General features: G+C 38.4%; 4 protein-coding genes and 3 long non-coding RNA genes across 7 annotated transcripts; 1 reads left to right on the forward strand and 6 right to left on the reverse strand.

The window, feature by feature from the left end:
• Positions 1–137,887: 137,887 nt before the first annotated feature.
• Positions 137,888–450,861, reverse strand: Plcl1 (phospholipase C like 1 (inactive)). The gene is made up of 6 exons (XM_048345027.1): positions 450,134–450,861; positions 196,833–199,307; positions 194,134–194,337; positions 178,192–178,267; positions 175,490–175,599; positions 137,888–139,570 (listed from the first exon to the last, which is right to left on the reverse strand). The coding sequence occupies exons 1-6, from the start codon at positions 450,368–450,370 to the stop codon at positions 139,388–139,390; spliced, it is 3,285 nt and encodes a 1,094-aa protein (XP_048200984.1). The 5' UTR covers positions 450,371–450,861; the 3' UTR covers positions 137,888–139,387.
• LOC125350432 lies at positions 329,468–352,155 on the reverse strand. Its single transcript, XR_007210745.1, has 3 exons — positions 352,031–352,155; positions 349,601–349,604; positions 329,468–329,481 (listed from the first exon to the last, which is right to left on the reverse strand). It is a non-coding gene; the product is annotated as an uncharacterized LOC125350432 (long non-coding RNA).
• On the reverse strand, positions 393,967–396,184 carry LOC125350431. The gene is made up of 2 exons (XR_007210744.1): positions 394,937–396,184; positions 393,967–394,816 (listed from the first exon to the last, which is right to left on the reverse strand). It is a non-coding gene; the product is annotated as an uncharacterized LOC125350431 (long non-coding RNA).
• LOC125350430 lies at positions 446,942–447,894 on the reverse strand. Its single transcript, XR_007210743.1, has 2 exons — positions 447,762–447,894; positions 446,942–447,543 (listed from the first exon to the last, which is right to left on the reverse strand). It is a non-coding gene; the product is annotated as an uncharacterized LOC125350430 (long non-coding RNA).
• Positions 450,862–467,731: 16,870 nt separating the features above from the next.
• Positions 467,732–469,198, reverse strand: LOC125349938 (E3 ubiquitin-protein ligase TRIM13-like). Its single transcript, XM_048344203.1, has one exon. It carries the CDS (start codon positions 469,103–469,105, stop codon positions 467,759–467,761), a length of 1,347 nt encoding a protein of 448 aa, XP_048200160.1. The 5' UTR covers positions 469,106–469,198; the 3' UTR covers positions 467,732–467,758.
• Positions 469,199–472,022: 2,824 nt separating this feature from the next.
• On the forward strand, positions 472,023–525,718 carry Boll (boule homolog, RNA binding protein). The gene is made up of 11 exons (XM_048344204.1): positions 472,023–472,043; positions 476,204–476,347; positions 477,731–477,822; positions 481,327–481,381; positions 483,619–483,694; positions 488,619–488,746; positions 494,026–494,097; positions 495,733–495,780; positions 496,658–496,786; positions 501,931–502,029; positions 525,462–525,718. The coding sequence occupies exons 1-11, from the start codon at positions 472,023–472,025 to the stop codon at positions 525,654–525,656; spliced, it is 1,059 nt and encodes a 352-aa protein (XP_048200161.1). The 3' UTR covers positions 525,657–525,718.
• A 12,626-nt stretch (positions 525,719–538,344) lies between these two features.
• Positions 538,345–540,496, reverse strand: Mars2 (methionyl-tRNA synthetase 2, mitochondrial). Its single transcript, XM_048345028.1, has one exon. It carries the CDS (start codon positions 540,180–540,182, stop codon positions 538,416–538,418), a length of 1,767 nt encoding a protein of 588 aa, XP_048200985.1. The 5' UTR covers positions 540,183–540,496; the 3' UTR covers positions 538,345–538,415.
• Positions 540,497–547,588: the final 7,092 nt, after the last annotated feature.

The raw sequence follows: 547,588 nt of genomic DNA on the forward strand, positions 1-547,588 counted from the left end.
TACCTACCTATCTCTCACACACCAGCTAGCTCAGATTCAATCTAAAAACAATTGTAAAAGATGAGACTTGTTCATAAATTTGTTTCATATCAGGGTCCAAATGAATTCATAAGTCCCATACAGAGCGCAGAAACTGTAAAGGCAGGTTAGGGTCATTTTTTTCCTTTAGGTTAGGGTTATTTTTAAATGGGGTATTCTGCTTTCTGTTGTCTTGTCTTCTCTCATATTGAATTAAAAGACCTGTCAGCTTAGCTATCTTTGTGCCCATTTCTCTTTGTGCCTCCCCCCTCTCTCTCTCTTTCACTCATACATACACACACAGACACACACACACACACACACACACACACACACACACGAGAAAATTGCTTCTATTGCTAAAGGAAATTGAGAAATCAGGATGGAACAAATAAACTTTCCGGGGGTACATGTCAGTGTCGCTCTCTTTCTGCATTTATTCCTGCATGACAGTCAAACCAGCTATTGTAAATGTCATGACCAGTGACCAAAAATGTTTAGAAAGGTTTACAAGCTTGTTGTGGTTAGGTAGATATGGTTTTACACCGAAATGAAAAAAAAAAAAGAAGATAAGCCGGTTTGAGACTGAAATTACCTGCAGTGTTTTCTGTAACACATTGTAAATACATCTCCAAGTATCTGATATAACAATATTATTTCTAAAACTTTTTATTATTAGCCTGTCTTAATTTTTCAGTACTATCAATGCACTACATACTGTTTCCAGAGGCTCTACAGTACTCTATGTAACAAGGTCTTTGGGAGAAAAGGACACAGTCAGAAGAACCAGTTAACAAATTCAGACTTTGAAATCATAACTGATCTTCATCACAAACTGGTCTAATCACACTAGAAGTTTCTCTGATGGGGGCTCATCAGTAAGCAGTAATCAGATAGGAGGCTTCTTTGAAACTTTTCTGATTCATAAATAATACAGTAGTTTACAAAGAGGAAGTTGTGGGAGGCAGGAGTAAACAGTCTCGCGATCCATCTGTTATTATAGAATCCAGAAGAGCTGAATCAGGAGCCACGTTGTTTATGATAGAAAAGATGCTTGCTGAAATAATTATTAACCAAAAATGTCATGTTTTTACTTTTGTAAAGGTCTGAGTCATATGTGGTTGTGATGAAAGCTACCCACCTGTGCGGATACACGGGAAGTTTATTTGAATTAATAATTTAACAGAGTCCCAAATGTAATTTTTAAGTTGTTTTAAGGCCTGGTAGAATACATCCTTATTCTTTGATTATTTAGTTAAACTTTTAAGTTATACCCAAATGTGTGCTTTCTAAGTATTTTGTGATTGTATAAGGACATAACTTTAGAATCATATTTAACCAAAGTATGTGACTAAATTTAGGTTTTAGTATAAAATTAAAATAACCAAAGTTAAAATGTCTTTTCACTTCTGATCTTAACCCCAACTCTCCCTCCCTTTCCTTCTCACCAACATAACATACATACACACACACACACACACACATACACACACAGGAATAATTTAGTGTGAGAGTTTCTCTGGTGTATTGCTTTTAGGTCCAGAAATTATTTCTCAAGTTTAACTTACTTGACACTTTAATTGTGTTTTTTTTTAATTGGAAAGAACAAACCAAAAAATGTGTTACTCTAAAGAAATTTCAACAGAGAGATATGCTTTGTTTCACATTCACTCTGAATGAGATAAAAATGCTTTTTTCTGTCATCCAGATTTTCTTTCTGAGACTTAGTAATAAGAATAAATACATCTACCACAGCTGAGGAACATGGTGATTTCTGACAAAGGTTTCTAACATCTGGAAACAAGACCGACACAATCCTCTCGATAGATTCCCACTAATACAAAGTTAGAAATTCAGACAATGACTCTATCATGTCCTCCACACCAGCTAGAGGTAGATTGTGTCCAAAGGAAAATCAACTTAAAATCTAGCCAAAGTAGAATGGCAATGTAAAGACATAACTATGCTGGCCACAAGGTAAGCAGCAGGTACATGGGTGGGAAATATCTGCCATGTATCATCTTTATTGAGTTTCGCTTTGCTTTGGGATATGTTGCTGTATTTTACAGAAAACCCATGACATAAAAATTCACACATAATGGTCCTTTAAGTACATTCAGCTAAGCTGAGCCAGGCAGAGTATCTTGGCAAACAAGATTTTGAGCTCATTTTCCCTGCAAACACTGACAACACTGCCACCTTCTGGCCCTGTGGATATTGCAAGTTTGTGTTTTATTTTGTCCCACTGCTGAAAGTTCATTATTTGGAGACCCAATCCTCTCCAGCCAGGTTTTCAAATACCATCGCCCTTTTTATTCCCAAGTGTGATGTTGTGCCTTGTTAGCTAGCATGAAAACAACATAATTCCTGTGTGTCTTTTCTTTTGTGACTACAAAATTCTCTGCTGCTGCTAAATTACTTCCCTCTCCCACTGTTTCATTATTATCTTTCATCCCCCAGTATTTTATCTTAATCTTAGCCTGTCTTTCTTCTCATTGTACCCTACAAGCTTTACCATCCATGAAGGTCTATGGACATGTATCTGTTCTTTTTTGCTCTATTTTCCAGTTCTATTGGTGGTGTTTATTTGGAATTCATTTCATACTCTAACCCTTTTCTCTATCTCCACCATTTTTCTTACATTGTCCAAGTAAATAAAAGTTTTTAAAAGATGTAAGTGAATAGCAATAATTGCTTTGGGGGGTATAAAATAAGAGCTCTTTATCCTATCTGCTGTTGATGAATGTTGGAAGAAAAGCTCCATCTTTCCATGTACATTTGACAACGGATAAATAACCAAAATAGTAATGTTTCTTTCAACCTTTCAATATGTTCAGTACAGTTAAACACCAAATGGAGTAATGGTAACACATAGAGGAATTTGCCATTTGTGATGATTTAAAAATTACCTTAAAGACAGGACAGATAGTGCTATATGTGTGGTGGGTGAGATAGAAATATAATTAGGTGACCAGTCCTGCCAAGGACACAAGAGAATAAAATCAGATTTTGTAGCAAGGAGGGAAGGACCTAAGTAAATTTTCTTAATCAAATGAGTGCACAAAGAAATGATTATTTGAGCTTTTATATTTTAAAAAAAAGATTTTTTTTTGGTGTTGTTGTGTTCTTAACCGAGCTTGTCACATTTTAATCAGGGAGATGGATGAGTGACAGATGAAAAGTTGTAAATTAGAAAATGTAAGTGAGCACAAAAAAGAAACAACTGAAGAAAGAGGCACCAAAGCCTAGCCCGGGCTTCTGGGGAGATCGAGGGGAAGCAGGGGTGAAGGAACCCCTAGCAAGCTGGAATCTAAACCAGGTGAACTAAACTTCCCTAAGTCTCTAAGTGGGGGTGGGGGGTTGTGAAATGCCAATTGGTCCTTGAAGTATTGTATTCTTCCGACCAATACAAGAGGGAAGAGGACATTTGAAAAGTCTGCTGACCAGATTGCAATGACAAAAGACCTGAAGCCAATTTTGACTAGAGTTATCACTATTTTTTTTTGCAAGAGAACTCTTTTTTTTTTTAAATGATTTCTAACTAGTTGTACAAAGAGATTTTATTTCAACGTGTCAGTTGAGTGTATCATGAGTTCTGACTGGGAATATAATGAGGCATGAGTTCCGAGTATAAGCTGAGCTCTGAAGAAGTTACACCTCAGCCACACAGAGCTCCCTGCAGCTATCCGGGTCTTCTTTCCTCATCAAGATGCCATAGTTTTCCTGGGAAGTTAGACTGGCACTTCCCAAAATTTGCCCCCCACCCCTGACAACTGCCTGCTGAGCTTTAAAACTGGCAGTGTTGGAATCTCTCTCTCTCTCTCTCTCTCTCTCTCTCTCTCTCTCTCTCTCACACACACACACACACACACACACACACACACACACACACATGGGCTATTGAACTACTGCATATAACTATGCATCTTTGGAAATGCAGCAGGCTTTCCTACTTACATTTACCTACTCATGGCTCCTTCACTCAATGTGCTGACAGCTACTGAACTAGACCAAAGCTCTCTGCAAGGCAGAGCGTGAGGCTTTGGTGCCCACATTGGCTCCTATGGGGGCAGGAGGATAGGGAGGGAATGGACCATGGGAGGCCCCTTGACATCCCCTGAAAGTGACACTGACAAACATCAGCTTTCTGACCTTCCACCTTTGTGTGTGTGTGCAAGTCCTGGACTTTCATTGCAACCCCATTTCCTGTACTCAAGAGTGAAACATTTGTGTTTCCTAATCCTTGAGCCTAAAGACCAGCTCCTTACTCTCCCTGCTTCCTTTGTGAAGTGGGCTTTATCACAAAGCTGTTGAGAGGATCAGGGGAGATAATGCGAGCAAATCCCTCCGCTTACTGCCTGCCAAATAGTCAGCACTCCAAAAATGTCAGCCGTTATTATTATCCATTTATTCATGAGTTAATTCCCTGCCAACATAAAGGATTTAGAAAGAAGGGGGGAACAATCTTGTAAGAAAGTATCAAGAACTTTATCACAGTAGCCCACAAAAGGGACATTGGAGAGACAAGAGGAAAAAATATTTTTGTGGAAGGTTGGGAGAAAGTTGCAGGTAAGTAATAAAAGATGAAGCATCTGTTTAAATCCAAAAAATAAAAGGAAACCCTTTATCTTTTAGCCAATGCCCCCAATTTTAAAAATTGAGATTAAAAAAAAAAACAGCTGGAGACATACACAGGAAATGGGAGTAAGCAACCCCCAAGCTGAGACTCCCTCTCTCCTTCCCACCAAACCCTTTCTATGCACAGGCTGCCTCTCAGTCCTGGGCTCCTACAGGTGATAAGGCCAGAGCTGCCTGTGAGTTCTGGATCCTGGGGGACCCTTGTTCTGTCTTTAAATGTACAGAAACCCTTCCTGAAGTAGTGAAACCAGTTCTGGAGACAGGGGTCCTTGTTTTTTAAATGATCCCACTGGCCTCTCAGCTCCAGCTTTGCAGATTCTATGTAAGTTACCTAATGATAAAGAACTCAGTCATACTCCAAATGAGGGGTGGGCTCCCTAGAAATAATGTAGGGGGGGGCAAAAGAAACTGCACTGTGAACAAGACGAATGCTTATAATTGAGTTAAATGTATTATCTTTAAGCAGTTGAAGTCTGAAAGGCAAATTAACCTAGGACACCCTCAGTAACCATTATGGCGGCATACAAAAAGCAGATCGCTCTGGGTAGGAAGGGTTTCATCTGAGGCCAGGAAAGCTAGATGATTGGCCATTATGTGTAAATTGGAATCTGTTTTCACAATAATCAACTTGTTAATTTTCAATGAAATTATTTCAAAGAAGTTTTTAGCATTTCCTGAACTCTCTTTATTTGCCTCTATCCCTTTCTTTCAGCAGATGGACATAATGTCAATGTTTAAAAGGAAGTATTTATGCCTTTCATTCAGCAGTTAATTACTACCTGTCACGCACTGGAAGATTTCAGGCAAGCCTAGGCAGAGTTAAATGTGTAGCCTTTCGTAGCAGCAGAAATTCACTCATTCAACAACTGCATATGGAGAGTGATGTGCACGGGGGTAGAATGGTTGTTTCACTGGATGCTGGTCAATAAACACCACCTAGATAGATGATCACAGCTCTCCACCACATCACATTGACACAAACAAGGAACCTTATAAGGTGTTACAGGCTGAACTACAACTCTGACTATATTTAAAGACAGGACCTTAGAGGAGGTGATTAACAAGTAAGGCCTTTAGAGTGGATGGTAATGCAATCTGCGAGTGTCCTAGTAAAAGGAGGCCATTTGGACCCCTAGGAGGCCTCCGGGACAGGGATGTTTGCTTGCTCACAGAAGAAGAGCACTGGCGATCTGGAGATCCCAGCAAAGGAGCAGATCATCTCTAAGCCAAGGAGAATGGCCTCAGGGAAAAGCAATCCAGTGGCTACCTCAATGGTGGACTCCTAACCTCCAGAGCTGTAAGAAAATAAATTCTTTTCTTTATGCCACCTGGTCTCTCATATTTTGTTATGGCAACCCAAACAAACTAATATGCAGGTCAAATATTTACAGAGGAAAAAAAGTGATTGTTCTTCCTCTTCTACAGCCAACTCTAAGTTCCTTGAGCCCTGTGGACAAAGATTCATTAGTCTGCCTTTAACAAGGGAAATGTGTGTGTGTGTGTGTGTGTGTGTGTGTGTGTGTGTGTGTGTGTTTCCTATTTCACGACCCAAACCTTCAGAGACAAAACTACTTTATGAATTATGTGCCAGTTTGTTACATGCTCTTAATTCCCTTTAGAGTAAACACAATAAAGTAAAACTTGGTGATTTCAGAGAATATACTTTGCACAAAATAGTACAACTTCTACACTGAAAGATTAGTGCTGCCTGGATCCAGTACACATGTCATCTTTCTGGAAAGCCATTTGACACAAATCAGTCTAAAAAATAAAACAAGCAGGTGCGTAATATATTACTCAGAATAAAATAAACATGGCTTCATTTTTAAGTGCCAGAGTTTATTGCGTCCATTAAATCTCCATCAGCTACTGCATGCTTGGCGCCCTCTTGTGTCCACTCTGGGATAGCTTCATGAAATTGTGAGCAATTCTTTCCAAGTCTTCTCATATTTAAACACTGAAATAGCAAGAACATGTGCAATAGAGAGCAAATTCCTATTTTCTACATAAGTTATACCAGTTATAAAAAATACTTTGTTAAGATATATATTGGATAGCCGCATTTCAAATAAGCATTTCTAGATCCTTTGGCTTCCTGAATATTTGTAATATTTTTTGTAGATTATAATAGGCCGAAAGCTTTTTCTTCCTGGTCTTAGACTTCATTGCCATTCCCTTTTGTTTAGTACTCTCTCAAAATTTAGTTCTAAAATGTATTTATTTAGAAGTTATTGATTTTATCCCGATTTCTATTAAAATGTTATATTAAAAATATTACGTAAATGTTATGTGTGATGACTATATTTGTACAATATTTTTGAGATGTCCATTGTTAACATGACCATTGCTATTCCCATCAAAAGATGAATAAATATAAGCAAATTTCCCAAACATAACCTCACACAGATTAGTTTAGTATGTTGGCAATTATAGTACAAAAGGTCACATTGTACATTAAAGTTAATTTCCCCAATTCAGATCTAATAGGGCATTCAACTTGGTTATTTCCTTGTTTGGTGTAGATACCATAAAATGTGAATTGGCATCTATATTACAACCCATCTGAGCCCATCCCTATTTCTCATTACTAAAATTTGGTTCAAATAGCATACATCAAACTCTAACCACGCAATTTATATTTACACTGTACTCAGATATACAACCAATGTTCATCTGGTGCCTGAACCTTATTTCTTCTAAAGCCATCATTAAACTTCTCCTATGAATTCACTAAACTTCACTCCAAAGACAGGAGGACTGGCAGTCTGACAAATAAGGGGCTATTTCAGAAACTCCCCAAAGACACAAAGACAGAATAAATATCACGTAAGGCACCAGTTAGATTGACAACTGTGGAGAACAAAGAAATACAAGTGGATGCTAGAATCCACAGAAGCAGTTTGGAGGCAGAATAAGAACACATGACAGCAAAGCCTGGGCCTTGGGTCCCCATTCCCTGCACTACACCAGCCAGGAACATTCATCCTACCTTCACCAGGATCATGAGGTTAATCCTTATTTTCTCAATGAGTGATGGGATCGCACATAATCAATAATTAAGAAAAGAGAATATGACTTCAAAATTGCTGTGGATAAATGAGTGCAGGATAATATTAAATATAGAGCTAGAGGCAAATACACAAATACATCCCTCATTCTTGGGAAAGTACCTTTGTTCTTTTAGATTCTAAGAGTTAAGCTTGAGATCAGAACTATGTATAAAATTATTTAATCTAAATTTTAGAGGACAATTCACCAAGACAATCATAAGTGCTGTCTTTATGCCTGTGACACAAACACAAATGTGCGTGTCCATGTGTACATGTGCACACACACCCACAGACTTCACAGACTTCCTAGTTTTTATGAAATTACCTCTGTAATGCAGATATTACCATCAAAGGATATCTTCCTCGTTGTTTTAAATTGTCTTTAGCAGTTAAAGCAAAAGTTCGGAAATGTTAAAGCACTTTATGAAATGAAAGCAAGTTAAGATTTTATTTTAAAATGAATCCCTTTAATCTATCTTCCTTTCCCTCTCCACCCCCTCCCCAACTTCCTTCTTCCTAAATAAGGAGGTTTGGCCAAGTGTTTTAATCATTAGATTTTTTTCACCACCCAAATAAACAAATAAGGCAAATAAATGACTCGAACATTAGAAGTCATCATGTGAGCCTGAAAATAAAGAGCTCAGCTGAATCCCCCAGCTCTGGGTTGCTTTCTGATACTCTTCTTCATTTGTAGCTTGAACGGAGGCTTCCATCCTCAGATTTTCAGATGACTCTGTGCTTGTGTTTATCAAAGACAGCTCCTGTATAGCTATAAGTGTTCATCACAGTGGGCACTGTCTTCATCAGACTTCCTTAGAAGAGGCTGGATCAAGCAAGACCTTGGAAAGACTGGGACCATTATGGGAACCCACACCTGGACAGAGGACCCCAAGTCTTAGCTAAAGGTCCTGAATCATCTTCTCCTTCCTAGGACAAGTCAAAACACTTTTCTGAGCTTTCACACCTCACAGCACTTTAAAAAAGTGACTCAGAAAATTACACAAAAGGAACTAGAAAGAGAGAGAGAAATATATGTGATCATCATATGGCTAGAGTCCACTTTTTTGTGGAGCATAAGAGGAAAAGAAAAGAAAATGTCCATGATAATTAATTTCACATGTCAACTGTGTTGACAAAGTGCCCCTTTTTTTGGTAATACCAGTCTAGATGGAGCTGTGAAGCTGTTTTTAGGTGTGATTTATATTAAAGCCAGACAACATTGAAAAAAGCCAATTACCTTCCATAATGAGGGTGGGCCTCCTCTTAACCGGTTGAAACCTGAATAGAATAGTGTAAACCCTACAGCCATTACCCATAAAGGCATGAGTCAATATCTTAGAATAAATCTTACAGAATGGTAGTACAGACCTTGGAATATCACGGTTTAGGCAAGAGGATCCTGAATTCAAGGCCAGTTTGGGCTACATAATGAGATTCTGTCTCAAAAAAAAATGAAGGTTTGCTGTGTAGCTTTGCGGTAGTATTATGGAGTATTATGGTAGCTAGAATCAGCAAAGAACAAGACCACATCTCACAGAGAATAAATGAGTTTATTGCTGGCAACCCAAACCAGACTAGTGCCAGAAAGGGTTTGGATGGCAACAAAGGGGAGACTCTGAATTTTGTACAAGCTGATTACAAACACACACACACACACACACACACACACACACACACACACACGTCATTAATCAGAAAGGCAAAAGTCGGGGCAATAATATCAACTCCAGGCCACTGTGCAATTTGGAAAATCACCTGTGGGTTTTCTATTATCAATCCAGATAGCTCTACCTGGTGTACCCCAAACCCATATTCTGGACAGTCTTACCTAGCCATATTCCAGCAACATGGCTGCTGGAAAGGCCTTTGCCAGGAACATGGTTACTAGGGAGGGGTAACTATGTCTCTGCAAGTAGCCTACTTACCTAGAATGTACAAGGCGTGGACAAGGCCCTGGCTTCTGCCTCAAGTGCTACAAAAACACAAAACAACAAGGAAAAAAAATGTTCTCTTCCTCTCTCTGTCTCTGACTCTGTCTCTGTCTCTATTTCTCTGTCTCTCTGTGTGTCTCTCTCTAAATTGTGTGTGTGTGTGTGTGTGTGTGTGTGTGTGTGTGTGTGTGTGTTTCATCTGGAGAACCCAGAAAGATGTGTTTGCATAGTTTCACGTTTTACCATAGGCGTGCATATGTGCATATTTCACACAGAGCAAGGCTATAAGTTCTCTTGACAAGGACTCACCATGTAGTGTTGTACGAGGCAGGAGTTGGCCGATCACATCCACCTCCACAAACACTTGCAAGGGCTCTCTTCTCATGACAGGTATGGAGGTGAGGGGATTCAGTCACCACTCCCCAAGTACTGACCATGCCTTTTCCATTCCTTGCGCTTTCTCTTAAGCTTGCTCATGGACGACTCCCCGCCAATGTAATTGCAGGCCTTTTCCTTCATCTTTCTCACCAGTCCACCCACCCCTCTCTAGCCAAGCGTAATCAGTCACCTTTCTCCCTATTTTTAAGCCCTTGGGTCGCCATCACTGTGCCTCCCCATTACCCCTGTATTCTTTCAAAATGGAAATACAGTCATTCCTTGGAGTGCTTACATTCCTTGGAGTGCTGGTTCCAGGACTCCTTTTGGGTTCCAAAATCTGTAGCTGCTCCAGTCCTTTTGACAAAATAGTGGAGTCCTCGTTGGAACTACTCATGTCATCCTATGAGCTTGCAGTCCTCCCTAGATCACTGATAGACCTCATATAATGTAAATTCTATGGAAAGAGCATTTTCCCTGTGTATCTAGTTGTTACGTTTGTATTGTCATATCATTTGATTGTATCATTGTTTTGTTGGCTTTTTTACAGTTTGGATTGAGATGAAATGATTATCTATGTGTATGCAGTGCTATTTCAGTACACGTAGACCTCATGTACTGAGTCAGTAAGATGAGCATTCCAGTCTCTTATTATTTTTTTTTCATGCTTTGGACCTTAACTATCCTCTCTCTCCTCTAGGTTTTCACAAAATGTGCAGTAGGTTATTATGGGCTGTAGTTACCCTAGTGTAATGTGGGACATTGGAATTTATTTCTTCGTGTCTGTGTTTTAGTAGCTATGATCAACCTCCCCCTTCTCCCCCTCCACTCAATCTATCCATCCTCTGAAAGTCACTGTTCGACATTCAGAGAGAATTATTTTAGCCTCTACATATGATGGAGAACGTGTGTTATTTGTCTTTTTGTGTCTGGCTTATATCATTTAACATAATGTCTTCCACTTCCATCTGTTTTACTGCAAATGCAAGAATTCCATGCTTTTATAGTTAAATAATATTCCAATGTGTGTGTGTATATATATATCATATTTCTTTATCCATTCATCCATCCATGGACATCTATGTTACCATATCTTGTCTACTATGAATTATGCTGCAATAAATCTGGTTGTGCAGGTGTCTCTCTGATATGCTGATTTCATTTCCTTGGATAGATACTCAGAAAGGAGATAGCTGAATCACAACTTAACTCTATTTTCAGTTTTATAAGGACTCTCCACACTTGTCCACAATGGCTGTCTTAATGTACATTTTCTGTAACTGTATGTAAGGATTCCCTTTACATTACCACCAGCATTTGTTATTTTTTGTCTTTTTGATAATAGATGTGCTAACTGGGTCAAGCTGATATCTCATTTGGCCATTTGTATTTCTTCTTTGAGAAATATATGCAGCTCACTTGCTCATTTTTTTTATTACTGATTTACTATGTTTGCTATTGTTGGGTTTTATTTTCAGTTCCTTACATCTGCTGGATCTCAATCCTTTGTTGGTTGAATAGTTGAGAAACATTATCTCTCCTCTGTACATTGTTCCTTCTACTCTATTGATTCTTTCCTATGTAGAAATTTCTTAGCTCGATATACTTCATTTTATCAACTTTTGCTTTTATTGCTTGTGTTTTCAGAGATCATCTAAGAAACCCATTGCTTATAATTATGGGCAAAACATTGAAATGTTTCACCCATGTTCGCTTCTAGCATCTTCATAATTCAACTTCTTTATTTTATTTCATTTTAAGTTTTCTTTTTAATACCAGAGTCAACAAGCAAAAAGGGCCAAAATTTAAAGTAGAAATAGCCCAATAAAACCTCATAAAAAGGAAGCTAATGCCATAGTATTAAATATTGTCAGCATGTATAATTCAACTTCTTTAATTTAGGTCTTTGATACATTTCAATTTTTGAACAAATTAAGAGATAGGAGCCTAGTTTCATTTTTTCCATACGGACATCCAATTTCCCCACCATTATTAATTAACAAGATTTTCCCTTTTCCAATGTGTGTTTTTGTCATAAATATGTTGACTAGAGGATATGTGTGTTTATTCTGGTATTTCTATTCAGTCCCACTGTTCTATGAGTCCATTATGTCAGCACTATGCTGTTTTAGTTGTTCTAGCTCCGTAGTGTGTCTCAATCTCTCTCTATTTGTTGTGTTTGGTTATTGTTTCTTCACTATCATTTTGGTCATTTTGCATCTTTGATGCCTCAAGATAAATTTTCCCATTACTTTTTCTAGTTCTATGATGAATGCCATCAGTGTTTGGATGGGAAGTGTATGTCATTTCATTTTTATTTTTTATCTTGGAATCACTAGTAGCAGTAGTAGTAGTTGGAACCAAAGTAATAATACTATTGCTATTATAGTTTCAGTAAAACTGCCAGCATTAGTCCTACAACTACAGCAGAACCTAGGGCCTTGTGCTTGCTAGGCAGCCATTCTTTCATTGGAGCCATATCTCCAGTCCTTTGGGATTTTTTTTTCATTTGTTTGTTTTTTTTGTTTGTTTTGGGTTTGTTTTACAGATCAGGTCTCACTCGTACTTATGTCCAGACTGGCTTTTGGCTATAATAATCTTTACTCTGTCTCTGCAGATGCTGCCTCCTACCTCTCAGAAGGTACTTCCTGGGTTTTACAAGCATGTCTTATCATACAGAACCAAAATCTGTGACCTTGACCTTTGTCCACCCTCACATGTTTGAATGCACAGAGACAGTTGTGGCTGGGAGGGAAGCCAACCACACTTCTATTTCTGCAGCCACATCCAGGTGTTTCCCACCGGACACCCCTGTGTCAGGAGTTACCTTCTCTCCAGAACCGTCTGCTCCTCTTGTCTTTTCTTGACAGTCTCACTCAACCCCAGTACAAGTACCACTTCTTCTGGAAGCCTCTCCTGCCAACCCTTTGCAGCAGCATTCACGCTTGCCTCCTCTGAGAAGATTCTTTGCATTGCATTTTATCATACTAACTACAGGCTGTCCTACTCATCTTTTCCTACAAAGCTCTAATGTCTGGCACACAGTGGCTCCTGGCCAAATGACTGACAGGAGCAGATTGAATGGATCAGAAGCTCAGATGCAAGCTACTTTCCTGCCTACTGAATGGAGGGGATTTGTGGAAGCAAGACAATGTGTCTGAGAACACCCCTAGCTGGAAAGGAAAAATCTATCTCACCTTGAGGAGTAGTGGTCAGGAAATCTGAGGCCAGTGATGTGTGAGTGGCTGGCAGAGCCCAGGCCATAAGAAGGCAGTGACACAGCAGCACACGGCACCAGAAAGATCTGAGTGTGAAGGATGGCAGGGAATCCGGGACTGAAGGGGGCAGGGGGTAAGGCTTAGGGGTCCAGGAAGACAGAGGCCTTGAGGCCTGAGCCTTGAGAGAAAGAGGCAAAGGTGAGACGAGCCAGAGTAGAGCCTGAGTAGTGGCAAAATAATGATAGCCATGTGAATGATGGCAAAAAAGACTGAAGTAGAATGGGAATTGACCACTGAGAAAGGACAAGATGGTATAGAGAGAGAGCAAGTAATCAAAATGGAGGATCTTTTATGAAAGGAAAACAATTTACCAGCCAGTTCAGAAAGGGTGACAGGTGAAACGTTTTTTGTTTATAAATCAGGACTGTATCTTAAAGCAGCAACAGAATGTTCTAATCTTTTTATCTACAAAATATTCTTGGGGAATGAGGAGCTCTCCTATGACATAACATGATGCATTCTTTGAAGTTTCTAGGAATTTTTCATGGCCACCAACATTAATTATATTGTTTATCATAACTTTGCTTTGAGAAAGTACTCCTAAATGTGGCCAGGGAATTCAAAACATTACATTACTTTAAATTAATACTAAGGGAGAAAGTAAAGACATTAAAGAAATGCTGAAGAGGAAATTGGATCCAAATTTTTCCAGGAAATTTTAACGAATCCTAATAAAAGAATGATTTATAAAATCAGTAATCTCTTACTTTGTTGCCTAGAGAATAGAAGTGGTTTAAAAGAGAAGTAAACAAACTTTTTTTTACATTAAGTACAACTGGCATACTAAAATAATTACTTATAAGTAATAACACGTTAGTCTGAAATTTTAGATACCAGGCCTGACTCTCAGGGCTGGGAAAATGCATTTGGCCCCTTTATGAAGCCACTGAAATACTGTGGGTTTGGCACATCAAGTCAAGCACAATCCCTTTGCTATTTGAATTCATTTATTCTTGGCAGAAATAATAAAATAACTTCCTGCCCCTAAGAAGAAAAGATTTTTAGAGTCTCATAAAAATGAGTCCAACATTTTCTTGGACTTCAAAAGGCTCTTACCAAACAACATTTTTGGTGAGTTAAATTTACGGAATAGGTTGCAAACAGATTCCATTTTCTCATATCTTAAATAAGTAACAATTAGAGCAAAACCAATGGGATGTAGAGTTTGGAGATGATTGACAAAAGAGAAGTCTACAAGGGACCTCTCTATTTACCAGGAGTTACAGGAAAGGACATAATCTCCACATGGGGCGTGGGGGAGAGAAGCTGTCTTCTGTCTAGGAATCCAGGAATGGGATATAGTCATGTTTCTCTGCAGATTAGCCAAGCCCAATCACTATCAAGGGAAGTAGCCTCACAGCAGGTCTCCAACAGAATTTTCAAAGTGGGAAGAAAAACTGTATACCATTGGCCTTTTTGTTATGAATGCAGCCTGTTGGTACTACTTCCTACAGAACCTTTCTCCCAATCCCCCTTTTATGAAGCAAATAAATCAGCTACTTTTGTCATGATTCTCCTCAAGTTGGTTCCAGCAGGAGAGAGCAAAATTATTCGGCTAAGGTGAACATCTTACTTGTTGGGTCATGTTTTTCAAGAGATGGAGAAGTTGAGAATTTCTTTCTCCAGTTAAAGTGAGCTCCAGCAGAAAGAACCAACATGGCGACTGGGTGTCTAGGATGGTTGTGAGCTTTTCCTAAGCTCAATACTTGGGATGCAGCCAGTTTCAGAGAGGTGATCCAAAGGGTATACTTCCCAACCCTGCAAGATCACCAGCCAAGTTATTATTTAGCATCATGAGATAGGTTGAATGTCTTGGAATCCAGTCCACCAGATTTCTTTTATAGATCCTATTGTTAGCCAAGCATTAATAGTGTGATTTCTTGAGAACACTAGATTGCTTCAGAAAGCAGAAGTCATTGTGGCCATTAAACATTAACTAGTAACCTGACAATTTAGAAAAATATTTCTCTGGTTCCAGCAATCCTCCTAGCTGTGCTTACCCCGCACATATAAAGTGAAGTCAGTCATTGTTCAGCATTTTTCTCCCGGATGGTCTGTGGTTGTAAATGTTGAACAACATAGTATTAAAATCCTGCAGATTAATGACACAGGGAAATAGGAGTCTTGCAAAATGATGCAGGCTTTCAGAAAGCCAGAAAATGTAACATTAGCAATCTGCTCCAGCCTTTTCTATACCCTGTTCTGAAAGGTGACTAAACAGAGAACTAGAGTAGAATGCCTTCACCACAGTGTAAAGGAGAGAAAGAGGCCAGAGCTGACCTGCAAGGGGAAAACATCTCACATGGGAGAGAAGCACCCTGTGAGCTCCAGAAAACAAGGAAAATGTGGTGAATAATAGGAAAGTGCTAGAAGATCAAAGATCCCAGCTTCAAGTTTTTCTGTGTGAAGTTGTAACCATTCAAACAGTAAATAAGAATTAAATAGGGCTGGGGATATAGCCTAGTGGCAAGAGTGTCTGCCTCGGATACACGAGGCCCTAGGTTCGATTCCCCAGCACCACATATACAGAAAACGGCCAGAAGCAGCGCTGTGGCTCAAGTGGCAGAGTGCTAGCCTTGAGCAAAAAGAAGCCAGGAACAGTGCTCAGGCCCTGAGTCTAAGGCCCAGGACTGGCCGAAAAAAAAAATTAAATAAGAAAAAGACATCGGAGGAGCAGCAGAGTCCTAGCTGAGCTCCCTCCGACATCGCAGTTTTCTCTCCCCATAGAAACTTTTACTCCTAGAAAGATAGCCAGAGTAAGTTCTAACAGTACAGGGATTCTGGCCAGGAAGGAAAAATCGACTTTGCTCGTCTGAAAACACAGATTTGAGCTCCAGGCGGCATTCCGCCGCCGCACTCCACGCAGCTAAAGCACACAGCGCAGACCAGGGAGAAATCCTCCAGACAGCAGCTGAGCACAGACGGGCTGAAATCGCAGAGAAAGCGTGAGTACCCCACGAAAGATATTCGCGCCCACAGAGCAGCTTCTGGAAGGTAGCCCTTCCCCCACCGCCAGAGCAAAGCGCCATCTTTGACACTGGCATAGGGTCAGACCAGTCTGGAACTAAAGCAGGCCTGGGGAAAGCGAGGACAAAGGAGCCATCTTTGAAAAGGGCAAGAGGGACTGACCAGTGAGAGCCAGCTCCGCCCAGGAGAACGCCCCCTGCCCAGGCGGGAGACTCATCCTGGGCCAAGGCTTAGCCAGAGGTGCCCCGCCCTGCCCGCCAGAATTTCTAAATTTAAAGTGAAAGCAGCGAGCAGCTACCGGCAGCACAGAAACACCAGACAGGGCAACAAGCAGTTCCTGAGACAGATAAACAGTCCCGTCACAGAGGAAGCCCAATTCCCAGCCCGAAACGGAGTTGAATTCCATAGCCAGCTCCCCCAGGCGGCCGCCCCGCCCAAGAGGGAGGAACCTCTCCCAGGCAAGCAACTCTCACCAGGGTAAACCAGGCCAGAGGCGCCCCGCACTGCTGAGTACACAGCCTATTCAAAGCCAGGCGTTAAAAGCCACAGCCCCACAGCAGACAAAGGAGCCACGGTTCCCGAGACTGCTCACGTCCCCATCTATAGAGGATGCCCAAGGCCTACCTGCAAGCTGTGCGAACCACAGAGATGCAGGATTGCACCAACAGGGAAGAAGGGTCAGAACAGATCCACCCCCTGCAAACTGAAAGCAAGTCAAACCAGCCAATCAGCATTTTTTTTCTTTTCAAACATTTTTTAAACTTTTTTTTTAATTATTTTTAAATTTTTTTACTTCTTAAACATCATTGGTTTTTTTGTTTTCCATTTTTACCTGTTTATTTTATCAAGTTTTTTTGGGGTTATTTTGGTTGTTCATTTTTCTGGGCTTTATTCTTTTTATTTTATCTTTATTTTAAAATAATTTTTCTCTGTTTATTTATTTATTTATTTTTTCCAGAGCTGAGGAACAAACTCGTGGCTTTGCGCTCACCAAGCAGGCGCTCTTCTGCTGAGCTAAATCCCCAGCCCCAATTTTTCTCTGTTTTGTGCATCTGTCTTCCAGTATTTTTTATTTTTCTCTTTGCATTCTCTTTCTTTAAAAATTACTTTCCTATGAATAACACCTCCACCATTTTCTGCTAACTCTCCATTGTCTATCATTTTAACCTTGTTCTTTCTATTGATTCTACTCTTCTCCACATTTCCAAATCACTGAAACTAAACCAAAATCATCACCCCCCAATACATTTTACTCTATTCTCTTTACTACCTCCAACTTATCCTCCTGACTTACTGCCAGGACCTCCAGGTTCCATTGAGTCCTGGTTATTGGATAGAGGGTATCACTGCTTAATCTGAGTGAATCAAAGGAGTTCATAGAGAAAGCCAGTCCTAAAAGAATTTAATATAAGAACAAAAATTGCTCACAGGGTTGTATCAGTAAATAAGTAACTACTGAATACAGGGCCCAGGATCGGTTGTTGTATTGAAATTGTATTCTTTAGGAACACCAAATCTAATTTTATAGACAGGTATACAAGGTATCTGTATATAATTGTGAACATATAAGATTTACACAACAGTACTTGGTAAGGGCTGCTTTGGGTCTTAAACGGTGCTCACAGGTGCTTGTAGATTGGCATTCCCAATCCAAATGGGCAGAAGAAACACAAGAAAGATGGCAAACAATGTAGTCTTTTCTCCCACTCAAAACAAGCAGGAAACAGAGCAGTCAATCAAAGACATAGAAGAGAACCCTCAAAATGCTCTACAAAGTCTACTGATAAACATGTTAAATGAAAAGTTTGAATCAATACAGCAATCCTTCCATAAAGTAATAGATGATTTCATGGCCTCAACAAATAGAAAGATGAATGAAATTCAAGAGTCAAATGAAAAGATAGCTACCCAGGTAAAAGACTTGAGAGACAGCACTCCAAACCAAATTAATGAAGTAAAGAAGTCCATGCAAGACCTAAAAAAAGACATGGAAATCATCGGGAAAGACCAGTCAGAAGGAAAAGAGCTTCAAAATCAAGCAGCTAGCCTACAGTCGCGACTAACTGAAGCAGAGGATCGAATTTCAGGAGCTGAAGATTCCCTAGAATCTATGGAGAAAGATAAAAAAATCAATACAAATCCAGTCCAATCAACAAAACAGATCCCTACAGGAGATTCCAGACACGATCAGGAAGCCCAATTTAAGGATAAGGTATTGACGAAAACTTGGAGAAAGAAGTTAATGGGGTAGGCAACCTATTTAACAGAATATTAGCTGAGAACTTCCCAAATATCCAGAAGGATAGGCCTATACAGATACAAGAAGCATTTAGAACCCCACACTGACCAGACCAGAATAGGACATCCCACCGACACATTGTGATCAAAACAGGATCAGTAGAGTACAAGGAAAGAATCCTTAAAGCTGTTAGGGAGAAGAAAATAATCACATATAAAGGAAAAGCAATCAGAATTACCCCAGACTTCTCAGCAGAGACCATGAAAGCAAGGACAGCCTGGAATTAGGTATACCAAACATTAAATAAAAATGACTACCAACCGAGAATACTGTACCCAGCCAAACTCTCATTCATAGCCGAGGTCAAATAAAAGTCTTCCACAGTAAGGAAAAACTGAAACAATATATCTCCACCAAACCAGCTTTAAAGAAAATCCTCAAAGATGTACTATACAGGGAAAATAATCAAGATCCCAATACAGACAGAGAAACGAACCGTAAATAGTAAACATCAGATCAAGAAATGGGAAGACACAGCTTTTAACAAGATAGTGATAATGAAAGGAACAAACGATCATCTCTCAATCCTAACTCTCAACATTAATGGACTTAATTCTCCAATCAAATGACATAGGCTCATAAGTTGGATCAAAAATCAAGATCCATCTTTCTGTTGCCTCCAAGAGACACATCTATCCAGCAAAAGTAAACATCTTCTAAAAGTGAAAGGCTGGAATCAAATGTATCAAGCAAATGGCCCCCATGAGCAGGCTGGAGTTGCAATCCTAGTATCAGACAAAATTGACTTCAAATTAAAAAAGGTGAGAAGAGACAAAGAAGGTTACTACATACTAGTAAAGGGATCTCTCCTACAGGAAGATATAACCATTCTAAATATCTACACACCAAATGCAGGAGAAACCAACTTCATCAAACAAACACTACTGACTCTAAAAACACTCATACACCCAAACACATTGATAGTTGGGGATCTTAACACTCCACTATCACCTCTGGACAGATCAACATGCCAAAAACTGAATGAAAAAAACACAGAATTAAACAATTGCATAGACCAACTAGACTTAACCGATATCTACAGAATATTCCACCCAGCAACAACAGAATACACATTCTTTTCGGCAGCACATGGAAAATTCTCCAAAATAGATCACATCTTAGGGCACAAAGAAAATCTGTACAAATTCAGAAGTATCAAAACCATTCCCTGCATTCTCTCAGACCACAATGGAATAAAATTAGAGCTCAACTCAAACAGACACCACAGAAAATCCTACAATTCATGGAGACTAAACTGCTGAACCATCAGTGGGTCATTGAAGAAATTAAAACAGAAATTCAAATGTTTATGGAATTCAATCAAGATGAGGACACAAAGTACCAGCTCCTTTGGGACACAGCAAAGGCAGTACTCAGAGGAAAATTTATATCTCTGAGTGAATACAACAACAAACAGGAGAAACAGCAACTCAATAATTTAAGGAAGCACCTTAATTTCCTTGAAAGAGAACAACAAGCCAAACCCCAAGTCAATAGACGAAAGCAAATAATTAAAATCAAATCAGAATTAAATCAATTAGAGACGAAAGAAAAACCATCGAAAGAATCAACAAAACAAAGAGTTGGTTCTTTGAAAAAATCAACAAGATAGACAGGCCCCTTGCAAACCTGACCAAAAAACGAAGGCAGCACACTCAAATAAGCAAGATAAGAGATGAAACAGGTAACATCACCACAGAAATAACTGAAATTCAGAAAATAATAAAGAACTATTTTGCAAACCGTTATGCCAACAAATTTGAGAACTTGGAAGAAATGGATGATTTCCTAGAAAAAGTTCATATCCCCAAACTCAACCATGAAGATTTAAACCTTCTAAACAGACCCATATCCAGTATTGAAATAGAAACGTCAATAAATGATCTCCCATCCAAGAAAAGCCCAGGTCCAGACAGATTCACTGCAGAATTCTACAAGGCCTTCAAAACAGAACTCACACCAATATTTCTCAAACTCTTCAATGAAATTGAAAGAGAACGTTCACTACCAGACACATTCTATGTAGCCAGTATAACCCTCATCCCAAAACCAGGCAGGCACTCATCACTGAAAGAGGACTATAGACCGATATCCCTGATGAACATAAGCGCAAAAATTCTCAACAAAATTCTGGCCAATCGACTTCAACAGATCATCAAAAAAATCATACACCATGATCAAACTGGATTCATCCCAGGGATGCAAAGTTGGTTTAATATACGCAAGTCAATTAATGTAATCCACCACATCACCTGGAGCAAGGTAAAGAACCACATGGTTTTATCTCTGGATGCGGAAAAAGCATTTGATAAAATCCAGCACCCATTTATGCTAAAAGCCCTGGAAAAACTGGGATTCCAGGGAACATTCCTGAATATAATCAAGGCAGTCTATGACAAACCAACAGCAAGCATAACTCTAAATGGTGAAAAACTAAAGCCATTCCCTTTAAAATCAGGAACAAGGCAAGGATGTCCACTCGCTCCCCTGCTCTTCAACGTAGTACTAGAATTCCTGGCCAGAGCAATTAGGCAAGAAGAAAATATCAAGGGGATCCAAATAGGAAAAAATGAAGTTAAACTTTCTCTCTTCGCAAATGACATGATCCTATACCTAAAGAACCCCATAGACTCTACCCCCAAGCTACTAGAGCTGATCCAAAACTTTGGCAAAGTTGCAGGATATAAAATAAACCCTCAAAAAATCAACAGCCTTTCTCTATGCTAATGACCCGCAAACCGAGGCTGAAATCAGGAAAGCAATTCCTTTTGCAATAGCCCCCCAAAACATAAAATACCTAGGAATAACCTTAACCAAAGAAGTGAAAGACCTCTTTGAGGAGAACTTTAAAACCTTGAAAAACGAAATTAAGTCAGAACTAAGGAAATGGAAAAACCTCCCATGCTCCTGGATTGGGAGGATTAATATAATCAAAATGGCAATATTGCCAAAGGCTATCTACAAATTCAATGCAATACCCATTAATATCCCAACACCATTTTTTAATGAAATAGAGGAAGCAATCCAGAAATTCATATGGAACAATAAAAGACCTAGAATAGCAAAAACAATCCTAAGCAGAAAGAACAGTGCTGGAGGAATTACAATACCCAACTTCAAGCTGTATTATAAAGCTATAGTAATAAAAACAGCTTGGCATTGGCACCAGAACAGGCCTGAAGACCAATGGAACAGAATTGAAGACCCAGAAATGAGCCCACAGAACTATGCCTACATAATCTTTGATAAAGGAGCTAAAAAAAATAGGATGGAAGAAAGATAGCCTCTTTAACAAATGGTGCTGGCAAAACTGGTTCAACACATGCAACAAACTAAAACTAGATCCTTATATATCACCCTGCATCAAAATCAATGTCAAATGGATTAAAGACCTCAAAATCAAAACAGATACCCTGAAAACACTAAAGGAAGGAGTAGGAAAAACACTTGGGCTCCTTGTCGCAAGACGGAACTTCCTGAACAAAGACCCAGAAAGGCTACAAATCAAAGAAAGGTTGGACAAATGGCACTGCATCAAACTGCAGAGCTTCTTCAAGGCAAATGACATAGCTTGCAAGATAAACAGAAAGCCCACAGACTGGGAGAAGATCTTTACCGGCCATTCAACAGACAAAGGCCTCATATCTAAAATAAATGCAGAACTAAAAAAATTACCTTGCTCCAAAACAAAACTGCAAAGAACCAATAGCCCCCTCATCAAGTGGGCTAAAGATTTAAAAAGAGACTTCTCTGATGAGGAAATGAGAATGGCCAAGAGACATATGAAAAAGTGCTCTACATCACTGGCCATAAAAGAAATGCAAATCAAAACAACATTGAGATTCCATCTCACCCCAGTAAGAATGTCATATATCAAGAAAACTAACAATAACAATTGTTGGAGGGGATGTGGCCAAAAGGGAACCCTACTTCATTGGTGGGAATGTAAACTGGTTCAGCCACTCTGGCAAGCAGTATGGAGATTCCTCAGAAGGCTAACTATAGAACTCCCCTATGACCCAGCAGCCCCACTTTTGGGTATCTATCCAAAAAACCACAAACAAAATCACAGTAAAGCCACCAGCACAACAATGTTCATCGCAGCGCAATTTGTCATAGCTAGAATCTGAAACAAACCCAGATGCCCCTCAGTAGACAAATGGATCAGGAAAATGTGGTGCATATACACAATGGAATTTTATGCCTCTATCAGAAAGAATGTCATTTCCCTATTTGTAAGGAAATGGTAAGACTTGGAATAAATTATACTAAGTGAAGTGAGCCAGACCCAAAGAAACATGGACTCTATGGTCTCCCTTATTGGGAATCATTATACAGGTTTAGGCAAGTCACAGCAGAGGATCACAAGAGCCCAATAGCTATACCCTTATGATCACATAAGATGATGCTAAGTGAAATGAACTCCATGTTATATCACAGTTGTAACTACCTACAACGTCCCATGTGTATCTGTAACTTCTACTATTGATGATGTTCTTGTATCACCTTCCTGTGGTTGTATCTACACTATCTCTGTAATCCTGAGTATATTGGAAACCATCTATACTGGTATTAGAACTAGGAAATTGAAAGGGAATACCAAAATCGAGAGACACAGGGTTAAAAAAAAGACAAACAACTACAAAAGCAATACTTGCAAAACTGTTAGGTGTAAGTGAACTGAACACCTCATGGGGAGAAAGGGAAAGGGGGAGGGGGGAGGGAGGAATGAGGGACGAGGTAACAAACAGTAAATGTATCCAATGCCTTATGTATGAAACTGTAACCTCTCTGTACATCAGTTTGAGAATAAAAATTTGAAAAAAAAAAAAGAAACAAACTAAAAAAAAAGAATTAAATAAGAAAATAACATTTCATATTTTGATTACCTGGAATGATTTATTATAAAAGACCACGAGTCTGAATATCAGTGCCAAATGAGAAAACATAAAATAAATATTTATAAAATGGAGCTGGTATTACAAAAAAAGGATGAAAACAGGATATATGCTTATATCACTAATTATTTCATTAATTTACGTATATACATATAAATGCTTACATCTACCAGTGTACATATATACATACATAAATATATATTCACACATACATTGTATTGCTACATTCTTTCATAAATGTGTACTTTACATATAATATATGTTCTGGGAAAATAGGAAAGAAGGGTGGGCACACAATTAGGAATGAATGAGCTGTGCTAACACATAAGTTGAAAGACCTCTACCCAGGAGGGTGCTGGTCAGGATCTGAGACTTAAAGTATACTCAAGGGGACCTGCACTGAGCCACTGTGACAATCACCAAGAAAAAACGATTCAACACTGCATTGCACAATGGCTGAACAGAACAAGGTCCAAATAAAGGAGAAATGGTTGAACAGACTGACTTACTCGTCTTCTAGAGGCTAAGATCTTTGCTCCAATTATTATAAAACACTGATATTGAACAAGCATACAATAATGTTAGAAAACTAAGTCAATAAACACCATGGTAAGAAAATGGAAATGGACTGAACCACATGATGCTGAAAGATCTTGTTGATGGGGAAGACCTTACGTCTCAAAAATTTGAAACCAACATGTGCTACTAGGACTGGAAATGTTGCATAGTTGCTCTAATGAGTACAAGGAGTTGGTTAGAAGTGTGGAGCTTCTGGCCTAAGCAGGTATCTCCCACTCTACGCAAAAATTCTAAGTCTGGACAAGGCCAGTTCTCATCGTCTGGTCTGAAGCCATGTCACTTGTCATGTTGGATCTAGAAAATTTATGGAGACCAATCCTAAGTAGGCAGCTTCAGGAATAAATAAGAGTTAAATGTGGCTGTAAAAAGCAAAGGTAAAGACAGAGCCCTCACATTGTCTTGATAATGGGAATGTAGAGTACTTCTATAACACTGATAAGGTTATATTTGGTCTGTTTTTTGTTTTTTGTTTTTTCATCTTTTTTTTCTTTTTGAGACACAGTCTCATTACACAGGCCAAATTGGCCCGAAAGTTGTGATCTTCCTTTCTAGCCTCCTGATTGCAACAATCATAGGCAAGCACTGGCTAAAGTTTTCAATCTTTAAAAAATCATTTCATCTTTAAGTTAGAATTTGTTGTTTTTGTTGGTCTTGGGGCTTGAATTCAGGGCCAGGGAGCTATCCCTGAGCTCTTACTTTTGCTCAAGGCTAGAATTCTATCACTTTGAGCCACAGCACCACTTCCAATTTTCTTCTGGTTAATTGGCGATAAGAGTCTCAAGGATTTTCCTGCCCAGTCTGGCTTTGAACTGTGATCCTCAGATCTCAGCCTCCTGAGTAGCAAGTTGTGATTCCAATCACTACAAAATGTTTGGCTCAATGTACAAGTATTATTCAAATGATGAAGTAAGTTTATTATTTAGATAAATTGTATGATAAACTATGTGGTACTTCCTACAATTGCTTTTTAAATTTAATTTTATTGTAATGGTGATGTACAGAGGGGCTACAATTAAATTAGTAAGGTAAAGAGTACATTTCTTGCAGAACATTGTTACCCCTCTCTTGTTTTCTCCCACTTTCCCTCCCCCCACTCTCCATTCTCGAGTTGTAAAGTTTATTTCCAACATTTTGTCTTGTGAGTATCACTGTTGCATTGATTCACTCTTTGTCCTTTGTCTTACCATTTCTGATTCTCCTTCTCTTCCTCAAATCACATAAACCTATATTCAAGACATATTCAAGATCTGGGGTACCAAAGTCAAAAACAGTGACAACAAGGGATACACCATAGGGGAAATGTACACTTAAAAAAACTCACCTCTTGTTTCCATATCTTGGAGTTCATTTCGATTAGCATCATTTTGTATGGTCATATGCACATAGCTATTGAGCTATTGGGGTCCTCTGATGATTTTTTTTTGATGCTAAAAGTTTTGCAACTAGTTAAGCAAATAAAGTACTACACAAAGTTACCTTGTATGCCTTTGCACATGCAAAGGCATTTGGTGGAAAACATTCTATTGCTTTTGTGTTCACTCTAAAACAAAGAGTTGTAAACACCACTTGCATTATAGTAAATCAATCTTATTTTGAGAAATACACCAACAGAGCTTCTGTTCAAGTTAACCTTTGGTAACCTTCCCACTGATTCTATTTCCAGTTCTTTCCAAATCAGTCTTTTAGAGCAATAAATGCAGGAAGGCACGGCAACAGCTTTGGGGGAAATTTAGGAGATAGAGAGGAAAGCAAAGGTATCAAAGTACCTACGTGAAATAGGTCCTGCTTGGGAAAGGAACTGAATCTTCCCCAGCCTAACAAGGGGAATACTGATCACTGCAACCCGTGGAACACACACAGTAATGCAAGGGGTTACTCCACAGAAACACAGCCAGGCTCAGTCCTCCATTCAAGAGTCCTCAGTGGACCAATATTCTGCAACTTGAGCTGTTGCTGTGGAATTTTCAGGGAGTTATTCTTCTTGGCTTTGTCTCTTTTTAAAAAAAAGTAACCTGGCAGCAATAACCTTTTGTTATTGTGAGCATAAAATTTAAAAGGGCAGGGTTTATCCTTTAAAAGTATAAGATGCTATAAAATATAAGGCAGTTAGGAATTACCATGAAGGAGATGAGGTCATAAAAGGGAAAAAAAGGGACTTAGAAGACTCCAAAGATGAAGTAGCATTTGGAAGACCATAAAATAATGGGTGAGTAACATTGATTGATTAGAAATCTTTTATGGTGTCTTAAAACAGTAACAGCAACAACTGGGCATGGTGGCACACACCTAAAATCCCGGATACTTGGCAGGCAAAGACAGAAGGATGACTGTCTGAGATCAGTCTGGGAAAAGTTAATGAGATCCTAATTAAACTAAAAACTGAAGAACTGGGGGCTGGGAATATGGCTTAGCAGTAGAGTGCTCACCTTGCATGCATGAAGCCCTGGGTTCGATTCCTCAGCACCACATAAACAGAAAAGACCAGAAGTGGAGCTGTGGCTCAAGTGGTAGAGTGCTAGTGCTAGCCTTGAGCAAGCCCTGCCCCAGAACTGGCCAAAACAAAAAAAAAAATCTGAAGGACTGGGAGAAGAGTGCTTGTTTCAGACTCCAGGCCTACTCCAGGCCTGTAATCACATTCTAGTAACAAAAGCAACAATAAAAATAAATGATTGTTTGAAGTGAGGAATATTACAGACAGGGCTCTAGCTACTTGGATCACATCACTGATGAGCAATTAGGTAAAAAGGAGAGATGACTCCTTTCAGATCTGTCTTCAAGTCACAAGGTTTACCTCCACCCACCAGGCACCATGCATAAAATGACAGAGAAGAGAATTCCAGAACCAGGTCCCATTAATTCACTCATTTGCAGAAATGTCCCCCCACTATAGGGCACCATGACTAAGCCAAGATTCCCCAAGCTCAAATGAGAGCTTATCCATCATCTAAACTCCTATGAAGCTACTCAAACACCCTACCATCTTTCTCTCCAAGAATCTCTAGCTGCCTTGCTTTGAGGGTGAGTCAGATGAGCAGCTACAGTTCCCCCTAGTTTTTCTTGGCTCTCAATTTATACAACACACTCTACCAATCAAGAGAACCCTTCACCTGCCCATACCTGTCCCTAGGCTGTCACTCTTTGTCCCATCCATAAAGATCTCCAATGCTTAGCTTTTTTATCTAGACCTTGTGCCCAGCTTTGTAGGAAATGCTGGCATCAAATGAAATGACCTCCATCTCTTCAATTATCCCCTCCCCATGCCCACTACCTTAGTTCCACTTGGGAGACAAGGTATTCAAAGGATCGCAGAGACTCACCACACAGTGCTCACTCATTCCACAGGGGAAATAACTGTATAAGGACAACAGGTGGCACCACTACTATATAACTTCACTAGGCCACAGGGTACCAGACATTATGAAACATTAAACCAGTGAGTCAATGAGGATATTTTGATGAACACACCACAGAATGAGCAAAGTTGGTTGTCCTACCTAATGTGGGTGGGGACTCCTCTCTCTATCCCTACTGAGCCACTTGAAGACCTGAGTAGAACATTCAGGCTCACCTTCTTGCCAGTGAGTAGCAGGGTCTCCACTTGCCGGCTTGCTTGAGCTGAGCACTGACTCCACCTAAAGCGTCACCTCATCTTGGGTCCTCAACCTGCTTGCTTTCAGACTAGAACTACACATCAGCTCTCCTCAGGCTCCAGCTTGCCAACTGCAGACCTTAGAATTGTCAACATCTATACTCATGCATGAACCAACCACATATTTATTCAAAGAATTCCTAAGAATGTTCCTGGGAATGAAATGCCATGGCTTTAAGTGCTTCAGAACAAAAGGGAAGAAACGCATACTATATGACTTAACTATGCTAGCATTTTGCTAACTGATGATGCTAATGTTGGTTAATGGAGTAATAGGCATATGGAGTTCACTGCAAACTCTATAGTTGTATATCTCTACTTTCTTAATAAAAATCGAATGTAATATACATCATATATGTATGCTACATAACCCTTTAGGAATTCTGTTTTTTTTAACCTTACCAGTCTTACTGGTGAGCATTTAGCACCCTGTTACTAGACAAACAAGGCCATTTTCAAGACATTAACAGGAAGAATAACAGGGGGTTGACTCCCTGAAGTCATAGTTTTTCTGAGATTTCCAGTGATTTGAAAACAAAAGAGGAAATGAGACATTACAAGTACAAATGGAGGGCTAAGTTATCATTCTTCTTTTTCTAGTGTTAGGTCAATAAAGAGACTTCAATAAAAATGCCTCATAAATTCTGCAACATCATACCCTTGACTATTCATGGAGCAAGTTCAGCAGAACTGAGTGAAGTCAGACAAAGGTTTCTACTCACAGGAGGCTGCTGACTTCCTTCCCTGATCCATATCTGAAATACACTGCCACCACAAACTTCAGGTCAAACCTAAAGGATCAACTCTAGGACAAGTGTGTTCTCAAGTGGGAAAGGCAACCATATCCGCAGAAAGGACTCACAACTGTATCTCTAGTCTGACTCTTCCTAACCAAGGATGACAAGTTAAACAAATCAACTCTCTCCAACACTCTCCAGGACTTCTGTTTTTTTGGGGGAAAAAAATGCCCGGATAGCTAAACTGCACAATCCTGTGTTCCCAGGTCATCTATAAGGATTCTTCTGCCACAGAGATCTTGTCATGCTTCTTTGCCAATCCCTGCACCACACCCAGCACCGTTCCTTGAGCCCAGGAGTCTAATTTGTATATAATGAAGGAACAAATCGAATGCCAAGCCATTGGTTGAACCTGGCGATAGAGAGTTTCTGGTATCTGTCTCTTTGGCCTGGATCATATCTGACATTTCCCTCAAAAGACATCTAGCAATGAGGAGGGCTTGTATTGCAATATGACCACTAGATGGAAGCACAAGCCCATCACAGAATATTCTCAGAGAAACAGGCGCCCTCAGATGAGCTGTTCTCACCAAACCTGCTGTTGTGTATATTACACATACTTATGGCTTTGTCTCAACATTTTGTGATTCCCTTTCCCTTCCCCAAATCAGATAAACATATATACAAGACAGAGGGCACCAAAATAAAAAACAGTGACCACAGGGGATAAGCCAAAGTGGGAAAAAAGTAGAAAAAACAGTAAACAACAACAACAAAAAAAAACCCTCCTGTTTCCATATCTTGGAGTTCATCGTTTTATATGGTCATATGTACATAGTTATTGAGCTACTGTAATCCTCTATGAGGACTATCCTAGACACACACTATTACAAATGAGGGAAACCATGGAGCCTCTGTTTCTTTGGGTCTGGCTCACTTCACTGAATCTCATTTTTTCCAAGTCTTTCCATTTCCTTTTGAATGGGCGATATCATTCTTTCTGATGGAAGCATAGAATTCCATTGTGCATATACACACCACATAAGCCAATGCAACAGCAATATTCATAAGACACTATGTTGGAAATGCACTTTCCCACTTGCGGGGAGGAGAATCAAAGGGAAGGGAAAATGGAAAAAAACAGGGAGGGGGTAAGGTAACAATGTTTGACAAGAAATATACTCATTACCTTACTTATATAGTTGTAACCCCTCTGCTATCACCCTTACAATAAAATAAAATTAAATTAAAAAATAATAATTATGGCTGCCTCTCCTTTTGTCTTTGATTGTAAGGCATGCATATGACGTTCACATAAATGTTCTATTTTAATATCAGCACACTCATGTGCCCTTACTTAAATTTTTAATACATTAATCACAGAGATTTTTTTACTTACTTAGAGTTTTGTTTTGTTTTGTTTTAAATCAAGGACTGGGGCATTTCTCAGTAGTAGAGCACTTGCTTAGCATGCATGAAGACCTGGGCTCAATCCCTATCATCACCAAACAAAATAGTACATTAAAATTGTAGTCTTAGTTATTGAGTATTTTGGCACCCAAGACAAGTTTCTCTCTTTCCTTATGTTAATATTGAAAAAACAAGATAGAGCCCAATGGCCAAGAAAGAGAAGTCTTGTGAGCCAGACGCTCATGACTCCCACCTGTAATTCTAGCTCCTCGGGAGGCTGAGATCTGAGGATCAAAGTCTGAAGCCATCTTGGGCAGGAAAAATCCATAAGACTCTTATCTCCAGTTAGATGGAGCTGGTTTGCAATTCCTCAGCAACATGTTTGTTTTGCTTTCTCCTTGCTTTGCTTATCGATTCATTTAAAAATTATTTATTGAGACCTAACATGCCCCACAACTATTGTAGTAGCTGTGGAAACAAAGTTGGAAAAAAGCTGGTCAGGTCCCCCTGCCATGGAAACTAAATTCCAGTGGGTGAGATAGATAATATTCAGATACACGCCCATGTATTCCACAGCACACACTGAGCATCTTCTGTGTACCAGACACTGTTTTAGGCTCTGAGGAGACATGACAGTGCACACACAGAGACTCTGACCTGAGGAAAGAGATAAGAAAGAAGACCAAGAAATATTTTTTTAAAGTAATATAAATATGGGATTTTCATAGGGTCCCCTAAAGCCAAAATCTGAGGAAATCCTAAGACTAATGCTATCTTTTGAGAGTGAAAACTCAGATAAGCAGGAAGGAGAGGAAAGAAGATGAGACAGGAGGAGGAGACTACATACAAGGAATGAAGGAGACCCAATTGTCTTCACTAAAGAAGACGTCTGTGTCCATCTGTGCCTGAGCCTCAGGGGGCCTGGCTTCCCAAGGCATTGGCCATCTTACAGCTTTCCAAGATGGCAACAGACTTCCATGTTTCTGTTCTCTCTCCTTCCCTCTGAGGCTTACCAAAATGTGGTAGCTGCCAGGGATCTGGCTGGAGGGCCCAGTGGCTACAATAGCCCAGACTGGCAAGTCCAGTAATATGCATAAACTGGGCCAGTGAGTAACTAGAAAGCATCGCCATGTATCACGACTACACTAAGCCATAAGAGATCCTGGGAATAGAAGGGCATTAGAGATTTGCAACTTTGCTAGAGGAGCTAAGCAAGATCTTCTGAGTAGAGCCTCAGCATCTGGTTATTTGAATAGCACGCTGAAGTGTGAAGAAGAGTAACATTCACAATCCCCTACACAAAACCCTTGGAGGAAGACAAGTCCCAGCGCTTAAATGCTTACTTCCCAGAAAGCAATGTCTGCACACCCCACACTTCCCATCCAGGCAGTACCTTTCCATCAGTCAACATAACATGGTTGCAACCAACTTTTGTCCCACCAAGTAACAGAAATAAACAACAGCCGCGGGTCTGTTCAGAGCACATTTTGTTGCTGCATGAGTTTGTGACAAGCCTACTTTTTGATGCTCCTAATCAGGTTACTGTCTTTAGCAATCACACACGGTAATTCATTTGACCTTCCTTCTACTTTAGCAGGAAGTTCTGCTGTTCATATCGTCGGGTGATAGACAGGAGATACAGAGGCTTTGCCTACGTTCCTACAGCCATAAGGTCCAGCTCCCCATGCCTGAGTCAAATGCAAAGGCAGAAACATACACCGGTGTCTGAGGATACAGCAAGCAGGAGGCAATGAGAGGGGACCCTGGCAAGCCCAGCCTCAGAATCCTCTGTAATGCTGAAAATCCTGAGTGCAGTATCCATTTCTTTGGCTTACTTCAGAATAAGTTTCTCAGTTCTCTACTTTTACAGATTCATGCTGGCTGCTCTACAGGGAGAAGAAGCAGGAGAACATTTCAGAAGCAAGAGGCCTGACAAACTTTCTACCACATCCCCTCAAGTGTCATGTCCTCATCCCAGTGACCTCAGAAAATGCTAATCAGCTACTGAGGACAGCAAATGGAGGGGACTCTTAAATTAGGAAGCCAGATGTCTTTTGGGCTCAACATTGACCACATTTAATGAAAAAGAAAAATTAATGCCCTGAATTAATTTAGCATCTATAATTTTGTCCTATGTAAATCTTCTTCTTGAACTCAGGGCCTGGGTGCTGTCCCTCCCTGAGACATTTTGCTCAATAGCCCCTTGAGCCACAGCTCCACTTCTGGCTTTTTGTGGTTTAGAGGAGAAAAGAGTCTCACAGAATTCCTGTCTGTTCTGGCTTTGAACTACAATCCTCAGATGTCAGCCTAGTGAGTAACAAGGATTGCAAGTATGAAAAACTGGCACCCAGAAGTAAATTGTCTCTTAGATTTATTAAATTTTATTAATACCACTCCTGCCCTTACATTCTTCGATGAGTTTTAGGAGCCTTTAATCCAATTATTCCTACAAAGCTGCAGGATGGTCTCAGAGCCTTCTGAGAGTTTGTCTCACTTCATCGTGATAACCAGACTGGACACCATATGTAAGCTCTACTGACAATCCTCTTTTCCTTTATCTTTCCCCAGACTTCAACAGACTCTGGGGATGTTCTGTCTGGTAATCTCATCTGTGAGCTCCTGGCAGGGAATTCAGCTTGCTTCGTAAATGATGGCTGTGTATGGTTGATAAATCACAAACTATGGAAACATACAACACAAATCAAGACTCTACAAACTGGCCCTTTATGACATTTCTGACTACAGCCACATAACTATTTGTCCTCAAACTGCCATTAATCACATCACTGCCGTTACAATTCTCTCTCTTTTCTTCCTGAGACCCATACTATACAATACAACAGCCTTGAGCCATGTGTATCTACAGAGCTTCTCCAGGTGGAGATATGAAAAATGCACATCACTTTCAAAAGCCTAACACCCCACCCCTTCCTCAAAACTGAAATATAGCTCAATAATTTTTATATTGATGATATATTCACATGATAAAATTTGAGGTATATTGGGTGATACACATTTTTATTAAAATTAATATGCTTCACTTTACTCTCTAGATGTAGCTACAAAAGAGGAGGGAGGGAGAGAAAGAAAAGGGAAGAAAGGAAGCAAAAGAGAGAGGGAAGAGAAGGAAAGGAAGAGAAGGGAAGAGAAGGAAAAACACAGAAGGAAAGAAAACCTCCCCACTAGAGTTAAAACAATTAACTCAAGATATATCAGACAGATCACAAAAAAAGTCAGAACTATGAAATTTGTAGAACCCAATATGTAGACGATACTTTTCTTAATAGTTAAAGACCACCAGATATCACTGGCTCACATCTGTAATCCTAGCTACTCAGAAGGCTGATATCTGAGGATTGCAGTTCAAAGCCAGCCAGGGCAGAAAAGTCCCCATGAGACTCTTTTCTCCAATTAGCCACTCAAAAATCAGAAATGGTGCTGTGGCTCCAAGTTGGTAGAGTACTCGCCTTGAGCAAAAGGGCTCAGGGATAGAGCCTAGGCCCTGAGATCAAGCCCCACAACTGGCAAAAATAATTAAAGACATAGTAGTCAAGATAAGGTTGGAGTCAGCTATATATGTGGTAAAAGAATACCATGTAATAAACTCAGGACAGTGGTTCACCCTGAGTTAGTGTGGTGGGAATGTACCAGGCAGAGGCTCCCAGGAAACTTAAAACCCTCCTGACTTCACTGTCCAATCAGGGCCTCCTCCCCAGAGCTCTGGGTCTCTGATCTATGGGTCCTTCCTTCCTGCTTCTAAGATCAACATCCCCAGGGCTTCTCTGACCTCCAGCTTCAGGGCATCACCTGCTCTTGGCATTTGCTTGTCACTGTAACTACTCAGAGCTCTCTCTTGTGCCTTCAGTTGCTGAGTGATAAGCATCACCTCATGATTCTTGATATTAAGTTCCTTTTGTTCAAATAACTAGTACAGTATTGCTCACTCATTGGATCCTGGATGATAAAAGATTACTTAGATTGGGTTGTAATAGTCTGGGAGCATTCATTTTATTAATATTCCTCAGAATAAGCAGTCCGTATAACAGAGTCTTTTCTATTAATATTGCATTGTGTCCAGCATGAGCCATTTCTACAGCAAGGCACATGATTATGCTGCTTAGAAGTCTCCAGTGGCCTCCTACTGTGCTGAGGGGAGTCACCAGCCTCAAGCCTGAGCAAAAGGCTCTCTGCCTTTTGATGTAACACTAACCACTACTGCCAGAATAAAGTCTGACCACATTTTACAAGCCTTTAGACTTGTGTGTTTGTTTGTTTTTTTAATCTGAAGAGACTCCATTCTCTTTCCAGTCTACTTCCCATGTATTTCACACTAATTCAGTGAGAAATGTCTGCTGTACAGATAAGCATTAATCTCTCTAGGACTGGTTAACAAGTGGTTAACACTGGCCTGCTTCATATACACAGTGTAAGGAAAGGTCTATTGGTCAAAATATACCACTCATTGTCACAGCAATAAACAATAAGCCTCCTATTTCTTCACGGAGCAGATTACACAATTTCACAGTAAACCTTTTCTATAAAGGAAATGTGTGAATTTTCACATGTATATTTATAACACATACTGCATGATACATTGTATATTTATATACAAGTATATGTGTGTATACCCAAGGATATGTATATATACATATATCCTACATGGATATACACATATATCAGGTTTTTAAAGAAAGCCATTATCATGCGAGAGGTAAGCATTTACTCCTCTGTGCTGGACCAGAACTCTACAGCTCTAGCCACTGACATGTGACTTGTACCACTTCCTGTGGAGAAGTGTACTTCCCATCCTGACATTGATCTCAACCTTGTGACTTGCTTTGGTAACACCATGTGGGCCCATGCACTGGACCACAAAAACAAACAGGACTTTTGTTTTGTTTTGTATTGGTTTTTTGTTGTTGTTGTTTATACTTAGTAGTTTCATTTTTTATTATTAATTAAATTTTATTGACACGGTGTTGTGCAAAGAGGGTACAGTTACATAATAAGGTAGTGAGTACATTTCTTGTGATATCTGTTACACCCTCATTTTTCTTTCCCTCCCCTAGTTCAGGTAGGCATATATACAATATCCAGTGTACCAAAATCATATACAGTAACCATGTAGGGTATGCCAAAGGAAATTCACCTAGAACATTAAACATAACAACAACAATAGAATCTTCCTGTGTCCTTCTCTTGGAGTTCTTTTTGCTTATCCTCATATAATCATGTGTACATAGCTGTTAAGCTATTGTGATCCACTGATAGGTCTATACTAGACCTTTTTATGTTTGTTTAGTAGTTGTTTGGTTTTAGATACATAATACAAACAGGACTTTGAAGAACACCATGTGCTCCCATGAACCCACCCTTCCTGCCCTACTCCATCTGCCCGGAGAAAGGCCTGGTCCATATTAAGATCCTTACTCTAGCATCCTGGGATAAATATGCACATGGAAGAACTGAACAGCCATGACATTTAGTCAAGCTAAAAGCAAAGCAAATACACACCTTAGTTCTTATGAATCATGGTGCTTTCTGAATCACTTGTCACCCCAGCTGACAAATACAAGGAATAAAATTATCAAACTAAATAAGGAAACCTGGAAAGGCAGAAATCATCCAAGAAATAGATTTTTTTACATCCAAATTTATAAGTAGCCACAAATATTTTAAGATGATATTATGTTCATACTCAAGTTTAGACTATGATTAAAAAAATGAATCATTGAAGCTTTTAAAGGAAGCCCAGAATTTTCAAATCTGACACCAAAAAAAAAATGTAATGGCTGAGCTATACGATGAAGCTGACATTAGGAAGACTAGGAGAGCTATAAAAGAATTCTTAAGTTGACGTTTCTTACTGGTTACCTAGGAATTTTGTTAAAGGGCAGATTCTAGTTTTGTACATCTCAGATGTCACCTGAGGAATAGAATTTGCAAGAAACATTTTCATGTGATTCTAATGTTACAGGTCCAAGATTCAGAACTTGAGAATCACTGTCTGAGATTCTTGCTGTTCAGCATATGGCCTAAAGATCAGTACCTCCATTGTCTCCTGGGAGCTCGCTGACCCTATGCTATTGATCCTCAGATATCGTTTGTTGTTCCACCTCCTTGATGAATATCAATTAATTCATTTCTCCTTTTAATTATTAAGTCTATAAGTGAAACATGTGAGAATTTGTTAGAAATGCTAGCTGTTGAACCATACTCCCCAAACTACTGGATTAGAATTGGAAATTCTATACAGGTTTCCTTTTTCTCTTTTTTAGCAAGACCCTAGTGCCAAAATTTGAAAACCAATCACTGATTTAGAAGTAGCAAGAGATGACTAGGCTCAGTGGCTTAGGTTTGTAACCTCATCAACTCAGGAGGCCAAGATCAGGAGGATTACATTGTGAGGCCAGATCACGCTAAAAGTTTACATTACTACGTCACAATCAATAAGCTGGGTGTGCTGGCATGCACCTGTCATCCCAGCTGCACAAGATGCCACTGGTTAGAGGATCATAAAGTCTGAGGCTGGGCCTGGGCAAAAGCACAAGATCCTACCTGAAAAATAAATTACGCAAAAGAGGGTAGGGGTGAGGCTAGAGTGATAGAGCAGCAGCCTAGCAAGCATGAGGTCCTAAATTCAATCCCACTACTGAAGAGACATCTTTTTCAAGAGATGTATAACAACAACAAAAACACCCAGAAAGAAATAAAAGAGAAAAGAAAGTACGAGAAACAAAGTAAAATAATAGACGGATGAAAGAAGGCATAGAAGAGAATATCTATAATCAAAGGACAATTAATCACTGAGCAAGATGAATAAGGGTGAAGCCACATAGATATTGGCATGTAAATGTGAGAAAAGAGATCTAAAATTGTCCACTTGGGAAATATTTTTTGCTCAGTGAATGTCAGCCAATCCACTTATTCTTTCAGTGTATGAAGTCTATAACTGAGGCCGTTATTTCTAACTTCCCACCCAAGATGAGTATATGGAATCAATATGGGCAAAGAGTAAAACAATTCCTTCAGTTCTTTCCCACCTACTCCTCCAGTTGCTTTTAAAATCTACTTTGGTGCATTACCCGGTGTTCTTATATTTATTAGAGAGCACTAAAGTGGAGCAGAAATGTTTTCAGGGACAAGTGGTGCTGAGGTTGCTGGGATTTAGCACAGTGGTAGAGGCCTTTCATGCTGTGTAAGGCCTGGGGATCCATCCTCAGCACCACATAAAAACTTTAAATGGGGGCTGGGGATATGGCCTAGTGGCAAGAGTGCCTGCCTCATATACATGAGGCCCTGGGTTCGATTCCCCAGCACCACATATACAGAAAATGGCCAGAAGTGGCGCTGTGGCTCAAGTGGCAGAGTGCTAGCCTTGAGCAAAAGGAAGCCAGGGACAGTGCTCAGGCCCTGAGTCCAAGGCCCAGGACTGGCCAAAAAAAAAAAAAAAAACTTTGGGCTGGGGATATGGCCTAGTGGCAAGAGTGCCTGCCTCGGATACACGAGGCCCTAGGTTCGATTCCCCAGCACCACATATACAGAAAATGGCCAGAAGCGGCGCTGTGGCTCAAGTGGCAGAGTGCTAGCCTTGAGCGGGAAGAAGCCAGGGACAGTGCTCAGGCCCTGAGTCCAAGGCCCAGGACTGGCAAAAAAAAAAAAAAAAAAAAAAACTTTAAATGACCAATTTGTTCTCTTGATGAAGCAATAGTGCTAACATTAAGTGGTATTTGAGATAGATAGATAGATAGATAGATAAATAGATAGATAGATATAGGTTAAAAAGTCATTCTGATTGCCAGTTACTAAGAAGCTAATCTTGCTATACCTTGGAGATTGTTTGTTGTTTGTCTGGAAGCTTAAACTCAGGACCTAAGTGCTTGTCCCTGAGCTTTTGTGCTAAAAGGCAAGCACTCTACCATTTGAGCCACAGCTTCACTTGTAGTCTAGCTATACCTTGTTTAGTAGTTTTGAGTCTAGCACTATGAATATAAACTATAGAGTTGAGTTAATATTAAACATATACATAATTAGTTATATGAGGCACATAACTAATGAATTTAGATATGTAATATTGCAGTTTGGGAAAATGTCATTTCCTCTTGCTGGATGCATGCATTGATTCATTCATTATGAGCATCAGCATTATATCATGTACACACACACACACACACACATACACACACTACATTTATGGGTATACAGCGGAGGAGATAAATTTGTTCAATGTACATTGTGTATACACACCATGGGAATTCCAAAAATGAAACCTCTTCACATTACAAATGTATTTTAACATATATAAATATATACACATATGGTGCATATAATGTATATATGCATATATGCATATATGTATGCATATTATATATGTGTGTATATTATTATCAATGCTAGCAAGTTAATAGCAATTGCAGTACCAGCAGATTGATTTCAGAGGAAGATATGTGTACTAGCTGCATTTTAGAGGGTCAAATATTTACATATTTCCTTGCCCTACCTCACTTCATTTTTATGTTGAAGCCTTAAACCCTTAATGTAGCTGAATTTGGAAGTAGGAACTCTAAAACAGTAAACTTAGATTTATAAGGCCAAATAAAATCACCAGGGTGGGGTCCTGGTCCAACAGCATTAGTGACTTTCCATGAAGCGATACCAGAGTGTTTCCTTTCTCCCTCTCTGCACAAATGGAAGGTAGAGTAAGAAGACAGCTCACCTGAAACCTAATTTGCTTGTGAAAAGATAAGTTTTTGTTAAGTCACCAGCCTGTGGTATTCCATTAAGTCAGCAGTGAAACTTATGAGGAAGTTGGGGGAGAGGAGGAGATGGCCTTTGGGGCAGAAGGAGAATTACACGTAACATGTCAGAGACAAATGCAGATGTTCTTTCACTGTTTCACTAAGTCAGAACTCATCAGGGAATGGGCCTTCCCTAAGGATTTTAGTGTAGAGAACTGTCTTTCCAGGGGTTTAGAGGGCAAATGGACAGAAAGGAGACAACTAGATAGGCTGGAATTAGAGACTGCAGATGGAAGGGTGGTATAAAGAACAATGTGAGCGACAGTCCAGATGAAGATCAGACAAGGGTGCAGTTGAAGAGGGGCCTATTGCGTCTTTTTCATTTTTTCTGAATTCTATACTAATAGTTTAGCTATGATTCCTCATTGATATTCATGAGGGATGTAGTTTGTCATTTCACTTCTTGTCAGATTTTTGTCTCAGATTCATACTAATTTTATAAAATTATAAAGTGAGAGTTTTCTGTTGAAAGGCATTATTAGTATTAGTATTAGTATTTTATTTTGCTGGTGCTGGGGCTTGAACTCCAGACCTGGGCACTGTTCCTGAGCTTTTGTGCTGAAAGTTAGTGCTTTACCACTTGAGACACAGTTCTACATCCTGCCTTTTGTGGCTAATTGGAGATAAGAAGAGTTTCTTGGCCTTTCCTGCCCAGGCTGGCTTCGAACTGTGGTCCTCAGATTTCAGCCTCTTGGGAACAAGTTGTGAGCCACCAGCACCTGGTCATTGTTTTTTTCTTTAAACGTATAACAGAGTTGAGTGGTCTAAGTGTGAATGTCTTTATGGAAAAGTTTCTGATTGTTATCTCAAGTTTTTTTAAATAGATCTAGATCTAATAGCTTGTTTTTCTATCTTCTTGAATAAAATTTGATAAATATTTATTTCAAAAAAATAAAATAAACATATACAAAAACATTATAAGATTTTAGTCAATCGATGTAGTCTCTGATTTAATTTTGACCAAGCAAAGAAACAATATGTTTCATTTGTACAAGAAGAATTTCACACATGAGGATTTTCTGTGACTTTGTTTTTGCAATTTGTGACTTAGGTTCAAAGCTGATAAGCATTTATTATGCACCTACCAGATATGAGGAGAGTAGGATAAAAGGAGCCATTGTTGTCACTTTCTTGAAGCTAATACAATATTGAAAGCAAACAAGATAAAAGCAAAGACATGAACTAATTACAGATGATTATTGTGCTGCAAAGATGAACTGTATCCTTGGAGAAGAATGCGAAGGGTAGGGAGACAACCTTACAGTGATTAGCGACCCTGTGCTAGTCACCCAAACAATACTCAGGGACCCAAACAATGACACCATCCCTGCAAAGGGAAAGAAATGAACAGGCCTCACACAGGAGAGAACAAATATAAATTTCCTGCTAGAAGAAAGCATATTGGGCATCATAGAAGTCCAAACACAACATTGTGGCTGGAGCCTACATTGACTATACAGAGGGAGAAACTAGAAAATACAAGTAGAGTTGGGAATGTACAGTGTACAGGTTTTGTGACTCTTGGAGAAGATAATAAAAAGCCAGAGGAAGTTCTAAGTGAAAGGACACATTATTTAATGTATTTTAAAAATATGACTCTGCTCACCCATCTTTGAAATAACTATTAATAAAAAAGTAACTCATGCTAACAAGAATGTGGAGAATCTGAAATTCATGTGTGCTGCTGGAAGGAACATAATATGGTACAGCTGCTGTGGAAAATGAACAATTCCTCAAAATATTAAGAATAAAAGACTCACATGATCTAGCAATTCCACTTCTAAGTATAGAAGCAAAAGTATTGACAGCAGAGCCCCAAACTGTTATTTGAACAGTAAAGTACATTGGCAGCATTACTGACAATAGCCATTGGTGAAACAACAAATGTCTATTTCTGGCTGAATGGATTTTAAAAATAGGGTATACACACACTTGATATCACTTACATAGAAGGACATTCTAACACAGCAAGATGTGAATGAGCATTGAAGATTCCATGCTAAGTGAAATAAACCAGGCAGAAAAGGACAGTTACAGCATAATTCCACTTACAAGAGAGATCTCGAAGAGTGGCATTCCAAGGTAAAAAGCAGAAATAGCAACTAAAGAATCTTCATGGAAAGAAAGGACTGAAGAGTTATTATTTAATGGTATAGAATTTTAGGCACAGAATAAAGTTCTTGGGTAACAGTGGCACACATCTGTAATCCTAGCTACTCAGGAGGCTGGGATTAGAGGCTTCCAATTCAAAGACTGCCTCATCAGATAAATCCAAGAGATGCTTAATTCCAATTAATCAGCAAACCCCCAGAAGTGGCAGTGTGACTCAAATACTAGCGCATCGATCACCCTGTGGTAAAAAAGCTAAGCTAGAGTGCACAGTCCTAAATCCCCATTACCAGCACAAAAGAAAAAACAAAATGTTCTGAAGATGGATAGCGGTGAGAGTAACCGCACATTAGAAATATGGCCCCTACCACTGAAGTCTATGCTTCCGATGGTTAGAATGGTAAATTTCATGGTGAGTGTATTTTACTACAACAAAAATGCTAGCAACCTTCAAAACCATGCACATTTCAAATCTAGGCATCGTCCTAGCCATTTTAGGATGAATACATTGAAAGGGACAACAAAGAACGTGGAAAGGCAATTGGAAGATCAAGTGCAAGGGACATAGAGGCTGAGACTCCAGAGGCCAGCACCTCCCCCTTGGTGATGCCATTTTAGTAACTGTATCTCTAGACAACATGAGCAGAACAAGGATATTTACATTCCCATTTGACCAGTTCCACTTTGAGCCAATTTAATTAACAAACAAGCAAACATGTTTACTGGTGTTCTCTAGTGGGTACATGTGGGGTCATGCATGAGAGTAGTATGCAGGGGAGGGGCCAGCCTCTCTCACTAAACCATGGAAACATCCTCCTGTAAGTTCACATACAACAGGTCAACTCAAGCTTCAGCTACTTCTTGATGTAAATGATGCTTTAAATCACCAACAAATCTCACAGAATATGGGTCTCGCTTACTCTAAACTTGTGATCAACATGAAAATCTTCCTAAGAACTAGGTTGCTTTTATTTGAAATAACACTAGTATTGATTCATGCAAACTTTGCCTGATATAAGCTTTCCAGTTTAAATGGGTAGATTTATTTGACATATATGACATATATGTATAGAAAAAGACATTTTAAATTATTATTTGTAGGCAGTAGTGCTGGTACACACCTGAAATCCTAGCATTCAGATAGCTAAGGTAGGGAAATTGAGAGTTAAAGAGCAGCCAGGATAACATGGGAAGACCCTGCTTCATTCTGACATCACAAATCTATCATCTATATATACAGTGAATATATATCCTTTTAGGTACCTATTTTAAAAAGTTCTTCTTTCTTCCTAGATACTTAAAAATAATTTAAGGCTAAATTCTTTCCATTTTTTTCAGTACAGAAATTGAACAGTATTTACCTGAAAATCAGAAACACTTCAGGTTTTGTAATTTCTCAGCTATTGGAATATTTGCTTGTATATGTCATGGGGACAGGACCTAAATCTGAAGATAAAATTCATTTATATTTCAACTACATTACAAATATACATACATATGTACATATACACACGCATGACTGTCACTTCATAGAGTATTTTCAGTACATCTGTAGTGTCAAATGTGGAATTGTACACTTGGTGTCATGTCAGCACTCGATCCAGTTCAGATTTGGGAGTTTTGGAGTAGGACATTTCTACCTATACAAGAAACTACAGTCCCATGTTCCCTGTGAGGAGATAAAATTGGCTTCCGCCCAGGCATCAGGTGTATTTCACAATTATAGCCAATACAGCATTAGGTAAAAACATAGGAAGAAGGACTTTGTCTCAAAGTGTGTCTGACTGACAGATGAGTAGCCACGTTGAAATGATGCCATGTGTGATACTAAAACATCCTTCTTTATCCCACCCACCTGTTCCAAAAAGTGGTTTTCTTTTATGTTGTAACTGAAGATGAAAAGGGGGATCCTTTTCCTCTTTGACTTTTCATTCAGTCCTTTAGAACTTATGAACACGTACAAGTACATTACTTGGTGAAATATTTCAGAATATATTATTTTAGGGGCTAGGGATATGGCCTAGTGGCAAGAATATATTATTTTACTGTTTGTTCTTTCTGTCCTGTAAGGAGGGAGTATTATAAAACAATTCTTCTTGACACATGAACAGATTGCTTCCATTTGCGAAACAATGCCTCGCTGATTTTTTTTTTTTTAGCGCTCTTGAAAGTTATTTCCAAGGAAACAAATCTAAAAGGCCGCCTTCTTGTTCAGATGGAATTGCTACTTCCTAATGAATTAACTAATGTTCACAAAGCTTTGCATCTTGTTGAGCAGCCAAAGTTCTGCAAACTGTTTGGATAAGAGAAGCAGCAAAGGAGAAGACAGAGAGGAAGATCTCACAAATCCTCTGCGGACCACTGAGGAACCTTGGCCTGTGCATGGGGAAAAATCTACCTTCTAATTGAAAGCACAACACACACTCTGCGCTCTTGCCAGTTGAGATCCTGAAACTCTGCACACGTGACAGAAAGGAAACACGTGCTAAGGGGCTTTCCAGTGGAGGATTTAAAACATTGGCATTTTCACACAGTTGTAACTGCATACATCTGAAGATGTGACCAGAACTACTTCCTCACCCTTCAGAAGTCCTAGGAATACTGCCAGAGAAAACGTTTTCCAGTGTATAATAGTTATCCTAATATGAGTCGTGTGCAAAATTCACTGTATAGAATGACTCTACCAATTATAGGACTTAGGATCACAGATTATCTAAATGATTGATATTAACTATGTACAAAGAGCAAAGTAGGGAAAATATAGATCAACATGTTCACTATATGTATTTTGGGATAATGGAATTATGGCTAGTTACTTATATTTTCTAATAAGACAAAATGTGTTGCTTTGAAATTGAAAATAAATATATGTTTAACCCCGTTATCACCACCAAATGCCACATTCCAGTAGAGTAATCTTCAAGCCCAAACCTGAAGAATGATTACGCATGTCCCCAAGTTAAGAGTGGGACAGTGATCTTAATATAGTCAAACAAATTTATATTGATTCCACACCTATATCCAACATAGCAGTTGAGTCAAAGGAAAGGAAACTGTTGCAAAGACAGAACCAGCCAGACATCAGTAACTCTAGTTACTCAAGAGGCTGAGATCTGAAGATCCTAGCTTGAAGTCAACCTGGGGAAATAAATCCATCTCCAACTAATCAGCAAATGGCTGGAATAGAATTGTCTCAAGTGGTAGAGCACCAATTGTGCAAGCACCTGAGTTCAAGCTTTAGTGTGTGAGAAGAAGGAGGAGGAGGAGGAGGAAGAGAAGGAGGAGGAAAAGGAGGAGGAAGAAGAAAAAAAGCAAAAGAGAATTAAAAGCCAAAGACAGAAGTCCACTCCTGACATCCTTAATTTTAACATTTCCTCTTGCCTCTTTTTCTGGGCATCAGAAAATATTCAGTCCACCAGTGTGAGTTGCTTGGGGCAATTTCATTTACCAAATCTGCTCTTCTTGTTGTAGCTAGAGCAGCCACTTAATTGTCTCATGGGAAAATGATGAAATTATCTCTTTAAAGTAATTTTATTTGTGACATTTCAACTGACATAAAACTAAGGGGCTACTGTTAACACATTTGTGTGATTCACAGTCATTAAGTTAATAGCTTAACCAGAGAAAAACAAAAACAAATAACCATGCTCAATGGTCTTAATGATGTTAAGTATTAAATACTAGGCTTTCATCTTTGCCTATGTGAGCTACTTTATTAAACTTCCTTTCATGGATTTCAGGCTGTATCTCTCAAGATCAAATTGCATTTTAAGAACCAGCTCTTCAGCTACTTGAAATTCCGCCCCAGGTTTTATCATTTGCAGACTCATGCCACTAAAGCACTTTCCACTTCTGCTCCCAAATGCCTTAGAAACATACAGGGGAAAACTGAACTGATGGCCAATGGTAAGCAAGTCAAAACTTTGCTCCAGAGGAAAGAAAAGGCCACAGAAGAGTTCTCACACACTAATTTGTCACTGCTTGCCTAGCATTTGTTTACCAGTAGCTTTTGCTGTCTTCCTAGCAGTCCAAAAACTCTCTGCAGATCTAGGAGGGTGGGGAGAGATCCTGATTTCCTAGGAATTCTATTAACCAGATGTTTTCTCTAGAAACAGATTCATCCTATTCTCTCCCCTAGAGATTTTCCTTCTGAAAAAAACTTGCAGGCTGTGTAATGTAAGGCCTCAGTCACCATTGCAGCCCTGAGACTATTCACTCTTTGGCAGACATAAGAATACTCACAGAGTGAGACAGGCAACTGGTACCCAGATTTTCAATCCTTCTACTGTGTTTTGATTAATTCCTTGACTTATTTGTTTATTTGTTGATAGCTGGGCTTGAACTCTGCTTCATTCTCTCACTCACCTTACTTTCTCATGGCTAACACTCTAAGGCTTTGCCTTCAGTCCAGCATCTTGCTGGCTAATTGGATATGATGTCTTCCAGATTTTTCTACCCAGGCTGGCTTATTTACCTTGTCCTCCGGGTCTCAGTCACCTGAGTAGCCAATCAGTGAGCCATCAGTATTTGGCTGATTGGCTGACATATTAATGTTTCTTGCAGTGAACAGAGAGAGTGTAATATGATTTAAGTATATTATGAGTTCATGCTAGCAGATCTTATTTGGCTTAGTTACAACACGAAGAGCTCTTGTGGCTCCTGACTCCCAGATCCCCAGTATGGATTTCTCCTCTTGGACAGAGAGGCAATGATCATGCAAACCAAGCCTTGCAACCTGCAAGGTCCTGTATGCGGGAACTTAAAAGCCAGGCAGTAAAGGAAGTCAGGCCTAGAGCTCCTGCCATAACAAAAGATTGGAAGGAGACTAGAGAAAAGCCAGATGATTCTGCCGTCACAGATACAGTCTGCTTCTGCTCCATCTAAACTCCGTGTTTTGCTTTTTTGGGTAAAATCCTGAGAATGGCACCCTACACAAACAGCAATCCTAGAAGAATTCTCCACATGTCCTGTGTGGAAAAGATGGTGTATGGAGGGCACTTGCAAGGTTCTAATACAACAGATAAGGACAACCTTCAACTCTCTCCTAGAAACAACATAATAATCATGCAAACAATATCCATGAGGCAGCTAAAGCTACCATATGTGCCACATACTGTGCTAGGTGCTGGGAGGAGAAAAAGAAAAGCAGTGAACAAAACTATTATAATCCTGCCTTGAAGGAACAAATAGACTTCCCTAGTTAGAGCAAAGGTTAAAAGAAGTTCACAATCCTGCTAGTACCAACTGCCTTCCTCCACACATGAAATAACCTTTTACAGATCTACACATGCAATAGTGAATTATACCCAATGACCATTTTTCCCTCCTCCTTCTCCTCTTCCTCTTTCCCCTGCAGTTCTGATGACTATGAAGCTTTCTCTGACCAGTAATGAGGTGCCGAGCTTCCAGAAATAAATCACAATCAGATTTAGCCACTCAGGAATATGCAGTCATGTCTTCCCTAATACTAGATTTCCAAGCCAGACATGACTCGATCCAAAATTGGCCAATTGTATGTAGTACAAGTTACTGGAAACGTTTTTTGTCTTCCTGATCAAAGGAAAACATTCATAACTTCCTTCCTCTCCTGCTGGAGACTCTGGTATAGATATCTAATGCCTGAGACCACCTCACAAACCAGGGCAACAAGCCTAGAGATGGAATTCTCCATCCCTGGCCCTGGGAAGGCAAGGCCAGGACAGGTTGAAACTACTGAAAAGATGGATGGGTCCTCTGAGCCCTCTGCCTCCATGCTTTTGGTTAGGTAAGATGACCCACAAGTTTTATCCGAAATATCTCCGGGTGAAATTTCTGGTGTTTTGTTTTGTTTTTTGTAGTGGAAAGTATTTTAAGTAGTCCATCTCCTCTACTGTCAGCGATCTCAGGATCTCTTTTCATTCTTGTTTCTGTCTATAATACTTATGATACCAGTAGCACAACTCTTTCCAGTTCTCTCTCTCTGCATCTTTCTTCAGTGGGCACCGGCCATCAGCTAGCCTAGAACCTGAAGTATGATGAAGCAGGTCTTGTCTCCAGGCTTGCTTGTCTGGTGAGTGTTTTTCATACTAGCTTTTTATCTAAGTTCCTTAATAGATCAGAATTATGTTCCTCATACTATTTTAACTGCCAAATAAGGGATGACAAATTCACTATTAAAAGATCCACTGTATACCAATTATTATACATTTACCTGCCTATAAACCCATTGCCTAGGTGGACTCCAAAACTAACATTATCCATGCGGACTGAGCAATAGTAATCATTTGAAAAGATAAAACACGGGGTTGAAAATGTCGTTTAACAAATGCCAATGGACTTGAACCAGGGTGGGATTATCGCTCAGGATTCTCTGTCTTTCATCTTACTGCTCTGCAATCCACACTGTTGCTGCAACTGTCTTTCTAATATGCTTAATTGAGTACTTTAGTCCATTATTTATTTCAATAACAGAATACCATAGGAGTAAAATACAAATAATAGAATTATAGTTGGCTCACCATCTGAAGGCTGAGAAGTCCAGTAGGGAGGGGCTATGTGCAATGAGGGCCTTCCTGCTGCATCCTAACATGCTGGAAGAGCTGAGAGACAAGGGGGAAGAGAGGGAGGGGTGGAGACAGAGACAGACAGACAGAGAGAGAGAGAGAGAGAGATCTATTGAGCTCATCTCACCATTACAGCATGAATCCACTCACAAGGGCAGAGCCCTCAGGTCTTTGTCACCTCTTAATACACTCACAGTAGGGATAAAAATTTCAATGTACATTTGGGAGAAACACACATCATAGCATTGACCTCCATGCATGTGAATTTATAGCCACAAACTCAGGTGGACAGGAAATATTATGTTGTTAAATAAGCTTAAATTTTTATCTTGATTCCCCAATGAAATGTACCATGAGAAGTTCCATCTCAGTCATCCTTGTGGCTACCTCTTCCCTTTCTTTGGGTCAAGCAAAGGAACTTCTACTTTTGAGCCTTATGGTCCTTCATTGATGGGAGTCCTGAAGGCCACACTGTGTTCCCCATCTTCTCCAGGAGGTCCTCCCTCCCTCTCGTTCTCTAACTAGCCAGAGGGTCCTGTATCTGCTCCCAGCAGTGGCAGCAACACAGGCATGAATCTGCCACTCCTTGAGCCCTCTCACCACAGGTCCTTCCCACACTTGGAAAAGACTCTTCTCCTCTTTCCACAAAACCTGCAGATGTCTGTGGCTATCACACTAGAATTCCTGAGACAGCAAGGGATCAAGAGACCCTTGCCAGAAAGTGGAGAAAATAAAGGAAGGCTTTTTTTTTTTCAATGTTATCCTAACATTTGACTATATTCCTCCCTTCTCCCTCCCAGCTGATTGGATATCTAAGAGAATGGAGACAGATGCATCTAGAATGACAGGGCACTGAGGACAGAGACCCAGACACTGATGAACAGGGAGCTCCTAAACAATACCAGAGGGGAGGGGAGAAAGAGAGAGAGATCTTTATTTTGCTTAAGGTACTGTTGTTTCTCCAAGGCTAGAGTGGAACCATATCTGATGGGTATTGTTTCAGAGGGGATGCTCATATCAGAGCACAGATCACTGTCCACATGAACTTATGGTCAGGAAATAGCATGCTTCATTGAATAAGCTTACGAGGCATTCAGAGTTCACAGAAGGCCCATAATCTCCAGAATCAAAGTCGAGTACACATCTGAACACTTGTTTTTACTTTTGATTTGACATTCATCTCAAATTCTCTTCATTTTACTCAGTAAAATCTCACAACATATTAGTTTTCAAAAATTGACAGGAGCCTAATTTGGCAGACTGGGAAGAATAAACAACTCATTCTTCATGTCAGACAACCAGTTTCTTCATTGTCCCTTCACTGATTTCCAGAAGGAAAAAAACATAGAAACTCAAAAGGCTATGAGCAGGATCTATCTGCTCCTCTGTCAGCAGATGAAGCTGCCTACAAACCTTTCAAGTCCAAACTTGAGTTGTGTCAAATCACAGCCTTGCAAAAAATTTGGGATTTACTTCAAGTGCGCCATCAACAACATTTTAAAAAAATGTTGAGGAGCATGTCAGTTTTTCTAAAATAGATGTATTCCAAATGTCACATTCTTTGGGTAAAGTGACTTGAAATTAGGTCAGTTAACATGGGAAACATCCCCAAACTGGTTTGGGCTGATGACCCATAACAGGTGATGAGCTAGGTTGAAACATCTATCCTCAGTGATTCCATATGATTTTCAAGTTAGATTTCTATTCGATGCCCTAGTTAATGTTAGGCATAATTTTTGGGTTTTTTTTTTGTAAGTGTACTGTATAAAGTACTGGCTACCTCCCCCTGCAAGAGGAGGCCGCTCGTCTAGTTTTCTATCGTTGGCAATGCTAAATTGATACTTGAGTTCAGTTCCCAGTGAGCACTTCACCTAATCGTTTTATCATCTGCTGGGATCATTTCCTGCATTAGATATTTCACTACAACCTGCACAAAGGCATTTGATTTTTCAAGTCCATTATTTCTTCTGGCATTATAAAATGAAATTTTTCTATACAGAAAAATGCTTTCCCTCTACCCAGCAGGGCCATTTGATTACCCTGGGCAGGGGGACAGAAAACAGTTTACACCAAGAAAGCCAAGACGAATGCTTAATTCTTTTTCCGTTAATTATCAGTCTGCAGAGTAATGAACTGTGCCTGTGCCTGGCTCTTGTTCTCAGCCAGCCCGAGAGACCCAGAGAACAGTCCATTCATCATGGCGCTGGTTGCACATACTGATGAGCCCTCAGCCACAGCTCTGGCTCCATTAAGCTTTTCTTTATGCTCCAGGAGAACGAGAACGTGGGAGGAAAACAAAGCTAACAGGCTGAGCCAGGGGATCTTAGCTATGATTGCATGGCAGGTACTTCCTAGCTCTCCCTGCTTATTTTTCTTCCTGCTCATCGCTCCTAAACTCAGCCATCCTATACTGCCTCCGGGCTGCCCAGCTCTGCTTAAAGATTGCTACACCTTATACATTAGTCATCTCTCTGTCTGGTTGGAAACTCTTGCCATCCCATATCTTCTTCCCCATCAATCCTAACCATTAGTAAGCAAGAGAGTTGCAGAATGGAATATTAGAGAAAGATCACCTTAGACTCTATCAGGAAGAACAAAGAGTGTGGGGACTACTAGCCTTTCCATAGTGCTTTGAATTTATGACTTGTCAATTTTATATACAACCAGACTCTGAGCTTCTCCACTTTAGGACTTTATCAGATTCATCTTTGCATCCTTCAACAACTAGCGTGTTCCTGAAACAATGCGGATGCTTGTTCACTACTATGAAGAATAGGAATAGGTTAAATATTCCATTGATGAAAGCTCATGCCATTCATTGCATATACACCAACCTACCAGATCCTGGGAGGAGAAATCAGGAAAGTGGTATCTGCCTTGGGATCCTTAATCCCTTAAGCTGGAGCAAATCTAGGCCTGGAAAGTAGGAAGGAGAAAAGCACAATGCTACCTCCATGTCTGCAACTCTCACAGACCCTGCAACTAAGGCCTGGCTGTTGAAGAACAATGCTGTTTAGTACCATATGAGCACTTCTGCAAAGAAAACTGCTCTACACATCAGCTAACCAACAGTTTAAACATGAGACTCTGAGAAAATTCAAACCATTATGTATTATTTCTTTATCTTTGGTATTATTTGTCATCAGCCTCCGTAATTCTATAGGACACCCAACTAAAACAAGAGCAAGGAAATGAATCATGTCAAGGCTCAGCTTTCCATTTCCTTCCATTAACAATTACTCTTCAACCTAACTCATTTGCATATTCTCCTCAGGCAGGCAGATAGTTCAGGAAATTATTGTGAGACTTAGGAGAAGAAAACCTATTCCATTTTTTTGACTAATACTGATTTCATAAAAGTTCCATGCTCCTGTTCATGCTCAATGACTTTTAAAAACACAGGCCACATTGCAAAAACTAAGCTTGTTTGATTTTCTAGATGTTTGAATTGGCTTCAAGGTCAATATTTCAATTTAATTAAGATTTGCTATTCAATTGTTCACATTTTTTTCCTGCCACTTTCCCATTTAGGCCACAGCTCTACTTCTGGAATTGGGGTGGATAACTGGAAATAAGAATCTGGCAGACTTTCCTTTTCTGCCTGAGCTAGGTTTGAACCATATGCTTCAAACATCAGTCTTCAGATTAGCAAGTATTACAGGAATGAGCCACTGATGTCCAACTTAATTTGTTCTTGAGTATACAATTATATACCAACCTAGGCATTCAGCTTACCACCCCAAGATGGCACAAGTCTGTTATAATCCAGCCACTTGGGAGTCAGAGGCTCATCAAGGCCACACAAAACAAAATGCTAGAGAAAGAAGCACATCTCAATATATATGCCAGGAAAAGTGGTAGGTATCTATAATCCCAGCTAATTGGGAGGAATTGTTAGAGGATTACCATCCAAGGCTAACCCCCATCAAAAAGGCAAGACTCTATCTAAAAAATAGCTAAAGGGTGTGGCTCATGTGCCTAACAAATGTGAGGATACATGTTCAAATCCCAGTACCACCAAGATAAGTTACCACCTAAGCAAGCATGATATTATTACATACAGAAATTGTTATTTTTCTTGGCTCTTAACTGTGTAGGTACACTGGGTCTCCTTACGGGTGTAGATTTAAATCTTTCACCTACACCAGTTGAGTTGAAAGCAATTATTTTCAGGGAGTATTTCAATTATTATTTAGATCTCTTACAATTCATGTGTATTTGCCAGATGAACTGTCACAGATCTGGACATGTCTCATTTTCCCCCTGGTACTTGCAATTCATTAGTGACTTGCCAGTCAGTGCTCTTGATAGAACTTCAGGAATATTGTCCAGCCCAGTCCCCTCCTGCAGGCTCCCCACACGTCCATACAGTGGTATGAAGCTCTTCCCCAGCCTTTAGCAGAGATTCAACTCATTTTTCCAGACCAGAATTTCCTTAAACAATGTGAAACAAAAAAATCAGTTATCCAAAACGACATGAGGTCAGAAGACCGCATTTCCTCTTTAACCCATGCCCAGTAGTTTGCTTGATTTATTAATGTTTTCCTAGCACATTATTTTAATGAATTATTTTTCTAACAGGTACAAGAAATGTGAAGTGTAACATTTGGTCACCTGTGTGGCTTGCTGTGTTCCCACAGGGGAGGGCCAGTGCTAGTCCCAGTGCCGCCCATCTGGCCAAGCGCTGCTGCTGCTTTTTCTCTCCCTGCAGGTAGAATTTGCTCAGCCACCAAGGAACCTGGAGCCAGAGCATCAGTCTTGTGGCTTGTTATATGGGGCAGAGGAGTCGGCCATGACTGTCTGTTTGAACTCAGACCCACCTCGAAGATGTTCCAGGCATCAAGGTATGACCCCTTGAATTCTTCCCATGAAACAGAAACGATGCCCCCTCATGACTTCCCTTTAGTCCACTATATCAGTTCGGACTTGCAGAAGAGGGACAGGAATTGTTTGTATATATTTTTTAAAATACACATAAAAGAGCAAATGAGCATGACTCTTTAACAAAGGAAGACACTTGGAAAAGGACTTTGCTAATATTTTCTTTTCTTTCAGACAACAATTTGGGAAGGGGACATTGGCATGGAGAAAGCTGGTTAGGAAAGAAGGGCCTGTCCCAGGGTCAGCTAGCTCCATTTCCCATTGGATTCTAAAGTGGTTATAGGGCAATACCAGGAAACACAGGCACCTTCAAGCAACATCTATCTGTCTTCTAGTTTTAAAAAAATCTAAATGTTCATAATGTGATATCTGTGTGTTTTTATAATACTGTGTGAACTCATGGAAGAAATCTGTCTAAATGTATTGAACAATCATTACTGTTTATGTTTACTTGGTAAACATACATACTGTTTACCAAGTATGTACTATGAATCATTTCTTATCTTATAGATATTTCTTAACCTGTTTACACATTTTGCTTCTGAGCACAAAGTTCTGCCCTAGCCCTTTTCTTCCAGAGCATATAAACAAAGAAATACTAAGGCTCACTTACTTCCCTGCTTGAAGAAGCTGGCACTATATCTATCACCTGTTGGCTGGGCTTGAAATATGTTGGCTAGGGAATACCAAGATTTGGGATGCTGGACTTCTAGCCTGGCACACTGTTACAAAATCAATTTGAATTGTGTAAGTCATTTAATCCATGATGTTTTGTTTTGGAAGTTCTGGCAAACAAACACAACAGACACAATCATAACAGAGTGGAGATGGTGGGCCAAGAAGCTTTGCAAAGCAGAAAAATCCATAGCCCCCCCCCAAAGGGAGGCAAGGATCCGTTATCTCTTTACAATAGCAGAAATAAAAAGAAACTGAGCAAAAATGGAGAAAAAAAATCCTAATGAGGAAGTTTAAAAATAAAACCAATGTGTCCTCTTTTTTCAAAAGTTTCTCCAAATAATTCATTATAAAACGTGCCTTCATAATGAGTTTTTCAAAAATTTCAAAATTAGCTTTTCAAAAACTATAAATTCCCAGGCTTTCTCAGCTGTCACCCTGCAAGCATGCCCAGGGTCTGACTAATGTCACACAATTCTCAGACCTTTCTTCCAAACGACAACAACAAAAAAATCATTAAAGGAATGAAATAAATGGCTAGCTGCTCTTGATTCTCTGATGAATTCTTTGTTTATATATTCTGGAAGAGAAGGGCTGGGGTAGACACTGTGCTAAGAATAAAAATGTGCACACAGGTTTAGAAATATGTACAGGATAAAATGATTCATAGAGTGTACTTGCTAAGCTTGTTCTATAGCCAAACACTGCTGATTGTTCAATACATAGACATCAATTGCATGTGTTCACACCGTATTCTAAAAACACACTGATATCACATTATGAAACCATCCCTAAAACTAAGTGCCTGGTTGAGAGGGGTCAATATTTTCTCAAAAGGTAGAAAAACATGTTTTCATCCAAAAGTCTCTGACTACCATGGGGAAAATATTCTTTCCCATTCATGTGCTATAGAAATGCCCATTACAAAGTGTTTCCTGACATCTGGCCACAAGAGGGAACGAGTGTCCAGACCTTTGCAATCATGATAGTCCACACTGTGATTGGCTCAAGGGTCAAACGGGGTCACACAAGACCAAATCCCCAAGGAGGGTCAAAGCCATGCTGAAATAGTGTATGGATCTGGAGTGGCCTTATTTTGTTGTTGTTCTGTATTATCAGGGAAAATCTGGAATCCTGGAGCTTTTCAACATCCTTTCCCCTGGTTTCTCATTAAATAGCAGACAGAATAAAGGACAGTGGCCTAAGATCCTGTGTCAGGAGCGGGCTCCAAGCTTCCTAAGTATAAGCTTGCCCTCATTATCCCAGTGGCCTTTGTTACCCTGTGTCACCTGGTAAACTTAGGTGACCTCATAAGCTGCCTTGGCCATTTGACTGCCTCCGCCAGCACAAGAATGAGGTCAGCTTAAGAAGAGCAGGGGCAAAAGGGGACAGACACAGACCCCTGAGAAATCCTCAAGAGTGAAACCTCTAGTTTTGTAGGCCATATAACATTTTGTAACTGAAGCCCATTGAATGATACATCCTACTACTTGTAAACTGCAAGAATTCAAAGGGATAAGGAATTAGAATTAAGGAGGTACACAACAGCGAGGAGTCTAGCCAGCAGAGGGCCGCGTGGAGCCCAATGTTCCCGCTGAGTCTTTCCCAAAGGTGAGAGCATCAACTGCTAGTTATCACCTTCAATTGCACCATGGTGATTTTTCTTCACTGTAGAGAAAACTTGCTTCCTGTACCCATCTTGTACCATCATGTCTCTAGTAAAATACAAACAACAAAAGATAGAGTGTACTCCTGGTCTTAGGAAAGAGGATTGAAGGATCTTTGGGGATGCTTTACATCCTAGTTGGATTCTGGGAGTTTGAGCTCACAAACGTCAGCCTGGCCTGGAGTAGTCATATGAAAATGAAGAGGAGAATTAGGGTCATGTTATCTCTGAGACCCTAGACTTCTTTAACTAGAAAATACAAGGTATTCTAGTAACTTCTGTTGATTTCTTCAGACTACATGTAGTCATTTTAGTCAGACAGGCTGTCATGCTCAAGAGAGTATTACCATGTGACAAAAGGTTTAAAATGACTATTATTAAGATGTAGCTTTCAAATCTCATTCTTGAACTTTTCCAGGGGCTCTATCAAAATAGCTCTTGCCATTTAGTATTCACATTTTTAACTTTATCACAAGAACTGCATATTACTGTGTCAGACACACCAAGTGTTGGCAGAGTCTTTGTGAGAATAGTATTTTCAAATACAGCACCAAGAAAGAATACTGTATAAAACCCAGTTTGGACACATGTAGATTTATAGAGGGTACTCAAGAAAAGTAGCACGGACATACTTGTGTTTTTATTTAATAGCAAAGTCCTAGGAAACTAAAACTGTGTACATCACCAAAGAAAGTCAATTAGAATGACTGCTCTAATCAAATCTAACACCACACATAAGAGATAGAACAAGTAGAGTTCTGTCGAAGAGTCGTAACCCCTTCAGACATGCGGTGAGATGGGATTTCTTAAGAGCCTGTGTTTCTAGGACTTTTCACTTCCTGTAGCAGACCAGCCTGAACCAATTTCTAAACTTATCATCATCAAAATCAGGTGTTTAAGAAAAATTACAGGCTGGGGGTATGGCCTAGTGGCAAGAGTGCCTGCCTCATATACATGAGGCCCTGGGTTCTATTCCCCAGCACCACATATACAGAAAATGGCCAGAAGGGGCGCTGTGGCTCAAGTGGCAGAGTGCTAGCCTTGAGCAAAAAGAAGCCAGGGACAGCGCTCAGACCCTGAGTCCAAGCCCCAGGACTGGCCAAAAAAAAAAAAAGAAAAATTACATGTGATCTTACACGACAGTGAAAGACAAATAGAAGCTTGCTCCATTGATATTTTCTCATTAGATGAAAAGCATAAAGGACAGAACAAGGTATGAAAGGAAAGACAATTTTTCAAGCCAAGGATAACTCTGCATGAGGAGGAAGAGCAATAATTAAGAGTATGATTGGGGGTAGACTGCCTGGTAGACTCTATCTTGGGCTCTGATCATCTATGAAACTCTAGACAAGTTATTCTTCTGTTACCTCCATTTTTTCCATAGGTAAAGGAGAGCTGATAACAGTACTCCATGCAGTGGTACATATTGCATGGGCAGGTCATATTAAAACAGAACAGTACCTCGTTTCTAGTACAATCTTAATACATACTACCATGTCCCTAGCACCTAAACCCTGTCATTTTGCAAGATATCTCATAATCTCAAGTTCCATTATAGGTTTCCACAGCTGCTGTTTCTAAGGGACTTCTGATTGCTTTCTCAGAATAAGTTGACTTCTGCTAACCCAGACTTCCAACAGGAGTGTGAGAACATCGATTCCTGATGCTATTTAGCTACAATATTCCTAAAGCTCCACGTCTGAGAATGCTTAAACAAATGTGCAATTTTATAGTACAAAGTAAGGCACTTTTGCTAAATAGTCACATAAAAATGCATGTGACACTTACTAGCACATGAACATGATACAATGGCTTATGGCCATTTTGCATTATAGTTAGCAAAACTCTGAGAGACAAAGTATCAGAAGTCACTTCTGTTGGATTGCAAAATGCATGGCCAGAGGAAAAATTGGGTTACTATTGAAATAGAGGAAAAGTCATGAGCACATTTACTTCTACATCTTATTTTTAGGTCCATGCTTTTTACCAAAGACAAAGTTAAATCTGAAACACAGACGAGATTGTGGTACTCTACAGCCTAATAGTCTTCAAATGGTACCTCACTGATTAGAAAACACCTAATTCCTTCACAATCTGGCTCCACTCTCCTGGTGTAAGCCCATGTCCACTCATTCCCTCGTCTGCACCCATGCTCTGGTGTCCAAAAAATCTTGGACATGCTTGCTCCTACTTTTCACACATGGGGTTCCCACATATTGGAATCCTCTCTTTCTGCCATGTTACTTTCCTCAGGCTCCACTGTGCTGCCTGGGCTCTAGGTTCCATGGGCTTTGTGGTTATTTCATCTCTCACTGGCTTCTGGGAAGAATTAGCCATGTTCTCCTCTGCTTGTGCAGAGGCCTGACTTTGAATACCATATTGGGCAAGCAGTAAGTAGTCAAAATCGACATCATTCCTGCTGCTGTGGAACATATAGTCTAGTGAGTCAGATAACTATCCAATTATGAAACAACAAATATGAGAAGAACATGGTGATATGAGATCATTTCGAAGTTTTGTTTTGTTTTTTGCCAGTCCGGCGGCTTGAACTCAGGGCCTGGGCACTGTCCCTGAGCTTCTTTTTGCCCAAGGCACTCTAACACTTGAGCCACAGTACCACTTCCAGATTTTTCTGTTTATGTGGTATTGAGGAATTGAACCCAGGGCTTCATACATGCAAGGCAAGCACTCTACCACTAAGCCACATTCCCAGCCCCATTTTGAAGTTTTTTGAAGGCTTTTTAAAGAGACCCAAAGAATCTCTTTATTTTGCAGTAAACTAAATGAAGACTAAAGGAAACTAAAAGAAGATAATTCTAATGAATGAGAATATCATGTGCAAAGGACCCGTGACAGGAACGACTACTAGTGGGCAAGGGCTGTAGGACAAAAGTGGCTGGGATAGAAAGATGATGGAGGAATTTGTAATTGGCTGACTCACCAAAGGCTTTCTTCTTGAACCTTAATCTCCCATAGCAAATTATGAAATTTATTCTTTCTGGTTTGGGGGTTGTTTGGTTTTTTGGTTTTTTTGGTTTTGGGGATTTTTGGGTTGTTGTTTTTTTTTTTTTGTTTTTTTTTTTTTGCTCTCAGTCACAGGGCTTGAACTCTGGGCCTGGGTACTGTCCCTGAGCTCTTCAGCTCAAGGCTAACACTCTACTAATTGAGCCACAGCACCACTTCCAGTTTCCTGGTGGTTAATTGGAGATAAGAGTCTCATGGACTTTCCTGCCTGGGCTGGCTTTGAACTGCGATCCTCAGATCTCAGCCTCCTTAGTAGCTAGGATGACAGATGTGAGCCCTCAGCGCCCAGTTCTTTCCATTTTTGAAATGTAGTTTCTGATATGAAGTGAAGTTCATGAGTTATAAAAACTGTGCCCAGCCCAGCTTGCCTTTTCCCTCACTGGCAAGAGGAAATCACCCTTCCTCTGTTGATTTCCCCAAATAGTCCACAGTGGTCATGTAAATTAATTGCTGGAGAAAATCAACAGCCCAACTTTATTCTAGATGACATTCTTCACAAGATTTCTAGTGCCACTGGATCTGACACTATTTTTAAAGTAAATTATTTTCCCAAATTCAAGAGTTTCATTTGTGAGACTTGTTTTATATGAAAAAGGAGGGACATGTTGGATCAGTCAAGACTCATTAGAAAAACAAGACTTTTTCTTAGGTGGTAGATTCTTTTTAGGTTCTTCGTGTGTGTATGTTATGTTAAAAAGACTGTCTTGTATTTGAATTGCATATGCATGCCAGCTGGAATATGCAATAATTTGATACATATGACACTTATTCATGCAACAGGTACTTATTAAGCACTTACCAGTTACTATGGCAACAGTGGTCGCAAATATTTATAATCTGAATATTTTAGTTCTGTAGCTCAGAAAAGCTAAAAGGTGTTGTGAAAAACACCTATAAAACTTTCATTTGTGTTTCATTCACTTGATTTTCATATGCATAAAGATCAGATACTAATTTCCACTTGATGGCTGAGGAGTTCGGCAAGCCATAACTAATTACTGTGCCAGTCACAGAAATGAGAGATGGGACAGGGAGAATTGTAAAGAAGAGTTCAGGATCACAGCATTCCATCACTTTTGATAGAATCAGAACAAAACTTTCCATTCCTTTTGTGTGGAATAGGTTACTGACTAAAGCAAAATATGCAACCAGTCTCTTTGAATTTTAAAATTAGGGTTTTTGTTGTTTTTACTAGTGCCTTTGTGGCAGCTTCTGTTTCACCATTCAAGACAATGAGTCCCACAGTTAGAGCCACAGAAGGTAGAGCTGTGCCCAATTTGCACCAGTAACCCTGCTTGATTGCTATAAAAGGAGCCAACACCTGCTTATCCACAGGTCAGCTGTCTTTGGTCAGATCTTCATGCTTGTTGTTACAGTTCCCTACCAAGTTCAGCCTCAGGATCTTTCTGTTTTTCTATGACCATTGCTTGAATACCAGACCTCTAAGTTGCCTTGCAGTATTTCATATTTCTGTCAGGTCTCTGTGTTCTCATAATATCAAACACTCAACCTGAAATTTATGATTAGGGGAGAAACTGAATTCCTTCCAAGCAGAAAGAGGAGAGACAGCATCATCTCTTTAGCTCATTAAATAACTGCTCCACAAATAGTTGTCTTTGTGAGCCTGGAGAACATAAACTGGGTATTTTTTTTCCAACCAAGAGTCAGTCTGCTTCTTATGTCTCTGTGTGTTTAGATTAACTTCTTGAAAATGGTACATTGGCAACAAGATGACCTCTTCTAAACCACATCCTTAAGAAGTTTGAAAAGAGAAGCTGTAAAGAAACTGAAAACTGAAGTTTGAAACCTACAAGAGCCAGACCCTGGTGGTTGGTGCCTATAATACTAGCTACTCATGAGGCTGAGATCTCAGGATCACAGTTCAAACTCATTCTAGGCAAGAAAGTCTCTGAGACTTATCTCCAAATACTACCAAAAAGTCAAAAGTGGAACTATGGCTTCAATGGCAGAACATCAGACTTGAGGGGAAAAAATGAAACAAAATTTGGGGACAGGGCCTGAGTTTGAGCCCCAGGAACAGCATATAAATACATACATACATACATATGTACAAACATATACATATACATACATACAAGAATATTTCATCTTGCAAGATAAAGTAACTTTAGTTCCTTTCTGCATTTTGTTACTTCTCTGCTCTTGATTACAAGTGAATGGTCACCCTTAGCTACAAATGTTAATATTAATCCATGGCCTTTATGTATACCTAGGAAACCCATAAACTCTTGTGAATGGGGAACTATCCATTCAGTATGCAAAGTAAACTGAATGAATTCTCTATACACACTGCCCTCCCCATCTCTGCCTCCTCCCCTTCCTGCTTCCCTCTCCCCTCTCCATCTTTTTCCCTCCCCCTCCTTCTTTTCCCCCTCTCTTTCCTCTTCTTCCTTCTCCTTCTTCTCCTCATCTTCAATCTTTCTTAGGCAATGAGGTTAAAATGTTACCTTTTCAGAGAGGTTACAGTTTCATACATTAGGCATTGGATACATTTCCTGTACTGTTTATTACCTCATCGCTCATTCCCTCCTCCCCATCCCCCTTTCCCTTCCCCCCATGAGTTGTTCAGTTCATTTACACCAAACAGTTTTGCAAGTATTGCTTTTGTAGTTGTTTGTCTTTTACTGTAACCTCTCTGTATTTCAGTTTGATTATATATACACTTTGAGATCAGCTTAATAGCCCAGGAGCTATTTCAAGAGGGAACGGGGAGGGAGGGAATGAGGGAGGAAGTAACAAATTGTACAAGAAATGTACCCACTGCCTTATGTATGAAACTGTAACCCCTCTGTACATCACTTTAACAATAATAAGTAATTATTGAAAATAAAAAAATGTTACCTTTTCCTTTGGAACTTAGTCTGTACTCTACTCTTGTTCAACTAGAAACTTTGAGACAAGAAGCTACCATGCTCACTACTTTATACATGTAACTTTAACCCCTCTGTACTCACCTTGATAATAATATTAAATTTTACAAAAAGAATCTGAAAAACCAGAAGCTAATAGCTAGGAAAAGGATGCATATAAATAGCAGTTTGAACTCAAAACAACAATCATTAAACTTTAAAATTATCTAGTCTGAAGAGCAATAGTAAAGAAAATATATATTTCTTATGCAATAAAATAAACCAGAGGAGAAAGATGGCGCCGAGACAATAGGGAGGCACCCCGACTCGCACCAACTGAATAGCGAGCTGGGAACTCCAACACCCAACACTCCACCAAGAACCCAGCAAAACCAGCATCCAGAAGCAGTGGAGAAACGCAGGAAAACAAAAAGGAGCAAAAAAGAAGAACCGAAAACCTACACGGAGCCGGAGATTAATCGGGGCACCCTCCCCCCACCAGCCGGCCCTGGCCCAAACAGGGTCAGGCTGGGAAAGGGAAACCCGGCGATCGGCAGACAGGTTGCCAGGAGCGCAGAATCCATATAGCGGGAGACCCCACGGACACAAAGCAGGGTGCGGACCAAGACACACCCAGCAGCGACGAGAAGTTCGGGTCCACACCGGATTCGGACAAGGGAACCCAGCGCGGCAGAAAGAGGGAACGGGGGAGCCACCACGACACTTCGCCAACCCCTGAAGGGCCAACGGCGGTGCGGGACACGCACACAAAGCAGCAAAAGTGAGTCCCCCATAATCCCTTCCCCCAACGGGAGACCCAAGCCCGACAAAGACGATATATCTCCCTCCCTCCCCCTCCCCACTCCCGTGGGAACAAAGATTCCCCAAATCAGGCGGGAAGCTCCCAGCAGGCACTGGGAAGCCAGTCTAGCAGGGGAAGGGCGGAACAGCCCCAAGCCCCCAAAGGTTCCTGAACTGGCAGAACCGGCCCCGTCCCCTTCCCAACAGGGGCCAGGGACGGCCGGCAGGGCAAGCCCCACCCGAGGCGCCTAGACCTTGCGGACTCTTACAACTAAAATCACAGGCGCTGGTGGGCAATACCAGCCCAGCAGGGTCACCTGAGCCTGATCTCGTTCCCCCTCCTCGAAGCGGAGGCGAGGTCTGAGGGTGCCAAGCCACACCCGGACAGTCGATCCCACTGGGCCCCACACATACTGCTTCCCCCCCCCCAACGGACTCGCGGGAGGGCGCAAGCACAACCCAACAACCCAGGGCTCGCTCTGGGAGGCAGACCCCACTTAAGTGCCTGTTGTAGGGGACTCACAGTGCACAGGAGGGCGGGGCCCCGGCGAAAGCGCCCGCTCTAATAGGCGTGCCCTGCACTGGTGGGCAGGGCCACAGCGACAGCACCTGCTGACGCAGACACGCCTACACAGAAGGGAGGGAAGAACTACACAGACTTCCAGATGCGCAAATCACAAAGAAACATAACTCAGTTCATCAAAGGACAAGCCAACTCGCCAGCTCCAAAAAGCAGCACGACTGGAGAGGAGATGGAGAATAAAAAAGCAAATGAGGACATGTTAACAGGAATGATCGAAACCGTCAGAAATGAAATCAGAAAACAATTCCAGGAGTTTAGAGCGGAAATCTGGAAGGACACCCAGGAAGCCAAGAAAGAAATGGAAGCAAAACTGGATACAATGCAAGCCTCGTTTAAAGAAATGGAAGCAAAAATGGATATAATGCAAGCCGCCTTTAAAGAAAATCTCCACACCCTGAGAATTGAAATGCATGAAAAAATAGATTTAAAATACAACTCTTTAAAGGAAGAAATTTCCACGATCAGAGCTGATATGACAACCATGAATAGCTCTCTGACATCCATAAACTCCGCAATTGAAACCATAACACAAAGAGTGGACCATATGGAATCCAGAATCTCTCGCCTGGACGATGAAGCAGCTGACAACAACCAGAAAATGACCACACTCCAAGAAAAGGTGAAGCTTCAGGGAAGATTACTCCAGGAACTAATGGACAAAGACAAGAGATATAATCTGCGTATAATTGGAATAGAAGAAGGAGCCGAATATCAGAGCAGAGGGCTTAATCATGTTCTCAATAAAGTTATTGCAGAAAACTTCCCCAATCTCACAGGGGACCCCATCCAGGTAACCGAAGCCTATAGGACACCTGGCAGGCCAGACCCCAGGAAAACCACCCCAAGGCACATAATATTCAAGACTACAGACCTCAAGATTAAAGAGCAAATTCTGAATTCAGCCAAAGCGAAGAAGGAAACTTTTTTCAATGGGAAGAGGATTCGAATAACATCCGACTTATCCACACAAACTTACCAAGCTCGAAGTGAGTGGAAGAACACCATCCAAGTACTTCAGAATAACAATTTACAACCTCGGATCAAATATCCAGCGAAACTGGAGTTCACATTCGAAGGGAGAACCAGATCTTTCCACACCAAAGAGGAGCTAAAGGAGTATGTGAATAAAAAACCAGCCCTACAGCGAATATTAAGAGGGGAAGCCCACCCAACAGAGATCGTAAAAGACACACAGACAGATTCAGAAAGAAACTTCAATAGCCAAAGTCCAGCAGAAACACAAGCTCACTAAAGACAAGAAGAAAAAAAAAAAAACAACAGGAAAAAACAGCCCAACAAGAAAATGGAAGGAGAAAAAACACCCTTATCCTTGATCTCTTTAAATATAAATGGCTTAAACTCCCCGATCAAGAGGAGCAGACTGGCAGAATGGATCCGCAAGCAAAAAGTTGACATCTGTTGTCTACAAGAGACCCACCTTACAGCAAGGGACAAAAACAGGCTTCGAATGAAAGGATGGAGCAAGATCTACCAAGCAAATGCACCCACCAAAACGGCAGGTGTAGCCATCCTGATCTCAGACAAGCTGGATTTCTCTTTAAAGTCCACTCAAAAAGACAAAGAAGGACACTACATATTGATACAAGGAAAAATCCAGAATCAAGACATCACGGTGATAAATGTATACTCACCGAACAAAAGAGGCCCGACATATGTCAAGCAAATTCTCACAGAATTACAGAGCAAGATAGATGCAAACACAATCATAGTGGGTGACTTTAATACTCCTCTCTCTCCAAGAGACAGATCCAACACCCAGAGGATTAGTAAGGGAGCTGAGGACCTAAATAACACCATTGCCCAAATGGATCTAACAGACCTATATAGAACCTTCCACCCTACAGAGACCCAATACACCTTCTTTTCAGCAGCCCATGGATCATATTCCAAAATAGACCACGTCATAGCCCACACAAAGAACCTCAGCAAATACAAAAGAATTGACATCATCCCATGTATTATATCTGATCACAGTGGATTAAAGGTAACCCTCAACAACAAAGGATACCACAGAGCCTATACACACTCTTGGAGGCTAAACCCCACGCTGCTATCCAACACTTGGGCCACAGATCAAATTAAAGATGAAATCAACGAATTCATAAGCCACAATGACAAAGAAAACACATCACAAAGAAACCTATGGGACACAGCTAAGGCAGTACTGAGGGGCAAGATCATTGCACTCAGTACCCACATTAAAAGAATGGAAGCAGAGCAGGTGAATACCCTCACGATGAAACTAAAACAACTGGAGAAACAAGAAATGACAGAATCTAAAACGACTAGGAGGGGAGAGATTACAAAGATTAAAGAAGAGATAAATCTGATTGAAAATAGAAAGACCATTCAACAAATAAATAAGACTAAAAGCTGGTTCTTTGAGAAAATAAACAAAATTGACAGACCCCTTGCAAGACTCACAAAAAAAAGAAGAGAAGAGACTCATATACGTAAAATCAGGGACTCCACAGGAAAAATTACAACAAATACACACGATATTCAAACAATCATAAGGAGCTATTTCCAAAACCTCTACTCAACAAAAAACAATAATTTTACAGAAATGGATCAATTCTTAGAGAAGTACAAACTGCCCAAACTGAACCAAGAAGAAATAAATCAACTAAATAAACCAATAACTTACGGTGAGATACAGGAGGTAATCAAGAACCTCCCTACTAAGAAAAGCCCAGGCCCAGATGGATTCACCAATGAATTCTACAAAACCTTTAGTGAGGAGCTAATTCCAATACTCCTCAAACTCTTCCGCGAAATAGAAACGGAGGGAAAAATCCCGAACTCATTCTACGAAGCTAATATCATACTCATCCCCAAACCAGGCAAAGATCCAACAAAAAAAGAGAACTACAGACCAATATCACTAATGAACACAGATGCAAAGCTCCTCAATAAAATATTAGCTAACAGGATCCAGAAAGTGATCAAGAATATCATACATCATGACCAAGTAGGCTTCATCCCTCAGTCACAAGGATGGTTCAACATCCGTAAATCAATCAATGTAATTCACCACATAAACAGAACTAAAATCAAGAATCACATTGTTATCTCAGTCGATGCCCAAAAAGCCTTTGACAAAATACAACATCCATACCTATTAAAAGCTTTGGAGAGAACAGGAATAGATGGAACATTCCTCAAAACAATAAAAGCCATATACAACAGACCAACTGCTAATATCATATTAAATGGAGAGAAACTTAAATCATTCCCCCTAAACACAGGAACAAGACAAGGATGCCCACTCTCCCCACTTCTGTTCAACATAGTACTGGAATCCCTAGCCATAGCAATAAGGCAAGAGGAGGACATCAAAGGGATCCACATCGGCAAGGAAGAAATCAAGTTATCCCTATTCGCAGACGACATGATCTTATATCTCAAGGACCCAAAAAACTCAGTACCCAAACTCCTACATCTAATAAACCAATTTGGCAAAGTAGCAGGATACAAAATCAATCCACAAAAGTCAGCAGCTTTTCTGTACACCAGCAATAGACAAACAGAAAAGGAAATTATGGAAACGATTCCATTTACAGTAGCCAAAAAAAGAATAAAGTACCTAGGGATCAACTTAACCAAGGACGTGACGGACCTATTCAATGAAAACTACAAAAATCTAATAAGGGAAATCAAAGAAGACACAAGGAGATGGAAAGACCTCCCATGCTCATGGGTAGGCAGAATCAATATAGTGAAAATGGCCATACTGCCCAAATTGTTATACAAATTCAATGCAATACCTATCAAAATCCCAGCCACATTCTTCACTGAAATAGAGAAACCAATCCATAAGTTCATATGGAACAGCAAAAAACCTAGAATAGCCAAAGCAATTCTAGGCAAAAAACATAGTGCAGGAGGTATCACCATACCAGACTTCAAGCTCTACTACAAGGCCATCATAACAAAAACAGCATGGTATTGGTATAAAAACAGATCGGAAGACCAGTGGATTAGAATTGAAGACCCAGAAATAAAACCGCACTCTTACAGCCAACTGATATTCGACAAAGGAGCTAAAGACATACAATGGAATAAACATAGCCTCTTCAACTACTGGTGCTGGGAGAACTGGGCAGCCATATGCAGAAAACTCAAAGTAGACCCAAGCCTATCACCATGCACCAAGATCAACTCAAAATGGATCAAGGACCTCAACATCAGACCTGAATCCTTGAAACTACTGAAGGACAGAGTAGGAAAGACACTAGAACTTATAGGCACAGGAAGGAACTTCCTGAATAGAGTCCCAGGCGCACAACAAATAGGGGAAAGACTCAACAAATGGGACTACTACAAATTAAAAAGTTTCTGCACAGCTAAGGTCATAGCCACCAAAATAGAAAGACAGCCAACGATATGGGAAAGGATATTTACCAGCACAACAACAGACAAAGGCCTGATATCTGTCATCTACAGAGAACTCAAAAAACTAAGCCCCTCCAAGCCCAATAAACCTATTAGGAAATGGGCAAAAGAGCTAAAGAGAGACTTCACAAGAGAAGATATAAAAATGGCAAAGAAACACATGAGGAAATGCTCAACATCCCTGCTAGTAAAGGAAATGCAAATAAAAACAACCCTGAGATACCACCTCACCCCAGTTAGAATGGCCTATACTCTGAACTCAGGAAACAACAAATGCTGGAGGGGCTGTGGGGAAAGAGGAACCCTTCTCCATTGTTGGTGGGAGTGCAAATTAGTACAGCCACTTTGGAGAACAGTATGGAGGTTTCTCAAAAAGCTCAATATAGACCTACCCTATGACCCAGCCATACCACTCCTAGGCATCTATCCTAAACAGCAAAACCCAAGATATCAAAAGGACATTTGTACTTCCATGTTTATCGCAGCACAATTCACAATAGCCAAAATTTGGAAACAACCCAGATGCCCCTCCACAGATGAATGGATCCAAAAAATATGGTACTTATACACAATGGAATACTACATAGCGATTAGGAATGGTGAAATATTGTTATTTGCAGGGAAATGGTCAGAACTCGAACAAATAATGTTGAGTGAGACAAGCCTAGAACACAGAAAACAAAGGGGCATGATCTCCCTGATATATGACTGTTAACAAAGGGAGATGGAGAGACAGTAGAGACCAAGTCTGTGAACACTGTATATGTGCTTGATACATTGTATACTGCATATGGGTCTACCTGACCTAGACAAGGGATGGGAAAACAGGTTGTAAGATATCACAAGAAATGTACACAATGCCCTACTATGTAACTGCACCCTCTTTGCACAGCACCTTGTAAAAAAAAAAAAAATTTATGTTCAATTGATAATAAAAAAAAAAAAAAATAAATAAACCAGGGGCTGGGGATATGGCCTAGTGGCAAGAGTGCCTGCCTCATATACATGATGCCCTGGGTTTGATTCCCCAGCACCACATATACAGAAAATGGCCAGAAGTGGCTCTGTGGCTCAAGTGGCAGGGTGCTAGCCTTGAGCAAAAAGAAGCCAGGGACAGTGGCTCAGGCCCTGAGTCTAAGCCCCAGGACTGGCCAAAAATAAATAAATAAATAAAAATAAAATAAAATAAACCAATGGATGGATATTGGGAGATTCAAAAGAAAGAAAATAGAAAGGACTTAAATAATATTTAAATGAAATAATAGACAAAACTTCTCAAATTAGGTGAAAATTTCAAACTACACATCAAGTAGGCTTAATAGATACCAAGTAGAATATAGTCAGGGATCTAACCTAGAAATATCATGCTGTTAAAATAAAACAAAATTAACCTGAGATTGTTCTATACCGTAAAGCCATAGGATACTGCCTCAGTTAGCACATAAACAAAGTGAACAGCTATAAACAGTCCATCAAAAACATCTGAGTTCAATCAATCACAGGATAGCATCCAATCAGACCATGCACGACTATGTCAAACTCCCAAGCTGCAATCATCAATCTTTCTCTTTCCTTCCTTCCTTCCCTTTTTTTCCTTCCTTCCTTCCTTCCTTCCTACCTTCCTTTTTCTTTCTTTCTTTCTTTCTTTCTTTCTTTCTTTCTTTCTTTCTTTCTTTCTCTTTCTTGCTTGCTTGCCTTCCTTCCTTCCTTTCCTCTTCCCCTCTCTCTCCCTCCTTCTTCCCCTCACCCTCACCTTCTTCTTCTCTCTGTTTTCTCTATCTTTCTTCTTTTCTTACAATACTGAGCTTAGAATTCAAGGCCTGACTTTTTCTAGACAGGTCCTCTACCACTTGAGCCATATTCCCAGCCCCAATCAAGCTATTTCTGCACCTCACTTCTATCCTGTTTATAAATACTCACTGTCTACATTGCAGAGCAGATTTCTCTGCTAAAGGAGATTCATCTCCTTTAGGTTAGACCAACTGCTGCTCAATTGAAAACAATTGTTTGCTCAATTAAACTCTTAAAGCAAATTTGTCTAAAATTTTCTTTTAATAATAGAACAAAGACACACTAAAGCTACCAGAACAACTATGTTCATTGAAGCATTATTTGCCATGGCTAAGATATGGAACCAACCCAGATGCCCCTCAATAGATTAATGGGTCAAGAAAATATGATATATGTACACAATGGAATTCTATGCTTCCATCAGAAAGAATTACATCTCCTCATTCATGAGGAAATGGAAAGACTTAGAAAAAATCATATTAAGTGAAGTGAGCCAGACCCAAAGAAACATATACCCCATGGTTTCCCTCATTGGTAATAATTAGTATCTGTCTAGGATAGTCCTAGAAGAAGATCACAATAACTCAATAGCTATGTACATATGACCATACAAAATGATGCTAATCAAAATGAACTCCAAGATATAGAAAATAGAGGTTTTTGCTTCTTTGTTTTTGTTTTTTTAATGTACTGTGTGACAAGAAATGTACTCATCACCTTACATATGTAACTGTAATCCCTCTGACATCACCCTTACAATAAAATAACATAAATTTGTTAAAAATAGTCCAACTATGGCGACAAAAGAAAAGTGGCTCATATTTAAGAGACTCAATACGATGAACAGCTGATTTCTGATTTTAAAACATCATTGAAGTCAGAATTCAGTGGAGCAATACATCTAAAGTGCTAAAAAGATTATCAGTCAACCAAGAGTTTATATCCAGCAGAACTCTTTTTCAAAAATGAAGGAGAAGGGCTGGGAATATGGCCTAGTGGCAAGAGTGCTTGCCTCCTACACATGAAGCTCTCCGTTCGATTCCCCAGCACCACATATATGGAAAACGGCCAGAAGGGGCGCTGTGGCTCAGGTGGCAGAATGCTAGCCTTAAGCGGGAAGAAGCCAGGGATGGTGCTCAGGCCCTGAGTCCAAGGCCCAGGACTGGCCAAAAAAAAAAAAAAAAAAAAGAAGAAAAAGGAGAAATCAAGACATTTACAGACTAAGAAAAATAATAATAAGTTAACTCATAGCCAGAAACAATTCATCTTGCTTATATTATGACCTCATGGTTGATTTATTTTGTTTCTATGGTTGCTCTTTTTAGACTTGAAGCATTTTGGTCCTGGTTTTTATTCTAAACTAAAAAATCAAATTGTACCTCTGCATTTCCTTAGAATTGTATTTTATACATCAACAGAAGCGTTTATTAAGTTTGAATGTAACTATTTAAAAGTATACCTTCAGCATTGGTTGACACAATTTTATTTAGTTTTGTGTCTCACAGGTAAAAATTAATAGAATTCACCAGAAAGCTAGGTAGAAGTGGGTAAATTTAACCATCTTCCACAATTTACTTTAACCCTTTGGAAACTGCTGATAATTCGACAGGTGAAGGTACCTTGTAGTATAGTGTTTAGTATTTGAGAACTCTAAGTCTGGCCTTTGCTAATGTTTAGCAAAGATGCTTTAGCAAATATATCCTATCTCTCCACTGACTGTGAGTATTGTCTGCTTATCTTTGACTGGGTGGGGATGATTGACAACAGACAGTAGTAAGGCAAATTGAACTAAAGGCCTCATTTGGGTCAAAGGATTACTCAATAGAATGCCTGAAGTAAATGGGTAGACGTCAGGAGACTAGTTTTTAGAAGTTGATGCAATGATGATACATTTATGGAAGAAAGGTAATCCAGCAAGGTGAAGAACACTTGCCAGATGCAAGAGGAACTCACCTAACAATCGTTTTGTTTAAGAAAACTGGAGCCTGGTGCTACACACCAGTAATCCCTTAGGAGCTTGAGGCAAGAAGATCTTGAGTTCAAGACCATCCTAGGCTATAAAGTGAGATCCTAATTCAAAAACCAAACAACAACAACAAAAGAAACTGGAAAAGTGAAATTCATTGACCAAAGCTGCTTAGGTTGGGCTACAAGTGCGTAGCCCAAGAATATAACATTTAACAGAATATAACATTTATTTTCAGTAATCTTAGTTCCCTGCAGTGTTGACTTCTTAGGGGGAAAAACTAACCACTAACAATGATGCTATTAGATAGAAAATTAAAATTATTCCTGTAATAGGTCTCTTTCATAGACTGCTAGCAATCTGTGTCACTTAATTCTAGGTGCTTATTTTGTACCCATAATTCATATATTGAAGCTTGAATTCTCAGTCTTCCAGGCTATGGTTGTATTTACACATAAAGGCTTTAAAAATAGATGATTTGGTATACAACTGCTGAAGAAATTGAGAGAGATACCATTTGAAAGAAAGAGAGAGACCATTTATGTACATGCAGGGATGAAAGACCATATATTATTACAGCAAGAAGATGGCCAAGATCTGCAAGCCAGAGAGAGAGAGGCCACAGGAAAAATTAGATGTGACACCTTAATCTTTGCTTGCTAGGCTGAAGAACTATGAGAAAAGTTCGTTTCGGTTGCTTAAGCCACCAGCTCTTGTCATTTTCATCATGGCAGCCAGAGCAAACTAAAGCCCTTGCTTTGTTTTTAGAGATTTTTCTTTTCAAAAGCATTGCTACTAGCAAGCTTTCTTTATAAGCTTGGTTCTAGCTGACACTATTTGTTTTTGTTGTTGTTGTTGTTGTTGCTTTTGTGGGAGGAATCTGGGAATGTACTTCATTTTACTTAATCTGGAGATCAGAATTTTAGCAAAGAGGGGCAAGAGTGGCAAATGAGAGAAACTGGCCTACTTACTACTTACCACCTGGACTTGACTTTGATCTGATGGAGGCAGCCTTAGAATATGGGATTATGTTGTGCAAAGCTCATCAGTAAGACATACAACCGAGCCTTTTCCACAGACTGTGCCTGGAATAGTTGGAGTGCAAGCTGGCAGTAATTTAAGAGCAACCTACAAGTCCAAGTTCTTCTCTGCCTGTCTCCACCACATATTTTTCCTTGAAGCAACTGATTTTCCATTGGCAGGCAGGCAAAGGGATTTTGTCATTTTCTGGATTGAGGTGTTTCGGCTAAAACATCCAGAAAATCAGCAGGCATAGATAGAGGGGTCATATATCCTAAGATATCTGGAAGGGAAACACAGAAATTAAGGAGCTTTATGAAAGACAATTTGGTGAGACAACACAGATGCTACTATAAAAGATACTGAAGAGGCAATTTTATCTACTTGGAAAAGTTGCAATACCAAAAAGAATGTTGTATATTTGTATAGTCCAAATGTTTCCCCCTGAGCTACCACAACAGTAATTTGTGCATAGCTTTCTACTCTTCATTAAAGTATTCATAGAAACCACTAAACTTTTGGCCACCAAGCAACTTGTAGAGTTCCTCTAGGGAGGGAAAGTAGAAATGGGTCTGTAAATACAAGCTTGGTGAGAGTCTCAGTGTTGTTTATTTCCCATGTCACCAATATGACTCATCTTTGGCAGCAGAAGCTTAAAAAAAAAAAACCCTACACCTGGTGTAGTGAATTGAAGCACACTACCTGCTCAGAGAGGAACTGAGCCACTGAGACTGTGTTGAGAGCAACGTCCACTGCACCCATCAGTAGCATCCTCTGTCTTCAACCTGTCCTCTGAAGCCTCCTTACTGTTCCAACAACTAATGCAGCAGGTGCACGTGGATCCTCTCATTGAGAATATGCCTGCATTCAGTATTGCTCCACACAATGCCCAAGAGGCTGTGTACATAAAAAGTCGTCCTGCTGTGCATGATTGCCAAAAACACATGGCAAGAGAAGGGCATGTGTTGGAATGCTTACAGTGCCAGTGCAATGGAGATTTTTAAATAACAGCATTAAAGGTAAAATGATTGCCCATATCTCATTCACATTAGAGTTCCCTACACTGTGAAGAAAACCAGTCTTAATGTGTTTCCTGAAATCAGAGGATGTGAAGTTATGATTATACAAATGAACTCAAGGAAAACTTTGCTCAAAGGTCTCACAGAAGATCAGCACTTTTTCCCCCTTACTATTTGATCAAAAATCCTTGGGGAAAATTCACAGATTCCTTGTCCCCCAGTTTCTGATTCAATGAGCCTGGGCCACAGCCCAGGAACTGTATTTTATGATGCCTCCTATCCCTAAGTCTAATGCAGGTGTGACATACTGGGATAATGAACAGCAGGTCCTAATCATTATTCTCTCCAGTGCTCGCAAGCTACCACTTGTCTTAAATCATAAACAAATCTTTGAAACCCTATCGAGTCACATATGCCACAACCCAGCTCACAAGCAGCTGAAGAGTTTGGAATTACGTATTCAGATAGTAGTGATGGAGTGTTTATAATCAACTATTTTATTTAGAAAATTATTAAATTGGGGGCTGGGAGTGTGGCTTAGTGGTAGAGAGCCGGCCTAGCATGCATGAAGCCCTGGGTTCAATTCCTCAGCACCACATAAACATAAAAAGCCAGAAGTTGTGCTGTGGCTCAAGTGGTAGAGTGCTAGCCTTGAGCAAAAAGAAGCCAGGGACAGTGTTCAAGTCCTGAGTCCAGGCCCCAGGACTGGCAAAAAAAAATATTAAATCGTACAGAGGAAAGAGCAAAATATGTAACACTTAGAAAATTGAAAAGCTCATAGTAAAGTGACTGCTTTTAAACAGACAGAGCTAGAGTTGGAGTGTTTCCCTGACTTTCTCTAAAGCCCTAGATTTCCACATAGGATAAGACAACATGGAAGGAAAGGGTTTCTGGCCTATCCCAGTAGGACATTAACCTGAGAGTTATCAATGTGGTCACTAGCTCCAGCTTTGCCACTAACAAAGCTATAATCTTAATTAATTTGCAAATATAGCTAAATCATAGCTTTACCTTGGTAAAAACCAAGCGTTCATTGCCTTCCAATGGACAGCCCCTGAGACTTGCTTGGGGTTATAGATGTTGGCTATATTCTCAAAGATTTTGATCTTACAGACAAAACTATTGTGTCATAAATAGATATTTGGCTGGGGGTGGGGGTCATTCCATGGCAACTCAGTTCCACTTCAGCATTCAGATATTCTCTCCCTCCAGCCCCAACTTAAAGATGGAGTAGGGGGAAGATACTGGGAGAGACACAGAAACCTACACCCTAGACAGGGTGGAAGCTCTGGTTCAGAAAGTGATTTCTGTCTTAGGAATTTGATTTCTTTTTTTTTTTTTTTTTTTTTTTTTTTTTTGGCCAGTCCTTGGACTCAGGGCCTGAGCACTGTCCCTGGCTTCTTTTTGCTCAAGGCTAGCACTCTGCCACTTGAGCCACAGCGCCCCTTCTGGCCGTTTTCTATATATGTGGTGCTGGGGAATTAAACCCAGGGCTTTATGTATAGGAGGCAAGCACTCTTGCCACTAGGCCATATCCCCAGCCCCGTCTTAGGAATTTGAAACTCAGTGTGCTAACTAGGATAAATGACCTATATGCTTACATATATTTAATTTACTCTAAAAATCATTTACCCATTTGCTTTCAGACATGTTTCTTTTTGTTATTATAAAGGTGAGATACAGAGGGGTTAGACTTACATAGGTCAGATAGACAGCATATTTCTTTTTTAACAATATCACCCATTCCCTCCCTTGCTCTCTCCCAATTTTTCCCTCTCCTCCCTGCCCACAGTTGTAGAGTTCATTTTCAACAGTGTCTAGTGAGTATCAATGCTGCATTTGTTCAAACTTTTTGCCACCTTTTCCTTACATTTATCCCCCTTTGCCCTCCCAAAGACAGATAAATGAACAAATAAGACAAAAGGAAAAGAAAATAAAGAAGCAGATAGATCAATTCTTAATGCATCCCACTGAATATCTCATGGAAAGGCTCTTTTGAACACAATTCTACTGTGAAAAATCAAGGTTTGGGATCATTTGAACCCCAATATATTTTCCAAACTCACTTGTAATTATAATTGGATCCCAAATAAATTCAACCACTTTGCTTCACTTTTCTGATAAAAATTGTTATTATAATTTCTATTAATAAGAGAACAGCTGATGTTTAGACATACATAATAATATAAGGGCCAAAATAATATGCACAAAAGCATAAGAACATCAGGATTTACCTCAAACATACAGGCAAATATTCTATGTGCCAGAATATCTAAAAATGGTTTACAAAAGTTACACATTGTTTTTAAGAGATGTTATTTAGTAAGGAGTTAATATTGCAAACATCTGATTAATGAGTCTAGACCCTTTTATAAAACCTCCTGAATTGTTACTGGGGTTGATGTTGCCTAGGACGGCATGTGGGTATGATCTAGCATGGAAAGAAAAGTCAGCTTCAAAGTGTAGGATCTACAGGCACAAACAAGTCATTCTTCAGTTACTACTAGCTACTAGCTACCTGAAAGAACATCAGTCCATTTTTGTGTTAACAAAAGATCTTCCAGCACTTTGGGGATGAACAGTAGAGATAAAAAATGGTCAATGGGAAGAAAATACCATTCTGTCACAGTTCTACTAGTTCAAATAGTCATTTGCTCTCTAAGAGCAAATTATAACTACAGGCCAAAAGCAACCGACAGAAAGATGCTGATGGAGAAAGATTCCCTCATTGTAAGCATTGACAGCCTCCTGCATGTGATGACACAGAAAGGGAGGGTTATAGAGAACCATGTCCACACTTCCAAAGCCCATGGATGTGCTGTGATACTAGGGAAAGGAGCGGAGATAGGGAGACTGGAAGAACTTTCCTTTGCTGTCCTTACAGAGATCTTATTATCACCCAGTGACCCTTCCTATTGTCTGCAGACACTTGTCAACTGCTTAACTGTCCATTGGATACAAGTAACAATGTCATTATGTTCCTAGATACCACACAAGAGGTTGGGAAAATGGGTGGGCTGAAAATTAATGTCATAGGCATACTAACTACACCTTAGTATATTGTTTGTCACTGTGAACTCCCATTAAAATAAGCTTTTTACCTCCTCCCTCACAAACAGTACAAGAAATGTACCCAAGGCCTAACATATGAAACTGTAACCTCTCTGTACATCACTTTGACAATAAAGAAGAAAAAATAAATAAAATAAGTAAGCTTTTTGTAATACCAATACAAGAAACTCACTGTGGTGTGGGTAATTCTGAGTGGACCTGGATGGTTCTAAATACTTCTTACATGCAGCCAGTGTTGAGGGTGTGACCCTACCAAAGACAATATGAAAGTTCTTGCTATGTAAGCATAGGCCTCCCATTAGAGATAGTATCATAGGTACTCAACTTCTTACCTAGAGCAAAGTTTACAATGTTAGACACTTAGTGGGGATTTTGTTTTTTTTGTTTTGTTTTGTTTTGCTGTTCCTGGGGCTCAAACTCTGGGCCTCAGTGCTGTCCAAGAGTTTCTTTTCCTCAAGGTGAGTGCTCAATCACTTGAAACACAGCACCACTTCTGGCTTTTCCTGAGTAGTTTATTGGAGATAAGAGTCGCTTGGAGTTTTTTGTCCCAGCTAGCTCCAACGCCTCCTAGCTAGGTTTACAGGAATGAGTCACTAGCACCCTGCTCCCTTTAGACACTGTGGAAAAGGCCTTGACCATATTTCTTCCCTCATTTCACTGAAATGAAACCATCTCTACACACCTCAAACCATCTCTACACACCTATCACATGTCATTTCACACCAAACACACTTCAATTTCCAGGTATTTCCCCACCAGACTCTAAACTCCAGGAAGCAATCATTCTACTTTCTTCCACATCTTTGTACACCTTGTACCAGACCCTCTACCACAACCAGAGCAGTAGATAAAGAGCTAGTCCTTGATTTTCATCTTGACTATTATTCTTTTGCATACATAGAGTCAAATATCTCTTATGCAATACCACCCTCCACTTCAAGGAACATGATAGGATCATGAACTCCTGTGATTCCAAGTTGCTGTCATATATAATAATACTTCCAAAATTGACTTTGAATTTGGGCCAAATTGGGTCTAATGGTTAAATACAATCCCTAGTGGAAAACTGAGTAAGACTAAGATTGTAGCCCAAAATTTGTGTTAGAAATAGTCCAAGTTTCTTAATTCTAGGGGAAAATGAAACATGAGGGCAGTAAGTTGAAAAGTGAGCACAAGCATTGGAGGTAAAGGAAAGGAGTCACTGGACCTGAATATGGGGAAATTTCAGATTCCTATATGCCATATTGGCTGGGATTTGCACTCTTACTGGATTAGAGATGCTCAGAAATAGTCAGTAGTATGTAATTGCTTAAAGCAAAAGTTACTATTAGTGATCCAGGATGCTTACATATCTAGAAATCTATCTAAGGCTAATTTAGGCACAAGGTAACATATTGAAATGTCATAACAGAAAACTCCTTATAAAACTAATATATGCAAAAATATATTTGAAAAGAGTATTGAAGAAACTAGTGCCTAATAGAATGTTTATCCTTAGAATTTCATATTTTACCCTATGCTCTTACTTTTCCTTAAGCCATAATTTTAAAGAAAAATATCTTCTTGTTAAGTACATTCTTTCATGTCTTTCATATCAGTTTTCTGTAACCTTGAATGTATTAAAACTCTTTTCTCTTTCTCTCTCTTCTTCATGCTTGTAGGAGCCAAGAATTTTGACTAAGTGAATTATACCCTTAATTTTCTGGTTTTATATACAATCAGGGAGGAAAAAGCCTACCAAATGTTTTTCAAAAAATTCTGTTGAATTTTCATCTTGCCTTCTTAACTTTCCAAATGCATCAATCATTACAACCAAGACCTCCATCTATACTACAAAAATGAAGATGGATATATTACTCTTCTCCTAGGTATTTGGCAAAGCTCAGAAAGAAGGTTGTGGTATGTTTTTCATAAGTTAGCTTTCATTTCCTCCTCATTCACTGACCTACTTATCCACCTCTCCTGGTTCAGAAAAGGGAAAGAAGGCACATTATTCACAGGTATAGTACAATGTTTGGTCCAAAAGAAAAGCAGTGCTTCCCCTTGGTGATGGTGAAGGAAATACTATTAGAAGCAGTTGCTTAAGAACAAAAACAATAGAAGAAACTCAAGCACTTGGACACCCTTGAAATACACTGATGTATTCGTGGCCAAGCTTAAGTAGGAAGTAAAGAACTAGGAGTCTACACTAAACAACATATTGTTCATCTTAACCCTGACAGACAACATTGGCCTGGGGCAATCAGGTGAGTAGCAATTTATTGCCCTCTTGAACACTAGAAATGCTTGTTTCAAGCCAGACTTGAGGTATACGACCTTACTTCGAGAGTATATGTGCAAGAATAGCGGGGTCAGGTGCCATGTGCCTGACAGGTAAGTACAGTATGATAGTGGGTTTAGAAACTGGCTGAAGTCTATACTCTAATTCCCTATTCATGAAACAAATATTTTTTTAAGGAAATTAGCTATGGGAATCCATTAAACTTTTACTAGGTATTGCTCCAAGGGAAAATTTCTCTAAAAAGATACAAAGAAAAGTCCTTTAGCAAAACTAGGCAAAAATTGAGTAAGATGTTTTATAAGAAAACACCTGACCATGATGGAGAAGCTAATAAAAAAAATGGTGCCAGGTACCACAACAGTAACAGAAATTTGCATTTTTCTGGGGTTTTGTTTTTTTATCTTTTTTTTCTTTTTATTAATGGAGTGTGCTGGATGTCTAATTTTGTTCAGATGACTGCAGAACCTGGAAAAGCTGTTGCTGCTCTTGATGCATAACATACTGCTATTATTGGTCTTTTTATATAAATATAAATATATATACACATATATAATTTGAATTTTTGGAAACTTTAGCTGTGCTGTCAACTTTGGAAAAAGTATCCCAGTTTACCGTGTTGAGTTGGCATTTTACAGAAATTAATAGCCATATTGGTCTAGAAACATTAAACTTAATTTTTTTTCCATTTGTACAGGGGTAAATGCACTGTATTAAATATGTAAGGTCTTATCTACGTGGGTTTGATTACAAAAACTAATAAAGTAGTCTCTAGATAGTGAAAAAAAAAAAAAGAAAACACCTGACCAAAATAAAATACCTAGGAATACCCTTAACCAAAGAAATGGAAGGCCTCTAAGATGAAAACTTTAAAAAGCTTGAAAAAGGAAATTAAAGCAGAACCAAGGATGTGGAAACCTCTTTCATGCTCCTGGATTGGGAGGATTAACATCGTGAAAATGCCAATACCACCAAAGGCTATCAACAAATTCAATGCAATACCCATCAATAACCCAACACCATTCTTTAGTGAAATAGAGGCAGCAATCCAAAAATTCATATGGAACAATAAAAGATCCCAAATATCAATAGCAAAAACAATCCTTAGCAAGAAGAACAGTGCTGGAGAAATATTAATACCAAACTTCAAACTGTATTACAAACCAATAGTAATCAAAACAGCTTGGTATTGGCACAAGAAAAGACCTGAGGACCAATGGAACAGAACTGAAGATGCAGAAATGAGCCTGCAGACCCATGGCCACTTAATCTTTATAAAGGAGCTAAAAAAAATAGGATGGAAGAAAGACAGCATCTTCAACAAATGGTGCTGGGAAAATTGGTTAAACACCTGGAAAACTAAAACTAGATCTGTATATATCACCCTGCACCAAAATCATTTTGAAATGGATCAAAGACCTCGAGGTAAAACCAAATACCCTGACAACATTTCAAGAAGGAATAGGAGGAACACTTGCACTCCTTGGCACAGGTAGAAACTTTCTACTTTCTTAATCAAGGCCCAGAAACACAACAAATCAAAGAAAGGTTGGACAAATGGGATAACATCAAACTGCAGAGCTTCTGCATGGCAAAGGAGATACCTTGCAAGATAAACAGAAAGCCCACAGACTGGGAGAAGATCTTCACTGGCCATACAACAGACAAGGGCCTCATACATAAAATATACTTAGAACTCAAACAATTAGGTTCCTCCAAAACAAATCCTCAAAGAAACAACTGCCCCATTAATAAGTGGGCTAAAGACATACAGAGAGACTTCTCTGATGAGAAAAGGAGAATGGCCAAGAGATACATGAAAAAGATCTCAATGTCCCTAGCTATAAAAGAAATGAAAATCAAAACAACATTGAGATTCCACCTCACCCAGTAAGAATGGCCATCATCAAGAAAACTAACAGTTGCTGGCAGAGATGTGGCCAAAAGGAAACACAACTACACTGTTGGTGGGAATGTAAACTTGTTCAACCACTCTGGAAAGCAGTGTGGAGGTTCCTCAAAGGGCTAAATATAGAGCTCCCCTATGACCCAGCAATCCTACTTCTGGGCATTTACCAAAAAGATCACAAAAAAGGCCATACTAAAGCTACCAGCAAAACCATGTCTACAGCAGCATTATTTACCATACTAAAATAGGCAACCAACTCAGATGCCCTTCAGTAGATGAATGGATCAAGAAATTATGGTACATATATACATAATGGAATTCTATGCTTTGATAAGAAAGAATGACATTGTTCCATTCATAAGGAAATGGAAGACTTAGAAAAAAAATCATACAAAGTAAAGTGAGCCAGACCCAATGAAACATAAACTCTATGGTCTCCCTTATTGGCAAAAATTAGTACATATCTAGGATAGTCCTAATCACAATAGCTGAATAGCTATGTACATATGAACACATAAGCTGGCACTAAGTGAAATGATCTCCAAAATATGGAAACAGGTGGTTTATTGGTGTTATTTTCAATGTATTATGTGAACTTTTTCTTCTGTCTATCCTCCCCATGATTTAGCCCATCTTGCCAGTGTTTATTATTCTGCTACCCTGGGTATTTTATATATGCCTGTCTGAATTAGGGAAGGTAAGGGAAACATTAAAATGGTGAGACAATGGGTAAAAGTCAAACCATTGCAACAGCAATATTTACAAGACAATATGTTGTAAACTAACTGTACAACTCAGAGTGTGGGAATTTGGCAAGAGGAAAGGTAGGAGGAAAATGAGGAATGAGATAAAAATTTGGACAAGAAATGTACTCACTACCTAACATATGTAACTGTAACCACTCTGTACTTTACCTTGACAATAAAAAAGAAAGAAAAAAGGGGCTGGGAATATGGCCTAGTGGTAATGTGCTTGCCTCCTATACATGAAGCCCTGGGTTCTATTCCTCAGCACCACATATATAGAAAAATCCAGAGGTGGCACTGTGGCTCAAGTGGTAGAATGCTAGCCTTGAGCAAGAAGAAGCCAGAGACAGTGCTCAGGCCCTGAGTTCAAGCCCTAGGACTGGCAAAAAAAGAAAGAAAGAAAGAAAAGAAAACACTTTATTGGTGCTTCTTATCACTACTGATATTCTGGATCTGATAATTCTTTATTGTTTTCCCACAATGGTATTATTACAGAGTGCTTCACTGAAGAAATGGAGGAAATCAAAACTTGGTTACAATTCGATGAAAATGAAAATACATCACATCTGAAACTCTGGGATACTGCAAAAGTAGTGTTGAGATGACAGTTCATAGCTCTAACTATATAAATAAAACCAAAACAGTGCAAGTGAACAACCGCATGCTGCAACTAAAACTGCTAGAGAAACAGGAACATACCAAACCCCAAACTACCAGACAGAGAAAGATAGTAAAGATTAGGGCAGTAATCAATGGAATAGGGACTAAAAACCTGTACATAAAATCAACAACACCAGATGCCCCTCAGTAGATGAATGGATCAGGAAAATGTGGTACATATACACAATGGAATTTTATGCCTCTATCTGAAAGAATGACATTGGCCCATTTGTAAGGAAATGGAAGGACTTGGAAAACAATATGCTAAGTGAAGTGAGCCAGACCCAAAGAAGCATGGACTCTGTGGTCTCCCTCATAGGGAATAATTAGCACAGGTTTAGGCTAGTCACAGCAGAGGATCACGAGAGCCTAATAGCTATGCCCTTATGAATGCATAAGATGATGCTAAGTGAAATGAACTCCATGTTATGGAAACGACTGTTATATCACTGTTGTAATTACTTTCAACATGCGATGTGAAACCATAGCTTCTATTGTTGATGATCCTCTTGTATCCCCTTCCTGTGGTTGTACCCGCATTATCACTGTATCTTATCTGAGTACATTGGAAACTGTGTATACTGGTATTAGAACTAGGAAAGTAAAAGGGAATATCAAAACCGAGAGACAAATGATTAAAAAAAAAATGACTACAACGGCAATACTTGCAAAACTGTTTGGTGTAAACCAACTGAACAACTCATGGGGGGAGAGGGAAAAGGGGAGGAGGAAGGGGGGAATGAGGGAGGAGGTAACAAACAGTACAAGAAATGTACCCAAGGCCTAACGTATGAAACTGTAACCTCTCTGTACATCACTTTGACAATAAATAAGAAAAAAATCAACAACAAAAAAGGTAATTCTTTGGAAAAATCAGTAAATCTGACAGACCACTGGTTGACTTGACAAAGAAGAGACTCAAATCAACAAAATCAGAGATGCCAAAGAAAGCACAACAATATCCAAGAAATCCAAATGATTATGAAGGACTACTTTAAAGATCTATACTTAAACAAGATGGACAAGTTAGTAGAAATGAATGAATTCCTTGAGACATATAAACAGCCTAAGGTGAACCAAGAAGAAATAAAACACATAAACAGGCCAATAACACACAATGAACTGAGGAAGTAATCAGCAAGCTTCCAACAAGGAATATCCCAGGGGCCGAAGGAGTCAAAGTTGAACTAACAACATTACCCTTCAAACTTCTCCATGAAATAGAAAAGGAAGGATCAATTTTAGACTCATTTTATGAAGCCAGCATCACACTCCCAAAACTAGGTAGGGATCCAACATCAACAACAAAAAAGAGCTACACACCGATCTCTCTCTGATGAACACAGATGCGAAGCTCTTCAATAAAACACTAGCCAACAGAATTCAGCAACTAATCAAAAAAAAAATCTTTATCAAGTGGGTTTTATCCCACAGATGCAAAGCTGGTTTAATATATGTAAATCAAGACATGTCCATGGATACTGCCAAAAATGATTTAGAAATTTAATGTAATTCCCATCAAAATCCCAATGAAGTTCTTTATTGAAATAGAGAAAACAATCTAAAAATTCTTGTGGAACAACAGACCTTGAATACTCAAAGTAATTCCAGGCCAAAAAAAAAAAACCCATAATGTTGAATTCTAGACCTCTAGCTCTTCTCTAGCTATAACAACAACAACAACAACAACAAAAAACCAGTTTGGTATTGGCATAAAAATAGGCCCAAAGATAAATAGAACTAGAAGCCCCAGAAATAAAACCATATACTTACAGTTATCTTATATTTGATAAGGGAGTCAAACATATACAGTGGGAAAAAGATAGACACTTCAATAATTGATGTTGGAAAAACTGGGCATCCCTATGCAGAAAACTAAAAAGGATCCTTGTTTGCCACCATGCACTAATATCAACTCAAAGTGGATCAAAGACCTCAGTGTTGGACCTGAAACTGAAATTAATGCAAAGAGTAGGAGAAACACTAGAACTCATAAGCAAAGGCCAAGAAACTTTTTGAGAAGAGTCCCAGGGGTACAGTAGACAAGAGAGAGACTTAACAAAAAGTTTCTGAACAGCAAAGGACGTAGTTACTGAACTAGAAATATATCCAGCAGAAGATCATTATCAGCAAAACATCTGACAAAAACCTAATATCCAAAATATACAAGGATCTCGAGGTCAACCCCACACAAAGCTAACAGACTAATCACTAAATGGGCAAAGGTGATAAGGAAAGACTTCTCAAAGGGGGAGGTAAGAATGGAAAAGAGACAGATGAGTAAATGCTCATCATATCTGGCCATACATAAAGGAAATGAAAACCAAAACAAATCTGAGACCCTATCTCACCCCAGTTGGATTAGCCAAATTCAGGAATTCAAACAACAACAAATATTGACAGGGAGATAGGAAAAAGGAACCCTACTGCACTGTTGATGGGAATGTAAGCCACTCCGGACGGAAGTCTGGAGGTTCCTCATAAAACTAAATGAAGATCTTCTCTACGACCCAGCTGTATCACTCCTGGGCATCTACCCAGAATATCACTAGCCAGGATACCTTAAAGACTCCCATGTTCATTGCTGCACTACTCACAATATGCAAGTTATAGAAACATTCCAGATGCCCTACAATAAATGAGTGGATCCAAAAAATGTGGTACCTATACACAGCCATCAGAAAGAATAATATGTTATTGTCAGGGAAATGGATGGACCTAGAACAAATCATGTTAAATGAGGAAAGCCAAGCTCAGAGACACAAAGAGTGCATATGTAGAAGCTAGATCTAAAATACACTGGGACATGATAAATTATACAGGACTCTAGGCGTTCACATATAGTGAATCCAAAGGAAGATATTCTTAGGAGAGGAACATAAAGGCACACTATCTATGTGCATATGATCATATAAAATAGTATTTATCAAAAGGAACTCCAGGAAATGGAAATAAAAAACATTATTGTCAAATATATTGTAGATTGTTTAGCACCTTCCTTGCCCTCTATACCCTAGATGCCAGTGCCTTTATCACTTTCCAGCTGAGACAATCAACAAATACTCCAGACGCACTGCCAAATATTTCCCATTCTTGGTTGGAAAGCCCAGGGTTAGATTATCATTGTTACACTTGAAAGGAGTGCAAGGGCTTGTTAAGGGTTATTAAATTCTCAACAGAATTTATTGGGTAGATGGATGACTGTGTTCCTTGAATATGTTTTAATCTCATTGAACTTCCTCAAGAAATTGCCCAGATATTTGATCCACAATGTTTTTTTCCTATGAATTACTTCACATAAAAATTCTGTTCCACATCATGTTTGGGGTAATATTCTTTTATGACATCTGTAGAAACACTTTCTTATATTCATTGCCATCTCCTCAAGCACATGGGCAACACTGATGATAGCTTTCACCTATGCTATTGAGGGAAGAGGTATAGCATGCAAAAAAATACAATATGGGAAAATTTCTTAAAATTATTAAATGCCTAACTTAGGAAAATCAAAGTAGAAATGCCAGGCTTTCTATTGCAAGAATGAGGTTTTTTGAAACACTATACATATCTTGAATAAAAGGTTGGGAACATTAGAGTAGAAAAAGATACAAGAACATAGTACCATCAAATATATCAAAACTGATCAGACCACAGAGTTAGACATAAGGAGCTGTTTCTGAAAGGGTCTAACTCTGACCCCAATCAAAGTTAAAACACAGATATGCAGAAATGTGTGTGTGTGTGTGTGTGTGTGTGTGTGTGTGTCAAAAGAAACACCTATGATCCTCATTAGGACAGGTTGAAGCAGATACAGACTATAAAATAACTCCCTGTGAGAATGTGGGACAAGTGCCCACTCCACTCACACCTCACATGAAAAACAAGCTGCAGCTCCACCAAGACCTGGAGTAGTAAGCCAGATGAGGTCTTGATCCACAGGCCATACTGGAAAAGAAATTTGGGAGCCACATTAGAGAGACAGATAAAGTAGGACAATGTATAAAGTCCTCATTGGAGAGGATGGCATTGGTACAGGGGTTTGGACACAGTACTTCATGCTTGCCAACAGACACTCTACCACTTGATCCATGCCTCTACCCCTTCCTGCTTTCGTTATTTTTCAGATAAAGGCTCATACTATTTTTTTCATGAGCTGACCTTGCACAAAGCTGGAATCGCAGATATGATTCATCATACCTTGCCTAAAAATAAGAAATGCCAGGTATTATGATAAACGATAAGGAACATAGAAGAAATAATTCTGTACAAAAATAGATGAGCCAGGCTCTGGTGGCTCACACTTAAAACCATCACTCCTCAGGAGGTTGAGATCTAAGGATCACAGTTCAAAGGAAAGTTCAAAGGCAGGAAAGTGCATGAGACTCCTGACTCCAATTAAGCACAAACACACACAAAAAAGAGCCAGAAATGGAGCTGTGCCTCAAGTGGTAGAGCACTGCCTTGAGCAAAGACGGTCAGGGAGAGCACCCAAGCCCAGAGTTCAAGCTCTTAGGACCAGCACACACATCCAGAAAAACAAAAAGAAAACAACTTAGAGATCTCAGGGAAAGTGACAGGTTTAGAAGATAAGCAAAGAATCTATATATACATATATACATATATATTTCAATAAAATTTATCAAAGTAAGTGAAAACTTGAGGCTCCATATTTAAAGGGTATTTTTGTCTATATGGAAAGAATATCAAACCATCAAACAACAGGACATTTTCTAGTAAAATTATCAAGTATGAAAAAAAAGAAAAGGGACCCAGACCAAACAGACAAAATCATTTATTTGCAGGGGAAATAGCAAGATATATTTTTATTTTATGAAAATGATGCTTTATGTCAGAAGGCAATTGAGTTACATATGTAAGTAGAGAAGGAAAAGAAAATGTGAGCTTAATATTTTATATCCAGTCAAATTGAGTTTTAATATTAAGGCCACAGAAAATACTGTTCTGAGCATGTGAAACCTGAATGAATATGGCTCCTGTCAGCTCTTCCTGATAATTCTTCTATAAAATACGCTCTTCTAGAATCTTGAGAGACACAAGCAAAATGAATGCTGTCAAGCATCAAATATATATATATATATATATATATATTTGTTTAGGGAACTGATTTTTGGTTTTGTTAAAATAGTTTTCTGCCGATTATTTTATATTGTCTAGATATATAGCCATATCACCTGCAAATACACCAAGTTGTTTCTTCATTCCAATTATTGTTTTAAGTTCTAAATTCATTATTTTTTTAGTTTTGCTTTATTTATTTGTTATAAAGGTGATATTTTTTATATCTTTACTTTGTCTTATCTAAATTCATTTCCTGGTGCTTCCACCATAGTGTGATGTACAACATTTCTTTGCTCCTTATTTAGCAAGAAAATTTCTAATACTTGACCAATAAGTAAAGTTGATACTAGGCTAATACACATTCATATATATATATATGTATATATATGTATGTGTGTATATAGTAATCTAATACCAGCTTTACTTACTAAGCAAGGATGTGTATGCATATATATGTGCATATGTATTTGTATATTGTATGGCTTATATGTATATGAGTGGGTAAGTAGATAATATATCTATAAATATAGTTATTACTATAGCTATAGAAACTACAGATATAGATTAATATTGAAAACAATGATGGCATATTTAGACTATATAGACATATAGATGATGTAGACAGACATATCTACCATATTCTATTTTAAGGAAATACCCTTGAATTTTTTTTTTATGAAAATGCTTGGCCACTTACTAAGAATTGTTAATGATGACTGATTATTAAGAATTTTAGGACAACAACAATAACTACATTCAAGACCTTCCTAGGTACGGAGCCCCACACAAATGGTTGGGTTGCATTCTTATGACTCCTGCCCCAGAAACCATGTTGGGGTACCTCCGGGCAAGCCCAACTCCAAGTGGGTAGGAGAAGCTGCACAACTCTGGGAAAGCCAAAGGTGGAAAGGGAAACTGAGTCACGTCTTCCAAGCTTAGGGAGTATTTAGTGGAATGTAGTGAGATTTGTTGATCTGGGTTGTTCATGTTGGAATTTTTATAGAAAATCATACTCCTAGGGAAGAAAAAAATGCCAGATTCAGATAATTGGTCACCTCACTGAGATATTCTGACAATATTCCAATGTCTTGCTTTAAAGTTCTCTTTCACATGGGACCTTTAAAGAGTACATTTGGTGTTGATAGTTTCATTGTCACCATGGGAAGGCTAGATAAACTAGAAGAACCCTGCCCATCCTGGATTGGACAATGCAAATTGAGGCCAGCATGGACCCTGCTCCCTTTATGGAAGAGAACAAGGCATAGGTTTTGTTTTTTTGTTGTTGTTTTTTTCTTTTCAAATTTTTATTATCAAACTGATGTACAGAAAGGTTACAGTTTCATACGTTAGGCACTGGATACATTCCTTGTACAGATTGTTACCTTGTCCCTCATACCCCCCTCCCTCCTCCCCTTTCCCTCCCCCCGCCCCCCACGGAGGTGTTCAGTTCACTTACACCAAACAGTTTTGCAAGTATTGCTTTTGTAGTTGTTTGTCTTTTTTTACCCTGTGTTTCTCAAATTTGGTATTCCCTTTCAATTTCCTACTTCCAATACCAGTATACACGGTTTCCAATATACTCAGATAAGATTACAGAGATAGTGTAGGTACAAGCACAGGAAGGTGATACAAGAACATCATCAATAATAGAAGCTACAGATACACATAGGACGTTGAAAGTAGTAATACCCTTGAAATTACTTTTCTTTATATATTGAGATGATCTTAGGGTATTTTTTTTCTCCTGAGTTTTATTTAAATGATCTGTTAGTTCATGTTCTAATGTTGAGTCTTTCTCTGATAGGAAAACAATCCATTTGGGTATTAGGTACCACTTCTTAGTGGAATATCACTCACTTTTGCTAATATTTGATGTACAATATTTCAGGCAATGGAATGGTTTGAATTTAGACAGACCTGTACAGTTCACGTATTGAAACCCAGGAGGATGGCACTGAGAGATTTGTTGTATTTATAACTGCATTGTTGAATAGCAACACCTTTGTTCAACTACTTAAACATAATTTTACAAAATAAGAAAGAAGAGGTGGGCCTTTGAGAGATAATTAGGTCATGAAGGTGAAGCCTTCATGACTGACTAGAGCCTTCATAAAAGAAGCTCGAGGCTGCCTGCTTGCCACTCCAGTGAGCTGGGACACAGCAGAAGGTACCAACTATGCCAAACCTTCAGTGCTTTGATCTTGGGTTTCTCCATTTCCAGAAGTGTGAGCAATAAATTGTGTCATTTATAAACTAACTAGTTGAAGGTATTTTGGTACAGTAGCTCAAATGGGCTAAGACAGAGTGAATGACATAACTTTATAGTCTGGAGCAAATTTTGCCAGGTTTGCGGATCAATTTACTTCACAAAACTTGGAAGATTTTTTTAAACCAAGCTTTGAGAATCATTTAAATACTACTAGAATTAACTGAGTACTTAGTTAACTGCCGTGTGAAACCTCCTGAGCTCTAGAATACAGTACTCATTCCTTCTCTATTTCTTTTCTCTTAATCCGTTTAGTCATCCATCTCTAAGGTAGCTTTGTATTAGGCAAAAAATTACCCATTTTCAAGGGCATATCAAAATTGAGAGACAAATGACAAAAAGACGAACCATTCCAAAAGCAACACCTACAAAACCATTTGGTATAAATCAACTTCCCAAGGGGCGGGGGGAGAAGGGACGGAGAGGGGGGGAATAAGGGAGGAGGTAACAAATTGAACAAGAAATGTACTCACTGCCTTACATATGAATCTGTAACCCCTCTGTACCACACTTTGACAATAAAGAAAAAGGTTTAATTTTAAAAAAGAAAGTTATACAAAGTAATCTTACAATTTTAAAAGATTTCACTCTTTTAAAACTCTTTATGTCTACATTGTGTATTTGAGCTCCACTTTTAAGTATTTATTTGCCTATTGATTTGTCTGTTTTGTTCATTTCTTCCTTCATAGAACGAAATTTTGGACATACTAGTACTCCTATTTTATTATTTCCTGTTTTTACCTTTATTAATTCCTGCTTTATTTTGCCTCTTTTCTTTCTAGATATTTGATTAAGGAGCAAAATCATTGGCTTGCATTTTATTAGTACATACTCTCAATACCTTCTGCACTCCTAGTTCACATAGCAATGGCATTAAGATGTATTAAAATACTGCAATTTTTTCCAAAGCTTTAGAAACATTATCAACTATGTTGAGAAGAGTACATGAAGATAAAAACATATATAAAATATGTACTTAAACTATGAATAAAAATTTTGATGACATTTAAATTATAAATGTGTGAAAGTAAATATAAAGACAGGCACAAAAAGATGGTCACTAAAATGTTAAATCTTAATACTTTACTTGTAGCTTCTCTATTTTAAAAGAAACAGGAGACTGATTAAAAAGCACTCTGTGGGAGAAATCCTCATATTTGAATTTACCCTGAGTGATGCTAATTTTCCCTCAATATATTTATGTTTCTATTATTACAATGTTATTTTTTCATTCAGATTAAAAATCTCTCAAAGAGAATCTGGTTCTCTAAACTAGGAACTTCATAACTTTGCAAAAGAGGGTGAAAGAGATAAACTTTGCTTTCTCAGAGCAAAACCACAGGGACTTGGGAGGTGATTTAATGGCACTGCAAAATAAAGATTGTGAAGGAATGCGTAAGTCTTGTATTAATCTAAAATGTTTAGAAATGCATTAGAGTTCTCTAAAACCTGCAGTCCCTCCACCGTTTGGGTTTTTTGTTGTTGTTGTTGTTGTTTTGTTGTGTCAATTCAGAGAAGCATCAAAAAGATAATTAAGGGACCTGAAAAATAAAATTTACGGAGCCAAGTTAGAGAAAAGTCCTGTTCTGCAAAGTATTTGAGAAACGGAGCAATCATTTCCACATCTATAAAAGCCTCTGACAGAGGAAGGCAGCCAGCTGGTCCCAATCTCCATTAATGATGTAACCAGGACAGGAGTTGGGGGAGGGAGGAAGCTCAGCAGCTGAGACATGGACTGACTACAAAGACCCTGGTGGCAAGATTTGTCAAACACAAGATGAATTACTAAGAGAGATTGCAGGATTACCTCTTCCTCTCCTGAGAGACACTTCCCTCATCTGTCTGGAATGGTTTAAATGCAATCCAGCCTTCAGAGGCATGAATGACTTCCAGGCTCTTCCAGGACTTCCAGGCTCTCCTCTGTGGTATATGTCTCAGACAAATTTGGAGAAGGGGACATTGGAAGTGAAAACAATTACATTTCCTTGCATCACTCTCCACCCTACCGTCCAATAATGGGACATTTTCTGTAAAAAAAAAAAAAAAATTATGAGGCAGTATGGCAAGGATTGGCTCCAGCAGACAATTTAACAAAGAGCGTGAACCACGGAAAAGCACAAACCTGGCTTCACTACACACAGATTTCAACAAAGCCATTTTATTGTGTCCTGTAAACCTAATTAAAATGTTTTTGCTGGTTTCCTAAATAATTTGTATTACTTGGGACCATTCTGTTAACTTAGAATCATAAAAGCGGCCAATGAGCAGAGCCTTTGGCAAGATGATCACATCTTATTCTATAATCGTAGTTCATAAATTTTTACTTCTTTTGTCATTCGGACACTGAAGAATAAACCTTAAATTAATGCTTGTCATAAAATAGCAATGAGAAAGAGATCTAGAATTTTCCCATAACAAAATGAGAAACAAAGCAACCACTAGAATTCAGGCTAAATTCATCAACGGACCTAAAATGTCATAAAAATATCTGTGAGACCTACTTTTAAAAAATTTTTATTTGTGATTTTAAAAATACGTAAAACTACCATACCATCTTAACCATTTTTAAGTATACAGTTTAGAAGTGTTGAGTACCTTCCTGCCATTGTGCAGCAAATCTCCAAAATTTTTTTCCCATCTTATAGAATTGAAAGTCTGTGCCCATTAGACAATTTTTTATTACCCCACTCCTGGCCCCAGGAAACTAGGTCTCTCTCTGCTACACCCTCTATAACCTCTTTATTAAAGAAAACAATATGAAAATTGATCTGTTAGTTTACCAATGAACATTCTGTTTGGTTATACCATTTTTTATACCAAATTTTAGAAGTAAAAATATACTGTTGACTATTTAAAATAAATAGGTTCTCCCTTGAGAGTGGAGGGAATTGATTCATATTTTATGATAATACTATGTACAAAACATAAACATCTTACATCAGACTTTGAAGAGTTAGACTGAAGAGGTTATTGTAGAGAGTAACATTCTGATGGTACTTTTTTTTTTAACAGTGTGCATATGCCCTATGATTGTATAGTCTCCCCTCTTATACTACAGAAAAACACACAGTCTAGAAGAATCTTCATTGTGCCCTATGGTGGCAAAGGGGAAAAAAAAGAACAATCTGAGTAATCACCCTAGGGAAGTAGATTGAGTAAAATGTGATGGACATCTATTACCCAGTTCTATCTAGAAAGCTAAACAATCATATTTATTAGTCTCATTTCCAGCTAGGACTCTGAATGTCCCAAACTATTGCATGTATTTGCACTGTTGCAGGGGATTTCTAATCACACTGGCCTCCTGTTTGTAGCAGGACAGCTTGATCCTGGTACTAGAAACTCTTCCAGTCAGTACTTAGTAGCATCCCTTCGACTCTCAACACAATTCCTAAAACTTCCATCTTTAACCTTCCAATGATTTGGGGATACTAATTACCCTGTAAGGAAACCATTTCTGCTCAAGTGAAACAGAATTTCTCTTCCTTGTTTTGATGGAAAATACTGCAGTGGATTCCATCTTTAAAGCATGCCTTGGGAGGGGCTGGGAATGTGGCTTAGTGGTAGAATGCTTGCCTAGCATGCATGAAGCCCTGGGTTCAATTACTCAGCTCCACATAAACAGAAAAGATGGAAGTGGTACTGTGGCTCAAGCAGCTAGCCTTGAGCAAAATACGCTCAGGGACAGTGCCCAGGGCCTGAGTTCAAGCCCCAGGATCAGCAAAAATTAAAAAAAGAATATGCTTTGGGAACAACCTGTCAGAGCCATAGAAAGAGAAATTGGCATCTCTGCAGTACTGGAATCTGTTTTTGTCCCTTTTGCTAAAAATAACACTTTATAGTCTAGTATGTTTCATTGTCAGTAAATTTGGTGTAAATAATAAAGCTGCTTAAAAATAAACATGCAATGATATCTTCCAGCAGCTATATATACAAAATTTTAGAAATATAATCTATCCACATCATCAGGCACAAATACAACTTTATTTATACCAATCTGCTTGGTGCAAGACTTGCAGGCACCTCAAGGGAAACCTGGAATCATGTTCTGTTTATTTTTGCTTCACTTTATAGTCTCAGCTAAAACAAAATCCTTTCTTCATTTGTCTAGTCTTACTTTACCTTATGTGGAACTAACTGTGGAATCTGAAGGATGTTAAAGAAAGTTCTCTGTTGCCACTGTAGCAAAAATGTTAGCCCTACCACAATGGAGGAAATGTGGTTGGCCCCTGTTCTTACCACAATTTTCTGCAGTCCCTTCCCAGCCAAACCCAGTCATTTTCAACCTCTGAGGAAAAAAGGGGGTAGACATTAAGGCTAGTGTTACAAAAAGGCACATCCTTTCATAGGAACAGCACATTCTTGGTAGATGGTCTGGGCAAGAATTGACCACCGGGATACCTAGAAAGTGTGAGAAAAAAGGGCTGTGCTGGATGGCTACAGGTCTCCATCCAACTTTAGCCATAGCCCCAGGAACTGCAGTGTCCTTGGACTGGCACCAGCACTAGGTTCTTCTCCTTTCCATATTCATTACTTCAGCCTGCTGAAACTTGGGAAAGAAATGGGGGGGGGGGGGGCAGGGAGCTCAAATTGTGCTCATTTGCCCAGATAACATGAGGGAAAATGGAAAATTGTTAACTGTGGATATCTTAGAAATAGAAAGTGAGTTCTGATAACAGTGCTTTTATTATTTATTTTCATTATTAGTGCTTTTATGGAGTAATCAATTCAATATTCAGCTAAAAGTTTGGGGCTAGTCATTCAAAATAGATGTCTGTTGCTTCACTAGAAACCACTTCTTTCTGTGTCTAGTCCAAGAACTAGAGCTAGAAACATGAACTACTGCACACAAAACTTTTTTTTTAAGAATTTGAAGAAAATCATACAATAGTCAGGTGTTAGTTTAAAAATGTTATATTCTTGTTATCTATGTAATGATCAAGTTCCAAAACCAATATCTGCTCCAAAACTGTTGCTACTAGACATTGACTATACTTCTTTAATAAATATTTATCAGGGTTAAGTGTTGGTTGAAAGAATACATGTAGGAATGACTACAGTGTGATTGATTGCAGGCAATGCAGTTAAGGCAGAACAAATGACACATGGAGCCAGAAGAAAGGGAGACAGATGTTGCTTTGCTTCATTATCCATTACTCTCACTGAAGATGCAACATCTAAACTGTAATCACTTCTTAAATCCCTTGCAGGTGTTCTACTTGGCTCCTTTTCTCTAGTTCTAAGGACTTTCTACATTCTGAGATCTGTAGTAATGACAGATAATATTATGTGATGACAGTAATTAAATTAGGAGAGGAATGAAAATGTGTTTCATAGCTACTGTCAATGACTACAAGATATAAATCTTGCTTGTGTTGTGATATTATATCAGTTCAGTAGTGGATGCCATCCTATGCCTAAGCACACAAACAGATGCGCTGATGTGTTTTTGAGAATCATTTCACAGGCTGGGTATATCCGTGTTAATAACTGTTCATACTCTAATGGGTACAGATATTAATCCTAAGGCTTATCAGCAGCATAGAAACATGAAAGAAATGCACATATTCTTAAAGATGTATATCAAGAAAATCTCGACTTCTTTTCTAGCTATACTAGTATGTTAACTTTTAACCAAGAAGATTCTCAAAAACAACTACTAGAGATAAGACTTCAAAATATGGTGATGACTTTCTGAACAGGACTCTAGTTATACAAGAAATAATAACAAAGATTGACAAATAGGAGTACATTCAATTTTAAAAGACCTACACATTGAAAGCAGCAACCAACAGAATGAAGAGAGCAACAGAATGGGATTCAATCTTTTCCAGCTATTCATCTGACAGTGGATTCATACCCAGAAAATGTAAAGAACTCAAAAAATAAACACCAAAAGAATAGGTATAGCCAAGGCATGGAATCAGTGCAGATGTCCCTCAATGGACAAATGAATCCAGAAAACATGATTATATATACATATATATACATATATTTACATATATAAATATATACATGCATGTATATGTGTGTGACACACGTACACACAATGGACCTTTATTTATTCATCAGAATAGTGTTATTGCACCATTTGCAAGAGATGGAAGGACCTGGGACAAAAGTCATATTAAATGAAGTAAGTCAGGCCCAGAAAGACAAAGGATGCATATTTTCTCTTACAGCTAGAATTAGTTCATGAATATATAAACAAATACTTTGGTGTGGTACACAAATGGATTAACAAAAATATGGTAAACTCAGAAAAGAACTCAAATGACATAATTCTTTAGAAAGGCTAACAATCCAACAAAATAAACACCAGGAAATAGGTACTCAAAAGGGGAGAGTGGTACCAAGGGGAGGAAGGTAGATGAATGAAGAGAGGAAGGGAATGCAGTCACAGTTTCAATGCATATCCTACAAAATTAAGAATAATTAAGAGAAGGGGACAGGATGGGAGGGAAGAGGCAGAATGATGAAAGAGATGACACTGATCAAGATGCCTTGTATTATAAACTACTTTGTGGAATGACAACTCATTTGTATGGCTACTTAAAGATAATAAAATATGTTTTAAAAAGAACAAGTAATCCAATCAATGAAAGAACAATGCAACTCACTTTTCACATGAAGAAATACTAATGGTTCAATAACTACATGAAAGGGCTGGGGATATGGCCTAGTGGCAAGAGTACTTGCCTCGTATACATGAGGCCCTGGATTCGATTCCCCAGCACCACATACACAGAAAATGGCCAGAAGTGGCGCTGTGGCTCAAGTGGCAGAGTGCTAGCCTTGAGCAAGAAGAAGCCAGGGTCAGTGCTCAGGCCCTGAGTCCAAGGCCCAGGACTGGCCAAAAAAAAAATAATAAAAAATAAAATAAAATAAAATAACTACATGAAAAATAATTCAACATCCTTAGTAATGAAGGAAACTCAAATTAAGACTATAATGAGATTCAAATTTGCCCCCAGTAAATTCAGAATGGATTGATTTCAGGATGGAAATCACCAAGAAAACAAATAACAAATGCTAGTGAAAATATACACAAAAGAAGCCCTTTTTTCTGTTGGTGGGAATATATATTAGTGTAGCCACTAAGGAAATTCATTTGGAGGATCCCAATAATTAAATTAAAACATCCATATGATTCAACCATATCACCCCTGAAGAGAATCAAATTCAGCATAATGTAGAGATAACTATATGTCTGTGTTTGTCATGCATACTAGTTGATGGTCATTTTCCATGGATGATGTTTAGAGATTGTTTCTAAAATCATGGGGTGGGAATATGGCCTAGTGGCAAGAGTGCTTGCCCCGTATACATGAAGCCCTGGGTTCGATTCCTCAGCACCGCATATATAGAAAAGGCAAGAAGTGTGCTGTGGCTCAAGTGGTAGACTGCTAGCCTTGGGCAAAAAGAAGCCAGGGACAGTGCTGATTTCAAGCCCCAGGACTGGCAAAAAAAAATCTGTATGTGTTTGAAGTTATTTTATGACTTACTGGATTGATATTTTGGCTAGATATTAACTTTAGGTTTAAAATAAATTCCCTTACACTTGTGGCATTGTTCCACTGCCCTTCAGTTTCTAGAATGGGCAATTAATAGTCTGAACAGACCTGCTTCTTCCTGGGAAAACACTTTGAGTCATCATCGTACTTCAGCAATTTTTCACGGGTCTCTAGTGTATCTACAGGTTTATGAACTGAGTAACTGATAGCCTTTTATTCTGAGCTATCTTTACAAAGATATTTGTATGGAAAAAAGGTCTTGAAAGACAGAGACTTTCGTTTTTAAAGAACAGTTATAGTTGTTGTCCAAATTAATAAGGAAAATGTCTCCCTGTGGTGCAAAATTTGGGCAGTATATTTTAATTTAATTTATTTATTTATTGTCAAAGTGATGTGAAGAGGGGTTATAGTTTCATAAGGCAGTGAGTACATTTCTTATCAAACTTGTTATCGCCTCCCTCATTTTCCTCCCATCTTCCCCCCTCTCCAATTAGAAGTCCACCATTAAAGATTTGTGTCTCTTAAGCTCAAGACTTTACAGCATTTTAATTACATCCATGTATATAATGAAGTGCAATCATATTCATGCCCTTTATTATGCTATCCTCTCCCCTACTTTCTCCTCTACATACTTGTAGATTCATTTTTACCTTCATATTCTTTTCTTTCCCAGGTTCCATATGTGAAACAAAATATTTGTTAGTCATCCTTGTGGCACTGGTTTATTTTATTTAGTATGGTGATCTATGTTCCATAATGTTTATTTTCCACAAATTAAAAAAATATAATTTCATTATTTTTAGTGGCTAAATAAACTTTGTTATATATTATATATCACATTTTCATCATCAATGGTTGGTAGGCACTTAAGGATAGAATGAGTCATGTTAATAGTGCCATGGAGATGGATATATAGGTATATCTATAGTACTCTGACCTAACATTTCTGCTGAGATGGGATCTACAAGAATAGACTGTTTGGCTGGATGGAACCACAAGCTCAAAGATTGGGTCTTAACCAGATCATCTTAACCTCATATTCCTCAGCCCTGCTTCCTTGATATTGGCTTTACTCAGAAACAAGCCCTCTACCAGGGCCTGCCTGGGGCTGTAGACTACATGCACGTACCCAGTAATCCTAGTTATTCTAGAGGAAAGAGACAGACTTGCCCAAAAAATCCACAACATTTCCAGATTGGTTCGTATTGAATCAAGTCATGTGCTCCTCCATAAATCAAAGCCCTCAGGATACATATAGGTCATTGTAAATAGGAAATGATAGAGGAAGTAAGGCAAATTTTGATGGCACAATTCCCACTGTATAGGTATCAATTTTTTAGGGACTAGATGCTAGAGAAAACTACAATTCACTTTGCCACAAATGACTGGCTTCCAGTTCTTTCACTTAACCTGGATAGAAATCATGGACAGGGGTCCATGGAGACAGGGGACAGGGGTCACTCAGTGTTGTCAGCCCTGAGTTCTATAAGCTCACAAGCTGGGCTTCCAATTGAGAGGCTTTCTGTCTCTAAAACTAAAGGTTTGTGATTTCAAGCTTAGCGTTGTAATGCAAAATGGTGGTTATAGCTCTTGACCTTGGCTGTCTAAACATTGAGTTCTTGCAAAGTTCCAGTGACTGAGGCTTGTAGTCTTTCCAGTCCTGGCTCTTACCATTGGCTCATCACAGTCTCTCACATTCCTCAGCCTCTGTGTCTCCAACCGACTCTTGACTTCTCCATACTTCTGCCACTCTTCTTACAGATGCTACTCTTGATCACTCTACAACTCTTTAGCCATTTCCTTGATGCCATGGCTAAGGTTTTGTCCCTTGTTTGTGCAGACAACTCAGCCAGCTCCACCCATGGTAAATATCACAACTAGGAAAAGACCATTTAAGAGAAGCCTTTCTTCTAATGTTGCGATGGAGAGGTTGGCACGGAGGAGAGAAGCCCTCCAAACTAACTTGTAAAGAATGGCAGTTTGCTTATACAGCCAGAAGAGAGACATAGCACACTTGTGCTCAGATTTTAACTTCATCTGCCACTGCCCTGCACTCACAATTCTACCCCTTACAAGCCTTACATAATGACCAATGACAAGGCTCTCCATGTAGCAATCCTAGGCTTTTTTCTGAGTCATTGGGAAGGTATTCCTCTCCCATCCTAAATAGGAATGACTGCAAAGTGAGTATAGAGGTCACCAAGGCTTATCTTGTCAAGTTGTCTGAAGAAGTAATGACTGGAACAAGTCCTTCTGAAGCAATGGTATCAGTGATCTTTTTAGATGGAGTGAAATTTTCATGAGGTATCTGGGAAGTGTTCAAAGCAGTTGAGATGTCATGATGACAGTCCTGCATGCAGACCTCAAAATAAGAGACTGCTGGGTTGACAGCTCTCTATGCAAAGAACCCAGGTGCAAGGAGAGGTCCTGAAGGCCATGAATCGAAAGTTTAATCCATGAAGCTTGTAACCACTCAGCTCATTTGAAGGAAGGATGAAAAGATAAGGTCCTGTCTCAATTCTAAGAAGATTCAAGCCTCTAGAAATGAGATACACTCCATGGACGTGAATGTTTCCTGGCTGTTAAAAATGAATTAGTCCCTGTTGACCCTGTACTCTCAAGCAGAGCCTCAGTAGTGCAGCTTAATTATTACCTCTTGGAAAATTGCTTTAGCTAATACTTTGGAGAATAACTTTCAAAAGAAAGCAGTGACCTCTCAGGGAGGGGTTCTTACTGAAAGTATTAATTTGAAAGCTTTTTAAATGCTTGAGTGAGCAGTGTTATTAGCCTATGCTATTAAGTTCAATTTATAATTCCTTTAATATTTTTAGCAATTTTTATATAGTTAGGTTAATAAGAAGGAGTCCATTGGCATTGGGCTATCTCACTGCTTTGAGATCTTCAAAATAAGCAATAATTTAACAATGTGTTTGGGGAAGAGAAAAGAGGGAACCTACAATGTCTCAGGCCAGCCCACCATCCTTTAGGTAGTGTCCAGGGGAAGGTCTTGCCTGTTTGAGACAAGCCAATCACAGTCTGACAATTGCCTAGAGAAAGGAGATAATAAAGGTGTGAGGGTAGGGGTAACATAAAACAACAGCCCAGAGACTCCCAGACAATCTGTTTCCAGGCCCCGCTGCTCACTCTCCTTTACTTTCTCCTTGTTAAATACACTCTTCATTAGCTTACTCTGACTGTGCCCATCATTCCTGGTTTAATATATATACTGCCAGAGAACAAGAACTCACTATACCCATGCATCATTCTAAACAGAAAACCTTTCCCACCAACAATGAAGTAGGGTTCCCTTTTGGCCACGTCCCCTCCAACATTTGTTATTGTTAGTTTTCTTGATATAGGACATTCTTACTGGGGTGAGATGGAATCTCAATATTGCTTTGATTTGCATTTCTTTTATGGCCTGTGATGTAGAGCACTTTTTCATATGTCTCTTGGCCATTCTCATTTCCTCATCAGAGAAGTCTCTTTTTAATTCTTTAGCCCACTTGTTGAGGGGGCTATTGGTTCTCTGCGGTTTTGTTTTGGAGGAATGTAATTTTTTTAGTTCTGCATATATTTTAGATATGAGGCCTTTGTCCATTGTATGGCCGGTAAAGATCATTGTTGGTGGGAATGTAAACTGGTTCAGCCACTCTGGAAAGTGGTATGGAGAGTCCTCAGAAGGCTAAACATAGAGCTACCATATGACCCAGCAGCCCCACTTTTGGGCATCTACCCATAAAACCACAAACAAGAACATACTAAAGCCACCAGCACAACAATGTTCATTGCAGCACAATAGCTAAAATATGGAACCAACCCAGATGCCCCTCAGTTGACGAATGGATCAGGAAAATGTGGTACATATACACAATGGAATTTTATGCCTCTATCTGAAAGAATGACATTGCCCCATTCGTAAGGAAATGGAAGGACTTGGAAAAAATTATACTAAGTGAAGTAAGCCAGAACCAAAGAAATATGGACTCTATGGTCTCCCTCATAGGGAATAATTAGCATAGGTTTAGGCTAGTCAAAGCAGAGGATCACAAGAGCCCAATAGCTATACCTTATGAACACATAAGATAATGCTAAGTGAAATGAACTCCATGTTATGGAAATGACTGTTATACCACTGTTGTAATTACTTTCAACATGCCGTGTGAAACCGTAGCTTCTATTGTTGACAATCCTCTTGTATCCCCTTCCTGTGGTTGTACCTGCACTATCACTGTATCTTATCTGAGTACATTGGAAACCATGTATACTGGTATTAGAACTAGGAAAGTGAAAGGGAATACCAAAATCGAGAGACACAGGATAAAAAGACAAACGACTACAAAAGCAATGCTTGCAAAAACTGTTTGGTGTAAACCAACTGAACAACTCATGGAGAGAGAGGGAAAGAGGGAGGGGGAACAGGGAATGAGGGAGGAGGTAACAAACAGTACAAGAAATGTATCCAATGCCTAATGTATGAAACTGTAACCTCTCTGCACATCAGTTTGACAATAAAAATTTAAATAAAAAAAAAAAACAGAAAACCTGACTGGGAGTACAAGCAGTCTTGTCGTGGACAGACAAGTCATTCAAGCCATTTCTGTCCTCTCTTTCCCTGCTCTGTTTCTCCCCACCTAACCTGTAGAAGAGTTCTTAGATGTTGTCCTATGTCTGAATACCGCTCAGTTCATAAAATTTAATTTGTCATAATGTTACATTTAATTTGTTAATTTTTCTCCTTTAACAATACTACAGTTTCACATTTGATCAGTGATAAATTAACTTATAAAAATCAATTCAATATACTTTAATTTGCTTTTACACATTGAGCATTTTCTCAAGTATAGCAAATTAAACACTGTTTAGGAAAATAAGTGTAGTATACAATGCCCAGCTAGCTTATGAAAATTTGGCAAATTACCTAATGAATGAATACATCTGACTTACATTTTTAAATTGTTTAAGAATTATATGAAAATCCTCTGTTTCAAATTGTAAAATAGTGACTTTAATACTATTTATATGTTTCAACTGAAATCAAAGGCTAACTCAGATTCTAACATAGGCTGACCATCTCTAATCTGAAAAATCTGAATTTAATGAAAAATCTAATTGCTTGTGACATGTTCAAAATAGATGAGGGCATTTCTGATTTGTACTTTTTCATTCTTCTTAAAAATATTACTGTTATCGACTTCAAGTAGCTATAGAAAGGAGTTGAAATTTAACAAATCAGTCTATGAATACAATGCATCTTGATCAATGTTGCCCCTTTCAGCATTCTCACCTACCCCTCCCAACTCTTCCCTTGCTTTTAATTAATTGTGTAGGATATACATTGAATTCTCAACTGCATTCCCCATTCTCTTCATTGAGCTTCTTTACACTCTAACTTCTCAACCTATAAAATCTTCACAAGTATTCCAAAGCTTGAAAAATAAAATTTGAAAGACTGGTGCCAAGCATTTCATGTAAGTGATGTTAGATTTCCTCAAATATTAGCATCAGTTTAAACACACACATGCCTGTACAATATACACACACAATCTGATGAGTGTAAAACTTATTTCTAAGCCTAATGAAAATGTATTAAAATATAAGACTCAGTTCATTTCTATGAACATTTACCAGCATTGTGTTTATCTATGAAAAGTATTTACCATCACATCAAAACTAAGGACATTAAGAGGAATGCCTGGAATGTGTAGTACAGTACCTTATCTGTCAGAGGTTATAAACCCACCAAATACTTTTTAGCCAAAAATTTATTTTGCCCCACAATTCACTGTGCATAATGTCTAATGTTTTCTCCTTACCTATGTTTGCTATTCTGTTTGCATAGATCTGGATTCTTTTCTTTACTGAAAAACAAAGCTATTAAGTATTCTAATGAAACTTGCTGACTGCAGGATGTTTTCTAAAGGGTAAAAGCATCTCCTTGGATAAGTAAGTTTAGTTCCAATTGCATTTTTCTTTTTAAAATGTATCTCTTATTATCTATACATAGTTTAACAAAGGGTTTCAATTCAGCATGTCAGCTTATGAGTATCATGCATTAGTGATCAGTGTCATTCCTTCTATGTGAAGGCCTTTAAAAAATATTTTTTTTTACCTTGAAGCCTGGTGCCAGTGGCTCACAGCTGTAATCCTAGCTACTCAGGTGGCTGAGATCTGAAGATCACAATTTGAAGCCAACCCAAGCAGGAGAGTCCATGAGACTCTTATCTCCGATTAACCACCACAAAACCAGAAGTGGAGCTGTGGTTCAAGTGATAGAGAGCTAGCATCAAGCAAAAATGTTCAGAACAGCACCCAGGCCCTTAGTTCCCAAGACCAGCACAAAACCAAAACCAAAAAATGTCTTGGATTACTAAGATCCTACATGGTATTTTCCATGTGCAAAGAAGGTAGTGGGGGCGGGGCAGCAGGACTGGAGGCTCTCATTATAGTCAACACAGAGGCTGAGGATGGCACGAATCCTCTCCCTTCCCAATCTATTTTTTCATCTCATCTTCACTCAGCATTGAACCATGAACAACTATTTATTTAACACCTATTCTATTCTAGCACACAGCATGAATAAAACAGAATTCCTTAATGAAATCGACATCCTAGTGGTGAGCCACAGACAATAAACAGATATCCAACGTGGCACAGAAATAAAGGCTAAGGAGACAGAGAGCAACAGGGGAGGGTTTCATGTGAGACTGAGTCATAAGAAATACCCTTCTGAGAAGGGCTTTGAACGGAGACCAGAGTGGAAGAGGACTTTCTCCTACAAACAGAGAATGTCATGAAGGATTTAGGAAGGGATATGGTATGATAAGATTTCCTTTTCTGAAAGCCAGCTCTGGATATGGGCTTGGTATGCTGAGAGACTTGAGACTGGAGTTAGGTAAGGAATCAGACAGATTACTATAAGAATCCAGATACATAGTATGATAGCACAGCAGCAGGTGTGTAACTTAAAAGTAAGAATAAGCTCCAAGTAGGACCTAAAATCGGGGAGGAAGTCTCTTTCCAGTATCTTAGACCAGAGGCAACTATAAACAAGGTCCAAGGATGAAAGTGAAGCAGGAGAAGAGAAAAACCAGGAGTTACTACTCAGCCCATAGCAGCCACAGAAACCCATGCAGAAAAGCTCAAGAATCTGGACTTCTTTCTTGCTTGCAAAAGCAATTACTTCCAAAAAGTGCCCAGAAGAAAAAAAGAAATCCTGAGAATCACATCTTAGCTTGCAATCGTGTTATCATCCTGTGTCTTCAGGACCAAGATGCAGTCATAGACAAGGATGATGCTGGCTGATAATTCTTCCCCTCCTCAGGCTCAGTTCCGCCAACAGCTTGTGAGTGCCCCCCACAAAGGTCACGGGCACTCTCTGTAGATATAGTGAAGCCAGCTTATAGCAGGCAGCAGAGACAAGTGAGAGCTAACACCCTGAACATGAGGAGGGGGCACAGAGATAGACACAGACAGGAAGGAGTAAGGGACAAGGAGCCGGGATGTGCCTGAACTGGCTCCACTGGCCCTACCCTTAGAGAATTAAAAGAATTCAAGCAAGCCATGATGAAAATAAACACCAAAGAGATGGTAGAGAAGAGAAATAGGGAGACTTCAGAGCAGTGCTCAACCTGAAGGATGAGGATGACTTGAATCCTTGTTTTTCCCTTTCCAGCATTCACAAGGTGGTGGGTAGGATTTCAGGGAAACATAAGAGGAATCATGAAAACAGAGTTCTTACAAAATAACCGGCTTCCCACAAGATAGTGATGGTTATACATTTTTCAGAGTGATGAAAAAATTAATTCTTAGAGTGATGATTAACATTGATTCTACAACTCTGATTTCCAAATGTGCAGACATTGAAATCATGCTTGACAAGTTGATCATTTTTGTATTGGTCCCTCTGCGTATTTCCTGAGCCCAAGAATCCTTGTTTAGATTGTATGATTGTATGAGTAGCATTCTGTAGAAAGTCCATTAAAGAGTGCAACACATCTCTAGGTGTGGAATAAAAATGTGATTTTTCTACATATGTCATAATGTATAAATATTTGTAATGGTAAGTTAGACTTTTGTTTGATAAACATGATATTGTATATGATTAAAGTTTGCTGACCATAGTGTCCTTGTCACCTATCATAGATTCTGGCAGCAGTTTCTTCCTTTTTAAAAAATTTAATTTAATTGTCAAGGTGACATACAGAGGGATTACAGTTACATACATAAGGTAGTGAGTACATTTCTTGTCAAACTTGTTACCTCCTCCCTCATTTTTCTCCCACCTTCCCTCCTTTCCACGACCCCCCTGTACAGTTAATTTCCAACATATTGTCTTGTAAGAATCGCTGTTGTGTTGGTTCACCTTTTATCCTTTGTCTCACCATTTTGATGTTTCCCTTCCCTTCCCTAATTCAGATAAACATATATGTAATGCCCAGGGTACCAAAATCAAATTCAGTGACAACAGGGGCTAAAAGAAAAATGCAAGAAAAAAGAAATAATTTTACCTAGTGCATTAAAAAATACCAACAATGAAAAAACACTTGTTTCCATATCTTGGAGTTCATTTCACTTAGCATCATCTTATATAATCATATGTACATAGGTATTGAGCTGTGCGATCCCCTGCTAGGACTATCCTAAGCTAATTATTACCAATAACGGAAAACATGGAGTCTATGTTTCTTTGGGCCTGACTCACTTAATTTAGTACGATTTTTTTTCCAAGTCTTAAACTGTGTTCTGTATCAGACAGTCTCATAAATGAGTGTGAAAGATGAAATGGAGCCCTGAGTGGCTATTTTAGGGCTTCCGGTAGCTATTTCAGCAGCTGAAGGCCCACTAGATGCTGAAGATATTTTCAATAAGCAAGTCAGTTTTAGTTCTGGAGAACTAAGAGGAACCAGAGTACAGCAAAGAGGGGAGAAAAATGTTGGCTACTAACCAGACTCAAGAGGCAGAGAGATAAGAAGATTCCAAAATGTTCTTCAAGCATATTTAGCCCATGCTGTCCAGGGAGGGTAGACAGACAGCAACAGCCTGGCAGGGCCTGCAGTCATGTAGGTAGAATGGCATGGTGTTCACAGTGAACTCCCACACAGTCACCTACTTCTACTCAATGACAGAGAAGAGAGAGAGAGAGAGAGAGAGAGAGAGAGAGAGAGAGAGAGAGAGAGAGAGAATCAGAGGGGGGAGCCAAGCACAAGAGGAAAGGAATCTGGGGAAATGTGGAGTGAAAAGGCAGGGACAAGAGAGAAGGAGAGAGGACAAATGAGAAAGAGCCATATAGCTTCCACACCCCAAGCTCGTTCAGGTGGGAGATGGAGACCCATTGTTCCCTTCCCACCTGTGCCTTCATGCTTCTGCCCATGTGGATGGACATCTTAGGCGCTGCGCTGCAAGTATTTGTAGAATGAGGCATCTAAACATTCATATTACATCTTGTTCTCAAGTACAGGAGAAGAAATCTCTAATATCTTGTTGGAATTAACAAGAGATGGTATGCTAATTCATGACATCTCCCTAAGTAATTTTCAAAGATTATTTGGCACTTTGTGATTTTACCACAAGCCCTGGGCTTAATAATCATCCCAGAAGGACCAGGTACAACTGATAAAAAGCAAGTTTTTCTAGCCAGCAAGTAGGTGCCACTATTTTCAGCACAAAGTTGCTGACTTAGTGTATATATGTGTATATACATGGTGTATATATGATGTATATATGTGTATATATAATGAAGACATGGTTTATGCTTGAGACTGTTACTTGGAACAGGACAAATTTAGCTAAGACTTCCCAAGGTGCAGAAATGAATGCTATTTAGTTGATCTAAAAAATATTCATTTCTTCATAAGTTTTCTTCATCATGTAGTCCTCTGGACATCCTTGCTCCAACTCCAACACAATTTTCTCTTTTATAGAAGTCTTCTTCCTTTTAGAATTAGTTTACAGTGCTACTATAACAAGTGATCATAAGCTTGATGACTTCAAATACCACTCTACAGGTTAGGTGGTCAGCTGCTGAAAATCTTCTCATATACATATATCCTTGGGAAAAATTCAGATCCTTTGCCCATTTTTAAATTCCTTTATTTGACTCTTACTATTAAGTTGTATGAGTTCCTTACACATTGAATAGTATCCCCTTAGCAGATAAGTTAGTGGTTAATCTTGATTGGATTTAGAGCTGAGGGGGCTAGTAAGGCTCATTCCTGAATGTGTCTATGAGGAGGTTTCTAGAGACAATAAGATTGTGAGAGTTCTGACTAAGTCAATGTTTTAACCTATTGATGAATTCAACTTTTGAATACGTGGTGAAACTGTAGAAAGCTACCTCTAGGTATTCTGGACTTCCTAAAACTACCTGAACCTATAGCACAGACTGGATAAATTAACAGAAGAGGATGGCAGGTAGAAAAGATAGCGGGATCTCTGTTAACATTTGGGGAATGCTTTGCATTGCCCTTCCTCTACACTCTTAGGATATAGTATCACAAATATGTCTCCCATTCTCCAATAGTGACCTCATCTCTAGGGTCCTCCCATTTCTTTCTTGTAGAAGCCCCAAGCCCATCTATTTCTAGAATATTCCACCTAGCCCATCTGTGTGCTCTAGAACCTCTTAAACTGTTTACCAATAGGCTGCAGATGAGGACAGGAGGCAGGAAGAAAGAGAGCTCAGCCTCCAGGAAGTAAAGCTGGTCTCTTCTTCCTGAGGTGTGGGTGGCATGCCAAAGGAAGCTGTAAGTGCACAGGAAAAAGCCAGTTTTCATTTTCCTTCTTCCAATCACTGGTCACATACAGGATTTGAAAAAGCAGACATTAGTATTCTAATCAAGGAAAAAAATCATTCTGAACTGCTGTAGAATAGTTAAAATGTACCTAAAACTAAACTGATTAAAGGGTATTTTAAAGGAAAGATTTGAAGGTAAAAAGTTCACAGGCCAGCATCACCTTATTTACAGCACAGCCTCCCTTCAAAAATGAAGGATCTTTCAATTCTTATCAGAGTAATTAATAGACATAAGAAGGCATTACTCCCAACAAAGGTGATACCTAAAAGTGCTTATTGCATTAAAAAGCAAAATACACTATGCAGCAAAAAATTGTCCTGTGTGTCCATTTTAGAAACTCGATTCCTCTAAAAAGACAAAAACATCTGAAGACTCAGCATCTTAGAAATTAAACACAATCAGACAAACATGAAAAGAGAAAGTGCCAGTTTGAAGCAGTTACATGAAGCAAAATCTGGCAGCAATTTAGCAGTGGCTATCTCCAGCAGGATCATCATTCACTGGGACTCACAACATAGAAAGAGCAAAAGCAGGTGGGAGCTACAGGCCCCATCACGGAATTTTTGCACAGGGCCATCAGATACTCTGGTACTGGGTATTCCAGCTGCCTGCCACCCGCAGTGGTCACTTCCTATGGTGGCTACTGTGGGGTCAGATGGTCTGATGAAGACCACACAATCTAGAGATAGAGAAGGGGAAGTGTTCCTTGGTACCTATGAGAGTCAGGCCAAGTTGATGCCTCAGAAGCTTCCTTTCTCATCCTGCCTTGGGGACATCACCTACTCTGCCTGTCTCACCTACACACATGGAATTTCCTCTGCAAGAATTAGCCATCATTATTGTTATTGTCAAGGTCAGTCTTGCAGTAATTGACATGTGGCTTTAGAGAAAATAGAGAAGACTGTATCCTAAGAACCTAGTGGTGTGTGTGTGTGTGTGTGTGTGTGTGTGTGTGTGTGTGTGTACATGCCCTCCAAAGACAACTCTTATTTATTTATTTATTTTTTATTTATTTATTTATTTATTTTTTTTTGGCCAGTCCTGGGCCTTGGACTCAGGGCCTGAGCACTGTCCCTGGCTTCTTCCCACTCAAGGCTAGCACTCTGCCACTTGAGCCACAGCGCCGCTTCTGGCCGTTTTCTGTATATGTGGTGCTGGGGAATCGAACCTAGGGCCTCGTGTATCCGAGGCAGGCACTCTTGCCACTAGGCTATATCCCCAGCCCCAAAGACAACTCTTAAAATGCAACACTGTCATAGAGAATTATATAAAGATATAATTGGTTCAGAAGAACTACTGTCTAAGTTAGCTTTAGTCCATCCATTTGTTTTCTTGAGTGGTTAATTGGAGGTAAGAGTCTCTTGGACTTTCCACGATGGGCTGGCTTCAAACCATGATCCTCAGGTTTCAGCCTCCTGAGTAGTTAGAATGACAGGTGTGAGCCATTGGGGCTCAGCTCAGTATGTACTTTTTAAAGACATACACAACAGTAACATATTGGTGAAAACAAAGAAATATTAATTCACTGAACAAAATACAAAATTCAGCAATGAGCTTGTACAAATATGATAAATAGATTTTTGGAAATATGCAAAAACAACTCAATGAAGATAGAATAGTCTCTTCAATCTGTAAATAGAAATTAACTCAAAAATTGCCTAAAAAAATCCAAGTGTGTACTCTAAATATATTTTTGGAAGAATATGTCAGGAAAAAATCTTTGTGGCTTCTAGCTAAACAGAGGTTTTAGACAGGTTTTAAACAGAAGTTAACAGCAAATTTACTGTTATAATAATAATTATTATTATTAACTTACTTCATTGTTATTATAAAGGTGATATGCAGAGGGATAACAATTACATGAGGCAGGTAATGAGTACATTTCCTTTGTACAGTGTCTGTAATAATTTTAAAGATAATGTATTAAACTTCAGGGAAACCTACAACTTTTGCTTTGCAGAACATCATAATTAAAAGACAACTACAGGAAGATATTTTCAAATCATATATTTGGCAGAAGACTTGTATCCAGGATAAAGTACACTCAAAACTCCACAAATAAAACATCCACAGTCCATGTTGTTGAGTGTACCAAAACTCTTTAGCAAAGGTGATATGCTATTATACAATAAAGGTATGAAACATTTAACATCAGAAAAGAGTAAAAATTAAAGCCACACTGGAAGATTGCTATGTATCTAATTACAACAGCTAATTAAAACATAACAGCAATTACAAAAGCTGCCCACAAGCTGGGCATCGGAGACTCATACCTATAATCCTATCTATTCAAAACTTACAGCCAGCCAAGACAATCCTCTTATCTTCAAATAACCAATAAAAAGTCAGAACTACAAGTGTGGCCCAAATAAATGAAAAATCAATCAAAGAGCACAATGCCCTAAGTCCAAGCCCTAGTACTGGAAAAAAACAAAAACAAAACAAAAAACCACAAAAGGCAAGAAACAAAAACCAAAAATACATGCCTATGCATGTTTCTGATGAGGATAGGATAAGGAGCAACCAGAACTCACACATTTTTTGAATTATGTTTAAATAGTTGTACAATGGGTTTTGAACTCAATGTAAGTACAATGCACCCCTTCCTTCATTCTCCCTGTCTTTCCATCTATCACAGTCCCACCTGTCTCAAGTTTCCTGATTCCATTTTCACATATGTAACATAGGTTGCCCATCGTTCATCCACCCATCTTCCCTGTTTCTTATTAAGGCAAGCACACACTTTCCATCTGACCCACTTTTAAGTATTTACCCAGGAGCAAAACTCACATGTATTTGTAACTGAAAAGACTATAATGTAGCTATGTCTGGTCATTTACATCATGACCATAGTTTTCTAATATTTTATTATAAAAATTAAAGAATTGCAACAGATAAGACAGGCTCAATAAAAATGAAAGTGTATATTGTCTGTTAATTTACCAAAAAAAATCGCCAAATCTGTCTTTAAAGAAATGAACATAGGGGCTCACACAACAGCTTTACTCATGACAGCAAAAAAACGCCAGAAACTCTGATGTCCTTCAGTGAGTGAATGGATGAGCAAATTGTGGTCTACTCGATGGAACTGTGTACAGTGGTAAAAATGAATGAATAATTGATACACACGGCATAAGTGAACCTAAAAATAATTATACTGAGTAAAAAAGGCAAATTTTAAAAGTACAGATTGAAAATTTCCAACTACATAAAGCTCTAGAAAATGGCAACTACTCTATGAACAAAGTACAAATCCATTGTTGCCTTGACCTGGGTGATAGAGCAGGGAACAAGAGAAAGGAAAAGGCAAAAGGAAATTTTAAAGATGCTGGGCATAGTCATTATCTTAATGGTGATAATGGCTTTCTCCAACTCTTTATATGTGTAGGTTATTATATGTCAATCACCGCTCAATGAAACTATTAAAACACAGGCATTCCTGAATTCAACACCAATATCCCATAATGCTCTACTGTCACTTGCGTGACAGGAAAAAGCTAAATGCCGAAGAGTCTACCTGTTAACCCATGCTGTTGTGAATAAGCTGCAGTGTTGAATCCTGGCTCTGGCATTGGGGTAGAGCTAGTTAGGCAGTCACAGGCCCACTCTTCACAAGACTCCTCTGCAGGCCACAGAGCCACAGGCCACAGAGAAATGGGTCTGTTTAGAAATGGGCCTACAGTGAGTGGTTTACTTGCCTCTCACTGGCCCAGATGCAGCTTGTTAGAAGTCCTGATAGAAGCCTGGATTTCTGGGTTATTTTTTCTATTTCTCACCCTAAGAAACCAGAGCATAGACTTTTCAAATAAAGAATGTTTTTCACAGTCACAGATTGGGTTCTCAACAGACAAATACTGAGACCAAGTCAAATACAAGTTTATTAGAAATCTACCTATGAAAGAAAAGGGGCAGAAGCAGGATTGGGCAGTGGAATAAACTGTGCCCAAAGCTATGGCTTTCTTTCAGGGAGACCTAGGGTATCCCCATCAGAGCCCTGTGGTTGGTGCTTTGTGTCTCTGCTAATTCTATTTCCAAGTATTTCCCCTATAGCAAGAGACCCATGCATTTGTAAGTTACATCCAGCTCCCATCAGATACAGTGCCACTAGAAAGGCTGTGGTTTTGGTTGAAAATGACCCAGCAGGTACTAATGGCTGCATGCTGGCCTGACCACCACCTGACCCTCAATCAGTGACTTAAAATAGTTATACTCATTTGTCATTTAAAAACACAGACAAGCCACCAACAGTGGCATACACTATAATCCAACATTTAAGAGAACATGCCAGGCCAGCCTGAGCCACATAGTGAGAACTTACCTATTAAAAAATAAGAAAAACAAAGACATGCCAAAAATAAATGTGGTCTCTTGACTGTTTCACCAAGCAAGAGACACAGGGAATAGGGAAATTGGATCCTTTGATTTTAAACCAACCAATATATCTAATTTTTTGGTAACTTTCATGTATTATTGTGAAAGGTAACACCGAGTGTTAGATATCAGAGCTAGCTCAAAATGAAAAATTATAAAGTAGAACCACATGCTCTACCTACTAGGGAAAAAGTGCATATTGCATTGAGAAAGAGGAGGCAGAGCACTCTACATTAACGGTGGGTATTCCTGCCTGATAGAAATCCGGATAGGTATAATGCAGGAAGGAAATGGCTGCAGACAATGACTCAGCTGGCAGGTCTGAGGATCCTATTTATGATGCACAGAGCTTAAAATGGTTTTTGGCTGAAGCAGCAGGAGGAGTGTGGGCCAACAGATCTGTGATTAACAGAAATTCAGGGGACCAAGTGCAGTAGTAAAATTTCTGCTAACCATCAAGAGTAAAAAAAGTTGGCCTTGTAACATGGTCTCATTCCTATAATCTTAGCTACCCAGGAGGCTGAGACCCGGAGGATTACAATTCAAGGCTAGTCCAGGAAGAAAAGGCCTCTAAACTCCACCTCCAAAGTAACTATCCAAAAACAAGGCTAGAGGCATGGCTCAAGTGGTATTGTGCCATCCTGCCAAGGATGAGTCAGAGTGAATTCAAACTCTAGTCCCCTCGCCTCAAAAAAAAAAAAAAAAAGTGAAAACAGTATTCTAGGGCTGGGAATGTGGCCTAGTGGCAAGAGTGCTTGCCTCCTATACATGATGCCCTGGGTTCGATTCTCCAGCACCACATATATAGAAAATGGCCAGAAGTGGCGCTGTAGCTCAAGTGGCAGAGTGCTAGCTTTGAGCAAAAAGAAGCCAGGGACGGTGCTCAGGCCCTGAGTCCAAGGCCCAGGACTGGCAAAAATAAAAATAAAAAATAAAATAAATAAAAACAGTATTCTATAGGATCCAGACTGGAAACAAGTGACTGGAGTTGGTACTTCTCAAAAATGAACTGTGAGAAGGCTTTTATTAATCAAATGATGCTTGACTATGGAGTGTGTTCAGAGTGCAGAAAAACAATGAGAATTCATGGAATGTTCAAAATGATGCTCAATAAGAATAAAAAGCCTTGCTTTTAACGATAAAGGACCATTTCTAGAATTTTTATAGCTATAAAGTTAGGGGACAAGTGTAGGTAATACTGATGTGGAATGGGTGGGAAGAATAGGAACTGCTGGGCCTCTGGTATCTCCCCTCTACTTTTCTCTTCCACAGTCTTACAGGGGTCTTGGTGCAGAACAGTAAAGGTCACTCTTCCTCTTTGCTAGCCCCTCTGCAGCTTACCCACCAGCCCCCTCATCAACCCCTATTCTACACCTCTTTTATCCTTAGGCACCTTAATAACATTGCACAGCAGATAGAGCCATTGAACCTTTTGATTAATCTCTAGTGAACAAATTACCACCAAGGCTGACAATCATTCTAAAGTATTTGAATTTTACAGAAAGGAGCAAGACAGGTGCTTGCACATCGAAGGTAAAACACTACTAGATTATTTCAGAATCTTCCAAGGATTACCCAGTCATGCAATGGAAGCAGTGACCACAGGCTAGCCCAGAGACTAACCTTGGCTAAATTCAAGTGCATCTAAATGAAGACAGGTCCAGATCCTCCTCTCGTCTTGAGGATGAGATTTTCTTTCTACAACTCTTTTCCTTTGCAAGTTCAATTCCCTCATTGAGGGAGCAATGGATGCAGTAGAAAGAATAAAACCTGGAAACTAAATCCTGACTTTCTCACTCTTCTGGATGAGACTTTGGACAAGTTAAATCTCTTTGCATCTAAAATTCATCTATGAAAACTGATAAAATATACTTTGTATGACATCTATGAGAGTCCTTTGATGCTTGGAATGTTCAGATTCTTAGAACTTAGTCTTTTTGTTTTTCCTTTCCAGGCCATGAACAAAGACTGCATACCAGCCTAGGTAGCCTTCTAGAAAGAATTTCCAGATAGTACACATAGGAGAGGGAGCCCTCAAGGACACATAATGGAAGTTACCAAACCTGACTTCAAAGCCCTTCTGCCACGTGGGAACTAGTGATCATCACATGTTTTCCTGAGCCTCTGTGCCTTCAAATGTAAAAGGAAGGTGATCCACAGTAGCTGTCCTATCCTAGAGGAGTGTCCATGCTTAAGATCAAGTAGAAAAACAATAAGTTGGGCTGAGGATATTGCTCAGTGCAGAATCCTTGCCTAATCCACAAGTCTAGACTTTCATTCTCAGCACATAGCAAGGAAGATTTTTTTAAACAATAAATTATGCAGTGGAACATCACAGTTTTAGAAATGTTTTGAGTAGTGTCAGGCAAACAAATGTGAATTGGCCTTTAAAAGGCTGACAGGTGTAAGAATCAATGGCCTGACGTTGAGCTGTCCTAGTTTGGCCTGATACAGAATTTAATGTGGCTTTAAATACTACTACATCGACAAGGTTCAACTTACGCTTTTTATTTTAAAGCAGGCAAAAGTAATTTTGTTTTAATAATGTTTTGGGTGTAGAAATATCAAATGTTCAGTGAAATACTGTGGTTAGGCAATCCTTAGATCTCAGCCTCCTGAGTAGTGAGGACTATAAACATGAGCTACTGCCACCTGGCTCATGATGCATTTCTTCAGAAACTAAAATACTTTTAGATGAAGAAATCGGTGCTTATACCATAGTCTATACAATTCAAATTAAAATCTGACTTCAGAAGGAAATCTGCGCACAATTGATGTGACCACTGCCGCACAGTCTACCATGAGAGGGCTGTGCTCAGGTGCTGTGCTCAGTTTCAGTAGCCATGTCACCTGATGCTTCAAACAACACATTCTTGGAGAAGGGGAGGCATTGAGGAGCGTATCTATTTGTGAGCCCAAAAGAAGTTCCATGAGGTCTCCCAGAGTAACTAAAGAGTTCCCATCAGGTGACTTTAGAGAGTCAGCGGTGAGCCACAGTGGCAAAACAGTAGACACTGTTCTTTAATGGTGCCCCATTTGTATTCACAAACTGTGGAGCTGGAGAAACAAGCTGACCTCTCAAACACTTCCTGATGCCCGTAGATATTACAACTGACTACATTGCAAAGAAGCTAAGTACAGATGAAGCCCTCCCCAACCCCCGCCTCACGTATTCCACATTCAGGATGCCTCCTGGGGGCAGCAGAGAGAAGACTTCCCAAGTGAATTGGGTCAAAACCTTCCAATGTCACCTTTCCTGAGTGCATTTAATTAAGAAGAAAACTTATTCACCATTAGCTCTGAATCTTGATGTGGTAATTAAATGTGACAGTGGGAAACTGTGTACTACTTGGACTGACATCTTAAGTGGCTGAATTTGGTTTAGGTCATTATCTACAAAGATCTTAAAAAAGGGAAACCCGTCTAGACAAATGTGCCAGTAACTAGGCATAGGGCAACTTCACAGAGCACTGCAATCAGAGCAAAGAGAAATACCAAGGTCATCATGGTAGACAAGGCCAGATTAAACTATTTCCTTAATTTCCTTAAATTACTGGGAAACTGACAGAGAAACATCATATTTTCTTGACTTGTACATAAACAAAGAATAAGATTTTTTTCTAAAAGAAATGGTTCTCTCTCTTTCCCCCTTTCCCTCTGTCTCAAACTCTTTCCTTTTCCAAAAACATTATTCTCCCTGTGTCTTCTGTCTCTGCACGGGCTTCCCTCTGGTCTAATCTTTGCAGATGGCTACATTCTCAATGGAGTGGCACAAGTCAGCACCAGACCCAGAGCCAAGGATATGACAGAGAAACAACAGATACAGCATAGCCCTCAGGAGAACATGTGGGCAGAATTGTCCAGGTAATTCCCTCCAATTGCACTTCACCTCCAGGCCTGAGGTCTCTCCTCTCCCCAGCCCCCTGCTCATCTGCCCACAGGAACACCCCCAGCCCTGACCCTGCTTCCTTTTCCTTTCCAATTTGCCTTCTGTGAAACTCAGATCTAAATCTTTCTTAAAAACAGCACTAAAATTAACACCCTATATAATTCACCCTACTGATATTTTAAATTTAGTAGCACATAAGTGTTTCACCCTGAATGGCTCTTGTTAACTTCAAAATAACAAACTTGTTATGCTCCACTCATCCTCTGTTCTGAGACACAAGGGCCCATGTGACTCTGCACATCATTCACATGTAATCACAGTGTCCTGGCCTATGATAAACAGTTCAAGAGGCTGAGAGAGAAGCAAGCTGACATCCTGAAATGGGCCACCCCACACACCTCCAACATCAGAGACACAGAGAAGACCATAAGCACCTTCATAAAGTGGACAGTTTTCTTCAAGCCCCGTGACCGACAAAAGAAAAAGAAAAAAAAAGAAAGTGGATGGATTCCAAATACAGTAAGAATCAAAATGTCTCAGATCTCTCAACATCAAAACAACATGACAAGCAATGGAGCCTTCACACTCTGATCTAAGAACATGGCTTAATCAACCTGGGATTCAAAATACAGCCAAATGGCAAGCCAAGGGCAGAGCACGTGGCCTTTTCTGCATGCCTCAGGGCCTTGTTTTACACCTAGAAAGCCAAATAGACATTACTTCCCATTGAGTCAGAAAATTCAAAGGCAAGCCTTGCTGTGTACTAAGCATGAGTGACAAACTGCCTGGAGGTCAAAGGTCTCGTGGCTTCTGTTTCTCCTCTGAAGTCCTTCTTCAGAAATTCTAGAAATGTTTCCCAACTTTCCAGTATCCTCCAAGGCTCTTGAAAAGTGGCTCCTCAGCCTCCTGCTTTCACAGCTCCTTCCAAATCTCACAGGACATAGAAACACTAGTTTTCACTAAGGAGTGACTAGTATTTCCATGTCAGTCACAGACCATAGTGAGTTATATCCCATAATACATGAATTGTGACCCCCAAACTGTATGTGTATGTGGAAACTCAGAATGTGACTTTGTTTGGAAACAGGGTCTTTGAAGGTATAATTGGTGAAGAATCATGAGATAAGGCCATCTGCAGTCTATGGTGGTTTTAAATCCAAGAAAGACTAAGATAAGAATGTGTGGAACAACAATGTTCATCACAGCACAATTTGTCATAGTGAGAAGCTGGAACCAACCCAGATTCCCCTCAGTAGACGAATGGATCAGGAAAATGTGGTACATATACACAATGGAATTTTATGCCTCTATCAGAAAGAATGACATTGTCCCATTTGTAAGGAAATGGAAGGACTTGGAAAAAATTATACTAAGTGAAGTGAGCCAGACCCAAAGAAACGTGGACTCTATGGTCTCCCTTATTGGGAATAATTAGTACAGGTTTAGGCAAGTCATAGCAGAGCATCACAAGGCCCAATAGCTATACCCTTATGAACACATAAGATGATGCTAAGTGAAATGAACTCCATGTTATGGAAACAATTGTTATATCAGAGTTGTAACAACTTTCAACATCCCATGTGTATCTGTAGCTTCTATTATTGATGATGTTCTTGTATCACCTTCCTGTGGTTGTACCTACACTATCTCTGTAATCTTATCTGAGTATATTGGAAACCGTGTATACTGGTATTGGAACTAGGAAATTGAAAGGGAATACCAAAATTGAGAGACACAGGGTAAAAAAAGACAAACAACTACAAAAGCAATACTTGCAAAACTGTTTGGTGTAAGTGAACTGAACACCTCAGGGGGGGAAAGGGAAAGGGGGAGGAGGGAGGGGGTATGAGGGACAAAGTAACAAACAGTACAAGAAATGTATCCAATGCCTAACGTATGAAACTGTAACCTCTCTGTACATCAGTTTGATAATAAAAATTTGAAAAAAAAAAAAGAATGTGTGGAACAGGCTGGGATGTAGCTCAGTGGCAAAGCGCTTGCCTAGTAAGTGCAACTTCCTGAGTTCAATCCCAAGTACCAAAAAAGAAAAGAGAAAAAAAAAAAAGAATGTGGAACAGAGTCACAGAGGAAAATAAGGAAGCTAGGAGGACAGAGGCAGAAATTAGCATGGAAGATTCCATTTCAAGCTTCTGGACTCTAGAACCAGGAAAAAATAAAAATTTCCATCATGTAAGCCCCTAAGGTTTCAGTATATTCCTATGATGGTCTAGGAAATGAAAGCACAGAGCTACAGTAAACCTTAGTACACCCAAAACTTACCTGTTTTTACATACCCGGTTTGTCACCAAATCCTGGGATAGACTCTGCTTGACAGATGGAAGAAAGGTGATGTGGAATATTAGAAAAGAGCATCATATATATACCTAGATATATAAAAGGGTATATAATTTATGTATTATACAATATGTTATGTTGTACATAATTTATGGATTATGTATATAATATATAGTAAATATATGCTCATGGCCTTTTTAATGCATATATATTCTCTATATAGTATGTTTTAATTGTGCTTTTTTATAGGCACCAACTTCTCAATTACATTCATAGCATGAATTTACTGACATTGTTATAATTTGCTTTACACCACTCTTATTCTCATCAGTTCCTTTAATATGTAGAACCTCTCTGTGGTGGAGAGGCTGTAAAATTTTGTTGATAAGGAACTAAGATCACATGGCTCATATGAAAAGGAACTAGGACTTTCTCTAAAACAATGTGACCCCAGAGCCCAAGGGTAGAATTCTGCTCAAGGGGTGATCACTCCCAATACCAGCATCAGCCTTAAGATCCAGTTGTGTGCCACAAATGTGACAAAGTCACTGTGTTGCACAATGCCTCACTTCCCTTTCCTATCAAGGGGAAGTACTATGTCCCTACGAATGAGCTGACTGAGAATTCAGTGAGTTTACATGCCATACCTTGAAACATTTTTTAAACCACCAAATGCATCTTGACTAAAGCTAAAATGGAAGCATCTGCGTCAGAGTGATTGTGTGCATAAAGAAACATCTATCCAATTTAAAGCTAATGATCTCTAGGGTGAGTAAGCTAATCAGTCTTGAGCCATCTGTGGATCTTTCAAATGTATAAGTTCAATCTGAGACTAGCTTCTGGAGGTGGGGGTGGCATGGGTAATTTAAAAAATTCTGTTTTGTACAGCCTTTCATATTTGTTTCCATGCGCCTTTTAATTAATTCTGTCTAGTGTTGTCTTCAATTATTTGTTCCCCATGTGTCACAGAAAATGTGACAAAAGAATGCGAGTTCAAACACAGAAACATAGCTGTGCCCCAAATAGTGACCTCTGCTAATGTCCCTAATAGCACAGACACTTGGTGGAAAAGACAGCACTGATTACAGCCCTTCATCTCCATGGCAAATTTCACAGTCAAGATGCCCAAAAATAAACCCGTGCCCTTCCGTGCTAGTTATGCAGAATGGCTGTTTATTATACCATGGTATCTGCTTTGCTTTATTGTTGATGCTGTGTGTGTGTGTGTGTGTGTGTGTGTGTGTGTGTGTGTGTGTGAGAGAGAGAGAGAGAGAGAAAGAGAGAGAGAGAGAGAGAGAGAGAGAGAGAGAGTTGGTTTGTCTATTTCCAAATAGCACTACCTAAATTGTTATTTCTGTCTTTTCGATCACCATCCCTTTAACTGAGTCCGTGCCTACTCTGTATGGTAGCACTGGGTTGCCCTGTTAGCACAATCCACAGTTTGCTTCCTCTGTGGGGGCATTGATTGTTTTCTCATCTCAAGTGTATGGAGCAAATGTCATTTCTATAGTCACAATGCATCACAGTATATCTAAAAATAAATATTAGTGTAGAAAATAGCTCTCAAATATAATGCAGACCTTCCTAGAGCTTGCAGTCCTTGAGGATAGAGTTGTCTGTTGCCGTGGGAATGAATGCAAAGGTTCTACGCCACTCTGTAGGGCCACAGGAACGAAGGGCATGGATGGTCCATGTGCATGTATATACCTGGTCAAGTCCAGGGCCAAGGAAAAGTCCAATGGGAAGGAATAAATAAGTAGTAAGTAATATGACTCAAGCATTATGAGATTTCTATCTGAAAAAAATGCTATTTTTTAAGCCAGTACACAAACAGCAAAAGAGTGGAATGAGAAATGTTACAGTAGATTGCTTGATTTTTTGGTACAATTCCTCAGGTTTGAACTCGGTGTGGCCACTACTTCCGATCTTTTTTGCTCAAGGTTTGTGGCCTACCACTTCAGCTGCAGCTCCACTCTGGCTTTTTTGATGGTTAGTTTGAGATAAGGGTCCCACAGATTTTCCTGCCCAGGATGGCTTCAAACTGTGATCCTCAGATCTCATCCTCCTGAATAGCTAGAATTACAAGTTTGAGCCACTGGTGCCCAGCTTTGATTGCTTGAATTTTAATCCCATTAAATCCTGAAAAATAATAATATATGGAACAAAGTTCTCACTTAAGACACCAGTAGAGTTCTTGGGTTCTGCAGCTTCCAGTGCAGTGACTTGTCTACTTTCAGACATGTTTGCTCATCGTCTGGATTTGAAATAAGCTAATCACTACCACCACAGCAAATCTGAATGAAGAAGCCATTCAGACTAGCTGTGTCTCCTCATCACAGATGAAAAGCAGGATCAAAGCTGGCCTGGGCAACAATGTGTGGAGACTGTGACAGGTCCTCACCAAGGTCCTTAGTTGATAGGGTCAAGGGTGGAGGTGAAGAGGTGGAGGTGAGATGAATTATAAAAGATGAACCAATGCAACAGTGATACTTACAAGATCAAATATGTTGTAAACTAACTGTACAACTAACTGTAAACAACTGTACAACTCAGGGGGGGCGTATTGGGGAGGAGGGAAGGTGGGAGAAAAATGAGGGAGGAGGCAACAAATTGGACAAGAAATGAACCCATGCCCTTACATATGTTAACTGTAACCCCTCGGTTTATCACCTTGACAATAAAATTAAATTTAAAAAAATTTAAAAAGCTAATGAAATTTTGTAAAGCTGCTGATTTCTGGATACTAGGTTTAAGAAGATGAAACTGCCAGTCTTCAACCATTTGGAGCCTAGAAAAATGGTAAGTTTTTAGAGTTGTGTTGCTAGGTTATACATAAAAAGATGTCAGCTAGTTACATCTCATGTTCAGAATCCTATATGATTGAAAATCTATTGAGAAAGAGAGAGAGAGAGAGAGAGAGAGAGAGTCCTCCATCACCTATCACCAATTCTAACCTAGCTAGAAGAATTTACTTCTTTTTTTTTCCCAATGGCAGTGGCATCTGAACTCAGGGGCCCATGCTTGCTAAGCAGGCATGATATCACCAGACCATACCTCACACCCCATTTTTCACTGGTTATTTTTAGGATGACATCTCAATTCCTGCCCAGATTTGCACCTGAGCCACAATATGAACATTTTATGTTTTTCATCATAGCTGTCAACACAAGGATGTGCCACCATCCACATCTTTTCTCTGTAGAGACAGTCTTGCTGACTTTCCTGCCAGGGCTGGTGGGGTACCACAGTCCTTATGACTTCAGACTCCCAAGTAAATTAGGGTAACAGACTCATGCCATTGTGTCCAGGTATGGGTTAAAAAGTGGTCTTCCAAATTATTTTTGCCCCAGCTGCCCTCCATCCACCATCCTCCCATTCTCAGAGTCTCTGGTAGCTAGAATTAGAGGTATGAGCCACTAGTGCCCAGCTTTGAAATTTACTTCTATATATACTAAGTAGTGAGCACTTACTATGTACAAGGCACTGCATGAATATTCTAGATATTATAGCCCAGAGGAGGTAAGATTAAGTTGACCTTGCTAGACTTTATCCAATCAGCAGTGTCTGGTGTACTACAGGTGCTACGGGCCTTGTAGGCATCCAGTCTAAAACCACAGTTCATGGAAGTCATACATCAAGTGAAATGTTATGTAAAAATACCAATGATAAAAGAGTTGGAACAGAGATCTTTGGTCTAATTTGAGGAAGCAGAGGACTCCTTGAGACTTACAGTGCAACCAGGCCTTTTGGCCATGGTAGGTATTGTGTGTCTATGCATCAAGGAGCCAGTCCATAGGATATGTGACAGGGCTTTTCCTGTTCCAGGAAAACTACATTATGAGAAAATCCCCAGTCCAGTTCTGTTCTGCTTCCCATGCACCAGTACCTTCAGTCTCTTAATAGTTCCTTGATTTCAATGGTCATGAGCTAAGTGTTGAGTGAGCCATGGTCTCCTGGGGCAGTGGCTCATTCCCCCATCCCAGCCCCCCTACTGACTCCTTACCTTGGTCCTGGTCTGAGGGAATGAGGAGAGGAGACGATGAATAGTGAGAACATGCACCATTTTTTCATCTCAGTTCAGGTCTTTGGTCTCTGTCAATACCACCTGTGGTTACCCACATCATTCAGAACCTCTCCCATACTCATCACTGGGTTTTCTAAGATTCCCATCTTGAACTCTTCTTGGATTCTTTGTTTTTCCTGTGTGACCTGTTCCCCAAATTCAACCCCATTATAAATGCAGGAAACTACCTGGTCATCATCACAGGGTATGTCACCTCTCCCAAGCTCCAAACATATCTAACTTCCTCCTAGATCTCTCCACTTAAAACGGAACTTCCTCATATCTGAGCAAAATTTACCTCTCCCCAAAATATGGTCCTTGTCCAACATCCTTAGATAAATTGATGATATCATTATCCATGTAACTTCTCTAGCTGAAAAGATGGGGGCCATTCCATCTCTTCCCTCCCACCCCCCCCATCTTCCATTGGAGATAATTGCCTTTCTCAAGGCAATTTACCTCAAAATCCCCAGTGCACCACCCCTGCCACACATAAGATTATAGTCTGTTATTCCTTCCTCTTGATTTAACATGGTACTTTGCATATATTTTATTCTTGTATTACCAAACTGCATTGTAATCTTATTAATATATCTGCTTCTTGTACTTAATTTTCAGGATACTTGTTTACCCATAAATTTGGTTTTGTATTTTTATTGTTTTTTGGTTTAACAATTTTATTTCAACTATTGTTGGCTCTTTTTCCTCTGGAGAAGTTTGTCAAATCTGGAGATGGAACCTGAGGAATTATGAAAAACATTTGAGACATCAGATACACAGTTTATAAATATTGATATCCAGGATGCTGTCAAATGGTATAAATTTGTTTTGTTTTGTTTTGTTTTGTTTTGCCAGTCCTGGGCCTTGGACTCAGGGCCTGAGCACTGTCCCTGGCTTCTTCCCGCTCAAGGCTAGCACTCTGCCACTTGAGCCACAGCGCCGCTTCTGGCCGTTTTCTGTATATGTGGTGCTGGGGAATCGAACCTAGGGCCTCGTGTATCTGAGGCAGGCACTCTTGCCACTAGGCCATATCCCCAGCCCCTGTTTTTTTAAATGCTATATTGTTGTTGAGTGGCAACACTTTACTTTTGAAGTGGTATGAAATATCAGTGAACTTTATAGTCTAGGATGCCTTAGATCCATGAAGTATAATATAGCTATCATAGTATAAGCTCTCAATGAACACAATGAAGAACCAGGCACTCCCTATTCTTCCCCACCCCACCCCCCTGCTCTCACACTCTCTCTTTCTCTCTGACTTTCTCTCTCTCTCCCAACCCCCCCCTTTGTGTGTGTGTGTGTGTGTGTGTGTGTGTGTGTGTGTGTGAAGTTCCATTTAGCACCATCTTCCTGTAGCTCTTGTTTACTAGCCATATTCCCTTTCCTTTAGATTATAAATTACTTCAGGGCAGGGAACAGTTTACTCACCTTTGTCTGGTCTAAGATGGCAAACACACACAGTAGGTAAAATACTTACTCTAGGCATGAGCAAATATTTTCCCAAAGGACCAGTTGATAAATGTTTTAGTCTTCACTGGCCAGGAAGAGAGATCTCTGATTATTCTTCCTCCTTTCCATTGCTTTTCTTTTTAATAATCTTCTTTTGTCTATGTATGTACCTGTACTGGAGCTTGAACTCAGGATCTTGTACTTTGCTTGTCTTTTTCACTCAAGACTGTCATTGGAACCACAGTTCCGCTTTTGTTTTTTTGCTTGTTAATTGATGCTAGGAGTTTCACAGACTTTCCTGGCTACCTTCAAACTGTGATCCTCAGATCTCAGCCTCCTGAGAAACTAAGATTACAGACATTAGCCACCAGCATCAAGTTTATATAATCTTTTAAAAATATAAAAGCCATTTTTACCTTCCATATCATCAGGGGGCTAGATTTCTAATACTTTGGAGGAAAAAATAGTTGCAATATGTTAAGCCTACATACATTTTATACTCAATGTTTGTCTGAAAGCATCTTCTCCTGATATTATATACAGTGAGTACATTATATATTTTTTATTTAAAAAATAATACCGATGTTAGAAGTACGAATGGACTGCAGCATTTATGTCTATGGAATTAAGAGCTAGCAAATCCATGCAGATATCCTTTTGCTTCATCCAAGGGCCAAATTCCATCGGTTTCACAAAGATTCTTTGAGGCTAATGAGGTCTCCTGGCCATTTTAGGAAATGGAACCATGAAACTATTTCTACAGGCTTGGTAGGATTGTTTTTCTAAGGTGTTGCAAAATGCTTCGTGGGTCCTGTGTCAATGATTGCTCTCAAGCAGGAACTTGGTCAGGCTGATAATTGTTCACCACTGGAACTTGAGACAGGCAAAGAAATGGCCCCTTCAAAGTCATCCTAACCTGACTTATGTCCATGTCCACACAATGCCATCCCCACCCCCATCCTGACTGCAAAGTATTGAGCATTAAATGTTCAGTCATTTTCTGTATCACGAGATCCAAACTCTCCCCTAATAACAAACCTGACTGAGCTACAGTTCAAACAGCCCTGTTTCCATATTAGCAGCGGCTTGGCTGGGTGCTGTGGGGGCGTCTTTCAGAAAACCTGATGCTGGTACTCCAGTCCAGTTTTTGCAGAAGACTCGGCTGAGAAGACAGATGCCTTGGCGCTGCTGATCACTTCCAGGAGTAGATGATTTGTGAAACTTTTGCAACTAAAATGACCAGGAAGGTGTCACATTTGCAAAGCCTCAGAGTTAGGGTGACACTTATCTGTGTGTTGGAGAGCATGTCAGGACTTTGTTAACGTCTTGAAGTTCGTCTGTCTCGGTGGTAAACTACACTTATATCATGGATGGTGGCTCTGCACTCTTCAAAGTCACATAGCCAGGTACATAATAATCCAAGCCCCAAGACAGCAACAGACACAACATATTGACTCTTCCTCCTGTCAAGGAAACCCTGGTGTTTCAAACAAAAATTTCCATAAATTAAGTAACAAACCACAAAAGCAGAAAATGGTAAGGAGGTTGTAAAATTATCTTTCTTAAATACTCTTCATAATTAGTCAATTCACACATAATAAAAATATATGATCTAGCTGGGTGTTGGTGGCTCACACCTGTAATCCTCACTACTCAGGAGGCTGAAATCTGAGAATCACAGTTTAAAGCCAGCCTGGGCAGGAAAGCCGGGGCATGAGACACTCATCTCCAGTTAACAACCAAAAAGCCAGAAACAGAACTGTGGTGAGCAAAAAAACTAAGAAACAGTGCCTAGGCCGAATTCAAGCCCCAGGACTGGCACAAGTGAAATAAAATAACCCAGTTCTATGAAAGGAAAAAAAAAAATACAATGAATATACCCCATATGTAACATACATATGTAATATTTAGGGAATAATATGGAATAATAATAATAAGATTTTTAGTTGGCTCTTATCTGTGAATGTTTTCTCTACTTATAAACCATTATGTTTCTGCATTTTCCAGGCTGTTTTTTTTTTCCTAGCCCTGGGGCTTGAACTCAGGGCCTCAGCACTGTCCCTGGTCCCTGGCTTCCTTTTGTGCTCAAGGCTAGTACCACTTGAACCACAGAGCCACTTGTGGCTTTTTCTGTTTATGTGGTGCTGAGGAATCAAACCCAGGGCTGCATGCATGCTAGGAAGGCACTGTACCACTAAGCCACATTCCCAGCCCCCTGTTTCTGTGTTTTCATGTAACAACTTTATCACTCACTAAGTCACAATTTCTGCTGTCTCGAAGCCAACTGTCAGCCAATTAATGTAAATTCACTCACTAACATTAGCCATTACTCTGAAAAAAAAAAAAACAGGTCTGGAAACAAGAGAAAAAGAGATAACATTATTTTGATTACATAAGCATGAAAAATTAATCAGCTACCATTGCAAAAACAAGAGGACATAGTAGTAGATATCTTTGGGAAGAAGTTCAACTTTAAATTGTAAAATTTGACCTGTTTCAGTGGAAATAAAATAATTCCAGTATGAATCCTTTAGTGACAAAGATTTTTTTCTGAATCAAGAACCTATGAATCTTCCCAGTGCACTTTCCATTAGCTAATTCATTATGTTTCATAATGATTTTATAATGTTCATAAAATATATACTTTCAGGACATTTCCTAGGTGCAGACATTTCAGAAACTGGTAGGGGGTGGTGAATGAGGACCTGAGGTCTCTGCTCTTGTAATGTTTATGTTTTACCGGACAGGCTGACAATAAACAAGTAAATGAATACACAATGCTCCAAAGAAACTGAATAGGAAGCTGGGCACTGGTGACTCATTTCTGTAATCTCAGCTACTCAGGAGGCTGAGACCTAAGGATTATGGTTCAAAGCCAGTCTGAGCAAGAAAGTCCAAGAGACTCTGATCTCCAATAAGCTACTTAGAAAAAGCCAGAAGTGGTGTTGTGGTTCAAATGGTAGAGCGCTAGCCTTGAGTACAAAGAGGCTCAAGGACAGTGCCCAGACCCTGAGCTCAAGACTCAGGACAGGGAAAAAAAAAGGAATGGCCTGGAGAGTGTTTGATACTACTTGAGATTGTATGATCAGGGAAACGATTTTTGAAAAAAATAACAGCTGCCGCCAGACTGGCAAAAGGAAACAAGTCACAGGCAAGGCAAGGGAACAGACCCAGTGCAAAGGCAGGAATGACCTTGTGGGGTTGAAGTCAGACTGTAGTAGCAGAAGGACCAGGGATAGATCAGGGTCACATGTCAGCTGGCTGTAGAGCATGTGATCTTAATCATCATGCCTGAGACTTGGGTTTTAAGCATAACCTAAGTCTGTCTGAAAAGAAGCAGAATCCAACTACATGCACACACATAGAAACAGATCTAGTCATGCATACAAATATATGTACAAATATTATTTATGTTTTTGACTACTGTGCAAAAAATAAGCTAAAATATATTTTAGCTAGATGCTATTTCAGTATTACTGGCGAGATAGTGGGATGTGTGCAGTGGAACAGGGATGGAAAGCAGGAAGATGCTGATGTATCTAAGAGATGGTATCAGGAGTTGATTCTAGAAGGTAATGAGAGTTCAAGGGGCGCGGGATGGAGATGTGTAGTGAGTAGTGGAGGATCAGGGGAAGAGCAGACAGTAGGGGAGATACAAGATCAACTGTGGAAATATTTTTCTGCAGAATAGTTTGGCTTTAAGCCCATTCAAATGGCAAGAATAGTGCAGACATGTTTATGACTTAAGAAATATTACATTATTTGTAAATTGTTTCAAAGAGGTACTGCCCTATTATGATTCCTTGCACACGCCTAGCGGAGAAAACATAGTATATTCATCACTGAATGAAAAATGAGCTCATGACCTGCAAAGCTGAATTCTATCTGTGGAGCGTATTTGTCATAATTATTTAGGAGCTATTCAAGAAGGTGACAATTAATGAACGAATATTTTCTTACTCGGAAATTTATTTTAAACCACACAGGTGTCAAAATGTTTTTCTACCAAAAAGAAAAGGTGGTATAAAATCTGACACAATTAACAAGGGAGCATGAAACCAATTTTAATGGCACTGCCTCTGATGATTTGCTTTGTAAAATAGCAGATGTGAAGTTCCTCAATATATCATGTTGAATTCCCCCTCACAACTAAATTGAAATGGTAACACAGAGAAACCAGTTAATAGTAAATATACATCCATGGTGTTATTTCAACTAAAAATTGAAATAAAGGAAACTCCTGCCACACAGCTTCTGTGTGAAATTACGTGTCTGCCCTGGGGAGTGGGGGAAGGGGAAGGTCTAACCTGGCCATATAACAGAAAATAGAAGAATCAACCAGTTCAAAACTAGAGAAGAGGCCATTACTGAAGATGGTTTAAGAACAGGGGTGGGCTTGGGTTGACAGGTGGGCCAACTCAGAATATTTCCAACTTATCTTTGTATGGAGACCTAGGAATATGAAAGTACAGGATTTGCCTTGCTTGAAATGCTAGTTGAAAATTTGATAGCCGGAAGGAATCACAAAACAGGTCATGAAAACAAAAAGGCAGCCAGTGTGGTAGGGTAGTGGTGGGAAGGTTGCTAGAGAGGAAAACATTGGAAGATGTGACTGTCACTATAAGGCTGCATCTTAGCCACGTGTCTCCATTACTGCTCTGCCAAAAGCAAACTGCCCTTAATAGATAGTCCATAAAACTTGGCCCAATTATCATGACAGGGAATTGAAGACTGAAAATCCAGCGTGTTTCATTGGCTTTTTTTTTTTACCTCATTTGCTATGATTGATGCCCTTTCCTGCCCATATCTGGAAAACTGAATTTTAGGAAGAAAATACCACAAGCGCAATATCTCAAATATAGCACTATGCAGAAAAGCTGAAATCCAGACTCTTCAGTTTGCAAGGTCAAACTACTCATGCTATATATGTGCTGACTGCTGCATCTTTATCTTCTAAGTAAAACAGATAACAAGAAATGCAAGAATTAGGACATTAATATTAGCGACTGAGAAAAATGTCTCATCATTGAACAGTTACAATGCCCTTGCGATTGTATTTGAATAACAGCCTTTCCCATTCAATTGTGTCTAATTATTTTCTTTAGAGATAAGAAATGCTGAACAGTATTCTTGTGATAGCTATTGTTACCCTTTCCTTTGTCAGTGGTTTGTTTTACCCATCAAGTTATTGTGAATTTTTTATTGAGAATGCTGTGGTTCCATAATAAAAGACATATCAAAGGACTTTTTTGGCCGTAGGCCAGGAGCTGTATATTTGTTTGTTAAAGCAAGATTAAAATCTAAACCTTTAGAATGCTGTGCTTTATGAAGAGATTATGCAGAAAAATGGCAGTGTTTATATGGCAAATTTCTAAGTAGAATAAATACAGACACACAAAGTACAACAGCCTGAAATACCAAATAGCAGACAAAAATATAGCTTTCTTTCACTCTCTCTGTATATTCATATACATATGAATATATGTATACATATACATATCTTACATAATATATACATATATTCATATATGTGTATATGAATATATTCAAAATTCTATATGTCTAACAGATATAGTATTCATAGATTCTTCATAATATAACAAGTATATACTTTTTCCAATCAAGGTCCAGGGAAATTTAAGGAATATAGAAAGAATTTTGAGTTTAGAGTCCATAAAATGCCAGCAAGATACCAGGAACATGTTTGTTATGATAAAAATAAATTAAGAATGTGGTCACAATGCAGTCATGGACCTTCCTTCAATTTAAGCTTAAATTTACTGTTAAATTTTGGACAACTTACTATTCTGGTTTCCTTTATTTTCTTGACAAAATACCGCTAAAAATCTGTGTAAGGATGAAAGATCGCTAAACTCAGAACCTGTGATTATAACTGCTAGGCAAAGAAAACTGCCTTGGTTTCCCCAGCAGCCAAATGAGGATCATGAGGCCTCTTATACACACAGTAGTGTGTATAACACACAGATAGTGTCTTGCAAAACAAGACACTATCCCACTCACTGAGGAACAAAATTAATAAAAACATGTAAAATTAACCCCTTTTGTTGGCACAAAATTGCATTTTTATTAGGAACTGGACAATGAGGCTTTTTACCCCTATAATAATAAAATCCCCAACTATATGATTTCATATATTGCATCTTGAGGCTGTAGGACTTACTTCTTCACCTAATTTTTAAATCGGAGATTTAACAGCATCCAGGATGGAAGTAAAGGAATATAAAGGAATTAAGTTTCCATTACTTTTAAATTTAAAAAATCAGATTTGGATAAACATCACAAAATAACCTGAGAAAAAAATCATAATGGACCCATGAAACTATTGTGTAATACAAAGGAACAGACAACAGTCAGAGACTTTATAATATGAAAGAACTCAGGAGTAATGGAAAGTCACGCTGGTAAACTGTAAAGGAAAAGTTAGCATCTCATTTGTATTTAGTAAAAGGGACAAGCTGATTTCTACCCATCAAATGACCTTAGGAGAATTGCTTAATTTACCAGGATAAGATAATAATTTTGTAGTGACAGCAGCCCTGCTGATTTGCTCCTCCATAGCCTCACTGCACCTTCTCAGAGGTGAGGTCTATTCAAGACTTCCTGACTTACACTTTATTGTTTATTTACTTATTTTTTATGCTGGTCATGGAGCTTGAACTCAGGGACTGAACGCTGTCTCTGTGCTTATTTTGCTCAAGGCTAGTGTTCTATCATTTGAGCCATAACATCTCTTACAGTTTTTTGGTAGTTTATTAGAGAGAAGAGTCTCACAGAGTTTACTTCCTGGGCTAGCTTTGAACTATTATCCTCAGATATCAGCCTCCTAAATAGCTAGGCTTACAGGCACAAGCCATTGGCATCTAGGTATTTATCTATGTATTTGGGCACTTCTGGTGTTTGGACACAGAACTTGACCTTGATTGGGAGGTACTCCAACAATTGAGCCATACCTCCATCCTTTATTTTCCCCAGTTATTTCCAATAGAACCTTGAATTTTGCCTAGGTCAGCCTAGACCATGATCCTTCTCTTTATACTGCCTGCCATAGCTGGGATAACTTATGTGCATCATGATGCCTAGCTGTCTCTGTTGAGATAGTCTTAAAATGTTTTCCCCCAGGCTTGCCTGGAACCACAGTCCTCCCAATCTCATCCTCCCACATAGTAGAGATGACAAATGTGAATCACTGTACCCCCAGCTATTGACTAAGATAGAGTCTCTCAAACTGTTTGTCTAGACTAACTCCAAACCAGCATCCTCTTGATTTCTACCTCCAATGTAGTTAGAATTACGGGTATGAGCCACTAGCACCCAGCCACTTTAATTTTTTGGTGGGGAGACTCACACTTGCATGTCGTAATCCCAGGTTACATACACATATTTCTTGTAGGTCTCCAAGAGACAGGTTCAGATTGCATCCATCACCAGGCCTGGGGTTGAACAAGTATTGATTTCTGTCCCTAGTATTCAAATCTTCCCATTATGGCAAGTAGAGAGGTAGAACCATGTTGAGTCTTAAATAAACTGTAGGTTTGGGCTTGAGATTTGTGATGTTCAGTGTTATTACAATGGGTTGCTAGAACACTCCTTAATAAACCCTCTTCTTCTGAAATAGTGACAATAATAGGAACCTCTAAGGTTGTTTGGAGAACTGAGATTATACATTGTTTTCACATTGGGAACCTAGAAGACAAAACAAATGTCAACTGCTAACAATGTGATCAGAAAATAAATCTTAAGGAAAAATAGAGAATTGAGATGAAAAACTACTTTGGAATGAAAAAGCGATCACATATTAGAAAGCAAAATTAGACCAGCCATGGTCACTTCTTCCTATAATCCCAGCTACTCAAGAGGCAGATTGGCAGGATCAAAGTTCAAACAAATCCCAGGCAAAAAGCCAAGCATGATTGGTCATGCCTGTCAGACAACTTCAAGTTGTTACCTGTCAAACAAAAGAAGAAAGATTGTGGCCCAGACAAGCCCAAGCAAATAAACACAAGATCTTACTTGAAAAATAATTAAAACAAAAAACAGGCTATAGCTGAAGTACTAGTGTGCCTTCATGGCAAGCATGAGGTCCTGAGCTCAAATGTCAGCACCAACAAATAAAAAAGAAAACTAAATTAATGATACATAAAATTGCATTTTTATTCCAAAAGAGAGATACAAGAAAATCTCTTAGAATACAGAGGAAAGTGAAAAAATAGCATAGTTATTGAAAAAAATGAGGAAAGGGGGATGATGATGATGATTTTCCCAAATGCTATCTCTGAAGAGCCCAGGCTTGCTCCAACAAAAGCAAGTGCAACTTTACACACTCCCACAACAAATACAAAAATACAAAGAACAAAGCTTCCATAAACTTAAAAAGAACTCTCTACAACCATTTTCCACATAGAAGTAAAACTGAATTATCCAAAGACATACAAAGTCTGAAATATTAAAAAGGAAACTGCACGAGAGACATTTCACAATGGCAAATTAGAAGCAAGCAGCATTTTCCAGTTTTTCCCAGACCAAGAAGGAAAACAGAACACAGCTTTTCAACAAGGCCTTCACACCTCAAACACTAGACCTCAGTGCATGGTACCATGAGTTCAATGAAAACCTAATCGGCTATCTGGGTATAAACCAAACTGATGTGAGAATCTCACAAGTCAAAAGCAAGACCCATGGGCAGGGAGTGAAACCAAGTGCATTCCAGAGAACAAGTGGTATGGTGGACAAGTCAAGGTAATATCCGCAATATGAAAAGCATGTGGGTTGAGTGAGGAACAATCTATAAATCGAGCCTTCCAATCTGTGGGGCCTAGGAGCCATGGAAGTGAAGTCGCCAGTGGTCAAGTAGGAGGCAGGACTAGGGTAGACAGTGCAGAACCAGCCTGCAGTAAACTGGGAAATTAAGATTCACCTGCCCTAAGGTACATCAGGAAAAATTGAAAATAGCATTGTCTATCTGCGAATCCTCATATGAAACAACTCTGCACGAAGCATGTATGCATACATACATCCATAGATACATACATCCATAGATATATACATCCATAGATACATACAAACTGCTTTAGTGGGGAGAGGAAGCCACTTTCTTTCTCAAGGAGAAATATTGACTTTGGTTTTCTGGTCTTGGATTTTTTTTGAGGTTTGGCACAGTTATTTTTATTTGTCTCTCTCACTTGTTTCCCTTTACCATTGATATTGCCATGCGCCTATCTTTTCTCCATTTTATCTTTCTGTTCATATTCAACTGTTTTCTCTCACAATCTTTTCTAATACATTCACAATGTATGTTCACCCTAAGCCATATCTTGCCTCTTGGTTTTCCTGTTCCTTCTTTGTACTTATTAATAACTATATCAACATTTAGTTCCTAGATAATCCTATAAATAATCCATTTAGGTTCCTTTGTAATCTTATTGGGGGAGCAGTAGATATTTACTATTGTTTTTAACTACATCTATATATCTCTTGTGTTTTGATTTATTGATTTTGTTACTGCAGTCAGCTTCAGCTCCTTGTTTGAAGAGAAATCTAACTTAACAGAGGTAGAGATGTACAAGCAATATGAAAACGCAAGGCACCTACCTACAAAATCAACAAATCCAAAAGAACAGATTCTAATGGTAGTGAAGTAGATGACATTCCAGATGAAAATTCAAATAAGTGATAGTAACAAACAAAAATAAATGACATAAATATATGCTGGAATAAGTTCTAAGGTAATACACATAGTTGAATGAAATAAGGAAGACAATACAGAATTTAAAAGAAAACTGAAAATAAGTAACTGGAAATACTGAAAACCCCCAATCCGGGGTACTAAGATCAGTTACAGTAATAGCAAGAGTAAAACCACAGGAAGGGAATACGAGAGAACAAAAGGTATGGTTTCACATGGTATGGTGAAATCACCTACAGCAATGATATACCTTATTTACATAACTTGGAGTTCATTTCACTTATCATTATCTTATGTGTTCATACATGCATAGCTATTGAGCTGTTGTGCTCTTCTGCTATGTCTATCCTAGAGATGTATTAATTCCCTATGAGGGAAACCATAGTCTATGTTTCTTTGAGTCTGGCTTACTTCACAGTATGATTTTTTCCACCTTCCATTTCCTTATGAATCATGCAGTATCATTCTTTCTGATAGAGGCATAGAATTCCATTTTGTATACCACATTTTCTTGATCCACTCATTGACTGAGGGGCATCTGGGTTGGTTCCATATTTTAGCAATGACAGATTGTACTGCGATAAACATAGTTGTGTTAGTGGCTTTTGTGTGGTTTTGCTTGTAATCTTTTGGGTAGATGCCCAAAAATGGGACTGCTAGGGTGTAGGGGAGCTCCATGTTTAGCCTTCTGAGGAAACTCCACACTGCTTTCCAGAGTGGTTGAACAAGTTTGCATTCCCACCAACAATGTAGTAGGGTTCCCTTTGGGCTCCATCCCCTCCAGCATTTGTTATTACTAGTTTTCTTGATAATGGCCATTCTTACTGGGGTGAGGTGTAATCTCAGTGTAGTTTTGATTTGCATTTCTTTTATGGCCAGTTATGTAGAGCACTTCTTCATGTGTCTCTTGACTATTCTCATTTCCTCTTCAGAGAAGTCTCTTTTTCGGTCTTTAGCCCATTTGTTGAGGGGGCTGTTGGTTCTTGGAGGGTTTGGGGGAAATTTAATTTTTTGGGTTCTGCATATATTTTAGATGTATGGTCAGTCTGTGGGCTTTCTGTTTATCTTGCAAACTATGTCCTTTGCCATGCAGAAGCTCCGCAGTTTGATGCAGTCCCATTTGTCCAACCTTTCTTTGATTTGTAGCATTTCTGGGCCTTTGTTAAGGAAGTTTCATCCTGTTCCAAGGAGCCCAAGCGTTTCTCCTATTCGTTCCTGTAGTGTTTTCAGGGTATCTGATTTTACTTCCAGGTCTTTGATCCATTTGGAATTGTTTTTTGTGCAGGGTGATACATAGGGATCTAGCTTTAGTTAGTTACAGGTGTTGAACCAATTTTCCTAGCAGCATTTGTTGAAGAGGCTGTCTTTCTTCCATCCTTTTTAGTTCCTTTGTCAAAGATTAGGTAGCCGTAAGTCTGCAAGTTCATTTCTGGGTCTTCAGTTCATTGGTCCTCAGGTCTGTTCTTGTGCCAACACCCAGCTGTTTTTATTACCATAGCTCTGTAGTACAGCTTGAAGTTTGGTATTGAAATTCCTCCTCTCCAAAGCATATTATCCAAGTATAGAGAACAAGGAAAGACTATTTCTTGAAAACTAAGAGAGAACACACACATTATGTATAACAGCAAACTTGTGAGACTAACACAGATTTTAAACAGAAATTGTAAAAGCAAGGAGGACATGAAATTATATTATTCCAAGCCTTCAAGGAAAATAACTGCCAACCTAGATTCCTGCATCTGGAAAAACTATCCTTTAGAGTTGAAGAAGAAATAAAAACTTTCCAATGCAAACAAAAAAACAAAGGAATTAATGAGCACAAAGCCAGTACTGCAGAAGACACTTAAGTGAACCCTACACACAGAATAGGCAGATAAGCACAACAATGAAAATATAATAATAAATCGCATTAAATGAGTGACTAGATAAGCAAACGAGGGTTAGAGAAGAATCAAACACTATATAAACAATGATAAAAATTACAATATACCTATCAATAATAAGTCTGAATGTCCATTGCCTTGATTTCCCAATCAAAAGACATAGATTGACAGTTAGATTAAAAAATGAGACCCAACAGTCAGTTTCCCATACTGCACAAAGTTCACTTTGGCCTAAAGCCAAAGATAGGCATAGGCTTAATGTGAAATGATGGAAAAGGAGTTTCCAAGGAAACAGAGTTCAAAAGCAAGAAAGGCTAACTACATTCATATCTAACAAAGCCAACTTCAAACCAAGATTAGTCAGAAGAGACAAAAATCACTTCATATGGATCAAGGGAACAATCCACTAACAGCAGGTGACAGGGCTAGGAGCATGGCTTAAGTGGTACAGCATCTGCTTAGTAAGTGCAAGGCCCTGAGATCAAACTCCAGTACTACCAAAGAAAAAACTTTAAAGCAAATAGAAATTGTAAACAAATATACACCTAATATCAATGCATCTTATTTCATAAAACAAGTAGTACGTGACACCATTTCCAACACAACAACAGGTGTCTATAACATTCCATTCTCACCAATATAGGTCAAACAGGAAACTTCACTTCAATGACCCAATAGAGTGAGTGCACTTAACAGGTGTCTATATATTCTTCCACTAACAGCCATAAAATACACAGCCCATGAGACTTTCTCCAAAAGAAATCATAAAATATAACTGGGAAACAAAGCAAGCAAGTATTAAAAAACACAAATTTAACTCCCTGTATTTTATCAGATCACAGTGAAATAAAGCTTGAAATTGACAGGAAGAGGAACTATGGGAAATACCATGGCCCGTTTTTGCTTCATATCATAGGATAGCTCTTCCCACCTTTTAGCTACTGTGTCCTTATATTTAAAGTATATTTCTTGAAATACAAATATACACTGCTTGCTCTCTTTATTGATCCAATCTCACAACTTATACTGTTCAACTGCTATGTTTGTAAAATATAGTGTGATTTGATTACAGTTTTAAAACAAATACCTCATTTATGTTTTATTTTCCCATCTGCTTCCCCAATTTTTTCTATCTGCCTTCTTTTGGATGAATTGAATATCTCGTGTCTTTTCAGTTTTGTTGTTGTTGTTGTTTCAGTAGCTTACAGAAATTTAATTATAATATACCTTTAAATAATATTATATTAACTTGCACGTGACATTGGTACCTTTCCCTCTTACTAAATTCATGCTATTCTTATAGTATATTTTCTTTTCACGCATCATACAAATTCCATATTACCTTATTATATATATTTGTTTCAGTAATTGCCCTTTTAAGAGATTTTTACATTATTTCCACATAGTAACTACTAGTACTCTTCATCTCTTTGTGTAGATCCAGATTTGTATATGGCCTCATGTGCCTTCAATCTGGAAGATTTCCTTTAACATTTTTTATATGCAGGTCTACTAGTGATTAATTCAGATTTTGAGTAGTGCCCATTTTAAAATCCTAATATAGAATTCTGGGATTAAAATATTTACTTTCAGTTCTTTAAAGAATTTGTTCCACTGTCATCTCACTTGTATGCTTTATAATAAGTAATCTACTGTCTTTCTTATTTTCTGTATTCATAAATTTTGATTATCACTGCTTTAGGAGAATCTATGAGATGCCTCATGTGGTTTCCCCATGTTTCTTGTCCTTGGAGACTTTTAAGTGTATGTTATATTTTAGAGATTCTCATATCTAAGAATATCATTAAAAATAAGACTCATTTGACAAAATATTTAGCCATTATATATTCTAATATTTCTCTTACCCACCTCTTCCCACTTTCATAAATATTAGAAATTGCTTCACTGTTCAGATTCTGTTTATCCTGTAAATTCTTTTCTGCTTCCTTCTTTTTGACATGATATACATACCATAAAATTTCATCTTACAAAAGAGTGCAGTTCAACAAACCAGAACATTCACAAAATTGAGAAACAATTTCAGTTATCTAATTCCAGAGTATTTTTATCACCCCAAAAGAAAACTTACACCTATGTCCAATCACTCTTTATAACCACCCCTCCCAGCTTTACAAATATTAGCCTTTCTTTTTCTATGGATTTAGCTATACAGGAAATTTCATGATAATTAAATCATACAATATATAGCATGTTTTCAAACTTCACCCATTAGCTATTGTGTATTATTATCAATGACTTGAACAATGTCACAAACTCATTTTTAAGTTAGACATGTTTTTTCAGAGACTATTTAAAAATGTATCTCAAGAGGTCTAAAATCATCAATAGAGTCTCAAAGAATATAAATTAAAATTTTAATTCTTGATGATTTTTATTCTCATTTTTGTACATTGCTCTATTTTTTTGTCTTTTCTTTTTTGGTACTGGGGATTGAACCCAGGATGTTGCACTTGCTAGGCAAGCGCTTTGCCACTGAGCTACATCCCAGCCCTAACATTGCTCTATTTTTAAATTTTATATTGTTTAACATTTTTTCAGAGTAGCGACTACAGATCTTTATATTTATAGTTCTAAACAAAGAGCTATCTAATAGTCTATCTTAGGTTTGAGGAAGAATTCTGAAACTGGAATAGTCAAATAAATACTCTCATGCTTAGTAGGACTTGAGTTCAAAATTAGTTGTTCCATTTACTACCTCAGTGGCCTTGTGCCCACTCACTTGTAACACGACAGCAATAATACTTGCCATTTCTGCCTCCTAACCCCTTTGTAATAAAACAATGGATATATATGAAGCAGAATATGTAAACCAATACTGTTCCAGTATCACACAAACAGAAGTAGACAGAGAAGTTTTATCTCTATAACAGTTCAACTGCAGAAGGGAGATAAACAGCTGTAGAATGTCACAATCTGTCAAAAGAACTATAAATGAAAGGCTGTGTGTATGTATTTTTGCTATTTATCCATATGTAGTATCATCATAGAAGATTTTTTTTTCTCTTGAAACTTGTTTATTCTCAAACTCTAAAGCTTCTTGTTGCTCCACATCTCACTATCTAGAACTGCGTACAATAGGATGAAGCAGAGGATGTTGACAACCCACTGTCAAGAGAGCATGAGATGATGCAGATGATGTTCCCAAGAATATTATTTATGTAGACATGAAATGTGAATGGAGCTTTAGGATTAATGGAATAAACTAAGGAAGCAACTTCCAGAGACTGAATTTGACCGCAAAATACAGAAACATGTACATATTCTTTGACAGTCTGTTTTTAACCCATATACCACCAGTAAGTCATGAGTTGATCCAAGTAGAATTCAAGGAGGTAAAATCCCTATGCAAAATCAGTTAGATGTCATGTGGGTTTGGCAATTCTTTTTCATTATAAAGAAAGTAGCTGGGCTGGGGATATGGCCTAGTGGCAAGAGTGCCTGCCTCATATACATGAGGCCCTGGGTTCGATTCCCCAGCACCACATATACAGAAAATGGCCAGAAGTGGCGCTGTGGCTCAAGTGGCAGAGTGCTAGCCTTGAGCAAAAAAGAAGCCAGGGACAGTGCTCAGACCCTGAGTCCAAGCCCCAGGACTGGCAAAAAAAAAAAAAAAAAAAAAAAAAAAAAAAAAAAAAAGAAAGTAGCTAGCTGCACTTTATTATTCCTTCTCTCAGTAGTAGGCATCAGAGAGGGTCAAGAAAAATTTTCAGGTCATTATAGCACCATTAGGAATTTGAGTTCCGGTACCTCCTACCCAAATGCCCAGTTTAAAACTCAAAAAATAACTTTATCATATCAGGTCCCTGGAAGTAGCAAACCTTTTAAGATGTTTTTTAATGTAGCAGAAGCCCATTTTCATTATCTTTCCCCTTTTCCAATTAATTCACAGTGAGATAGAACAAGTGTTTTCCATATCTTTACTCTCAGTAATGTGCAACATGAACATAATAGTATTAAGTAGTAAGAAATAACACAGTGGCCATAGAAGATGTTTATATTTGCAAAATTACAACAATTATCTTCTCGAATTCCCCCAGATTAGCATATTTGTTAATCAAATTAATTAAGAAGCTTTTCAAAATAAAAGCAATGTTTTAAATAAATATATTCTTTCATACAATAGAACATTTAGTTCTGTTGGAGGTAATGAATCAGCATTGCACTCACATACTTTATGAAGACATTAGGGTTAAAATGATCTAAATGTGTTTATAAATGTACTCTGATTAGTCATTTGCTTTTTCTGTTAAAATTATAGATGTTTTATAATCAGTATTTGTTTGGCAGTATTGCAGTTTACCTCCGAGCTTTGTGCTTGCTATGCAGGTGCTACAACATGTGAACCATGCCTCCCAATCAGCTACTTTTTAAATCATCATAAAGATGTTATCTGACTCGCAGAAGTTATATAAGCTCAACATGGTGATACAATACTTCTTGAATAAGCTTTAAATTTAAGTGCAGTACCCAATATTAAATCCAGTTAAAGCAAAAGTCTTTTAGCTTTCCACATCTGTTATAGCAAACAAATGTTAGACTCCCAGTTCAAAAGAATGAGACCTTTCTACGAATTCTAAAAGTTCCATGACCGAATGTCATTGCCACATTGATATCTTAATTACAGAGCTTTGGGTGTTTTTCAGAGACCACATGGGTAGGTATACATACATTTCTCATCAGTTTTTCCATTGAAATCACATTTCATAAATGATGCGAGAAAACTTCCTAAAATTTCATTTTATTTAATAAATATTTTAGAGAGCTTGCTGACTGAAGAATGACTTTGCTGACATTTCTATAAATTCTGACTGCTTAATCTTTCGATCACTTTTACTTCTATTGTGGTTCTTAGAATTTTTAAATCTATAGTGAGTCTAATGACACATCTATGCTTTGACAAATGTGGTTTACTTCAACAGTATGCTATGCTAAGATCTCTAAATTAAAGGACAAAGGCAGAGAAGTAAAATTAAACACATTAACAGTTATAATAGTAAGTGCTCATTACAATTTGATTAAGAAACCTGTCCTAAAATGATGACAAAGATACAGAAATAACTTAATGAATGAATAATGCAAAACAGATTTTGAACATTGTCTCTCTGTCTTTTGCTCTCTCTCTCTCTTTCACACACACACACACACTTATAGGCATCCACATATGGGTATATATATATATACACATCTCAGAATTAAAATACTGCAACTCCAAGTTTTAACTTAGATAAATTAACTACATTAAAATACTGACAATGTGAAAAAAAATGTTTATGTCAACACACTAGAGAGGGAATCACTTTTATGAACATCCAAAACCATTCAAAGAAGAAAACAAGAATGTGAAAGCAAAGTCCCTGATGAAAAGGACAGGTGAACAGGTGAATGGGTCAATACTGTCTGGGGCTACAGCTTCCCATTCTCCTCGCTGCTTTCCTTCTCCTCTATTGCTTCCAGGCTTCTCTTGCCCTTGGCCTCGGCACTGCTGCTGGGGGTTTTACTCAGTCCACAAGACAAGCATGCCAGCTGGATCTGCTTCATGTTTTCAAGAGCTTCATTCTTGGCATTCTTCAGCAGGTCTCCTTGTCCCTACAAATAGGTAGAAACAGACACCAAAGATAGTTATGGGTTAAGTTTCCTAAGTAACATTGTTCTCTATCCTTCTGCTGTAACTCAATGAGAAAACAGACCCAGATCCACAATTCACTTTTCCAGGGTTAAATCCAAGATTCTTCTTCTTTTTTTTCTTTCAAATTACCAATATTCTTCTTTTTAGCATCAGTGAGTGCCTGTTCTCTGTAAGCTTAGGACTCCCAACTTGAGCCTTCCCAACTGCATTTCTGTCTTGGGCAGCCTTCTCACTATGACTAAATGACAGCTGACTCTTTTATCCATGTGGTCTCAGACTTTTACACATGATCGTAGTTCTCTCCACCTACGCTCAGCCTTCCTAGTCTTGTGAGAAAAGAAAAGATGTCTTTCCTTAAAGAACTAAAACTGAGGTCATCCTTCAGTGTACAAGAGCTCAGAAAGCTGAGCATCTCCTGAAACATATAAATCATCTACCTCACGCTTGCTGAGTGGTTTCTAATATATTGAGTTAACCTCACAGTTTTCCTGTCCATAAGCTATTACTTACCCATATTCTTGCTGATGTTCCATCATCCTCAAGACAAAGTTCCCATCTGGCTAATGAAGTTTCTAGAGATTCTAAAGGCTCAGCATGTCCATCCGAGCAAGAGCAAAGGAGGATGGCAGGAGCACATTAGCTGTCATTTATCCCAGTGCCTGGGAAAAACGTTTTTCACTGCTATTTTTAAATTGTTAATCTATTATTTCAATGATAAAGTATGCACATTAGTACTGGCCCAGGGGCAGAAGGAGTAAAGTGTAGAGAAGTGGGGATGTGGCTCAACAGCTTAAAGACAAAGAGGAAGTAGCTCCTCTTCTTCTCTCCTCTTATTCTTCTCACTGCAGTGCCTAAGACTGTGACCCTGAAACTGTGAGATAATGAAGTTAAGCCATTTGTCTGAGTGGCCATCTATAAAGGAGAGGCTTGCTCAGAGAAAGAATAATTCACCTAATTTATGCAAACTACTCCATGATGAACTGCTACATCCCTTTGGGATGCTACATCTCTTAAGGTCTATGTAGAAGTAAGTAATTTTTAAATGCCTTGGATCTGGATGCTGGTGGTTCACACCTATGTTCCAAACTTCTTAGAAAGCTGAGGTCTAAGGACTGTGGTTTGAAGCCAGCCTGAAGAGAAAAGTCCATGAGATTCTTATCTCTAATAAACTACTCAGAAAAAAGCCAGAAGTGGTACTGTGGCTCAAGTGGTAGAGGGCTAACCTTGAGCAAAAGAAGCTCAGGGACAGTGCCTAAGCCCTGAGTTCAAGAACCTGGACAGACACACACAAACACAAAAAATACCTTGGACTATCTAACTCCTCAAAATCTGTGGAGGCACTTGACAATTCTATCCTGTGTAATGACAATATGGGTGAAGTGCTGAGCTTTGCCTAATGTTTGTATTAAAATAAGCTTTCCTTTAATTACTGAACCCATGATATAAGATTTTAAAGTAGACTTGGAGGTTGTAAGAAGCTGAACCTAATGAAGATCAATTGCTGGCACAAGGTAACAGCTGAACAAGGCCTGAACTGGACTTAGGCTGAGTCTTTCCTTCCTGGCTTAGTGTCCTTCCATACACCACATGGGTAATATAGGCAGAGACTGAAACTACAGCAGACTGGGGCCTGCCAATGAAAAGGTGTATTTTCTAAGGGGAAAAATACATATATTCACAGCTCCAGCAGAATTGGAGGAGAATGTTCTTAACAGTACAGACAGTGAATGAGCTCCCCTGGACATTAAAAAGTGATTTCACCTTGTTTGGGAAAAGCAATTTTTAAGTAATAACAGTAGTAACACACAAGGTACTTAGTGCAAGCACTCTGCCTTGTGTATGGTCACTCCTTCAATCAACACAACTTCCCTATGAGGTACTATTATTAATCTCTATTTACCAATGGAAAATTCTGAAGCAGAGTGAGCCTCACCCCCACCCCAGTCCTGTAAAGTGACCTGGGTGCTCATTGGTGGAGCTGCAGCTAGGTCAAGGGGCAGGTGACTTCACCCTTTCATGATATGTAAATCATGTGCTCTCTTCCAAGTACAGTGAAGCTACCTATTCATTGTTACCCATGGCAACAACAGAGACAGGGGAAAAAAAATCATTCCTCATGTGATATAGACAACAGAACTTAAGAGATGGGATCCAGAGGCAGGAGGAAGACAGGGCATAGCAAGACCACACTGCTAGGGACAAAAATCAGTGTATTTCCCATTAATGTAACCCAAGCCTTTTCCTCTTCCATGAAAATAATGAAAGTAATTTTTCCACCTTTCTTCACAGTTCTGGGGCTTATAAATAAGACATGTTGAAAAGTTGTTTATGATTTAAATGATTATAGGTAAACAGCTATAAAATTATTTGGGAAGGAGTTAACATTTTCTGTTACTATGTTCATTATCTGTGTACTTTAATATGGATTTGAATCACTTGCTTAAAATCCATAACCCCTTTGTATAACCAAAGATAATTCTTTAAAAAAAACAAGCATCTAGTTTGTTTTTATAATTAGAAGAATTCCTTTAAAAATAATCTGTATCAAGGTGATTATATCTACAATCATTGTCCGAGTATTACTAATAAGTGAGCTCTTGTCACTTAGTTTTGAAATGATCACTGAGCATTTGAAAGCAAATTGCTATTTGGAAATATCATAATAAAAACCCCTTTGTATAATCAATATACACTAATTTTAAAAACAAGTTGGCACTCCCTAACTGAAAGAGAACAATGACATACACAAAAATAACGACTTGGTGCTATTAATGCATGATGCTCTCACAGAGCTTTTCCTACAGCAGGTTATGAAATGGATTTTAATCATCCCAAATGTCATCTCATCGGTACTGAGAGGTGGCATCCACGCCTAAATACCAGACTGTGCCAGTTCTGGTGAAGTCAGTTTCAGAAAACAATGGCCAATTGGAGAAGACAATTTGTCCTAATACACAAACACACAACTACATCATCTCCTGATAACCCAGGAGACAACCCGTGCTGGCTACAGAAAACAGGCAGAAAAAAAAAAAAAACCTCAGCGAGTCCAGAAGTAAAGCTCCTAACTAATAAAAGTTGCTATGAATGAAAGGCTTTGAAAAGCTCACACTGAATTGTCTGTGTAAAATTTCATTTTCTAGTTTTAAGGAAGGAGGAATCAGGGTTATCCTTCTACTCTGTGGTTTCAGGAACCAAGTACAAACTCTCTCCCATGGGTCCTCCCAACGAAGCCATCAGAACCAGAAAAAAAAATCATTCTAGGCAACTTGTAGAAAGAGTTATGTTGGTTGGTAGCCAAACCCATCCTGGCATTCCTTTCTGGTGCTGACTTTCCCATTTTATGTGTAACCATTTACCTTCAGCATCTAGCCAGCCCAAACCAGCTCATCTCCCACCAACATCTCTGCCCTACATAGCATTTCTGCTAAGACATATCAGATACTGGTGTGCAATACTTATTGAAGGTATATTCTAACAGGGCATTCCTACACATGTTGTAATTCCATTCTCTTTGAAAAACAGTGTATATAGGAAGAGAGGAGCCAGGAGAATTTATTGCACTTGCTATATAAATTGAATTCCTTCTTATATATGCAAACCAACCTGGAATTACTAGAGCATAACCTGAAAAATGAATGCATAATTTGGCCACAGACCATTCAACTTGAAGGAGATGTCAAGGTGTCACTGGCTTTTCTATCCTTAGAATCTCATGGGCACTCACAGTACTCCTAATCTGGTACTGGGGATGATTTGGGAACAAAGGAGGAGCACTTTTCACTCACCAGGAGAGTAGATAGACCAATACTGCTAGGACAAAGGCACTAACAGTATTAAGAGCAGTGGTTGCCATTTATTCTCCGCCATAATAAGACTTCCAAACATAAGATACCAGGGCAATTCAACCCATATTTAGAAAGTAAATGTGGGAACCATGGAAAACCACAGAGACTATTATAAAAATGTGAGTCTAAACATTAATAATTAATGAACATTTTTTGAAAACACATTACACATTCCATGCCAACTCCTTCCAATTGCACTACATGCAGTTAAAATATAAATATCTAAAGATCAGGAACTTAGACTGTAAAACAAGCTGCTGTATCACATCACGACAATGTCAGGTTCTTCTAATAAGGGGATTGTTAACTATAACATAGGATTACAACACTAAATGTATTGAAAATTAGTAATATAAGCATGGATCAATAATTGCGTATTATCTCCTTATATCATGATCATAAAAGAAACTGGAATTCTAAACATAAATTATCCATTTGGCATATATCTTATTATCTATCTTAAGATATTTAAGAGTTTTGGGTTTTCTGCTCATATCAGAAAATGTAAAAGACCTCCACTGCTTAGAAAGAGTTCTGACTACATTCTGGCAGAGTAAGTCACAAAAGACATTGGTGACTCTACACCCATTTTTCCCCATGAGCTACACTATCCCTTGTGATATTAGTGTATGAGAAAGCATAACCAGTATCTTTATCACATTTAAAGAAAATGCATGAACTGACTCAGAGCATACACAAATATTTAAAACAGCTAATTTGGACTCTGAGAACAGAACAACCCTTTTATGTACACAATGATACACATAAACAACTGAATCTCATCTCCAGGCTACCCACATGGGTATCTCTGAGGACACAATCAGTGGCAGACTGATTTCCCAGGCAGTCTTTCCAAAAATGTCTACAACCACAGTCAGGAGTCACTCACAGATAACACTGCCATAAACGTCAGCCACAGAGACAGAGGGGCAATGAACAACTCTGGTGTTCTAGTGCCTATGGTGGGCTGTGCACAATCAAAACCCATGGTTGTTATGGGATTTCTGTGTCATTTCGTTTAAGGAGGTTAAATGCTTTGCTCCAAAGCAAACAAAACAACTGTTATAATTTCTTCTGTTTGATAAACAGCAAATCAAAAAAAGTTTTTATATCATGACAACTATTTTTCTCTTGACATTATACTTCAGATAAATTAGTATGTTTGGAATGTTGGATGAACAAACAAAGATGGATGGCCTGAGAGTCTTGCTCACTAGAAAGCTGTGTAGAGAATGTATAAGACATTAATATTGGTTATAAGTCATAAAGTTGTGCTTACTAGGACATTAGGCATAAAATATCTTAATTGAACAAAACAGAAGATTCTATTGCACTGAATGATCAATTCCTGGATTTACTATTTTTCAGTACCTTGAAAACAGAATGTTTTAAGTACATTTGACTTTCCATTAAAATGGTTGAATTTTCCTCAATGAACCCTAAAAATATATGAGTAAGGCAGATAAAATGGATCTAGCCCAGAAATCTTGGCTTGTTGGAGCTTTGTGTGTTGTTCTTCTGAAACTTTGAGCTCCAAACTAATAAAACACCGCTTCTGAAATCATTATTATATAATGCAATTGTTACATAATTCTTAGAAAAACAGAAGGATAATTATAGTAGACATATTAACTTAAACTTTATATAAATTTCATTAAAATAGGTTTGGTGATTGATATATATTAGATTTGATCACTAACTACAGTTAATAGAATATTTTTGAGTCCTATGAAAGCAGAAGAGGGCCATTTTGACACTCAAAAATCTAGTCCTCAAGGAAATGTAGTTTACAGAAGATATTTTATTTTGTTTTTTGTTTTTGTTTTTGGCCAATCCTGGGCCTTGGACTCAGGGCCTGAGCACCTTCCCTGGCTTCTTCCCGCTCAAGGCTAGCACTCTGCCATCTGAGCCACAGCGCCCCTTCTGGCCGTTTTCCATATATGTGGTGCTGGGGAATCAAACCAAGAGCTTCATGTGTAGGAGGCAAGCGCTCTTGCCACTAGGCCATATTCCCAGCCCCTACAGAAGATATTTTAAAAGAAATTTTAAGAATAATTAAATATCTAAGTCTTCATACAAAGTTACAAAAAGTAACAGGGAACATGTTTAGTTAGCAAACAAACTATACAAAAGGCCTTAGGATATTCAAAGTCATATTGTTAAAACTCAACATAATGGGGCTGGGGATATAGCCTAGTGGCAAGAGTGCCTGCCTTGGATACATGAGGCCCTAGGTTCGGTTCCCCAGCACCACATATACAGAAAACGGCCAGAAGCGGCGCTGTAGCTCAAGTGGCAGAGTGCTAGCCTTGAGCGGGAAGAAGCCAGGGACAGTGCTCAGGCCCTGAGTCCAAGGCCCAGGACTGGCCAAAAAAAAAAAAATTAAAAAAAAAAAACTCAACATAATGAAAAAACTAAATTGGAATGATCACTTGACAAATTTCTTTCTCAAACAACATCGTGGATTGTTACAATAGCTTTCTCACTAGAAAATCTTTTCTAACTTGAAGGTTGAAGAAAGGGAAGGAATTATTAGGAACTTCACAATGTTAACTAAATGCATTGTAAATGGAAAGCCTGTATACTAGTCATGTTTTGCAAAATTAATTTTTAATTTATGGGAGCCCATGTTTATGTCTGTGTACTTCAGAGTACTATATACATAAATGAACTGCTCAGTGTTACACTGTTACTCATTAGTTTATTGATAATAAAATCGACATATCTAGTAGCAACCATGCTAACAGGTAGTTAGTAATGAGTGCTATTTATGCCACTCAGTAAAACCTACTTTACTTACATCTCTCAGTGACCAAAGCTTTAGAGAGAAGTATGAAACTTAGTGTTTCAAATTCTCATTTGTAGTCCCTGTAATTTATGCTGAGACATCTACTTCTTTCCTTTGCAAGAAGAACAATGTGGTCTCTTTTAGCTGTGAAGACTTAGACTTGAAATGTTGCTTTCTTCATCTAGCCATTGAACAAGTATTTATTACATATTGATTATAAATGAGACTTTGCCTTTGACCTGCAGTTCTCAACCGTACTGAAATCCAGGCCCTTTAACTATTTTAAGGTTCCCTTTATTAATCTAAAATAAAATTGACAGACAATATAATCTTCATATGCATTACTAAAATGAAGACAATACAGCTGGATATATGGCCTAGTGGCAAGAGTGCTTGCCTCGTATACATGAAGTCCTGGGTTCGAATCCCAAGCACCACATATATAGAGAATGGCCAGAAGTTGAGCTGTGGCTCAAGTGGCAGAGTGCTCGCCTTGAGCAAAAAGAAGCCAGGGACAGTGCTCAGGCCCTGAGTCCAAGGCCCAGGACTGGCAAAAAAAAAAAATGAAGACAATACAGTGTCATAGTCATAAAGGGAAATAAGTGAATGGTCACATAAAATAATATGTATTACAAAATGTAAATGTGCAGCAGTTACATATGGAACCATAATGAAGTAGGCAGATGCTTGTACTCAAAGCAGTGCCATTACACACACATACACACACAAAAACACACTCAGAGAAATGCATATATATCATTAAATACAGATATATAATAATAATGATTATACTACCTTGTAGACTTATTATGAGAGTAAGAAAGACAACAACATGGAAATCATTTGGAACAATGCTGATGTAGCTAATAAACCCTTGCCTGTGAGCTGTTATTATTCTATAAACAGAAAATTAAAGAACTTCAGTAAATATAACACTTTCAGTCAATAATGAGAATGTTATACATAAGACTAGTGTATTTTTACCTTATAAAAATGCAAGCAAATAAAGCACACACTGGTGAAGACACACTGACCCCCCCCCCCCCGAATAAAAGCCAACATGGCATCTCCACTTCCCCCAGAAGATCTCACAATCGCTCATTTGTTCTAAAGAAGGAACAATTGCACTGATGTGAATGAAGCTATCCTTGGGGAACCCCAGCAAGTGTCACCAGCTCCCTGAACAAAAGCTTGTTTTTTTTAGTTATATTTTAAAGGCTACAACAATTGTTCAGTATAAGACAGCTGTTTCATTTAAGCCCGATGAGAAAGTAAAAATAAACTTGAAACACCTATCACTAAAAGAAATGAACAACAAACATTGTTTTTGTGTGACAGACCTGCTCTATTTCTGAAGATATTGTCAATTTCTGGGAGGTTCTCTGAGAAGCCATCTGTCTGCTTTGGGCAAATGATTCTGAGCATAATCCATTTAGAGAAAATGTCAACAACACTGTTTCAACACCACTGAGCTGAATAATAGAAAACCCCGAGCTAAACTTGACAAATATCATTCAGCCACAGAGAGCTGCATGAATTTAAGTTTGTATGATGATACCAGCACCCAGAGAATTCTTTTGTAGTCATTTTGACAAAAGAATCATTTAGTTAGAAAGACAGCATAAGTCCCTGCTTGCGGTGCCTGCCCTCTGGTCTTTCTGTCCAATTCTGCAATCCTCTGCCTCTGTCAATAAAGCTAATAAGAAAAGACAGAAGAGTAATATCCACCTTTAGCAAGCTGACAAATGTAATGAATTGTCTTCCAAGTGAAATTTTAGGAACGGATGGGTATTCACACAACAAATAAGCATTGTTTGCAAGTTCCAATGTCTGGAATTAACTCTTCCCGGACAATAAATGATTCAGATATCAGAATCCATATATCCACTATGACTGTCCCCAAGGCAAACACTTTGTTCTTTGTTTTCTTGCATTTGGTAAGGTAAAAACTCACTAGATTTAGGTGTCGTTCTTATTATTGACAGAGAAAGAGCCTCAATGAAAGCCACACACCTCAGCCAATTCATCCTATTTCCATTTCAAAAACATTACTTACAACTGCTTGAAAGATGTAGGTTGCAAACCCCAGAAAAGACAAGAGCTCTCAATAGTGCTAATATTTGGAGACTATTTTCAAGTGCGTTTTGCATTTGCTGGGTAATCCTTCCTGTTTATAAATCTCTGATTTTGTGTCTCAAATTATTAGTTACTTGATTCCTTCAAAGGTAATTTCTGCAAAAAGACCAGATCATGAATGTAAATGGAAGATCCATTGACAGTCCGCACTAGGGGTAAACTGAGACTCAACAAGCTCCTCTCCTGGTGAGGTTCCTGGAGATGCCAGGGCCCACCCCACATCTCCAGGGTACCTTCAGCACTGTCTTCCATGCACATGGCATTCCCTGCAGCCCAATGAACACATCCTTTCCTCTTTTTTAACCAAGGACACTCATTTCTTGTTACGATTTTTAAAAATAATAATGGTTTTAAATAAATTGAACTTGGCCACTTTGTGAGTGCAGAGCTGCCCATCTCCTGGCCTTGCAGGCACCCAGTGAATCTGCTGTGAACTTCACTTCACGGTTTGGAAAACACTGTCAGAGGGGCGAATGTCTCATCCCACTACCCATTCATTTTTTTTAAAAAAAGTAAATGATGCTAAGGAAACTATTATATGAAATGTGCCATTTCTTTCTTTATTTTTTTCATTTTGCCAGTCCTGGAGCTTGAACTCAGGCCCTGATCTGGGCTTGAACTGGGTGCTGTCCCTGAGCTTCCTTTGCTCAAGCCTAGCACTCTACCACTTAAGCCACAGCACCACTTCCAGCTTTTTCTGTTTATGTGGTGCTGAGGAATCGAACCCAGGCCTTCCTGCATGCTAGGCAAGCACTCTACCACTAAGCCACATTCCTAGCCCCAACTTCTTTTCTTTTCTTTTCTTTTTTTTGGTAGTAGTAATTGTATGATTTTTTTGGTAGTATTTGCACTCTGGACTTTGCACTTGCTAGGCAGACTCATTGCCATTTAAGCCATACTTCCAGCCCATTTTGCTACAGTTATCTTTGAGATAGAGCTTCCCTGTTTGCCAGGTCAGAAGGACTGTGATCCTCCAATTTATATTTGTCACTGTAGCTAAGATGACTGAGATCCACCACCACTCCTGGCTTTTTCAGATGGGGTGGGGTTCTCGCAAAGTTGTTGTGGTGGTGGTGATTGTTGTTATTTTCTCAGACAGGCCTGGTACTGTGATCCTCCCAATCTCTGCCTCCTGAGTAGTTGAGATCACAGGTTTGTGCTACCACCTCCAGGTCCACTTCTATTTCTTTGCTTGTTTACTTATTGATTGTTCCAGTACTGTGGCTTGAACTCAGGATCTGGGCATTGTTAGAGATAAGAATCTCATGATCTTTCCTGCCTAAACTGGCTTTGAGCACCACTCCTCAGATCTCAGCCTCCTGAGTAGCTAGGATTACACTGGTGAGCTACCAGCACTTAACTACTTATTCTTTATATCTAAATTAAGGATATGGCCATCAGCTCTCTCTATCACAGCTGGCTGGAGATAGGTCATCAGTTAGTATTTACTCTTGCTTCCTCAAATCCTTCAGACCATGTGGTCTGAAGTTCCAGGCACGCCATTTGACTGGTTCATCTCAACAGTACAACATGGATCATGCTAAGCCTTGTCCCAGTCAAGGATTTCTAAGCTTTTTATAGAGAAAAATAGTAGGGATGGCACAGAAAGAGCAGGGTTGTGGCTGACGTGGGAAGGAAAGGATTATTTAATGTCTTCATTGTCTGTGTGACTTTGGGAACATCCCTCACTCCTATAAACTGAAGTTTCCTTTTCTATTGAACATCAAGATTCACCAAGACCTTTTTCAAGTTCATTTCCACTGCCTTATGTAGGAAACTGTAACCCCTCTGTACATCACTTTGACAACAAATGAATAAATAGTTTTAAACTGCTGTGTTAAGATGAGTGACTGAACTGTGTTAAGTAAGAGAGGCTGTCTAGCAGGAAGAAGACAAGGAAGCAATGGAGTTTCTAGGGTCCAGAAGAACAGGGTCCTGCAGAACAAACAGTACACCTGACCCTGTGCCTGAGCAAACACCTGCAGTGCAGGGCACAGTGCCCCATTGCAGGCTGGAGAGAATGCAGGTACCCCTGAATCACTAGAGGGAGTTCCATGAGGCTGGGGCAGGGCATGAAGAAGGTGTGAGATGGATCTGGACAGGAGGAGGGGGTGGGAGACAGATCCCCAGGAACACCCAGCCTCTTTTGACAAGTAGCCATGGATAACCTTAGTGAGGATTTCTGGAAGGCTGAGGAAAGGGCCCTGACCAGTCTTGCATTCAGAAAGGTCACTCAGCTGCTACGCTGCAGAAGAGGGCGGGAGTAGGGGAGACAGGAAGGACTTTTTTCAAGCTTGAGTGATACAGCAAGGCTCTGAAGATCGAAGCTGTGCAGATGGAGGTCTCTTAGGGAGATGTTGACCCAACAGTACCTGGGACCTGACTGAGAAAGAGGTGAAGGAAGAAAAACAAATTTGCTCTCCAGATTCTGGATAACTCTGGGTTATCATTCATTTTCAAGAAGATTTACAGGAGGTGTCACTGGGACAAGCAGGATATATTGAAACAAGTGAGGACAGTTTAAGACGTGATGACCTTGGAAAGACACTAGGGCCAAAGCTAACAGTACAGAGAGGGCAATCAAACTATGTGTCCAGACAATTATCATCCAGAGAGAAAGAGAGAGAGAGTCTCAGAAAAGAAGGGGCTTAGGCTAGAATCCTGAGGATTGCCAAATTTAATTCACATTAAAGGACAAAGGAAAGAGAATCTGCAAAGGATTCTGGGAAGAAAGACTAGAAAAGGAAGAAGAAAACAAGTGAGCACCCTGTCCCAGGAGTGGGGGGAGGGAACCCCATTGCTGGAAGGAGGCAGTGCTTAGCATGCTTAGGCCTGCGGTAAGATAAAAGCTGTAAAGTGCTTATGACATTTCAGACAAGGAGTGCTGGTGACCTTGGTGAGAGTGATTTAACGGTGTGTCAGGGGAAGAAAACAGATTAAAGCTGGCTAAGGAGTGAGTGGGCGGTAAGGAAGTGGATTCACCAAGTATAAACAGCCTTGTTAAAAAGTTTGGCAATAGGCAAGGATAGAGAAGGAGAAGAGAGCTGAATGGGGATTGAAGTCTTTCCTAAGAGCCTTTTAATATAAGTATTACACACATACATTCAGTTAGGCTGAACAATGAGTTGTAGAAGAAGAAGCCACAAAATATGAAATGAAATAACCAAAAGCTTCTACTTGTGGGATGGATTGTCCTTCAAACTACCCCAGGAGTTATTTTTCTCCTTACCTCAGAACTCCTTTATTCGTGTCAAGTGTAAAATTTAGTTAAAAAATGAAAGTATAAAACGCATCAATTGAATATATGTAGATCTACCAAAACTTAATTGAAAGCATGTTCTATGTTCTATGCAAAATTACCTTCAGACAATGGAGATTTACACATTGTCCAGCAGGTGGCGTCTCTGTGTTGGGCAAAGGAAAGGGGTGCTTATCTACCAACAAGCGTGTGTTCCAATGGTTAAAAACGGCCTAGTACCATCATTTGGCTCAAAATTCTTGGGATACTGATTTGTATCTCAATAAATCTAAATTTTTCAAAGTGATCACAAGTAAATTCCAAGAATTTACACAATTATATACAAACTTTCAGTTGGAAAATCTAATTTTTTTAATTTTTTTTTTTAGCAAAAACTGAAATTGTCATGCTCCTTCAAAGATAGAATACTTCTCTAGCTACTTGCTTTCCCACTTTAGCGCATGGAGGAAAACAATGGTTAAAAAATTGTCCAGTAAAGTATCATTATACTTGTTATTTGGAGAATACACAACTTAATCTAGTATAATGTAAAGTACACAGATGTTATGAATAGGTTCCCATTAGCCATATGTATTCACAGTAAGGGAAATCCAGCAGCTGGGGAGGTCTACCTGTAAATTCTTCCCTTTGTTCCTTGCCAACCATGGTACCTCAAATGCCAACTAACAGCAGAGGGGATAGAGGAGAGACAAGAGGAAAGACCAAGCAGACAGCTGTCAACAGATACACAGGCAGTCAATACACACACACACACACACACACACACACACACACACACACACACACACACTCCACTAGTTAGTCCTGTTTTCCCACCTGCCAATCTCCTCAGGAAAAGGTTCTATCATTCTTAACTTAAATCCAAATGGGAACCTGATCCGTACTAACGTAGGGGTGGGCCCTCCTACACAGGAGGGGACAAGAACCTATAGCTCAGCTCAGGGAGGCTTATTTGATCTCTATGTCTTTCCTCACATTCTGAAAAATTGGAGAGAAACAATTTCTCAAAATTGACTACTTCAGATGGATAAAATGTCTCTCTCTTCTTTCCTCTCTGTCTCTCTCTCTTTCCCTCCCTCCCTCCCTCCCGCCCTTCCTGTCTCCCTCTCCCCAGCTCTATCCTGTATGCCAGTACTGGACTTTGAGCTCAGGGCCTTCTGCTCTCACTTGGTTGATTTGCTCAAGACCAGGATTCTACCACTTGAGCCACACTTCCACTCTGAGTTTTTTGATAGTTAACTGAAGACAAGAGTCTCTTCAATTTGTCTGGCCCAGCTGGCTTCAAATCTCCCTCCTCAGATATCAGCCTCCTGAATGGCTAGGATTCCAGGCGTAAGTCACCAGTGCTTGGCAAGGAAGATCTCTCAATGTGCAGCATAGATCTATAATCACAGTTATGGTCCTTGTTCAGGGGCATATCTGGGTGAGTCCTATAGACTGTGGAGGAGGTGGGGTGAGGGGCAGGGCATTAGTGTGCAGAGGCTCAGAGATGGGAGTAAATTTGTGGTATCTGAAGAATCACAGAGGGATGCCCAAGGAAATAGAAGAAGGGAAGGTATAGGGAAAAGACCTTTTACACATGATGGAGAAAACACACTAGAAATAAAGTCAGTGAATTTTATACACATACATGGAATTTTGAAAACTGTTACCCTAGAGCTTAAAGAGGCTATATTCATCCCATTCCTCGGAGGACAACACATTGGTTCACTGATCTATAGATACTGTATATGGTCAAGTCTGCTATCAAGCTTAAGTTAAAACTCATACCCATCGGGCTGGGAATGTAGCTTAGCAGTAGAATGCTTGCCTAGTACTCACAAAGCCCTGGGTTCAATTCCTCATCACCACATAAAAAAAAGGCCAGAAATGGCATGTGGCTCAAGTTGTAGAGTGCTTGCCTTGAACAAAAAAAGCCAGGGACATTGCTCAAGCCCTTAGTTCAAGGTCCAGGACTGGCAAAAACAAACAAACAAAAAAACCCTCACACTCAACTATTTAAACACTAAAGCATTCTGTACAGTGTACAGGCAGGATCCCTGAGGCCACTCTACTTGCTAACTTTCCATATTTATTTATTCAAGTACTCAAGTAGCCTTGGTGACACCTGCTAGAGGATGTTTTAGTACTAGCGAGAAATGGAGGGGCTGTAATGGCTGTCACAGCCACCTTCCCCAGCCGACCTTTAGGTGTGGCAGCCAAAACAAATCTCCTGCCATGACAGATTATTTTTTTTAATAACCCTCAGCTTCAGGTTGCATATTTTAATGAAGTCTTCCACTAAGGTCAACTTCAAGGGTATTCAACCAGCACAGCACATGTCCTTATTCTCTACCCACAGATCATTTCCTTTGTTCTCTTGGACTTGGAAATCTGGAGATAAGCTACACCGAAGTCAAGCTTCATTTACTTGGCTGGAGACGGTTTATAGAGTTTCACGTAAAAGGCCTCAAGACTCCTCCTATCTCTATACCACATGATGTTTATTTTATGTAGTGGGGTGTTAAAATAAAAAGCATTAAAAAGTAATAAAACAAAAATATATAACAGTCCTCTGGTTGCTGTGCAGGACTTGCTCAAACACACAAAAATGATCACACACAGAAGGGAAGATTCAATATTCAGAACATTACAAGAACAAGTCACCTGTGTCTAGGTTAAACTAAAGCCCCATTCACCACTTTTAAGGCCAAAGATGACATGAGATTTGCTGGTCTGCTACCTAAGCTTAGATACTTTCAGAGGTATGTGGATCTCTGCTGTCTGGAGAATGAATGGTTGAGGACTCTCCCATGTGCTTTATAGCTCTGGTGTGAATTTACACAAGTTTTTTCAAACCACTGTGCAATGATGGATTCCATTGGCCACTATGAGAATCGTGAGCCAAGTGTGGGTACTGAGCCCCTGAAATATTCCTGATGCCACTGAAAAACTGAATATGTAAGTTAAAAATGTTTTGGGTAGTACTGGGGTTTGAACTCTGCTCATTCATTTTGCTTGTTGAGCTCTTACCACTTGAGCCACGCCTCCAGCCTGGATTTTTGCTAGTTGTTTTGAAGACAGAGTCTTGCAGATTGGTGTGCCCAGGCTGGCTCTGAACCACCAAGATCCTCTAGAGCTCAGCCTCCTTAAAAGACAGCTGTAATTTAGTTTTCATAGAGTACTTTGTATTAAAACAGTCACCTGCAGTTAGTGATTTTTCACCGAAAACTATGGGAAAAGATGACCTAACCTTTAGCATTTGCACTCACCCCAGCCCCTTTCCTGCTGACATGTGCCACAGCTATAATGAACAAACTAATCATGTTTTAGCATCTGCCTCTCTGGCAGGAACATGAGCAACTTCTGTCCCATCCATGTTTGTGTACCACAATTAGCACAGAGCCTTGCCCAAAGCAAGACTGCAATGGGTTTGTTGAGTGAAAAAATAAATCAGGTACCATGAAATACACCTTCTCCTCAGGCAAGGATTTTCCATAATTATTTACCCCCTAACAGAATCTCATTCTCCAGACAGCTGATGTAGGATAGGCATCAGTTTATATATACAATTCATTGTCTTCCATCTTTCCTTTGTAATGAGTCTCCCAGAGAGAACTATCAAGGGTCTCAAAATCTCAAGGCCAGGTGAGGTAGTAACAGGGATACCTGGGGTGGGAGGACAGGAGCCAGTGACGTCATGATGGGAATATTCAGTGGAAGACAAGTGAATGAGAGTCTTCTAGTCACACCATTAAGGAGGCTGCCCTACCTGCTGCACGGAGAACAAGTCATGTGACCAAAGCAGGTCATAAGTGTAGTCTAGCTGAATCATATCTCTCAGTCCATGATCACAAGGAAAGTAAAAGATTTTCATTTTTTTCCTAAGGGTTTTATACTAGGAAATGAGCTTTATCCTTCAGCCTTTATTCTTCTTTGTATGCAAGGGTCACCATAATCGATTACTGCTAAAGGAGAGACATCGGCAATAGAAATTCACATTCTCAAAATTTTCTTTAATTCATTCATTCATTCACTTGTCCATTTGGCAATACTGGGATATGAACTCAAGGCCCTATACTTGCTTGGCAAGATGTTCTGCTGCTTGAGCTACATCTTTCTCCCCATCCCTTTTTGCTTTATGTTTTTCAGGTATAATCATGGATTGTTTTTAGATACCAGGATAGCCTGGATTGTGGGTTGCCTATTTATGCTTCCAATATTACTGGGATGACAAGCTTGTACCAACGTGCCCAGCTTCATTTCTTGAGATGAAATCTTGCTAACATTTTCCCAGGAGCTTATCTTGAATTGTGATCTTCCCAGTATCTATCTACTGAATAGCTGGGATTACATGCATTTACCACCATGCCTAGTCTCCTTTTCTCACAACCTGAAAGGCTGGCCAGTCCCCAAAACAGATAGCATGCAGTTGTTTTCTCCCACGGCTTCTCGGCTTCGCTGACAGGTGGTCGCCATCTTTGTCATGTCCTCACGTGGTCTTTTCCCTGGGGACATGTACTAGAATTGTAAAATATAGAGTGAGACCACCAAAAACTGAATATAATATATATCCAAAACTGAGTATATAATATGTATTCAGCATATCTGGGAGGCACCCATTCCTGTATGCTGAAATTGAAGAAAATTGAAGAAAAATTGAAGAAAAAATTGAAGAAAATGGCTGAAAGGAGCTCGAACACTGCTCTATAAACTTGGGTGGCTCTATAAAATAATCCTAACAACACTCCCCAACTGCCTGACAGTTAAAAGATGGCAACCAAGAGAAAGAAAAAAAATGGAGGTGGGATTTGGACCTACTGTTAGGAACAGTGGAAAGCAATCATTGTTCCAGTGCTGGGTGAAGCTTGCCTGTGTTCTCCAAAGACAGAACAGCTGAGAGGAAAAGATGAGACCGAGTACAAGGAGCTGCCAGGGGAAATGACATTCCTCTAAAGTGGAAGAGGAAAAGATTCGAAGAACTAAATGTCATCCCTGCGAGTCAATGGAGCCAACAAGAAAATCAGATATACCGTGTTCCCAAGTGGCACACAGGCCACAAATCCACTCATGGCAAGAACAGGTGTGGCACATGAGCATCATATGGTGACAAAACGCCATGGCCATAGGTGTTAAAGAACAAGCTTTTACACAAAGTGTTGCCTCCTCCCCCAGTGCTAAGTAGTTAGTCACATTATCTAGAATATCATATAAAGCTTCTGTGGGCCGCTGTTTGTTCATCTAAAGACAGTTCTGTGCTTAGGCACCATCCTTCCCTGAAGGAACTGGGCTTAGTCTAAGAAAAAGACATGGGGACAAATTATCACAGTTGAGTCATTTGGAGGTGGTGAACATGGGAAGAAAACTGTTTAAATGACAGATACCACATTGAAGGTACATTATTTGGTGTTAAGGAGAATGGTAGAGGTGGAATGGTGGGTGGGGAGCACAGAAAGTTTCCCTGGAAAGCTAAGAGAGAGGAGTGTGCTGGATTTGAGTGACTCAGGAGGGAAAGAAAACCACAATGGTCCAGTGGCACATGTGAATGCAGACAATCCTGAAAGAGACTGAATACAGGGGGTGTGAAACATGAAATAGGAAGGTTCAGAGCAAAGCAAAAGCCTGTTGTAGAGCTGTTTCTATCCAGACCAAGAACCAGACTTTTTTTTTCTTACAGCTGAAGCCAAACACGTCATTTTTCTCACTGAAGTCTATTTAGGCTATCAAAGAAGGGAACGTGTTAAAATTTTTAGAGCTTTTATTCACAAGATTAAATATGTTTACTTTTTCCTCTCACATGGAAGTTGCATTAGAGTAGAAAAGAGGGTGGTATATTATCTCCTTGTTTCTGATACACCGTTACAAGTGGAATCAACTATATTTAGTTGTCAAATCCAATCAAAGTCACAATCTAGGATGAGCACCATCTGACATTTTCCTCATTTGACCTACTCTGGGTTTTGAGTTTCTCCAGTGTGCTTCAACACACAAATAAATGGCAGGTTCCTCACAAGACACATCCATGCCTATGAATGCTTTTGAATTATGAAGGATTTCTTCTAAATGAGAACTTTAATAGGAAAAGGCACTGTGTTACACAATAATTATAATTAATATTAGCAATAAAGACATTTGTACCTTCATGTGAAACAGGCTAGAAACAGAAAAATGCCTCGACTGACAGCTCTAGGCCTGCTATGTGAGGAATCTGAAAGCAGCCTTCATGGGATTGGATGTGAACGGTGGCCCTACCCTCAATGAACGTTCAGTGCACAATCCACGCTGTAGTATAAACACCCTGTATAGGACAGGGAAATACCTAATTAAGAGCTCCAAGAAGATCATTTTGGTATTTTGGTTCTACTGATGTAATGAAATTTATAGTTTCATGTAATTAGTTGTTAAAACCAGCATAGTTCAAGAACTCTGACAACTGCTCCTGAGTATCGTCAACAAATGAGCCAAAGGAAATGACCTTCTCTTTAAAGAGTAAGGCTGTTGCCTGGCTCTGGTGGCTCATGCCCATGATTGTAGCTCCACTGAAGGCTGAAATCAAAGAATTGCAGTTTGAAGCCAATTGGGCAGGAAAGTCTGTGAAATTCTTGTATTCAATTAACCAGCAAAAAGCTGGAAATGGAGCTGTGGTTCAAGTGGTAGAGCACTAGCTTTGAGCCCAAAAACTCAAGACCACCACCCAGGCCCTGAGTTTAAGCCCCAGGACCAACACACACACACACACACACACACACACACACACACACACACAGAGTAAAGCAATAGTCATCATTTCATTGTCTGCTCTCTTCCTACGGCCAGAGAATTTCTAGAACATAATCATACTTCTGGGATAAACCTGATACTTTTTAATGTGGTGGCTGTTAAGCAAAGGAGGACAGAAACAATTCTATTTGATGTAACATAGAAGCAACAAATGTGTTCTCCAGAATTTGCATTGTGGATGCTTAAATAATTGCATTTCTTATGTACTTTTATTTTTTTCCTGAGGATAGCTTTAGACTAACACGACTCAGAGGAAAATGTCATTCTTCTAGTTCCTGTTATTTAATATAAGAAACAGGGGACTATGTTATAATACACACACACACACACACACTATATATATATATATATATAGTATAACACACACACACACACACACGATTGTTCTTTTCAATGGAATTCTTCCTCTCCCAGGCTACAGTGGATTATAGATAAAGAAACAGGAAGGGAATAGCTGGTGTTTTCTCCCTGTGGTTTTAGATTACATGGAGAATCTATAGGCTAACTAAGGATACATGATAAACATTATGTATCTCTAGTTCTACTCATCCAGATTTAATACCAGGATGTAGTTTATGTTAATACACATTCATTTGTAAAAATTCATACCCTAACTTCATTTTTACCAGTCTTAATATCAGTTTCTTGATTGATATCAAGCCCACAATAAGCAAGAACCAGTTTCCTGCAACATCTGTAATAAGAATAGAGGACCATCTGGGAAGTAACAGAATAAGGAGGTGGTGTGCAACCAGACACATTCCCACCAGCAAATAAACAGTATATAACTCTCAAGTGTCTACATGATTGCTCCAGCATATGTTCAAGTTGTGCCCCTCTCTGAAATTTGGAGGATTATTCAATTATTGATTGAATAACGTATTACAAGAAGACATGAGTAAGTTTAAAACATCTAAGTTTCCCTCTCTGTATCTGTGACTTCAAAAAAAAGTGAACCATAATTAAATCTAGAAAAACAGAAAATTACAGTGAAACATACCCATATATCTTACTTAAAGCAATTAGAATTTTTGCTGAAATCCATACTTTTAGGACTCGTAAGTCACCTTTCAGTCTCTGTTGAGTTTGGTTCATAATTTCACTGTCCTTAGACTCTTGGCCCCGTGGCTCTCAGGCCTGAAGCAATGAAGTACATCATGGTGAGAGCACAAGGAGGGCAAGATGCTCACTTGTGGAGGCCAAGAAGCAAAGCAAGAGGAAGGAAGGAGCCATAATCCCACCACCCCTTCTCCCAATGACCCAACTTCCTTCTCCTAGGTCTTCCTCCTAAATGTTCCACCACCACCCATAGCATCAACATGGCTGACAACTAAGCCATTAGTTCTTGGGTTCCGTGAGAGATATTTAAGAATCAAATCACACAGTAATAGATTTTTAAATGCACATGAGAAATGCACCCTTTAATACAGGTATAGGGAAAGAAATTTAATTTTCTGAGACTAGATTTGTTTTTAGTTGATAAGGAACTTTTTTACACACACACACACACAAATTGATCTGCTCCAGACATAAGAAGCCACAAATCTAGTTTATTCTATGTGGTTCATAATGCTAGCTGCTGAGTGGCACAAAACTGAGAAATCCAGTTCATTAGGAACTCTGCATGGCAATCATTTTATCTTGGAATACAGTGTAAAGCAATTTAAGAACTTGACATATCCAAGAACAGTTAACTCAAAAGTCCATTGAGAATACTATCTCTTAAATAACCACTCAAAGATATCTGGGGGGGGGGGGGTTGTTTGATGTTTTATTTTTATTTTTTTATTTTTTGGCCAGTCCTGGGGCTTGGACTCAGGGCCTGAGCACTGTCCCTGGCTTCTTTTTGCTCAAGGCTAGCACTCTGCCACTTGAGCCACAGCGCCACTTCTGGCCGTTTTCTGTATATGTGGTGCTGGGAAATTGAACCCAGGGCCTCATTGTTTGATGTTTTAGAAAGCATAACTTTGTCCTAGCAGAAACCATGAAGGTTTCATTTAGTGTGCTTTACTTCAAGGATTCTGTCCAGGCTTTGAAAGGCTGCAATCTAGTGATTTCCCACAGTATCCATCACAATGCAAAAGTCAGAGCTAAGTCATGGCTCTGTGATTAGCCATCTTTTCCTTCAAGAGGTTACTGTCCTCCTAAACATTAATATGATTATAATGCTGGTAAGAAGATGCATATTTTTTTCCTTCTTCAAATAGCTTTGAATAGTTATGTACAAATGTTCTCTTAATCTAAACCTACTTTTAACATTCTGAGGAGATTTCCTTTTGATAAAGTATATAATTCTCATAAAGTCATAGGCTTTTCATTAAAGGAAAAATTATTTGATCATTTAGTTCTTAATTATTTGCTTTGGTAAGCAGGCTTAGAATATCAATATGTTGAGAGTGATTAATACAGATTGTATTCTAAGAAATGAGAAACAGGGGAGAAAGAAATGGGTTTATTCCTTAGCCATTCCGATGAATATGTAATATCATATTTGACATATTATTTGAGCACACTGGATCTTTATAAAATAAAAGAACTCTAAATAAGCTTTTGTGTTCAGGAAACTGAGCCCTTTCTCACAGGGCCTATGACAGGGCCAGAGAGAGACCTGCCTAATTCCCTTTTTATCCTATTTATCTGGCTATTTATCTTGCCAACCTGATAAAATACCTGCAACCAACTTCAGTTAAGCTTCTCTTCTCCCCTAAGCTTCTTGAACTTGTACTATGTCTGGGCCACACACAGCACAGCCACCCTCTTCAAACACACTCCCTGCAAGGCCACTCCCAAGTCAAGATTGACCTAGCAGTAAGATCCTCTGTGGAATCTCCTCTCGCCCATGCAAGTGTCTAAGTCACCTGTTTGCCCTTCCCTATAAAGAAAAAGCCTTTCTTCCTAGCCTTTGGCATGCTTGTACAGCTCATGGTAGGAGCATTCTATTACAATAGTCCCTTTCTCCTTGTTCTGAAAATCCTTCAAAGTCTCTTTTTGTCTAAATCTTGATTTTGTGTGTGTGCACATGTGCATGTATGGACACATGTATCTATGTGTGCATACTACACATACACATGTATTTAGAGGCAAGAGTTCATTGTGATGGAGGTATAACAATGCTCAACTTCAAACCCTATGGATCTATTGTAATAAAACAGCTACTGGTACTGGCACAAAAACAGGCCTGAGAGCCAATGGAACAGAATAGAAGACCCAGAAATAAACCTAAGGACATGTATCCCTTTAATATTCAATAAGGAAGCCCCAAACAACGGCTGGAAGAAAGACAGCCTCTTTGACAAATGATGCTGAGAAAGCTAGATATCCACATGCAGAAAATGTAGCCTGGACCTTTATCTACTACCTTGCACCAGCATCAATTCAAAATGGATCAACGACCTCAATGTAAGACCTGAAAACATGCAACTATTTTAGGAAGGAGTGGGTGAAACATTAGGACTCCTTGAAACAGGAAAGAACCTTCTGAATAAAGATTCATAAGCACAGTAAATTAAAGAAAGACTTGGAAAGTTTTTGCATGGCAAAGGACATAGACAACAAGCTAAAAAACCTATAGAATGGAAGAAGATTTTTGCCAGCTCCACATCAGACAATGGCCTAATATCCAGAATATACAGAAAACTGAAGAGATTTAGGTATTTTCTAACAAGTAAATTAGACATACGTATCACATTTTTTCTTGTCATTGAACAATAAGGTGAGAAGAGCAGCTTGTATTTATAAAATCTAAAAGAGTGACAACAAACTAGAATGAACAATTTTGTTAACAAAGAATTACATCCAAATCACCTTAAGTGAAGCTTACCTCAGCCGAAGAATCTGTGTGTAAAAAAAAAAAAAACGGGTTTTCCCTGAAGAAAGTTTTCCCATGAGAGAAAGGAGACAGACCTTCAATAACTTCACAAGCTGTAGCCAACTCCTCTAGTCTATGATAAATCAATTCATTAGGATCCTGCCACTTTTGAATTATTCAGAATCATTATAAAATGCTACTTTCATCTGGAAAAAAAAAGTACACCTCCAAGAGACTAAATTTAGTCCTGCTGGAGATAAAGTAAAGTGGCGTGTGCTCCCATAATCGTGTCAACAGCCTGGCTTTTATCTTTACTAAACTCCAGGGCAGTACACAGCTGGGCTGCAGCCACCTACGGCAGAAATCTGGGGACTATGAAGCCAGCCTGCTTTATTGCTAAGAAGTATTAACGTTCTGTCTGGATTGTTCTATGTTGCTGAATAACAGATGTTGAAAATAATATATCTTTCAAACGTGTAACTTTTTACCGTTATAAATATATTGTGTTTATTTACTTTTGAAGTCTCAGGGATTTGAACTCAAGGATTAGCTGCAAACACTACAGACACACTCTCAACCCTCTTTACTCTATAGTTTGTGTCTCAAATAGGGTTTTTCCCATGCCAATCTCAGACCACAATCCTCCTTGGGGAGCCAAGATTATGGATATGTACTACTATACTTAGCCTTTTTGGTTTTGGCTTTTGAGAAAAGGTGTAATAGCTCCAAGCTAGCCATGAACTGACTCTCCTCCTGTCTCAGCTTTCTGAAAGTTGGGATTACTGTTGGGCACTACCATGCTTGGCCTGTTAGTCCTTTTAAAAAATGAATGTGTCCATTTTAATAACAAATATTCTGTATTATACAACTCTTTCATCTCTCTCCTCTTATTCTCTCTGCATCTTTTCAGCTTCATTTAATTAAATAGTAGCAATTAGCTATGGGACTAATAAGTGATAATTAAATGATCAAGGCAGAACTTTTAGAACATCTTAGACCATGCTGAGAGTACACTATATACTTACTTTGATTTGTTTTCTTTCCATCATCATATGCAGATTGTTTTGGCAACCATACTCTAGTATCAAGAGATAAGGCAGGGCTCTGTGAATCCACAAAGAGCTAAAGATATTTATTCGCTCAACTGGAACTTTCTCCAACAAGGGCAGGTCCCATGGCACTTTCTCTCAGTGCCATGAGTTCTCCAGTAAGGCCTCACTACAACAACAATGTTAACACTCAACTTGTGAGTAATAAACAAATGTCACTAGGCTGCCAGCTCTAGAAGATGTACTTCATTAACCAATACAGGTGCAAAGCCTAGCACAAGTAGGGACTTAGACATATTTATTGAATTGATAGATTTGGATTCACTAAAAAGAACACAATAAAATATTAAATTATTGTTGGCTAATTGGGACTGGTAGTACTTGCTTATAATCTCAGCACTCAGGAGGTTGAAGTAGAAGGAGATCAAGTTTAAGGCTAATCTGGGATACATGGAAGGACTCTCAAATAATAAAATAAAATAACTATTTGTAATACGGCTTAGATGAACCTTGTTATGCATTGTAATGCCTCATTTATAACTACAGGCATGGAAATAAATTAAAGTTCTTGAGGTAGGAGAGAAGGATTTCAATTTTTGTCAATAAGCCAAACAATGAGAAGAGTTTAACATGTATTTACAAGTACCTTATCAAACACCTAGCCCCAGGATAAACATAGCAGTAGTTCACAGTGTCTCCAGAACAGATGCTCTGCCTTGTAAATGCATACTCTCCACTTCATTATTACACAAATAATCATAATTTAGGCACTGATATGTGAGATTTGAGTTGCTTTTCTAGATATGCTCAACCTACTCTCCTGACACCTGTCTTCTTCCTAGTAAGCAAGGACAGGCACAGAAAAGTTCAGGTCACAGGCAAATCAAGGTGAGACTGAAAGTCAGGTGAGACTGAAAAAGCTACTATTAGAGTCAGGCTTTCAGTTTTGGCCTCTGTGTTATAGTTCCCTTTCAGTTACAATCACTAAACATTCCAAACATGAAAGGCAATGGTGTAAAAAAATCTAACATAGTTTTTTTTTTAAAAAAAGCATTTGAAGGTCAAAAAATTTAATTAATTTTCTTTTAAAATGAACACTTTTTACAATGAATATGTAGTCTAGAGAATATACAAACTAAATAAACACCCAACATGTCTTTCATTGGACATTTGACACATTTAGCCAAACAATTCTAGAAGTTCTTCAGCTGGCTACACAGGTGAACAAACAGCAGGCCTGGAGAAGTAACTATTCATTCAATCTGTTCTGTACAATTTTCTGTTTGCTATAGGATTCTTCACCAGTGGAGGGTAACAGTTTATTCCCAGGACAGAACTTCTAGGAAATGCAAACTAAATTCTATTATCAGAGCCTCTGCACCGTGTTTAAGCAGTCTCAATGCAAGACAGCTTTGCAGAATGAAAACGTAAAAGATCATTCTGTTTGCAAAATTTCCCAACAGGATGGCAAGTGTAGACCATCCCATTTGGAAACCATGGTCTGGAAATGCGAAGACAGCAATGGGAGGAATCACTGAAAAGTGAAAGTGGGAAAAGTGAAATAAGAATCATCTAAGCCGAGTACTGGTAGCTCACGCATGTAATCCTAGCTACTTAGAAGGCTGAGGATTGCAGTTCAAAGCCAGGTTGGGCGGGAAAGTCTGTGAGACTCTTACCTCAAATTAACTATCAAAATGCTGGAGCAGAAGCATGGCTCAAGTGGCAGAGTACCAATAAAACTGCTGAGCAAGAGTGCAAGGTACATGTGGAATGCTTTGAAGACATTAGTAATCATATAGCCTAACCACATTTTAGTTTAAAAACTTAGCTATAAGGAAGATGAAAATTTTTAAAATTATATGGCCTATAGTTAATTGTAGATTTCTAGACTCATGGCCTAGTGTAATATATTATTCAAGTTAGATAATCCTAAAATAGGAAGCAATAAAGCTCAGAAGCATTCTATGATAACTGAGCTAAGGAAAGAAATAACATAGCAAAACCCATCATTACCATTAAGGGTCATCATCAACCAATTCTTAGTATTTGATGATTCATCTTATTTAGAATTAGATGACAGTGCTAATTATGCTACCCTTATTATTTAAGGATTCATCTGATTCACAAGAACATAAGCTTTGATTGTTTGGGGGGTATCGTCTTTGGCTCAGTACCCACTGAGAATAGTAGCAAATATTTGGAAGATGGCTTACTGTAACTGGGAATACATGCTCAATTTGAGAACGCAGGTTCTGAGCAACCCACATGGGGTTCACACCTGTAACCTTGGCCTCATCCTTGTTTTCACTGAGGTGATTAGGCACTTAGTAGGTATCTGTAGAAATAGACTGGAACGATGGAATCATCCTTCTGTAATGTTGCAATCTTCTAGGAATAAAAGTCTTCTTCAGAATAAGTCTTTGTTGTGCTTTTGATGTAAGTATATGTATGCACTATAATAAAATGTTTGACTAATTAAAAAAAGATAATCCTAACATAGAAGAGAAGGCAATTTATAGCCCCCAATTTTGCTTTATGTATATTGTTAGAAAGTGTTTCCTTTAGATGTACCCACATTGAAAGTTTAGTTTAAACCCCTTGAATGATCACCTGTCAAAGTCAGTGACTAAAAGGCTCATCAACCTTAATCCTGAGGAGGCTCCTTTCTCCTCAGGAGCCCACGCAGGGAAGCCAAAGGAATAGATGCATCTTTCATTTCTAAGTCAACTCAGGCTTTCCATTCAGAGAAAAAAGGTTACAGGACTCTGCTCCAAGAGCTCAGGCGATCAAGGACAGATTAGGGGTCTGAATGGCAGAACCAACCATAACTGTGCAGGAATGCAAAGCTTTCCTGGAGACATAGCTTTGAAACTTTCTCTATCTCATCAAGATGTGAGTGGCCTGGTTGGTAAATGCTTGTAATCCCGGTTGAAAGGACTGTTTTATACCTAGAAGTTCAAGACCAAGTTGGGCAACATTTTGAGATTCTGTCTCAAAATAAAATTTTAAAAGGGATAGGGGTGTAGTTCAGTGGTACAGTACTTACCTAGTACTTAAACACACGTACATATGTATGTATGTATACACACATGCATGTGTGTGTATCTGTTTATTTCTCACTGGTTTGTTTTTTTTTTGGGGGGGGGGGGGTTGCCAGTCCTGGGACTTGAGCTCAGGTCCTGGGCTCTGTCCTTGAGCATTTTTTGCTCCAGGCTACTGATCTACCACTTGAGCCACAGCATCACTTATGGCTTTTTCTGTTTATGTGGTACTGAGGGATCGAACCCAGGGCTTCAAGCATTCTAGGCAAAAACTCTACCACTGGGCCAAACTCGCACCCATATGTTTATTTATTTATCCCTGGGTTCCATTCCTAGTTCTGAAATAACTAGGTAGGAAGAGAGGAAGGGAGGGAGGGCCGCAGTAATCTGTGGACTAAAACTCAATGAGCAGTACCCTGTCCAAAATATACAGTAAGAGACTGGCTGGGTTCTCAGAGGCTCAGGGTGCAGTCCTCTGCTTTGGTATTTTTGCTGTTCTCTTTACCTTGATGATTTCAATGTCATTTTTTTTTCAGGAGCTTCACTATATCTACTCAGTGTCAATGAGGCCCAAGGGAGCAGATTCATGCTAGCCAACCTCCCAGGAGACAGACCAGTTAAACAGGAAGTTAACCACTTCATTTGCAAAGTGTAAAGTGTCTGATATGCCAGGCAGATAGGACATGCCACTCTTTAGAATCAATCCATTTCCACTAGCAAAGCATCCTCAGGTTGCCAGGCTGAGAACAGAGATCCTTGGTGAACATGGAGAGTTACTGGTCTAATGTTACACTTGGTTTAGCATTCGGCACTGTCATACATACTGCCATCATGACTGGAATACTCTCAGAAAGCCCTCAACACATACCATCTATTATTATGTTTATCTCTGAATATTCTCACAGGATAGCAAAGTGTGCTGACAGCATGGGCTTTGGAGCTCAATCTTTGCTTCATCACTTACCACCTACATGCCATTGGGAGGAGTATTTGACTTCAGTTCTCCCAACTGTAAAATGGGGATAACAAGTAACTTTACAAGATTATCCTTACAGTTAACCAAGATTATCCTTACAGTTAACTAAGTCACTGAGTGAGAATCACTTAAATGATTCTTATAAGCACTAAATGTGCATTTTTACTAATTTAAATAATGAATATTCACATAGCATTTTTATAGGTCAGGCTTTGTTATATGAAGAATGGACAAAGGGTAGGGTATTTTTACCAAAACCTGCTTTCCAAATCAGACTTGACCATTTGCCTTGCTTAGGCCAATCAAATATGAGTGAAAAGGACACATGACACCATTCAGGAGAAGTTATTGTTTTGGGCTGTTTGCATGTTTTATTTTATTTACTTATTTACTTTTTGAGACAGAGTCCTGCTATGTAGCCCAAATTAGCCCCTTGAGTGGCAAGATCACAGGTATGTACCATTACTCCTGGCTCTGGGCAGAAACTTTTAAAGTCAATTTGTGCTTTAGAAGCATTTTTAGAGATGGAATTCCCAGTAGCCTGTGTTCCTGAGTGGCTCTTACTGACCTGGGAGGGACATGCAATATAAGCAAGACGTACAGCACCATTTGAATACATTGATGTTTTTCAGACTTGATAGTACAGTGTCATCTCAGCTGTCTACATTATCCAAGGAAACAAAGGGGAATTTCCAAGACCACACAGAAATTGTCTGGATCTAACCTGACACAGCTTTATGTTCCCCAGTAGCTGACAGTAACGACAATATTAACAGCTGTTTATTATTTATGAATTTTCTATTGTATCCTTCAAAAAGAGTTATATTTTTCCTGGCTAAACTGGGTCAGGAAGAAACTTAAGAGTTTCTCCTACTTCCACTGCAACAACAGGGAGAGCTGCCAGAGGCACAAGGGAAAACTCTCAGTGAATAGCAGGATGACAATGGACATGTTCCTTCTTCCTGCACCTTCAGAGTAGCTCCAGTGGTACATTCACCATTCATGACTGTAGGGAACGCCTGGCTTGATCCTCCCCTATTTGCCCCTCCACACACACAGGCATTTCAAGGGATGATTTTTTAAAATGTATGACCATTCAGTTGAGGGCAGTCCCATTCCCGTTTTGTCTTTCAGAACAATGAATGTCTGTTTCAAAATTTTCCATTAACCTGCAGTCTTGTGTCCTTTATTTTCGTCACTCTCGTCAATGAGCAGAAATGTCAAAAGTGTCTTCTGGCTCTGTTAACAAGCATTTGACTACACTGACATCCATGTAATTTCAGAATTGTGCGAGCCTGATAGCTGAGGCCCCAATGAGAGAAGCTGTGTGGGTTAGAGACCAAAGAAGCCAAGGAGAAGTGAGAAATGTCAGCTCCTGATCTTCCCAAGGAAAATAAAATGCTGCTGGGGTCAATGCAAAGGGAGTACAAGCTTTAGCAGTGACAAAGGCCAGAGTCAGATGGAAAATATTCACCATGACTATTATACTAAAATATATGGAAGACATTAAAGTATATGATAGAAATCCATTCAGGGATAAGTATAAATACATATTTAATAGAAGCAATCATTGGCCAAGTTATACTTTCATTCATTTTTTATTTACTACATGCCATTCAACTAGTAATCAATGGAATTCATGAATAAAAAGACAGCCACTTCTTTGCCCTTTTATGTCTCCCTTCATCTCTAGCAAGCTAGCTCCTGCAACATAGCATTTCCACTTTTAGAAAATGTTTACTAACTAAATTTCTTCATTATTTTTCAGATATATCTACTTCATACTTGCCCAGCCTGCTAAAATTGATTTTTCATAAATATTTTTAAAATGCAAAAGTAACAGAACTTAGTTCCTTAAAACAGCCATAACAAGCCAAGGTAGAAAAATGTGTGTATATATACATTTATTTATATATACATTTCCATATGTGTATGTGTGTCATGTATTGTATGCACATGTTATATGTATATTATATATGGAAAACTCTCAGATTCTAAATTTAGTTTTATAGATGTGAACCATGAAGTTATTTTTGTACTTAAAGAGCCAAATCACTCGGGATGGAGTTCAAAATCATAAACCAATTTTAATTTATAGCACTTAATATTTTTGTTAGTGTTATAGTTTAAATTCATATTGTTTCAAGAGAGAACTCTCATGAGTGAGAGTTAAAAACAATATGTTGGCTGTATAAGTAAGGTTGTAGCATCTTTTTGGAAGCCTTAAAGAATGGAAAAAGCTCCCATTTTGACATTTTAATATTATGTGAGAAACCAAACTGCTGAAGTTGGAATGCTAAGCTCTCCTCCCAGTTCCACAGCTACAATATTAAGAGGTGGCTTTTTTGGAAATCAGGCCATGAGGATTTTACCCACATGGAATGTATTAGTGCATATAAAATGATTAGAGGGAACTAGCTAAGATCTTTGTCCTTCTCTGACCTTCCTCCCCTTCTTCTAGTTGATATAGTATTTATTTCTTCAGATGGCAAAGTAACATGGCATTGTCTTGGAAACAGATAAAAGGCTCTTTTTAGAAAAATTACATTAAGTAGTTGTAACAAGGAGTTTCCACTTAACAAAGAAATTTATGAATATAATATATCTTGATCAATGTTACCTCTTTCAATATTTTCACTCATCTCTCCTCTACTCACCCCTTCCCTCATTCTTTTTAATTTTGCAGGATATACACTAGATTCTTGCCTGCATTTTCCCACCTCTTCTCCTCCTCATTCATCTACCTCTCTCCCTTTGATTTCACCCCACTCCTTTTGAGTACCTGCTTCCTGGTGTTTTATTTTATTTCACTGAACTCTGATTTGGGCTTTCTAAGGAAACTCACTATTTGAGATCTCCTTTGAATCTATTATATTTTCACCAGCACATCTGTATTCATTTGCATACCACCCAACATCTTTTTTTTTTTTTTTGGCCAGTCCTGGGCCTTGAACTCAGGGCCTGAGCACTGTCCCTGGCTTCTTTTTGCTCAAGGCTAGCACTCTGCCACTTGAGCCACAGCGCCACTTCTGGCTGTTTTCTGTATATATGGTGCTGGGGAATCAAACCCAGGGCCTCATGTATACAAGGCAAGCTCTCTTGCCACTAGGCCATATCCCCAGCCCCCACCCAACATCTTTATTTGTGAGTTTGTAAGCTAAATCTTGCTTCTACATTTAAGGGAAAACCTGGATCTTTTATCTTTCTGAGCCTAACTTACTTCACTTAACCTATTTTTTCAAATATTTCCATTTCTTTACAAATTGTACAACATCATTCTTTCTAATGGATAAGTAAAATTCCATTGTGGACAGATACAACATTTTCTTGATCCATTTATCTACTGAGGGGAACCTGGCTATAGTGAATAGTGCTGCAATAAACATGTCTGTGCTGGTGTTTTTAATGTATCCTGGTTTGTAATCTTTTGGGGAAAATATCCAGAAATGAACTCCTAGATCAATAGCCTACAGAATGGGAGATTTTATTTCTAGCTATATATCAGACAATGGAGATGGGTGCCAGTGGCTCATGCCTACCATCGTAGCTATTCATGAGGCTGAGATCTGAGGATCCCAGTTCAAAGCTAGTCCATGCAGGAAAGTCTGTGAGACTCTTATCTCCAATAAACTCCTCAGAAAAAGCCAGAAGTGGCACTGTGGCTAAAGTGGTAGAGTGTTAGCCTTGAGCACAAAGAAGCTCAGGGAATGCCCCCAGGCCCTGAGTTCAAAAACTATGACTGGCATAAAAAGAAGAGAAAAGAAAAGAAAAGGCATTAGACAATAGCCTGATATCCAGAACATATTGAGAATTTAAAACCTTAAACCTTAAACCCTTATAAAATCAACAACCCAATTAACACATGAGCTAATGAGCTAAAGAGAATCTTCTCAGAAGAATGGCCAAAAGACACATGAAGAAATGCTCAACATTTCTGGCTGTAAAAGAAATGCAACCCCATACTGTAACCTCTCTGTACGTCAGTTTGATAATAAAAATTTGAGAAAAAAAAAAAAAAAGAATGCAACCCCAAACAACACTGAGATTCCACCTCCTCCAGTTAGAATGGCCATTATCAAGAAAACAAACAGTAACAGATGCTAGAGAGGATGCATCCAAAAGGGAACCCTAATACACTGCTGGTGGGAATGTAAACTTGCTCAACCACTCTGGAAAAGAGTGTGGAGGTTCCGTCAAAAATCAAACTTAGAGACAAGGTTCTCATCACACACCAACACATCAGAGCCTTGATCTTACATTTACAACCTCCAGAACTGTGAGAAAGTAATTTCTATCAGTAAATCACCTCGTCTCAGGTATTTTGTGATAGCAGCACAGACTAAGACACAAACCATTTCTGAAAGACATTCTGAAGAAATGTTAGATGAAAGTTATTGTTAATGTGTGAGGGTAGGATGGGATGGAGTTATCTCAGTTCAGTGATTATGTTGTAAAGGTATTGGATATTGAGAATGCAGAAGCATATCCTCCCACATGAACACATTAGCTATGAAAGGAATTCAATTTTGTGTAAAACAGTGAAAAAGAAAGTCAAGGGAGAAGAAAACCACTAGTACATTTGGATATAGACATATGGCACAAGAATAAGGCAATGCAAAACATCAGCTAGTGAATTCCTACCAGGGCCCATGTGTGATACTAGAATATGATTATATGATTTAAAGGAAAGCACATGTACATGGGCTGTATGATGTCAGCCTCATGCCAGAGTCTACAAGTAAGATCTCTGGGTGAAGTGCCAGACACGTGAACCCCATTTTAGAATTAAACCCTGAGCCAATCAGATTTGTACCTGTGTCCTAATCTTGCTTGCACACCTGATTGTTGTAACCTTGTTCTTTGCCTTTATAAGCCCTGTGTAATCACAGCTCGGGGCTGCCTCCTAACCTCCGCTGTGTTGGTGGGTAGGACGAGGCCCGAGTTGCAGCTCGCTTAAATAAAGCCTTGCCTTGCTTTTGCATTTCGGAAATGTCTGAGTCTCGGTGGTCTTTTTGGTGGTGGTCTTGCAACTTGGCACAACATGGGAAAATTTGGACATTGTGATGATATTGTAAAAATTATTCATCTTTCTCTGAAATTTGTTCTCCAGCTTAATCATTTACTAATATTAGGTGATAATAATACAGAGCTACAAAGAAACACAAACTAAGGAAATTACTATTTAGGCTCAGCTCAGTTCCCTCAAAAGCCAGTGGCCCCTTCTACCATGCCAGGAGATATTTCTTAGTTTTTACCACATCTTCCCTTATTTATGCTATGGAAAAATGAACTACTATTATTTTTAGAAACATAAACTCACTATTAAACTAGTATTAGCAAACTCACACTACACTCCTGCATAAAATATCTGTCCTAATCATGTATTAAGAAAATTTGGGAAGTAGGCAAAGGAAAGTTTTTTAGCTGAGCCCTGTCATGTCCTATTAATTAAATGAGGATGTCTTACCAAGGTGGCTATTCCTACCTTACATATTTTTTAAGATTCTATTTATTGAAAGACTTTGAGGAGCTCTGAAAAAATCAATAGCAAGATTGGAGAAGCCATTAGGAAGTGAGCACTCTGGCTAAGACACAAGAACTAAAGCCAAAGTCTTAGAAGAAGCTCTTCTCAGAGGAGCCCCTGGGATGCAAGTCTCTCACTGAGCTCACACTCCTTCCTCTTGCCTAACAATTCAGACCCAAGAAGGTCATCAATCAGTACCTGGGGAAAAAAGATACCCGAAGAAAAGACCCACCAAACCAAATGCCAAGGTATTAAAAGGTTTTCAATGAAATATTTGAAACTGGAAAAGTCCACTATTATTCTATACAAGCTGACATCACCGTCGCTGCCCCTAGTATATGAGCTAGAGTAACAGAAGATTCAGAAGATTAATTCTGTTGACAGAGCTTTTGCTCTGTCCTGAGATGATATGCTTGCTCAGTCCCATCCTGAAATCAGCTTCTGTCACTAAAGCACACAGACCACAGAAAATTGAGAAAGCTCAAGTCAAAAGGTAACAAAGAAGCAAACACCTGGGAGAAGTATCAGTAGATATAAACACTGTCTTGTTGTATGCCTCATGACTTATATCCTTGTCGGCATTATCTTGCTTGTTTCTCATAAAATCCAGGTTCAGGAATTACCACCATCTCAGGGATACTGAACAGACTTACAGATCACCACTCTCCAGCTATCAACACACAGATCCACTCTCATCCCCCACCCCATAGGCTGTCTCCTTACGAGGATGGAACCTTAGAGGAGGCAGACCAGGCTAGTGGTTAGAACCACAGGTATGCATCTAAAACCTCAGCTCTGCCATCTACTAACTGCACAACTTTTCATAAGGGAGAAGCAGGAAATGTAATAAAGTGCCTAGCCTTCTGATAGCCATTACTAGCTATATTAGTTATATATCTGCCTTCCCTTCCAGGCTGGCCTTGGAAGCTTAGGAAATATCTCTCTCTCTCTCTCTCTCTCTCTCTCTCTCTCTCTCTCTCTCTCTCTCTTTGTCTGTCTCTCTCTCCCTCTTGCTCGCTCTCTCTCTCTCTACCTGTCTGTCTGTCTGTCTGTCCACCCACCTACCTACCTACCTACCTACCTACCAACCAATATTATTTTCTTGCTTGTTTCACTTATTTTTGTGTTTGGGGGATTTGAACTCAAGGCAATGCACTAGATAGGCAAGTGCTGTACTACTTGAACCATGCCCCTGGCCTTTTATTTTATTTTTCAAATAGGTTTCATATTCTTTCCCAGGCTGGTCTCAGATCCAAATCCTCTTGCCTATACCTCCCTCATAGCTGAGATTACAGATTAAACCACCACACCTGGTTATCTATTGAGATGCAGGGTCTCACTTTTTGCCCAGGCTGGCCTTCACCTGCTGTCCTCCAGATTTCTACCTCCTAAGTAGCTAGAATTCTAGAGATGGGCCTTTATGCCCAGCCTCCAAGCAATATTCTGGTAATATTTTAGAATACTCATATCCCTAACACCTTTCCTGCTAATTGGTACAAGCCGATATCTGCTGAACAGAAAGTTTGTATCAGATTCAGTCTGCTGTGTTAGACTCTGGGATTATAACAGGCTCTTTTTCCAGTACTATAGGCATAGCTTAACTTTGCCTTTTAAACACAGTGCCAGGGTGCTTGAGGCCAAGGCCATGTCTGCCTGTATGTTCCATTTATCTCCAATGCCAACCAAGAGCCCAGTATACAATAGGAGCTTAAGAAATATCTATGCTGAATTTCAACTGACATGTGTAACATGTCTTACATGTCAACTGGCACTTCCACACAGACATGTGTAACCAGTCTGAACATTAAAGACATGGGTTCTGGGGCCCAACTGCCTTGGTTCAAACCCCAGCTCTAATCACATCACCTTGAGAGAATGTTCAGTGCCTCGGTTTTATCATTTGTGAAAATGAGAATAACAGCAGTATCGGGTATGCTACTAAAATGTTAATTCATATAATTCTCCTAGCTATCACCTGAACATGTAATGGGTAGTCTCTAATTATCAGAATTATTAATTTTGTTTGTGGTTTTTCTCCCATCACATAGTCAATAATAAATTATTTCAACTCCCAAAGTATTTCCCCTTTTGTATGAAAACCACAAAAATGCTATCTTTATTTTGAAATTCCAAAATTAATTTGAAACAGAGAGTAAGTCATAATCTCAAGAACTGATTTCCAGAGCTAGTTGGGAAAATAAGTTTATTTTTAGAGATTCTTCTTAAAGACCCTAAATATCCCCCCGATATTCTGCAGTATAAAGTTCCTCCAAATTGTTCATACTAGAAACTTCACAGGAGCATTTGGTGTTATTCTTTCCATAAGAAAAACCATATTGATTTAGCAGAAGTATTTGAGGGAAAGAACACACACACCACACACCACACACCACACACACACACACACATACACACACGCACACACACACACACACACACACACACACGCACACACGTCCACAGCAATGGAATTAGGTCTCACACATACTGTCCTCTGTCTCCACCACAGACCTTACTGCCCCATTAGGATAAAAAGTGGTCCTGTGCCAGCTGTATCTCCTCAACTCTTGGAACATAAAAAGGGTTGATCAGGCTGGTATTACTCAAAAACCCAGTGGCCATGTCACTCCACTGTGTTTTTCTTCAAGTAGGAGAGAACTAGAGAGCTATAAAGGCAAAGGGGGCATCTACCTTCAATACTGTGATGTTCCAAGCAAAGCTCTCTGATGCCTTGTTGAGCTTCCTTCCTTTCAAGCCTTCCTTTGCCCCCAGGTTATGAAGTTCTTCATGGAATTCCATCCCTTTGATAAGAGAGCACATAAGAAATCTTAGTATACATTTCAGGAAATAATGGATATTATGAAAATATTATTAGCTGGGTGTCAGTGGTTCATGCCTGTAATTCTAGTTGCTCATAAGGCTGAGATCTGAGGATTCTGGTTCAAAGCCAGCTCAGGCAGACAAGTCCATGAGACTCTTATCTCCAATAAACTACTCAGAAAACTGGAAGTGACACTGTGGTTCAAGTTGTAGAGTGCTAGCCTTGAGCTGAAGAGCTCAGGGACAGCGCCTAGGCCCAGAGTTCAAGCCCCAGGACTGATCCAATATATTTTCAGTAAAATGTAATTTCACATTCTTGTTCCCTTGTCATTTCTAAATCATCAAACTGAACTCTCAATTTGCATTTTAGTCATCCCAACAAAAAGTTGTCCACAGATAGGAAACCAATGGTAATCAGCACAGGCTAATTACCTTTTAAACAGCCAGGATAGGCACAAAACATGAGAAACCAAGAAGCAAAGCCTTCCAATAGATGTTATTCTCCTTGTGTATCCTCTGTCTGGACTGTGTATGAAGGGATGTGGTGTTCAAAGACAACTGTAAATGAGGGGTACCCTCACATACATATGAAAACAGGTCCCAGGACAGAGAGATGATTAGCAGTCATTAGTAAATGCTGACTACAAGTGAAAATACCTTTTAAGAAATATCATTCCAGGAGACCCTCAAGTGTTTTAGAACTGGGAATGGCCTTGAAGTAGTCTTACCTCTATCTCCACTGGAGCCTGAATACCACAAAAAGAAACACAATCACCTATGTCTTTAGCCTCTACCTCAACACTGCTGGGCTATGAACATTTTCTTCCAGAAAGTTTGTTCTATCATTGGGGAGGAGCTATGACTGATACCAAGCCAAGTCCCGTGGAACTTCTATTCCTCAGTGCTAACTGGACTCAGACCAACGAAGTCCAATTGCTTATAGTCCAGCTCTCTAGGTATTTGAAAGAAGAGATGGGATGGAATCCTCCTGTGCCCTGTCTTCTCTGGATTAAGCACTCTAAGGTATTTTATTAATGATTCTCCATTCAGGATGGCAGCCAAGCAGGGCCACTGCACTGCCAGCTTTCTAGAATTGAGTGGTGTCAGGTGCTAGACTCACAGCAGGCTGAGTGGTGTGGGTGCTAGCCTCACAGCAGGCTAAGCGGGGTGGATTCCAGACTCATGGCAGCCTTGAGGCAGCCAAGTGGGACAGGGGTTTACCATCATTCTCCTTGTCCTCGTGAATTTATTTTAACAAGTGCTGCTGACAACCACATTAACTTCTTCTGTTTCTAACATCGCAAGTGCAGAACAAGGCAAATAGAATGTGTATAGGGTCAGGCCTATACTAGGTTCTACTTATTAGCTGCATGACTCTCAGTGACATGGAACTCACTGGGCTTCAAGTTCCTCACTGCTGGAAAGGTGGGGACTGTGGTAAATAAGGTGGGAATTGTGGTAAATAAGCCCACACCCACAAAGCTCTCAGAGCAGCACCTGGAATCATTTGAGCATTGGATACTTTTATTTTTGTGTTTCTAAAACATCTAAGCCTACCAGCTGATCAATGGGAAGCACTAGTTTTAAATGTGGTCTGAGTTCAAAGTTAGCTCCATTGGGTGTTTATCTGGAACCCTCGATCATTCAACCAGGCTCAGAATCTCAGATGCCTCACTGATGAATTGGACATAATATGGACTACCTTGCAGAACTGTTATGAGGGCTAAGTTACATAGTATGTGTACTTCATATACCATATATATGTTTATATAGCAACTGTTCTGGTTACCTTCATTGTTTATGTAGACAAAAGAACACATGAAAGTTCTCTTTGTAAAGAAATAAAAGCCCAGGGGTATAGATGAAGGTGAACTCAAATAAACAGAGGACAGGGGCTGGGAATATGGCCTAGTGGCAAGAGTGCTTGCCTTGCATACATGAAGACCCGGGTTCGATTCCCCAGCACCACATATATAGAAAACAGCCAGAAGTGGCGCTGTGGCTCAAGTGGCAGAGTGCTAGCCTTGAGTAAAACGAAGCCAGGGACAGTGCTCAGGCCCTGAGCCAAGCTCCAGGTATGGCAAAAAAAAAAATAAATAAATAAATAAATAAATAAATAAAAATAAATAAACAGAGGACTGTGCTCATCAATATATGATCCCTTACTTTCCTTACAGAAAGGAAACCTAAAAAGAGGACTAGTAAATAGGATGAAACTCCAAATGATAAATATGATAAATAGGCTGAGATTGCAAATATGGAGAGTTTTAAAGAGTTATGTGGACTTTCCATACCAGTAAGATTTGGCTGTCAAACCACAAAAAATAGATTCAGAATCCCTTATACATGCTCTAGACATCTTCAGATGCCACTACCTTTACACACAAATACAACCTACCTATTATCACCTAGATTTCTCCTGTACTAAACAAAGACTTAAGCGTTAATTTAAAATATAAATGCCATGAAATTAATGTCATGAAACACTCAAATTTTAAGAGGGAGAAGAGAAACATTTTTTAATGTCCCAGGATCATCATTGTGGTTTCTAAACAAAATAGAAAAAGAATTACCTGCTTTCTGACACTGTACAATCTTTTCGTGGACTGAGTCTGCCATTTCTATGAGAAACCGGCTCTCTTGAATCATCTGTTAGAGAAACAAATATCAAAAATGTGTTAGAAATCCTCAGACTAGCCCATTGGCTAGATGGGCCAGAGAGACCCAGGAGATTCATCCAGTCATAGGGAGCACAGCCTCAAGCATGAAAAAGGAGATACTCTGATGTAGCCCCCGTCAATTCTAACACTAGGACTACAGTCACCATTCTTAGGATTGTTCCAGCTGTATAACATGCCAAGCATGCAATGGGTACCAAATAGTAACCATTGCAAAATGCACATATATTGTCTAAGTCCCATGTTACAGTCATGAACAACTCTGATTCAATTACTTTATCCCAAAAGTTCCTAACAACATCAAAGCAAATGAGACTGAGACAACATCAGTGAGAACCAGTACAGAGAATTTCCTAGTGATGAGGTGCAGGTTTTTGAATGAATCAGTGAAGCTGGTAGCTCAGAGACTAGGAGTTCTCGTTCATTCCCAGCAGAGCCCAGAGTAAGGAGTGGGTCAGATTTCCGAGTGAAGAACTCAACAGAGCTTGTAGAAAACCACACAGAAATGGCTGTCTCTGCCCTCTACATTTGAGTGGATAGTGAAATGTCCAAGAGTGAATTAGTATATCAAATGAGGTGGTGTAAGACAACTGTCATGTAAATGAAGAAAAGAGCAATCTGTGTGGGTGAAGACAATGGGCTGGAGACAAAGGTGGTAACAGGTAATGAAGTTGTGATCATAATGATCTTGGAAAATGCAAGTGACTATAGAAAGACAACCACTTGGTAAATTAACAGTTCCTGAAATTCCAGTTCTTCTTATAAAGTGACCTGCTTCAGCTTTCCTTTCTATGTTTATCTGTCTCAAAAACAGAATCCAAGACATATAGGGGGTTGGTTGAGTGAACAATTTTCCTGCTTTCACAATGAATTGATGCTGATCAACATAGTGTAGTCTTATATAATCACTTCCTGATAGAAAGAGATTGGTGTCTGCAAACACTTAATAGAAAAAGACATTGAGTCACAAATGTTTAATGTCTTAACAGATACACAGGAGTAAAAGCCCACTATTCATTCATTTAACAAATATGTACTGAGTAGCCATTGTGGGTTGAAGGGTAAAATGCATTGAAGAGCTAACACAGACATAGCATGGTTAAATGGGGAAAATCTACTCGAATTGAATGAAAAAATATTATGATAAATCAACCAAACAAAATTCAATCAATCATATTCTCTGCCAAAGCCACAACTTCATTGGAGGAATAAAGAGACTAGAAACACATACGCATGCACACGCGCGCACACACACACACACACCACTTGTAGAAATCTATACTTTTGAATTTGTACTCTTTCAACTCCCAAGAGGAACAGAAGTACTCATGAACAAAAATGTATCAAATGGTCAGTGATACGCTGCGCTATTGCAGTTATTAAGGGAAAGAAACAGAAGACGTTTAATTATGAGGGCAATATGATTTAGTTTTTTGTTCAACAACTATGTATGCAATATCAATTGAATTTTTTATTTTTATCTTTTTTTTTTGCTGCTGAGGCTTGAACTCTAGGCATGGGTGCTGGCCCTGAACTTCTCTTGCTTGTGGCTAGCCCTCTATCATTTGAGCCACAGTACCATTTCTGACTTTTTCTAAATAGTTTATTGGAGATAAGAGCCTGCTGGGGCTGCCTTCAAACTGCGATTCTTAAATCTCAGCCTCCTGAGTATAGCTAGGGTTACAGGGGTGAGCCACTGGTACTTGGCTTTCATTTGAAATGTTATTTTAGAAAGGTATCTGATATTCCATTCAGCCAATTAGCAGGCAACATAAGTTCATGAAATTCAGACTAGAGAAAAGTTCACAAAAGATAGATAAGCTGTGAGTTTACTATAAACAAAATATAATCCTGCTATAGTCTGCAAGTGATGGCAAGCTGAGTAACATAATTACATATTTTAAAAATCTGTATTTCTAAGGTGAAAGGAATCTTAGATCTCATGATCATCTCTTTCTTTTTGCAGACAAAGAAACTATGACAGAAAGATGAAAAGGCCTGTCCAAAGAAACAGAACTAATTAGTTATCAAGCTGGCAAGCTGAATGTTCAATCTCAGTTTCCTGGCATCAAATCTATTCCCATTTTAAAGTATCACCTCTCTGATTCTGCCTTATGTGCCCCATGAGAGAATCCAGGCTTGCACACACAAATAACCTTTGATGTGTGATAAATACAGAGGTGATGTGTGATAAATACAGAGGTCACCTGGCCAAGCCTACTGGAACAAATATGAGACTATACACACAACACAATCAGATCTGTCCTATGGAAGGGTTGTTTTTAAAAGGACTGTTGATAATTTCCTTTGACAATGTCTTAACTGATATTCATTTTTCTTAGTTTTGCCCTCACAAGAGAAAATACGACATCATAACCTAGTAAAATGCCTTAGCTATTGATTCATGGCCAGTTTTCCTGAGCACTTCCTCCATATTGATAGAGAAAGTGGACACTTTCTGAATCCCATCAGGTCACAGCCTCTTTAGAACAACCTGAAAGGAAGCATTTCCTTCATCACAGCGAATTCTTTTTTTTTTTTTTCAAATTTTTATTATCAAACTGATGTACAGAGAGGTTACAGTTTCATACGTTAGGCATTGGATACATTTCTTGTACTGTTTGTTACCTTGTCCCTCATGCCCCCCTCCCCCCCTTTCCCTCCCCCCCCCCAGGTGTTCAGTTCACTTACACCAAACAGTTTTGCAAGTATTGCTTTTGTAGTTATTTCTCTTTTTTTTACCCTGTGTCTCTCAAATTTGGTATTCCCTTTGAATTTCCTACTTCCAATACCAGTAAATACGGTTTCCAATATACTCAGATAAGATTACAGAGATAGTGTAGGTACAACCATAGGAAGGTGATACAAGAACATCCTCAATAATAGAAACTACACATACACATAGGACGTTGAAAGTAGTTACAACTGCATCACAGCGAATTCTTCTATTGAGAATTTCGACCTCACCTCTCTTGGCCAGTCTCGACAACTCACTCCTAATAATTCCTTTTCTCTTTCAGCTCTGATTTCCTCTCCTATGGCTTCTTCTCTTCTGCATACATGATCTCTTAAACTTAACTAACAAAAGCACTGAAACTCACAGCTTTGACCCTATGTAGGACTCCACTGACCTCAGAATTTAACATGTGTTTCATCACCAGTAGTTACTCACTGACAAATCCTCAGATCTCATTCTCTCCAGCTCAGCAATTTTACATGATCATTACTCTTTCTAAAGCTCGGTGACCCTAGTTCTTTATCTAATTCACTTTCTCTGACTACTGTACTATATCACCTTTCCATTTCCATATCCCCACTTGTGGGGATATGGAAAGCCACATGGGCTCAGAACTCCAGCTCCTCTTCTCTATTGTCTCTCCTCTTGGTAATTTTATCCATTCTCAGAGCTATCAAATACTCTGCCCTTCATCCCTTTGATCTTTCTTCATTGCAACTCTCCTGCCTTATTCCCACTCCTTGGGCCATCTCTATCTTGTAAACTCTAGCAGCCCTTCCCTAGATAGCCAAATATCACCTCTAAGAATATTTTCTGCTCAATTTCATCCTGTGTTTCAGCCCTCAAGTTACTCCCCTCATCTTCAAGTTCCTAGAAAATTCCCTTCACAGAACTCAGAGGAAGGTCCAAGTCCCTGCTCAGCTACTGGCAGATTCCTACCCACCTCACTCCTTACTAAAATATCATCTTCCAAACTCACATTGCCTATTAGTTTCTAGCTTTGTCATTTTCTTCTGTGCTTGTTAAATGTTTCCATCTTAGAGCTTAAGTCTCCCATGCTCGAGGCCCAATGGCCTCACAGCCTTTCTCTCTATGGTTTCCCAGCTTTCCTAGGTACTGTTTACCTGGATGGGCCCATGCTTTCCTAAATCTCCTATTTACTCCTCCTTCTACACACTTTTTTTTTATGTGGTAAGCCTTCTTATGCCATGGCCCCTGGCCAAAAGCATACACCAGGCTCAAAGACACTTCGGTGCCCCTGTGGCTTTCTTACACTTTCCTCTACTGATCTCCTGACTTCCCTTCTCACCTCCAAGTTCATAGAACATTCTACTCTTCAGTCTGTTCACAGAATTTCTTTGCTATCTTAAGTGATAACTTATTTTCTCCCTGTATTATCTTCTACTTTTTGCTTTGCTCCTTCAATAAGGTGGAACAAAGGATGAACGAATACAAGAGGGGTACTCACCAGACACAATATGGTAACATCTTGTGGGGATGGGAGGGAAAAACTGAGAGAAAGTGAGGGAAAGGGAGACATGGTTCAAAAAGAATTACCCGGTGGTTCATATAACTATAACCCCTCTGTGTATCACCTTCTACAATAACAGTAAAAACAAAATGATTTTTTAAAAACCAAAAAAGTTCAGTGTTCAGGCCCCAAGTTCAAGTTCTACAAACGGTACAGATGCATGCACGCATGTGCGCACACGCACACACACACACACACAGAATGATAATCACTGTAGAGTAATTTATAATAGTGAAAAAACTGAAGGCAATTTCAATTCAATAGAAGAATAAACTGATGATACATATCTACCTATTGCAGGAAACATTATTTAGCCATTCGCAAGAATGTCACACTGATATAGAGCAGCTTCATACTATACTATTGTATTAAAATAAACACAATTTGTGACAACAAAAACAAAAATACTGTTTTTATCTTTAAGTAGTTGTACAATGGAGTTTCAATGTAATTTCAATTTGTGAGTATAATGCATCTTGACCAATGTTACCCCTTTCATCTTCTCCCCCATCTCTCCCAACCCCACCCATCCCCTCAATTTTTACATATATACATTTAATAAGATGTTTACATTCTCCTTTCAATCTTCCTGATATTGATGGAAATGAAATGCCAAGTACAAAAGCCAGGAAGAGAAGGAGGGTGGATGTCCTCAGATAATCTCAATCTGGGCAGTGTAGACTCACAGGCATGGATAGACTCAACCAATGGAATCTGGCAATGACCTGCTTTTCATGTCTAATGGCTCAGCTTGAGCTTCCAGTTGCTTTTGCCTGTTGTTGCAACACAGAAGTTTTTCTTTGGTCCTGTCACCTGGGTATCTCCTCAGGGATTTTGTTCCCTTGCCTGGTTTTTGTATTTAAAAGAACAGAGGACTTGCCAGATAAACAGTGGAATTATTTTGCCCCATAGATTTGTCTTAAGGAGAGATGTATAAAGTTACCAGTTAAAAGAAAAACTATTTGAAAAGAAATGTTTATTGAAGGTGTCAGTAACATTATTAGTCAAAGATGGATTCAGTTGCTTAAGCAGTTCAAGTTCTCTCAGCTTTTCTCAATGAGCACATCAACTAAGTGCTTGGGATCCTGAATCAATGCAACTAATGGTACTGAAAAATCATAAATTTCAATCCTATCAGGACTCAGAAACCTTCCATAGATTATAATTTTCTCCTGAATTTATGTCAAAATGCCTAGGTTCACAGAACTGTTCAAAGTCATCTTCCAGACAGCCTATCATTGGCAATACCATTTTATAAATAAAAAACAAAGCTGAAGATGACTTAATCTAAAGCCCAAGACAAGAGGTGAATTTAGAACAGGACTCAGGCTTTCTTGAAGATAAGATCTAAGTTTAGAAGCTGTTCTGTGACAAGTGTTAAAGGGCAGCCTTTCTACTACAAGTAGAAAGTACAAGTACTACAAGTTGTGATAAACACTTAATAACCATCAAGCATGGAGAAAATAAATTTTTGCCATTAGTGCCTCTCCCTACATCGCTAATTCATAACACATGTTAGCCATTAGTAATAATATTCCTATGAAATCCACAAAGAATGTTTTTAACTCCCATCCTCTGCATTTTCAGGAAGAAGTAAGAAACTTTGGAAAGGCTATTTGTTGCTTGAAAAAAGCAAATCTATAAAGCCTATCTATCCCAAACCTAATTCTGTTCTTTCCCCATTAATACTGAAAAGGTCAATCTGCTACCTTCCTTCTACTCAAACACTGGGTTTGGGGTCTTTGGTTCTACAATGGCTCATCTGCCCAAATGTTTAAAGATGTGAATCAAATTTTATTAAATACAGTACATTTGTAAATCAGATCATTGCTTCACACACACACACACACACACACACACACACACACACACATTTGCTAACTTAAATGAAGATAATTTCCTTTCATTCTTGAGCCCCTTAATCTCTTGACTATGTTAAATGAAACAAATAAAAGTATCCTTAGCAGATCGGCATCTTCTGCTTTCAAGCAGTCAACCATACCAAGGTGGTTAGTTCTCCATGAAACAAAAGCGACTATCAAAGTCAGACATCTGTAAGCTGCCTGGAAGTCCATGCTACACTTGGCGTTTGTACTGACATGTTCTCTGAACTGGGACTGTCCCTGCATCCCACTTCAAAGACTGACCGTAGTGATATAAGCGAAGAGAACACAGAGCAAAGGACATTTGTCTCTATGATCATGGTAGAGATAGATTTTTCTGCTATGAGCTGGTTTCTGTATAAAGAAATCATTTTACCTTTTTCTTTTCTCTAGTTATTCTGTTTCCCAAAGAGTCATCAGCCATATTTTGATAAGAAATTTTAAAAAGTATTTATTTAGCTCAAGTTATTATTACAATTTTAGCTCATTTATAAAAAACTGCCGGGTAACTAAGCTTCATGACCCTCCCCCAGAATTTTCAGGCCATTTTGACTGCATAACTGCCTTTATGACAAAGAAAACGACCTGAAATACTTGCTTATGAATGTTTCTCTGATATCCAATGTGCTTGAGACCTTAGTAGCAAGTGACAATTTCATCATAGCTAAGATGCTGACAGTTTTCCCTTCACCCAGACAATGCTGTTAGAACAAGCTGTTACATGTACAAGGGAAGGAAGTTTCCATGCACTAAGTTTATATCTTGTTTTTAAATAACCAACTCCCTCTGAGTTGGGGATATGTCTGTGAGTTTTTCTTTTTCTGAGTTCTAGTAGGATATAAGCCAACCCACCTTTGAAATTACAAACTAATATAAAGTTGCACACAAACTTCATGATGGGTGATAGAAAGAGACTAACCTTTGGCTTGTTCTTACTTCAACTCAAGTTGATTTCAATAAGCAAAATTACCTTAGGGGACTATAGACATTTCTACAACTCCTCCCCACCCTGAGGCTGACTACATATTAGTAATGACACTGATTCAGGAGAATGTGTTTAATCCAACACATTTTGCTTGGAATTGAAGTTTCATTGCAAATATTATTCCAGAACAATTAACTCTCTCTTTGCTACATTCCTTCTTTTACCACTATACTCTGCTGCTTTCAAAAATCCACCCCAGCTGAGTTAGTTAAAAATAAACCCTTGATTCATGTTGTCTCAATTGTTTTGGCTTCTTTTTATCTTCAGAAAATATACAGCTCTAACCATATTAAAATTTTAACTTTGTTGTTAATTTTAAGCAGTGCAAAAAACAAGTTAACTTTGGAGAAAGCTTTGTGGTTTGGGTTTTTCTTTTAAACAGCTATAGTCCCTTGTCACAGGTCCACTCTGAATGATGTAGTCTGAACACCAACTACCCTAAAGCTTTCACTTTAATTGAGAACACATAAAAGGGTTGAAGATGTTAGGCAAATACTTTTTCACTATTCATGAAAAAGTAGGCAGATGAGAATATTAGAAAAGCAAACAAAAAATAACACAGGTATTCAAAGAAAAATATATTGAGGTTTGAGTGTTAATATTATGGTTTTCTTTCACAAATATTTGCAGATAAGTTCAGCTGAGTAGCAGCAAGCGTGGCAGTGCAGGAAGTAAGTGTGTTACAAATCATGAGGAAGTGTAGCACAGGCCTCAAAGTCCTGGACTTTGTCCTAGCCTCTGGACATCGGTTGTGAGTCCTGCCTTCCCATCAGGATTGCCAGTTCCTCAAGGACAGAAATTTTACTTATCTTTTCCCCAGCACTTTGCACTGTGTTATGCACATAACAAGTATCTAAAACATGCTCATTTAGTTGACCAAGGAAAAAATCCAAAGACAAAAATAAAGTGAGGTCAAAAAGGAAGTGTTGTTTCCTAAGTGGCAACATATGCTCCCACCAGTTAATTGTTCTCTACATCCACAGAGCTGTCCCACTTTACATCAGGGAGGCACATCTCTGCATTGAACAAATATGCAAAAATTCGGTATGTGGTATGTATTGGAAATACATTGCATAAAGTCAATTAAGGAATGCTGTCATAATAAAGTCAGTTTTGTGGAAGTTTAGAACAAAAGATTGGACTTTAATAGACAAGTGATCAAGTCCAGGAAAGTGGACTAGATACTGTGGAAGAGACACACAAAGAGTAGAGAATACAAAGAATGTGGAAGAGACATCAACTAGACTGCAGGGGAGGGTTCAAGCAAAAGGAAACCGAATAAAGACAGGATAATTGACACCACTGGCAGGTAAAGGCTATAGTAATCAGTCCACAGTGTATTTATAGGTCAAAACATGTTGTATACTTTAAGTGTAAATGTTTTGTTTATCAATTATACAGTAAACCTGGAGGGAAAATAAAAGTTATTCTAATTACTGAATTAGACAGAGGTTGAGACTAAATGAAATAGTAACTAGATGGGAGGATGGAGAGCTAAGAACCTGGGCCATGCCAATGTGGAAAAATAGAATACTTTTGTAAGAACGTACCCTGGTAAAAGAAGTAATAACTAATATCACATAGTAAATCTAAAAAAATCATTTGAATAGATAAAGAGCAATTGAAAATGATTTAGAGGACTATGAGATCATTTGCACAGACAGAAAAAAATAATTAGCACCTAGACGAATGGATCAGGAAAATGTGGTACTTATACACAATGGAATTTTATGCCTCTATCAGAAAGAATGACATTGTTCCATTTGTAAGGAAATGGAAGGACTTGGAAAAAGTTATACTAAGTGAAGTGAGCCAGACCCAAAGAAACATGGACTCTATGGTCTCCCTTATTGGGAATAATTAGTACAGGTTTAGGCAAGTCATAGCAGAGCATCATAAGGCCCAATAGCTATACCCTTATGAACACATAAGATGATGCTAAGTGAAATGAACTCCATGTTATGGAAACAATTGTTATATCACAGTTGTAACTACTTTCAACGTCCTATGTGTATCTGTAGCTTCTATTATTGATGATGTTCTTGTATCACATTCCTGTGGTTGTACCTACACTATCTTTGTAATCTTATCTGAGTATATTGGAAACCGTGTTTACTGGTATTGGAAGTAGCAAATTCAAAGGGAATACCAAATTTGAGAGACACAGGGTAAAAAAAGAGAAACAACTACAAAAGCAATACTTGCAAAACTGTTTGGTGTAAGTGAACTGAACACCTGGGGGGGGGGAGGGAAAAGGGGGGAGGGAGGGGGGTATGAAGGACAAGGTAACAAACAGTACAAGAAATGTATCCAATGCCTAACGTATGAAACTGTAACCTCTCTGTACATCAGTTTGATAATAAAAATTTGGAAAAAAATTAACTCAGTTTTAACATATTACATTTGTCTTTGAGATACACAAAGTGATTTATTTCTTATAATCAAATGTAGCAATGTGGTTAGAGTAAAAGGTTAGGACTATAACTAAGGATGGTTTTGAAGCTGGGAGCATGCCTTTAATCCTAGTTACTCAGATGAAAAGTATCACAATTTAGGGCCAGGAAGGCAAAATGTCTGTGAGATCCCATTTCAGTTAAGAAAAGCTGGACATGGAAGTGTGTGTCTGTCATTCAGCTATGTGAGAAGCAATACAGGACAATCATTGTCTATTCCAGGCTAGCCAAAAAGCATGGAACTATTTGAAATATAAAATGTTTCTGGTTAAAAAAAAAAAAAGACTGGATGTGTGGCTCAAATGATAGAGTGCCTGCCTAGCAAACACAAAGCTCTAATTAGGTTCAAACCTAAGTACTGAAAAAAAAAAAAAAGTTAAGCTGGGCACAGGATTACAGGCATGAGCCTGTACTCAGGAGGCTGAAATCTGACTATCGCTGTTCAAAGCCAGCCCAAGCACCAAAGTCCCTGAGACTCTTATCTCCAATAACCACTAGAAAACTGGAAGTGGTGCTGTGGCTCAAGTGGTAGAGTGCCAGCCTTGAGTTGAAGAGCTCAGGAACAGCGCCCAGGCCCAGAGTTCAAGCCCCACAACCAGAAAAAAAAAAAATTGACAAAAGGAAGTACATTTTAGAAAAATAATCTCCATATATTAAGTAATGAATATAGAACAAGGAAAAAAGCCAAGCCTATTCAAACAAGGTAATTTTGGTAGTGTTCTACCAAAGTGACAGTGTTTGTTAAAGTCACCACCTACAGTTACAACTTTGTGTGAAATGAGGAGGGATCTGTGCACAGTGCCAGGTGCAAGCTCATGAGGCTGACTCTCCTGACTGCAAGCTCAGCACAGGCCTGCCTGTGCGCTTCCCGCAACTGCTAGCACAGTAGCTGGCATGGCGGAGGAGTCCTGTCAATTTGTATCAGATTGAACAGTTGTTCTGTTTCTAGCATGGTAACTCTCACTGTCCAATTTCCATACCTTCCAAATTAACTCATTCTAAACAGAAAACATATTGCTTTGATTAGAAAAAATGTAATTATATGATGCTAATAGGGCCTAAGGACAATGACTCTGTATTATATCTAAATGAGTGGGCTATTTTCCTAGAGGAAGTGAAGACCCAGAGCAGGAAGCTTATGCTCGCTGTGGCTTCACAGACACAAGTCAGAACAAACAAACATGCAACAAAGGCAGTCACTTAGAAATGGTCTTTTGGTTTCAACTTAAGTTCCTGGGACTGTTCAGAAAACCTATCCTACAGCCACAGGGCCAGTAGTGAAACAGCAGCACAGCTAACAGGCTCATGAAAACAGCTTTTCTCTTCATGTCTTTAGAGTGGGCACCAATTCCAGTCAATATCCAGGGCCTTTTGTGGTTGCTAACTTACAGGTTGATAATGTCTTCAAGGTCCCGGCACCCTTGCCCCCTTATAGAACAGAATCTATTCCATTCACTCAAAGGGATGAATGAATTACTGATAATTCAAGGTACTAATGACCCACAAAGATGGTTTGCAATTTAAAAGTGATTTTTAAAAGTCTGAAAACTAAATTTCAAATATTTGGAAACAAACAAGATGAAGAAGATACTCTCTTGTTTTCTGAAATTATACCACATAAATAGGCCCATCCTACTAAGAATAGATTTGGTTCTTTTATTTCTTGATTTAAAAGCTCTTGGAAGGAAATAACTTTAAATATTAAATGAGCAAGCATTTGGTAATGAATAGTAGCCATCTTGGGTTATTAAAGAACTAAATTTAGAGGCTAAGAGTGTGGCTTAGTGGTAGAGTGCCTGCCTAACATGCATGAAGCCCTGGGTTCAATTCCTTAGCACCACGTAAACAGAAATAGCCATAAGTGGCGCTGTGGCTCAAGAGGTAGAGTGCTAGCCTTGAGCTAAAAGAAGCCAGGGGCAGTGCCCAGGTCCTGAGTTCAAGCTCCAGGACTGGAAAAAAAAATGAAAGAATGAAAGAAGGAAGGAAAGGAGGGAAGGAGGGAGGGAAGGAGGGAGAGAGGGAGGGAGGGAGGGAGGGAGGGAGGGAGGGAGGGAGACAAAAAAAAAGCACTAAAGAAAAAGTAAATCTGAGCAGATGAATTCAAGGGCATGGTTTTCAAGAATGTTTTAATCTTACTTCTCTCTGATAAGTAACATGCTTGGGAGCACTCAAGTTGACTTCCACAAATATAAGCTCCTGGGTTGCCTGATTTCTTTCTTTCAGTACTGAAATGAGTCAAACATTTGTACTTATTCTGAAAGGAATTAAGAGTTCTTTTCATTTTAAATGTATTCTGTATTATTTTAGTGGTTACAAATTGTCTTCTTGGATGGCATCAATGCAGTTCATTACCATTTTTAAAAATCCAAACATTAAGCAACTCCAGTCCATGTTGAAGCCAAGCTGTTCATTTTGGAATCCATGTCCCCAAGCCTAGCCAATAAGTCTGGATTGTCTGACCTTACTCATCAAGTAAGTTTTTATTAGTAGTAAAAATTGTAGAGGGGTTTTAGACTTAATTTGAGAAGTTTTAAAATAAAAAAATGGAATAGAAAGTACAGAATTCCCATCCTGGCAATTTGTCCTTCATTTTGAATTAATGTGGTATAATTATAACCACAGGTAAAGGAATTATGATACATGATCATTAACTGAAGTCCATAGTTTACATGAGGACTATATGTGCTGTACATTCTACAGGTGCTGTACAGGTGTATAATGACATGTATTCCCATTACATACCATATAGATAGTTCATTGCCTTAAAAGTCCTCTGTGCCCCCATTCTCATCCTTCCCCAATGTCCTGATATCTACTGTTCTCACCATCTACAAAAATTTGCCTTACTTCGTAAGCTTTTCATTCCATATCAAGGATTTAACGATCAACCTTAAGACACCTAATACTAATTATATGCTTAGGAACAAAAGATAGCAAGTAGAATCTTTGTCTTTATAGAGACCAATGAGTAAGACAGAAGGTAAAATAATTGTGTCTAAATGAATCAAATAAATTATTAATAAATGACAGTAAGCAAAATAGTATTGACTCCTACTTCAAAGATGGATGATGGAAAGCATATGGCTACATATGAGAATGGCAGATGAGGCCAGTAGTCAGGAAAGGTGTCTCTCAGGAAATGACATTTTGGGAGGAAATTAAGAGGTAAGAGGCAGCTAACTATCCATGCAGGGAAGAACATTCTAGGGATACAGTGCATAATTTCAATGGCCTAGAGAAGGGAATACATTGGTCTGATGAGAGACAGAGGGAGTGAGAGAAAGAACAAGAATGTTTTTCTATGTGGCAGGCTGGAAGCAGGTGAACAAAAGGAGACAGTGAAGCTGGAGAGGCAGGTTAAAACCATTAATGCTCCTATACATCTACACAAGGAATTTCAATTTTATTATAATTTTATTATAATCTAGAGAATTAAAGAGGTCAGTCACCATCATACAAATTCTAAAAGTGAAAATGGTGGGAGTTTTTTCAAGGTCAATGTCATCATTTATACATCTCTCTCTCTACCTCCCCCATTCTCAAAGAGATGCCACTATTGTTGTTTCCAGTCACTTATGCAGCACTCTGAGTAGTTTCAATTTATACTCAATTTCCTACTTTGGTAGGGAGATCATCTCCACAGGGAACTACAAAGGAAGACTTAGTTCTACTTTCCATGGCAGCATCCTTTATTTTAAATTTTAGAAAACCATCTTCTGTCTGAAGCACAAGTCTCATTTTTAAAATAATTTTGAGAAAGACTAATATTCAGATTTAATATTCAGACTAATATTCAGATTTCTAATAAGTAAAACTGAAAAGCCCAAAGACTACCAGACACTTAAGGTGATGTGAAGCAGAAACTGCCCAAACACAGTCCAGGTGCCTTTCTGCTTATTACAACAGGCCTAGCGCCAGGGGCCCAGCTCTCCCTCAATGAATGGTTTTCCTTTCTTAGCTTACAAGGGAATAAGTGATGTCTACTGTCTGTCTCTATGGCAACTAGCACCCTAATTTCACCTCTTAGGTGGCAATTATACCTATTCACTGAACAGCTTTCAATCCCCACTTTTATGATGAAAAAATTGATTTCTTGAAAAATGTGACATGGGCAATAAATGAACTTTTCCCCCAGCAGCGGTGGAGTTAGTTTACAATTGGTACTGTGACTCATGAGCAGAGAATACTCTGTGGGAGGTTTTCTCCTTCAGCTGGAAAATATTTAGCCTAAATGTCTTTCTTTGGTTGTTGGAGGTTTTTTCAATAATAAAATATTAGTCTTTTCTCCTGTAACTTTTAGTTTTATTCAGTTCTAAAATTGGCACATTCACAATAAAGTGTTTAGAAGATGCAGAAAACACAGAGTAAAGCAGAAACAAGAAAATAGAACTCCCTTTCTCATATGAAAATAATCACTATTAATGTCTTGCCAGTGTTTAAATCCTATTCTGCCAAGGGTTTTTTTGTGTTTTTTTTTTTGTAACCAGACTTGGTCACAAAACATGTCATGGGCTGTTCTCCATTAAATATCCCTGAGTCTAGCACATGGCTTTTGACAACTTCAAAGGAGTTTATTATGAATTATTAAATGTTTTTAAAATAATCCCTCTATGTTAATATCACTAAAATATAAATATTTATGAACTTTGGTATTGTATTAGAATACCCAAGGGAAGGAAGGAAGTACACTAAATGAATCAACATTTTGTTATTAATTTTTTCTCTAAATTATATAGAGATTTATTTTTCCCAGTAGAGGCAGATGGATTAAAGCATCCATTTCCTTAGATTCTTGATCATAAATACATGATGCAAAGAAAAAATATACTAATTAGATGGAAAAGAAGAGTATATTGCATCTCCCCCCTCTACCATCCCTTCTCCTCTCTTCCCTACCCCATCACTTCCTGTGCCCTCCTTTTCCCTCTCCTCTCCTCTTTTCCTTACATTTCCTTTCCATTTTCTAAGACTTTGGTCTCTCACTATGTTGTCCTGACTGGCTGGAACTCCAAGGCTCATCTTCTGAGTGTTGAGACCACAGGCACATACCACCATGGCTGGCTTACTACTACTCTTCTATAATTTCTGTAATTTAAAAAAAACACTGCTGTACGGTCAGATGTTTGATTATTTCTTTTTCTGTTGGGGGAAAAGGATGAACAGCTAGTTTATTGCCCTAGCAAAATCTGTTTGTTATCTTCTAGTATCCATTATCTTCCTATGTCTTAGTAATAGAAGGGACAATTTTTAGCACATATCCTCTGGAAATCAAATTCTCCTTTGCAACCAACTGATAACTATGTATCAATTCCAGGTTGATGATATAAACAAAATGCCAGCAAACATTACATATGCATGCATCATTAAGAGGATATATATACCCTCCTTTTCATCATTCCTGATAGTTGAAGAGTGTAGACATTATAGCTGGCACATCAGCAGCCATTTTTAGACTATGAATGTACTTTTAGAGACAGGTGAGTAGAATATTAGAAAGAGCCTGGGTTTCTAAGAATTTTGCAGAAGTATTTCCCTGTATGATTAATCTTCACACTTCCATGTAGAGGAACAAAACTGCTTTAAAGCCATAGTTAGGTTATATTTCTTTTGTTGTGCATTGCAACCAAATTGGATACTGATAAAGATAAAATTGTTCCCTCCATCTTTTCTTCTTACTGATTTCTAAGTCTTTTTATTGGCTTCTAAGTATATTTTATCTGTCATATGTTACAAGTATGTTCCTTAACTTTGTTTACAGAGTTACAGAGTCCAATATGCAAAACTGTGGTTAATTTGAAATCTAACTGCTATATGAATTATGTTATATATTCAGAAAACTCAGAGACCAGTATGATTAGCTTAGAAATCTAATTTCTAGAGAAAGTTTTTGTCTCACCATAATAAGGCAGCGTTGGGACATAGTTTGCAACTCCAGATATACAAATAAAAGGCTGTACTGCAAGCTAAGGTTATTCAGATCATAAGGGTACATGGTTCTAAGGATTTATTAAATACATCATTCTTTGCTAACACAGAGATTTTTCCATTTGCCATCTGTGGGGCTCCTGGATCAAGGCACTTCCTCAGAAGTCTCCACTGGGACTTCTGGGAAAAATGGGTGGCCAGCTCTGCATGCTACCACCAACACAGGTCTCACACATACAATCCCTCTGTGCTAGCCAGTGGTTTCCATGCCATTAAGGAGTTTCCACACATAGGGACCAAAGTATGGAATTACAGATGCCTACCAGATCATAAGCAGCCAGCATCTTCTTCTGCACTTCTGGAATTGCACCCAGAGGCTCCAGGTAAGGAAAGCTGTCCTTCATCATAAGAGAGACTGAAGGAGTGTTGTCGCTGGTGATGAGACGAGAGGACAGGGTTAACAGACACTGCTTCAGGCTGGCAATTGGAGGGAGTCCACACAGTTCCTTAATAGACACTATGGCATTCTACAAGGAAAACAAAACAGAGTCACACACCTGACCACATTGCCCAGCACCCCCAACACCTCCAGCTTTACACACAAGCACATTCATGAACAGCAACCCTTTTCTTGTAAAAAAACAAACAAACAAAAAAAACTAGATTACTAATCCAAATAGTGACGTGCAGAAATAACAGAGCTAATCCCAGTATAGACCCTCATCTTGGCAGGATTTTTAGCAGCCACCAGAAATATGTGATAAAAACAAAGCAGATTATGGCCCAGCTACACCTTGCTTTTCAAAGCTGAGCACTGAACAATCACAGAAATTAGTACAGGCTGGGCAATGCCAGTGCATATTGGAGACATCTCCTTGGGGTTCTCCGTTCAAGGTAGTGAGTTCTTACTGTTCATCACCCTCTGTCTCAATGCTCAAAATGGTTGCCTTTGTCAACCTGAACCTCACATAGACAATGTTGTGTGGATAACTATGTTTGCCCATGTTCAGGCTCTTTTGGGGAAAAAAATCATTTAACATTATTTTACATGTCTTAACAATGGACAGTATCTAACCCATTAAATGTATCGTGAATTTAGTGGCCTTTATGGTATTCATTTTTCTACTGATTTAGGCTCCAAATCACTGATTGGGATTGATTTGGTTTAAGATCTAGTTAATCCTTAACCCCAAATACTTTACATTAAAATAATATAAATTATCAGTATTACCTAGCAAACCTTCACAACCAGCTCTTCTTAGTATATTTTAAATATGAGACATAAAAGATTACATTTTAAGAACTACATTGGAATTGTAAAATCTACTTCTAATATGGGTGTAGAAATGACTTGCAACTAATCTACTATAGAGATTTACAGTATTCTAAGATTATCTCAGAAAACACCATACAAAAGATGCTGATAACCTGAAATCTATTTTTAAAATGCTACCTCAGACAAATCACCCAGGCTCAAATGCTTACAATCTTTTAAAATGTGAATTATGTACTAAACTATTTTCCACTATTCTGACTACTTAAGATCTACTTTAAGTCTATTCCAGAACTTGTCCATAAGATAATATGAAAAGTAGGTTTACATGAATTTGTGGTTCAGTATCACATGAAAAAGGCATTCTCAGATGTAAAGTCTAAAAACAATCAGGGCTGGGGATATGGCCTAGTGGCAAGAGTGCCTGCCTCATATACATGAGGCCCTGGGTTCGATTCCCCAGCACCACATATACAGAAAATGGCCAGAAGTGGCGCTGTGGCTCAAGTGGCAGAGTGCTAGCCTTGAGCAAAAAGAAGCCAGGGACAGTGCTCAGGCCCTGAGTCCAAGCCCCAGGACTGGCCAAAAATAAAAATAAAAAAAATAAAAACAATGATATTCATTATCTGCATAATTTATTACTTACCCTCTTCAAGTGTATTTGCTAAACTGAAGCAGGAATTTTTTAGTAAGTTATTATAAAATAATTGTTGAAGGAATAAAGTGAACACTTCAAGTATTTAGCAATTGGTATTCGATGGCTTTTCAATAATACTAGCCTCGAATAAGTGTATTAAGTAGCATGAAAATAAAGTTTGTAACTCCTGTTTATGCATTAATGAATAGAAGAAAACTAACACTGAATTTTCTCCATGTTGAGAGCAGGCAACTCCCAAATATTCATAATAGCCTTATTATCTAAATGTAACGGTCTCACCTTGTGTGGAAAGGGAATAGATTTGATCCAGAATTTTTCAATTGAATCACACTTATAAAAATTGTCAACAAATATAAATGCTGACTTTTGTTTGTTCAGTTTGTTTCTCTTTTGGGTAATCATTTAAACAGTTAAAAATAAATCTAATAGGCACTACATTTGTTTTATTGGATTTCAAATTCTCTTCCATGTTCATATTCACAAATACATATATACATACATATATTTTTATTAGGGGGTGACAGTCCTAGGACTTGAACTCAGGGCCGGAGTGCTATCCCTGAGCTTCTTTTGCTCAAGGGTAGCACTATCACTTAAACCACAGCTCCATTTCTGGCTTTTCATGGTTAACAGGAGGTAAGAGGCTTGCAGGCTTTCCTGTTAGGACTGACTTTGAATCACAATCCTCAGATCTCATCTTCATGAGTAGTTAGGATTACAGGCATGAGCCACCTCTAGATCAATATTGTGTGTGGAGGGGGGGTGTTGTTATTGTAAATGTATGTTATATATTACGCACATATACTTCACACTCACACTGTTTCGTATATATGTTCTCATATAACAATTTTATGTACCATGTATATGTAATACATATACAGTATTCAATAGCTAATGACACCCCATTAATTGGTTTAGGTCAGACCAAAGCATCACAGTTTCACAATCGGAAACAAAGTATAGCTGCTTTATCACAGGCAGGTTTAAACATGATTTTTTTTTTTCAAACCAGGTCTTTAGTAAATCACAAAGAGTTAGAGCAGGACAAGAGTAAGTAGAGAAAGGGGAGGGGCAGGACTTCTTTTTCCTACCTGCATATTTTCTCTCATATCTATGGCTTCTCTTAAGGGATGAACTGCTATTTTGAAGATGTCATCTATAATCTTAAGACCGACATTCCTGAGCATGGTATATTCCCGAACTTTCTTGCCCATCCTCACGGAGAGGCTGCGCTTCTGCGCCTTCCCACCTCCACTGCGGTTGGTTATGGCGATGTGGACGAAGAGGGTGACGTGCTCCATGACGTCCCCCACGAAGGAGCGCAGGGGCACGTGGCGGTAGCCAGGCTGCAGACATTCGAAAGGTATGGTGTACTGCCCGATAAACTCGTCCCCGATGTAGTCATCATCCAGAACCACGAAGCGGACCATGGCCAGCTCGGGAAGGTTGACTTGAAACTCAAAAGTTTCATCAAAAATGGGGTTGTCGCTGTTCTCTTGCACCGTCTTAGTTCTTTGCTCAGAACAGTCGGCTGGGATGCCATGTATCTCTATACAGACATAGGGGTCTATGACATCCCCTTTGGCACACGCTCCCTTGGGCTTCGGGAAATTCTGACCGCTGATGATCTTGATGTGCAGAACCAAAGGAGACACCCCGGGGACAATACCCTTGGTGTTGGCGCTAAAGTAAGAAACTTCATCTCTCATGATAGACGGCCTCAGCACGTAGCCACAGCCCCCATTCTGAAGAAACCAGCCTGTGTGCAGGTCCATCATCGGACCTGGAGTCTGGAAATTCATGGCCACAATCTGGCAGCCACAATTCCAAAAGTCTTGTGGGTTCAAGTTACTGGAATCGATCCTCATGGCACTCGGATAGATCCTGGATAGAAACCTCTTATTATAGTTCACAAAATCCTCGGGGTACTCGTTCGCAATTCGGCTGGCCTCTGTTTCACTAAAGGAACACATCTCCCAATAATTCTGGCTTTTCATGGATAGTTCAAAATCCCTATATTGAACCGATTTGCAAATAGATACCAAATCAGAGAGCTCCCTGCAGAGCCAAATGTGCTTCTGCTCGCCGTTGTAATCTGCTGACATCCTTCGAGACATTTCGGCCTCTTCATCTTCATCTGTGACTTCTCCTTCTGACACATCTGAATCCGAAGGCAATTTCTTTCCTTTCACGATGACCATTCCTTTCAATTTTTCAGGTGATGGGAGGTAGGATTCCGATGACAAAGGGGCTTCAGTATAGAGTTTATCGCCAAAGACATTTTTCATGTGCTGTACCATGACCTTTTGCTGTGGTACAGAGCAGTGAATCCCCAAGCAGAGAATGAGTGGGTACTCAGAAGCAATGAAGGCAAACTTATTGATCACCTCTATGACGCTTCGAAAAGAAAGGTGTGTCGTCATGTTATTTCTATTGCAAAGGATTGGTTCATTCTCTGAGCCATCGCTCACATCCAGCTCAATACTGCGACAGCCCATTTTCAAAGCTCTAACGTACCCACTGACATCAGCTGGTCCCCTAAACTGGTCTTCTATCAGATAGGTATTATGAGAGGAATTGATGTAGTAGTGAGATAAGGGTTGAGTCATATCTTGGACAACATTGCTTTGCTCAGGATCAAAAATGTCACATTCTGGTGACAATAAGTATTGGGTAAATCCATCAATTGCAAGAAATCCTTTTTGTCGCCCCTCTTCAGAAAATTCATATCTCCTAATGATGTCTAAACACATATCCTCAGTGATATGGGTGACTCCTTGCTCTGCTTCTAAAAAGAGCATGAGATCGTTGGCATCCAAATATTCTTTGTTTTTAGATATCTGGACAAGTAAGAAATATACTTCTGGCCTGGTGCAAAGTTCACAAAATGCTTCACAAAATTCTTCTTCTGTTACTCTAGTGGTTAGTTTCTCTTTACTCTTCTGGATTTCTTTAAACTTTAACCTGATCTTGGATTCCTTCAGTGTAGGGTTAAGTTGTTTTATTAACTCTACAGATGTGTCTTCCAACATAATGCCATTCCCATCAATATCTGCTGCTTCGAACACTGTCTTCAACCACATGAATCTTGGTGTGTTCTGGTTGTCCTCCATATAATCCAGGGGCTGCTTACTACGAGAAACCAGGTACCGCAACCCAGACACCCAGATGTTTGCTACATCTGCTGAATTTGCAACTAGGTCCAGAGATTCGTAGTTCTCCCCGTGGAGTATAGAAAAGGCACAATCCTCACAAATCTGGTCAGCGAGGCCGTTGTTTCTAAATGTTTCTGTGTTCTTCCCCAGTCTGATCTCTTTAATGGCTGAGATATCAAGCTTAGCTTTTTCTAGGTCTTTCTTGGAAGGTTCCCATCGAAGAGCTTGGAGGTCTGTGTCCAGAGTGAAAAAGCGGTTGTAAATGCGAGAATTTGGCCTGACTTTCTTCAACTCACAGCCGGCCTGCATGAAGCTGATACAGTCATGCGCACTGCTGATCTTTTTTTCTGAAGGCATGCTGCTGAAAGACACTGTTTTCTTTCTTCCACCACATTTTTGGTTTGAAGGATCCTGTCAAATAATTGGAAAAGAATGGATCACTCTCCTTGAGGAAATACAGAAATTTAGTAACACTCTAAGGACTTCTCAAGCTTCGCTAGCCTACCTTCCTATTTTTTCAGAAAAGAGAAACTGCTGAGAGAATAAGGCTCTGTAAGAAACTTATTTTGCAAATTATTCTATGTCCTTTGAATTAAAATAAAATACTTCTACAAACAAGGGAAATGTTATTTGCTCATTTGAACACATTTCTCTGGAACCTCTACCAACAGCACATTAGACTGCATCCATTCAGACTGGTCTATCTTAAAGTAGGTTAAATATTTCTTGTGGCTGTTTCTTTCTTAAATGTATATAGGCCTTCTCTCCTAGTGTCCTTCCCAAAATATAGGTCCAATCCTCTGAATATTCATAATTGGGAGATGATGGATTTCACCTTAGCTTGGAAATTCTGGAACTATAGCATTGCCAATTCACTAACACTGAACATCTGATCAATGTCACTTAAGACTGGGAATTTCTTTATTCTTTCCTCTGTGTAGACCATATTCTCAATTTAATAATGCTCCCAACCACATTATCAATTCAGAAACAAGTTTGTCAGAAACAAATTTTCCAAAGCACTTTAATTATATAAGCATACCAAGAAGAGATCAAAATGTAGATTGCAGAAGCCAAGAGCCAGTAGCTCATGTCTGTAATCCTAAACTACTCAGGAGGCTGAAATCTGAGGATCACAGTTTGAAGTCAGCCTGAGTAGGAAAATCTGTGAGATCCTTATCTTTAATAAACTACCAAAAAGCCAGAAGTAGTGCTGTGGCTCAAATTATAGGACTCTAAGCTTGAGCAAAAGAAGGTCAGAGGCAGAACCCAGGTCCTGAGTTCATGTCCTTGGGCATGTGCAGTGCACTGAGCATCATCTTTAGGAGAAAAATAAGTACTCTTAGCTTATGACTATTCTACTCACTATTTATATGACCAGATGAGGTAATTTACTTCTCCAAGTCTTAATTTTGGCTTCATGAGTAGGAATTTTGTAATCCTTACATACAATATAGTGTTACTGTGATACTCAAGAAAATGTTCATGACTATCCTTTGTAAACTATAAGTGCTCTTGACAGTAAGAGGATTGTTTTATGTGCCATCAGAGGGCAACCATAAGGAGATTCTGGCAGTGATACTCTGAGTAAGCAAGAAGTTAATTCATTCTTGATTTGTGAATATTTAAGACAAATATTCAGTGATAAGTTGACAATATTTTAAGCATCTACGTGATACTATTATTTCCACAACTGAAAAGTATAGCCAAAATACTATGAGCCATCTCCTTCACATTCTTTTTTTCCTAGTGCTATCAATATTTGAACTCAGGGAAACACTTGCCAGGTAGTGTTATGCAGGTACTCTATCAGGTTCCCTAGCTCCTTATGTCTCAGGTTTTGTTTTTGTTTTTGGTCAGTCGGGGGCTTGAAGTCAGGGACTGAGCACTGTCCCTGAGCTTTTCCGTCAAGGCTAGCACTCTACCATTTTGAACCACAGCATCACTTTGGTTTTCTAGTACTTATTTGGAGATAAGATTCTCTCTACATCACTGGCCACAAAAGAAATGCAAATCAAAACTACACTGAGATTCTACCTCACCCCAGTAAGAATGGCCATTATCAGGAAAACTAACAAAACAAATGTTGGAGGGGATATGGTCAAAAGGGAACCCTACTACATTAGTGGTGAGAGCGTAAAGTTGTTCAACCACTATAGAAAGCAGTATGGAGGTTCCTCAGAAGGCTAAACATAGAGCTCCCCTATGACTCAGCAGTCCCACTTTGGGGAATCTACCCAAAAGATTACAAGCAAGACAACACTAAAGCTACCAACACAACTATCTTCATCGCAGCACAATTTGTCATTGCTAAAATATGGAACCAACCCAGATGCTCCTCATTAGATGCCTCTATCAGAAAGAATGACACCGTGCCATTTGTAAGGAAATGGAAAGATTTGGAAAAAATCAAACTAAGTGGAGTAAGCCAGACCCCAAGAAATATCGACTCTATGGTTCCCCTCATAGGGAATAGTTAGTACATGTTCAGGACAGTCCTAGAAGAAGATTACAATGGCTTAAGAGCTATGCCCATATGAACACATAAGATGATCCTAAGTGAAATGAACTTCAAGTTATAAAAACAAGTGTATATCACCATTGTAGGTATTTTCAACAGGCCATATGAAACCGTTCCCTTCTGTTTATTTTCTTCTTCTTTTTCCATATTCCCTTCATGCAATTTTACCCCTGATAGCACTATAACTGATTTTAATACCCTGGATATTGTATATAAGTGTATTGGAATTAGGAAAGGGAAAGGTAACACCAAAATCAAGAGACAAAGGATAAAAAGACAAACCAATGCAACAGCAATACTTACAAAACCTTATGGTGTTAACCAACTGTACAACTCACAGGACGGGGGTTGGGGGGGGAAGTGGAGAGGGAGAAGCGGAGGAATATGAGGGAGGAGGTAACAAGTTGGATAAGAAATGTACTCACTGTGTTACCAATGAAACTATAACCCCTCTGGTATTTCACTTTGACAATAAAATAAATAAATTTAAAAAAAAAAAGATTCTCACGGGCTTTCCTGCCCAGGGTGGAGTTGAACTGTGATCTTCAGATCTTACCCTCCTGAGTATCTAGGATTGCAGTGTAAGCCACCAGCATCCAGCTGTCTTGGTTATTTTTAAAATAGGGTCTTTTCTTCTTTTCCTTGTCTAGGCCAGCCTGGACCACAATTCTATTTACACTGTCCTATTTATGCTTCCCATATAGCCAAGATGACAGATATGTACTACCATGCCCAAGACTTACTGGTTGAGATGGAGGCTCATAAAATTTTTGCCTTGGCTGGCCTAGAACCACAATCAAATCTCCATTTCTTCAGTAGCTCCAGTAGCTAAACTGGCATTCCTTTCAAACAAAATAGGTAGGATCTCTTGTCTGGGACATCATTTATTTCTTCTTGTCCATATGTGCTTATCCTTTAATTCAATAAATACAAGGTGATTTGCTATTCAGTTGGCTCAAACTCTGCTGGTTAACAATTTGCTTTACTTATGGTGTGCTGTTGGGGTGATTCACTGAGTCAACTACACATCATATTTTCAAGTAACCGAGATATAAATTACCCAATTTAGATTATAGAATATTGCCTCTTGGTACTCTGGCATTTGACAACTAAGCTCCTGCTTCTTCAGAGAGCTACTATTTTTAATTATCCCAGAGTGGTCAATTTTCTCATCCTGAAGTTAAAAAGAAAAACCAGCTATCAATCTTCAGCTGCTTATACACACATGCTCTACTTGTACACATTTAAATTCTTCACAAGCCACATGCTCCGAAATGTCAGATGTTCAGCTATGTTTTCCCACACCATCAAAGCAGATACCTAATGGCTCTGCTGTGAAGGGACTAATCTTCCAATGAAAATAAAGAGGGAAACTCTGAATTGTAATGGCAAATTAGAATATGACTCAGCTTTGCAAGCTTACCATTTGATTTGCTTTTTACACTAATGAGCTATAGCACGTTAAACATTACTTTTATATAAGAAGATCATGTTCCAAACGGAATTACTGTCAACAGCTATAAAACCTCTGATAGTTTCTACCATGCCTAAAATGGGAAATCAGTGCTCTTCTAAATGCTGTACAGCTCCCCTGCCCTGCATAAGCAATGTGGCCATCTTCTCCACAGTCGAAAACTCTGCTCTTATCTGGAGACACTACTTGTTTATGAAAACAGTCACTGACACAATGGCTTTCACTTATAATACTGTCTTGTAAAATTATCTCCTTAAATTGAGGCTTTGCTCCCTGTTAAGACAAGCTTTAGGAGATAATTTTTTCATCAAATCTGATAGAAGACACCTACTCTGTAACACTTGTTTCCTGTCTTGACTTGCAATTCTTACATGATTATAAAACCTGTCCCCAATGCCTGAAAACCCAGAATCCATGTAAAAGATGTGATTTTCAAGTTGTCATCACACAGAGGACAAAATCCAAAGTTATTACAAGCCCCCAGTGAGCTTAAAACTGGCCAAAGCATGTGTGAACAAGTAATTAGCTGGTCTGCTGATGAGTATAGACGAGGTTATTTATATTAAGCTATGTTGGAAAAGATTCAGGACTTTAATATTTCTCTGCTTTTGCCATAAAGAAAGAAAATGTCCACATCTGAAGATCAATCCTTCCTATTTTTATTATGGCCATGCTATGCTTTGTCTTGGAGGGGCAGGAGTGGTAGTTTGGTAGACAGGAAGAAGGGAGTGAAGTCTCCTTCCCAGCTTCTACACTACCATAGCCTCTACCTGGGCCCTGGGCCTCCACCCTTTCATTTGCCTCAAGAAGATAACTGTGTCTGGCAGTGGAGAAGAAGGGGGACCGTTAAGATAGACAGACCAAAAGCATTAAAGTATTGGCTGTGGATCTTCCTTGCTGATAAGTAGAAGACATTATGATGCAATGAAAAAACCCACTGGGAAGATGGGTCTTTGAGACATGAGACTAAAGCCAGGCTTAGTCTCAGTTTTATACGCTTTTAGTAGCTTTTCAATCAGATGACTGAACTAGCTCCAATGGTTGTAAGAGGTATCTTGAAAGTTGTTATACAGTAGGAGAATTTTTTTTATTTTTTATTAATGTTCACTATTTTCACTGACTGAAGACAAGAGCCTGAAGAACTCATCCCTACCTTTCACTCCTTCCCTTATGTTCCTTTCTTTTAGTGTAGAATACAACAATGGAAATAAAAGCTTAAATATTTACAAATGAACTGCACATTGAGATGCCTTTGTTGCTTACATTAAAGGTCGACTTCATATTCTAGTGGAGTACAATGATTAGATATTGAGTTCCATGCTATTTCCTAGCATTCTCTGTTCAAGCTTCCAAATTATCAGTTCCCATGAAATAATTTTAAAAAACAAGCCAGCTGAATTTATGCATTCACAGACTATCTCCAAATAATACAATAATAGTTGACCTTTCAGATCTACAGTCTTCTCAAATCACTACTTTATCATGGATTTAATCATGGGAATTAAAAAGTCTCAAACTAGTAAAGCGAATGAAAAATATTCTATTTTTTGTTTCTAAAATAAGACATTATAAGTACTATTTCTGGCATAGCCATATCATAAAGACAATCTCTAGTTTATCTAATAGATAATCTATCTAATCTCATGCTTAGAGCACTAATTTTTTTTTTTTTTTTTTTTTGCCAGTCATGGGCCTTGGACTCAGAGCCTGAGCACTGTCCCTGGCTTCTTCCCGCTCAAGGCTAGCACTCTGCCACTTGAGCCACAGCGCCGCTTCTGGCCGTTTTCTGTATATGTGGTGCTGGGGAATCGAACCTAGGGCCTCGTGTATCCGAGGCAGGCACTCTTGCCACTAGGCTATATCCCCAGCCCAGAGCACTAATTTTGAATCCTAAAAATCATTCTGAAATAATGGGGGGAAAGTCAAATATTATTTCAATCATTTTTTCATTTCTACATTGTAGGTATTTTTTACTATATTTCTACATTGTAGTTTTCCACTGTTCGAGTAAAATACAAATTGGGATTAAGTACAGCTACAAGTTCCTTAATAAAATTCAACAAACCTAATCATTTTTTTTCTTTAAAACAACTGATAAACCCCAGAGAAACTCAGATTGTTTGGTGCAAGCACAGCTTTGGGTCTCATCATTTAAAAAAAAAAAAACATTATCTGCTGGACTAACACAAAACTAACACAAGACTAACACAAAATATGAATATGATTAATGTCACAGAAGTTTGTATTTAAAAAAGTATAACATGGTAAAATTTATCATACATATTAATTCACATACATAGCACATAGCATTGAAGTATACTGAAACACTAAATGAAAATTAAAAGTGAACACAATATAGAAAATGAACTATACAATGTGTGGGTGAGGATGGAAAGTAAAAGCTTGGAGAGAGCTAGAGAAGGGGTGACACTGTTCAAAAAGAAATATACTCATTACCTGATTTATGTAGTTGTAATCCCTCTGTACATCACCTCAACAATAACAATAAGATATAAATTTTTAAAGAGGGGGATATAAAATAAATGTATTATTCATAACCAAAATAAAAGAAAATTAAAAGTGAGTAAAGAAAACAATATAGCCAAATTTTCATGCCTCTAATCTGGTGAATACATTTAAACATCTAATTACACCATCACACATTTTTGTTAAGTTGTTTTGAATAAACAGTTTTTAGATATTTCTTTAAGATATAATTAGTTTAGAACATCTTAATGAACAGAAATCAAAACACCAAACTATGGTTAGAAGGAATCTTTGTTTTATAATATGTAATCCAGTTATATAAATCTAGTATGTCAAAGGGACATTCCCTTTTAGTATAAATATGGGGAAAACCTGTTTTTTGAAGAATTCACTTAGAAATGCCTCAACAATAGGGGCTGGGGATATGGCCCACTGGCAAGAGTGCTTGCCTCGTATACATGAGGCCCTGGGTTCGATTCCTCAGCACCACATATATAGAAAACGGCCAGAAGTGGTGCTGTGGCTAAAGGGGCAGAGTGCTAGCCTTGAGCAAAAAGGAGCCAGGGATAGTGCTCAGGCCCTGAGTTCACGGCCTAGGACTGGCCAAAAAAAAAAAAAAAAAGAAATGCCTCAACAAAAAACCCACAAGTTATATAACTAGAAGACAAACATAGAAGACAAACAGAGCCTCATTTTTACCATTAGCTTGCCCATTCTTAGAATGTAAAGTATGATACAGCACTAGTGATATTCATTCTGGTTTCATGGACCTCCAAGTCAAATCCAGAAACAAAAAGTTAGTTGCCATGTTTCCAGGGCTGTGAACTACATAGTCTGTTTGGAATCCAGGTCTGATCCTTCATCCTTCAATCATTTCACAGACAATAGTAAATAACCACCCTGTGCTGAACAGTAACATACTGTAAAAGTTTTGGGAAAATTGACTAGTCTTGGTTTTTATCTTAGATCAATCAAAATGAAAAACTGTACAGTGGGTGACTAATACAATATTATTAGAAAGAGATGGTTATGACTTGAGGTAGACTCCTAGAAAAGAGATGGACTTTAAATACAGTGGCTCACAACTGTAATTCTAGCTACTCAAGAGGCTGAGAGCTAAGGATCGAGGCTCAAAGCCAGCCTGGGCAGACAAGTCCGTGAGATTCTTATCTCCAATAAACTACTAAAAATCCAGAAGATGGATCTGTGCCTCAAGTGGTAGAGTGCCAGCCTTGAGCACAAAAGATAGGGGATTGTGCCCAGGCCCTGAGTTCAAGCCCCAGGACTAGCCCAAAAACAAACAAACAAGAACAACAAAAAAGTAAAACCATGGAGATTCTGATCTCCATCTGAGATGACTCCTGGGGCTAGAGAGGAAGTTAAATGGAGTGTCACTAAATGAAATATTAGAAGAGGAGATATTGAAGGAGATATCATATTTACTTTGGACCATGATGAATTTCAGAAAACGAAGGACCCTAGGAATGAAGGTTTCAAGTGGAAAGTTAGCTATCGAAGAAAAACAGGGAGAAATCCAGGCTGAAATTTTGGACTTGGGAGTTCTAGCCATAGAGGATAAACAGAACTTGAACATGATACTCACCTGTGAAATAACAGCATATGGTAAAGGGCTCAACTCAGAAAATATCCATGTTTAGAAGCTGAGAAAAGAAAGGAAGGCATAAAGGATAGTAGAGAAGAGAAAGGAAGAGGGAGGAGAAGGAGGAAAGGGGGAAGAGAGAGAGAGAGAAAGAACAAGCAGGGCAGTAGAGGCTCATGCCTATATCTTAGCTGCTTGGAAAGCTACTTGGCGGGGAGAAAAATGAGGGAGGAAGTAACAAGTTTGACAAGAAATGTACTCATTACTTACATATGTAACTGTAACCCCTCTGTATATCACCTTGACAATAAAAAAAATTGTTTTAAAGACTATGGGACTTCATCTTAACAGAAGAAGCTGAGCCTGGGGATATACATCTGTAATTCTAGCAATGAAAGAAAGACTGAAGTAAGTGGATCATGGTCCAGGCAAGCACCTCTACAGGATGCAAGCCCTTATCCCTGAAAAAGACTAAAGACATGCCTTAGCAGTACAGTACCTGCCTAACAAGCATGAGGCTCTGAGTTCAGTACCTCAAAAAAAGCGGGAAAGAGGCTGAGGGATAAGAAAACCAGCAGCAAGAGCTCTGACAGAAGTCAAATTTGAAGAGAAAAGAGAGCTGATGGTAGATTAATGAGATGCAGAAGCTAATATATTACTTAACATGTTTTAACTTCAACAAGAAAATACCTTACATTCCCTTCAGAATGGTGATGATCAAACTGCAAATGTAAAAGAGCTGAGCTCAGAGGGTTCAGGAGAGAAAAGCAAGTGCTAAGGCCCTAGGATAGGAATGAAGGCCTGGACACCTGCAGTATAATCAGGGAGGATCAGAGTACCACGAATGAAACCGGAGGATGACACAGAAGACAGCAGGATATTATCTGCAGAAACATGGGCTTTCTTAACTTCAACTGATAACCACAGGGTGGAATTCAGTTCTGATGCAAATGCTTATCCAGTGTGTTTATGTCCAAATATACATCTATCTTTGGCAGTTGTGTAGCCTAGAAAACATATGTGTTTCCCACACAGGCCTAACTCTTCACACAGAACTCAAGGAAATGGAATCATGACATTTGTTCCCTTGACTTTCTGATAAAAGATGGTGGCAACATTAAAACTTCCAAAGTTGTTTTCCCATGGTAAGTTCAAATTACTTAATGCAGGAATGCCAACAGGTAAAACAGTTTATTTATGAATCATAATATGTGACCCACTCAATATCACCATACGGTCTGAGAAGTAGCTGGCCTAAGCTCCCGAAGCATGAACACTCCCTAGTGATAAAATCCAATTGCTAGAAAGCTAAATAGCTATTTTATTACCCATAAATAATACATCCATTCTCAAATGTCTTACAAGTCAACCGGAAAAAGGCATTGCTACCTGCTCACACATGCAATCTTGCCAAATTAAGTTTTATGACTTTGTTTTATATTAAGTCACATTTTGATTATAAAAGATGATCAAAGAGGATGGATACATAGATAGCCATTGACTTTTCAACATCTTCTTCTCCTACATGACTCCTTTGCTGGAAAGCAAAAATAATTGATATTTGGCAGGAAAAGCTGTGGACTTAACGTAGGAAAAATCCATTTGTGGATGATTTCTTAATACCACTGACTCACTTTGTTAAACTGAAAGAGCTTTCCTCATGCTACATCTCATAATATCATCAGAAAATGACTCTGAACACAGTATTTATCTCAGTCTTATGTATCAGTTCTACACAGTTTGGATTTTCCTGTGAGGCTGTTAGGTATGTCTCATTTGTTTTTTCCAATACAACATTCATTTGCACAGAGATAAACCATGTAGCTTTTATGTGCTATGTGTTGCACAAATGATTTGTTCTACTACATCATCATTAACTCCCTAATTAATTTTGCCTGGAATAAATGCTTTCCTTCCAATATTTACAGCTAGTAAAATGAGAACCATAAAAGGAATAAAAAGTCCTCAAATTTAGTAATCAGAGCAAAATATAGAAAGAATGCTTCTGAACAAATAATAAGAAACAACCTTTAAGTAACACTGAGAATGTTGGTCAACTAAGACTACAATGGATCCCAAAAGCGGATGAGGTATATTAATAATCCCACCCAAATGACAGAGTTAAGTATGATTTCTAACTTGAAGACCTTTGTTGAAATACAAATATAAAACATCAAGCTAAGTAATGAGGTGTTCAAAACTTACAAAGATTGTCATAGGAACAATAATTACTTCTTATCACTTCATAAGGGAAGAAAACAAAAACTACTTCCACACAAAGCTTCACTGTAATTTCATGTTAGGCAAAAAGATCTTAAATTATCCCAGTCTACACAAGATAACACTGTACTAAGAAGACCTAGACATCAATAGTGTGACACTTGTGTCAGGGAACCGAGAAATGGGATCTTTGGGTTTGGTCACACCCATGCCCTCTCACACAGCAAGTGCCAGTGTTGCTAGTCAAACTAGAAAGCATGTCAGTAACCAGAATGCTACTGGATTCTCCACACTTACTCATTTCTAAATGCCACCCGCCCCCCGCCCCAAGATAACTAGAACCATAAAATCAGTCACATTAAAGTTAAATCCTCTCAGCAATGTGATAGAACAAGTTTCTTTACCACATTTGTCACCGACAAAACAGGCTTTGGTTGAAATTTTTGACACCCCCCCCAAAAAAAATAAAAAATAAAACACAAGAATAAACTGCCACAAAGTAAACAGTAAGAGTTAGGAAGGATAGCAAATGCCTTTCAGATTCACAATTCAGAAACTATCATATCCCAATTTACATTTGTCTATAGCCCTCCATCCCCATGACACACTCAGGAAGTAAAACTAAGCTGGGCATCGGTGTAGTCCTTACTACTCAGGGAGCTGAGATCTGAGATCTGAGATCTGGTTCAAAGCCAGCCCAGGCAGACTTAACTTCACTTAAAACACACACACACACACACACACACACACACACACACACACACACACAGCACTAAAAGTGGAGCTGTGGCTTAAGTGGTAGAAGACTAGTCCCTGGACTGGCACAAAAGAAAAAAAAGAGCAAAATTATTAGGGCTGGCCATGGTGAATCATACCTGTAATCTCAGCTACTTGGGAAGCAGAGATGGGAGACAGTAGCTTGATGCCAATCTGGGCAAAGAGTTACAAGACTTCATCTCAATTTAAAAGCCAAGGTGTGGTGGCATATACTTGCAACCATATGTATTTGGGAACCTGTAGGTAGAGGGATTCTAGTCTAAGGCTAGCTTCAGACAAAAATAGAAGACCTTATCTGAAAAATAACTCAAAGCAAAAAAGGTCTAAAAATGTGGCTCAAGTGGTAGAGTGCCTGTCTACCAAGTGTAAGACACTTAGTTTAAATCCGAGCACTACCAAAGAAGCAAACAAACAGAAAAAGGAAATAAAATTATTAAAATCACTGGGCATTCATTCAGATCAATCCTCACAGCTCAAGGAAAAAAATCTGTAACATTTATTTGAACTTTTTGTTTGTTTTTTAATCAGCACACTGCAGCATGAATGTGAGAGATGTTCCTACAGGAAACAAGGTAGAAAATGGCTCTGGAAGCTCATGCTGTATGCCATTGTTCCATTGATTCTTGCTATTTCTGTTTTTCTCCCAACATTAGGACACAAGTCCTGCTATTGTTTGTTGTTAACCTCATTGACCAATGGGCTTTCTCAATTCTGATTTTGCTCTCAAGTTTCCATCCAGGCACAGATGCTCCTTTATGCTGTAGCTGCTTTTGTGAGAAAGGCTTGAATCTCACTTCAACCTCACCAAGTTCCTCCTACATCCTTCACAGCCCACTGTTCTCTACAGGGCTAGAAGGGACACTCACACACCCACCTCTTGTCAGCATCCTGACCTTTTACACTTCTCCAGCTGCTGCCTGCAATGCATACCCTGGCTAGTAGTGCCTTAGTAACACCAAGGTGAACAAAACAAAGTAGACACCAATAAAGTTCATCTGCAATCAATCAGTGGCCTCTGAGGAATGGCTTGTTGCTATTAGTCCTGTTCTTCCAAGGCAGATGCCTGCTTCATGCTCAAAGACACTACAATTACCATTAACTAGGTGTCTGAGAAAGACCTAGCAGATGTGCCAAGAACCAAATGGGTCTGGAGACCCAAATGGGCCCCTGGCACAGCCAGGCTCTGGAATCTGGGCTGAGCTTGTGCCAGTTGCCAACTTCATTGTTGCTGGTGTGAGGATTAATTGGAGGTGCTCCTAATGGAAAAATGCAATGGCATATCTCTTTAAAAAGCAAGTTCAAAGTGATGATCTAAATGTATGGGATTAATACCTACAGTGCCAAATTTCAATGTATTATTATAAAGATCAAATGGAATATCCCAGTTTCATAGGTATAAACAGAAAACACGATGCTTTATTAGAGTCTTCATCAGCTATTGATTTATAATTAGGTAAATCTTCAAATCTATGTATATTTTAATTTTTACAATCTAACCAGCTTGCACATTTACTTATTCTATTTAAATGTCAAGAGGGATGGAATATTTTTAAATAGAATTCACTTCACAAATGTTCCTGACAACATTTCCTATTTGTACAGTAGCCAGTTCACAGAACAGTCCTCTCTCCTTATGACTTTCTATGGTTAATGGGAACCTTTGGCCACAAATACGAAGCACAATATATTATTTACTTTGATTTAGTCACTGTGGAATTTTAACATGTTTTATAGTCATTAACATTTGAACAAAATATATTTAAAATGATAAAAGAAACAACCATTATGTTTCAATATTATGCGAATTCCAACATTAGTTATTACAATGTGCTACTATACTGTTTCAGGAAGAAAACACGCAAATAATTTACAATTTTACTGGTATAAATGGAAATAAGAGATATAATTAGCCTTACCTAATTGGAGAATAAAGTTTTCAGTAATAAAACAGAGTTTAAAAAATGACCAGCTTCTAGGAAATCATGATTTTCTTTCTTTCTTTCTTTCTTTCTTTCTTTCTTTCTTTCTTTCTTTCTTTCTTTCTTTGCTAGTCCTGGGGCTTGAACTCAGAGCCCGAGCACTGTCCCTGGCTTTGTTTTTGTTAAAGGCTAGTACTCTACCACTTGAGCCACAGCAACACTTTTGGTTTTTTCTTTTTTTTAATTTTTATTGTCAAACTGATGTACATAGAGGTTACAGTTTCATACGTTAGGCATTGGATACATTTCTCGTACTGTTTGTTACCTCCTCCCTTATTCACTTCTGTTTTTTTCTGTATATGTGGTACTGAGGAATTGAACCCAGGGCTTCAAGTATGCGAGGCAAACACTCTACCTCTAGGCTATATTCCCAGCCCTAGGAAATCATGTTTTTTGTGCAACATTTGATAAGGAAAAGATTCCAAATTTTATGTACCACTTAAAAATCAATTGAAGGCATAGAAAGCATAACTATTAGTCTATATTTCTTAGAGATTGAATCAGTGCTATTATGTAAGGGATAGAGGTGTGACTTGAATGGCTAGAATGCTTGCCCACCAAGGTTGAGACCCTGAGCTCAAATCTCAGAACCATAAAAAAAAAAGGCAGGTATAGGCTTCCATTGTAGAAAAAAATTACAGAATATTTTGAAATAATGACATTTTCCCTAGAGTTGGAGATATCCAGTCTAGTATTAAATAGGCACATATCTTAAAATAGACCTTTTTAAATTGTCATTATTTATATAGTCTGAAACTGAATATCTTTTTATTTTTGCCAGTCCTGGGCCTTGGACTCAGGGCCTGAGCACTGTCCCTGGCTTCTTTTTGCTCAAGGCTAGCACTCTGCCACTTGAGCCACAGTGTCACTTCTGGCCATTATATATATATGGTGCTTGGGAATCGAACCTAGGGCTTCATGTATACGAGGCAAGCACTCTTGCCACTAGGCCATATTCCCAGCCCCAAATTATCTTAAGCTATCCAATTCAGTCTTTCTTCTAACTGAATCCTGAAGAACCATCTCTGAGCTCTCTGTAACATAGATTTCTAAACAATGTATAAAATAGAATGTCAATTCCCTGAACATAAAGACTATAAGTACTTAAGACTTATACTACTTTACCAAAGTACTAAAATGTTCTTAATGCTTTTTTTCCCCTCAACAGCTTCTTCAATGAATGGTGCTGGCACAATTGGCTATACACATGCAGAAAACTGAAGCTAGATCCTTATATATCATCCTGCACCAGAATTAATTCTAAATGGAGCAAAGACCTCAATGTAGGGCCAGAAACCATGAAAATATTACAGGAAGGGGTAGGGGAAACACTAGGGCTCCTAGGCACAAATCAAAACTTCCTAAGCAAAGTTCTATAACTACAACCAATCAAAGAAGGACTGGATAAATTGGATTGCATCAAACTGAAGAGTTTCTACATGGCAAAGGACATAGCTAACAAGATAAATAGAAAGCCCACAGAATGGAAAAAGATCTTTACTAGCATCAGATAAGGGACTCATATCTAAAATATACTTAGAGCTCAAAAAATTAAACCCCCTAAAACTAATACCCTAAAGAAATAACAACCCAATTAAAAATGGGATAAAGGCTTAAAGAGAGACTTCTCAGAAGAAGTTAGAATGGCCAATAGACACATGAAGAGATGTTCAACATTCCTGGCTATAAAGGAAATGAAAATCAAAACATTGAGACTCCATCTCACCCCAGTTAGAACTGCCATTTTCAAGAAAATGAACACTAACAGATGCTGGTGGGAATGTGGCCAAAAGGTAACATTATTATACTGCTGGTGGAAATATAAACTTGTCCATTCACTCTGGAAAGCAGTATGGAGGTTCTTCAAAAGACTTAATATATGATCCAGAAATTTTACTCCTGAGCATTTATCCAATATACCACAAACAAGGTCACATTAAAGCTACCAGCACCACCATGTTCAATGCAGCACTGTTTACCATAGTCAAGATATGGAATCAACCCAGATGCCCATCAGTGGACAACTGGATCAAGAAAATATATACACACTAGAATTCTATGCTTCCATCAAAAAGAGTGATACTGCCCCCATTTGTAAGGAAATGGAAATAATTGGGAAAAATTAAGCCAAACACAAAGAAAGTAAGTCGCAGAGTAACTAGAAAGTGCCTAGAAATCTAAAAAAAGAAAAAAACCTACACTGGATGGTAAAAGACAAAGTAATACACTTGGACATGATAAATTATACAAGACTCTAGACCTTTTTCTCTTATGATGATGAGAATATGCTGTTTGGTACTAGTTACCAAAAGCTTTGGATCAAATGGCCAACTTAACTTAAACTTCATGATAAATCTGATTAAAGGTTTCAAGTTTTACCCACAATTTCTGGAATAGGTTAGAACCATGTAAAATTTTAATTCTGATTTCATTACTTCTGTTTAACTGAACACTGGCATCTGTCCTTATGCAAAGAACAGATGGCAGATTGCAGAGATCCAGTATTGTCAGCCATAGAGACCTTGTCATGGTGAACTCTACCTTCACTCACCCACTGCTGCTCAGTGAAGCCTCCACTGTCAAAGAGGGAAACACATCTATTCTTTTAACTTATAAAAAGTATGCAATGATAGTTCTTATTTAAGATAATAAATCTTAGAGCCACAAAATATCATACCAATGATGACTGAAATAAATTCCTTCTCTGAATACTGGATTAAGGATTAATGAGTTTTACTCACTATCACCTCCTATTTGTGCCAAGCAAAGCTCTATGTCTTACATTTTAATTTATCAAAAACAATCCAATAATTCCTAGCTTAATTCATACGGCTATGTCAAGAGTAAAATAAAATGAAGCACATTAAAACTCTTAGAAAATCACAGACTGGGGCTGGGGATATGGCCTAGTGGCAAGAGTGCCTGCCTCGTATACATGAGGCCCTGGGTTCGATTCCCCAGCACCACATATACAGAAAACGGCCAGAAGGGGCGCTGTGGCTCAAGTGGCAGAGTGCTAGCCTTGAGCAAGAAGAAGCCAGGGACAGTGTTCAGGCCCTGAGTCCAAGCCCCAGGACTGGCCAAAAAAAAAAAAAAAAAAAAGAAAATCACAGACTGCCATCGAATAAAAGTCCCAAAGACTGAATTATAGATCTATCTCTTTGGTGCATCTAAGTAGAATATAGCAATGTATTAAAAGAGCAACAAATTCTTCAAGTAGTCAGCTTTATCCTGGCAATGTAAGAAATAAACCAACTTCAGGCAATTCATCAATGTAATTCAATAAATAAAAAGACTAAAAGAAAAAACAAATAGGTCAAAGAGATACATTACAAAAAAAAAAAACTATAACTTTTCCCAAAGACATCTGGAAAAACACATCAGTTCCCAACAAAACTCTCTGTACATGGAGAAAAGAAAAAAATCCTCCTTAATATGATCCAAAACCAATTCAGGATCCTAGAGAAATTTAGAAGAATTCTCATTAAAATATAAAAACAAAACAAGACACATGTCTATCTGTTTACACCCCATTTGAACATAATTTTAAATAATTAAGTCAATGCAATAAGGTGAAGAGAAGAATTACATGCAAAATATTATAAAGGTAATGATAGACCACTATTACTTGCAAAAAATACACCTACTAGAATATCAGAAAAGAACATCTGAGAAAACTATTAGCATAAATAAAAGTAATAATGGCAAAGTTCAACATAAATATATAAAATTAATAACCATCTTATACCCCAGAAAGTTCTAAAGGTACTGCAGGGGCAAAAAGGAACACTATTAAAATTGACAACAGATATTGAAAGTAATATGAGTGAACATAGCAAGGTATTTGCAAAACCTACATATAGAATTTTATTTCATTTGAAATGGGAAAATTGACTAAACAAAACAAAATGTTGCTAGAAACATAATACAAGAAAAATTAAAAATCTCTACTCACTAGCAGACAAGTACAACAAAATTTTAATGAAAAGCTCAATAGGATTGCAGTAGAAAAGGCATTTGAAATAACAATGGAAACAGTACAGTATTTCAATATTAATGTTGAAAAGCCACTTTTAATTAGAATAAAAACATTCTAGATTTATGTGCTTTATGTAAGACCAAAAATTAATTTCATATGGGTTACACAGTACTAGATAAAAAATAAAAGCTAAGAGTTTATTTGTATGGTTTTGGAGTACAGAAGACCTTTTCTTAACAAATGTATCAAGGTCAGAAATCATACAAGAAAAGACTGATAGATTTTACTACATAAAAACTTAAAGACCAAGGGGCTAGGAATGTGGCCTAGTGGTAGAGTGCTTGCCTAGCATGCATGAAGTCTTGAGTTTGATTCCCCAGTACCACATACACAGAAAAGGCCAGAAGTGGCCTGTGGTTAAAAAAATAATAAAGAGGGCTGGGAATATGGCCTAGTGGCAAGAGCGCTTGCCTCGTATACATGAAGCCCTGGGTTCGATTCCCCAGCACCACATATATAGAAAACGGCCAGAAGTGGTGCTGTGGCTCAAGTGGCAGAGTGCTAGCCTTGAGCAAAAGGAAGCCAGGGACAGTGCTCAGGCCCTGAGTTCAAGGCCCAGGACTGGCCACAAAAAAAAAAAAGAAAGAAAACTTAAAACTAAACGGGAGTGTGATGGCACATGCCTGTAGTTCAGGAGGCTCAGGCAGGAGGATCATGTTTGAGATCTTGCTGGACTACACAGCAAGATCCTGTCCCCATCATCCAAAGAAAACTCTATAAGCATATTTATTTCCAAAATCTCCTATTGGAAAATATTGGATATATTTTTTTAATTTCCAAAAAGTTTCCATTAACCAATTTTCAAAAAGACAGGCTCATAGAATTATAGTACTGTTTAGAAAATAGATGAAAAGTTTCTTAACCATAAATAATTTATGTATTCATACACAAAACATTATTTTGCCTATCTGATTATCAAATTCTAAAAGAGGTGGAAATCTTTAAACATATGTTGACTATAAAGGGGTAAAGTGTAAAGAAAATGGAGTTTTTAGATGTTATGTTGAATATGAACTGTTACAACATTTCTGGAAAGCCACATAGTCAAATATTGGACAATGTTAAAAATTCATCCACTTTGACCCAGAAATATAATTTTGAGAACTTAATTTTTTTCTTCTTTATTTTTATTGTCAAACTGATGTACAGAGAAGTTACAGTTTCATATGTTAGGCATTGGATACATTTCTTGTACTGTTTGTTTCCTCCTCCCGCATTCCCCTTCCCCCTCCCCCTTTCCTTTTCCCCCAAAAAGTTGTTCAGTTGATTTACACCAAACAGTTTTGCAAGTATTGCTTTTGTAGTCGTTTGTCTTTTTACCCTGTGTTTTGAGAACTTAATTTTAACCTTAAGGAAATACATAGACGAATGACAAAGATAAAAATACAAGGTGAACCATTACCACTTTGTTGATTTTTTTTTTTTTTTTTGGCCAGTCCTGGGCCTTGGACTCTGGGCCTGAGCACTGTCCCTGGCTTCTTCCCGCTCAAGGCTAGCACTCTGCCACCTGAGCCACAGCGCCCCTTCTGGCCGTTTTCCATATATGTGGTGCTGGGGAATTGAACTGAGAGCTTCATGTGTAGGAGGCAAGCACTCTTGCCACTAGGCCATATTCCCAGCCCTGTTTGTTGATTTTTTAAAAGAAATAATAATAAGTTAAACATCCATGCCAATAAGTATTGGCAAAACAAAATTAGGCTACATTCATGAAATAGAATTCTATGCACATCTGTAATAGGTAACACAGATCTAGAAAACTTAAAAAGAGTGATATGAATACATTATGGGTGCATTTTAAAAACTAGGTAACAAAAATACTTCCTTCCCCATACTATGAAAACTTATTTATATAGAACTATTCTGACAGAATATATTTTACTTGAAAATAATGGTTATCTCTAAGGGAACAGAAACAATATTACTGAATTTGTTTTCTTTTAATTGCTCAGATTATTTTAAATTAGCTTATATCATCATGTTATGATCAAATACATTAAAGATGTTTCCATATTCAAGATATTAGTCCTATAATTCTTATTTTTTATCAGATGGATAAACTTTATAGAGACACTGAAAGAAATCTATATTTGTATGACTTTTTGATACTTAAAGTAGTAAAATTTCAAAGTCTGTGGACTATATTTTATGAAAATAATTACTCTCAATCTTTAAATTAAACATAACATATTAAGTATTTATTATCCATAGCAACAGCCAATATACTACTCCTAATGCAGTTTCACAAAATAGCTCTTAAAAATTATGACAATGCTGGACTCCAGTGGCTCATGCTACACAGGAGGATGAGATCTGAACATTGAGATTTGAAGCTAGTGAGGACTGACAAATCTGAGAGATTCTTATCACCAATTAAGGACTAAAAAGCTGAAAGTGGAAATGTAGTTCAAGTGGTGGAACACAAGGCATGATTGAGAGCATGAGGCCAGACTGAACAACAATCGTGACCTTTTGATTGGGAAATTTTTAAGAATTTTATACTTCAGAACAAGGTATAAATGCAATGTTCAATGTAAAATTCATTTAATAATGTTTCTGTGAAAGTAAATCTCATGTTTTAATCAATCAATTTAAATGATGCATCACATGATGTATCTCCTCTCAAATTAAACTCTTTCTACTAGCTTTGGAGAACATATATAGGTAGATGAACATTCTCAGAAGAGGAAAAGGAGATTAAACTGAGACTTCCTTACCAGTTGTTTAGATCAATCTGATTTCAATGAAAGATCCTGCACTTAGAATGAGACTGAAATCTGCAGTATTATTACTGAAATATATTTCAGAGAAGCTGAACTCAGCCAAAATTCCCTCTTGATTCTAAGGCATTTAACCGTTCAGAGTACATATCACAATTATAAATTTCTCAAGCTTCTCAAATACAGAGGTTGCGTCACATAGTTTTGGCTTTGGCCCCATTCTATTGTTCTCATGGTTAGATAGTGACTACAGATGTTCCTTTGCATCCTATTTTCCTTAATATAAAATATGGTAAACAGAAATGTCTTTTGTTTTCTCCTAACCTATATCCTTTATTTACTTGTTTACTCATAAATATTTTCATCAATGGAGGTTCCTCATTTAGGTTCAACTAATCCCAGCCCGCAGAATTTCTGTTCTTCCCCACCACTTAACACACTCTTCTACTAACCATTCTTGACTTCCAACACTAAACCTGTAAGTCCTGGGAAATTCAATACATGAATCTAATACACCTGAAATTTCATGTTTAATAGCAAGGCTGTTTTTCTGAGTAATGTTAGTAGTCTCCTGAAAAATAATGTCTGTCACTATCTTAAAACCATTCACATCTATAATCCTAGACACTCAGAAAGTTGAGATCTGAAGATCATGTTTCAAAGCAAGCCCAAGCAGGAAACATGAAGGCTCTTATTCCCAATTACCCACCAAAAAGCTGGAAGTGGAGGTGTGGCTCAAGTAGTAGAGTGCCAACCTTGACTGAACAAAGCAGAGTGATAATGCTCAAGCCCTCAGTTCAAGCCCAGTACTGGCACATTAATTAATTACTTATGTCATCTGTTCAATTACCACTAGGAGTGGTATTACATGAAAATATAATCTGTGACACAGAGTATAACCAAAGGAAGGAATAAAAAATAATAATAATGTCTTCATATCCATGTAAATCAGAGCCAAACTCAGTTGAAATACTCACAATGACATATATATGTATATGTACAGGTTTTATATGTATATATACGCATATATGTATGTGTGTATATACATATGCGTGTATATACATATAAAACCTGCCAGGTGGCATGCTTTCTTGGCACTTATCATAGTTTTTACAAAACCCTATGAAACTTGAAATAGTTACACTTGCTCATCTTAACAGTTTTTAAAATGAGGTGAATATCACAGCCCTTTATGGAACTACAAATTAACACATACTGGTCTCTAGGCTATCAATTTGCCAGAACACACAGGTATTTAACATACAATTTGAGGTATGGGTTGTTTTGCTGTTGCTATATAAGGTTATTCAGTTTATCAAAGCCCATTTTTGGATGCAAGTAACTGGCACAGCCCCTAAGAGAATAACTTCCTGATACAGCCACTAATATTCTATGAAAAGGATGAGACGATTATCCCTGAGAGTGTGAATCCCATAGTGTGAAGATAAGAAAAATATTCATATTACAGATTCTTCTTTAGTACTTAATCATAAAAAGATCATGAAAAACAAGGGTTTCAAGCCATGCTGGGCCAATTAAATTAAACTTATTTCAAAATAATTTTTCATCTTCGTTATTATTTAAATTATCAGTACAAAATATTAAAGTCATTTATTATTAAAGAACCAGTAGAATGACAGGGAAATAAAGTACTTAATGAAACCATTTATAATCTATCATCATTTCCTAAAATAGCATTTCACTAAACACTTCGAAATGAAAAAGTACAGTAATTTACAAATAGATTAGAGATGAGCCTCTAATTAATCTCTTAGAAAAAGAGACTTGACAACTCAACATATTTAAACTTGATTAGCATGGCTATCAGGGATACTTATAAAGAATTAAAAAGGAAATCCATAATGAATTCACTACATTGACTTATTCTCATATTACTATCCCTAAGTGATTACTTAATAAAAACTTGTATAAATTGAGAGGTGACAGCTAGCCCTATCTATGAGAGTGACTATGTTGATTATGACTTCAAGAAACTCCAAGTAAAAATCACAGTATTTCAGTAAAGGAAAAACTAAAAAGAAAAAAGAAGGGCAAGAACATCTCATATTTCTAAGAAATTTTATACCTTCAAAGGCTTTGCAAATGTGTTTTTAATGAGATTTTAAAATGAGAAAAGCCAAGGCATGAAGACTGAATGAATAATGTGCCAAAAAACATATAAATCAGTGGAAGAATTGGATGCCAAACCCACGCCTTCCTATTCCTGGTTGCACTTCTTTCTAGACACTTATATGGACTCTACATTTTACTACTATACTTGTTTCTGAATATTTTCTTACATTTCACCGTGGTAAGACACACAAGTCTGTATATAAAGCTCTTGCTATTTCCCCTCACAAACCTTAGATAAGAGGAGCTCTATCTCTTATACTAGTTATGTCTTCCCAATAGTGCTCTCTATCCCTTAGCAAAATGCCCCCATCAGACAGGATACCGAATGGAAAAATTCCTCATCATCTGAAATTTTTGAAACTGTTTCAATGTACCTTTATTTGTAGAGTCCCTAGTGATTCACAATCACTGAGGTGAGTATCTAGTGGATGTACTGGAATGGCACCTGTGGTAGAAAGATGCAGGAACTTGCTTGGGTACTGGTGGTTCCCATCTGTGATCTTAGTTACTTGGGAGGTTGAAATGGGGGAAGGGGGAGTTGTAGTTTGAGGCCTTCCCAGGCACAAAATGAGAACAATAGCTGGGTATGGTGGGTGACATGCACTTGCCAACCAGCTAAATGGGAAACTGAAACTGGGAAGAGCACAGTTCCGTGCCAGTGAGGACAGAAACATCTCTGAGGCTCCATTGTAATGGAAGAATCTGGGTGGGGTGGCATATACCTGTCATCTCAGCTATGGCAGGAAGTGGGAAAATAGAAATCACTGTCTAGGTATGTACCTGGACAGCAAGAAAGACCCTACCTCAAAAAGAGCCAGTGCAAAAAATGAAGACACCACTCAGCAGTAGAGCATTGGCCTAAAAGAGTCAAGCCCTATGTTCAAACCACAAAATGGTGGCTATGGAGAACAGAAAGTGTAGACCAAACAATAAATATGTAGAGAAACTTTGCTCAACAACTGGCCAAACATGAGAGTTCAGAGACAGAGTAACATTGAAAGGGTACATAAACAAATAGAAGTTGTCTATTTGTTTTTGCCCTTGTACAAACAGGCAAGAAAAAAGGAACAATTGAAGGTAAAAATGGGGGAATAACTGAGAAAGATAAGAAAGGGGGAAGGAAGAGATTCAGAGCTCATCTAGTTTTGATCATGGAAATTCTTCCTCTATCCTAATAAAGAACAAGAAGATGACAACAGAAGTCAATGGTGACAGGACAAAATGACAGAATTCCCCTCCACTGCTGTGTATTTTATCTCTCAAGAGTAAGGTGAAGTCATTTGGTGAGAGTGAAGGAGGTAGAGGAAACGAGAGGTTTGGCAAGTGAAAGAAGGTAATCTGCAGTTGTTTTGCTAGATTAGCATCAATTCACACTTTCTGTGCTTCATCGCAGGGAATCAGTTCCACATTCTCAGTCAATGTTCCTGAGACAGGGCAAAGGGGCATCTCCTCTCTCTTTCCTTCTCCTACCACTCCTGCCACTGACCCTGATGCTGGAGTGCACATGCCCAGGCTCTCAAACCAAAGCATTTCCAGTCCTTCTGTTAATCATGCTTCAAACCCCAGGAAACTCAATCCCAGAACTTCTGGTGAAACCACTAGCAAGGAGACAACCCAAGGAAAGGGTCCTCTAGGGTTTTGTGTAAGAGAGAAATTTGAACTCTCAGGTACCAATTCTGAAGTCACCTGAAACAAACCTGAGAAACACAACTGAGGGGTAAAAAGAACATGGGGGTGTGGGGAGAGGGTTCTGGAGACATTTTGCTGCCTTGGATTCAACTATATACTCCCAGACATAATAGTTATTGAGCCAAACTTTTTTTCTGTTTGAAAATGGTGTGACTGTGTTAAAGACACTTGCAAGCAAAGACATCTTGACAAAAAGGCTGCCAGACTTCCTGAAGAGAGCAGAAAAGTGAGTTTGTAGAAAAAACACAATCAGGTCCACTTGGCAGCTGGTTATCATGAATTTATAGTGACATAAACCTTGAGATTTTTACTATTTACATCAGATTTTTCCTAAAATTTTCAGTCATGAAGCATAACTCTGGTATTCAGTATAATAAGCAATTTAATATAATCACTACTATTATAAAATTTAAAACTACTTTAAACAAAAATGTTTATAGAGATGTCTCTTTTCTCCAGCTTCAATTTCTTTTTCTTTCTTTCTGAATAATTACTTATTTATTGTCAAAGTGATGTACAGACGGGTTATTTTTTAAAAAGGCATAATGGGAAATACTTCAGTATCTTACTACCTAAATTGGCAAACAGCAAGTTAAATATGAATTTCTCCTAAGTTTGGACCCAGCATAAAGCAGAGGTTGATGATATTTGCCTTCAGTGCAGTCAAGAGAAAAAAACAGGCCCCACAAATTCTCTGAAGTTATTTAACAACCATAAACTGATGCAATAATTCATTGCCAGAGGAAAGCGGTTTTCTCTCTTTTAATGACGATAAAGCAAACATTCGTAGGTGCTCAATCAGCATCCTTGTATAAACCAATAATACAACTCTTTCATGGATGACAAAAGAAACATACAGTAATAGGGTGATAAAGTAATGAGTCATTAATACATCCAGTATTTAAAGGAGCTTATAAAAAGCTACTATGGAGAATCTGGAAGCCCGTTTTTGTACAGTGATCCTAAATTTACTGAAAGTAGTTTCATTGAATTAACATTTAACAAGCAGTTGTTAGAAAGAATGCTGCAAAAATGAGTTGATTATCAAGATTTTCACTGAAATATTTCATTTTGACTAGAAAAGTGATTATAGTCTTAATCATCGTAGACTGAGTGTACCCTTTGACTCTATTGACTCTAGAAATTTTCTAAACCAAAGACAGTTTTCCCATAGTTTCTGACAGTGACTTCTGAACACTTAGAAATAATTGACCATATAGAAATAATTGACCATATAGAAAATAATTGACCATATAGAAATAATTGACCATATAGAAATAATGACCATATAAGATGATGCTAAGTGATGCTAAGGTATGGAAACAGAGGTTTTTCTTGGTTGCTGTTGTTTTTAATATACTATGAGAAGTTATTTCTTTTTTCTTTCATTTTTTTCCCCTATGGTTTAGCCCCTGTTGCCACTGTATTTTATTTTGGTACCCTGGGTATTGTGTATATATATTTATCTGAATTAGGAAAGGGAAGGCAAACATCAGAATGGTGAGACAAAGAACAAAGGGTGAACTAATGCATCAGCGTACTCATAAGTCAATAAGTTGAAAATGAACTTTACAACTTAGAAGGATGGGGAGGAGGAAAATGGGAGAAAACTAAGAGAGGAGGTAACAATGTTCAACAAGAAATGTACTCACTACCTTCTTTTTAAAAAAGAAGACAGGACTACTATAAAAGAAGATACACAATTTCTCTTTACATTATTCTTACTTGCTAAGAGTTCCATATCTTGGAATTGGAATAATAAACACCAATACACTTTAGTTGTTCATATCTTTAAATTATAACTGTTAAACAGAGAACAGAACCACAGAAAGGCAGTTGCCATGTATAGAACATGGAGAAGGTAAGGACTCTGTTTCTATTTTGCTAACTGCTCCATCTCTGGCAGCCAGTGATGCTATGTTAACTTCCTTACTCATTGGGGGCATGTGGCCTCTCATAGTTTCCTGAGAAACCATCTAGGCCTTACCATCTAGGCCTATGCGTAGATACTGGAGAAATGTTTACTAAATAAAAGCTTGTAGAAGTCCCATAGTGAGTATATTTGTGGCACCAGTGCCATGTTAACAATCCTAAGAGTTGAAATCTAGATTTGAACCTACAATCCAACTCCAGGGACCTTGCTTTTATCCACTAGTGAAAAAGTTAAAGTCCATGAGAACACTATCTCCATATAGCATAAAGTTCCTGTGTGAACACTGATTTGTGTGTGTGCCAGTGTTGGGGCTTGAACTCAATGCCTGAGTGCTGTCCCTAAGATTTTGTGCTCAAAGCTAGTGCTTGAGCACTTGAGCCACAGATTCACTCCTGGCTTTTAGTCATTTATTGTAGAGAAGAGTCTCATATATTTTCCTGCTTGGGCCATCTTTGAACTATCATCCTCAGATCTCAGTCTCCTGAACAGCTAGGATTATAGACATGAGCCATCCGGCACCTGGCTTGAACACTGATTTTGTTTTTACATTCCATTTTTTTGCATTCAAATTGCCCTTTATTTCTAAATAATGAAAGAAAACCATACTGCTTCAAAGATGTTTGTCTTCCAAGAAAAGCTAATGAAACAAAGCACATATATTTGATAACAGTTTGAAGCTTAAATATGAGGGCTATGTTTTTTCCTTAGCTCTCAACTAAAAGGATAAAAGACTTCATTTCTCATGTATAAGGAGGGAAGGTAGCAATGATTTTATCCCCAACTGACATGACAAACAGCTCTCAGATGTTTGGTTTCTCTATTTCAATGTTATTTTCTTCTCTTCTGTATCTGAGCTTTCAGAGTCTTGACAGTCATGATTCATACAAAGCATTCAAATTAATCTCTATCATACTCATGCATTCAAGTGATCTCTCTCCTTGCCTCACAAAGTTAAGTTAGTTTGACTTTCAATAAGTTGCTTTGTATTCCTGACTTGGCTTCAGATTGGGCTATTTTTTTTCTTTGAATCTAGTTATTCTAGTACACAATTATTACTTTGTTGACCACTCATCTCCCCTGTGCTCACCCATCTGTGTCTCCTTACTGTCATCTCTAAGTCTTCCTTCTCAGTTTCTCAATATTTCTCCAGTGCAATGTTTATTGTACTTCCTGGGTGCAATGTATTGCTCTTTTCCAATCTGATGGGAATATAGGACCTGCAAATATTTTAATAATCTACCTTGTGTTCTTTTTATTATTGGGTGAGATAGGGACTCAGGGTGTGTTGCTATAAATTCAACCTTGCCTTGTGAACCCCCAAATTTCTGAACTCTGAGCAGAGATGCACATATAAATTCATTTAAATGCATTTTAAAAAATGGAAAATAGAGGAAGAAGAGAAAGATGTTCAGGGTTATTAAGAAACTTTACCGAAGTTTCCCAAGGAAAACTGGGATTGGAACTCGGATGTGTACAAATTCCATTCTTCCTACCACATCAGTGTTCCCAAAGGGTAAATTCTGAACTGGCAGACATAGCATCACCAGGAACCTTATTAAATACCCAAGCCCTACTAGACCCAATTAATCACTTTTTGTATTTACTTTTTTTAAATTTTTTATGTATTTACTTTTATTTTGTTGTAAAGGTGATTACAGAGGGGTCATAGTTTTGTAAGTAAGGTAAGGAGTACATTTCTTGTCAAACATTGTTACCCCCTCCCTCGTTTTTCCCACTTTTCCTCCCCCCACCCCACTACCCCCACCTCCCGCCCCAAATTGTAGAGTTCATTTCCAACCTAGCATCTTCTAGGTATTGCCGTTGCATTGGTTCATCCTTTGTCCTTTGTTTCTCCATATTTGTTATTCCCCTTCCCTTACCCAAATCAGGTAAAAGTATATACAAGACACAAGGTACCAGAATTGAACACAATGACTACAGGGGATAAACCAGAGGGAAAAAGGAAAAAAAAAAAAAAAGAAAGAAAGAATTTCATGCAGTAAATTAAAAACATCAACAACAACAAACCCTCTTGTTCCATATCTTGGAGTTCATTTTGATTAGCATCATTTTTATAAGGTCATATGAACATACTTTTTGAGTTACTGTGATCCTCTTCTAGGGCTGACCTAAACATTTACTAATAGTTACAAATGAGGGAAACCATGGAGCCTATGTTTCTTTGGGTCTGACTTAGTTCATTTAATATGATTTTTTCCAAGTCTTTCCATTTCCTTATGAATGGGGCAATGTCAGTCTTTCTGATGGAAGTATAGAATTCCATTGTGTATATGTACATTTTCTTGATCCATTTATCTACTGAGGGGCATCTGGGTTGGTTCCATATCTTGGCAGTAAATAATGCTGCAATGAACATAGCTGTGCTGGTAGCTTTAGTGTGGCCTTGTTTGTGATCAGTTGGGTAAATGCCCTTTATAGCTCAAATTATAAGTAGTTCAAATTATTCTGGAAAATAAATTTGCAACTAAAGCACTTTCCAGTGTTCAAGAAACATTACTAATTAATGAAGTGCACGTTCTTCATAAAATGTTTACATTCTTACACTTCCCAAAAGTGATCTGTGGCTTATAGTAATTACTCTTTTCACATTTAATCCACTGCCACACACTGAATTACTAATTATCATTATACCTAATCTTTATCAGGAGCAGATGGAGCTAGAGTTCAACAGTGGGACACATTCAGTGCTAATCATTATACTTGGCTGGGTTAAAGTGGCAGTCCTTGTTACCAATTAAGGTTTGTTCACCCCCTATGTAGGCTACCAAGAAAGTTCCTATTTAAGTCCTATAGAGTTGCTGATTTATTCATGTTGATAAACACTTTCTACTACTAATTATAATATCTGCCACATCAATATCCATGCATTGATCTGCGACAATGCCACTAACAGTCCTTATGCTCACCTAACTTAATGGTACTTCATTTCTTACTAATTTTTATTATCCTTAAATATTTATATAAATCAACATGTCAGCTTGTGAACACAATTCATCTTGATCAATGTCACCTCTTTTGTTTTCCCCCATCTCAATTGTATTTTAGAGAAAGGTGACATGGAATATTAAGTCACTTCAGGAAATGAAATCTACCACTATCTTGTAACGAAGAATTCAAAATTATTTTTGAAAAACAAATAGTAACATGAAAATCGAAATTTCTGCTCAATAGAACCTATTCACAAAACAAAAATTTTAAACACTTTGATCAAAAAGTTCTATGCTAAGCATGGGTGTGTGTGTGTGTGTGTGTGTGTGTGTGTGTGTGTGTGTGTGTGCGTGCTTTGTTTCTTGTGAAGGTGGGCAGGAAAGAAGAAGGAATTCTCATCAGCTATCAGCAGAGGCGTGAACTATAGGAATGAATGTTGAGACTCATTGTGGCAGTTAGGCAGGAAAACTCATCTGGGACCAACTTAGGAGGCAGTACGTTTAAGTGGGAGTGTGTCAAACATCACAATATTCACCAATCTCCAGATGCAAAAGCTTGTATGATTGTGCTAAATATAGCACCTGGCGTAACTTATCATGGAAAAAGACCCGTGAGCTTTCTACTGAAAACAGAAGTGAGTCTATTGTCCTTACCTTAGTCAGAACTCAGCATGTCTTGCTGTGGTAGCCAAGACATGAAGTGAATGTACTTGATTTTGATTGGGCACCAAAGGTTTTATTTCTATGTATTTTAAATGGAATTGTAGTTTCTGATTTCTTTATTTTAAGGAAACAGAAAAAGATGCCTAGTGATTGTTTACAAAGGCCTCTAGTCCAGGAGGATATCAAGTGTTTGTGAACTATGTAAAGCATATGTCTCCTCTGCCTGTGGACATGCAGCTAGACATTCTTGCCTGCTTCTATTGACCTCCACACCCTCAGAGACTGGAAGCAACATGGTCTAGCTCTAATTGCTCAGTCTAATGGCCCAAACTCTCCATTCCACATGCTTGTATAGAGTCCCTCTGTCTTTTGCTGTTTGCTTGGGACATTTATCATCTAAAACATGCTTACATTCAAAGCATAACATTCAGAATCTTTCCCAGTTTCCTTAGAAATCCACACATAAGCAAGCTTAACAATTTCACTCAAGATTCTATGTGTGTGTGTGTGTCCTGTTGGAAGTGCAGGGGTTATAGCTGACAGCCATTGGCTTCAATCCCACTCTTCCCTCTTCTCTCAACAGCTCCTTTTTCTTTAACTAGTCACACCCTCAAGATCTGTTTCCCTAGCAAGCAAAGTAATCCTGTCTCCCCAAATGAAATGTCTTGCCTTAGCAAAAGAGATGGTATCTATCAGACATACAGATCTTCAATTTTTCTTTTCATAAACCCTACAAATTTTGTACATATCAATTCACAAATGAGAAAGAGAACATTATCAGAGCATCTTGGACATTTTCATAGTTACATGTGCTCAAAAAGGAGAGGTTGCTTAAACCTGAAAGCTTGGATGGCTCCAGACAAAAACATTTGGATGGGAGTAAGGGCAGCCTCCTGGATTAGAGGACATATTATCCAAAGGGGGCAAATGTTCAGGGACAACTAATTGTTCAGGAGGCCATAATTATATAACTCTGCTAGAGCTCATGATTTGTCTTGAGGGTTATAGGTGATGAAAGAGCATATATTCATGAAAACCACAGAGAGAGATGCCCAGGATCCTCTCCTGTGAATTCCTTAGAAATCATTAAGAGAAGAAAAGGAAAAGAAAGCCATAGGCTTCTCTATTATCAATTTTATATGAATATATAATCTGCATTATTTAACTTTTCTTATCCTGGCTGAAAGGAGAGAGACACTAAAATGAAACAAAAGAAAAGAACTGTGTTATAATTGTGATGTGGAAACGTAAAGGAATAAAAAATGTTTAATAGACATGAAAGCCATATTATGTATGGATAATAGCTAACATATAGCTTGCTGTGATGCCTAGTAAACCAAAGTAGGGCAACCTGCTTATATAACTAAACTATATAAACTTATATAACTAAACTATTTCATTATTTTTAATATTATAAAGTATTTTCTTTACAATGATTTTGAATGCTTAAAGAAACCAAGCAGTATGGTAAATGACTATGTTTGGTCCTTTTTATTTCTGAAAATGCTTCCTTGTGATTTAACTCTAAGGCAATATTATTACTTATTGTATTCATTCAATGTGTAAATTCACATGCTGAAATGAGGGCTTCTCTCCTCAAGGAAGCTTATTCTTAATTTTGGATGCAGCTTTTTCTTGAATATATTGTTCTATTAAAAACTAAATTTCTGGATGTAGAATTATAGGAAAACAAGGCCCAACACTACAGAAAGATATAAGAAAGCAAGTGAAATGCAACCAATATCACAGATACAGAAAACACACTATGTGTATTTTAGCAAGCAACTTTCCATCTATTTATTTGTGCAAATCTGTTACATAAATATAAAATCATAAAAATGTCATCACAAATATATGCAGTTCCATGACGATTTTTTTACTCTACCTTATACCATGTGCATCATTCAACATTTTTTTTTTTTTTTGCCAGTCCTGGGCCTTGAACTCAGGGCCTGAGCACTGTCCCTGGCTTCTTCCCGCTCAAGGCTAGCACTCTGCCACTTGAGCCACAGCGCCGCTTCTGGCCGTTTTCTGTATATGTTGTGCTGGGGAATCAAACCTAGGGCCTCGTGTATCCGAGGCAGGCACTCTTGCCACTAGGCTATATCCCCAGCCCTCATTCAACATTTTTTAAATATATCTTATTTTTATTGTAGAGGTAGTATACAGAGGGGTTACAGTTACATAAGTCATGTAATGAGTGCATTTCTCTTTGAGCCTTGTCACCCTTCCCCTCTCTTCCTCCCAGATTTTCCCTCCCGTCCCCACCCACAAGTTGTATAGTTCATTTTCCACAGTCTGGTGAGTATCACTGTTGTACCAGTCCACCCTTTGTTCCAAGTTTTCTGCACCCCCTCTTCCCCTTCCAAAGACAAATAAACTAATAAACTAGACAAAAGAGAAAGAAAATAAAAACATCAACAACAGAAAATCTCATTTCCTTTTCTTCACTCAAAACTTTTAAAGCCACATACTGTTCACTTATTAAATTCTATGTGTTCTAATTTGTCAGAGTTGTGAATAACTCTGCATCAGGCAGTCTTCATGTATTTTCAGAATACCATTTTAGAATTGTCTCTAAGCCTAATACATGTACACGCTTAGTTTTAGAAATCTTTGTGAGTGGCTCATTTCTTACTTCCAGCTTGTTGGAGGTTAATTGATGAGAAGACTCTCACAGATTTTCCTGCTTTGGCTGATTTTGAACCATGATCGTCAGATCTCAGCTCCCGGAGTAGCTACAATTGCAGGCATGAGCCACCAGCACCTAGCCACCATGTGCCTCTTTTAGAGAAAAGAAACAGCAGGCTTTGAGTCATGCAGACTGGTTTGTTTCTACAATTATTGTTTTCATATATACATACACGTATATGTATATATATTCAATAAATTTCTATAATATTCATACTCCATCACCACTTTTCTCCCTCCTCTGCTTTCTCCCTCTACTATCAGTAAATTTCTACAAGGGGTGCCTATGACAAAAAAAAGGGCACAATTTATACATCTTGATGGATTTTTCCAAAATTGGTGGTTTTCTTCTTTTAATGCTGCTTTTCTATTCACTATGGAACCTTGGAAAAACATCTCTTGGAACCTATGAAGCGAGATGATAATACCTGTTTTGAAGATAAAGTGAGAGAAAGCAATCAAATAAAGCATCTAAGACACAGGAACTAAATGCTAGCTCTCCCCACACACGGAAGCTCCTCCTGGCCAAATCTCAACTAACCCCTCCTCTCATCATCGCAGCACCACCCAAGCGCCTGGAATACCTAGTTCCAAAAGTGATCACATTATGAAACTCCCAAATGTAAAATGTCTAAGAGAAATATAATCACATGAAGGGTCCGAATTTAGAATTTAACTAATTTAGTATTAACTACTAAAAGAGTCTCATCTTCATTAAGAAAAGCAGTTGTTAGAATGATTCACATGCTTAGTTCTGCTGCTGGCTAAGTGTCATTAAGAATATAATGAAATGCAAAGCTCCCTGGGTATTCATAAGGGCACCCACACATGCCAGGTGCAAGTTGAGCCAGCAGCAAACTGTGCACTGTATCCTCAAGCGTAAAACTACATCTTTATTCAGGAAGCCAACATCAAGGATGGAAATGGAATGTGTTTTGTGCCATTGCTGCTAAAGCTTCTTCAGGTGCAGAATGTAGTATCTGGGGGTTCAAATGAGAGTCCATAATGCCCAGAAGAACTTCAAAATGTTATCTAAGCTGTGAAGTGTCAATCAGCATTCAGAGACAACTCTACAGGGAAAATATTAGTAATGCACATGCGAATGGCACAAAAAATAATTTTAGAAAACAACTACCATTAATTTCTGTGCCAGGCTTTCTGTTGTGTAGCTCTTTTATACATTATCTTCTTTTCCTCCACAAATTGTCTCTGTGGGGGTTTTATTACCCTTGTTTTTCAGATGAAGAAACTGAGGCTTAGATTAAGTAATGTTGTCTTTCTTCTCGCTGATAATTGCATACAAAGCATTATACCTTTTTTCTGCTGTGTGAAGTGATTTCTAGTCACTCCCATTCTAGGGGAGGGGTGGGGAGGGAAATCTTGCTATTGTAAAGACAAGGGGGTAAAATTGACTCCCCCAAAAAGATTCCCCAGATGGAAATTGCCATTGCTAGAATTTTGGTTGTGACTTTTTCGTTTTTTTTTTGGTAAGCATGTAATTAAGATAAAGAATATTAACACATGGAAATGTTATTGAAATGGCTGCTGTCTACATTTCTGTCCATTTCTTTGCTTTCTATTTCAAAATTAAAACGGAAGCATCTTGATAGAACTACCACTCAATCTAAAGCCAAGTGGTGGTAGAAATGTCATATGGAAATTTTAATAATCCCTTTCTCTCCAAAGCCAATTATTTCTTTTCCTGCTTGGAACCAGCCCTCCCCATGTGACTTCCAGCTATGAGCTTGGAGGTTGGTGTAAAACTGTAATGAGCAGATGCTGCCAGCATGTCAGATTCCATTGTGTTGGTGTGATTGCCGATAAAGGTGATGAAACAGGGATTAGCTTCATCCCAATCACCACAAACAAATAAATGTGATTATATGACAGCCCTCATGATCTCCCCATTTATTAGGAGGGAAAGGAAGAAATAGTGGTTAGATACCCATTATCAAAAACCATGCTTACTCCCTGGGGTCAGCAGATTTAAATTTTGTATTATTTAGAATACTGTGATATAAAAAGGCTTCATTAACATAAACATTAGTCTCAGAAGCATGCTTCACCTCATCATACTTGAGAGAACATACATAAATGCTTTTCTCCCACCAAATCTAATTCATTCAGAGTTGAGGGGAAACAACAACAACAACAAAAACAAAATAAAAGGTTACAAAGTTACAGAACATTACATTTAAAGAGCAAATGAATGGATAATTCAGTTAACTACAGATTAGCTGGAAGTTATATACAATGTGACACAAGATTACCTAGACTATACCTCTTGTGACTTTCAATCTCTCCTATCTGTTTGCCACAGGTCTATATGCCTGTCTGAGTGTCTCTCTGTCTCTTTCTCTCATACACATGCACACATACACACACACACACACACACACACACACACACACAGCTGACCAACAGTCCTTAAGGTTTGTGAATATTATGAGTTTGCAAATTGAAATTAATTGGTTTATAAATTTTTCAGTTCCAAGTTCCTACAAAACAGGAAAGGTTATGTTTGTAGAAAGCAGGTCAGGGAACTAGCTGTTTCTTCCCAGAACCTTCGACCTGTACAACGTGACTGAAAAGTATCTGGGAAGTACATTTGAGAAGGGTTTCCTGTTTGTCTTCATTTATCTGATTCTTCCTTTCTTTCCAAACACATATATAACACATCACGGATGCCATGTAACAAGCTCTTTCCAATTTGCCAACAAGTTCTTTCTTTCATCTGATGTCATGTGTTAATATATCTAGGTATTGAAATATGCAGTCCTTTTCCTCATTCTGAGATCCGAACTTTCCAGTGTGCGAGTGGACCCAAGTGGCTCAAGCAATATTGATTATCCCTAGTATCTGCTACCAAACCCATTGGGGAAATCAAAACTCCAAGTATCTGTCACTTGGCATACTAAGTTTGGACCTCAAAGCAGGTCTCCAAAATGTCTCTAGATTTCTACAGGCCATTTGGAAGTCAATTTTTATCTCCTCCCACAGCACTTCTCTTGCAAATGTTGCAAATGAACAGCCTGCTCATCACAGTCTCTGGTAAAGAGCTCTGCCCACCTGGCAATGAATGGCTCTGAGCAGGCAGCCTCCTATCCCACTCTCTGGGGAGGTTAACATGACAGGCCTGGAGCCCATGGCTTTCAAAAGGTGTGCTTCAAGCCCAGCAAGCCACCAGAGGGCATTCTCCTTTGACCCACATCCTAGTCAAGTCTTTTTCCTCTAAAATTTCCAAGAGAGAAAAGCAGCTCCGAAAACGTTCATGCAGCTGCAATGCACTCAAGTGGGAAAAGCAAAGAATGTGGAGTCTGAATTTGTGAACTTAATCTTAGTTTCTCTGACAAGCTCTACTAAATAAATAAATAAATAAAATAACTCCCAACCAGTTCCCCTTCCAATAGCCTAGATCTTCAGCAAGTTATTAAGACTCAAGAGAAAAAGTATCAGCCTAGATCAAATGGCAAAGCAGAGCTTGAATCCTAATCACCCAGTCTGTAAAGCACATTTTTTTCTGTCTCTTGCCCATTGTACTTTAGGTGCATTAACACCACCATGGCATACAGTGTGTGATTACCTCTAAGTCAAAGATAGAGACTGTACTTGGGCATTAAGTTTTATATCCCTGTTAGAATGTAAACAGAGAAGGGCATTTTTGTTAAGCTGGTATCAGAGGGTTGTTTTGTTCCTCTCTTGTTATGAATACAACTTGGAGTCTCCTAAAAAGTGGGTCTTAACAGTAGAGAAGAAAAGAGGTTGAATGAGGGACAAGGTAACAAACAGTACAAGAAATGTATCCAATGCCTAACATATGAAACTGTAACCTCTCTGTACATCAGTTTTATAATAAAAACTTTAAAAAAAAAAAAAAAAGAAAAGAGGTTGAGAGCCTCAGTTTAACTATGGAAGTGAGGAGTTACCATGAGTGAATGGAAAAGTTACAAAGCTGAGAGATCAAGCCATAAACCAGGCCATTCACACAAGAAGAATGAGTGTCAGGATTTTGGGTGGAGGGGTGATGCTCTCCCCTCCTCAACAAATTGCACAGAACATATCCTGTGGGCACAAGAAAACCTGGAAAATATTACATACTTTTAAATGTAAGAAAGAATATAAAGTTTTAGGGAAAAATCCATTGTTTCTGATTTTCTTTTAATCATATAAGAATATGGTGACATATATAGACCATATGTTCATATTTATCATAGTCACTGAAAATATAAAATTGTGAATTATTACACTAGAAGAATCTGGGTAAAAGTTATATAAGAACTAGTTTTGCTATCTTTATAAATTCCCTATTAATCTAAAACTATAGTCAAATAAAAATTATATTAAAAATCCACCAAATGTTCAAGGTCCCTTGGCATAGGTACACCCCTGGCATAGTTTTCAACTGAAATGGAAACCCATGTGTTTGCTCTTGTTGGCCATCTTTAGCCACTTTTCCAGTGACTTTTTTCCTCCTTTCTTGTTATCCCTGGACCTATAATTGGATTTCATTTTGTGTTGAAGCCAGGAAAATCTAGCAATTTGACTTAAAAGAGACAGAACTGACTTAGCCTAATTTCCATGGACTATATTGTGTTTGTACCATATTAAATGTTTCTCCTTCAAATATTACACTGCATAGCATTTTCAAATATGACTATTTGTGGAAAATGAATTTCAAATCATCAAAAACAGCCCAGAAAGGTGTTGACGGGGTAACAAACTGCACAATCCAGATCACAGAAGCTTCTGAAGAAATAGATGCCAGATGTTCTTTAACATATGAGAGAAAATAGAGGAAATATTTAAGAAAGAAGAGGCAAAAGAGAGAAGAATTAACAAGACAAGGACTTCCTCAGGAAAGACAAGAAAGAACAATTTTTAGACAGGATCTGGAGATTACATGAACCCTTAGCTACTCAGGAGGCTAAGAGCTTGAGAATAGCAGTTCAAAGCCATTTTAGGAAGAACAGTTTGATAGACTTCATCTCCAATAACCAGCAAAAACTTGGACTAGAAATGTGGCTCAAGTGGTAGAGTGTTAACTGTGAGCAAAAGAGCCAAGCAAGAATGCAAAGCCCTGAGTTCAAGCCCCTGTACCAGCATGTGAATTAAAAAAGAACATAATTTTTTTTAGCTCAAATAATACCTTACTAATCAAGTTGATCAAATGAATAGTATCAGGTGACTATCTCTTAAATAGCATACTCTACTCTAACCCAAAGACATGCTATGGGACATATTGTAAAATTTTCTCCTGACAAAGTAATGATTTTCTCCAGACAAAATAATGATTTAGGCATCAAACTCTGAGTTGCAAGGGTTTTGTACATGTTCTCTTAAAAGTTCTTTTAATCCAAGCAGCAGTAGCCCATGCCTCTAATCTTAGCTACTCAGGAGGCTGAGATCTGAGAATCGCTACTCAGACCCAGGCAGGAAAGTCTACAAGAATCTTATCTCCAATTAACTATCAAAAAGCTAGAAATGGAGCTGTTGCTCAAAGTGGTAGAGTTCTGGCTATGAGCAAAAGCTCAGGGAACCAGGCACTGAATCAAGTCCCAGGACCAACACACACACACACACACACACTTTTCTCATTTTGTTTTTAATTGACACATAATAATTAAACATATTCATGTGGTAAAATGTGTTGTCTGGAGAAATGCACACATTGTGTAATAATCAAAATAGGGCACTTAACATCTCCATCATTTCAACTTTTATGTTTTTCATGCTTTTGTGGAAATAACATTCAAAGTCCTCTGCTAACCAGGCATCGTGGTGCTCACTATAATCCCAGAATTTGGGAAGCTGATGCGAGAAGATCTTGAGTTCACAGTAGTCTGAGCTACATAGCAAGACTTTATCTCAAATAACAAATTAATAAATAAGTTACCGAAGAAACATAAATATCTTGTAGCCATTGTGAAATATACAATACAATATTGTTAACTACCCTGTACAATGGGACATCAGAAACTATTCCTCTAATTGTAATTTTGTAAGCATTGGCTAAATTCTCCCTACTCCCTTTCTTGCATTATTCTCAAGATTCCCCAAATGATACCTTTCTATATCACTTTTATATACTCAAATAAAGACAATTTTCATTATTCTTTCTTCTCTTTCTGTTCCCCAGTACTCAACTCTGAGATAAGCACAAAATATCTCATATTAATCATGTTAGTAAATATGGAAAAGAGTGACTTTTACCCTCTTAAGAAGATAATTTTCCTCAAGTCTGTTTATTTCTTCCAAATCTCATCTCCCATTGTCTATATACATTAATACTCAACACATGAAAAAAAAGAAAACAACTAGGCTTTGGTGGATGGATACCCTGAATATTAATCTGCAGACATTTCCATGCCCCAACCAGACAAGTGTGAACTAGAACTTTCCAGCATCAGGCTGGGCACTCCAGGAGGCCAGTTTTGAGTTCAACCCATAGAGACCCCCACTGTGCAGTTCCAGGACATCCATCCTTGCCAACGCCTCTCACAGCTTTCACACAAGCTCTTCCAGCACACAGAGACTCTGGGGGTGATGGATGCACTGTCAGCTCTCCATATGTACACATCTTTGGTGACAAAAGACAAGCTCCCTTGGCTTCCTCCTGGTCTCTTCTCTGCAGAGTCTCTGCTTCCTAACCTGTCATTTCTGGCACAAAACCTAGTTTTATTGTTTTTAATAGAAGGTACCATCCATAAATATTATTACAGTGAGGGACAAGTGTGACCACCACATAGTGGCAAGCTTGAAGTGCCAAGTTTCACTCAAAAGGCATGAATGATGGCTATTACTTAGAGAAAGCCTAATGAGCTGGAGATTTCTGGACCTCTAGGCACCTACTGGTTCTGTAGCCTCTGCCAGCTCCACTGGCATCTCTGTGGTGTTGGATACCCCAACAAACTTAGGAGGATTAATGAATAAATTATACTGAATATATTCTCTACCATTCACCTTTTATTAAAAAGTAAGTCATGAGCAAACCCATTTGGGGATATGAGAGAAAGGGTCCCATCGATGCTTTTTCTTCTTTCTTTCTGTGGCACTCTCAAAAAGATATTCCCAACCAACTCTATAATAAGATAATGTCAGAAGGCAATTTGTATTCTCTATTTACATTATAGTATACATCTGGTATATTTGAAAGGCGACAGAGCCACAAGGCCCTGTACTCTCTTGAGGCTCTATGAGTTTCCAATTTATGCCTCATGATGCCAGAAAGCACTTGACTAAATCAACGTCATTCAAATGAACAAATCTCAGATTTCAGGAAGAAAAGAAAATAGCATGAAACCCCTCAGAGGTGATCTGAACACCCAGTGCAAGCTGGAATATCTTCATACCCAGCTGCCGCAGTCTACACCCTCACAATGTTGCATTCCAACACAGTATTGATTATTATTATTTCTTCTAAGCAATTGAAATTGAAATCGCCATTCCTAATCTTTAAATTTCTACTCAGACACATGTCTATGCCTCATGCCTATAACCCTAGCTACTTAGGAGGCTAAGATCATGGTTCAAAGGCATCCTGGGCAAGAAAGTGAGATTTATCTCTAATAAACTACTCCCCTCCAAAAAAGCCAGAAATGCAGCTGTGGTTCAAATGATAGAGCACTAGCCTTGAGCAAAAGAATCTCAGGGACAGAGACAAAGGCCTGAGTCCAAGCCCCAGGACTAATACATACACACAAAATTTTCTACTCAATTTTTTCCAGAGTGAGGATCAAGAGACTTTATATGTGTTGTTGTTTTTTTTTTAAAGTGCTGGCTACTGTGCTTTATGCTTGCATCTTTTATTCACTTGACAATCCTCTTAGAAATGTGATTTGCTATCAGTTACAATTAGATGCAGAGCAAAGCAATTCTAGTAATTCCCAAAGCAGACAGGTGTGACAAAAGCAAGGCTGTTCAAAATGGCTCCCTTAGTTCTGTATGGTTCATGGCTTATCATCCCATGCCCCCCTGCCGTAATACCCTTACCCTTCTTGCCACTCTGTTCTACTAAACTCAAAGCATCACTTCACCCACACTCTTTTCCTGCGTAAGATCTGAATATAACAGTAGTTATCAAAAGATGTCCAAGCTTTCTTAAGCTTGTTTTTTCATTTGACCATGCCATGACACATAGAAAGCACTTTTTTAAGAGGAAAAGGCCCTCCCTCACCAGATACCAAACCTTGATGGTGGACTTACAGACTCAAGAATTATGAACACTAAATGCCTGTTGTCTATAAATTACTCAATCCAAAGTATTTTATTATGCCACTCCATAGGACTAGGATATTTATACAAACCTCGGAGAATAAAATCAAGTTCATACTAGAGTCAGAAACTGAGATCAAACCCAATATTCTCTTTGATCCCAATATTCCCCACCAAGGTCTTATTAAAATACATTCCTCAGAAACAGATGTGGTGCCATTCCCATGTACTGGTCACTGAATTGTCCTGAAACTACCTCTTTCCTCACCCATAGTTAGGGAAACCTAGTACATTTTCCTTTCTGATCCTACAATTTCTAGAAAAGCTTCAGATTACTTTAGAACCCTGGTTAACATGTATACAGCTTTGCAACTACAATAAATTAATGCTCCCATTTCTAAGTCAGAATGTTAGAAAATATCCTAATATATTACTGTGCTTACATTGGATTTTTGAGAATTCTGGCTCTAATCAGATGTAAATAATACTAATTTGATTATGATGCAGAATATATGAAGATTTATTTTGTTACTGTCATACAACTTAGTCCTTTATGATACAGTATCATATTTTTTCTTAGGTTATTTCATTTACATATGTATGTCTTGCCTGGAAAATTCTGTAGCAGAAGGAATGGGTTTCTTACTTCTTTTCTATCTCCCTTAGTATCTTGGTAGTTTGGCTCCAAACTGACATATAGCAAGAGTATCCTCTCAGATTTAAAGAATACAATAACAAATAAGTGTAATTACACTGTAAGTTAATAATTTTTTTTCAGTAAAGAACTAAATTGTTACTATTTTAGGTGCCACAGACTGTATAGCTTGTCACAACTCAACACTATGATTATGGCATGAAAGAAACTGTGAACAATGTATAAACAAATGAGTGAGTCTATGTTCTGATAAAACTTTATTAAGTAAGGCAGAAGGAAAGACAGACAAGACCTGTTGGTCATAGTTTGACAATCTTGAAACTAAATTATGATAACTTAACGAGAAAACAAATGTCTATTCTGGCAAGTCACTTTTTAAATTAAAAATGTAATTCAACAAGCACTGTTTCGACTGCTCATTAAATTGAAATTAAAGATAAGATAAATATAATAAAGTCCTCTGTCAAATAAAGTGGTACAATTGTATGCCGACAGGAAGACACTCTGATTTCATTCTTAAATGATAACAGCAAAACTTGAGAAGGCAATTATGTGCTATTATCGACAATTTTCAGTTGTTCTTTTGTTAAATGGGTCCAAAGAAATCAATTGCTAAGAAAATGCCTATTTATTACAGAGTAAACCTCAAAGCTGGGTGCCAGTGGCTCACGCCTCTAATTCTAGCTACTCAGGAGGCTGAGATCTGAGGATCACAATTTGAAGCCAGCCCAGGCAAGAAAGCCCATGAGTCTTACCTCCAATTAACTGCCAAAACGTCAGGAGAGGCTGAGATCTGAGGATCAGAGTTCAAAGCTATCCCAGGCAGGAAAGTCCGTGAGATTCTTATTCCAATTAATCACCAGAAAATCAGAAGTGGCACTATAGCTCAAAGTGCTAGAGTCCTAGCCTTGAGCAAAAGAGCTCAGGGACAGTGTCCAGGCCCTGAATTCAAGCCCCAAGAAAATAAATAAATAATAAAGTCAGAAGTAGAACTGTGGCTTAAGTGGCAGAGTGCTAGCCTTTAGCATTAAAACTCAGAGAAAGAGCACAGCGCAAGGCAGGCCCTGAGCTCCAGTCCCAGAACTGTCACTCCCCCACTCCAAAAAAGCCACAATCTTTCACTGGTTTCCAAAAATTAAAACTCATTATTCTAGAATGGATATCCAGAAATGTCTTCCTCTTCTGCCCCACTCCAGTTTACTTTTCCAATGTTTATTTTAAATATTAAGTAATGCAAAACAATCACTGCTTTCACTGTCACTTTCAAAATGGAAATTCAACAAAGCTAGATGAATTGACACACCAAATACTTCTAGCATTAAAAGAACAATAAAGGAGCTAGGGAGTGGCTCAAGTGGCAAAGTACCTGCCTTACAAATGCTGAGGCTCTGAGTTCAAACCCCAGTACCACAAAAAAAAAAAGAAAATTATTCTAGGTAATGAATAATTACAAAAATCAAAGCTGTAATTTGTTTGTTAGGACTAACATCTGAATTGTAGTCTGCTTTTCAACCTGAAAAGAATGCAATATGTTTCCTATTATCTATGCTCCTATGATTCTTAACCCTTATAAAGTGGTACTGCTCAATAAAACTGAATAAACATAGGAAGGTTAGGGAAAATCTGACTTGAAAACCAGTTAAATATTTCTAATGGATATCTGAGTTACACTAGAAAACATAATTCAAAGTTTGTGCACAAATGTTAAAAGGAAACCAACAAAAAAAGAAATCATCATCCAAAATGCATTTCTGGGACTTTTTGACATATAACTAAGTAATTATAATCAGGACTATTATTTTTCTATAGCTGGAATTATCTCTGAAAAAATACAATAGAAACCATAAAAAAGCCGTAATATAACTAGGAGAAAGCAAGAGAATGGATGACATTGTCCAAAAAGAAATGTAGTCATTACCTGACGTATGTAACTGCAACCCCTCTATACATCACCTTTAAAATAACAATTTAAAAAACATAACATATAATTGTATCATAAAATTGGTACTATAAGATATATATTAAAGTTGGTCTCAATGTACAGAAATTACTCCCCTACAATTTCAAACTTGGGTTTCACAGGATTCCTTCTGAGTTGAGAGCAAAGTTCCTTAAATAGTTCAATTGCAGTGTGGAAGTAACACCAGTTAGGAAGCCATGCAACACGCCATCTGTCATCACATTAAAGTAGTGTGCTTTTAAAGATGCTTTAAAAATTGTACCTCATAGACATCACTAGCAGAAGCCACTGTGAATGGATGGCAGGTTTCAGCAATATTGTAGGAAGCCCATGATTGTGGCCAGGAAGAGTGTAGCTAAATATGTAAAAGGGAAAATACTGCCATAATTGGAATACTGATAGCATCTTGTTTTATATTTAGGAGGGCTTGCCAAAGTGAGATAAAGTGTGTTAGATTTGTCCCTAATTTACACTCAGCCTGAAGTAGAGTGGGGGTTCGCTACAATGAAATGGGGTCCCCCCAAGGGAGGGGATTCCTGGTTCCCCCAAGAGTCCACCACACAGTCTCCAGCTACAAGACGACAAAAAGACAGATTTATTGGGGAAGTAAAAAGTGAACAAAAAGTAAACCGACTGGCCTTGGTCACAGCCCAGACTCAGGAGCCAAAACTGCTGACCACTTGTACAGGTTCAGGGCCCACCCACACGTGTGCAGCCCAAACTCGGGAGCTGGAACTGCATGTACATGTGGCCTTCCAACCTGGTTATAAGGCAAACATCACAGTCAAACTTGCCACACGCAGGTGACCAATGAGGATACAACACTTACAGAGCATGCTAGGCCGCACACAGGTGGACAATAGAGTTACAGTCTGTCTCAAGGTATCTGTTTGAACCAACCTAACATTCTAGTTAGAATTGACACATGGATTTGGCGGGGCTCACATGATGCAGGTGGATACGCCTACTCATAGGAGGGCACAGGTTCCCTTGAAGCTCCCAGGCCTCAGGTGGTCAATTTACATAACTTATCATAACAAAGGGGAGCTTCCCTGGATAGGGTGGGGGAGATCTTAGTGGAGATGGAGTTGGCTTCTGCTCTTATCTAAGCTGGAGTCAACCTGAAGTCCCTCCACAGTTAAAGATGGCACTGGCCATATCTGACCTCCCTATTACAAGCCTAAACTAAGTAAACATCACATCAGTATATTGTGAATATATATATATATATATCCATATATATATATATATATATATCATATAACTTTGCTCTCAAGTTTTTGCCCAAAGAAAAATGAAAATAAAAAAGAACTAAATATCTCCTCGAAACAAGCCATTGTACCTTGGTACAAACCAGGAAATGCCTGGGCCCTATCTTGCAAAGTAGCTCCACATTTGCGATATGGATTTACTCTACTCAGGCCATCAGCCTGCCTCCTGCCACTGCACCCAGCCCCCCCACCCCCCACCCCCCAGCCCCACACATACCTTCCAAAACTGCCTTTGGTCCTCTGGATCATTTCCTTCTCCCCTTGGACTCAACCTCTTCTGATATACTGGACTTCTCTCTTTAGTAGCATTGCTCTAGATTCCCTCAGCATTGTAACTGTTCTGACTGTTGGGTCCCTTTCTCAGCTCCTGCTTCTCTCTGATATGGTCTTACCTGGGGAATATTAAATATCACCTGGCCTTGCCCTTGATAAGGTCATGCCATCTGACTTAAGATGTGTCTACTGATCTTCATGCAACAGACATTCCAGAATTAATCCCTACCAAAGGTCCCCATCTCAGCTCCTCACCACCAGGCAAGCTTCTAACCTGTGACTTACCAAACCTATGGACACAACACTCTGAGTACATTTTCTTCCATTTATTAGCTTCCATGTTATCCTTGCCTCCAACCTCAGAGAAATACATAAACCTTTTCAAAGCTAGTCTTTCTCCAACACTGCTCGTTCCCTTTATTTTTTGCACGTCCAGATGTTTATTTCCATCTAAATATTGATGCTTTTCAGTAACTCCTTCCCTCAAAGTTTTCAGTCTTTTAAAACTCATCTTTTAAACCAGGTACCAGTGGCTCTTGCCAATGATCTTAGCTACTCAAGAGGCTGAGATCAATGTTTACAATTCAAAGCCAGAAGTCAATGAGACTCTTATCTCCAATTACCCACCAAAAAGCCAGAAGAGGAGCCATGGCCCAAGTGGTAGAGCACTAACCTTGAGCAAGAAAAGCTCAGAGGCAGTGCCCAGTCCTGGAGCCTGGAGTTCAATCCCCAGGACTAACACACACACACACACACACACACACACACACACACACACACACACACACACACACACCCCTATAACTAAATCTATTATCTATTCATGAATCCGTTCTTCTTAATTCCCAAATCCCTCAATTGTCTACTACTTTGAATGTCTACTCCCTTCCTTTCCTAACTCCCCTATCTGCTTCTCAGATATGAGCAAATGATACATGGCTCTCAAGTCTGTAGAAACATCTGTTTTGGAAACTGCTATTTTTGCCAGAATCTCTCTTTTTTAACCAGAATTACCAAATTTTTATCCTGACATTCTTTAACCTCTCTGGAGCATCAGACATAGTTGATGATTTTATTCATCCTTATAACATGCATTTATTTATGCCACACTAAGTACTCTTTGTTGACCAATTCTGTGTTGTTTCTTTTCATTGCCTCCATTCTAATGTAAGAGGAGAGAGGGAGGGAGTGAAGGAGGGAGGGAGAGAGAGAGAGAGAGAGAGAGAGAGAGAGAGAGAGCTCCTTGCTCCCTGTAGCTCAAACTGGATGCATCAAATGCTTTAGCGTATGTCCATGTTCAAGGTCATAGGCATTTGACCTTGAATTCACCTAAATTTAAATGCTCTTTTTACATAAGATTTTCCCTTGGATGTCACATCATTTCAAACTCAACACATGCTAGAACAGAACTCTTTAACCTCATCTACCTATCCCCAAAGATATACAGTAATCTCAGATATATTTTTGATTAGAAACTTGGAAGTTGTCTGGCTTCTTGTCTTTCTCTGACTATAGTGAATCTGTGTCTTCTCTAAGAGGTCCACCTGCCTTAGTATTCATTGCCAGTGTTGTACAGGCCCTCTTCACCCTGTGCCTGTGCTGCCACCTCCCGCTCAACCCCTTCACGTTCACCACATACACTAGTCAATAGTGGCCTTCCCTAAACAGTGTTGAAATACTACAAGTAACAAAACTCACATATTTTATGCTAACAGAGTTTGTTTGTTCCTACATAAAAGGAAGCCTAGAAGTAAAAGGCTATTGGTATTGGTTTAGCAGGTAAGTAGTATCAGAGACAATACTTCTTAGCCTTTTCCCTCACAACAGCAAGATTGCTATATGCCTCTAGACTTTGCATCTTTACTCAAGGCAGGAAGGAGAGGAAAATTCTAGCATTTTATCAAAAGAACATTTCCACAAAAGCCATCAGAAATCTTCTGTTTGGACTCAGGCTGTCAGGCATTAGAAGTAATAGTCTGGAAAGTAGGGAGTAAAGTTGTAAAGAGGGCATTAGATAAGTTCCTGATTCATCAGTTGGTGAGAAACAAAGAACTCATTTATCAAGGAAAAGAGAATGCCCAATTTTTTTTCTTTTTACTTTTTAAAATTTCCTTATAGTGATGAGGGTTGAGATTAGGGCCTCAAGCTTATTTGTAGGTGTTATAGTTAATGAGCCACACCTCCAGCCTTCCAACTTTTTTTGTATTCTTCCTGTGTACTAGGTTTGCCATCTGGTATCTTCTTTATTGCTCCAGATACTTGCCATGTTCAACTTCACTCTTTTACCTTTTCATTTTTTCACCTACAGTATCTTCTCTCCTCCATTCTCTACTATTAAAATATGACTTCCGTTTCATGCTTCTCAACCACATATTCTGGACCACAATGTCTTCTTTCTCAAATGAACACTTGCTTCATCCATCATCATCACATTCAGTATTCACGTACAGGTAATTCCTATAGTCAGTAACATCCATAATTGAGCATGCCATTGTTCTGTTTCCCCTGACTTGCTTTCATTCCTCTACAAGCATGGTAATGTAACCTACATAAAGACAACAACCATAACTCACATTTTTTCATGTGTGTCTTAGTTCATTACACCGTGCTGAGAATATGATCTTTGCTTAGTGAATTACTGACTGAGAAATTTTATAACTACTTAAAAAGAACAATATATGGCTTGCTATATATTAAAAAAACACTGTAGTTGGGATTTTGGGAACAGCACATTATCTACTTATTTTAAGTCAAAATAAATTCCAACTAGCATGGAAATAATAATGGTCATATTCAGACTTCAGGAGTAAAGGTAGTAAACTATATCCATTTCCTTTGAGAAAGCTAAAAAGACCAATGGAGCTAAGTAAAAACTGTCAGATAGAGAAGCCATTTTCAAACATTTCATACCTGAAGGTTAGCCTCCTAATCCATTTCAGGCAAGTTAGGCAGAAAAAAGTCAAGTAATTTATTTGAGAGAGATGTTGAGCTGTATGGGGATTAAGCAAGCTCAGCCTTAACACTGCTGTCATCCACAGCACAACTTTGAAAGTGTGCTAAGAAGATTTCAAATGGAAACAGCTTATGCAAGAGACTCCGCTCCCCACCCCCACCAACCTCTGCCCTTATCTACCAGGGCCTTAACAGTCTTATGACTTGCTTGTGGCCCTTCCCTTGTCCTATTTATTGAGCAGATGCAATCAATCCCCCTCTTTGTACTGTTGTATAGCCTGCATATTTGGATAGCTATTGTCCTATCTATCAATTTCTGTGTGTAACTCTAGTAGAAAACAAATGAAGGCTCACTTCAGTTTTTATACTCTCAGATATTTTGTCTCAGCAAATATGCAATGCAAGGAAACATATTTTCTCTAACTAGAAAACATGCAGCTTCACCATTCAGCCCTCAAAGTCCTGAGAATAGCAAGCTGCATAATGTTTGCTTCTTTCCTCTTGGGTTGAATGAGAAGCTGGAAAAACAATGCAGCTCACAGGAAACTCATGAGGCTCTTCAGGTCATTGTGAAGAGCGGAAGTTCTGTCCTGAGGGAATGGTAGTTTGGACCTCCAATCTTCCCTCCCCAACCTCCCATCCCCAGTATTCCATAAGAAAGACCAAATCACAGATCTTGGGGGAAACTGAAAAGAGGACTGCTTTCTCCCACCTTCATTTCCCTATACTGCATGATAGTCTTAGGATGACTGCACTCCTAAAGAGAGCAAAAAGCAATGGATTTCATTTCGATAAACATCATTTTATATGCTCATATGCACACAGCTATTGAGCTTTTGTGATCCTCTCCTAAGAATATCCTCCTTTGGTCTCACTGTGTGAATGTCTAGAGTCCTGTATAATTTACCATGTCCCAGTGTATTTTTTGGTTATTTACCACCCAGTGGGTTAAATGAACTCCAATAAATGGAAATGAGGTTTGGGTTGTTGTTGTTTTTTACTGTTTGTTGCTGTTTTTGTTTTCTTTGCAATTTTTTCTTGTTTTGTCTTTGGAAGGGTAAGAGGAGGCACCCAAAAGATAGGCCAAAAGTGAACAAATGCAGCAGTGATACTAGACGCTATGTTGAAAATGAACTGTACAACTGGTGGGGACAGGAGGGGAAAACTGGGGACAGCAAGGGAAGAGGTGACACTGTTCAAAAAGAAATGTACTCTTTATCTGCTTGATGTAACTGTAACCCTCTGTATATCACCTTTACAATAACAATAAAAAAATACTTTTTTAAAAAAAATTAAGCAATGATATCTCCTGAAATAGTGACTGCTAACTGTGGAAAATGTGAAACTCAAGAGTCCACTGTTGAAAAAAACCAATGCTCATCTGATGAAAATGCTTCCCTAATTTCTCCAACCTTCCTCAACTACAGGGAACATCTCCATGCTTTGTGGCTTTCAACACAAAATAAGATTCAAAAGAGAAAGTATGTTGCAAAGAAATACAATGGTACTCATTCGATTCTTAGGATTTGGTGTTGAGTAGTATCTAAGACACACTTTCTTGCTCTATTAAGATGTAACATTCATTTATTCCCACTCCCTAACTCCAATCTTAATGTCATCCCTATGCTTTTTGGTTTGATTTTTCCTTTTGTTTTAAAGACAATGGGAACTACTTGGGGCCTTAAGCTTACAAGGCTGGTACCCTACCACTTGAGCAATACTTCCAGTCCCTTTATCCATTGGTCATTTTGAGATATGGTCTTGCTTTATGCCCAGGACATCTTGGGCTGAGATCTCTATTGCTGGAATGGCAGGCATATACCACCATACCCAGCCATTGGTGGAGGTGGAGTTTAATGACATTTTTTGGCCCCATCTACCTCAAGTCATGATCCCTTTATCTCCATATCCCTAGCAGCTAGAGTTGGGATTTGTAACTGTGTCTGGAAGCCCCATGTTTCTATATAGACCAAGGAGTAGGCCCACTTCATTCTAGCAAACAAATTACACTCAATTATGTTTTCATATAATTACAATCTAATGAAGAAGCAACAGCGCTCACATAACTGCAATAAGAATGATCAGAAATGTGGGAACCCTATGAAGGAGGTTCAAAAAGGGGTTAACCACAATTGCACACACACAAAAAGAAGGGTCATCCTCTTCATGATACTTAAAAAACAAAGAAAATGGTACATACAAGGACAGAGAAAGATTTCATTACTACAATAATAAGTAAATTGCAGAAAAATATGTGGCTAACTATAGGAATAAAATTTCAACACAACAGCAAATAGGCTCCTAAAAATCTCCACTGTTGTGGAAATTCCTTGCTGTTCAGTGTAAAGTATAGGCAAATAGTTCACAATAACTTTTCTGTGTTGAATCTAGAACAACCACATACAAATCCAGAAATATTCATGACAACTACTCTTCCTGGGAGTGCAAATACATGCCTCTGTCCAATACCATTGCTCTGTTTAGCCCCACTGTGTCTTGAGTGTTTATTAAAATGAATAATCTGTCAAAACAAAGCATATGATATTTGGTAAAGCGTCCATTTAATTATCAGCCCAACACATGAGATCTTCAATGTTCCAAAAAATAATAGTATACTGGGTGGAAATATCCTTTTCATATTCAAATGTAGATTAATATGCTGTTTGACAAGTTAATGTTTCATGGCTCTGTTTCTGGTATTTGTGGGGGAAAAAATCAAGTGAATTCCAAATTTATCTATGAATTCAGGATGTTTTTCCCCTTAATAAAAAGGACTGAGGCAATGTATTTCTTTTTTGTTGTTCCATTTTGTGCATAACAAAAGCATTTCCTTGCTTCACTACTTTTATAAACTACTGATCTCTGTATAAACACAAACCTAATTAAACCTAAGAAATGATGGCAAAAGTACACATTTCAAATGAAAAAAGAACTCCACGGTCATTTTTAGACATCACATATGAGTATAGAGTTACAATACTTAAATAACAACTTTAGCCTTAATTCATAAGCTATCATGAGACCAAGCCTAAGAAAACCCAGATAAAAATCAAACTTTATTTACTGTACTATTTTAAGAACGTTTACTAAAAAGTAGCAATGAAAATAACATACTGTTAATAAAATTCATTCTCAGTCATAAAACCAAATACAGAGAAGTGTACTCCAAGGGAAATGTGTATTACTCCCAGAGACAAATTACAATTTTCACGCTCATTTTTTTGGCAAGGCACAAAGCAATACCATGGGCTTATAATGAAGATAAAACAATAATTAAAACTTAAGTCAAGAGTGGCAAAAGTTCTGAAGACAAGTGAGGCTTGCTTCATGAGACATAGACAAAATCTGTATCGAATATTTTAAGCCATATCACAAGTATACACACACATAGACAATTTCTTTGTGAAGTCTCTTTTTTTCTCTCTTCCTAGAACCCTTTCCTGTCATTCATAAGATCTATAACCAGTCATTTAGCCAAAAACCTCACTGAAAGCAGGAAATAAAAGTTTGTACACATACATATCTTAAATATTTAAAAATAAAGCTTTCAGTATGGCCTACTAATTCACAATCTCTACTGAGCTTTTATGGAATGATAATGAATTCAAGCTTCTTCAAAATGCATAAAAACTTAAAAGAAATTTCCAAAGCAATTTATGTAGTAAATCTTTTGTACTCTTTTTTCCCCATCTTTGATAGTTGTTCAATCCTCACCTAATTTAATGTTATTTTCAGCAATTTTCTTTTCCTAAATCTTAACAAAGAACTCAACTTATTTCCCAAGGAAACAATAACTCTTCACATTTATACTCAAAAGTCACATATTATGTAATATTTAATTAGGTTATGTAATTCTAATTATGAATACCAATGGAATAAACAGGTTTTAGGGAGAAAAATCTCAATTGATTCTTTGTAAGCAAACAGCTCAACTGAAGAAGAGTGTATCAGCGAGGTGACTGCTGATCTCGTCTTAGTAAGGGAATGTGGACAGTCAGATAAATGGACATTGGTTAAGAAAGCTTCGATTTTAATTTCTAAAACACTGTTTTCTAAAGCAGATCCCAGGAAAAATTAATTCCAAAAGTGCAATGGAAATAAAACAAAGACCATGTAGTCAACTAAAATTTGGGAAATTCAAAGTGAAGTAAAGCCAAGCTGGCTCCTTTCTACAGAACACAAACTGTTAACTAAGTAATGTGTGTGTTCGGTTCCCAAGATGGTGCTAGAAAACATGTACTGTTTGTAGCATTTTCCCAACATATTTAATCAAGGATTCTTAGAGACAACCTTGTATCTAGACCATTTCTTCCTCTCCCATTCCTACTTACATAATTTACTTTTTAAACTTCAGCCTGGACACTGTGACATGCTGTTCAAGTTTGAATTCTGGGCATAGTAGACTATCCTGACCAATAATCTACACTCAAGCTAGTCTTTCACCAGAAAGGCATTATTTTAGAAATAACAACTATATGTACTTAAGACTTTGAAAATCTTACAATAAAAAATCATATAGTGCATTTTAATTGGTGAATGTGGTGGGTCAATAAATGAAAAAGAACAAAGGAAAATAGTAAAATAAAAAAAACAGTGAAGAACATGTAGAGTAATGGAAGTATTTTGGAGATTCTCTGCAGTCTAATAGAATGGAAGGGTACAGAAAGAAATTGCCATGGAAATTGACCTCAGGTTTGTTTTCTACATGGTGTTTTTACTACTTATTATGCTAGGTGGAAAAATATCTACTGGCAATTCTTTCTTCACACAGTCATTAATAATCATTCCTTCCTACATTCTTTTGTTGGAATTCTATTGTGAAGATTTTGGAATTGCCCGTTGTGTACAATGGAGGTAAAAGAATTTAGCCTGTGGAATATCATCCTGTGTGCCCTGAGGGATCTTTGTACAAGGTTATAAAACTGACACTTCCTTCCTAACAAGTCATATAGAACTGTTGGGGTTTGTTAGGGTTTTGTTTGGCTTGCTTGCTAATATAGTTATTTAATAAATGTCTTGAAACAGCATAATTTAGTCTAGCTTGCTTATGTTTCACTGTAGTAACCATTTTTGTTGGTATCTAACACTACAAACCTCTTCTGAATTATAAAATAATCAACCTAAACACAAACAAAACCCACTAAATCCATATTAGCCTAGTCAGTTCTCGATACCTGCATCCAAGCCAGAAGAAATTATCTACCAATGCATTTTCTGATACAAAGGGTACCAAAAGTCTTCTTTGCATCCAAGAGAACTCCTTTTCTCTGCTTTCTAGGCAAATAGTTTCCTTCCCTTACTTATCTAGGTATTATGAATACCATATTTGAAAATGCATTTGTGTTAACTGGCAAGGAAAGACATTTCTAGTGTACTTCCTTATAAATAGTGAAACAAACTAAAAGAAAAACAGCTAAGGGTTTTGTTGGGAAGTCTGAGAAATCCAAACAGATGAGCTAAATTATTTCACCAGTATTGGGAAAGCGGGGTATTTCCCTGTCTTATATATTCAAGTACACAGTAGGAGACAGGTAAATGCCAGCCTAAGAAAAGAACAGATTTCACTCAGAGAATTTTCTGAAAGCTGTGTACTGAATGACTAGAAGAAAGGGAATCAGGAGAAGCAAATTCAACATTATTAAAAATGGAAACAGGGGCTGGGGATATGGCCTAGTGGCAAGAGTGCTTGCCCCGTATACATGAGGCCCTGGGTTCAATTCCCCAGCACCACATATATAGAAAATGGCCAGAAGTGGCGCTGTGACTCAAGTGGCAGAGTGCTAGCCTTGAGTAAAAAAAAGAAGCCAGAGACAGTGCTCAGGCCATGAGTCCAAGCCCCAGGACTGGCCAAAAAAAAAAGGAGACATTTTTGGCCTCTCATGACCATTAACACAGTAGTGAACAAAGTTTTCATTTGTTCATTCCTTCTACATTTACTTGTTAGAACTGAATTTAGCCGTAAGGATTTCCTTTCTTTTTATTTATTCATTCATTCATATAATTAATTACACCAGTATGGACTCTTGAGATTTTTATTTTATTCTAGTTATTTCTATCTATTTTTATGTTTCAATTGCCCTGAAGTTGGCTATTATGAGCCCCTAAAGCTGGATTCTCCATTCTTTTAACATGCCTCCATTATTCTTTGCCTTACTTTCTGGTAAAACAAGCTACTCAGTTCATATCCTGTTCTTTTCTTGCACCATCAGGAAAGAAGACTTGCTTCATTTTTATGGGAGAATGGTATTTAGACACCAAGATAATGGTACTATGCAACTTAGTGTTACTAAATTGTCATTGCTTCACTCAAAGAAGCTAGAAAACAGAGAGAGAGAGAGAGATTGATTTATATTGACATAGAATAAATAACAGCAGTTCATATTGATATGTCTAAAATCACATGGTTTCATTCTTGACATCTACCTTTTCATGTTCATAATTGCCTTTTGCAACAATCAGAAACCATACCCTTATTATACATAATAAGTGTATTTATTTTCAGTCTCAAAGTGTCTCCCCACAAGTTATTATTTAAAAGGAAAAAGGAAATTTTATAGTACACAGATATAGCAGAAATCATAGTAAGTATCCACAAAAAATAATGTAAATAGATATTATGTGCCCCCCGACATGAGACATTACAAAAAGGAACATCCTTTCTGTGATATTCTTGCCAAAAACATATCTGAATCTAATCATTAGAAAACATCAGACAAACTCAAAATAACTGGCCTGTGTGCTTAAAAAATGTCAAGGTCATGAAAAACAAAGAAATACTGAGGAACTGCTTCAAACTAAAAGAGACTTTAAAAAAGAAGAAAGAAAACAAAATGCAATATATCATCCTGTATGTGTTTCCCACAGCTACAAAGTTGGTTTTGACCTTTGCAGTAAAGCACATTAAATGAGACAATTTACAAAAATACAATAAAATCTATAAGTTAAGTTATAGTACTATAAATGTTAATATTCTAGTTCTGTTCATTGTATTATGATTACACAAAAGGATATCTTTGTGTCTTGAAATGCACAGGAACAATGTCATTAAATCCGTAACTTACAAATATTTGGGGAGTAATATAGAACATAGAAACATATATACATAGAGAAAGGTGGTGGGGGGGGGGGTGCCAGACATCTACCAGTTGATTGTAAAGCACAGTGAACCAGGAAAAGAATATAAAGAATAGGCTGGGAACAGAATCTAAGGAAGTAGTCAGTCTTAAAGGATGCATACTGAGACACACAAAGAAAGAAACATCAGGGGAAAAACTATGTAAATAGAAAATCAGGAAAATAAAAGAAAGTTTTCAACCAGTGAGGGATTGCTGATTTCCAGTGTTGCACAAAGGTAAACAGTTTGAGACTGAATGGCGACTTATAGTCATGGGCAATTTGAACCTAAGGGTACTCACTGTGTACATTGTGATACAAATCCCAGATGCTTCCTTAAGGGACTTACACCAGACTAGCCCTCAAAGAAAACAATGTCAGTAATGTCTCATAGTTCTGAATCTCATCTTCTCTGCATGCTTGTAGGGACTTCTAACCACCAATGGGACTGGGTCCCCTCAGTCTGAGTTCCTTCCAGGCAAAGGACAACTCATGGGAAAAGTAGGTCCTCCTGCAACCGGAAATGAGAGCCTTTGTGAGGAGAATCTGCATTCAGCACTCATTTCATCTGACAGGTTTCATTAAGATAAGGACATACACAGGGTTTAATTCTACTCCTAGTATTTTATATGTGAAATGCACTGAACAGCTTTCAGTGCCTCTCAGATTAGCAAATTTTATCTTTACAGTCAAGTTCTAGGTTCATTGTTAAAGTTCTGCTTTTGTCCTCCACTTACAGGAGTCAAAGTTTACATGTTCAATAATGAAACACACATTTTCAACTTGGCACAGAAGCTGAGAAGAAATATGGGTGCTCTTTACATATCGCTTGCAGAACTTACTTCTTTGGGGTTTTGTAAAGTTTGGGAAAGTGAGCTGGGGAACCTTAAGTAAAACATACCAAGTCCCAAATAACAGCTTCTAAACAGATGCACCAAAGGAAAAATGATCCTCATTTCTGTAAGGTCCTCTCCCTGAGGGCTCCATGTAGATGCCCCCACCTCATTAAGTCTCCACCCAGTTACCTGGGTAACCTGCAGACCTGGAGGCAGTTACCTCCCCTTTCCCTGAGGTCACATCCTAATCCACCTGGCCACACCCCTTGCCCCTGCCCTAGATATAAGGCAGAGCTGGGGAGGGGGTCTCTCTCTCTCCCTTCTCTCTGGCCATGGATCATCTTGGCCACAGGCCAGCAGTTCGGTAATAAACTTTCTCTCCTGCCTGAATACCGCGTGGCATTCTCCTTTACCGGCTACCTACTTTAAAAAACCTAACAATTTCCTAATGTAGTATTTTATGTCACATGGAGGGATTGGATAAACATATGCATTTTACATTGTTTTTCAGATGTAATCATTAAGAGGATAACAGTAATATGTTACATATCTTTCCTTAATCTCACAAGTTTGTAGTAACCAAATAAAGCAGAAGCAGAAGCAGAAGAAGAAGAAGAAGAAGAAGAAGAAGAAGAAGAAGAAGAAGAAGAAGAAGAAGAAGAAGTAGAAGTTCAAATCAAAAGCCAATGAAAGAGGTGATTATCATTTCCAGGTTTTTCCCTTTATTTTAAATAAGAACTACTACTAAAATATAGCAAGGAGATATGTGAAAAGAAATTGTAGCTGATATGCTAGCTATTGTGAAGAAAAGTATACTTATAAACCAAAGGGGAGATAATGTGAAATGGGTAATCATAAAGCCACAAAGTGCACATTGAAATAAAAATGTTAACTATAAAAACATAATGATGCTCTGAACAATAAATAAGTATGGTTTAATACAATATTACAACCTTGGAAGTGCAAGTAAAGAAAATATTCAAAAATATAGACAAAATGAGGGGCTGGGGATATAGCCTAGTGGCAAGAGTGCCTGCCTCGGATACACGAGGCCCTAGGTTCGATTCCCCAGCACCACATATACAGAAAACGGCCAAGAAGCGGCGCTGTGGCTCAAGTGGCAGAGTGCTAGCCTTGAGCAGGAAGAAGCCAGGGACAGTGCTCAGGCCCTGAGTCCAAGGCCCAGGACTGGCCAAAAAAAAAAAAAAAAAATATATATATATATATATATATATATATATATATATATATATATATAGACAAAATGAGAAAGAAAGAAGGGAAGGAAAAGGAAAGGGAAAGAGGGGTAAAGATAGATGTAGAGAAAAAAAAATACATGCACAATCCAGAAAATGCAGTATTTACCTAATGAATGCAATGAAGAAGCAATAAAGATCTAGCTTAGTTGTTTTTGTTTTTTACAGGTGTTTGCCAGCACCATTTGTTGAAGAGGCTGTCTTTCTCCCATCCTATTTTTTTTTTTTTTTGGTCCCTTATCAAAGACCAGGTAGCCATAGTTCTGTGGGTTCATTTCTGGGTCTTCAGTTCTGTTCCATTGGTCCTCAGGCCTGTTCTTGTACCAATACCAAGCAGTTTTTATTACTATAGCTCTTTAATAGAGTTTGAAGTTTGGTACTGATATTCTTCCAGCTCTGTTCTTACTGCTAAGGATTGTTTTTGCTATTTGGAGTCTTTTATTGTTCCATATGAATGTTTGGATTACTTCCTCTATTTCATTAAAGAATGGTGTTGGGATGTTGATGGACATACCATTGAATTTGTAGATAGCCTTTGGCAATATTGCCAATTACACGATGTCAATCCTACCAATCCGGGAGGAAGGGAGGTTTTACCACTTTCTTAGTTCTCTTTTAATTTCCTTTTTCAGGTTTTTAAAAGAAATGGAAGGACTTGGAAAAAAATCATAATAAGTTAAGTGAGCCAGACCCAAAGAAACACAGACTCTATGGTTTCCCTTACTGGTAATAATTAGTACTTTTCTAGGATAGTCCTAGCAGATGATCACAATAGCTCCATAACTATGTACATATGATCACATTAAGATGATACTAAACAAAATGAACTCCAAGATATGGAAACAAGCAGTTTATCAATGTTGTTATTTTTAAATGTACTATGTGAAATTATTTCTCTTTTTCTTTGTTTATCTTCCCTATGGTCTAGCCCCTGTTGTCACTGTATTTGATGTTGGTACCCCGGGTATTGTATATATGTCTGTCTGAATTAGGGAAGGGGAACATCAAAATGAGAGCAAAGGTAAAAGGCAAACCAATGCAACAGCAATACTTACAAGACAATATGTTGTAAAGTAACTGTACAACTTGGAGGGGGGGGGTGATTGTGGAAGAGGAAAGGTGGGAAAAATGAGGGAGGAGGTAACAAGTTTTTGGCAAGAAGTGTACTCACTACATTACATATGTAACTGCAACCCCTCTGTACATCACCTTGACAATAAAATTTTAAAAATTAAAAGTCACAACAGAAAAAAGAAGCAATGAAAAGAGAAACAAACTATGTATTATTTGTAGATTTTTTATTAATATAATAGTCTGTGGTATAAGATTCTAGCACATACTATAGTAAATCCCCAACCCAAAAAAATCCATTTACCTTCTTAATTTGAAAATGTAATAACTTAAGAAAATTATATTAACGAACTAGTACCTCATCCATCTGATGCACATTTTTTTAATAAGTAAAGTAACAGCAGAAGTGTCTACTCCTTGAACATTCTTTCTCAAAGTCAAAGACAGACATGGGTCTCTCCTGTCACAGAGGCTTTAATTAAAATGGCAATTCACATAGGGATTGGAAGGAGGTATGTTTTTTTTTTAAGTTCTCATTTATTTTGAGCGTGCTTTGGAAATGTTAATGCCAGTATGTTTGCCTAACACAGCTGTATCACAGAGAAATATGTCCAAATATTTAAAGGCTGACTTCTTTTAGTTTTTGGTTTAAAAAAAGAAAAAAAATGGATAGGTTTTCACAGTCTGTTAGCACACAGACAGATTTGTTCTTACGAAATGATTACGGTTGTTTTTTTTTGAGACATATATAATAAACTCATCATAGAGACCACAAAGAAAATTTAGTCATTAGTTTTCCTTTGCTACTAAAGAGCAAAATTGCTCTTTTATGTCTCTTCACATGCAGGAATAAGCTTTAATATCACTGAACTGACTGTGGCTTCTTTCTACATGACCAAAGGAAAGATAAGATAAATCTACAGGCAGCATCCCTACATGAAAGGGAATGCTCTCAAATTATTTTTGAGAAAAATTATCCAATTCTAAAATTATTACCTAACATATTTAGAGGTACAAATAGCAGTAATATTCAGTGATTTGTGACATTATTTATTGAAGGTCTATGAAACTAAAAATATCCAAAGACTTTCTAATTCAATAAAGAAAAATCTTGATAGCAAGAATATAAAACAACATGATATGAGAGAAAAAGTAAAACAGGGCTAAGGATGTAGCTAAGAGGTAGATGAACTAACTCCTGGTACTGGTGAAGTCCTGGGTTTGATATTGGAAAAATGAGCACGACACTAAAATGTGGCACTCTATATATTCTATATAGTTTTAGTCAATAAAACTCTCTTATAATGTTGCTTTTATTTATATGTAGACATCATTATTAAAAGCCAACTGTGCCATTGGCTCACAACTGTAATCTTAGTTATTCAGAAAGCTTGAGATCTGAGGATTACAGTTTAAAGCTAGCCCAAACAGGAAAGTCCGTGAGACATTTATCTCCAATTATCACCAAAAAGCTGTACATGGAGCAATAGCTCAAATAGTACAGCGCTAGCTGTGAGTAAAAAGCTTAAGGACAGTGACAAGGTCCTGAGTTCAGTCTGCAGGATTGGTTAAAAAAAAGGGGGGGGGGGGGAGGCAACTGATATAATATGAAGTGAAATGTTTTAAACTAAAATAATCTCTTCCACATGATACTACTCCAGAAAATAAACCATTTCCAAAATCAATGTACTGATTTGCTATGTTTAAATTACATCATTTTTTAAAATTAAATACTGATGCAACCACAGAAAGCAGAAGATAGTTATTTATTATTAGATCACTACAGCAACTAATGTTGAGGATTTTGCTTGAGCATTTTTCAAGGTAGCTTATTAAGCAACTGATATCTTCTCTGAGATTATCAATTTTTCCCCTTTGAATAAGATGTAAAATGAAACAGTACAGGAAATCTCTGGAAAACTTCAGTGCCCTACACACACTTCTGTGTTCCACATGACCCTTCTCAAGATGTACTCTTGAATGCACGGTACATAAGGTAAAGAAGATAGAGTCATCAACAACTAAAAACTAAAGAGAGTAAGAGAGAGAAAGAGGGAGAGAGAGAGAGAATACAAGTCTCTTGTTTTCATATCCTCTAGTTTGTTTCAGTATGCATATATATTATTTTATATAAACATGGAAGCACTTAGGCATTGAGCCTCCAGTTTCTATATGCAATGAATTTTACATAGCTATTAGAAAGAATAAAATAACATCATTTTCATGGAAATAGAACAAAAAACATTTTAAAAGAATTATAGTATGCTAACTGTATTAACCTGGCTAGATTAGCCCACCTAAGCTTATTAAGCCACAATTGTCTACATAGTAAAACATTTACCTCATAGAGCTGTTAAGAAATAATCTGTAGGGCTGGGGATATGGCCTAGTGGCAAGAGTGCTTGCCTCATATACATGAGGCCCTGGGTTCGATTCCCCAGCACCACATATACAGAAAATGACCAGAAGTGGTGCTGTGGCTCAAGTGGCAGAGTGCTAGCCTTGAGCAAGAAGAAGCCAGGGACAGTGCTCAGGCCCTGAGTCCAAGCCCCAGGACTGGCCAAAAATAATAATAATAATAATAATCTGTAGTAATAAATATAAAGCCGTTATGCCGCATTGAAGTATAGGAACTGATGGATAAGGGACAACTATGACTACTATTCTCATTTTGTTGCTAGTTAAGGGATGTGTGCATGCACATTCAATAACTAACCACTCTGGTTTCACTCAAAGAGGGGGAAGGATAATTACATTAGGCCACTCAAAGAGGGAATGGCTGTAAAGAATACTATTATCACATTCTCTGCTACCTACCTATCTTCTTTATTATTATTATCCTTAAATAGTTGTATAAAAGGGTTTCAACTCAACATGACAGTTTGTAAGTACAATGCATCTTGATCAGTGTCACCCCTTTCATCATTCTCCTCCATCTCTCCTAACCCCATCCACCTCCTCAATTTGCCTGGTTCCATTTTCATTGGCCCACCCTCCCTCTCTCCATTTATCTGGTCCCTCCCCTTGACCTCACCTTCCCCCTTCAATACATATTCCAGTTTCCTGGTTTTTAAACTGTTAGTTGTTCAAAAGGAGTCACACCACTGGAATCCTACCCTGTACATCCCTACTTCAGTTAACATGTTTATGTATATGTGGACATGACTCTGTATATAGTTAAATCTATTTTTATGATTTAGGTCTTACTTCTACATATGAAAGAAGATATGTCTTTTGTCTCGAGTATAATTTACTTCACTTAACGTAATGTTTTCCAGATCCCCCCACAATTTTCCTACAAATGACTTAATTTATAACATTCTTCCTAATGGATGAATAATATGTGTGTGACATTTTCTTGATCTATTCATCTGTTGAAATGTGTGAGCTGTTTCAATAACTTGGCTGTGGTGAAACTTGGTGAATAGTGCAGCAATGAACATGGGTGTGCAAGTGTCTTTATTTGTAATCTTTTGGGAAAATGCCCAAGAGTGGTATTGCTGCATTAGAGGAATCTCCAAACTGCCTTTCACATTCTCACCAACATCTGTGGTTGTTTATATTCTTGATGAAGGCCATTCCTCCTGGGGTGAGATGGAATCTCTGTGTTGTTCTGATATGGGTTTCCTTTACGACAAGAGATGTTGACTTAAATTTCTTTTTATTCCTTCTCCCAACTTGAGGGAAACCTTTTACTTATTACAAATTTGGGGATCCAAATATCTGGAATGATAATGTGATAAAACCACACTATCACCAGAGAGCATTCTCCACTTGTCACTCAGCAACAGCAAGGTAGGGGTCTGGCTGGAAGAATGATAGCCTCTCTGGCAATCACACAGAGGAATTCCTCTGGCACTTGTAAACATTTCCTAGTTCTCCATGTGGTGGCTTCATGCATAGCCACCAACCCATATAGGTAAAGTAGTTTCTTAGACAAATGTAGAGGAGTATATTGTATGGATCTCTGAGATATAGTGCCAGCAATACACAGAACTGCCTACCACATATCTGCATTCTCATCCCTAAAATAGGGAAAATAGTGAGTGAGCTTAAGAGAAGATATAGTAGAAATTTTGTGTTAAGAAAAATCTTAAAATTACACTCAAAATAATCATGTTTACAGAGCTTGATATACCAGACAAGATAAATCAGAACTACAAATATTAGACCTATTCCATGAACAAAAAAAAAAAAAGAAATGGGACATGCCAAAATAATTGTCAGAAGCATCAAAAAAGCTAGATAGAAGCTATCACCTTCCTATGGACAGAGATCTTTCAGAAGATGAATTATTCAGCCTCAGAAAGTTCTGGAAGATCTGCTAAAGATCATGATCACGTTGAATAATGAAGTAAATCTCCTTGCTTCTTCATTGATATGCTGCAACTATACCAAGTGAAGAATTGTCACCCATTTATTTGTCCATGTATTTATTTAACTTATCTGAATCTACTGGATTCAATTTAGAATGTTTGAAAATCATTGTATACCCATTTGAAATCTTCCCTTTAAATAAACTTAAAAATGTGCTGTAGAAAGAAAAGGGTATTTACAAAAAGGAATGGTTTACAAGACTTTTCTTAAAGCTGGAGGTCTTGGTGAGAAAGCAGTTAATGCTCTTCTTAAAGGTCAGCACTGATGTACAAAAATGACAGAAACCTCTCTCTTCTCCTGCTTCATGAATCAGAACCAGTTTTACTCTCATCAGGGAACAGACAAGTCAAGGAATAACAATTACTAAGGAGATGAGCGGTATGAGGGGCAAAAAGAATTCTTTCTTTCTGTTAAAGTGAAAGCAGGATACATTTTCCTGAATTTTTACTGCACATGCTAAATTGAAGCTAAGGAATCACCACTTAAGTGAACACAAACATTCATCTAAAAGTCCATACCTTTAGAAATGAGAGGCTGCTGAAGTCGCTAGTCTACATAATATTTACTCTTAAAAAAAAAAACACAGATATCTAGCTATTTGTGTGGATGCACAGAATCTTATTTACGTAGGTGTGTGTTTGTAATTGTATATACTGTGTGAAATTCCACACTGAAATCCCTTTGAAGCCTCATTTTTTAGCATACACTAAACAATGGATAACAGAACAACAAAAACAGGTCTTGAGGATGGATAATACTGCAATGGGGAAGAGTAAATCAAAGGTGAAGTCAATATGCTTTATATACTGTGTGAAAATGGAATGAGAAAGGGGGAGAATAAAGAAAAGTAATAGGTAAGATAAATCTTATCAAGAACCTTCTTTGCATATATGGACATGTCAAAAAGACATTTTCTTGTACAATTGATTAGTTAATAATTAGTTGGAGGAGGGGCTCCTAATGAGGTTAGGGAAGTTTTACATCAGATATAACAATTGAAATTATTCATAATGCAATAAAACCACTAATATTTGTCCCAGTTGACAGAAGCAAATTCCTCCAAACTGAGAACTCAATGAACCAAACATCATTACAGAATACTAGGAAAGGTCTATTCAAATCTTGGTTAAAATAATGCCATGCCTTAGAAACTTGAGGGGTTTATTCCTTTTGTTCACTAAATAAGTATTGAGTGCCTGCTATGTGGAAGGAAGGTCCTTCTCTGCTTCCTCTTTTACGGTGGATATGGAGGTACTGACAGAAGCCTGGCACTAGGTCTGGAACAGCCTTTTCAGATTTAGGAGTGCAAAAGCACAGGCACCCTATACATCCAGCTGACCTGGGTCTCCTTGAACATAACTTAAGCATGACCTTTGCTCCTTATCCCAGTTTGAATCACACTCTCTAGAGAAACAAGATATGTAACTTGCATCACTTAAGTTCTTGGACCCATACCCGTTGTCCTTTATGAAAGTGAATTCCCATTCATTGAAGCACATGTTCAATCAGTATTACACAAAATGTGATTTCAGTAATAACAAATACACTAGGCCATCCTAGCTATGCATGAAATTGTCAAACAAGATGACATACTTGGAGCGAGGGAAGGGGTGGCAATGTCCAAAAAGAAATGTACTTTTTACTTCACTTACATAACTGTATATCACCTTTATAAAATAAATTATTTTTCAAAGATGACATACTGTATTTTCCTAATCACTATGATTGTAAGAGTTGATGTTATACAGTGCCAGCTTTGTTCCACCATTACCACCTCTACTGAAACCTGTAGGAGCACAGCATAAAAAGCACATCTTCATACCCTTCATGGTTCTTAATTTCAAGAAACTTTGAAAAATGTTCTGGGAATGCTGAGGTTTGGCACTATGCAATGTAAGGCCCAAAAGAAATGTGAATTATTCTGCTGTCCTCAAGATTCCCACCAAACTGTGAGGGAAATAAGATTTACAGAAGAAACAAACTGAGAATAATCTGGAACTGAGCTTTTTAACCTCAAATGTTTTTAGAGTTGACACATAAATAATAAACAGTCAAATAAGTGCAGGCGTTTGGTTACTCATTAATCCTCACACAACCAGGGGGAAGGAGTTGATTTTCCCCAGTTTAGAGTTAAAAAAAAACTATAAATGAAGGATGTTAAATGACTTGTTCACATCAAGCAACTAAAAAGAGCCACAGCTGGGATTTGAATTGAGAAGTAACATAACCCTAAAACATTCCCACTAGTGCAGTCTCTGTGTTCATCAGTGCAGAGAGCATTCACATTTACCAAAGGCTTTCTTTTTCTCATATTATTTATGAGCATTGATTAGTAATGCAAGGGGTTTCATTTTGATATGCTCATATATGCATATAATATACCCTACTCATACTCACCCTTTCCATCAATCTTCCTCATCCCATTCTCCCTTCCCAAAGCAATCTCAACAAGTTTCATTGTCCCATGTTCACACACATATATAAAGTATTTTGAAATGGCTTCCTTAGAAAAGGGATAGCCACATGGGACTGAAAGAGAGAACATCAAAGAAAGCTCCAGGGATAGCAAACTTTTAATACTCTCATGTTGGAGGGAAACAAAGTTTTCTAACACAAAAACAGCTTGCTTTTTGTGAACAGCACAAGTAACACAAGCATGCAGATCCTTTACTCTTTGTCCAGTCTGCTCTCCTATTAACTTCCTGCCACCACCTTGACCCTGAAAGTGAAAGACTCCATTGATCAGCCAAAACTTCAAAAGTGCTTCACCAACTAGAACCTCTCAGTATCCTTTCTAACACAACTGCCTCCCCAGAACGAGGCACTCGTCATTGTTTTACATGGTATTCTACAGGAAATATGAATATTTTAGAAAATAAAAAATTCCAATCACATGTCAGATGATACATTTTATAACACAAGCAACCCACTGATAAAAGATAATGTTAAGGCGATTGTAAAAATAAGCTCACCCTTGACAAGAGAGAGACACACACACACACACACACACATTTCAGTTTGTCAAAGTGCCACTATTTTACCATTAAAACTATTGCAGACTGCTACTCAAAGTTTTAAATCCTGTGTTTTAAGTAGACTCAGTAGCATTATGTAGCAGCACAATGCTATAAGTGTATTAAAAGGGTGACCATCCATGGTGTGTGTGTATTAGGCATAGGTTACCAATGCCCTCATGTTTCACAAATATGTGAGTGCACTGACTCATCTGTAAACTTTGAACTGTCTGTCTCCCATCAGGCTACAAACAGCTTTTTCATAATCTATGTTTACAGTCTCTAAAGAGGCATATGGCTTACTCCATAAATGACTGTTGAAAGAATAAATCATTTCCACACCAAAAAACATACTCAATGTATCTTTTACCCATCAGTTATTAGCTTACCTGCTTTGAAATGGTCAATAACTATAACCAATAAGATTCACTACAAACCAACTAGACTTAGGGCAGATAACTTCCTCTCTGATTTTTTCAAGGAACTATTTTAAGTGTGTAGATTTTTTTGGAAAACTATGCTTTATAAGATAATTGTGGGCTTTGCTAAGTAATATATTACTTTTTATATTAACTCTTATAAATAAATATCCAGTAACACTTTGTACTTTTGAGTGTTCTAGTTTGGATATTCATTAGAAAGTATTTATCAAAAATTTATTATGCAATGGACACTCATTTAGGCACACATACAGTCTATAGACAGTGGTGAAATATGCATGGTTCCTACCATCGGTTTATGGAATATTTATCCTGTTCTGAGTCATAATAAATTGTTTACTGAGACCAACTCTATGCCAAATAATACACTACTCAAACTCGATGCAGATGCTTGATCTAAACAGATTCCTCTTATTTAACACTAAAAGACCCTGAAGCAAAGATGCCTCTAACCTCAGCCACAGGGTTAACTGATAAGACTCAGCAGGCATGAAAGGTGGCACAAGGATGGTCAATTTTGTTCCCTAGATCACTAGATTGAAAGAAGGCTAGAGGATGATCATTTAGTTAGTTTTGGATAGTTATTAAATTAGTTAAGGTTAATCTTTCAAAGCCACTAGTGTGTCCAGTGAGGTTTTTTTAATTTAATTTTATTGTCAAGGTGATGTACAGAGGGGTTACAGTTACATATGTAAGGTAGTGAGTACATTTCTTCTTTTTTTTTTTCAAATTTTTATTATCAAACTGATGTACAGAGAGGTTACAGTTTCATACGTTAGGCATTGGATACATTTCTTGTACTGTTTGTAACCTTGTCCCTCATACCCCCCACCCCCCTCCCCCTTACCCTTTCCCCCCCTGAGGTGTTCAGTTCACTTACACCAAACAGTTTTGCAAGTACTGCTTTTGTAGTTGTTTGTCTTTTTTTTACCCTGTGTCTCTCAATTTTGGTATTCCCTTTCAAATTCCTACTTATAATACCAGTATACATGGTTTCCAATATGTGAGTACATTTCTTATCAAACTTCTTACCTCCTCTCTCCCACCTTCCCTCCTCCCCAACATCCCCTCAACATATTGTCTTGTAAGTATCGCTGTTGCATTGGTTAGCCCTTTGTCCTTTGTCTTACTATTTTGATGTTCCCCTTCCCTTCCCTAATTCAGATAATTGTGTATACAATACCCAGGGTACCAAAATCAAATACAGTGACAACAGAGGATAAACCAGAGTAAAGAAAAATGAAAGAAAAAAAGAAATAATTAATCTTTGATAAAGGAGCTAAAAAAATAGTCTGGAAGAAAGATAGCCTCTTTAACAAATGGTGCTAGCAAAACTGGCTCAACACATGCAACAAACTAAAACTAGATCCTTATATATCACTCTGCACCAAAATCCAATTCCAAATGGATCAAAGACCTCAAAATCAAAACAGATACCCTGAAAACACTAAAGGAAGGAGTAGGAGAGACACTTGGGCTCCTTTGCACAGGACGGAACTTCCTTAACAAAGATCCAGAAAGGCTACAAATCAAAGAAAGGTTGGACAAATGGGACTGCATCAAACTGCAGAGCTTCTGCAGGGCAAAGGATAGAGCTTGCAAGATAAACAGAAAGCCCACAGATTGGGAGAAGATCTTTATCGGCCATACAATGGACCTCATATCTAAAATATATGCAGAACTAAAAAAATTACATTCCTCCAAAACAAAACCGCAAAGAACCAATAGCCCCCTCATCAAGTGGGCTAAAGACTTACAAAGAGACTTCTCTGATGAGGAAATGAGAATGGCCAAGAGAAATATGAAAAAGTTCTCTATATCACTGGCCATAAAAGAAATGCAAATCAAAACAACATTGAGATTCCACCAAACCCCAATAAGAATGGCCTTTATCAAGAAAACTAACAATAACAATTGTTGGAGGGGATGTGGCCAAAAGGGAACCCTACTTCATTGTTGGTGGGAATGTAAACTAGTTCAGCCACTTTGGCAAGCAGTATGGAGTTTCAGAAGGCTAAACATAGAGCTCCCCTATGACCCAGCAGCCCCACTTTTGGGTATCTATCCAAAAGACCACAAACAAAATAACACTAAAGCCACCAGCACAACAATGTTCATCACAGCACAATTTGTCATAGCAAGAATATGGAACCAACCCAGATGCCCCTCAGTAGACGAATGGATCAGGAAAATGTGGTACATATACACAATGGAATTTTATGCCTCTATCAGAAAGAATGACATTGCCCCATTTGTAAGGAAATGGAAGGACTTGGAAAAAATTATACTAAGTGAAGTGAGCCAGACCCAAAGAAACATGGACTCTATGGTCTCCCTCATAGGGAATAATTAGCACAGGTTTAGGCAAGTCACAACAGAGGATCACAAAAGCCCAATAACTATACCCTTGCGAACACATAAGATGATGCTAAGTGAAATGAACTCCATGTTATGGAAACAATTGTTATATCACAGTTGTAACTACTTTCAACGTGCTATTTGTAATTGTAGCTTCTATTATTGATGATCTTGTATCCCCTTCCTGTGGTTGTACCTACACTATCTCTGTATCTTATCTGAGTATACTGGAAACCGTGTATACTGGTATTAGAACTAGGATATTGAAAGGGAATAACAAAATCGGGAGACACAGGGTAAAAAAAGATAGACAACTACAAAAGCAATACTTGCAAAACTGTTTGGTGTAAATGAACTACACAACTCATGGGGGGGAAAGGGAAAGTGGGAGGGTAGAGGGAGGAATGAGGGATGAGGTAACAAACAGTACAAGAAATGTATCCAATGCCTAACGTATGAAACTGTAACCTCTCTGTACATCAGTTTTATAATAAAAATTTTTTAAAGAATTAATTTCATACACTACACTAAAAATAACAGCAATGGAAAATCAGAGTGAGCTTTATAAAAAAATGAACTTGGAAGGCAGAAAGGTATGTTTTAAACCCTGGTTTTACTGCTTACTGGTTATCTTTTTAAAAAAATCATGGAGGAATAATAGCCTCTTCAAGCCCTGCTTAAAGAATAAAACAAGGTCACCTACATAAAGACAGAGCATGTGGGGGTCACTCCCTTCCTACCACCCCTGGAAAGAAGAGCTATACTGGCTGATTTGTCTGTCTGTCACTCAGGGTTGGGATCCCCATGGAGACAGTGGATAGAAGAGGACATTGTCAATCATGAAGCATTATGCATCCAGGGATTTTTTTTCAGTTTATTTTAATGTAACATCTCTATTGAAGCATACTGTATCTACAGAATATCACATATACCATTAGTGTACAACTGTAAATTTTCACAAAGTGCACATATCTGAACAGACTCTCTTCTAGACACTTCATCTCCAGAATAATTATTATGCTCACTCCTAATACCACAGTTTCTCCTGTTTGGGAAGCTTACTGTGAATCACCTTTCCTGTTGGGCTTTTGGGGGCTGTTTGAAAGGTTTATCTACTGCTTCATGTAACTGTAGCTCTTCCATTGCCATGACTGCTTCTCAGTTGATGGACACCTGAATTGTTTTGCTTTTGGGCTTTTGTGAAAAGTGCTGCTGTGAGCATTCTTGCAAACATCTGAAAATGTACATATATATTTTTATGCAATAAGAATATGCAGTAAAATCTCTAGATGATGTTTAGTAATGTTTGGCATTAATACATACTGACAACTAGTTTCCCAGGCATTGTACCAATTTACACTTCCAAACTGGAATGTTTTTAACATCTGTAAAATTCTGTTACATCCATAGCATGTTATACAAAAGTACCACTTAAATCATGTGAAAAATTTCTTGACATTATATTGAAGTTAGGTTCTTAGATTGCACAAGACAGGGCCTCATTTTCCATTCATTTAGTTTTGAAGAGTATTGTTTTTGGTGTCATGTCCATGTGAACTCAAACAGTGTAGCTTTAGGAAGGTCAAAAAGATATAGAGGTACCAGGTATGGGATCTTTAGTATTGTGCTCTTGTACTCAAGTTTCTGTCCTGATGGGTGACACCTATCTTTGCCAAGTTTGACTTCAGCAAGCAGGTACCAACCACAAAGTACTGATAGCAATGTTGGCTTTGCATCCATTCTGGTTTTGTTCTTCTACCTGTACTGTGGACTTCTGATTATCATCCTGCTTATGCAAAGCTATCTTTTGCAATCCCTTGTCAGAATTCCTTCCTAGCCTTCTGTCTCCCCTGTACTATTATTCCTAAGCCATTCAATCTTTGGATGCTACTTAATCACATAATGAGAGAATTATAAGGAAAAAAATTGACAGTAACTGTAACTCCTCTGGTATATCACCTTCACAATAAAACTAAATTAAATTTTATAAAAAGAAAAAGAAAAATTGTATTTGCAAAACTGTTTGGTGTAAATGAACTGAACAACTCATGGGGGGGGGGAGAGAAAGGGGGAGGAGAAGGGGGAATGAGGGAGGAGGTAACAAACAGTACAAGAAATGTATCCAATGCCTAACGTATGAAACTGTAACCTCTCTGTACCTCAGTTTGACAATAAAAATTTAATTAAAAAAAATTGGAAACACTAATTTTGAATTAATAGTGTGAGGTTTTTAATAATAGACCACTGCCAGGCTCTGGTGGCTCATGTCTATAATCCTAGCTACTCAAGAGCCTGAGACCTGGGGCTGGGAATATGGCCTAGTGGCAAAGTGCTTGCCTCGAATACATGAAACCCTGGGTTCAATTTCTCAGCACCACATAAGCCAGAAGTGAAGCTATGCAAGAGGTAGAGTGCCAGCCTTCAGCAAAAAGAAGCCAGAGACAGTGCTCAGGCCCTTAGTCCAAGCCCCAGGACTGACAAAAAAATTTTAAAAAGCCTCAGACCTGAGGATCGCAGTTTGAGACCAGGCTGGGCAAGAAAGTCCATGAGACTTTCGTCTCCAATTAACCACCAGAAAACTGTGATACTGTGGATCAAAGTGGTAGAGCACCAGCTGTGAGTGAAAAAGCTCAGGGACAGCACCTAAGCCCTGAGTTCAAGCCCCACAACTGACAAAAACAACAAAATAAAAAACCCTAATGCTTAAGCTAAATCTCTAAGTCAACTTATAGATACTTGGCTGTTTGTTTTTTTTAACATAATCAAGGATCACAGCATGCCATTTTGTGTCAATTTAGTCTATATTGATTCAACTAGTCTTGGACAAAGAAGGAATCCACTATGGGAAAGCAAGCAAGGCAATTCTAAACAGTTCTATACTTATAAACAAATTAATGGATAAAAGAAATGTTCCTTACTGTGATGGTATAATAAAGTCTCCTGAATGTCTTCTTTTTTAAATTAATTGTCTTTAACTCTGAAAGCATAAAAAAGAAATGTTTCTTATAGAACCTAATGGTGAAAAATATTCGTGAAACTGCCATCTCTTAAGAGTTAGTTGCTATGGAATAGTTGAGATGTTTAGTAAGGTTAGTTATAATTTGGGAAGTGATAGGCAGAAACTTTTTTTTGGTCAGTCATGGGACTTGAACTCTGGGCCTGGGCACCATCCCTGAGCTCTTCAGATCAAGGCTAATGCTCTATCATTTGAGCCACAGCACCACTTCCAGTTTTCTGTGGGTTAATTGGAGATAAGTCTTACAGACTTTCCTGCCCAGCTTGGCATGAGCCGCAGTTCTCAGATCTCAGCCTCCTGAGTAATTAAGATTACAGGGGTGAGCCACCAGCACCAGCAGATAGGCAGAAACTTATGCTATTGCTTCTAGCTTTTAAGACTCTTTACTCAAAATGGAGGAAGTATTTATTTTACCTCACCCACCCTCTAATAGTATAAGTAATTCCCCTGGGAATTATTTGACCCAACTTATGCTCAATATTCTTAGCTACTGACTACACTATCATCATCTGTAGACAAGTGTATGACCTATGTAGATAACTTCTTACTATACAATATCAATACTGTACAGCTAGTACAAGTGTTTCCATACAACTTCTGAAGCTTGAAACTGGAGACAGAGCTTTTATAATGTGTGTTGTTTGGAGAATTTGGGTTTCTAATTATCTGAAATAGTTCTTCAAACACGTTTTCCACTTTGGGTACAGAATTGAAGATCCTAACTAGGGAAATCATTAAAAAGAAATTAATCTAATTTATATGTGTAACACTTTTCTGGAAGTGAAGTGATTAATGTCAGTCAATACATGCATAGGACCAGAAGTTCTTGTCCTGATAAATTAATCAAGTTACAGGGTAATTCAAAGCTGGAACTAAACTGTCATCTCATTGCTATATACTTGTGCATTCAATTAAACTTTAAACACATTTAAGGCTTCCATGTAGTATATTTAGCTTTAAAAAAAAACTCAAGCCTGGAAGCTGTTCTTGTTTCTATAAATGTTCTGCTTGGTAGCTAGCCTTTTGTAGTTACTCAGGAGATTTAAAATTTTCAGTTCATTCAAAGTATTCTTTGGCTTTCAAGAAATAACTGAGAATAGTTAAAGGGAAGTTTGCTGAATTTATCATTTAGTCTTTGATATATATCACATATTTTAATGCTGGAAACATTAAACTAATTAAAATGTTCTGGATGAACTTGTAATGTTCTCTTTGAACATTGGCTGTGCCCTTACTGATATGATTCAGGCTTGCTCCCAATATTAACTCATAAGACTCTCTGGCCAACCCAGCTGAGAGAATGTGCTTTTAAGTCAAGTCCACAATATGTTTATTTAAAGAATTTTTGTGGCCTCGAAAGATAGAGGAATTCAACAGTCAATGCTGTTTATAAGGTAAACTTCAGGATGAAAAGACCACTGCTATAACTTTTTTAAAAATTAACACTACAAATGTAGATCCATTTAGAAACCATCCAACATTTACAACCCAAGTATCTAAACATATTTCGGTTTCACATTCAAAAAAAATCAAAATCTATCATGTCGTTGGTCATTATAAATACCCTGTATTATTTTGTACAAGACGCTTCTTGAATGAAAACAGATTTTCTATGTCATGCTGATTAGTTCAAATTCAAGTTCAGTTTCCAGTTCTTAAAAAGGTCCAACTTCACCAATGTACATAAAAAGCATGTACTACTAATTTGGCTGTGGCTGCTGCAAAAACCATGAAAGGAAATCATGAGGCCATTAGCACATCTACAAATAGTCATTCTCTAACGTCCAGTTCCTTAGATAGCTTAGTGAAAAATAAAATATTCAGACAAGGCAGGGAGGTGAGTTTTCAAATGGCTTTCTTTTTTGTTTTTATCTTAAAGTAGTTGTACAAGGAAGTTGCCATTCATAAAAGTAATACATGAATACAATGAACCTTGGGATCAGTGTCATCTCTTTGAATTTCTTGTTCAACTTTCTTTCCTTCTCACCCTTCTTATGTCTCACCCATCCTGCCTTTACTCCTTCTCCATCTGTGTAGAAGTAATAACTTCCAATTCAGATCTCTCTAGTGTTAAGTGATGGAAGCAATGTACTCACCCTTGCATTTGCCATCAGTGAAGAGGATGGGAAATTAGGACCAATTCACCAGCAGATGTCAAAGGTGAAATGTCCTTCTATGTCAGCATTTGATGTGACTTTCAGCATCCAAATGTAGGAGAACATGGGGAAGGAAGGCTCTCCTTGAGGAGGTAAAATATAGACTGGACTTTACACATACCAAGAGTTCTCTGGGATGGTATTCAAAAATATCTTTCTTTCAGACTCTTCTTTCTTTCTTTTTTTTTTTTTTTTTTTGGCCAGTCCTGGGGCTTGGACTCAGGGCCTGAGCACTGTCCCTGGCTTCCTTTTGCTCAAGGCTAGCACTCTGCCACATGAGCCACAGCGCCGCTTCTGGCCGTTTTCTGTATATGTGGTGCTGGGGAATCGAACCTAGGGCCTCGTGTATCCGAGGCAGGCACTCTTGCCACTAGGCTATATCCCCAGCCCCTCTTCTTTCTTCATTACAGAATATTTATAGATTGCCTACCCCATTAGACACTATGCTAGATCCTACAGTCTGAGCCACAGGGAGATTGTTGTCATCGTGAGAGGGAAATCATTATTACAGAGTTGTACCTCCATATCTGTGAGGGGTTGGTTCCAGGACTTCTTGAAATCTAAAGATATTCAAGTCCTTTATATGAAATGAAATGTCATTCTAATATACATGTATATGAGAGGATATACATATGTGTGTATGTGTATTATCTCTCTCCTCTGCAGTTCTAGGAAATATTTCAGGGCTTATAAGGCAGGTGTTCTACCATTTGAGCCATGCTTCCAGCCTCTTTTTGTCTTAAATATTTTAGAAGTAGGGTCTTACTCTATGCAATCCTCCTGCTTGTACTTCCTATATATCCTAGATTACCGTGTAGCCATTCTGTTTCCCCTTAGCTGAGTTAATAAGTGTGTACACAGCCATTGATTGAGATGGAGTCTCAGTTCAGGTTACCTTGAACTGGGGCCCCTGGAATAGCTAAGATTACAAACTTGAGGCACCACACTGTGCTTGCATATACTCTTTAAGTTATTGGTTGATTACTTGATTTATGTAATTACAAAGTTAATGTGCAAATAGTTGTTATACTGTATGGTTAAGGAAGAATGATAAGAAAAATGTAAATGTTCAGTACAGATATAATGTTTTCCCATTTGTTTTTGAGCTGTGGATGCAAAAACTGCAGATACAGAGGACTGACTGTATTTGCCAACTGGGATGAAAAAGTATACGGAACAAAGAAAGGATGGCAGGTGTAGGAGGTTAGTTAATTGGCTCAAGGGGCAGAGACGAAACTGACACCTCAGCTGAGGAGGGAAAGCAAGGATGGGTGTCTGAATCAGGAGGTTGGTGAGAGTCAGCACCCACACACTCAATGCCAGTAGGTGCCAGGAGATTGAGGCCCTTCCTTCCAGCTGTGCAAATGCCACACATTTCTCTAACTCCTACTGCTCCTTTTCCAGTAATAAGGCAGGGGCACCCACAGCCCCGTGATAGCCCATGTGTGTATAGAATAGCCACTTAACAAATACTTGCTGGAAAAAGAGCAGATTAAGGCATATGGCTCAGAAATGACTCCTGAGTGGCTCTCAGAAGCAAGGTAATTTAACAGTTTCTCCCCTTCGAAACAAGTAGCAATGGAGGCCTAGAATAGTTAAAACTAAGGATAAGGAATCTGATGACAGAAAATATGAGAACAGGAAGTTTGTAGTACTCCTATTCCGAATTAATTTGTCTTTATTGTGAAGGATAGTAACAGAATCAATTTGCTGCTGCTGAGCAGTTCTTTTCTTCTATAAATGTCAGGGTGTATATGTATGTATACATGTGTGTGCATACCCCTCTGTAGGCATACTTGAGATCAAATAAAATATTGGTATAATAGATTAAGTTGCCAAATTTAGTAAGCAAAAATCAAAGATAACCCCCAAAATTTGAATCTCGAATAAATGAAGAATTTTTCTGCATGTGGAAAAGTCCCCCAAAGACTATACAAGAGGGAAATTTCCCTCTAAAAGAACTCTAGGCTACTTAGGAGGCTAAGATCTGAGGATCATTGCTCAAAGCCAGCCCAGGCAGGAAGCCCATGAGACTCTTATCACCAATTAATCCCAGAAAAAGTCAGAAGTAGAGCTGTGACTCAAGTATTAGAGTGCTAGCCTTGAACCAAAGGAGCTCAGACAGCAGCCAGGCCCAGAGTGCAAGTCCTAGTGCTGGCAAAAAAAAAAAGAAAGAAAGAAAGAAAGAAAGAAAGAAAGAAAGAAAGAAAGAAAGAAAGAAAGAAAGAAAGAAAGAAAGAAAGAAAGAAAGAAAGAAAGAAAGAAAGAGAGAGAGAGAGAAAGAAAGAAAGAAAGAGAGAAAGAAAGAGAGAGAGAAAGAAAGAAAGAGAGAAAGAAAGAGAGAGAGAAAGAGAGAGAGAAAGAGAGAGAGAGAGAAAGAGAGAGAGAAAAAGAGAGAGAAAGAGAGAGAGAGAGAAAGGGAGAGAGGGAGAGAGGGAGGGGGGGAGGGAGGGAGGGAGGGAGGAAGGGAGGAGGGAGGAAGGAAGAAAGGAAGAAAGGAGAAAGACAAAGAAAGACAGAAAGAAAGAAAGAAAGAAAGAAAGAAAGAAAGAAAGAAAGAAAGAAAGAAGAAAGAAAGAAAGGAAGGAAGGAAGGAAGGAAGGAAGGAAGGAAGGAAGGAAGGAAGGAAGGAAGGAAGGAAGGAAGGAAGGAAGGAAGGAAGAAAAGAAGGAAAAAATAACTCTAGGGCTAGTTGTTTCCTTTCCCCATTTTTAACCATTGAATATGCAATGGTACTTACTTGTTCTGTTTGTTCTTGCAACAAGTATTTTTAGAGTCTGATTTTCCTCAACCATCTGGAACCTCTGGTGAGTTTACAGCCATATAATGAAGGATTTCCTTTCTGGGAAATCTGCTGCTTAATAGGCAAGACTGCCTCCTTGCTCTGGGCTTTGATTTCAGTAGTATTAATGTTCTAACTGGAACACTGTGCTCATTTCAGAGCCTTTGGAGCAATGAAACAGAGAGCACATAGCATGATTAACCACTGTAACCATTTTTTGGTATACGGTCTGGAGGTATTAAGTAATATTACTAAATGGGATATTCTTTTCTTAATTTTCTTTCCAGATTATTTTTGTCCATAGAAAATATAACTCATTGAGTATTAGTTTCATATCCTGCAATTATTTCACTTTGTTCATTATTCTTACTAGTTTTTTTAGGTAACCTTTAGTGTTTTCTATTAATAAAATCATGTCATTTGAGCCACACACCACTGGCTCATGCATGTAATGCTACTCAGGAGGCTGAGATCTGAGGGTAGTAGTTTGAAGCCAGCGTGGGCAAAAAAGTCTGAGAGACTCTTATCTCCAATTAACTTGCCAAAAAGCCGGAAGTAGAACTGTGGCTCAGGTGGTAGAGCAACTAGCCTTGAGCACAAAACCTCAAGGACACCATCAGAGACCAATACAAAGAGGAAAAAAAAAGCATGTTATTTAAGAACAGAGATTTGACTACTTGTTTTCCAATTTGTAGACCTTTCATTTCTCTGGCCTAATTGCTCTGAATACAACATCTGGTCTTATGTTGAACAGTAGCAAATAGAGTACACATCATTGTTTTCATGATCATAGAGAAAAAGTTTTCATTGTTTCCATGCTGAGCATCATGTTGGATGGTGGCTTTTCATCTGCAGTTTTGTAATCTGAAAAATAACTACCGCAAAAAAAAAGGAAAGGAAGCATAGCTCAAGTAGCTTTGTATTCAAACCCAATACTGCCAAAACTCATTTTTTCAACTCTGCTTTATCTCATCCCTGCAAAGTGTGACTTATTGGCCTTCATGTCCACATAGAATGAATACCAAGTGTTCTTCAAATGAATATTAAATGTCAAAGCACTTTTGAAAAGTGAATAACGCTATTACAACAATTCTTCCTCCAAATTTTACCTCACTAAATTGGCCTTGGTAAGAAGAGGATATTTCTAATATTAAAGTAAATGTAATTTATATTTTTCTTGTGATTTTTCAAACTCAACAAACATCTCTGTACTCACAAAACCCTATGGGTTACAAAGTATCACAAACAAAATGTACTGGACTAGAACAAAACTGAAGTTTCACTCCTTAATCACCCTGGCATCATTTTGCTTTTAGGTGACATGAGCTATAGTATAAATATATGAAAAATTAATTAAATAAACATTCAACTCTGGGCATAAAGTGCTATCCACTCCTGGAAATCAAAGGTTATTAGAGAAAGTCAACCAGGTAATTTAACAAACAAAATGGAAATTCATACATTTAATAATTATCTCTAAACAAAATATAATTACCAACTCATTGACTTTCTAGCTATGTGCAATTATACCACCGTAGGAATCTGCATCTCTATTTCAATCTCAAACTCAATTCATTCTGTAGACACACACACACAAAGCCAGAGGTATAAAGATAAATTACTGGGTCTTTATAATTTCTATAGCCATTATCAACACATACAACTTCAAGTTCATGTTCCATATCCTTTCCAGATCTACACTGAGACATGTAGAAAGAGACAGATTAGATATTTGTTACAGGTATCCATTATATCTACAATGCCTTATACATCTAATTTATAGAATTCTGTACAAGGTGAAATGTTACAACTCTGCACATTTCCATTTGCTCAAATTAAAGAGGTATATTCATATAACTTCACACCTACTGATATGTATGTGATAGGACAATCTTACTTATACCTGTTCTATAACAATGTTCAGATGTGCAAGTGATGTTAATTATTAGGACACAGGGAGTATAACTAAAGTATAATGTAGTAAAAAAATGTCCTAATCTTACTATCCTCTACTATTCTGCATTTATAAGGTGCTTTTCTCTCCTCTCAGTAATGTGCTAAATGCTTCTGTAGAGCACAATATCTATCCTGGCAATTTGTATCTTCATTTCATCTGTGAGAAAATTGAGGTGGTGGGGCTGGGAATATGGCCTACCGGTAAAAGTGCTCGCCTCATATACATGAAGCCCTGGGTTTGATTCCCCAGCACCACATATATAGAAACGGCTAGAAGAAGCACTGTGGCTCAAGTGGCAGAGTGCTAGCCTTGAGCAAAAAAGAAGCCAGGGACAGTGCTCAGACCTGGAGTCCAAGGCCCAGGACTAGCAAAAGAAAAAAAAAGAAAATTGAGGTGGTCCTGGCTCTGTATTATTTGTCCTCCCAAATCACTGGTTCCTTTGCCTTGCTCTATGCTCCAAGAGGCAGACTTTTATAGACCTTGCTTCTCATATTATTTTTACAGTTCTGTCAATGAGAAAGCACAACTGAAAAGAGAATGAGCTAGACATTGATTCATCTGCCACCTGGATTGAAGCGATTGAGTCCATACACCCATAGTCACAACTCCCACTGAAAGGCCCCTTCACAGAGCTGCAGCTCTCATGAGCTCTGAGAAGAAACAGTTCTCACTCATCTGGTCTTTTTGGGTTTCAAGGAGTCTGTTGTTTCCTTCTGTTGCTACTCCCCAGGTGCTCCACCATGGTGGTGGAGCCCACACCTATGTAATTGAATGTATCAGGTTTTATAAAACGATGTAGTAGGGAAAGGAGATAAGAAGTGTATTCCTCTGATGGTAAATGAGAGCTGGGACAAAGAGACAGATTCACTTTCAGTCACTGGAGGGTCCAACTTGTCAGGCTTAAAACTATTCTGATACAATATCATCTGGATTTCCTAGGTTGCCATCAAAACAGGAAGGTCCTCCTGACAAGAAAGAAATGGAAGTGGTTTGGGTGGCTAACAGATTCATTACCATATACTAGGCTAGAGATTGAGACAAGACAAGCATCTCAGACATCTATGAAAGCATCACTGTGTGCTATCTGCCTCCCTGTGCATATACACATGCCACAGGCACATGGATATGTGCACATGTCCCTCACAGACTCTATACACATGATCCTCAAGTCTCCATTCATCATTCTAAGAAAATCCCATCTGTTAAAAAGAGTAGAACAGATATCTGGTTCTTCCTAGCTCTCATTTCCTAAACCAACCTTGCCACAACACCCTTTACCATACACACATGTTCCCATCATCTCATACAGTACTTGCTCAATTCTCCAGGAAACTGAAAACATGGGAACTTTTCTTTCACCTGGCCTTAGTTCTCACACTCTCTATTCTTCAGAATCTCTGTAACTTCCACCCAAATCAAGCCACCAATCTCTCCTGGCCATCCATTTGCCTTAACAAATTCTGAGCTTTTAGCAACTCACTCACCCAAAAGACTCCATAACTGAAAGGAAGAGTACTGAGAAGGTATTCAAACTTTCCTATAAAACAGGAATGCTTAGTCCAAAGTGTTTCTCAGGGAAATAGTATATACATAATTCAGGTAAGCAGCCTTCAGGTTACTCTTTGGGGAGCAAAGAAACCCTTCTCATAGCTCCTGAAATCTTAGTTTTTAGGCCACAGTGGGTCAGACCTTCTTTCTTCTGCTTTCTCTCTCTAGTATCTCCATCCCAATTGGAAGATAGTGGTCATGCATAGCATGCCTCTTCACTCTGGATTTTAATCTGGTGATATTCCAAAAATAAAGTAACCTCTTCACACAAAACAAAACCTAACACACCAAAAGCAATGGTAGGGAGATCTTTCTTGAATGTGAACTAAAGAAGCCATCCAGAGCACAAGACAATCTCCATTACCAAATGGCCCTTTCTGCTACACAAAGCTTCTGCAATGAAGAGCAGCAGAGTTGTGGGTTACTAGAGAAAGCATCACCTGTCATTTCTAATTGCTAAAGGCAGACCTCAGTAGACCACAGGAAACCACTCAGCTGCCACTTAAGCCTCCCACCAAGACCAGAAAAGAGAGGAAGTGGGAGTGGCCTCTATGGACTATAAGGCTCTCTTGGTGCCATGGTGGAAAGGGGAGAAACACAAGGATGTATTGTTTTCACTTGCTTCCCTCCCTCCCTGTTCCTTCTCTCTTTACCTACCTACCAACAGCAATACTGGTATGTATGGTAGAGCAGGTTCTCCATATTCACACATGATTCTTTTAAACTCCAGTGGAGCATAGATAGATTCTCTTCTATGCCCTAATGAGGACTAACAGCATTAATACAGCCTTAAAAGCAATCAAAGTCTCCCTTCCTCCGTGCAATTTGTGTTGCTTTACTGGTAAATTAGAGGGGTTACATAAACAGGATTATGACAGTCTGCACTCTGATAAATACTGATTTGTCCAAGTGATTATTTCTTTCTGGGATGAGTGTTACTTTTTCTTACCCTTAATAGTATTCTATAAGCCTGAAAAGAACAGGCTCTCCAAGATTCTGCAAACTATGCTGCACATGAAATGCATTCATATGGGCAAATTTTTCTCAATTTATAGACTTTATTTTTTTAGAGCAGTTTAGGTCTATAGAAAAATGGCATTTCAAGTACCAAGTTCCTATATATCCCCTTCCTCAGTACCATGCGGAACAGTTTCACTGCCTTAAAGCTGTCCTATGATCCCTTGGCCACGGGCAGATACTGACACTACTGTCAGTATCTGTTAGTGAACAGGGCTGGGAATATGGCCTATTGGTAGTAGAGTGCTTGCCTCATACACATGATGCTGTAGGTTTGATTCCTCAACACCATGTAAAAAAAGTTTAAAAAGCCATTAGTGGTGCTGTGGCTCAAGTGGTAGAGTAGCCTTGAGCAAAAAGAAGCCAAGGACAGTGCTCAGGCCCTGAGTTCAAGCCCCAGGACTGGCAAAAAAAAGATATTTAGTTAACATACTGATGTTTATTACAGCATAACATCCCACAGTATGCTGTACCACAGTTTTGTTTATCACCTATTGGAAGACATTTTGGTTGTTTCTAATTTTTGGTGATTATGAATGCAACTTTCTTAAATATCCATGTGCAGGTTTTTGCATGTACACATCATTTCAGTGCATTTGGATAAATACCTAGGAATATAATTGGTAACACCGTGTTCACAGACTAAAATTTTAAGTGCACACAAAAGCACTCGAGACTAATGTGCCAAGGGGTTGCAAGTGCATAGCAAAGACAAGAAAAAAAGCCTATCCTCTGCAACACACTAGCTGTACAACCATCAGCCAACAATCTGTGCTCAGTTTCACATCTGCACTGTATAGATAGTGATACATTTTAAATGAAAGGATATATAAGAATGTGAACAGTAGCACAAAAGATAATGTATACTTTCCAACTTTTCTTCTTTTCAATTATATAGCCCTACATGCTTCAAAAACAGAAGTTAGGAGAGGGGAAAAGAAGAAGTAAAAGCCTTCAGGATGAAGAAGCACGCCTTCTCAGCACACCTCCTACTATGATTTACAACCGCCCTGCACAGGGAGAAAGGAGAAGCCTCAGTGTCAGTGGACTTGGAGGTTGAACACATCTTCTGCACTGGACATATTAGTAAGCACAACCTGTGTTTCACAGTGCTCCAGAAAAAGTGGAAATGACTGGAAGAAGGATGTAGCTATACCTAAATTTTTCAGTCAAGAGAAAGAATAAGTATGAGAGCAAAGTAAGGTTATAAAAATAAAAAGAGAGGGACAAAAATGAAATTGGCTTATGATGATCCTCTACATTTGTAAGGGTTCTTCAGAGAAATATAGCCAATTAGAGATACATTCTCTCTCTCTCTCTCTCTCTCTCTCACACACACACACACACACACACACACACACACACACACACACACATATTCATCTATCCAGACAGAAAATGAGGAGGCGTGGTTATGCATACATAGTTGGTTCATGCCATGTGGAAGCTTAGAAATTCTACAACTTCCTTTGGCAAGCTGGAGGCACAGAGAAGCCAGTCATGAGATTTAGTGTGAGTACAAAGGCCTATGTCCACCGTGTAAATCCTACCCCAGTGGCAAAAGGTAAGGTATTCTTTCTGTGCTTCCTTTATTTGTCAGCAAAGTTCTATGAGCAAATAAAAATAGCACTGAATGAAGAATTTAAGTTTAATGTGCCTTCCCAAATTGTATTTTGCTGATCAAAATAAGGTAACTGAGCAAGCACCCTGCAACTTTATAAGGACTCCAGTATAAGATGATTCCCATAGAAACAAAACATAATAGCCTTCCAGATTCAATACTGTTTTTAGAAAAATAGAAACTTCCATTTGTAATCTGTCACTTGTAGGCCTCCCTTTGTACACTTGGTTTTGTGTGTCTCTGCATAAACTGAAGAGTTTATGAAGAGTTTCCAAGTGGACTCCTCTTGAGACTCCAGGGAGATACACTGCTTAAGAAACATTCTGATTCTCCCCTAAGCAAACTCTGCTCCAAATTGCAAGCATTCGTAACAGCATTTACAAACTTCCATTGAGAGTAATCCAGCCCCAAATCATATCTTCAAAAGGCAAATTATGTAGCCTAGAAGACAAGGCTGCTGACAGCTCTATACTGACCAACCTAACCTGTGCAGCTCACCATTCCAGCCAGGAAATGCATGTTTTTCAGTCACATAACTCATTACCACTGGGCTTTTGCACTACCTCTAGCCTTCCTGAGAGAAACATCTAGCATCCCTTTGGTATTTCAAATCCTAGCCATCCTTTCAGGCCTAGTTCAAATCCCTACTCATCCCTCAGACCATGCTGAGAGAAGTGCCTAAACTTCAAATCATTGACACACACAGTCTCCTCTTGTGTAAAGTGTTTCCAATCTTCCTTTCCCAGATCCCAAACTAGACTAAAACTAACCCCAAAGCAAGCAATCAGTGACTTTGCCTACCCAAAAGTAAAGCTGCTCACACACATAACAAACTTCTCATAAATAATTATTGAATGGATGAATAATAACAAAAATACCATTTCCCATTAGCAGGAGATGGTTCAATCAAATATTTTGTTTTATGTATTTCAAAGCACAACAATGCACTAATTGTCATAGTTCTTTTTCAAATTCCCTAGTTTTTTTCATTTAATAAAATGTAATTTATCTGCTTAGGCTTGAACTACATAATCCACCTTAGAAATTATGCTATAGAATAGGTGCTAAACACCACTGAGCCCACTTGTGGTCTCCCTGATTCCATTTTTTTTTATCATTGCTATATGTCTCCTTTGAAGCAAATCCCTGCACTCGCTCAGCCTAAGTATGATGCTCTTTGTGACAGGCAATGCCTGTGTGCAATCTCCTTCACTCATCTTTCTAGTTTCTTAATAAGTACTCAAAATCATGTACCATTACCTCCCTTTATCTCTTTCTCTTAGACACACAGTACTGTCATACATAAAGTCTCCCACAAAAAAAAAGCATTCATCACCTTCCTGATAAGACACAATAGAAACATAATTCTACTTCTAAAACTAAAACTTGCTCTTAATGCTGAACTTCAGAAACATACACCCTCCCATCTATTTATCAACTATAAGATGCTTAAACTTCATTCTTTTATAGGAGCCCATACTTTTCAAATTGAAACATACAACATATGGTCTGTTGCTTAGTCTGGTTGTGAAATATTTGAAAATATAGCTCCTATGGCACAAATACAAAACAGACAGCACTAAAACATTACCCATTTATTAAAAAGTATGCATCATCTCTTGACTAGTCACTGTTCCTTTGCTGTTCTTTTATTCTCTGGAAATAATAATAATAATAATAATCTGCCCTAGATTTCAATTCAAGAAAGGGCTTTGAGCTGGGCACTGGAGGCTCATGCTTGTAATCCTAGCTACTCAGGAGGCTGAGATCTGAGGATCATGGTTTGAAGCCAGCCTGGGTAAGAAAGTCCATGAGACTCTTATGAGACTCTTAATTATTGAATTAAGTATAATGTGACTTCAATCTTCAGCAATTTGGAGTGTACACACAGATTTGTTTGGTTTTTAGCTTAGCCAGTTTAAGCTTAGCTAGTTTAAAACTAGCTAAATATACAGTGTAATAACAGGACAAAATCCATTCAACCCAGGATCTCTAGATAGGAATATGACTGTGATCTTTTGATGCCAGATTTATGATGACTAGCAAAGATTTATTATGGAAGACTGGATCCACACGTGGTAGTGAAAGCTCTGAATAATTTCTCTAATTGCAGGCTAATAAAAGATACCACACGGTAGGGTTTATACCAGTCTGTGCTGCCGCCCCATGTTGAAACTGACCATATAGACCATAGTATAGACCATAGACCATAGACCATAGTTGGTCCTGTATAAATTGCCTTCTGTAGGTTCCAGACTTGTTATTCTTAATTGATTCCAAGAACTTCACCTCTAAAAAATCCTCTAGGTTAACCTCTGATTAGCCCTAAGAATAGCTAAATTATGTTATAATCTACTCCTAAGGCACCTCCCTTAAAATGGATCTTTCCATGATACTATAATACCAGTTAAGCAATTCCCTGCAAACACCTTAAACCAAGGGTTGATAAACTTTTCCACAAAGGCCAGACAGCAAATAGTATAAGTTTTAGAAGCCACAGCATCTATATTACAGTTATATCATGATAGCATGACAATAGCCATAGACAGTACCTAAATGGGTGGCATGGCTATGCACCAATTTGGACACTCATGGCTTAGACCATTGATTTCATTCTATACAAAGTAAGACAGCTCAAGATCAGATAGGTTTGGCCTAGTGGCACATGAAATCCAAGTTGGGCATGGTGGTCCATGTAATTCTAAGAGGCAGAGACAAGAGAATAGGAAATTCAAGATTAGCAAAGTCAAAGTTTGTAAGACTCTATCTCAAAATATAGATAGATAGATAGACAGATAGACAGACAGACAGACAGATAGATAGATAGATAGATAGATAGATAGATAGATAGATAGATAGATAGATAGATAGACAGATAGATGGATGGATAGATACATACCAATAGATCTGAGTAAACAACATGACTCAAATGCAAGAAGCCCTGGGTTCAATCTCGAGAGAGACAGAGACACAGAAAGAGAGATGGAATATTGGGAGAGGGAGGGAGAACGAAAGGGTAAGAGAGAGCAAATGAGAGAGGAAGAGGGGGAAAGAAGGAAGGAAGGGAGGAAGGTCAAGGAAGAAAGGTCATCAAAGGAAATTCAAAGTACTATTCATTTCTTGTTGAAGAACCTCAATATCAGATACTAAATAGTTTAAGAGGAATTATTTTCAGGCAAGTGATGGGGAATTACGACTGCAATCTTAGCTACCCAGGAGGCTGAGATCTGGAATCTTATGGTTTAAAGCCAGGTTGAAAAATACAAAAGATTCCATCTCCAATTAACTAGCAAAAAGCTGACTAGAAACTGTATGCTGGTGGCTCACTCCAGTGGCTAGATCCTCAGATCCCGCTCAGGCAAAAGAGTTTGTGAGACTCTTACCTCCATTCTACAACCAAGAGGCTGGAAGTAGAGCTGTGGCACAAGTAGTAGAGTGCTGGTCTTGAGCAAAAAATGCTCAGGGATGGCACCCAAGCCCTGAGTTCAAGCCCCATGAGCCAGAACATTGAGCAAGCTTGAGGCTTTGCATTCAAGCCCTAGTACCAGCAAAAATTATTATTATTATTATTTTCATAAAAATGGATGCCATATATAAATAACAAAATGCTATAATATGATCTACACAATGCACTTCATTTTATTCTCATAAACTATCCAATAAGGTAGTTGTTTTGTATCCCACTTTATATGACTAAAGTTTTATTAGGAAGTTTAATTACCTAGCTCATGTGACAAAGCCAAGACATAATCCTAGGTTTCTCTGATCTACCTTGATGCATCAATGGTCCATGTGACATAATCTGGATTGCTACATATCTACCAATTCTTCAGCTCCTCTGAGACATGGATATACATTATATTTTCATTAAAGAATGTTCATAGTAAAAATGAGTGTTTTCAAAATTTTAGCTGTAATTAATCATGTTTAAAAACAGACTAGGACTAACCTAGTCTATCCACTATCCTTTTACTTTTGATTAGGTCTATAAAATTTTAGTTACAAATTCTTTTGTAGAACCAAGTAATAATGCCACAACAAGCCCATTTCAAAATGCAATAGACTCTTTTAGATGAGATAAATGATTTTTCTGGTAGCTTTACTAGGCCTTCTCCCTCTATTGTCACAAACAAAGTGAGTAAAAACATTCTTCTTTTCCTTGCACTTAAACTTGAAGTCCAAATATGTTTTGCAAATTTAACAAAGTCTTTATTATGCACCACCCGTTAAAAGGAACTATTAAAAGGAAAGAAGCCCACTATTTGTTTTAGAAAAAATCCAAATACTTAACAGGAATAAATTGTGAGCATCATACTTTTGCCATTGAGTACCTGGAGTATATTTAAACAGGACCTATAGTATATTTAAATAGGCTATTTTATATGTATTATCTTGATATTGAAATGTATCTTCTAATTTCTTGGAACTCAAGGGCCAGTCACTGTCAAAGGTTTTGTTACTCACCTGAATATTATCATATGTCATATCATATATGATAAGTAAAATTAGTTACAAATGTTTTAAATTTAACCAAAGTTCTCTCACTATAAATTACTATAAGGAACAAATGTAAAATGAATAAAGTAGGTCAAATGTCTTTTTTTGACTGCTAATCAGTAATATGCCTTTAGCTAAAGGAAAATTTGTTGAAGCCAACTAGTGAAACATGTTTCGATATTCAAGGCATTGGAAAGTATTCATTTTTCCCACATCTGCCTCATCTCTACATTGACTAATAAAAACAAATCCCAAGCATTCTTCAGCAATGCAAGATCTGTGCTTGGATAACAAACTAGCTGAAGCTTAGTATAAATATAACTATAGTTGTGTTCCAGTTCGGCCTCCCTTGAAGGGATATGAAAGATGCAGCTGATAAAGTAAAATTAAAAAAAAAAAGGAAGCATAGTCCAATTTTAACTAGAGGCTGTTTTAACTAAAGAGTTCAATGCTTTGTCATGATGAAAATATATACATTATTCACCCTTCTATGTATTTTCATGGATCTATGTATTATATTAAAGGAAAATAGATGCATAAATGTGGAATGTTTACTGAGAGAAGGCTCTAGATCTAAACTACAAAACAGCCAAAATTCTATCTTCAGAGAACAATCGTAATTCTAACTCCATCTCTTCAGTCCTCAATGTCAGGCTTTGATCCCTCTGAAAAAAAAAAAATCCTTTTATCTCCTTTCAATCTTCAGTGCCTAGTACAGGGTCTAACAATGATAACAAGTACCATTAATCCTATCCTTTCCATCTGCCAAGTGCTATGCCAATCCACGATTTTGGGGTTTGTTGTTTTTCTTTTTTTTTGCAGAAAATGCTCATTTATCCCTGAAAACAACCTACTGGAACTAAATACTCAGTAAACCCTTAAACAAAGGAGCACCATGTAGTAAATCACATAGTTGCAAATTGTACCTGAAATGTAATAGGATATTTACTCTTCCAAGTAGCCTCTCCACACTCTAAGAGAAGCTTCACAACACAATAATAATTCCCTTGAGTCCTCCCATGAGCAGAGACTTGAAGGGAAGGAAACAAGATTCAAATGATGTGATGCTAATTGAAATGAACTCCAAAATTTGGTAACAAAAAGGTTTCGTAGGTTTGTCTTCCTTTCTGTTCTAATGTACTGTGTGAAATTATTTCTTTTCTTTCCTTTGGTTTATCCTCTATTGTCACTGTTTTTTATTTTGGTACCCTGTATCTTGTATATATGTTTATCTGATTTGAGGAAGGAAAGGGGAATAAAATAATGAGCCAAAGAACAAACCATGAACCAATGCAACAGTGATAGTCACCAGATGCTATGTTGGAAATGAACTTTACAACTTGGGGGAGGGGAGAGTAGGTGTGGGAATGGGAGAAAACAAGGGAGGAGGAACAATGCTTGACAATAAATGTCCTCATTATCTCACTTATGTAACAGTAACCCCTCTGTACATCACCTTTACAATAAAATAAAATTTAATTTAAAGAAAGATACAAGTGATGAGCTATGAACTAAAATCTATTCTATCGAAATGGTTAATCTATAAGCCAAATATCTTATTACTTCCACATTAAGAAATCAGCTAAGAAGAAAATACAAACTTAAAATATTAACCTAAGAGAAATTATATAAAAGGTTTGAATCAACTAAATTTTTCAGGCTTTTCTTTTCTTACAGAAGTCGATGGACGAGGCTGAGAATCGAGGCTGAGAATGGAAACAGGATTCTTCTCTCAACCCACAGCTTTGGATCATAGCTACTCTCTGAACAGCTCAGTTATATTATAATTACCCAATCTTTTTTTCTAGATTAAAATGATCAATGGCTGAACACAGTGGTTCATGCCTATAATCCTAGCTACTCAGGAAGCAGAGATTGATTCAAGGCCAGCTTGTGTAAAAAGTATAAAAACATTGTAGAGCTTGCCTGTAATACCAGGATAAATAGAAGCATTGTGATCTTGGCCAGCCAGGGCATAAACAGTGAAACCCTGTATGAAAAATAATAGAGTAAAAAGACCTGGAGGCATAGCTCATGGGTAGAGTGCTTTCTAGCAAGTGAAAGCAGTCATTAAAACCTCAGTACTGACAAAAATTATGATCAAAATCTTTGGATAAGATTTTAGGAGTTCCGGAGTATAGTTTAGTAGCTGAGCACCAAATTACAATTCATGAATGCCTGAGTTTGATCTCTAGCACCAACAAAGTACACATACACACACACACACACACACACACACACACAATCTGGAAAATGAATTTGGATTAAACTGAGGAGAAATATAAGACTTGGTCTGGTACCAGATGAAACAGATGGACAGACACAAATCAAAACAGAAAAAGAGGAAATTTTCCTAGAGAGCATGGGGAGGATTAGAGACTCCGTTAGTCATAGCTGTCACTACTGCACTTATATCAGGAAAGTAGAGATCAAATAAAAGTGGAAATAATGTGAAGATGAGAAGCCAGACAGGAGAGGCATACAAGGGCCCCTCTAGTTGCCTTCTTCTTTTGTCAGTTTTAGGATTACTTAAGTGCAAATGCACCAATTTAGTATCCCAAACTGAATTAACAACCTGTATTTCCCACAGTTAAATACAAATTGCTCCCTTTATTACACCACTGTTTCATGAGAAAACAGAGTATCTAAAAGTTAAATTAAAATGATCCAATGCAACAGCAATATTTACAAGACAGTATGTAGTAAGCCAATTGTGCAACTTTGGGGGGAGGATTGGGGAGGAAGGAAGGTAGGAGAAAAATGAGGAAGGTGGTACCAAGTTTGATAAGAAATATACTCACTACCTTACATATGTAACTGTAACCCCTCTGTACATCAACTTGACAATAAAAATTTTAAAAATAAATAAATGATCTGTGTCTTTGGATCAGGTTACTAACACACAGTTCTAAGCAAAAGCACAAGACTGTCAAGAAATGTTACCCAGACTTCCATGTCTGGGAGTTGACTTTGGATAAGTCATTTGGTCTTTCCTCATTGTAAACCTAGTCAAGTGGATTAGCAAATCCCATTTAAACTCCTTCCAGAAGTGTAGTCTGAACTTTCATCATGCTTCCAGTTTGAAAGATCTTTCTGGCTGTGGATAAATTCACTCTGGAAGACAGGAGTTTCTTTCTAGAAAAAAATGAGTATTTCAGATCCTGATGAACTTCTCTCCCTTGCCTTGTCCTAGGCTAACCAAAAACTATAAGAACAAGAAGGGAAATAAAAAGTTAACTTTCAACTACTAACCTTCTTAGTTGCCTTAAGTATGGAATAAAGAATAAAACCTTCTGTTCACAAAATGATTTACTTGCAAACTAGCTATAAAGATTAAGAAAAAATGAATATAAAGATATAGCTTATAATTGTATATTCTTGTGAACTTACTCATTAAGAATTTAGTATAAGGGCTGGGGATATGGCCTAGTGGCAAGAGAGCTTGCCTCATATACATGAGGCCCTGGGTTCAATTCCCCAGCATCACATATACAGAAAACGGCCAGCAGTGGCGCTGTGGCTCAAGTGGCAGAGTGCTAGCCTTGAGCAAAAGGAAGCCAGGGACAGTGCTCAGGTCCTGAGTTCAAGGCCCAGGACTGGCCAAAAAAAAAAGAAAAGAATTTAGTATAAGAAAGTAAGCAGATAAATCAGGTAAGTATAATTCTGCTGGTTTTGTTAGTGTTACTGAATCTAATTTACCGTAGAATCTCAATCCATTTTTTGCAAATCAATTCTTTATATATGTTTTCATGCAATTGTCTCAATAATCTTTGTTTTGTTTTGTTTTGTTTGTTTGTTTTGGCAATACTGATTTGGAACTCAAGACCTCATGCACTCACATAGTCTCCAACCACAAAGTTCCTGGCTCTGTGTAGGTAGGATTACACTAGCATATCACAATACCCAAATCTTGATAATCTTTACCCCATACCAGTGATTAAACATGAGGTGTAATTCCTCAACCCCTGCTCTCTAAGAGTTAACTAGGTGTCTTATTTGAATTGAAAGGTCATCTGCCCTAATATGAAGTCCTATAATAAACTACTTCTGATTTCATTGATTGTAGATGAATTGAGATATTTTGTTGTATTTGAAGGCTGGTGAATACAACTGGTAATATTTGAGACAATTCTTTATTCTTGTAACATTTTAAAAGAAGAAGTAAGAGGAGGAGGATTTTAATTTATTTGTACTTTCAATCCCCAGCAATGAAAACAAAAACACAATTTACTTGTACTTTGCATTTTCCTCCTTGCACTTGTGGCTGGCTCCTTCATAAATCAGTGTGCAGCTAACCTTAAATTTATTTCTCTGATGATAGAGGGTGATATGAGATCCAGACCACTTGCCACCATATTACCGTGTTTGATGTACTCTCAGAAACCATTACTCTCTACCATTTAGGATACTGTGAGGATTAAAATTTCATAGCCGTGTTAAACACTGAGAATAGGACTGACAATAAGAATTCCATAATATTGGTCATTATCATTTTTATTAGCTAATATGATCCTGTTTATTTACTATTGCTCCTTTACTATCATTTTCACTGCTGTAATTTCTGGGTCTCAGATACTGCCCAGTTCATAGAAGGCATTCACATTTATTAAATGAATGTATTTCATTCTCCTCTCACCCAGGATTAAGAGAAGGCTGATTAGATTCATATATTCATTCTCTCACTAGAAGTGGAATTTTTATGTGGATAGCAATGGGATAGTTACTGAGTAACAAAGTGAATTAATAAGCTTATTGGAGAGGCAAAGCATACCGACATATGATTATGTAACAATATGGTATAGAAATCAAAGAAAGGTATAAATAAGAGTACCAGATAAGTTCAGAAATCTTCCTGACATCAAAAGATATTTGTTAGAATCTCCCAGAAATGTATCCAGTCCTGGCCTCTTCCTGGAGCTCTTGATATACATGTGCTCTGAGCATAGTCATTCCAGATATCCTAGCGGTGCCTCAAAACTAAACTCATCACATTCCATACTTGGCCTGGCTAGAAGTTCTCATACCTTTTTTTTTTTTTTTTCTTGGCCAGTCCTGGGACTTGGACTCAGGGCCTGAGCACTGTCCCTGGCTTTCTTTTTGTTCAAGGCTAGCACTCTGCCACTTGAGCCACAACGCCACTTCTGGCTGTTTTCTATATATATGGTGCTGAGGAATCGAACCCAGGTCTTCATGTATACGAGGCAAGCACTTTACCACTAGGCCATATTCCCAGCTCCTCATACCTTTTGTGTCACTCAAGACAGAAATCTGGTGCTCGTTCCATTCTTCAATCAGCCATGTTCACAAAGGCACTAAGAACCCATGTTTGTCTAATCCACGGCATCTCTCACATTTTATCTCCTACATTCCCTCTGAATGGTCACTTTCTTATACATTTCCTTGAATTGATCCTATTGGTCCAGGACCTCCAACATCTTATGTCATTGTATCTCCAGCATTTTTTACTACATAAAGTTTAACACACCAGATAAGTGAATGGGACAGAAACACAGAAAAGGAGCCACTCTGAAGAGGTCACAAAAGGTACCACAGATGAAGTGAGATCTGAATTGGTATTAAATGAAATGGCTAAGGTCAGAAATGAGGAGGATGTTTCAGGCCTCAAAAAAGCATAGACTTTCAACATGTGATGTGAAACTGTAGCTTCTATTATTGATGACCCTCTTGTATCCCCTTGTTGTGGTTGTACCTGCACTATCTCTGTATCTTACCTGAGTACAATGGAAACCGTATATACTGGTATTAGAACTAGGAAACTGAAAGGGAATACCAAAATCGAGAGACACAGGATAAAAAGACAAACGACTAAAAAAGCAATACTTGCAAAACTGTTTGGTGTAAATCAAGTGGAAAAACTCATGGGGGGAAGGGGGAGGGGGAGGAGGAAGGGGGAAGGAGGGAGGAGGTAACAAACAGTACAAGAAATGTATCCAATGCCTAAGTATGAAACTGCAACTTCTCTGTACATCAGTTTGACAATAAATTTTTTTTTTAAAAAAGAGCATAGACTTTCCTGGTAGTCATTAAAAAAAAATCTCCCAATGGATGGATGGGGGAAGGCACAGCTAAGTGAGTAGTATGAGATGATCCTGAGGAAGACAGCTGGGCAGGAAGTCCCACAGTAGGACTTGGCTTTACTTCTGGAAGTATCAGTAAACCAGAAAATGCACATAAGCAGAGGAGTAGCAGCATCAGATTTGGTCTGGTGGAGATGATTCTGTTATTCAGTGAAACTGATGGCAGAGAATGGTGGTGAGGATCACAAGTGAGGTGCTAGCAGTGAGGATGGGGAGACAGACATAGAGCCCAGAAGGTTTGAAAAGCACATACAAAAAACAAGTACAATCAACAGTGTTTTGTGATATCTGGAATAATTAATTATGTTAGCAAAACCTGGGCATCTTGATGTCAATTTGGTAATACTTGTTTAAATCATTGTTTCTATATTTCTTAAATAAAACACTGTACTAAAACTGCATAAACACAAACAAAAACCCTACCAATTGAACTAAATACCCAGGAGAACAATTTCAGTTACAATATTTGGGCTTTTGTCCAGGCAAAACTATGTACAGTCCCAGAGGACACGAGAAGCCGGATGTCCTGTGAGTACACAACAGATACTATTAACCTTAGGAGGAGCATAGGTCAGAGAAAAGGGAGAAAAAGTCTAAACAACAACTAAAGTAACTAGACATGAAGTACTTTAAGAACTGTTCAAATATTAGTGGAAAATATGAAAACTAAGAGTACAGAGTGATGCAGTAAAAAAAATCATGCAAAGCAAAAGATAACTTAAATTAATAGCTTCCAAATTAGAAAAGGACAGTAATTTCTGGCTAGGAATAAGAGAGATCAGGAAGACTTTAAAAGAAACTGACATTGGAGTTAGACCTATCAGTGTGTACTAATTTCATTTGTAGAATTGAGTGTAAATATCCTTCATCTAGAGTGAAAAAAATCAGGGATGGGGTGGGATCGGGAAATCATTAAAGATAAACCAGGATTTCCAGTTAAAATGACCAGCTCTACAGAACAGCAACAATAAATTTATAATTAATTTACATTTCTTTTTTATTTTTATTAGAGAAAGGAAGAGGAAAGGAGAGAGGAAGAGAGAAAGGAAGGGAGGAAGAGAGAGGAAGACAAGACAGAGAAAGAAAAGAGGGAGAGGGGAAGAAAGAGGAAGAGAGGAGACAGACAGAGGGAGAGTCAGAGAGAGGGAAAAAACAGCTGCTCTAATTTGTATTTCTTTTATGGCCAGAGATGTTGAGCTTTGCTTCATGTGTCTATTGGCCATTCTTATTTCCACTTCAGAGAAGTCTCTTTTAATTTAAGTCTGAGGATTTGTTTTGCAGGATTTTATTTTTTGAGTTCCAAGTATATTTTAGATTTGAGGCCCTTGTCTATTGCTAGTGAAAAATCTCCCAATCTGAGGGTTTTCTATTTGTCTTGCTACTTATGTCCTTTTCCATGCTCTGCAGTTTAGTGCAATTCCATTTGTCCAACCTTTCTTTGATCTGTTGTGCTTCTGGGTCTTTATTAAGAAAGTTTCGGGCTGGGGATATGGCCTAGTGGCAAGAGTGCCTGCCTCGTATACATGAGGCCCTGGGTTCGATTCCCCAGCACCACATATACAGAAAACGACCAGAAGTGGCGCTGTGGCTCAAGTGGCAGAGTGCTAGCCTTGAGCAAAAGGAAGCCAGGGACAGTGCTCAGGCCCTGAGTCCAAGGCCCAGGACTGGCAAAAAAAAAAAAAAAAAAAAAAAAAAAAAAAAAAGAAAGTTTCAACCTGTGCCAAAGAATCCTATTGTTTCTCCTATTCCTTCCTATAATGTTTTCAGGGTGGGTATATGCTTTTGCCTCAAGGTCTTTGATCCATTTGGAATTGATTCTGGTGCAGGGTGACATATAAGGATCTGACTTTAGTTTTCTGTGAGTGTTTAACCAATTTTTCCAGCATGCAAATCAAAACAACATTGAGATTCTACCTCACCTCAGTTAGAATGGCCATTATCAAGAAATCTAATAACAACAGATGCTGGCAGGGATGTGGCCAAAAGGGAACACTATTACACTGTTGGGGGGAATGCAAACTTGTTCAACCACTCTGAAAAGCAGTGTGGGGGTTCCTCAAAAGACTAAACATTGAGCTCCCCTATGACCCAGCAATCCCACTTCTGGGTATTAACCGAAATGATCACAAACAAGGCCATACTAAGCTACCAGCACAACCACATTCATTGAAGCATTATTTACCATAGCTAAAATATGGAATCAACCCAGATGCCCCTCAGTAGATGAATGGATCAAGAAAATGTGATATAGATATATATATATATGAATTCTTTACTTCCATCAGAAAGAATGCCATCGCCCCATTCATAAGGAAATGGAAGGACTTAGAAAAAAAAATCATATTAAGTGAAGTGAGCCAAATCCAGAAAACATAAATTCCATGATTTCCCTCATGTGCAATAATTAGTGTATGTCTAATATAGTCCTAGCAGAGGATCATAATAGCTATGTACATATCACCATATAAGATGATACTAAGTGAAATGAACTCTAAGATATGGAAACAAGAGGTTTTTTTCATTGTTGTTGTTATTTTTAATGTACTATGTGAAAGTATTTCCTTTTTTCTTTCCTATGTTTTACCCTCTGTTGTCACTGTATTTGATTTTGGTACTCTGGTTATTGCATATAGGTTTATCTGAATTAGAGAAGGGAAGGAGAATATCAAAATAGTGAGATAAAGGGCGAACCAATGCAACAGCAATACTCACAAGACAATATGTTGGAGATGAACTGTATAACTTAGGGAAGGATTGGGGGAAGGGAAGATGGGAGAAAAATGAGGGGGTAACAAGTTTGACAAGAAATGTACCCATCACATTTCGTATGTAACTGTAATCCCTCTGTATAACTCCTTGGCAATAAATTACATTTTAAAAAATAAATAAGTAGGGGCTGGGGATATGGCCTAGTGGCAAGAGTGCCTGCCTCATATACATGAGGCCCTGGGTTCGATTCCCCAGCACCACATATACAGAAAATGGCCAGAAGTGGCGCTGTGGCTCAAGTGGCAGAGTGCTAGCCTTGAGCAAAAGGAAGCCAGGGATAGTGCTCAGGCCCTGAGTCCAAGCCCCAGGACTGGCAAAAAAAATAATAAATAAATAAATAAATAAATAAGTAAAAAATTACAATTAAAATGCATTATTAGGCTAGGCCACAATGGACTCTGAATTCCCACTAAGTAACTGAACTTCAAGAACCCATTAGAGAGGTAGTGAACAGAAAAGTGTCCTGTTTAGCATTAGACTTCAGTGAGCTGAGAGGCAGATAGAGAGAAAGGATGGCACTCTTATAGTGATCAATTTCTTGGTATGAGAAACTTTTGATGTAAAAAAAGAGGATGAGGAAGATAATGATGGATAGAAGAAGATAAAGTAAAAGAAGTACTTAATAGTGGATATGAAAAAGTCATATATTAATCCCAGTGAGAAACACTTCTTGGAGTTAATTATTGATGAGTTTATACTGCCACATGACAGGGTCTACATATGTGTTGGCCTTTGGGATTGAACCAATCAGGCCAATTTTTCTCCTCTTCATATTCACACATCCTCTGAAAATACAGCAGCTATCCTGCAAACAAGGTTAACCAAGACTAATGAGACTAATGGGAATGTGAGAACAGAAAGACCCAAGACTTTCAATGGTGTTCCTGGACCACTGAATTAAACAACCATGAAACTCTGACCTATATGCTAAAATGTTCTAATAAAATTTCCTTGTTCATTAAAACCATCCACATTTATGACTTTTTGTTGTTGCTGTTCTCAGTACTGAAATCAGGTGATAATCTTCAGGATTAGCATTATAAAGCAGGTAAAATAGACATAAGTACTAAAGTTTGAAGGTCCTGGAGCTAGCAAGAAGCAAGCTTAAATGACAGGTCAAAAGTCCATATGGACAGGGAGGCAGATAAGACCAAGATGGCATGTCAAGACAATGGATGGGACAAGGAGCTTACAGTGAAAATGAAGCCATTATTCAATGTATGAGAGAGGACTAAGAAGAGAGAAATCATAACCAGATATTGTGCAGGAAGATCACTTCCTTTGACAAAGTTTAAAATGTACAACAGATCTAAGTAGTGACTAGGCCTATGTAAAGCACAGAAATAAGTTTCATTAATCCAGAGCCCAAAAATCTCTGAAGCCATGGGTTAGAATATTAGTTAAGTGAGCTCATAAAAATGTTAGAAAGAGAAAGAAATGAAGAGAGAGAGAAAGAGAGAGAGAGAGAGAGAGAGAGAGAAAGGAGGGAGGGAGGGTGGACTCACCATAAACTGAAAAGTGAGCCAAAGATGAAAGGACACAAATGGGAAGAGTTTGGTACACAAGGAGAGAGTGTGCAATTCAAAACACAAGTTCCTGAGGGACAATGAGCAAATAATGGTCTGGATGGAATGATGGGAAGCAGGAAATTTGCTGGCCCCTAGCTCCTCATACTGAAGTCAGAGAAAGTGGAAGAAGTGACTGCTAGTGACAAATTTGGCTCTGAAACTATAATAAAAAGCCAAGATGGAGTTTTGGCAAGCATACAGGGAAATTTTAAGAGAGAAGTTAAACAATAAGTAATGCAACAGCAGAATGGAGAGGGGGCATGGTTGGAGAGAAGGTTCAGATGGTAAAGGGGATGGAGCTGAAATCCACTTAAAAATAGAAAGCACTGTGGAAGCAAGTACCTGAGGGAACCATCTTAAAAGGAGAGATGCAGAAGCTAGACAAATGGATATATGTGGCTGGAAATACTTGGAAGGGCTGGGAGACAAAAACGACAGGAAATTTCAGTAGTTGAATAGCCTGGTGGGATTAAAATTGTAGATGAATTTAGTAGCAAGTAGACCTAGATCTTGGTCCTGACCCTGCCTTAACTAGCCATGTGACCATCAGCTTTTGTTTCCTCATCATTAGGATGAAATCAAACTATCTACTATGCAGAGATCTTAATGATAGTTAGAGGTACCCTGTGCAAAACAATTGGCATTGTAACTGGAATTTAGTGGACATTCCTTCGTGGAAAGCATCACTATTAGAGTGCACAATCTTAGTACATTTAGCTTCAAAGAAACCAAGCTGGGCCATGCAAACAGCACTTGCGGTATAATTCACATGAGGAGTGGAATGACTATTTTCCCTAATAGCTTTCCTCCAAAGCATACAATACGATTAACAAGAAACAAGAGTGAAAATGTTGAATTAAACTTGGCCCTAACCCATCCTAAAGAGGAACATCCCACTTACGGATAAGACATACTTTGTGTTCTGCATGTTGTTTATTTAGTGAGTCAGCCTATTATCAGTACAGGAAAATTAGCTCTAATTACCAGATAAAAGTGATGTGGTTATTCTAATTGCCTGCTAGAAGTCATCTAAGAAGTAAGTAATAATTACCATATCATTCCATAAAGGATTTTTTTTCTGAAGGCAGCACAGATAGATAAATTACGTGAATGATTTACATTCTTATTCATCTTTTCAAGCCTCATGTAGGTCCATGCTGATGATTCACAAATTTGGACCTTTCCATTGAGGTTCAAGTTGTCTCTCTGACATCTCCTCTTCAGTATTTAGCAGATAGCTAAAGCTTACAATGCTAACAGCAGAAAGAATGGCTGGCTATGCCTCCAAGACAAGGCCTCAACAGATGTCCCCCTCAGCAGTATGTGGTACCATTTTCTACCGTGCTATTCAAGCTGAAAACATAGGAACGATCTTCCATTCATGACTGTTGTTATTCTCATGTAAGCATCCATTGTCAAGTCCTGCGAGCTGTCTCTGCTCTAAAATACATTCCAAAGCCACGACACTTCCCAGTCCCCAAGAACTTTATAGGAGCTGCTGTCATCTCCCACGTGGATTTCTCGATTTATAAATCCCTCAATGACCTCATCTTGCCCATTCATTCTCTGCCATCAATCCAGAGAATCCTTGAAAAGCACAATCACATTCTGTCACTCTCTCCTTTAAGTCCTCTGGCAGTTAATTGTTTTTAGGTAAAATCCAAACCTTTATGGCCTATAAAACAAACTCGATACTCCACCGACCCACTTCTTTAACGTCAAGCCATCTTTCTCCCTGTACCTCATTGCACTCTGGACACAGAGCCTTCTTTGTTTCCTAAACACTCTCACCTTTTCCAGGCTTCCTCACCTGGAAGATCCTAGCTTTTCATGGCTGGCTACTTCTACTCACTGTGGGAAAACATCATCTCTTTAATGAGGACCACTTCAATCTTAATTAGTACCTAGCATCATCTTGTTTAAATCTTCTCATTTTTATTATCAACAAGGCAGTGTACGGTAGCTCTTCAATCAACGAATATATAATGAAGAAACCCTATGCAACTTTTCTTCAATTGGAGTATGGGGAAAAAACCATCAGACAGATTTAAAAACATCTCTATATTTGCAATAGCCAGATCTTCCGGTTACCCAGAATTCAACTTCAATTTGAAAGTTACTCAAAAGTCAACTGGGTGGTCTACTACTTGCTTTCCAATGAGAAAGTAAAAAAAAAAACAGTCCCAAAGCAAAATAACCTCTTACCTTTCTACAGCTTCCCCTTCCATACCTGCACACACTGTTGTGGCTAGGACTTTCTCAGAGCAGCTGGACTCACCTAACACAGACTCAGAGGGTACTTCCTGAAGAACCTGAGCAAGGTCCCACCTCCTTCACACAGTCACCAAAGCGAGGAAGCTCCATTAAGACATCAAAGAAGGAAGAGACTCTTACCCCTGAGCTGGGAGAACATGGCTGGGTATCTTGCTCTGGGTAGCCATCCCATGGACATAGCCCTGAACCAGAATCAGTAGGATCCTTCCTAGCAATCACTACAGCTCTGTGGCAGCCAGGCAAAGGCTTCATTCAGGTGTGTGGAGAACCTAAAGGGACTTGGGAGAGGTCACAGTTCTAGATAATGCTATAAAGTCACCCAGGATACTTTTCATACCATACAAAAAAATTGATCTTGTAGCCAGGTGCAGATGGCTTAGACCTATAATCCTAGCTACTCAGGAGGTTGAGATTTCGGGATCATGGTTTAAAGCAAGCCTAGACATGAAAGTACATGAGATTTATTTCCAATAAACTACTCAGAAAGAAAAAGCTAGGGCTGGGAATATGGCTTAGTGGTAGAATGTTTGCCTAGCCCTGGATTCGTTCCTCAGCACCACATAAACAGAAAAGGCCAGAAGTGGAGCTGTAGCTCAAGGGATAGAGTGCTAGCCTTGAGCAAAAAGAAGCTAGGGACGGTGCTTAGGCCCCAAGTCCAAGCCCCAGGGCTGGCAGAAAATAAAAGAAAAGAAAAAGAAAAAGCCAGAAGTGGAGCTGTGGCTTAAGTGACAGATCACTAAGTAGCCTTGAGCAAAAAAGGTTCAAGTACAGTACCCAGGCCCTGAGTACAAGGCCCTGGACTGGCAATTAAAAAAAGAAAAAAAAAAAAAAAGAATGAGACCTTGTTGTTTCTTTTTAAAGTTGAACTAATAATACATATCAAAGCATTTTTTTATTTTTAAGTGTGGTATTTTTATTGTTATGATAATGATGAAATACAGAGGAGTTACAGTTACATAAGGCATGTAAAGAGTACATTTCTTTCTGGAAAGTGTCACCCCTTCCCTTGCTCTTTCCCAGTGTTTCTCTCCCATCCTCACCCACAAGTTGTATAGTTCATTTTCAACATAGTATCCAGTGAGTACCACTGGTGCATTTGTTCACCTTTGTCCCCCCCATTTCTGTGCTTCTTCTTACCCTTCCAAAGACATAAATGAACAACCCAAGAATAGGCAATTGACTTCTCAACATTCTGGAGACTGGGAAGCCCAATGCTGACTGCTACTTTTGGTGAAGGTCTTCTTAGTACACATCCATGGTAGAAGGCATCGCATAATGGAAAACACCCATGAAGAGACATCAAGCACACTAACTGGGGGTTCTTTTTCTTCTCAAAGAATATTTGAGTATATATATATATATATATATATATATATATTATTTATTTATTTATTTATATATATATGGCATTTTCTTTTTCCATTTTTAAAAAATACAATCTAGGCAAGACCATAGCAGTTCTTACAACCCAGATTAAACAAATGTGAAAACTTCAATCACTTGTTCTATATCCTTCAGAAATTCAGGGTGTTGTGGATAAAGAAAATGAAGTGATGTCAAGGTTAGTTTAGTGTGTGTGTGTGTGTGTGTGTGTGTGTGTGTGTGTGTGTGTGTTACTTTGCTGTAGCTCAGGGGTTTCTGAAAAATTAACCTTATAAGGATATTTTCAATGAGGCTGTCAGACATGCAAGTAAATTCAACAGAGCCCCAAAAAAATCCTTTCTCATCTTACAACTTGCACTTTGGTTTGCTACATGCAAGTTTTTGAGGTAGAATGCCTTCACACTGACTTGATCTTGAAAAGATTTTCCAAGAAAATTACAGTTCCAAGTTTTCCAGATATTGCAAAACAAACCCTGGACTTTCCTTTCTTTGACAAACCTTGGCAGCCTGCCTTGAAAACACTTTAGTCAGCATGTGCCCTCATGGCATAGTCCTCACATCCCCATAATCCTACAAAGCATGTTCCTTTCCAAAGAAGAGTTCAGTTTCGGATAGCATGCTTTCACTCATACAATCAGTTAGTTCCTTTTGTCACTTAGAAAACTAACTGAATCTAATTCACAGACGAGGCTAGCAGTCCTGTAAATATGTGCATTCACAGTAGTCACTAACAGCTGAAATGTGTTGCTTTACTATATTCCCAATGACTTCTCTTTTATTTATAATAACTATAATTACATATCACAACATGACTTTCATTTAATATGATTTGCATTCAATGGAATGCAAGCAATATAGATGTCACTCAGTATAAAAATGTTACATCTGGGTAATAATATACAAATGATAAAATACTTCTCTAGGAAAGACATTCAGAAAAGTATAGTAGAATAAAAGTCACTTGAAACCATCCAGAAAGATTGTCATCATTGCTATTTTGGTAGCCACCCTGCATTGTGTCTTTCTGTCCACAAGTACATATGCGATTTTGTACAAATGGAATATTGTATAAATTGGTTTGTGATCAAGGTCTTGCTAACTCTATAGTGTTTTGATATGACACCTCTCTCCCCCTCCCTGTGGCCATCTCCTCCTGAGCTAAGGTACACAACCCAGATTATGTCTTTCCTCGGATCCTTCTGTGTTTGTGCATCACTCCTATGCTATAATTGAGTAAGGATTAAAGGGTTTCTAGCATAGTAGTATTTTGTGTTTCCCCACCCTTGATTCTATACAAATACATCATTCCTTTCCAGACTCCTTCCACCATGCTTTTCTGTGTCACTTATTCAAAAATTAAAAGTAATGCTTCTTCACAGGTATATTCTCCACATCTGAGTTGCAGGAGGAGCTCATGGTTGTATAACTCTCTTTCTCAGTTTTCCTTTGAAGCACAAGGCTTCAAACAAAGGATAAGCTAATCTAAAAACAGTGTAAGTGGGTCTAGAAATATGGCCTAGAGGTAGAGTGCTTGCCTTGCATACATGGAGTCCTAGGTTCGATTCCTCAGCATCACACATATAAAAAAAGCCAAAGTGGCACTGAAGCTCATGTAGTAGAATGCTAGCTGTGAGCAAAAAGAAGCCAGGGACAGTGCTCAGGCCCTGAGTTCAAGTCCTAGGACTGGCAAAAAAAGAACATAAGTAGTAGATATTAGATAGCAAATGAAAGGCACCAACATGACTAAACAGGGGCTTCTTGGAGTTTTGGGGTTTTTTTTTGTTTTTGTTGTTGTTTTTTGCCAGTCCTGGGCCTTGGACTCAGGGCCCAAGGACTGTCCCTGGCTTCTTTTTGTTCAAGGCTAGTACTCTACCACTTGATCCACAGCGCCACTTCTGGCTTTTTCTACATATGTGGTGCTGGGGAATCGAACCCAGGGCTTCATGTATACGAGGCAAGCACTCTTGCCACTAGGCCATATTCCCAGCCCTTCTTGGTTATTTTTACAAAGACAAATAATTTCATGTTGAGAACATTATTTTAAAATGCTAACTAAATATGAATAGGCACATGGTCAACTAATTAATGAAACTTACATTTATTTCACATATCCTGTACCCTAGGCACAGTTAGACATGGAAAAACAAGAGTGAAATCAGCATAGCCCTTGTCTTCAATATACTCATCATATCATAGAAAATTAATGTTAGACATGTGCAATTATAACAGTTAAAAAAGATAAACAGATAAAATTAAATTAATTACACATTATATCAGCCATACTTCCACCACTCATTGAGCTACCTATGGTTGAGGGCTGTCATACTAGAAAGCACAGGTGTGGTATATCCATCAGAAGCATAAAGGTTATGCTATGCATAGACAAACTCAAATTATCAGTAACTTAAAGAATCAAAATATGTTTCTTAACTGCCAAGCATGGTGGCGCATGCTTGTCATCCCAAGTATTTGGGACTGGAGACAATAACAATCATAATTTAATTCCAGCCAGGGATGAGGGAGAAAGGAGGAGTGATTAACATGACTCCCTTCTCACAGACGTATTAGGCATAGACATCTGCAACCTCACCTGTGAAGAAGGTGTAGTCAGAGGTTGACCCAAGACAAAAAACATACGGACCTATCTAAAAAATTAATCACTAAAGTAAAAATGTCCTGGGAGCATGGCTCAAGCAGTAAAATGCCTGCTGTAAGTGCAAGGCCCTGAGTTCAAACTCCAATATGCCCCCCAAAAGAGTGTGTGTGTGTGTGTGTGTGTGTGTGTGTGTGTGTTTCTTGCATAAGTTATAAGTATTCTGTAGGCTGGCAGAGGGTACTGGTCATCACAGTCTTTCAGACTCCAGTACAAAATGATAGCTAACAAAAAGGAAATACAGAAGCTGCACCCTGGTCATTGAATGCTTCCACCCCAAAACGACTTTCATCACTTCTGCTCAAAGTTAAAGCAAATCTTGTAGCCAATGGTAGCAGAAAGTGTAACATTATCACATGCTCAGATAGTTGAGAGCTGGAAATATTTACGGTACAACACCAATGATTGCCATAAGTAGGAAGCAAATATCACAAGCCAAGCAATGTGAAAAGCAAGAAGGGAAATAAAGGGGAGGTTCAGACAGCTAGATACAACATAGGGTTGACCTTAGCATGGGACAGATAAAGTTTGAAGAAGTCCAGGGAAAAGCAAAGTTATTTCTGGAACCAATCGAGAAACATCATGAATAGTCCTTCATGGAACTCTCACACTTCTTGAGGACAGTCCCATTAACGAACCCACAGGCTAGTCTTGACAAACCAAGTATCTCATATCTACTACACAGTATAAACTTCCACTTCACACACCCCATAAAAGGCATTGTAAAGATATACCAGGCCCACATGTGCACTCAGGGGGTAATTCTGTTTAAATCGTGCTTTTAAAACATTCACTTTGAGTATAAAAACTGTGTCTCTGAGCCAGCTATCAGATCATGCAAAAGCTAAGGAGTAATTTGCAGTGGCTAACACACTTACTGTGTTCTGAAAACTCCCAACAGAGCAAGAAACACTGTGAAACACCACACTATCAACGCAATGCCTTATAATTTCCCGAACAGTATCCTAGGTTGATGCTGAGAAGACAGTATTTTGTTGCAAAACATTCCTCCTGCAGACTTCATCAACATGTGCATTAGTGCTGCTCTATCTGGAAATGCATAGAGCATATGAGATTATTTGGTTAGTCTCAAGGAATGTAAAACTGGCAAATGTCACCTTCCTAAGAACACTTTATGAAAAACAAAGACTAAGCTGCCATCATATGTCTGCACAAGTGAGTGCAGTAAATGTCAGAAAAAAATGACAAGTTACCATTCATCAAGTATCTACTGACTTGCCACACACTGCACTAGATACATCCCATTCTGTCAGTCACCAAAGGGAAAACATTAGATGTGCAAAATAACCTATCGTACTTATCAAGTACAGCCTTATCCTCCAAATTATATCCTCACTCAGAAGCCAAATGGTCAACAATTCTCTTTTAAGCCTGAAAATGGCAAGGTCAATAACATATGACCTAGAAAAGAACAATGATGATTTATGCTTCACTGTGTTAAAAGAGAGAGATCCAGCTTCCTCTGTCAGTTATTATCAATGAAGCCCTGTCCCCTAATTATTTACATATAAGACCAAATGTTGCTCACTAAATCCTTTATACGAATATCAATAAATAAACTATTGTTCTTTAAAATTGTAGTACACACAAGTGTTCTAATATTACTTCACACAATTGTCAACAACACCATAAGAATTATTGAATCTCACTATAAAAGAGCTATAAAACTTTTATTACCTCCTATATTTCAATCACTGTCACATAAGAACATGAAAAATATCAGAATTTGAGGACCAAGTAAAATCATTACTCTTTAAGCCGTCACTTAAACCTGATAGTGGTATAAAAGGACACCAGTCATAGTTAACACTTTCTATGTTTTACTGGTTAAAAGATTAGAGTTCTCTGTCTTTCATTAAGCAGACGGAAAATATATCTTCCATGGAGCAAGTTAGAAGAGGAAAAAGTGCTTTAGATTAAAGTAGCCAAAAGATTCCTCAGGGAGGGCAAAAGGTAAGCTGACTCCAAAGATTTCATCGGCCAAAAACATGTTTTAAAAAAAAAGTTCAAAACTTAAGGTATAGGCCAAACCAACTGAATGTCTGTGCAAAAGAATCAAGTTAGAGTCCCACCTCACACCAAATACAAAATTAACTCAAAATGGGTAACAGATGTTAACATAAGAGATAAAATTATCATTTTTTTAAACAAAACACAAGGGTATATCTTTGTGACATTAGATTATGTAATGACTTTTTTAGTAATTAGTAATGACTTTTTAAATTGTTGCAACAAAAACATGGAAGTCAAAAATAGATAAATTGGACTTCACTAAAATTAAAAAGCTGTCCTTCCAAGTTCAGCATTAAGAAAATGAAATGACAATTTACAACATGAGAGAAAAATAGTGAAGCTCATATAACTAATCATGAGATTTTCTCTAGATTACATTTTTTTAAAAAACCTATTGCAAATCAATAATAAAAATCCCAATAGTCCAATTTAAAGATTGGCAAAGGATGCAAATGTTTCTCCAACAAGGATATATGATGACAGATAAATTCATGGAAAGATGCTTGATACTCGTCATATAGGAATGAAAATTTAAATCACATTGAGATGCCATTTTATAGCCATTAAAATCTCAATAGTGAAAAGATAGAAACAAGATAATCATAAATGTTAGCAAAGATATAGAGAAATCAGAACCCTTAAGCACTGCTGATGGGAATGTAAAATGGTACTGTTGCCTTGGAAAATCTGATACTATCTCAAAATGCTAATCAGAATCATCCTATAATCTAACAATTCCACTCTTGGATATACACTATACCTAAGTTAAATTAAAGTATTAAACTCACACAAAAATTTATGCATGATTATTCATAGCATCACATTTATCTAAGTGCCCATCAATTGATGAATAGGTAAACAAGATATTGTATATCACACAATAGAATATTATTTGGCAATAAAAAATGAAGTGCCAATACATGCTACAACATAGATAGACCTTCAAAACATGCTAGGCAAAATAATCTAGTCATAAACCAATCATATGGTCTCCTTCATCTGAAATGTCAGGAGTAGGTAGAAAATGGGAGTGTCTGCTAATGAGTATGGATTTGGGGAGTTAATGAGAAGGTTCTAGGTGGTGCTGTGGCTCAAGTAGTAGAGAGCTAGCCTGAGCACAAGAGACAGTTCTAAAATTGATAATGGTTGCACAACTCTATGAACATACTACAACCAACAAGCTGTATAGTTTAAATAGGTAAATCATGTGATTCTATGGATTTTATTTCAATTAACCCATATTTCAAACGCTAGATGCATTTGTAGGGATCTATACACAGACAATTCTGACCAGATAAAAATGATTTTAATAGTGGAGAAATGAAAGCTAATATTGCAAAGCTAAATTAGTACAATGGTGTGATGGAAGCTTTCTAATGCAAAAAAATAGAACTACATTCCTACCTTCCTAGCTGGTTGCCTTAGGAAAGTGTACATGAAGAAAATATCCCAAAACGAGCACTTGTTTTCACTTTGTAGGGATCTCCCATTATACCGTGTGATACATTCACCCTGTTTGGATTTCTGGATAGTTTTCTCAGGAAGTCTACAGATTCTGATTTTTGGGTGGCCACTGGATTTAACAATCCCAAGGTCAAAGTTTCATACAACCTAATCAAATTTACTTGTGAATATTAAAGAAATAACAGAAGACAGCTTGGTCTTTGACCCATACAAAGAAGAAAAAAATTGCAGAATCTTGAAATCCTAAAACATAATGTAAAACATGAGAGCAATAATTGTGTAGCTAAATTAAGACTTGTAAATTACCTTGTGGTAATAGAATGTCACTGAAAGCTTAATGATGTCTATGTTCTCTAGAAGGTACTCAGCCAAATATGCACCACCAGTGGGAAGTTGTTGAAGACTATTAGTGTGCAGAAGAGAGTGGGTCTTACAAGAAGAAGGAAGAAGCCAGTCACCCAAGGAGATTACAACTTTTCTATGTAATTTTCTTCCACACTTCTCTTTCAAAACAATAATCCAAAATACATATGCATTACAATTGGTATTAGCATTAGTATTAGTAATTGGTATTAGCATTTCATCTACAAGTGTTAAGAATAAAAACTAACCAGAAATCTAAAAACTGTCCAGTGGTCACACAGAGAGGCTGTTTGCATTTTCCTCCACCTCAAATCTTCCAAACAGCATGTGACAAGGCTGGATATCATCAGTTTGTGCAAGGGAACATTGAGTGATCTTCTACTGACACCCTAAATGGAACACCAATATATCTATCACTTTCCTTTTCACATGTATATATGCTGAGAGGAAAAATGAGAAGAATAAAGATATGAAGTGGTTATGAACAAAACCTGCAAACTACTCTGAAGACGTAGTATTGTTTATAATCGATCTTACTCTTAATTTTTAAAAGTGCACTGCTATATGACATACCCTGTCAATATAACGGATAATTTGATCACTCATATTATCCAAATACATTCACAGTTCTAGTTAGAATACCTTCTTCAAACGAAAATGGCCTTCCTGAAAGCCAACTCACTTATTTTTCTAAAGCACAGTATATTTCTTGTTACTTACTACATTTTACCTCTGTGAAAACACAGGTCTTTGTTCCAAGTGAAGGCAAAACTATCACCAAACCCTGTAGATGAGAACCCCTTGAGGTATAAAGTTTCATTTCCAAACCACTTCATACACAGAGTCCATTATCTGGATGGGGAAAAGGATGTTAACTGCAATGGCCCTAGGAACTGAGCTTATTTTGGCTCTGAGACAAGTAAGATTACAGTTCCTAACAGAAGAGCATAAGGAATCTCCCAAGAGCCATAGCCAGTAATTTACTAAAATTTCTCCAAAACACAGGAGTATAAGAAGCACAAAACTTTTTCCTAAGGGTAGTATTTCTCTTCCTATGACTTAAAAGGATGCATAACAAAAGTAACTAGGTAGATTTGAAAACAAGAAAGCTGCAAGCAAGCATCTTCAAAAGAAAAATAAAAAAACTATCTAGAGTTAACTGTTGGGGTTTGGACACCCCCTTTCTCCCCCCACGGGGAGAATGGTAACCACAAACTCTATGAAAGAGCACTCAGCCTGGCCCTCCACCAGCGGAAGGCCAAAGGCGTGCTCACATGGGCAAGCGCTAAGTTGAGGAAGGGTTGCTGAAGCTTCCCCTCCCCCCAGTCCCCCCACATGTTACCAAGGGCGGAGGCGAAAAGGAAGGCATCAGGGACACGCTGCAGTGGTGGGAAGCGTCTCAAAGACTTTAATATGGAAGGGCACTTATATAGAAGTAATGGCAGGAAAGAAAGGGGGCTGGCCAAAGGGCCAGTCATAGGCTAGGGGTCACGTTCATCAAGTGACATCACGAAACTTCCCTTTGTGGGCGGGACAACCCCATCATGGTGGCACGCACGTGTTCACCTCCCAAGGGGTGGAGGCCAGAAGGTGGGAGGGACTTCCATTGTCCCAAGGCTGGTGGAAGGGCAGCCTTTCCCAGGCCATGATAATCCCCAACATTAACAATGATATTAACATACTCAAGATTAATGGAAGAAAGAGAATGTAAAAGCAAACATTCTAACACCAGAAAGCCTGGGGACAAGAATATACCTCACAGATAGAAATCTAACATGTTGACACCTATGTGTTCCATCTTTTGCTCTTTCCCCTACCTTCTCTCTGATGTTCACACAATTCACCAGCATGAATTCAAATACCCCCAAAAATACTTTTATATGAAATCCAAATATCCACTCAAGGAACAGCAAAAACATTCTTGATAGACTATGCTAGCTATTTCAACATAACACATTTATTACTATTTTAAACTATTAATGATTGAGATTATTAAAGAGTAACAAAATGCCAAGTTTCAAAACAAAATTTGAACACATTCCAAAATATTTCTAAAGTTGTAGGTTCTATACAGTATACATTTATAATTAAATAGTGTTTGCCAAGAAACTGACAGATATTCAAACATCCCTGAGTTACTTTTATGAAAGATGGCTTCTGGCATAACCATAATAATGCTCTACATCTGAAATGCATTTTTATCACAGAAAACTATATCATGATTGCAAACCATATGCCTGATGGAATTAATTTTCAAGGCCCTGAAGGCAATTTATATAAATTTTTTCAAAAAAATGAAGTAGAAGAACAGCCATACTGAGCAGTGAGTAGTAAAGAAAGCAAATATCCATTCTCTTCATCTCTCCATTACTGTGCCCTTTTTCCCCTCTACTATTTTTAGACTAACAAGGCCTCTGGGTGTCATCTATTTTTCAGTTTCACCATCAGAATCTTTATTTTTGTTCTCATTTTCCCTCTCAGCATATATAAATGTGAAAAGGAAAGGGGTAGATATATTGGTGAGCCATTTAGGATGTCAGTAGAAGATAACTCGAGGTACCTCTGAACAAACTGCTGGTATCCAGCCTTGCCACATGCAGTATGATAGATTTGAAGTGGAGGAAAATGCAAACGGCTTGTCTGTGACCACTAGACTCACCACAGGTGAGTTATCCATGATAGTTTTAAGATTTCTAGTTAGTTTTTATTCTTAATCCAGAACATTTCTAGACCATCCAGAAGTGTTAATACTTTCTTTAAAAAATATTTTTATGGGCTGGGGATATAGCCTAGTGGCAAGAGTGCCTGCCTCGGATACACGAGGCCCTAGGTTCGATTCCCCAGCACCACATATACAGAAAACGGCCAGAAGCGGCGCTGTGGCTCAAGTGGCAGAGTGCTAGCCTTGAGCGGGAAGAAGCCAGGGACAGTGCTCAGGCCCTGAGTCCAAGGCCCAGGACTGGCCAAAAAAAAAAAATAATATTTTTATTATCTTCAAATAGTTGTCCAAAGGATTTGCCATTCACCAAAGCAGTGTATGAATACATTACATCTTGATTAATGTCACTCTTTCAACATTCTTACCTATCCCTCCCAAGCCAATTCATTCCATGCCAACTAATTTCTTATATCAGTCCTAGAGATTGAAAAAGATCAGAGTTTGGGAAAGAACTAGACATAGAAAAGAGTTGCAGCTACAAGGCAGAGACTAGAATTGTCGAACAGGCGCTGATATTACAGAACCCCAGAGAAGACTTATCCCTGGAGCCTTATAAAAATTTGCTTTCTTTCTCTGTGGGAGAATCTCCTCATTATATTACAGTTTTTGCTTACTTTCTTCTCACTATTGATGTCTTAAATGTAGAAGTAACATGAATACCATTGACAACACACAGACAGCTCAAATACCCTCTATTACTGACTTTTTAGAACTTAAAGTGTCACCTCAAAGGTAGGTACTGCTTTTCATCTTTCATCTATTTGGGAATTTCTTTAGAAATTCTCCCATAACTTGAGTATATATCTATTATCTCTTTCATAATTAAAAATTTGGTCAGAGCTGGGTGTTGGTGGCTCATGACTATAATCATAGCTCCTCAGGAGGCTGAGATCTGAGAATCATGGTTCAGTCAGCCTGGACAGCAAAGTCCATGAAAGTCTAATCTCCAATTAACTACCAAAATGCCAGATGTGGAGCTGTGGCTCTAATATCACTAATTTGTTCCTGGGTCCATTCAGGCTTTGTGTTGCTACTGTCAATCTCTGCTTTATGAACTCTCTCTCCCATTATGAAATAAAAGGCTCTATCCTGATTGAAGTAATACCAGAATTGGGGAAGCAACTGAGGAAGTAAAGAGGTTGTGTAAAACAATCGGAGCCTTACTAGTAAATAATTTCCCTTTCTGTTTTCCCTCTAAAGTCAGCCTTGCTAACAGGAAAGGTAATTCCTATATTTGAAAGTGCTTTTAGAGCTTATTCAAAGCCATACAAATTATCAGGTTCTATTTCTTTATCTTTTTATCTGGTGACCGCACTTAATAACTACAAAGAACTTAGTTCAAAATGTCTACCATTTCCTATAAAAAAGAAAAACCATCCTTCTTATAATTCAAATGGTACCTAAAGATTTGAGGAACCTGGTAAAGGCAATTCTGGGAAAGGAGATAAACCACATGTACACCATGAAGAAACATCTCTACATCCATTGTGTTTCAGAAATTATAGTTCTCCCTTGCTGTGTTGTATTCCTCTGTCTCTTCACTCCAGTGCTGAGGATTGAGCTGCACATTAGGTTAAAAACTCTGGTCCATTTGATGCATGTGCGGGGGAGGGGAGATGTTGCTAGAAATGAAACCACCAGCTTGACACTTTAAGATCTTGAACTATTTCCAAAGGCAAACTTCACTGTGGTTAGGTGCCATGTTTCATTCTCCACAAATTCTCTTTAATTTGTGTATCATCTCTAAGGGAACTTTCTAAAGATTCAAACATTTGATTAGTCTGAACATGACAGAGAGCACTTTCTCAATACTAAATCTATCATATAGTAGGAATAAACATTGAGAGAGATTTTCTCAAGAAGTCTGATCTTTCTGTAATCCACTAATCCTTTTCTCTAAGTTTATTAAATTATGGCTGTATTTTATTTGTATATTAGTTCTTTAGTCCCTTGTTTAGCCTCCATAAAAGACATGCAAATATAAATATTTGTTAAATTAAATTTTCAAATCATGATAATGACTTTAATATAAAAGTCTTTCACTAATGAATTCTCAAAATAATAGCTAAAGAGGGACATGTAGTAATTGCAAGAAGAGGCTTGAAATAATATGGAAAGCTAAAATATTTAAGTCTTCCTCTCCCCGCCCCCAAAAGTCTAATTCAGTCATTGTTCAATCTTTCATCCCATCAGACTCTTAACCACAGAGTAACTTGCTACTAGCTAATAAACCAAACATGAAAATGTAGAAATCAATAAAGTCATATAAGAGAAAATGGAAAGAGGGCTAGAAACAGGGTTTCTTTTGGTCACCTAGAAGAGGACATAAAAGTTGGGATCACTTCATTTTTTTAATTGGGAAGGTAAAAGGCAGTGCTTTAATGGAATGAATCTGCTAGAGGACAATTAAAAACATGAAAGACATTTTGCAGATCTAGTATTACATAACTGAAGAACTGAAGGTGAAAAATAGGCATAATAGAAACTAACAACTATCACAGAATTTGACTTGGGACATAGGGAATATATTCGAGAAAGTTTAATTATGGGTAAGATACAACTCCTGACACTAAAAAGTAGCATGTTTTATTTAAGCCCAAAGTAAGATAGAGGCTCTGTGGGAGCTTTCTGTCTTGGGTGCCCAAGACAGGAAGGCTAAAGTGTAGAAAACATGCTCCGGAGTATAGAAGAGATATTTGGGAATTTGCAAGAAGATCAACAACCTAAAACTAGATCCAGAACTAAAATTCCAGTAGTTACAATGTAGGAGACTAAGGAAAGATGAAGACATCTATATGTCCCAGTATCACATGAACACCATCAACCATATATTAGTGATAGATTTCTATTTCAAAAAAAATAAAGAAGAGGTTTCTCCAAAATCTTTCATCCACTGGTCCATCCTACGAGCAATCACACAGGCCAGTCTTGTCCAGAGCATTATTAAAGTGGAGAGGGATGCAAAGGACCTGAACGTTATTATCTAGTAGAAAGATATAGATCATAACATATACACAAGAAAGAGTAACACATAGAAGTAAAATTACAATGTTTTGGGTTTCAATATTCTAGCAGAGTTCAAAAAGCGCTTACTCGGGGCTGGGGATATAGCCTAGTGGCAAGAGTGCCTGCCTCGGATACAGGAGGCCCTAGGTTCGATTCCCCAGCACCACATATACAGAAAACGGCCAGAAGCGGCGCTGTGGCTCAAGTGGCAGAGTGCTAGCCTTGAGCGGGAAGAAGCCAGGGACAGTGCTCAGGCCCTGAGTCCAAGGCCCAGGACTGGCCAAAAAAAAAAAAAAAGCGCTTACTCTTAACAGAAATGCATTGAAGAGAATCAAATTGAGGTTTTGATTTTGAAAAGGCCTAGATAGTTGAACTTGCCTTGATTATAAAATAGAAGAACAATGTGTATAATAGGACATAAGAGTGCTGGCGGGAGAGATAAAGGGGACCAGGCTGGAATTTTACCAGAGTACCAAGTGCTGTCACCACTAAACTACGTATTTGGGTTTTATTTTCTAGGCAGCTTTACATTGTTAGTTCCTGGATACTGTCCAAGGTTCTTCCATGACTTCCTTGTAAAAGACAGACCAAAGATGGTTAGAAATAGTACACATTAAGAATGCCCTAAACAAGCTGGGCATATGCTTATAATCCTAGCTACTTAGGAGGCTGAGATCTGAGGCCATCTCAGACAGGAACATCCATTTGACTCTTACCTCCAATTAACCACCAAAAAGGCAGAAGTTGAACTGTGCTTCGAATAATAGAATGATAGCTTTAAATAAAAATGCTCAGGGACAGGGCCCTGGCCTTGAGAGCAAGCCCCAGAACTGGCACGCGCACACACACACACACACACACACACACACACACACACACACAGAGGCAAAAACAGTCTCTGCCATTAATAAGCTTAAATATGACACTCACAGAAGTTACACACAAGGCTCGTCCTCGCCGAATATAATCACAGGTCAGCAGACGCATCTCTAAAACTACTATTCTGAATATGATGTTACCAAATTATGGGAAATTACCTAGCCATTCTTGACACTCCATATGCTGTGTGCACAGGAAAGAAACCACAGTCACAGTAACACAGTAGATTAAAATCTCCCTTCATCATCTTGAAGGAAGCAGGAGGCAAGCCATCTGACAAATTAAGCCGAGGCTTGCTTTTTTTTTTTCTTTCAAATTTTTATTATCCAACTGATGTACAGAGAAGTTACAGTTTCATACGTTAGGCATTGGATACATTTCTTGTACTGTTTGGTACCTCGTCCCTCATTTCCCCCTCCTAAGCCGAGGCTTTCTGCAGACATTCCTGCCTTCCATTTCTAGCCCAGAACTATGAACAACATCACATATGGTCAGTTATCTTCTGTTTCCCAAAGGTTTTGAAAGCAGACACCAGGACTAGATCTCCAATAATTTGGCATTAGATAACCCCAGCCTTGCTGTTGCTGCTGCTGTTTATTTTGCAGTTCTAAGGATTCAACCCAGGGACTCATGAATGCTAGGCTCTTCCACTAAGCCACACCCCCAGCTCAAGTTCAGTTGAAATTGAAATTGAAAAGAATCCTGCTGATAACCTCACTCAACCACCTTTTTTATGGCCAAGAAAAGCAAAGGTTGAGGTCCTGTGGCTGGTATGGCAAAGCACACAGATCCTTCCACAACCTGGTTAGACCTCTTTCCGCTGCCCTCCACATTGTCTCTCAGCAGCCTCCAGTGCTATGTATCCATGCACTCAAACAATAGGGTTGTCAGCATAGCAACCATAGCTCTCATTCAGGACAGGAAAAATGTAAAAAACAACAAGAAATGTATCCAATGCCTAACGTATGAAACTGTAACCTCTCTGTACATCATGATAATAAAAATTTGAAAAAAAATGTAAAAAAACAGCTAGGTACACAGGAAAAGATTGCTCCAGCTTCATCTCGTCACAAAGAAGAGTTTAGTTCCAGATTGTACATCAGCACAGATTCAGGTAGCTTTATTCCACTATGGTATTGGCATCTACTTAGAAGGTTAGTTTAAAAAAAAGCCAACTTTTTTATTGTAGAATACACAAAATATGATTTTACACATTTAGAAAAATAATTAAAACACTTAAATGATTTTGATTCTTTGGGATCTAATTCAATTTGATATAAGAATATCAAAATATTAGTGTCAGGGGTATGACTAGTGACTATCTAGTAAGCTTAAGTCCCTTAAATAATCTTAAACTCCAATACTACCAAAAGAATTAATTAATGACTATACTAATCACTTTTAGCATGTAAAACTGAGAAGTCACTTCGAATCTGTGCTTTCGCTTTTCATAGCTTCAGTTAGGTCCAGTAAACCATGGTCTGAAAATATTAAATGGAAAACTTCAGAGATTTCCTATTTTCAAGTATGACACTCCTAGTAGCATGGAGAAATCCTAGGCTCTCTTAGATGTGAGTCATGCTATGTCCAGTGTTTCCATGCTGTATAGACTACCTGCCCACTAGTCACTTAGCACCCATCTTCATTAACCTATCAACTGCCTCAGTGACTGTAATAGGGCTCAGAACCATCTGAAGTTTTGGGGGGTTTTTTGTTTTTGTTTTTTTTTGCCAGTCTTGGGCCTTGGACTCAGGGCCTGAGCACTGTCCCTGGCTTCTGCTCAAGGCTAGCACTCTGCCACTTGAGCCACAGCGCCACTTCTGGCCATTTTCTGTATATGTGGTGCTGGGGAATTGAACACGGTTTCATGTATGCAAGGCAAGCACTCTTGCCACTAGGCCATATCCCCAGCCCCCCATCTGAAGTTTTAATAACTAAGAGGAGTCTTGGGATGTCACCCCAAGAATAAAAGGGAACAACAGTACTAGCATACTAACATATAAGTGAAAGCTACAAATGGGTCTTGATATCAACTTGGAATTGAGAAGTGATGATATGTTGATGAACAGTAGGTTGTCAGCCATTTCAATCAAAGGTTAATTTCACAGGGAATTCCTATGTAACTAGAAATGATGACATACTACTTCATATGAGGAAGGGGGTAACAATGTTCAACAAGAAATGTACTGATTGCCTTAACTGATTGACATAACTGATTGACATAACTGTCACCACTCTGTACATCACCCTTACAATAAATTTTTTTTAAAGAAACTGGGGTCTTTTGATAGTTTCTGTGATACTGAATTCTAGAGACATATCAGAAATAGCCCAGCCCTTAAAGTTCTAAGTGGACTGTGATTCATTTACTTACATATTAACATGCTAGCTAGTACATAGTACTTGTAAGGCACTGGTTCAGGGGGTTACAATACGGTAAACATTTCATCGCCTTCTTCCTCTCTTTGGCAATTTTTAAATATTACATGACATGTCATAAGTCCTTTTCTGGTTAAGTCCATGGAAAGACAATTGTCCCACTTATGTACATGTTCAGCAAAACAATTTCTGAGACTATTAGTTACATCTAACCTCCTTTCCTGGGTGACCAAATGTCTGGGTAGGTTCAGGTGCTAAACGGAGTACAACAGAGATCCAGCAATTAGTTCTCTAGGTTCACTGTATAACCCCTAAATGAACTAGTAAGGCTTTTAATAAACAGAATTTCCCTACCTTAAGGAGAATTTGAGTAACATCTGTTAAGATAATCCATTTAACTTCTTACAGTGTACAGGACTGGAATGCAGTGACTTATCCTTCAACAATGTTGACAAGGAAATCTGAGTGCCAATATCTCGACACTCCATTGTCAACAGATACAGCAGGCCAGAATAGAGAGAGACCTCACTTGCTTATATATCTGTGCCTCTGAATACAGTCTAGAAACAATTCTCAGCAACTTTTCTACCTCTCTAGTTGAAGAAAGAATTCCTCTTTCTATAAACAAATTCTCACTTCTGGTTCATCAAAAAAGACACATACAGACTCATGTAAATCTCAAACAAACTGTGATCCCAATTAGAAATTTCCACATGCACAAAGTATCTTAGAGTTCTTGGTCTTGAAGTCTGAACTCCTACTCACAGTGGCTGGCAAATTCTGACAAAAGAGGAGAAAGTCTTTCTTCAAAATCAAATCCCAAACCTAGGCTTGATTCTGCAGAGATCACACAGATTACATTCATGAGAATGAAAACAGACAATCAGAAACAGAAAATGAGAAGCTAGAGGAGCCTTTGATCCTTTTCATTGTCTTTTGCCCTGGGAAACTACAAGGAATGTGACATTGCTTATACCAAGAACTCTCTTCTTTCTTTGGATTCAGGACTCATTTGTCCAGTTAAATTCTTCACAATAATCTAATCGAACATCATCTTTAACTGTTGGATATTTGATATTATCTATATAACATGTCCTGAATCCATACTTCCCATCAAAATGACATATAAAATAATTTCATCATTTTTTGTTCAATAAATACACATTGCATGCCTACGAGGTGCTGGCAGCTTAAGCTATCACATTTAAATCTCTAGAAAGCTCCTTTTCTGATTCTATTCACCCATCTTACAAGTCTCATGAGGCACAGAAGAGTTTACATTTTCCAAAATGTTAATGAGAAATCCACATGAAAAATAGCTTCTTGTGGTATCACAATGGGCCTGCCAATGGAGCAAAGCACCTGTCCATTATCAGTCTCATTCCATTTCCCCAAATACAACCTGGTCCCTAATTGTTCCCAAAATCCATCTTGAAGCTAATACATGCAAAATAAATTGCTTTTACTACTCCACAGACCTGTTTCCACTTCAGCATTCTCAGTTAATGGTGTTACTTTTCATCCATTTGAAAGGTGATTTAGGAATCATCTTCGAATCTGCTCTATCCTTCTATCTTCTCATTTGCAACCCATCAGCAAGCTCTTTATGATCTACCCCTCCCCCCGCCAAAATCTCATCTAGCATTCCGTATCCCACTTCTTACCACACAAACAAAATCAAACTAATTTTTTTTTTTTTTTTTTGCCAGTCCTGGGCCTTGGACTCAGGGCCTGAGCCACTGTCCCTGGCTTCTTCCCGCTCAAGGCTAGCACTCTGCCACTTGAGCCACAGCGCCGCTTCTGGCCGTTTTCTGTATATGTGGTGCGGGGGAATCGAACCTAGGGCCTCGTGTATCCGAGGCAGGCACTCTTGCCGCTAGGCTATATCCCCAGCCGATCAAACTCATTTTAACCTAGACAATGGCAGTATTTTCTGATAACCCCACTCATTCTTAACCCCTTATAAAATCCATTATACCAGATGGGAATATCGCCTAGTGGTAGAGTGCTTTCCTTGCATACATGAAGCCCTGGGTTTGATTCCTTAGCACCATATATATAGAAAAAAACAGAAGCAGTGCTATGGCTCAAGTGGTAGAGCAGTGGCCTTGAGCAAAAAGAAGCCACAGACAGTACTCAGGCCCTGAGTTCGAGCCCCAGACAGGCAAAAAAAAAATTTCCATTCTACTACCATTAGCCAGAGACTAACTCAAATTATATCCTGTACTGCTTAAATTGCTCTAGTGGCTTCTTATCACACTTGGGGGAAAAAATCCACTGTTTATAGCTACTAGGGTTCAGTGTTCTCTGCCTTGGCTGCTTATCAGAAACCCCTAAGGAGCTCTTAGAAATAAGTATGTGCCACCCAGATTATGTAAGCCAGTCCCTAGGGGTAGGCTCTGGCATGCTTAGAGTTATTTTTTAATAATTTATATTCCCCTCTACTTTTACGTCATTACACTGTATCCACTCTGCTTTCTTCAAATAGCTTTCCCTAGAGTTCAGCCTCTTCCCCATCCTCCACCCCTCATCACTGATCATCTTTCCATCAGTGGCTACATCTACTCACTTAGTTCTCTTCCCAGCCACCACCTCTTTGGAAGAGAAACTCCTATACCTGACCCTATTAGTTCTCTAAATGTGATCTCCAGAGTAGCAGCTAAATCACTTATTTCTCAGGCCCCTATGAATGAGGAATGTGGACGAGGCCCAGAAATCTGTTTGAATAGGTCCTCCAGGTTATTCTGAGACACATTAAAGATGGAGATGAAATATTTGTAACAACACACACACACACACACACACACACACACAGTGGGTATGAGTAAGTAAATTTATCTGAGTACCTCCATGTCTCTAGACTTTATATTTATTTTCTTCATAGAAGCCATCTCAAATGATTAATTTTTTATTTATACCTGTTCTAAAATATAAGCTCGATGAACACTTACATTCACCCCCAATAACCCAATGCTTAGTGTCTTACACATAGTAACTACTCAATAAATACATATCAATCAACAAACCCTGAAAACCATCTAATCTCTTTTTTTCTTCCAGAAGCTCAAAGGCTTGGTTTGATTTGGTTTTCCTCAAGAGACAGGAAAAAGCAAAATGTCCACAGGCATTTGTAGTAAAATGTCTCAGAAAGTGGTATCAGAACCCATTCTTGGGACTACAGGTGAAGCTCTATGGGAGAACACTTACCTAGTATACAGAAGGACCTGGGTTCAATCCCTAATGCCACCATTAAAAAGAAAGAACCCAACCCAAATGACTACCTACCAGCTCACTCTGTCTCCTTCAGAAAGGACGCTTTTCAAATGATGAACATTCCAGGATCTTCAAACAGTGAAGTGACTGCCACCTGTATCATGCACAATTAGTAGGCCCCCATTAAATCATGGGTAAGCTGTCAGGAATTTTTCCAACAAATTTGCAGTGGTACAACACTCAAGAGACTCCTTATCTTGAAAGCAGAGATAGGGAGGAGGCTAGGCACCCAGATCAGAGGCCAAGAGATTCCACACCAAAGGAAGGGCTTCCTTAGCTTGGAGCCTCTTGGAAGTGATGATTATCTCTTCAAGTATCTTCCACTTACACTCCAGCCAACCATTGGCCAATATCATTGTTTCAATTTAAATGTCTATCAACTATAGTGAGGGCCTTTTGCTTCTCTCTCCCCATTTGTAACTTCCTTTGCAGTGAAAGGTTGTTTTTCTGAGTCTCCTTTATGTTGTCTTCCATTCTCTGGTTGGTTGGTAATCCTCTGTCTTCCATACTGTCAGTGTTCTTCCCCCACAGGAAGTGTTCCATTCTTGACTGTTTTGGTGATTCCTCCTTTGGTCAGAAGTTGACATTTTATTTAGTCATATGTATCAATCTTTTTACTTTATGGTTTCTGATGTTCTTGTATCAATACACAGAGATATCTCATACTGCAACTGTATTTGTAAAACAATTTTCTGGAATTGAAAGCCCTTTATAGAACTACATGATAATTTAAAAAAAAATCCACCCAACTCTATGATATCTTTATGGCTTTTCTTCTTTTTTTGTTTTTGTTTAGGGTTAAAGCTTTGATCCACCTGAAGTTCCTTTTGATGAAGAAAGTTGAGGAAAGGTTCTAGTGTTATTTTTTCAAAGTGATGGGTTGATTTAGGGAACAGTAACCTGAGCATTTGGCATGGTAAAGTTAGTTGACATTAATGTTCATTAAATTATCTGGAGGACACTGATTTGTATGGCTCAGATGAAATAATATATTCCAGTGGAATGTGTGTATATGGATGAGTTCAGTGTGATATTTATGTTAGTTTTAATAAGTACTCAAATGTTAATACCAATACCAGTTTGATTATCATTAGTGTCATCAACAGCAACAATAATCACAATTGTTGACACATAGTAATTTAGTGAAGCATCAGTACTTATGGTTCATTCATTAAATATACTCACTCATTTAATCCTAAAAGTACATCTCTGCAGTTTCTGTTCATATCTTAATTTTATAGATGAGAATACTGAGAAACCAAATGAACAAGAAACTTGCTCAAGGGCTGGGGATACAGGTCTCTAGGCATTAACAGGTGGATATTCTTAGGAGAGGATCACATAGGCACAATAGTTTTGTGCATCTTAACAAATACAATCAAATACATTACAATCAATACAATCAAAATGAACTGCAAAAAATGGAAATGAAGTTTTTCCTCTTTGTTGCTGCTTTTGTTTTCATTTCCTTTTGTCTTATTTGCTCATTTATCTGTCTTTGGGAGGGTAAAAAAGAGGGACTCAGAAATGGTGATGCAAAGGGTGAACAAATGCAGCAATGATACTCACTAGACACTATGTTGAGAATGAACCATACAACTTGTGGGTAGGGATGGGAGGGAAAGACTTGGAGAGAGAAAGGGAAGGGGTGACATTCAAAAAAAAACTGTACTCTGACTTATACAACTGTAATCCCTCTGTATATCACCTTTATAATAACAACAAATAATTTTTAAAAAAGAAAATGTATCTATGACAGGTACTTGGACTGCTTTTACTGAGGGGCATTGACTATGAATTAACTACAAGCAGGGCACAAACTTGGCATCTCTGGTTCCATTTTGTATTTTTTCTTTGCATTTTACTTAGCAGTAAGCTGATTTTTCTACAATTTGCAATCACCTTGGGGGCCAAGAGAAGAAATAATTGATTGATAATGTCTTTATGATAAGGGATTAAAATTATCCGTACAAGAACAGCAGAACTCTGTAGGACAGAAACCTCACTCCTAAAAAGGGACAATTACCTATGCACCCTGGAGGAAGAGGAATCATCTCATGGGAATCAAATTGTTTCTTTCAAGTGATAACAGTAATATCAACCTCACAGGACAAAACTGGGACAATTACCAGAGCTAAGATAAAGATCAGGCACCTGAACTGGAACTCTTCGCATATACCATTTATCCCTTACCCCTAAACTTCATGTTCAAAATACATGTGCTGAAGATGAAAGAAGGTAAACTGAAACGCCATCTTCCCATGGCAGCGGTCCATGTAATAATCTCCTTTCTCTGCCCTTCATCGTGTCTTTCTTTTGGCATATCAGTGGCAAGATCGGACATTGCTTTCATAATAAGCTTTTCTATCATTGTATTTTATTTTACATCTTGCCTGAATTCTTCTCTCATTGGACCTAAGGTAGCCAGCTGAGCTAATTCTCCCTTGATAGTTAAAAAATAACTTTAAAAGGGTTAAATAATAACTTTACCAAATAGAACTGAAAATACGATTGAAGCTCAATAGAAAAGACTGGGTCATTGTATAATACAGCATGACAGAAATGATCTGTTTTCACTGAAACAATAATACTGTTTCCTCACACCCAAGTCCAGCCTTCTTTTAAACAAGAAAGTGAAGAAACACACACAATCAATTTCAGCACATTACAGAGGCAGCTGATCTGTAGCTTTATACAATACTCTTTCACAGTGTAGCACTCTGGAAGTAGCCAGCTGTTTGGAAGCCTTAATGAAAAAAATGTCAGATAAGTGGCTTCATTTCCAAACACAGTAATTGGCCTGATTAAATCAAGGAATTTCCGTCAGATTTTGGAATCATCTAGAAAAAGAAGTCTAGCCTCCTCCTGAGAGCCAAAAATCACCATTTCTTTAATCAAGATTTTTTTCCTCAGTGAAAGTAATGACATTTCAGTCAACTTAATCACTGTCAGTGATTTGCTTTCTAAGTGATATGTCCACTTCTATTCGTTTTCATTAAGCATAAAAAAGGCTCTGTTAGACTGCATGAAAACTTATATGACAAAATGCCTTAACATTTGAAACTCTACCACCTTAGATGTTCTACTGTCATTTTTCAATCCTCTATGATGTATTGTTGGATATATGTATTTAAAAAGAAGCTGTATTTCTTCAGAATTTTGGAAGTTTGAGAAAAGTGAAAAGATACACTTTCTTGTTCTGTTAAGAAACACAAACCTTAAGGCCATGGCATTCTAAAGTAGCAACAAATTAAAATCACCTGGAGCCTGTAAACAGACAATCCCACCCATGCTGATTAAAGCACATCCATGAGGTGCTCCTGCCTAAGCAGTGGAGTGTGAGGTTCCTTTGTCCTTTATTTTAAACTATTTCAGCGATTCGAACATGACAAGGTTTGAGAGTATTATGAAGCATTAACTCTCAACTTGGGCTGCACACTGGAATCATTTAGGGACCAGTTGTTAATAACACTAATGCTTTGGTCTTGGTCTTGTCATGGGTTAAAATATGTCCCTCCAAAATTTGTATGTTGAAGTCCTCCTAATCCCCAGTACCTCAAGAGTATGACCACATTTGGACATGAGTTCTTTTTAAAGGAATTAGGATATTAGAATTGGCCTTACTCCAAAAGAACTGATGTCCTTAAAGAGATACCTAGGACACAGATGTATACCGAGGGAACAACATGTGAACACACCAACCATCTACAAGCCAAGAAGAAAATCACCAGAAGAACTTGGACACCTACCTTTCAGAAAATAGAAAAGGTAATGCAAACAGACGAATTATTTAAATGTAAGGCATGAAACTATATAACTACTGGAAGAAAATATAAGGGAAAGGTCCATGGTCTTTCCCTTGCCCAGACCAAAGTCTGCAAAAGGATTTTTGGACATGATCCCAAAATTTCATGCAACAAAATTAAAAACGGGAGCTGAAGAGCTCAAGGGCAGTACCCAGACCTAGAGTTCAAGCCCCACAACTAAAAAAGCAAAAAACAAAAAAACAAAAAACATAGAGTGAGAGAAAGAAATTTGTAGTTTTAGCCTGGCACAAGTGGCTCATACCTGTAATCCTAGCTACTCAGGAGGCTGAGATCTGAGAATCATGGTTCAAAGCCAGCCCCAGCAGGAAAGTCTGTGAGACTCTTATCTCCAATAAACTACTAAGAAAAAGCTGGAAGTAGCACTGTGGCTCAGTGGTACAGTGCTAGCCCTGAACTGAAGAGCTCAGAGACAGTGCCTATACCCAGAGTTCAAGCTCCATGACTGACAAAAAAAAAAAAAAAAAAGCAAAAGCAGATAACTAGGGTTACATCAAACTGAAAATACTTTGCGATGCAAGGGAACAATCAACAAAGTGAGGAGTTAATCTATGGAATAGAGCAAAATATTTTCAAACAATACATTTGGTAATTGCTTTATATCCAAAGTACATTGAGAAACATGAACAAAAAGATAGCTTCCAGTCCAACAACAACAATCTCTTGCTGACAAACCAAACCATGCTTCCTGAGACAAGGAAAGAACCATAAATACCTTCAACTTAAGGTTCTCATCTTTTAACTATGGCTTCTTATATTGAATGACAGCTGGCATAAACTCTAATTGGCTGAAATGCATTAATGTCTGGAGCCAAATGCTCTCATGTTTGCTTTCCAGATTTCCGAAAGCACTTCATAGCATAGATCTACAGCTATAACCATTTAGCCTAGTCCAGTCTTCCAAGAACTAAAGTTTAGACTAAAAAATTTCAATACTACATTCCTCAAAATATGTAGAAATGGATGAAACAAAACTTCACAAATTATTGGATACCAGAGGCCATAGCTTTGGAAAATATATAAATTAAGAGGAAAAAAACTCTGGAATATATCAATGAAAGTTTTTCAGGATGGGGCTGTGGCTCAAGTAGCAGAGTACCTGTCACCAGCAAAAGACCCTAAGTTCAAACTCCATTACTGCCATTAGAAGGAGGAAGAAGAGTAGGGAGGAGGAACAGGGGGAGGAAGGAGGAGGAAAGGGAAGGGATAAGAGAGGAAAGGAGAGGGGATGGGGAGGGGAGAAGAGAAATGGGAAGGATGAGGAGGAAAATGGAGGGAAGGGAAGATACATCTGGACAAGTCACTCAGCAGGCCTAGTTCCACTGATTTCCCTCAACTCTCCATTATCTCTAATGAAAGCTAAATGCACCTATTTTACCTCATTTTTCCCAAATATAACCACCTTCCGATCAATTAACTGTTCTGAAGATTTACAATTAATTCATTAACCTTATTTTCCTTTCTACTACCTATGGAATTAGTATACAGAAATCTCACAAATATCTGAGAGAGACAGAAAAGGAGTGAAAAGTAATTCTCCAACCGGATAATCAGTTTCTGAATCATTAAGAATATGCTAAGAAATAGAACCTATCCTACTCATTGAAATCTTTTTTTTTCTCATTGAAATCTTAAAAGCTATGTTTCTATAAGTCAACGGCAGCAATTGCTTCATGCAAACATGATTTACCTGCTTAATAAATATTATTTACTAATAAAAGCTGTTTAAAGTACTTGCTTCTTTATAATGTCTTACTTTTAATATGGACCTTAATCTTGACCAAAGGAAGAGACAAAATCAAAACACAACCAGCAGACTTGAGCAAATTAGGATACCTTCTACCTAATGAGATCCACCTTCTTTTTTTGACATGTTCTTAACTTGTTCTGTTTCTTCATAATTCAAACCCATCTTCTAAGCCCATTTTAAATACTAGCTCAAAGTCACAGTCTATGTCACACTTCTGTAATACCTAAAATACTGCCTTGCTTATAACAGAGGACTAATGAGTAGATCCTGAGTTGAACTAAATTACAAAACCCTTTCTTATAATAGTATAAAGTGGTATGTTATCTACAAAGAAAGCAGAGTTAAGATTTGGCATTATAGTTCAGTGGCAGAGTGCTTGCATATGGGCCTTGAGTTTGATCCTGAGCATTGTGAAGGGAGGGAAGTAGGCAGAGAGGAAGGAAACTAGCATGAGAAGAAAAGAAAAAGTAAGAGGGAAAGGGAAGCAAAAGAAGGGAAAAACAGGAGGAAGAGAAAGCTTAGTTAACTAGAAATTGGAAATAACAATGTCCTGTAGCTTGAATATATCTTCCAAAAGTTTAAGTAAAGTTAAGTTTAATCCCCAAATTCATTTTGTATTTGGAGGCGAGGTCTTCAGGAGATAATTAGTATTAAATGAGGTCAAGGAGGAGGTACCCCAAGGATATTGCTTTATAGGAAGAGAAAAAGGTCTCAGCTAGCACATTTGCTCTGTCTCAGCGTATGTTATGCTCTGTCTCTGGCATGTTATGATATAGCATGAAATTCCTGTACCCTGTTCTTAGACTTCTCAGTCTCCAGAATCATGAGCTAAATGTCTATTCTTTACACTTGTCTCAAGTACTTTATTACAGCAATAGAATACAGAAGATACTGTCCAGTGTGGTGAAGACAGACGTTCTAGAACCTCTAGAGGTTCTAGATTTTCATAAGTCAACACAAGAAGAAGATTCCAAAATTCCTGGCACCACCTTACTAGACACAGTTAGTGCACTTTAGCCAGCTAGATCCTATCAGATGGCAGCTCAGTTTAATCATTATCAAAGAGTACACAATAATATGTGTAACAATGACCAGAAGAAAGAGTGTGAAGAGGATCCAAGGAGACTAGAATTTTTTTAAAATAGGAAATTATTTGGCTCCTTTAGTTGTTTCATGTCTTCTCTTCTAAAATAGCCCACTTCTAATATATGCAGGATATCTGACAATGTACCCTTAAACAAAGTGGAAAAAACATTGTGTACCATGTATAAAATTACCACAAGCCTCCAGTTTCACCAACTTCACTTCTGACACTTTCAACATTTCCATTTCCTTTTCATATTCAATTGACTTGTATAGTAATGAAAATATACAAAAAAGTAACTTTGTCATAACACTTCCTACTTCACATTGAAGTTAAATCTAGGAATAGAAAAATAAAGGTATGTAGGTAGGTAGTTTGGTTGGTTGGCTGACTGGAGGAAGATCTTCTAAATGTTGCTCAAATCATACATTGGAAAGCTTTCTCCAAACGAGAGAAAAAAATCCTATGAAGACAACTTGTATAAAGTTACTGGCAACCTCTGCCACAAATAGGAACTAAAAAAAATGAGTGGCATTTGTTTGGAAAAGTGAGTAACTTACTTGAGAACTATGCACTGTAGATTCCCTTATAAGCTGTTGCTACCCAGAGCAATTGCTGAGATTTCCTATAATTCTAGTCTTGGCCAATGATTTTATTCTTTAAAAAAATAAATCAATAAAACCCTGACATATCACTAGAGTCATATAAATTACAACTGCCCCAGAATGCTTTTCTGACTTAGAGGAGGTAATGGAAGTGTATGGCTGGCTTCATTGAGAGCTAAACATTTTACAGAGACAAAGAAAGGACTTATAAATAGTCATCACTTAGGTGCTCTTTTTGAGACAACTCATTTCCCTTTCCCTATCAAGGTGGTTCTTATTTTAATTCCATCCAGAATAAAGCCCTGCGAATTTAAGAGGGTAAGCTCAGGATGTGACTTGTTCTATAACAATAATAAAAAAAACTACAATAAAAATAATGAACCATTCCAAGATAGTAAGAATTTTGACAGTGGCTGGTTTCCTTCTCCTTAATGGGAACTTACACGAGTTAAAAATGTAATAGCCAGGAAGTACTGGCTCACACTTTCATGCTAGCTACTCAGACAAGGAAGAAAGCTAGAAAATGAAGTTTTGAGGCCAGCCTGGGCAGAAAAGTCCACTAGACTCTAGCTCTAAGAGGTATGGCTCAAGTAACAGAATCAGTAGAGCAAAGAAGATGAACAAGCATGAAACTGTATTAAAACCCTCTACTGAACACACATATGTATAAAAACAAATTGCAAATGTGTACCTTCAAGATGTGTCTTGATAGGATCAAGATGACTCTGAAAGTTAGGAAGCTAGATAACCTACTACATTGAAATTCTCCCTCAATGTTTATACTTTGTAGGCCAACAGGTCTAACCACTATCAGCTCTACGGTGCAAACCAATGGAGTAATATCTATGAATACGTACCACTTTTCTTAAACATATAGAAATTGAAAGTATCAGAAAATAAGGCCTAGTAGGAAAATGAGGTGTCTTTCTACAATAAAGTATTTGAGAAGAAAGCAAAACATTCAGTGAGTTTTATTTTTAACCCCTTAATTTTCATGCGGTCATTAAGTATAAAAGAACTCAAGATCCCTCACCAAACTGCCCAACTGCCAAACATCTGAGGCTGAACTTAATAATATTTGTAAGTATTCTATTTTGTGAAGAAAAATCTGCTCTGGTGTTTCTAATGACCAAAATCATATGGTCTCTAAAAGCAATATAGTAATTGAAAATTCTCTCTGGCATTTTCAGAATCATCTATTTAGAGTGGGACACTGGAACATGAGTTAAGTCCTATATGCCAAAAGAGTGATTTAGTTAGGAGTGATCTCCTTAAAAGATCCCAAATGATATATGCTCTATCTCAAACCCCCTCAATTACTTTTAGGTTGCTGATGCAAATACAAAGCATTAATAATGACCTTCTTTCCTCACTTTGGAAGTTTATGACTGATAGTCATTTGCTGTATTCTCTTCCTGACAGGTTCAGGTCATGTAAAAGATACCTCTTCTCACATATATGTGATAGTCAAACAGACATTTGTGTAATATAAGAGAACAAGTGGCAAGAGAATAACCTTAGTGTTCGACTCAATGAATGAATTAATAGTAACTGTATTGCATTTCTTTCTTTTTCTTTTCCTTACTCTATAACCTAAAACTGAGTAGAGAAATGATGAGATTATACAAGTCAAAGAATGAGAAACAGACGCAGAAGAGGCACAAGAGGAAACCCTCTGAGTCTCTCACTTTGCTTCGCTTTACATCCCCCCTAGCTAAAGCTTTCAAAACTCCTAAGTGCTTATAAGAGAAGAGAAAGGAATCTGTGAGCAGCTAAACCAGGCCAGGCCCAACCCTGCTGGTCTGTTAATAACACATCTTCAGTCACTTTCAAGTGAAGATCACAGATCCTTCCTAGCCAACAGAGTAGAAGCAGGAAATAATCTTCCATTGGCTCAAGAAAAATGGGCTAATGGCCTGATAGCCGGTACTTCCTCTACAATGTTTACAAAACTACTAATATAAATGTATGCAGTCAAAAGTGGGAGATGTAGATGATAAATGTCACTGTGGCACAATGAGTCTAAAAACAACTGGGCTAGAAACTATGTTTATTCATGAACATAATTTAAAAGCTAACAATTCACTGAGCCATATACATTAGTTGGTCACAGGACCTCATTTAATTATTTGACACAGCCCATGCTAAAATGTTTTCATTATATAAGGAAAAAATTACAGCACAAAGAAAAAAAATCACCAAAGAAGAAAAAAGTAGCATTCAAATACATCGAGACAATGACTATTGGATATACTGGTATATTTTGTTCAGATATTATTCTAGGCATGTTTATTCCTACACTGCTATGCTCAGATGTATATGTAATTATGGATCCTGTTATATCATTTATTACTGTAACATCTAAGTTATTGGAAGTCCTTATAAACATGTTCATGCTTGAGTTCAATCTTAAAATCAAGATAGTGTGACCCATCAATCAGTGATTTAACACTTAAAAAATAAAGTTTAGGCTCTGAGTCCAAACCCAGGACTGGCAAAAAAAAAAAAAATACCAAAAAACAAAAACAAAAGATACTCAAAAAATAATAATAAAGTTTAAAGATACATTCCTATGGTTAACATTTCTTCATATTGCTCTCATAAATACGTTTCAAATTGTGGGTTTTAATGTAAATTTACAAAAAGACAGAAGGAGGAAGAAAGGAAGGAAGGGACGATGCTAGGATACAGAGAGAGAGAGAGAGAGAGAGAGAGAGAGAGAGAGAGAGAGATCCCTAGCAGTTCTGTAAAGTATGCCAAGACTTGGAGTAGATCATTATTTGGCATACTTTACAGAACTGCTAGGCCTCTCTCTCTCTCGTCTTCAGACCTAACACAAGAAAATAATGTTACAGGGCACCAGTGGCTAACATTTGTAATCCTCGATACTCAGGAGGCTAAAATCAGGATCACAGTTCAAAGCTAGCCCAGGCGGGAAATTCTATGAACAAAACCGGAAGTGGTGCTGTGGCTCAAAGTGGTGGAGCACTAGCCTTGGGTTGAAGAGCTCAGGGACAGCACCCAGGTCCAGAGTTCAAGACCCACAACTGACAAAAAAGAAAGAAAGAAAAGAAAAGAGAATGTTAACACAGATTACCCAAACCCATCTGAAATATATCCACATCATTGTCTTGTCTCTGTTTTGCTTTCTTTAAAATACGGTGGATTCAGCAAAGTTTTCCATCAGATATAATGCAGATATAAACATATACATCAATAAAAAAAAGTTTCATGCCAGTCGGGCACTGATGGTTCACCCCTGTAATCCTAGCTACTCAGGAGACTGAGATCTGAGGATCATGGTTCCAAGCTGGTCCAAGCAGGAAAGTCTGTGGGACTCTTATTTCAAATTATCCACCAACAGAGCTGTGACTCAAGTAGTAGAGCGTTAGACTTGAGTGAAAAAACTCAGAGACAGAGCCCAGGGCTTGAGTTCAAAGTTCAGGACCAGCACACACACACACACACACACACACACACACACCAAAAACTTAATGCCACTAAATTTTTATAAAAATGACAGCTTGCTCCAAATATATTTAAGCTTAAATTGTGCATTTCTCACAAAACAGGTCCTTTGTCTGGGGCTGGGGATATGGCCTAGTGGCAAGAACACTTACCTCGTATACATGAAGCCCTGGGTTCAATTCCCCAGCACCACATATATAGAAAACGGCCACAAGTAGTGCTATGGCTCAAGTGGTAGAGTGCTAGCCTTGAGCAAAAAGAAGCCAGGGACAGTGCTCAGGCCCTGAGTCCAAGGCCCAGGACTGGCAAAAAAAAAAAAAAAAAACAACAGGTCCTTTGTGCTTTTCCTGAAAAGAGGAAAACAGTATACCTTATTTGTTGATTTTTCATGTAATCTATCCATAACTTCACTAAAAATGTTGTAACTATTTAGATTATTCCTGACAAGTCACCTAACCTAACATTTTTCCATAGTACATAAAGATTTTGACATTTATTTCATTTTAGGAACAGAACCATACTATTCAATCCATGGGAATCAGAAACCTGAACCGTGAGAAAAGGTGCTTACTAAAAATCCATCTTCATAAATAGACTACCCAAGTGAGCTAGAGAAGTTTCCAAATCTGGAAAAATAGTGTAGCCACTTCTCCAAAATTCTTGTAAAGATTCCTTGTGAGTTGACTTATGTAATACTTGGCTATTTGCCTTGAAAAAAACCAAAATTATTTATTATAATGCTACTTTTGGCTTTTACCTCACTCCTTTTTGTTTCTAGCAGTAACAAAAGACAGAATGTAATCCTCAAAATGATATAAGGAAACCAGCCAAATTCACACTTGAAGTCCCAAAGGCAATAGACATAGTATGTTACTAAGAAAGTGAATAAAATTCATTGTCACTGGCCACCACGATAATTAATGGAGAGAGAATTAGGTAACTAAAATGCATAGTGAGAAAGCCATTCCCCTTTCTCGTTCATCTTCTCATTACATCACAAATAACATCTAAATTTGATGTGAGTCTTTAACACCACTCAGATAAATTAAAGACCACAGATTATTTGCTGCTATTCTCAATGGGATTAGTAACCTCTTAATCAATAGATTAATAGGTTAAGATGTTGTGGGTCACGGGGCTGGGGATATGGCCTAGTGGTAAGAGTGCCTGCCTCATATACATGAGGCCCTGGGTTCGATTCCCCAGCACCACATATACAGAAAATGGCCAGAAGTGGCGCTATGGCTCAAGTGGCAGAGTGCTAGCCTTGAGCAAAAAAAGAAGCCAGGAACAGTGCTCAGGCCCTGAGCCCAAGCCCCAGGACTGGCCAAAAAAAAAAAAGATGTTGTGGGTTAAAGACAGTTCATAAAGGTCCTCACAGGGTCCATAAAGAACTTTTTTTTTTTTTTTTTTGGCCAGTCCTGGGCCTTGGACTCAGGGCCTGAGCACTGTCCCTGGCTTCTTTTTGCTCAAGGCTAGCACTCTGCCACTGAGCCACAGCACCCCTTCTGGCCGTTTTCTATATATGTGGTGCTGGGGAATTGAACCCAGGGCTTCATGTATACAAGGCAAGCACTCTTGCCACTAGGCCATATCCCCAGCCCATAAAGAACTTTTTGAACACTTATTCTTGAAACAGCTTCCATGTGGGAAGAAGATACACACAAAGAAGTCAGTATGTACGCAGTATGGCAACTAGCACCAGATGACCCAAGCTAAGGGTCAGCATTCATTGCCCAAATAAAAGAACCACACAGCCTCAAGCCTAGCTGTCAAATTAAACAACCTGTGAGATTCTAAAACCATCAAATGAACCAAGTCAACCCACAACAACCATGGGAGATAATAATAGAATGTTATTATAAATCACTAACTTTTGAGTGGCTTGCTTTAGAGTAAATGATAAACCAGAAGACTTCCACTGTTCCTTTTCTAGAAAAAAATAGACTTCAGACTCAGCTGTAATGTGCCTGCCTGGCAATGAGGCTGGGAGGGAGACATTTTGAGAAAGATTAAGTACATAAAAGCACAGTTTTCATTTTATTTATAGTTAAGGAAAGTGATAATAAGTATTTGTTATAATGATTAGAAAATAACTTCAAATAAATGTTTAAGTTAAAGAGACAAGTTACTAAAGTATTAAGTGAAGTATAATTTGAGTTTGAAAGCTTATAACAAAAATATGAGAGTTATGATTGGCTCAACCAGGGACACACTGAACAAGACTATGTCGATGACATGGAAAGAGTCTGAGAAAACGGAATAGGATCAGGGACCAATTTCTCTTATTGTGTTTAGAAAAGGTATAACAACAGTGTAAAATCTCCAATTGGGTTCAGCCCACACCTAACACACTATGTCATTCTCTGTCCATATGTCACTGCCTATTCTTGAGTTCCCAGTGTTGGATCCTCTATTCCCTAATCAGCTCTGATCTCTCCTACAGTGATGCTTTGGGAGCTCTGAAGCCTTACTGCCATATTACTGAAACTATTCTTGTACTAAGAGGTTAAAAACAACAAGCCTACTGAAGTTTGAAGAGTTATTTGTAAGCATGCCATGAACAAGAAGTTCACACATTGTAAAACAGTAGGCAGGTATGCATAAAATGAGAAGGGAAACAGGCTGCACAAAATAAACCAAAAGCTATAACTAGCAGACAACATAGTTTGAATGAAAGATGACCTTCAGAAAAAGACTATGAGGGAGGAGGTAACAAACAGTACAAGATATGTACCCAAGGCCTCACATATGAAACTGTAACCTCTCTGTACATCACTTTGACAATAAATAAAGAAAAAAAAGAAATGTACCTACTGCCTTACATATGAAACTGTAACCTCTCTGTACATCACTTTGACAATAAATACATAATTATTTTTTTAAAAAGACTATGTTTAGAATTGCCTTAGTCTGCTTTAATCACTATAATACAATACTTGGGACAGTTAACTTATAAAGAGTAAAGGTTCATTTTGGTTCCTGGTGTTGGAAGTTCTAGTTCAAAGTCAGCTAGATTATAACTTTGGGCCTCTGGTGGAAATGCCAAATGGCAATAGCAGGAAGAGCATAGCAGAGCACATAGCCAGGAAGCAAAAGGGAATGAGGAGAGGGCCAGTATTCCATACTTACCCTTGAGGGCAACCCTCAGTGACCTGAGTCCCCCACAAAACCTCTCCTCCCAAAGGCCCACAGCACTCCTCAACAGCAATATCCCAGGGACCACACTTTTAAAAAATGAGGAATATCTGACCTACAAAACCATAGCTGGGTTCCAGAAGAAAAAGCAGCTATTCTATGAAGGGAGGGACTTCAAAAATTATTATACTGGAAAGCATGTAAAACTGAGTAGAAAAATCAGATCATCAGCTAGAAGAGATATCAAAATGAGAAGAGGTTACTGATAAAGGTGTGAGAAGATGATAACACAGAGGAAGACAGAATGAGTGACTGAGTGAATGGGTGAGCAAGTGAATAAATGATGAAGGGAAGTTGTAATTTAAGCACAACATGTAGATTATTAACTTTTGTGATAGATGTCCTTGGGTTTTAAAACAGTGGAACAGCATATTATTCTCTCCATTAAAATATACTTTATAAGATATGAGTACAGGGTTTCACTTTGGCTTGAATGGCTACAACATGCCAACCTTACATTCTTAATGTTATATTTATGACTTGGAAGAACTATAAACCACCACACTGCAGACATTAAAGTTCAATCCCAACCACTAGAAACTGACAGTGTTCAATCAAGAAAACCTCAGTGTACTATATTCACTTGGAGAGAATTTCTTATCAAAAGCTGAATACAGATCAAGCAATCCACAGCTAGAACTGAACCACCCCACCAAAAATTCAAGCTAAACTGATTTTTAAGTTAATCTTTAAAACTTCCCCAACATATTTCCATAGCATATAAACAAACCCTCTTTCATACTCTTCACCTTGCTACCCAAATAAGTTGATTGTTTTGTAAATACATAAGTATTTTTCCATGGTAAACTGCATGTTATTTCCTATTGAGTATATTCATGAATGAGCAACTAAGAATTGTATCAGTATGAGCTGGTGGATCACACCTCCCTCTTAAAAGACTGAAACAGCAACTTTGAGGCCAGCCCCTAAAGAAATAAGTTCCTGACACCCCTTCTTAAAAAGTGCTGGACTTGGGCTGGGGATATAGCCTAGTGGCAAGAGTGCCTGCCTCGGATACACGAGGCCCTAGGTTCGATTCCCCAGCACCACATATACAGAAAACGGCCAGAAGCGGCGCTGTGGCTCAAGTGGCAGAGTGCTAGCCTTGAGCGGGAAGAAGCCAGGGACAGTGCTCAGGCCCTGAGTCCAAGGCCCAGGACTGGCCAAAAAAAAAAAAAAAAAAAAAAAAGTGCTGGACTGTAGGATGTGTTCTTGCTATCCTAAGTAGCAAGAAGGACAACATAGGCAGATCATGTGATTACCCTGGCAGGAAGTAAGACTACCTCTCTGAGAACCAGCAAAAATCAAAGCTGAAGATGTACTTCAGCAATAAGAGTGTCTATTTGAGAATGTTGAGGCCTTGAGTTTAAAAACTAGTACTGTCTCAAAGAAAAAGTACATCAGAAGGGCTGGGAATATGGCTTAATGGTAGAGTGCTTGTCTTGCACATAAAGCCCAGAGTTCGATTCCTCAGCACCACATAAACAGAAAAAGCTGGGAGTGGTGCTGTGGTTCAAGTGGTAGAGTGCTAGCCTTGAGCAAAAAGAAGCCAGGGACACTGCTCAGGCCCTGAGTCCAAGTCCCAGGACTGGCAAAAAAAAAAAAGTTCATCAGAAAAACAATCAAGATGTATTATTAATCTGTTTATAAGGCACTTTCCATCTCTAAAAGAGCCCTAATAACAAACTATGCTCAGAATGGTCTGGCTGCACTAACTTATTCAACAAATTGGTAGGAAAATCACAGCTGAAAGTGTGTGTTCCTTTCATTTATTCTGTGTTCAGCTGTAGATCACTCCAGATTATTATGGAAACCCTAAATCTTTAATTTTTATAAAGGCTCAGAGTTTTCAAACAGTCCTCAGAACATAATGAATACCTTTCTTCCAGCCTATATTTTTGGCTCCCTTATCAAATTTTAGACAGCCATTGGTCTGTGGGTTCATTTCTGGATCTTCTATTCTGTTCCAGTGGTTCCATTGGAAATGATTATCTTTGAGCCTAATGAATACTTTTCTGCTCATGACTCCAAGAATGAGAAGGTTGTTAAAATGAGCAAACTGCCTATCCAGACTGGCAGGCAAGCATGAGCAGTTCTCTGAAGTGAGTTCTAGCTCTGTGAGACTTCACTTCATTAACCACTGTTAGTCTTCTGTTCTTTAGTTTTCCTAGACTTCCTCAGTGCCAGTAATAACAGTTTTTGTGAGAATTAAACAGTCGTAATGTGTAAAGTCCTTACCATACTATATAGCAGATAAAGGCTTGCAGCTTCTACTGTTGTTGCTGGATTTGTCATAACTCAAAAGTCAAACCTAAAGGTTAATCCTATCAGAGCTTCTATTAATGTTGATACCAATGAAAGATACACTTGAAAAAAATGTCTTGTTAAGATATGACTGCTTTCAATTCCCCAGCAATTAAAAATACATCAGTCAGCCATATTTGTCTCTCTGTGCTCAGAAATACAACTACATAGGATGCTTTCCTTAAGTAACTCAGCTCAGTACAAAAGGGAAAAAAACAGAAACATGAGATATAAAGATAACTCAAGCTTGCACAGTTATGAGATACCAACTGCAAGATTTATAAATATTCTGATTAAAAACAAAGACCAATAGGGTCTGGAGAAGTCTATTGGTGTTTTGGGGACTTACACACTTTTTGTTGGACCTTAAATTCAAAGATATTCCATTTCCACTGGGAAAAATAGTAAGAGGTATTGAGATGAGACCAGAATGAAATACACATAGAAATTTAAAAATAAAAAGGGAGATCTTGGTAAGTGTGGGTGAATTTCTCCAAGGCAGAAGAAAACTTACCTATTTGTTAAATTTTTATCTATATATCTTTAACTTTTATATGTTTAATTAAATTTCATGGTCTTATTAGAAGCTTACATCTGTCAAAGTTAAATATGAGTGCATTTTACACCAATAATTATAATTAAGGCACATATTCTTATTTCAACTAGTAATGTTTCATCACCAATTAACAAGGGTGTCTTGTTCTGTTTCATAGGTTCCATGCCATTGTAAGTAACTATGACATATAACCTGCATGATTTGCTACTGTTTGTTATTAACCAAATTTTCAGAAGAAATACACCCATTAGATACTAAAGGCATAAGCATGTCTTTGATGGAATCTCTATATCCTTTTCACTAGGCTGAGAAGTTCAATTGTTCATAAGTCAAAATACAAAAGGCATTCTGCATGGCAAAGGAAATAGTTTGCAAGATAAATAGAAAGCCCACAGATTGGGAGAAGATTTTCACTAGCCATAAAACAAACAAGGGCCTCATATTTAGAACTCAAAAACTCAAGTCCCCTCAAAACAAATCCTTAAAGAAACAACTTCCCCATTAGTAACTGGGCTAAAGACTTAAAGGGAGACTTTTCTGAAGAGGAAATAAGAATGGCCAATGGACACATGAAGAAATACTCAACATCTCTGGCCATAAAAGAAATGCAAATCAAAAAAACATTCCACCTCACCCCAGCTAGAATGGCCATTATCAAGAAAACTATTAATAACAGATGCTGGAGGGGATGTAGCCAAAAAGGATCCCTACTATACTGTTGGTGGGAGTGTAAACGTGATCAACCACTGTGGAAAGCAGTATGGAGGTTGCTCAAGCACTAAAAATAGAGCTCCCCTATGACCTGGCAATCCTACTTATGGGCATTTAACGAAATGATCACAAACAAGGTCATGCTAAAGCTACTAGCATAACCATGTTTATTGCAGTATTGTTTACCATCGCTAAAATAAGGAACCAACCCAGGTGCCCCTCAGTAGATGAATGGATCAAGAAAATGTGGTATACATTCACAATGGAATTATATGCTCCCATCAGAAAGAATGATGTTGCCCCATTTGTAAGGAAATGGACTTGGAAAAAATCATACTAAGTGACCCAGACCCAAAGAACATAGATTCCATGGTTTCCCTTATCTGTAATAATTAGTATATTTGTAGGATAGTCCTAGTAGAGAATCACAATAGCTCAATATCTATGTACATATGACCAGATAAGATGATGCTAAGCAAAATGAACTTCAAAGTATGGAAACAAGAAGTTTTTTATTGATGTTATTTTAACAATATTTTTATCCCTTTTTATCACTGTATTTGATTTCGGTATCCTGAGTATTGTATATATGTTTATATGAATTAGGGAAGGGAAAGGGGAACATCAAAATGGTGAGACAAGAGATAAAGGGTGAACCAATGCAATAGGGACATTCACAAGACAATATGTTGGAAATTATCTGTACAACTCGGGGGAGATGGGAAGGTGGAAGAAAAATGATGGAGGGGGTAACAAGTATGAGAAGAAATGTGCTCACTGCCTTACACTTGCAACTGTAACTTCTCTGCATATCACCTTGACAATAAAATTAAATTCAGAAAAAGGTTTTTGTGCTTTGGCTTGTCAAGAATAATGAATTGGCTTGCAAATAATGCTGGATATTTGCTCACTTTTGGAAAACAGCTGCCATAAATTTGTAGCGAGTATGCCAATTTATTCCACCCCTGATTCTATATATATTCTTCTAGAGGGCAGAGGACTTCAGGTTTTTATACTATACACTGTACTTAATATGATCATTTCTTTTTTAAATTTTATTTTAATGTAAGGGTGATGTACAGAGGGGTTACAGTTACATAAGTAATGAGTACATTTCTGGTCGAACATTGTTACCCCTCCCTCGAACTATGATTATTTCAATAAGGGTAAGCCTATGTGAATAGGCCCTTCTCATATCCCATTTTCATATTTCATTATATACTTGCTCTTGCTACATATTTTGTAATTGTTCCAATAATTTCACAAAAAATAATAAAATAATGCTAATAACTAAGAAGAGATGGGTTCTATTTCCAGAGCTAAAAAAAATAGTAACAACTTATACTTCCAAGAAAGTCTTCCTTAGTCACTTTGCTCTGTCTGATTTAAGATCTCATACTACATTGTAGTATCCAATTTCTTCATGTTTCACAAGCCACTCAACATCAAAAGCACAAGAGAGAAAGATGATAACAAGCAAATCTTCCAGGGATCACTCTGAAACAGTGTGTGAAACAGCTGTCCCCCTGACCCCACTCCGTAGGAAGAGCCACTCTGTTTTGGACAGTGCTACACTCACAATGTTATATTCAAACCTGTAACAAGCAACATCACGCATGCATTTTGAGCTAAAAACCAAAAGGACCAACAGGAGACTGAAAGACCAGAGGGGACGGCAAGCACTCCTCTGGAAAAGCAATTCCTAAAAGTGAGACCACATGGAGAAAAGCCAGTAGAAGAAAGATTTCCCGGGACAAATGTTTCCCCAAGAGAGAAGATGATGACGGGTGCTGCCTATGAGGACCCAGGGTCAATCCTGGGTGACTGTAAAGCTCTTCCTGATTGACTCCTGGAAATAACCAACAGGAAAAAAAAAAAAAAAACCACCCCCTCCTTTCCATCAGAAGCATTTCTGCACACTAGTCAAGACATTCCAAGAATTTTCCTAAAGGCAATGTAGCTCAACTTAGTTTTGCTGAGGGCATTGAAAGTGATCAAACCCTCAGTCAAGGAAAGTGCAAGAAAAAGAAAGAAACTTTTAGAGAAAGCCAACTTGGATGACAATAAATGAAGCAAGGTCTTTCCTGATGATGAAGAGGACCCTGGAGGCAGTGTTCAGAAAAGAAAAGAAAGAAAACCAAGAGGAACCATGCTGCCAATCCTTGAGCAAAGAGCATGGAGAGAGGCTGAGGCCAGAGAGGAAGACTATGCAGGCATGTGAGGGTGAGCCACAGTAGAGGCTGCACCCCTTACCCAGGAGGAGAGCAGCTCAGAGCCTCTCTACATCATCCCTAGGCACAGTAAGATAGAAACTAAGAAAAAGAGCCAGCAGATCACAGAGGCAGCTGGCAGTCCATGTCATCTGTGGAGTCCTGAAGGGGACCCAAGCCAGAGCTTCCTCTGGGACCTGCTGCCCAAAGGCTCTATGACAGATGGTGCCCAGGTCCTGAAACGGAAGCTGAAACTTGGTGCACTCCCTGTCAATGGCGTTGGTCTGCCCCAGAGTGTCTCTTGGCCAACTCAAAAGAGGGAGAGGACAGTTGGGTCATCCTACTAAGTTCAAGAGGCTGTAGAAGAAAAAAAAAAAGGCATAACCCTATGGCATGGTCCTCCACAGCATATACAGTCCCCCACAGCTTACAGTTATTTGAAGAAACCACTGAGGGCAAAGAATGGCTTTGTGAAGTTTGAGATCTTCTCCTTACCAAAGCCCCTGTTCTTCAGAAAAGTAAAGAGTGGCATTTCCACCTGTTCCTTAGACCCTGTGGCCCAGGACAGCTCTCCACAGCACACCCTCCCTGGGCTGACCAAAACACTTTCCAGCTCCAAGAAAGTCACCTTTGGATTGAACAGAAACATGACTATATGGAATTTAAAAAGGCAGAGAAGAGTGTCCTGGTGAGTCCCACAAGTCCCACCAAGTAGCCTTTGACCCTGAGTAGAGACTCAGGCATGGAGTGTTGAAGACATTAACCAGTTCACCTACCATCACTCCTCTCACACCAAGATGCCACTGGCTGCCACACCAAAGAGAAGGCCAAAGGCTGTGGACTTCTGAGATTGGCAGAGGTTCCCTTTTTTTTTTTTTTAATTGAAGACTGGTTTTTGTATTGAATATTCTATAAATTGTGATGTAAAGATATACAAGAAAATGACCAACAGATAAACAAGGACCCAGATATCATTGACTTTGTAAGAAATGATGATAGATATATATTACCTTATATAATCCTAAATGATCTTATGGCACAAGCATTTATCATTATCCTCATTTCCCAGATAAGGAAGTCAAAACACAACGAGGTTATTAACTAATTTGTCCTCACATATGGTGTAGTCAGATTCAGATCCAAGAATTCTACCTGACTTAATAATTTTGACTGTTTTTCCAGTGACTTCCAATAAAATTTAATTCTCAGTCATGTTATAGGTCATGAAAGGGAGCTCTCGTCACCATAGTTACTTTAAAAAATCACACATATAGAAACTATAACCCAGACATGTATTTCCTCACTTATGAGAGCAATTCTCAAAACAAGCCCTTAAAGCAAGCCCTCTTGGAAGTAAGAGGAAGTGGCTTTTCCCTTTCCTTCCATTGGCCATTACAAGTCACATATCCATGGTCCTAACTTCAGGAGAAATGGAAAATGCAATCTTGCATCTTCCTTGCCATGTGCCAGGAAGGCTGAGAGCTAAGATATTTCAAGACAGGACTAATAATCCTAAAGACAGTCAGTAAATAAGGATTTCAAAGACAAAAAGAAGATGAGAATTGGCAAGAAAGTAAACTTCCAAGACCAACTTCAATATGTCTTAGTTAAGTTGAAAGATCATTACAGAAAACAACATGTGGATAAATGTACTATGAAAAAAATTGTACTTCAATAGAAAGAATGACATCACCCCATTCATAAGGAAATGGAAAGACCTGGGGGGGGGCGGGGGGGAATCATATTACGTGAAATAAACCAGACCCAAAGAAACACAGATTCCATGGTTTCCCTCACTGGTAATAATTAGTATGTGTTGAGGGTAGTCCTAGAAGAGGATCACAGTATCTCAATAGCAATGGACATATGACCACATAAGTGAAATGAACTCCAAGGCAGGGAAACAAGAAGTTTTTCTTTGTTGTTGTTGTTTAATATACTATGTGTAGTTATTTCTCTTTTCCTTTGTTTTCCCCCTTATGATTTATCCTCTGTTGTCACTGCATTTGATTTTTGATACCCTGGGTATTGTATAAATGTTTATCTGAATTAGGGAAGGGAAGGGGAACATCAAAATGATGAGACAAAGGACAAAGAACAAACCAATGCTACAGTGATACTCACAAGACAATATGTTGGAAATTAACTGTACAACATGGTGGGGGAAGAAACTACGGGGAGGGAAATAGGAGAAAAGCAAGAGAGGGAGATAACAAGTTTGACAAGAAATGTACTCACCACCTTATGTATGTAATTGTAACCCATCTGTACATCACCTTGACAATAAAATTAAATTTAAAAAAATAAAAGAATGCACTGGGGAAAAAAGAAAATTATACATTGGTTAAAAAAAAAAACAGGGCTGGGGAGATAGCCTAGTGGCAAGAGTGCCTGCCTCGGATACACGAGGCCCTAGGTTCGATTCCCCAGCACCACATATACAGAAAAACGGCCAGAAGCGGCGCTGTGGCTCAAGTGGCGGAGTGCTAGCCTTGAGCGGGAAGAAGCCAGGGACAGTGCTCAGGCCCTGAGTCCAAGGCCCAGGACTGGCCAAAAAAAAAAAAAAAACACACACACCATTTCGCCTCAATGATGAGAACTTCAAAAATCTGAAAAAGGACATTAAAGCAGAACTGAGGAAATGGAAAACCCTCCCATGCTCCTGGATTGGGAGGATTAACATTGTGAAAATGGCAATATTGCCAAAGGCTATGTACAAATTCGATGCAATACCCCTCAATATCCCAACACCATTCTTTAATGAAATAGAGGAAGCAATCCAGAAATCCATATGGAACAACAAAAGACTCAGAACATCAAAAACAATCCTAAGCAGAAAGAACAGTGCTGGAGGAATTTCAATACCAAACTTCAAGCCGTTTTACAAAGCTATAGTAATAAAAACAGCTTGGTACTGGCACAAGAACAGGCCTGAGGACCAATGGAACAGAACTGAAGACCTAGAAATGAACCCATATAACTATGGACACTTAATCTTTGATAAAGGAGCTAAAAAAATAGGATGGAAGAAAGACAACCTCTTCAACAAATGGTGCTGGAAAAACAGGTTCAACACCTGTAACAAACTAAAATTAGATCCTTACATACGATTCTGCACCAAAATCCATTCCAAATGGATCAAAGACCTCGAGATAAAAATCAGATACCCTGAAAACACTACAAGAAGGAATAGGAGAAACCTTGGCACAGGATAAAACTTTCTTAATAAAGGCCCAGAAACACAACAAATCAAAGAAAGGTTGAACAGATGGGACTCCATCAAACTACAGAGCTTCTGCACCACAAAAGACATAGCTTGCACGATAAATAGAAAGCTCACAGATTGGGAGAAGATCTTTACCGGCCATACAATAGACAAAGACCTCATATCTAAAATATACGCAGAACTCAAAAAATTAAATTCCTCCAAAAAAAATCCTCAAAGAACCAACAGCCCCCTCAACAAATGGGCTAAAGACCTAAAAAGAGACTTCTCTGAGGAGGAAATGAGAATGACCAAGAGACACATGAAAAAGTGCTCTACATCACTGGCCATAAAAGAAATGCAAATCAAAACAACATTGAGTTTCCACCTCACCCCAGTAAGAATGTCCATTATCAGGAAAACTAATAATAACCAATGCTGGAGGGGATGTAGCCAAAAGGGAACCCTATTACATTGTTGGTAGAAGTGTAAGCTTGTTCAACAACTCTGGAAAGCAGTATGAAGGTTCCTCAGAAGGCTAAAACAGAGCTCCCCTACAACCCAGCAGCCCCAAAAGACTACAAGCAAGACCACACCAAAGCCACCAGCATAACTATGTTCATCACAGCACAATTAGTCATAGCAAAAATATGGAACCAACACATATGCCCCTCAGTAGATGAGTGGATCAAGAAAATGTGGTACATATACACAATGGAATTCTATGCCTCTATAGAAAGAATGGCTTTGGGGCTGGGGATATAGCCTAGTGGCAAGAGTGCCTGCCTCGGATACACGAGGCCCTAGGTTCGATTCCCCAGCACCACATATACAGAAAACGGCCAGAAGCGGCGCTGTGGCTCAAGTGGCAGAGTGCTAGCCTTGAGCGGGAAGAAGCCAGGGACAGTGCTCAGGCCCTGAGTCCAAGGCCCAGGACTGGCCAAAAAAAAAAAAAAAAAAAGAAAGAATGGCTTTGCCCCATTCATAAGGAAATGAAAGGACTTGGAAAAAATCATACTAAGTGAAGTGATTCAGACCCAAAGAAACATGTACTCTATGGTTTCCCTCATTGGGAATAATTAATACATGTCTAGGATAGACCTAGCAGAAGATCACAGTAGCTGCTATGCACATGTAAACACATAAGATGATGCTAAGCAAAATGAACTTCAGATTATGGGAACAAGTGGTATATCATTGTTGTTGTTATTTTCAACCTACCATATTTCTTTCCTGTTGTTTTACCCCTGATATCACTGTAACTCATTTTAGTACCCTGGATATCTTATATACGTGTACTGGAACTAGGAAAGGGAAAGGGAATACCAAAATTGAGAGACAAAATTGAAAGACAAACCAATGCAATAGCAATACTTACAAAACTATATGGTGTAAACCAACTGTACAACTCATGGGAGCAGAGGGAAGTGGGGGAGGTGGTAGGTGAGGGAAAAACATGGGGGGGGGGAAACGAGGGAGGAGGTAACAAGTTGGATAAGAAATGTACTTTGTACTTCACTTTGACAATAAAGAAAAAAATGAGTTTGAAAAAAAAAACACCCTTTCAGTATCTGATGTAAACTCTGTGAATATTAGTTTTCAACTCTATAAATTGTAGAAGATTACTGATTATGATAAAAATAATTCTGTTCTGTCCAATAAAGTGTAAAATGGTTTTCCTTCCTCACAGTGAATGAAGGTAGTTTCACCTTTATGTGCACATTATTTCTGTTTTCTTGAGCTTATACATGTGATTGATCTTTGGATCCTTTATCCTGCCTGGTTCTTTAATTTCACGTTAAACAAAAATCTCTGGTACTGGGCTGGGAATGTGGCCTAGTGGCAAGAGTGCTTGCCTTGTATACATGAAGCCCTGGGTTCGACTCCTCAGTACCACATATGTAGAAAACGGCCAGGAGTGGTGCTGTGGCTCAAGTGGCAGAATGCTAGCCTTGAGCAAAATGGAAGCCAGGAACAGTGCTCAGGCCCTGAGTTCAAGGCCCAGGACTGGCCAAAAACAAACAAACAAACAATCTCTGGCACTATAAACACTTTTACTATCTGTATATTATTCATGGTTTTGTGTGTGTGTGCGCGCGCGCGTTAGTAGGAATTGAACCTCATGTTAGACAATACCACCTAAACTACATCCCTCAGCTTTTGTTTTTGAAAAAGGGTCTTGCCATTTCTTTTCCCAGGCAAGTTTTAAATTTAATATTCTTCTGCCTCTGCTTCCCAATTAAGTGGGATTACAGGCACATGTCACTATTGCTTGCTTAATGTCATAAAATTGTCTTTTACCTAAACCACAGTTTCCAAAATAATCTTTAATTTTAGAATTTAGACCATAGAAAGATTGTGGAGATAGTACAGTTTCCTTATACCCCATTCATTTTTCCTATTAAAATTTTACATACATGACTCATTTATTATTGTGAATATATCATTCTTGATATATCATAACTAACTAGAATCTACATCTTATTCAGATTTTCTTCATTTTTACCTGATATCCTTTTTCTGTTTCAAAATTCTGTATAGGACACCACATTATGGTTAGTTGACATGATAAATTGTCATTCTCTTGTTTTTAATAACTTTGATAGTTTTGAAGAGGACCAATGAAGTATTTTGTAGAATATCCCTCAAGATTTATCTGCTATTTTTCACACGATCAAACTGTGATTATAGGCTTTGGGAGGAAGATTGCAGAGAGAATGAGGAGAGAATGAGAGAATATTCTTATCTCCAATTAACTACTAGAAAACCGGAAGTGGTGTTGTGTGTGGCTGAAATGACAGAGGACTAGCTGGGAGCAAAAACAGAGCTCAGGGTTAGTGTCAAAGCCCTGAGTTCAAGTCCCACTACCAACAACAACAACACAACCAAAATGATAAGTACTCACAATAATGAAAACGAAGTATCTTAGTGCTGAAAATATTGACCCTGAATAAAATGTTCTTTATAAGCAATCTTTACCTTCAGGATGTACTGCTTATGACAAAGGAAGGTTTCAGTATCTCAAGTACCAAGTGACAGCCACTGTGTGATCCCCTCTGCAGACCTATGCCTACCACTGTAGCAACTAAAGCTGGCACATGACCTGATGCTAATTTAGTCATTTCTCCCCACTGGCCTCTGAGAAATCTTAGGCTATTTCTAGATGTCACAACAACTAGTACCTCCAGTAAAAGAACAGTTTCTCACTGCCTCCCAATCTTCCCATGATCAAACCCCACTAGCACTTTAGTTGGAGCTTTGAGATGGAAGGGAAGTCACTGCCTTATCAGATACAAACAGGGTACCAGTGCCTCAGAGAAATAAGTGATGCTGGGCTTCAAATCATCATCAAGCCAACTGACATCCTTACTGAGGTATGGCCATCCAGCTCTCTAAAAGCTAATGCTACCAGCTCAGCTCCCAGCACCAGTACCTAGGAACTACTTGTCACGCTGTTCCTAGGAATTTTTATTTTAGTAGCTTCTGGAAAGCAAACATTTTATTTCTGTTAAAAATTTCCCTTTAGATGAAGAGGAGGCCCTCCTATAAAGAAGTGGGACTTTTGGCAGTTGGAAACAGAACAAGTATACATGGAAAGAATAAGAGTGGGAATGTGAGTAGGATGTAAAGAGCAACTAGTTACTTCATTTAATGAAATTCCTGAATATCCTACAATATTTCACCCCCTTTTAATGAACCTATCCTTGTATTTGGGAACTCAGACATTCTAATTTTGCATCAACTCACCAATGGACGCATGTAATAAGAATCAACAGTGGCAATGTATTTTATTTTATAACCTTTTGCTTTTTGATCAGGTATACTTTACTATTCTGTCAAAATGAGATAACAACAGTTTCTAGAATCTAGATTAATTTCAAGTTTTGATTTTTGTTGTTGTTGTTATTAGTCGTGGGGCCTGGACACTTTTCCTGAGCTCTTCAGCTCAAGGCTAGTGCTCTACCACTTGAGCCACAGCACCACTTCGGATTTTCTATTGGCCAAATGGAGATAAGAGTCTTACAGACTTTCCTGCCCAGGCTGGCTTTGAATCGTGATCCTCAGATCTCAGCCTCCTGAGTAGCTAGGATTACAGGTGTGAGCCACAGCGCCAGGCAAGTTTCAATTTCTTTATGAGAAAATAGGTTGTTTCAGTTTCTTGTTTTTTTTAAGTGTGTCTGAATTTCTATTGCATATTTGTTGTATTCTGTACTAAACCTGCCAACAACTTAAAATCAGAAAGAAAACAAAATTGCTTACATACAACTCGTGCTACTTTATTTTTGCATTGTTGACACTGCCATTACTTCTTTTACTGAAATCACCTTAAATCTGGTGAATTGCCATTTCCAAACATTTTTTTTTGTAAAAAATAAGAGCAGATTATTTGCAGGCTAAACTTCTACTGAGCTCTAAACTTATTAACTAATTCAATCTTCTTTGGAAGATGGACTGTTCTTACACAAGGCATGCAGCCAAAACAAGATCTCTGGAGCTCTAGATGGTATTTGGTTCTTGGGAAGAATTCTACATCCAATTTTAAACAAATGTTCCTGTATCCAACTCTTAATTCCCACAATATGAGTCATGCTCCAGGTTATCTTAGGAGGAAACATCAGCTCTGCTCCGCCACTGTGCTGCTCTCTTCTAGGTCACTATTTCAGGGCCTGCCGCTCACATGTAATAAAGGGCACCCCTGCAGTTGTGCAGCCATTGCTTCATATTGTAGTGACCTGACCCCTTCATCACATGTAGATGGAGAGGAAAAAAAATGACATTTCAGCCAGACCCTGGAGGTTCATAGCTGTAATCCTAGCTATTCAGAAGGATACATTCTAGAAGAGCACAGGCAACACAGGCCAACACAGGCAAAAAAAAAAAAAGTCTGTGAAACTGTCTCCAAAATAATAGCAAAAATTCAGGGAAGAAGAATGTTCCAGTGGTAGAATACCAACAAAGGAAGCAAGCCAAGGCCCCGAGTTCAAACCCTATTACAAAAAACAAAAAATAAAACCACCTGTGACCTTTCAGCTCCATATTCTCTGCACACAGTAGGTACTCAATAAGTGCTTACTGAATTAACTGATTAAATATTGTTCTTTGGTAAAGCTGTGTAACACTATCTTTGTAATGTACTGAGTACTTTAACATAAAAATATAAATTCAGAAAGTAAGTAAGGTCTGGAGGTGTGGCTCAGCCAAATGCAAGGTCCTGAGTTCAAACCTCTGTACTGACAAAGAAACACAGGGTCTTATATTTTCACTAAAATACTAAATACAAACAATATTTTCACTTATTTGTATTTTATTTGTTCTTTGCACCTGTATCATCCTATTTGTGATTCACTCTGAAGCGCTTCAGATTTCAGTCACACTTTCTGGGCATCTACACTCTGAAAATGGTCAGCTAACACTGAATCTGAAAGGCCACATTAGTGGTTGTAATAATATTTCATTTGATTCTTATCCATGGTGGTGACCAGAAGCCTAACTTACTCAGCATAATGATTGTTAGAAATATGTTTCCTTGGTGAAACATTTAATGGCCTATTAACTAGGATAATGTATGTCAAAAATAAACTATCACTGGCAAAAGTAGTAGTAGTAGTATTCAAGATAGTTGAATTGGTTAAGAAAAAGTTCACAGAGATACTGCATGCGCATATGTGGAAAAATAACCTTTGCCTCCACAGTGGATTCAAAGGCTCATCTCTTAACAACCCTAAATCCAACCATAGTTTTAGAAGATTATGATAGAGTTAGCTGAATACTGCTCCTACAATACTATCATCTTATCTGTCCTAAGTAAATCTATCATGAAACATATGAACAAAGTATTTCTTCCACTTAAGACTTTCTCAAGCTTGTAAAGCAAGTTGTCTAATAATTGCCAACCTAAAAACATCTTTACAAATATCTGTTCGTGGGCTGGGAATATGGCCTAGTGACAACAGTGCTTGCCTCGTATACCTGAAGCCCTGGATTCGATTCCCCAGCACCACATATATAGAAAACGGCCAGAAGTGGCGCTGTGGCTCAAGTGGCAGAGCGCTAGCCTTGAGCAAAAAGAAGCCAGGGACAGTGCTCAGGCCCTGAGTCCAAGCCCAGAACTGGCAAAAAAAAAAAAAAAATATATATATATATATATATATATATATATATCTGTTCATAAGATGGAATTTGGATAGGTCTTGATTCATTGTACTTGTAGAAGAATACATGAAGTTGCTATATAACTTTTGCCGACATCTAGCTACAAGTAAATGTTATCTAAGGGAAAAACATAGCAGCCTAATAATCCCTCATGACTAACTAATTGAGGTCACTTTGCAACATCTCTGAAAAATGGTTGCCCCTTTTTGTTTGTTTATTTGTTTTCCTGGCTACTTTATTTGCGCTTTATGCTATGAAAGCTTTAACACAGCTTTTCCACAGCTGAATATCATTGATGCAGAATAAAGTTCACAACCTAATTAGCATATGGGTCTCTAATTTGGCAAACTGGATTTAGAGTACCAAAGAGGATTAACATATACATACATATTTTCCAAGTGTTTTCAGAGGCATTTTTTGCCTAGTAACTAAAAGCCTCCAGAAGAACACATATGAAGTCACCCAATAGGGAAAATGATTCACTTCCAATCCTCTTGTTTAAATGTACAACTTCCGCTTTGCCCCAGTCATTTTATCTCTTTGTATTTCAGCTTACATTGCTAAAGTCAAAGGACTTTTCCCAAACCAAAGTCTGATGATCTAGAAAGAGAAAGGTTTTAATATGCCTCGCCCAGTTAGAAAAACCAACTAAGAGGCTCAAATGGTTTTTGTTGTTGCTTAGTTTCATTTTCAGGGCCATGTTCATTATTCCCAGCTGGTCTCAAATTCCTAACTTCAAACAATTCTCCCAGTTCAGTTTCCTAAGTAGCTGAAACTACAGATACAAACCACGGCACCCAACTTCAAATGTATTTTTAATGGGGGGGGGGGGCGGGGGGTCTGGGCATTAGGAAATAACCCTAATAAGTGTTAAGTTGTGTACAGTGATAACACCTCTCCCCATTCTTCAAAAGCATAAACTTCCCAGAGATTCCGATGCATACAAGGAATGCATTCCTGGAGGGGATGGAATGCTGCTCTGTGTTTAACAGGGCCCAGGGGCAGTATATACTGGGACCTGGGACAAAGGTACCAGTTATGTTACAGATCATTGCCCCAAGTTTTACTGGAAACTCATGATCTATTATTCATGTCAACATCATATTCTGGACTCAGCATATTAAGCCTTCCACACAAAGTGAGCAGGATGCTAAATAAAGAAGAGAAGAAAAAGAAGGGAATGATTAACAGTATTAAGAACCACACCCCCCATCCTTCCTACCTAATACTCTTAATACCTGCAAGCAATATATGATCCTCCAAAACCAAATAAAATCACAGAGAGCTAATTTGTTTATGCCTTTATCATGTCTGAAATACTCCTGACTTTTTTCCTGTTTTTGAAGAAAATCTGACTTTGGGATATTAACTCTCAAATACATCTATATAAAGTGATAAGTTCTTATTAAAAGATAATCAAATATACAACCATATGGCTTAGGTTTTCTGAATAATGTATGCTGTACCCAAAGTATCCATATTCAAGACTATGGTTCAATATATACAGGATTAGGTGTTTTTTTCAATTAATATTATGCCCATTACTTTTTTTTCTAGATTTTTTTTTTTCAGTGCTGAGAACTTAACCCAAGGTCTTTTGCATGCTAGGCAAGTATTTTGCTGCTAAGGTACAGTCCCTCTAAATAAACCTTAGTATTTAATAAGCTTCTCTCCTACACCTTTGCAGAAAAGTCATAAAAAACACAATAACTGGACTTTGAACTACATAGTAAATATAATACGCATTACATTGGACATAAAGTTATCTACTTCTCCCGTAACTTACTGTAGTATGTTTGAGTGGAATAAAAGATGTTAAGATTTCACTCTGAATTAACTTGGAATTCAAGCTTAAGAGAACTGGAGGAAAGGAGATTTTTTTTCTAGGGAAGATAGGAATTTGGTTCAACATGGGACTCCTGTGAAAATACAGAACCGAGTGGCAACTCTGCTTGAAAGTAATTGACTATACATGGGGAAGAAGCAGACATTGTAAAAACAGAACAAAATAAGTCATGTAGTGAGATCACAAACAAAAACAGTAAACCTGAAAGGGTCAGAAAAGGAGCAAACGTCTTTGAGGAAGTAAGGGAGGAATTGGGAAACGCTTTTGGAGTAGGAACGATAACACTTCTTAAATGTCTACCGATAGAATTTCTACCACTTCCGTCTTTTTTTTTGAAGGTTTAATTTTTTTTATTTATTGTCAAATGTACACAGGGGTTATTTATTGTCAAATGTACAGAGAGGGTACAGTTTCACATGTGAGGCAGTGAGAACATTTCTTAGCAAACTTGCTACCTCCTCCCTCGTTTCTCCTCAGCCTTCTAAAATTGTCTGAGGAGGACAGTTTTACATAGGATGAAGCCAAAGATTACAGAATAAAAATGCCCAGACATCTTAAGTCTAGTAATCAGAATCAGAATAGAATTCAAATGTAACTATTTCCAAAGTTCATGTTGTTTTAATTAAAAGCATTTGCTTTGCTGAAAAGATCTGCTATCCTCCTTATATAAATTAACCCACCTAATCCTATTTAATCCATACCTAAACTCCTGTGCAACAGGCATTGTTAACCCTAATTGACATATTAGCAAAACAAGTCCAAAGAAACATTATCTTTACCAATTCCACACCTCATAGGAGGTCCAAGATTCAAATACAGGTCTGTCTCAACCTAACCTGCAGATGAGCTTGAAAGAAGTACATTATGTAAATGAAGGGAAAAAGATACTAGGAGAGCTCATCCTCTATTTTCCTACACTATTATCTTGAAAGTTACAGAATGTGTAAAGCCAGAATTGAGGGTCACCTCAACATCTCATTTTCCCAAGAACATTTACTACATCATGTGACCCTGAGCAAAGAGCAGACAGTATAAACTTTTTAGGCTGACTGCTACTAGCACAACTTTTCCCCAGAGAACTCTGATCTCCAAAATTCTAGGCCGCCATCCAAAATTCAAAATACCCTTCCAGAGAGGGAACTCTGAGGTAAACAGATGCCTTCCTCAGAGAGTAACCAAGGAGCCTCTAGCTGTGACTCGGGAAATTAGGCACTGTCTTGATTCATCTCTGCAAAGGCTACTCCTAGGGCTTCCCAGGGGTACAAAACCAGCCAGGAAGGAATGAACGACTAACCCCCACAGATGGACATGTTAAAAAGAGAGCAACCAGGGAAAGCTGCAGTAGGTGCTCAGGGCATAAAGCTAGTCCTAGACTGAAGCAAACCTTAGTTCTTCCAACACACAGTTTTAATGGCCACTGCTGTTTCTTGGCAAAAAAAGGAAAAAAAAGAAAAAGAAAGGAAGGAAGGAAAGAAGGAAGGAAGGAAGGAAGGAAGGAAGGAAGGAAGGAAGGAAGGAACGAACGAACGAACGAACGAACGAACGAACGAACGAACTTCAGGAAGGAACTTTTAATAAGATCCTCTCAAGCCAAAATGGGCAACAGACTTCTCCAGCTATATATGGAAACACATCCTGACTCTGCCAAGTACCTAAAGCAAGATTCTAATTCTCCTCTGACATATGAATCATGACCTACACACCAAATTTTGAGTTCAAAACTGTCTCTGAGGGGAGAAAAGATAGATTAGTTATGCAAATGAGTGCATACCTTCTGGAAATAAAAGCAGTGGGAAACTGAATGCCATTTCAGTTTCTTTGAAGATTAAACCTCCAATAGGAACAGCAAGTCTCCTACTGGATAGCTGGTTTGAGTGGTCACCATATATAATCTCCTCTCTTGAATAAAAGCAGTCAAGTATTTGTCCATATTGAGATAATTCCTCAAACAATTATGAAGATTTTTTTATTCAACAAAATGTAATTTTGCATAATTGTTTTTCTTTCGTTTTGTTTGAGGCAGGGTCTTATTATCCAGGCTATCTACCGTCTATTTGCTTTTTCTTCAGTACTAGAGTTTGAAAGGCCTGGGAGCTATCCCTGAGGTTTTGCGTTCAAGGTTAGTGCTCTACCCCTTTGAGCCACAGCTCCACTTCCAGTTTTTTTGTGGTTAACTGGAGATAGGAGTCTCATGGACTTTGTCTGGGCTGGCTTTGAACCACAATTCTAGATCTCAGCCTTTTGAGTAGCTAGGATTACATGTGTAAGCCACCAGCACCCAGCTCACTGTATACTTTTTAAATATAGGTATTTGGGGTTTTTTTTTTTTAATATAGTGGGCTATAGAAGTAAAATGTTATTTTAGAAGTAAAATGTTATTTGTTTCTTCCACATGGTAAGTTCAAATATTTAAAGGCATTTATCAAGATGCAATGTATTCATAAACTGCTTTGTTGAATGGTAACTCCTTTGTACACCTACTTAAAGATAAAAATAAAATTTTAAAGCAAGGCAATTCTCATGTTTAATTTTCTTTCCCAACTAGAATGCATATTTTTGTTGTCCCAGTAAATGATACCTTCATTCATTGCATAAACCCAAAACTTAAACCTAGGCAACACTCTGTGTCTCAAACATGTTTACTTCCCTAGTCCCAACCATTGCTCCTCCCAAATATCTTTTACATCAGGTGATAGGTTGAAAGACAACCTTCTTGTACAATATAGAAATGGATCTCAACTGTAGCTGTCCTTTAAACTTAAAATTATCTAGAGATTTTTAAACTATAATGTGATTTTAGTAAGCTCATACTGTACTCCAGACTAATTAAACACAAATCTCTGTAGGATAGACTAGGCAGCCATATTTTTTTTTAAGTTCTCAGGCATTCACACACAGTGAGACAACAGGAAGATATCTTAGGAAAGGAACACAAAGGCATAATACTTGTTGTATCTGGTCATATAAAATAAAATTTATCGAAATGAACTCCAGCAAATGGAAATTCGGTTTTTTTCCTTTGTTGCTGTTTTTGTTTCCTTCTCTTTTTGTCGTTTGTTCCCTTATACTCTGTTTGTACTCTTTATCCAACTTATGTAACTATAACTAATAAAATTTTTCCTCAGAAAATTTTCTCCAATTAATATTATTTGAAAAAGCTATGGTCCTATCATATACATTTACTTCCAAGATAAAAATCACTATCAGGCCAGTAGACCTTACCATTCCTGGAAAAAGTGAGTTAGGAGTCATAAAAACCTAGATTCCATCTCTGTACATCAGTTTGATAATAAAAATTTGGAGAAAAAAAAGAGAAAAAAAAAACCTAGATTCCATTCTTATGTTTTAGCCCCTTGTGTTTTCTATGATAGCAAGAAAACCAAGGCTAGAAGATGAAAGGAATAAAAGTCATATACTTTATCTACAAAACTGTCATCTTGGAGAGGCATATTGCCTTTCAAGACATATATCTCATATATAGTAAATATTTTAAAATCACTGAGTAATGTTCTTGAAATAAATGGTCTAAAAATAACTCAAATCTCCCTTCTTCTCAGCAGATGGCCAAGATTCAAGGAGCTTGAAGCCATGAAAAATTTTCTACCTCACCATCTCAAATTTTTCTCAACTTTTATCTTCTAGATCTAGGGATCTGTCTCTAAATTGAAGTGTCCTTTTCACACTATCTCTTGATTTCATTTTATGTGTCTCATCTGGAATATTCCTGATTGTCTAAATATGACCTATAATTTTCTACCTCAACGCCTCTGGCTCATGCTGGCTTGTCATTCCACTTCATCTAATTCAAGACCCCCCAAAAATACCATTCATGCCTCTTGCCTTTCTGGATCTTTTCCAGGAGCAATCCCTATATCTAAGCATCATACCCACTTGCATTTTATTCTACTATAGTATTAATCTATATCATAGGGACTGTATGGTTGTTTTGTGACTAGCTTATAAATTCCTTATTTCTTACTCAATGTCATATACATCCTGCAGTCTTACATATAATAATCATTTAATCTGTACTAATGGTCAACAAAATAAACTAAGTGTTCTCATATACTGAATCTAGATTCTGACTAGTAAGAGTTAAACTTGGATTGTCTGTCATGTCTATTATGAAAGTGGTATATTTAAGAAACAAGTATCTTTATGATCAAGTGATTTTTCAGGCAGTCACAGATTCAATCTCAAAAACTACCATTTGTCAATATATGTACCCTAATCCATTTTTTGTTTCTTTAGTTAAGAGATTTGTTTCAAGATAACAGCTAGTAAAGTTGAATAAGAGATAAATTAGAAATGAGGCTTAAAATTGTTTTCAGCTAGGCATCGTTGGCTTACTAATCCTCGCTACTCAGAAGACTGAGATCTGAGGGTGATGGTTCAAAGCCAGTCCCAAGCAGGAAAGTCCAAGAGACTCTTATGTCTAATTAACTACCATAAAACCCAGAAGTGGATCTGTGTCTCAAGTGGTACAGTGCTAGCCTTGAGCAATAAACACCTTAGGTTTTACTGGTTGTCAGAAGTTAGATTTTTTCCAGTTTTGAAAAGAAAACATTATTTATGACAACTCCTCTGCTTTGTAAACAACTAATAGACATTATTTGAATGAAAAAATAACCATTTCCTAGTAAGATCTCAAGGGACTACAAGGTAGTAATAAAAAGTGAAATGAGAGCCAGGTGCTGGTGACTCACATCTGTAATGCTAGCTGGCATCACAGTCAGGAGGCTGAGATCTGGGGATCATAGTTCAAAGCCAGTCTGGGCAGAAAAGTTCATGAGATTCCTATCTCCAATTAACCACCAGAAAACTGGAAGTGGCACTGTAGCTCAAAGTGGTAGAACATTAACTTGGAGTGAAAAAGCTCAGGAACAGCATCCAGGCCTTGAGTTGAAGCCCCAAGACCAATAACAACAACAAGCCTGAACTAAGAAGCCAGTTGCTCAATTTATCTTAATCAGATTCTTTAGGAATTTTATGCCGGTGCTAAGTTAAATAATTATTTCAATGTATAAGAAATATTCTTTCACATACAAACAAGAGCTATAATATCTTCTGAACTCAAATGAAACATTTCTGAATATTTACATTTTTTTGGTGGTACCAGAATTTTGGATTTAGGGTCTCACGTTTGCAAGACAGGTACTCTACCACTTTAGCCACATCCACATCCCTTATACTCCTTATACGCTTAAACAATATGTCCAGATAAATAACATTAAATGGTCTACCTTATTTGTTTTATTTGTTGTCTTCATTTTCCCAAGTAAGATTTATTTTATTTCCTCTAAAAGTCTGACTTAAAGTCAATCATTTTTTGCCTTCCTCCTTTTATGAAAACTAAAATGATCACTTGCTCCATTGTATAAACAGTATTTAATCTGTCCTCATTCTGAAACATTCCCCTCCCTAAATTGACTGTACTTTTTACACTGATTTGACCATTTACTATATGCCAGTCACTATTCTAGGTAAAGTATATAGCAGTAATCAAAACATATAAATTTTTGCTCTTAGAGAGCTAACATTTTAGCTAATAAGATAATAAGTATATACATGTCACAAGACACAAAGTGCTACAAAGAAAAGTAAAACAAGATATAAAATTTTAAAATTCTGAGAGAGCTGGATGCTGGTGGCTCATATCTGCAATCCTAGCTATTCAGGTAGCTGAGTATTGTGGTTCAAAGCCAGACCAGGAAGGAAATATCCATGAGACTCTTATCTCCAATTAACCACACATACACACACACATACACACACACACACACACACACACACACTCACAGAGTGGAGCTGTAGTTCAACTGGTAGAGCACTAGCCTTGAGCAAAACAGCGCAAGGAGAGTGCCCAGATTCTGAGATCAAACCCCAGTACCGGCACACACAACCACACGTGCACACATGCACACGCACACACACACACACACACACACACACACACACTGCTGAGAGAAAATATAATTTTAGGTAGCATGATGGAAGGTAGAAGCAAGGGGAAAAACTTTACAAATATCTAGAAATAATATGTAGAATATAGTTGGGAAATTCTATGGCCAGATAAAAAATAATTCATTTAATTAAGGCTGATAAACTATATACTATTTTTAACCTCTTTGGCAATAGAAATCAATATATAAGTTACAAAATAAAGTACACTGTCTCCTTGAATTAGTTGTTGCTGAATATCAGTAGGTATTGAGTTCCAAAGAGAAAGACCTATTTTCTAAATCTAAAGTGCCCAAACAAGAAAATTACTTTAGGGCTGGGAATATGGCCTAGTGGCAAGAGTGCTTGCCTCGTATACATGAAGCCCTGGGTTCGATTCCCCGGCACCACATATATAGAAAATAGCCAGAAGTGGCACTGTTGCTCAAGTGGCAGAGTGCTTGAGCAAAAAAAAGAAGCCAGGGACAGAGCTCAGGCCGAGTCCAAGCCCCAAGACTAGCAAAAAAAAAAAAATGGGGCTGGGAATATGGCCTAGTGGCAAGAGTGCTGGCAAAAAAAAAAAAAAAAGAGAAAAGAAAAGAAAATTACTTTGTGTAATAGTAATTCAGTTTCTCTGGAGTCCTGTTCCTATTATTAGCTACAGTCCAAGTAAATGAAATGACAACTTAGGTGTATATAAATTATCACATACATGTCTAAAAAGTCATCACACTTTTAATTATGATCATTAATTATCCTTAGGTACTGACTTTCTCTCCTATTGGAATGTTCTGGTTTTGTTTCAAACTCTGTCCCAGCTATCTATAAAAGAGTGCATGAACTGTTTACTAAACACACATTGAATATCTGAAGAGCAAATAATATTTTCTCACAGAAAGGAGATAGAAATATGATAGAAATAAGAGGGGCATATTGGTATGCTATAGGCTGGCAGTCATTGTGCTGATTCATATGAAATGAAGTAAGTAGTATATGCAACAGCTTTCTAAGGTAAGTACTGCTATCACCCTCATGGTAAGTGAAAAAATACTGAGATATGGAAAAACAGAGATATGTAAATGTAACCAATTTGTATCAGAGCTCAAATTTGAACTCAGGGCGGTGTTTGCATCAAATAATAAAGATGTCAAGGCACAATCTTATGTTACTAAACTATAATTATTACAGAAAATTATCGGGAACAAAGCACAAAGTTAGAAGTACGTACTTCTCAAATACAAAGGCAAAATCCAAGGGTCCTCTCAGAAGTGATGCCAGGATTAGCTTGCTATGCATTTTATAAATGGACTAGAAAAGAGTTAGTAATCTGGTGTTTCAGATTTTGCAAATGACACATTAAGCATCTCTGGGGTGTGAAATGCCAACCTGACAAAAATAAAGTACTGTTAACAAAGTACAGAATGGCAAAGGATAAGTTCACAGGGCTCACCAGTGAGATCTGGCAACTCCATGGAACAGGTATGTGTCTCTCCAATGTCGATTTCAGATCCTGCTTCTCTAGTACCTCTAGTCTAGTGGTGCCTTGGTAACGTACCCCTTGGCAGAGCTAAGACTACCAGGCCCAAGAATTCTCAGAGCCAGCTATGATCTGAACTATAACTACTCACAAGCTTAGTGTTCTCACCAAGATGTCAAACCCCATAAACTAGAAAGAGCCATCCCAGCCCAGTCCTTCAAGGTGCAAACAACTAAACACAAACACTACAACTAACCTGTCTCCAAAATGGACAGAAGGCTTTTAGCTGAGTTTCCAGGCTGCTCTTCACAGAGTAATCTTTTTTTTTTTTTTTTTTGGCCAGTCCTGGGCCTTGGACTCAGGGCCTGAGCACTGTCCCTGGCTTCTTCCCGCTCAAGGCTAGCACTCTGCCACTTGAGCCACAGCGCCGCTTCTGGCCGTTTTCTGCATATGTGGTGCTGGGGAATGGAACCTAGGGCCTCGTGTATCCGAGGCAGGCACGCTTGCCACTAGGCTATATCCCCAGCCCCACAGAGTAATCTTGTTGAACTGATTGCTACCACACACAGTACAAATTAAAAATAAAAACCTGCTTCAAGAGCTTTCTGAATAAATTCACAGTCATGAAAACAAATGATATTTAAGATAAACTAGGGTCATTTCTGAGATGACAAAAATCAGCTTCAGCTCCTGTCACATGCTTTTTGAATCAACACTGGCTATCCAATTATACAGCAATGAATTACAAGTCAGACATATATGAAATGCCTCATATAAAATACTTAATAGTAAAAGAACTGAGTATAACAGTCTACCTCTTAATACTTACAAATTTATAATATTTTAATGTATTTTTCATGTGACATTCAGAACTAAAAATCATTGTTTTTGGTTACTAAAATAAGCAATTGCAGCACCAAAAAAAGCTCAGTAACAAATATCATATTGAATTTAAGCCAGAACTAATGATAAATTTTGTTTGTTTCTATTTTAATCCTCACCTAAAAAAAAATCACAATTGATATTATATACAGGAAATTCAAGGCTTGGGCAATTACGTGGCTGACAATCATGTGGCTATTAGTTGGCAGAGCAGGTACCCAAAGCTGAACAGTTTGAGCTAGAAACCATACTCTGAACCATAAATACTCTCTCTCTTGCTTCTATTCTCTTCTACAAAAAATAAAAACTCATTAGAGTGCACATTCTTACATAGTAATCTACAAATCAATCCAAGTCAATTCAAATCCTCTACTCCAATACAACTAGCTCCTACCCATATCAGAGTCAAACCAAAACAGTTGAGGAGGATCATAGTGCAGTCTCCAAAAACACTATAAAAATGGTCAACTGTTCATTGTAGCTTAATTAAAACATATTAAGAGCAAGTCTATAGTCTTCCAACAAAAATGACCAGTCTGTCCTAAACTCCAATATCATACACAAATAGGAAGCTTAATTTCCTTCCTTTTGCTCTAAAATATATAAAACGGTTTTCAGATAGAAAACCACAGTTGGAAAGTGACCAGAGGTCATGTGGATAGAGATAATATTTCCATGTAAAACAGGGACCTACCACTTTGTAGACACCAAAAGTTCTCATGTAGGAAAAAAATGAACCAAGGAAATAAAAACAAACACAAAGCTGTCTTAACATTTCAACTAAATTGCATGTAAACAAAGACCACCAAACTGCAAGCATCAAAAGTGGTTGTTTGCAGAATTACAGAGCAAGATAGATGCAAACACAATCATAGTGGGTGACTTTAATACTCCTCTCTCTCCAAGAGACAGATCCAACACCCAGAGGACTAGTAAGGGAGCTGAGGACCTAAATAACACCATTGCCCAAATGGATCTAACAGACCTATATAGAACCTTCCACCCTACAGAGACCCAATACACCTTCTTTTCAGCAGCCCATGGATCATATTCCAAAATAGACCACGTCATAGCCCACACAAAGAACCTCAGCAAATACAAAAGAATTGACATCATCCCATGTATTATATCTGATCACAGTGGATTAAAGGTAACCCTCAACAACAAAGGATACCACAGAGCCTATACACACTCTTGGAGGCTAAACCCCACGCTGCTATCCAACACTTGGGCCACAGATCAAATTAAAGATGAAATCAACGAATTCATAAGCCACAATGACAAAGAAAACACATCACAAAGAAACCTATGGGACACAGCTAAGGCAGTACTGAGGGGCAAGATCATTGCACTCAGTACCCACATTAAAAGAATGGAAGCAGAGCAGGTGAATACCCTCACGATGAAACTAAAACAACTGGAGAAACAAGAAATGACAGAATCTAAAATGACTAGGAGGGGAGAGATTACAAAGATTAAAGAAGAGATAAATCTGATTGAAAATAGAAAGACCATTCAACAAATAAATAAGACTAAAAGCTGGTTCTTTGAGAAAATAAACAAAATTGACAGACCCCTTGCAAGACTCACAAAAAAAAGAAGAGAAGAGACTCATATTCGTAAAATCAGGGACTCCACAGGAAAAATTACAACAAATACACACGATATTCAAACAATCATAAGGAGCTATTTCCAAAACCTCTACTCAACAAAAAACAATAATTTTACAGAAATGGATCAATTCTTAGAGAAGTACAAACTGCCCAAACTGAACCAAGAAGAAATAAATCAACTAAATAAACCAATAACTTACGGTGAGATACAGGAGGTAATCAAGAACCTCCCTACTAAGAAAAGCCCAGGCCCAGATGGATTCACCAATGAATTCTACAAAACCTTTAGTGAGGAGCTAATTCCAATACTCCTCAAACTCTTCCGCGAAATAGAAACGGAGGGAAAAATCCCGAACTCATTCTACGAAGCTAATATCATACTCATCCCCAAACCAGGCAAAGATCCAACAAAAAAAGAGAACTACAGACCAATATCACTAATGAACACAGATGCAAAGCTCCTCAATAAAATATTAGCTAACAGGATCCAGAAAGTGATCAAGAATATCATACATCATGACCAAGTAGGCTTCATCCCTCAGTCACAAGGATGGTTCAACATCCGTAAATCAATCAATGTAATTCACCACATAAACAGAACTAAAATCAAGAATCACATTGTTATCTCAGTCGATGCCCAAAAAGCCTTTGACAAAATACAACATCCATACCTATTAAAAGCTTTGGAGAGAACAGGAATAGATGGAACATTCCTCAAAACAATAAAAGCCATATACAACAGACCAACTGCTAATATCATATTAAATGGAGAGAAACTTAAATCAATCCCCCTAAACACAGGAACAAGACAAGGATGCCCACTCTCCCCACTTCTGTTCAACATAGTACTGGAATCCCTAGCCATAGCAATAAGGCAAGAGGAGGACATCAAAGGGATCCACATCGGCAAGGAAGAAATCAAGTTATCCCTATTCGCAGACGACATGATCTTATATCTCAAGGACCCAAAAAACTCAGTACCCAAACTCCTACATCTAATAAACCAATTTGGCAAAGTAGCAGGATACAAAATCAACCCACAAAAGTCAGCAGCTTTTCTGTACACCAGCAATAGACAAACAGAAAAGGAAATTATGGAAACGATTCCATTTACAGTAGCCAAAAAAAGAATAAAGTACCTAGGGATCAACTTAACCAAGGACGTGACGGACCTATTCAATGAAAACTACAAAAATCTAATAAGGGAAATCAAAGAAGACACAAGGAGATGGAAAGACCTCCCATGCTCATGGGTAGGCAGAATCAATATAGTGAAAATGGCCATACTGCCCAAATTGTTATACAAATTCAATGCAATACCTATCAAAATCCCAGCCACATTCTTCACTGAAATAGAGAAACCAATCCATAAATTCATATGGAACAGCAAAAAACCTAGAATAGCCAAAGCAATTCTAGGCAAAAAACATAGTGCAGGAGGTATCACCATACCAGACTTCAAGCTCTACTACAAGGCCATCATAACAAAAACAGCATGGTATTGGTATAAAAACAGATCGGAAGACCAGTGGATTAGAATTGAAGACCCAGAAATAAAACCGCACTCTTACAGCCAACTGATATTCGACAAAGGAGCTAAAGACATACAATGGAATAAACATAGCCTCTTCAACTACTGGTGCTGGGAGAACTGGGCAGCCATATGCAGAAAACTCAAAGTAGACCCAAGCCTATCACCATGCACCAAGATCAACTCAAAATGGATCAAGGACCTCAACATCAGACCTGAATCCTTGAAACTACTGAAGGACAGAGTAGGAAAGACACTAGAACTTATAGGCACAGGAAGGAACTTCCTGAATAGAGTCCCAGGCGCACAACAAATAGGGGAAAGACTCAACAAATGGGACTACTACAAATTAAAAAGTTTCTGCACAGCTAAGGTCATAGCCACCAAAATAGAAAGACAGCCAACGATATGGGAAAGGATATTTACCAGCACAGCAACAGACAAAGGCCTGATATCTGTCATCTACAGAGAACTCAAAAAACTAAGCCCCTCCAAGCCCAATAAACCTATTAGGAAATGGGCAAAAGAGCTAAAGAGAGACTTCACAAGAGAAGATATAAAAATGGCAAAGAAACACATGAGGAAATGCTCAACATCCCTGCTAGTAAAGGAAATGCAAATAAAAACAACCCTGAGATACCACCTCACCCCAGTTAGAATGGCCTATACTCTGAACTCAGGAAACAACAAATGCTGGAGGGGCTGTGGGGAAAGAGGAACCCTTCTCCATTGTTGGTGGGAGTGCAAATTAGTACAGCCACTTTGGAGAACAGTATGGAGGTTTCTCAAAAAGCTCAATATAGACCTACCCTATGACCCAGCCATACCACTCCTAGGCATCTATCCTAAACAGCAAAACCCAAGATATCAAAAGGACATTTGCACTTCCATGTTTATCGCAGCACAATTCACAATAGCCAAAATTTGGAAACAACCCAGATGCCCCTCCACAGATGAATGGATCCAAAAAATATGGTACTTATACACAATGGAATACTACATAGCGATTAGGAATGGTGAAATATTGTTATTTGCAGGGAAATGGTCAGAACTCGAACAAATAATGTTGAGTGAGACAAGCCTAGAACACAGAAAACAAAGGGGCATGATCTCCCTGATATATGACTGTTAACAAAGGGAGATGGAGAGACAGTAGAGACCAAGTCTGTGAACACTGTATATGTGCTTGATACATTGTATACTGCATATGGGTCTACCTGACCTAGACAAGGGATGGGAAAACAGGTTGTAAGATATCACAAGAAATGTACACAATGCCCTACTATGTAACTGCACCCTCTTTGCACAGCACCTTGTAAAAAAAAAAAAATTTATGTTCAATTGATAATAAAAAAAAAATTAAAAAAAAAAAAAAAAAAAAGTGGTTGTTTGTAGAAAATGAGCTTGAATGCAGACAGATGCTTAAAACCATGAGGACCTGCAATTTACTATGCCTGATGCCTAGTTCCATTCTCACATAGGAAATATCTACCATATAAAAACATATGAAAAGCTACTTAACACTGTTTGACACCAGCAAATCATGTTTACCTTTCAGAGTCATATGCTGAACTATCTATGAATGAAATGATCTGATTCGACTAGAAAAAATCCAAATTAGGACTGAAAAAAAGAGAAAGGAAGAACAAGTAACTCATGAATTGGTGAAGATGTGATACAAATATTTTGGTGTTTGCTACATGCCATTTTTTAACTTATATTTTTATGTATATCTCATAATGTGAAGTTTTTTTAAGAAGTTATTTAAGAATCTACAGGATAGGGGGCTGGGAGTATGGCCTAGTGGCAAAAGTGCTTGCCTTGTATTCATGAAGCCCTGGGTTCGATTCTCCAGCACCCACATATATAGAAAAACGGCCAGAAGTGGTGCTGTGGCTCAAGTGTGCTGTGGCTCAAGTGGCAGAGTGCTAGCCTTGAGCAAAAAGAAGCCAGGGACAGTGTTCAGGCCCTGAGTCCAAGGCCCAGGACTGGCAAAAAAAAAAAAAAAACAATCTGGTGCTGGGAATGTGGCCTAGTGGTAAAGTGCTCGTCTTGTATACGTGAAGCCCTGGGTTCAAGTCCCCAGCACCACATATATAGAAAAAGGCCAGAAGTGATGCTGTGGCTCAAGAGATAGAGTGCTAACCTTGAGCAAAAGGAAGCCAGGGGCAGTGCTCAGGCCCTGAGTTCAGGCCCCAGGACTGGCAAAAAAAAAAAGAATCTTCAGAATATAGATTACATTTAGGTTAATTTGGAATACGCACATATATGCATATATGTACATCCGATATAATAATCTATGCTAATAATTTAGCATTCAGAGAATGAATGAAACACAATGCCTTCCCTAAACAGGTTACAGTTTATAATCTGCCTTAGTTCAAGGAAAGTCTGAAATAATGAGGTCAAAGGCAAAAGTTCAAGTTTATTAAGATTGTTTACTTCCATTCTTCAGAGTTGTAATTCTAATCACAGACCACCAGTTTAAAATACATTTAGGAAATCCTACCGCCATCTCATATTTGATAAGGGAGCCCAAAATATAGGATGGTAAAAAGACACCCTATACTAGTATCAATTCAAAATGGTTCAAAGACCTCAGTGTAAGATCTGAAACCATGAAACTACTACAGGAAGGAGAAAGACTAGAACTTCTCAGCAAAGGCAGGAACTTTCTGAGTAAAGTCCCAAGGGCTCAGTCAATCAATGAAAAAATTAACAAATAAGATTGCATCACACTAGGAAGTTTCTACATGGCAAAGGATATAGTGAACAAGCTAAAAAAAGACATCTTACAAGCCGGGCGCTCGTGGCTCACACTTGTAATCCTAGCTACTCAGGAGGCTGAGACCTGAAGATGGCAGTTCAAAGCCAGCCCAGGCAGGAAAGTCCGTGAGACACTTATTTCCAGTTAACCACCAGAAAAGTGGTTCTATGATTCAAGTAGTGGACTTAGAGCTGAAGAGCTCAGAGACAGTGCCCAGGCCCAGAGTTCCATGACCACCAACAACAAAAAAGACATCTTACAGAATTGGAGAAGATTTTTGCCAACTATACATCAAACAATGGCCTAACATCCAGCTATATAAAGAGCTCAAGAAAATGAAACCCTTGGGGCTGGGAATATAGCCTAGCAGCAGGAGTGCATGCCTCATAGACATGAAGCCCTAGGTTCGATTCCTCAGCACCACATATATAGAAAAGGACAGAAGTAGCGCTTGGCTCAAGTTGGCAAAAAGAAGCCGGGACAGTGCTCAGGCCCAGATTCAAGCCAGGACTGGCAAAAAGAAAATGTAACCCTCAAATAATCAATAACCCAACTAGTAAGTGGGCAAAGGAGCTAAATAGGGACTTCTCAGAAGAAGAGAAAATGTTTAACATACACTTGAAGAAATGGTCAACACCTGTGATTATGAAGGAAATATAAATCAAAACAACACTAAAAGTCCACCTCACCCTAGTTAGAATGGCCATCACCAAGAATACTAACAACAGATTCTGACATGAATGTGGGAGAAAAGAACCCTAATACACTATTTGTGGGAATGTCAACTGTTTGATCACTCTGGAAAACAGTTTGGAGATTCCTCCAAAAACCTGAAATTACCCTATGACCCAGCAATACCACTCTTTGTCATTTATACAAAAAATTACAAATCAAGATACAGTAAACCCACCTGTACAACCATGTTCATTGATAAATAGTTCACCAGGTATAGAATCAGCCCAGATGCTCCATAATAGAGTAACGAATCAAGAAAATGTGGTATATGTATACATCCATTGGGAAGAAGATATTACATCATTTGCAAAGAAATGGATGGACCTGGAAAAAAATACTTTAAATGAAGTAAGTCAGACCCAGACTCAAACGTGGAAGCTTAGAAGGAACTTATAAATGTACAAATGAATACATATGGGATTATATGCACGTGTACACAAATTTATTAACCATAGTATGGTATTTGAAGGGAGAATTCAAACTGTGATTCCTCAAGAAAACTAACTCATAGTCCAACTAAATGAATATCAGGAAACTGATATTTGAAAGGAAGGAGGAAGCCAAGAGGAAGGGGTAGACGAATGAAGAGAAGAAAGGGGAAGAATGCAATCATAATACTTAGTCTATATCCTATGAAATTAAGAAAATTGAGGGAGGGGCTGGGAATATGGCCTAATGGCAAGAGTGCTTGACTCGTATACATGAAGCCCTAGGTTTGATTCCCTAACACCACATATATAGAAAATGGCCTGAAGTAGCACTGTGGCTCAAGTGGCAGAGTGCTAGCCTTGAGCAAAAAGAAGCCAGGGACAGTGCTCAGGCCCTGAGTTCAAGCCCCAGGACTGGCAAAAACAAAAAAAAAGAAAAGAAAAGAAAATTGAGGAGTAGGTTGGGTTGGGAGGGAAGGAGGAAAATGATAAAAAGGGTGGCATCAATCAAGATGCCTTAACTGATCCAATGATGGTAAAATACAAATATAATTTTTTAAAATATATTTAGATTCAAGTGCCAGTGACTCACACCTGTAATCCTAACAGCTCAGAAGACTGAGACCTGAAGATTGTAGTTCTAAGCCAGCCTGGAAAGGAAAAGTCCATGAGACTCCAATTAACCACCAAATTTCTAATTAACCACCAAAAAAGAAAATCTGTGGCTGTGGAGTGTGCTCCCTTGAGCACAAAGAAGCTCAGGGACAGCCTGTGCCCTGAGGTCAAGCCCCAGAACCAACACACACAAAAAAAGAAAATATATAGTTGGACCTGCAAGACAGAGTAGATTATATAACATTGAATGGGGGTAGAAATTATAAAAGAAAGCCATCAATTTTTGTGACAGTATCACCAAAAGATATTCTACTCAATAAGTATAAAATATGGTTACAATAAACTTTACAAATGCCGCAGGCTGGAAATATGGCCTAGTGGCAAGAGTGCTTGCCTTGTACACATGAAGCCCTGGGTTCGATTCCTCAGCACCACATATAGAGCAAATAGCCAGAAGTGGCGCTGTGGCTCAAGTGGCAGAGTGCTAGCCTTGAGCAAAAAGAAGCCAGGGACAGTACTCGGGCCCTGAGTTCAAGGCCCTGGACTGGCCAAAAAAAATAAAAATAAAAATAAAAATGCCATGACTTGGAGCTTCCTGATGTGTTTCATTCTTTCACTAGCCACTAGCCATCTCACTTGCGGCCCATATTTTACGTGTTATTTTGGTTCTATGATTACTTTATGACATCAAACTGCAACATTTCACATTTGACTTCTTCTACAGACAAATGACCCTTGTAGGATGAGACACATCTCATTACTAAAGTGCTTTTGGTTGCTTACCATATCTGTGCAAAGGCAAATGTTTAAAGTATATGCAACAAAATTATCTGAATTTCTCATTGGAGCAAGCCAAAGTGATAACAGCATTTGATTGTAGTTTATAACCTACTTTGAAAAGCAATTATGTCAGAAAATACCCCCATTGACTTTATTAGCAATTTTGTAAATTTCTACATGAGAAGATTTTGCTATATGCATATGAACAATAAATGATAAAAGAAATTTTTAAATGATAAGTAACTGATTTCCCTATAGTTTCTCTTATAGTCATACCTTCAAATTAGTTATCTTCCTTTCAAAATAACTCTGGAGTCAGCTTTTTTATCTGTCTATCTCAAGCTAGGTTACTGAGGTTAGAGAAGGTAAGAAGGGAAAGGGGAGATAGTGATGGATTCCAAATTTAGGGAGTACTTTCATCCTGAGTTGGGGAGGATCCTTTCTCCAAAGTGATGTTAAGATCACTTAATTAGGAACTTGCTTTTCTTTCAACCGACAGGATTGCCATGTATTTAATCAGAAGGGAAGTCTACTGGGCCAAAATTTCTAAATTACTTCCCCTTTGTGTATGAAACAAAAACTAAACCTTTTATCAAAGGAAACAGATAAACAGTTTCCAAGTTCAACCAGCCAGAATGTGGTAGGGCACGCTAGAAACTATAAATGGGAGCTATGACAGCGAATGCCTTTTCTAACCCACCCCTGGTGCTACCAGTCACATGCATCCTGTCATAAGTCCCTCACCCTCTCTTGAAAAAGGAGGAGACCCTGGCTCAGGAAACAGGCCAAGATTACACCGCAAATCTCTGCCTCCAAACCTTTCTCATTTTCTTGGGAAGTATATCCCATCACTTTGCTACAGCTTAAAGGATCCTCATGAGAAGGTGGGTGTGTTCACATCAAAACACTTGTCTCTAGGTAACACACTCCAAGGCCTGCTGCTTCTGCACAATTCTTATGCATAAGCAGCCACATTTTGTTTCTTATAATCTACTAATCTAACAATGTGCATAAAATGTATTTAATTAAAAAGGATGGTAAAGTAGATGGATAACTATCACACAAAGAATCTCATGAGATAGATATGCTAGCAAAGAACTATTAACCATGAAAACAAACCAACAACGCTCTTCATAATGTAATTGTAACAAATGAAATTCAAGTGATCTAAATCTGACTTCCTCAGGAAGTGATCATAAAAAGAGCTGACTCACTGGGTATAGGTGCCAGTGGCTCACTCCTGTAATCCTAACTACCCCAGGAGGCTGAGATCTGAGGATCACAGTTCAAAGCCAGCCTGGGCAGGAAAGTCTGTAAGAGTGTTACCTCTATTCAACCATTAAAAAGGTACTGTAAAGTCACAGATAGTCTAAATTCCATTTTTCTTTATTTGACCTGTTGGTATTCAACTAAGGAACAATCATATCAAAAATTAAGCAAAATTAAAAGTTAACTCTAAAAATCAGTCTAAATCCCATCTTTCTTTATTTCACCTGTTGGTTTTCAACTAAGAAATAACCATATCAAAAAATAAGCATTAGATGCCTCAGGACTCACTTCAGTTAATCAATTCAAACCTTACACCAAATAAAATTTAAATAGAAAACTGGCTTTGTGTAACTTACTTATTGGATGGTCCTGCCAGGAAGCTTTCACATAGTAAATAGTGAGCAAACAGAGCATTTTGGGGGGAAAATGAAGGGTCAATTGAAAGACAACTCTGTGGGGGTATTAACAAATTGAAAGTGAGCTTACCCAAGTTCATAGAGGCATACTTGTTTGTAGAAGAAAAAAAAACAATAGATATTCTCACTGAGTAAATACTCTCTGCCAGCCATCTCCAGTACTTGTTCAATGCATAAAACAGAGACATCAACATCACCTGGCAGACTATTAGAAAATCAGATTCTCAGTCCTATGCCTCACCTACTTTGGAGGAATTTATATTTTAAATGAGCCCAGATGGCTCCTAAGCAAATTCACAACTTCAAAAGGCTCTAATCCCTGCCCAGATAGCAATCATTCTCATTTATTGTTGATAAAAATAACCAGCAAACCAGGTGCCAGTGGCTCATGCCTGTAATCCTAGTTACACAAGAGGTTGAGATTTGAGGATCATGTTTCAAAACCAACCCGGGCAGGAAAGTCTGTGAGACTCTTATCCCCAATTAAATCATAGAAAAAGCCAGAAGTGGAGCTGTGGCTCAAGTGGTACAATGCTAGCCTCCAACATTAGGCCATGTGTGTGATATGTCAGTTAAGTGCTTCCATGCCTCGTCTCTCTTGGAGCTCCTAAATGTAGAAAATATGTGCCATGTATCCTTCTATCCCCAGCAGCAAGCACACCCTTGGAATACGCTCAATATTTGCTGATTTACTGCAGCATTGTTTATATTAAGAAAAGGAAATTTGAAAAGCCCAAAGCTCAGTTGTTTGGAAACTATTTAGAATGACTACATTACAATACAGTACAGTACAACAAAATGCAATTCATTCATTAAAAATAATATTGATTGTTTATTAATTAGGAGAACACCCCCAAGATGTACATAGCAAAAACAGAAAATAGCAAATATAAGTATAAGATGATCCTGAAGAATATACACCAAAATGTTAACAGTGAAGCTAGGGATTGGGCACAAGTGGTAGAATACTTGTCCAGAAAGCACAAGTCTCTGAGTTCAAACCACAGTACTGCCTAAATTTAAATTTTATTTTAAAAATGTTAACAGTGGGCAGCTATAGTGGCATATTACTGTAATCCCAACTAAAAAGAAAGAAGAGGGAGGAAGATTTGAGTCCTAGGCAAAGCTCGAAACCTACCTGAAAATGAAGCAAAAGCAAAAGGACTAGGGTCATAGCTCAGTGGGACGAAGCCCTGAATTCCCTCCCCAGATCTGCAACTTCAAAGAAAAATGTTACCAGCAGTTAACTTGGGTAGTGAGATTATGAATTACATTATCTTCTTTTTATCTTTTATTTGGATTTTTACAATAAACATGCTTTTTTTACATTTTTATGTTTCCACACACACACTTCAAATGCTTATATGATGAACGTTGTTATTGTAAGTAATGGCTTTCACTTATTCTGCTTCCAAGGACAGTAATTTCCAAAGGTTGGCAAAGATCCAGAGGCTGGAAGTGGTTGCTAAGAGAAAAAAGGAGAAAGAAGAAAACCAATAGTCTTAGAAAATGGCTCTTATAATTGATTCTTTTATTGCCTGAGATTCAGAAAAATAACTAAAAATCCTTTCATATCTTATAACACTTTGCTAATAAAAAGCTGTGGCTTCCAGTATAAACAATGCAGCTTAATTTTGACACTATCTTTTAGTTTCAGTATAAAGAAAGTGTGGTTAGATTTTTCAGATGTGAAAATCATTTCATTCCCCCTATTTGCTCTTCTCTCACTTTTCAGAATGTTCATTATTCAACATTAATTTGTTAAATGGTATGTTTTAGTTCTTTAGCAGGATACCAACACTGGATAGCTGATGTCAACAACAGTAACAACAGTTGCTGAAACTGGCTTAAGAAAGGAATGTGACCAGGCACTGGTAGCTCACACCTGTAAGCCTAGTTCCTCAAGAGGCTGAGAGCTGAGGATCAAGATTCGAAGCCAGCCCATGCAGGCAAGTCCTGACCCACTTATCTCCTATGAACCACCAAAAAAGCCTTGAGCTGTGGCTCAAACAGTAGAGTGCTAACTTGAGCAATAAAGTTCAGAGACAGTGCCCAGGCACTGAGTTCAAGCCCGAGAACCAGCACAAATGAGGAAGAAGAACAGGAGGGGGGAATGTGTGCATGTGGAGGAAGGCCCACAGTCTTTTTCTTTTAACACAATGAAAGTCTACAAGTAGGATTTACAAGTAGTTTTACAAAATAAAACTCATTTCATTAGAATCTTATATGAAATCAAGATAAGATTGAAGAATAACTGGTGTAAATTAAAATGAAATTTATACCCCCAATACAAGGTCAAGTAGTCTGATATTTATTTCATTAATATTAATATTCAACTTAAAAACAGAAATAAGATTTGTAAGAAGAATATACAATTTGTTAGTCATCATTAGAGTTCTATTATACTTTGGATTAAGTTTGAATTATTTAAATGTATATTATGCTTGCATAATACCAACAGAAATATGTTATACCTTATTAATAACCTTTTTCTTTTTCCTTCTTTTTTTTAGGTCTGAAAGCGGGACTCAAGCTTGATACCTGATGTTTTCACTCACTAGGCACTCTACCAACTGAGCCATACCTCCAACTCCAAGCTTATTAATAATTTAAACATATTTTTATGGGGTTTTCCTAAAATGTGCTTACTACCTGAAAGCTTGAAATAATTAGGGAAAACTTTAAATGCTTACTAAATACTAAAACTCAATCTGTGTGCAGGAAGAGTTTTTAAAGGTGGTTTTGTTTTTTTTAATGTAGCTCAAAATCATCTTGGAAGCACTTGGGAGAAAAATCAGTCTTAGCATAATATGGGTACAATCCCAGGCTCAAGAAACATGGGTGCTCATTGGCAAATTGACAAGGGAGTATGGTTATTACCATATATCCTAGACATATGCAAGCAAAATGTCATAGGTTAGGGAAAGGGCTATGAGCTTGGAGAAAGGAGACAAAAGAACTCCTTTTCCTTTTGTTCTTCAGTAGTCATATGACCAAACTAGTTACCTTGCTTCTTGAAATTTCCGACTTCCTCATCTGTAAAACAGGCTTGGGGCTAGTTAATACCTAGGTTCGTTCCTCATCAAAATTTCTTAAGGCTCTAATTATACATATTTCTTCCCTTTTTACTTATACAAAACTGTATTTTTGTAATCCAATGAAAACAGCAAATGCAAATTCCTCATGTCAGCAAATTTCTCCTAAAATTTTTGAATAACTGAAAAAAGATGGAACCCTGCCATTTTAACATAATTATTTCACTCAGTACGATCATTTACTACTCACTAGCATTATTAAACCATCCCTTTCTCTGGTCTTATAATTAGAAAGAAATTTGTCTTGCCTAATTATAGAATCAGCAGAATTCATGAAATATGCCTAAGGCAAGGAAACTTCTGAGATACAACAATTAATTGTATCTTCCAAAAAAGTAACTGAATGCAGAAATTTCAATTTCCCCAAGTGTGATATTCCAGCACGCAACATAGTTCTTATCAAATTAGTAACAAAAACTAATAGTCACTTCTTACTATATAATATCACTAAATCATCACATGGCTGCAACTGAAGAAACAGTTTCAAATGGAAGAACCATTTGTTCAAGACCATAACACAAAGGAAACACATATCCTCATTTATACATGAAAAGGGAGATCATACCATAAGATCTAAACTGGTATGTACTTAATAACATATCTCTGGAAAGAACCCAAGAAGTTCCCTTTTGAAGAAGAAAACTGAGGATTCAGGAGTCTGGTTTAGAGGAATAATTTTCATTCAGTTGTTTATAAATTTAATGCTGAGTGAAACATTCAGCACTTTTCATGCTATACTCAAAACCTGGCTGATGTATCACTCCAGTAAAATGAAATAATGTCAAAGCACTTTGCAAACTGAGGACAATATTCACATGCAAGTCACCCTGGGCATTGCTTTAACTACTAACATTTCCTGAAGGTACTTTATTGATCCAGCATATATAGCTTCAATCTAAGCAAAATTCTTTTTTCGTTTGTTTGTTTTTTTTGGTTGGTCATACAGCTTGAACTCAGGCCCTGGGTTCTGTCCCTAAACTCTTTTGCTCAAGGCTAGCACTCTACTACTTTGAGCGACAGCTCCGCTTCCATGAATCAATATTAAGTAAAGTTAGTAAAACATTTCTGTGTGAAGAGAGAAGGAAACAAAATGAGACCTTAGGTATGGAACAAAGTACATAAAGAAAAAAAAGGAAAGGAAACGATTAGACACTGACATTAAATGTTTTGTCATTTAACTCAAGACCACCACTCTTCAATAAAGTTCTGGATTCCTACTGTGACTATGGCCCCCTTGTAATCATGAAGCCATACTTTTTAGTTTTACTAGATACTTTAAAATTGTCCAAAGAAGTTTTGATCAGTACACTCTCTACAGGGAGCACATGAGAGTACTTCTTTCCCCATACTACAGTCAGTTCAATATAGGGCCACATGTTTTTATCGCGCTAGTGGAACAGGAGGAAGGTGCATGTCAAGCACTGAGGCAAATGTGATGAAGATAGACGGGATAGCTTGAACATGAAGTCAGGAAAAACAAAATCTGCTCTAGTTATGCTGATCAGAGAAAGCCTATCTGAAAGAAAGATGCTTGTGCTGTAACTAAACTACGGCACGAAGTGATAGCTAAATTTTCATTTACTGTGCTGAGCCATGAGATGCCTAGCTGAACATTATTTATGTGTGTGTATATAAAGGTTTTTACACATGTGGTTAGAATATGAATCAGTGAACTTCAGTACTCCACACAATAAGTGGGCATCGTTCAATCAACTCAGTGCCTCAATAGAGCACAAGATAGAGGAAGGAAAATTCTATTCAGTTTGTTCTGCCTCACTGTTTGAGCTGAGCCATCTCATCTTCTTCCCTTGGACTGGAATTTATGACATCAGCTACCCTGCTTTTCAGGCCTTAGGACTCAGGCTCAGTTACACCACAGCATTCCTGCTTCTCGACTGAATATGGCATGCTGTGGGGCTTCACAGCCTCCATTCATAACCACGTGTGCCAACTCTCAATAACAGAATCTCCCTTTCCTAATATTACCTTTAAGTAGTTGTACAAAGCAGTGTATGAATACAATGTATCTGTGTCACCCCTTTCAATGATCTCATCCCCATTTGCCCCACCCAATAAAATCTTCTTTTCATGTATTTATACACATACAAATTAGTCTGTATTCTGTTTGGGGTGAACCCCAGATAATACAGAAAAAGGGCCAGCCATACAAAATGAAGATAAAGATCTTAGATATCATATTCTTGGTATGTTCAAGAGACAGAAAGATGGTTGCAGCGGTTGGACAATGAGGACCTTGAGCTAAGAGATGAACAATGATTTAGAGCATCGAGAGCTAAACCATGTAAGATAATACAGGCTAAAGTAAAAGAGTGAAGGTTTTATTTATTGCAATGGGACTCTTTGAGAGACTATTGGGCCACAGAATGACAGGGTTTCAATCTTTTTTGAGAAAATCATTCTGTGTGCTGTGTAGGCAGTGATCTTCTGGGAAGCAGTACAGGAAGTAGGTAAGTCAGGAGCAGCAGGTCAATCTAGATGAGAAATGAAGGCAACCAAAACTGTAGATTTCTTAGTGTACACAGGGAGAAAGTTCATACTTCAGGTTATATTTTAAAACTGTTGGATTGGTGATAGCTTGGATATGAGGAAAAGAAAGGATTGATGGCTGCATTCCAAATGCTTAGATGAAGTTATCTGGTGGATAGTTGTAACTCTTGGTAAAATAGGGAAAGAAGAATCAAAAATTCTGTTGTGAACACTGTGGTTAAGACTTCTAATTGCCATCCAAAACCAAACTTCAGCTAAACGACATTTCCCAGCCTACCTCTGTAGCTAACTGTGGTTATTTGGCTACTTTCTGAACAATAAGAACAAGACAAATATTTTACAGAACTTCTACAACAACTGAAAAGAGCTAATTCAGCTGGGAATTGAACTTTTTTGCCTTGTGCCCAAACTCCTTCCTGTTCCCTGGAGTGAAGATGATGATGGGACTTCTAGCAGCCATCTTGAGTCACCAGGTTAACCTTGGGGATCAAATACTGAAAATACAGAATCAAAAGTTTAAATAGAGGCCAGACTACTGGAGATTTCAGAGAATAGATAGTGCACCTCTATCTCTGGATTTTCTCAAGTAGAATAAACTTTTGCACACTTAGAGTAGTTTGAGTTTCTTTATCACTCATACAATTAAACCAAATACTGACTGATGCAGTCAATATAAAAAGATGGACATGTAGTGCTTATCAAATATCCTAATGAGACAGAATATCCACTATAAGCATAGTAAAACTAAAAAAGAAAAACAGAGAGAGAAAGAAAGCAAGAAAGCAAGAAAGCAAGAAAGCAAGAAAGAAAGAAAGAAAGAAAGAAAGAAAGAAAGAAAGAAAGAAAGAAAGAAAGAAGTTGCCAGAATCAACTGTTTTCAATAGCACAACCCTCTCGAAGACTACTTCTGCCCATGGCACCCAAAATAGCCTCACTGAACCCAATACAAGAATTATCTTCTTTATAAAAATATCACTGCATAAGGTCAGTATTGTGTCACTTGTCTTACCCTTTTATTTTAAGCTATATTCATTTGGTTCTTTCAGCCTTAAATTTATTTTTAGTGTGTTCAATTGTTACTGATATTTATAGTTGCTCTTACAATTAAGTATATGCTGAACCTCATTTTGAATTCCTATTGTTTACAAGGTAATTTTAGATTTGTCGTGGATGTTTTAAGGTGATAGAGAGAGCAAGTAGTATTGACATGCCACGGGGAAGCCCATAGTCTAGACCATGTCTGCCATGTTGACTCTCTTCCTCTTTATAGAGCTGGGTCTTAGATTAAATGGTGAGAATGCAAGGTTTTAAGTAAAAGATTTAGTGCACAGTCCCTATTTCCTCATTCTTTTGTGCATTTTGCTTCCTCATTCATTTATAACTCTACCTCCATTTCAAGGTCAGGCAGGTTTTAGTCCAGTTTATCCTGCAGTCTGCAAACTGTATAGATCAAAATTTTCTGCCAGTTTTTCTAACCCTGTATCATATTCCCTCCTTTAAAGAGGTAACCCTCACTGCTGTTGGGGAAAAGGGATGACAACCACTCTTGCTACTTACTTAGGGATGTCAAAGGAGAAGTGGCCAATTTAAGAATCCTTTGCTAAGGGCCGGGGTCTAGAGAGATTCTATCGGAATTAGAGTTCAGATTTATGCCAAGTTCCATTATCATGACCACTACAAATTTTTGCTGATTACTTCAGTAGACAAAAAAAAAATGTTTTGTAAAGAAAAACATGCTGTATCTATCAATTTTCCTTTGTTTACCAGGTCTATCATCCGATAAAAGAAAATCTGATCAGAAATGCTAGCCTGCCTGGTTGCTTTAAAGTCAGACAGACAATTGTTTTAGATATTCCTAAGTAGTCAGAAGCTTTTTCCTTTTCCATTGTCATTGAAGTACAATATGTGTACTGTAAAGTACACAGGTCTTAAGTGGTCATGTTGATTAGAGTGTCCTAAGTGAGTACCTTGTATAACCAGCACCTAGATTAAGAAATGGAACATTTCCAGCATTCAGTATCCTCTCTTCTGTCCCTTCCAGTTATCACCCCTTTCCCAAAAAAGGAATCATCCTGACTTTTGACTCCAAGATTCATGTTGCCTGTCTTAAACCTAATGTAAATGGAATAGTTCAATGTATACTGCTTCACTCAATATATCTATCATATATATCCACATTGTTACAGGTATCCATGGTTTATCTTTTTTGCTATGTTATTGTACTTATTCTTCCATTCTGCTGTTAATAGACAATTAGTTTTAAAAGTTGTAAACAATGAGGCAGTAATATTCCTTTTTTATTGAAAAGGTGACGTACAGAGCAGTTACAGTTACATAAGTCAGTTCATGAGTATGTTTCTTTTTGAACAGTGCCACCCTCTCCCTCATTTTCTTCCAGTCTTTCCCCTCCCAAACAATAATATTCTTATGTAATTATTTTAATACATATTAAGAGAGACGATTTTCCAATAATAAATCTTTTCAGGAGATTTCAGCTCTAAGAAAATGAGTCACTAATAATTGTTCCATGTTTTCTTCTGTTCACAAATGTTTATATTCTAAATTCTAACTATGCTAGGTAAAATGTTAATTTTCTAAAATCTTATCTTAAATCTTCTAGTTCTTTTGGAATAGATTGCCTTTTCCCTATAGACTAAGAAAGGCATTTAATTTTCTTGCATACTTTCTAGTTGTATGTTAGAATATCTGAAAACAAGGAAAATAAAGTTAATTTTACAGTAAAATTACTTTAAAATGGAAATACAGAGATTCAAAAACCATGTCTCTTAATATATGATTTTTTTTCTCTTCACATTAAAAATAGATGTTTCTTCTGGTCTTTCCAAAAAATCATAGAAATAATATAAACTAAACTTATACATTAAAATATATTTTCAAGCATTTCACCATTGAAGGAAGCATAGCAAGTTATGTTTTACTTAGGGTCTCTTGACTGCTTTATGAGAAAAGAAAGATGAAAAATGGGACATCTAATTTCATAAACATTAGATCACTATTATGTTCACAAAGAAGCATTGCCAAAAATGATTTATAATATAAAAAATGTTATTGATTTAGACATTCATACTTTTGTGGAGCTTCCATTCCTACAGTTGAGCAATACTTCTTCCCCTCAGTATAAAGCATTTATCCATTCCCACATTCAAATCCCATGAGCATGCATTCTATCTCACTGCGCGTCTAGCAGTGTTTGAAAACTAAATTGTTTTGAAAGAAATATAATTGCTCCAAGTTAACATAATGAAAAAAACTTTCATTTCTTTTAAAAGTTAAATACTAATTGCCTTCACATTCACATTACTAAGCACCTCATGTTCCAGACTCCGTGTGTCTTAATTAAACTGTAGGATTTAGTGGGATTAAAAGTGGTTTGCATAGACCTTCAGTAGCAAAATAATGTCTAGCCTTCCAAAAAGTTGAAGACAGTTCTGTGCTACTTAACTACAGGGATTCATTCTAAAAACTGTATCCTCAAGTGGTTTCAACATGTATGTTACTTAGCCTATCACAGACCTAGGCTATATGGACCAGTCTATTGCTGCCATACCAGGCTGCCAGGTTATTGTACTGAAGGTCATAGGAAATTGTAGCATAGTGGTGTGTAACCAAACATGTAAACATAGAAAAGACACAGTAAAAATTCTAGGAAGCACTGCTACATAGTTGATCTTTCATTGATAAAAATGCCATTTGCACATGATTACATGAGTTTAGGCAAAGAGAAATGGTTGGAAAAAATGAAGGAAAACTGTGTGAATTTCACAGCCCACTATTCCTAACCCAAACAAAACAAAAAAAAAAAACCTGAAAAATTAAAAAGCTGATTTAAGAATTAAACCTTGCAGACTCATGAATTAAAAAGACGGCCCTACATCCATTTAAATTTCATCAAAAATTGGTCCTCTATGCTTCAAAGTATAAAGAAACTATGTCTTTTGAGTCTATGTATAACAGTACCTTTCAAGTTAATCAACTATTTTTATGGCAAAAAAATATTTTTGTCATCAAATTTCATTATGCTTATCTGATGCAAACATCACTTAAGACTAGCACACTAAAATTACAGCTTTGGTAGACAATACACACTGGCTATCTATTAAGACAAATAAGTGTTTGAGGGATTTATGTTCTCTTTATAATTTATACAAGCAACAGACCTCCCCTCAAATTAAAATTTTAAATTATTTGAACCTGAAAATTCTTAGATTTGATGGTCTAAATCTAAAACTCCCAAGGGTATGAGCATAGCTATTAGACAAAACCAAGTTATTAATCAGAAGACTAACTCAATCGCAAAGGCACTTGAAACCAGTTTCAAATTCAAAAGACTGCAGTAATCAAGCAGGTAAATAATTGCTAGGGCTGGGAATGAGATCATGAATTCCTTGTGAGAGTGCCTACCTCTCTGTCAAGCTGCAGAAGGAAACTGTGGCCCTAGGGGAGGAGGGTAACAGCCCCTTAACTGCAGCCAAATGTTCTCCTATCTTCTGATTTCTCAAGGCAAGCCAGAAATACAGATTAGTACGTGAAATCTTCCTATTAAAATGTTGGCAGAAAAACGTTAAAAGCACTGCATGGGCCAAACAAAACATGTCTGTGAGTAGGATTCAGCCAGCTGGCTGCCAGTTTGAGATGTCAGGGAAACTACAGAGAAAGGAAGGAGTAAACTATTACTTTGCTTTTCTCTCTTTCAACCAAGTAATACACAATCCTGAAAAACCACTGTTAAAATCTAGCTAAGAAAGATTTTTTAATGATGTGGAGATTTTATTTTAATCCTAAGGGAGACACTACTTTTCTGCCATACCATTTTGTTTTTCAAAAAGCATGCTTTCTTTTTATCTTTGATACCATAAACACAGACATAGTTTACAGGCTTGCTGTATTTGCCAACTATTTACTTTATGAGTGCTGACCAGATCAACTTAAAACTTTTTTCAGAAACTGGTAGAAGCAGGAGGCCCAGCTATCCTTTTTCAATGACCTTCTCAAACACATACACATACATTCACATTCCTGTATATGCACCACATACACACACACACACACACACACACACACACACACACACAAATACTAGATCACAAATACTGGTTGAGGTGCTTCCATCATTGAGTTGAAATGTATCTTGCTGGTGTACAGCAGAAAATGTAAATCCACTCAAAACACATTCATATTCCAAAAGATAAACTGACTATAATCACAGTTGTCTTGGCTCATAACAGAAAACAGAATGCACTTAACTGGATCTGAAATAACTCATTCAAAATCTAGTAAGGTCAATCTCAGTGACAAGTCCAATGCTGCTACAAGCTGCCCCTGCTTTACTCATTATGAGGTCTGTGATGTGGTACAAAGGAAGTGTGGGAATCGGAGAAGAACAAACAGCCCAAACTTCTGGTGTACACATACAGCCCTAATAATGAAGAATGTTATTTCTCATTGACTTTCTGCAGAGCAGCCAATATTGCCAAGAGGAAAATAAAATTTTACATTTTAATCATAAGAATAAAGTACTCTATGCAAACATTTTAATAATATAGGTAACTCTTTATTACAGTCTCCAAAACATAATCTGCTTTCATCTTTTTTTTTTTCCCCCCCGGCCAGTCCTGGGCCTTGGACTCAGGGCCTGAGCACTGTCCCTGGCTTCGTTTTGCTCAAGGCTAGCCCTCTACCACTTGAGCCACAGCACCACTTCTGGCCATCTTCTGTATATGTGGTGCTGGGGAATTGAACCCAGGGCCTCATGTATACAAGGCAAGCGCTCTTGCCACTAGGCCATATCCCCAGCCCCCTGCTTTCATCTTTGTTACCATAAACATAGATGCATTTTATAGGCTTGCTACATTTATCAACTATTTGCCACCATCTTTAATTTAATACCTGCTGGTCATCTTGGCCTAATCAGTAGTTCTTAACATTTTAACAGACTTGGAGAACTACTTGCCCCTTAAAAACCAACTATTTCATTTATATTGGTACACAACTTTTAGGAGTCCAAAGATCCCTTGAAGACATCCACCTAAGGACCTTTATTTAAAACTACACTGCCAAGCCACTTCACTTCACTTACTCTGACATCCCAGAAAACATTTAAGGATATTCTTTAAGAAATTGAATCAGGGGGACTGGGGATATGGCCTAGAGGCAACAGTGCCTGCTTCATATACATGAGGCCCTGGGTTCAATTCCCCAGCACCACATATACAGAAAATGGCCAGAAGTGGCGCTGTGGCTCAAGTGGCAGAGTGCTAGCCTTGAGCAAAAAGAAGCCAGGGACAGTGCTCAGGCCCTGAGTCCAAGCCCCAGGACTGGAAAAAAAAAAAAAGAAAAAGAAAAAAGAAATTGAATCAGTGCACTTCCTCCTTATTCACACATACTTCAATAATTGTCCATGTTTTGAAATTACAACCAGGCTTGACTAGAATAATTAGGCTACTATATTGGCTAAGAATGGATTATTATCACTTGCTAAAAATGCATGCCTTTTTTATTTCTGAACCACACACAAGTTCCTTTTCCTTCCCATTTCTATTAGAAATATTATGTGGCATAGAAATGCAATGTATCACAAGAGATACATTACTTACAAGAGATATTTCCCAGAGCTACCGCAAAGGATGGTCCAATATTTTCCATTTTACAAATTTGTAAATAGTACAATCACGGGCTGGGAATACAGCCTAGTGGTAAAGTGCTCGCCTTGTATACATGAAGCCCTGGGTTCGATTCCTCAGCAACACATATTAGAAAAAAGCTGGAAGTGGCGCTGTAGCTCAAATGGCAGACAGTGTTTAGGCCCTGAGTCCAAGCCCCAGGACTGGCCAAAAAATAAGTAAATAAATAGCACAATCAATTTTTAAGTCTATGAATAAACAGATGAACTTCTGTTCTCTCAAGCTTGAACTTCCATTTGTTTTCTAAGGAATTCTTCCCAGAAAGAAGAAAAGAATTATCTATATATGATCTAAAAAACAGAGATTATAAACTATTATAGAGATCAACTTTAGTATATATCATTAAAGACGCCAGATAATACCAGTAAGTACAAAATATTGTTTCTGCATATGTTTTTATTATATTGTCATTCTATAACTCAATCTTATTGTTAAAACTTGATTAGGCCTGATCCCTATATATGAACAAGAGATTATATATTAAAACCTAATAAAAAAAGAATAAGATGATACAGATATCACACCTGAAAAGCAAAAATGCCACCCTTGGGACGTTACATGTGTTGGTATCAGTATCAGGCATTTTGCTTCCCTCAAAATTTAAGTTCAGTTAAATGTCTACAAATGACACCTTTAGCATAACCTGATCTTAAAAATTAGAACCATGTTAATGCTCTATGAAGCCAACTAAATTTATTTGCAGTTGGATTTTGATACACATGATGGGATGGTGTTAGAATGTGTTTGAAATAAAGTATATGAATGCCCTGAACCCGACAGCATAGCACTTTAGATTCACCAACAAAGAAAGCAGTATAAAAATGAAGAAATCACTATAAAGCAGGAGGCTGCTGACTCATGCTTGTAATTCTAACTAGTCAGGAGACTGAGATCTAAGAATCCTAACTCAAAGCCAGTCTAGACAGAAAAGTCTGTGAGACTCTTATCTCCTATTAACCACCAAAAAAGCCCAGAAGTGGAGCTGTGGCTCAAGTGGTAGAGCACCAGTGATAAAGCTAAGGAACAGCACTCAGGCCCTGAGCTCAAGTTCCAGGACTGGAGGGCGGGGGGGAGGGTGTGAATCTTAGTGAGTTATCTATTACTACTTCAGAGTTCATTCGGCTGACATTTTTTAGATATTGTTGTTTAAATATCAGGGGGGCAAAATCGGTTCTATAAAAAAAAAATTAGAATTTCCTAAAATGAGGTCAAGATACCACAAGAAGAAAAAATGTAGGGAATCTGATCTATCAAGCCCTAAATAGCACAAAATGCATGTGTGTACATTTCAGATTAGAGACAGATATGCCCTCCTACAAGACTATCCCAGCTGGCTCCACAAAACTCTCAGCAAACCTCCATTAATTCATTCGTTACACTGTGCTATAGTCATATGTCTGAGTTCAGCTCCCCAGAGGCTGGCATAGTACCTGGTGCTCGGAAATGTTTGTTGAATCACTAAGTTAAGTAATACCCTTCTCCCTGCAGTGATTAGCCTCAATTCTTTAATCTAAAAATATTTTTATAGATAGCATCTGTGCTAGCTCAGGGAAAACTTCTTTCTCTAAGAGACCAAGGTTTCTGGAAATTCTGAAATCTTTATGAGTTTAGCACAGTTCTATAATCAGGCAATTAAAAGGAATTTCAAATGAATTGCATTCCAATCCCAGGCCCAGCCAAACATTTACCCTCCCTGTGTCTATTTTCCTTATCTGAACAATGGAGACAGCAATACCAGCCTGTCTCCCACATCTGTTGCAAACAAGAACTAATAAAATTTACCATCTATCTAGTAAATGACTTACAAAGTCATTACAATAGAAGCAAAATAAATGCTAGCAATTTTATCTTTAAAATTTTTAAAAATGAATGTATTCTTAGAAACCATAAATGAATGACAGAAAAGTAGATCATATTTCCAGAGGATACAACAAGAACATTGGTTGGTATTTCATAAGCAAAAGCATGTGTGATGATTGCTAAATTTTTTATATTAAAATGCATCATGTGGAGAACAGTACTAGAGAGAAATAGAAGCAAATACATCTTTATTTCCATCATTCAGGTCAACAGGTAGAGTATCTTGGTCACCCTTTCTCATACTATCCCCTCCCTCTCTCCGAAAGTTATGTGTCCTGACTTCCTAACAACACTCTGGCTTCTTACTGTCCTAATTATCCTCACAATAATTATAGATTTTGTTGAACTTTATACAAATGCAATCATAATAACATAATATATGTTGTTTCTTGTCAGGCTTCTTGCAACCAAAATTATGTTCATGAGATTTATCCATGTCATTGCACATTTACTCATTGCATTGCTGTACAGTTTTGCATTATTTAAATCGTCTTTATCCTACTGTTAAGGAATGTTTTAATTATTTTGATATTACAAATTTAAAGTTGTAAAGTTTCTTTCTAAGCCCTAGGAAATAGGCACATATATGCCGCATGCTATCAATACTTAAAAACTTTGGTTCTATGTGCAAATGGAGCCACAACACAAAATTGTTGTAAAATATTACTGAATTATTCATCTAAAATCAGAGTATTTAAGGTTTGCTTTTTTGCCTTCCTATATTTTGGCAAAAGCCGATTATAGGCATGGTGGTAAGCAGTACAATCCAGAAGACATGTCCCAGCAAGAAAGTCCCCCATGACCAAGTGTAAAAAAAGGCTTACTGGTGCAACTTCATTACACCTTCTTCTCTAAACACTTCAACCTACTCTCCTGCTGGCTGCAGACCTTGACCTTCCTGCTGGCCTGTGACCTAAAAGCTCATCAGAGAAGAGGGTCACTTCTTGTCTGCAGGCTCCACCTACAAGACACTGGGGTTTTTACTCCTTCCCCAAAAATAACATGTGTTTGAGATATGTCTATTAAGGGGTAAAGTTTTAAATAATTTTGTAGTGAACAAAATGTCTTTGAATAAACAAAACATTATGTTGGGTAATTCTAGAATAACACAAATAATTTAGAAACTTTCAACATGCCATCACTCTGTTGAACCTAGTGGAGTGACTATCACATGGTACATGGTAGACCCTTGTTAAACCTAAATCTTTCTGCATTTCCTTTTTCTGAAGACAATGAGGTAACAGTGATAGTTCCTAACATACCATGATCATTAACTGAGACATGCATACAAGATACTTTACAATGGTGGTAATACCTGTCAAGAACCTAATCCATGTTAGCAGTTAACCAAATAATTGAACTCAGCCTATCATCTGGCAGTCATTGTCTTTTTTATTTATTATGAGAAAGCTTTTATTCAGGTCTATCTTACATGCATTATAAGTAAAACAGAACAGACAAAATAGCAGAAATAATAAAGTAATAACTATTATAACAGTAGTCACAAAAGAAGCTAAGAATTTATGTGGAATACACTTTATTAAAATAACCTCAATCCTCTCAACCATCCAGTAAGGCAGCCATTATCACCATTATCATCATCCCCATTCTTCATATGAAGAAACTGAATAAAGTTTAGAGAGGTTGAATAAACTGAGCAAGATCACAAACTAGCAAGAGGTAGAGCTGGAATTACAAATCTGAATCTGTGGCACAGCCCTTAACCATCAGGGCACAATGTCTACCAGCAAAGAATGCCAATCATGTGTTTCACATAAAACTCACAGTTGGCACTGAAATCTTTAAGAGTTTAATGAGTGAAAACAGAGAGGTTTACAAAAAAAAGTAAGAAGATGGAGAGGAGGAAGAAAACGAGGAGAAAGAAAAAGCGGAGGAGAAAGAAGAGAAGAAGCAAACAAGTCAATTCTAGGCCCCAAATGTCTTCTAAACTTAGCATAAACAAATTAATAAGATAGGTGATTAATATTACTGATTTTGCTTATTTAATTCAAATAGCTTCCCCTACTTTCATGAAGCAGGATATTTGCTACCTAAACTTAAATTAAGAGTACGGGAGGACCTAATAAACTAAGCAGAAAGTTCTTGGATTAAGCCAGGAAGATAAAATTAACAATTGACATTTTTATGGCATTCTGCAATTTAAATATTAGTTAGCATTGCTCACAAAGTTATTAGCCCAGTCTCAAATTCAATGTTGAAGCAATAAGATTACAGCACAGTTGAGCAAACTTACTGTTAACTAGGAATCAGGGGAGCTAAGAACCTATTTCATTCAGCTTCTTGCCTACTAAAGATATGCTTCCTGAGCAAGCAACTTAGAAGGCTCACAAGAGTTGATTGGCTAAAAGAGCTTCAGAGGCCCTTTATAGGGGGATAGGATATAATGTTGGAGTCAAGATATATCAGTATGCAGTTCCAATTATCTTTTCATTCGTTTAGGCTTTAATAAGCAAACTGATTGGCTAAATCAGACATTTATTTATTGGTGAAGAATGAACAAGTCAGGTAGTTAGTACATTTCTTTTTTCTTTCTTTCTTTTTTCTTTTTTGTCAGTCGTGGGGCTTGAACTTGGGGCCCAGGCATTGTCCCTGAGCTCTTCAGCTCAAGGCTAATGCTCTACCACTTGAGCCACAGCACCACTTCCAGTTTTCTGGTGGCTAATGGGAGATAAGAGTCTCATGGACTTGCTTGCCTGGACTGGTTTTGAGTGGCAATCTTCAGATCTCAGCCTCTTGAGTAGCTAGGTGTAATTCTGAAATGTCACCCCCTCCTTCATTCTCTCCCCATTTCCCCCCTACTGACTTCCCTCTCCTCCCCCAAGTTGTATAGCTCATGTCCAACATCGTGTCTAGTGAGTATTACTGCTGAATTGGTTCACCCTTTGTTCCACTGTTCCTGTGCTTCCCCTTCCCCTACTCAAATCAGATAAACTTAGACTCAAGACAAACAGTACAGATATCAAAAACAGCAACAAAAGGGAATAAAGCAAAGAAAAGAAAAAAAAACACAAACAGTACAATAAAAAAACTTCTTGTTTCCATTTCTTAGAGTTTATTTCCATAAGCATCATTTTATATGATAATATGTACATAGCTATTGGGCTCTTGTGATCCTCTCCGAAGAATCCTCCTTCATTCTCACTGTGTGAATGTTTAGAATACTGTTTAATTAATCATGTCCAAATGTAATTATTTGCCTTTTACTATCCATTGGGTTTACTTGTAGATTTATAAGCACATTCAATTACAAATGAGGGAAAACATGCATTGTTTTGCATTGACTAGGTTAGGGACTAGAGCTCTAAGAAGACTTCCTGGAAGGATTACACTTGAGATGAATCAAGTGCTTGGAGATTAAAAACCAATGTGGCTGGTCAGTGTTCCAGCTGTGAAAGAGTCCTGGATGGTAATTTCCATGGCAATACCAGGACACTAACACACCACTCCCTAGTCACCCCAAGTGGGGGGTCTGAATCTCCTTGCTGGAAAGTACCCAGGTGCTCATTATCACTTGAGGACCAGACCGTACTCTACCTCCAGACTCAGTAAGCCACTCCTCCACCTTCCTGAGACCCTTACTCTAGGAATGGATCCAAAAGAACCAGAAAGTAGAAGATCAGGGGTTTCTCCAGGGATTCAGCACAAGACCTCTTTCGCATCACATTAAGTAAATCCATAGCTTTAAGGCCCTCTCCTAGCCCACCCACAACTAACACAACTAACTCTGAAGGGAACTAAATTAGTGTCCAGAAATTTGAATGTCTCCTTATTCCTGCTTGCAGGTGTCAGGCCTCTTTGCTTAAGGCATTGAGTCTGGGAAAGAATTCCCACCTCTAACACCAACCCAAACACAGAATTTTACGTAAATAACAAATTTTTCCTCTTGGTCCCAGACTCCTCTCTAGGAAATCAGCTTCTGTTCAGGGATAAGCGCATGAATCACAGGGAGATTAGAATGAGGAAGGTGAGAGGGGTAAGAGCAGCCTGGGTTCCCTCAACCCCAGACTGCCATATTGTCTAAGAACTGTTCTAGGAAGAGTGTTATTCTCATCTCCCACCTCAGTTCCACATCTAAGGAACAAGAGTTCTGTTAGAACACAAGGAAAAATGTGAGTCCTCAAGTAACACAAGTAGGACAAGGCAGTTGAATCTGGATGTTTGAGTAATAGAAGAAGAATGACCAAACTTTTTCATTGTCTTACCTAACAAATATGGTGACACTCTGAGACTTAGAGTCATGTATTTAAGAGTCACAATCATACTCTTGGAGGCCTGTGCAGAGGTTCTCAAAGTCACATAGACTTACCTGGGGATCATATCTTGAATGCAACTTCTAAGACAAACGAAATGATTCAGATTCAATGGGCCTGTGGTGGGCCTCTAACTCCAGGAGAAAGAACTACAGAATGGATAGCTTAGATAAGTCCTTAACCTACATATTAACCAAAAAAAGTTCAGCCTGGACTGATAAGATGTAGGACTAGTGGAAGCTAACAGTCAGCAAGTTCCCAAAGGCCTCTGTTCCATCCCCCTCTCAAATGAACCAATGATGCTAATGAACCAGATCAGAATTCACATCAGAGAAAGCACCAAAAATGAAATATCCCCTTGGAGTTTAATTCAACTTCTGTATTCTTTACTCATTCTACTTCTTGCATAAGCCAATTAAAATTCAGGAGGTTTTTAATTTTTATTTTATTGTAAAGGTGATATACAGAGGGGTTACAGTTACATAAGTAAGGAAATATGTGCATTTCTATTCACAGTGCTGTCTCCTTCCTTCATTTTCTCCGTTTCCCTTCCCCTAACCTCCCTTCCCCCAACCTCCCTTCCCCCAAGTTCATTTCTAGCATAGTGTCTAGTGAGTATTGCTATTGCATTGGTTTGCTCTTTGTCCCACTGTTTCTGTAGTTCCCCTTCCCTTCCCCAAGACAAAAGGTACAAAAATCAGAAACAGTAACCTTGAAGAATAAACTAGATGAGGAAAAAAAATTTAAAGACAAAAGAACTAATTGCAAACAGTACACTTAAAAAAAGAAAGAAAAAACGACCAAAAAAGAAAAAAAAAAAACCCTCTTGTTTTCCAGATCATGGAGATCATTTCAATTAGCATCATCTTATATGGTCATAAGTACATAGCTAGTGGACTATGTGAACTCTGCTAGGACTATCCTAGGCATATACTAATTATTACAAATGAGGAGAATCATGGAGCTTATGTTTCTTTGATGATTTTTTTCCAGGTCTTTCCATTTCCTTATGAATGGGACATATCAATCTTTCTGATGGAAGCACAGAATTCCATTGTGAATACACACCACATTTTCTTGATCCATACATCTAGTGAGGGACATCTGGGTTGATTCCATATCTTAACTATGGTAAATAATGCTACAATGAACCTAGTTGTGCTAGTAGATTTAGTGTGGTCCTGGGCATTTACCCAAATGATCACAAACAAACAAGACCATACTAAAGGAGATTGTTGTTTTTGTTTTGTTTTTTAAACTCATTTTAGCTAGCTAGAGGTCAGGAGAAGTACTGAAACCAGTTAACTCCAAACCTCCCTACCACACTGGAATTATATTGTCTTTCATATTTAATAATGTGTGGTTTCTACTGTTGATGATTTCTGATAAACAACACCTGTGGAAGAAAAAAGTGTATGCTCAAAACCTTTCTACTAACTCAGACAGGAAGTTAGAAAATAATGTGGTTTTCTTTCATATGAGCCCTGCTGAATCATGCAGAAAGTCTCACCATAAAACATACTATTGCAGCCTGCCTTCTGTTGTGGCTCCTTGATTGTGCTTTTACATGACAGATAAAAATCACCAGGACCAAGGGCTAGGTAGGGATTATCTGAACACTAGGATAACATCAAAATTTCTGCCAATCATATCTGCCCCCAATATTATTCAGTCTGCATCAGTGACAGCTCTGCAAAGAAATGGCTTTTACATAACTAGCTGTTCTCTTTAATCACTGTACCACTGGCGGCAGTTGCTACAATTTTCTTGAAATGGGTTCTGGTCTTGATACCTTCTGACTACTTCTTCCTTCACACAACCCCTCATTGCAGACATTTAAAGAACAAGTGTCTAACTTCGAAAGTCAAACACTGACAGGCATGAGGCCAGAAACAATATTATAAACAGAATATATACAAAGTGAAAAGGCTATTTATACAAGTACCAATGAAAATAATTAAGATTTCTTCATTCCCACTCAGAGGCACAAAAGACAAAATATAAACTCAGGGTAAGTCAGAAGAGGTTATTATTAAGTTTCTCTGAGGAGTATATTGCCCTTAAATAATTCCACTATGCACATTATGGACTGGCCCACATGAGGTGTGTGTGTGTGTGTGTGTGTGTGTGTGTTGAGATCAGACCCAAAGTATAGCACAGGCTAACCATGAACTATACCACTAGACCACACCCTAGCTTGGAATGGGCCATAGAGAAGCAGATGAAAATAGGGGCTTTTAGCTGGGTGTTGATAGCTCACAACTGTAAACCTAGCTACTCAGGAGGCTGAGATCTGAGGGTCATAGTTCAAAGCCAGAGCAGGCGGAAAAGGGCAGGCAGAAAAGTCCCTGGGAAACTCTTATCTCCAATTAACCACTCAAAAACTGGAAGTGGCGGTGGGGTTCTAGACCTGAGCACAAAGAGGCTCAGGGACAGTCCCCAGACCCTGAGTTCAAGCCCCACAACTGAAAAAAAAGGAAAAAAAAAGGGGGGGAGGGGGGCAGACTTCTAAATCAAACAGTATGTTGTTGAATTCTGGCTCAGTAGTTTACCTACCTGTTCTTGAGCAAATGATCTTTCTCTTCTGAGCTTCCATATTGTCCTGCTTTTAAATGGCAATAACATTTTTCTCAAAGATGTAAGTAATAGAGAGGAGTTTGGTAAAGAGAGCTTTGCATTGCCTGGTACATAATGGCACTCAATAAATAGTTTGAGTAGGCTGGGCAAGAGTGCTTGCCTCCTATACATGAGGTCTTGGGTTCAATTCCCCAGCATCACATATACACAAAATGGCCAGAGGGGGCGCTTGTGGCTCAAGTGGCAGAGTGCTAGCCTTGAGCAAAAAGAAGCCAGGGACAGTGCCCAGGCCCTGAGTCCAAGCCCCAGGACTGGCCAAAAAAAAAAAGAAAGAAAGAAAGAAAGAGTTTGAACATCAAAATGGTGACACAAAGCATAAAGGGCAAACCAATGCAACAGTGATACTCACAAAACAATATGTTGGAAATTAACTGTACAACTTGGGGGAGGGGTATTGGAGGGTGGGAAAGTGAGAGAAAAATGAAGGAGGAGGTAACAAGTTTGACAAGAAATATACTCATTGCATACATAACTGTAACCCCTCTGTACATCACCTTGACAATAAAATAAAATTAAATAAATAAATAGCTTGAAACCCCACACAATTATCAGTTTTTTTAAATTAAAATGTGATGAAAACCCATTTTTCCAATAAGCTTAGCAACTTGAGTATTAGTAAAGTATCTTGGTGGGTTTTTCTGTTGTTCTATTTTCCTCCCCCTCATAATTTGCTGCTACAAAATTGTATGACGGAACCAAGTCTGTCAAAATCACATACACAATAAAATCAAACAAAATTTTCATGGAGCTCTTGGAGGGGCTCTCCACAAAATAAAGTTATAGAAGAAGCATAAACAACAGGAAATCACTTGCCTGATCTGATAGTTCAGCTTCTGACCTGCTTCTTGGCTAGGTTCCACCTAGTTGTGGTTGCCAGATAAGCAACAGAGCTGATAAGAAAGATGCTGCAGTAAACTACCATTAGTGAACAATTCACTTGTTGATAAACACCTAAGAATGTATTTAAATGGAAAAATATGTATGAACAATTGTTCATATAGGAGCACTATTCATATGCAAGCATCGGCAAAGTGCACAGTTTTAACTGGATACAAAAGGTTCAATAGCTAAGATTATACCCACTTTAATGAATAATGCAGTGATAAGCAAATGGATAGGCTTTTCAGTTGCAAAGTCTTTGCCCCTTTTTTCAGTTATTAGTTGGTATTTTACCTATGGGAACAATTGCTTTCATGTTTCAGGTATGTGTTATACTCATACAATAGTCATTAAAATAATTACAATATTAAAAGATAGGAGTCCCAGGCCAGATATGATGGTCACACTGATAATCTCAACACTTGGAAAGCTGAGGCAAAAGGATCACAAGGGTGAGGCCAGTCTAGAATACCTAGAGAAAGCTTTTCTCAAAAATTAAAATAAGGGGCTGGGAATATGGCCTAGTGGCAAGAGTGCTTGACTCGTACACATGAAGCCCTGGGTTCGATTCCCCAGCACCACATATATTGAAAATGGCCAGAAGTGGCGCTGTGGCTCAAGTGGCAGAGTGCTAGCCTTGAGCAAAGAGAAGCCAGGGACAGTGCTCAGGCCTTGAGTTCAAGGCCCAGGACTGGCAAAAAATTAAAAAATTAAAATAAAAGGTAAGAATCCAATTCTCAAATTGAGAAAGAGAAGTATCTCTAAGGCATAACTGATAAGTCCTTATCAGCCATTCCAATCCGAGAATGGGGAGACATGTGGAAATCTCAGAGTATAGTAGAAAGAAAATGATACGTTTCCTAACTCTATTCCTTTGGGGACCCCAATAAACCACAGAAGGAAGTTGCAAGGTGGGGCATCAGTATCAACTAGCCAGATTGCTACCAGTTAAGTCTGAAACATTTCTTTACCATATTAAAGTTCTCATTCACAAGACTATGCACAAAACTGATGAAGGTTAAAACCAAAGGTCAAAGGGAGTATTTATTTTACAAATATTTTATCACTAATTTTCAATAACAACTTATAAACACGCAAATTATAATAGCACTAATTTTCTCTAGAACAGAAAACACACTATTTGACCATGTTGTCTAATGTGATAGCATGGAAATCGGAGGCCTTAAAGTCCCTAAAAGAGTCACAGATACTAAAAGTAACAATATTTTTATAGTTTTAGACACCACAGTCTTCAGCACATAGTGGCCCATTAATCAACAAGTATCTACCTCTATTTGTGTAGAGCTGTGAAATATTTAGGAATAAAGAATAAGATGAGCTCATTGTCAACATCCCTCAGGTCAAAAAGGAAATGCAAGAGTCAAAAAAAGTCATTGCAGAAATCCTCCTCCATAGCCTGCTAGTTCTGCAGCAAAGCCACTACATAGTGACACAGTGCAGTGAGGGGTCATCATTCAGACTTCAGCCTTTCCTCCAGACTCAGATCAAGGGCTTCCTACCAAGGTCAGATTTCCTGTTTGCTAATGCATCTCAGGTCATCCCAGATACTCCTTCCAGTCCATTAGTGTGCAGTATTGATCCTATAGGCCTAATTCAGTTTCGTGAACTTATGTAAATCACTTGAGAATTCCTAAACAGTGATCATCACGGAGTTAGTCTAGAAAGTGCACAGAAGTAATTACACCTAATGCTTGGATTCAATTTGCATTCTCCAGAGCCAGATCCCAACACAAGTTTAGGTGTAAGTTGTTCATATGGGAATGGTAGAGAACAGTGGTCAGGAAGTGGGGAAGGGAGATAATAAGGCATATAAGAAATCAGCTTCAAGGGTAGAAGACAGAATCTGAATTCTATATTAAAAAAAAAAAAACTTTTGGGAACTGATTCAAGGACCAGCTCCAGAATTATCTCATCTGAGGATGAGGGAACTGATGTATTATATGTGCCAGATCTAATGAGTTATTTGACGAGGGCTGCTAGAGAAGAGAGATTTATTTCCAAAACTGACCTTCTAGCCATGGACAAAACAGCCTTTGAGAGGTTGTGAGTTCTCAGATACAGAGATGTAGATGCCAGAGCTAAACACAAAGCATGGGGAAAGTCCCAGGAATGAGGACAACAGCAGCTTCTATTTCAGGTAAATTCACTCTCATCATGTCTGCCCACTAGAATAAGGGATCGACTAATTTGATGTGAAAAGAACTAGGAGTCATAACTAATGCTTTTTTAAAAAAACTAAAAACTTTTTTACTTGCTTGAGAACATGTTTAGCCAATACAAATGTTCAAGATATTTTTAGTGTGTAACCTAAGACAAGCTATCATAAATGTCTGCTTTGCTATTCGTTATGCACTTTTCCTAATCTACAATATTTAAAGAATTAAGATAAATCATTTGAAGCATGATGTTTCATTCCATTGATATGTTTCATTGACTTTAATGTGCAAATTAGCATTTACAGTCATATATGGGCTCTTTTAGTCGAATTTGTTCAGAAAGATTGAGGATAAATACTGAAGAAATAAAGTTCCATAATCTTACACATCTATCAACAGTAGAAAGTAATTATCCAATATTCCCAACACCATAGAAGATCTTCTAAGGAAGGACATAAAAGTTTTAGATCCAGTTCCCAACTAGGATCTAACAATCCCGTGGGCAGAAAAGAATGCAAGGGAAACAAGAACATAAACTATGATATGGCTATAAAAACAATAGGGACTCAGAGAAGAATCAGACCAATATGGGTCATATCCATTCAAAAGAAGGGGAGGTTAATGGTGAGTCCTTACCTGATCCTTTAAGAATGGTAGAATTAGGGTAGAAGGTAAGTAAGGATACATAGTAGGAAGATTTCCCTCACTCTAAGAAGTATCTACCCACCATGTCCTTGATTCCATTCTCTGTGTTTCTTTCTTCCAGTCTTTGTTTTCCAACCCTTCTGGGTTCATTTCTTTCCTGCCTCAGGTCTTTGCAATGCCCATTCACTCTGCTCACATTATTTTTTAAACAAACCTTTAAAATCAAAGGCAAATATTAAGTAGAGACAATTAGTTTCCCTAGTAGAATAAAATTAGTATAATCAACAAGAAAAGACATGAATCCTCAAGTGAAAAAGCTCTACATATTTAAACCATTTACAATAGAAGGGATATAAATTGCCAATAAACATAAGAAGATATTTTCTCTCACTAAAAGTCAAATAAATAAAAAACTTAAAAATAATATAACAGCAAGGCACCACCAGCTCATGACTATAAACATAGCTACTCAGGAGGCTAAAACCCAATGTCCACAGTTCAAAGCCAACCCAGGCAGGAAAGTCTGTGATACTCTTACCTGCAGTAAACCATCCAAAAGCCAGAAGTCAAGCTGTGGTAGAGAACTAGCCTTGAGCAAAGAAGCTCAGAGACAGTGCCCAGGCCCTCAGTTCAAGTCCTACGACTAGTACTATGGCTACAATGTGTATATAGATGTGTGTACATATATGTATGTATATACATATATATACAGTATATATGTATATATAGTGTATATATACATTAATATATAAATGTATATGTATGTTAATATTATACACACACATTATAGCTTTTTATCTAGCAACTTGTGGGGAGCAGGGCTTTTTTAAATTGTAATTTCTGGTAGCTGTAGAGAATGTAGGAAATTTAGTGCACAGGCCCTGCTTCTTGAAAATATATTAAAAACTATTGTGAAGACAACTTCTCAATAATCCTAGCATTGAATAAATACTCTACAATAACCAAGTTACTGTACACTGCTTATAACGCTAAAGAAAGGAAATAGGAAATGATCAAATTGTAACATCTCCATATCACAACTCTATGCAAAATGTATGTGAGCATATGAACACATAAGATCAGATGCTAAGTGAAATGAATTCCAAGTTATGGAAACAAGTAGTTTATCATTGTTCCTGTTATTTTCAACATACCATTAGAATTATGCCCTTTTTCGTTTGTCTTTCTTTCCCGTGGTTTTACCCTTGATGTCACTGTAACTGATTTTGGTTCCCTGGATATTGTATATATGTGTATTGGAATTAGCAAAGGAAAAGGGAATATCAAAATGGAGAGACAAAGGATAAAAAGAAAAACCAAGGCAACAGCAATACTTACAAAACTATATGGTGTAAACCAACTGCACAACTTATGGGGGGTGGAAATGGGGGGGGAGAGGGCAGGGAAAAATGAGGGAGGAGGTAACAGGTTGGATAAGAAATGTATGCATTGCCCTACACATGAAACCGTAACCCATCTCTACATCACTTTGACAATAAAGAAATGAATAAAATTTAACATATTATCTATGAACAATAAAAAAGAAGAAAGTGTCTCTCTCTATTATTAAAAAAGGGGTCTTACTGCTTATTACCTTGATTACCACACTGATTACGAGGTGTAAAATTTTTATCCAGAACTGAGGGTCTCTATGCAGTAGCCTCAAGAATTTAACTGAATAAAATGGCTAAAAAGTGGCTCCACATAAGGTGCAATTAGTACTAAGAGCACTCAAACACCTTGGAAGACAAGCATTTGGTGTACTGTACTTCCACAAAAAAAGATTTCTGTCATCACTGGCTTGTCACAGGTTTTCATGACTTTTAGAAAAGTTAGTGACATATTAATCCACATTCTTGTATATTTATTATGCTACCACATGACTGGGAACAGAAAGTATGCTTAACAAAGTAAGTCCATTCTTAAAAAAAATAAAAAACAATCAAAGTATTCTGAATAAAAAAATATAAAAGTTAATATGAAATTTGTTGCCTCCATTCTTTCTGTTACCCATGAATGCCACCTAGAGTCTCAAGGATAAGGAAAAGATAACTTGTATGTGATGCATTAAAATTAGTAGAGCTAAGGGAGTGGGGATGAGACACTAAAAGACCTCTCAGTGTCATTCCAACCTCTACTATCTTATTGACAATCTTAATGATCAAGTACACTACCAAGCACTGTTCTCATAGATTTCCTTGTATGTCTTAGTCTAAGAGGGGATCAGAAATGTGACAGAAAATCTACATCTGTCACTCAGAAATTTCAAGCTTCTGTTGTAAAATAATCTGCTAGAAAATAAAGAGAGAAGTGAGCCTTCACAAACACTAGCATATCTCTAAGAGTTTAAAATGGTGCTAAGCTCTTAAAGAAAAAAAATCAACAGATCACTTGTCAGAATGCGTTGCAAGAAACAAAAAGTATTCTGACATTGTATCTCATATAGAGAATTTAATATTAAGTTCACAATTAATAAAAGTTGCTTCATATAAACAAAGGATGACTTAAGGTCCCAGTTTGTCTAGATTCTACCTGGTCTTCCAGTAAAATCATTTTCTTGTCACTTTCGACAATGCCATGATTTGGATAATTGATTTGTCATCACCTATTTATACAGTAATCTGTGACAATAAAGGGAAATTTTGTTGTATCTGACTGTATATTGCCTGAAACCTTCTTTTTTTCTTTCAAATTTTTATTATCAAACTGATGTACAGAGAGGTTACAGTTTCATACGTTAGGCATTGGATACATTTCTTGTACTGTTTGTTACCTTGTCCTGAAACCTTCTTAAATAGGCCAAGCTGGCAAGAGCTCATTCATCTCTGGCTTGAATTTTACAGGTAGAACAAATTCAAATATCCATCTTAGTTTCTGAAGTAATATATCATATCCAAAAATTCTACAGGTCATTGTTATATGACAAGCTACCCCCAAACATGCAACAATATGTCACACTTGTCTATCAGTTATTAGACTAAGTCACAAGGTTGTCTCTAATAACTTGACTGGGGAAAATTGATGCAACTATTTTAACTACTTTTTAAACATTTTCTGATAGTGGAAACATTTTAATTTAATCCATTACTACATTTCATAAATGGCATCAAATAAGCACAATAGCATCTGTAAAATAGGAATATTGTTATTGCTAAATAACTGCATGAAAATCCCACAATTACTTAGCAATTACAAGTGATTAACAAAAGCTTTGAGAAGTAACTAGAGTACAAACTCTGTACATACTTACTCAGCAGATATCTAAGAGCAAAACTACTGTACAAAAACTTAAAGATGCTACTAAAACAAAAACCACTTGAAATATCCTTGTCTTAGAACCACCCTTAACTCAAGATGTTAGGAATATGCTAGTATATCATATGTGTAACAGACCTTAGATGTGTTGGGCTTAACATCACAGTTTTGCCCTACTTCTGTAGCCCCCTTCTCTTTAGAATCTCCTCTTCTCCAACCTCAGGCTGTGGGGTTATGAGGAGGGTCTCTGATTTGGCTCTATACAGACATCTGAAGCATGAGAGAAGCCAGAAGCAATCAACACATTCTATCCTCTTGCTCAAACTAGTGAGTCTGGATGGGACAGAGAGTGATTCACACAAAATCGAGCAGGACTAATTCAGAGCTTAATCTCAAGTTCTTTTCCTGAGCAAGCTCCCTTTTCCAGTGTACTTAAACCTGAGAAGATACTAATAATTTGAAAGACAGTAACCAAATTGTTCCCCATCAAATCTGAGACTGATGCCAATACAAATGAAAGAGCAAGAAAAACTGAGTCCTCATTACTTATCAAGGCTATTACACTCAACTGTACCAAAGTGTCTTCTTGACTCTCCCTTGATAGGGGCCAATAATTTCCTATTTTGTGTTTTCTGCCCTTTACAAAGAAGCATCCTTATTAATGGATAAAACTGTAGTAGAAAAAACTAAATGTCAATTGACAGCTTAAATTTCCTTGTACTTCTCTATTTCTTAGATTTTCTTTTCCTTTTATTTCTGTATCAGTTTTCACTCAGTCTTCTCTTTTTTTTATATATTCTCAATTTTATTGTTTTCTTCATCACTTTGCTTCCAGAGCAGATTGGGTTTCAATATTAGAAAACTATCTGCTCATAAACTTTGTCACACGTGCCATATTTTATGAGTGCCACGGATACGTATAAATGGAAGATGGTTAGTTCAAATTTACTGGTTAAAGTAACTTTACAAATATGAATGCTTCATAATGGACAGAGCGGATTTTGTGTCATATTTTCGTATAGCTATTTTTTAGGTTTTATTTTCTTTTTTTTTCTTGCCTTTTTTTTTTTTAGTTTTTATTATAAAACTGATGTACATAGAGGTTACAGTTTTACGAAGCCAGTATAACCCTCATCCCCAAACCAGGCAGAGACTCATCACAGAAAGAGGACTACAGACCAATCTCCCTGATGAACATAGATGCAAAAATTCTCAACAAAATTCTGGCCAATCGACTTCAACAGGTCATCAAAAAAATCATACACCACGATCAAACTGGATTCATCCCAGGGATGCAAAGTTGGTTTAATATACGCAAGTCAATTAATGTAATCCACCACATCAACCGGAGCAAGGTAAAGAACCACATGGTTTTATCTCTGGATGCGGAAAAAGCATTCGATAAAATCCAGCACCCATTTATGCTAAAAGCCCTGGAAAAACTCGGATTCCAGGGAACATTCCTGAATATAATCAAGGCAGTTTATGACAAACCAACAGCAAGCATAACTCTAAATGGTGAAAAACTAAAGCCATTCCCTTTAAAATCAGGAACAAGGCAGGGATGTCCACTCTCTCCCCTGCTCTTCAACATAGTACTAGAATTCCTAGCCAGAGCAATTAGGCAAGAAGAAAATATAAAGGGGATCCAAATAGGAAAAGATGAAGTTAAACTTTCTCTCTTCGCAGATGACATGATCCTATACCTAAAGAATCCCATAGACTCTACCCCCAAGCTACTAGAGCTGATCCAAAACTTTGGCAAAGTTGCAGGATATAAAATAAACCTTCAAAAATCAATGGCCTTTCTCTATGCTAACAACCCGAAGACCGAGGCTGAAATCAGGAAAGCAACTCCTTTTTGCAATGCCCCCAAAAACATAAAATACCTAGGAATAACCTTAACCAAAGAAGTGAAAGACCTTTTTGATGAGAACTTTAAAAGCTTGAAAAATGAAATTAAGTCAGAACTAAGAAAATGGAAAAACCTTCCATGCTCCTGGATTGGGAGGATTAATATAATCAAAATGGCAATATTGCCAAAGGCTATCTACAAATTCAATGCAATACCCATTAATATCAGTCTTCTCTTAACAAGTCATAAAGTCAAGAATGTTTTTTTCTGGGGCTGGGCATGTGGCTTAGTGTTAGAGTGCTTGCCTAGTATGCATGAGGCCCTGAGTTCGATTCCTCAGTTCCACACAAACAAAAATTATATATATATATATATATATATATATATATATATATATATATATACTGTTACTGATTTCAGTACCATGGGTATTGTATGTATGTTTTTGGAACTAGGGAAGGGAAGGGGAGCATCAAAATGAAGAGACAAAGGGTAAAAGGTGAACCAATGCAATAGCAATACTTAGAAAACTATATGCCAAAATCCAACTGTACAACTCATGGGAGGGGAAATGGAGAAAGGGGAAGGAGGGAGAAAAATTAGAGAGGAGGTATCAAGTTTGATAAGAAATGTACTCACTGACTTGCATATGAAACTGCAACCCCTCTGTGCATCACTTTGATAATAAATAATAAAAAATTTAAGAATTTTTGTGTGTTGTGATAACAGATTTGAACTCTGAGCCTATGTACTTCTCTGCCCAAGGCAAGGACTGTACTTGAGCCACAGTTCCACCTCCAGCTTTTTATGGTTAACTGGAGATAACAATCTCTTGGATTTTTCCTGCCTGGGCTGGCTTCAAACATGATCCTCACTCAGGTCTAAACCTCATCTGTTGCTAGGATTACAGGAGTAAGCCATCAGCACCTGGAAAATCAATTTTAATAATAAATTTCAATAATAAACAGTACAGTCAACTGTAGAAAGAACAACTGTTTCAAAGTAATTATCCCAATAGATGCTTTTAGTTATGAAGTTGATTAATATAATCATAGATAGCTTCACCGGAGACATTGATGACTTTCCTAACAACTGAACAGGCTTTTGAAAAGTTATAAATGCTATCAAAATCATTAAACATAATGTGAATCAGAGTCATTAGACTGATTAATTACACAATTAGCATATGATTAATTAGCACTTATTAAGGAGGGAAATCTTAGAAAGTTGCCTTATTAGACCATATATGCAAGATTCTAAAGTTAAAAAAAGAAAATACAACAGCCAGAAGCCGGTGACCCATGACTTTAATCCTAGCTACTGAGGAGGCTGAGATCAGAGAATCACAGTTCAAAGCCAGCGCAGACAGGAAAAGTCTAAGAGACTCTATCTCCAATAAACCACAAAAAAAGAGGCAGTGTAGCTGTGACTTAATTGGTAGAGCACTAGCCTTGAGCAGAAAAAATTCAGAGACAGTACCCATGCTCAAGTTCAAGCCATAGTTCTGGCACCAAAAAAACTTAAAAAGAAAAAAGAATACAACAATGCTTTATTAATAAATGGCTAGACATAATCCTTGTTCTGTATTTTAAATTATTAATGCACTTCCATTGCAAAAGCAAGTTTTCTTCAGCGAAGTATTTTATCTAAAATGAAAAGAAAGACAAAGCATTTAATGTTTCATGTAACTTTTTAAATTAAAATACCATAAAAATGTTAAGCATTTTATTTCAAAATGGTACCACCTGGTTAAAAATTAAATGCAACTTAAAGACAGATTAAGAATTTACAAATGAGTTTCAGACATGTTTATAAGAAGCTTTATTTATGGACACTTTTTCTCTTTTCCATGGAAGACTCTCTTTACTTGTTGGTTATATTTAACTGCAACAAAAATAAGACCCAAGGTAGGAAGAGGAGGATGAATTTTTAAAATGCTAACATATTTCCAAGTCTCCTATTTCAAGCACAGAGTTTATATTAGATTATAAATAGTCACAATTCTTTAGAACTCATTCTGTTAGAGTGAATCTACTTCTCTACCCCTTCATTCTGGGATGACCTTGTGGCTTGCTTTGACAAACAGATTGCAGCTCAGGTGGCATTATGAGAGTTCTAAGCACAGCTCTCAGGAGACCTTGCAGCTTTCACTCCCTCCAACTTAGAATACTGTGCCATTGAACAACTCTGAGAAGTCTGCTGGAGAGGCCCCTTGGTACAGAAACAAGGTGTAGATAGTAAAGCAATTGCCAGAAATATGAATGAGGCCAACTAACCCATCTAATCTCTGTCAAGCTACTGGACTACAGCCCCAGAAATGAACCCAAGTCAGAAGAAGAAGCAAAAGAAGCACCAAGGTGAACTCAAAATGAAAGAACTGATTATTTGGATACGCTATCTGAAAATAAATAACAAATACAATGTTCTACACAGTATTTCACTCCCTAAGAATGTTAAGTTAAACCAAGGGAAAACTAGAATTTGTCAGGCATGGAATGCACTCAATTTGTAGAGATTCCTTTGGGAAATAGTGCACGTAACAGAACAATAAGGAAATGGCACAAAACTACACATATCCAGGAAGCAAAATATAACACTAAGCCCCCAAATCCATAAGCACTCTAGGGAGCAGAAAGCCAAATGGAAAGAGATAACAAGCTTAAAGAAAACAAAGGGACAAAGGGCCATGTGACTTTGAACCCTTCTTAGGGCTTCATTAATGATACTTCACTAACTTCACAGAAAATTTATTTCAATGGCCCCCATAATACATAACAAATCTGAGCACATTTATATGTGGTCATATGGTAGTGAGCTATAGAGCCAGGATTTGAGCCCAGATCTCTTTGTTTCTAAAGCATATGCTCTTGGCATTAACTCTTAGCGTTACCCATTTTCATTTTTAACTTTTTTATCTTACTTTAAACCATGATTTATGTCAACTGAGACTTCCTCCTTCAATATTCCAAAATATTGTCTAATACTTCTCCAAATACATTCCAAGATCTCTGTGGAAATGGAAATGCACAAAAGACCCTTCATTTCTTGTCTAAGTAGTGTGCTTAACTACCCTGTAAAGCCCTCATAAGAGGCACTGGCTCTTGACGGGAGGAGGCAAGTGCCCTCCATCGGGCGGGGGGTGGGGGGCGGTCCCTTCTGGCTCCTTTGTTTCAGAGAATCCCTTTCACCAAATGCAGCTCAGCTCCCTGATGGACAAGGTCATAGAATGTCACACAGGTATAACTAGCTATCATGCTCTTCTACCTACTGTCATGCCCCTGCTTTTGTATTTACTTTCATGTTATTCCCTAACACTCTCATCTCCTTCTGCCTTCTCTATTTATGTCAAGTCCCTTCAAGCACATACTTAAAAAATGCCTATGCAGAATAAGCCAAAAGTAAAGTCAGATATTAATAAATTTATAATTAATACTTCTGTGTTCAACAATTATATCCATCACCACTCTGCCTCATTCCAAATGACCTTCACTCAAACGTGTGACTCACTACCACCATGTAGAAACCAGATTTCTCCTCACTTAACGTTTAAACAGACTGTTTTTTTGGAAAGAAACTCCTAGCTTTTCACCTCACTAAACAGCTTATCATTTGTTTTGCAGCTCAGTCTCAAGGTCAGAGAAGCATGCTGATTAGCAGTACTGCAGTAGTTTATTCAATGTACCTAACCTACCACAGAAAAAAACTTTCTTTGTGAAGTTTAACCTTGGGAGAAAAGTGAAGCTGCTGGTCAAAATAGCTGATGTTCTTTCTCCACAGAGGTTGTACTGGTGGTGATTTGTGTGCCAGGCAGCCTGGCTGGTATAGAAGAAAGAATGCAGGGCTTTCAGCTAAGACTCTGGACCTAGGTGATGTTTCTCAGAGGCTCGGCTGTAAAATTCTATAAACTTCCTCCATTATCTTTACCAAAGTGATCTTTAAAAAAAAAAGTGTTCAGTTCCCAACAAAGGGCATTTTTAAATTATTTTAATTCTAAATATATAGTCTTCTCAAACTTGGGCCAATTCAAAAAGTTTTCAAAAAGCCTTATCCAAAGATATTTCAAAATCTACTTTAAAACAACAGAACAAAGTCTAACTCTCAAATAGTGCAACTAATGGCAAAATAATGGCTAGTTTCATCTTTACACATTGGATATAAAAACAAAGCAATGAAATGTCCTTTGAAATAGTTTATACATTATATTAACCTCTGGACTAGCTGTAATTTCAACTTTCAAGTAAAGTAGCTCAAATTCGAATTTTAATAACAGTGCAAATGATTCTTCCTTTTCAGAACAAAGTGGTATTTGGTTGCTAGCCAAAATTCATGTTTACATAATTTGTAACTGCATACATACAATAAATGAAAGATGTTTGACAATAACATCTTGTTAAAAATAAATGCTACTCTTATTTTTTCATGTATATATAGCTTTTCATGGATTGTTTTTGAAAAGTAACTTTTACAAAAGTATCACTATAGTAACAGCCAAACAGCATTCATGTATGAACTTATGATGCTAAAAAAAATTCAGTGTCACTATGACATATGATACATGTCCAATTCCATGAATTAGTAAACAAATGTTGTGCATATGTGTGTTTTTTCTAAGAGCAATACAATAGAAAGTACAACTAAACAAATCAAAACCTTCTAATGTATCCTTTAAGTCCAATTCATAATCACCTTAGAAGATAAAGCTTAAGGGATGGAGGTAATCCTTGCTGTACAGATGGCTAGGTTCTGTTTTAAGGCAAAAAGAAACAGCCACACTGAAACAAATGCCCTAGTCAGTAACATTGTGCTCAGATGGCACATTTACACACCTGAGTGAGTAACAGAAGTTAACCAGGACTTTTATCTTTCAGTAGATCAAGAACACCAATGTCAATTAAACAGTGTCTAAACAGACATTGAGTTGGTTTTCGACATCCAATCAGGGACCAGCTAACATGGGATGAGTACTATTAAGGAAGGCTAGAATTCAAAGACTAAACAAGGTCTCATCCAAATGGGAAGGAGACTTGGGACAAGTGAAGAACATCCAGTGAGCAGCCTATGTCAGGCAATGAATAGACTTGGGAAAAGGTTTTAGCTAAAGTCTTGGCCTTATAAAGATGTGACAGCAATTAAATTAAACTAAGCCAACAGGGCTGCTCCAGACAAAACGTATATAGATAAGTGAATTAGGAGACCAGAGCCAGAATAACCAGACTACCGGTAAGACGAGGTAAATAGAAGGTGATAACATAGAAGTATGGCCACAGGTAAGAAGAAAGGACCTATTATCAAAAACAAACACAGGCATAGCCAAACCAACCAAAGTTTGAGTTGTTCTGAATAGCCAAATTAAGTCTCCTAAGAACGATTGGTGGTACCAAGACCTAAAGCAGCTTGGATAAAACAGAAATAAAGAATGAGATTTAGACAGATTGATGGAAAGATTAGGAAAGCATTTCCAGTGAGAAGAACTAGTCACAAACAGGCACCAGGAAACAAATATAGATGCAAGCAAAGATCTTATGCCTCTCCTCCAGTGCTTAGCTTATCAAAATTCCTTCTCTATTTTCCTTAAGTTAAATGAGAAAATCAATTTACTAACCTGAATATTTATGAGTTTTATTGAGTTACTTGCTGCCAGAATATTAACTGAGAGATTCCACTAACATGGGGTTGTCTTGCTAATTCAGTTATACAAAAGAATATTCACAACAACCACAGGCCTAGCTACTAAAATTCTGTCTTTAACACAAGCAAGTTTCAGAGCTAAACCAAAAGTCAAAGGAGAGGGGGGGAAAGGCATAGCATTTTAGTATCCAAAAAAGTGACAAATAATTCAACTGGGCCCCAGCATCATAACTTAAATAAGTAAGTGCTAGTAGTTTCAGTCCTCCCTTAAAAAATCTTTGTCCACTGTCCTTTTGTCCTTTTAATAACACTCAAAATAAAATTATCTTTTCTACACTGTAGGAAAAAACTACACTATACATGTTCTAATATACAAATATACTGGTGTGGTCCTTATACAGAAATTTTTCATTATGCATGTTAGAAAAAATTATGGAATCCAGAAAACTTTATTTTAAATTCTTGCATAAATACCTTTTCAAGAACTATAATGCTTAATAAAAACTAACTTTATGATATTGCCCTGGAAACTAAGTAAGAAGGAGGACAACAGTAAGTAAACAATCTGAAAAGTAATTTTAGATTTTTAAAAAACAGGCCATTTCTTTCCTTCTTAAAATCTAGGGATCACTCTATGGCAGAGAGAAGTCCCACTCAGAAAGAAATCAATATATATTTAGGCTGGCTTTATATTCCCCTTATGGAAGAAGGTATACTTAATCTCTGCCACACCATACTGCTGCTGACCATGCCCAATCTGGGATCCACAAAAAAAAAGCCTGTCAATGCAACCTTACTTCAATTCAGACCCATCAGCAGAATTTTCTTGGTTCACTTACTTTGTGTTGGATCTAAAGGCCTCCCATCTTGAAATCCTGGGACTTGGAAGTTAGTAGTGTGCCTAAGAATCTTCTAAGGATAATGAAAATATATATTCCCCAGGCCCAAAGACTATCAAGCCCCAGAAGCTTCTGTAAGATTCTAGTGCAGATGGACCTAAGGAACTGGTCCCCATGGAACTTCTACTCTGTGTTTCCACTCAGTCCCCATCCCTGACCCTGCTAGATACCATGTTACTATTAGGATGCAACACCACAAACAGGAGCTAGAAGAATGGCCAGGCAATCTCCTACCATGTGGTAGGTGCAATGATAAACGTGCATAAAAGCACAAAAGGTAGCTTGTAGCATAGCCTAGGTTGAAGCGGGGACAGCTTCCACAAGGTGGTGGAGCCTGAAAGGGCCTTACAGAATAAGCAGATGTGAGGTAGACAAAATGAGGTGGTTCAGAAACAACAGGAGCAGAGACAAGGTAAAAATATCAAAGGTTGGACAGAAACTATACATTGTGTTGCTACAGCCTGTTTTTATTTTAATTTTTTAATTATCTTGAAGTAGTTGTACAAAGGGGTTTCAACATGTCAGTTTATGAGTATAGTGCATCTTGATCAATGTCACCCATTCATTGTTCTCCCCCATCTCTCCCAACTCCACCGATTCCTTCAATTTCCCTAGTTTTCTGCTATAGCTTCTAGAGGCAACAAATAATTCTGGAACTTTGCCTGCATTATCTCTAACCCTGATAGTTCACTTCACATTAAAAAGTCATTCTCGGGCTGGGGATATGGCCTAGTGGCAAGAGTGCTCACCTCGTATACATGAAGCCCTGGGTTCGATTCCCCAGCACCACATATACAGAAAATGGCCAGAAGTGGCGCTGTGGCTCAAGTGGCAGAGTGCTAGCCTTGAGCAAAAAGAAGCCAGGGACAGTGCTCAGACCCTGAGACCAAGCCCCAGGACTGGCCAAAAAAAAAAAAAAAGTCATTCTCCTATTTTACATATATGGAAACAGGCTCAGATTAAATTTTGTCCTAAGAAATGATATAACAACTTCTCTAAAAATAAAACACAGAATTACTATGTTATCCAGCAATTTCACTTCTGGGTACACACAAAAAAAATGAAAATAAAAAACAGGGATTCTGTCAGGCCTAATGGTTTACACCTATAATCCTAGCTACTTGAGAATCAGAGATAAGAGGATTGCCATTCCAAGTTAGCTTGGGAGTCTACCAAAAGAACAAGCCAGGCATTGTGGTGTATGCCTGTAATCCCACTATGTAAAAGGTAAATGTAGGGAGATCATGGTACAAGCTGTCCCAAGCAAAAGCACAGATCCTATGTGGAAACAAAATAACTAAAACAAAAAGGGCTGGAGGCATGACATAAGTGGAAGAGCATCTGCCTAGCAAGCATAAGATTCTAAATTTAGATTCCAATACCTCCAACAAGAAGAGGAGGAGGGTCAGGAAGAGGAGAAAGCAGGAGCTCACACTGGTATTTGTACGCCCATGTTCATATAGTATTAATCACAATAACCAAAAGGTATAAGTGTTGTCCATCATTAGATGAATTAACAAAAATGTGGCATATGCATATAAAGCAATGAAAAGAAAAGAATTTTTAACATCTGGCACAAAAATGGATGACCCTGGAAGACATTATGGTAAGTGAAATAGGCAGGCATGAAAGGACAAATATTTATGATTTAGAGCATACTTAAATTCACAGCAACAGAAAGTAGAATGGCAGTTGCCAGAAACAGAAGAGAGGGAAGAATGGAAAGTTAGAGTTGAATGGTTAGATTTTCACTTGGGGAAGATGAAAGCATTCTGGAGATGGAATACAGAGACAGATGCAGAAGAAGGCAAGTACCTAATGTCACCAAACTGTACACTTAAACATAATTAAAATAGTCAATTTTATGTAAGGTATATTTTACCACAAATAAAAAATTACACATATTCGTACATAGTGCACACACTATACACACACTAGTGGCTACACAGGCATTCAAACCCACGTCTACTTCCTAGAAAGCAAAACATTTTTACCTTCAGTCCCAAAGCCAGAGAGATTTTTTTTAAAAAAAAGGACTCAGTGAAAGCTTCTAACAACCCACTACCACCTCAGCATCTTAATATTAGTTATTAGTGACTGGCATCCATCAATGACTCTCTTCATAGTTCAGCAATGAAAAACATACATAAACAAGTAAAAGAAGCAATATAAATTTATCCTAAAAACAATGGAATTTTGAAAGTAAACTTTCCCAACCTCCCTGGGTGGGAAAATAATACAAAGTAATGCAAATGAATGAGCACATTAAATATTCTTAATGACTACTATACCATTTCAAGAACACATATTTTTTTTAAAGCCTAGCAAACAACTAACAGTTATAAAGGTGGTGAAGTAATAGGCAATCAGCCAGATGTCAATGTCTACACCTGGACTCCTACCTACTCAGGCAACTGAGATCTGAATACAGTTCTAGATCAATCTAGGAAAATGATCACAAGATCCCTCCTCAACAGTAAAGAAGCTTGAAGCATCAGGACACACCTGCCATCCCAGCTACAGCAGGAGATATAAGAGGATTGTGATACAGGCTAGAGTCAGGGGGGAAAAAGCAAGATCCTATCTCTCAAAATAACCAAAGCACTACCCTACACAAGCACTAACTGTTTCCAATGAGTGAAATCATAGAGTTTATGTTTCTTTGGGTCTGGATCACTTCACTTAGTATGACTTGGACTTTCCATTTCCTCTAATAGATGCAATGAATTCCATTGTGTATATGTACCACATTTTCTTCATCCATTCATCTACTGAGGGGCATCTGAGTTGGTTCCATATTTTAGCGATGGTAAATTATGTTCCGATGAACATAGTTGTGCAGGTAGCAATGTGCATATGATGACATAGATGATCCTAAGCCAAATGAACTACAAGATTTGGAAATAAATGGTTTATCTTTGTTGTTGTTATTTCTAATGTACCCTATGAAATTATGCCTTTTTCTTCTGTCTTTCTTTGCCTGGTTTTACCCTGATGTCACTGTAACTGACTTTGATACAATGGGTATTATATGTACGTTTATAAGAACTAGGGGAACACCAAAATGGAGAGAAAAAGGGTAAAAGGCAAACTGTGCAACAGCAATACTTACAAGACAATAATGCTGTAAACCAACTGTAAGTCGGGGGAGGATGGGGAGGGAACCAGGGAAGGGGGAAGGAGGGAGAAAAACGAAACAGGAGGAGGTAAAAAGTTTGATAAAAAAATGTACTCATGGAGGGTGGACGGAACAAGTTGGATAAGAAATGTACACACTGCCTTTTGTATGAAACTAACCTCTCTGTACATCACTTTAACAATAAAGAAATGAAATATAAGTACTAAAATATATATGTATACTCACTGCCTCACATATATAACTGTAACCCCTCTGTACATTACTTTGGCAATAAAATAATAATAATAATAAAAATAACCAAAGCAAAAAAGGCTAGAGGTATGGCCCAAGTGACAAAAGACCTTTCTGGAAAGCAAGAAGCTATGAGTTCAAATCCCAGTATGACAGACAGATACAATGACATGCTCATAATCACATGGCAATCCACAACCAAGCCTGGCACTGATGTGTCAGGATCTGGCAGAGCAGGGCTGGCTGCTGCACACAGTGATGCCATCTCCCCCACCAGCCTCCTCGCACCCTCCCCCACACAGCCACAGTGCAGCTGCGCAGCAGAGGTTGCCAGGAACTGAGAGGCACACACTGCCTTAAGTGACATTTTACCCTCATTCCACATGCTATTATACTCCTACCTCCAACAATCACAACCCGTCCTTGCATCAAAAACACAAAGCCTGGTATTGAATTCATTCCTAATTTGCTACAGCTTCAAGTACACAGGAAAGATTAAATGCTGTCATCCTTATTTAAATATGAAAATGTGTCATATGCAAATTGTTCTAACATTCACCTTTCACTGCTGATGGCAGATGCAAATGCCAGGCCAGGCCAGGAGACATTTATCATGTAGCCTCACATTAGCACAGACACAATCATAATACATAATCTTTAGGACTTGAACGAGGTGAAGTCAGGTGAATGGAACCAGGTGCCAGCTCTCCTACTGCATCTTGTGTGGATTTAGAGGACCTTTGAATGTCATCCACAGCAAGATTTTTCCTGGTTTTCTCTGCTTTGCTGATTTCTGCACCAAGACCTCTAGGTACATACAGAGTGACAGGTTTGAAGTTGTTCCCATATAGCTACATGTCTTCTCGACTATCTCTGCTACACATTTCCACTTTCCCCAGTTCTGGTCCCTTCTCTCTCCTATCACTTGTACCCTGATTCTGGGTATCTTTGGAAATGTTCTTCTTGTTATTACTGGTGGTGGGAAACATTTCCCAGAGCAATGTTAAGCATGGTTCAGTTGCTTTGCCTTCCCATAAATACCAAGTTCTTGAAGTGCCTTTTCAAATAGAGACAACTGCAATCCATCAGAACATTACTTTTCTTCCAGGCAGCTAGAGAACCAATACTTCAATCATTGTGCAATAGGGGAAAATTCTTTTTTCCAGTTTTAGACTGGTTGTTCTTTGGTATTCATAAGGAATTTATTACCAGAAGCAGCATTAGTGATTTCTTAGATTGTTTAATATATTTCTCCATGCAGAACTCTCAGATCCTCCTAAGTTTCCAGAAATCATATCTTCATGTAATAGAAATTAAATCCACACTTGCCAAGCTTGCATGAGACCCTAGGTTCAGTAAGACTGATGTTAGGGAATAAAACAAAACAAAACAAAACAAAAGAACACCTTTTCCTCTAATTTCTTATGTTCTCCTGTGGCGTGTAAATGAAACTGACAAAAAGAAGACTAGCAAGAAAAAATAAGCACTTTATTTACACATTTAGTACTCCTACTGCTCAGTAAGGAATAACTCAAAGAAACCATTAGAATTTGGAACTTATATACCCAATTTTGCAGTAAAAGGTAAATGAGGGAAGGTACCTATGTGAAGAACAAATAAAATTTTTCTTTGGAAAAGGAGAACAAACAAGGGATAAGGAAGTTTTTGACAGTCTACTTATGAAGAAGCAAGTGGTCTTTCTACCTTCATGGCCATGAAACTCCCCCAGAGAGATGACTGATGACAAACTCATTTCCCAGAAATTAATGCTTTTTAGTCAGGTAAAAAGAAGTCTTCTTTCTATCTGTTTCTTTCTTTTTTCAGATTTTTTTAAAAATTTTTATTGTAAAGATGATATACAGAGGGGCTACAGTTACATAAGTCAGGTAATGACTACATTTCCTTATGAACAGTGTCCCCCCCCCTTCATTTTCTCCCAGTTTGTCCCCTCCCCTCCAAGTTATATAGTTCATTTCCAACACACTGTCTAGTGGGTTTCACTATTGAATTGGTTCATCCTTTGCCCCGCCATTTCTGTGCCTCCCCTTTCCCTCCACAAATCAGATCAACTTATACACAAGACAAAGGGTACAGAAATCAAAAACAGCAACAGAAGGGAATAAGCCAAAGAAAAAAGGGAGGAGGAGGAGAAGGAGGAGGAGGAGGAGGAGGAGGAGGAGGAGGAGGAGGAGGAGGAGGAGGAGGAGGAGGAGGAGGAGGAGGAGGAGGAGGAAAGGAGGAGGAAAGGAGGAGGAAAGGAGGAGGAAAGGAGGAGGAAAGGAGGAGGAAAGGAGGAGGAAAGGAGGAGGAAAGGAGGAGGAAAGGAGGAGGAAAGGAGGAGGAAAGGAGGAGGAAAGGAGGAGGAAAGGAGGAGGAAAGGAGGAGGAAAGGAGGAGGAAAGGAGGAGGAAAGGAGGAGGAAAGGAGGAGGAAAGGAGGAGGAAAGGAGGAGGAAAGGAGGAGGAAGAGGAGGAGGAAGAGGAGGAGGAAGAAGAGGCGGCGGCAGCCCAAAGAGTACAATAAAAATAAAAAATACCCTTGCTTCCATTTCTTAGAATTCATTCTGTTTAATCTCAAATGCCTTCCAGTTAAAATTTTATTGGAGCTGGATACATAGCTCAGTAGTAGGTAGAGCAGCACTTGACTACCACAGATGAGCCTGGGTTTGATTCTCAGCACTGGAAGGAAAAAAAAAAAAACACCTTCATACCCTAAAGCAACTCTAGGATTCCAAATGGGTTATTATTCATGAAATGAAAACTTTCAATAGGTAGTTACAATTGTTGCATACCTGTATGTCCTTTCCTTTACAAGATTAGAAGAGAGAGGGGGGAAGGTATAAGTAATAAAGTAATTTTCCTGATGTATCTCTGAAATCTCTGACCTTCAGGTTTGTTCCCTTTATGAATCCCACCTTTTCATGAAATACAGCACAAGACTAAGTTCTCACATTCCAATGATTATGAAAATTATAAATTTGGTCATTTATTTCTGTATGCTTTCTCCACACACAAATGCTCCCTCACAGCTATGAAGACAATTCTGATAATTACATATTCTGCACTCCAGACAGAATCAAAATATTCCTGCATTCTTGGGGTTCATCTGTTCACAACAGCACTTAACTCACTGCTCAGAATCTGAAATGCAAATACTTTAATTATCCTGGGGGAAGTGGACAGAAAGAGAGGCAGACAAAGAAACAGAGACACAGAGATAGACATCGAGAAGGAGAGATAGCGACTTATGCTTTGAAAAAAGTACTGTATTAGGGCTAGATAGGAGAAACTGATTCAATCCTGCCATGCTCCTAGTAAAGGATATGTTAAAACTCTACAAGGTTAGATTTCTTGCTCATACTGGGGGAAAGGGGGAAGGGGGAGTGGTATGTGTGTTTGGTATACCTGCTGTGTGGCATATGTGCATCATGGTATATGTGGTTGTTGGGGGTCGCATGGGGGTCCTATTGGGCAGGAGATGTGAGTGAGGGGTGTAGTGTATGTGTGGAGAGTAAGTGGGTATAGTAGGTGGATGTAGTTTGTGTGTAGTCTGCAGTAGGTATATGTAATGGGTAGGTATGTCTGGTGTGTGGTAAGCAGTGAATGACTGTGGTGTGGTGTTGTATGATGTGTATGGTATGTGTGCATATGGAATATAAGGAGGTGGTATATGTGTATGTGTATGTGTGTGCACGTGTGTGTGGTGGGTGGGAAGGGGTTTAAAATCTCTAATGGGAACACTGGAAATGTCTGCTCCAGCAATTTCAGACACATGCTTCAGTAGTCAGAAGCACTTCAGGAGCATCTGAGCTGACTTCGACTATTCACTCAAAAGATGATCCGCTCTCACTTTAATGATCTCCCGAGAGGCTGCTTTTGACAGTTCACTGAATTGATTAAAGGCCAGTTCCATCCTTCCTAGAGATGTGCCCAACCTCCTCCTTTGTTATTCTTTTGGCTTCTGGACTCCTCAGTTTTTCCCCTCATCCCTTGCCCAACCACTCCATTAAAGATTTCAAGAAAGTATTATCTAAAGGATTTTTTTAATACCACACTTCTACTTTTATGTTTCTTAAAATTTCTTGCTTTCAACTTATATTACTTTTGTAACCAGATGTTTCACTGGAAAGCAAAACTGTTATATTTTTATTATTCATGTCAACTTGTTATCTCACAATAAGTTTGATCATATAAATTGGTAAATGTTTCTTTAAAAGTCAAGGCAAAGATTGATGAAGACCTAAAAATCCTGTTTTCTTTTCTACAATATTGTTGTGGCTCTCAAATTACACAGATGGAAGAATGCCCAGGGTGCTAGAAGCCCACTGTTCCTTGAGTTTTTTGTGCTCTTGCCTGCACCATCACCCAGGGATTAAAGGAGACAGGAGTAGGGTTATGATTTGAGGACGGTGGCCTTGGGAACAGAGCCTCACCTGCCTTTCAATTCCCTCAGCATCAACACTTATGCATCTACTCACTTAACAGCTGGGGCACAGAGCATAGTTTGAAGTGTATCAGAATATATGTACACCTGAGACACGTAGATCTCAAGCACAGGGACCATTCCTCTAGTAAAGAAAGGAATTTAACTTCTCTTTATTCTTTCTTCTCTTACCCCTGTGGCCCCATATGTCTCCTGGTAAAGGTGGGCTTTAGACACCAAACTACTCTCTGGGTAGCAACAAGATAAATGATCATGCACCCTTCTTGCTAGAAAAGCAATCCTGCCTATCTCTCAAAACCATCTACTGTATTTTTTCTCAATCTCTCCTTCTGCAGGATCTGCCTTAAATAATTTTCCCCCAAAAAATTAGTTGATTTTGACTATTTCATTTATTTGCAATGTTCTCTCACAGAAATTCCAGCACAGGTCCTTAACAAATAATTGATCACACTTTATCAAACATACTTTTAGCTTAGTCCTTGTCTCCAGAAAAAAAAAGTACATTTACACTTTGCAAATCAGCAAGGAAAAAACTCAGAATTGGAGCCCTATGAGTAAACTGTCATCACTTCTCCCTGTAGAAACAACTCGTTTCTAATCCTGTATTCCTATCCTACCAGGTAAATTGGATTGCTACATTTCCTTTCCTCTATTTGGAGAAATCCTAGTCTCTCTCCCTAACTCATCCTTGTTAACAGCACATTCAAGTCAGAATTTCGTGGTTAGCAAATGCCAACCACTCACCTGTGACCAGAGTCTGTACATCTCCAAAGCCAGTGCTTCACCTTTGGAGGAAACCATTCCCAAGCTCCTGAAGCTCACCAGTTCCCAAGGAACCCCTCCACTTCATTTAACTGAATCTGTAGGTATGTGTCAGTACATCTGTGCTTTATTTAGTATGGACTCATCCTCTGTGTTCCGTGGCTTGTTCTAAATAGTTAAGTCAACGTCAACACATTAGAAAACTGATGAGAGTTTTGTTTTATTTAGCTCTTTAGGAGCTGACATAGGAGGAAAAAAAATCTTAAATTGCACAGCTGGACTCTCTGACTCAAGCTACCTAGCAACTGTCAAAATACACCCCAAGCCACAAGGTGTTTGAAGCTGTATGTAAAAGCTTATTCTAAGACAGATAGTACAAACTTTTCCATTGTCAAACACAGTGTGACATTTCTGCACAAATACAATAGGGAGCCAGTTGGGGGGAGGAGTATTCTGATGACCAAAAATGTCTGAATATTCTCCCCTGTGTTATACAGAATAGAACATAAATGCATAAATAGAAACACAGCATTAAACTCTTGGTTTTTAGCACAAGAGGAGAAAGTTACTGATTCTAGCTTCGATAAAATGTCAACATCAGTACGGCATGTTTGCACCAAAATGCAAATATCTGTGTCTCTTTCTTGGTCAGTGATTAAATCCTGTTCCTCAAAACTCATGTTTCAGAGTTTGGTTGGCAAAAGAAGTTAAAGATGATTTGCTGACTGCATTGGAGGGGAACTATGCCTTCCAGAGATAAAATACAAAATCATTCTCTCTACAAGAAGTAAAAGTATACCTTATGTGGAAAAAAAAAAAAAAAACACTAGAAACTGTGAGCAGAATTTGTCTCTGGGGTGCTGGAGATCTGGAACTTACTTTTCATTTCTGTAGTCTCATTTTGTTTCACTTTTTGCCCTGTTCACTTGTTGCCTTTACAAATCTAAAACCAGCATTAAGAAACAAGAGACTTGAAGGTTGGACAGGTTTCATAATGAGATTATCCCCTTGAGCTCAAGAAAGGGAACATATTTGTGCTGGAGCCTGCAGACAATCACAGGTTCCTACAGTAATCATTCCTCTCCAAGTACTGGCTGACCAGATTAAAGAAATACAGCTTTTCTCACTAAGACTACTGAGAAAATAAACTGGAGTTCTATTTTGAGAATTCGAAGTACATACCATTCATGCAAACCAAAGAACACACACTTGCTGAATGACCCAGCCTCGCTGCTTCAGTTAGAAAATGTGGATTAAAGAAAAAGTATAAACCTCCTATCAACAATACACTGCATTAAATACATTCTGTCCACTCACTGTCTGAGCCTTCCCCACCTCTAAGTCTTGGCACATTCCTTCAAGAATGTAGTTACTGTCTGTTTGGGACGATGTCAGTGCAAATGTGAAGAAAATAGGCATCAAACTACACTTTGGTTTGCCACAAGTGGCAGCTGCCTATACCAATTAAATTTGTTAATTTTGCTTTTCATTTTTAACTGTCAGAGACAACTGTAATATTGCCCTAGGGTCTTGTGGAGAAAGGGAGGGTAATTGTTTAGTGTAGTGTTTGAACTTTCAGAACCAAGCAATTTACTCTTACTATTTAAGAAGTGTGTTAGTCCAACTTTAAGAAAAGTCCAAACTCCATCAGCTTTTGATAGCATCTTGGTTTTTGAAACATCTTCCATCTGTAATTGGCATTCAGAATGCCGTTGGCATGCCAGTCTGTAATGGCATTAAAGATCTGTTAAAACACTTGAGCCCAACTTTATTAACCAAAACTGATACCACCACCTTTATCTTCTAAATAAAGTCCGCTTTATTTTTATTTTCAAAAAAAATACACTACATAAGTCCCCAGATCCATCCCAAAGAACAGGACCTACTATTCATCAATAATACATTTTTTATTTATTGTTAAAATGATATACAGAGGGGTTACAGTTTCATACATAAGGCAGTAGGTACCATTCTTATCAAACTTGTTACCTCCTCCCTCATTTCTCTCCCTCCTTACCTCCTCCTGCCAGTCCCCTCCCCCCGAGATGTACACTTGGATTATGGCACATAGTTTTGTAATTATTGCTGTTGCATTGGGTTTTTTGCCTTTTACCCTTTGTCTCTCCATTTTTTCATCAATAATATATTAAACCCAGAAAATATCCTGAGGATCATCATCTATGTATGACTCTGTTTTACCAACATTCTTTATCAACCCACTACATTTGTACAACTTCTTTATTACCCTCTTAGTCTAAACATACCAATCATTTTTTAACAGTCCTGTGGCTTGACCTCAGACCCTGGGCACTGTCTCTGAACCTCTTTATACTCAAAGCTAGCACTGTACCACGTGAGCTGCAGCACCACTTCTGGATTTTAGTAGGGAATAATTAGCACAGGTTTAGGCTAGTCACAGCAGAGGATCACAAGAGCCCAATAGCTATACCCTTATGAACACATAAGATGATGCCAAGTGAAATGAACTCCACATTATAGAAATCAGTGCTATATCACTGTTGTAATTACTTTCAACATGCCATGTGAAACGGTAGCTTTTTTGTTGTTGTTGATGATCCTCTTGTATCCCCTTCCTGTGGTTGTACTAGCACTATCACTGTATCTCATCTGAGTACCCTGGATATAGTGGTATTAGAACTAGGGAAGGAAAAAGGAATATGAAAATTTAGAGACAAAGGATAAAAAGACAAATGACTCCAAAAGCAATACTTACAAAACCATTTGGTGTTAACCAGCTGAACAACTCATGGGGGGAGAGGGGAAGAAAGAGGGGGAGGGGGGAAATAAGGGAGGAGATAACAAATTGTACAAGAAATGTACCCACTGCCTTATGTATGAAACTGTAACCCCTCTGTACATCACTTTGACAATAAATAAATAATTATTCTGAAAAAAATTTTTACAGGAGGTCAAAAAAAAGGATTTCACAGACTTTCCTGCCCAGGCTTTGAACTATCATCCTCAGATCTCAGCCTCCTGAGTAGCTAGGATTACAGATACAAGCCACCAGTGCACAGCCTAAAACCACATCATAATTACTCTGTGAAATTACTCACATTTTATATATACATAAATTGAACTACACCTTGTCTCTGGATTTGTTTTTCCTACATGATTATTTTGTATCCTTTCCATTATTTCTTCCTATTCTCTACTCCCGCTCTTTACCTCTGTGGTAACCATTTCATCTTTCATCTCTGTGTACTTATTTTATTTAACATCCCACACATGAGTGACATCAGATAGTATTTTTTGTTTCTGTGTGTTTTATTGAACATAATGTCCAGTTCCATCGTTGTAGTGGCAAATGTGAGATAGTGGTTATGCTTATATATTCCACTATAGAAAGTATTTTACTATCTATATGGTCCCATATAGAGTTATTAAAAACATATTCCCCTGGCATTTTGCCTTCTAGTCATCTGAATATTCAAACAAAATCCAGTACTTCCTTCCCACTACAAAGAATGGTAGAATCTGGTTGACTAATTTCCACTCCACACAAAGTCCCTTAAACGTAAATTTTTTTCATAATTACAATGATCTTTGGTTTTTGGTTTTGTTGCCAGTCTTGGGGCTTGAACTCAGGGCCTGAGCACTGTCCCCGGCTTCTGCTTGCTCAAGGCTAGCACTCTGCCACTTGAGCCACAGCGCCACTTCCGGCTTTTTCTATATATATGTGGTGCTGAGGAATCGAACCCAGGGCTTCATGTATGAGATGAACACTTTACCACTACAGCATATTCCCAGCCCCCATCATAATTATAATGATCTTTATTCAAGTCATTTTCCAATCTAATTCTCCAGTAGAGTTGTTTTATCTTATTAACTCATTTTTTATAACATTTTTTTTTTCAGTTTTCTTTGCCAGTCCAGGAACTTGAGCTCAGAGTCTGGGCACTGTCCCTGAGGTTCTTTTGCTCAAGACTTGACCACTTGACCTATAGCACCATTTCCAGCTTTTTCTGTTTATGTGGTGCTGAAGAATTGAACCCAGAGCTTCATGCATGCTGGGCAAGCACTCTACCACTAAGCCACATTCCCAGCCCTTAACTCATCTTTTATTTCCTGTATTTGACAAATATTTCTTCCAAATGTCATGCAGACATACAATCTTTCCAATGGTTAAGACCAAACATTCCATTTTCTATCAAAAACCAAAAATATCTGGAAGAGATACTTACAATTTACTAGCGTTACTAACAGCTTAGATCAGAACTTAGACTTTTACATAGTTTTCCAGTATTTCCACTGATATTTTACTTCCTATTCTACTCCATTCTCACTTTCCTCTCAGAGTAGACTATCATCAGCTATATCCTTCATCTTTTACTGCTCTTTCACTGAATTTTCCAATCTGTTGGCCCTAATTTCAATTAGTCTCAAATGCACTGGGGAGGGAATCTTGTTTCCTCCTTTATTCCTTTGACTGTGCTTTGACAGTATTTGAATTAGGAAAGGGAAATAAGAATCTATGCAAATGAGGTATATTAGAAAGTCCAAGGGAGCGGATGCCTGTGGCTCATGCCTTTAATCCTAGCTACTCGGGAAGCTAAGATCTGAGGATCACAGCTCAAAGCTAGCCTAAACAGGAAAGTCCATTAAACTCATCTCCAATTAACTACCAGAAAAGCAAGACACTTAAGAAGCACTGTGTGGTATTCTGTTGCCTGGAATACCAATGCAAATTTCTAAGAAATGGCTTACCATGTCTGTATTCCCTTTGCCTCCACACCAATGAATCCATCTTTTCTTGCCAGATTCTCTTACTCCCTCTTCACCTCTTCATGTCTAACAAACATTTCTCTGTGCCTTTATCTCATTTCTCAATATTCAAAGTCTACTTCAGAGTTCCTGTCTTTGTTCCTAGTTAGTCTATGTCAGAAAAAGGTTACATATTCTTTCCTTCTGTCTTTTCCATATCACACCACTAGCATATGTATACAAAACATTTCCTTTAGTATCTACTTATTAGAATCTTTGATTTTTCCTTCTGAATAGGTTATCTGTTGTTCTCAAAGGTAGAAATTGAGAGTGCTTGTGTCATTCTTTTCTTACATCTTATTTTTTTAATTATGAATGTTTACAAACACTGTTTCAAATCTAAAAACAGAGCAATAAGATTGAATAATCTGTTAACCCATCATAGCATATATACACAGTACCAACACACAGCACCAAAATATACATACAGGTATAGATGAGATATAGATAGCTGTACAGATTCGAAGAGGTGGGGCCTAGTGGAAGCTTCTATGCAATTGAAAGTATACTTTCAAAAGGGATTATGAGACCTCACCCAATTTTCATTGTCTGTCTGCCTATCTGTCTCTGTCTCTGTCTCTCTGTCTGTCTCTCTGTCTCTCTGTCTCTCTCTCTGTCTCTCTCTCTCCCTCTGTTATGGTTTGATAGTGAGTATTTTGTGCCAATATGTACTTCCACTACATTCTGCCCTCACTATAGACACAATAATGGGGCCACCTGTATATTTGGACATCCAGAATCTTGAGTTCCTCTATCTCCATGGGTAAGAATACATCTCTCTTTACTTCATGATTAGCCTGTGTTGGGTATTTCATTATACTGGCAAAAACCTGACTAATACAATGTTGAGGAATGACCTCTGTATTCTTCAACTGACAAAAAAATCCCTACCTCTCATTTTCTTTCTTTTGAATGAGTTGGTTTTTAGTCCCTAGGGAAGATGGGATAGTATGTTGAATCCAAAAGTTTGCAGTCATTTCAAGAAAACCACATCTGAAGTTATAAGAACTCAACACAGCCAAGCCTGAGTGTCATGTGCCCATAATTCCAGAACTCAAGAGGCTGAGGCAGGAAGGTTATGTTTTGAGGTCAGCATAGGGCCACATAGCAAGTTCCAGTCCATCTTGTAGTACATAGCAAGACCTTGCTTCCAAAAGCTAGATAAATTAAAAGAAGACATGAAGTCTTTATTCATACAAGGCAGGACTTTCTAGACACTTTGAAAACTTACTTTAAAATTCTTTCCAAAGGACTTCTGTATTGAAATAACCATGCTCAGAAAGCTTAAATATATTCCTAAAATTTTACAGCTTATTTTGTAAATCCATATGAAATAAGGATACGGCATCTAACCTGCATCATCTTAGCAATGTGGTGGATAATATGGAATTTAGTTTAATTGGAGCAATCTTGTCTTCTTGGATAAAAGAGAAGTCACACACACACACACACACACACACACACACACACACACACACACACACACACCACCTCCAGGTGATGAGCATGCCTTAATTCCTAGAGACTGGTGTGGGGAACTTGAGACTCTCGAGCTCCCTGTGACCCTGCCCCATGACCAGGACTCTATTTAGATCCCTACCAGCTCAGGCACCATTTTGCACCATGCCTGGTGTCTGCTGATTCTCCTCAGCTCTCCATGGCATCCCACTTTGGCTCTCCATTGGAGTTGATCTGGTTTGTTGGTTTTGCTTTTTTGCCCTTTGCTTTACTACTCTCATGACTCAGTTTTCAACAGTGTTAAGTATATTTGAAGCTGCAAGTTTTCTGGGAACTGTAGTCACTGACTTACCAATAAAGAATCCCAATTCTACCTATCTCATGATCAAATTCCCATATAACATTTAGGCATAACTTCTATGAAGTAAACCAAAACAATAAAAACAATGACTAGGCTAAATAACAAGGAATTTTTAGATAGCATGCAAGATATAAAAGAAAGAAGATGTCGTGGCAGTGTTGGGAATCGTACTGAAGTAGAAAAAAATTATCCCTGCTAGCAAAAGGACTTTGCAGCATCCCATTGCCAGAATGTGGCCCCTACCCAGTTGCCAGAAAGTGACTGGGGCTGTTGATGGAATGCGAGTTGGGGACAGACTAACTAGAGCTATTGGAAGTTACAGGTATTTTTTAATTACAATTCAAAAGTACCAGGATGTCATAATTTCTGCATAACTACAAAGGAATTGCCCACCTGCTCAAAAGTTGATGTCAGCCCACCTGACCTTTTGTATATCTGATTAATGTCTTTTTTGTGTGTAACCAGCTTGTATAAAATCCAAGCTCTCCCCTCCCTCAACATCAGAACTTCTCTGGCAATAACCTGGTTCAAGTCGCCAGCAATAAACTCCTTTATATTCCCTAAAAATAAATAAATAACAAGGAATACTTTAGACTTTTTTTTTGCCTCTTCTGGGGCTGGGGGCTCAGTGCCTGAACACTGTTCCTGGCTTCTTTTTGCTCAAGGCTAGCACTCTACCTTTTGAGCCACTGCGACACTTCCGGCTTTTTCTGTTTATGTGGTGCTGAGGAATTGAATCCAGGGATTCATGCATGCTAGGCAAGCACTCTACCACTAATCCACATTCCCAGCCCACCACAGGCCATTTTTATAATTGTCTTTCAAATTCTAGTTGAAGAATAACAGTAACAATACCAACTGACTCTTTAAGATGGTATTTATTTAAAAAATTAAAACCTGAACAGTTATAAAAACAAACTTGCTTCACATAAAAACATGAGTAAATTTCACAAATATTTTGCTGAGGGAGAGGGCAGACCAAAGAATGCATGGTATATGACTCCATTTATACAGAGGTCAAAAATAAGTCTGACTAACCTATAGCATTAGGAATCAGTAAAGTGTTCACCTTTAGGGCCAGGTAGTAGCAACTGGGAGAAGGCACAAGGTTGCTTCTGGGTTGCTGATACTGGTCTGTTTTTTTTATCTGGATACTAGTCCTCCAACCAAGTACTAAACATGTCATACTTTGCTTAGCTTCCATGATTAAACAAGATCATATGGGTTCAGTGTGTTCTAACACTGATCTAGATGATGGTTATGCAAAGCCACTAAATGAAAATTCACTAAATGGTTCACTTGGGTGTGCATCAACTACGTGCTTTATACATATGACATTTTAATTAAATGCTTATTCATTAGAATAATGACAAGAAGGTCTTTAAGCTCCACCTTAGTAAAAAAATTATTTTACAGACAATAGGTTCAAAACTATTTGGCTAATTTCTAATTACATAAAACTTAGTGTGAGACCAATGTATGTTCCCCAAGAATAAGATAATTACTAAACGGAATGCTACATCACCTAATTTTAAAAAATGAAAAACCTAACTTGAAAATATGGGATTAATGTTGGCATTTTCTATGAAGCTGGAAAAGGCACTAATTTCCTTTGGCTTTAATTCAATTATTAAGAGTAAGTTTCGAGCCTAACATGGTAGTGCATGTCTGTTATCTCAGCACTCAGAAGTCTGATGTAAGAATATTATGAGTTCTTCTCTCCTGCCTGAAAAAAAAAAAAAAGAATATTATGAGTTCAAGACTCGAGTTGATCTTGAACTCATAATAACTTTCTATAGACTTCAACAAACCTTCTAACCTTGTTCCTCACAAAAAGATAAAGTATAGGTTTATTAAAAGGTGAGAGACATAAGATGATGCTAAGGAAAATGAACTCCAAGATATGGAAACAAGCGGCTTATCATTCTTTTTTTTTTTTTTTTTTTGGCCAGTCCTGGGCCTTGGACTCAGGGCCTGAGCACTGTCCCTGGCTTCTTCCCGCTCAAGGCTAGCACTCCGCCACTTGAGCCACAGCGCCGCTTCTGGCCGTTTTCTGTATATGTGGTGCTGGGGAATCAAACCTAGGGCCTCGTGTATCCGAGGCAGGCACTCTTGCCACTAGGCTATATCCCCAGCCCCAACATATTCTTGTTTTTAATGTACTATGTGAAATTATTTCTTTTCTCTTTTGTTTATCTTCCCTATGGTTTAACCCCTGTTGTCACTATATGTGATTTTTGTACCCTGGGTATTGTATATATGTCAGTCTGAATTAGAGAAGGGAAGGGGAACATCAAAATGGTGAGACAAAGGGTAAAAGACAAACCAATGCAACAGCAATACCTATAAGATAGTATTTCGTAAACTAACTGTACAACTGGGGGGGGGAGGAATTGGGGAGAAGGAAGTGTGGGAGAAAAAATGAGGGAGGAGGTAACAAATTTGACAAGAAATGTATTTACTACTTTATGTATATAACTGTAATCACTCTGTACATCAACTTGACAATAAAAATGTTAAGAATTGCAAAGTGGTGAGAGATTAAAATAAAATGATGGACAGACAAGAAAAATAAAAGCTTGAAATTCTGGAGCTAGAACATCAGTTCCCCAAGCTTACAAGACCTGCAGAGAGGCAGTTTTAGAGAGATGAAGTAGGATGAGGTTGAATACTGTTTATATTAACAAGACCCAATAACTTTAAATAAAGTCAGTGCTAAAAGTGTCATTAATGTGAATGCTGGTGTCAATTTTGATGGATTTTGAGGAATGAATGTGAGAATAAGAACAGTAAAATTGAAGAGTGTGGGAGAGCCATACAAAACAGTAATAAAGATGAAAGAGGCTAAAGTGCCAGCTGTCTGCTGACCTTCAGAAAGGAGTAGGGCTCTAAAACATAGCACTGAAACAATGGTATAAACTTGAGTGGAAGTCACAAAGAATTATACTCACTCTGGCAATACTAGAATAGGGGAATAAGAGAAAGTATGAGCTATGGGAAAGTATGAGCTATGGTGTTATAATGAGACAATAAAGGTAGATGAGAAAGATGAGGATGTAGCAGGGTATTTATGTTGTATCTACAAAAGTTCATTCCAAATAATTATTTCAACTCTTACAAGGCCAAACAATATCTCTTGGTGAGAGTTCCCAATTTCCCCCAGTATTTAAGCAAACATTAAAATATTCTTATTTACTATGTTTATTAAACCTAGTGAGAGTTCCCCATTTCCCATATTATATAAGCACATACTTATTAAACAAATTCAATAAACAAAGCACTCTGAGGATGGAGAAGAGGATGATTTTCCCTGTGCACTACCAATAAGACTGAGCTGATACACTTAACAACAGACTACAGAGTTCCAATCCACTGCAAATTTCAGGGCTCTTGAAGGCCTGAACACAACAGCTGCTCTCTTCTTTTTTTTTTCTTCTAATCAACAAATTAAAGAAAATTTGATTGAGTAAGTACACCCAAATAAGTTAGAAACAATGTCCACACGAAAATCTTTTACACCTACACCTACACCAAGCAGTTTTAATTCACAACTGCCAAAATGTGGAAGCAAACAAAATATCTTTCAAGAGATGAATGTACAAGCCATAGCATACACACACAATGGAATATTATTCAGAGGTTAAAAAAGTGAACGATTAAGCCATAAAAATACATGAAGGAGCCATAAATACATACTATTAAGTGAAAGAAGACAGTTTGAAAAGGCTACTCAACAAGATTGTAAATATATGTCATTATGGAAAAGACAAAACTACATAAACAGTAAAAAGATCAGTGATACCAGGAGTCAGAGAAAAGGAAGATGGAAGGAAAAAGCACAGGAGATTTTTAGGGTACTCAAACTATTCTGTATGATACTATAATGAATATGTATGGTAGATACAGGTCCTATTACATTTTTCAAAATCCACAGAGTAGACAACAGAAAGAGTAACTCATTATGTAAGCTATGGAAATCTAATAATGTATCGATATTGGTTCATTATTTTTTTTTTTTTTGTCAGCTTGAAGTTGGGGCCTGGGCACTGTTCCTGAGTTCTTTTGTTCAAGGCTAGTGCTCTACCACTATGAGCCACAGTACTACTTCCAGTTTTGTTTTGTTTTGTTTTTTGCCAGTCCTGGGCCTTGGACTCAGGGCCTGAGCACTGTCCCTGGCTTCCTTTTACTCAAGGCTAGCACTCTGCCACTTGAGCCACAGCGCCACTTCTGGCCATTTTCTGTATATGTGGTGCTGGGGAATCGAACCAAAGGCTTCATGTATACGAGGCAAGCGCTCTTGCCACTAGGCCATATCCCCAGCCCCCTACTTCCAGTTTTATGGGGGTTAATTGGAGATAAAAGTCTCACAGTCTATCCTGCCTGGGTTGGCTTTGAACCACAATCCTCAGGTCTCAGATTCCTGAAGGATTGTAAGTGTGAGCTACCAGTGCCTAGCTTTCATTAATTTTTTGTAACAATTGTACCAGAGGAGACAGGGAAAACAAAGGGTCAGGGAGAAATATATGGGCCTTTTCTTTACTATCTGTTTATGTTTCCTATTAATCTAAAGATGCTCTAAAAATGAATGTTATTAATTTTTTAAAGGAAGTTAGCAAGATGTGGTAACACAATCTTATAATCTTAGCACTCAGGAGACAGCAGCAGAAGAATCACAAACATGAAGCTAGCCTACTACATATATCACTCAAAAAAACTTTTTTAAGTAGCTATCCTTGAGCTATTGAAAAGGTTTAACTTCTTTTAGGAGTTAGTCTCTAACTAATCAAGTCTTTAAAATATATTTCTATGAGGGCTGGGGATATAGCCTAGTGGTAAGAATGCCTGCCTCGGATACACGAGGCCCTAGGTTCGATTCCCCAGCACCACATATACAGAAAACGGCCAGAAGCGGCGCTGTGGCTCAAGTGGCAGAGTGCTAGCCTTGAGCGGGAAGAAGCCAGGGACAGTGCTCGGGCCCTGAGCCCAAGGCCCAGGACTGGCCAAAAAAAAAAAAAAAAAAAAAAATATATATATATATATATATATATATATATATATATATATATTTCTATGGGCCATGTGGGGCAGCTTTTATAATCATCTCCTACCAGAATGCAGGAAAAAGAAATAGGATATCCCCCCCAATTTATAAAAACAAACAAATGACAGGGATAAAGAAAGAGTGATAGAAGGTGTGAGATTGATTTTAATATGCTATAATTAATTTTGGAAATGTAAAAATGAAATATCCCTCTATATGACTAATGTAAACTAATAGAAATGTGACTGCAAAGAATTTAGACTGCTAATGCTATATTTGGATACCAGATATGATGTTTCTTGGGCCACACAACAACTTGAAAGTTGGACCCAGAACCATGACCTCAATTTTGTCCCTCCTTTTGGAGAGTTTATTCATCCTATACTTATAGCAGATGTTGCTAATACTATGAAATACAGTGGAACAGTTTACCCTTCTACCTTTAATCTTCCCATAAAACAGCAAGCAAACCAACTTGAAAGGATGAGTTTCTCAAGTTAATAAGCCAGCCTATGGAAAAATTCAAGCTTGAAAAAGTAATTTATCTCATCTGTAGTTTACATACCCAGATCTGTGAAGCTGACAATGCTGAAATCATTTGCTCACCCAAAGAGATAAAATATGCATCCTGATGAACCAGCAAAGTTTTTCAAACTGTGAAGACCAAGTCCCTCACTGACTGGACATGGGGAAAATAATTTGGGTGCCAAAAAAAAGCAAAACAAAACAAATAAATTCATTAAGGAGGGGCTGGGAATATGGTCTAGCGGTAAAGTGCTCGCCTTGTATACATAAAGCCCGGGGTTCCATTCCTCAGCACCACATATATAGAAAAAAGCCGGAAGTGGCACTGTGGCTCAAGAGGTAGATAGAGTACTAGCCTTGAGCAAACAAAAGCCAAGGACAGTGCTCAGGCCCTGTGTCCATGCCCAGGACTGGCAACAAAAACAAAACAAATAAACAAAAAGCTTCAGAAGAAGGTGAGTCAAGCTATCTTTAATTCATTTCAAAGTTTGAAGCCTTGTTTCAAACATGCTGCCAAGTTTCAGGGTAAAATACAGAAATTTCTCTTCCCGTCTAGCCAATTATATCATTTACCCTTCTTAAGATATTGTCCTAGAGTCCTCTATATTTGGAGGTGACCTGGCATGTTCTGCCATAATACTTCATACACAAAAGAATAGTCTCCACTGCCAAGTTTTCAATAGTTTCTTGTAGAAAAGAAAAATACATTCAGTCTGAATTTGTATTTACACTTATTTTCTTAGCATTTGTCTATAATAGATATTTCTAGTTGCACTTTGCGTAGGTTAAAATGACAAAAGAAATGAAAATGCACCTTCAGAACTTAGTAATGCATGTTTTCCACAAAATTGCATTTGGGTAATCTTTCTGAATAGTCTAACTGGCTTTAATGACTCTCTGGAGATGTAAAAAGTAATAATAATAGCATTATGTCTCTAAATAACATTTTAATTTATCACGCATTTGTTTCTTTCACTACATATTAAGATTCTTTTTTTCTTAGAATTTAAGTTTGACATAAATTGTGAGTCTGAACTATTCTCAAGGGTGTTTTCAAAGTTTTTGTAAAAACTAGTCAGTACATAGTTGATAGAGAGATAGCAAATAATAAATTTTGTGTTCATGGAATACTTCTTAGTATTTAGGGTAGTGTCAAGAAAACTGATGCAAGAAGAAATAGTGTATTAAATTCTCCTTTTATAAAATTTGGCAACAGCATTAGGATTTCAAAAATTGAATAGAGTGAGCATACACAGAAATTTTTTCCACTTAAATAGTCTTCCAGCTAAATGCACATATATAAAAACAGTGGTTTGCTCATCTTTGCAATTTTACTAGTTGTCATATTCCCCAAAGATAAAGCAGGTTCCTAAGAGAATTCCCAAAATAGCTCTTTAAGATAAATCAGGGAGAAATCAATTGTAGATCAGTTGCAACTAAACCACTGGCTCTACTGTAAGTCAGGGTGGTCATCACAGAACTCGGGTTCTGGACCTAAGTCAGCTGCTCTATTGAAAATGTCCATCCTCCACTGTGAAACAGGAAGGGTACTTAGAAATGTCATGGCCACTCACCCCATTAAAGTGAAATTTCAATGATTCTATAATGTTCAAGCTTATATTTCCTTTGAATAATGTTCCCAAACTCACATCGTAGTAGTTTATAAGTCTCTAACATACATGAAAGAGCTTTAATAAATTTTCAATTCATTACCTTTTCTTTCTTTGTTTTGGTGGGTTTTTTTTTTTGTTGTTGTTGTTGTTTTTGGTCAGTCATGGGCTTGTACTCAGGGCCTGAGTGCTGTCCTGTCCTCTTTTGCTCAAGGCTAGCTAGTACTCTGGCCACTTTGAGCCACAGCTCCACTTCTGCTTTTCTGGTGGTTAACTGGAGATAAGAGTATTATGGGGAGTTTTCTGCCTGCGCTGGCTTTGAACCATGATCCTCAGATCTCAGCCTCCTGAGTAGTTGGATTATAGACTTGAGCCACAGGCACCTGACAATTCATTACCTATTAAGAAAAAAAAAAACTAAAGAAACTGAAAGCATGCTGTTTGCCGGAAGTCATTCATTTCCTGAAAATCTCAGCTTTATCCTTCTCCAACACTAAAACTGAGGAAATAACCACTGTCCACCTTTTACAGTCACTGAAGAAAAATAAATATTAGCAAGGAAAGTCATTAAGCTTCTTATGATTCATTACTTGAGAGCTTCTTTAGAGAAGCTGAATGCTCCTCAAAAGTAGAAAAGCTGCCTATCTAAATGAAGACAGCAGAGGAATTTTATCATATGGACCTGTTGAGACAGCCAAAGAGAAGTTAGCATTGTGAATGACAAAATTGGCTAGCATCACCAGTACAACAATTTTTTTAAATAGTTTCTCAAGCCAGGAGCTGGTTGCTCATGCTTGTAATCCTAGCTACTCAGGAGGCTGAGATCTGAGGATTACAGTTCAAAGCCAGCCTGGGCAGGAAAGTCCATGAGACTCTTATCTCCAATAAATCACTCAGAAAGTGACACTAAGTGGTAGAGTGCTGGCCTGGAGCTGAACAGGTTAGGGACAGTGCCCAGGCCCAGAGTTCAAGCCCCACAACTGATTAAAAAAAGAAAATAGTTTCTCAGTGTGGGCATCTTCAGAACCATGCCTCCTTCAGACCCAACGTGGATGTTACATACTTTCATATTGAACTCAACCTGTCAGTTCCAGTTGCTCAGGAAAGAAACCTTAGGCATCACATACAAATTCAAGAATCTAAGAATTACTAAATAGCCGAATTAAATTTATTAATGATCCTTTGTTCTTTTGAAAGAACCCAGGTATTATAGAAATGATTGAAAAAGTAAAATTGGCAAAAGGATCTCCCAATTTCAAATAAAAATACTATTATTTATTTCCCTCTGCTAGTGAGGCTATGTTGTATGATATTCTAACTCGATTCATGTTGTTTCAACTCAGAACTAATGCGTGATAATTAAAGACCAGCAAAGATTTTGGAATAAAACTGAAACTTTCCCAGAAGTTCAATTTTAGCTCACAGTGTACATTCTAATTCTGTTTATGTAAATGAGCTATTTAATTAGTTGATTCAGTGGTTCATTATATAGATATTATAAGATGTTTTCCTATCAGTTCTCTCCTATCCTGGCTATCCATGCCCCATTCTTCAGTTCCCATCTTTATCACACCTGTGGAGTGGGGGGGGGGGGAGTGTCATTCATCTGTCTGTAGGAAGTGGTGAAGGCATATAGCCTGAAATTATCAGTGTTTCTTCTGTACTTTTAAATGTTCTAAATGTGTGTTGTTGTGTGTTGTCCATATGAAGAAAGGTTTCACTAGAGCAAAAAAAGGTTTTTTGCTTTAAAAACCAAAGTCACCAGGCACTGGTGGCTCATGCCCATAACCCTAGCTACTCCGGAGGCTGAGATCTGGAGATTCCAGTTCAAGGCCAGCGTAGGCATGAAAGTCTGTAAAATGCTTATCTCCATATAAGCACCAAGATATAAAAAATATTTAGAAGTGGAGCTGTGGCTCAAGTGGTAGAGCACTAGCCTTAAGCAAAAGGTGTTCAAAGACAGTGCCTGGGCCCCGAATTCAAGTGCCAAGACCAGAAGAAAGAAAAAGCTCATTCATTTCAAACATCTCAAAGCCTACATTTCACTATAGAAGATGTGATGTTTTCCTCTAAAAGGGCTTCACTTTCAAGAACTTTTTTTAACTGTTAAATTTTATGTGTTTATATTTACAATTGAATGAATGGAGATCATGAATTATCACATGTAGTGATTCTAGGTAATACCTGTATAATTATTTATTAGTGAGGATTAAGTATAAAAGGAAACTCTATGACTCATGGGAAATAATATATCCCATAGCACACATAGAGAGAGTACCAGATGTCCGATAGCCATCAGGTGGCACAGAGGCTGACCAAACCAAAGAGACAAGCAGAGCAGCATGCTGCTCCAATGCTTCGCACCTTCCAGTGGCGCGGCACAAATCTTAACAAGAAAATGGAAGGCAAATTGATTGCTATTAACTATGAAGTAAACACAAAAACATTTAGTAAACTGATTAATACCACAAACTAAAACCATGAACATCTACATGTTCTTCAAAACTTTCATGTCAAAAATAGCAAACCTTGGGGCTGGGAATATGGCCTAGTGGCAAGAGTGCTTGCCTCCTATACATGAAGCCCTGGGTTTGATTCCCCAGCACCACATATACAGAAAATGGCCATAAGTGGTGCTGTGGCTCATGTGGCAGAGTACTAGCCTTGAGCATAAAGAAGCCAGGGACAGTGCTCCGGCCCTGAGTCCAAGCCCCAGGACTGGCCAAAAAAAAAGCAAACCTTAAAATGGAAAATAAAATCCAATTTGTTGTTTCTGTTAAATTCTTAATGTAACATGTATTCTGATTATTTTAGTCATGTAAAAATTCAACTTTACATGATTAAAATGTGGTGATACAGGAGGGAATAGTGTGGAATATCAGCATTAATTTTATTTTCACAACCAAAAACAACAGTAGATGAAAAGCAGTGACAGAGTAGTGGTTCCAGAGCCTGATTCTCTAATCCAGATCTCAGCTCTAGCTGTAAGTCATCAACTGTTAGCCAAGACCTTCTTTACTTGATTCTGATAGAATAGAAAAATTCCAATCAATCCATCAGAAAAAGCTGTATCTTTACTGTTACTTATAATGGTTCCCAACATCTATAGCTAGGGCTTCTAGAATTAAATAAAAATTTAGGGTGCCAAATAAAACCTAAATTTTAGGGGCTGGGGATATAGCCTAGTGGCAAGAGTGCCTGCCTCGGATACACGAGGCCCTAGGTTCGATTCCCCAGCACCACATATACAGAAAACGGCCAGAAGCGGCGCTGTGGCTCAAGTGGCAGAGTGCTAGCCTTGAGCGGGAAGAAGCCAGGGACAGGGCTCAGGCCCTGAGTCCAAGGCCCAGGACTGGCAAAAAAAAACAAACCTAAATTTTAGGTCAAGAATAAGTTTGCATAATAAATACTAAACATTGTACATTGTTTTTTTTTGAAATGTAAATTTAACTGTGTATCTTATATTTCATTTTTTCCAATGCTACCACAGCACTTCTAATACTATACTTACTATTTTTCATTATTCTATTTAGTAAACACACCATTAACATAGCATCATAAATTATGCCTTGTGCTATACATCATTTAATCACCTGGCAACATGTGTAATGGACTATGATAAATTTAATGGGATTCCTAACTTTTGAAAGTGTTGGCCATTTGTGAAATTGTATTAGGATATTTTAAAATGCTCTGTTTTTTTTTCATTTTTATTTGTTCTTGATTTGCTTCTTAAGAGGACATAAAAGATTTTAGTATTTGTTTGTACCGAACTGGCAGTAATAAGAATCTATAATTGTGGATTAATATATGTAATTATGAAATTAATCACAATAATCAATCTTCTGCATATACAAATGCAATTCACATTACTATGTGGATGTTTTACAAAGCTTATTGAAGATCTAAGTTTTCAAAAGATTTTATACACATGTCTAAACTATCATTACTGCATGTTTCTTTTCAAAACACACTTGTTTTTTAAGTTACAATAATGAAACTCTTAAAATGTTTAAATTTTATGTTAGAAAACAATTTTACTTAATCAAACATTCACATTTAAAAAAACTTTAAAACTAAAAGTTTATCACTGGTCACTGATGACTGGAGACAAGAGGAAGGGACTAGGAACAGATGGCACTATACAATAAGAAATGTACTCATTACCTGACTCATGTAATTGTAATCCCTCTGTACATCACCTCTATAATAACAATAAAGTAAATTAATTATAAAAAAAAACTAAACATCTGATTTAAAAACACATAAGCATCTAAAAATGTTTTGTGCTTTTCTTTTTACCCTGGGTAAACTTAAGTTTTGAACTCAAAGGTAATTTTGATCATCAAAACATTTTAAGAATGTAAGAAAGCCTTCTATGTAGTATTTATACCATCCCAAAGAAAGTTAACAATTACAAAATAAATCCAACCAGTGCAAATGGTGTAAAGGACTATTAATAGAAATATCAGTGAGATATTATTTCAAAAAATTATTTACCCCAAGCAAATTAAAGTGGATCCACCAACCAAATTCCACCAGTACAACTGAAAAACATTAGTGGCAAAATTTTTCTCTATTCATCTTTAAATTGTGACCTAAACAATTCACCTCAAGTTGTTAATATCTGTCACGCTAGACATAAAAAGTCAGCAAAATTAAATTAAATTTTATTTGCTCCTTTTGAAAAGGCACATTTGCTAATCTATGAGAGTAAGAAATAGACTTTTGCGTACAAAAAGATAAAGATCAGAAAGCTAAAACAGAAAGCAGTTACATTCCCTATGAGTCATCATATTCCATTGACTAAAAGGCACAATTTAAGGAAATTCGCTAGCTACCTAAATGCCTAACAACAGTGCCATGACCATGTGGGGAAATTTGGACAACAATGTAAATCTTGAGAAGTCAATATCTGGTGACTTTTCCAAACTAGATCATAATCTCAGGAAACACAACATCATAAGATTAAACAGAAGTCCTTTTTATGTGCTCTACTAAAATATTCTTTAAAACCAACACAAAAGCACATGTTTCAGAAGTATAATGGACTCATAAAATGACATGTTGAGTGAAACTTATTTGTATAACTACTTAAAAATAAGAAAATAAGTAAAATCAAAAGTGTTAATGATGAAATAACTTTCTTACTCTATCATGATAGCTAGTTCCCAACATCTAGATAATAGTATAACTTCTTATCAACTCTGAGTTTCTCGTCTTCTAACCTCCTATGTTTAATGCTCTTGAAAAGACCTATTTTTTTCCTTCTACCTGTGCATTAAGAATGCATAGGTGCTGAGTGTGGCTCACATCTGTAACCCTAACTACTCAAGAGGTTGAGTTCTGAAGATCATGGTTCCAAGACAAATGGGGCAGGAAAGACCATGAGACTCTTATTTCCAATTAACCACCAAAAAGCCAGAAGTGGTTCTGTCACTCAAGTGGGTAAGAGCACTTTGAACAAAAAGGCTCAAGGACAGCACTCAGACCCTGAGTTCAAGCTTTCAAGCTTTAGTACCTACACACACACACTCCACATTCACACAGAATGCATATGGAAGGTAAATAATAATTAACACAGGTTTAGCAGCTATGAGCAGGGCACTTTTATGAAACATCACTAATAGGTAGAAGTTGGAGCTAAAATGAAAAGCACGGTTCACACTGAATCCTATGAAGGAATTTGTATTTTATTCCTAAGATAGTAAGAAGCTGACAAAAAGTTTCTAGCAGGAAAATGATGCAATTACATTTGCCATTTAGAAACAATACTCTTGCTACTATGCTGGAGATTGAATTAAAAGAGAAAGTGGTTGGAAGCAGAGCAACCAGTTAGAAAGATGCTGTAGTGGTAGAGGCTAAGCATGGAAGTAGCCTGAACTAAAGCAGCACTGAGAACAAGAGACCTGCTGGACCAAGAGAACCCACGCATAGGCTGAAGTTGATAGGAGAGAGAAGAGATGAAAGAGGAGAACCAAACTGGTAGCAATTATAACTGCGGAGATGATGGTTCTTTTGACAAGAAAACACAATGAAGAACACAGAAAAAGGAAAATATGTAGATTTGGAAATACCCAGCAGTTAGACAGACTTCAGTATATTCATTCATTTAACAAATATTTTCAGTGCCTACTGTGGAGATCAGATCTCTGTGGTGGCACCTATTTTATATCTGGCATAAAGGTCTTAACATTTTGGGTATAGAATATATGTATGTTTCACCCTTGAATATCTATTTGTAAAACAGTAAGTATTGACACAAATAAGCATCAGTGAATTCATGAGTGAATCAGTCATTAAAAGTAATTTTGCCAAATACATTGTATAGTGAAATAAAAAAATGATTAGTATTGCCCAAAAGGCTTTTAGTAGAGACTAACTCCAATGACCTTGGCTCCAAACAAAGATAACAAGCACATGTTTAATAATATTTAATATAAAACACAGAAAAGAAGATGGCCCACATAGTTCCTCACTCTGACATGTCTATCATAGGACAGGCATCTTAAGAAAACAGAAGGGAAGGCTGAGTGCCAGTGGTTCACACTTGTAATCCTCACTACTCAGGAGGCTGAGATTGGAGGATCGTGATTCAAAGCCAGCTGGGATAGGGAAAGTTCATGAGACTCTTATCTCCAGTTAACCACCAAGAAGCCAGAAGTAGAGCTCTGGCTCATAGTAGTAGAGCACTAGCCTTGAAAAGCTCAGGGACAGGGCCCAAGCCTTGCCTGAAAAAAAAAAATCCCATTTTAGAGTCAAACGTGGTAGAGGAATCTGAGACAGGAGAATCACTTGTCTGTGGCCAGCCTGAGCTACACTGAAAGTTTTTGTTTAAAAAATAACAGGTTAAGGGGCTGGGAATATGGCCTAGTGCTCACCTTGTATACATGAAGCCCTAGGTTCGATTCCTCAGCACCACATATACAGAAAAGGCCAGAAGTGGCGCTGTGGCTCAAGTTGGCAGAGTGCTAGCCTTGAGCAAAAAGAAGCCAGGGATATAGTGCTCAGGCCCTGAGTTCAGCCCCAGGACTAGCCAAAAAAACAAACAAAACAAACAAACAAACAAAAAAAAAAACAACAAGAAGAGTAACATGCTTTGACTAAGTAGAACAAGGATGGGAAAGAGAGCTTTGCAAAGGCCAAGGCCTTCATGTCCCTGAAGTTGCTTGTGAACTTACTCCAGGAGGTCTATGTTTGTAGAAACCAGTACTAATGAAACATCATAGGCATCAATTATCTCATTCAAGAACTCTCTCAACTCTTGAGGCCATTTCTGTGTGCCCATTGCAACACAGTACTGCATCAAGTAAAGGCTTGCCAATTTCCCAATGGGCTAAAGGAAAAAAAAAAAGGTTAAGCAAAAAATCCCATTTTTCCAATGAAGAGGCTGAAGGTCAGAAAAAAAAATTTAAGCACAGATAGTAAGAAGCAAGTAGGAGGTTTCAGAACAAAATTTCTAGTGTGTGTTGTATTTCTTTATCAACCCAAGTTATCTCCCAAAGATGCAAGTTGCTATTAAGTAATGTGAACCTAAGAGCAACAGACCACATTGTCTCAGGGCAGGGATCCCTTCCTGTGATGAAAGATGATTTTCTCCATACAATATTTTGAAGGACAAGGAGTAAGTAAATCAAGTACATGTCTGAAGTAGAGCTACAGAATATACATGGAAGGTCTAAAATGTGTTTCTTTTCTTTTGAGTTGGTGAGATGAGACTAACACAGGCAGAAAAAAAAAAGTAATCCCTCGATGTTTGTAAGGTAAATTCTAATTATTTTATTCTTGTCAAGATCAAGGTTATAGATGATAAACTACGAGAATACTGACTGTGTGTTCTATGAACGGGCTTATTATCCTAAAACTTTTAGTAAAACTGTCCCTAGACTTAAGTTTACTGTGCAGTGCTAGAATTGGACCCAGTGGCATGCTACTGTAATACTTTATCTATAGTTCTTTTGACTTCCTTTTATGTAGAATTTATGATTGGTTTGCACAAGGACTTGAGCCAAAATTCCAATTCTGTCAGGATGCTTTTGTAAAGGAAGCTGTGTTTAAACATAACGTGTATAAAGAAACAGGAAGGAAAAAGTTACATCCTGTAGACCCCCTTCCACCTGCTGACTTGCACCTTATCCATAAAAACTTGGTAGTAACAGTCATCTAAAATAACAGACTACAGGCATCTCAGACTTTCAGCAGCTTAGTTAAATAAAATTAAAAAGCAGCAGAAAAAAATGACATTACCCTCTTAAACCATTCTATTTTTTCTTGTCAGTTGTAGGGCTTGAACCCAGGGCCTGGGTGCTGTCCCTGAGCTCTTTTGCACTCAAGGCTAGTGCTCTACTACTTTGAGCCACAGCCTTACTTCTAGTTTTCAAGTGGTTAATTGGAGATAAAAGTATCAGGGGGGCTTTTCTGCCCAGGCTTGTTTGAACCCTGATTCTCAGATCTCAGCCTCCCAAGTAGCTAGGATTATGGGCATGAGTCATTGACTCTTAAATCATTCTTATTGCTCATAATAACCATAAATTGTAAGGTTCACTTCTTAATTGTAAGGATTTGTTTTAAGCTTGGTTATTATTTATTTTAGGTCACAGTCTACATAGTCCATTGTACTCTGTCTTTGGAAGGACCACAAAACTAGTGTCAGAGTTTGGATTTTTATGAGCTCCCCCAATAAGGAAAACAAAATATTTAACTATGCAAGCTGAGAACAAGAGATACCTACTGTTCAGCAGCAGAGCACTTTCCTAGTAAACACAGGGCTCTGGGTTCAATCCTCAAACACAGAGGGAGAGGGATTGAAACCTGAACCTGAGTCAGATATTATTTCTTAACACTTATGCTTTCATCCAAATTTTCTATTTAGAACATGGCAAAATTTATTGAAATGAGCATAATTCAACTAAACCAAAAGTCTGACACCACTGGAAGCCTTTTGTTCAGTTAAGACAAAATTCAGAGATGTAATTGAATTCTAAGGTGAAATTGGTTCAGCTAAGGAGGAGGCTATTTCATTAGTTGCTTTTTCTAAGTTTTATATGTCCTTTAAGTGCTGGGTGGGCATAATGGTCACTTTTTCTATCATTTCAATCAGCTTGAAGCAATAAAAAAGTATACATTGTTCATAAAGATGAAATTTTAGGCAAGCAAATGGTCAAAACAGCACAGTACACACCCAAATGCAGAACTTTATTTTTTAAATGATGTTACTATATTAGTAAGGCAGGTCTACTATAGTAGACCATAGTACTTCCAGCATAGCAACCAATGTTAGGGAACTTGCCATTATGTGAACCAGTCTGTGGCTTAATTTCCTTCCCTGGGAAATGGGGTAGAGAGTCCTTACTTCGTAAGTCTAGTGAGAAATATATGAGATGATACGTGTAAAGTGCTTAGAACAGTGTCTGGAACATAGTAAGCACTCAATAAATGTCAGGGGTTATTATTGTAGTGAGAGTGTGGGAGGAGACACCCACATAACTCCCTTCAAATATGTCAAGAGCTGTCATGTGAGAACTTAAATTTACTCTTTATGGCTCCCAAAGGTAGAAATAGGACTGCCTAGGAAATATGTCAGAGAATAACTTGACTTGGCTCACCATAAGAATTTTTCCAGACAACAAAAGCAGCCTGAAAAATTGAATTGGCTCCCTTTGGTAATAGATGGAGCTCCCTGCTGACTGGGAGCTAATGCTACACATCTAGAGGAGTTCCTGCTGCATCTAGAAGGTTCCTTGCACTTGTGTGATTTGGTGCAAAATACTCTCCAAAGGCTCCCCTAAAAGAATTCACCACAAATATACCATACAAAAATTCTCCTAAGAAATTCACCACAAACTCCTTCACACAGTGTGGGACACCGTAGTGTCTCAAAACAGCCCATATCACTTTTATTTAAGGGTTCTCTATATTCACCACTTGTAGACATTTACAAGCTGGGATAGAAAGCATAGTCCATGCTTATGTGATAGAATTTTGAAACAGAACCTAATAGGACATGAGCCATATGAGGGTCAATTGTCTTAACCAGACCAATGTGAACAACAAAAAGAACGGAATGATGTTTGACTCTATCAGATCACAAAAATACTTTGACACATTACCTAGGTTCATACATACTGTGATTAATTCTTTTAACCTTAACAAAAAGGGAGAGTCTCCTCTTCTTTGCTTTACTAACAATAAATTCCTATTCTTTTTGGGGGGAGGGGTCAGTCCTGGGGCTTGGACTCAGGGGGCACTGTCCCTGGCTTCTTTTTTGCTCAAGGCTAGCTCTCTACCACTTGAGCCAGCTACAGCGCCACTTCTGGCCTTTTCTGTTTATGTGGTGCTGAGGAATCGAACCTAGGGCTTCATTTATACGAGGCAAGAACTCTACCACTAGGCCATGTTCCCAACCCCTAAATTCCTATTCTTAAATTAAGCACTGACCACAAGATAGATAGTACACCTACCAATCTTTGCAGGTGGGTGAGGCCATATGACTAGTTAGCCAATGGAATATGAGCAGAAGTGGTATGTGTAGCTTACAAGCCACTTCTTTAAAAAGGAAGCTATTTGCCATTGTTTTTCCTCTTTCTCATAAAGTAGAATAACCCACTTACTCTTACTTATCTGAGAAATAAGTTTTTATCTTATATGAACCATAACCCTCTTTGTTAGCTGCCTACTCTGTATTTCCAAGCCTGTTTTACTTTCCTGTTATTTATTTTTAGTGTGTACTAGGTACACCAAGGGGTTTCATTGTGGTATTTCAGATGTACATATATTATGTTTTGCTCAGAATAACCTTCTCCACTTCATTCTCTTCCATTCCTCTCCAATCCTCTATTGATTAATAGCTTTTGCTGAGGTTCTGTTGTCTTCAAACAAAGTTGTACTATATTTCAAAAGTATTCCCCCTCCTGATATTTTGAATTCAGATGTAGATCAAGCCACCCATCTAAAGAAAACAAGAGAGCTAGGTACCACCAACAGTATTATTTCCTTATTAACACTGACTATACACTTCCACAAAGCTGACAATGTAACAATTTATGAAGAAAAAGATCCAAATGACAGGAGGTGGGAGGGAGTACTTGAGTAAACCCCAAAGACAGCCTATGGGTCATAGAACCAAGGTCCTTATAGGAATAAGACAATCTACCTTCATCTACTACTTCATCTGTAAAATGGGTAAGCTGTGTTCAACTGTAAAAATTAAGTATCAAAATTTAAACCACTAGCCAAGTGCCAGTGGCTCAGGCCTGTAATCCTAGCTACTCAGGAGGCTGAGATCTGAGGATTGTGGTTCAAAGCCAGCCAGGGAAGTAAACTCCATGAGACACATATTTCCAATTAATCACAGAGAAATTTGGAAGTGGAGCTGTGGCTCAAGTAGTAGAGCAAAATAAACTCAGAAGCAGTGCCCAAGCCTTCATCTCAAGTCCCAGGACCAACCAGGGCCAAAAAAAATTATTTTCAACCACTAATTAGCTACATAAAGATTTAAGACATATACAGTCTGATAAGCATAGTTAAGCTTTCATGTCCATGAGAAATGGTTTTGTAGCTTGTGGTGGGGAAAACATTTTTCCAAAGATAGTAAGCACATTAAAAATTTATTCAGTTTGTCTTTCTACATATTTTCTTAAGAACTTAAAATGTCATGTGCAGTTTTCACTTCATATAAACAAATATTTAATTTCTACATCCAGGTATTTTTAAATTATGATTCTAAATTTTTTCGTAGTGCCGTAACACCAGTAAGCCCATACATTCCCAGTTGACATTGTTCAGTTTCCATGAAGAGAAATGTTTGCCTCTTTTGACTTTTAATAGGCTTTATATGAAAACATTCTAAAATCTGATCCAACTAACTTTAAAGCTACAGGGCAACTGATTCTCTATGAGATAAGCTTACATGGGAATAAAATTTTGGTATCAGTAGTACTAAGAAGCAGCACTGAGGAAATTGTAGGTTTTATTCTTATTTTAATATATTACATTGCCATACAGGCTAGAAACCTTATTATGTTAACATTGCATATAAGAACACAATAATGGCTCTAAAAATTAAGATAATAACTGTATACTGTTTTAACCACTAACTTTGTAGCAATTTGTATAGCAGTGAAAAGAAGCCAATGCTTAAGATTTTCAAGAGTTAGAAACTAAAACCCTGAAGCCAAACAAGCACCTCAAATCACTGGTTTTTCCTAGAATCCCATGAATTACAACTTAAATAACAGATAGGCTTCTAGCTCAATGGTGGTGGCCTTCATTGCAGAACAATAAGAATGAACTTGCTAGGGCTGGGAATATGGCCTAGTGGCAAGAGCGCTTGTCTCGTATACACGAAGCCCTGGGTTCAATTCCCCAGCACCCCATATATAGAAAATGGCCGGAAGTGGTGCTGTGGCTCAAGTGGCAGAGTGCAAGCCTTGAGCACAAAGAAACCAGGGACAGTGTTCAGGCCCTGAGTCCAAGGTCCAGGACTGGCAAAAAAAAAAAAAAAAAAAGAATTAACTTGCTATATATACTTAGTTTTCCTCCCTGCTCCAATCCAGCCAGATCAACATATTCAAAAATTTAGCATTGCTTGGTTTTAGAAATTTGGGATATTACATTACAACTATTCCAAAATTTAGTCATGGCCAATGGTAATTAAGAAATTGTAGATTCAAGGATATTAACAGGCCTACATTTCATCGAGGGAAACTTAAAGGAGAGAGATGTCATATACATACACATCAAGTGATCTCTTCTGTCTCCTCAATGCACAATCTAGGCAGAGCTGAAGGAGAACAGGACAAGTCACTCTTATGACAGATTCACTTTTCCTATGTATAATCCTGATACAGCCTGAGTCAAAGGAGACCCCATGTGAACAACAGCTGTGATACGTCATTCTCTACCCCCACTATGTGCATTTGAGAAACACATCTTCATCACCAACTGTGAGGCGTGGGAAATGGAGTAGCCTACTTTGGTTTGAGGTGACTAAGGTCTTAGGCAATAATACCTAAACATGGTCATTCTAGCTTTTCAAAATTCGACATTAAAATGTTGGTCCCAACTATCCATAAAATATTCTTTGTCTCTCTGTGCACTTATATCCTGCCATGTCCTCTAAAGATATTCCAACTTGGAGAATATCTAGTTCCCCAAACTCCCGGTAAATCACAATTCCCACATGTCTAACCAGGATATTGTGCCATTGGAAATAATACCAACGGCGTCAACTTGTACACGTTGCCTGGGCTTAGTCTGTGCTCGATCCAGAATCAGCATATTTTAAAAGGCTCTTGAAAAAGGTCAGAATGAAAGAATAAACATAGCAGATGTTATCTTTCAAAGGCATTCTGAACTCTGAATACAAAGTTGTATGATTAAGAACAAACAACATCATTGCTTATAATAGCTGCACACTTTCATAAATTACCAAGTACAAACTCAGGAAGCTAAACACATTTATTGAAATATTTTAGTTTTATGGGATTTTTGTTTGGAATAAATTGCATTGTTTTCAAAATTGTTCTTTCCAGACAGATAATGATGGTATAAATAATAGCTATTTTCTACTCAGCATACATAATCCTACTTTTTTCAAAATAACAATAGACCAATGATGAATGAGATAAGCCAAAATGGTACTGTTTAGGGCCAGGTGCTGCTGGCTCATGCCTGTAATCCTAGCTACTCAGGAGGCTGGATCTGAGGATCATGGTTCAAAGCCAGCCTGAGTAGGAAAGTCCTTGAGAGTCTTATCTCGAATTAATTAGAAAAAAAGCCAATAGTGGAGCTGTGGATCAAGTGGTAGAGTGCTAGACTTGAGCAAAAAAGCTCAAGGACAATACCCAGGCTCTGAGTTCAAGCCCTAAGAAAGGCATCACCAAAAAAAAAGTACATTTAAAACAAACTCTTAAACCCACCCACTACACACATAAGGTGATACAAATAAAACTAATTATGGAATCCTACTCCAATACTTTGTCATACTATAATTTTGTAGCCATCAATGTTAGATGAAATATATTAGGAAGTACTTAGAACACAATGTTGTGATTACAGAAATTGGCTCTTAGTCCTAATTGTTATTGGCTTAATATAGTCAATAATCATCATAAACTCCATTGTGTACTATTGGGAGACCTGAAATACAGAGATGAACTACGTAGAATACAGAGGTGAATAAGATTCAACCATACTACAAATGAAGCTTTGTTATATTATTTAAACACTTGTGGACCTCTGGTAGCTCATACCTGTAATCCTAGCTACTCTTAGACTGAGATCTTGGGCTGGGAATATGGCCTAGTGGCAAGAGTGCTTGACTTGTATACATGAAGCCCTGGGTTCGATTCCCCAGCACCACATATGTAGAAAACGGCCAGAAGTGGCACTGTGGCTCAAGTGGCAGAGTGCTAGCCTTGAGCAAAAAGAAGCCAGGGACAGTGCTCAGTCCCTAAGTCCAAGGCCCAGGACTGGCAAAAAAAGAAAAGACTGAAATCTGAGGGCCACAGTTTGAAGCCAACCCAAGCAGGAAAGTCCATGAGACTCTTATCTCCAATTAATCACCAAAAAGATGGAAATGGAACTGTGGCTCAAGTGGTAGAGGTCTAGCTTTGAACAAAAATGCACACAGAGGGCTGGGAATGTGGCTTAGTAGTAGAGTGCTTGCCTTGCATGCATAAAGTCCTGGGTTGATTCCTCAGTACCAAATGAATGAAAAACCTGGAGGAGGCACTGTGGCTCAAGTGGTAAAGTGCTAGCCTTGAGAAAAAGAAGCCAGGGACAGTGCTCGGGCCCTGAGTGCAAGCCCCAGGACTGGGGGGGGGGGGGGGCAGGGGAAGCTCAGAGACAGCACCCAGACCCTGAAAAAGCCAGTAGTGTAGCTGTGAATCAAGTGGTAGAGTGCTAGACTTGAGTTCAAGTTCTAAGACTAGCACACACACACAAAAAAAAATACACACTTTTCAAAATACAAGATTTTGAGGCCCTGAACATACCTCAAATGGTAAATCACTTGCCTAGCAAGTATAAAGCTTTCAGTTCAAATCCCAGGTCAGCAATAACACACACACACACACACACACACACACAAAATAAGAGATTTTCCAGAACTAACAGATCTCACTATAGGTAAGATTTATTGATTTATTATCTTACATTTAAGTTGAAAGACTCATCAAATTATTTTTCCTCTCTATTTCATAGAGATGCTGATGATGAATCCCAAAAGTACATTCCAAAACCCACTTTACTCCTAATTTTTAGTCATTTGATGTATGATAACTATTTAGATGTACAGAAGTATATCTCCATTTGGACATTAGTCCTGAACTTGGAATTATTTTCAATATTCATAGTTACTAAGGCTGACAGAAGTGACTACAGGAGCAGGAAAGATGATTTGGTTCTTGTTGAGCTGCTCCTGATCAGCCTCATCAGTTGCTCTGGCATTAGCCGAAGCAGTTAAAAGATGAGGTCAGCAGTCTCCTGATGTCTTTTCATGATTCCCAGCTGTGCTCAAGGCACTATTTGGTAATAAATGTCCAATTGACATTTTACTGTACAAAATTTAATTGCCTGTTTTCTCTATTGTTAAAAAAAAGGTGGGGAGTCTGGGAAAATAACTGCTCAGTGGTAATCACAATATGTATTTCACTTCTCAATGACTATGCAATTAGTTTATACTTTTTAAACCTTCATGTAGTCTTCAAAAAGAAAAACAGACAATATAAATACTAATAGCAACAATCACTGACTAACAAGCACTTCTAAAACTGTCTTGTCAGAGTATAACAAGGCTGTTCTTCACCAGAAGTTTGTTACTAGTTCTCTCAGGAGGTGCTATAAGAAAAGCCAAACAATAAGAAGCAAGTACTTTAAGCTGAACTGTGACTATAGTTACATGGCAAATTTAGAGACAGGAAACATTCTGACTGATGTTGTTGGGATAATAAACCAAAGCTGCCTAAGTGGTTCAATGCTCATAAACTGAAGCCATCTAAGTGGTCCTATGCTATTTAAACAGATGACTCACACTTCAGGAGAACCCAAATTGAACCCCAACTGAAGGAACACACTCATAGCTCCCCTTATAGATACAGCTGGACAGCTCCACTGAATAATCAGGTTTTTGCCTTGATATTCATTCATAAGTTTGTAACTTGGAGTTTTTAACATATTTATCCTGTTGGGTAATTTATAAATTCTGAATCATTTCCAAATCAATCTACAAAAGCCTACGGAACTCATAGCATCCCTACAACTTTAAGCAATTTTCAATCCCATTTCATTTCCCCTCATAATTGTTCCTATAAAAATACTTTCAGAGGCTACAAATCAAAGAAAGGTTGGACAAATAGGACTGCATCAAACTGCAGAGCTTCTGCACAGCAAAGGACATAGCTCGCAAGATAAACAGAAAGCCCAAAGACTGGGAGAAGATCTTTACCGGACACTCAACAAAGGCCTCATCTCTAAAATATATGCAGAACTAAAAAAATTACCTTCTTCCAAAACAAAACCGCAAAGAACCAATAGCCCCCTCATCAAGTGGGCTAAAGACTTACAAAGAAACTTCCCTGATGAGGAAATGAGAATGGCCAAGAGACATATGAAAAAATGCTCTACATCACTGGCCATAAAGGAAATGCAAATCAAAACAACATTGAGATTCCATCTCACCCTAGCAAGAATGTCATATATCAAGAAAACTAATAATAACAACTGTTGGAGGGGATGTGGCCAAAAGGGAACCCTACTTCATTGTTGGTGGGAATGTAAACTGGTTCAGCCACTCTGGCAAGCAGTATGGAGATTCCTCAGAAGGCTCAATATAGAACTCCCCTATGACCCAGCAGCCCCACTTTTGGGTATCTATCCAAAAGCCCACAAACAAAATCACAGTAATGCCACCAGCACAACAACGTTCATCGCAGCACAATTTGTCATAGCGAGAATCTGGAACCAACCCAGATGCCCCTCCATAGACGAATGGATCAGGAAAATGTGGTACATATACACAATGGAATTTTATGCCTCTATCAGAAAGAATGACATTGTTCCATTTGTAAGGAAATGGAAGGACTTGGAAAATGTTATACTAAGTGAAGTGAGCCAGACCCAAAGAAACATGGACTCTATGGCCTCCCTTATTGGGAATAATTAGTACAGGTTTAGGCAAGCCATAGCAGAGCATCACAAGGCCCAATAGCTATACCCTTATGAACACATAAGATGATGCTAAGTTAAATGAACTCCATGTTATGGAAACAATTGTTATATCACAGTTGTAACTACTTTCAACGTCCTATGTGTATGTGTAGTTTCTATTATTGATGATGTTCTTGTATCACCTTCCTGTGGTTGTACCTACACTATCTCTGTAATCTTATCTGAGTATATTGGAAACCGTGTTTACTGGTATTGGAAGTAGGAAATTCAAAGGGAATACCAAATTTGAGAGACACAGGGTAAAAAAAGAGAAACAACTACAGAAGCAATACTTGCAAAACTGTTTGGTGTAAGTGAACTGAACACCTGGGGGGGGGGAGGGAAAGGGGGGGAGGGAGAGGGGCATGAGGGACAAGGTAACAAACAGTACAAGAAATGTATCCAATGCCTAACGTATGAAACTGTAACCTCTCTGTACATCAGTTTGATAATAAAAATTTGAAAAAAAAATACTTTCAGAGCTCCTGCTGAAGATCCTGTAATGTCTCACTCCCCTAGAATAATATTATTTCGGTGTTCCAGGTATTTGTTCCCTCTATGTTTCAATATAAATGGAACTATAATCTTTCTCACAACCCACTGTCTGAAGGAACAGGGGAAATGGGTTCAGTGGAAAACAACAGGTGTGTGCTATAATATTGATTGTTAAAAGAGGGGTGGGGCCCAAATATTGACACTTCCCAAATTGTTCTACCTTTCCAAATGCAGCACAGACCTACAAAATGTCCAAAGATGAGAAAGGTTGTAATCCGTCTCCTGAGTCATCAAACTCCAATGTTCTGAATTTGAAAAGAAGGTGAAGAAGGACAGTGTAGCCCACAAATCTTGGGGCCCAGGATTCAAATTCTTTAGTCACTCTCTTACATGTTCTGATTGTTTCTAACCTGAAAATCAGATGAAGAATACGTGCTCTGGAGTTAAACAGCTAAGGCTTTGAATTCTGTCTCCAAATATCATACATCAAGAGCTCTCTCTGCCTCCCCAACTTTAGAGGGCTTACTGTGAGGTAAGTTCCTACTTTAATACCTGACTCATAGTAGGCAGCATTTAATGTGAATTGCATCCCCCATATCCCTTGAGAAAAGCCCTAACTTTGCTATGTTTTGTATTTAAGGTACATCCTTCAAGTTGCAGCTCAGAAACCTAGATAGAATGAGACTGGCCATGACAAAGCAACAGTAAAGCATGAACACTAAAGCTAACCATTATTTTAGATGCTTTGATGCTTGTCTCAGATCCTCATTCTCAACTCAAAGCTTTATATCATGTACCCATACTCATGAGATTCACATGACAATTTCCACCTCTTCCTTGCCTAGAGAATCCATACTAAGTGGAGTCAAAATAAAATAGAACCAAGTAGACTCATCAACATGTCATACATACTGGAATATAAATCAGCTATCACTTTTAAACATGTATGTATCTCCATTCCTACCATTGAGTACAAAGAATAATCTACATTGCTTTATTTTTCCAAAGTATTACAGAATATAAAGCTATTAGCTGTAATTTAATGTTAAATATTTTAAATGTTACAAGGTTGATATCAAGTACCAGATAGATAAATGGTCTAACATATATCTTACCTAGAAATATAATCAAACACAAAATAGTACACAACTATTAGATATTACCTGTTAGCATGTTCTTAATTTATCATTTTAAGCCATAAGTCAGGAAGAAATTAAAATTGACTCAACTAAATTACTGTGGTATATTGCAAAACATTTAAAATGCAGCATTTATCAATGTCAATGCTGCTGGAAAAATCAACACAGAAAAAATGCAAAATGTATTAAAGAAAAACTTATTTCTTACATGAAATTTTTTAAGTTTAAGACTAGAAGCTTAAGGGAAGAAACACTATAACAGTAGAAAGACTTTCAAAAGATGTGTACAGATAAACATTGCCATTGTTTTCAGTAGCTCAGAAGGAAATTGTTTTCTCCATTACACACATGGTTTCAAATTAGGAAGGGCAAATTTACAGAAAACATTCCTTGTATTAACACAAGACAGTCTGTTTTCTGGCTGAACAGAGGAATGCACTATTCTGATTTATCTAATATTCAGGTTAATAAAGAGCACTAAAATAATTAAAATGGAAACAATACACTAAAAAGAGGTGAAAGACATTTAATATATGATGATTGTGATCATGAATATCAATTATTTTTGCACCATGGCTATTTGGAATAGTAGTTACTTTTAATAGAAAATGTAGTAAGCCTTTTGTTTTCCTGTATACATTTCAATGCCAAGTTAAAAAAGAAAAGAAACATTTGGCAAAACTACGACAAATGCATTTTCTCTTTCTAAAGAACATGTACTAGAAATTTCTTTTTTTTTCTTATTTATTGTCAAAGTGATGTACAGAGAGGTTACAGTTTCATACGTTAGGCACTGGGCACATTTCTTGTACTGTTTGTTGCCTCCTCCCTCATTCCCCCCTTCCCCCTCCCCCTAGTAATTTCTTATAGGATATTATGGATTGGATATGATATGCTCTCTCCCACCACTACCAACTCATATATTAAGGGTTTGGTCCTCAAAACAAAGTTCATAAGTAAGGCTTACATAGGGGACTGGATCACAAAGGCTCTGACCTAATTAATGGATTCATCCATTGATGGATTCATCATTTGATGTTATTATTGCAAGGTAGTAGAAACTAGGATTTAGTGGCTCATTGGAGGGACTGTACCCTTGAAAGGTTTATTGTGTCCCTGGTCCTCCTCTCACTCCCTCTGCTTTCTGGCCACCATAAGGATAGCCTTTATCCTCTGCTATGGAGTCTGCTTCACTACAGACCCAAAACATAGAGCAAAGGGACCGTGGGCCAGAGCCAAGAAGCCATGAGCCAAAATGAACCTGCCCCCCTTTAAGTCAATTTGCTCAGGTATTTTCTTACAATGAAAAGTGACTGAGATTTCTTAAAGAATTTATTAATTTTACTATACTAAAGTTATCAAACTGTGTCCTACCAGGTTCAAAATATCAGCAAAAAAAAAAAACCTCTTGATCTCAAAGATAGAGAATGTAATAGTGCACCTGCTTCTTTCTCCCTGAGAGAGAATAAAGGCCTACAAGAACAAACAACTCTACCTACTGAAGACCCACCAGGTCACTGGTAAATAATTATTTGCTCAGGGATAATATCAATCAAGATGTTTTATACTTGAATGGTAACCCTGTGTACAACTACTCAAAGATAATAAAAACATAATATTTTTTAAAAAATGGCTCATCACAATAAATATAAACAATCCTCTAGGCATCAAGAATGTTTGAATTAAATTTGAAGTTATAAAAACAATAAAGCCACATTTTATCAAATAAAACAGGAACCTCAATAGTTTGTCACAGATATGCATACATATACAGGTGAGAAGGATAATCTTAATTGCCAATTCAACTAGCAAGTCCTAGAAGATTATTAAAGCACTCCTCTGGATGTTTCTGTGATGGCATTTCCAGAAACTATTAGATCACAAAGTCTCTGACCTAATAGATGGATTAATTTGTTCATAGATTCACAGTATGAGGGCATTATTCAGATGTGATGAAAGGTAGAATCTGGGGCCTCGTTGGAGGAAATAGTTCACTGGGAGTACACCTTCTAGGACTATGCCCTGGTCCCTTCTCGCATTCCCTTTTTCTCTGCTTCCTTTCAGACATGATGTAAATATTTCATCTTCACCATGCCCCTCTGCCATGATGTACTGACACTTCTGAAACCATGAGTCAAAATGAATTGTTCTCTCTTAAGTTGTTATCTTGGGTGTTTTATCAGAGTAATAAAAAAAAGTGACATATACACTTCTGAATGCATGGAGTATTTTGAAAGGATATATAAGTCAACATCTATGAGGGTGGACTCTAAGATGGAGTATGGAGTAGTTAACAGTCCTCACAGTCCTTTGCAAAATTTAGTTTTTTTTAATCATGTATAGACTTTTCAATTAAATCAAACTTAATAATATACTTAATTTCATTTTTATTTTAAAGATCATTTACTAAATATCTATTTGTTATAACTATATAGGGAAAAGTTTATACTCTGCTGTCTCCCTTCCTTTTAGTCACAAAAAGAAACTTGAAAGGAGGCACCCATTATTCAGCAATGAGCCTTCTGAGTATATTATACAATGCAATATTAAAAGTGGCAACCTTAGGGCTGGGGATATGGCCTAGTGGCAAGAGCGCTTGCCTTGTATACAGGAAGCCCTGGGTTCAATTCCTCAGCACCACATATATAGCAAATGGCCAGAAGTGGCGCGGTGGCTCAAGTGGCAGAGTGCTAGCCTTGAGCAAAAAGAAGCCAGAGACAGTGCTCAGGCCCTGAGTCTAAGCCCCAGGACTGGCAAAAAAAAAAAAAAAGTGGCAACCTTAGTTGCAAGAATTTCTATATTCTTATAGTTGTATTTTTTTAGTGGTGGTGGTGGTCGTGGAGCTTGAAATCAGGGCCTGGGCACTGTCCCTGAGCTCTTTTCTTTTGTTGGTGGTGGTGGTGGTTGTGGGGCCTGAACTCAGGGCCTGGGCACTGTCCCTGAGCCTCTTTGTGCCCAAGGCTAGCACGCTACTACTTGAACCACATAATCACTTCTGGTGTTTAATTGGAGATAAGAGTCTCACAGGGACTTTTCTGTTCAGGCTTCCTTTGAACAGAGATCCTAAGATCTCAGCTTCCTGAGTAGCTAGGATTACAGGCCTGAGATACCAGTGCCTGGCATCATTACTTGTATTTTTACAGCACATATAACTCTGCCGTTTTTATCATCATATACTTTAAACCATCTTAGAGTGTCTATTGTCACACAAACACACAGGTGTATCAATATCTTAAAATCCAAAATGTCTATTTCCTAATTTCAGTGACTTTTTTAATGTTTCAAGGCAATATGCTTTCTGACTTGTGGTTTTAAAAAGTCACCAGACACCAATGGCTCACACCTGTAACCCTAGCTACTCAGGAGAATGAGATCTGGGGATCACAGTTCAAAGCCAGCCCTGACAGTAAAGTCTGTGAGACTCTTATCTCATTACGAAAGGGCCAGAAGTAGAGCTGTGGTTCAAATGGTAGTACATGAGCTGTGAGCACAAAAGCTCATGGACAGTATTCAGGCACTGAGGTCAAGCCCCAGGACCAGCACACATACACATATAAAAAGTGGTCACATCTTTTTTTTTTCTTAATTTATTTATTTATTGTCAAAGTGCTGTATGTACAGAGGGGTTACAATTTCATACATAAGGCAGTATGTACATTTCTTACCCAACTTGTTACCTCCTCCCTCATTTGCCCCCACCTGTCCCCTCCCCATTTCCTTCCCCCCCCCCCATGAGTTGTACAGTTTACAGCATTACAGCATATAGTTTTGTAAGTATTGCTGTTGCATTGGTTTGTCTTTTATCCAAAAAGTGGTCACATCTACTATCCAAATTCACGCCCAAAATACAATCCTCCTTTGCAATCAAAAGACCACACACACACACACACACACACACACACACACACACACACACACACACACACACACCAGAAACAAGTTATTTGAAATTATTATTCACTTTTTAAATCAGAATTCTCTCCAATGGTTTTAAATGTCCAAGTGCCCATGTTGGGGAACAGCCTAGATCACATATGTGAAACTGAGAACTATGGGTGCAAACACTGGTGCCCTTAGCTGGGAAAAGAGACCTGCACTATGCAGTGGTTACACACTTTCAACCTAAGCAAGTATCCCAAGTGTACTGGCACACCCGGTAACTCATTAAGCTGAACAGGTAGTTCCAAATCCATCTTTCACTGTCTTCATTGGTGTATTTGTGTACTGATGTATCCACATAGGTGTGTGTATTCATACTGACTGGTGTACCAGCTCTCGTTTCATATGTAAGTAAGTACACGCCTATCCACAAGCATTTGGGCTAAGAAGTCCTTTTCTACAGCCTCTGCCAGAGCTCACCCCCAAAGAACCTCACCCCAAAGTCAGCCAAAAGATGAAATCTCAGCGGACACAAGCTCTCCACTGGAAGGAAGGTTTATGAAAGGTTTACCAATTCCTTGCCAGATGGAGGAAAAGAAATCCTGAGGGGATGTGGGTGGGGGCGGGAAGTGGTTTCCCTGTATGTGGTTGTAACCGCACAGGCTATGGGTGAACCTTGGGGATTGGTTGCCTTCCGGCAGTGCGTTTTGCAATGGCAAAACTCTGAGCTATTTCGTCGCTTTAAAAAAAAAAAAAAAAAAACAGTGCCTTAGGGTCGGCTGAAAAACCTCTGCCTGCCTACCGGAAAGTTCAAGCGTCTTGGGATTTCCGGACCATTTGTGTCTGGAGGGAATTTTTTTTTTCACTCCAGTGTAAGCTGTGCCTCTACTCTTCGTGGAAGGCTAGCCTTCCCCGGAGAGCAGAGAGGGGTGCAGAGCCATCCCTTGGGTCTGCATTTATCCTGAGTCTTCCCTTCTTCCATCAATGGGTTAGTGAGCCTTGCAGGGAAAATGAGGGGAAGCATCCGTCAAAATGCAAAGACGCAAAGCGGAACTTTTCCCTCCACTGTTGGGGAGATGGAGGGACCACCCTCCATCACCCAGGGCTGAGTCTGGGGACCTCTGCACTAGGAAGGAGGTGGGAGAAAAACAATGCACAACCTGCCGGTGTACCTCTTGGTACATCCTGCCTCCCCGGGGGTCCCCGGCCCACCCGCACCCGCACCCGCACCCACACCCAGGCAGGCTGTGGGGCGCTGCGCCTCCGCTTACCTTGATGATGCTACTGCGCCGGGGGGTCGCTTTCGCAGCCTCCAGGAGGCCGGCCTCGCTGTCGGCCGGGGCGCCGGCAGCGCCCGGCAGCGCGACCCCACTGCGACGGTCCCTCATCCGGCCGCCGGAGACCCCCGCTGCGGCGTCCCCGGCATCGGGGCCCACTCGGGGGTCGTCTTCGCCCCCAGCCGAGTCGGGCGGGGCAGGACCCTCCCTGCCGGCCGCGCCCTCGGCCATGGCCAGGCGCGTTTCGGACTCCCGGCGGGGAGGCGGCACGCCCGGCCGCGGAGTCCGGCCGCTGAGCACCGGTGCGCTCGGGCACCGGGAGGCAGCCCCGCCAGACTTTGTTTCAGCGCTCGGCAGCGGCAGCGGCAACCGCAACTTTCTGGAGAGGAGACATCGCTGGGGCTGAGACTCCCTAGGGCTCGGGTCCGAAGGTCAGCAGTCGGGCGGGGAGGCGATGTGCGCGGGAGGCTGCTGCGGGAAAGGCGAAAGGGAGCGCGAGGTACTCGAAATGGGAAGCCGACGCCCGCTCTGCACCAGACAAAAGGCACCGGGCGCCGAGCCAGGCGGCCTCGGGAGCCGGGACGCGCGCGCGGCCACAGAGGAGCCGGAGCCGGAGCCCGCCGGCGGGCGCACTCGCCACCTGCCCGCCGCCTGACCGCGGCGCAGCGGCCCCAGGAAGTGGTCCGTGGCGGCAGCTGCGGCGGAGGCCTCCACTCCGCTCTGTTGTGACAGGGAGGGAAGACTTGTTTTGACAGCCCGTGGGGATTGGCAGGCGTGCGGGCCTCTTAGGAGGCTCGGCTCGCAGAGCGGGGGTCGGCCTGGCCAATCCTCACTGCGGAGGGGTGTGCCCGAGCGCCAAGAATGGAATGCGCTCCGTCGCTGAGAGCTGGCCCTCGGTGGCTCGAGTACTCCAGGGAGAGAGAAAGAGTACCTAGGTGTGTTTTAGTAAGTTGTGGTGTGCCAAACCGTCTTGAAGATGCGACAAATGCAGGGGGCGGAGATCGAGGAAACCTTCGTCCCCAAAACAATGCAATCGGGACGCAAAGAGGGCATCAGGTATTATGTCAAGGCATCTATGGTGACAAGAGTTAAGTTTGACACAGTCTGGGTCTGACTGCTGGCCCTCATGCCAATCCTGAGAGGTCAAGTCCAGGCAAAGATAAAACTGGTTTCTAGGCATCCTGGAGTTCCACAGCACATTTCAGGTTCTAGGAAAAGATTCTAATGCTGACTCTGCAATGTGAATAAACGATGGTGAAGAAAAGGAGTGAAGTAAAAAGGGGTGAGGGTAAAAGGAAACTCAACCGAATAAATCCCTCTGGAAGTGGCTCTTTACAAATTACATGGAAGTCAGATAAATAGAAGGTGAATTATAAGGTTCCTACCATACATCATTCCTGTTTGACAAAAAGTTCGGCCTCTTTCCTTAAGATAATTTTATATGAATATATTTTGTTCAGTTCCAACAAGCTAGTGATGGAGAGATGTAGTTTTGAATGATTCACTAAGTCATTGTAATTAATTTTGTTAATGCTTAAATGAAAACAATGGTTCTAAGGCTCTGTGATAGAAGCCTTGCCAATTTAAAGGTTTTTTGGCATTAAATATATATTAAACCTCAATTGCAGCATTGAATTGTAGTTTAATTATTACCAATCTAATAATTTAAGATTTCACTTCCTCCTAAGTCTGGTAAAGAGCACAAGAAATTCTTCAAAACTTTTGCCCCAGAAGGTTGTTGGAACTTCAGTATTTCTGAGCTGGGCACTTAGGGATCATTGAGGGCAGCCCTTCTAGTTAGCAGAGGGAATAGAGGACCAGGGAGCCCTGTCTACTAGTTACTTAGTGCAGTAGCTAAATATAGAAATTGTCACCCAACTCCTACAAGTGTCTTCACTATTTTATCTGGCTCCTCTGGAACTGCAACAAGCCAGAATTGGAAAAGGTTCTTGGAAGGTTTCAGATTTGACATTTACCAAATTCTAGGGTAGAGTGAGAAGGCTTGGAACTACCTTTTCGTTAAACAACATGCAGCCCAGATTCACTGTGATCTTGTTTTTAGAACCAATACCACCCTCTAGTGAGAAAATGTGAACTACATCCTGAACAGCAAATGTTTCCCCACTCAGTGGTGTACAGGACAAGTTTCCTTTGCAACCAGTGTGTTTTGACAACAGATTAGTGAAAGGAACCACAGCATTTCCAAATTTAACCCCACCACAAAAGCCATTCATTTCTATTAGTTGAAGGAATTGCCATCTGTTACAGAGGAAATATTTTAACTGTCCTCACAAATATAACCTACATCCGGCTGCCCCCCCCCCTTTGGTAAAAAAGTCAAAGTTGATTAAGTCAGAAGCTAAAACCATATTCCTGCCCTCCATTTAGTCTTCCTTTATGGATTATTTTTATCCATAATTTTTGTCCCTTTTCTTAGACCAAATCACACTGGAAATCACTGGCACTGAAAATGTGGAATTTGGGAGTGCACAAGGGTGGGAGAGGTGGCAGACAAACCAAAGAATAGACAATTTGAATGTCACCACCTCAGAGAAGCTTTGACAAAAAAAAATCTCAAGTTTCCACATGAGCTGTCACTCATATTATTCTGCTTTTTTCTTTCCTTAGAGGATTTTTATCATTGTGAATAAACTGCTCTGTCCATGGAAATGTTTGCTTATATCATCTATCCTACTGACCCCCTATTTCTGTCTCACTAAAATATAGAGTTTAATTTCCATATGCAAAAATATCTTGACATTTATCCACTGGTTTATCTCCAGCTACCAAAACCATGCTAGGCACAGAGTAGGTGCTCCATAAACATTTGTGGAATGAGGACTGAGCTCCAGTGGCTGAATCCTATCCAGCACCTGTAATCCTATCTACTTGAGAGGCAAAGAGCAGAAAGATCATAATTGGAGGCCAATCTGGACAAAAATATTCAAGATACCTTATCTAGAAAATAATAAGAAAAATTAGGCACTGAAGGTGTGGCTCAAGTGGCAGAGTGTCAGCCTAGCAAGCATGAAGCTCTGAGTTCAAAGCCCAGTACTGACAAAATAAATAAATAAATAAATTGTAATGGGGTCCGAGGGAGGGGTATCCCCCATCCCTCCAAGAGTCCACCACTCAGAGACAGTCTCAAGTAAAAAGATGGATTTATTGGGGAAGCAAAAAGTATACTGACCAGCCAGGGTAACAGCCCAGACTCGGGAGCTGGGACGGCCCGCCCCGGGCCACACTCAGGGTGGGGTTATAAAGGCAAACACCACATGGTCAAGCCTGCCACACACAGGTGGCTAATGAGGTTACAACACTTACAGAGCGTGCCAGGTCACACACAGGTGGCCAATGGAGTTACAATTTGCCTCCTAGTAACTGTTTGAACCAACCTATCATTTTAGTTAGACTTGACGCACAGATTTGGTGGGGCTCACATGATGAAGGCGGATATGCCTACTCATGGGAGGGCACAGGTTTAACCTTGAGCATTCCACTAGACAGGTGGTCAAGCAGTTTACACAATCTTATCACAATGGGAACTTCCCTGGATAGGGATCGGGAGATCTTAGTGAAGATGGAGTTGGCTTCTGCTCTCTTTAACTAATCTGAGATGGAGTCAATCTGACATCCCTCAACAGCCAATGATGGTGCTGGCCAGATCTGACCTCCATATTACATGAACATTTGTGGCCAGGTACTGGTGGTTCATGCCTGTAATCCTAGTTACTCAGGAGGCTGAGATCTGAGGATTCCCATTCAAAACCAGCCAGGGCAAGGCTGTGGTAAAGAGAAATGATCTTATCACTTGCAAAACAATAGAACCTCTCATTTTCTGGGGTCCTAGAATTTCATTTTAGAATAGAAATGAGAAGATCCAGAGAAAGCAGTGATAAAACTAAAAGAAGGATACCTATAACCAAGCAAGATATAACAAACTTGAATATGTGTTTCTCAAAATCAAAGACCAGGTAGGTGGGGCACTCCAGTGTAATATGGAAGTCATATCTGGCCAGGACCATCATTGGTCACATGGCAAGTTGTACTGTCTTGTCTTGATGGGTGTGCCTGGATTCCTACAGGAAGGGAAGTCCCATACCCAGGTAATGGGTGTTTCTGAATCCCAAGAGACAGGGGTGGGCACATGGCCTATAGGTTACTGAACCTGTCAGTCAAGTGCTTGACTGGAAGTTTCCTGTGACCCATCCCCCTGATCTGACCCTATAGGGTCCGGCCAGCTCAGGAGCCATTATGCCATACCACATGTCTCCATGTTCACATCCTGTGTCCTGTCTCCTGGCTCATCTCTTATCCCCATGGCATCCCAAGTCAGCTCTCCAATGAAGCTGAATTGGTTTGTTGATATCATTTTTGTTCTTTCTTCCTTCTCTGGCCTGTTTCCTGATAGTGTTAGGGGCACGTGTGGGCTGCTGGAGTTACTTAGATATCTTCCAGAAGTAAGCCCCTGTGTCTGTCCTGTTTTGTGTTATATGTTTTTCTGAAACCTGGGATGGGTCCATCTGGAAAAATTGAAGAGGTTTAAGCATATGTGCTCTGGACCTGCCCTTATTCCTTTTCTTACTATAAGTTAATTAACTTATCTCAAGTATGTGTTGCAGTAATAGCAAGTTGTCTGACACAACCTCTATGTCAGAAACATAGTCTATAAGTATGACTGATTCTGGTGTAAGGATAACCTTTGTTGTGTAATCTATGTGTAATAAAAGTATCCTCTTGATAAGCTCAAATAGCAATGTGATCAAAGAGCATGTTTAGGTGAATCACATGCATCTTCATATTGAGTCATAGTCCTCTCCAATGCACATTGTAATCATTTTAATTTGCTAGTTCAAGAAAACAGAACTTGTATAGTGCAAATACATAGAAAGACAACATAATATAAGCCCAATTTACATATGTCCTCTGAAAACTTTTACTTCTCTTGGTTGCTTGTATTTGAAATTAAGGCTAGGAGTAGTGGTGTTTGCCTCTAATCCCAGATCCATGGGAGAAGAGGCTCAGGAGAATCACAGTTCAAGGCCGGGCTGGGGAGAGAAAGAACAGAAAAGGAAAGCTCCACCTGAAACAAGAGGCCAGATGTGGTAGCCTATATCCCAGTGGCACCCAGTTGCATGGGAAGCACAGGAAGAAAGACCTCTGTCTGAGACCAGCCCCAAGCAAAACTATAAGAAACTCTAAGAAAAAACAGGAGCTAGAATGGTGGCTCAGTTACTAGAGCATCTGTCTTACAAACACAATACTAAATTCAAAGTTCACAATAAAAAGAGAGAGAGAGAAGAAAATTTCCATGGCTCAACCATAAAAATCAGCCTACTTCAAAGTAAATTCCACTATGTGCTAACACTCATATAAAAAATGAGAAGTTATAAACTGTTTGCAATAGGTCTCAATTCCCTAGTTCAATAACTCTTCAAAGTATTGAAAATGTGTTAGGTTTAAGGTTTAATTATAGCCAAAGTTCTTCGATGTCTGATAACTGCTGTAGATGTGGGGAAACCTCCACTATCCAAGGAGAGCAGAATGCTCAGGCTGCTTCACACCAGCCCCACAGAAATCACCTACGTACACCCTGCAGCTAAAATACACTATCAAGAACCCCAGGCCAGAACAGTTTGTATACAAAGAGCAAATGCCTTTTAAAAATAGATGATGGTGGGCTGGGAATATGGCCTAGTGGTAAAGTGCTTGCCTCTTATACATGAAGCCCTGGGTTCGCTTCCTCAGCGAACCTCATGTCCTCGCTTCCTCATGTCCTACACTGAAGCTAAGGCATTTATGAAAAGTTCCACTAAACTGGTATCAACGAAGCCACCACGAAGACTTGTTTGTATATTTTATTTGACAACTGGGCTCTTCTCCAGGAATAGGATTATAAGTGAAGGCTCTTGACACTTTCAGCACAGGAATGAATACAAGGTAAGTTCCTCCTAGCCTCCTCCACATCCCAGGCACACACCCTAAATCTAACTCATCTGAATATGGGTTAATGGGTTTCCTCCAAATTTTCTGTCAAGCTATGAGGTTTACTAATACTGGCAACACAGGGATGCCTGGAAGAAAATGGAGTCATTTCTATCTCTACTACACTGCTTTCTTTTGTTCGTGAAGTCCTACCCCTGTACATCTCACCAAAAATCTTTACTCCAGTCTTTTTGGAGAAAGAAACAGGATATAACACTTAAATAAACCTAAAATTATCATTCAAGATCTAAATTAAAATATAAAACAAGAATAAAAGACGGTTTCTTATGTAAGCTTTTTTTCAAACTGTGTATATGTGTGTTTATGTGTGTGCCTGTGTGTGTATTTTTCAGGCAAAGAGCTCTTTTATTAACCTCAATATAAGTCTGTCTGCAAAACAAACATTTTTAAAATTATTTTCTTTAAGGGAAAAATCCCATAAGGCCAAATGTCTGGTGAAACTGGATGGCCAGAGTTTGCTCTATTATTAGCCCCTGTGAGAATCCCCAAGTTCAAAGGCATGTTGTCATATAGCTTACCATGGACACAACCACTCTGCCTCTACTCATAGCCCACAGTGGAAGAGCAACAGGTATATTCCATTCATGAACCAGTTTGGTAAAAATGTCACAATGGTTTTTGAAGGGTTTCTATACAAGCATGTTTCAGGAAACGTCTGAAATATTAAGCAGCAACAAAGAAGTTTAATCAGTGAAATAGGACAGTCAGGGACAAGCACTGCACAATACTACACTTAGCACAACAAGGTGGTGTAGAGCTTTGCTTCAAATTTTACTCCAAAATTGGATTTCAAATGCTAAACTGACAGCTGCAGATAGAACTTATTTGGGAGATTCTTTGATGAGCCACATACTTGAGCTGGACAAAATACACAAAACACTGTTGCCTTTTAACTATCAATTCTAAAGAAAGGAATATGTTTTTAATATCTTTATTGTGATAAAGGGGGGGTTATGTACATAAATAAGGTAATGAGTACATTTCTTTTTAATCAGTTATTCCCTCCCTTATTTTCTCCTGCTTACCACTGCCTACTCCCTTCTCCCCTCCCCCAAGTTGTATAGTTGATTTCCAACATAGTGTCAAGTGAGAATGAGAGCAGTTTGGAGAGAATGGAGGAGTTTGTTGGTTGGTTTGTTTCATGGTTCAGGGCCTCCCTGTCATTTGAGCCACACACACAGCCCTTATTTGGCTTCAGTCACTTTTTCAGATAAAGTCATGGTTTTTGTACTATAATCCTTCTACCTGTTTCCTATACAGGTCTACAACATCACACCCAGAGTGTTGTTTTGAGTTGAGTAGTGTTGCTCACTATTTTTCCCTAACTGGCTTCTAACAAAAGTCCTAGTTCCAACTACAAAGTATTTTTTTTAATTTTTGATAGTTGTTCTACTTTCCATCAATACACTACTATGAATGCTAAACTACATTTTTTTAAAAACTTACTAAACATAGGATTTTACTCTTCCACTTATATTTTTCCCATCTTGAAAACACAGATTCAAAAGGTTTCTTTTCTAAAATTTCAGAGAGGGTCAGTGATTTGTGACGAAAAGTCATGAAAGTTCTGGGTACCAGTGGTTCAGGCCTGTTAATCCTAGCTACTCAGAGGCTGAGGCTGAGAATCGAGGTTCAAAGCCAGTTCAAGCAAGAAAGTTTGTGAGATTCCTATATTCACTTAATGACCAAAAAGCCAGAAATGGACATGTGGCTCAAAGTGGTGGAGTAATAGCCTTGGTCACAAAAGCTCAAGGACATAGCACCCAGTCCCTGGGTTAGAGCCCCAGAACACCAGAACAGAGAGAGAGAGAGAGAGAGAGAGAGAGAGAGAGAGAGAGAGAGAGAGAGGGAGGGAGGGAGAGAGACAGAGACAGAGACAGAGGCCTCTTCTCTAGATCTAATGCATAAATAGTATTTAATTACAAAAAGTACACATATGCTGTATTTTCTCTCATTTCTCCTCATTCACCAATCATTAACATTCACTAGTGTGAATACAGGTAAGCACCTCCTTTTAATACACTTTGTTGTAAAGCAGATTGCTTTGAGCAATGAAAATTGAGTAGAAGCTCCCTTCTAGGCAAAAGCTTTAATCATGACTTCATTTTCTCTGCCACAAGGTTAACCACGCACCGGAAATGGGCTGAGTCCTAAGTGAAAGTGGCATGGAGTGAGCACTGGTGGTTCAAACCTGTAATCCTCGCTACTTGAGTGGCTTAGAATAGAACAATTGTGGTTCAAGCTCAACCTGAGCAGAATAATTCACAAGATTCCTTTCTCAACCCATTTCTCAGTGCTGTAATAGAAGCTTGTCATCCCAAGGTGTATGGGAGACTGAGACTAGGGAGATTCGGGTACTAGGCAAACCTAGGCAGAAGAAGTCTATAAGACTACCTCTTCACAGAGGAAGGCTAGACACCATAAGAGCACCTGTAATCCCAAGGACTTTGGGAAATCTAAAAATAGGGAAATCATAGTTCATGCATGCCTCTGGGTGAGAAGTAAGACCCTCTTCTAAATAACCTGTGAACAAATAGGACGGGAAGAATGGCTGTAGTACTGAACCAGCTTAGCAAGTATGAGACCCTGAGTTTAAACTCAATAAATATGGCAAGAGAATAAGGTAAGGAGCATAGCTAAAGCCAATCTTGTAAAAATACAACATTTACTGTAGAGTAACCTTGCCTCTCCTATGTGATATAGACAAGTAAGCCTACCAAAAGCTCTGTGCCTTCCATAGATATGCCATTGGTTCATCTGGTCAAACACTACTTCCTATGTACCTAGTAAATGTTCTTTGCATCTACTAAACTAGTAGAAATTAACAATTTTAGACATCCAATAAGACTGTGGAGAGTTATTTTCATTTCAATTGCCTTTGTCATTTTCTGTAAGCTGTAAACTATATTAAATATTAAACCTTGGTACTATCTTTCTTATTATCATTATAAGACATAAAGAAATCATATGCATGTTTTTGCTACAATATTTTCTGTCTTGCACATACCTTTTTTCATCCACTCACATCAGTCTTCCCACCTCTTGCAAGATGATTCAAAGTATATTTTTGTATATGAATAGAGATATTTTTATACTTTTGATTTCCCAAAAAGGAGTAATAAATTTTACACATATTTTTGAATCTTTCTTTTCTCATTCAAGTTAGTAAAATCCCCATCTCATCTGCAATAGTTACCAATTCATTCTTTTAAAGAAGTGCATAATGTTCTGTGGTTTCTATGTGTCATATTTATTCAGGTATTCCTATATTCAGTCTGTTTTCAACAGCATGATCTTAAACTAATCATTTTATTACATTATAAACCAGTGGTTTTTTTGCTACCAACTCCCAAGAGTAGAAGTTGGGGACCTTTACAGTATATGTATTTTTTCTTAAGAGTATTTTTAATAGGTAATATTATAAAGCTTTCCCAAAGAACTACCACACTACACACTCACCTTTAATGGGTATTGCAGCTCTCCTTAATCTTATAAAGCTATATTGCATTATTTCAGTTTTTACTTTCCCGCAGTGTTTCAAATGTTTCTTAGTCATTTGGTCTTGTATCATTACATGTGTACATATTCTTTTCCCCTCTGGACTCAATGCACTTCTCTTGTCAGCATATGAGTTCTGTGGCAAACCTAGACTTGCCACACTCAGATCCTACTTCATTACAAGGTTTTATTCCCCAGCTGCAAAAAGTATGGCTCACTGACAGCCTGTAGTTATTCACTGTTTCAGAGTCACCTCAATTTTTGAGCCAATATCATATTCTTCTTGGGGCAACCCATAGCCAAAGAATAAGGGAGGCACTGGTAGCTGAGGACATGGCCTTCTTTTTATTGGTCATCTCCAGCCAGTAGTAGGGTCTAGGCCATTTTCACTATCACAGAACTACTCTAACAGACAGTCATTACTTCATAGTTCCCTGTGGGGCTGGTTGAATCAGAATATGTATATGGACCCATGGCTCTGTGTTCCTCCTTTTTCCCCTCCTTCATTAACTCCACAATGTTTCTCATCATTAACTCTGCATTTCCAGAAAACCCAACCAGCACATTACAAATATTAGCCTTGTGTCATCAGTATTAATATTTTGACACAAATTTTTATGACTTTATGGCACTATGTCTGCATATTGTATTGACCCTCATATAATCAGAAACATCTGTCTCCTCTCCTACAGTTTCAAGTCTCTATTATTGGTTACAAAGCCCTTTTCAGGCTGGGAACATGGCTCAGTGGCAAAGGGCTTTCCTAGCATGCTTGACTCCAAGACTGATCCTCACCATGGGGGAAAAATAGCAGTTTTTACTCCTAGATCGTAAATATAATTCCTACCTTTTCTTGCAAGACTTAATAATTTTAAAAGCGCTTATCTGTCCTAAGTAAATCTATCATGAAACATATGAACAAAGTATTTCTTCTACTTAAGACTTTCTCAAGTTTGTAAAGCAAGTTGTCTAATAAGTGCCTACCTAAAAACATCTTTACAAATATCTGTTTGTGGGCTGGGAATATGGCCTAGTGGCAAGAGTGCTTGCCTCGTATACATGAAGCCCTGGGTTCGATTCCCCAGCACCACATATATATGGAAAATGGCCAGAAGTGGCGCTGTGGCTCAAGTGGCAGAGGCTAGCCTTGAGCAAAAAAGAAGCCAGGGACAGTGCTCAGGCCCTGAGTCCAAGGCCCAGGACTGGCCAAAATAAATAAATAAATAAAAGCCTTAATTCTCACTATTGACAATAAGAAAAACACATCTCTTCTTCTCTACTTTCTTTGCCCTTTCCAAATCGACACAAAATTCAATTTAACTTAAATAAGCCTCATAGTAATCTAATAACTCAGAATATTTTCTGAAAAACCTGGAAATTGTCTTTTCAAATGCAGATATCAAAGGAGCTACCTATTCTCTCTTCATCTCAATGGGAAGGTAGAAGCCTAACTATGGCTAAACTTATAGGCTAGCCAATTTGCTAAACTATCCTGTCTTAAAGAAGTGGCTTTTTCCTCTCAACAAAGCCAGGAAGTTAACAGTCACCTCAATGACCAGGTTAATTCAGAATAAATATGTGCAATATATGGGTTGTATCTATTTGTCCATAGAAAGTGGTGAAATTACTTTGTCTTTACAATTCCTTAAAGTTGAGAGATAATTTTATTTACCCAACAATAAAATATGGATATTTTCTTGAACATGGAACCGACGGAGGATACACTTGTGGAATGTTTTCAAGCTTAGAGTCATAAAATGCAGTGTACTATCTGGACTTCAGGTATCACTATCTTAGGCAATGAGATTTCTACTCCTGGTCACCTTCCCCCAGTCCCCCAGTAATCTCTCAGGAACCTTCTCTGAAGGAAAAAAAAAAGTTTGACTCTTACCTGGAGTAATTCCGTTTCTACCATGTTTTCCTTCAGGTAAAATGATTAATGGACATACTTAATCTCATTTTGGAGAAAAGTCATTTGATGATTATGAACTAACTTTGACTTCTCTAATGAGGTCCCCAGTCACTCCTTCAGTACAAAGTGCATATGCTGAGGGTGTTGGCTATTTTCAGTTGAGTCATTTTCCTAGAAATTGCAATCAAGAGGATCACTTGTCCAATATCGTCTCCTCTAAAAAACAGCCTACATCTGGTGGCTACACATGGGTATGGAAAAGGATGGAGGGAGTGTTCCAAATGCCAGGACCCTAGTCTCAAGGGATAACTCAGAAGGCCATCTAAGTCCTTTGTTACAGCTACATCACAATTCAACTTCTTCTGTCCTGTTTCCCTTACTCCTCTCAGGTGCTATTCTTAAGCTCAGGTATCAAAAACAACAAAAATAAATACTACCATGTGCAATATCAGTCTCCTTTCTTTCTTTTTGCTGGTCCTGGGGCTTGAACTCAGTGCCTAGGTGCTGTCCTTGAGTTTTGCTCAAGGCTAGTGCTCTACCATATGAGCCACAGCTCCACTCCTAGATTGGGGGGGGGGGGGGTCAGGAAGTGATAGTTAATTGGAGATAAGAGTCTCATAGACTTTCCTGCCTGGGATGGCTTTGAACCATGATCTCAACCTCCTAAGTAGCTAGGATTATGGGTATGAGCCATCAACACTCAGCCAGTTTGTTTTCTGAGAAACCCAACTTGAAACACTCACCAAGATGAAAATGGCAAGCAGTTAATGAGAATGTGACAGTCAAATATGCTGAATATAAACTGTTATCTGAGATCAATTTTATGGTACAGTATCTTCCCATGAATTAGAAAACAGCGTACTATTAAATGGACAGAACTCTGAGGGCAGCAAGGGCTAGAGATCAACCAACTTGCTCCTTTGGACAGACTCCCTTGTATACAAGGGTGTGAGGTATCCTAAATTAGACTTTTAAAAATCAGTGTGGCAGGGCTGGGGATATAGCCTAGTGGCAAGAGTGCCTGCCTCGGATACACGAGGCCCTAGGTTCGATTCCCCAGCACCACATATACAGAAAACGGCCAGAAGCTGCGCTGTGGCTCAAGTGGCAGAGTGCTAGCCTTGAGCGGGAAGAAGCCAGGGACAGTGCTCAGGCCCTGAGTCCAAGGCCCAGGACTGGCCAAAAAAAAAAAAAAAAAATCAGTGTGGCTGGATATTTTGGCACACACCTATAACTTCAGCTTCTTGGGAGGAGATCTAGAAGATTGTGGTTTAAGTCCAGATGATACAAAATGTTAGTAAGCCCCATATCAACAAGTATGCCAGTCATGATGGTGTATAGCTGTAATCCAAGCTATGCAGGATGCATACATACAACAGTGGTCTGAAGCCCTCCCCCACAGGCAAAAATGTGAGACCCTTACCCAAAAATGTAACAAGCCAAAAGGGGTATTGCAATTTTGCTCAAAAAGTAAAGTGTATGTATAGCAAATGTAAGGTCATAAGATCAAAACACAGTACTTGCAAAAAAGACAGCATTCACCTAAATAACAAACATTTCCTACTACTCAAGAATAACAGTTGCTAGAGGAAGATAATAAAGTTATAATTCAAGTCTACAAATGTTTATGTACAAATATTTGAAACGTTATAGATATGAAGACACTAGGGATACAGAGTATAGGGATACAGAGTACAGACAAGAAATCTAAGGGCATGAGAAATATGAATTAAATGGTATAAGATTAGCTGTGAAAATACTTCATGTATTAAATCCAAGAATGAAATAATGTAATAAAGTTTTAAAACAGCAAAGATAGTGGTCAACAAAGTGGAGCTGTGGCTGAAAGTGGTAGACTACTAACCTTGAACAAAAAAGCTCAGGGACAGAGGCCAAGTCCTGAGTTCAAGCCCCATAACTGACAACAGAAAAATGATAGTAGTCAAGAGCTGAAAGCAAAAGGAAAAGTGAGCAAGTACTGTAGGACTGAGTCTACAAGTAAACATGACCTGGGTAGTCATTCCTACAATGAGATCTTGCTGTCATGGACAGTATATTATATGTGTGTAAGTATATATACAAAGAGAATGTAGTTTTATTTACATGTAAAGAAATACCTGATAATGTACAACTCAAAGAATTTTGCAATATTTTCCTAAACGTAAGGTCTTCCTTAAGCAATTGAAAAACACATATATAATTATCAAACCATGTGTGAATAAATAACCAGTCAAAGTTGCATGTTTTTTAATTTAGCATACAAAAATCAGTACTTTTTCTATGCACTGAAAACAAACCATCAAAAAGAAAAAGAAAAAAGACAATCACATAAGAGCAGAAAACAAAAATTACAATACTTCAGAGAAAAAGTTCTGCAAGCTGAAAACTATAAAATATGGATAAAAAACTAAAAATGACTTGTAAACCTCTGCATGGATATATGAAGTTTTAAAACATTTAAAAAACTAAAGATGATACAAACATGGAAAGATATTGTGTTAATGGGTCAGAAGAATTTATCAGTACGTCCCAAAGCAATCTATAGTTTCAAATGCAACCCCTATTGAAATAGCAATGCAATTTTTCATAGAATTAGAAAAAGAAATCCCAAAATTCTTATAATATATACAAAATAAGCAAATTGGGCTAGGAATGTGGCTACGTGGTAGGGTGCCTGCGTAGCATGCCTGAAGCCCTGTGTTAGATTCCTTGGTACCACATAAACACAAAATAAATAACAATTAAAAACAAAAATAAGCAAATAGGTAAAGTAATCTTTAGTGGAAAAACTGTAGGCATCAAGTATATTGTTATTAAGCTGTGTGATCAAAATATAGTTCTGGGATAAAAACATGGAGCAGGATAAAATATCAGAAATAAATCAGCATATTTTATAGAGAATTGTCTTCTAACACAGGCACTAAGAGAACACATGAAGAAATGATAGTCTCTTTAATAAATGGTAACAGCAAAACTGAAGAACAAAATTATCTGTATCTTATATCATATACAAAAATCAACTCAAGAGCTAGGTGCTGGTGGCTAATGCCACCTAACTACTCAGGAAGCTGAAATCTGAGGATCCAGGTTTGAAGTCAACCCAGGCAAGAAAACCGGTGAGACTCTTATCTTCAATTAACCACAAAAAATGCCAAAGGGGAGCTGTGGCTCAAGCAATAGAGAAATAGCCTTGAGCAAAAAAGCTAAAGGAGAGGATCCAGGCCCTAAGTTCAAATCTCAGCACCAGCGTTTAAAAAAAAAAAAAAAGACAGAAATGGAGCTGTGAGCAAAAACAGCTAAAGGATAGCATCCAGGTCTTGAGTTCAAGCTCCAGTACTGGCTCATGCACACATGCAATCATGTACACACACACTCTTACACACACACACTCACACAGATCTGAAACAATCCATCCATGATGTTTAAAGATATAATTAGATACTCAAAAGTGTGCAGACCCCATGACTGAATACAGGTGGCTTTATGAGAAAAGGGAGGAGGGACCAGAAGAGACACAAATACACACCACCATGTCTATCCCCTCATTCTACATTTAAAATGCCTGAGGATGGAGGTTTTCTCTTTTTTTTATTCTTTTTCATTTTGTTAGCATATATTAGTTATACAAAGGGATAGTGGTATTTCTATATATGAACACAATACACCCCAAATTCACCCCTTTCATTACTCCCCCCATCTCTTCTTACTCCTTCTTAAAAATCATTTCAACAGGTTCCATTGTTCTGTTCTAATATGACTTATGTAATTATTTATTGTATTTACTGTACTTATTGCTGGGACTGGAGCTTGAACTCAAGGCCTCACACTCCCACTTGGCTTTTTGCATTTACAGCTTGCTCTCTGCTACTTAAGTCATGTCTCTACTTCTAGCTTCTTACTAGTTAATTGGAAATGAGTATCTTGAAATTTTGTTTTTTTGGGCTGGCTTCAACCTCAGTTTTCAAATCTTAGCCACCTGAGTGGGATTATAGTTGTAAGCTACCAGTACCTAGATATATTCTCATATAAGTACTTCAACCATATTCATCCCTGCTATATCCTTTCCTTTTGTTCTCCCTTTCCCAATGGTACTCACCCTCTGAACCCATTTTACATTCCTGTTATTTATTTCTAAGGCCTAGATTCTGAATATGAGAGGATATGCTGTATGTGTTTCATAGTCTGGCTTATTTTACTCAACATGATATATAGTTCCATCATCCATTTTTCTACAAATTACATGTTTAAACAATATTCTCATGTGTATATGCCACATTTTATATTTTTATTAATACCAATTAGTTATACAAGGAAAGCTCTTTTGAGCATATTCATATATGAATACAATGTACCTTAACAGACTCCCTCTCTCCTCCATACCACAGTTTCTTTGTCCACTCATCTGGTAAGAACCTAGGCTGACTCTATACTTTGGTCATGATGAATAGTGCTGCTAATAAACATGGATGAGCAGGTATGTTGACTGCAATGTTGACTTACATTCCATGAGATATATGCATAGGAATAATACAAGATCATATGGTTGTTCTATCCTTAGGTTTTTGTTTTCTGGTTTGGTTGGTGCCAGGACTGGGGCTTGAACTCAGAGTCTGGACCCTGTCCCTGAGCTTTTTTGCTCAATGCTAGAGCTCTACAACCTGAGCCACAGGTCTACTTCTGGCTTTTGGGTTATTAACTGCAAATAAGAGTCTGGACTCCCTGCTGGCTGGCTTCAAACCCTGATCCTCAGATCTCAGGTTCCTGAGTACCTAGGATTACAGGTGTGAGCCACCAACTCCCAGCTTTAGTTTTTTAGAGAAACTCTATAATGAATTCCCCAATGACAATACTAAGTTACATTCCCACCAAAAGTGTATAAGAGTTCCTTTATCTCACATTTTCCAGCATTTGTGGTTTTCTTGATGTTGTCCTTTGGAGTGAGATAGTCTTGTCATTTTTACATGCATAAATGTTTCGTTATGTATTTATTACTTGCACTTCATTCAAAAACTTATTTACCTGTTTATTAAATGAATTATATAGTCTTTGGCTATTTAATTTTTAGTTTTTTCCATTTACATATTTATTTTTTTCCAAGGTAAGATTACATCTTTATTTTTTTCTAAATTCTAAGCACAAAAATTAATTTTGTTCTGTGGGAATTTTTATTCAGTGTTCAACTGATTACTTTGTAGTTTATAACAGCAAATAGTTTCATCTATTGTCAAATTAAGTCTTTTGGGGGAAGACAACTGAGGTTAAAACTCAGGACTTTGAAACTGCTAGACAGTGGTTCTACCACTCAAGCCATGACTCCAGGCCTGTTTTTCTATTGGTTATTTTTATGAGCTAGGATCTTAATTTTCTACCTGGCAGTACACCTGGTGCATTATGATATGCCTATTTTATGCTTCTCATTGCTTCTGGGATTACAGGTAATACCACTGAGACCAGCTATGGGTTGAGGAAGAGTCTCACAACCCTTCCTGTCCAGGCTGACCTCAAACTACAAGCTTCCCTATCTCAGTCTCACAAGTAGCTAGAAATATGGGTTCAAATTAATCTTAACTACATTTGAAATTCTATTAGCAAGTAGAGTGAGTTTTCATTCTTAAAAACCACAACACTCAGCTGCCATTGAAAAAAGATGACTTTGCCATCTTTTTTTTTTGGGGGGGACACATTTTTATTTGCTAAATTTATGTTTTGAGGTTAGGGTCTGGCTCAAGTGGCAAAGCACTTCTTAGCAAGCACAGGATTCTAAGTTAAAACCCTAGTACAACCATAAAAACAAACCAACAAAAACTACATGTTTGCACAGTCCCCTAACAGCATTTGAAAAATTGATAAAAGAATATCCATCCTCCTAAAATGCTTTTTCTTGTGTCAAGTTAACCAGTTTTTGTTTACATAAAATGTTTACATTTTGGTGAGAAAGGAATCAACCTTCTTGAAAAACTTGGAAACCGAACCTACTCATACTCCCCACCCCTCTTGTGGTAACACTATGGGTTCAGCTTGTGCTTGGGCTTGTTAAGTACCAGGTACTCTACCACATGAGAACTTCACTTTTTACTAAATTTGAACATGTATACACATTATTTATAAAAGAAAAACTTTTTGGAAGAAAATGACTGGAATCAGAATCACTACCCCTTCTATCAATTTCTATTTTCACAAAAAACTGCAGAGTTCAAGAGATCTTATAATAGTTTATATTTGCACACAAATTCTGCCACATTGTTCAGTACCACCAAAGTAAAATTCTTAACTCTTTCACTCAAAATGAAAAGCACATCTGCCATTTGTTCCCAATAAAAAACTGATTGTTCTATAAAACAAGCTGATTTAGTCAGGTAAGAAGTGAAGTTTGAAAGATGGTCCTTCCACTTTGCCAACTCATCAAATAAAGACCATTCTAGGAATAAGGTAGGACAGAAAAAAATAAGGCCAAGCAGAAGGACTACCATAAACAGCTGGTAGAAGCTCCAAGGAATCTTGCTAATGAATGTGCCAGTATCTTGAGGTAAGGAGAGTTTATCCACATCTACTAGTTTTATGTCCTCCCACTGACCAGTATCAAAATTCTTCATTAAAGGGCTTGAAGGCAAATTAGAGGGAGGCAAAGGTGTTTCCTTGATAACTTTGATTTTCTCCCTGAACTCCTGCATCTGCTGCAGAAATATAATCGGTTCTGATACATCCTTGAAAGCCTCAGCAATGTTAAATGCCATCCGTTGCTCCTGCAAAATGGTATTGAGTTTGTTGATTTCTGGATCGTAGGCTTGCATGACTGCAAGTTTCATGGTCTCAAAGTCAGAAAGGATTTCATTCTTCTTTTGATCCAGAGTATGTCGTAACTTCTCAAAAAATTCCTTCACTTTATCTGAATCTTTAGTCAGTAACTGTAAGGATTTCCTCTTGCTAGTTTCCAAGGTATCTAAGCGAGAAAGAGCATCTCCCCGATGCCAGGTCTCAAAACTCTGAAAGAGGGACTCAAAGGCATCCCTTTCCTGAGCATAGGCATCTTCAATAGAACAGAAGACATGCTTGGTGTGGTCACCCCGAGTAGCACAGATCCCACAAATCAGCTGCATATCAGTTAAGCAGAAAATATTGAGAGGTTGGCCCAAGTGTCCTTTGCACACTGGCATTTTGGGAGAGATCTTGATTTTGTTATACTTCTCCACAATACCCTTCAGGGAGTAATTAACCTGCAGACTATTGACTCCAGTAGCTGAAGTTTCCTTACGGCATGTAGGGCACTTGAAAGGAGATGGTCTCCACAATGAATTGCGCACATTTCCCTCTAAGAGACCTTCTAAGCATTTTTTGCAGAAGTTGTGTGAGCAAGGCAAAACTCTAGGATCATCAAACAGACTGCAACAAATTGGGCAGGTGAGATCTTCTTCAAGCAGCTCCATCACATCCTCTGTCCCCGGCAAGCAGGTGTTTTCGGCAGGATTACTATTTCCCAGGGCAAAGCAATCAGGGTTTCTTTCTCGTTTGGGCTGACAAGCTAGAGGCCGATTACCAGACTTGGTCTTCATTTAACTAGCAGTTCGACGTACAATATTTCAGATGCAGCTTCTGGCTTGGACCACAGAACTGTAGACACATCTGTGCAGAACCTGTCAGCGCAAGGGGCGGGCACGAGGCCATCTTTACATATTTATTTAAGTATCTATCTATCTAGACATTTATGATGTCAGTTTTGGAGCTTGAACTTAGGGCTTGAGCACTATTCTTGAGCTTTTTTGCTCAAGGTTGGAACTCTACCACTTGAGCCACGATGCTATTTCCAGCTTATAAAGAGTCTCACAGGGGCTGGAAATGTGGTTCAGTGGTAGAGTGCATGCCTAGCTTGCATGAAGCCCTGAGTTCAATTCCTTGACATCACATAAACAGTGGTGCTGTGGCTGAAGAGGTAGAGTGCTAGCCTTGAGCAAAAAGAAGCCAGGGACAGTGCTCAGAGCCTGAGTCCCAAGCCCCAGAATTGGCAAAACCAAAAAAGTCTCACAGACTTTCCTGCCCATGCTGGCTTTGAACTGTGATAGGATTACTGGCATGAGCCACTAGCGCCCAGCTTAGGATCTTTATTTTTCCTACTTAGGGGACTCAAGACTCAGAACCCTGAGACTACCTAACAACCATAAGTGGTGGACTGAGCATGGGAAAATGCTGCCCCTTCATCAGACCTCTCATCTCCCCATCCATAAGATGGGCTGAAAACTTCCCCGATGTTGCCTGTAGAATCAGGAAAACTGCCTCAATATAGTTAAATATTTTGGATTTTAGGTCTTTATCTAATGAGTCAATGGCAAAGAAAATCCATCAGACTCAATCTCAAAGTGACCAGCAAAAGGCTGGAGGCATAACTCAAGATGTAGAGTGTCAGCCCTAGGCAAAAAAGCCAAGTGAGAGATGAGGCCCTGATTTCAAGCCCCAGTACTGTTGTCACACACTCATATCACACAAGGACTAGATTCAGAACATGGGGAAAAAAAAGCATGCTTAATATAATGATTTCATGTTTGATCCTATGTTTGAACACAGTGAAGGAGAGGATTAATGTGTCCCTTTGTATTTTCCATAGCACATTCCATTATGTACTGCAGATAAGTTATCTTATAGTAGACAAATGTCTACCAATTGGTTTAATTGTATAATTTTATGTGATTTGTAGAAGTTGTAAAATAAAAATTCCTTTTGGTGAAGAATTAAAAGTAGACCAGAGAATTATCACACTGTACATGACTGTGGCCCTTGGAATGCAGTCATTTTCCCGAGTTTTGTGTCACACTGAATATCTAGTATGTGAATAAAATTTTTTAGAGGATGCAATCTTCAAAAATAATTTTCTGATGGGGGGAAAAAAGCTTGGGTGAAACAGAGGTTAGTAATATATACCCACAACTACTCTTACTACTGGGTTAAAAAAAATACTCCAAGATCAGTTCTAACGGTATTGAACAGTAAAGTTATTATGTGCTAGAATATTAGTTTTAGCCTAAACTGGTCTGTATTTTCTGTTTCCAAGAATAATACCTGAGAAAATAGTTTAAATTGCACATAGAAAATATCTAACAACTTTCAGGATGCTTCAGCTATGATGAACAAAAATCGTTTCCCATTTCATCTTTGGTAAGTAATATGAATGGTTAATCTTTGAACCCCAAATAAAATTACTATGGTCACTTTGCTTTTTTTTGTTTTTCCTAACCCATCTTAAAAAGTGAAACTTCCCAGTAGAGGACACTGAAGTTCTTCGCTGATGTAACTTTTTAACAGTGGGTGCTGCTGGGGTTTTTCAAAAGATGACAAAACTATCAAGGAAAAAGAACTGGCGTTAGGATCCCAGCATGAAAGATCCTACAGCCAAACCTCTGCTTGCTCACCTGTAACGGCAGGGGCGTCTATGGAAAAGGAGGCTGTGGGAATGAAATAACCGTGAAGCGTGGCTCCTGAAACCAAACGAGATCTTGATGAACGGTAGTTATAACAACCATCATCACTGTTACTCTAGAGTCAACTGTAACTGCAATTCCTTATAACTACATACCACACACATTATATGCATCGCTAAGCACGTATGTTTCGGCATTTCTTTACAAAGCCGGCTTTCAAAGGACATGCCGAGAAGCTGATGATGATGATGCAGGCTACCTCCCCGGGGATGCGCGCCCCGCCTGCCGCCAGCCCCGACGGAGCTCAGCCCGGGGGGGGGGGGGAGGGAGGCCTGGCACGGGCCTGGGTGGAGCGCCCGACCCCCGGACCCCGCACCACGGCGGGCCCTGAGCCTTTGGCTCGCGCCGCCCCACCGGTCCACCCGCTCCGACGGAAATGAGTGACAGCGACAACCGATGCAGCATGGCATCCCCCGTCCCGATTCCCCCTCCCCCCCCCCCGTTTGGCGCCACGGACTCGGTAAAGTAGAGTTTGACTGTGGAAACACTGCCTTCCTCGCCACGTGCCAGCCTTCGGAAGTCTCCTTCCAGCAGAGCTCCGAAGTCCCGGCGGCCTCTCCAAACCCGCCGGCGGGCGACGGCGGAAGGCGCGCTGGGCACGAGGCTCCGTGTGAGCGCTCCCCACTCTCCTCCCCAGCTTTCCCCACGCAGGCGACCACGGAGCCCGCAGAAGCCTCGGGCCCGCCGCCACCAGCGACGCGCTCGGCGGTCTCCGCCGCCGTCGCGGCCCCGCCGAAGACCTCGGCGGAAATCCGCCCGCCCGCGCCAGTGCCCGGGCTTGTAGCGCCCGCCCGCCCGCCGCGGCCCCTCCCCAACCCCCCAAGTGGCAGGTTCAGACCCCGAATCGCAGGCCGCGCCCCGCCGTGCCAGCGCCGCCGCCCGCCGAACGCCCGCCCGCCGCCTCGGGAGACGGTCCCCGCGGGGAAACGCGGTGGGGCTTCCAGGGTGCCCAGTCGGGTTTCTGCGTCTTCTGCCGGTCTACGAAGAGCGGGAAGGGAAGATGGAGAGCGAGTCCGGGGCAGTGAGTACGGCGATCGAGCCCCAGGGTCGCGGGGAGAAGGCGGGAGCCGGCGTGGGCCCCGTCACGAAGGGAAGGGACGGACGCGAGTCAGCACTGGGACGGTGTTCGCTTATGGGGCCGGGAACAAGGGCGTCTCGGCGTCGTCGAGCGCAGCCGAAAGCCGCCCACAGGTCCCGTCGGGCGGGATGGGCGACAGGGCCGGTGGCCCCGGCCGGGACAGGGTGCGGGCGCGGGAGGTGAGTGGGGTGAACGTCAGACACGGCGGGTGACCGCGACGTGTGGACCTTAGCGGAAAAACGCTTTCCCGCCGAAACACCTTGGACGCGTTCGCTCCCGTCAGTGCGAGATTCCCCCACACACACAGCGTAGGGAATGCCCCGGACCGTCCAGAGCGAGCGGCCCCGGGGGCACCGTGCCTGCCCACGGGGACGGGACAGCGTCCCGCACCGCAGGGGAGGGTGCGCGCCCACTCGCACCGGGTCGCGGCTGGGGGGGAGGCGGCCCCCCACCAGGGCGCCACAGGCCCCGCAGGCCGCGGTAACGTGCCGCCGCGCCCCCGCCGACGCCCCGCCTACAGCCAATCAGCACGTGCCACGTGCGTGGCCGAGGCCAGCTGCACACGAGGCGGGCGGCTGGGGTGGGGGGGGCAGGGGGGCCGGTGCCGTTGAGGGTTCCCGCCACGGCTGCTGGCGGGGAGGGGTTCGCCTGGCAAAATTTCTCGCTGGCTAGCCTTCTTTTCCCTCCCGCACTTTGGTGGGGAGGGGGTGGATCCTCGAATCGGCGGCCCTCCGGTTCATGATGACCTGAGAGAACCCGACGACGACGCAGTGGCGGCGGCCTTTTCCCCCGGCGCCTCAACCTGCTGGCCCCGGAGGGGACGGAGCACGGAGGCTGCCGGGACTGCGACGACGGTTAGCCCGGCTCTTCCCACGGTCTTGGTCAGGGAGATGAGGGATTTCGGGGTTCGTTCTCGAGGGGAGGAGAATGTTATTTAATCAGCTCCAGGGTTGGGAGTTTTCACTAAGCCGGGGGACCCTTCCTTCTAACCCAGTCCTCATCCAAGATGGCCTTCATACCTTGTAAAGTTACTGCCAGCATATTGGGGTGGGGGTGGGAGGAGCTGCCTTATTTAATTCGATGGGTGCATTGCTAAATCTCAAGGAATTTGGATCTTGCCCTATTGCTGCTAATATTTTTTTAAAAATCCAAAATATTATCTGCACTATATTTTTCAGCCCTCATTCAAGTGTTCATTGGATCCCAAAGGAGGTCCCCTTGAAGAAACGATCCACTCCTTTATTCCTTCAACAGATGTTAATTGAGCACCTTCTATGAAATGTCACTGTACATGCGGCTGTGATTTAAAAAAAAAACAAAACAAAACAAAAAAAAAAACAGGCAAACTCCCTGCCCTCCTGAATATGTGTATTTGGTAGTAGCGAGAGAAATAATAAAATAAGTAAATTACATGTTACTAATTTACATAGTAAAACGGTAAGGAGAAAAATCAAGCAGTTGAAACCGACAATGCCGCAGAAGCTTTAGAGAAAAAGTGAATTACTCGATTGTAAAAAGTTGATGGTTTTCGTTTCTCAAGTGAATGTCCTTTGCTTTCTCAAGATTGAAAATATGATGCTCTTCTCAAATTTTTTTGTACTTTTATATCTTTTTGTATTGAGGTTGGAACTCAAGGACTCGTACTTGCTAAGCAAAACACTCTACCATTTGAGTCACATCCTCAGTCCAAAGACTGATTTTATTCAGTTTAGCAAATACTCCTACACTAAACAAATGACAAAGTTATATGTATTACACTTGTTAGGTTGTTCTAGCAGTACACATCCATAGTTGAAAAGTAAAAGCAAGCATCTCAGAATCACTCTCTCAGAATCATGCTGAATTTAATATACTGAATTTAAATGAGTGAAGTAATCAAGGTTGCAAATAACTTCCCAGTACTCAAGAAGTAAACTATAATTGTATTCCTAACTTATTTTCAAAAAATTACAATGTAATAACTATTAAATGGGATGGGTTTTAGTGTTTAAAAGAAGACATTATGAACTCTGCAGGGATTGTATGTTTCCCCTTCTTAAGACTGGATAAGGAAGAAAATCCCTAAGGGTCTATCCAGTAGCCCAGGGATCACACTAGCCTACTAATTTCTCTGCACAACTGCAGAAATTGACTTAAGAATTCTTTTTGGCCATGAAGTGAAAAAGAACAGCTCTACTAAGTTGTAAATCCATTTTATGTGTTAATTTCTCAGAGAAATTAATTAGGAACATTAGTCTTTTTTGAAGGACCTGGTTAGTATGTTATACTATCTTCAGAGTCCTTGTTGTTTTCTTTTTGGTCATTCATGGGCCTTGAACTCAGGATGAACTTAGGGTGCTGTCCCTGAGCAGCTCTTTTGCTCAAGGCTAGCGCTCTACCACTTGGAGCCACAGTGCCACTTTCTAGTTGTTCTGGTTAATTGAAGAGAAGAGTTTCATGGAGACTTTTCTGTCTGGGAGGACACTGAACTGCAATCCTCAGATCTCCACCTCTTGAGTAGCTAGGATTTTGGGCATGAACCACTAGCACCTGGCGTGATTCCTTTTTTCTACAAGGAAAATAACCAAGTTTTTTTTAATAGCTTCCCCTCAAATTTCTCATGTCTTGTTTTTCTCTGCAGTTGTGTATGTCTATTATCTTGCCATTGTGCAAAGGGTTACTACTAATACATATTTATTAAATTTAAGTCCTTGGTGAATTTGATCAACATACATTTTATGTTTGTACATAAATATTACAATGAAATACCTTTGTACAATGAGTTTATACTAGTATATTTTTCACTGAATAATTTTAAATCCTGACAAAATTGTAAACATGGATATGTACTGAGCTCAGTTCTTTGCATAACAATTTGTACTTACAAGTATATATTTCTCTTAACTCAGTTTTCAAACATACAAGGAAATTTTTAAATTTTGACTTTCAGGCTGAAAATAGTACATTTGGATAACAGAGTTTTTCAACTTGTCAATGCCCTTTTATCCCCAAACTACCAAGGACACATTTGTAATTTAATAAAGTTAGGTTTCTTATGTTGTAGGAAGAAAGTATACTGTATAGCCTCTCAGGACTTGGTAATGGTGTTATAGAAAGTATAGGAATTGTGTTGAGTGATTTTAAGACAAGGTTTCAGAAAGAAGAAATGATTTTCAGAAACGGTTATCCTGAGATGCATGCTGTTGGGAAGTGGGAGTATTCCTAAGATTGTGTCTGTTAATTCTTATCTAACATGCAACAAAAGGCTATAAACTGTGATTGATAAGGAATAGTCTACCAGGTGCTCGCATTTATTTTCCTAAATACTCAGAAGGCTAAGATCTAGGATGTAGGTTCAAAGTCAGTCCAGGTAGACAGATCTGTGAGACTTACCTCCAATTAACCGCAAAAACACTTGCTGTACCTCAAGTGATAGAGTGTCAGCTGTGAGCAAAAAGCCAAGTGAGAGTGCAAGACTCTGAAGGCAATCCTCAGTACACTGGCATCAAAAAAAAAAAAGGTGGGCCGGGGATATAGCCTAGTGGCAAGAGTGCCTGCCTCGGATACACGAGGCCCTAGGTTCGATTCCCCAGCACCACATATACAGAAAACGGCCAGAAGCGGCGCTGTGGCTCAAGTGGCAGAGTGCTAGCCTTGAGCGGGAAGAAGCCAGGGACAGTGCTCAGGCCCTGAGTCCAAGGCCCAGGACTGGCAAAAAAAAAAAAAAAAAAAAAGGTACTCACAACCAACTTAGAGAATGATTCATCAGAACTTTGTCTAGTAATGGTGGTTTGTTAACCCTTGATACACCAGAGACTAACTGTACCAGGCCAGTTGCTGGCTGCCTAGGGCTGCTTTTGTCTTTCTTCCTTAATATTTTCCTTATATCCTTTATAGTCTCCTTAATAAGTAATATACCTAATAATTAGTATCTTAGGTAAATTTATGTTTAATCATTAATATCTTCTTTATTGTAGGGTTAGATTCTGTTTTCTTTATATTTTGTTGCCTCAGAAAGTTATTAACTCTGTCATAATATTAGTCAAGTCTGAGATACTGTATTTTACCTAAATGATTCATCTTTTTAAACCTGTTATAAATTTTAAAAGAATTTTATTTTACAGCAAACATCAAATCAGACGCAAACAGATTCATTGTCTCCATCCCCCAATCCTGTGTCACCTGTGCCTTTGAATAACCCAGCAAGTGCCCCAAGATATGGAACTGTGATCCCTAATCGCATCTTTGTAGGAGGAATTGACTTTAAGGTACCAATTTATGGATGTACCGTAGTGTGGTTTTATACATTAGAAGTTATTTTATTTCCCATAAATTATTTCCTTGTGCAACTATAAAATATATTTGTATATTGATAAGTATCAAATTGTCTTAATAAACAGGTTCTTTTCAACAGTTGGATAAGTTAAATAAAGCATTTATAGTTGTCTAATTTCACATACAAGGAAACTGAGGCTCGTTAATTTGCCATATGCTCCTAGCTATCAATTATATAATGAGACTAGAATCCTACTTTTTTGACTCAGATGTCCATATTTTCTTGTCACTATTTCACACTAATTATGCTTTCTTGTAAAATACTCCAGTCACCCAATTAATAAGCTAGTATGATTTTCAAAAGAAGAAAAATTTTAGCTTAGTTCTATATTTGTTCAAACCCTAATCTTTATCTCAGGTTCTCAGCAACCTCCTAGACGTTGGTATAAGGCACATAATTTTCTATGGTAGAATATAGACTTTGGTCACCAAAGAAGGTCTCTGTTGTTGTGAGAATAAAACAGCTGAACAAAATATACTTGATCAGTTAATCAGACTTTGCACTCTTTCAAAGAAGCCTAGTTGTGAGATGATTGTTATATTTGGGGGATAATAAAGATATGCATGGACATTTAAACTCAAATAGACTACTTCCAAATATGTATTAGAACTCACATGGAGAGATGCCTTTTTATGGGTTTTTTGTTGTTTTGTTCCAGTCCTGAGGCTTGAACTCAGGCCTAGGTGCTGTCCCTGAGCTTTTTTACCCAAAACTAGCAGTCTGCCACTTGAGCCACAGCTGTACTTCCAATATTTTAGTGGTTAAATATAGATAAGAATCTCATGGGCTTTCCTGCCTGGGCTGGCTTCAAACCGTGATTCTCAGATCTCAGCTTCCTGAGTAGCTAGGATTACAGGCATGAAAAACCAGTGCTGAGATGAGATGTCTTTTTAGGGAAAAACAAATCACTGTGGCATTAGATATGACATTTAAACTTATAGCTCATTATTTCTGTTTAATCAGCCTGTCACAATTGAAGTCGAATTCCTTTTTTCTTAAGAAAAATGTTAAACTTAATGTACTTGCCAAAATAAGATTCTGTTATATAGTGATCTTCATAGTTTAGAACAATTTAGCTTAGTGTTTTAAAGTATATGTGATAATTTTAAAACATAGCTACTGCATAAAGGAAAGAATTTATATAGACTTTTAGTAATTAATGATTTTATGTACTATTTTAGTGATAAGCCAAATTGCTCAGCCATATTATGATTCATACTCCATAGTTACAACCTTTTCTGTCTCCAAAACAAGAATTGTTTCATCTTTCATAAATATAAAAATGTTTCTTAATGTTTTCTTTTTATGTCATTAGACAAATGAAAATGATTTGAGAAAATTTTTTTCCCAATATGGGTCTGTAAAGGAAGTGAAGATTGTAAATGACAGAGCTGGAGTGTCCAAAGGGTTAGTACCATTATAGAGTGTATATAGAACTAACAATTGCATTTTTATTGGATTGCTAGGTTAGTTAGTTTTGCTGATTTACTTTGTTGTTTTATTTTAAGATAGTTTTATGCCCTTTGTTGTTGTTGTTCTGGTTCCTAGGGCTTAAACTTGGGGTCTAGTTGCTGTCCCGATCTTTTTTTGGTGCTCTACTACTGGAGCCACAGCTCCGTTTCTGGCTTTTTTGGTGATTAATTGGAGATAAGAATCTCAGAGATTTTTGTGCCCTGGCTAGCTTTAAGCCACAGTCTTCAGATCTCAGCCTCCTGAGTAGCTATGATTACAAGTATGCGACACCCATACCTGGCTTTTTGCCCTCCTTTTTTCTCTAAAATTTATTTTCATTTGTTTATGTGGGACTGAGGAATCGAACCCAGAGCCTCGTGCATGCTAGACAATCAGTCTATCACTAAGTCACATTCCCAGCCCCATTTTTTCTATATTTTAATATCCTATTATTTGTGTATGTCTGTGTATTTTGGTGTGATATGATGGGGTACTATAATACTCCTTAAACTGTTAGGAACCTATTCTTGGACTGTTTCAGAGGGCTACTCAGTGTGAGATGGCAAGTACTTAAGATTGAGATGCATATATTCCTTTTGCTAAGGAAGCAAAAAACTGAAGTACCAGTTATTTTGGAATGGCATCCTTGCTTTAGACTATAGAAAGCTTTATTTTAACACCCCTGACCCTAAGAAATGTGTGCAGGTTGTGCACCAGAATTCTAACAAGTGGATTAGTAAGACATGCCACTCTTGTTGAGAATTATCTAGAAGAATAAAAATCTAGAAGAATATCTAGAAGAATAAAATTAAGAAGAAAGCAATAGACTATGGAAACTGTAGAACTGTGTGCAAAAACCATTTCAAAGAAGGAAAAAGTAGTTTGCAAAATGCATTCGCTTGAAGATTTTTACTACAAAGGAAAAGTAGGTAAGTCAATAGAGAGCTTTATTAAAAGAGACAAGACATATTTATAGGATTAAATAAAAGACCAGTGAAGTGGATAGAAAACAATCATAGAAAAGAATATATGAAACTCATAGTACCTTACAAGAGATATTTTCTATAGAGAAGCTATTTTTAAATGAAAATATTTCCTTGGGCTACCAATCAATATTAAGCCATAATGGGCAAACAGATAAAGAGAGATTTAGTTTGCTGAGAAAATAAATTTGGGGCTGGGGATGTAACTTAGTGGTAGAAGCTCTTGCTTAGCGTGCACAAAATCCTGGGTTCTAATCTCATCACCACACACACAAAAATTAAAGAAAAATTTCAGACCAGGCACCAGAGATCCTCAATTTGAGTCCAGTCCAGGCCAGATTCTCATCTCAACCAATGAGCTGGGCATAGTTGGCACATGTCTGTGACCCAGTATGCTATAGATAGGAGGTAGTCTGAGGTAGGGCAGAAAGCAAAATCTTTGCCTAACAAAGTAGCTCTAGGCCACTTTGGAAGTTTGATATCTGTGAATAAAGATTAGACGCCCTCCCAGGCCTAAAAATGTGCAAGCCTCTATCTCATTTAGTGGCTAAGCAGGTGAGGTGGCAACCATCTGTTTCACCAAATCCAGGGAAGGCATGATAACTGAGACCAAGGGAACATCCTGCCATACCCAGCAGCACGAAGAAGCACAAGAGGAGGATTTCATTCTAGTCCAGCCTGGACCTAAAGCTATGACCCTATTTCAAAAATCACCAAGGCCAGCCAGGCCTGTAATCCTACCTACTCAGGAGGCTGAGATCTGAGGATCATGGTTCAAAGCTAGCCAAGCAGAAAAGTCTGTGAGACTTTAACCTCCAATTAACCACCAGAAAACTGGAAGTGACACTATAGCTCAACTGGTAGAGCACTAGACTTTAGCTGAAGAGCTCAGGAACAGAGCCCAGGCCTGGAGTTCAACCCCCACGTCCAGCAACAATAACAACAACAACAAAATAGTGGGGCTGGGAATATGGCCTAGTAGTAGAGTGCTTGCCTTGTATACATGAAGCCCTGGGTTCAATTCCTCAGCACCACATATACAGAAAACGGCCAGAAGTGGCGCTGTGGCTCAAGTGGTAGAGTGCTAGCCTTGAGCAAAAAGAAGCCAGGGACAGTGCTCAGGCCCTGAGTCCAAGCCCCAGGACTGGCCAAAAAAAAAAAAATGTCAGTGTTGACATACACAAAAATAGAACTTTTTGATACCCTAATTGTGAACTGAAAACTACACAATATACTTAACATTTATCAAAAAGAGTATTGCTGAGTTATCTAACTAGAACTTTGCTTGATACATTTTTTTTGTTTCTTTTTGCTTGATATATATTTTTTGTTTCTTTTTCCTCTTCCTAGTTTGGCTTTTTTTACATAGCATGCATCAAGTATTTGTATCTTGGTATAAATTTTTAATGTGATTTGATTTTTTAAGCAGGATTTCTTTATAATAACTCAGCCTGACCTTGAACTCATAATCCTGCCTCCACCCTCTAAATGGCTGGCAGTCCAGGCATGTTTGTACATATGTATGTATGTATAACTTTTTTTTGCCATTCATGCTCATAGCCTGAGCACTATCCCTGGCTTCTTTTTGCTCAAGGCTAGCACTCTACCACTTGAGCCACAGCACCAATTCCCAGCTTTTTCTGTTTATGTGGTGCTGAGGAATTGAACTCAAGGCTTCATGCTAGGCAAGGACTTTACCACTAAGCTGCATTCCCAGCCCAGCAATCATATATTAAAAGTAGATATAAAATTATAAAATGTATACACATTTTTATTGACAGTTTCAAAAATGTGATAATTGTATTACTAGTTCAAATGTACTAATCACAACTGAGTGATGTATTTGTACAATTCTTTACCAATACAAAAAATATATTGAAATTATTAATTTTTAAAGACTTTTTAAAAGAAATTCCTCTAAACCACATTTCTATTGTTTTAAAAGGAAATTGCAAAACTCCAGGACTAGAGGCATGACTTTAGAGTATCTGCCTACTAAGCCCAATACCCTGAATTCAAGCCCCAATACCATGTACACACACACACACACACACACACACACACACACACACACACTGCTATAGGCTTGAGATGTTATCACTTGTAAAGTGATTTCCAGCATGTTTGAGGCCCTGCATTTGATCCCCAGCTCCACAAAAAAAAAAAAAATAAGAATGCCTGTGTTTTGGGTTATTTTTGTAGTCATTTCCTTAGTAAGTGTGAATAACTCTTCTCAAATTCCCAAGCTGGTACAGTATCAAAATAGGCTTTCTCCTATAGTAGCCTGTTGTTGTTTTTTTAATGATAAGATTACTAGGGTTTATAACTCAGTGGTAAAGCACTTGCCCAGGATACATGAGGATCTGGGTTTTGTCCTCAACACTACAAATAATAATATTAATCATAATCATCATCATCATAATAATGAATGCAATGTTCTCAAAAATGATTAGTAATAATAAATGTATTTGTTTAGGTATGGTTTTGTCACTTTTGAAACCCAAGAAGATGCACAAAAAATTTTACAAGAGGTAAGATTTTTGGCATCTTTAATTTCAATTTTAAAATTTCTTTCTCTGAAACTAATTCTTAAGATGATCAGTAACAGAGTATAAGACTATGTATCATAAGATTAGCAATGGTTTCTAAATAACTACATAACAAATTCCACATCATTTAAATGGGTATCATTATAAAATCCTTACAATTTTTCACTTTATTTGCTTAAACTAATAACTTAAGGGAATATTTTTGTGAATAATTAATAGGTTTTTGAATTTCTAAAATATATTACAAGTATAGATTCCTAGAGTAAGATTATCTGAGATTATCTTCCTCCTATGAAAAACTTTATTTGAACTAAGTAGAATTTTTAAACTTATTTAAATTAGTAGAAAAAGTATATAGATTAATAGATTCAAAAGTCTATCAATGAATAGAAAAAGTCTATAGCTCATAATTCATTATAATAACTTCCAAGTTATGGCAAGTAGAACATTTATTTTTTTTATAAAAAATACAGTTTGAATTACATATATTAATATCAGAGTCTAGCCAAGCACTAGTGCCTGGTTACTCAGGAGACTGAGATCTAGAGGATCATAATTTGAACCCAACCTGGGCCGAAAATTATGAGCCTTAATCACCAAAATAACCAGCAAAAAGTGAGGGTAGCGGCATACCTCAAATATTAGAGCACAAGCTAGGCAAGCAAGCCAAGCTAGTGTGAGTTCAAACCCAGTATCTGGGAGAAAACAAATCTTATAGTAAGTCCTTGTTACTTAGAATAGTTATATCTATAAAGGCATCATGAGCATTCAGTTAGCAAAACTGACATGCTTCTCATTGTAAGGAAAAAAAAAATCACAAAGTAAGTTAGCTAAAAACTTCTGGTCACCATATCACCACCAAGAGATCAACTAACCAATGCATAATTTTGATGTGCGTTTCTTTTTAAACACTGTGATAGATTTCAAAAATATTTTGTTTCATTTGCTACAGAAACCTGAGAAAAACAACTTAAAGGATAAAAATATTTTTTTGGCTCTTGGTTTCAGAGGTTTCAGTCCATGATCAGCTGGGTCCTTTCCTATGGGCTTTTAGTGAGGCAGAACATTATGCAGTGGTAGCATGTAGTGGAAGAAACTATTCACCTGATGGTGACCTGGAAGCACAGAGAGAATAAGGAAGAGTCCAAAAAAAAACTTGCTCTTGGAAACCAGCTTCCTACAACCAGGCCCACTGCCAAAAGTTTTATCACCTCCCAATAGTGCCATTGGATTATGAGTGCATCCGCGAATTAATCCATTGATTAAGTCAGAACCCTCATGATCCAATGATTGGCTGGATCTACCAGCTAAAGACCAAGCATTTAACTCAGGAGCCTTTTAGGGGGAACACTTCATATTCAAACCCTACACATCATATTTAGTAGGTTGATGATTCATTAACATTGAATTCATGGCTAGCAGCATTATAATTTATACCTGAATTAAGAATATCTAACACGGGCTGGGAATATGGCCTTATGGTAAAGTGCTCGCCTCATATACATGAAGCCCTGGGTTCGATTCCTCAGCACCACATATATAGAAAAGGCCAGAGGTGGCGCTGTGGCTCAAGTGGTAAGAGTACTACTAGCCTTGAGCAAAAAGAAGCCAGGGACAGTGCTCAGGCCCTGAGTTCAAGCCCCAGGACTGGCAAAAAGAAAAAGAATATCTAACACATATTTCTTTATAAGGCATGACTTTCTCTTCTGCTGCTTAGGAACATTACCAGTACTTTAGCACTATATAGTTGGGAGCCATTTTGAATTACAAAATTACTAACAAAAAAAAAATGTGTTACCAAATAGAATATGGAAAGGGCATTTGTTTACAATATGGCAGCTGAAACAAGAAAAAGCATCACCTAGTTTGACCTCACCTAGGAACCAGTGTGTCAGTCTACTCAAACTTTTTCTACTCTATATGTCCACTAAAAGCCTCAGAATAGCCCCAAGTATTGATTTGAGGCCTACAAATAAATTTTAGTGAATAGACAAATTCACAAACACAGAGCAAATGCATAATGAGAATTGACTGTATTACAAATGACAAGTTAGAATTAGTATTAAGATCCAGTATTAGATCACATCTAAAACTGCCCTTTCTTCTGTGTCCTGTTCTTTTCACAGATGGCAGTCTGAATTTATTTCTCACTAGCTTTTCTTTATTGGGTTTGTAAATTACAATGCTGAAATAATAAAGTAATTTTTTCTTTATTTTAGGCTGAGAAACTTAATTATAAGGATAAGAAATTGAACATTGGTCCAGCAATAAGAAAACAACAAGTAGGGATTCCTCGTACGTATTACGAGCTAATATATTTTTCACTATCTATGTTTGCTAGTCCTAGTATTATGTGAAATATTAGACTTTCATAGACCTTTATTAAAATATCACGTTTCTTTCATTGTAAAGTTGATGATGAAATAAGTATTTTTTACCCAAAATGAATATACCTTAGTTTCTTTTTTTTCCTTTTTTGTCAGTCTTGGGGCTTGAACCCTGGGCCTGAGTTCTTCAGCTCAAGGCTAGCACTCTACCACTTTGAGCCACAACACCACTTCCAGTTTTCTAGTGAGTAATTGGAGATAAGAGTCTCAGGACTTTCCTTCCCAGGCTGGCTTTGAACTACAATCCTCAGATCTAAGCCTCCTGAGTAGCTAAGATTACAGATGTGCCTAGCTATCTTAGTTTCTTTTTTTTTTTTTTTTTTTTTTTTTGGCCAGTCCTGGGGCTTGGACTGAGGGGCCTGAGCACTGTCCCTGGCTTCTTCTTGCTCAAGGCTAGCACTCTGCCACTTGAGCCACAGCGCCACTTCTGGCCATTTTCTGTATATGTGGTGCTGGGGAATTGAACCCAGGGCCTCATGTATACGAGGCAAGCACTCTTGCCACTAGGCATATTCCCAGCCCTATCTTAGTTTCTTAACTAGGGAAAAATACACAAAAATAATGTACTAAAAATGGCAAAATCCTGAATAGTTAAGGATTACTACTTTTAGTATAATAGTTATGATATGTAGTCCTTTGTGCTGGATGCTTTCAAATATATAAATATTTTTAAGAACTATTCATTACAAGGGTCAGTGCTATAGATTTTCATTTACTTGGTGAAAATTTCACAGTAATTTAAGTGCTGTTATTAGCATCATTTTTATAAAAAATAGTCTTTGAAAGAAAAATTGTTTTTTCTGAAATATTCTTTAATAAGTAGAGAATAACTAATTTTAGCCAGTGTATACACTAAAATTGCAAATTTCTTTAAAGTCTCATCATTCATGCAAAACAATATGCATAATTTTCATTCTGTTACTAATATATTATTTGACTACAAAAATACCTCGCAAAAGCAATTGTTCGGACAAAACTCATTCTATGAGAACATCACCACATTCAACATGTGCCTTCTCTTGTCACTTGATACAACTACCTATATTCCAACTCGAAAAGTATGGAAGTAACTTAGGTAAATAGTGAGTGATAGTATTCACTTTCAAATCTAAGACTATTGACTCCACAGTTGTTTTAACTTTTTCCAAAAAGAAAAACAGGTATTAAAAATACATTTACAGGGGCTGGGGATATAGCCTAGTGGCAAGAGTGCCTGCCTCGGATACACGAGGCCCTAGGTTCGATTCCCCAGCACCACATATACAGAAAACGGCCAGAAGCGGCGCTGTGGCTCAAGTGGCAGAGTGCTAGCCTTGAGCGGGAAGAAGCCAAGGACAGTGCTCAGGCCCTGAGTCCAAGGCCCAGGACTGGCAAAAAAAAAAAAAAAAAAAAAATACATTTACAGGGCTGGGCATGTGGCTTAGTGATAGAGTGCTTGCACTAGCATGCATGAAGCCCTGGGTTCAATTCCTCAGTTTCACATAAACAGAAAAAGTTGGAAGTGGCGCTGTGGCTCCAGTGGTAGAGTGCTAGCCTTGAGCAAAGAGCTCAAGGACAGCACCCAGGCCCACAGTTCAAGCCCCATGACCGACAAAAAAAAAAAAAAATTTACAGGTACAGTGGCTCATACTGTCATCCAAGCTACTCGGTAGAAGAAAGGAGACCAGTTAATGGCCAACTTGGACAAAAACTTAGAAAGACCCTATCTCTAAGAGCAAGCCAAGTGTTATGATTCACTTCTGTAATCCTAGCTATGAAGGAGGCAGAAGTAGAATGATTGTGGTCCAAAGCCAGCCACAGGCCAAAGAGATGCTTTCTGGAAAAATAGCTAAAGAAAACATGGATAGGGGCATAGTTCAAGTGAAGGAGTGTTTGTCTGCCAAGCACAAAGCCTTGAATTCATTCCCCTATATTACACACACATAGAAAAAAATTGCAAAAGCACAAAGTTCTTAATTTTTTTTCATATCTATTACTTCTTTCCTTTCTCATTACCAGTCCCAATTTTACACTGCTTGCCTTGATTACTAGAAAACCCTCATAACTAGTCTCTGAATCTACTCTTTCTACCTTCCCATTCATCATTCACAGGCAGTTTAGTGATCTTTCAGGAATACACATTTTACCATCTTTTCCTCAGCTTGTTTTAACTTGCTCTTACCTTTTCTTTTTGTGCTTCAGCCATTTCACCTTCTCAGTTCTAAGACATCCATACTTCTCAGCAATCATTTCCTCAAAAATGCTTCCGAGACCTATAGAGTGATGAAATATGTATATACATATATAATGTGAATCTACAGTATAGTGACTTATGTTACCTGTACTACCTCCATGTATTTATCAAATTTTTTTTTTTTTTTGGCCAGTCCTGGGCCTTGGACTCAGGGCCTGAGCACTGTCCCTGGCTTCTTCCTGCTCAAGGCTACCACTCCGCCACTTGAGCCACAGCGCCGCTTCTGGCCGTTTTCTGTATATGTGGTGCTGGGGAATCGAACCTAGGGCCTCGTGTATCCGAGGCAGGCACTCTTGCCACTAGGCTATATCCCCAGCCCCTATTTATCAAATTTTTAATTAATAGATTATGAATTCTGATAGGGACTATCTTCCCTAGGGAAGATAGTCCCTATCAGAACCTAATTTCTCTGGAGATGTCCAGTTTTTTTGCTATAGTCACAGGTCCTACTTCAATGTCCTATAGTATGCCTTAAAATTTTATTTAATAGATAAACTATAGCTCATTGATGATCTTTGGGAGGAACCTATGACCCTCCTAATTTGCACATATAATTAGGTTTGATTATATGTTTTTCTTTCTCCTAGCTTTATTTTTTAATTACTATACATCAGTCATATGGGGAGAGTTTCATTGTGATTATTCCATAGATATATATGTATATACTTTTAACAAATTGAACTATTAAATTTCATTACCCCATGACTGTATATATACTTGAGAGAAAAGATCCAAGGCTTTAATCAGATTCTCAAAATAATGTAGTTATAAGCCACTAAAATAAATAGTAACAATAGTAGAGCAAATACAGTGACAGCATAAAAGCTGAGAGGTAGTAATGCTAGTTAATGGTAGGATAGTCCTACTTAAAATGTGGTTTGGAGATAGCATCAGTTCATTTGCAGCCGCTCAAACCATAGATGCTTATTAGTTCCCATCTTATATCAGACTTGCTAAATCAGAATCTCTGGAGATAGTTATCTGGAATTTGCATATGAATAAACTAGATGATTCTAAAGTCTGTTAAATTTTGAGAAGTACAGATACAGTGAGTAGAAGCATTATCACCTATACCAACAGAAAGAGGGACAAAGAGGCAAAAGGTAATTAATTTGAAAAAAAAAATCACAGAAAGCAGGGATTCCAAGGATTGCAATTTGAGTCCAATAAGGGCAAAAATGTGTTTGCAAGATCCCAGTTCCACTAATTTGCATAATCTGGGGTAGTACTTGTTAATTTAACTTACATAACTTTTAAAATCGCCCATGATAGGGGCTGGGGATATAGCCTAGTGGCAAGAGTGCCTGCCTCGGATACAGGAGGCCCTAGGTTCGATTCCCCAGCACCACATATGCAGAAAACGGCCAGAAGCGGCGCTGTGGCTCAAGTGGCAGAGTGCTAGCCTTGAGCGGGAAGAAGCCAGGGACAGTGCTCAGGCCCTGAGTCCAAGCCCCAGGACTGGCCAAAAAAAAAAAAAAAAAAAAAAAATCGCCCATGATAAAACGTGTATGTGCCTGGTTATGTAATTTTTTTCTCTTTTGGATTTTAGTTTGGAGGGTCTGTTGTTTAGTTTAGTTTTGTCTTTGTTGTATTGTTTTTGTACAATCTGGCCTAAAAAAGTGAGATGGGGATCCTAGGCTAGCCCTATGTATACTTGTAGTCATGTGTGTAATAGCTACAGTTGTAACAGAGGGGGGAAGTAGACATAAAAGGATCATAACAGGAATGAATGCTCAAGGACAGTAAATTTGAAAAATTAGGGTGGAACCAAAAGATCTTCAAGATGGTAGAATCTTCTCTAGCTTTACTACCTCTGTCATCTTTGAATACTTAGAATAGGTCTAGATAAGAGTTTATCATCTCATGGGAGGAGAGGGAAAGGGGGAGGGGGGGAATGAGGGAGGAGGTAACAAACAGTACAAGAAATGTACCCAGGACCTAATATATGAAACTGTAACCTCTCTTACATCACTTTGACAATAAATAGGAAAAAAAAGAGCTTATCAACTTTACCACATTATCTGTAGTCTTCCAGGTAACTAAATTACATGTAATTTATGTTTGTAAAAATGATCACAGCTGATAATAAATTAATAAGTTATTTGTGTCATTATAATAACATTAATATTAGAATTGGAGGAGAGAGAGAGAGAGAGAGAGAGAGAGAGTGTGTGTGTGTGTGTGTGTGTGTGTGTGTGTGTGTGTCCATGTGTCCTGGGGCTTGAACTCAGGGCCTAGGTTCTGCCCCTCGGGTTTTTTGCTCAAAAGTAGCACTCGACCACTTGAGCCATAGCCCCACTTCCCAGCTTTTGGGTGGTTAATTGTAGGCAACAAGCCAAATGTGGTGGTATTTGCTTGTGGTCCTAGCTATGTAGAAGGGGTGAGTAACAGGTCATTGTATAGGGCAAAAATCATGAAACCTTACTTGAAAAATAAAGCAAAGGCCTATCAAGCAGTTAGAATGCCTGTCTAATCAAATACAAAGCCACAAGTTCAAATCCCAGTACCACCAAACAGTATTTTTCCAAATTCTTAGAAATATGTTTAAAAATTACCTTTAACATTTCAACTATTATAATTTATTTAACCTTTGCTTTAGGTTCTAGTATAATGCCAGCTGCTGGAACTATGTATTTAACAACTTCAACTGGATATCCTTACACTTACCACAATGGTGTTGCTTATTTTCATACTCCAGAGGTAACTTCCGTTCCACCACCGTGGCCCGTAAGTACTTTCATTTTAAAGGATAACACTATTACTACCTTATATCCTTAAATATTTGTTTTATTTCTAAACTATTTCAAACACAAATAAGCATAAGTAACATCTTTGTTCATACTATCCAGATTTAACATGTTAACATTTTGCCTTAGTTACTTAGTTTTTTAAAGGAGAGAATAAAATAAGGTAAGTTCAGGTTATGTTATCCTCATTCCTTTACTATCTCTTCCTCATCAGAATATTCTGTCCATTTTATGTTTTTACTGCCAATATATAGTATTGCTTTGGCTAGTTTTTAATACTACTTAAATGATCTGTATGTTTTTAAGATAAAACAAGGTTGATCCTTTTTGGATATAGGCATCTTAATAGTTCATAATATTTCAGTATTTGAATATACTACAATTTTTATGTTTCTGGAAGTTTTAGAGATCGTACTGAATACCAAAATCTTTCTTTTTCCAGTCATGGGGCTTGAACTCAGGGCCTGGGTACTGTCCTTAAGTTTTTCTTCACTCAAGGCTAAGCTAGAATTTATGGTAGAATTGGAATTTCCCATTTACAAACTGTACCTCTTTGACTACATGTTGGCAAATATCTTTAGACAGTGTAATAGTTTATACTCTAGCTAATGGTCTCCAATAGAGCTCCAATTGCCTTATAATATGCAACCTTAAAATTATCAGACTTTTACATTTTTTGTCAGTATTATTATATAGTGGTATTTGATCTTACTTTGTATTTACATTATATATGTGTGTGTATATATATATATATATATATATATACACATAGCGATTTCAGTTTCTTCGGTGAACTACATGTTCGTGTTCTTTGTCCATTTTTCTCTGAGGGGGCTGGGGATATGGCCTAGTGCCAAAAGTGCTTGCCTCATATACATGAGGCCCTGGGTTCAATTACCCAGCACCACATATACAGAAAACGGCCAAAAGTGGCACTGTGGCTCAAGTGGCAGAGTGCTAGCCTTGAGCAAAAAGAAGCCAGGGACAGTGCTCAGGCCCTGAGTCCAAGGCCCAGGACTGGCCAAAAAAAAAAAAATAGCATTTTTCTCTGAGGGTGATGTCTTTTATTCTTCAGTACATTATATGAATTTTGTATATTATAAATATTTCCTTCTAGTTTGAGGCTTGTCCATTAACATTTTGATTTGTGTTCTTTAATTTTATGTATTCATTTATTTGTTATTTGTTGATTTATGCTGACAATGGAATTTGAACTCAGAACCTCGAGCTTGCTAAGCAACACTCTTTATTACTTGAGCCATTTTTGCTTTTGAGTTTGTTTTTTAGAGTTTCATGCTTTTGCCAGATCCGACTTAAGACTGTAATCTGTCTACCTTTGTCTTCCAAGTAGCTGGCATTACAGGCTAAGCATCATAATCCCTAGCTTGAATTTTGAGTGAAGATCTCACTAACATTTTGCTGAACTCCCTTTGAACCACAGTCATCCTGTCTTTACTTCCTTTGAAGATTTTGTTATTATTGCCTGGAAGCTTTATATTAACAAGAGGACATTTAGGTATTTTTAAAATATTGAATATTCTCATCTATGCACATGATGTATTTCTTCATTTATTTGGTTCTTTTTTGCTTTGTTTTGGTTTGATTTTTGCCAATGCTGAGGCTTGAACTCAGGGCCTAGGCACTGTCCCTGAGCTTCATTTACTCAAGGTTAGCACTTGAGCCACAGCACCAATTCCAGCTTTTTTTGTTTGTGTAGTACTGAGGAATCAAACCCATGTTAAGCCACTAAGCCACATTCCTGGTTCTTTTATTGCTATCCATCAAAGTTTTCTTTCTCCAAAAAAAAGTTCAAAACATCTTTTGTTAAATGTGTTTTTAGTACTGTATAGTTGTTGTTTTGTGGATGTCACATGCATGCATGTGCGTGTCAATACCAGGTCTTAAATTCAAGATCCTACCACTGGAACCACACCTCCCACTGGGGCATTTTGCTGGTTAATTGGATTCGTCTTCCCAGGCTGACTCTGATCTCCATTCTCAGTTCTCAGCCTCCTGTGTAGTTAGAATTATAGATGTGAGCACCTGACTTTTTAAAATCATATTTCCTAGTAAGTCATGGCTGGTGTGTAGTAATGGTTTTGTTTTTTTTTGGGGGGGGGGGGCCAGTCGTAGGCCTTGAACTCAGCCCTGAGCACTGTCCCTGGCTTTCTTTTGCTCAAGGCTAGCACTCTGCCACTTGAGCCACAGCGCCACTTCTGGCCGTTTTCTATATATGTGGTGCTGGGGAATTGAACCCAGGGCTTCTTGTATATGGGGCAGGCACTCTTGCCACTAAGCCATATTCCCAGCCCCTAGTAATGTTTTTTGGGTTTTTTTTTTCAAATTTTTATTATGAAACTGATGTACAGAGAGGTTACAGTTTCATATGTTAGGCATTGGATACATTTCTTGAGTAATTTTTTTTTTTTTTTTTTTTTTTTTTTTTTTTTTTTTTTTTTTGCCAGTCCTGGGCCTTGGACTCAGGGCCTGAGCACTGTCCCTGGCTTCTTCCCGCTCAAGGCTAGCACTCTGCCACTTGAGCCACAGCGCCGCTTCTGGCCGTTTTCTGTATATGTGGTGCTGGGGAATCGAACCTAGGGCCTCGTGTATCCGAGGCAGGCACTCTTGCCGCTAGTCTATATCCCCAGCCCCTTGAGTAATTTTTTTAATATTGTTATTGCCTAAATATCCTTGCCAAACTTTCATGTAGACAATAATTTATGAGTCAGTATTCTTCTATCCGTTTCTTGATTTCTTCCCTATCCTCAGAGCTCCTACACTGGCAGTGTCTCTACTATGGTATTGATATGATTGTATTATTGCCTTGTTCTTGAAAAAAGTAATAAGTTCAGTGATTTATCATTAGGCAATTCATAGACACACACACACACACACACACACACACACACACACAGCATAGGCTTGAGAACATAGCTCTGAATCAACCTGGGCATATTGCCATTTTGAACCAGATGATTTGTTTGTTGTGAGTATTGTAGGAAGTTTAGAAGTGACCCAGCCTCTTCAAGGTTGTGACAACTGATAGTATTTTCCAATGTTGCCAGGTGTTCCCTATAAGGCAGTAATTCCCACCTATGGTTGAGAATAACTACACTAAATCAGTTAGGGAAATTATCTATTCTGTTTTCTAAGTTTTATCTTAAAAAGGCAATGCTTTTTTTGTGTGTGTGCCAGTCCTGGGCCTTGGACTCAGGGCCAGAGCACTGTCCCTAGCTTCTTTTTGCTCAAGACTAGCACTCTGCCACTTGAGCCACAGCACCACTTCTGGCCGTTTTCTGTATATGTGTTGCTGGGGAATTGAACCCAGGGCTTCATGTGTGCGAGGCAAGCACTCTTGCCACTAGGCCATATCCCCAGCCAGCAATGCATTTTTGAAACTGCATTTTCTATATCTTCTGAGATTTTCTTTTTATTATTTTAAGTAATTATATAAAGGGTTTCAATTAAACATGTCAGCTTATAAGTACAGTACATCTTGATCAATATCATCCCTTCTATTGTTCTCCCTCATCACTCCTAATGCCACTCCTTCCTTCAGGTTACCTGGTTCCATTTTCCTAAATGTGCATTGGATATTATGACTGTATTCATTCACCCTTCCTGTCTCCATGCATCTGTCTCCTACCCTTGATTTCTCCCCCCCCCCAAAAAAAGAATAATACATGTTCCTATGCTGAGATTTTCATGGGTTTTTTCTTTAACATATTAATATGGTAAAGATATATTACTTCTTGACATTAATCTGTGGTACAAATATGTTAACCTGTTAAAATCTGTTAGTTTTATAAGACCATGATACTTTCCTTCATTTTCAGGTTATGACCATTAAAACAATAGTATTTTCAATCTCAAGTTAGAACTTAAATTTTAATTGCCACTTCTTTTACCTGTCTTGAAACACAACCTGCTTATTTTATGAATGATACAATACTATTATATTTCATATTGAATAGTCAAGTATTAGTAGTACTTTATCATGGACATATCACAAGTTTTTTGGATTATGAACTTTTAAATGCTAAATTACTAACAGAACAGAGCAGAATTGGGAAAAATACAAATTCAATGAATAATATATTTGCTTTAATCAAATATATAATGTTACTTTTAAATAGTAGAAAAAATGTGGAAAAAGGTTATTATGTTCTTGGAAACATTATCTGTTACTGATCTCCATGATGGAAATAGGCAGTGTCACGCAAAATTCAGGTGCCTTTTCTAAATAGTCACTTAGACCTATAGTTTCATAATCTTTGGAGGTGCCACATTTCTAACTAAAGACACTTTTTCAAATGGTATTTTAACATTATCACAGAAAAGGAAACCAATGGAAATAGAAAGCTTGGTTATTTCAATAAACAAACTTGAATAGACTTGGTAATAATAGCAATAAGATGTAGAAGCTGACTTCAGGAACTTTCCTCTGTAATTTTAGCACATAGGGAGTTGAATTATAACTTGCTTTCTTTGGAGGATTACAGTTGAAGGCCAGGCCAAGCATACACACAAAATCCCATCTCAAACAATAACTTGACACAGTGGTATGTACCTGTCATCCTAGTATAAATAGGCAGATCCCTGTCCAGGCTGGCGTGAGCACACATGAGAGTACCTTGAAAGAATAATGAAGGCAAAAAGGACTAGAGACATGGCTCAAAAGGTACAGAACTTGCTTGGTAAGCACAAGTCTGAATTCAGACTTTAGTACTATTAAAAGAAGAATGAGTTTTAGGTGGATACCAGTGGCTAACGCTTGTAATCTTAGCTACTCAGGAGGCTGAGATCAGAAGATTATGGTTCAAAACCATCCTGGGAATAAAAGTCCCCATGGGACTGTTAGCTCTAATTAACCACTCAAAAACCAGAAGTGGTGCTGTGGCTCAAGTGGTATAGTGCTAGACTTGAGCAAAAGAAGCTCGAACAGTGCCCAGGCCCTGAGTTCGAGCCCCACAAGTGACAAGAAAAAAAGAGTTGTTTTTTTTTAATTTAATTTATTTATTAATTGAACACAAATTTTTTTGACAAGGTGTTGTGCAAAAAGGGTACAGTTACATAGTAGGTCAGTGTGTACATTTCTTGTGATATCTTACGAAGAAAAAAAGAGTTTTAAAATAACATTTTAAATTATAAACCAAAAGTTGATTGGATTTATATGAAAATTTATGATAAATGCTATAGTAAAATATTATTTTAAAGGATTTGCCTAGAATAACATTTGTGTTTTCCTTCTTCTTACAGTCACGTTCCATATCTAGTTCTCCTGTGATGGTAGCTCAGCCAGTTTATCAGCAGCCTGCTTATCACTACCAGGTAGGCATTAAATTACAATTAAGATTCTCTCTGCTACATTCAGTCTTTTTCCATGCAACTGCCATTTTTTTTGTTCTTTCTTATGCACCATACTAGTTAGAAGTAGTTCAGCAGTTTTTTTTTCTCTTTCTTATGAGAGAACTGAACAATGTTATATTGGAAAATGAGCTCCGCTCCCTTTTTATCAAGAGTAGTAAGATCTGTTTTGTTCCCTTTTTAAATATTCAATGAGGCAAGTATGGTGGTAGCATAATCTGTTACTACAGAGGCATAGGTCAGGAGGATGGCAGTTCAAGGCCAGCCTGGGAAAAACCTTAGTAATACTTTCATGTCAACAAACAAGGCAAGCCTGGAGAAACACATCTGCAATCCCAGCTACATGGAAGTATAGGTTGTAGGATCTGGATCTGAGCCAGCCTAAGTCAAATATATATATGTATATATATGGTCCCGGTAAGCACCTACTTAGCAAGTATAAAACCTTGAGTTCAAATCCCAGTACTGCTAAAAATAATAATATAAAAGAAAATTTACTAAACAAAAGTCTTGAGTGATCTGTAGATATATAGCTTATATACAAGGCCTTGTGTTTAATCTCTAGCACAACCAAAAATAAAAACCATTGTGCAGTAATTCACACACTGATTTTTATATTAGTAATGTATCCATATCTTAATATTTAACATCAAATTAAGTAATGTATCATGGTTTATTACCTAATATGACAGGCTCTTTTGATTCACCAGCATTTTCTTTTTATTCTAGTGGGAAATTGAGAAGAAAGTATAATGCCAGATAATTTGGGTGTATGAAGTTTGAACTACAGGTTTTCTGCTTACAAAGCTAGCACTCTACAGCAGAACCATACCTCCAGCCTTGTTTCTCACTGTTTTTAACATAGGGTCTTGCTTCTTACTCTAGCATATGCTTGAACTGCCATCTGCCTAGTTTTAGGCTTCCCATAGTTGGCTGGGATCAAAGGCAGAGACCACCATGTCCAGCTTCCCTCTGTAGAAATGTGGGTCTCATGGACTTTTCTTCTCAGCTGGCCTTGAACTAAGATCCTCAGCCTCCCAAGTAGCAGGGGTTGCAGGCAGAAGTCACTGGTACTTGGCTCCTTTTTGAACTTTCAAAGTAGATTCATATGAGATTATGAAAGAGGGCTGGGGATGTGCCTTAGTGGTAGAGTGCTTTCCTAGCATTCATGAAGCCCTGGGCTCGATCCCTCAGTACCACATAAACAGAAAAGACCAGAAGTGGCACTGAGGCTCAAGTGGTAGAGCACTAGCCTTGAACACAGAGAGGCTCAAGGAACAGAGCACAGGCCCTAAGTTCAAGCCCCAGGAGCAGCCCCCCCCCCCCCGCCAAAAAAAAAAGGATATTGAAGGATTGCAGATGTAGTTAAATGGTTGAGCTGTTGCCTGTCGTGAACCTGACTTCAATCCCCAGCATTGCAAAAAAGAGAGAAGAAATGATGAGTTAAAGTAGTTAAGTACTTTTTAACATTATACTTACTTTGCAAAAATTGTATTTTTAATTTTATTACTGTGCTAAATATAAAACGAAAATGTTTACTTCACTTGCTAAAAATGAAAGTGACTTAATGGTACTTATTTAAAATATATATTATTTTAGGCCCCAGCACAGTGTCTCCCAGGACAATGGCAGTGGGGTGTTCCTCAGGTAAATTCAGTAATGTAACTTAAAATCCTTCTTCACTGTATTCTTGTGACACTGCCTGGAAACTAATCAAGAGAACTAGGCTTGAGACCTTTCTCTTATTAACTGGTCCCTTAAACAGTTTGAATCACTATATTCTCACTTCCTTACTTATAAAATATATGTATTGATATACTATACCTTTTTTGTTTGTTTTTGTCCAGTATTTTTGTGAGGATCAAAATTAAGGTTATGGAAACAAAAGTATTTCATAAATAAGTGAATGCTATATAAACATGGAAAATTACTTTGTTACCTTTGGTATTATTTTAAAACGTAGCATTTTTAGCTTCATATCCTCTTTTGCTCAATTTGACTTACTCAGAATGATTAATATCAGATTGTTTTGTCTTTTGAAAACATTAGGATTTTGGAATGTCTACAGATGCTTTACTAGTCCAACACCCTAACCCAAAATCCAACATGCTCTAAAATGTAAAACTTCGGAGACATTCAATGTGTTTTCTGTTTTCCAACTTTTGATAGCAAACAGTATGCCATCAAAAGTACTGCCTAGTGACCTTTTCCACTTCTGTGGAAATTCACAAAACTGCAAGTAGACTCCTATACCAACTTAAATGCAATAGGTCATCATATTAAAATTTCTAATGGCAATAGTAATATACCCACAGTACACTTTTAAGTGGAAGTGGAAGTTATTTAATAATATTTGTGCAATTGAAATTCAGAGTTCTTTTTAGTCTATTGCTGAAATAAAGCTACCCTGAAAAAGAATTGTAGGACAACATGAAATAAACCTTTGTTTCATCTGTTGGGGAAGTCATTTTGCTTAACAAATAACTAATTATATCTGAATTCAAAATACGTTTTTGTATTTTAGTCTCCTGCCTCGTCTACTCCATTCTTATACCTGCAACCTTCTGAAGTTATTTATCAGCCAGTGGAAATTGCACAAGATGGTGGATGTGTTCCTCCTCCACTGTCTCTGATGGAAGCTTCAGTTCCAGAGGTATATATTCACCTTTTCTTTTTCCAGTGCTGGGGATTGAACCCAGGGACCTGCACATGCTAGGCAATTGCTCAACCACTGAGCTATTATATATCCTCATTCCTACTTAGTATTAAAATAATGGATCTATAACTTCCTCACCTTTACATTTTTTTCCTTCAAGACATTCATTATGACTTGTTTTATTTATTCATATCTCTTCCTCTTATGTAAAAGAATGTATTATCTTAGACTTCTTAATTAACAAGTCCTGAACCATTCCCAAAATCTCCTTGAAAATAATAAGATATACTGGATTCAGAAAAAGTTGGAAAAAAAAGAAAATAGTAAGCTATCAAATGTTTTTGCCTTCCCATTTTCCTGTTCATCTGTATTATTGCTAATATCCTGTTACAAGCATATAATCATTATGCCAATTAAAATAAAAAATTCTTCCTTCAAAAATATACATCAACGTTATTTCATAAGTACAAATTATAAATATCATCTCCAAGTCTTTGATTTATATCTTTGATCCATCATTAATTGCCTCCCATCTGGATACTAGAAGCTGTGTGTGCAGCTTGGTATGTTTTAAATCAGTGTTGTGCAAAACTAGAAATTAGCACCCATCTCTCAGTTTGTGTATTGTTTTATTATTTTTGTATTAGGAAAGTTTATAATATTATAAAGTTGGATCTTAATGTTTACTATCCTTTTATTAGGATTCCTTGATTGTTTGTCTTACCCTACATTTGTGCCCAGTACCAGGGTTTGCATTCAGGACCTCATGTTCTCACTAGGCTTTTGTACTCACAGCTGGTATTTTACCAGTCAAACCATGCCTCTGTTTCTGGCTTCTTACTGGTCTGGAGATAAGAATCTTGAGGATTTGTCTGCCCTGGTGGCTTCAAGACCTTGGTCCTCAAGTCTCGGCCCCTTAAGTAGCCAGAATTACAGGCATGAGCCACTGACACCCAGCTTCTGTTTATTTTTTGTGGTTTCTATTTCTTTCTTTTTTTTTTTTTTTTTTCTTTGCCAGTCCTGGGGCTTGGACTCAGGGCCTGAGCACTGTCTCTGGTTTCTCTTTGCTCGAGGCTAGCACTCTGCCACTTGAGCCACAGCGCCACTTTCGGCCGTTTTCTATATATGTGGTGCTGGAGAATCGAACCCAGGGCTTCATGTGTACGAGGCAAGCACTCTTGCCACTAGGCCATATTCCCAACCTTCTATTTCTTTGGATTTCCAGATTTACTGAAGTAGAATTAATAAATAAAAAGTATACTACAGATATTTATGACATACATGATATAAAATGATCGCCACAGTTAAGCTAATACATCACTTCATATAGTTATTGTTTCAGGGTGGAGTGATAAAATTTAAAATATCTCAGTAATTTTCAAATGTGTAATACATTATAATTAACTATGGTCGACATGCTATATAAGATCTTTGAGATATCTTTAACCTGTCTAGTTGAAATTCTGCATTGTTTGAACATCTTCCCTTCCTCCTCCTCCTCCTCTGTCCCCTGGCAGCCACCATTACTCTACTCCATCACTTTTAGATTGCACACATAAGGAAGGATGTAACATTTATCTTTTTGTACCTTGTTTATTTCTTAGCACAGTGGCCTTTGGGCTTCATGAATAATAATTCCTATGTATATAAATCACAATTCATCCATTGGTGGACATTAAGGTTGATTCTGTATTAATGTTACTGTGTCAGACAAGAAGTTTTATTTTTTCTTGGAGTGCTGCAGGTTACATCCAGGGCCTTGCATATGCTAGACAAGTGGTCCACCATTGAGCTACCTCCCACAGGCATTCTACTGTTATAAATAATGTATAAATAGCATGAGAATCCATACTCATATGTGTATATATATGTATGTATGTGTATATATATATATATACCGTTTTCCAAAATGTCTGTACTAACTTACATTCCCACCAGTAGTTTACAGGTTTCTCTTTTCTCTACATCCTTGATTTACTTTGGTTCCTAGTGAAGTCACTCTTTATCACTGGTTTTCTGTATTGAGATGTATTAATTATTACTATTCTTTTTACTTTCACTCTGCTTCTTCTCTGGCAGTGTTTCTCAGCTAGAAGGGACCTAAAAATAGTATAGGCATGATTTCTTCAATTCTACCTCTGTTGTGGTGGTGAATTGGAGATAAAAGACTCTTACACATTCCTGCCCCTGCTGGCTTTGAACTGTAGCCCTCAGATCTCAACCTTTGAGTAACTAAATCACAGGTGTGAGCCACCAGCACCAAGCTAAACCATATGCTTTTTTTTTATTATCTTTAAATTGTGTATAAAGAAGTTTCGGTTCAATGCAATGCATCTTGATTATTGTCACCCCTTCCATTATTCTCCAATCCTTCCTATCTCTACCAGATCCACCCATCACCTCAAGTTCCCTAGTTCCATTTTCGCATTGAGTATTGTAACTGTAATTACCCACCATTCCTCTCTTCTTCATTTGTCTGTCTCCCTCATCTTAACCTTCATCTTCCTCACACAAGACATGCTTCAGCTCCCAAGTATTCATTTTGTTAAACTCTTTGTTAATTGTTTGAAGGGATTACACCATGGAAATCTACTCCAGTATATTCCATACTTTAGTCAGTTTGATAATGTATATATACATATGGCCATGTATGTATTTTCATATGTGTTTAAATTTTAAATCAAACACATGAAAGAATACACGCAGTTTGTCTATAAGTCCGACTTACTTCGCTCAGAATGTATTTTTCCAGATCCATCTATTTCCCTGATATACTATTCCTGATGGGTGACTAAGATTACAGTGTGTGTGTGTGTGTGTGTGTGTGTGTGTGTGTGTGTGTGTGTGTGTGTTTGTATCACATTTTCTTGATCCATTCTTTGGTGGTATGGCATCTGAGCTATTTCCATAACTTGGCTATGGTGAATAGTGTACTAATGAATATGGTTGTTCAGGAACCTTCATTACATCCTGACTTGGAATCTTTTGAATATATGCCCAAGAATGATGTCATTGGATCATTTTAGTTTTAATTTTTTTAAGTTTTCATTATCAAACTGATGTACAGAGAGGTTACAGTTTGATACGTTAGGCATTAGATACATTTCTTGTACTGTTTGTTACCTTGTCCCTCATACTAGTTTTAATTTTTTGAAGAGCCTCTATACTGCCTTCCATAGGAGTTGCACTAATTTACATTCCTATCAACTGTGTAATAGGGTTCCTTTATCCCTGCATCATTGCTAGCATTTGTTATTGTTTGTATTTTTGATAAGTGTCATCCTGATTGGAGTGAGATGTGTTCTCAGTTTACTTTGACTTGCATTTTCCTTTGTAGCCAGGGATGTTAAAAAAATAATAGTTTATGAGTTATCCAGTTTTACTTCAGAGAGATGTTTATTTAGCCCATTTGCCCACTTATTGAGTTATTGAATCATTAGTTTTGTTTTTTAAGCTCCTTATATATGCTGATTTTTAGACCTTTGCTAAATGTGTATCTGAAAATATTCATCTCCAATTATGTTGGCTGTCTTTTTAGCTTAGTATTTATGTCCTCTCCTGTGCAGAGCTTTTTAGCTTGATGTAATCTCATTTGTCAGTTCTCCTAACTGCCAACCTCCTGGAATTCCACTCAGGAAGTCCCTGCTTATGCCAATAAATTCTAGAGTTTACTCCTTCCTGTGGTATTTTCAAGGGTTCAGGTGTTACATTAAGGTCTTTAATCCACTTTGAATTGAGATTAGTACAAAATGAGAAATAAGGATCCAGTTTCAGTCTTCCACATATAGATAGCCAGCTTCCCAAACATACTTGTTGAAGAGGCTATTGTTTTCCAACTTGTATTTTTTTTTTGCTCCTTTGCCAAAAATCAGATAGCTATATCTTGAGTTATTTCTGTTTCATTGGTCTTCAAGTCTGTTTTTGAGCCAGTATCAAGCTACTCTTGTTATTTTGGTTCTGTAGTAAAGTTTGAAGTCTAGTTAAGCCATACTTAGTTCTTCATGTCAGATATTTGTCATAAGAATATATTTGTACTTACTAGAATACAATAAAATCTTTCTGAAAAAATGTGTTTTTTCCTTCTCTTTGATCTTTGATTCCCTATTCTTTTGGGTTTGTTCTATATACTCACTTTGATGTCATCCTTACCCTTGCCTCGAGCTCCAGCATCAGTCTTGAATTTTAGACTGTACTAGCCAATTAGCCAAATGTGGATGGGAGGGGAGGGGAGGAGAGGAGACAAGAGGACTGAAATGTAGTAAGAGCAAATTAAGATGTCGTCCTGTAAATGTAAAAATCATACTAGGGCCAGGCACCAGTGGCACCAGTACAAACCTGTAATCCTAACTACTCAGGATGCTGAGATCTGAGGATCATAGTTTGAAACCAGCCCAAGCAGGAAAGTCTGTGAGACTCTTATCTCCAATTAACCACCAAAAAGCTTTAAGTGGAGGTTTGGCTCAAGTGATAGAGCACTAGCCTTGAGTGTAACCACTCAGGGACAGCACCCAGACACTGAGTTCAAGCTGTAGGACTAGTGCAAAAAAAAAAAGTTCTGAAGACATAGTTTGAAAACAATATTTTAAAAACTTAAGAACTTAATAAATTTGTTATACCTTGAAATGATACTATTAGTTTAAATAAACATTATTAAATCATTAAAAGAGGGGACCTCTCTATAAGTACAGCCCCGGCTGGCCTCAGACTCTAGCCCAAGATGGCCTCTAATTCATGATTCTCCTACTTCAGCATTCCTAAAGTGCTAGGATTATAATCCTGAGGTACCATGCCCAGGTGGGAATGATTTTGTTTGTTTGTCTGTTTTCAGGGTTTGGGGATTGAAGTCAGGGCCTCAAGTACTCTACCATTTATACTGTGCCCCTAGCCATTTGGTTTTTATTTTGTGTTTTTGACAGTGTGTTCATAACTTTGCCCAGGTTAGCCTAGATCCTTCTGTTTTCTTCCCTCCATCTCCCAAATAGCTGCAATCACAGGTGTATACCACCAAGCCCAGCTTTGGGAATGGATTTTTGTCTGTTTTTCTCCATTGTGTAACAGAATGTTTAGTACAAATACTGAACAAATATCTCTCATTAATCTCTCTCTCTCACTCCCTCCACCTTTCCCCCTTTTTGTAATAGCCTTATTCTGATCATGGAGTTCAAGCAACATATCACCAGGTTTATGCACCAAGTGCCATTGCTATGCCTGCACCTGTGATGCAACCTGAACCAATTAAAGTAAGAAGCTTGTTTTGATTTTTTTCTGTTTTCCTTCACTTGTATTTTACTTTTTCAAATTTCTCTTCTGAAAAGGAAAAACTTTGGATATTTTTCTCACATTTGTGATCCGAAGTACATAATTAGTGAACTATTTTATGTGGAGGAAATGCAATGTGAAATTAGCTATAACTCCTATTAATATTGAAGAAGTTATAATCCATAAATGGTCAATTTTTTATTTGTTGTGGTAAAATACATCTAACTTAATATTCATCATCTTAACCATTTTAATATTCAGTGACATTACTTATAATCACAAAGCTGCACAAATTATGAGTATTCCAAATTTATCACCCTCAAACAGAAATTCTGTTTTCATTAAGCATTCAATCTAGGGCTAGAGATATGGCTCAAGTGCTACAGCACTTGCCAAGCAAGCACAAGGATCACCAAAACAAACCTTAATACCACCAAAGTAAGAACAACAAAAACAATAAATTCTCCTTCCTTTTCTTCTTCTTCCCAGTTCCTGGTAATCTTTAGACTACTTTTTATCTCTGTGGATTTTTTTCTATTCTAGGTATTTCATATAGGATTATCTATATTACATATATTTGTAGATTAAAATGGTTATTGATCTCTTCCTGCTTGGGAATGTATTCATGCTCCTTAAGTCAGATTCAGGCCAAAGAAAATCAATCAAGTCAACATATTTGGCTGTCTACTGTGTACCAGGGAATTTTTCCTATTCTTTTATGACAGTTTCTTAGTAAAATAGTTAGTATCATTTTAGGGATAGAGACTTTATCTCTAGGAAATAATTGTAGACAAATTAACTGTTAAGTGGTAATATAAGTTTTGTGAGCATGCTATGTATTGAATTAACTACCAAGACAATCTGTGTATTAAGAGCTTCCCACTGTCTTTACTCCATCATCACTCACTGCCATAACTCCTCACTGTGTTCCTTCACTGCCTCCATAAATGTTCTATAAACATGAGCCAGGCACTAATGGCTCATGCCTGTAATCCTACCTACTTAGGTTTCTGAGACCTGAGGGTCACAATTCAAAGCCTGCCCAGGCAGGAACATCTTTAAGACTCTTGTCTCCCATTAACCACCAAAAAGCAACAAGTACAGTTGTGGTTCAAGTGGTAGAGCACTAGCCTTGGGTGGGGCGGGGGGGAGCGGGGGAAGCTCAGGAACATGCCTAGGCCCTGACTTCAAGCCACACACTGGCACACACACACACCAAAAAAAAAAAAAAAAAAAAAAAAAGTAGGAGGGGCCTCTTATCCAATCTAATTTTAATCTAAATTTTGTTAATCTAAAGTGTTACTCTGTAAATAAACCTTATTTATAGACAGTTCGTTTCAATATTGTTAGAAACTCTTCAAAAAGACACTGCACTGACACTAGCATATTCTCCGAACATACTTCCCTAGAAATAGCTAATGTTCTATGCCATATTTATATAATAAGCACATGTTATTTTTGGTAAGTATGTGTGTATACATATATATCACATATACACATTTAGAAACACATATGTAGTAGAGAGATCTAGGGAAATAGCTTTGTCTATAGTAAAGAGCTACAGGTTGATTAATTATTGGAATAATAAATTTTATGTGCACTAGGGAAAGCAAATATCACAAATTAATGACATGGCTTGAATAATTCAAATAAAAAGATAAAGTGGAGAATGATACTAGGATAGGACAAATTTCCTAAGAATGTTACTATTCAACGTTCTTTTTTCTCTTTTTTTTTTCTTTTGGCAATTTTGAGCTTTAAACTCAGGGCTTCAAGCTTACTTGGTTTGCTTGTTCAGCTGGTGCTCTACCACTTGGGCCACACCTGTAGTCCTGATTTTGCTGGTCATTTTGGAGAGAATCTCACAGACTTTTCTACTCAGAATGGTTTCAAACCTCTGTAAATGGTCCTCGGCCTCCTGAGTAGCTAGTATTACAAGTGTGAGCCACCAGCACACAGCTGTGTTCAACATTCTGAAGTTTAATTTTTCTACTTTAAGAACACACACTTTTGTAAATCTTCTTAGCTCTGTAAGTAGAAATAGCAGAAATTACATAGACAGGTACCTTACTTTGTAATTTAGTCATGTAAAAATTACCCATTCCCTTTAGGTTGGAGTTGGGAAATAAGAAAATTTAAACTTTCAAAGTCAAGTTTAGAATATAGGAAGTAGAGCTGTGGCTCAAGTGGTAGAGCACTGGCCTTGAGCTGAAGAACTCAGGGACAGAGCCCAGGCCCAGAGTTCAAGCCCCACGACCTACCAGAAAAAAAAAATAGAATACAGAGATATGGAGAGGTTTTTGTCTTCCTTTCCTTGCTTTAATTTGTTAATAAAAGATGGATATTAAAGGATTCAGATTGCAAGCCAGCCCAAGCAGGACTCTTATATCCAGTTAACCATCAGAAACCAGAAAGGGAGCTGTAGCTCAAAGGTAAAGTGCTAGCTATTAGCAAAAAAGCTCAGAGATAGTGCCCAAGTCCTGAGTTCAAGCCCCAGGACCAGCACCCCCTCCCCCCAAAAAAGACGGAGTTTTGTGTTTATTTTATACTCAGTGCTGAATCCAGTGTAATGAGCAAATGCTCTACCACTAAGTTGTTATGCTCTTTCTTTTTAAGGTGGGGTGTTCTATACATTTATTCTCAATATTTTTTCTTAAGTGATTTAATGATTCACAATAAAAAAACAGTGCCCCCATCAAAACTATCTCCATAATTTTTGAAGAACTGTACAACTCTGTAGAAATATTTAATTATATATGTTTACTGTGTAGCAAACTAAGAGCTTTTGTTTATAGAAAATTAATGTTACACCATAAAACACTGATATATTAATATTGTGATATCATAAATAATCTTTTTTCTAAGGCAAATTAAACTGGTTTTAAAATATTAGTGACTGACATTGAAATATTATTTTATTTCTATGAAATTTTTCCCTGGCACCCAAAAACCTTTTTGACTTTTAAAATAGAAAGGTGGAAATGTTCCATATAAGAATTTGAGCCTCACCAGGCACCAGTAGCTCATGCCTGTAATCCTAGCTGAGGTCTGAGGGTCATGGTTTGAAGCCAGCTGAGGATGGCTAAGAAAAGTCCCCATAAGACTCTTATCTCCAATTAACCACTCAAAAATGAGAAGTGGCACGGTGGCTCAAAGTGGTAGAGTGCTAGCCTTGAGTAAAAAGAGCTCAAGGACACTGTCCAAGGCCCTGGGTTCAAACTCTATAACCACCACCAACAACAACAAAAAGAATTTGAGCCCATTGTTTTTATAAGTCAATTTTTAAATAGCAAGGTTGGTCAATGAGTACTGAGTTTCAAATAGTAAAACATTCTGACATGCTGTTGCACAGAAAGGTGACTATAGGTAACAATAATATATATCGATAATAGATGTATAGATATGGAAACAGACTTTAAATGTTTTACCATAGGAAGTGGTAAATGTTTGAGATTTATATACTTAACCTGATTTAAACATTATACAATATATAAATGTATGTTGAAACAGCACATTGTACCCCACTAATATTTTTATAGTTTTATGTATCGATTACAATAAATTAAAATTGTTAAGCCTGTTTAACCTTTAAAATTGTAATGTTAGGCTGGGCATGATAGCTCAAGGCTATAATCCTAGTTCGTGGGAATGTGGATGTCAAGAGATCATGGTTCACAGCTAGCCCAGGCATAAGAGTTTATGAAACTTGGGGCTGGGAATATGGCCTAGTGGTAGTGCTTGCCTAGCATGCATGAAGCCCTGAGTTTGATTCCTCAACACCACATATATAGAAAAAAACAAAAGTGGCGCGGTGGCTCAAGTGTTAGAGTGCTAGCCTTGAGCAAAAAGAAGCCAGGGACAGTGCTCAAGCCCTGAGTTCAAGCCCCAGGACTGGCAAAAAAAAAGCTTATGAGACTTCATCTCGACTGCTAGCATGGCACACTGGAGCATGCTTTTCATCCTAGCAACAAAGGGAAGCATGAATAGGAGAATTGCAATCCAAGCTAGTCCAGGCATAAAGCAAGCCCTGTCTCAAAGAATTGCCAACATGAAAATGGGCTGGCAGAATGAATCAATGTAAAGTGCTTGTTTGGCCAAACTTGAGGCCCTTCAAAGTCCAATATTGAAAAAGAAAACTGAATGCTTGTAATTTTATGAATGTTAATTTGGAAATATCCCAAGATAGGAATTTCAAATGTTAAAACTGTCTTCAAGCAGCAAAATAGGTATCTTAAAGAGAGCTTGAAGTGCAAGCCTAACTGCTACATCGAACTGTTTCCAGAAACTACTCATTGACTATAAACCATGGACAAAGCAGACCAATGTAGAAATTAGTATGGTATCAATTAGGTCTAGAATTCCCTAGTTCAACAGTCATACTGTATTCAGATAAGGTTTAAGTATAAGAGAGCAAAACCACATTATGTCCAAAATTACCTAACTTCTAGACTATAAGAAGAAATTACCTACCTAAAGTATATAGAACCATATAGGGTGATTATAGATAATAACAATATAATGTTATTTACAGTCACCCTATAGATATGCACATGATAGATGTGACCTATTATCCCTTTAAGATGAATGTCAAATCCAAAGGTATGAAGATTAAGAATGAAGAATTGTAAAGTGCTTCTGTTTCCTAATGTTTTTTTATTCTTCTGTTAATATATGTTCTTATGACAATTGAGATAACTGAAAACTAGAGAAATTATCATTTCAGTTCACCCATATATATTACAATACAAAAAGACATGAATATTAAGGATAATATTGAATTATTGCCAGGCTGAGAGAAATTTCTTCTAATGTAAGCATTGACTTGAATGAAAAATGTTAGTGGTCTGTATATACCTTACCCTTTGGAAAGAAGTAATCTGGAAAAGGTTCTGAACCATCACTGTCTATGTCTAGTTCAGAGATCCAGAACAGGTGAACTTCTGAATGTCTGCTACCATCTTTAGTGTACAAAAAGATTCTACTGCCACTTTCTTCTTCCTAACCATTCCCTTATTTTCATTATTGTTTCTTTTATTTCTGGCTGTGATGGTGGTATCACATAGTGCCTGGGTGGAATCTGGTTAACTCAGGGCCTTGTACTTGTTGGACAGGTGTTCTACCACTTGAGCTGTGCCCTCCAGCCCTCTTTTGCTTTAGTTATTTTTCAGATAAGCTCTATTTTTAGTGATGGCTAGCTTCAGGTTACAATTATCCTACCTATGCCTCCTGTGTAGTTGAGATTGCAGGCCGGCACCACTATACCCTGCTTATTGGTTGGAATGAGGATCTTTTGGGTTGGGCTGGCCTGCAGTCATAGTCCTCCTTATCTCTGCCTACAAAACAGTTGGGATTATAAACATGAGCCACTGCGTCCAGCTGATTATTACTTATTAATCAATTTGGAGCATAGAAATCTCCATATTTAGCAAGACATAAAGATAGAGAAGGACAAGTATAAAGTGTTGGACAGTTAGGAAAGACCTGTGATTTTTCACCCTCCCACAAAAAAGGAGAGTGATTTTTTGTGGGCATGCTGTACACAGTCAAATAATAAACCCTGGTTCTCTACAATAATTTTTGTATTCATAAAACTAGACATCAGAGGGGCTGGGAATATGGCCTAGTGGCAAGAGTGCTTGCCTCCTACATGAAGCTCTCCGTTCATTCCCCAGCACCACATATATGGAAAATGGCCAGAGGGGGCGCTGTGGCTCAGGTGGCAGAGTGCTAGCCTTGAGCAAAAAAGAAGCCAGGGACGGTGCCCAGGACTGGCCAAAAAAAAAAAAAAAAAAAACAGGGCTGGAGTTGTGGTTCAGCAGTAGGGTATCTGTGTAACAAGCAAAAGCCCTGAGTTCAAACTCCATTACGGTAAAAAAAGAAACATTAAAAAAAAAACAAAACTAAACATCAGAGCAAACTGTCACCCACTTAAGCATTGCATGGCTTTGTGTATAAAACTTTCTTTTTGATGTTAACCTAATGTGATAAAGAGAAGCAAGGCCTTAAGCCAATTTATTTAAATTGTCATGCATCAAACTCTATGCAAGAATAAGTAGAAAAGAATATACACTACATTGGTTATGTGAAAACAAATTACATATGGCACATTAAAAACAAGGATGAACCCACTCAACTTGTGGGTTACTTCCCAATAAGCTCATTGTAAGTTGATAAATATGTCAAAAATGTATTTAATGTACTTCACCTGACAGATCTATAACCCATCCCTAGACCTAGAAATATCAAAATTCAAGGCTGTAAGTACGGTTTCTACAGAAAGCTTATCACTGTGCCAACAAAAAGTCAAAAAAATTAAATGTGAAGCCAGGTACCAGTGGCTCACTCCTGTTATCCTAGCTATTCAGGAGGCTGAGATCTGAGGATCATGGTTCAAAGCCAGCCCCAACAGGAAAGTCTGTGAGAATCTATGCTCCAATTAACCACTAGAAAACCAGAAGGGGCATTGTGGCTCAAAGTGATAGAGTGACAACTGAGATAATTGAAAACTAGAGAAATTATCAGGGACAGCACCCAGGCCCTGAGTTCAAGCCCCACAACCAACCAAAAAATTAATCAAATATGAAATCATTTTAAGTTAGTTACTGTGTATGTATCCCAGCACAATCAGATTCTCTAAAAGAATGAGGTAATTTCATTCATAATTTAATTGTTGCTGTTAAAACAACATATAGACTGATCTTATTATTTTTGCCTTCCCTAAAATATTGAAATCAAAACATTATGTCACTTTTTATATTTGAAATATCAATGGCAATGGTATGACAAATGGAGCTTATATGATGTTCTAAACATCTTTGCAGCAAAAAGTAACATTTTAATTTTTTATATTCTTGCTACCTTTTAAGTAGTTGTACAAAGTAGTCACCATTCAACAAAGCAGTTGACAAATGCAATGTCTTGATCAATGTCACCCCAACATTTTGGTTCTTGATGGTATTGTGTAAGAATCATGTCTGTGGGCTGGGAATATGGCCTAGTGGCAAGAGTGCTTGACTTGTATACATGAAGCCCTGGGTTCAATTCCCCAGCACCACATATATAGAAAACGGCCAGAAGTGACATTGTGGCTCAAGTAGCAGAGTGCTAGCCTTGAGCAAAAAAAAAGAAGCCAGGGACAGTGCTCAGGCCCTGAGTCCAAGGCCCAGGACTGGCCAAAAAAAAAAAAAAGAATCATGTCTGCAATAACTGACATTTAATCTTTGAGTTCAAGGAAAAAAAGCTATTAAGATTCTGAATTGAGTTTTAATGTGTTCTAAAGACACACGAACACATGAAGAATATGGATATTATAATAAACTGAATGTCAGAAACCCATGACTGTAATCCTTACTACTAAGAAGGCTGAGATCCAGAGGAACATGGTTCGAAGCTACATGGACAGACAAGTTCACTAGATTCTATGTCCAAAATGACCAGCAAAAACCAAGGCTCAAGTGGTAGAGTGCCATCTGCACAAGCAAGCTTAAGTAAGCCCAAAGCAGTAGGGTGCTAGAATTGAGCTCAGGGACAGCACCTAGGCCCTGAGTTCAAACCCCGCAACCAAAAAAAAGTCACAAAACGTACTTCCAATATTAAATAGCACAGAATACATATTACTATTCTAAAAGAGAGGAATGTGACCAAAACCCAGAAGACAAACATGAAATCCATGGCATATGAAGCACAGCATGGTGGAATGAGGGTCCCAGAGGTCTTGGACAGCTCCAAACCCTATGGCCTTGCCTTGTAGAACCCACATGGCCTCTTTCTGAGCATAACTTAGTTCATTGCCTGTGGCTGTCCTTGGCAGATGTTCCATATCTCTAACTTCCAAAGATTTCCATTATCTTCAATTTCACCCTCACATCTTTACATACTACCCTCTCAGAGGCTCCCCAAAGATCCTAACTCTACTACACATTGCCTGGCTTCCTAGATTTTCCTTTGAAAACTTCTGTGGCCCACAATTCTTGCATTCTGTATCTCTGAAAAGCATCATAAAGATGACACCCAGATCTGCCACAAAGTAACCAGACAGACAACTTGGAACACATCTACTGCAATGTGTCTTGCAACTCTCTTTTCACAGTTTTCCATATGAATTAAAACCTTTATACTCCTGACTCTGTAATGTGTGAAATACAAAGATGTGATAAATGCTAAAGATAAATATGTTTACCCCAACTCAAACATTACACAGTGTATACAAATGAACTGAACCATTGCATGGTGCCTATTTACAAACTTTGTTTTTATGTGGCAGTCAAAAAATAAAAACTTGAAACTTCAGGTTTACAAGAGTTCTTGGTGCTTTTGTAAACTTAGACACCAAAGTTTCTGAAAGTAAAGCATAGAGTAAGTATATCTCTAACTTAAACATAGAAACTCACAAATACTTATTTTCTTATATATCTAAATACATGTCTGTTCTGTTTGTAGTTTCAAAAGCACTACTGTCAATAGCTGCTTCATTTTGCTTAGGTATATACCCTATGATCTCTGACTTTAACGTTAATATAATCAAGGAAATCCAATATTTGTTAAGCCTGGTAGTTATTTCCTCAATATAAAGTATCTTAGTTCAGGCTGCTCTAACAACTATATTACAAACTGTGTTGAAACATTTATTTCTCACAGTTTTGGAGGCTGGGAAATTCAAGATCAAGGTGCTGGCAGATCCATTATCTGGTGAGGACCAACTTTCCACTTTGCAGGTGTCTGTCTTCTGATTGTACCATCACAAAGTAGCAGAGAGAATAGCAAGCTCCTTATGTGCTATTCTTTTTTGTTTTCTTTTGAGAAGCTGGGGATCAAACCCACAACCTTGAGCATGCCAAGCAATCACTCCACCATTGACCTCCATTCTTAGACCTCTATTTTTAGAAGGGTACTAATCACATTCTTCACTCTGATAACCTAATTACATCCCATAGGCCTCACCTCCAGATAACATCACATTGATTGAACATTGTCCATACTGTGTGATATTGAGAGAGAGACGAACCTAAAGTCCATAGCAAGAGTAGAGTGAATACACTGAAGGCTGGCACCATATTGAAGTCTTCCATAAGATTTTAGAAGTTCTCAGTGTGAATATTTCTGTCCAGCCTAAGAAAGTTAAATGTAAGGTCAACAAAAGAGCTGTGCAGGCTACATAGTCACTATCAAAAGTATTCAATCAAGGACAGGTACCAGTGGCTCACGCCTATAATCTTAGCTACTCAAGAGGCTGAGTTATAAGGATAGCAATTCAGAGCTAGCCCAGGCATAAGAGCCCACAGGATTTTTATCTCCAATTAACAATAAATAAATAAATAAATAGGAGTGTGTCTTAAGTAGTAAATGGTAACCTTAAACAAAAAGTTCAGGGACAATACCCTGAGTTCAAGCCCCAGAACCCACCAAAAAAAAAAAAAAAGCTATTTAACTTTGCCACTACATTACATAAACAGCCACAAAGAAAGCATAGATGAGGACTGGAAATGTGGCTTAGCTGTAGAGTCCTTACCTAGCATGCATGAAACACTGGCTTTGAATCCTCAGCACCACGTAAACAGAAAAAGCCGGAAGTGGCACTGTGGCTCAAGAGGTAGAGTGCTAGCCTTGAACAAAAAGAAGCCAGGGATAGTGCTCAGGCCCTGGAGTCCCAAGCCCCAGGACTGGTTTAAAAAAAAAGAAAGCATAGATGAGTATGGATGCATTCTAGTATAACTATAAAAATAAATAGGGCAGATTTCATGGTCATAGTTTTATGACCCTTGAGGTAATCTACTCTAGGGTTAATGTATCCCCTAAAAGTATAATATGACATAATGCTTTGGTTATATTTCTATAATTTTTCTTTCTAATATATTTTTATCTTTGTGTTTGTGTGTGTATGTATGTATATATGTGCACACACGCACAGGTAGGTACACCTGTGCCAGTCTTGAGGCTTGAACTCAATCCCTGGGCACTGCCCCTGAGCATTTTCACTGATAGCTGACATTCTGTTAGTTAAGCCACAGCTCCACTTCTGGGTTCTTTTTTTGTTTGTTTGTTTGGTTGGTTGGTTGGTTGGTTTTTTTGTAAATTTGAGATAATTAATTCAAAGCTAGCCTGGACTTTCCTTCCCAAGCTAGTTTAAATTCTGATCCTCAGATCTCAGCCTCTTGAGTAGCTAGGATTACAAGCATGAGCCACCAGTGCTCAGCATGATACTACATTTTTAGAAACTTTTCCATTTTCCATTTCCATCATGTATAAAGTAAAAATTTAGTTGAGTTTTGATTTGGTTTGGTTTTTGTCCTGATGAGTGGTTTGTCTGCTAGGTGTCAAACCCAGGACCTTTTGCATTATAGGCAAGTGCTCTAATATTGAGCAACCCTCTGATCCATTAATTTAATTTTTTAAACCTAAAATTAGAATTTTCCTCCTAGCCCAGCAGCACACATCTGCAAACCCAACTTAGGTTGGAGGATTACAAGTTCAAGATCACCTAGACCTAATTAGCAAGACCTAATCTAAAATAAATAATAGTAGTGTGTTACCTCATTCTAACTAACTCTTGCCCACAATCTTACCAAACTCTTTACCATGAACCATCTTATTTTCCAATATTCATGAACTTAAATTTGTATATGTATAAATTTCTTCTCTAAGCCTTTGCCCAAGCAATCTTACACACATAAAACAGTATGACATCACTCTCTTTCTCCTAAGGAAACTAGAATGTATTGGATTACAATCAATAAACTATGAATAGTTGATTGGATTAAAATAAATAAGCTATGAATAGTTGGTAAAATTAGTTGTGTATTATCACTGTCACAGTAGATTTTATGCACTCAACAAAAATATTATCTAACTTGTGATTTTTGTATTGATATACTGATATAAATACAGCAGTGAACAATATTGAGTAATAACTGGACAGTATTTAGTGGGCTGGAGAAGCCAGGCTAGTATACAGTGTTTGGTTTTAGCAAACCAAGCAAATTCAAACCTCTAGTGCTATGCTATCACCAGTTGCCACTAGCAACATGACGTTATTTAATTTTTTGGAGTGTGTGTGCGTGCATGTGCACAATTCTAGTACTGAGGCTTGAACTCAGGTTGCTGAGTTCTTACTTGGCTTTTTTGCTAACAGTTGGCACTCTACCTCTTGAGCCATGCATCCTTCCACTGAGGGATTTCTTTCTGGTTAATTAGAAATGAGAGTCACTCAAATTTGTTGTCTAGGCTAGTTCCAAACTTTAATTCTTAGATCTCATCCTCCTAAGTAGCTAGGATTATAGACGTGAGCCACTGGCACCAGCTAATTTAAACTCTCAGTTAAAGGAAGTTAAAATTTAATTCTTCAGTTACACCTAGCTGCATTTCAAGTATTAAACACTCACATATGACTAGTGGCTTCTGTATTTGACTGTAGATATGGACATTTAGGTCAACATAAAAAGTTCTATTGGACAGTGCTGCTATAGAGATATTGCAAGAGCTAGGAAAAATTTTGAACCTATCCAAAATTTAAAATATATTTTAGGAAAGCAAGGACCTTGCCAATGCCCAGAGTGCCAAAAAACTAGTAGCAACTAGGTTGTTTCTTTTTTTTTTTTCTTTTGGCCAGTCCTGGCTGGGGCTTGGACTCAGAACCTGAGCACTGTCCCTGGCTTCTTTTTGCTCAAGGCTAGCACTCTACCACTTGAGCCACAGCGCCACTTCCGGCCATTTTCTGTATATGTGGTGCTGAGGAATTGAACCCAGGGCTTCATGTATACAAGGCATGCACTCTTGCCACTAGGCCATATCCTCAGCCCCTAGGTTGTTTCTTTGACACTACTGGTCATGTTTTTTATTAGTTTGGTAAATTTTAAACTTTATAATTCTGGGCTCAGTTGAATTCATCTCAATTAGTCCTGCAATTGCAGTTATTGGCAGAGGCTACAGTCATCTGAAGACTTGCCTGGACTATATGTCAAATGGGCACCCAGTCTTAAAAACAGCCAAAAAAAAAAGTCCCAGGAAACACAGGTATTTGTAATTACTCTGTCCTGCCAATGCCAGCTTGAAGGGCACTTTTGGAGGTAATTGGGCAACTTTCTAAATAGCCTTCCAAACAAGTTTTATTTTTAATTCACCTAATAAAAGGAAGTACTCTAACTCACTTGTGATGTGCTGATCTTGTTACTTATTATTTTTTATATTAAAGGTTTATACTGTGGCACTAGACATATAGACTGTGGTCTGGACCCCTCCTGGCTTCTTACTTTATAACATTCTAGTGAATTCCACATGTTCTGCAAAGCAGTTCATAATTGTTCATTTATGTTCTACACTCGTTTTTTCTTCCTTATCTTTTTCCATCTTTCTGATCTGTATTTTCTCTTTACTTAACAGACAGTGTGGAGCATTCATTATTAAGACAATTGGGCAGCTCTAGTCCAGCTCAACTGATTTCTTATCCAATGATCCTTGTGTGACCAAGATCCAGCTTCAAGGAACCGGCTAGAAGCTGCCCGTTGTGAAACTTAGGGTTAGTTAATACCTCACCATACTTATTTTTTCCACTATAAGCTGTCTACATTTAGCCAAATTTGCTTTTTCAGCTGTTTTACAAAATTATTTAGGTAGATGTGGCATGTTGGTTTTTTATGTGTTAATCTAACTGTAGTAACATTTTCTACATGTTTTATCCATTCCATAAATAATAACTATACTGGGAATAGTGAGGTGTCTTTCATTTTCTCTGCTTTGTGTTATTTTTTTCTCAAGAGTTTTAGACACTGCTTTATAGTCTTTGATATTTAATTTAATATTTAGGATGAGTCATTTATAATTCTAATAGATCTTAATATCCCCATACCTTTAAAACAGAGCCATTATTTAGCCATATTAATTTTACTGTGTTTTCATTTAAGATGCTTTTGTCTAACATTTTTACTAATTTTGTCTAATTTGTTACTGCTACTCCTATGTTAATTTTGCCTCTGCCATAGTTTTCTAAATTCAAATATTTATACATCTTCTATTATAACATTTTAAATATGTACACATATTTATTATAACATTAGTATTGGTAATATGGCCAACATGCTCTTGCCTTTTCATATGACTAATTTCACCATATTAAGTTTTTTCTCATACATTTGAAATAACACTGTAACCCTCTTATAGTATAACTAAAATTTTACGTACTTCATAGAATTTTGATAACAAGACTCACTTTTCTGACATGATCCACTAACATTAACTGACATTGCACTGTATTAGTGTAGAATACCTTAATTTTCCAACCTTTTTTCTTATTTTACAAATATATTTAATTATATGGGTACTTTTTAAAGGAAGTTGATTTCATAAAATTCAAAACTATTTCTTTTACCAAAGGGAAGCTTTACATTGTGATTCTAAGGCCAATTCATGTTTTAAACTTGGAAAATGGCAGGAGAGAATCATTGATTCAAAAGATATAGAACGAAGCTATAAATTTTTAATCATGAAATTTCTATAATACAAGAAATATCCTTCTTTATATTCATTTACAATTCTGTCACTGACTTCCTAATTTTAGAAGAGAAAAGGAAAGGTCTAAAGATTGGCATTGCCCTAATCTGCATTTTTCTTCCCTATTTCAATTCCATATATACTGTATGACCAGCAGCAGTAGAAATAGAACATAGACTCTAGAGTTTTTCCCCATAAGTTAAGTATAGAGTGGTATGGGTTTTTTGAAACCATAATGACTGTTTGCCTGTCAAATGGTTTCACTAGGACAGTAGGACCCTGTGAATGTATACATACAAAGATCTCATGTACATTGATTATTCTCAGTTTTAGAAATGTAAATAAACTAATAAGTCCCACAATGAAATTTCAAAAGGTTTCATTCTGTAGTAAAAAATTGTAGAGGGGCTTGGAATTTGGCCTAATGATAAAGTGCTCGTCTCGTATACATGAAGCCCTGGGTTCGATTCCTCAGTACCACATATATAGAAAAAGCCAGAAGTGGTGCTGTGACTCAAGTGATAAGAGTGCTAGCCTTGAACAAAAAGAAGCCAGGGACAGCACTCAGGCCCTGAGTTCAAGCCCCAGGACTGGCAAAAACAAAAAAATTGTAGAAGTCTTCTCTTTATAGAACTCTTTCAGAAACAAAAAAGCTCATGTTACAGTTTTCAAGTGTTAAATATGTTGCTAAACAAATCCTGGACTATTAATAAACATTAGTGATGAATATTATTGGGCAAGGAATTTTGATAATAAATCATACTCAGTGTGTTACTTCCATAGTTAGATTATATATACATGTATACATTATGTACATATTATATATATTATATACATACAAGTACATAGATTTTATGTGTACATATATACACTATATACATACAAATAATTCATACATGTGTACTTGTTAGAATTTAGTTTTGAGGTGCTAAAAAACTTAAGAATTTATCCCCAGTCTTGAACTGGGCTCTGGTGGCTCACACCTTTAGTCCTAGCTGCTCAAGAGGCTAAGATCTGAGGATTATGGTTCAAAGCCAGCCTGACTCTGATTTCCAGTTAACTACTCAAAAAGTGGGAAGTAGAGCTGTGGCCCAAAATGCTGGAACCTTAGCCTTGAGCAAAAAGGCTCAGGAAGAGCACCTAGTCCCTGAGTTTAAGCCCTAGTACTAGCACATGCGCACACGCGCACACACACACACACAATTTTGAGTGCATGGATACTGTTATCCTTCCTTCTTCATCATTTAGTTTGATAAGGCAAACATTCTAAAAATAGAATGAGAGAACAAAAATTCTCTTTACATGTTCGAATTGTAGCCCATTGTTTTCTATTTTGTGGTATTTCAGTCATTTGAAAACTAATTTTTTACTTAGTATCCATTTTGTGAGAGCAATATAAAGAAATTATCTGAAATCCACTGTGTTAAAGTGAATTGGATAATACAAATATTAGTACATGTACCTAAATCATAAGCCATGACCTTATAACATTGCCTTATAACTTCTTTTCCAAAAAAAAATCTCAAATACAATCAAGATAGAAAAGGAAACTTGGGGCTGGGGATATAGCCTAGTGGCAAGAGTGCCTGCCTCGGATACACGAGGCCCTAGGTTCGATTCCCCAGCACCACATATACAGAAAACGGCCAGAAGCGGCGCTGTGGCTCAAGTGGCAGAGTGCTAGCCTTGAGCGGGAAGAAGCCAGGGACAGTGCTCAGGCCCTGAGTCCAAGGCCCAGGACTGGCCAAAAAAAAAAAAAAAAAAAAAAGATAGAAAAGGATCTTGGTAAATTTTTAAGACTGTAACTTCTTCTGCCAGCTGATATCAGAAATATGGCTTGTAAAGAGCTATGATTTCATTTACAACAGTTGCACTATATTTTTAGCAAATTTATATACATGATTTACATACATGGATTTATACTTCACTTAACTAAAATAATGAATAAGGTTACACAAAAATTGTGTACCATTCCCAATTCTTTTCATATTCCAATACTAAATAATATTAAAAAGGACTAGAAAGTACTTTAGGAAGGCATTCAATTCATCTTTGATATATTGCTTCAGCATGTTCTGTTGTTACTCTAGCAAATCTTTGGCCTCTAGGTTTACACTATTAAAATTTATTCTGAGGGGCTGGGAATATGGCCTACTGGTAAAGTGCTCACCTCGTATACATGAAGCCCTGGGTTCGATTCCTCGCACCACATATATAGAAAAAAGCCGGAAGTGGTGTTATGGCCCAAGAGGTAGAGTGCTAGCCTTGAGCAAAAAGAAGCCAGGAACAGTGCTCAGCCTGAGTCCATGGCCCAGGACTGGCAACAAAAACAAGACAAACAAAAAATTTATTCTGAAATCCCTATAAGCTTAAAATGGGCAAAGGGACAGTTTTTGCTTAAAAGATGGATATAAGTAACACTCATAGTGCTTTTTCTTTCACTTCAGTTTCACATCCCAAAACATCTGTACCAGATTTCATTCTTCCATATTAAATGCTACTCTCAGATTAGCAGCTACAATGAACGCTGTTTGTTGCACCTGCTATGTTTTTTCTGTCTCTTTGCTTCAATGTATTGAGTGAACTTTTTTTCTTTATATCCTGAATGTTTATCTCAGAAATCAAGTGCTAGGCAAAGCACTCTTGAGGCATTCCCATCCTCGTGCTTTTGTTTTTCAAACAGGTTCTCCTAATTTTGCTTGGGTTGGCCACCAGTAATATTCCACCTATCTTTACCTCCCAAATACTTGTGATTACAGATGTGTGCCACTACACCCAGCTCATTCTGCTTTTTAAATCCAGTTGAATATAGCCTAGTTCATCTGAAACTTTAGGTTTTATAGTAATCTGTAGAAAAATACCTTTATAAAAATGCCTGAGTAAAGCTTTTTTATTGCTTATGTATATGTATATATGCATGTACCTATGTAAATTTAGATGACAAGGAAGGGGTATAATAATTAGAACAGACAATATCACTGTAATATATTTTTAACAAGCAATATAGCATCAGTTCTAGTTTCTGGAGTGGAAATCTGGCTCTAATGTATTAATATGGAGTTTTGCAACTTAAACATAACATTTCACTCCTTTGAAGAAAGTATTAAAACAAGCAACTGATCAATTCTTACATCTAATTAATAGATCAAAAATTTGTGTACCTATTCTATTTGGAGAAAACTGACTAAACCTGGTTTGTAATAAATATAAATTTCAGGATTTCTTGTCAGTTCTTTTCACATCAAATGTTTGACACCTTCCTATAAAACCAGAGTAACTTATTTCTGTCTGCATTGTGATCTCCAGGATGTTATTATGTACTTTAAAATCTTCCTCCTCACCTACTAGGAAGTAAATTACTTTGTTATTTTAATAACTTTTAAAAAAAATAACGAGAAAATCCAATAAATCTTAGGTCCTCTCAGTACAGCAGGCAGGCTTCTTGGCTAGCCCAAAGCACCATGTGAATATTACCATCTTCTGGGTATGTCACATATGAAAGAATATATGTTTGGTTTTTAACAGGACTTTTGGAAGTTAAGAACTTATTTTAAAGACTTTGATTTGGGATATAGACATAACGCTATACAACCTACTTATATTGAAAATTACTTTCAAATGACATACCACTTTTGATTAAATTTTGTTTGCTCATTACCCATTATCGCAACTTTATTTTCTTCTCAATAATAAATTACTTGAGGAAACATCCAGAGTTCATGCTAACAGATTTTTATTCATATGAATCTATCAGCTGACCTACTTGATTAAACATTCTTCACACCACATGTTTTCATATACTCTAGATTCAAGTAACTGATAATAGTTTTCACTGATTTAATCTCAGGGAATACTCTTTGAAAATAATCTTCGGGGGCTGGGGATATGGCCTAGTGGCAAGAGTGCTTGCCTCCTATACATGAGGCCCTGGGTTCAATTCCCCAGCACCACATATACAGAAAATGGCCAGAAGTGGCGCTGTGGCTCAGGTGGCAGAGTGCTAGCCTTGAGCAAAAAGAAGCCAGGGACAGTGCTCAGACCCTGAGTCCAAGCCCCAGGACTGGCCAAAAAAAAAAAAAAGAAAAAGAAAATAATCTTTGCTCTATTGTTAGAAAAGTAGCTTGTATAATTATGTTATATAATTATATCAAACTTGTAACCAGAGTTCTAAGCTCAGAGGCCCAAGTTCAGGGCTTCCAATATGTCTAGTCTACCACTACGCACTCCCTCCAATACAAGAAACAAAGAATAGTATCGAAAGACAGAAATATTGATTATGCAGCATAGGCATGCCACAGGAAGGGGCAAAGTAACATTTCTATCTTCAGAGTACAGAAATGAGCAGTAGGTATAAACAAAAAAAGTGGGATAACAGGAAATATGCATAATTAAATGTACAAAAAGTGTGGCTTGAGTTCTAGTTTTCCAGAGTTTTTTTTTTTTTTTGGCCAGTCCTGGGGCTTGGACTGAGGGCCTGAGCACTGTCCCTGGCTTCTTCCCGCTCAAGGCTAGCACTCTGCCACTTGAGTCACAGCGCTGCTTCTGGCCGTTTTCTGTATATGTGGTGCTGGGGAATCGAACCTAGGGCCTCGTGTATCCGAGGCAGGCACTCTTGCCACTAGGCTATATCCCCAGCCCTTCCAGAGTTATTTTTAACTTTTGTCATCATGTGAGTGGACCAGTGTAATTCTTATCATTACCTAATAATTACCTAATTCTCCTCATTTGAGGAATGGACTGTCCAGCTACACTCTACTCTTCCTTTCCTTGAAGGCCCTTTTGGTCCCTCGTCATGAAGATGTTTATCAGTCCTGTCCTTTCTGGAACCCAAGGTGATTATAAGAGAGACAGAGAGAGAGATGCAGAAATGTGTAGATTTTTTAACTTCAGGGCCAAAAAAGTCAGTGCTTTTTTTTTTTTTTTTTTTTTTTTTTGGCCAGTCCTGGGGCTTGGACCCAGGGCCTGAGCACTGTCCCTGGCTTCTTCCCGCTCAAGGCTAGCACTCTGCCACTTGAGCCACAGCGCCACTTCTGGCCATTTTCTGTATATGTGGTGCTGGGGAATTGAACCCAGGGCCTCATGTATACGAGGCAAGCACTCTTGCCACTAGGCCATATCCCCAGCCCCAGTCAGTGCTTTTTAACAAAAGCAATTTCTTACCTGTTTCATAACTACATTTCATCTGAAAGGGTCATGTTGAAACATAATGCCTTCTTTTCTCATAAGTAACCACATTCTTAAAGAGTTGCCAAGTTCTGTTATTTGAGCTCTGAAATAGACTTAGAATTGTTCTCTAACACATATTTCTTCTTAAGTCAGTCACCCATCTCCACTTCTGAGCAACAGACTTGACTTGATTTTGATTCTGTATAGAAATCAAGTCCAGTGCAAATAGATAATCTAGACAGTTCTTGATTTTGTAGATCTCTGTTCCAAGTTCTTATTTTCTGGGATAATTACATATTTGTCATTCTAATCAGAAAAAAATTGAGAACTGTTTAAAGGGGGAATAAAACTTTATTTTATAAAATTTAAAGGGGAATAAAAATAATTGAAATAAACAGAAATTTATTTTAATGAACCTATAAAATCATAGTATTAAAATATTTATCACAATTAAAATCGTAATAATAGATATAAAAATTCATCCTAAGGAGAGTTGAAATGTAACTACATTAATAAATTACAAAATACACTTTATCCCCGGGTTTTTGGGGGGAGTTTGTTTTATTTGTTTTGCCAGTCCTGGGGGGCTTGAACTCAGGGTCTGGGCTCTGTCCCTGAGCTTCTTTTGCTCAAGGGTAGCACTTTACTGAATGAGACACAGCACCACTGTTGGCTTTTTCTGTTTATGTGGGTTCTAAGAAGTCAAACCCAGGGCTTCAGGCATGCTAGGTAAGCACTCTACCACTAAGCCACCTTCCCAGCCCTATCCACAGGTTTTGTATCTATAGATGCAGTGAGCTATAAATGCTTTTTATTAATATTCCCAAAATAATACAGCAATTAAAGCTATTTACATGGCATTGACATTGTATTATAAGTAACCTTAAAATGGCTTAAAATATGTGAGGATATATATGTGAGGATATATGAGGATATAAAATATGTGAGGATATATGAGAGGATGTGTACAAGTTATATGCAAATATAGGTCTTTCTTCACAGATTTTTTTCCCAGTTAAATATAGGACTGACTTGTTTACAGGTAGTTTTCTTTTAATTTTCCAGGCATTTCTTAGAAATTAACCCATATCAGTATCTTCAAATGTAAAAACTTTAGTAGAATCCAAAGGCACAACCTGAAAAAGGAATAAGCCATAAGGGTTAGGCTTGGACTTTCCTATTTGGAGCCTTAAAGCTTTATGGTTTCCAGTCTAGCCATTGGTACAATTCCTTCATAAATCCACTGAATTATATTTATCTATACATTCATTCACCTGTGTTACAAACATGAAATTAGAGAATCACATAAGTTAAGAATTCAAATGTAATGCAGGGAAAATATTATCCATACATTGTAAACAAATTATCTATATAATAGTATATAATATCTATAAGATACTAGTCCTATAATCTTAGTAATTTCTATCTTCACTAAGTTTGCTGTATATTCTACAAAAAATATTTTTATTAAATCACTGAGGAATATTTTAAAATTATACTAATAGGGTTAGAGATGTGACTCAGTGGGTAGAGTATCAACCAGTGAATGAAAGTGTCAGGTACCAAGTTCAAGCCCTGGTCTCAGACCAAAAATAGTGTATGATGCTAATGATGTACAATAAAATCTTAATTTAAGCCAGGTGCCAGTGGCTCACACTTGTAATCCTAGCTACTTAGGAGGCTGAAATTTGAGGGTCATGGTTTTAAGCCAGTCCACACAGGAAAGCCTGAGATACTAGATCTCCAGATTAGTCAGCAAAAGACGAAAGGAGAGAGGGCATCAATAGTAGAATGCCAGAAAGCCAGTCTAATCTCAAGCCCAAGTAACACCAAAAATAAATGGTTTTTTAATCAGACCTAGAACATTCTTACCTAAGATGATATTATTAAGTGGTAGAACTCAAGTAAATTGTCACTTATAAGGGGGCAAATTATTTCTAGAGAATAGGGCATGATGAAGAAGATCCTTCAAAAACTACAGTACCAATAATTATGGACCCTCTCATTTAATCACTAAAATTAAAGAAAATGTGTATACTAAGTCCATAGCTGAAAGTATCTAAATTCTAAAATAAGCAAAATATGATAAATATGAAATTGTTTAATCATGTATTTAGCAAGCAACCTAAGTATGAGCCAGTTTCCTAACCAAACAATGGAAATGCAGTTAGGCTAGAATTTAATTTTTTAGATTGCTCACTGAAATTTTTCCTTGAAAGTATTACACAAGTCAGCATCCAGAAAATATAAAAAGAAACCTAATGTGAGGAGAAAAGGCTTCTACAGTATCCCAGAAAAATTCTGATAGCAAAAGATGGCTCTAGCCTGTGCCATCTACTGCTGGAAACCTGCAACATTTTCACCTGCTTTGAAATAATAAGAGTCCACTGTCAAAACAAATGGGTTTGGTGGGGTTTTTTTGTTTATTTTTTGTTTTTTCTTTCCATTCTTATCAATAGCTCCAGCAGAGGTATTGTTAGTCTTTGTATAAACTTTCCATGAAGTATATACTATTTAGGGAAATGTTATTCAAAAAGGTTTGGTTTGGTTTCTTTACATCATCCTAAATGCAGATACCAGATTCATGCCTTTTTTACATGAATACATATAGTTCTAAAGTAAGTAGTCATTATCATAATTGTCTAGGAAAGTGGCCTTAGCTCAAAAATTATAAAAATGTCATTACATTGATGTCTAATGTCAGTAGCCTGTTGTCATTAGATTGAAATTTTTCACAACACGGATAAGATAGACTGCTTTACAAGGTGGAAGACTATTTTGCAACATCAAAAGTATCTCAAAGTAATGACAATAAACTGTATAATTAAACAATTTTAAACAGTTTAACCCTAGAAGCATCTAGTTCTGATATTACATTTATAGAAACAAAAAGAACTGCTGGGATCTGGGGGCTCATACTTGTTAATCCTAGCAACTCACAGAGGCTGAGACCTGAGGATGGAGATTTGAAGCCAGGATGGGGAAGACAAATTAAGGACTCTTATCTCCACTAAACTACCAAAAAAAGAAAAAAAAAAAAAAAAAAGAACAGCCAGAATGAAGCTGAGGTTCAAATGGTAGAATGCTAGCTTTGAGCAAAAGAAGCTAAGGATGGGGCTGGGGATATAGCCTAGTGGCAAGAGTGCCTGCCTCGGATACAGGAGGCCCTAGGTTCGATTCCCCAGCACCACATATACAGAAAACGACCAGAAGCGGCGCTGTGGCTCAAGTGGCAGAGTGCTAGCCTTGAGCGGGAAGAAGCCAGGGACAGTGCTCAGGCCCTGAGTCCAAGGCCCAGGACTGGCCAAAAAAAAAAAAAAGAAGCTAAGGATGGCATCTAGTCCCTGAGTTCAAGCCCCAGAACTGGCATTAAACACACACACACACACACACACACACACACACACACTATGCCACTAGTATAGATTATTTCATTGTAGACATGACCATAGTCCTGGTTGATCAATAGAGAAGCCTACTTACTCATACCATGTAAACTGCAACTCTGTTTAATCAAACATGCCTCTTTTTTAGAGAGATTTTGCTTTTTAGCTTAGACGCTTTGGTTCATTTCTCTTAACTGTATCTATGTTGCTAGTAAAGTTTTTAGAAGAACTACCAAAACCTTTGTATTGAATTTCTGCTGCCAAATGAAGTTGATTTGGCTAGGCACTATTTCAAAAGTTTTGTTCAAGGCCAGGTTTCTGTTACATACCTGTAATCCCAGCACTTGGGAGGCTGAGACAAGATCACAAGTTCAAGAACAGCCTGTGCTACATACATAGACCCAATCTCAAACCAAAGAAATCTCAAAGATAAAAAGTGTTATGCACTTTATGAATAAACTGACTTTTTGCCATACAGATTCTTCTTCTGTCTTCCTCCTCCTTTCCTCTTCTTGTGCCAATATGAAGGCTTGAATTTAGAGCCTGGGCACTGTCTCTTAGCTTTTTTTGCTCAGAAATCACTCTCTACCACTGAAGGCCATAGCTCCACTTCTGGCTTTTTGGTGGTTAATTGGGGATATGTTCTGATATTCCTGCTCAGGCTGACTTCAAACCATGGTCCTTAGTTCTCAGCCTTCTGAGTAGCTAGGATTATCGGCATGAGCCACTAGCACCTGCTAAGATTCTTCATAAATCATAATATTCAAAATCAAATTATTTAAAGCAGACAGAACAAATGATAAAATTTAAGGCAAAAGGATTGGCTCCACCTTGAAGCTCCAAAATAGTTATTTAGAATATACATGTCTTATCTGAAATTTCCTATTCTTGATGTCTTGAGCAAAGCATTATCTCCAGTAGTATGTTTAGCAGTTAATCAAATAAAAATCACTTCTTGGAACAGATCCTATTCATTGTATGTTTTACATAACATTATATAATGATATTGTACTAAATGGAGGTAGTACATTAATAATCACCTGATTTTTCTCTGCATAATTATTTTCTCAAGATCTACTTGTCTTTCATAAATACATAATTGTTTGTTGGGAGGAAAAGCTTTTCACCAAAGTTAAGGAATGAAGGAAAGGACATACTGGTTCCTCATACCAAGTCTTTCTCTAACAAGAGGATGCTTTCCTGCCCCGTAGCAGGTTATTAAGTAATTTACTCTTTAGAGTGGGAATTTCCACAAGCATACCTTCTCTCCTTAGAATCCAGGCTCAATCTTATTTTTAAAATATTTCCCTTAAATAATTAGAAAATTAGAGCCTTTTGAAATGCATTAAAACCCTAACTTTCTTTAAATCTCTTAATAGGAACCAAGGTTACATTCTGTGAGAAGAAGCTGTTCTCAGCCTTCATCTATAGGTTTGAACCTCGATATTCTCGAAGCCCACACTTTCAACCTAGAAATGATTTCAGAGCAGAGGATTCAATTCTTACTCAACCTCCCTCTACTGACTTTGTTAAGTAGAATCTTTGTTAAGAATAATTATTTTGTCCAACAATAGAAAATAACCCCGTATGTGGTCTAGTAACAAACGAGGGTTTGGGATATACTTAAAGTTAAGTGATTTGTTCTTTTATGAGAATTTTTTAAATCTTAGTAGCCAGAACACTGGAAGTGCAGGGTTAAATCATGGTATCCTACATAGTTCATACATTTGAGTAATGTACATGTAGAAACTGTAGCAAACAGAAGATTCATTCTATCCAATACTTGGATGAAGTTTGAAAATTTTTGGTCATCATCTGACTATCTTACCATCATAGTAATCTTGTACAATCACTTAAAAAACATCTTTGCTTTTTGGATTTTTCCATTTTATTCCAGATATCTCTTATTTATAGCCATAGTTATGGCATACATAGTAAATAGCAAAAGACAATTAGTTGTAATATGGTATAATTTTTACAAATACTATCTTGCTAGGGAGATAGTATGTGTAGAGTAGATTCTAACTTGCACATTATGCTGGTTTTACTGCATTTCAGTTTGTGTATATTTTACTTATATTACCATGACACTATCGATACCCCTTTTTATCTCCCAGTTCTTAGTTTGTGATGTTTTTGGGCTTTTAAGGTATTAACTGTGGCTTCATAACATTAAGCCATATTTCCCACTTCTTAATTACAAAAAAGGCTGTCTGTTATTAAAGAATTGGAGGAATTCTTTTAAATTTAAAAATTCCACACTAATTAGAACTTTTGAAATTAAAAAACAGCCACACTGTCTTTTCTGTCCGTGTCTCATGTTTTTTACATAATTCCAACTTTCTTCTACAAAAACATTATATTTCTTTTATAGAGATGGACTTAGTTATATAAGTACTATTTAAACTGACTATATGAAATTTTATTCTAGAATTTAATGAAATTTGACTGCACAATACTAGGAAATGTAGAATTTTACTATTTTAATTCCATGTCCACTCTAAAAACTAATACTAGTTTGTACTTTTATTAGACAAGCATAAGAATTACATATAAACAATCTTCTTATATCAGGAAAATAATAAAGCAATAATAACTTGAAGAAGGTTTTTTTACACTGTCTCACAAAAGATAGCAGATGTATTCATGGATACGTGGGGTATATCATACTAATATTCCTGTGCTAAAATAGTTAGGGGAATAAAATGTAGTAGCATAGTTATATTCAAGAATATTCTTTACTTCTTTAAGAATTTACATACTAACGCCACCCCCATTTATTTAAGTTATTTTCAAAGTAACATGCCACTTGTTAAAAACTATAGTCAAAACATCATGAAACAACCTATTTAGTATTCAGCTTGTCTGATGTTTTCAGCATACATTTTTATTCCTATATTGTTCAGACTTATTCAGTATGTATCAGTGAGTTTGTTGTTCCAGTACTTGTAAATTCCAAAAGTCCAAAAGTATATTTTACTTCAAAAGAAAATGACACCCATATGTTTTTGTTAACTAGTTTCTTTTAGGCAATTGTACTACGTACTAAAAATATATAGTACTACCACATTACTTTCACTCAATTCTATAAAAATTGCATATTAATGTATCTCTTTCTAGAGTATAAATACAGAACAAAGGTAGTAAGAAAATACATGAATGAAAATGTAAGCCCCAAAACTATTCTGCATATATTGTGATACTTAGCTCTTATTTTACAGGTAATGTAATATATCTATGCTATCACAAACAACAGCTTTAGTAACAATAAAAGATCAATGTTTTAGCTTTTTATAAGTACTCATAACATAAAATAACTAAAGAATATGAGACTAAAACTTCATCCTTAGCCTCAGATAATTTAGAAACATCAATGACAGTTTATAAGGGAAATGTTTATTTTTTAAGTATATCTTTTCTACCATGTAGTTTTGAGGAAAAACATCTAAAGACATAATTTTATTTATTAACAATTTGAGATGATTTAATACAACAATGTATTTCTTGCTAATCATATTAAGAACTGAGTTTTTAATATGTCTAACTAACCAAAGCAACACAGTATCCACACATTATAAATATGTTTTAGCAACACATGAAAGAAATTTCTTTTAAAATCCTTCTTAGTATCTGACCTTTTACACAAATTATTTTTAAAATATATTAACACATGTAAATTTTCTCTGTCCTACATAAATACCCAAACACCCTGACTCCTAAAGTTAACTTTAGTATTATTTTATAGGCTACCTTCCACTGTTTGTAAAAATTGCTTTCACTTAAAATAACATACTTTAATATCCTAATGTTATCTATGCCAAAAGAAAAATGAAAATAAACTCAGCAGCAATGCTATTTTTGCAAAAAGTATTTTATATGCCTGTGCCCTAGCTTTGTGTATAATTTTTAGAGAATTTGTATAGAACCCTTAAGCCTATACTTACATACCTTTATAATATTGACTAGCTGTCTACCTCAAGAAACTTAACCAATAATGGGCTTTGCTAATTTGGCTAGTCTCCTCGGGTTAAACAGTTTTCACTGATTTTCCACCTCAGATCACATTTATTTCCTAAAACATATGTATGTACATTTATATTGGTTTTTATGCCATAAAGTTAAGACTACCACTTTTAAGTAGTCGTCCCTCATTATGGAAAAGGAAGATGTGCTGTATATTCTCCTTAGGATAGAAAACTCATTTTATGACAAAGTATATCCAAAAACATTTCATTTAAAATTTCATATGAACTGACCATCTTTTAGTGACTGATTTTTATGTAGACAGTATTTAAATAAGAACATACTTTGAGGATTAACCATTTTCAATACTAGGTCAAACTATCATAACAAATGTCAAAAATATTTATTATATATCCAAGCTATATATATTCCTTTCAACTCTTGAAATGCCATGAGAATCCAACCACCATCTTTCATGCAATTAACCATACATATTTGCATACTTAATTTGTTAATATTTACTATTTTCTTCTGCAATACAAAAATGGGCTTTTTACATAATGTTACTTTAATTACATTCCAGTAATGCAATTAACTCATTATTAGTTAAAAATAAAACACTAAGTAGCTCAGTGGAAGAGCATTTGCCTAACATGTGCAAGGCCCAAGGTGCGATCCCAAGTGTACCCAAATGCATGCGCGCACACACACACACACACACACACACACACACACACACACAAAACAGAACTCAGTACTAAAAACTTCTGCTTATGACAGGAAATACAGGAATCTTATTCTATAACTTAAATATAAAAGTCAATGCATTTCTTTTATTTATGTAACTGTAACACCTCTGTATATCACTTTTACAATTAAAAAAAGTAAGTGCAGTAATTGACCAGATTGAATTTTTTCCTTTATGTAAAACTTTGTAAGTTCATTTAGTAAGCACATGACTTCTAAAAGCACTCTAACATAAGCTATATAGCACATTTTTATGATACATAAGTCTGATTCCATCAACAAATTATAATCTATCGTGTATAAAAGTCTGGGGAAAAAAAGCCTTGTTACCTATGAGACTGTGTTTGCATTTAAGCAAGTCTTGAACTAGTTTCAAACACAGAATTAAGATGTTATTTTCTTGGCCTTCTTAGCAAGAGTTTCAATAGCTTTGGTATATATTTAAAATACATTTTAGGAGTTGTAGGCATTGTTCAATTGTTACAGCACTAGCCAGTGAGCAGATGTGTTAGGTACCAAGTTCAAATCCTACTCTCAGACCAAAAGCACAAAATATATTTTAGATGATGATAGCTGAAATTCATATAAAAGTTTCTATTACACTTCCTCAATATATATAACTCATTCCAACAAATTGCTGCATTTATTGAAAGTACCATTCATAAAAATTTGACACTCTTCATTATGTAACTCTTAGTAAGGTCTCTATTTTGGAGAAGAACATGTCTTGATTGTAATTATGATGTACTAGGAGTTAGCCAGCATGTCTCATTTTACTTATTAGCTAATGGGGTGGTGTCTACACTGGTGATAACTGTAGCCAAAGGATCTGGTTTCTGCAGGCTTCTTAAGAAAGATTTCTTAAGGATACTGTAATGTTCAGTAAAGTCGTAGAACTTGAATTGTTAGTAAATAGAAAGTCTTATTAAGAAGTTCATTTGTATTAAAACTGTATGTATTAAGTGAAAAGGTTTCAGTGTTTGTGGCCACTAATAAAATTCTCTGGCTGTGTTACTAGTCAATTCAAATAAATTTTTGAACACTGATGTTTTCATGTTTAGAGATAAATGTGCAAAATACTAAATAGGAAAATATATCAAAATACTTAGATTCATGACTTTGCAACACATACTTTTATTTAGAGGATAATTATTGGGTTCTATAATGTGGAGCATTCTTTTCTATTTAATTTTATTGTCAAGGTGATGTACAGAGGTGTTATAGTTATATATGTAAGGTAGTGAGTACATTTCTTGTTATACTTGTTATTCCCTCCCTCATTTTTCTCCCACCTTTCCTCCCCCCAATCCTCCCCCCAAGCTGTGCAGTTCATTTCCAGTATATTGTCTTATGATTATCACTGTTGAATTTGTTCACCCTTTGTCCTTTGTCTCACCATTTTGATGTTCCCCTTCCCTTCCCGAATTCAGATAAATGCATATACAATACCCAGGGCACCAAAATAAGATACAGGGACAAGAGCTAAACCATAGGAAAGAAAAAAGAAATAGTTTCACATAGTACATTAAAAATAACAACATAATAAACAACAAATAAACCATAGGAAAGAAAAAATAGTTTCACATAGTACATTAAAAATGACAACAATGGGGCTGGGGATATAGCCTAGTGGCAGGAGTGCCTGCCTCGGATACGCGAGGCCCTAGGTTCGATTCCCCAGCACCACATATACAGAAAACGGCCAGAAGCGGCGCTGTGGCTCAAGTGGCAGAGTGCTAGCCTTGAGCGGGAAGAAGCCAGGGACAGTGCTCAGGCCCTGAGTCCAAGGCCCAGGACTGGCCAAAAAAAAAAAAATGACAACAATGAAAAACCTCTTCTTAGAATCTGGAGTGTTCTTTTGGAAATAAAATTTTTAAAAAATTAAAAATCATAAAGACTGTAGTTTCTAAAAGTTTTAATTTGTATCAACATAAACATAATTAGGATATAAAAGAAACTTGAAAGTAAAATGTAACATGCCCTATTTTTGGAAAAGGTAAGTATGTTTTTCTACATCTACTTTGGCATGATCTGTTTCATAGTATGATAGGACTAGGCGATGGCTAGGGCTAGGTGGCTCACACCTGTAATCCTACCTACTTGAGTGGGAAAGTAGATTGTTAGGATGGCCATTTCAAGGCCAGCACAAGCAAAAATGCAAGACCCTGACTAAAACATAACTAAGACAAAAAATGGTTGAAGACATAGTTCAGGTGGGTAGGCAGCGCACCTGCCTAGCAAATATAACCCTGAGTTGAAACGCCAATAGCACCAATAATAATAAATCAGGAAACTAATAGTTCATCTTGAAACACTGATTCCAGTTTTATGATCTTTTGATCTGGTTATATTCTCTCCTTCTCAATACTTAAACAATGATTGTGGTGTTGGTGCTAATATTAGAACTAAGGTTCTGACAGAGACAAGTTGATGTCTAGGCTCTCCTGGTTTACAGTCTGTGTAATTGCAGCCAAATTAATCTGTCTTTGCCTCAGTTCCTCATTAGTTTTTAGAGAATATTTCATGGGGTGGATGGGGAAAGCAGATAAATAAGGAAATGTTGGTTTTCTCCTTCCGTGTTCTCTTTATTACTGAACTGTCAGTTATAAAATTTGGCAAAATTGGACTTTTAATAATCTACTGAGAGGAATTACTGATCTAGACTTACACAGTTGTTACTTTCTGAGACATTCATGGGAAAAGATAAAATATTTGAGTCACAAAACTTTGCCTACTACAAATTTCTTTTCCAGCCGGGCACTGGTGGTTCACACCTGTAATCCTAGCTCTCAAAAGGCAGATCTGAGCAATGTGATTTGAAGCCACCACAGGCAGGAAGATCTCTAAAAGTCTTACCTCCAGTTAACCATCAAAAAGCTGGTAGTGTTGTAGTTCAAGTGATATGAGCACTAACCTTGAGAAAGAAAGCTCAGGGATGTAGCACACAGGCCCTGAGTTTGTTTGAAAACCAGGATACACACACATCAAAAAAAGAACATTTACATTCTCACAAATAGCAATTCTTTGAACTATGGTTTATCTGAACTCTTTTTTTTCATGAAATTTCCATTACTACCTTTTTTTATATTTTTGAGGCTCTGGTTAGATCATCATATAACTTCATAGTTGTTAAAACTTGAGGCAGGGCTGGGAATATGCCCTAGTGGTTAGAGTGCTTGCCTCATATACATAAAGCCCTGGGTTCAATTCCCCAACACCACATATATAGAAAACAGCCAGAAGTGGTGCTGTGGCTCAAGTGGCAGAGTGCTGCTAGCCTTGAGCAAAAAAGGAAGCCAGGGACAGTGCTAAGGCCCAGGACTGGCCAAAAAAACCGAGGTATTTTCCTTTTTATTCTCCTTTGTTTTTAGTAATTATTTTCATCCCATTGTAGACTAATATTAATCTTGCTATACCAGCTGTCTTGTAATTAATCTTGAGCAAAGTTGTCTTTTGATACATGATTATATGAAATGTTATTGTGTACAATAACAGGTTTGTGCAATAACATACAATAGGTTTGTGTATATTTCTATTTTACTGTAAATTTTCTAATTTCTATATTTTTCCTTTCCTTTTATCCCTCCTTGTTTTCTACTGGATTTATTCTCTCACTTTTTCATCTAGTTTCAAAGGAATACATTCTATTTGTATTATTTTAGTAACTAACATCAAATGTATAATATGTTTAACAATTTTAATTTCTACAGCGTTTTAGCCAACACAAGCTTCTAGACTAGTTTAAAGGAAGCCAAACTACTAACATTGTCTTATTTAATGTGTTGCAAGTTAGGTTATTTTGCTTTTAGAAATAGGAAAAAATGTATAATTGACAATATGCTTATTAAATGTGTTGAATTGAGATTAATAATGATTCAAATCTAGAACAGTTATAATCTAGCTTTCAAGGTTCATCTTTATTTTTAATTTCATAAACTGATAATTCTTTTTTTTTTTTTTTTTTTTTTTTTTTTTTGGCCAGTCCTGGGCCTTGGACTCAGGGCCTGAGCACTGTCCCTGGCTTCTTTTTGCTCAAGGCTAGCACTCTGCCACTTGAGCCACAGCGCCGCTTCTGGCCGTTTTCTGTATATGTGGTGCTGGGGAATCGAACCTAGGGCCTCGTGTATCCGAGGCAGGCACTTTTGCCACTAGGCTATATCCCCAGCCCCAAACTGATAATTCTTAATAAGGGTATATATGGACGAGACAGTCAGTACCATTTGTCCATGCTATTCCCAGTTATCCCCTGAGCTATCTGCACTGTAGCAGGCCTTCTGCACATTTTGCAAGGACAGATTCACCTTTCCTTCTATCTGTAATTTTCTTCTTGTAGATGTTACTGTTTTCAGAAACAACTAGCATATAACATCTTGCTGTTTTTAAGTGAAAGCCACGGATTTTAGTCCATAGTCACTTTGCCACAAACAGTTCAGTTATGATCAGGGATAAAAGTCTTTTCTACACCATGCACTGGTGGCTCACACATGTAGTCTTAGCTACTCAGGAGGCTGAGATTTGAGAATCGCAGTACAAAGCCAGTCTGGGCAGGAAAGTTTGGGAAACTCTTCACCAGAAACCAGAAGTGGCCTTGTGGCTCAAAATAGTAGAGTGCTGCCCTTAAGCAGAAAAGCTCACAGACAGGGCCCAGGCCCTGAGTTCAAGTCCCACAACAGACAAAAAATAATCTTTCCTACTTTGGTGACAATCCAGGTCTGTGTGAATTTCCCAATAGCTACTATGAGAAGAGACACAATAGAGGGTACACCATTTCTAGCTGTCAGGAATACAGAAGATTCTCCTAGTGGGTATGCCTCCCAGTTCTTTTTCCTGTCATGGAAATATAAATAACAAGTGACTTTGATACAATCCTAAACTGAGTATTTAAACATGGCAGCTATTCCCTGTTAGGTGGTTCCTTGAACGTAGATCTATAATGAGTAATCCAAAACTACCTACAAACAAAAGACAGTTTCACTGCTAGTTGGTTAGTCCCTCTTCTCCTCAAAATACTTGTTGGTGACATAGAAAGGCATCTTAGCCTAAACTTTTATCTTTTCTCTCCAGATATAAAATAGTTCTTGGGAAGGCTAAATTTCCCACTCATTTAACCTTAATTAACTTGGTTTATACTGTCCTAGTCCTTCCAGAAATAGTGGTCAAATTAGTGTGCTCTTCTTAAGAGTCATTCAGTCCACTAGACACTGGTGGCTCACGCCTGTAATCCTAGCTACTCAGGAGGCTAAGGTCTGAGGATGACAGTTCGAAGTTAGCCCAGAAAAGTCCATGAGACACTTATCTCCAGTTAATGACCAAAAGGCCAGAAGTGGAGCTGTGGCTCAAATGGTAGAGCTCTAGTCTGGAATTTAAGCCCAGCAGAAAAACAAAAACTCATACCTAAAGCTCCTGCAAGAAGGGAGAGGAGGCTGGGGATGTGGCTTAGCTGTAGAGTGCCTGCCTAGCATGCACAAAGCCCTGGGTTCGATTCCTTAGCACCGCATAGACATAAAAAGTTGGAAGTGGCACTGTGGCTCAAGAGGTAGAGTGCTAGCCTTGAGCAAAAAGCCAGGGACAGTGCTCAGGCCCTGAGTTCAAGCTCCAGGACTGGCCAAAAAAAAGGGACAGGAACAATTGCCCTCAACTGACATGTTTCATACTATCTTAGCTTCACAAGGAATTCACATGCTTTCCTCAAGAATTTTGCTCTTGGTTTCTCCGATGTGTCGTCCTCCTCTAAACTAGTAAACCTTTGCTGCAAAAATAGATACATGGTGGTCAGTATGTCCACACCCAAGGTCCACTGATAGTTAACTCTGGCAAAATGTAAGCATCCACTGAGGTTTTAGCATCCCTAGACCTCAACACTTAAGTTTTTCTGTATCTGATAAAACTACAGACAGTGGGAAATTGCTTCAAGGAGACACTTACAAGTTATCATACTGTAGCTTTATGGAACAAATCTTCACTGGGAGACTTCTTGTGCCCTATAACTCAAGTTGCAATGCAGACCCCTACTGCCACAACATGCAAAAAATGGAGTGAAGAGATCCACAATACCATTCATCCCCACTATAATGCCCTTGGTACTGTCACCTACTGGTCCCTCATGATTATGAGTCATCCTTGCTACAGGCCTATAGACTGACTGGCTATTTACTCTAGTTTCAAAACTCTCAGAACTAACAAGCTATATCCCAATAATAGGTACAACCTTGGGGGGAAAACTGCTGAAGGGCCCATCTTCCAGTCCATGGCTTTCCCAAGTACTTTGGCATCAACTTCACATTCAACTTTAAGCTGTTCACAGCCCAAATAGTCCACAAGTCATAAGAAAAATGATGAGATTGACTGCTAGAATAACTGAGGCTTCAAATTAGAGATGTGCTTCTCTTATAGCCACAGGTTTTCTAACTTCTAAGACGCCTAATCTATGAGTTTGCTTGTGGAACCGTCTATATATGGTAGTGCTACTTAAAATACATATCGCCCACTACCTCCCATATGACTTTATTGATAGGACAGTGATCCCTGAGCTGCCATCTTACTACTTTCCTATTGTGACAGCCCATGAACACCTGATCTAGGTAGTGCTATCACTTCTTGCAAACACTATCTCCAAGAATACACCAATGAATATTTGAGGTCCACAGGGCAGAATTTGGAAGTTTATGGGAAAAAGATTCAAGGGAAGGTATTAACAGTTCCAAAGTTCTAGAACTATTAGAGCTCTGCACATTTTATCTTTCATCAGAAGTGGTAAGGTTGCCTCAAAAGCATATACCTTTCAGTGTTTAATGTTACCTCTTGCCTCTTAATGTTCTTCACTTGCCATTCTTAAGCTGCTGAATCAAACTGAATATCCAAAGGTTCTTTCTTCATCTATGGTGCCTCCCACAGAAAATTTGATGGTTCATCTACCACGTGACCACATAAATCAGATCCAACTTACCAGTCCTCTACTCAAAATATCCTATTGTGTGTGTATGTGTGCATGTGCGCGCACGTATGCATGCACGTGCATGCCTGTGTCCATGTACCTGTGTCCTGGGACTTGATCTCAGGGCCTAGGTGCTGTCTCTGACCTTTGTTTGCTCAAAACTAGTGCTCTACCATTTGAGCCACAGCTCCACTTCCAGCTTTTTGGTAGTTCACTGGAGAGAAAGGGTCTAAATGGACTTCCCTGCCCAGGCTGGCTTCAAACCATAATCCTCAGATCTCAGCTTCCTGAGTAGCTAGAATTACAGGCATGAGCCACCGGCACCAGGCTCCTGTCCTTTGTGGTAATGCATGCCCTCTTTCTTGGTTCTTATTTCCTTATGCCTCCAGTACCACACATATCCTGTTAGCCAGTTGACTTCAAAAGGAAGCCATCACAGAAAGAATTTCATTAACTCCAGCAAGCCAAGCTTCAGTCTGTTGACCAGCACTGGACCATAAGATCATTCAGTTGGAAAATACCCTGTGTGGATCCATGACAGGAACTGTGAATGCTGTTTTCAGAGTACTCTGAAGACAGGTTATCACGTAACTGGTTTTCCAAATCTTTTATGTAAACACATGCCATTTCCCACCTCGATCTATCCAGCTTCAGGAGATATTATATTCTCCGCTCTACAAGCCTTCCCTGGTAATCCCAGCAGTTAATTAGAACATGTTAAATGAAAGGCTCAGAATGATAATAGTCAGTCCAAGGGAACATTTGTTTCCTTCACCTTTAGAATGCCCTCAAGCATTCTTCCCAAGCAATGTTTCCAAGCAACTGGAAATCTCCTCACAGATGAATAAACAGAAACTGAAACAATGGTGGCACCTAGAATAAACTGGAGTAACTGCCCAGCACAATAATTTTACTTTGTAGTAAGCCCTCTGTTTGCTACCATACTTCAATGAATAATCCAAAGCAAGCTTAGGCAAACTTTGGCCTACCATTCTAATCTACCATAAGTTAGAACACTGCATGCTATGTTGTAGTAACTATATAAATTGGTAAGTTGACATCTATGATGTTCTCTCATGGCCCTCAAAAGACCCCTTAAATCCAGCTTAAGATTCCTGGAGCATTGATCATTTCCTCCCTTCACCATCACCTTCAACAAATACAACAGATTTGAATAAGGTAATGAAAACCTTAACCTTTAATAATTTAAGTTAAAAGAACTGCAGAAATAACCAGCAAAAACTACTTGAAATTAAATGTATTAACATTTGTAACATTATACAATCTATGCTGTACTGTAGATCCTGAGTGACCAAAAGAAATCATAACACCAGGTGCCATTGGCTCACACCTGTAATCCTAGCTACTCAGAAGGCTGTGATCTGAGGATTGTAGTTGGAAAGCAGCCCAGGCAGAAAATTTTGTGAGACTCTTTATCTCCAATTAACCACCAAAAAGCCAGAAGTGGAGCCATGACTCAAGGGGTAGAGAGGCTGCCTTGGGCAAAAAAGCTAAGGGACAGTGCCCAGGCCCTGAGTTCAAGCCCCATTATCAACACCAAAAAAAAAAAGTCACAAAGATTAAAACAAAGACACTACATTGCCCTTTTGAAGTTCTTAGTCATGTAACCTAATGTTATTAAGAGTTTAAAATTTTTAACATACCAAGTACCTTAAAAGAGCTTTACAGTTTATAACTTGATGTATTGACTTATTAAGAGAATATAGTTTTTCAGTAGTCTTAGAAAACTGAGAATGACAGTATTTGTATTACCTTCTATTAGAACAGCAATGGTTTCACAATTATATCTTAAAGGAAAGCAATAAAAATGTGAAAATCTGTGAAATTGTAAAGCAGAAAATTAAACATCTTAAACCCTAATCTCAAGTAATTGTGTGTGACCAGAGCCATCTAGTGGTTCAAGCGTAATATTACAAAGCCCAAAGTTTAGACTACAAAACCAAGTCCTACCTAACTTGGGAGAAAACTTAAAGAAGGGAATGAAGATGAGCAAAAATCTAACTGAAGATACCAGCATTTACAGGTTCAATGAAAAGAATCCTTTTTGTTTGGGGGTTGGTTTTTTTTTTTTTTTTTTTTTTTGCCAGTCCTGGGCTTGAACTCAGGGCCTGAAGCACTCTACCACTTGAGCCACAGCACCACTTCTGCCTTTTTCTATATATGTGATGCTGAGGAATCAAACCCAGGGATTCATGTAAATGAGGCGAGCACTTTACCACTAGGCCATATTCCCAGCCCAAGAACCGTTTTTATAACAGGAGACCCAATCTATATAACAAAGTATGACTAACTGGGCTGAGGTATGGGGTCATAAATAAAACATCTGCCTAGCAAGCACAAGGCAATTCCTACTCAACATAAGGCATCACTACTAATTAGCCTAAGAGGCAGATGCCATGAGAGGTAGTTTGAACAAATAACTAACCATCTTTCCCTGAAGATACACTGATGCCAAAAAGGAGTGATTAATGACATAAACAAGTGGACAGTGGGTAGGCACCTGACAGGCTCAAAATCGCTTTTCACAGTGACAAACTTTGTGATCATCTGATCCAACACTTTAGAAAACAAAAGGTGGTATAACTTTTTTAAAAATGAAGAAAAAAAAACAACAAACCAACAACAAACGCCTTTGCTCTTTTACCACAAGCAAGTAAGAATTGAGTTTCTAGGTCCTGTGAGCTTTTACCAGCCGAGACCTGGACTGGTCCAGTCTTGGAAACAAAAGCCCAGTTTCAGGACCCAGTTTCCTCCCTTCAAAAGGGCATGCATGTCCATAGAACCGGGGCAGAAAACAGAGCTCTCCAAGGCCCCGCTCGGTGGTGGAGATTCCCAGCCTGGAGAGCAGCTTGTCGGCTAAGTCTGGGGTAACAGGTTGAAGCAATGTTCCAAAGACTCGCAAACATTCCAAGGCCACGTGGAGCACAGTGCCCAGCCAGGGAGCGTCCCCCGGGCTTTCCCAGTTCAGTTTCCATGGCGTATGCCTCTGGACGAATCCGTTTGTCTGCCGAACACAGCTGGATACCTCCTCCAGAGCTTTATAGATCTGAAAGTTATCATAGTAGTGAGCGACCTGCTGGGGCAAAGCGGACACTGCATGTACAAGCGCGTAGTCCTCGGCCTGAGCCCGCGCTGCCGGTCCGGCCAGGCCCGGCTCCCTGGGGAAGCAGGGAGCGCAGAAGGCTGGGTAAGTCCCGGAAGGGTTTATTCTGCTGGCGGTGCATCGGTTCAGAAGCCCTCCCAAGGCATCGGCCAGTTCCGAGTCCAGCAGCTTGACCACCTTTTCGTCGTAGTAGTCGCAGTCCCAGTTGGGAACCCCCTGCCGCAGGAGGAAGTAGCGGAAGCCGTCCACCGTGTAGCGCTCGAGGCAAGCGCCGGGATCCACCACGTTGCCCACGCTCTTGGACATCTTCTGGCCACACACCGTCCAGTGGGAATGGACGTAGATGCGACGCGGTGGGCTCAAGCCGGCCCCTAGGAGGAGAGCCGGCCAATAGATGGCATGGAACTTGAGGATGTCCTTGCCAATGATGTGCGATGTGGCCGGCCACCAGGACTCGAACTCGGCGTCCGGGTAGCCGATGACGGTGAGGTAGTTGACCAAGGCGTCCAGCCACACGTAGATGGTCTGGGACTCGTCCCCGGGCACCGGGATGCCCCAGTGCAAGTGGTTACTCCGCCGAGAGACAGACAGATCGGGCAGGTCCTCCTCCAGCCACTGCAGGACGGCCTGATAGAAGGGCTCCGGGGTAATGGCCCGCGGGTCGCCGCGCAGCCACTGCCGCAGTGGCTCCCTGAACTGGGAAAGCCGGAAAATGTAGTTTTCTTCCTTGGTCCAGGAAACTGGATGCCCGCTCTCGACGGACACGGGCGACGGCTCCCCCGACGGGCCCGGCTGCCGGGTGACCTTGGCCTCGGGCAGGAAGCACTCGTCGGAGGCGCAGTACCAGCCTTCGTAGAGCCCCTTGCGGAGCAGCCCCCGGGACTGCAGCGCCCCCCAGAAGTGCTGCACGGCCGCGCGGTGCCGGGGCTCGGTGGTGCGAGTGAAGCCGGTGGCGGAGACGCCGGCCGCGCGGAACAGCTGCCGGAACTGCGCCGACACCCGGTCGCACAGCTCGAGCGGCGCCAGGCCCGCGGCGGCGGCCGCCTGCTGGATCTTGAGGCCGTGCTCGTCGGTGCCGGTGGAGAGGCGCGCGGCGGCGCCCGGGCCCAGCAGGCGGCGGCGGCGGCACAGGGCGTCCGCCAGCAGCGCCGAGTACAGGTGCCCGATGTGCGGCGCAGCGTTCACGTAGAAGATGGGGGTGGTGAAATGGGCGCGAGCGGGGTCGGGGCCAGGCGGAGCGTGCGAGCCATAGCGGCGTGCCGGGCCCTCCGGGACAGCGGCTCTGCGGGGCCCCGGGCGTCTCCACAGCCGAAGGACTGACACCGGTCGCATCCCGGACACCGGCCGGAGGCGGTGACGGCCGCCGGTGGGGCGCACGCGTGCAGGCGTACAAAGGGCGCATGCGCACTCTCCCGCGCCGCCGCTTCCGACCGGAAGCCGAAGGAACACCGCGGCGAGCGTCTGGCGCCGCCTCCGTCCGTTTCCAGCCCTAGGCTCGGGAGCCTCTCGCGGTCGCCCTCCGTCATCACTCCCGCGGCCTTCTGTCCCGCCGGTGGTGCCCCCGCGAGCGGACGAGGTCCTGCGCGGCCTCTGCGTACGTCAAGACGCCAGAGGCCGCCAGCTTGCAGTTGTTTTGTGTGTGCGCGTGCGCGCGCCGGATGGGGAGCTAGAACTCAGAGCCTGGGCGCGCGCACTCGTATGAACGTGTGTGTGCGTGTGCGCGTGCGCGCGCCGGATGGGGAGCTAGAACTTAGAGCCTGGGCGCGCGCACTTGTGTGAATGTGTGTGTGTGTGCGCGCGCGCGCGCGCTCCTCTGTGCCTGGACACTTGAACTCGGGGCCTGGGCGCTGCCCCTGAGCTCTTGGTGCCCTCGTCTAGCGCTCTACCGCCGAGCCACAACGCCACTCTCTGGCTTTTCCTGTGACTGACTGGAGATGAGGGCCCCGGCTGGCTGCAGAATGCGATCCTCAGATCTCAGCCTCCCGAGTAGCTAGGATTCCAGGCAGGAGCCGCCGGTGCCCACCTTTGATCATAATTTGTACTAGTGTTCCCTCACTCTGTTCTTGATTTGGACTTCTCTAAGTACAAATGGCGTTGAGTCTTTTTTTCCGGTATTAATGAAACATGTTTCTTTGCCTGTGACATGCCTATGTATACATACAGTTTTGGTTTGGTTTGGTTTTTGAGATAAGTTCTCATTGTAGCCCCTGCTGGCCTCGAACTCATGATCGTCCCGCCTCTTGTCCCCAAAGTGCTGGGATTATAGTCACATGACATCATGACACATCTGTCCATATACCAAGTATAAAATACCCCTTTTAAGTGGTCATGTGGTTTTCTTTCTATTTTTCTATTGGCTTGTCTGTATTTATTTGCAAGAACTCTTATGTACTTTTGATACTATTTATTGGTTGATATTTTCCATAACATCTGTCAATTTGTCGCTGGTCTTTTCACTCTAAGGAGTATTAATTCTAATAGAGTTTGTCGCAATTTATTTCATGATTATAATACTGTCTTTTAAAATGTTGTACCTGGCCCAGCACCAATGGCTCACACCTGTAATCCTAGCTATTCAAGAGGCTGAGAGCTGAGGATCTCAGAAGCCAGCCTAAGCAGGATAATCCCTGTTATTGTGTTATATATGTGTAAATTATCCGAGAAGCCACATATTGACCGGTCGAATCTTGGACTCCTTATTAGAGCATTAGCAGTCTGCAGGCACTGTAATAACTGGCGTTATTACAAAGGCCTGCAGCCCTCACATACCCTTAACACTATCAGGAAACAGGCCAGAGAGGGAAGAAAGAACAAAAACCATACCAACAAACCAATTCAGCTCCAATGGAGAGCTGACTTGGGACACCATGGTGACGAGAGATGAGACAGGACACAGGATGCCAATATGGAGACATGTGGTGTGGCATAATGGCACCTGAGCTGGGGTCAGGTCAAGAGGCTGGGTCACAGGAAGCTCACAGTTCCAAGCACTTGACAGACAGGTTCTGTAATCTACAGGCCATGTGCCCACCCCTGTCTCTTGGGATTCAGGAACACCCATTACCAGGGGATGGGACTTCCTTTCCTGTAGGAATCCAGGCACACCCATCAAGACAAGATGCCAGATAGTACAACTCACCATGTAGCCAATGATGGCGCTGGCCAGATCTGACCACCATATTACATTCTTCAATTACAATAAACTACAAAAAGAAAAAAAGAGCTAGAAGTAGAGATGTGGCTCCAATGATAGAGTACTAACCTTGAGGGGGAGAAAAAAAATCAGGGACAGAGCCTAAGCTCTTAGTTCAAGCCCCAGGTCCAGCACAAATGAACAAAAAATAAGCATTGTACTTATAAGTTGATAGTTGAATTGAAACCCCTTTGTACAACAACAACTAATAATAATAATAAGTATGTCTTGATAGTTTCTGCTTTGCGTAAGAGTGAAAATAGCAATCTTTATAGCAATTTTAGAAAGACTAAGTTGGCTCTACTGTATGGCAAAAGGAAAAAGACCAGATTTTGAAGATAACTACTTAGAAAATGGTTGCACTATGGAGATTTTTAATGTATAAAGCTGATGTCAGTAGTTTAGGATTGTATGATGAATGTCCCCTAGGAATGGCATCTTGATGCCATGGCAACAATGCTGATACAATGGGACTAAATCACCAACTTCTAGAAATGGCAGCATGATGCCCTAGCAACTGATGGAACGAATCTGGAGTAACTACCATTATGTGTGGTATTTGTGAGTATTTACGACTTCCTAGGCACTGAGCTGTGTGCTTAAATGCTTGATAATCCAACAATGTATATACCAGTTTTCCAACTTTATAGATAAGTAAATAGGCTCAGAAAAAAAATAAGAAGAAGATGAACCCTTACATAGTGTTTTAATGTGTGCTGGCAGCATAATAAAAACTTTATGTTATTTAATCCTTACAGAGAAAAGTACCTTATACATATGCTAAAATGCTATAATGAAACCTTTTGAAATGTTAATTTACAAAAAAAATACACAGCCTGGCACCAGTGGCTCACCCCTGTAATCCTACCTACTCAAGAGGTTGAGATTTGAAGTTTGTGGTTCAGACCATCCCAAGCAGGAAAGTCCATGAGACATTTATCTCCAGTTACCCAGTTAAAAGCTGTAAGCAGAGCTGTGGCTGAAGTGGTACAGCACTAGCCTTAAGTGAAAAGGCCTACTGCCCAGGCTTGAGTTCAAGCCCCAATACCAGGACCAAAATGTGTGTATGTGTGTGTATATAAATAAATATACATTATTCTTGAGGACAAGATGGTTGAAAATATTTGAATAAATATTTGAAAGAAAGCATGCGTATAAAAATATACACTTAACATGGGCCACGATATAATAACCAAAAGAAGCCTAAACCACTTTGTGGCTAAACACAGATTTATATAAGTAATATAAGTGAATTATTGAGTTATCAGGATTCTCTTCTCTGCTTATTACTCTCTAGCTGATTTCCTTATGTGTAAACTATTAGTCCATTTATGAAGTACAATCTGAGTATTTATCAATTAAACCAAAGTGGGAGGAAAAAGTCAATATTACAAAAACCATCACAGTAAAACCTTAAAAATATATGGGGAAATATCATGATGAAATCTCTCTGTATAATTAAATGTATGCTAATTTACAAATGGAAATAAAAGCAAATTTAAAAATAACTAGCCTGGCACCAGTGTTCATGCCTGTAGTTCTTGCTATTCAAGAGGCAGAGATCTGAAGATCACAGTTCACAGCCAGCCTGGACAGAATAGTCCATGAGAATCTTATCTCCAATTAACTAGCAAAAAGCCAAAAGTGGTGGCTTAAGTGGTAGAGCACTAGCACTAGCCTTGGGGGGGGAAAAAAAAAAACACCTCAGTGCCTAGGCCCTAAATTCAAGCATGAAAAAAAGAATTTCAAAGTAGCCCAAATAATATTCTTTTTTGTTGTTATTGTAAAAGTGATGTACAGAGGGGTTACAGTAACATGAATCAGGTAATGAGTACATTTCTTTTTGAACAGTGTCACCTCTTCCCTCATTTTCTCCCAGTTTTTCCCTCATGACCACCACCCCTCCAAATTGTATAGTTCATTTTCTCAGGGAAATATACACCGTCAGCCAGCCATACCCATGAGGATTGAGACCCTCTACCCACACCAGACTCCAAGGTACTCAGGTCCCTCTTGTGGAATGATGCAGAATTGTTTCTAACCTGCATGGCCCTCCCATCCGCCGATTCATCTCCAGATTACTTATGATACCTAATATTATAAGGTACAAGTTAAAAGTGCTATGTAAATAGTTGTTATACTGTGTTGTTTAGGAAATAATGACAAAAGGGCTGGGAATATGGCCTAGTGGCAAGAGTGCTTGCCTCATATACATGAAGCCCAGGGTTCGATTCCCCAGCACCACATATATAGAAAATGGCTAGAAGTGTCGCTGTGTCTCAAGTGGTAGAGTGCTAGCCTTGAGCAAAAAGAGGCCAGGGACAGTGCTCAGGCCCTGAGTCCAAGCCTGGGACTGGCAAAAAAAAAAAAAAAGGAAATAATGGCTTCAACTGTTCAGTACAGACATAACATTTTTTGTGGGATAGTGGAGTTTGTGTGTGTGTGTGTGTGTGTGTGTGTGTTGTTGTTGTTGTTGTTGTTGTTGTTATTGTTTCGATGTGTTGTGTTGTGCAGGTCCTGGGGCTTGGTCTCAGGCCTAGACACTGCCCTTGAGCTCTTTTTGCTCAAAGCTAGCACTCTACCACACTTGAGCCACCACTTCATTTTCTGGCTTTTTGCTGGCTAATTGGAATTAAGAGTCTCATGGACTTTCCTGTCCAGGCTAGCTTCAAACCATAATCCCCAGATCTCAGCCTCCTGAGTAGCTATAATGACAGGCATGAGCCTCCAGCACCTGGCAACTCCTTTTAATGTCTTCAATCCAGAGTTGGTTGAATCTGTACATGTGGAAGCTGCAGTTACAGAGAACCAACACTAATTGTTAAAACAGCAGGAATGTCTACTTGACATTTGGTTAATGAAAATGTGATTTCCTATATCTAAAATACATAACATAAGCAAGGCTCAATGCATTTAAACACAAACTTTCTAAAAGAATCTATTTAGAGGAGGAAGACAAAAGCAACAATTAAAGTATTGTTTATCAAAATGAATGCCAGGAAATGGAAACATGGTTCATTTTGGGAGGAGGCACAGGAATGGAGGCAGTGGTTGCAGTCAATATATACTATGTAAAATTGAACTATGTAACTCATGGGCAGGAACGAGAGAGAAAAATGAAGAATGAAGGAAGGGGTGACATTGTCAAGAAGCATTTATACTCATAACCTGATTTATAGAATTGCAACTCCTTTGTATAACTACTTAATAATAAGAAAATATGCTCTTAAATGCCTTTAAGGAGCCAGGCACTGGTGGCTCACGCCTATAATCCTAGCTACTCAGGAGGCTGAAATCTGAGGATCACAGTTCAAAGCCAGCCCAGGAAGAAAAGTCCATGAGATTCTTATATCCAATAGACTACTCAGAAAAAAAGCCCTAAGTGGCACTGTGGCTCAAGTGGCAGAGCAGTAGCCTTGAGCACAAAGAGACTCAGGGAAAGTGCCCAGGCCATGAGTTCAAGCCCTAGGACTGACAAAAATAAAATAAAATACCATTAAGAGTTAAATAAAATTTTATTTTGTTGTAATTTGGGGGGAAAAAAGGCCCAGTGTTTGCTCCAATGTGAACTTAAGAAACTGTGGTCCCTTTTGCTGAAAGTAAAAGAAATTCATGGTATCACATCCAGTCAGTCAGAAGTCAACTTTTTTGTTTTCCAATCAAGGAGATCAAACTGAGGGCCTTCATGCTAGGCAAGCTCTTTTCTACTATGTTACATTCCCAGCCCACCAGTTATGGGGGGGGGGGGGTGTCTGTATGAGTGTGTGTGTATGTGTGTGTGTGTGTGTGTGTTTAGTGGGTCATGGAGTTTGACCCTTGCCTCTTGCCCTTTTTTTTTCCTTTTGATATGACTCACATTACTGCCTGGGGCTAACCTCCGGCCTACTTACATATCCCACATAACTAAGAATTACAGGTACTCATCATGACACCCAACTTAAATACTTGATATGGGGTCTTGGTACCATTTTTGCTGGAGCTGGCTTCAACTACAATCTGTCCAATTTCTGCCTCCTAAGTAACTGGGATTACAGGCCTTCGACACTATGCACAGTCAGTTACTGAACTACTGTTTTATCTTCCTGACCAGTCTCCATCCCCTATTCTAGAGTTCAGTCTTAGTCAGGTGCCAGTGGCTCATGAGTGTAATTCTAGCTGCTCAGAAGGTTGAGATCTAAGGACAGAGGTTGGGTCCAACCTGGGCAGGCAAATTCTCAAGACTCAACTAGTAGAGCACTTGCCTGTAAAGTCCTGTAAAGTGTCAAGCCCCAGTACTCAAAACAAAAGAGAGCAGCATTCACATCAAAATAGCCTCCAGTCCCATAGGACAAATGTGTACAAAATAAAATCTAAATTCCCTATGTGAGGCATACAGCCCTTTAACCACTTAGTCTTTTTTTCGCATTTCATGTTCTAGCAGTTCTCAGCTGCCTTGTGTTGGGAAGCTTCAAGACTCCTCACTTTCTTGAACATGCATAGTATAGATGAAAGGAAGTGAGGAGTCACTAGACTATGCATGTTCATCCTTGAAGGCAACTCCCATGTCATTATCAGTGCAAGACAAGCCTCTGCAGTCCTGCCTTGTTTGTACTTACACAGCAGCAACCAAATCACACTAAAATTCTCCAAGTCTGTCTTCCTCATTTCACAAGAAGTTCATTTAAGGCAGAACCAAGGGTTAGTTAGTCATCTTCTATACTCAGCACCCAGTGTCTGATATATGGCAGGCACCTGATAAATATGATTATTCACAAAGAATCTTCCAGTCACTAGATCCTACTGACTGTCAAAGATTTCAGTTCTGCCATACAAGAGCATCCTACAAAAGAAGCTATGAAAAAATGACAGGCATAAAAGCATTATAAAAAGTCCAATGAGTCACTGTGTCCCAGTGTACTGTCTCATTAGCCACATTTTCTCAGACTTTGCTTCCTATGGTCTGTGCTGATGGCTGGACAAACTATGAACAACTATGGAGCTGCCCTCTAGGAAGAGCACTTCCGAGAATTAAGGCATGGAAAGGGAAGCCGGCAGAAGAAAGCAGTAAGAAGTGATAGTAATCTGCAAACTAAATAATGTGTACACCCTCCTTGAAAGTTTTCATGTGCACACTTCGATGTGATTGAGAAATCTTCTCAGACTAGAATTCTCCAAATCTCAAATGTGATCAGGATTTAGTGTGTAAATAATGGGAGTAGTAATAATCATTTCCTTCCTATTACTACTGCCAGCACTGATTTCTAACATACACTCATTAATAAATACATTTTGTGCTACTCACCAGATATAGTGTTACGATCAGAGATTAGACTATCTCATTCAGCCTTCCTAACAAGCTTGCCTGTGAAGTACTATTATGAGCTCTGTTTTAGAGGAGAGGAAATTGAAACTTGAGAGGCCAAGTAACTTGTCCAGGAACGTATTGCAGTTGGCCTGAGAAGCAGGATTTGAATCCAGGCAGTCTAATTCCAAGTGCTAACAAAGTGAACACACTGCAATCAAAACTGCTCTTGACTTCAGGTCAGTGGCAGTTTATGACTGAATG

Source organism: Perognathus longimembris, chromosome 4 (assembly GCF_023159225.1).
Source record: "Perognathus longimembris pacificus isolate PPM17 chromosome 4, ASM2315922v1, whole genome shotgun sequence".
Taxonomy (NCBI): Eukaryota; Metazoa; Chordata; class Mammalia; order Rodentia; family Heteromyidae; genus Perognathus; species Perognathus longimembris.

What these genes read in the sequence shown, in the direction of transcription:
- LOC125349938 (XM_048344203.1), bottom strand. Translation starts at nt 469,105, where the DNA reads ATGAAGACCAAGTCTGGTAATCGGCCTCTAGCTTGTCAGCCCAAACGA.
- Boll (XM_048344204.1), top strand. Translation starts at nt 472,023, where the DNA reads ATGGAGAGCGAGTCCGGGGCA. An exon ending in TGGAGAGCGAGTCCGGGGCA is followed by an intron (nt 472,044 to 476,203) that starts GTGAGTACGGCG and finishes TTTATTTTACAG; the next exon opens with CAAACATCAAATCAGACGCA. An exon ending in ACAACAAGTAGGGATTCCTC is followed by an intron (nt 483,695 to 488,618) that starts GTACGTATTACG and finishes CCTTTGCTTTAG; the next exon opens with GTTCTAGTATAATGCCAGCT.
- Plcl1 (XM_048345027.1), bottom strand. Translation starts at nt 450,370, where the DNA reads ATGGCCGAGGGCGCGGCCGGCAGGGAGGGTCCTGCCCCGCCCGACTCG. An exon ending in ATATGAGAGAAAATATGCAG is followed by an intron (nt 194,338 to 196,832) that starts GTAGGAAAAAGA and finishes TTTTCCTTGTAG; the next exon opens with AATGCCATAGTGTCTATTAA. An exon ending in TGCTGGCTGCTTATGATCTG is followed by an intron (nt 178,268 to 194,133) that starts GTAGGCATCTGT and finishes TTTCTCTAACAG; the next exon opens with ATGATTCAAGAGAGCCGGTT.
- Mars2 (XM_048345028.1), bottom strand. Translation starts at nt 540,182, where the DNA reads ATGCGACCGGTGTCAGTCCTTCGGCTGTGGAGACGCCCGGGGCCCCGC.